Source organism: Phyllobates terribilis, unplaced genomic scaffold (genome assembly GCF_046119375.1).
Source record: "Phyllobates terribilis strain yellow unplaced genomic scaffold, ASM4611937v1 Scaffold_1__5_contigs__length_1240528914, whole genome shotgun sequence".
Taxonomy (NCBI): domain Eukaryota; kingdom Metazoa; phylum Chordata; class Amphibia; order Anura; family Dendrobatidae; genus Phyllobates; species Phyllobates terribilis.
In genome coordinates, this window is record NW_027362761.1 from 51,796,416 (window position 1) to 52,373,131 (window position 576,716).

General features: G+C 43.1%; 2 protein-coding genes across 5 annotated transcripts; both read right to left on the reverse strand.

Moving 5' to 3' along the window:
* Positions 1-27,733: 27,733 nt before the first annotated feature.
* LOC141254032 (histone-lysine N-methyltransferase SETMAR-like) lies at positions 27,734-108,651 on the reverse strand. The gene is made up of 4 exons (XM_073671023.1): positions 108,557-108,651; positions 28,282-29,334; positions 27,824-27,873; positions 27,734-27,754 (listed from the first exon to the last, which is right to left on the reverse strand). Exons 2-4 carry the CDS (start codon positions 29,183-29,185, stop codon positions 27,734-27,736), a joined length of 975 nt encoding a protein of 324 aa, XP_073527124.1. The 5' UTR covers positions 29,186-29,334; positions 108,557-108,651.
* Positions 108,652-179,186: 70,535 nt separating this feature from the next.
* Positions 179,187-471,147, reverse strand: CPLX1 (complexin 1). 4 transcript variants are annotated; one of them, XM_073662039.1, is made up of 4 exons: positions 470,831-471,137; positions 469,268-469,379; positions 238,984-239,159; positions 179,187-181,932 (listed from the first exon to the last, which is right to left on the reverse strand). In XM_073662039.1, exons 2-4 carry the CDS (start codon positions 469,296-469,298, stop codon positions 181,735-181,737), a joined length of 405 nt encoding a protein of 134 aa, XP_073518140.1. In that variant the 5' UTR covers positions 469,299-469,379; positions 470,831-471,137; the 3' UTR covers positions 179,187-181,734. The 4 variants fall into 4 exon arrangements, with proteins under 4 accessions (XP_073518140.1, XP_073518150.1, XP_073518168.1 ...); XM_073662049.1 differs by lacking the exon at positions 470,831-471,137 and adding an exon at positions 469,957-470,187; XM_073662067.1 differs by lacking the exon at positions 469,268-469,379 and having other exon boundaries at positions 470,831-471,147.
* Positions 471,148-576,716: the final 105,569 nt, after the last annotated feature.

A 576,716-nucleotide genomic window follows, 5' to 3' on the forward strand; every position in this document is an offset into this window, starting at 1 on the left:
CTAGAAACACCAGCCGTCAGCCGCCCCAGAAATGGCGCATTCATAGGATGCGCCAATTCTGGCACTTAGCCTCGCTCTTCCACGCTGCCCTGGTGCGGTGGCAGGGGGTAATAGGGTTGGGGTTGATGTCAGCTTATAATGCCAGCTGACATCAAGCCCAGGTTAGTAATGGAGAGGCGTCTATAAGACACCCCCATTACTAACCCCATAGTCAAAGTTAAAAAAAACACAAACACCCAGAATAAAGTCCTTTAATTGAAATAAAGACACAATCCTTTATTGTTCTAAATTAAACCATACCTACCATCACGCCCATTCCAGCTGAAGCCAACGATCTCCTGCAATAAAAGAAAAATAATAAAGCAACCTCATCCTTACCTTTCCATGGTTCCCACGACAGCTTCAGCTCTGCTACATCGAGATGACAGGCTGGACCGCAGCAGAACGCCGCCATCCAGCCTGTCATCCCGCAGACACTGAGAAGCGCAGGCTTGCTTGCGCTGCTCAGCGTCTCTCTGTGACGACATCCAGATGAGCCGAGTTCATGTCCAATGAACTCGGCTCACCTCATGCACGTCACTGACAGCGTGGGAAAATTCTCACGCTGAAGCGCTGATTGCAGGAGAATTTTCCCACGCTGTCAGTGACGTGCAGGAGGTGAGCTGAGTTCATTGGACATGAGCTCACCTCATGCACATCACTGACAGCGTGGGAGAATTCTCCTGCACTCAGCACTTCAGCGTGAGAATTTTCACACGCTGTCAGTGACGTGCATGAGGTGAGCCGAGTTCATTGGACATGACCTCGGCTCATCTGGATGCCGTCACAGCGAGACAGTGAGGAGCGCAAGCATGCCTGCGCTTCTCAGTGTCTGCGGGATGACAGACTGGATGGCGGCGTTCTGCTGCGGTCCAGCCAGTCATCTCGATGTAGCAGAGCTGAAGCTGTCGTGGGAACCATGGAAAGGTAAGGATGAGGTTGTTTTATTATTTTTCTTTTATTGCAGGAGATCGTTGGCTTCAGCTGGAATGGGTGTGATGGTAAGTATGGTTTAATTTAGAACAATAAAGAATTGTGTCTTTATTTCAATTAAAGGACTTTATTCTGGGTGTTGTGTTTTTTTTAAATACTTTACTAGAAATTCATGGCGGTCATGTCTAATACTGGCGTGACCCCATGAATTTTGGGCTTGGGGCCAGCTGATAATACCAAGCTGGCCCTAACCCCTTTATTACCCAGTGAGCCACCGCACCAGGGCCCTGGATGAGTTGGGTACAGCGCCAGAAGATGGCGTTTCTATGAACGCGCCATTTTCCGGGGTGGCTGCGGACTGCAATTTGTAGCGGGGGGGGGCCCAGAAAGCTTGGGCCTCCCTGCGCTGCAGATTCCAGCCCCCAGCTGCCTAGTTGTACCTGGCTGGACACAAAAATAGGGCGAAGCCCCACGTACTTTTTTTTTAATTATTTCATGAATTTCATGAAATAATTAAGAAAAAAAGGCCTTCCCTATATTGTTGTGTCCGGCCAGGTACAAATAGGCAGCTGGTGGTTGGGGGCAGCCCGTTCCTGCCTGCTGTACCTGGCTGGACACAAATATAGTGCGAAGCCCCACTTCAATTTTTTTTAATTATTTCATGAAATTCATGAAATAATTAAGAAAAAAAGGGCTTCCCTATATTGTTGTGTCCGGCCAGGTACAAATAGGCAGCTGGTGGATGGGGGCAGCCCGTTCCTGCCTGCTGTACCTGGCTGGACACAAATATAGTGCGAAGCCCCACTTCAATTTTTTTAAATTATTTCAGGAAATTCATGAAATAATTTAAAAAAAATTGACGTGGGGCTTCGCACTATATTTGTGTCCAGCCAGGTACAGCAGGCAGGAACGGGCTGCCCCCAACCACCAGCTGCCTATTTGTACCTGGCCGGACACAACAATATAGGGAAGGCCTTTTTTTCTTAATTATTTCATGAAATTCATGAAATAATTAAAAAAAAAGTACGTGGGGCTTCGCCCTATTTTTGTGTCCAGCCAGGTACAACTAGGCAGCTGGGGGCTGGAATCTGCAGCGCAGGGAGGCCCAAGCTTTCTGGGCCCCCCCCCGCTACAAATTGCAGTCCGCAGCCACCCCGGAAAATGGCGCGTTCATAGAAGCGCCATCTTCTGGCGCTGTACCCAACTCATCCAGGGCCCTGGTGCGGTGGCTCACTGGGTAATAAAGGGGTTAGGGCCAGCTTGGCATTATCAGCTGGCCCTAAGCCCGAAATTCATGGGGTCACGCCAATATTAGACATGACCACCATGAATTTCTAGTAAAGTATTTAAAAAAAACACAACACCCAGAAAAAAGTCCTTTAATTGAAATAAACACACAATTCTTTATTGTTCTAAATTAAACCATACTTACCATCACGCCCATTCCAGCTGAAGCCAACGATCTCCTGAAATAAAAGAAAAATAATAAAGCAACATCATCCTTACCTTTCCATGGTTCCCATGACAGCTTCAGCTCTGCTACATCGAGATGACAGGCTGGACCGCAGCAGAACGCTGCCATCCAGCCTCTCATCCCGCAGACACTGAGAAGCGCAGGCTTGCTTGCGCTCCACAGTGTCTCTCTGTGAGGGCATCCAGATGAGCCGAGTTAATGTCCAATGAACTCGGCTCACCTCATGCACGTCACTGACAGCGTGGGAAAATTCTCCTGCACTCAGCGCTTCAGCGTGGGAGAATTCTCACACTGAAGCGCTGAGTGCAGGAGAATTCTCCCACGCTGTCAGTGACGTGCAGGAGGTGAGCTGAGTTCATTGGACATGAGCTCACCTTATGCACGTCACTGACAGCGTGGGAAAATTCTCCTGCACTCAGCGCTTCAGCGTGGGAGAATTCTCACGCTGAAGCGCTGAGTGCAGGAGAATTCTCCCACGCTGTCAGTGAAGTGCAGGAGGTGAGCTGAGTTCATTGGACATGAGCTCACCTTATGCACGTCACTGACAGCGTGGGAGAATTCTCCTGCACTCACCGCTTCAGCGTGAGAATTTTCCCACGCTGTCAGTGACGTGCATGAGGTGAGCCGAGTTCATTGGACATGAACTCGGCTCATCTGGATGTCGTCACAGAGAGACGCTGAGCAGCGCAAGCAAGCCTGCGCTTCTCAGTGTCTGCGGGATGAGAGGCTGGATGGCAGCGTTCTGCTGCGGTCCAGCCTGTCATCTCGATGTAGCAGAGCTGAAGCTGTCGTGGGAACCATGGAAAGGTAAGGATGAGGTTGCTTTATTATTTTTCTTTTATTGCAGGAGATCGTTGGCTTCAGCTGGAATGGGCGTGACAGTAAGTATGGTTTAATTTAGAACAATAAAGGATTGTGTCTTTATTTCAATTAAAGGACTTTATTCTGGGTGTTTGTGTTTTTTTTAACTTTGACTATGGGGTTAGTAATGGGGGTGTCTTATAGACGCCTCTCCATTACTAACCTGGGCTTGATGTCAGCTGGCATTATAAGCTGACATCAACCCCAACCCTATTACCCCCTGCCACCGCACCAGGGCAGCGTGGAAGAGCGAGGCTAAGTGCCAGAATTGGCGCATCCTATGAATGCGCCATTTCTGGGGCGGCTGACGGCTGGTGTTTCTAGCCTGGGAGGGGGCCAATATTCATGGCTCCCTTCCTGGGCTATTAATATCAGCCCCCAGCTGTCTGCCTAGCCTTTGCTAGCTATTAAATTAGGGGGGACCCCACGTCATTTTTTTTGGGGTGTCCCCCATTTTAATAGCTAGTAAAGGCTATGTATTCAGCTGGGGGCTGATATTAGTAGCCTGGGAAGCTCCGTGGGTATTACCCCCTTCCCAGGCTTCAAACATCTGCCCCAGCCGTCTGCTTAACCTCCGCTAGAGCCTAAAATTAAGGGGAACCCCACGCCAATTTTTTTAATAATAAATCCTTTATTTTAATACTAAATGACAAGTACAGTAACCAACACTATCACTGTACTTCATATATATCTGACTGACATGTTTCTATCTATCTAATCTATGTGTGAAGCTCTATTCTGTCTGTTATAAATTGTCGGGTACCGCTGCTGAATTGCCGGCCGGCTTTTTTAAAGAGACAGTGCATGAAAACACTATTATTTTTTTTGATAAATCCTTTACGCTAAATGACAAGTACAGTAAGCAACACTGTCACTGTACTTCGTATATATGTGGCTGACATGTTTCTATCTATCTAATCTATGTGTGAAGCTCTATTCTGTCTGTTATAAATTGTCGGGTACCGCTGCTGAATTGCCGGCCGGCTTTTTTAAAGAGACGGTGCATGAAAACACTATTATTTTTTTTTGATAAATCCTTTACGCTAAATGACAAGTACAGTAAGCAACACTTTCACTGTACTTCGTATATATGTGGCTGACATGTTTCTATCTATCTAATCTATGTGTGATGCCCTATTCTTTCGGTTCTAAATTGTCGGGTACCGGTGTATGCCGCTGCTGAATTGCCGGCTTTTCATGTTTCACTGTTGGCACTGTTCCCATCGATTTGGGCAACCACTGTAATGCCACAACCACCATGGCTGTGGCATTACAGTGAGTGGCAGACAATCCCTGCATGATTGGTGCTCTAAATAGCGCCAGACATGCAGGACACGCTTTTGGTGCACGAACAGTTATCGAACATAACCTCGAACAGCCGAATTTTTTGCAAATCGTTCGGGTTCGTGGAACAACTCGAACACCGCCCAAAACAGCTCGAATTTGAGATTGGCGAACAGTTCTAGTCGAACACCGCTCATCTCTACTTGTAAGCCCTCAGAATCCTCCTGGATGGAGAAAGAAAAATGTTGTGAAGAAAAAACGGAGAGTGGTGGTCATGGGGGATTCCCTGTTGAAAGGAACAGAGGCCGCTATCTGCAGGCCAGACATAACCTCAAGACAAATGTGCTGTCTTCTAGGAGCAAAAATTAAAGATGTGTCTGACAGGATATCAAGACTCTTAAGACCTACAGAGCACTACCCATTCCTGCTTATACATGTGGGGACAAATGACCACAAGAAACGACCTGGAAACCATCTGCAGTGACTTTGAAGACTTAGGCAAGAAAGTGAAAGAATTGGGAGCGCAGGTGGTCTTCTCATCCACCCTCCCAGTGGATGGCCATGGAACAATGAGGTGGAATAAGATTCTACAGGTGAACAACTGGCTACGTCGATTGTGCTGTCAACAAGGATTTGGATTTCTGGATCACGGAATGAAATACCTATATGATGGACTACTTGCTAGAGATGGGGGTGAACCTTACGATGACTGGAAACCGTGTATTTGGAAGTCGCCTTGCTACACTCATCAGGAAGTGGAAAGGAAGAACAAAGACAAAAAAATTTAAATAATAAAAATATGGGAGGAAGAGAAACCAATCACAAACTACAATGAATTATACAAATGCACAAAGCATAGGCAACAAACAAGGAGAATTGGAACTACTAACGCAGGAAAAGAAATATGATGTCATTGGAATCACTGAAACTTGGTGGGACGATACACATGATTGGAATACAAGGCTAAAAGGATACAACTTATTTGCAAGAAACAGACTTGATAAACGAGGAGGAAGTGTTGCATTGTATGTTAGAAAAGCGTATATCTGCACAGAGATTGAAGCTTCAGAGACTGGGAGTTCTGTGGAAACTGTTTGCGTAAGAATACAAGGAGAGAACAACGGAACGGACCCCATTGTAGGCATTTACTACAGGCCACCTGGGCAAGCTGAAGATATGGATGAACTCTTTATGTATCAAATGACCAAGTTCTCCAAAAAATATGACGTAGTGGTCATGTGAGATTTCAACTATCCAGACTTTTGTTAGGAATCTCTCTCAAGTAAAGCTAACAGGTCAAGCAAATTCTTATCCTCTCTTGCTGACAACTTTATCTTCCAAAAGGTAGGGGAGAAAACAAGGAGATCTGCTGCTTTGGATCTAATCCTTATAAACAGGGTGGAAATGGTTGAGGAGGTAAAAGTGGCTGGAACCCTAGGAGGCAGCCATCATGCTATTATAGAATTTGGGATAACTAGAGGAGGAAGACATGTGAAGACTCAAACTTCAAGGTTAGATTTCAGAAAGGCAGATTTTAAGCGACTCAGAAAGAGAATAGGAGGGATTCAATGGCTGGATGTCCTTAAGGACAAAAATGTCCAGGAAGGATGGGAAATTTTTAAAAATGAGATTCTCAAAGTACTATCGTTAACAAACCCGAAAAGTAGGAAGAATGGGAAGCATTTAAGGAAACCAAGATGGATGAACACAGAACTTAAACACATGCTAAAAAGAAATAAAGAAATGTTTATCAAAATGGAAAGAGGGAGGCATATCTAATGAAGATTATAATGCAGTCTGCAGATCCTGCAGGGCATGTATCAGGTTAGCTAAAGCTGACAATGAATTAAGGCTTGCAAGAGATGTCAAAAGCTATAAAAAAGGATTTTGGGGGTATGTCAAAAGTAAAAGAAAAGTCAAAGATGCTATAGGATTTTTACAGGACGAAAATGGTGAAATGGTAAGAAAGGATGTTGAGAAGGCCGAACTTTTTAATTCCTATTTTGCATCTTTTTTCTCTCAGAAAGAAAATGTAACATCAACTGATCTTCACTGTCCTATTAAAGGAATAGAAGAATCCAAGTTATCTGTAAACAGAGAGATTGTGAGGGAATATTTAGCTAACATAAATGAGTTCAAGTCTCCAGTTCCAAATGAATTACACCCCAGAGTACTGAAGGAGATCGTAGAAGAAATTTTAGAACCACTCTCCATAATCTTTGAAAATTATTGGAGAACAGAAGTCCCAGAAGACTGGAGAAGAGCAAATGTTGTTCCTATATTCAAAAAGGGGAAGAAGGTGGACCCAGGGAACTATAGGCCGGTGAATCTGACTTCTATACCAGGAAAGATATTTGAACAAATTATTAAACAACATGTATGTAAGTACCTGGATAAGAATGAAGTGATTAACCAGAGTCAGCATGGGTTTGTAACTAACAAGTCATGTCAGACTAACTTAATTTCCTTCTATGACAGAATCACTGACTGGGTGGATCAGGGAAATGCTGTAGATATAGTATATCTTGACTTCAGCAAAGCATTTGACAAAGTATATCACACCATCCTTATTGAAAAAATTACCAAGTATGGAATGGACAAGGCAACTGTTAGGTGGATTCATAACAGGCTTTGTGATCGGACTCAAAGAGTGGTCGTAAATGGCTTCACATCCAGTTGGATGAACGTCTCAAGTGGGGTACCACAGGGCTCTGTCCTGGGACCTGTATTGTTCAACAGCTTTATCAATGATTTAGATGAAGGAATTGAGGGTAAACTGATTAAATTTGCTGATGACACAAAGCTAGGAGGGATAGCTAATACTAGAGAAGAGAGAGAGAGGATTCAAAAAGACCTAAATAAACTGGAGCAGTGGGCAGTAACTAACAGAATGGTTTTTAACAGGGAAAAATGCAAAGTACTACATCTGGGCAATAAAAATGAAAAAAGCATATACAAAATGGGAGTAATAGAGCTAAGCAACAGCACATGTGAAAAAGACTTAGGTATACTAATAGATCATAGACTGAACATGAGTCAACAGTGTGATCCAGCAGCAAAAAAGGTAAATACAATTCTGGGATGTATTAACAGAAGGATACAGTCTAGGTCACGTGAAGTCATTATCGGACTTTAGTCCTCTTTGGTCAGACCTCATCTGGAATACTGCGTCCAGTTTTGGGCACCACATTTTAAAAAAGACATCGATAAACTGGAGCAAGTTCAGAGAAGAGCGACCAGAATGGTGACCGGTCTGCAAACCATGTCCTATGAGGAACGGTTACAGGATTTGGGAATGTTTAGCTTGCAAAAAAGAAGACTGAGAGGAGACTTAATAGCTGTCCACAAATATCTCAAGGGCTGTCACATTGTAGAAGGATCATCTTTATTCTCATTTGCACAAGGAAAGACTAGAAGCAATGGGATGAAACTGAATGGGAGGAGACACAGATTAGATATTAGAATAAACTTTTTGACAGGGTGATCAATGAGTAGAACAGGCTGCCACGAGAGGTGGTGAGTTCCCCTTCAATGGACGTCTTCAAAGAGACGCTGGACAGATATCTGTCTGAGATGATTTAGTGAATCCTGCTTTGAGCAGGGGGTTGGACCAGATGACCCAGGAGGTCCCCTCCAACTCTACCATTCTATGATTCTATGAAAGCAGTCAGAAAAAAATACGGTCTTTCATTCAGGATTTCAAAGCACCTCCCGATATGGCAAAACCCAGAATTCCCCCAGGGTAATGAAAATAAACTATTTCTGAAATGGTGACAAGCAGGTGTAGACAACACATCCTATCTTCTCCACGCAAGTGAGCAAAGATGGATTACATGTACCGAGTGTTTAGACAGATACAATCTACCTCCCCAAAATTATTTCCAATATGAACAAATCAAACTATCCATTATGGCCAATCTAAAAGATGTGACCTTTCAGGTCTCCCAAAATGTCTTGGATGTCATTCTGTTATCTCCAATGGGTACCCCTTCAATTTCTGTCCTTTATTTTGTAATGAAATCCAATCTACTAGGAGTTCACCCAGATACTTTCTTCAAATATTGGAGACAACAGTTGAAGGTAGTGGAAATCTCTGATAAGATCAGGTCAGGCTGGAATTTAATAAGAAAACACATTATAAACGAAGCATGGAGAGAAACGCAATATAAAATCATGCATGGCGCCATTTATGCATTTAACATATCTAAAAAAGATCTGCTTTCAAACAGGCTAACAGCTTGCCCTAAATGCCACCTTCCACTCTCCAACCTCATGCACAGCCTATGGTCATGCCCGGCTTCAGTTTCATATTGGGTACAAGTATCAGCTATGATTGACACCATATGGGGTCTGGGTTATACTCTTTCCCCTTATCTAGCCTTGTTACATTTTTGGAACAGCACAGAAAACCCCGAGGGGAAGAGGGGAAACCCTCCGAAATTGCTCCACACCCTACCTATCCTGGCAAAAAAACAATTACTTAAATATTGGCTAGAACCCAACAACCCCCCCATTGAAGAGTTAACAGTTCAAATGAAACATTTTATGTGAATAGAGCAACAAGACGCCCTTAGCAATAAGGAAACTCAGGCTGGCAAATTTCCTCCGAAATGGAAACAGTTTATTGTAAATTGTTGCTCATTAAATGAAAGAAAGAAAATGGTGGAACCCTTCACTTCCACAGTGTGGTACATTCTGGAAGATCTTGAGGATAGCCTAGGTCCATTACACCTGGATTGAGGGGGGGGGGAGTGGAATTGAGGGGTCATTTGGTGAAGGTCTATAATACTTACATAGGTGGTCTAATCTAACAAGATGGCTTAAATAAATCAGAGTATCAACTGGATGTTAATTAAACTGATGTAAGTTACATTGTAATTCAGTTCTTATATTATATTGTTTTGCTTTACCAATCAAATATGTAAGAATTATCTCTTTATACCCTGTCTGCGAACAGGTATCTGATTATCACCTTAATCTGGTATGTTTTGTTTATTTTTGAAAAAGTTAATAAAAATTATATATTAAAAAAAAATGAGACATAAAATCCTGCGATCCGAACATATTGTTACCCCTTTATAAATCACTTGTGAGGCCACATTTAGAATATGGGATCCAGTTTTGGGCTCCACATATAAAAATGGATATTCAGAAGTTAGAGTCAGTTCAAAGGCAGACAACTAGATTATTACAAGGGATAGAAGGCCTCTCATATGTTGAGAGGTTGGAAAAATTGGGCTTGTTTAGTTTATAAAAAAGACACCTCAGAAGAGATCTTGTTTTTATGTATAAATATATGTGTGGTCAGTACAAAGGACTGGCATGTGACTTATTCCTTCCAATGACCATACTAAGGACCAGGGGGCACTCATTACGGGTGGATGAAAGGTGATTCCAGCAGCGAAATAGGAAAGGGTTCTTTACAGTTAGAGCAGTCAGAATGTGGAATGCCCTACCACAAGAAGTAGTAATGGCATACACTCTAATGGCTTCTAAAAAAGAGCTGGATGATTTCCTCAATGCACATAACATTGTGAGTTATAGTTAATTTAGTGACAAAATGTACAGTTGGTGGAGAAAGGTTGAACTTGATGGACCTAGGTCTTTTTTGAACCTATATAACTATTTTGCCAATTATAAGACACATCGGTTCATAAGACACACCTGAAATTTTTGGGAGAATAGGATTTTTTTTTTTTTTTTTTTATAAACGGTGCATGTTATAATCAGCTTACCTGGGGGGCTGAGGCATTGGTGGAGCGGGGTCCCAGGTGGCAGGGTCGAGGCAGGAGTCAGGAGATCGCTGCTGCCAGAAGCTTCTGCCTTCCGGCAGAGGCAGGTGTCGGAAGTTTTCTGCGGTCCCCTTGCTGTGGTCTCCTTGCTTGCAATAGGTGTCTGGTTGTGCTGGGGCTCCACCGACATTTTGTAAAAGCCAGAGCCCCGCACCATCCATACTGTTCCATGTGGCGGTCTCTAGGAAAATGGCCACCGGAGGCGGAGCATGCTCAGATTGAGATCTCGGCACCGAGATCTCGGATCCCGAGATCTCAATTGCGCATGCGCCGTCTGCGGCGGCCATTTTCCCGGAGACTGCCGCATAGAACAGTATGGAAGGTGCGGGGCTCCAGCTTTTACAAAATTTCAGCGGAGCCCCCGCACCACCGGACATCTACTGCAAGCAAGGGGATCGCAGCATGGGGATCGTAGCATGGGGACAGCAGCCATCTTCCGAATCCTGACTCTGCCGGAAGGCAGAAGCTTCCGGCAGTAGCGATCCTGGGACCCCGCTCCACCAACGCCGGTAAGCGCTTCGGATTGTACAGTTCGCATTATAAGACACACCCCCATTTCCTCCCCAAATTTGGGAGGAAAAAGTGCGTCTTATAATCCAAAAAATACGGTAACTATGTAACTATGTAGTTAGCTGTAGATAATTTAATAGGTCAATTGGTACAGGGTAATTCCGCAATGGCAAATATAGAAAAACAGTGGCCCTCACTGGTCCTATTAAAAACCAATGTTTTTATTCAAGACATCACATTAATTAATGACTATAGCATTTTCCGTTTTTGCGTTTTCGTTTTTTGCTCCCCTTCTTTCCAGAGCCAGAACTATTTTATTTTTTGTTCAATATGGCCATGTGAGGGCTTATTTTTTGTGGGACGAGTTGTACTTTTAAACGCCATCACTGGTTTTACCATATTGTGTACTGGAAAACAGGAAAAAAATTCCAAGTGCGGTGAAATTGCAAAAAAAATGCAATTCCACAGTTTTTTTGTTTTTTTTACCATGTTTACTGAATGCTAAAACTAACCTGTTATTATTATTCTCTGGGTCATTACAAGTTTGCAGACACCAAACATGTATAGGTTCTTTTTTATTTAAGTGGTGAAAAAAAATCCAAAGTTTGCTAAAAAAAAAAATGGCGTCATTTTCTGAGACCCGTAGTGTCTCCACTTTTCGGGATCTGGAGCCAGGTGAGGGCTTATTTTTTGCAAGTCGGGCTGACGTTTTTATTGATACCATTTTGGGGTACATCCGATGTTTTGATCACCTGTTATTGCATTTTATTACAATGTTGCAGCGACCAAAAAAACGTAATTCTGGCTTTGGGAATTTTTTTCTTGTTACGCCGTTTACTGATCAGATGAATTCTTTTTTTATTGATAGATCAGGTGATTCTGAATGCGGTGATACCAAATATGTGTATGTGGGGTTTATTTTTTATTGTTTTATTTTGAATGGGGCAAAAGGGGGGTGATTTAAAGTTTTATATTTTTTAAATTTTTTTAATATTTTGAAAAAATTTTTTTTACACTTTTTGCATGCTTCAATAGTCTCCACAGGAGACTCAAAGCAGCAGCTGTCCGATCGCCTCTGCTACATAGAGGCGATGAGCAGATCATCTCAATGTAGCAGAAATGCTCACTCGCTATGAGCGCCGACCACTGGGTGGCACTCATAGCAAGCAAGACATGACAACCACAGGGGTCTGCTGCAGACCCCGGTTATCATGCCCACTCATCGGTGACCCGCGATCACGTGATGTGGTTACAGATGGGCGGGGCTAATGCCGCGCTTTTTGGCGGTGCTGTTAAATGCCGCTGTCAGAGATTGACAGCGGCATTTAACTGGTTAACAGCCGCTGGTGGATCGCGATTCCACCAGCGGCTGTTGCGGGCACATGTCAGCTGTAAGAATCAGCTGACATGTGCCCGGTTCAATGCGGGCTAACCGCTGGAGCCCCCGCTGCCTTTCCGACATGGTGTGTACTATTACTGACCACGTCAGAAAGGGGTTAAAACTGGCTGCATGGGAGAGTGAAGCACATGGGACAGCCGTTTCATTCCTGTCTGCACTTCATCGGGTCATGGAGTGATAATGTCTTGAATAAAAACATTGGATTTTAATAACACCAGTAAATGCAACTATGTTTGTTCATTCTTCAATCAACCAGCAGGGCAAGTGGCTTGCAGATCCACAAACTGCCCACATCGATCACATCTGGGCTGTGTTGCATTCCTTCCTATTTACATTCTGGGGAAGGAGGTAAGGGATCATGTAGGCTGATATCCATATATAGGTGCATGAGTTGGTTGTTGGGGTTGAGGACGACTCCTCAGCTAGATAGCTGGGCATGTGGCCTGCCGATGCCCGGGATGCCCATAACTATAACATATGCATTCTACTACTTTTCCTCTCAGTTTCATTTAAGAGGATGAAGCTGAAGTAACTGGAAGCACATTCATACAGGTAGAAAAATGAGGTGCTGGTTTAGTTGGTGGGTGAACATTAGGAACTGCCAGATAATGTACCACCAGTGGTGGGGTGCTGGAAGTTCTTTCTCCTTCAACCATCATCTTCTTCCACTGAGGCTTGATAGTAAGAATCTCATCAGCTAAAGCTGCAGCTTCTACCACTGTCATTGGTTTCCTCTCACGTACCCATTCCCTGATTTCAGAGGGGCATTTCCCAAACAAATGCTCTTTTATAATGACCTATAGGACCTTATCCAGTGTTTAGGCCCCTCTCCCACCAGCCAGTGATGACATACTGTCACACTGTCACAGAATACTGGAGGTAGGGGGCCTAAGCTGACCCTAAGCTGGGGCCCTGACTAATCCCTCATCCTGGAGGTACTGTTAAAGGTACAGAGGTCCAGGCCGCCAGCGTAACCCCTACCTTCTGAGGATCCCTGCACCTAAGTAATCTAGTCCTGAGAAGGACCCCGATCACAACAATAGGGAACCAGAAATAATATGCCCACACACAGTATTTAGACGAACGAGACAGTACAAGGGAAAAACCAAAACCACCTTGCATACAACTTCTAAACAACTACAACAGAGGGAACACCAACGGGAAAGGAGATAAATGATAAAGCGAGGAAAGGGAAAACACACTTCCAAATACACTTATCTCAGCAACTCCAAACACCACGATCCGCTCTGTAAGTCTGAATGAAAAGCTTTCACCGACACCTCCCAAACAGACCTGCAGGAATATAAAGGAGTCTCACTAAAGAAGCATTGATTGCAGCTGGGCGAGGCTGGACCTCAGCTAGCCCAGAGAGAGAGAGAATTAACTCCTACACTGCCGAGAAAACACAAAGCACCAACAAGTCAGCTGCGAGAAGTCAGGCTGTGTACTCGTGACGATCTTCGTGGCAACACACCCGTGACACATACCTATGAAATTCTATGAGCATACATTTTAAAAGATCCTTCCGCATTACAGGCTAATGAGCAGAACTGAGTCCTGTAAGTGTCTGGATCTACTGCATATTGTTCTAGGATAATTTGCTTAATGTCCTCATACTCGCAGTTCCACTGAGGGGCCATAGCTCAATATACTTCCATAGCTCCACCCTCTAAGAGTCCCAACAGATGCTGGACCCACTCCATTTCTGGATGTTATGAAAGTGTACACACTCACACACGGGAAACGCCACATCTGCCAATTGGTCCCTGTACAAACTAGAAAAACCTAGCTGCACAACTAAAAACACAACCTTGGATCTAACTCCCTAAACGTTTTTCAGGGGTTTTCTTGTATCTCCTGAGGAAGAGGGGAGGCCGCAACACACTTTAAACAAGGGAAAAGGAAAGTATGAAGTAAGATATGAAAATCAGGATGAGAAGCTAAAACACATTCATATAGGGTAGAGAGGGAAAGCTAAGGAGAACTAAAATTAAAAGGAACCAGTATAACCTCCCAGAAACTTAACAGTGGTAAAAGGAAAATGTTCTGGGAGGGAAAGCAAACCGTCTCACTGCAGGAATACATCTGGAGTTTACCAAGCAAGGTAAACCCCTTAGCTGAAGGGCTGGAACTCCTGAAAACACATCCACCAAAAGGTATAGCTAGCAAGGAAGTGCAGTGAAGGGTGAACATATAAAACACCACCCAGAATGTGATAGGGCAAACCAAAACAGGAAAATGAGAAACACCTGAAGAGGAGCAAACCAAGAAAGGAAAACTAAGACAATAGAAACCATCAGCAATTGGACAGGGAAGAAAGCGCAAAAGCTTAGCAGACAGAGAAACCGACCATGCAGCAACAGGTCACCAAATCGAATTCCCAAACTGAGTTATGAACACTCGCATTTCCATTAACTGACTTTGGGTGATTCTTCCAGGAATTTGAACACCAATCTCCTTTGCAGTCTCATTGAATGGCTTAAAGTTCTTGTAGTATATTCTTGGAAATTCTCTCATGGTGGTTGTTGTGGTTAATGTCTGTCTGTGGCTTCTAGCTGCTTTCATGGCAAGCTGTCTTTCATGGGCTCCCTGAATGGCATCCCATTTATCCTTTATGGTAGATTCACCCCCAAGCAATGCCAACTCCTTCTCATACCACAAAACCTATTGACTAATCTGGGCATTTAGCTCTAGGTCCTGTCTTTCCTCTAATTAGTCTGGGAAATATGCTCTAGTGCTACCTTGATGGTTAGTTCCTTCCAAAACCTCAATTAGTTGATCCCCGGATAGTTCTTGGTAACTGACCTTTAATTCATTGGGCTTTGTTTGTAGGTTCACTACAGTCTAATTGTTAGAACCCTCCTGTTTGTTTTTTCCATCTTGTGTTTTGCGGTCACGTGACCACCTGTCTTTATATTCCAGCTCTGCCCTCCTGGCTGTGCTGGACTTCAGTGTTTGTCTGTTTTCTAGCCTGGTGCTTCGGTGCCTATCTCTGTCAGTTCGCTTGGTCCTTCTGGGACCTCTAGTACCTTTTGTCTGTTTGTCTTTTTGTGTTCTGCAACAACTTCTCTGTTTAGGAGGTGTCCCATTTTTGTTCCAGTGCTTAGTTGTTTTAGCAACCCCTCCCCTTATGCTATAGGTCTTCGTTCAGACTAGCCGAGGACTAAGGCGGGTCTATTCACTAGGAACAGGCAGCCCGCTACATCGTAGGGATTCAGCTCAGTCTTACTGTAGGGACAGCTTTCCCCTATCTTTCCTTAGTACATGTTGCAGATCATAACAGTAAGTCCAGCCCAAAAAACTAGGAAAGAAATTTGGGGATCAGTATGGTTTCCATCCAGGATTTGGCTCAACGCTTGCAGGGATTGTCTCTGAAGGTGGCTGAGCGCCAGCAACACGTGAGTAGCTGTTCTGAAGTGCATTTTGTCGAAACCCAAGGTAGGACTGCCTTATGATTTTTATGGTAAACAGCAAGATTTTTTAAAAAAATGCTTGTTTGTAATATTTTTGTTTGAGACCAAGGTCCTCTGGGAATGAATCACAGCACTTTGGTTTTATTATGTCACTTTTGCACAAAGAACCACAGAGGTGGGCCTTTTCTCTCCAACCTAATGATCCATGCTTAAGGTCTGTAGAAGAATTTTTTTCGGTTATGGGTCTATTATATGACGATCCTGATCGAACCTCATCTGCTGAGGCAGAACTCAGGCGTTTGAATCAGGGGTCAGGTGATATTGAAAATTATTACACACACTTTAGAAGATGGGCTTCAGAAGTCAAATGAAATGATACTGCTCTGAAATGTCTATTTCTTGCTGGTCTGAGTGAAAGGGTTAAAGATTTGATAATTGCATTCCCCGCACCTGAGACTCTGCAGGATGCCATGCAATTAGCTGTTCCTGTGGACAGGAGGCTGAGATTTTGACCGAATGAGGTAAAGACTCCTGTAATGCCAGGTCCTAGTCCCCAGAAAATCTACTCAGACGGCAGAGAACCGATGGAGGTTGGGGCGAAGTCGCTCTCCTCTCAGGTAAGAGACCGGAGGTTCGCCGAGGGATTGTGTGTTTATTGTGGTAAAGCTGACCATTTGATTAAGAATTGTGAGATTCATTTAAGTAAAGAAAAAAAAGAGGTCAGGTATGCCCGTATAGCTTGTTTATGCTCTGCAGGAGTATTTATTTCAGGGAGTACTACTTTGCAGGAAAATTTGATTGAATTTTAGGTATTTGTGGATTGTGGTTCAACACTTAATGTGATTGATAAAGGGTTTTTGGAAAAACTTAAATTGAGATCCAAACTTTTGTCATCACCTATTTCTGTGATTGCAATTGATAGCACTCCCTTGAAATGTATTATTCACAAGGTTGCTGCATTTCCCCTCACTATCAATGGAGTAAACCAGGAAATTTTGGACTTGGTTGTTTTAGATAATTTATCCTCTTTAGTCGTTCTAGGTTTGCCTTGGTTAAAACTTCACAATCCTTTACTGGACTGGTCTACTAATGTGATTAAGTCTTGGATTCCGAATTGCTATGATAAATGTTGTAATGGTCGCATTGCGGCTGTTGAAAAAGGGGAATTACCTGTAACTATTCAAGATTTTTGGAGGGTTTTTTTCGGAGGAGGAGTCGCAAGTTTTACCTCCTCATAGGGATTATGATTGCGCCATTGAGTTTGTTCCGGGAGCTACTCTTCCAAAGAGTCGCTTGTTTAATCTGACTATCCCTGAAAGAAAGGCCCTGGAGGAATACATACAGACTAGCCTGGCTGCTGGTCACATTAGACCTTCTAAGTCGCCTGTGGCAGTTGGATTTTTCTTTGCTAAAAAAAAGGACGGGGGTTTACGTCAATGTCTGGATTTTCGTGAAATTAATAAGATTACCGTACGCAATTCCTACCCATTGCCGTTAATACGTGACTTGTTTAACCAGTTGGTGGGGGCCAAGTGGTTCTTTAAAATTGATCTCCGGGGGGCATACAATTTGTTACGAGTGAAGGAGGGTGATGAATGGAAAACTGCTTTTAACCCTCTGGTAGGTCATTTTGAGAATCTGGTGATGCCTTTTGGTCTTACCAATGCACCTGTATTTTTTCAGAACCTTATTAATGACATCCAAAGACCTTTGATTGGTAAGAATGTGGTTGTGTATTTGGATGACATTTTGATTTACTCACCAGATCTAGAGTCCCATTGGCAGAGTGTACGTGAAGTTTTGCCGTTATTGATTGATAATTCACTCTTTGCTAAGCTTGAGAAATGTGAATTCGCTGTGCAGAAAATTAGTCTTTTGGGCTACATTGTCTCCAGCGAGGGCTTTGAGATGGATTCGATGAAGGTTCAGGCTATGCAGGAATGGCTTAGGCCTATTGGTTTTAAATCTATACAGAGATTTTTGGGTTTTGCCAATTATTACAGGAAATTCATTTAGAATTTTTCTATAATTGTTAAGCCTCTAACCAATCACACCAGGAAAGGTGCGAGTATGGTCCAGTGGACTACTGAGGCCATTGAAGCGTTTAAGTATCTCAAAGAGAGGTTCAGTTCTGCCCCTATCCTTATGCAGCCTGATGAGACCAAGCCTTTTTTGGTCGAGGTCGATGCTTCATCGGTGGGGGTCGGAGCAGTTTTTCTCAGGAGAACAGTGATGGAGTACATCCTTGTGCCTTCTTTTGAAATTTTTTTCGGAAACTGAACTGAATTATGATGTTGGAAATCGGGAGTTGCTGGCTATAAAACTCGCGTTTGATCATTGGCGTAATTATTTGAAAGGCGCTAGATTTCCTATTCAGGTGTTCACAGATCATAAGAATTTGATCTATCTGGATGCTGCCAAGCGCTTGAATGCCCGTCAAGCTAGGTGGGCACTTTTTTTTTCTCGGTTTCATTTTTCTGTTACCTATATCCCTGGTACTAGGAATGTTAAAGCCGATGCTTTATCTCGCAGCTTCTCTCCTATGGTCGGTGCTGAGGAGGAGGAGAGCATTTTACAGAAAGGAGTTGTGGTGGTGGCATTGGACTTCATTTTGGAGAATGGAATTCTGAAAGCTCAAGATGATGCTCCATCTAACACTCCCCATAGGAGGTTGTTCGTGCCTAGAACCTTTAGGAGAGATTTGTTTGTGTAGTGTCATGAGTCTCGGTTGGCAGGTCATCCAGGTATTTCGGAGACTAAGAGACTTATCAGTCGCAGTTTTTGGTGGCCTGGATTGCATAAGGTAGTCATCAAGTTGGTGCGTCAATGTACGGTGTGTGCTAGATCTAAGGCTTTATATACTCCTGCTGCGGGGTTGCTTTGCCCTCTGGAGGTTCCTAGTGTGCCTTGGACGCATCTCACAATGGATTTTATTACTGATCTTCCTGTGTCCGAGGGTTTTACTGTTATATGGGTGGTCATGGACTGTTTTAGTAAGATGTGTCATTTGTTTCTATTCATTAAGTAGCCCTGCGCCAAGACACTCGCCAAAGCGTTTGTTAAGGAGATTGTCAAGCTTCATGGTATTCCCACGGATATTGTTTCTGATAGAGGACCTCAGTTTGTGGCTCGCTTTTGGTGTGCTTTTTGTGACAGGTTGGGAGTCCATTTGTCATTTTCATCTGGGTATCATCCTGAGTCTAATGGACAGACTGAAAGAAAGAAACAGGATGTTAAACAGTTTTTTGCGTTGTTTTGTGGCAGACAATCAAGAAGTGTGGTCTGAATTTCTGGCTCTTGCAGAATTTGCTCTTAACAATCATACATCCTCCTCTGCTGGGTGTTCTCCTTTTTTTTGTTGTTCTGGGAGACATCTGTCTTTTGGTTCGTTCTCCAAATTGGGGTCGGCGGTGCCGGAGGAGGAGAATTTTTCCGGTGATTTGGAGAGCGTTTGGACTAATGTACGTTGCAACCTTCAAGAGTCTAACAAGAAGTCCAAGGAGGTTTTGTTTACTGTGGGTGACATGGTTTGTTTGTCCTCAAAGATCCTGCGGTTGAGCATTCCCTCTAAAAAACTGGGTCCTAAGTTTGTGGGTCCATTTAAAGTGCTTCAGGTTGTTAACCCGTCTGCGGTTAGGTTGTATGTCCCTACTTCCTGGAAGATTAATCCTGTGTTTCTTGTTTCATTGTTGAAAAGGGCTGATGTATCAGATAGGGATTCCACTGTCACAGTTCCTCCTGTGGTGGAAGACGGCGAATATGATGGCATAGAGGGAGATTACAGTATCTTGTCTCCTGGAAGGGTTTCAGTCCCGAAGATAACTCCTGGGTAAGGGCAGATGATGTCTCTGCTCCTAGGCTTGTTAGAGCTTTCCACAGGAGGTTTCCGGATAGGCCTGGGCCTGGAGGATCCTCATAAAAGAGGGGGTACTGTTAGAACCCTCCTGTTTGTTTTTTCCATCTTGTGTTTTGCGGTCACGTGACCACCTGTCTTTATATTCCAGCTCCGCCCTCCTGGCTGTGCTGGACTTCAGTGTTTGTCTGTTTTTCTAGCCAGGTGCTTCGGTGCCTTTCTCTGTCAGTTCTCTTGGTCCTTCTGGACCCTATAGTACCTTTTGTCTGTTTGTCTTTTTGTGTTCTGCAACAACTTCTCTGTTTTGGAGGTGTCCCATTTTTGTTCCAGTCCTTAGTATGCTATAGGTCTTCGTTCAGACTAGCAAAGGACTAAGGCGGGTCTGTTCGCTAGGAATAGGCAGCCCTCTCCATCGTAGGGATTCAGCTTAGTCTTACTGTAGGGACAGCTTTCCCCTATCTTTCCTTAGCACATGTTGTAGATCATAACACCAATTCCTGTATCCTGAGGTTCTGATTCCATTTGTTGCTGGGCCACAGTCCTACATTCCCACTGCACCTATCCCTCTGCTGCCAACCAGTTTGTGATGGGTGTGTGACAGAGCACACAGGGACAGCAGACCAGTGAATAATCACCCTTTATTGTGTCATTTGGAGAAAATTCCAACAAACATAGATGTAATTCCCTATAGTCTGTGACATGGCAACAGAAACGAATCCAGGGGCGCCACCAAGTAATCCGATGCCAAGAAAAAAAAACTCTGGTCTTAGAAAAATTCCTCAAATCCAGTGAGGTGGGCAAGCCAACAAAATGCCACGTGGCTGATGATCCCCAGTCTCTATTAGTCCACACAGTGGCATCAGGATTCTGGCCTCAACACATCAGATTCCAGCCCTTCCAAGACACAGCACCAATAACAATCCCCAAACATGTGTCTTTCCTTTTTTAGTTTCTTATTGGGATAAGCCCCCTGATTGGGTAGACATAATCACACCCCACCCCCTTAACCATAAGGTACATTTAATTCAAAGAGTGAAAAAAAGTCACTGAAGTCCTGTCTCTGGTCAGTCTGCAAAGTTGTGTATCAGAGAGGCCCCCTGAAGAGAGTAATAAAGACACACATGCCCCCCACCCCCCACCAGAAGCAGAACAGAAAATGCTAATGGAGGCCTAATTACATTTTGATTCATGGAGGCCTACTGGGGGTGACACTGTTACAGTTCTGACTCCTCGTTGACACTGGTTTGTCCTGCTAATAAACTCCTTGGATGTCTTGTGGACTTGACCAATACAATATCTATCAACTGCCTTACATCACTGTCTGACCTCCTGGACTTGAACTTGGCTATACCCTAGCTATTGACATTTTTGTAATTTTGTCATTGTGCCTCTCTGTCTGGTTCTGAACTAACTGCTCATTCCTTCATTCACACCACTGGAAAGTAGCTAGTACATGGACTTAATCCATGGGCGACTGCAATAGATGCCTGTATAAGAGTGAAAAGGAGAACCTCAGGGAGCTTGTAGGATCTACTAACATTGCAACCTGCACACTTGTATACTCTACTGCCTGTTCCCTTGGCCCAAGTACTCTATCGACACCACAAACCAAAGCTTTACAACACACTATTGACTAATAAAGACAAATGTCTGTAGTTGGGAATATAACGTGTGTTGATACATTTACCAAGATATCCTTGCTTCATTAAGAAGTGAAATAAAGCAGCAGAGGGCAGTAATGCATTATTCATAAGTAAACACAATAAAAAATACATCAATCCAAGGACTATTTCATTAACATAGCAGCTTTAGATTGCAATGTTTATATCTCTTAACTTGTATTTTAGGCTAGATTCCATGGGAATATATGAAAACAAAAAGCCCCATGTATAACACAAATGAACCTATAGTGCAACAGTCAGGCACCCAGATTCATTATAAATCACTCCACAGGGACATGAACAAAAAAGGAGAAACTGGAGTCAACGATATGAAAAAAATGCAATTATTTTTATTAGACAAAAATAGTGGTAAAATAGAAAATCAGAAAAATCAATAAAAAACAGGACAAAAAAATGAGGGAATACAAAACCCTCCTGCATAAATATGTAAAGTGCTAAATGCTTGACGATCCTCAAAAAATAGCAGCATATCATGTTTTTAGTGATTAGTCAAAACCAAGCAGATGGGCACACATATATGTAGACACAGGTGAAGATGATAAAGAACACCTTGCTATCCGGTTATAAACATATAGGCATATATGATCTAGTGTATCGAGCAAGTAAACAAGTGTTTTAACCCATGTCTTACCTAAATAGATGCAGGGGGGACAAGAAGGTACCAAGGGGAAAGACCAGGTCCCCAAAAAGCCCCGACACGCATTTCGCGTTGAACACTGTGCTTTATCAAGGGGAAATACCTTGCCCCACCACAGGTAAAGGACATTAATATAGGCTGGATCAAGCAATCACGTGGTGCACCACGTGATCACAGGTCCAAAACCATAAGATTTGTTCTGCGGCGCACGCCCACCCAGGCTGCCGCGTTACAGAGGAACACCCACAGCCATCATGGTGAGCGCCAGGATGGGCACAGGCACCTGGCGATGCACCATGCATGTGGAAATGCCGGGGGCGCGCAAGGAGAACATCAGGAGACTGGAGAGGTGCACGCACAGCAGAGGGGAGAAGTAGAAAAAGGGGCAGTAGAGGAGAAGAAGAGGTAAGAGAAGTCAAAGCTGAAAGTTGGCAATAAGTATCCACAAAAAACAAATCCAAACACGGCCATACAGTAAAGAGATACAACAGTTGGTAATATCACTGCAAGTACATGTTATAATCAATCATTTATTTATCAAATCTCTTGCATAGTTCGGCCGAAACTTGAAAGTGGAACCAATAAATCCTGCAGAAACATCCATTCTCCCAAAGAAAACAGTCCAAAAGAGATGACCAAGGGTGGCGATGGCTGGTGGACACAGGCACAGGAGAATAAGAACAGGAACAAGCTTGTGATCACAGAAATGAAAAACAGTGAAAGTAAGAGCAAAAAACTAAAATGAAAATTGCTAATTTTTTATCCTGTTTATCAATTTCTCTGATTTTCTATTTTACCTCCATATTTGTCTAATAAAAATCATTGCATTTTTTTCATATCGTTGACTCCAGTTTCTCCTTTTTTGACCATGGGAATATAGTAGTGTGGCAGAGAATGACATCAAAGACAATAAGGCAGCAAAAACAGTGCTTCTTTTGATGTGATTTGAAATACACTCAGCTGTTGGAAATATTGCCCAAAATGTTTATGTTGAAATGTGTAGTTAATAAGATTGTAGTCAGGGGATGTTTTAAATACCATTTACTATCATTATACATCTGGATTTGCTGTAAAATACTGCAGCAGAGAGTACCTTTTGTGGTGATGGTGAACTCAGTCCTTGCCATTGGGTTTATAGCTTAGATTTGTAACATAATGTTAACACAATGTTATTTTGAGAATTTTACATCTTGATAAAAAAAGAATGAAATATGTTAGCTAGTGATGAGCGAGCAGTAAACTGCTCGAGTGCTCGGTACTCAAATCGAGCAGGTCGGACACTCGGATCTGCTCGACTCGAGTACCGAGCATAATGTAAGTCAATGAAGGACTCTAGTATTTTTCCGGGAGACCATCACCATCAGGCGGACGATGAGAGAGAGGGAGAGATCTCTATTAGCAAAGAGGTAGCTCATTTCATTCTGAATCAACTGAGCCACTCTGCACTGAAGCAGGGAATTCCCCTGCTGGGAGAGTAGGGACTCCTCTGTCAGCTGGACTCTTTGTGAGTTGAAGAGGTCTTGGTGCGTGGTCTCTCTCTCCCTGTAAGAAGCTCACTTGAATAATCTAAGCTGCACAACGCACTGTGTGCAAGTGGGTAAATAGCTGGCTGAGTGATAGAAAGCAGAGGGTGGTTATCAATGGAGTAAGCTCAGGGTGTGTCAGGGTTACTAGCGGGGTGCCTCAAGGGTCTGTCTTGGGCCCTATATTATTTAATATATTTTTTAATGATCTAGTGGAAGGGTTGCATAGTAAAATAGCAATATTTGCAGATGATACTAAACTTTGTAAAGTAGTTAATACAGATGAGGATAAGGCACAGCTACAGGAGGATTTAGATAAATTGGGGAGTTGGGCCAAAAAATGGCAAATGGGGTTCAATGCCGATAAATGTAAGGTCATGCACATGGGAAAGAAAAACAGCAGTCACCCATACATATTAAATGGGAAACCGTTGGGGAAATCAGACATGGAGAAGGACCTGGGCGTATTGCTTAATAGCAAATTAAATTGGAGTGCTCAGTGTCAAGCAGCAGCTGCGAAGGCAAATAGAGTCATGGCATGCATCAGAAGAGGAATAGGGGCATATGATGAGAACATTATTCTTCCTCTGTATAAAGCGCTGGTAAGGCCGCACTTAGAATATTGTGCACAGTTCTGGGCTCCGGTGCTCAGGAAAGACATATTGGAGCTAGAGAGGGTACAAAGGAGGGCGACTAAGGTAATAAAGGGAATGGAGGGACTAGAATACCCAGAGAGGTTGTCAAAATTAGGCCTATTTACGTTGGAAAAGAGAAGGCTTAGGGGAGACCTCATAAACATGTATAAATATATCAGGGGGCAGTACAGAGATCTCTCCCATGACCTGTTTATACCAAGGATGGTGACAAAGACGAGGGGGCACACTATGCATCTGGAGGAAAGGAGGTTCCTGCACCAGCATAGAAGGGGATTCTTTACGGTCAGAGCCGTGAGACTCTGGAACTCTCTGGGAGAGGAAGTGGTGATGTCCAACTCACTTAATGAGTTCAAGAGAGGCCTGGACGCCTTTCTTGAGAACAATAAAATTACTTCTTATGCTTAGTTAATTAATCCAGGGATTTAATCTGACTGCCAGATTGGTGTCGGGAAGTGAATTTTTCCTCAATGATGTAAATTGGCCTATGCCGCATGGTTTTTTTTTGCCTTCCCCTGGATCAACGCTGCGGAATAGCTGCAGTGCACAAGAAATAGGCTGAACTGGATGGACGCTTGTCTTTTTTCGGCCTTATAAACTATGTATCCATCCATCCATATCCATCCGTATTCTTCCTTCCATATCTATCCATATCCATCCCTCCATATGCATCCATCCATTCATATCCATCCATCTACCCTATATATAGGGGAAAGCTATTGCTTTGGCGTGCGGCAGGGCTTGGAAAGGAAAGAGTGACATTTGGAACGCACACTTTGATGGAATGGTCTGCGGGTGTCATGTCGTGTTTGGGGAGCCCCCGATGTGCTTAAACAGTGGAAAACCCCGACAAGCTACCCCATTTTGGAAACTACACCCCTCAAGGATTTTATCTAGGGGTATAGTGAGCATTTTGAACTCACTGGTACTACACAGAATTTGATAACATTCGATCATCATACTGAAAATGTTCATTTTTTTAACGAAAATGTAGTTTTAGTCCCAAATTTGTAATTTTTGTAATGAATAATAGAAGAAAACGAACCCCATAATTTATTATGCTATTTCTCCCGAACACGATGATGGTCTATATGTCAACAGAAATTACTGTTAGGCCACACGTCAGGGCTGATAACAAAGGAGCATTATTTAGCTTTTGGAGCATAGATTTTGTTAGAACAGTTTGTGGGCGACATTTGTGGAGCCCTTAAGGTGCCAGAACAGCATAAAAACCCCAAAAGTGACAACATTGTATAAATTACACATCTCAATGAATTTATCTACTGCTGCAGTGACTATAATGTAACATCCACTCCAGGCTTTATTCTGGAGAATTCCAAATATGGCAGTTTAGTGCCCCATACATTGTGCCCCCATAAAGTGTAGTGTCCCCATACATTTCACTTAGTTACACACCCCGTAAATCAAGTGCTCTCCCCACTACAATAAATCACTTTTTATTCACTTTTTTGTCAGTCAGTATGATGAAAAAGCGTAATTTTTGGCGTGTTTTTACATTTTTTTTTTACGGTATTTGCCAAACGGACTAAATAACATGAGAGTTTTATAGAGCGGGTCGTACTGGATGCGATGATACCAATTATGTGTACTTTTTTTCATGAATTTTTGTTTTATCACAAACACTGCATTTTGAGCGGCGAAACAGATTTTAGTGATTTGAGTGCACTTTTTGTGTTTTTTTTAACTTTTTTACATACTTTATTTAACTTTTTGTTACTTTTTCACCAAGTCCCACTGTGGGACATGTGTGCTTGTCACTTTGATTGTTGGTTTCATACATTCAGCACCGCTGTACTGCAGTGTATGAGACCTGTCAGTGAGTCATGTCTCAGTCACTGACTCTGCCTGTTGACTCACTGACTCCAGTTTATTGCTGGATCTCACAGGCCACTGTACCCTGTGATCATCACATGATCTCAGGGTACCATGGTAACCATCTGGACCCGCGATTCTCATCGCGGGGGACCGATGGTTGCTAAGGGGGTCTTGAAACCCCCTGGTAAGCACTTAAATGCTGCTGTCACAATTGACAGTGGTATTTAAGGGGTTAATCGGCCCCAATCAGCATCGAGACTGGCTGTGGCCAATACTGCAGGGTGTCAGATTTCACACACAGCTGACACCTGCAGGAATCGCCACCGCGCTATTTACTTATTCCACAGTAACGCATTTTAACGGCACAGTGGAATAAGTACCGTTAATGACCGCCGTAAAAATTCGTTACGGAGGTCGTTAAGGGGTTAAAAATCAAAAAATGACAAAAAAAAAGTACAGAGACAACATTTTAATTCAGTGACATATTCTTCATTACTTCTTAAATCATCAAAAATGATGCAACAGCAAATATACTTTTGATTTAGAAAATTTAATTTAGAAGTAGCTGCAAAAGAGATTCACAGAGACGCTGGCAGAGGCAGATGTGTATCTAGCAGGAGATCGCAATTACAAGGTTTCGGAGAGCATTCTGGTTTCTCAAGAAATAATGAGGCATATATATGTCATTGAACTGTGAAGCACTGCCTCTTTGCCTTTTTTCATTCACATTCGTATATATGGGGTTAGAGTGGATCCCTTGTTGCAAGTTGAAGCTGCAAACAAAACCACTCAGTCATTGTTGATTTTTCTTTTGTGGGTGCTCTCCCACAGTGGGAGGTATGTTTATAGTATTGTATGTACAAATTTGTGGCTATCCCATAGGTCCCTGTTTTTCATCCATTCTGTATATATTATGGTAGGATTTTCAGTATGTATATTCTGATTGTAACCCATTTCTTACCTGCATCAGCTGGTACGGTTGATTCATTGACGACATTTTGATCATTTTGGCTTGGTGATGTGTGGACAATACCAGCCTATCTTTAATATTTCAAGCACAACTCAAGGGATTTTTTTTATTTTATCGGTGGAGTAATGTCACTAATCTAAGAAACCTGCTCCTAGTATTATACTCACCAGCCGTGGTATTCATTTGTTTCCAGTGCCTCTCTGGTCATCTCCTGAAGATTGTGACCTGCCAAATCACTCCAGTGTTTGCTGGGTGAGGTAGAATGTGGCCAGAAGGAGGTTCACATAGGCTTACATTGAGAGCTTATGACAGTTACCTCTAAATTCTGGTCACTTAGAAGTTGTGGTCACAAGATGGTGGGGAGAAACCAAAGCAGTGCAAGGAAAAACTGAAGACAACGGCTGCTGAGTGTAATACTAGGCTCAGAGAACTTAGATTAGTGGCACCACTCCAGCAGTGAAATACAAAAAAACACTGGAGTGCTGCTTTAAATAATAATATGAATTTAAAGTTTTCATTTAGTCAGGAAAAAAAGTTAGCACTTTTCTTCATTTAATTTTGGAAAGTGTGGCGAGGGTGGTGCTTTGACCAGCATGTATAGAAAACCAATTGCTGGAAATACTATTTCAGTTGCCTCTAGCAATCATCCAAAATACACTATTAAAAGCATCCCTGTTGGGGAGTAAACTCGAACATTTAGATCTTGCTCTTGTGCTATTAATTTTACTTGAGAAAAATAAATCATTTGTGATAGATTGACTGCATGACACTATAAACTCTGAATGCTAAAAAGGGTTAAGAATATTACATTTTGTAAGGATTGCTACATAAAAAACATAATAGAAAAATACAATCTCAAATATCACATTTGCTACTAGCTATTCTTGTGAATTTCCTTAAATAGTTAATATAATGAAAAAAGCTATTTAAAATCAGGATGATAAAATTAAGGACAGGGCTTTACCTTGGGGACATTGTTATCTACTTCAGCTTTCAACATGAATAAATTGTGTTCTGAAACATGGTTAACATGTCTTTTTAAATGCGGTGATCGGAAATGTAAGATTTGCGCCTATATAAACATGGTGAGGACCATTACGGCCACTAGTAATAACTGTACAAATAATATAGAATCTTTTATAAATTGTAATATTACAGATGTGGTTTATGTGTTAGAATGCACCCAATGTGATCTGTAATATATAGGGTGCACTTACCCACAAGATGAGGCTTACGATCATAGAAGATTTTTCTGCTATATATACGAGGGGCGATCCAAAAGTAATGATAATCAATACTAAACACAATGAATATAGTCAAAATTATTATTTTTTTCTACATAGTCTCCTAACAAGTCTATACATTTAGTCCATCTCTTTTCTAAACTTAGAATTTCCTTCGAAAAAAATTCTTGATCTTGACCCTCAAAAAAATCCCCAACAGCGGTTATCACATCGCTATTGTCGTCAAATCTCTTGCCCCAGAGGTGTTCCTTGAGCCGAGGAAAGAGAAAGAAGTCACTGGGGGCTAGATCTGGCGAATATGGGGAGTGTTCCACCAGCTCAAAGCCCGCTTCTTGAATGGTAGCCATGGCAACTGCAGCTTTGTGAGCCGGCGCGTTATCTCGGTGAAACAGCACTCCAGCCCGGAGTTTGCCGCGCCTTTTCTCCTTGATAGCCTCCCGCAATCTTCTTATTTGTTCTGCGTAGTAGGAGCCCGTAATAGTGGCTCCCTTCTCCAAATAGTCCACCATAATAATTCCTTCAGCGTCCCAAAAAATTGACGCCATAACCTTCGCTGCTGAGCTTGACACTTTGAATTTCTTTGGCGTCGGTTCGTTGGCTCGTTTCCATGTCATCGATTGTTGTTTCGTTTTGGGATCAAAGTGGTGGATCCAGGTCTCGTCCATGGTCAAAAAACGTGACAAAAAATTCTCCTTGTCTGCTTGGAACTTTTCGAGATTTGCTATTGAAATGTCAACTCGTTTCTTCTTTTGCTCGTCGGTTAACATTTTTGGCACCCAATGCGCCGAGACGTTTCTCATATGCAATTCTTTTGCAAGGATTCTTTGAATACTGCCATATGAGATCCCTGTGACCTCAGCTACATGCCTGATAGTCACTCTTCGATCGGCCAATACAACTTCTTCAACTTTTATCACGTTTTCTTCATTGAGTGACGTGGATGGGCGTCCTTCACGATGTTCATCTTCCGTTGATGTTCTTCCCTGCTTAAATTCCTTGGCCCAGCGTGCAACTGTGGAATATGGAGGAGAAGAGTCCCCCAATGTTTCCACCAAGTCGCTGTGTATGTCTTTGGTAGTCATTACTTTTCAAGCAGAGGTATTTGATGACAGCTCTGAGCTCGTTTTTTTCCATTTTGATGTTCACTCCTCGGCAGTTCCTGTTCAAATGAATGTAGCTCCCGGGAATCGTGGCCTATTTAAGTGATTTTTTTTCCTGGACTAGTGGGTACCTAAGAGAGAAGAAAACATTTTATTTTAATTTTTGTGTGCAATAGAAATAACAGATTATCATTACTTTTGGATCGCCCCTCGTAAACCTATGGGAAAGAATTTATCTGTGGCCTTACAACATTTTGTATATCAACAAGAGGGTAGTTTAAATTGTCCTGTGATCAGATATATCGAGAGGGTTAATGGGAATCTGTCTGTACAGAATGACTGTTCAAATCGGTACAGGCACTCGGTGCAACCTGCAACTGGCCGCTGTATTTGGTTGGCGTGTGCTGGTTTAACATTGGACTACTACAACATAGAAATGTGTAAAAAAAAAAAAAAAAACATTTTTAGCATAACCCAAACTTTGTGAGGTAGACAGGTGATTTTAAATTTCTAAACTCAGGATTTGTGATTTGTATTTAAAAGGAAAATATATGGCTTCCCTGCCTGTAGCACACAAGTCTAAATTTCTGGATTCTTCTTTACTATGAAAATTAGAACACAGGATATTAAATTACCCTCCTTGTTTTGCAATTGCAGCATGTGAAGATTAAGCAAATATTGGCATTAACCCCTTTACCCCCGAGGGTGGTTTGCACTTTAATGACCAGGCCAATTTTTACAATTCTGACCACTGTCACTTTATGACAGTGACTCTGGAACGCTTCAATGGATCCCCCTGATTCTGAGATTGTTTTTTCGTGACATATTGTACTTCATGATAGTGGTAAAATTTCTTCGATATCACTTGCGTTTATTTGTGAAAATTTTGAAGATTTTGTCACACAAAATAGTTAATAGATAACATTTCCCACATGTCTACTTAACATCAGCACAATTTTGGAACCAAATTTTAATATTATTATTATTATTTCTCATTTTTCCAACAAAATTTACAAAACCATTTTTTTAGGGACCACATCACATTTGAAGTCACTTTGAGGGGTCTTTATGACAGAAAATAAGTGACACCATTCTAAAAACTGAACCCCTCAAGGTGCTCAAAACCACATTAAAGAACTTTATTAACCCTTCAGGTGCTTCACAGAAATTTTTGGAATGTGGAAGAAAAAAATTTCACATTTAACTTTTTTCCCAAAAATGTTACTTTGGACCCAATTTTTTTTATTTTCGCAAGTGTAACAGGAAAAATGGACCCCAAAATTTGTTCTGCAATTTCCCCTGAGCATGCAGATACCCCATATGTGGGGAAAACACTGTTTAGGCGCACGGCAGGGCTCGGAAGGGAAGGAGCGCCATTTGACTTTTTGATTGTAAAATTTGCTTGCGTTTGGAGAGCCCCTGATGTGCCTAAACAGTGGAAAGCCCCCACAAGTGACACCATTTTGGAAACTAGACCCCTCAGTGAACTTATCTAGATGTGTGGTGAGCACCTTGAACCCCAAAGTGCTTTACAGAAGTTTATAACATGGAGCCGTGAAAATAAAAAAATCAAACTTTTTCCACAAAAATGATGAACTGTTGTGCAATTTCTACTGAGTACGCCAATACCCCATATGTGGGGAAAATACAGTGTTTGGGCGCACGGCAGAGTTCAGAAGGGAAGGAGCACTGTGTGACTTTTTGAACGCAAAATTGGCTGGAATTGAGAGCGGACGCCATGTCGCGTTTGGAGAGCCCCTGATGTGCCTAAATAGTGGAAACCCTCCCACAAGTGACCCCATTTTGGAAACTATGCCCCTCAAGGATTTTATCAAGGAGTATAGTGAACATTTTGAACCCAGAGGTACGAGACAGAATTTGATAACATTAGGTCATCATATTGAATAAGTTGTCATTAGTCTTGAACGCAAGTGCTCGCTACTTGAGTTTGCATCGGGTACTCGGGTATGCACCATGTATCACGCATGCTCGAGTGACATGCTCGAGTCCCCGCTTGCATGTTTCACGGTTATTATACACCCAAAAAAAAACATGCAGGGATCGCTCGTGCATGGCAGGCAATCCCAGCAAGGTTTTTTGGCCATGAAGCATATGGGGCGGAGACTCAAGCATGTCACTCAAGCACCGACGATATTCAGTGCATACGCGAGCACCCGATGCAAACTCAAGTAGCGAGCACTTGCGCTATACACTTGTCGCCATATAGTCATCTTTTTTTTTTTACTTTTGAAAAAAATCCCAACCCTAATTTAAACCCAACCCTAGCCCAACCCTAACCCTAGCCCAACCCTAACCCCAACCCCAACCCTAACCCTAGCCCAACCCTAACCCCAACCCTAACCCTTACCCCAACCCGAGCCCCACCCTAACCCTAGCCCATCCCTAACCCTAACCCCACCCTAACCCCAGCCCCCAACCCTAGCCCAACCCTAATCCCAACCCCTAACCCTAACCCTAGCCCAACCCTAACCCTAGCACAACCCTAACCCTTGAGTTCCTCGTGCGGTATAAGTGATTAGACGACTTTATTCTTCGGTTGGTGCGATTACAGCGATACCAGAATCATAACGGGTTTTTATGATTGACAGCTGTTACACAGCGGTAAAATTGATAAGGTAGCTTTATTCTTCTGGTCAGTACGTTTACAGTGGTACCACATTTATATAGTTTTTCATTGTTTTGGTGCCCTTACACAATAAAAGCTATTTTATAGAAAAAAATATTTTTTTGCCTCACTTTATTTTGAGAGCTATAACTTTTTTATCTTTCGGCTGATGGAGTTGTATGGTGGCTTGTTTTTTGTGGGACAAGATGACATTTTCAGCGGAACCATTTTTATTTATATTCGTCTTTTTGATCACATGTTATTCCATTTTTTGTTTGGCGGTATGATAATAAAGAATTGTTTTCTTCTTCGTTTTTTTTTATTTTTTACCGTGTTCACTAAAGGGGTTAACTAGTGGGACAGTTTTATAGATCAGGTCGTTCTGGATGCGGCAATACCAAATATGTCTACTTTTATTGTTTTGTTTTGTTTTTTTTCATAATAATATTTATTGATGGGTACATTATATTTTTATTTTTGGTGGATTAATTTTTTTACTTTTTTTAATATTTTTACACATTTGTTTTTATTTTTTTAAATTTTTTAACACTTTTTGGACTTTTATTCTGTGTCCCACTATGGGACTTTCACTTTTTTTATTCTGATCGCCTGCATAGCATAGGGATGGAGCACCATCCCTGTGCTATACAGGCTGTCAGCACTGCAGATGCAGAAGATACTTTGGTCATGCAGTGCGCATGACCAAAATATCTTCCTGCTGTCTGGTGACCCGGATGTTGTCATGACGACATCGGGTCGTCATGGCAACATCCGGGAAGCCGCGGCAGACAGCGCTGGAGGCTGGGAGAGGAGCTGAGTATTGCAATTACCTCCCCTTGCCCCTGCAATGCTGCGATCAACTTCGATCGCAGCATTGAGGGGGTTAATGTTCCGGGACCGCTCCCAGCACATAGCACTGGGTGTCAGCTGTGACTATCAGCTGACACCCAGCGGCGATCGCCCCGCACCGCTTGTGTGTGGGCGCGATCACCATATGACCTAATAGTACTTCATTGGTCCAATCGGCCCAGGTCACCATGATGTACTATTAGGTCACATGTCAGAAAGGGGTTAAGGTGCTGTTACTGCAATATATTACAGATGAATAATTTCACAGTCACATATCAATGCAGGTACAGCACCTCCCAATCTCACTTGGATTATTATTCTTAGACTGACCATCTCTCCCATTTTCAATGTGCTTCAACAGCATTGGTACAGTAGTACAACATAATCCAATTTGTCCTTTTTCTGTCACTATGTGAGATGAACTGTGCTTTCTGACTTCTTATCCCTACACTGTAAAAGCATAAAACGGTGCTGCTTTGGTGTGCCCCATCTTTTACACTGGCTGTGATAATCCCCACTGCTTGACTGAGCTAAATCATGTGATGTGATAACTGCAGAGAAACATGGGGAAGCCCACCTTGCCATGCCTGATGTAATTAGCCCACTCTGTGACTCTTGATCAGTGCGTCGAATGATGCCAGGCATTTTGTTGTGGCTGATCTACGCCAATCCAATAACAAACTGTTCAAATTCACAAGGACTTGTAAATTTCAGGAAAATTAGCTCAAAGTCGATTATCAGTGGATTGATTTCCTCATTTCTATTCCCAACTAAAATTCATTGGGATTTATTATTGATTTTTGTTATAAAATGGGCAAATGCAAACATATAAAGTGTCGCACTGAGTACGGAGGTAGATTTTGGAAATATTGTTAATAGCCACACTTTTTATATTGTATGTGTGCGTTTGACTCCTAATTAACCAGACATTCTAATATGTTTATTTATTTATACACTACCGTTCAAAAGTTTGGGGTCACCCAGATAATTTTGTGTTTTCCATGAAAACTCATACTTTTATTTATCAAATGAGTTGCAAAATGATTAGAAAATATAGTCCAGACATTGACAAGGTTAGAAATGTACAATTTTCAAAGTCATGAAAATACAGAAAAATCTTTAAATGAGAAGGTGTGTCCAAACTTTTGGTCTGTACTGTATATATATATATATATATATATATATATAGTGGTAAAGTGATCTGCTCGCCTGTATGCGAAGGTAGACAAGTAACACTGTTTCTTTGAATTTCGGGTTAGTTTATATCGGCCGGGTTCTGGACACTCAAGGTTAGTCACTCACGGTTCAGCACAGCACATGCAAGCTCCTCTCTGGAGCAGGTTTTTCCGGACACGGACCAACACTTGAGTGAAAAGGCTGGCTATTTAAAGCCCAAACCACTCCCTGGATGGGAGATATGTTGGATGGCTTCCAGCCCTGCACTTCACCATCCACTAAAAACATGGCCCTTGTAAATCTGGGCCGCTAACCCTCTCTGAAGAAAAGTGTTGCTCAGGCACCCCCTACTCGGTGGAGGGGGTTTAACTATCCAGTGACTCACAGCAATAGGCTGGGGAGGCATTAGGAGTGCGCACACAGTAACTATAAGAATCAGGCAGTAGCCACGCCGCCGCCCTAAGCAAACAGACAAGAGACACAGCAGGTACTGGAGCAAAGTGTGCAGCCTGGATTGATAGGTAAGATGGCGGTCTTGCATGGTGGGAGGTGGTAAGCTATGCCAGTACGCAGCCAGGGATGTAACAGTACCTCCCCCTTTACGCCCCCTCTTCTTCAAGCCTGCAAGGATTTTCTGCAGAGAATTTGGAGGCCGATACTTCTCTTCTAGAAGATTACCTCTTCTGTCCACTAGAGGGAACGGAACTGGTCTCACAATCTTGGTGACTAGGATGCTTCCTCCCATCGAGCCATCCTCAGCAACAAATGAAGTGAGTGAAGTACCAGGAACAAGACACAGGAAAGTTTCTCTCCATTTGTTAATATCGGGTAGCACCCTAAAGGATTCACGGGACAACTGGAGATCCTCCACCGGGTTGGAGGGGTGCAGAGACTCGGGGGTAACCACCGCCTTGATGTACACTTTGCCAAGCTTACTAGATGAAGTGGGCGAAGTACCAGGTTCAGGGTGCAGAAAAGTCTCTTTCCATTTGTTATCAGTTAGCACCCCGGAGGATTCAGGAGGCAACTGGAGGTCCTCCGCCTGGTTGGAAGGGTGCAGAGACTTGGAGGTAGCCACCGCCTTGATGGACTTATTGCCAGTTTGTTAGAGATGGACGATCCTTGCTTAGGGACCAACTTCAGTCTGGTTTCTGAGATGACACGTCTGCGAGGCGGGGCGGTGCCTAAAGCCAGATCATTGGTTCAATCGTCAAGACTGTGAGGGGACAATGCCTCCGCTTCCCTTCCTTCGGAGACTTCAGCGCACAGCGAGTTAGCGACAAGCTGATCTGGTGAAGAAGAAGAAGAAGACACTGCTGACTGTTCTGAAGATATGGGGACTGGACACCCCTTGTACCTCAGCAGTCCCCCATGAAACACCATGCCGGATCTCCAGACCTGAGCGGGCACTAGATCTCTCGGCTCTGGACGACCTGTGGGTAAACCAGACAACACCTGGAATGTGAACTTCTTCTTGTGTATTGCTCCAATCTGGAGCTTAATTTGTACAGACATATTTTGACTGTTTCTAAGTAGTGCTCGTCCTTTCGCTGACAATGCCCAAACCGAATTCTGGAGTTGTTGGACGGGAATCAGACACCGACTCTTCAAGGCTTTACGCCCGAAACTTCCGGTTAATCCGAGGGCTTCACTTGCCACGGAGACAGTTACAGCCTGTGGAGAGTAAACACTAATGCCAAGGGCAGCCTCTCCTACAGGCCTAATGTCTTGGGATTCTCCAACCTTCGCTGGACAGAGACCGTCAGGGTATATCAAACAACCGCAGCGGGACCGCAATCCGATTTTGTGACTGAGTTCCGGCCTCTGCTTTGCCTGACGAACATGGTCACCCTTCATGGATTCTGTGCGGGTAGCTGCCTCAATAGGCTGGGGAACAGGAGGTCTTTGGGAGGACAGAACCTGGCGTGACGGTTTACCTTTGGAAGTGCATTGAGGTGAAGGGTACATTGCTGGAAAAGGAAAAAAAAAAACTCTTTAAATCTCTTAGTTTGCGAGTGTGAACGAGCTGCGTGTGTCCGGAGCATAAGTGCGAACGAAAGTAAGTGTGTGACTTGTTTTTCAGTGAAGAGGTATTGGGAATCCTGCAGAAAATACCTGTGTGAATTGCGGTGTGTGCTGCATTGTGACCTGCTCAGTGCTTTTCTACCTGTTTAGATTTATTGGGTTTTTTAAAACCTATTTTCTCACTACAGTTTTAGTTTCTTAGTTTACTACCTGTGTATTTAAGGGTTAACTACATTGCACTAAAATCCTGAGGTGTAGATTTACTCACAAGGGGTTAATTAAGGGGAAGGGGTCATAATTAAGGGTTTATAAGGGGCAGCTGGTTGGGCATCAAGTCCTTTGGAAGTGCATTAAGGTGAAGGGTACATTGCTGGAAAAGGAAGAAAAAAAAAAAAAAACTCTTTAAATCTCTTAGTTTGCAAGTGTGAACGAGCTGCGTGTGTCCGGAGCGTAAGTGCGAACAAAAGTAAGTGTGTGTCTTGTTTATGAGTGACTTTGGATTCAGGGAGTTTGGAAGGGAGGACTTAGGACTGAATTGCTGACTGTATTTCATTCTTTCTTTACTTTACTTTTTATTTAATTAATCCACCTGACCTACTTAGCTGATTCCCCCGTCCATACTTGATACTTAATTGATCCCCCGTCCATACTTAACTGATCCCTCGCCGATATCTAATTGATACACTTGCACATCCCTAATTGATCCCCGTCCATACACCTATATATAAATAATTGTGTTTTGTACTTGTATATATATACTGACTGTATCCCCATATTTAGAATGACGTCCATGTTGGCCGGAGCCGTGCAGTGTACATCTTGCGCAATGTATGCATTCCGTGAGCAACCGCTCGAGGATCCATACTGCTGCGAGAGATGTGAGCATATCGTGCACTTGGAAGCCCAAATTCTGGATCTAAGTGCTCAGATAGCGATACTGAGGAGCATCGACAACATGGAACGGAGTTTGCTGCTCACCGAGCAGACACTCAATGAGTCAATACTGGGGGTGGAGCATAGAGGGGAAGTGCAGGCTGAACAGGCAGGGAGCTGGATAACAGTTAGGAGGGATAGAGGGAAGAAGTATAGGAAGGCTGGTTCAGAACCGGCATTATTGGAGCACGACAGATCCTATGACCGCCGGGGGAGTGTATGCTCCAGTAATGAGGGGGAGGGGGGAAGTGTAGGGCAGGCAAGACAGGTTCTGGTAGTGGGTGACTCTATTATTAGGGGGACAGACAGGGCAATCTGTCACAAAGACCGGGATCGCCGAACGGTGTGCTGCCTCCCTGGCGCTCGAGTCTGGCACATCGCGGATCGGGTTGACAGGTTACTGGGTGGGGCTGGTGAAGACCCAGCGGTCATGGTCCACATCGGCACCAATGACAAAGTGAGTGGTAGATGGAGGGTCCTTAAAAATGATTTCAGGGACCTAGGTAGGAAGTTTAGGGCAAGGACCTCCAAGGTAGTTTTCTCAGAAATACTACCAATCCCGCGAGCCACACAGGAGTGCCAACGGGAAGTTAGGGAGGTGAATAAGTGGCTAAAGAGTTGGTGCAAGGCAGAAGGGTTTGGGTTCATGGAGAACTGGGCCGACTTCGCGGTCGGCTACAGGCTCTACCGTAGGGACGGGCTGCACCTCAATGGGGAGGGTGCAGCGGTGCTGGGGAAGAAGATGGCTAATAGGTTGGAGGAATTTTTAAACTAGAGACGGGGGGGGAAACCAAGGAAATAGGTGGGATGTGAGGCATGCAAGGGGGAAGGGGAGAAGTGAATATAATGAGGGTGGAGAGGGGGGTGGGGATAGTACAGTTAGATCGTTAGAGAAGAATAGGATGCTAAATAACCCCAAAGTTTTATCTTGCATGCTGACCAACGCAAGAAGCCTGACCAATAAGGCGCATGAGCTGCGGGCGCTTATATCGGAGGAGAGGTATGACATCGTAGGTATAACAGAGGCTTGGCTAGACGATAGCTACGACTGGGCGGTAAATTTATTAGATTATAGTTTATTTAGAAAGGACCGGAAACAGGGGAAAGGCGGAGGAGTCTGCTTATATGTAAAGTCATGTCTAAAACCCAGACTAAGGGAAGATATAGGAGAGGGAGAAGAGGGGGTCGAGTCCATGTGGGTAGAGATAGAGGGGGCAAAAAATAATAATAAAATATTACTGGGGGTCTGCTATAAACCACCAAATATAACAGAGGAGAATGAGAATCTGCTATTAGGACAAATAGACAAAGTAGCAAAACATAATGAAGTGATTGTAATGGGGGATTTCAACTACCCGGATATTGACTGGGAAACAGAAACCTGTAGATCTCAGAAAGGAAAAAGGTTCTTGACAAATATTAAGGATAATTATCTCTCTCAACTAGTGCAGGAACCAACGAGAGGGATGGCCGTGTTGGACTTAATATTGACTAATAGGCCTGATAGAATAACTAAGGTACAGATAGGGGGGCACCTAGGTAATAGCGATCATAATATTATCGACTTCAAAATGCCCTTCAGTAGGGTTATCAATAAGGGAACAACAAAAACATTAAACTTTAGGAGGGCGAAGTTTGATCAGCTGATAGAAAACCTTCAACTTATTGACTGGGACAAAGTACTTAATCAATGGAATACGAATAGTAAATGGGAAACCTTCAAGAGAATTCTGAATACTCAGTGCGAGAGGTATATACCGTATGGGAATAAAAGGACCAGAAATAAGAGGAAACCAATATGGTTGAACAAGAACGTAAAAGGGGCGTTAAATAGCAAAAAAAGAGGCATTCAAGAAATTAAAACAGGAAAACAGTAAGGAGGCACTAAAGTGTTACAAGGAAAAAACGAGAACCTGTAAAAAACAAATAAAAATAGCGAAGGAGGAAACAGAGAGACGTATTGCTACGGAAAGTAGATCAAATCCCAAACTGTTCTTTACGTATATAAATAGTAAAAGGATTAAATTGGATAATATTGGACCGATAAAAAGTGAGGAAGGCAAAATCATAGAGAAAGATGAGGATAAAGCTAATCTATTAAATATTTTTTTTTCGACAACTTTCACAAAGGAAATAGAACTAACAGGAGAAATGAGAAGTGACAAGCTTAATCCTCCACTAAGTATAACAAATCTAACCCAAGTTGAGGTACAGAAACGCCTCAGTAACATTAAAATAAACAAATCACCAGGACCTGATGGCATACACCCACGGGTACTAAGGGAACTAAGTAATGTGATAGACAGACCGTTATATCTTATATTTAAGGACTCTGTTGAGACTGGGTCTGTACCACTTGATTGGCGACAGGCGAATGTATTGCCAATATTCAAAAAGGGAGCGAAAAGTGACGCCGGAAACTATCGGCCGGTGAGTCTGACGTCCGTTGTGGGCAAAATTTTTGAAAGCTTCATTAAAGAAGCAATTACGGAGCATCTTGATGCTAATAATCTTTTAATCCCGAACCAACATGGATTCATGAGGAATCGCTCCTGCCAAACAAACCTGATTGACTTCTACGAGGAGGTTAGCTCTCGAGTAGATCAGGGGAACCAGTGGATGTCGTGTATCTCGACTTCTCAAAAGCGTTCGATAGCGTGCCACATAATAGGATGGTATACAAAATGAGAATGATGGGGCTGGGGGAAAATGTCTGCAAGTGGGTAGCTAACTAGCTAAAGGATAGAAGGCAGAGGGTGGTTATAAATGGAATATACTCAGATTGGGTAAGCGTCACTAGTGGGGTACCACAGGGATCTGTACTAGGCCCAATGTTATTTAATATCTTTATTAACGACATAGTCAACGGGATAAATAGTAAAATGTCAATATTTGCAGATGACACAAAGTTATGTAAAACAATTAATACAAAAGAGGACAGTGCAGACCTACAGATGGATTTGGATAAGCTGGGTAGGTGGAGCATTAAATGGCAAATGAGGTTTAATGAGGAGAAATGTAAGGTCATACATATGGGAAGGAAAAATGGAAGTCACCAGTACTCACTGAATGGGAAATCATTGGGGAATTCAGAGATGGAGAAGGACTTGGGCATCTTGATTGATAGCAAACTAAATTGGAGTGCCCAAAGTCAGGCCGCTGCTGTAAGGGCAAACAGGGTAATGGGATGTATCAGAAGAGGTATAGCTGCAAAGGATGAGAACATTGTTCTTCCACTGTACAAAGCACTGGTCAGACCACACTTGGAATACTGTGCTCAGTTATGGGCCCCAATATATAGAAAGGATATAAATGAGCTTGAAAAGGTACAAAGGAGGGCAACAAAATTAATAAAGGGAATGGAGGGACTGCAATACCCAGAGAGGTTGGCAAAACTAGGACTATTCAGCCTGGAAAAGAGAAGGTTGAGGGGGGATATAATAAATGTGTACAAATATGTTAGGGGACAGTATAGAGATCTTGCCCGGGATTTGTTCAAAAGGAGGGATATTACGGTAACAAGAGGGCATTCACTAAGACTGGAAGAGAAAAGGTTTCAGCACCAGCATAGGAAGGGGTTCTTTACAGTAAGAGCAGTGAGAATATGGAATTCACTAAGTGAGGAGACGGTAATGTCGGATTCACTACACCAGTTCAAGCGGGGACTGGATGCATTTCTAGATACCAGGTAGATTTCAGCATATACTTAAAAATAAAATAAAACAGTAGGTTGATACAGGGATTTATTCTGACTGTTGGTTTCAGAGTCGGGAGGGAATTTTTCCTCAGGTGAAGATTGGCTAAATCATTTGGGGTTTTTGCCCTCCTCTGGATGAACTTTAGCAATTACAGAACTAACAGGTCGAACTTGATGGACGCAAGTCTTTATTCGGCTTTACAAACTATGTTACTATGTATGACTTGCACGTCTGTACTGCCTATTGAGTTTGGGAAGAGAAGTATTCTGAGGAGCATTGTCATCCTATGTGAATTCTGTGTGGGCAGCAGTCTCTTCAAGCTGGAGAGCTGGTTGGCTACCTACACGCATCACCCATCGGGACTGCTCCAGGATATTGGGAAGGGAAGCTTTAGCAGAAGCCTCAGGGTTAGGGTCATTGAAGACCATTAAAAAGGCCAACATTAAAAAGTGTTGCTCAGGCACCCCCTACTTGGTGGAGGGGGTTTAAGTATCCAGTGACTCACAGCAATAGGCTGGGGAGGCATTAGGAGTGCGCACACAGTAACTATAAGAATCAGTCAGTAGCCGCGCCGCTGCCCTAAGCAAACAGACAAGAGACACAGCAGGTACTGGAGCAAAGTGTGCAGCCTGGATTGATAGGTAAGATGGCGGTCTTGCATGGTAGGAGGTGGTAAGTCATGCCAGCACGCCGCCAGGGATGTTACACATGGTCTGAGACCAGTCTGAATTTGCGGCCTAACTGGTAGTATCTAAGAGTATCAACCACCTACTTGATGGGCAGGCACTCCTTTTCCACAATTGCATAGTTCTTTTCACAGACCTAATTCTGCAGGAGAAACTTTCATGTTTCACATCACTGAGGCTAACAGCTACAGTGAAACATATCTCCCTTCCAACACGCTACCAGTGACTTTGTCATACCTTCACTCTTTTGACAGGGAAGTCTGGAAAGGGCATCGGCATTAGCATGTAATTTCCCGGGCCTGTGCTCCACCGAAAAACGAAAGTCCTGGAGGGCCAGGATCCACCTGGTCACTCTGGCATTTTTCCCCATCCTTTCCCTCATCCATCTTAGGGGAGCATGGTCTGAGACCAGTCTGAATTTGCGGCCTAACAGGTAGTATCTAAGGGTATCAACCACCCACTTGATGGGCAGGCACTCCTTTTCCACAATTGCATAGTTCTTTTAGCAGGCCGAGAGTTTTCTGCTGAAATAAAGAATGGGATTTTCCTTCCCATTTACCTCTTGGGATAAGATGGCTCCTATGCCATCATCCGAGGTGTCCGTGTGGAGCACAAACTATTTATGGAAGTGATGCGCAATCAAGACCGACTGGTTACACAGGGTGCGCTTCAGTTCTTGGAACGCGACCTATGTCTCAGGAGACCACTTGGCCATCGCCGTCTTTGTGCCTCTAAGTAGTTCGGTTAGGGTTGCCGTTATAGTGGTGAAATTCGGGATATATTGCCGATAATATCCCACGATTCCCAGAAAGGCCTGTACCTGTTTCTTGGAGGCCGGTTACGGGCAATTCGGGATTGACTCCACCTTGTTCATTTGTGGTTTTATTTAGTCCCTTCCAACAACGTAGCCCAAGGATTTTGCCTCTTCTCTGCCTATGGCGCATTTTCTTGGGTTTATGGTAAACCTGGTATTTCTCAAGGCATCCAGTACTGCCTGGACCTTCTACAGGTGGGTTCCCCAATCTGGGCAAAAAATTACAATGTCGTCTAGGTAAGCGGCAGCGTATTTCTTATGTGGCCCTCAGGAAGGTAGCTGGGCTTCCCTGTAGTCCGAACGGCATCCTGGTGTATTGAAAACACCCGTCGGGGGTAGAGAAAGCCGTTTTCTCCTTGGCACCTGGGGAAAGGAGAATTTTCCAGTACCTTTTGGTCAGGTTCAGGGTAGTGATGTACTTGGCAGGCTCCAGCCTCTCAATACGTTAATCGACCCAGGGCATCGGGTAGGCATCAAACTTGGACATTTCGTTTAGCTTCCTGTAATCGTTACAGAAGAGTCATTCTCTGTCCAGCTTGGGTACAAGCACAATAGGGCCAGACCAGCCACTCTTAGACTCCTCAATAACACCGAGGCTTAACATTCTCCTTGCCCCTGGCTTCAGGAATGGCCCCTAGACACGTAGCTTCCACAGGTTCCCTGTCCTGCCACGGCTTAAGCAAGTTGATGTGATAGATCTGATATGGCTTTCTTCTACCTGGCTGGTGGACTTTGTAATTAACTTCACTCAGCTTCTAGACCATCTCAAACGGCCCTTGCCATTTAGCCAGAAACTTACTCTCGACCTTGGGTACTACTAACACTAACACGCAGTTTCCCGGGCTGAATTGTCTCAACCTTGCGGCCCGATTATAGACCCTTGCTTGGGCTTCTTGAGCCTGTAGAAGGCTCTCTTTCACGATTGCCATCACCCTCTCTACCCGGTCCTGCATTTGTTCCACATGTTTGATGATGCTCCGGTGGGGTGCAACCTCTGTTTCCCAGGTCTCCTTGGCTGTGTCCAGAAGTCCCCGAGGGTGTCGTCTGTATAGCAGCTCGAACGGCGAGAACCCAGTAGAGCTTTAGGGAACTTCCCTAATGGATAACAGCAGGTACAGCAGTAGGCAATCCCAGTCTCGCCCATCCTTCTCAACGACCTTCTTCAACATTGACTTCAAGGTCTTGTTGAATCTCTACCAGTCCGTCAATATGCGGATGGTATACCAACGTCCGGAGTTGTATAATTTGGAGAGCCTTACACAACTCCCTCATCACCTTCGACATAAAAGGAGTTCCCTGGTCTGTCAGGATCTCCTTTGGCTGACCCATCTGGGAGAAAATATGTACAAGCTCTCTGGCGATACTTCTGGCGGAGGAATTTCTCAATGGTACCGCTTCCGGATACCGAGTTGCATAGTCCAATACTACGAGGATGTATTGTTGCCCCGGGGCAGACTTCACCAGGTGCCCGACAAGGTCCATGGCAATCCAGTCAAATGGATCCTCTATGATAGGTAATGGTACTAGGGGACTCCGGAAATGGGACATGGGAGCTGTTAGCCGACAGGTGGGACAGGACCGACAGTAGTTCACAATCTCATGGTGACATCCAGGCCAGTTGAACCTCTGTAGGACCTGCTCCCAAGTCTTGTCTACCCCTATATACCCACCCAAAATGTGAGGATGGGCCAGGTCTAACACTCTACGCCTATTGGGTCCCGGCACCATCAACTGCTCTATGACTTCCCCTTTTGGTTAGTGACCCGATAAAGAAGTTCCCTATTAAGTGAGAAATTTGGGAACCTGGTGTCAACCCCAGCACTTGAGCAACCCCATTGATTACAGATACATTGACAAAGGCATACTTCAAAGTAAGATCCCGGATCTGCGCAGTACCAAAGTTCTCCCCAGACACCCCCAAATCTGGAACCTTGGCCTCCAGGGTCACCATTTTGTTTTCATCACCCGCAAGGACACACAGGGGAAACTCATCTGCCTCTGACTCTGTGATGGTGATGCATCATGTTGTAACCGGCTCCCGGCCGAGACATTGGGCACCCCCGCTTTCCTCCACAAGTCCAGGAATAGACTGAAGTCCTGCCCTATTATAACCGAATGAAAAAGATCCTTGACCCACCCCAACAGTTAGTGTGTATAGTCACTCTGGCTATAGGGTAATCCTTGGCATCCCCACGAATGCATAGCACACCCACGTTTTACCCGAGGATCAACTGGTGTGGGAGGGTGGCCCTTATGAGAGTCAAGCTCCCTGATCCCTGAGTCCAGGAGTCCTGCCACCAGTACCCCATTAATGGTCATGGGACACAACTGTGGCCCCTCACCAGGCTGATAGTCCACACTGCAGGCAGGGTAGGCATAATAGGAACAGCAACATCCCAGGCTACAGTCCATTTTTTCAGAGGCCAGGGGACATCGGGCAGCTACATGGCCTTGGCCGTGACACCTCCAACAAATAATTTCTCCAGCATGAACCTTGGAAATCACCTCCCCCGCCTCTTTGGTCTCCTTGGATGCCCTGCCCCTTTTTGGGTCTCCGCCCCCTGGTGTGTTCCCCAGTATACAGTGGGCTGCCTTCCCAAGGAACCCTCGGCCCCCTGGTACCTCTCAACCAGTTCGACCAGTTCATCTGCGTCACGGGGATCACCCTTGACAACCCAAGCCTGTATTGGCCTTGGCAGGGAATGTATGAACTGGTCCATAACCACTCGCTCTACCATCTGCGCCGGTGTAGAGGACTCAGGCTACAACTACTTTTGGACCAGGTGCAGTAAGTCAAATATTTGAGAGCGAGGGTATTTCTCGCGGTAATATGCCCAGCGGTGGACGCGCTGTGCCTTGATAGAGATTGCTACCCCCAAGTGTGAAAAAATTTCAGTTTTTAACTTTGCATACTCTTTTGCGTCTTGCAAGTCCAGGTCATAATAGGTCTTCTGTGGCTCCACTGTTAAATATGGTACAAGAACCTCCACCCACTGCTCTGGAGATAATCTCTCCCGCTCCGCCACCCTTTCAAACACAGTCAGGAATGCCTAAATGTCATACCCTGGGGTCATTTTTTGTAATGCTCTTCTTACCATCTTCCTGAATTGTGAGTCATCACCTGGATGTGGGGGTGGGGCGGTTGTTCTACCACAGGTCTTCACTGCCCGGAGTTTCATCTGTCATTGCTGGTGTTGTATCTGGAGTATATTTGTCTCCTGCTGTACCTGCTGGCTCCGCTGCTGGTGCAGCGCCCGCTGCACCTGCTGTTGCTGGAGCAGCTGGTGGTGCTGTGTCTGCTGCGCCTGTTGTGCCTGCAACAGATGCTTAAGCAGGTCCTCCATTTTGTCAGCATCTCTTGCTGGCTTATGGTAGACTTCACCCAGGACATGCTGCACCTCTTGTAACAGTCGCGCCGGCAGCAGAAGCAGGAAGAGGAGCGCTGGAGGACGTCGGGCAGGGAGCGCGGTGGTGAGAGGGATGGCGTCTCTGCCTGGCAGAGGGCAGAGACGCCGATGCTACACCGCCCAATAGGAAAGCGTAATAATTTAAGGTACCAAACACCTACAGTGAAACATCGTGGTGTCAATGTCATGGATTGGGGCTGCTTCTCTGCATCTGCCACTGACCCTCTGCATAAAATTAATGGAATTACAAATGCTATCATGTACAAGGATATTCTGGAGAATGTAATGCTGCCACATGTTAAAACCAATGTATAAATGTGTATGATTGGTGAGCAGGAGTGAGAGAAGATGAGTATAAGTGAAATTTCCATTGGTGCTATGTACTGACCTTTGCCACCTATTGGCTGAATGTATAACTATGTAGGATTGGTAAGCAGGAGTGAGCCAATGGGATGCAATATGGTTCTCTAAAATGGAGTATAAGTGAAATTCCCATTGGTACTATGTACTGACCTTTGCCATCTGTTGGCTGAATGTATAAACCTTTGTGATAGGTAGTTGCAGGTGTGACATCAGAACCAAACCTTTAAAAGTTCAAACAATCCATGTGCTCACTCATATAGCCTCAATCCCCTGATGACGCCAGTATATCTGGTGAAACATGTTGGGGAGGCTTTAGGGTGCTTTTAAATGTGTCAGTCGGCAATATAAGAAAACTATATAGGATAAGTGTAGGTTGCAGCCACACCTCAAGTATATCCTGATACTCTTATATGAGTGATGCTACTGGGACAGACTATAAAACAGTAATAGGTAGGAGACTAATATAAGGAGAGATATAATAGCTATCTGTCCCTTTGCACTGCTGACTGCATGCGGGTTTTAATATGTTCCTCTAAAAATGTAATAGTAATTAATAAAAGTTACATTTTATGAGTCTTGAGTTTAGGGTTTATTTGCCTATGGCAATTTGTAATTGTGACAATGATTCTAAGCACACATCCAATTTAGTCAAAAATTGGTTAGCAAAGAAAAATGTTCGGCTTTTGCAATGGGCAAGCCAATCACCTGATACCCTATAGAGCACGTTTGGGATGAATTAGGGTGATGAGTTTGGGCCCGTAACCATAGCAATAAAGATGAATTGTTTGCATATTTGCAAATGGAATGTAGCAAGACCCCACAAGATGTCTTGAATACCCTAGTGGCTTCAATGCCCCGTCGGTGTAATGCAGTAATTAAAGCAAGAGGTTATGCTACAAAATACTACGTCATGGCATTGTAAGCAATAAATTACTCTTTATGTTGTGATCAATAAATAGTATAAGCAAAACTTTTGGCAGTCAGTTTTCTTTAATGAAATGACCATACCTATATTCAAAAGCATTTTGGTTAAAATTAAGGTCTTGCATGATGACAACTTAAGGCACTTTCAATTCATCACCAGGGAAATGGCATCACAACAACCAGACAGAAGTAATCACACTTTAAAAAAAATTCAAAACTTTTGGTCGCCACTGTAAATTAATAAAAAAAAACGGTTTGGGTTTATGGAGGGGACCCTAGAAAAGAAAATGATGTAGGGAGCCTCTATAATTACTAACCAGCAAAGGCTAAACAGACAGCTGTGGGGTGACGATAATAACCAGGGAAGGGGCCATGGATATTGCTTCCCCCTACCAGACTTAGAACATCAGCCCTTAGCTGCCAGAGAAATGGTGCATCAAATAGGATGCGCCAAATTGGGTGCTTAGCCTCGCTCTTCCCACTTACTCTGGTGCAGTGGCAAGTGGGGTTAACATTTGTGGGCTTGATCTCAGTTTTGTAATGTCAGCTGACATCAAGCCCAGGTGTTAGTAAAGGAGAGGCGTCTATAAGACACCCCCATTACTAACCCCATAGTCAAATGTAGAAGACATAGACAGAGTAAAGTCCTTTAATTGAAATAAATAGGCTTTTATTTGAAACAAACACTCTCTACCCTATTTTACCCATTTATTATTTCCAAAATAAATATAAAAATACACTATATTCCTCACCTGTCCGCCGACAGGACAAAGAGCCCAAATCAGCTACAGCTGGATGCATAGCTGAGCGGTGGCATGATGTGATCGCTCAGCCATGCATGAGAACTGCTGCCTGTGACCAATGGTAACCTTGATGACTTCACTGCCGGTGTATCCTGGATGCATGGCTGAGCAGTGGCATCATGCCACCGCTCAGCTATGCATCTTCATAGCACATTGCACAAGGGCAATTGGGAAGGGTGAGGCTAAATGCTAGATTTGGTGCATCTTATTGATGCACCATTTCTTGGGTGGCTGAGGGCTTATGTTCTTAGTCTGGGAGGGGGCCAATATCCATGGCCTCTTCCCTGGCTATTAATATCAGCCCACAGCTGTCTTTTTAGCCTTTGCTGGTTAGTAATTATAGGGGGCCCCTATATCATTTTTTTTCTGGGGTCCCCCCGTAACCTAATCTGTAAAGGCTAAGCAAACAGCTGTGAGCTGTTATTGATAGCTTTGGAACACTTATGGCTATTGGCCCCTTTCCCAGAATATTACCATCAGCCCCCAGTAGTCGGGTTTCCTTCTGCTGTTTATGAAAATTACGAGGGACCCCACAGTGTTTTTTTTATTATTTATACGCAATGTACAAATAAGGTGCTGAATACAACTCCCATCAGCGTCGCCTGGTCGCACTGATCTCAGGGAGACCAGGCGACAATGATGAGAGCTCCCTTCAGCACCCAGCCCTTGGGAACAGTGTGAACTGTATGACTTTCCCCAGGCGCTGGTACGTGTCACACTGATGACACACGGATGTCATCCGTGTATCATCAGTGTGGCCGTGTGCGGCATGCATTTCGTCCGTGGTGCTGGTAAAAAATGGACATGTCTGTGGGTTTTTCATACAGATACACAGTCCATGTGAAAAATCTGACATGTGCACACCACCATTGAATTCAATGGGTGTGCGTGTGTCTGTAGTTGCGGTCCTTAAAAAACAGACTGCAAACGGACATGAAAAACAGACATGTGAAGGGGCCTTATAGCGTGACACTTTGTTATAATTATCAGAAATATTATATTAAGTTGCAACCTAAATTATTCACTTAACCAACAAATAAATACATTCACATTCCATTTAATCAGTAAATTCAGTAGTTAAAGTGAAAAAAAAAATCTCAGCTAATTGGCCGGAAACAAATAAATTTGATAAATTATCGAATCAGTGAATTGCATAATTAGAAGCACATATTGTATGACCCTTTATTAGCCAGGAATAATAGGATGAAAGACAAAAGAAAATTGGTAAATTATGCTGTTCCGTAACCAGAGCCAGTAGTCTGGACACAAAATTTAAGCTGTTATTTATATTTAGACAAAAAAAAAATCAGTCGCAGTTGGTTTCTGCTTCAGCCAGTGATCTGGCTACAGAAAGGATGATGGATACTGTTGGGGGACTTAGGGAATGCTGGGAGTCCAGCAGTGGTACATCAGTAAGGTTAAACAAATGTATTTTTTATTATCCTTAAGCATTCCTGCTTACTTTAAAAAAAAATTGGGGGGGGGGGGGGGGATAAACCATGTAACATTTTTTACCTATTCAACTGTCTGTCAGTGAAGGAACATAATCTACTCCTGCCATTGCAAACATAGATTTGGGTCAAAGTTTGTGTTTTTTTCTTATACACGGAGGGGCCAATTCTTAATGAAGCGCTCACCGAGTATGATGAGCCAAATTCAAGAGGCGCATGGTACTTAAATAAATTTTGTTCATCTTCTCAGTGGCATACACCTCTGTGCGTCTTGACAGACTTGTCTCCCTTACTTCGGGGACTGGAGTAGCATTTCTGGCATAAAGAGGCACCTGCACTTTTGCTGAATTAGCCATGCCCCATACTGCTCTGGATCCTTCCAAGCTCTGCCCACTTTTGTGGTTCTTGAAGCAGTCAGGAATATATATACCTTGTGACAGATATGCCAAAAATGTTGCGACTTTTCAAAGTGTTTCACTCAAGTTTTTTTTCTGAAAACAGTTTGTCCCCTTCCTGATTTCCTATTATTTTGCATGTTTGTCACACACAAAAACAATTTAAATGTTAGACAAAGATAACACAAGTAAACACAAAATGCAGTTTTTAGGCTGCGTGCCCACTATGCGTTTTTCAAGCGTTTTTGCCTCGAGTACCATAGAACCTGTTAAAAAAAGAATTTAAAATAAAAAATAAAGATTATACTTACTTTCCGATGCCCCCGGTCTCCTCAGCGATGCGCCCGGTCTGTTGTATGGGTCGTGGTGGTGTGAAAGGACCTGCCATGATGTCATTTAGTCATGTGACAGGTCACGCGACCGCTGACGTCGGCTGTCGCGTGACCTGTCACATGACTAAATGAAGTCATGGCAGGTCCTTTCACACCACCGCGACCCATACAACAGACCAGACGGAGCGGAGAAAATACCGGGGGCCATCGGAAGATAAGTATAATCTTTATTTATTTATTTTTTTCCATTCTTATTCTTTTTTTTTAACTAACTTGGTCACACTACTATAAATCCATGCCGGTTGCATGGATTTATATAGTGTGACCAAGTTGTCAAGCACTTTTCCAAGTGATGTTAAAATCGCTTGGAAAAGTGCTTGATAACCCGCCTGCAGAAATGCATGCAAAAACGCTAGACAAACGCTTCTACCTGGCGGGAAAAACGCATGTAAAACCAGCATGCGTTTTACCTGCCAGGGAGAAGCGGAAAAATATGCAGCATTTCTGCATCGTGGGCACTTAGCCTTTAATGAAGGTCTTTATTATTAAGGGAAAAATAAATCCAAATCTACAGGGCCCTGTGGGAAAAAGTGATTCCACCCCCACCCCCCAAAACATAAATTAACTCTTTATCACATCTTTAGAAAGCTGAGATCAATTTCCTTAGCCACACACAGGCCTAATTGATTTTTTTGGGATTTTCTATCTCTCAATGTTAAAATTCACCTACCCTTAAAATTATAGACTGTTCATGCCTTTCTCAGTGGGCAAACTTACAAAACCAGGATGAGGGGTACCATACATACCAGAATAGGGATGAGGGGTGCCATGCATACCAGGATGAGGGGTACCATACATACTAGGATTGGGGATGACAGAGCCATGCATACCAGGATTGGGGATGAGTGGTGTCATGCAAACTAGGATTGGGGGTGCGGGAGCCATACATACCAGGACTGGGGATGACAGAGCCATGCATACCAGGATTGGGGATGAGTGGTGTCATGCATACTAGGATTGGGGATGAGGGGTGCCATGCATACCAGGATTGGGGATGAGGGGTGCCATGCATACCAGGATTGGGGATGAGGGGTTCCATGCATACTGGGATTGGGGTATGAGGGGTGCCATTCATACCGGGATTGGGGGATGAGGGGTACTACACATACCAGGATTGGGGGGGGTGAGTGGACGATGCATACCAGGATGAGGGGTGCCATGCATACCGGGATTGGGGATGAGGGGTGGCATGCATACCGAGCGTGATTGGGGTATGAGGGGTGCCATTCATACCGGGATTGGGGGATGAGGGGTGACATACATACCAGGATTGGGGGGGTGAGGGGACCATGCATACCAGGATGAGAGGTGCCATGCATACCGGGATTGGGGATGAGGGGTGGCATGCTTACCGTGATTGGGGATGAGGGGTGTCAAGCATACCGGGATTGGGAATGAAGGGTGCCATGCATCCCGGGATTGGGGATGAGGGGTGCCATGCATACCGGGATTGGGGATGAGGGTTGCCATGCATAACGGGATAGGAGATGAGGGGTGCCATGCATACCGGGATAGGGATGAGGAGTGCCATGCATACCAGGTTGGGGGTGAAGGGGTGCCATGCATACCAGGATGAGGGATACCATACATACCAGGATAAGGATGAGGGATGGGGTACCATGCATACCAGGATAGGGATGAGGAGTGCCATGCATACCGGGATTGGGGGATGAGGGGTGCCATGCATACCGGGAATGGGGATGAAGAATGCCATGCATACCAAAATGGGGGTGAGGGGTGCCATGCATACCAGGATGTGGGTGAGGGGCCTATGCATACCAGGATTGGGGTTGAGGGGTGCCATGCCTTCCAGGATTGGGGTTGAGGGGTGCCATGCCTGCCAGAATTGGGGGTGAGGCGTGCTATGCATACAACTATTGGGGGTGATGGGTGCCATGCATACCAGGATTGGGGGGAGGGATGCCATGCATACCAGAATAGGGATGAGGGGTACCATACATACTAGAAAGAGGGAAGGGGTGCCATGCATACCAGGATGAAGGATGAGGTGCCATGCCTTCCAGGATGAGGGGTACCATGCATACCAGGATAAAGATGAGGGGTACCATACATACTAGGATGAGGGATTGGGTGCCATGCATACCATGTTTCTAGGATGAGGAGGCCATACATGCCAGAATTGGGATGAGGGGTGCCATGCATACCAGGATGAGGGGTACCATACATACCAGAATAGGGATGAGGGGTGCCATGCATACCAGGATGAGGGGTACCATACATACCAGGATAGGGATGAGAGGTAAGATGTATACCAGGATTAGGGATGAGGGGCCCATGCATACCAGAATAGGGATGATGAGTGCAATGTATACCAGGATGAGGGGTACCATACATACCAGGATAGGGATGAGGGGTACCATGTTTACCAGGATTGCGGATGAGGGGCCCATGCATACCAGGATAGGGATGAGGAGTGCCATGCATACCAGGATAGGGATGAGGAGTGCCATGCATACCAGGATGGGGATGAGGGAGCCACACATACCAGGATTGGGGATGACGAAGCCATGCATACCTGGATTGGGGATGAGGGGTTCCATGCATACCAGGATTGGGGATGAGGAGTGCAATGCACACCAGGATTGGGGATGAGGGGTGCCATGCATACCAGGATTGGGGATGAGGGTTGCCATGCATACCGGGTTTGGGGATGAGGGTGCGATGCATACTGGGATTGGGGAATGAGGGGTGCCATGCATACCGGGATTGGGGGATGAGGGGTACCACACATAATAGGATTAGGGGTGTGAGGGGACCATGCATACCAGCATGAGGGGTGCCATGTATACTGGGATTGGGGATGAGGGGTGCCATGCAAACCGTGATTGGGGATGAGGGGTGCCATGCATACCAGGATTGGGGATGAGGGTTGCCATGCATACCGGGATTGGGGATGAGGGTGCCATGCGTACTGGGATTGGGGAATGAGGGGTGCCATGCATACCGGGATTGGGGATGAGGGGTGCCATGCATACCAGGATTGGGGATGAGGGGTGCCATGCATACCAGGATTGGGGATGAGGGTTGCCATGCATACCGGGATTGGGGATGAGGGTGCCATGCATACTGGGATTGGGGAATGAGGGGTGCCATGCATACCGGGATTGGGGGATGAGGGGTACCACACATAATAGGATTAGGGGTGTGAGGGGACCATGCATACCAGCATGAGGGGTGCCATGTATACTGGGATTGGGGATGAGGGGTGCCATGCAAACCGTGTTTGGGGATGAGGGGTGCCATGCATACCAGGATTGGGGATGAGGGTTGCCATGCATACCGGGATTGGGGATGAGGGTGCCATGCATACTGGGATTGGGGAATGAGGTGTGCCATGCATACCGGGATTGGGGGATGAGGGGTACCACACATAATAGGATTAGGGGTGTGAGGGGACCATGCATACCAGCATGAGGGGTGCCATGTATACTGGGATTGGGGATGAGGAGTGCCATGCATACCGTGGTTGGGAATGAGGGGTGCCATGCAAACCATGATTGGGGATGAGGGGTGCCATGCATACCAGGATTGGGGATGAGGGTTGCCATGCATACCAGGATTGGGGATGAGGGTTGCCATGCATACTGGGATTGGGTAATGAGGGGTGCCATGCATACCGAGATTGGGGGATGAGGGGTACCACACATAATAGGATTAGGGGTGTGAGGGGACCATGCATACCAGCATGAGGGGTGCCATGTATACTGGGATTGGGGATGAGGGATGCCATGCATACCCTGGTTGGGGATGAGGGGTGCCATGCAAACTGTGATTGGGGATGAGGGGTGCCATGCATACCAGTATTGGGGATGAGGGTTGCCATGCATACCGGGATTGGGGATGAGGGTGCCATGCATACTGGTATTGGGGAATGAGGGGTGCCATGCATACCGGGAATGGGGGATGAGGGGTACCACACATAATAGGATTAGGGGTGTGAGGGGACCATGCATACCAGCATGAGGGGTGCCATGTATACTGGGATTGGGGATGAGGGGTGCCATGCATACCGTGGTTGGGGATGAGGGGTGCCATGCAAACCGTGATTGGGGATGAGGGGTGCCATGCATACCAGGATTGGGGATGAGGGTTGCCATGCATACCGGGATTGGGGATGAGGGTTGCCATGCATACCGGGATTGGGGATGAGGGGTGCAATGCACACCAGGATTGGGGATGAGGGGTGTCATGCATACTGGGATTGGGTATGAGGGGTGCCATGCATACTGGGATTGGGGAATGAGGGGTGCCATGCATACCGGGATTGGGGGATGAGGGGTACCACACATAATAGGATTAGGGGTGTGAGGGGACCATGCATACCAGCATGAGGGGTGCCATGTATACTGGGATTGGGGATGAGGGGTGCCATGCATACCGTGGTTGGGGATGAGGGGTGCCATGCAAACCGTGATTGGGGATGAGGGGTGCCATGCATACCAGGATTGGGGATGAGGGTTGCCATGCATACCGGGATTGGGGTTGAGGGTTGCCATGCATACCGGGTTTGGGGATGAGGGATGCCATGCATACCGGGATAGAGGATGAGGGGTGTCATGCATACCGGGATAGGGGTATGAGGGGTGCCATGCATATTGGGATTGGGGGATGAGGGGTGGCATGCATACTGTGTGTGATTGGGGTATGAGGGGTGCCATTCATACCAGGATTGGGGGATGAGAGGTAACATACATACCAGGATTGGGGATGAGGGTTGCCATGCATACCGGGATTGGGGATGAGGGTGCCATGCATACTGGGATTGGGGAATGAGGGGTGCCATGCATACCGGGATTGGGGATGAGGGATGCCATGCATACCAGGATTGGGGATGAGGAGTGCCATGCATACCAGGATTGGGGATGAGGGTTGCCATGCATACCGGGATTGGGGATGAGGGTGCCATGCATACTGGGATTGGGGAATGAGGGGTGCCATGCATACCGGGATTGGGGGATGAGGGGTACCACACATAATAGGATTAGGGGTGTGAGGGGACCATGCATACCAGCATGAGGGGTGCCATGTATACTGGGATTGGGGATGAGGGGTGCCATGCAAACCGTGTTTGGGGATGAGGGGTGCCATGCATACCAGGATTGGGGATGAGGGTTGCCATGCATACCGGGATTGGGGATGAGGGTGCCATGCATACTGGGATTGGGGAATGAGGTGTGCCATGCATACCGGGATTGGGGGAGGAGGGGTACCACACATAATAGGATTAAGGGTGTGAGGGGACCATGCATACCAGCATGAGGGGTGCCATGTATACTGGGATTGGGGATGAGGAGTGCCATGCATACCGTGGTTGGGAATGAGGGGTGCCATGCAAACCGTGATTGGGGATGAGGGGTGCCATGCATACCAGGATTGGGGATGAGGGTTGCCATGCATACCAGGATTGGGGATGAGGGTTGCCATGCATACTGGGATTGGGTAATGAGGGGTGCCATGCATACCGAGATTGGGGGATGAGGGGTACCACACATAATAGGATTAGGGGTGTGAGGGGACCATGCATACCAGCATGAGGGGTGCCATGTATACTGGGATTGGGGATGAGGGATGCCATGCATACCCTGGTTGGGGATGAGGGGTGCCATGCAAACTGTGATTGGGGATGAGGGGTGCCATGCATACCAGTATTGGGGATGAGGGTTGCCATGCATACCGGGATTGGGGATGAGGGTGCCATGCATACTGGTATTGGGGAATGAGGGGTGCCATGCATACCGGGAATGGGGGATGAGGGGTACCACACATAATAGGATTAGGGGTGTGAGGGGACCATGCATACCAGCATGAGGGGTGCCATGTATACTGGGATTGGGGATGAGGGGTGCCATGCATACCGTGGTTGGGGATGAGGGGTGCCATGCAAACCGTGATTGGGGATGAGGGGTGCCATGCATACCAGGATTGGGGATGAGGGTTGCCATGCATACCGGGATTGGGGATGAGGGTTGCCATGCATACCGGGATTGGGGATGAGGGGTGCAATGCACACCAGGATTGGGGATGAGGGGTGTCATGCATACTGGGATTGGGTATGAGGGGTGCCATGCATACTGGGATTGGGGAATGAGGGGTGCCATGCATACCGGGATTGGGGGATGAGGGGTACCACACATAATAGGATTAGGGGTGTGAGGGGACCATGCATACCAGCATGAGGGGTGCCATGTATACTGGGATTGGGGATGAGGGGTGCCATGCATACCGTGGTTGGGGATGAGGGGTGCCATGCAAACCGTGATTGGGGATGAGGGGTGCCATGCATACCAGGATTGGGGATGAGGGTTGCCATGCATACCGGGATTGGGGTTGAGGGTTGCCATGCATACCGGGATTGGGGATGAGGGATGCCATGCATACCGGGATAGAGGATGAGGGGTGTCATGCATACCGGGATAGGGGTATGAGGGGTGCCATGCATATTGGGATTGGGGGATGAGGGGTGGCATGCATACTGTGTGTGATTGGGGTATGAGGGGTGCCATTCATACCAGGATTGGGGGATGAGAGGTAACATAAATACCAGGATTGGGGGGGTGAGGGGACCATTCATAGCAGGATGAGGGGTGCCATGCATACCGGGATTGGGGATGAGGGGTGGCATGCATACCGTGATTGGGGATGAGGGGTGCCAAGCATACCGGGATTGGGAATGAAGGGTGCCATGCATCCCGGGATTGGGGATGAGGGGTGCCATGCATACCCGGATTGGGGATGAGGGTTGCCATGCATAACGGGATAGGAGATGAGGGGTGCCATGCATACCGGGATAGGGATGAGGAGTGCCATGCATACCAGGTTGGGGGTGAGGGGTGCCATGCATACCAGGATGAGGGATACCATACATACCAGGATAAGGATGAGGGATGGGGTACCATGCATACCAGGATAGGGATGAGGAGTGCCATGCATACCGGGATTGGGGGATGAGGGGTGCCATGCATACTGGGATTGGGGATGAAGGGTGCCATGCATACTGGGATTGGGGATGAGGGGTGGCATGCATACTGGGAATGGGGATGAAGAGTGCCATGCATACCAAAATGGGGGTGAGGGGTGCCATGCATACCAGAATGTGGGTGAGGGGCCTATGCATACCAGGATTGGGGTTGAGGGGTGCCATGCCTTCCAGGATTGGGGTTGAGGGGTGCCATACCTGCCAGGATTGGGGGTGAGGGGTGCTATGCATACAACTATTGGGGGTGAGTGGTGCCATGCATACCAGGATTGGGGGGAGGGATGTCATGCATACCAGAATAGGGATGAGTGGTACCATACATATCAGAAAGAGGGATGGGGTGCCATGCATACCAGGATGAAGCATGAGGTGCCATGCCTTCCAGGATGAGGGGTACCATGCATACCAGGATAAAGATGAGGGGTGCCATGCATACTAGGATGAGGGATTGGGTGCCATGCATACCATGTTTCTAGGATGAGGAGGCCATACATACCAGAATTGGGATGAGGGGTGCCATGCATACCAGGATGAGGGGTACCATACATACCAGAATAGGGATGAGGGGTGCCATGCATACCAGGATGAGGGGTACCATACATACCAGGATAGGGATGAGGGGTAAGATGTATGCCAGGATTAGGGATGAGGGGCCCATGCATACCAGAATAGGGATGATGAGTGCAATGTATACCAGGATGAGGAGTACCATACATACCAGTATAGGGATGAGGGGTACCATGTTTACCAGGATTGCGGATGAGGGGCCCATGCATACCAGGATAGGGATGAGGAGTGCCATGCATACCAGGATAGGGATGAGGAGTGCCATGCATACCAGGATGGGGATGAGGGAGCCATGCATACCAGGATTGGGGATGAGGGGTTCCATGCATACCAGGATTGGGGATGAGGGGTGTACTGCACACCAGGATTGGGGATGAGGGGTGTCATGCATACTGGGATTGGGTATGAGGGGTGCCATGCATACTAGGATTGGGGAATGAGGGGTGCCATGCATACCGGGATTGGGGGATGAGGGGTACCACACATACTAGGATTAGGGGTGTGAGGGGACCATGCATACCAGCATGAGGGGTGCCATGTATACTGGGATTAGGGATGAGGGGTGCCATGCATACCATGATTGGGGATGAGGGGTGCCATGCAAACCGTGATTGGGGATGAGGGGTGCCATGCATACCAGGATTGGGGATGAGGGTTGCCATGCATACCGGGATTGGGGATGAGGGTTGCCATGCATACCGGGATTGGGGATGAGGGATGCCATGCATACCGGGATAGAGGATGAGGGGTGTCATGCATACCGGGATTGGGGTATGAGGGGTGCCATGCATATCGGGATTGGGGGATCAGGGGTACCACACATACCAGGATTGGGGGGGTGATGGGACCATGCATACCAGGATGAGGGGTGCCATGCATACCGCGATTGGGGATGAGGGGTGCCATGCTTACCGGGATTGGGGATGAGGGATGCCATGCATACTGGGATTGGGGACGAAGGGTGCCATGCATACCGGGATTGGGGATGAGGGGTGGCATGCATACCGGGAATGGGGATGAAGAATGCCATGCATACCAAAATGGGGGTGAGGGGTGCCATGCATACCAGGATGTGGGTGAGGGGCCTATGCATACCAGGATTGGGGTTGAGGGGTGCCATGCCTTCCAGGATTGGGGTTGAGGGGTGCCATGCCTGCCAGAATTGGGGGTGAGGCGTGCTATGCATACAACTATTTGGGGTGAGGGGTGCCATGCATACCAGGATTGGGGGGAGGGATGCCATGCATACCAGAATAGGGATAAGGGGTACCATACATACTAGAAAGAGGGAAGGGGTGCCATGCATACCAGGATGAAGGATGAGGTGCCATGCCTTCCAGGATGAGGGGTACCATGCATACCAGGATAAAGATGAGGGGTGCCATGCATACTAGGATGAGGGATTGGGTGCCATGCATACCATGTTTCTAGGATGAGGAGGCCATACATGCCAGAATTGGGATGAGGGGTGCCATGCATACCAGGATGAGGGGTACCATACATACCAGAATAGGGATGAGGGGTGCCATGCATACCAGGATGAGGGTACCATACATACCAGGATAGGGATGAGGGGTAAGATGTATACCAGGATTAGGGATGAGGGGCCCATGCATACCAGAATAGGGATGATGAGTGCAATGTATACCAGGATGAGGGGTACCATACATACCAGGATAGGGATGAGGGGTACCATGTTTACCAGGATTGCGGATGAGGGGCCCATGCATACCAGGATAGGGATGAGGAGTGCCATGCATACCAGGATAGGGATGAGGAGTGCCATGCATACCAGGATGGGGATGAGGGAGCCACACATACCAGGATTGGGGATGACGAAGCCATGCATACCTGGATTGGGGATAAGGGGTTCCATGCATACCAGGATTGGGGATGAGGAGTGCAATGCACACCAGGATTGGGGATGAGGGGTGCCATGCATACCAGGATTGGGGATGAGGGTTGCCATGCATACCGGGATTGGGGATGAGGGTGCCATGCATACTGGGATTGGGGAATGAGGGGTGCCATGCATACCGGGATTGGGGGATGAGGGGTACCACACATAATAGGATTAGGGGTGTGAGGGGACCATGCATACCAGCATGAGGGGTGCCATGTATACTGGGATTGGGGATGAGGGGTGCCATGCATACCGTGGTTGGGGATGAGGGGTGCCATGCAAACTGTGATTGGGGATGAGGGGTGCCATGCATACCAGGATTGGGGATGAGGGTTGCCATGCATACCGGGATTGGGGATGAGGGTGCCATGCATACTGGGATTGGGGAATGAGGGGTGCCATGCATACCGGGATTGGGGGATGAGGGGTACCACACATAATAGGATTAGGGGTGTGAGGGGACCATGCATACCAGCATGAGGGGTGCCATGTATACTGGGATTGGGGATGAGGAGTGCCATGCATACCGTGGTTGGGGATGAGGGTTGCATTGCAAACCGTGATTGGGGATGAGGGGTGCCATGCATACCAGGATTGGGGATGAGGGTTGCCATGCATACCAGGATTGGGGATGAGGGTTGCCATGCATACTGGGATTGGGTAATGAGGGGTGCCATGCATACCGGGATTGGGGGATGAGGGGTACCACACATAATAGGATTAGGGGTGTGAGGGGACCATGCATACCAGCATGAGGGGTGCCATGTATACTGGGATTGGGGATGAGGGATGCCATGCATACCGTGGTTGGGGATGAGGGGTGCCATGCAAACCGTGATTGGGGATGAGGGGTGCCATGCATACCAGTATTTGGGATGAGGGTTGCCATGCATACCGGGATTGGGGATGAGGGTGCCATGCATACTGGGATTGGGGAATGAGGGGTGCCATGCATACCGGGATTGGGGGATGAGGGGTACCACACATAATAGGATTAGGGGTGTGAGGGGACCATGCATACCAGCATGAGGGGTGCCATGTATACTGGGATTGGGGATGAGGGGTGCCATGCATACCGTGGTTGGGGATGAGGGGTGCCATGCAAACCGTGATTGGGGATGAGGGGTGCCATGCATACCAGGATTGGGGATGAGGGTTGCCATGCATATCGGGATTGGGGATGAGGGTTGCCATGCATACCGGGATTGGGGATGAGGGGTGCAATGCACACCAGGATTGGGGATGAGGGGTGTCATGCATACTGGGATTGGGTATGAGGGGTGCCATGCATACTGGGATTGGGGAATGAGGGGTTCCATGCATACCGGGATTGGGGGATGAGGGGTACCACACATAATAGGATTAGGGGTGTGAGGGGACCATGCATACCAGCATGAGGGGTGCCATGTATACTGGGATTGGGGATGAGGGGTGCCATGCATACCATGGTTGGGGATGAGGGGTGCCATGCAAACCGTGATTGGGGATGAGGGGTGCCATGCATACCAGGATTGGGGATGAGGGTTGCCATGCATACCGGGATTGGGGTTGAGGGTTGCCATGCATACCGGGATTGGGGATGAGGGATGCCATGCATACCGGGATAGAGGATGAGGGGTGTCATGCATACCGGGATAGGGGTATGAGGGGTGCCATGCATATCGGGATTGGGGGATGAGGGGTGGCATGCATACTGTGTGTGATTGGGGTATGAGGGGTGCCATTCATACCAGGATTGGGGGATGAGAGGTAACATACATACCAGGATTGGGGGGGTGAGGGGACCATTCATATCAGGATGAGGGGTGCCATGCATACCGGGATTGGGGATGAGGGGTGGCATGCATACCGTGATTGGGGATGAGGGGTGCCAAGCATACCGGGATTGGGAATGAAGGGTGCCATGCATCCCGGGATTGGGGATGAGGGGTGCCATGCATACCCGGATTGGGGATGAGGGTTGCCATGCATAACGGGATAGGAGATGAGGGGTGCCATGCATACTGGGATAGGGATGAGGAGTGCCATGCATACCAGGTTGGGGGTGAGGTGTGCCATGCATACCAGGATGAGGGATACCATACATACCAGGATAAGGATGAGGGATGGGGTACCATGCATACCAGGATTGGGATGAGGAGTGACATGCATGCCGGGATTGGGGGATGAGAGGTGCCATGCATACTGGGATTGGGGATGAAGGGTGTCATGCATACTGGGATTGGGGATGAGGGGTGGCATGCATACTGGGAATACGGATGAAGAGTGCCATGCATACCAAAATGGGGGTGAGGGGTGCCATGCATACCAGAATGTGGGTGAGGGGCCTATGCATACCAGGATTGGGGTTGAGGGGTGCCATGCCTTCCAGGATTGGGGTTGAGGGGTGCCATGCCTGCCGGGATTGGGGGTGAGGGGTGCTATGCATACAACTATTGGGGGTGAGTGGTGCCATGCATACCAGGATTGGGGGGAGGGATGTCATGCATACCAGAATAGGGATGAGGGGTACCATACATATCAGAAAGAGGGATGGGGTGCCATGCATACCAGGATGAAGCATGAGGTGCCATGCCTTCCAGGATGAGGGGTACCATGCATACCAGGATAAAGATGAGGGGTGCCATGCATACTAGGATGAGGGATTGGGTGCCATGCATACCATGTTTCTAGGATGAGGAGGCCATACATACCAGAATTGGGATGAGGGGTGCCATGCATACCAGGATGAGGGGTACCATACATACCAGAATAGGGATGAGGGGTGCCATGCATACCAGGATGAGGGGTACCATACATACCAGGATAGGGATGAGGGGTAAGATGTATGCCAGGATTAGGGATGAGGGGCCCATGCATACCAGAATAGGGATGATGAGTGCAATGTATACCAGGATGAGGAGTACCATACATACCAGGATAGGGATGAGGGGTACCATGTTTACCAGGATTGCGGATGAGGGGCCCATGCATACCAGGATAGGGATGAGGAGTGCCATGCATACCAGAATAGGGATGAGGAGTGCCATGCATACCAGGATGGGGATGAGGGAGCCATGCATACCAGGATTGGGGATGAGGGGTTCCATGCATACCAGGATTGGGGATGAGGGGTGCAATGCACACCAGGATTGGGGATGAGGGGTGTCATGCATACTGGGATTGGGTATGAGGGGTGCCATGCATACTGGGATTGGGGAATGAGGGGTGCCATGCATACCGGGATTGGGGGATGAGGGGTACCACACATACTAGGATTAGGGGTGTGAGGGGACCATGTATACCAGCATGAGGGGTGCCATGTATACTGCGATTAGGGATGAGGGGTGCCATGCATACCGTGATTGGGGATGAGGGGTGCCATGCAAACCGTGATTGGGGATGAGGGGTGCCATGCATACCAGGATTGGGGATGAGGGTTGCCATGCATACCGGGATTGGGGATGAGGGTTGCCATGCATACCGGGATTGGGGATGAGGGATGCCATGCATACCGGGATAGAGGATGAGGGGTGTCATGCATACCGGGATTGGGGTATGAGGGGTGCCATGCATATCGGGATTGGGGGATGAGGGGTACCACACATACCAGGATTGGGGGGGTGATGGGACCATGCATACCAGGATGAGGGGTGCCATGCATACCGCGATTGGGGATGAGGGGTGCCATGCTTACCGGGATTGGGGATGAGGGGTGCCATGCATAACGGCATAGGGGATGAGGGGTGCCATGCTTTCCGGGATAGGGATGAGCAGTCCCATGCATAACAGGATAGGGATGAGTAGCGCCATGCATGCCAGGATTGGGGTGAGGGAGCCACACATACCAGAATTGGGGATGACGGAGACATGCAAACTAGGACTGGGGATGAGAGGTGCCATGCATACCAGGATGGGGATGAGGGGTGCCATGCATACCAGGATGTGGGTGAGGGGCCCATGCATACCAGGATGAGGGATACCATACATAACAGGATAAGGATGAGGGATGGGGTACCATGCATACCAGGATAGGGATGAGGAGTGCCATGCATACCGGGATATGGGGATGAGGGGTGCCATCCATACCGGTATTGGGGATGAAGGGTGCCATGCATACCAGTATTGGAGATGAGGGGTGCCATGCATACCGGGATTGGGGATGAGGGGTGCCATGCATACCGGGATTGGGGATGAGGAGTGCCATGCATACCAAGATGGGGGTTAGGGGTGCCATTCAGACCAGGATGTGGGTGAGGGGCCTATGCATACCAGGATTGGGGTTGAGGGGTGCCATGCCTTCCAGGATTGGGGCAGAGGGGTGCCATGCCTACCAGGATTGGGGGTGAGGGGTGATATTTATACCACGATTGGGGGTGAGGGGTGCCATGCATACCAGGATTGGGGGGAGTGGTGCCATGCATACCAGAATAGGGATGAGGGGTACCATTCATACCAGAATGAGGGATGGGGTGCCATGCATACCAGGATTTGGGATGGGGTGCCATGCCTTCCAGGATGAGGGGTAACATGCATACCAGGATAAAGATGAGGGGTGCCATGCATACTAGGATGAGGGATTGGGTGCCATGCATACCAGGTTTCTGGGATGAGGAGGCCATAAATACCAGAATTGGGATGAGGGGTGCCATGCATAACAGGATTAGGGGTACCATAAATACCAGAATAGGGATGAGGGGTGCCATGCATACCAGGATGAGGGGTACCATACATATCAGGATAGGTATGAGTGGTACGATGTATACCAGGATTCGGGATAAGGGGCCCATGCATACCAGGTTAGGAATGATGAGTGCCATGCATACCAGGATGAAGGGTACCATACATACCAGGATAGGGATGAGGGGTACCATGTTTACCAGGATTGCGGATGAGGGGCCCATTCATACAAGGATAGGGATGAGGAGTGCCATGCATTCCAGGATACGGATGAGGAGTGCCATGCATACCAGGATGGGGGTGAGGGAGCCACACATACCAGGATTGGGAATGACGGAGCCACGCATACCAGGATTGGGGATGAGGGGTTCCATGCATATCAGGATAGGGGATGAGGGGTGCCATGCATACAAGGATTGGGGATGAGGGGTGCCATGCATACTGGGATTGGGGATGAGGGGTTCCATGCATACCAGGATTGGGGATGAGGGGTGCCATGCATACTAGGTTTGGGGATGAGGAGTGTCATGCATACCGGGATTGTTGATGAGGGGTGCCATGCATACCGGTATTGGGGATGAGGGGTGCCATGCATACAGGGATTGGGGATGAGGTGTGCCATGCATACCAGGATTGGGGGTGAGGGGTGCCATGCATACCGGGATTGGGGATGAGGGATGCCATGCATAAAGGGATAGGGGATGAGGGATGCCTTGCATACCGGGATAGGTATGAGGAGTGCCATGCATACCATGATGTGGGTGAGGGGTGCCATGCATACCAGGATGTGGGTTAGGGGCCCATGCATACCAGGATTAGGGATACCATACATAACAGGATAAGGATGAGGGATGGGGTACCAAGCATACCAGGATAGGGATGAGGAGTGCCATGCATACCGGGATATGGGGATGAGGGGTGCCATCCATATCGGTATTGGGGATAAGGGGTGCCATGCACACCAATATTGGGGATGAGGGGTGCCATGCATACAGGGATAGTGCATGAGGGGTGCCATGCATACCGGGATTGGGGATGAGGAGTGCCATGCATACCAAGATTGGGGGTGAGGGGTGATATTTATACCACTATTGGGGGTGAGGGGTGTTACACATACCAGGATTGGAGGGAGGGGTGCCATGCATACCAGAATAGGGATGAGGGGTACCATACTTACCAGAATGAGGGATGGGGTGCCATGCATACCAGGATGAGGGATGGGGTCCATACAAGGATTGGGGATGAGGGGTGCCATGCATACCAGGATAGGGATGAGGAGTGCAATGCATACCAGGATGGGGGTGAGGGAGCCACACATTCCAGGATTGGGAATGACAGAGCCATGCATACCAGGATTGGGGATGAGGGGTGCCATGCATACCAGGATTGGGGATGAGGGGTGCCATGCATACAAGGATTGGGGATGAGGGGTGCCATGCATACTGGGATTGGGGATGAGGGGTTCCATGCACACCAGGATTGGGGATGAGGGGTGCCATGCATACTAGGTTTGAGGATGAGGGGTGTCATGCATACCGGGATTGGGGTGAGGGGTGCCATGCATACCAGGATTGGGGATGAGGGGTGCCATGCATACCGGGATTGGGGATGAGGGGTGCCATGCATACCGGGATTGGGGGTGAGGGGTGCCATGCATACCGGGATTGGGGATGAGGGCTGCCATGCATAGTGGGATAGGGGATGAGGGGTGCCATGCATACCGGGATAGGTGTGAGGAGTCCCATGCATACCAGGATGTGGGTGGGGGGCCCATGCATACCAGGATGAGGGATACCATACATAACAGGATAAGGATGATCGATGGGGTACCATGCATACCAGGATAGGGATGAAGAGTGCCATGCATACCGGGATATGCGGATGAGGGGTGCCATCCATACCGGTATTGGGGATGAGGAGTGCCATGCATACTAGGATTGGAGATGAGGGGTGCCATGCATACCGGGATTGGAGATGAGTGGTGTTATGCATACCAGGATTGGGGGGAGGGGTGCCATGCATACCAGAATAGGGATGAGGGGTACCATACATACCAGAATGAGGGATGGGGTGCCATGCATACCAGGATGAGGGATGAGGTGCCATGCCTTCCAGGATGAGGGATACCATGTATACCAGGATAAAGATGAGGTGTGCTTTGCATACTAGGATGAGGGATTGGGTGCCATGCATACCAGGTTTCTTGGATGAGGAGGCCATACATAGCAGAATTGGGATGAGGGGTGCCATCCATACCAGGATTGGGGATGAGGGGTGCCATGCATACCGGGATTGGGGATGAGGGGTGCCATGCATACCGGGATTGGGGATGAGGGTTGCCATGCATACCGGGATTGGGGATGAGGGGTGCCATGCATACGGGATTGGGGATGAGGAGTTCCATGCATACCAAGATGGGGGTTAGGGGTGCCATTCTGACCAGGATGTGGGTGAGGGGCCTATGCATACCAGGATTGGGGTTGAGGGGTTCCATGCCTTCCAGGATTGGGGTTGAGGGGTGCCATGCCTACCAAGATTGGAGGTGAGGGGTGATATTTATACCACGATTGGGGGTGAGGGGTGTTATGCATACCAGGATTGGGGGGAGTGGTGCCATGCATACCAGAATGAGGGATGGGGTGCCATGCATACCAGGATGAGGGATGGGGTGCCATGCCTTCCAGGATGAGGGGTACCATGCATACCAGGATAAAGATGAGGGGTGCCATGCATACTTTGATGAGGGATTGGGTGTCATGCATACCAGGTTTCTTGGATGAGGAGGCCATACATACCAGAATTGGGATGAGGGGTGCCATGCATAGCAGGATGAGTGGTACCATAAATACCAGAATAGGGATGAGGGGTGCCATGCATACCAGGATGAGGGGTACCATACATACCAGGATAGGGATGATGGGTACGATGTAAACCAGGATTGGGGATGAGGGGCCCATGCATACCAGGATAGGGATGAGGAGGGCCATGCATACCAGGATGAGGGATACCATACATACCAGGATAGGGATGAGGGGTACCATGTTTACCAGGATTGCGGATGAGGGGCCCATGCATACCAGGATAGGGATGAGGAGTGCCATGCATACCAGGATAGGGATGAGGATTTCCATGCATACCAGGATGGGGGTGAGGGAGCCACACATACCAGGATTGGGAATGACGGAGCCACGCATACCAGGATTGGGGATGAGGGGTGCCATGCATTCCAGGATTGGGGATGAGGGGTGCCATGCATACTAGGATTGGGGATGAGGGGTGCCATGCATACCGGGATTGGGGATGAGGGGTTCCATGCATACCAGGATTGCGGATGAGGGGTGCAATGCATCAATGCATACTAGGATTGGGGATGAGGTGTGTTATGCATACCGGGATTGGGGTTGAGGGGTGCCATGCATACCGGGATGGGGGATGAGGGGTGCCATGCATACCAGGATTGGGGATGAGGGGTGCCATGCATACCGGGTTAAAGGATGAGGGGGGTCATGCATACCGGGATTGGGGGATGAGGGGTACCACACATACCAGGATTGGGGGGGTGAGGGGACCATGCATACCAGGATGAGGGGTGCCATGCATACCGGGATTGGGGATGAGTGATGGCATGCATACCAGGATTGGGGATGTGGGGTGCCATGCATACCGGGATTGTGGATGAGGTGTGCCATGCATACCGGGATAGGGATGGGGAGTGCCATGCATTCCAGGATACGGATGAGGAGTGCCATGCATACCAGGATGGGGGTGAGGGAGCCACACATACCAGGATTGGGAATGACGGAGCCACGCATACCAGGATTGGGGATGAGGGGTTCCATGCATATCAGGATAGGGGATGAGGGGTGCCATGCATACAAGGATTGGGGATGAGGGGTGCCATGCATACCGGGATTGTGGATGAGGTGTGCCATGCATACCGGGATAGGGATGGGGAGTGCCATGCATACCAGGATGGGGTGAGGGGTGCCATGCATACCAGGATGAGGGATACCATACATACTAGGATAAGGATGAGGGATGGGGTACCATGCATACCAGGATAGGGTTGAGGAGTGCATGCATACCGGGATTGGGGGATGAGGGGTGCCATGCATACCAGGATTGGGGATGAGGGGTGCCATGCATACCAGGATTGGGGATGAGGGGTGCCATGCATACCGGGATTGGGGATGAGGGGTGCCATGCATACCAGGTTTGCGGATGAGGGGTGCCATGCATAACGGGATTGGGGATGAGGGGTGCCATGCATACCGGGATAGGGATGAGGAGTGCGATGCATACCAAGATGGGGTTGAGGATTGCCATGCATACCAGGATGTGGGTGAGGGACCAATGCCTTCCAGGTTTGGGGTTGAGGGGTGCCATGCCTACCAGGATTGGGGGTGAGGGGTGATATGCATACCAGGATTGGGGGAGAGGGATGCCATGCATACCAGGATTGAGGGTGAGGGGTGCCATGCATACCAGGATGGGGATGGTTGGGACAGAATGGGGCAGCACAAATGCCAGGAGGGGGGCAACACATACCAGCATGGGAGACCATATACCAATAAAAAAGCTCGCCACACGGGCATATAACGGGTTCAATAGCTAGTCTATAGTTTAACCAGGCATGTGTCCTTCTGTCCAAAGCCTCTATAGACTGAGCATGCTCAGTGTGGCGCCATGACAACAATATGTCCAGGACAAGAGAGACAGAGAGAGAAACTCATGACTACACCCCCATATTATCAGTAGAGCATATATACAGTGCTCAGCATAAGTGAGTACATCCCCATATTATTAGTACATTATATAGACAGCAGTCAGCATAAGTGAGTACACCCCCATATTATCAGTACATTATATACACAGGGCTCAGCGTGAGCGCACCCCCCTGTATTCTCAGTATATTATATATACAGCGCTAAGCGTAAGTGAGTACACCCCCCTGTATTCTCAGTATGTTATATATACAGCGCTAAGCGTAATTGAGTACACCCCCCTGTATTCTCAGTATGTTATATATACAGCGCTAAGCGTAAGTGAGTACACCCCCCTGTATTCTCAGTATATTATATATACAGCGCTAAGCGTAAGTGAGTACACATCTTGCATTCTCAGTACGTTATATACACCGAACAGAGCGTAATTAAGTACACCCCCCTGTATTCTCAGTACGTTATAGATACAGCGCTCAGCGTAAGTGAGTACGCCCCCTTGTATTCTTAGTACGTTATACATACGGCGCTCAGCGTAAGTGAGTACACCCCCCTGTATTATCAGTACGTTATATATACAGCGCTCAGCGTGAGTACATCCCCCTGTATTCTCAGTATGTTATACATACAACGCTCACCGTAAGTGAGTACACCCCCATATTATCAGTACATTATATACACAGGGCTCAGCGTGAGCGCACCCCCCTGTATTCTCAGTATGTTATATATACAGCGCTAAGCGTAAGTGAGTACACCCCCCTGTATTCTCAGTATGTTATATATACAGCGCTAAGCGTAAGTGAGTACACCCCCCTGTATTCTCAGTACATTATTTATAAGGCGCTCGGCGTAAGTGAGTACACCCCCTGTATTCTCAGGACGTTACATATATAGCACTCAGCGTAAGTGAGCACATCCCCATATTATTAGTACATTATATATACAACACTCAGCATAAGTGAGTAAACCTCCATATTATCAGTACATTATATACACAGGGCTCAGCGTGAGTGAGTACATCCCCATATTATTAGTACATTATATAGACAGCAGTCAGCATAAGTGAGTACACCCCCATATTATCAGTACATTATATATACAACACTCAGCATAAGTGAGTAAACCTCCATATTATCAGTACATTATATATACAGTGCTCAGCATAAGTGAGTACATCCCCATATTATTAGTACATTATATAGACAGCAGTCAGCATAAGTGAGTACACCCCCATATTATCAGTACATTATATACACAGGGCTCAGCGTGAGCGCACCCCCCTGTATTCTCAGTATATTATATATACAGCGCTAAGCGTAAGTGAGTACACCCCCCTGTATTCTCAGTATGTTATATATACAGCGCTAAGCGTAAGTGAGTACACCCCCCTGTATTCTCAGTATATTATATATACAGCGCTCAGCGTAAGTGAGTACACCCCCCTGTATTCTCAGTATGTTATATATACAGCGCTAAGCGTAAGTGAGTACACCCCCCTGTATTCTCAGTATGTTATATATACAGCGCTAAGCGTAAGTGAGTACACCCCCCTGTATTCTCAGTATGTTATATATACAACGCTCAGCGTAAGTGTGTACGCCCCCTTGTATTCTTAGTACGTTATACATACGGCGCTCAGCGTAAGTGAGTACACCCCCCTGTATTATCAGTACGTTATATATACAGCGCTCAGCGTGAGTACATCCCCCTGTATTCTCAGTATGTTATACATACAACGCTCACCGTAAGTGAGTACACCCCCCTGTATTCTCAGTACATTATTTATAAGGCGCTCGGCGTAAGTGAGTACACCCCCTGTATTCTCAGGACGTTACATATATAGCACTCAGCGTAAGTGAGCACATCCCCATATTATTAGTACATTATATATACAGCAGTCAGCATAAGTGAGTAAACCTCCATATTATCAGTACATTATATACACAGGGCTCAGCGTGAGTGAGTACACCCCCCTGTATTCTCAGTACATTATATATACAGCGCTCAGTGTAACTGAGTACACACCCTGTATTCTCAGTACGTTATATACACAGAACAGAGCGTAAGTGAGTACACCCCCTGTTTTATCAGTACGTTATACATATAGTGCTCAGCGTAAGTGAGTACACCCCCCTGTATTCTCAGTATGTTATATATATGGCGCTCAGCGTTAGTGAGTATGTAGCACCCTGGGGGTTCGGTTGCTACAGATGTATTGCATCTCACCCAGACGTGCGATATCTCACTCTCAGGTAAGGATGGAGTGTGGACCAGGACCCCGACACCTGCTTTCATACCAGGATGGGGTTGAGGGGTGCCATGCATACCAGGATGTGGGTGAGGGGCCCATGCATACCAGGATGAGGGATACCATACATAACAGGATAAGGATGAGGGATGGGGTACCATGCATACCAGGATAGGAATGAAGAGTGCCATGCATACCGGGATATGGGGAGGAGGGGTGCCATGCATACCGGGATTGGGGATGAGGAGTGACATGCATACCAAGATGGGAGTTAGGGGTGCCATTCAGATGAGGATGTGGGTGAGGGGCCTATGTATACCAGGATTGGGGTTGAGGGGTGTCATGCCTTCCAGGATTGGGGTTGATGGGTGCCATGCCTATCAGGATTGGGGGTGAGGGGTGATATTTATACCACGATTGGGGGTGAGGGGTGTTATGCATACCAGGATTGGGGGGAGTGGTGCCATGCATACCAGAATGAGGGATGGGGTGCCATGCATACCAGGATGAGGGATGGGGTGCCATGCCTTCCAGGATGAGGGGTACCATGCATACCAGGATAAAGATGAGGGGTGCCATGCATACTAGGATAAGGGATTGGGTGCCATGCATACCAGGTTTCTTGGATGAGGAGGCCATACATACCAGAATTGGGATGAGGGGTGCCATGCATAACAGGATGAGGGGTACCATAAATACCAGAATAGGGATGAGGGGTGCCATGCATACCAGGATGAGGGGTACCATACATACCAGGATAGGGATGATGGGTACAATGTAAACCAGGATTGGGGATGAGGGGCCCATGCATACCAGGATAGGGATGAGGAGTGCCATGCATACCAGGATGAGGGATACCGTACATACCAGGATAGGGATAAGGGGTACTATGTTTACCAGGATTGCGGATGAGCGGCCCATGCATACCAGGATAGGGATGAGGAGTGCCATGCATACCAGGATAGGGATGAGGAGTTACATGCATACCAGGATGGGGGTGAGGGAGCCACACATACCAGGATTGGGAATGATGGAGCCATGCATACCAGGATTGGGGATGAGGGGTGCCATGCATTCCAGGATTGGGGATGAGGGGTGCCATGCATACTAGGATTGGGGTTGCGGGGTGCTATGCATACCGGGATTGGGGATGAGGGGTTCCATGCATATCAGGATTGCGGATGAGGGGTGGCATGCATACCGGGATGGGGGATGAGGGCTACCATGCATACCAAGATTGGGGATGAGGGGTGCCATGCATACCGGGATAAAGGATGAGGGGGGTCATGCATACCGGGATTGGGGTATGAGGGGTGCCATGCATACCGGGATTGGGGGATGAGGGGTACCACACATACCAGGATTGGGGGGGTGAGGGGACCATGCATACCAGGATGAGGGGTGCCATGCATACCGGGATTGGGGATGAGTGGTGGCATGCATACCGGGATTGGGGATGAGGGGTGCCATGCATACCGGGATTGGGGATGAGGGGTGCCATGCATACCGGGATTGGGGATGAGGGGTGCCATGCATACCGGGATTGGGGATGAGGGGTGCCATGCATACCGGGATTGGGGATGAGGTGTGCCATTCATACCGGGATAGGGATGAGGAGTGCCATGCATACCAGGATGGGGTGAGGGGTGCCATGCATACCGGGATGAGGGATACCATACATACCAGGATAAGGATGAGGGATGGGGTACCATGCATACCAGGATAGGGTTGAGGAGTGCATGCATACCGGGATTGGGGGATGAGGGGTGCCATGCATACCAGGATTGGGGATGATGGGTGCCATGCATACCAGGATTGGGGATGAGGGGTGCCATGCATACCGGGATTGGGGATGAGGGGTGCCATGCATACCAGGATTGGGGATGAGGGGTGCCATGCGTACCGGGATTGGGGATGAGGGGTGCCATGCATACCGGGATAGGGATGATGAGTGCGATGCATACCAAGATGTGGGTGAGGATTGCCTTGCATACCAGGATGTGGGTGAGGGGCCTATGCTCTGCAGGATTTGGGTTGAGGGGTGCCATGCCTACCAGGATTGGGGGTGAGGGGTGATATGCATACCAGGCTTGGGGGAGGGGGATGCCATGCATACCAGGATTGGGGGGAGGGGTGCCATGCATACCAGGATTGGGGGTGAGGGGTGCCATGCATACCAGGATAGGGATGAGGAGTGCCATGCATACCAGGATGGGGATGAAGGGTGCCATGCATACCAGGATAGGATGGTTGGGACAGAATGGAGCAGCACAAATACCAGGAGGGGGCAGCACATACCAGCAAGGGAGACAATATACCAATAAAAATGCTCGCCACATGGGCATAGAACGGGTTCAATAGCTAGTCTATAATATAACCAGGCATGTGTCCGTCTGTCCAAAGCCTCTATAGACTGAGCATGCTCAGTGTGGCTCCATGACGACAATATGTCCAGGACAAGAGAGACAGAGAGAGAAAGCCATGAGTACACCCCCATATTATCAGTAGAGCATATATACAGTGCTCAGCATAAGTGAGTACATCCCCATATTATTAGCACATTATATAGACAGCAGTCAGCATAAGTGAGTACACCCCCATATTATCAGTACATTATATACACAGGGCTCAGCATGAGCGCACCCCCCTGTATTCTCAGTATGTTATATATACAGCGCTAAGCGTAAGTGAGTACATCCCCCTGTATTCTCAGTATGTTATGTATACAGTGCTCAGCGTAACTGAGTACACATCTTGCATTCTCAGTACGTTATATACACAGAACAGAGCGTAATTAAGTACACCCCCCTGTATTCTCAGTACGTTATAGATACAACGCTCAGCCTAAGTGAGTACACCCCCTTGTATTCTTAGTATGTTATACATACGGCGCTCAGCGTAAGTGAGTACACCCCCCTGTATTATCAGTACGTAATATATACAGCGCTCAGCGTGAGTACATCCCCCTGTATTCTCAATATGTTATACATACAACGTTCACCGTAAGTGAGTACACCCCCCTGTATTCTCAGTACATTATTTATAAGGCGCTCAGCGTAAGTGAGTACACCCTTGTATTCTCAGGACGTTACATATATAGCACTCAGCGTAAGTGAGCACATCCCCATATTATTAGTACATTATATATACAGCAGTCAGCATAAGTGAGTAAACCTCCATATTATCAGTACATTATATACACAGGGCTCAGCGTGAGTGAGTACACCCCCCTGTATTCTCAGCATGTTATATATACAGCGCTAAGCGTGAGTACACCCCCCTGTATTCTCAGTACATTATATATACAGCGCTCAGTGTAACTGAGTACACACCCTGTATTCTCAGTACGTTATATACACAGAACAGAGCGTAAGTGAGTACACCCCCTGTTTTATCAGTACGTTATACATATAGTGCTCAGCATAAGTGAGTACACCCCCCTGTATTCTCAGTACGTTATACATACAGCGCTCAGCATAAGTGAGTACACCCCCCTGTATTCTCAGTACGTTATACATACAGCGCTCAGCATAAGTGAGTACACCCCCCTGTATTCTCAGTACGTTATATATATGGCGCTCAGCGTTAGTGAGTATGTAGCACCCTGGGGGTTCGGTTGCTACAGAGGTATTGCATCTCACCCAGATGTGCGATATCTCACTCTCAGGTAAGGATGGAGTGTGGACCAGGACCCCGACACCTGCATGCATTACACCACATTTCCGGGGGGCAGGGCGACCGATATGCTCCAAGAAGAGCAGGACAGTCCATGTCCCTGGCTGGAGTGGGGGGAGGGAACACCGAGGAAGGGGGAACCCTGTAGTGCAGGAGCAGGGAGGAAGCAGTTCCTGGGTGCACCTAGAGGGAGGTACAAAAGGTGGGCACCATCTTAGTTCTGAGAGAAGTCAGTTCAGTGGAGTCAGAGAGAGGATGTGACAGAGCAGGACTCTGTGGAGCTCTGCTCCGGACGCGGGTCTAGCCTGTGAGACCCAGTCAGCACTGAAAGGAGGGAGAGAGAGTAGGGGAGAAGAGATGAAGAAGAGCAGAGGAGGCTCCAGGAACACTGAGGAAAGAAGGGACCCAAGGGGTGTGGACCGGCTGGTAGCCACCATACTCCCGCATCTACCTGAGTAGTGGGGTCAGGCCAAGAGGGAGACCGGTCCCCAAAACTAGTGGAGGCGGGGAACTACCCTCAACTAGAAACCGGAGGCTGTGACATTTTATATGGTGCAGCCCCTCACTACACCCGCTAGGAAGGCACCACATAGGGTTAGGGAAACTGGCGCCGAAGTTTACCCAGAGAAGGCCCGAGGCAGCCGGACAGAAGCGTGGTCACTAGTGGGGTATGACAGGCCAGAAGAAGGATACGCAAAGGGGGTCCTGCGAAGCGCTCCAAAATCATCTGGGAGTTGGCCGAGCCCCCTCACCTGGTGAACATGGTGCGACGCGGGAAGTTACAGCCGGCCGGAGTAATGTGGAATAACGAACTGTGAGTAAAGACCCTGGACTGCATTACAGAGACTCTGAGTCATTATTCCCACGCACCATCACCCCCTTCATCCACCTACACTGCCCTGGGGCTGCACTCTTCCCGTGGGGAGTTATAGCATTCCTGTGCTGCTCACCAACATCAGCCCCAGCGGTCTGCCCTGCAGCGGCGGTTCATCCTGACCGCAATCCACGGGTGGCGTAGTCGGACATTTGAAAATAATGAAAACCATATCAATAGACTGCCACTGGTTTGATCACCCTGAGCCACGGGACCGGGTCATCGCCACGGTGACTACAACCCCCAGCATCCCACCAAAGACCCGGTTCCGGGTTCCCCACGCGGCCCAGGGGGCGAGTCAATTACACCCCCTGTATTTGCAGTACGATATATATACAGCACTCAGCGTGAGTACATCCTCCTGTATTCTCAGTACCTTATACATACAACGCTCAGCGTAAGTGAGTACACCCCATGTATTCTCAGTACGTTATACATACAGCACTCAGCGTGAGTACACCCCTCTGTATTCTCAGTACATTATACACACAGTACTCAGTGTAAGTGAGTACACCCGCCTGTATTCTCAGTACGTTACACATACAGTGCTCAGCGTAAATGAGTATACCCCCTGTATTCTTAGTATGTTACATTTACAGAACTCAGCGAAAATGAGTACACCCCCTGTATTCTCAGTACGTTACATATACAGTGCTCAACGTGAGTACATCCCACTGTATTCTCAGTAGGTTATACATACAACGCTTAGCGTAAATGAGTACACCCGCCTGTATTCTCAGTATGTTATACATATAGCGCTCAACTTGGGTACACCCCTCTGTATTCTCAGTACGATATACACACAGTACTCAGCGTAAGTGAGTACACCCCCTGTATTCTCTGTACGTTATACATACAGCGCTCAGCGTAAGTGAGTACGCCCCTGTATTCTCAGTACGTTATACATACAGCGCTCAGCGTAAGTGAGTACACCCCCTGTATTCTCAGTACATTATACATACAGCGCTCAGCATAAGTGAGTACACCCCCTGTATTCTCAGTACATTATTCATACAGTGCTCAGCGTAAGTGAGTACACCCCTCTGTATTCTCAGTACGATATACACACAGTACTCAGCGTAAGTGAGTACACCCCCCTGTATTCTCAGTACGTTATATATACAGCGCTCAGCGTAAGTGAGTACACCCGCCTCTATTCTCAGTACGTTACATATACAGCGCTCAGCGTAAGTGAGTACGCTCCCCTGTATTCAGTACGTTGTACATACAGCGCTCAGCGTAAGTGAGTACACCCCCTGTATTCTAAGTACGTTATACATATAGCACTCAGTGTAAGTGAGTACACCCCCCTTTATTCTCAGTACATTATATCTACAGCGCTCAGCGTGAGTACATCCCCCTGTATTCTCAGTATGTTATACATACAGCGCTCAGTGTAAGTGAGTACACCCCCCTCTATTCTCAGTACGTTACATATACAGCACTCAGCGTAAGTGAGTATACCCCCTGTATTCTCAGTACGTTACACATACAGCACTCAGCGTAAGTGAGTACACCCCCTGTATTCCAAGTATGTTACATCTGCAGCACTCAGCGTGAGTACACCCCCTGTATTCTCAGTACGTTACATATACAGCGCTCAGCGTAAGTGAGTATGGTCCCCCTGTATTCTCAGCACGTTATACATAGAGCACTCAGCATAAATACACCCCTCTGTATTCTCAGTACGTTATACACACAGCACTCAGCGTAAGTGAGTACACCCCACATAATTCTCAGTACGTTACACATACAGTGCTCAGCATAAGTTAGTACACCTCCCTGTATTCTTAGTACGTTATACATAGAGTGCTCAGCATGAGTACAACCCTCTGTATTCTCAGTACGTTATACCCACAGCGCTCAGCGTAAGTGAGTACACCCCCCTGAATTCTCAGTACGTTATACATACAGCGCTCAGCGTAAGTGAGTACACCCCCTGTATTCTCAGTACGTTATACATACAGAGCTCAGCGTGAGTACACCCGTCTGAATTCTCAGTACGTTATACACACAGTGCTCAGCATAAGTGAGTACACCCCCCCTGTATTCTCAGTACGTTATACATACAGCGTTCAGCGTAAGTGAGTACATCCCCCTGAATTCTCAGTACGTTATACATACAGCGCTCAGCGTAAGTGAGTACGCCCCTGTATTCTCAGTACGTTATACATACAGCGCTCAGCGTAAGTGAGTACACCCCCTGTATTCTCAGTACATTATACATACAGCGCTCAGCATAAGTGAGTACACCCCCTGTATTCTCAGTACATTATTCATACAGTGCTCAGCGTAAGTGAGTACACCCCTCTGTATTCTCAGTACGATATACACACAGTACTCAGCGTAAGTGAGTACACCCCCCTGTATTCTCAGTACGTTATATATACAGCGCTCAGCGTAAGTGAGTACACCCGCCTCTATTCTCAGTACGTTACATATACAGCGCTCAGCGTAAGTGAGTACGCTCCCCTGTATTCAGTACGTTGTACATACAGCGCTCAGCGTAAGTGAGTACACCCCCTGTATTCTAAGTACGTTATACATATAGCACTCAGTGTAAGTGAGTACACCCCCCTTTATTCTCAGTACATTATATCTACAGCGCTCAGCGTGAGTACATCCCCCTGTATTCTCAGTATGTTATACATACAGCGCTCAGTGTAAGTGAGTACACCCCCCTCTATTCTCAGTACGTTACATATACAGCACTCAGCGTAAGTGAGTATACCCCCTGTATTCTCAGTACGTTACACATACAGCACTCAGCGTAAGTGAGTACACCCCCTGTATTCCAAGTATGTTACATCTGCAGCACTCAGCGTGAGTACACCCCCTGTATTCTCAGTACGTTACATATACAGCGCTCAGCGTAAGTGAGTATGGTCCCCCTGTATTCTCAGCACGTTATACATAGAGCACTCAGCATAAATACACCCCTCTGTATTCTCAGTACGTTATACACACAGCACTCAGCGTAAGTGAGTACACCCCACATAATTCTCAGTACGTTACACATACAGTGCTCAGCATAAGTTAGTACACCTCCCTGTATTCTTAGTACGTTATACATAGAGTGCTCAGCATGAGTACAACCCTCTGTATTCTCAGTACGTTATACCCACAGCGCTCAGCGTGAGTACACCCCCCTGAATTCTCAGTACGTTATACATACAGCGCTCAGCGTAAGTGAGTACACCCCCTGTATTCTCAGTACGTTATACATACAGAGCTCAGCGTGAGTACACCCGTCTGAATTCTCAGTACGTTATACACACAGTGCTCAGCATAAGTGAGTACACCCCCCCTGTATTCTCAGTACGTTATACATACAGCGTTCAGCGTAAGTGAGTACATCCCCCTGAATTCTCAGTACGTTATACATACAGCGCTCAGCGTAAGTGAGTACACCCGCTGTATAACTCACGTTATACTCAGCGTTCAGCGTGAGTACACTCCTGTTTTCTCAGTACGTTATACACACAGCGCTCAGCGTAAGTGAGTACACCCCCTGTATTCTCAGTACTTTATACAGCGCTCAACGTGAGTACACCACCCAATTTTCTCAATAAGTTATACATACGGCGCTCAGCGTAAGTGAGTACACCCCCCCTGTATTCTCAGTTCATCTTATATATGCTGGACGGGTCTTTCTCTCTGAAACAGAGATGGGTGGCGCCTGCACAGTGAGGCGCCGGAGTCAGCATGTGTACATACCACACTATGACACCATTTTATTGAAGACATTGTATATGCGAATGTCTTTGAAAAAAATGGCACAGGATAGTGCTGTATGAACACATTCTGACTCTGGCGCCATTAACAAAATTAAAAATGTACCAATAAAACTGATCGCCACCCCAGCATAGAATGGGTTAAATAGCTAGTTTATATTTTGTGCTTACTTGTGTTATGTTGTGCTAATATTTAAATTTGTTTTGTGATCTGAAACATTTAAGCCTGATAAGCAAGCAAAAGAATAAGAAATCAGGAAGGGGCAAACACTTTTTCACACCAATATATATATATATATATATATATATATATATATATATATATATATATACAGTAGAGACCAAAAGTTTGGACACACCTTCTCATTTAAAGATTTTTCTGTATTTTCATGACTTTGAAAATTGGACATTCACACTGAAGGCATCAAAACTATGAATTAACACATGTGGAATTATATACTTAACAAAAAAGTGTGAAACAACTGAAAATATGTCTTATGTTCTAGGTTCTTCAAAGTAGCCACCTTTTGCTTTAATGACTGCTTTGCACACTCTTGGCATTCTATTGATGAGCTTCAAGAGGTAGTCACCGGAAATGATTTTCACTTCACAGGTGTGCCCTGTCAGGTTTAATAAGTGGGATTTCTTGCCTTATAAATGGGGTTGGGACCATCAGTTGTGTTGTGCAGAAGTCTGGTGTATACACAGCTGATAGTCCTACTGAATAGACTGTTAGAATTTGTATTATGGCAAGAAAAAAGCAGCTAAGTAAAGAAATACGAGTGGCCATCATTACTTTAAGAAATGAAGGTCAGTCAGTCCGAAAAATTGGACAAATTTTGAAAGTGTCCCCAAGTGCAGTTGCAAAAACCATCAAGCACTACAAAAAAGACTGGCTCACATGAGGACCGCCCCAGGAAAGAAAGACCAAGAGTCACCTCTGCTTCTGAGGATAAGTTTATCTGAGTCACCAGCCTCAGAAATCACAGGTTAGCAGCAGCTCATATTAGAGACCAGGTCAATGCCACACAGAGTTCTAGCAGCAGACACATCTCTTTAACAACTGTTAAGAGGAGACTTTGTGCAGAAGGCCTTCATGGTAAAATACCTGCTAGGAAACCCCTGGTAAGGACAGGCAATAAGCAGAAGAGACTTGTTTGGGCTAAAGAACACAAGGAATGGACATTAGACCAGTGGAAATCTGTGCTTTGGTCTGATGAGTCCAAATTTGAGATCTTTGGTTTCAACCACCATGTCTTTGTGCGACACAGAAAAGGTGAACGGATGGACTTTACATGCCTGGTTCCCACCGTGAAGCATGGAGGTGGAGGTGTGATGGTGTGGGGGTGCTTTGCTGGTGACACTGTTGGGGATTTATTCAAAATTGAAGGCATACTGAACCAGCATGGCTACCACAGCATCTTGCAGCGGGATGCTATTCCATCCATTTTGCGTTCAGTTGGACCATCATATATTTTTCGACAGGACAATGACCCCAAACACACCTCCAAGCTGTGTAAGGGCTATTTGACCAAGAAGGAAAGTGATGGGGTGCTACACCAGATGACCTGGCATCCACAGTTAACAGACCTGAACCCAATCGAGATGGTTTGGGGTGAGCTGGACCGCAGAGTGAAGGCAAAAGGGCCAACAAGTGCTAAGCATCTCTGGGAACTCCTTCAAGATTGTTGGAAGACCATTTCCGGTGACTACCTCTTGAAGCTCATCAAGAGAATGCCAAGAGTGTGCAAAGCAGTCATCAAAGCAAAAGGTGGCTACTTTGAAGAACCTAGAATATAAGACATATTTTCAGTTGTTTCACACTTTTTTGTTAAGTATATAATTCCACATGTGTTAATTCATAATATATATATATATATACAGTGCATTGTGAAAGTATTTGGCCCCCTTGAACTTTTCTACCTTTTGCCTCACTTTTGGCTTCAAACATAAAGCTATAAAATTCAAATTTTTTTTGGTTAGAATCAACAAGTGGGACACAATCGTGAAGTGGAACGAAATTTATAGGATATTTTAAACATTTTTAACAAATTAAAAACTGAAAAGTGGGGCGTGCAATATTATTTGGCCCCCTTGAGTTAATACTTTGTAGCGCCACCTTTTGCTGTGGTTACAGCTACAAGTCGCTTGGGGTATGTCCCTAGCAGTTTTCCACATCGAGAGGCTGAAATTCTTGCCGATTCTTCCTTGCAAAACAGCTTGAGCTCATTGAGGTTGGATGGAGGGCGTTTGTGAACAGCAGTTTTCAGCTCTTTCCACAGGTTCTCGATTATATTCAGGTCTGGACTTTGACTTGGCCATTCTAACACCTGGATACGTTTATTTTTGAACCATTCTGTTACATACCTGGCGGCGTCCTTGCATAGTGGTCCATCTCCCACTGTGCAAGAGCGCGCACTTGATTTCCAGTCCAGACTATCACTCTGGCTTTCCTCCATGCTGTCTGCTTGCCTCTGTTTCTTCTGCTTAAGGGCGGCGCCCGATCACTTCCTGCTTCTTGTAGCTGCTGCGGGCACACCCCTTGTGCGTCCTCAGCCTATTGCTGTCTGTCACCTGGTATTTAACCCAGCTCTTTCCTGGAATCCTTGCCTGAGCATTTTGTTCTGTCAGTTGGCCTTTGGTCGCTGACGTGCCAGGTCCTTCCCTGTTCCCTGCCTTACGGTATCAGTTCCCGTGTCTGAACTGTGTCCTGTCTGTGCACTCTAGCCAGCTACCTGTCTGAACACGCTCTTAGCCTGTTCAGCCTGCCTTCTAGGGGCTGCATACCTAGATCTGTTTCTGTATTTGTTTACCTGTCTGTCCGCCTTCCTGAGGCTGTATTTCTAGGCCAGTCTGAACACGCTCCTTGCCTGTTCATTCCGCCTCTCTGGGGGCCGCATACCCAGACTCGCTCCTGTCTCTCGCTGCAGTGTCGGTTTCGGTCCGAACACTCAGTTCCTGTCTGAACACTCTCCTACCTTTTACCTGTTTTGTTTATATGTCCGTCCCTTCCCTTTTTCTGCAGAGTCTGAACCTGCTCCTAACTCCTACTCGTAGTCGCTGTACTTTCGTTTGTGAGTTTAGTGTCCACTCGCTACTTCATTGCTAGTATCTAGTGTGTATCTGGTTCTGCCTTTCCCTTCCTGTCTGTTCCTTGTGAACAGAGCCCTGTCCCCTCTGCTCCACCTCGCTCACCACTTCTGTGGTTTCCGCTCTGCTCCGCCTTGCTCACCGCTCCTGTGGTTTCCGCTCTGCTCCGCCTTGCTCACCGCTCCTGAGGTTTCCGCTCTGCTCTGACCCTTTGCTCGCTGCTCCGGCAGTCTAGCTCTGCTCTGACCCTTTGCTCGCTGCTCCGGCAGCCTCGCTCTGCTCTGACCCTTTGCTCGCTGAACCGGCAGTCTCGCTCTGCTCTGACCCTTTGCTCGCTGCTCCGACAGTCTCACTCTGCTCGGACCCTTTGCTCGCTGCTCCGGCAGCCTCGCTCTGCTCTGACCCTTTGCTTGCTCTGCTCTTGCCCGCCACTCCGGGCGGTCTCACCCTGCTGTGTTTGTCCACCGCATCTGCGGTTCTGTTCTGGAAGTCCCAGTCTGTACTGGGTCCTATCCACTCTGTGCTCCAGCCTGTCGTGCCTGCCAGTACCTCCCTGCCTGCATACCAGTCGTGCTTACCAGCATCCACCTGCCTGCATTCCGGCCGTACCTGTCAGCACCTCTCTGTCTGCATACCAGTCGTGCTTACCAGCGTCCACCCGTCTGCATACCAGCCGTGTCTGCCTATACCCCCAGTCTGTGTTCCAGCCTTACCTTCCGTTCCTGTATTCCCCGGTGTGGGCCAACAGCCGTGTTCGGAGTCTGACCTGGAGAAGACCCTGGTCCCTCTGCATGGTACCTCCCTGGTGCACTGGCGTCGTATGCCGTCGTGCGACCTTGGTCGGATCGGGCAGATACTCAGTTACGCCCCTCCAGGCACTCTCCGGTTCATGGCCCAGTGGAACTACTAAACATGCACACGCCAGTCAGTCCGGGCGTGTGCATTACAGCATGCTCAGACTATGGTTCCCGTTGAGCCCCACAGCCTTCGCTCTCTGAGACGTTTTCCTACTAATACGTGCTTCTAGAAGAAATTTATTTATTTTTTTGCTACCAGCTGAGTTTCAGGCGAATTACGCACCCATCCAGATGGATCTATCAGCACTCGTTCCTGCGGATCCGCCACGGTACTATGGGCATCCAAGACTGAGTCGTGCATTTGTGGAGCAATGCATGCTACACTTCAAGTTCTACCCTCTTTGTTTTCCCACCGATCGGGTTAAGGTGGGATTCATGATGTCTTACCTAATGGGTGATGCCTTGGAATGGATCAACCCCCTATGGGAAGCACAGGATCCTATCCTCCTGGACCTTCAGGCCTTCCTGGTGGCCTTTCTAATGGTCATCGATGACCCTAACCCGGAGACCCCTGCTGAAGCTTCACTTCCCAAAGTCCTGGAGCAGCCCCGATGGGTGATGTGTGTGGGTAGCGCACTAGTCCTCCTGCCCGAAGAGACTACTGTCCACCCAGAATCCACACAGGATGACTACGCTCTCCGGAATACTTCTCCCAACCTCAAGAGGCAGTCCAGACGAGCTAGGCGTAGAGGCAAGCCGTCACGCCAGGGTCTGTCCTCCCAAAGACCTCCTGATCCCAACCTTGAAGTCCCTGCTGAAGCTTCATTTCCCTATATCCCGGAGCAGTCCCGACGGGTAATGTGCGTGGGTAGCGCACCAGTTCTACTGCCCGAAGAGACTACTGCCCACCCAGAATCCACACAGGAGGACTTCCTGCACCCGGTATCTGATACCTCACCCACTTTAACCAGTGAGCCTGTCCAAGGGTGCTCCGAAGCAGTGATTACCTCCGAGTCTGTTCACCTCTACTACCTGGCAGAGGACCCCCTGTTGCCCCCTGAATCCTCCGGGATACCACTTGATGACAAATGGAGAGAGACTTCCCTACACCCGGTACCCGATACTTCGTCCGCTCCGCCCTGTGAGCTTGACAATGGGTACCTCAAAGCGGTAGTTACCCCTGAGTCTCTACACCCCTCCGACCAGGCGGAGGACCTCCAGTTGTCTCCAGAACCCTTCGGGGTGCTACCTGGTAGCGAATGGACAGAGACTTTTCTACACTCTGTACCTGATACTTCGGCTGCTTCATCCAGTGAGTCCGACCTAGTGTACTCCGAAGCAGAGGTTACCCCCGAGTCTCTACACCCCTCCAACCAGTCGGAGGACCTCCAGTTGTCTCCCGAACCCTTCGGGGTACTACCTGGTAGTGAATGGACAGAGACTTTCCTATACTCGGTACCTGATACTTCGCCCGCTTCGTCCAGTGAGTCCGACCTAGTGTACTCCGAAGCAGAGGTTACCCTCGAGTCTCTGCACTCTTCCAACCCGGCGGAGGACCTCCAGTTGATTCCTGAATCCTCCGGGGTACAACCAGATAACAAAGGGACAGTGACTTTTCTTCATCTTGTACCTGATACCCTCTGGGGTGCCACCTGAAAACATGTGGAGAGAGACTTCCTTGTGTGCTGTTCCTGGTACTCCACCCGTTTCGTCTGTTGCTGAGGATGGCTGGATAGGAGGGAGAATCCTAGCTACCCAGATGAGACCAGTTTTTCCTGTGGACAGTGGGAGTGATCTCCTTGAAGTGAAGGATTGGCCCTCGAATTCCCTGCGGAAGATTCTGTCAGGCCTGAAGAAGAGGGGGCGTAAGGGGGGGGGTACTGTTACATACCTGGCGGCGTCCTTGGATAGTGGTCCATCTCCCACTGTGCAAGAGCACGCACTTGAATGCCAATCCAGACTATCACTCTGGCTTTCCTCCATGCTGTCTGCTTGCCTCTCTTTCTTCTGCTTAAGGGCGGCGCCCGATCACTTCCTGCTTCTTGTAGCTGCTCTGAGCACACCCCTTGTGCGTCCTCAGCCTATTGCTGTCTGTCACCTGGTATTTAACCCAGCTCTTTCCTGGAATCCTTGCCTGAGCATCTTGTTCTGTCAGTTGGCCTTTGGTCGCTGACGTGCCAGGTCCTTCCCTGTTCCCTGCCTTACGGTATCAGTTCCCGTGTCTGAACTGTGTCCTGTCTGTGCACTCTAGCCAGCTACCTGTCTGAACACGCTCTTAGCCTGTTCATCCTGCCTTCTAGGGGCTGCATACCTAGATCTGTTTCTGTGTTTGTTTGCCTGTCTGTCCGCCTTCCTGAGGCTGTATTTCTAGGCCAGTCTGAACACGCTCCTTGCCTGTTCATTCCGCCTCTCTGGGGGCCGCATACCCAGACTCGCTCCTGTCTCTCGCTGCAGTGTCGGTTTCTGTCCGAACACTCTCCTACCTTTTACCTGTTTTGTTTATATGTCCATCCCTTCCCTTTTTCTGCAGAGTCTGAACCTGCTCCTAACTCCTACTTGTAGTCGCTGTACTTTCGTTTGTGAGTTTAGTGTCCACTCGCTACTTCATTGCTAGTATCTAGTGTGTATCTGGTTCTGCCTTTCCCTTCCTCTCTGTTCCGTGTGAACAGAGCCCTGTCCCCTCTGCTTCGACTTGCTCACCGCTTCTGCGGTTTCCGCTCTGCTCCGCCTTGCTCACCGATTCTGCAGTTTCCGCTCTGCTACGCCTTGCTCACCGCTTCTGCGGTTTCCGCTCTGCTCCGCCTTGTTCACCGCTCCTGCGGTTTCCGCTCTGCTCCGCCTTGCTCACTGCTCCTGTGGTTTCCGCTCTGCTCCTCCTTGCTCACCGCTCCTGCAGTTTCCGCTCTGCTCTGCCTTGTTCACCGCTCCTGCGGTTTCCGCTCTGCTCTGACCCTTTGCTCGCTGCTCCGGCAGCCTCGCTCTGCCCTGACCCTTTGCTTGCTGCTCCAGCAGTCTCGCTCTGCTCTGACCCTTTGCTCGCTGCTCCGGCAGCCTCGCTCTGCTTTGACCCTTTGCTCGCTGCTCCGGCAGTCTCTCTCTGCTCTGACCCTTTGCTCGCTGCTCCGACTGTCTCGCTCTGCTCGGACCCTTTGCTCGCTGCTCCGGCAGCCACGCTCTGCTCTGACCCTTTGCTCGCTGCTTCGGCAGTCTTGCTCTGCTCTTGCCCGCCACTCCGGACGCTCTCACCCTGCTGTGTTTGTCCACCGCATCTGCGGTTCTGTTCTGGAAGTCCCAGTCTGTACTGGGTCCTATCCACTCTGTGCTCCAGCCTGTCGTGTCTGCCATTACCTCCCTGCCTGCATACCAGTCGTGCTTACCAGCATCCACCTGCCTGCATTCCGGCCGTACCTGTCAGCACCTCTCTGCCTGCATACCAGTCGTGCTTACCAGCGTCCACCCGTCTGCATACCAGCCGTGTCTGCCTATACCCCCAGTCTGTGTTCCAGCCTTACCTTCCAGTTCCTGTATTCCCCGGTGTGGGCCAACAGCCGTGTTCGGAGTCTGACCTGGAGAAGACCCTGGTCCCTCTGCATGGTACCTCCCTGGTGCACTGGCGTCGTATGCCGTCATGCGACCTTGGTCGGATCGGGCAGATACTTAGTTACGCCCCTCCAGGCACTCTCCGGTTCATGGCCCAGTGGAACTACTAAACACTCACACGCCAGTCAGTCCGGGCGTGTGCATTACACATTCCATTGTAGATTTTGCTTTATGTTTGGGGATCATTGTCTTGTTGGAAGATAAATCTCCGTCCCAGTCTCAGGTCTTTTGCAGACTCCAACAGGTTTTCTTCCAGAATGGTCCTGTATTTGGTTCTGTCCATCTTCCCATCAATTTTAACCATCCTCCCTATCCCTGCTGAAGAAAAGCAGGCCCAAACCATGATGCTGCCACCACCATGTTTGATAGTGGGGATGGTGTTTTGAGGGTGATGAGCTGTGTTGCTTTTATGCAAAACATATCGTTTTGCATTGTGGCCAAATGTTCGATTTTGGTTTCATCTGACCAGAGCACCTAATTCCACGTTTGGTGTGTCTCCCAGGTGGCTTGTGGCAAACTTCAAACGAGACTTTTTAAGGATATCTTTGAGAAATGGCTTTCTTCTTGCCACTCTTTCATAAAGGCCAGATTTGTGCAGTGTACGACTGATTGTTGTCCTATGGACAGACTCTCCCACCTCAGCTGTAGATCTCTGCAGTTCATCCAGAGTGATCATGGGCCTTTTGGCTGCATCTCTGATCAGTCTTCTCCTTGTTCGAGAAGAAAGTTTAGAGAGACGGCCGGGTCTTGGTAGATTTGCAGTGGTCTGATACTCCTTCCATTTCAATATGATCACTTACACAGTACTCCTTGGAATGTTTAAAACTTTGGAAATCTTTTTGTATCCAAATCCGGCTTTAAACTTCGCCACAACAGTATTTCGGACCTGCCTGGTGTGTTTCTTGGTCTTCATGATGCTCTCTGCACTTGAAACAGAACCCTGAGACTATCACAGAGCAGGTGCATTTATACGGAGACTTGATTACACACAGGTGGATTCTATTTATCATTACCAGTCATTTAGGACAACATTGGATCATTCAGAGATCCTCACTGATCTTCTGGAGTGAGTTTGTTGCACTGAAAGTAAAGGGGCCGAATAATATTACACGCCCCACTTTTCAGTTTGTAATTTGTTAAAAAAGTTTAAAATATCCTTTAAATTTCGTTCCACTTCACGATTGTGTCCCACTTGCTGTTGATTCTTCCCCCAAAAATTAGAATTTTATATCTTTATGTTTGAAGCAGAAATGTGGCAAAAGGTAGAAAAGTTCAAGGGGGCCAAATACTTTCACAATGCACCATATATATATACAATACAGACCAAAAGTTTGGAAACACCTTCTCATTTAAAGATTTTTCTGTATTTTCATGACTATGAAAATTGTACATTCACACTGAAGGCATCAAAATTATGAATTAACACATGTGGAATTATATACTTAACAAAAAAGTGTGAAACAACTGAAAATATGTCTTATATTCTAGGTTCTTCAAAGTAGCCACCTTTTGCTTTGATGACTGCTTTGCACACTCTTGGCATTCTCTTGATGAGCTTCAAGAGGTAGTCACCGGAAATGGTTTTCACTTCACAGGTGTGCCCTGTCAGGTTTAATGAGTGGGATTTCTTGCCTTATAAATGGGGTAGGGACCATCAGTTGTGTTTTGTATAGAAGTCTGGTGGATACACAGCTGATAGTCCTACTGAATAGACTGTTAGAATTTGTATTATGGAAAGAAAAAAGCAGCTAAGTAAAGAAAAACGAGTGGCCATCATTACTTTAACAAATGAAGGTCAGTCAGTCTGAAAAATTGGGCAAACATTGAAAGTGTCCCCAAGTGCAGTTGCAAAAACCATCAAGCGCTACAAAGAAACTGGCTCACATGAGGACCGCCCCAGGAAAGGAAGACCAAGAGTCACCTCTGCTTCTGAGGATAAGTTTATCTGAGTCACCAGCCTCAGAAATCGCAGGTTAACAGCAGCTCAGATTAGAGACCAGGTCAATGCCACACAGAGTGCTAGCAGCAGACATATCTCTACAACAACTGTTAAGAGGAGACTGTGCAGCAGGCCTTCATAGTAAAATAGCTGCTAGGAAACAACTGCTAAGGACAGGCAGCAAGCAGAAGAGACTTTTTTGGGCTAAAGAACACAAGAATGGACATTAGACCAGAGGAAATCTGTGCTTTGGTCTGATGAGTCTAAATTTGAGATCTTTGGTTCCAACCACCGTGTCTTTGTGCGACGCAGAAAAGGTGAACGGATGGACTCTACATGCCTGGTTCCCACAGTGAAGCATGGAGGAGGAGGTGTGATGGTGTGGGGGTGCTTTGCTGGTGACACTGTTGGGGATTTATTCAAAATTGAAGGCATACTGAACCAGCATGGCTACCACAGCATCTTGCAGCGGCATGCTATTCCATCCGGTTTGCGTTTAGTTGGACCATCATTTATTTTTCAATAGGACAATGACCCCAAACACACCTCCAGGCTGTGTAAGGGCTATTTGACCAAGAAGGAGAGTGATGGGGTGCTACGCCAGATGACCTGGGCTCCACAGTCACCAGACCTGAACCCAATCAAGATGGTTTGGGGTGAGCTTGACCGCAGAGTGAAGGCAAAAGGGCCAACAAGTGCTAAGCATCTCTGGGAACTCCTTCAAGATTGTTGGAAGACCATTTCCGGTGACTACCGCTTGATGCTCATCAAGAGAATGCCAAGAGTGTGCAAAGCAGTCATCAAAGCAAAAGGTGAAGAACCTAGAATATAAGACATATTTTCAGTTGTTTCACACGTTTTTGTTAAGTATATAATTCCACATGTGTTAATTCATAGTTTTGATGCCTTCAGTGTGAATGTACAATTTTCATAGTCATGAAAATACAGAAAAATCTTTAAATGAGAAGGTGTGTCCAAACTTTTGGTCTGTACTGTATACAGTGGGGGAAATAAGTATTTGACCCCTTGCTGTTTTTGCAAATTTGCCCACTGATAAAGACATGAACAGTCTATAATTTTAAGGGTCGGTTAATTTTAACATTGAGAGATAGAATAGAATGTCCCCAAAAAAAATCAAGACAATCACATTGTATAAATTAGATAAATATATTTGAATCTTGCAGTGAGAAATAAGTATTTGATCCCTCTGGCAAACAACAGTTAATGCTTGGTGGCAAAACTTTTGTTGTCAAGCACAGCAGTCAGACATTTTTTGATGATGAGGTTGGCGCACATGTCGGGAGGAATTTTGGTCCACTTCTCTTTGCAGATCATCTCTAAATCATTAAGATTTTGAGGCTGTCACTTGGCAACTCGGAGCTTCAACTCCCCCCATAAGTTTTCTATGGGATTAAGGTCTGGAGACTGGCTAGGCCACTCCATGACCTTACTTTGCTTCTTTTTGAGCCACTCCTTTGTTGCCTTGGCTGATTGTTTTGGGTCATTGTCTTGCTGGAAGACCCCACCATGACCCATCTTCAATGCTCTTACTGAGGGAAGGAGGTTGTTGGCCAAAATCTTGCGATACATGACCCCATCCATCTTCCCTTCAGTACGATGCAATTGTCATGTCCCTTTTGCAGTAAAGCACCCTCAAAGTATAATGTTTCCCCCACCATGCTTCACGGTTGGGACAGTGTTCTTAGGGTTGTACTCATCCTTCTTCTTCCTCCAAACACGGCGAGTTAAGTTAATGCCAAAGAGCTCAATTTGTGTCTCATCTGACCACTGCACCTTCTCCCAATAACTCACAGAATCATCCAGGTGTTCATTGGCAAACTTCAGACGGGCCTGCACATGTGCCTTCTTGAGCAGGGGGACCATGTGGGCACTGGAGGATTTTAAACCTTTAAGGCGTAATGTGTTACCAATTGTTTTCTTGGTGACTGTGGTCCCAGCTGCCTGGAGATCATTAACAAGTTCCCCCGGTGTAGTTTTAGGTTGATCTCTCACCTTCCTCATGATCAAGGATACCCCACGAGGTGAGATTTTGCATGGTGCCCCAGGTCGATGTCGATTGACAGTCATTTTGTATTTCTTCCATTTTCTTATTGTTGCACCAACAGTTGTCTCCTTCTCACCCAGCGTCTTACTTATGGTTTTGTAGCCCATTCCAGCTTTGTGCAGGTCTATGATCTTGTCCCTGACATCCTTAGAAAGCTCTTTGGTCTAGCCCATGTTGTAGAGGTTAGAGTCTGACTGATTAGTTGAGTCTGTGGAAAGGAGTCTTTTATACAGGTGACTATGTAAGACAGCTGTCTTAAATGCAGGTAACAAGTTGATTAGGAGAGTCTAACTGGTCTGTAGGAGCCAGAACTCATAATGGTTTGTAGGGGATCAAATACTTATTTCTCACTGCAAAATGAACAAAAAAATGATCTAATTTATACAATGTGATTTTCTTGATTTTTTTTTTGGATATTCTAGCTCTCAATGTTAAAATTAACCTACCCTTAAAATTATAGACTGTTCATGTCTTTGTCAGTGGGCAAACTTACAAAAACAGCAGGGGATCAAATACTTATTTCCCCCACAGTATATATATACATTATGAGGGATCGGCTCTATGGTAGACACTAGTTCACACACACGATTCAGTTCTTTGATTCAAAACAATTGGGCAGTTTATTAAATGTCAATAAACAATCTTGTTTAACAAAATAAGCAACCTCTTCCGGGTATAAAAAAGTATAACACAACATAAATGCAAAATAACCAGTCTGTATAAACATGCTCACCCATTTAAATGTTAAACCTTCACTCTCCCACTCCAGCAGGGTCTGAGCAGCATATACAACACCTCCTCACCTTGCACACACACAGACCAAGTGAGACTATGCCAGCTGCCTTAAATGGGACATTCCAAGACCTGGACTGCAGGTAAGTGAGGAGCTGATCCCACCCAACTCTTTCAGCTGCTCGTAAAACCCGGACCCATAATCCGGGCCCATTAAAACACCTCTTAGCACTATGTGTGCTGGAGCCTGCTTCTCTGGGTCCTACATCACCAAGGCTTGGTGCCTCGGGGAAACATACCTCCCGTCCATGACCTCTTCAGCTGCTACCTTGAAATATATATATTGCATATGTATATAATATAATCAAATTTGTTTATTTTTTTTAATTTTGTGGATACAGAGGAACCGGGATTTGAAACAAATGCAAACGTTTCCACCATGAAATACTGATTGTAAGCAGTGGCACCCATCACATTTATTTAAAATATCCTTAACAGTGCAATCATCATAAAGGAAGGTAATTTATGCTTGTATAACACTTCTGTAACATTCAGTGCTGAATGTGATTATGTAATTCAAAGACACAATTAGTATATGCTATATAGTAATGATTTTGTTAAATGCTGAATGAAAATAAAGATAACCCTTCAAATCAAGCCATTATTAATGGTATTAAAGTTAAAACAGAATAGCAATGATAACAATTACTGCAGAATTAGCACGTCATTAAAATGGAAATTCGTGCAAATTCACCTCATTCATGGAAGTTGCAGTTTTCAAATGCTACATAAGTAGAAGATAATCAGAGTTTTTATATGTTATTTCTTTATTGGTCAAGAAAGATATATTTCACATCTTAGGTTTGTTCATTAGATAACTCATTCCCAACACTATCATTATCTATTTCTATCTTCTGGTTCCTTTTACATATATTTTTTGAGACATTCATACCTCTCTATACCAACCTACACTTATGCTGAGCGTATAACAGGTTTACTAGATATGTTTTGACTGTGCAGAGTATGTTCAGGATTGTCCCCCAAGACTTTTACTTGATTACTCATTTCAATATTGCTGTTTTTATAATGTAGAAAAATGAATAGCAGCACTCACCAAGTCCTTTGGCTAAAAAGTCCTTTATTTAAAAGTGTTCTGGACAATCAGGTGCAGCGGTCTATCTGAAGTACAGGGGAGACATGCGGGGAGACGAGAGGATGAAGTCCGTTTTGCTTCTTACAAACGCTTCTATGGGTCCAAACTAGCTAGCTAGCTACTTTGGACCTAGTTAGCTAGTTTGGACCCTTAGAAGCGTTTGTAAGACGAGAAACGGCCATCGACCTCTGGTCTTCCCACATGTCTCCCCTGTACCTCAGATAGACCGTTGCACCTGATTGTCCAGAATACTATGAAATAAAGGACTTTTTAGCCAAAGGACTCGGTGAGTGCTGCTATTCATTTTTCTACTTGTTGCATAGATGCCATACTTTAGCCACCATTATTCTCCGTTACCACTGCAAGTGTTCAGCAATATAAATATCACACAGTGGTGTCTGAAGATTTTTTCCATTCTCCTGTTGGATTGTTTTTATAATGTGTTTATTTTTCATAATTTTTATGATGTAATGAAATGATTAATTCTTTTAAAGATCAGTAGGATTAACCATCCTTAGTCGGTTTTATGGACATGTAGGTCATAGCAGGTTGAATAATGATAAAATGATATCTTGATATTTGCAATCTGATGTCTTATTCCAGCGAAATCCATATTTTTCTTTATATATAAATGAGCTGTTCAAATCCTCCTTCTATAAACTCTGAGTTTTAATTCCTTTCATACATTTTCTATTGGATTCCGGTCAGGTGAATGGCAGGGCCATTCTAGCAGCTTTGTTTTCTTTCTCTGAAACCAATTGAGAGTTTCCTCGGCTGTGTGTTTGGAATCAATATCTTGCGGAAATGTCCACCCTCATTTCCTTTTCATCCTCCTGGTAGGTGGCAGCAGATTTTTTATCAAGAATGTCTTGGAACATTTGTCCATTCATCTTTCCTTCAATTACCGTATTTTTCTGGAACATAAGACTCATCGGTTTATAAGACGCACCCCAAAATTTGGGGAGGAAAATAGAAAAAAAATGTTTTTCAATAAACCAGTGCGTGTGTGGTGCCCCTGCGGGTCCAGTTTCCACAGGGGTACTGCATCTCAGCCAAAGGTGTGGTACCCCACTCTGAGGTAAGGAGGGAGCACTACCTGGGACCCAAACACTCACATCCAACACACACCACTCCTTAGGGAAGGTCCAGATAGATCCTAAGGGAGAGCACAGGTCTGGTCCCTGTCAGGAGGGTGGAACTAAGTAGAGGAGGTGGGTGGAGGAAATAGTTTAGGGGAGCACTGACAGAACATTATAAAAGAAAGGTTGGAAACATCTAGAAGGGTCCAGTCTCCTGTTCCAGTGCTTGGAGCAAGAGTTCAGTTGGGTTCTGAGGAGTGAAATGAGGAGTGGGGCCCAGTCAGAGGGGCCCAGCAGTAGGAGAGTGAGGCGAGAAGACCGGAGCAGTGAGGAGGGCTCCAGAGACAGAAGGGATCCTAGGGACACGGCGAGTGCGGGATGCCACCCGTGCGCCCGAGTTCACGCTGACCATGGAGGGATCACGGCCGCAGGAGGGGACCGGCCCCAGACTAGTGGAGTACTTTAAGGCTCAGCTAGCAAACCGGAGGTTGCGGTATTTTCATGTGCCGTAGCCAAAATCCACACATAATCGCTGAAAAGATGGCCATATAGGACCAAGGGGACAGACCGGACGTCACCCGACAAGGCCCGCGGCCACGGGCTCGGGACACTGTGTGTGGGGCGCAGGGCAGGAGGGCAAGAGCCAGCGCAGAGAGAGAGACGACCTGGAGAGGTACACAGAAAGGGGTCCCGTTCAAGTGCACCCAAGTTATCTGAGAGTTGGCTGGATCACTTCCCCGGAGGACACAGGATGACATTGGCGGTTATAATCTGACAGTTGTAACCTGGAGCATCTTAATAACTGTAAATAAATACTTGAAGACTGCACCCCACTGTGTCCTTGAATAATTGCTGCGCCACCGACCCTGCACTACACAGTCTACACCAGCAACATCTATCTCTAAAATCCACTATATACTGCCCTGGAGCTTAGCTCTGCCCGTGGAGAGCTGGACCATCTTTGCTGTGTCACCAACAGCCCCAGTGGATCTGAATAGCAGCCACATATAGCTGCATACCACGGGTGGCGTCACAAATTCTATCCCCAAAACTTTATTTCCCCAATTGACTGTTCTTTATTAGACCGCCCTGGGCCACGGACCGGGTCAGTGCCACCGTGACTACCCCAATACAGGACCGACCAGGCTACCGAGTACCCCACGGCCCCAGGGGGCGCGTCACATGTTATAATCAGCTTGCCTGGGGGGGGCGGCGTTGGTAGAGAGGAGTACCAGTGTTGCCGCTGGCTGAGGCAGGCGATGCCTTTCATACTCTACTATGCGATGGACTCCAGTGCCGGGAGCCGAGATCTGAGCATGCCCTGCCTCCGGTAGCCATTTTCCCGGAGTAAACTGCATAGGAGAGTATGGAAGGTGCAGGGTTCCGGTTTCCACAAAATGTTGGCGGAGCCCCCGAACACCTTCAGCAGAACATGGCAGAAAGTATGGGGCCCGCAGCCATCTCCTGACTCCTGCCTCCGAAAAATCCTGTCCTGCCTCCGGAGCATCTCCTGCCTCGCCAGCAGCAACCCAGGGCTGGTAAGATGATTTTGCTTTGTAAGACGCACCCCTATTTCCCCCCCAAATCTGGGGGAAATAAGTGCATCTTATAAAGCTAAAAATACGGTATGTGAAGTTTGCCTGTAGCATATGCTGAATAACAGTCCAACACAGCCTGCACCATAATTTTCCCACCTCCAAACTTCACTGTTGGTATAGTGTTTTTGGGGTGATATGCAGTGCCTTTTGACCTCCAAACATGGTGTATCTTATGGCAACCAAAGAGTTCAATATTGGTCTCATCTGACCAGACTATATTCTCCCAGTATTTCACAGGCTTGTCTAAATGTTGTTGAGCAAACTTTAAATGCGTTTGAACATGCTTTTTTGCTCAGCAGTGGAGTCTTGCATGGTGATCGTGCAAACAGATCATGGAGATTGAGTGCATAATTTATAGTTTTCTTTGAGACAATTGTACCTGCTGATTCCAGGATTTTCTGAAGCTGTCTACAGGTGGTCCTTGGCTCTTGGACAACTCTTCTGATAGTTATTTTCATTCCTCTATCTGGAATCCTGCGGGAAGCACCTGGTCATAATAATATATGGATACAATATAAATTTAAGGGAATGAATTTAAAGGGTTTGTCCACTACTGGACAAAATTATTTTAATAGGCACCAATAGGGGAAAAAAAAGATACTTCCAGGACTTGTGTTCCTTTTCCATACTCAGTGCTCCATCCCTGGTAAGTCTGTTGTGATCAACATCCATTGGGGGTCACGTGAGAAGTGCAATCAGTGGCCATTGATTGGCTGCACCATTCACATTTTGTCAAAGCAGAAAAAAACACTGGACAATATTGTTAATTATTTTAGTGTTTGCAGTTTAGATTAAGGAAATATAGCTCGCTGCCAGATTGGCTGCTAGTGGTAAAGCGATTTTTATACAGATTCTTTAATTTACCTCACAGAGAAACACCTATTGATTTTTAAGTCCTGGCATCAACACAATATAAAAACCTAAATTGAAGCCTGGGAAAAAGATCTTATACAGTGGGTGTAAAACGTCTACACATCATAGTTAAAATGGCAGGACTTTGTTATGTAAAAAAAATTATACCAAGAAGAATAATTTCACAACATATGTCACACATATTCTGTATAATTCAATTGGAAAATGTTTTCAGGTGGACAATGAAAAATAAAGAACTAAATAATGTGATTACATAAGTATACACACCCTTAAACTAATACTTTGTTGAAGTACCCTTTGAATTTATGAAATCATCTAGTCTTTTTGGGTAGGAGTATTTCAGTATGGCACATCTAGAATTTGCAATCTTTACCCACTCTTCCTTGCAGCAGTGCACCAAATCTGCCAGATTGTGAGGGCATCTCCTGTCTACAGTCTTCTTAAAGTCAAACCATAGATATTCAAATGAATTTAGATCTGGGCTCTAGCTGGGCTGTTCCAAAACTTTGATCTGCCTCTCACGAAGGCAATCTTTTATTGATTTGGATGTATGCTTATGGTTGTTGCGTTGAAAGGTGAAATTTCTCTTCATCTTTTGCTTTTTAGCAGAGGCCTGAAGGTTTTAATGCAAAATTGTTTGATATTTAGAACTGTTTATAATTCCCTCCTTCTTGACTAAAGTCTCAGTTCCAGCTGCCAAAGAACAGCCCCAAAGCATAAAGCTGCTCCACCATGCTTCACTGTGGGTATGGTGTTATTTTGGTGATATGCAATTTGGGCTTTTCACCAAACATGCCTTTTGGAATTATGGCCAAAAAGTTCTACATTGGTCTCATCGTCAGAGAGCGGAGAAAGAAGCAGTGAGTGATACCTCCTCTACCACCTGATGACGATTTGTTTGAAGGCAGCTCTAAAAGTTGTGGGGCGGCATGTGTGTCACTCACTGCTTCTATCTCCGCCCTGTGACAAACATCTTGCTTAACAATTAGAAGATGTGGTGGCGGAGATAGAAACAGAGTGCCTGTGCTGCACTCAGCTATCCCACAGCATCTATCACCATGGATCCAGGACATCTTCAGAGGGCGGCGATGCAAGAAACTGTAGTGAGTAGCTGCAGCGCTGCCCCCTGATGACATCCAGTTCTAGGAGGGATGATAGATACTGCGGGAAGTAAGAGAAGCTCTAGCCTACTGTGACATCTTGTTTGAGATTCCCCTCAAATGAAACATCACAGGAAGTGTAGTAAAAAGAACACACTTAAAGAATAGATAGATAGGGAGAAGTGTAGAAAATTTTATAATAAAGGTAATTACAAAAATGGTTGGGATGTAAAGATAGATATTGGCATGATTTTTTTATATGACAAAAACCCCGCATTTTAAAAGTGGTGTAGACTTTTTCTACTGTACTGTAGGTAAATTATCTGTAGTGATCTTTCTCTGTAATAAGGAGTTGGTTGTCAACAATATCTCTTCAGTTACCATTATTTAAAAGGGATTGTTTAGGACTGGAAAAGCTCTGCTATTTTTATATAAACACTACCGCTCTTGACCATATTTTGCAGCTCAGCTCCATGAGTTTGTCATGTTTTACAATGTACCGTATTTTTCGGACTATAAGACGCACTTTTTTCCTCCAAAATTTTGGAAGAAAATGGGGGGTGCATCTTATAGTCCGAATATTGGGGGGAGGGTGTATATATATGTGGAGTGTGGGGGGAGCGGTAGCGCTGGAGGAGCGGGGCACAGGAGGCAGCAACCGTCCGCTGCAGCCTACACTGTCCCCGCTGCTAAAGAAAATGAATATTTACTGCTCCCCACGTCCATGGAGCATGGGGAGCACTGAATATTCATGCTCCTTAATAGTGGCACACAGTGTAGCCGCGCTGCGGTTCCTGCTGCTGCCGGTATCACCTATGCCCGGTGTTAAAGGGCATGAATATTCAACCTCTCTCCACGCCCATGGGCGTGGGGAGAGGGTGAATATTCATGCCATTTAATAAGTGGGCACACGCAATAGCCCGGCAGCAGCAGCAGCCACAGCGTGGCTACGCTGTGTGCAAGCTATGAAGGAGAGTGAAGTCACTGCTCCCCGCACGCACAGTCCCGGTGTGGGGAGCAGTGACTTCCGGCAGCTGATCTCTCCTTGTGAGCCCCGCATGGCAGTGACGTCATGCGCGGCTCACATGGCGAGATCAGTGTGGGCAGACAGGACGCAACGCTGGAGGAAAGAAGAAAGGTGAGTAGGAGTGTTTATTTTTTTTATGTGCAGCATGATGGGGATTAGGGAGCCATACATACCAGGATTGGGGATGACAGAGCCATGCATACCAGGATGGGGATTAGGGGTGCCATGCATACCAGGATGGGGATGAGGGGTGCCATGCATACCAGGACAGGGATGAGGGGTGCCATGCATACCTGGACAGGGATGACTGGTGCCATGCATACCTGGATGGGGATGAGGGGTGCCATGCATATCAGGATAGGGATGAGGGGTGCTATGCATATCAGGATAGGGATGAGGGGTGCCATGCATGCCAGGATGGGGATTGCTGTGCCATGCATACCAGGATGGGGATTGCTGTGCCATGCATACCAGGATGGGGATTGCTGTGCCATGCATACCAGGATTGGGATTGCTGTGCCATGCATACCATGATTGGTATTAGGGGTGCCATGCATACCAGGATAGGGATGAGGGGTGCCATGTTTACCAGGACAGGGATAAGGGGTGACATGCATACCAGGACAGGGATGACGGGTACCATGCATACCAGGATAGGGATGAGGGGTGTCATGCATACCAGGATGGAGGGGTTCCATGCATACCAGGATGGAGGGGTTCTATGCATACCAGGATGGGGATGAGGACCACGTATAAAAGGAAGGGGGGGGCATATATACCAGGATAGGGGATATTGTCACAATTGGGGGACATTACTCCTATACCAGTGTCAACAGAAGACCCCCTCCCCCTTAAAAGTGCATCATGACCACATTTTTTGCTTAAATTTTTATTTTTTATTTTCCTCCTCTAAAACTTAGATGCGTCTTATGGTCCAGTGCGTCTTATAGTCCGAAAAAAATGGTATATTTTTAAGCGTGAAAAAAGGAATAAGTGTTGCAACTGCGCAACCATAAGGTCTAAATTTACATGTTAGAAACAAAAAGGAGCTTCATTTGCTCTTTCATTGTCAATAAATCGTTCATAGTTTGGCCACATGGTCGCTTTGTTTGTTAATTAAAAAATGTGTCAAAAAACACCTATATTTTTGATTGCAGCATCTTTTCTGCCTGTCAGCCGAGATTCTGCAGTAGTTTCAGTAATGCTGTTTCACGCTCTCATCAGTTGCTCAGCATTGTCCCTAAGGCTACGTTCACCCATGATGAGCTTTTGGTGGGTTTTTGATTTTGCAGATATTCCGCACTGTTTCTGCACCCTTAAAGTAAAATAGGTTATTTGCATTTTTTTAAAAATACGTAGCATAAAAAACTCACCAAAAACATCATCGAGGGAATGTAAACTATGAAGCTGAATAGACACTGCAGGTTTACAATAATCTGGCTGACCATAACCGACGTGTAACCTTTGGATCCTGGAGAAAAACAAGACTGAATATGTCTGTCCACTTTGGCACATTTATAGTGATTCACTTTAAATGCTGTTCAATAGAAACATCAGGAGTTCCTATGCTGATGTTTTTTAATGGAATATCTGGTCATGGGCATTTATATATGTTATTTTATATACAGTATATGTAAATATAAAAAAAAATCATCATTATGTACTGTAACTGGTACTGGAACTCACTACATCAAATATTGCTTGTGAGACAATATTTCTTACGTGAGTCAAAAAAAAAGTAGGTCAAAATGTTCAATTTGCACCATTTTATCTGGCTTTTAGCTTAAAGGTTATGTCTCATCAGAAAATTAACTATTGTTTAAATCAGATTTTTATGCTTAATATATTTTTTAAACATTTTGGCCATGTTTTTTTTTTCCCTAACAAAATCAACATTAAAAATAAAATTATAAATCTTGTGATTTTCACACTGGGCACTGGCTCTATTTTAGACAAATCCCAAGAAAAAAAAGTATAAAAAGACAGAACGAGCATATACCCTACAGCAAGTAAATACGTAAACAGTAATAGTACATGTAAATAACATAGGGTACTTAGTAGTGTTGAACAAGCACTAAAATGCTTGGGTGCTCGAAGCTCGGGCCGAGCTCACCGTAATACTCGGGTGCTCGACCCGCGCAACGAGCCCAATGTTAGTCTATGGGAGACCCGAGCATTTTTGCGGCGGCACCCCCGGCAGTCTGTAGAAAGCCTAAAAAGTGCCCAAAACGATAGTGACAGTGCTCAAAATGACATGGGGACTGCATAAGGATCACCCCAGGAAGCATTTTTGACCCCCAGGTCACTGCTGTCAACAACGTGGTCAGAGGTATTAAGCCACTTTTATGGGCTCACAATAAAACGTTCAAAAATGAAACTGAAACTGCTTTCCTGTGAAATATGTTAATGAACATCCTTTCCAGGGTAAAGACTTGTGTATCAGGTAAAATAAATAACCAAAAACAAAAATACTCCTCCACACCTTGGGCTATGTTCACAAGTAGTATTTTTTATGCGTTTTTGCACTTTTGTATTGCTTTCAACCGTGACAAATGCATTCACCGGGAAGTGTCATTTTAACATTTTACAACCTTATCTGGCCATGTGCTGTGTGACACATGCATACAGTGCTGAAAAGACATGGTAACAGTATTGGGAAGACCCCTGGAAGCATCTCTGACACCCAGGTCATTGCCTTAAAGTATGCCCATCAGAAGTGATCCTTGCCGCATCAGAAGATGCAGACTTGCAACTATCCCCGTGCAAGTCCTTGTCCCAGGGCAGTGTTCAATTGTACCTCCCCCATTCCTTGCAATGCAAGCGCAAGTATGCAGACTGCCACCCACCCACCCCCAGGCTGCAATACCATACTGCTTGCTTGCACTTGAAATTGGGCCTTTTAGGCATGTGGAGGTGGAATCTGACTACCACGTCATGGCTGCGTCAGTGGCCTGGTGTCCATACTCGGTCCCGAGCCACCCTGCAGCTGGGTGCCCACACACGGTCCCCTGCTGCCTGGGGGAGGCCGGGTGTCCATAAATGGTCCCCAGCCGCCCCTATTTGTCCCGGTGCGCCTTATACACAAGCGCGCATAACAAAACATTACCTGTGCCCTTTCCAGTACATTTAGTGGGAAGGACAGCCTAACCACAAACACGTGGACATGTGAATGTGGCCAGGGATGGTCCATCTCACTGACGCCTTCACACTGGGTTAATATTGTGGAAGCCGTGACCCAGTTGGACACTGGGATGCAACACGTCCTCCAGACAGAGGATTGTGGGTCCTGGGTCAATCATGCTTCAACACAAAGTTCAGAAGGTAGACAGCAGTGGTCGGCCTCCTACACAACGAGTAAATTATTCATGATCATGAGACCATCCATCTCCTTAGCTTTCTGTTCCTTGGAATGCAAGCGCATGTATGTAGTAGCGGCTAGGCCTGAGGTGGTCGGCGTTTTGGCGCATATCCTACCTTCTCCAAGGATTGCTGGATGTTTTCCTGCTACTATCCCAGTTCTATGACTCCCGTTAAAACAAAGCTTCAGGTGACGCATGATGGATGAGGGAGTGGCAAAGGAGAAAGAGCAGGAGGAACAGGGACCATTCAGATCAATATCAGGCCAGTCAACCATACATGTCTTGTAGGATATGTTTCTGTACCAAAAGGAGTGGTTCGGCTACACAGTTATAGGGCATACAGTGAGTGCAATGCCTACCAAAGATTTCAAAGCACTCCAAAGCCCCTTGGAAGTGACATGGAGGTCAGAGGGCCTTAACTAAACCGTTTTCTCCTTTTATAGCAACTGGGTCTCCTGTACACTGATGGCCTAAGCAGTAAATGGAAAGTTTACCATAAATTATAAGGAACTGCAATGCCCCTTGAAACAGACGTGGCTTACAGCTTACTAAAAACCTTCTACCCAATATTGGGGAGTGGGTCTCCCTAAGTATTCGCCTATGCATTGAAAAGTAAAAACTGACTAAAATTAGGAGGAAATGCAATGCCCATTGGAAGAGTCGTGGAGGTTAGAGGTAATTAAAAACAACATTTCAATGCCCCTTGGAAGAGCTGTGGAGTTCAGAGTGGTTTAACAAGACGGTTTTAATGCCCCTTGGAAGAGACGTGGAGATCACAGTAGCTTAACAAGATGGTTTTAATGCCCCTTGGTAGAGTGGTGGAGGTCACAGTGGAATAAAAAGACAATATCAATGCCCCTTGGAAGAGTGGTGGAGATCGCAGTGGAATAAAAAGACATTATCAATGCCCCGTGGAAGAGACATGGAGGTCACAGTAGCTTAACAAGACGGTTTTAATGTCCCTTGGAAGAGACGTGGAGGTCAGAGTGGTTTAACAAGATGGTTTTAATGCCCCTTGGAAGAGACGTGGAGGTCACAGTAGCTTAACAAGACGGTTTTAATGCCCCTTGGAAGAGTGGTGGAGGTCAGAGTGGTTTAACAAGATGGTTTTAATGCCCCTTGGAAGAGACGTGGAGGTCAGAGTGGTTTAACAAGATTGTTTTAATGCCCCTTGGAAGAGACGTGGAGGTCAGAGTGGTTTAACAAGACGGTTTTAATGCCCCGTGGAAGAGACGTGGAGGTCACAGTACCTTAACAATACGGTTTTAATACCCCTTGGAAGACTGGTGGAGGTCAGAGTGATTTAACATGATGGTTTTAATGCCCCTTGGAAGAGACGTGGAGGTCAGAGTGGTTTAACAAGATAGTTTTAATGCCCCTTTGAAAAGATGTGGAGGTCACAGTAGCTTAACAAGACGGTTTTAATGCCCCTTGGAAAAGTGGTGGAGGTCACGGTGGTTTAACAAGATGGTTTTAATGCCCCTTGGAAGAGACGTGGAGGTCAGAGTGGTTTAACAAGATGGTTTTAATTCCCCTTGGAAGAGACGTGGAGGTCACAGTAGCTTAACAAGACAGCTTTAATGCCCCTTGGAAAAGTGGTGGAGGTCAGAGTGGTTTAACAAGATGGTTTTAATGCACCTTGGAAGAGACGTGGAGGTCAGAGTGGCTTAACAAGATGGTTTTAATGCCCCTTGGAAGAGACGTGGAGTTCAGAGTGTTTTAACAAGACGGTTTTAATGCCCCGTGGAAGAGCCATGGAGGTCACAGTAGCTTTATAAGACGGTTTTAATGCCCCTTGGAAGAGACGTGGAGGACAGAGTGGTTTAACAAGATGGTTTTAATGCCCCTTGGAAGAGACGTGGAGGTCAGAGTGGTTTAACAAGATAGTTTTAATGCCCCTTTGAAAAGACGTGGAGGTCACAGTAGCTTAATAAGACGGTTTTAATGCCCCTTGGAAGAGTGGTGGAGGTCGCAGTGGAATAGAAAGACAATATCAATGCCCCTTGGAAGAGTGGTGGAGGTCGCAGTGGAATAATAAGACAATATCAATGCCCCTTGGAAGAGTGGTGGAGGTCGCAGTGGAATAAAAAAACAATATCAATGCCCCTTGGAAGAGTGGTGGAGGTTGCAGTGGAATAAAAAGACAATATCAATGCCCCTTGGAAGAGTGGTGGAGGTCGCAGTGGAATAAAAAGACAATATCAATGCCCCTTGGAAGAGTGGTGGAGGTCGCAGTGGAATAAAAAGACAATATCAATGCCCTGTGGAAGAGACGTGGAGGTCAAAGTGGTTTAAAAAGATGGCTTTAATGCCCCTTGGAAGAGACGTGAAGGTCAGAGTGGTATAACAAGATGGTTTTAATGCACCTTGGAAAAGACTTGGAGGTCAGAGTGGTTTAACAAGATGGTTTTAATGCCCCTTGGAAGAGACGTGGAGGTCAGAGTGGTTTAACAAGATGGTTTTAATACCGCTTGGAAGAGACATGGAGGTCAGAGTGGTTTAACAAGATGGTTTTAATGCCCCTTGGAAGAGACGTGGAGGTCACAGTAGGTTAACAAGACGGTTTTAATGCCCCTTGGAAGAGTGGTTGAGGTCAGAGTGGTTTAACAAGATGGTTTTAATGCACCTTGGAAGAGACGTGGAGGTCAGAGTGGTTTAACAAGATTGTTTTAATGCACCTTGGAAGAGACGTGGAGGTCAGAGTGGTTTAACAAGACTTTTTTAATGCCCCGTGGAAGAGACGTGGAGGTCACAGTACCTTAACAAGACGGTTTCAATGCCCCTTGGAAGACTGGTGGAGGTCAGAGTGATTTAACATGATGGTTTTAATGCCCCTTGGAAGAGACGTGGAGGTCAGAGTGGTTTAGCAAGATAGTTTTAATGCCCCTTTGAAAAGATGTGGAGGTCACAGTAGCTTAACAAGACGGTTTTAATGCCCCTTGGAAAAGTGGTGGAGGTCACGGTGGTTTATCAAGATGGTTTTAATGCCCCTTGGAAGAGACGTGGAGGTCAGAGTGGTTTAATAAGATGGTTTTAATTCCCCTTGGAAGAGACGTGGAGGTCACAGTAGCTTAACAAGACAGTTTTAATGCCCCTTGGAAAAGTGGTGGAGGTCAGAGTGGTTTAACAAGATGGTTTTAATGCACCTTGAAAGAGACGTGGAGGTCAGAGTGGTTTAATAAGATTGTTTTAATGCCCCTTGGAAGAGACGTGGAGGTCAGAGTGGTTTAACAAGACGGTTTTAATGCCCCGTGGAAGAGACGTGGAGGTCACAGTACCTTAACAAGATGGTTTTAATTCCCCTTGGAAGACTGGTGGAGGTCAGAGTGATTTAACATGATGGTTTTAATGCCCCTTGGAAGAGACGTGGAGGTCAGAGTGGTTTAACAAGATAGTTTTAATGCCCCTTTGAAAAGATGTGGAGGTCACAGTAGCTTAACAAGACGGTTTTAATGCCCCTTGGAAAAGTGGTGGAGGTCACGGTGGTTTAACAAGATGGTTTTAATGCCCCTTGGAAGAGACGTGGAGGTCAGAGTGGTTTAGCAAGATGGTTTTAATTCCCCTTGGAAGAGACATGGAGGTCACAGTAGCTTAACAAGACAGTTTTAATGCCCCTTGGAAAAGTGGTGGAGGTCAGAGTGGTTTAACAAGATGGTTTTAATGCACCTTGGAAGAGACGTGGAGGTCAGAGTGGCTTAACAAGATGGTTTTAATGCCCCTTGGAAGAGACGTGGAGTTCAGAGTGGTTTAACAAGACTGTTTTAATGCCCCGTGGAAGAGCCATGGAGGTCACAGTAGCTTTACAAGACGGTTTTAATGCCCCTTGGAAGAGACGTGGAGGTCAGAGTGGTTTAACAAGATGGTTTTAATGCCCCTTGGAAGAGACGTGGAGGTCAGAGTGGTTTAACAAGATAGTTTTAATGCCCCTTTGAAAAGACGTGGAGGTCACAGTAGCTTAATAAGACGGTTTTAATGCCCCTTGGAAGAGTGGTGGAGGTCGCAGTGGAATAGAAAGACAATATCAATGCCCCTTGGAAGAATGGTGGAGGTCGCAGTGGAATAATAAAACAATATCAATGCCCCTTGGAAGAGTGGTGGAGGTCGCAGTGGAATAAAAAGACAATATCAATGCCCCTTGGAAGAGTGGTGGAGGTTGCAGTGGAATAAAAAGACAATATCAATGCCCCTTGGAAGACTAGTGGAGGTCGCAGTGGAATAAAAAGACAATATCAATGCCCCTTGGAAGAGTGGTGGAGGTCGCAGTGGAATAAAAAGACAATTTCAATGCCCTGTGGAAGAGACGTGGAGGTCAAAGTGGTTTAAAAAGATGGTTTTAATGCCCCTTGGAAGAGACGTGAAGGTCAGAGTGGTTTAACAAGATGATTTTAATGCACCTTGGAAAAGACTTGGAGGTCAGAGTGGTTTAACAAGATGGTTATAATGCCCCTTGGAAGAGACGTGGAGGTCAGAGTGGTTTAACAAGATGGTTTTAATACCGCTTGGAAGAGACATGGAGGTCAGAGTGGTTTAACAAGATGGTTTTAATGCCCCTTGGAAGAGACGTGGAGGTCACAGTAGGTTAACAAGACGGTTTTAATGACCCTTGGTAGAGTGGTTGAGGTCAGAGTGGTTTAACAAGATGGTTTTAATGCACCTTGGAAGAGACGTGGAGGTCAGAGTGGTTTAACAAGATGGTTTTAATTCCCCTTGGAAGAGACGTGGAGTTCACAGTAGCTTAACAAGACAGTTTTAATGCCCCTTGGAAAAGTGGTGGAGGTCAGAGTGGTTTAACAAGATGGTTTTAATGCACCTTGGAAGAGACGTGGAGGTCAGAGTGGTTTAACAAGATTGTTTTAATGCCCCTTGGAAGAGACGTGGAGGTCAGAGTGGTTTAACAAGACGGTTTTAATGCCCCGTGGAAGAGACGTGGAGGTCACAGTATCTTAACAAGATGGTTTTAATGCCCCTTGGAAGACTGGTGGAGGTCAGAGTGATTTAACATGATGGTTTTCATGCCCCTTGGAAGAGACGTGGAGGTCAGAGTGGTTTAACAAGATAGTTTTAATGCCCCTTTGAAAAGATGTGGAGGTCACAGTAGCTTAACAAGACGGTTTTAATGCCCCTTGGAAAAGTGGTGGAGGTCACGGTGGTTTAACAAGATGATTTTCATGCCCCTTGGAAGAGACGTGGAGGTCAGAGTGGTTTAACAAGATGGTTTTAATTCCCCTTGGAAGAGACGTGGAGGTCACAGTAGCTTAACAAGACAGTTTTAATGCCCCTTGGAAAAGTGGTGGAGGTCAGAGTGGTTTAACAAGATGGTTTTAATGCACCTTGGAAGAGACGTGGAGGTCAGAGTGGCTTAACAAGATGCTTTTAATGCCCCTTGGAAGAGACGTGGAGTTCAGAGTGGTTTAACAAGACGGTTTTAATGCCCCGTGGAAGAGCCATGGAGGTCACAGTAGCTTTACAAGACGGTTTTAATGCCCCTTGGAAGAGACGTGGAGGTCAGAGTGGTTTAACAAGATGGTTTTAATGCCCCTTGGAAGAGACGTGGAGGTCAGAGTGGTTTAACAAGATAGTTTTAATCCCCTTTGAAAAGACGTGGAGGTCACAGTAGCTTAATAAGACGGTTTTAATGCCCCTTGGAAGAGTGGTGGAGGTCGCAGTGGAATAGAAAGACAATATCAATGCCCCTTGGAAGAGTGGTGGAGGTCGCAGTGGAATAATAAGACAATATCAATGCCCCTTGGAAGAGTGGTGGAGGTCGCAGTGGAATAAAAAGACAATATCAATGCCCGTTGGAAGAGTGGTGGAGGTTGCAGTGGAATAAAAAGACAATATCAATGCCCACTGGAAGAGTGGTGGAGGTCGCAGTGGAATAAAAAGACAATATCAATGCCCCTTGGAAGAGTGGTGGAGGTCGCAGTGGAATAAAAAGACAATATCAATGCCCTGTGGAAGAGACGTGGAGGTCAAAGTGGTTTAAAAAGATGGTTTTAATGCCCCTTGGAAGAGACGTGAAGGTCAGAGTGGTTTAACAAGATGGTTTTAATGCACCTTGGAAAAGACTTGGAGGTCAGAGTGGTTTAACAAGATGGTTATAATGCCCCTTGGAAGAGACGTGGAGGTCAGAGTGGTTTAACAAGATGGTTTTAATACCGCTTGGAAGAGACATGGAGGTCAGAGTGGTTTAACAAGATGGTTTTAATGCCCCTTGGAAGAGACGTGGAGTACAGAGTGGTTTAACAAGACGGTTTTAATGCCCCATGGAAGAGACATGGAGGTCACAGTAGCTTAAGAAGACAGTTTTAATGCCCCTTGGAAGAGTGGTGGAGATCGCAGTGGAATAGAAAGACAATATCAATGCCCCTTGGAAGAGTGGTGGAGGTTGCAGTGGAATATAAAGACAATATCAATGCCCCTTGGAAGAGTGGTGGAGGTCGCAGTGGAATAAAAAGACAATATCAATGCCCCTTGGAAGAGTGGTGGAGGTCACAGTGGAATAAAAAGACAATATCAATGCCCCTTGGAAGAGTGGTGGAGGTCGCAGTGGAATAAAAAGACAATATTAATGCCCCTTGGAAGAGTGGTGGAGGTCGCAGTGGAATAAAAAGACAATATCAATGCCCCTTGGAAGAGTGGTGGAGGTCGCAGTGGAATAAAAAGACAATATCAATGCCGCTTGGAAGAGTGGTGGAGGTTACAGTGGAATAAAAAGACAATATCAATGCCCCTTGGAAGAGTGGTGGAGGTCGCAGTGGAATAAAAAGACAATATCAATGCCCCTTGAAAGAGTGGTGGAGGTCGCAGTGGAATAAAAAGACAATATCAATGCCCCTTGAAAGAGTGGTGGAGGTCGCAGTGGAATAAAAAGACAATATCAATGCCCCTTGGAAGAGTAGTGGAGGTCCCAGTGTAATAAAAAGGATGAATAAAAAAGAAAAAGGAGAAAAGAAAGTGGGGCGCAGATCTAAGTGTAATATTTTAGTAATATCGAATTAGAATTAAAAATTGCTCTCACCTTTGTGGTGTCTTGTTATCCAGCATGTAACCCTGTCATTAGGGAGTGGAGTAGTCGTCTGCATCTGCTGTCCTGCAGCTCAAAAACAGGTAAAACGAGCTCCCTTGCAGGAGACTCGCCAGAAAGTGCAAGAAAGAGTTTCCAGTTTGTCAGGGAGCTCTTCCAGGTGATTCATTACTTACTTCAAATCTTTCAGGAATAATCCAGTTTATTTTCATACAAAGAACGCGTTTCGGCTATACATAAAATTAGCCTTCATCGGGTAAAATCATAACTGTCTTTTAAGGATACATTTATATAGAATAAAAAGAGGAGGAGGAACTAATCCAACCACTCAATCAATTTTCATCAATTTAAAACACATGTGAACTTCTAGAAGGTATTAAGCAGTTAATTAAAAGTGAACTCTATATTGATTTAGAAAGGAAAAAAAAAAACATCACTATATATTGTTCTTTCCTATTCAATAAAAAAAAATTTCACTATAAAATTAATTGTCATATGACTCCATTTAGTATCCTATTTACTACTTCACTGATAAGGGAAAAATATTTCTCTGGATTCAAGAATATAACGATGTCATCAATATTAAGAACTCCATTTTTTATCTTATCTACTACATCACCAATAAGGGAAAAATATTTCTCCCAATTCTAAGGTATAACGAATTTATCACCAATAGATGAACAAGTATCTGCCGGGATTAGGACGCATACATTTAGATTCCCATATCTACAATACTTGCGTATTTACTCCATTGAGCCACTCACAGTTATAGTCTCTGGGTGCTTAATTTTTATTTTTATTCTCTTTAGCTTTTCTCCCTCTACCTCATTTACGAGGTTTGCAGACTTCGATTTTTAACCCCAAAAATTTAGCGGTATTATATGTTCTCTAATTTATCATTGAGGCCGTCTGGGTACAGAGTCCTTAATCTGTATATCCAGAAGGCCTCCTTTTTTATTTAACTGTTGTATCCTATTGGAAACATCTCTAGGGATCTGTTCAATCGGTGTCAAAGTAACATTGAATTCTTTTTTATTTGTTAGCAAAAGGTGTCTTGATAGACTATGGATAAGGAGACCGACTCTGGCATTGTGTCTGTGGCCATTCAGTCGGGTTCGGACCATTTGCGTGGTCCTCCCCACATATAACATATATAACAAAGTCGCTTGTACATGTCAAATGTTGTTCTATCTGAAATATTTTATAAAGAAAACATTTTTTATTGAATAGGAAAGAACAATATATAGTGATGTTTTTTGTTTTTTTTCCTTTCTTAATCAATATAGAGCTAACTTTTAATTAACTGCTTAATACCTTCTAGAAGTGCACATGTGTTTTAAATTGATGAAAATTGATTGAGGGGTTGGATTAGTTCCTTCTCTTCTTTTTATTCTATATAAATGTATCCTTAAAAGACAATTATGATTTTACCTGATGAAGGCTAATTTTATGTATAGCCGAAACGCATTCTTTGTCTAAAAATAAACTGGATTAATCCTGAAAGATTTGGAGTAAGTAATGAATCACCTGGAAGCGCTCCCTGACAAACTGGAAACTCTTTCTTGCAGTGGAATAAAAAGACAATATCAATGCCCCTTGGAAGAGTGGTTGAGGTTGCAGTGGAATAAAAAGACAATATCAATGCCCCGTGGAAGAGACGTGGACGTCACAGTAGTTTAACAAGACAGTTTTAATGCCCCTTACAAGAGCCATGCATTACAGCATATTAAAAACATTATTTCCATTATTGGGGAGTGGGTCTCCCATAGTCTTTGCCTATGCCTTCCTAAGCAAAAGCTGCCAAAAATTAGGACTGAGGTACTTGCAATGCCCCGTACAAGAGCCATGCAGTACAGCATATAAAAAACATTATTCCCATTATGGGCGAGTTGGTCTCCCATAGTCTTTGCCTATGCCTTCCAAGCAAAAGCTGCCAAAAATTAGGAAAGAGGAACTTGCAATGCTGGCAACACGGACCACGGTCACCCTGGTGGTATAGTGGTGGTGGAGGCTGAAGATAAGGAGAAGAGCAAAAAACAGCCGAAATGAGGAAGCGTATACCCATGTGTGGGTGTGAAGCGGTGCATGGGAATACACCTCCCGAAATAACACAGTGGATTTGACTTTATGTTACTCTGCTGTCATTTGGTGGTGATGAGAAGTCTGGCCCAATCCAGTCCTTGTTCATTTTGATAAGGGTCAGCTTGTCAGCATTGTCAGTTGACAGGCGAGTGCACTTATAATTCCCCCCGCGGCACTAAAAACACGCTCCGATAACACGCTAGCGGCAGGGCAGGCCAGGACCTCCAAGGCGTACAGAGCGAGTTCACTCCAAGTGTCCAGCTTGGATACCCAATAATTAGAAGGCACAGAGGAATTTTTGTAGACCTCTCCACCTCAGGAATAAGAGAGTGAAAGTTCTCCTTATAGCGGGGGTCTAAAAGTGTCACCAGCCAGTAATAACTGTCACCCAACATTTTGACAACGCAAGGGTCACGGTTAAGGCAGCGTAACATAAAGTCAGCCATGCGTGCCAGACTGGTAACGGGCAAGACTTCTGCGTCCTCACCAAGATGATGACTGACCATGCTCTCTTCCTCCTCCTCCCCCCTGTCCTCAGGCCACTCACGCTGAACCGACGGTATGACAGTTGTACAGGTACTACAGTCTACAGAGCATGATACCAGCTCCTGTTCTTCCTCCTCCTCCTCCTTTCCCTCATTGTCCCCCAATGCACGTTGGGATGAGATGAGGCTGGGCTGTGTGTAATCGCCCGCTACGGCTTCTTGATCCATCTCATCATACTCTGACTGCAATGCCTCCTCTTTAATTCTCTGCAGAGAGCGTTGCAAAAGACAGACCAGTGGGATGCTGAGGCTAATGATGGCATCATCGCCACTCCCCATCTTGGTGTACTCCTCAAAGTTTGTCAGGATGGTACATATGACAGACATCCAGGTCCACTCCTGAGGTCTTATGTGTGGAGTCTGACCTGAATATCGACGGCCTTGTTGCAGCTGGTACTCCACAACTGCTCTCTTCTGCTCACAAATCCTTTGCAACATGTGGAGGGTAGAGTTCCAACGTGTGGGGACAACACACACCAGTCGGTGTGCCGGAAGCTGCAAACGCTGCTGCAAGACAGCAAGGGCGGCGGAAGCTGTAGCCGTCTTCCAAAAATTAGATGACAGGCGGCATACTTTGACGAGCAGATCTGGCAACTCGGGGTACGATTTAAGAAACCGCTGAACCACGAGATTAAGCACATGAGCCAGGCATGGTATGTGTGTGATCTCGCCTCGCCTCAGAGCCGCCACCAGGTTACGGCCATTGTCACACACGACCATGCCTGGATGTAGGTTCAGCGGTCTCAGCCACAGATCTGCCTGCTCTTTCACAGCTGTCCACAACTCACAAGCAGTGTGAGGTTTATCACCTAAGATTATGAGTTTCAGCACAGCCTGTTGCCACTTGGCTGAGGCAGTACTACAGTGCTTCCAGCTTGTAACTGATGTGGTGATATCTGAGATGGAGGCTGAACATGAGGAGGAGGAGGATGATGCGCAGGAGCTGTACACTGTGGGGGCAACTCTGACTGACATAAGGCCCGTAATACTTGGTGTGGGGAGGATGTGTTCCGTCCCAAGGTCCGACTGGGTCCCGGCTTCCACTATGTTTACCTAGTGTGCCGTCAGGGAGAAGTACCGTCCCTGGCCACAAGCACTTGTCCATGTGTCCGTTGTCAGGTGGACTCTCGCAGTAACTGCGTTGTTGAGGGCACGGCAGATATTTTGGGACATGTGCTTGTGTAGTGCGGGGATGGCACACCGGGCAAAATAGTGTTGGCTGGGGACCAAGTACCGAGGGACTGCCACCGCCATAAGGTTGCGGAAGGATTCCGTCTCCACCAGCCTGAAAGGCAGCATTTCCAACACAAGCACTCGTGAAATGTGCAAATTTAGGACTGCGGCCTGTGGGGAGTTGGCTGCAAATTTGCTCTTTCATTCAAAGGTCTGGGATATGGACAATTGAACGCTGCGGTGGGACGTGGACGTGGACATGGATGCTGTTTCTTGAAAAAACTGCCATAACAAGGGAAGACTGAGAGGAGGTGGCATCTTTACATGCAGTATGGACAGGGGATTGCCTTGCACACACAACAGGGGGTTCTCTTACATGCACAACAGCAGAAGAAGCAGTGGTGACACCCACTGACACTGGTCGTGGACCCTGGGGTTCACCCTACAAAGTCGGGTGCTTTGCTGACATGTGCCTGATCATGCTGGTGGTGGTCAGGCTGGTAGTTTTGTCACCCCTGCTGATTCTGGCATGGCAGGTGGTACAAATGGCCTTTTTGGGGTTATCAGCAGAGTCTTTAAAAAAATTCCAGACTTTGAAAGACCTACAGGTTGCACTGGCAACGTCCCTCGTGTTGGTGTTACGAGGAATGGTTGCCAGCCTTCTGTCTGTGGCCACCACACTGCTGCTTCCTGCCTGTTGGGTTAATCTGCCTCCCTCCCCCTGTGTGCTGCTGGCCTTGCTCTGCGTGTCCTCCTGTCACGTTGGGTCAGTTACTAGATCATCCACCACCTCTTCCTCTTCCACTTCCGCACCACGATCCTCCTCCTCACTTCGTGGCAATTGTGTCTCGTCATCGTCCACCTCTTGTGACAAATTGCCAGCGTCGCCTTCCTGTGGCCGTGGCTGTTAAAATATTTGGCCATCGCTACATGGGATCTCCTCTTCCACCACTTCAAGCGGAGCAGACGAGGGGCCCAAATATGGAAATGGACCAGTGAACAGCTCTTCAGAGTGTCCAACTGTGGGATCAGTTCCTGTCTGACGACACTCGGCATGGTGGGAGGAAGGAGCATCAGGGTGAGGAGGAGTATGCTGTCGAGACTCACGGCTACTAACACTTGACCGTGTGGAAGACAGACCGGAGATGGTGGTGCCCAGGTGACTGGAAGTATTATCTGCTATCCAGTTAATAACCTGTTCACACTGATCAGTTCGCAATAGTGGTGCTGTTGTGTGCTTCCCTAGTAATCCGGTCAAGAACTGGGAGCGAGAAGATGTGGCTGTTGGTTGTGGCACATTTTCACCTTGGCCACGGCCCCGTCCTCTGCGCGCACCATCACCAGAATGTCCAGTTTCACGTCCATTGCCACGCCCCTTGCCCATTGTAAATTAAGTAAAAAAGCTTACACTCGCACTATCAATCGCAAAAGGGTAATAAAAAGGAGATTTGAACCGTGGAAGAGGAAAAACACAGTTCTAGTTCTCTGGCCTACACCAGACTCTTTTAAACAGATATATTGGTGTCTGAACAGTCAGCGAAACACTGAAAATGTTTTTTTTATGGAAAAAAAGACAAAAAAGTGGATAATACAGAGATTTGAACCGTGGAACTGCAAAACCACAGTTATAATTTCCTGGTGTATACCAGACTTGTTAAAATAGATATATTTGTGTCTGAACAGTCAGCGACACACTCAAACTGTTTTTTTTTATGGAAAAAAGCCAAGCAGGTTGATAACACCCAGATTTGAATCGTGGAAGAGGAAAAACACAGTTCTAGTTCTCTGGCCTACACCAGACTCTTTTAAACAGGTATATTTGTGTCTGAACACTCACAGACACACTCAATTTTTTTTTTTTTTTGGGGGGGGGAATTACCAAAAAATTAATAAGACGGGTATTTGTACAGTCTGACTGAGGAAAAACAAAACAAAACAGGATTTAGATGATTTTTCCTGGCCCCTGAGGCCTGGGGCTAAATCTAAAAATTTGACCAGCAGGAGCACACAGGACTGTAATGCAGTGTTTGTTGGTATAAACACTGCATCTCCTTTACAGCCTGCCTGCCTGCCTGATATCTGGGATGGATATTAGTCCTGGGAAGGACTGTTTGTTTGATTTGGCAGCCTTTAGAGACCCTACACTAACTATTTCGCAGTATAAATCTCTCCCTAGCTCTGCAGCACTGACCCTACACTGTCTGATCCGGAGTGACTGTGTCCAAGATGACAGCGCCCGGTTTCAAATACTCGAGGAGACGCTGTGCGGCCAGCCAATCACTGTAATGCCCACAAACAACATGGCTGCGGCATTACAGTGACTGGCTGGCAATCCCTGCATGTTCATTGGCTCTGTAAAGAGCACCAAAAGTGCAGGGCAGAGACCCGCGCTCCCGCCCGAGTAACCCGGAGATACTCGATGCCCGCCGAACATCCCGAGTAGTGAGATGCTCGGGCAAGCATCTTGGACACAGTCGCTCCTGATCAGACAGTGTAGGGACAGCGCTGCTGATTTAGGGAGAGATATATTCTGCGAAATAGTTAGTGTAGGGTCTCTAAAGGCTGCCAGATCAAACAAACAGTCCTTCTCAGGACTAATATCAATCCCAGATATCAGGCAGGCAGGCAGGCTGTATAGGAGACACAGTGGTTATACCAGCAAACGCTGCATTACTGTCCTGTGTGCTCCTGTTGCTGAAATTGCTGGACTTAGCTTCAGGTCTCGGGGGCCAGGAAAAATCCTTTTTTTTTCATCTAAATCCTCTTTTTTTTTTCCTCCTTCACACTGTACAAATACCCGTCTTATTAACCTTTTGCTGTCCCCCCCCAAAAAAAATAAGTGTGTCTCTGATTTTTCAGACACAAATATATCTGTTGAAAATAGTCTGGTGAAGGCTAGAGAAATAGAAGTGTGGTTTTACAGTTACACGGTTCAAACATCTGTATTATCCACTTTTTGGCCATTTGTATCTAAAAAAAACTGTTTAAGTGTGTCGCTCACTGTTCAGTCGCAAATATATATATTTAAAATAGTCTGGTATACACCAGTAAATTATAACTGTGGTTTTGCTGTTCCACTGTAAAAAAATCTGTATTATCCTGCTTTTGGCATTTTTTGCCGTAAAAAGAAAATAATAGTGTCTCCTGATTGTTCAGACACAAATAGATCTGTTGAAAATAGTGTGGTGTAGTCCCGAGAAATACAAGTGTGGTTTTGCAGTTCAACGGGTCAAATCTCTGTATTATCCTGCTTTTTTGCATTTTTTGCTGTAAAGAAAAACAGTAGTGTCTCTTGATTGTTCAGACACAAATATATCTGTTGAAAATAGTCTGGTGTAGGCCCGAGAAATACAAATGTGGTTTTGCAGTTCCACGGTTCAAACCCCTGTATTATCCACTTTTGGGCCATTTTTACCTAAAAAACACAGTTTGAGTGTGTCGCTCACTGTTCAGACACAAATATATCTATTTAAAATTTTCTGGTATACCCCAGTAAACAATAACTGTGGTTTTGCCATTCCACGGTAAAAAATCTCTATTATTCAGCTTTTGGTATTTATTCCGTAATGAAAAACAGTAATAGTTTCTCCCTGATTGTTCAGATTGATTAAAAGAGTCGGGTGTAGGCCAGAGAAATAGAACTGTGGTTTTCCTCTTTCACGGTTCTAATCTACTTTTTATTACCCTTTTTCCATTGATAGTGCGAGTGTAAGCTATTTTACTTCCTTTACAATGGGCAAGGCGCGTGGAAGTGGACGTTCTGGTGATGGTGCGTGCAGAGGACGGGGCCGTGGCCAAGGTGAAAATGTGCCACAACCAACAGCCACATCTTCTCGCTCCCACTTCTTGACCGAATTACTAGGGAAGCACAGAACAACACCAGTATTGCGAACTGATCAGTGTGAACAGGTTATTAGTTGGATAGCAGATAATACTTCCAGTTCCTGGGCACCACCACTTCCGGACTGTCTTCCACACGGTCAACACTTAGTAGCCGTGAGTCTCGACCGTATACTCCTCCTCACCCTGATGCTCCTTCCTTCCACCATGCCGAGTGTCGTCAGACAGCAACTGATCCCACACTTGGACACTCTGAAGAGCTGTTCTCTGGTCCATTTCTAGATTTGTGCCCCTCGCCTGCTCCGCTTGAAGTGGTGGAAGAGGAGATCCCATGTTGCGATGCCCAAATATTTTAACAGCCACGGCCACAGGAAGTCGACGCTGGCAATTTGTCACAAGAGGTGGACGATGACGAGACACAATTATCAGGAAGTGAGGAGGAGGATCGTGATGCGCAAGTGGAAGAGGAGGTGGTGGTGGATGATCTAGCAACTGACCCAACGTGGCAGGAGGACATGCAGAGCGAGGCCAGCAGTACACAGGGTGAGGGAGGCAGAGTACCCCAACAGGCAGGAAGAAGCAATGTGGTGGCCGCACACAGAAGGCGGGCAACAGTTTGCCGTAACACCAACACGAGGGACGTTGCCAGTACAACCTGTAGGTCTTCCAGAGTCTGGAATTTTTTTAAAGACTCTGCTGATAACCCCAAAATGGCCATTTGTACGACCTGCCAGGCCAGCATCAGCAGGGGTGACAAAACTACCAGCCTGACCACCACCAGCATGATCAGGCACATGTCAGCAAAGCACCCGACTTTGTGGGGTGAATCCCAGGGTCCACGACCAGTGTCAGCGGGTGTCACCACTGCTTCTTCCGCTGTTGTGCGTGCAATAGAACCCCCTGTTGTGGGTGCAAGGCAATCCCCATACTGCATGCAAAGATGCCCCCTCCTCTCAGTCTTCACTTGTTATGGCAGTTTCTCAAGAAACAGCATCAACGTCCACGTCCACGTCCCACCGCAGCGTTCAATTGTCCATATCCCAGACCTTTGAACGAAAGCGGAAATTCGCAGCTAACGAAAATGATGCCTTTTAGGCTGGTGGAGACGGAATCCTTCCGCAACCTTATGGCGGTGGCCGTCCCTCGGTACTCGGTCCCCAGCCGACACTATTTTGCCCGGTGTGCCATCCCCGCACTACACAAGCACGTGTCCCAAAACATCTGCCGTGCCCTCAACAACGCAGTTACTGGGAGAGTCCACCTGACAACGGACACGTGGACAAGTGCTTGTGGCCAGGGACGGTAAATCTCCCTGACGGCACACTGAGTAAACATCTTGCAAGCCGGGACCCAGTCGGACCTTGGGACGGAACACATCCTCCCCACACCGAGGATTGTGGGCCCTATGTCAGTCAGAGTTGCCCCCACAGTGTACAGCTCGTGCACATCATCCTCCTCCTCCTCATGTTCAGCTTCCATCTCAGATATCACCACATCAGTTACAAGCTGGAAGCACTGCAGTACTGCCTCCACCAAGCGGCAACAGGCTGTGCTGAAACTCATAAGCTTAGGAGAGAAACCTCACACTGCTTGTGAGTTGTGGACAGCTGTGGAAGAGCAGGCAGATCTGTGGCTGAGACCGCTGAACCTACATCCAGGCATGGTCATGTCTGACAATGGCCGTAACCTGGTGGCGGCTCTGAGGCGAGGCGAGATCACACACGTACCATGCCTGGCTCATGTGCTTAACCTCGTGGTTCAGCAGTTTCTTAAATCATACCCCGAGTTGCCAGATCTACTCGTCAAAGTACGCCGCCTGTCAAATCATTTTCACAGGTCGGCTACAGCTTCCGCCGCCCTTGCTGTGTTGCAGCAGCGTTTGTAGCTTCCGTCACACCGACTGGTGTGTGATGTCCCCACACGTTGGAACTCTACCCTCCACATGTTGCAAAGGATTTGTGAGCAGAAGAGAGCAGTTGTGGAGTACTAGCTGCAACAAGCCCGTCGATATTCAGGTCAGACTCCACACATTTGACCTCAGGAGTGGACCTGGATGTCTGACATATGTACCATCTTGACAAACTTTGAGGAGTCCACCAAGATGGTGAGTGGCGATGACGCCATCATTAGCGTCAGCATTCCACTTGTCTATCTTTTGCAACGCTCTCTGAAGAGAATTAAAGAGGAGGCATTGCAGCCAGAGTATGATGAGATGAATCAAGAAGTCGTAGTGGTCGATTACACACAGCCTAGCCTCATCTCATCCCAGTGTGCATTAAGGGACAATGAGGGAGAGGAGGAGGAGGAGGAGGAAGAACAGGAGCTTGTATCATTCGCTGTAGACGGTAGTACCTGTACAACTGTCATACTGTTGGTTCAGCGTGGGTGGCATGAGAACAGGGGGGAGGAGGAGGAGGAGTGCATGGTCAGTCATTATCTTGGTGAGGACACGGAAGTCTTGCCCGTTACCAGTCTGGCACGCATGGCTGACTTTATGTTACACTGCCTTAACCGTGACCCTTGCGTTGTCAAAATGTTGGGTGACAGTCATTACTGGTTGGTGACACTTTTAGACCCCTGCTACAAGGAGAACTTTCACTCTCTTATTCCTGAGGTGGAGAGGCCTACAAAAATGGGGCAGTACCAGAAGGCCCTTGCTGCAGAACTGTTAAAAAAATTCCCATCTGAACACGCTAGCGGTAGAGGTCACAGTTCGTTGACCAACCAAGGCATACAAGCAAGAGAGAGGCAACTCCAATCCAGCAGAGGCAGGGGAACACTGTCAACATTCTGGGACAGTTTTCTAAGACCCACCCAGCTTACAGGCCCTGAGGCGCGGGGTACTCTCACAAGGAGTGGAAAGTTTCAAAAGATGTTGATGGAGTACCTTCCCGACCGTACCAGCATCCTCCGTGATTCCTCTGTGCCTTCTAATTATTGGCTATCCAAGCTGGACACTTGGAATGAACTCGCTCTATATGCCTTGGAGGTCCTGGCCTGCCCTGCCGCTAGCGTGTTATCGGAGAGTGTTTTTAGTGCCGCTGGGGGAATTATAACTGATAAGCGTACTCGCCTGTCAACTGACAATGCTGACAAGCTGACCCTTATCAAAATGAACAAGGGCTGGATTGTGCCAGACTACTCATCACCACCAAATGACAGCAGAGTAACATAAAGTCAAATCCACTGTGCTATTTCGGGAGGTGTATTCCCATGCACCGCTTCACACCCACACATGGGTATACGCTTCCTCATTTCGGCTGTTTTATGTTCTACTCCTTATCCTCAGCCTCCACCACCACTATACCACCAGGGAGACCGTGGTCCGTGTTGCCATTATTGAAAGTTCCTCCATCCTTATTTTTGTCAGCTTTTGCTTGGAAGGCATAAGCAAAGACTGTGGGAGACCCACTCCCCAATAATGGGAACAATATTTTTAATATGCTGTACTGTATGGCTCTTGTAAGGGGCATTAAAAGCATCTTGTTAAGCTACTGCGACCTCCACCACTTTTCCGAGGGGCATTAAAAGTGTCTTGTTAAGCTACTGTGACCTCCACCATTTTTCCTAGGGGCATTAAAAGCATCTTGTTAAGCTACTGGGACATCCACCACTTTTCCGAGGGGCATTAAAAACATCTTGATAAACCACTCTGAACTCCACAGCTCTTCCAAGGGGCATTGAAATGTTGTTTTTAATTAACTCTAACCTCCACGACTCTTAGAATGGGCATTGCATTTCCTCCTAATTTTTGACAGCTTTTGCTTGGAAGGCATAAGCAAATACGATGGGAAACCCACTCCCCAATAATGGGAATAATGTTTGTAATATGCTGTACTGCATGGCTCTTGTACGGGGCATTGCAAGTTCCTCCGTCCTAATTTTTGGCAGCTTTTGCTTGGAAGGCATAAGCAAAGACTATGGGAGACACACTCCCCAATAATGGGAATAATGTTTGTAATATGCTGTACTGCATGGCTCTTTTAAGGGGCATTGCAAGTTCCTCCGTCCTAATTTTTGGCAGCTTTTGCTTGGAAGGCATTAACAAAGACTATGGGAGACACACTCTCCAATAGTGGGAATAATGTTTGTAATATGCTGTACTGCATGACTCTTGTAAGGGGCATTGCAAGTTCCTCCATCCTAATTTTTGGCAGCTTTTGCTTGGAAGGCATAAGCAAAGACTATGGGAGACACACTCCCCAATAATGGGAATAATGTTTGTAATATGCTGTACTGCATGGCTCTGGTAAGGGGCATTGCAAGTTCCTCCGTCCTAATTTTTGGCATCTTTTGCTTGGAAGGCATAAGCAAAGACTATGGGTGACACACTCCCCAATAATGGGAATAATGTTTGTAATATTCTGTACTGCATGGCTCTGGTAAGGGGCATTGCAAGTTCCTCCGTCCTAATTTTTGGCAGCTTTTGCTTGGAAGGCATAAGGAAATACTATGGGAGACCCACTCCCCAATAATGGGAATAATGTTTGTAATATGCTGTACTGCATGGCTCTTGTAAGGGGCATTAAAACCGTCTTGTTAAGCTACTGCGACCTCCACGTGTCTTCCGAGGGGCATTAAAACCGTATTGTTAAGCTACTGTGATCTCCACGTCTCTTCCAAGGGGCATTCAAACCATCTTGTTAAGCTACTGGGACCTCCACTTCTTTTCCGAGGGGCATTAAAACCGTCTTGTTAAGCTACTGTGACCTCCACATCTCTTCAAAGGGGCATTAAAAGCATCTTCTTCAGCCACTCTGAACTCCACAGCTCTTCCAAGGGGCATTGAAATGTTGTTTTTAATTACCTCTAACCTCCACGACTCTGCCAACGGGCATTGCATTTCCTCCTAATTTTAGTCAGCTTTTGCTTTTCAATGCAAAGGCGAAAACTAAGGGAGACCCACTCCCCAATAATGGGTAGAAGGTTTTTAGTACGCTGTAATCCACGTCTGTTTCAAGAGGCATTGCAGTTCCTCATAATTTTTGGAAAGCCTTCCATTCACTGCTTAGGCCATCAGTGTACAGGAGACCCAGTTGCTATAAATGGAAAAAACTGTGTAGTTAAGGCCCTCTGACCTCCATGTCATTTCCAAGGGGCATTGGAGTGCCTCAAAATTTTTGGTAGGCATTGCACTCACTGTATGCCCTATAACTGTGTAGCCGAACTGCTCCTTTTGTTACAGAAACATATCCTACAAGACATATGTGGTTGACTGGCCTGATATTGATGTGAATGGTCCCTGTTCCTCCTGCTTTTTCTCCTTTGCCACTACCTCATCCATCATTTATCACCTGAAGCTTTGTTTTAACGGGAGTCATAGAACTGGGATAGTAGCAGGAAAACATCCAGCAATCCTCGGAGGAAGTAGGTGTAACGGGTCTGGGAGGTGGAACCACAGAGCAAATATACAAAGGGGCAGTCCTTGTAAGGAAGCGGGTGACACCCAGAGAAGGCAGGCAGGCAGTCATGGCTAGTGACGGGGACAGTCTCTGGGTAAGAGGGCAGGAGTTCACGGCAAGTGACGGGGACAGTCTCTGGGTAAGAGGGCAGGAGATCACGGCCAGTGACGGTGACAGTCTCTGGGTAAGAGGGCAGGAGGTCACGGCAAGTGACGGGGACAGTCTCTGGGTAAGAGGGCAGGAGATCACGGCCAGTGACGGGGACAGTCTCTGGGTAAGAGGGCAGGAGGTCACAGCAAGTGACGGGGCAGTCTCTTGACAGGCGGGTGGTCACGGCAAGTGATGGCTTAGCCTCCAGGTAGGCTAGCAGGCAGGTAGCGGGTGGACGCTCCCAGGTGAGCGGGCGAGAGTCTCTGGACAAGCGGGTGGTCACAGCAAGTGACGGCTGAGCCTCCAGGTAGGCAAGCAGGCAGGTAGCGGGTGGATGCTCCCAGGTGAGCGGGCGAGAGTCTCTGGACAAGCGGGTGGTCACAGCAAGTGACGGCTGAGCCTCCAGGTAGGCAAGCAGGCAGGTAGCGGGTGGACGCTCCCAGGTGAGCAGGCGAGAGTCTCTGGACAAGCGGGTGGTCACAGCAAGTGACGGCAGAGCCTCCAGGTAGGCAAGCAGGCAGGTAACAGGTGGACGCTCCCAAGTGAGCGGGCAAGAGTCTCTGGACGGGCAGGTGGTCACAGCACGTGACGGCAGAGCCTCCAGGTAGGCTAGCGGGCAGGTAGCAGGTGAGCGCTCCCAGGTGAGCGGGCAGACGGATCCATAGACAGACTGGCAGGGCTGGTAGGCAGACTGTCGGACCGCAGGAATAACAGCAGATAGACACGAGTCAGGCAGGTATCAGACAGGAAACTGGCAGGATGAACTATGCTACAACATTGCTCGGGCACCTCCATTTTGGAGGAGGTGCCTTATATATGGAGAGATCCTCCGGCCATTGGCCGGGGACTCCTTAGGACGGCGCGCGCGGCCCCTTTAAGAGAGAGGGAGCGCGCGCGCTCCCTAAGCACAGTGGCCGGGAAGGAGCGCGCGCTGCCAGCAGAGTGGGAGGAAGACGCCGGGCAAGGAGCGGAGAGGTGAGGGGAACAGCGTCCCTGCCTAGCAGGAGGCAGGGACGCCGACGCTACAGTACCCCACCCTTTAGGCCCCCCCTTCTTTAGGCCAGACAGAGATTTATCATGGATGAGAGGGGCATGGATGTTCTCCCGGGGCTCCCACGTTCTCTCCTCAGGACCAAACCCCTTCCAATCTACTAGTAAAAAGGTCTTTCCCCTTACCCTTTTGGTGGCCAGAATGTTCTCTACCTCAAACTCGTTTTCAGCGGAAACCAGAGCAGGAGGCATACCTGTAGACTTGGAAAAAGAGTTAAGTGCCACGGGTTTGAGGAGAGATACATGGAAGGAGTTAGGGATCCGCAAGTTGGCCGGGAGTTTCAATTTATAGGCCACCGGGTTAATCTGTTTGATAACCTCCAGTGGGCCGATGAACCGAGGCCCTAACTTGTAGGAAGGAACCTTGAGCCGGACATACTTGGACGAGAGCCAAACTTTATCTCCAGGACGGAATTGTGGAGGATCCAGGCGTCTTTTGTCAGCGTGTTTTTTCATCCTCTCGGACGACTGAAAGAGTGCGGATCGGGTACTCTCCCAAATGGAGGAAAATTCGCTAACGAGGGATTCCGCAGCCGGATTGTCCACCGAGGTGGAGAGGGGAAATGGGATCCGAGGATGCTGACCGAAGACTACAAAAAATGGGGATTTGGAGGACGATTCGCTCTCGTGGTTATTGTAAGAGAATTCTGCCCATGGTAGGAGATCCACCCAGTCTGAATGGTGGGCATTAACGAAGTGCCGGAGGTAACTGGTCAGGATCTGATTGATCCGCTACACTTGACCATTGGACTGTGGGTGGTAAGCGGAGGAGAAGTCCAGGGTGACGTCTAGCAGCTTACATGTGGCTCTCCAGAAGCGTGAGGTGAACTGAACCCCACGATCCGACACGATGTGGAGAGGCAGGCCATGGAGACGGAAGATGTGGCGGATAAAGTCTTTAGCCAGCTCGGGTGCAGACGGGAGGCCCGGCAGGGGAATGAAGTGAGCCATCTTGGAAAAGCGGTCAGCGACCACCCAAATGACCGTACAACCGGCAGAGACAAGGAGATCTGTAATAAAGTCCATAGCTATATGCTGCCAGGGGGCAGCAGGTACTGGAAGAGGAAGAAGGCGACCGGCTGGCAGGTGTCTTGGAACCTTGTTGCGGGCGCAGGACAGACAGGCAGAAACAAAGTCTATTACGTCCTTGTGCAGGGTAGGCCACCAGTAGTGCCGGGTAATAAGCTGGAGGGTCTTTTTCTGACCGGCGTGGCCAGCTAGCTTAGACGAGTGACCCCAGTGTAGGATCTTCTCCCGTTCAGGTACAGTTACGAACGTCTTACCGGGAGGGAGACTATTTAGATTCACGGGAGCCACCTGCATTACTCTGGCGGGATCGATGATGTGTTTAGGTTCCTCCTCGAGATCAGACACCAGGAAGGATCGGGACAAGGCACCAGCTTTGATGTTTTTGTCAGCTGGGCGAAAATGAAGAACGAAATCAAAGCGAGCAAAAAACAAGGACCACCGGGCTTGGCGCGGGTTAAGTCTCTGGGCACTCTGGAGGTAAGCCAAGTTCTTGTGGTCCGTGTAAATTATTATCAGGTGAAGAGCCCCCACGAGCAGGTAACGCCACTCCTCCAATGCCAGCTTAATGGCCAATAACTCTCGGTCTCCTATAGAATAGTTGCGCTCAGAAGAGGAGAAGAGTTTGGAGAAGAAGCCTCAAGTTACCATTCTTCCGGAAGACGATTTTTGGGTAAGTACCGCTCCGGCTCCAGAGGAGGAGGCATCAACTTCCAGGAAGAATTGCTTGTTGCCGTCCGGGCGATGCAGCACCGGGGTGGAAGAGAAAGGCTGTTTTAAGGAAAGAAAGGCTTACTCTGCTTCGGGCGGCCATTCTCTGGGATTAGTGCCCTTACGGGTGAGCGCAGAGATTGGGGCAGTCCGGGAAGAAAAGTGCGGTATGAAGAGGCGGTAGTAGTTAGCGAAGCCCAGGAACCGCTGAATAGCCTTCAACCCCTCTGGTCGAGGCCACTTCTCGATGGCAGACAGTTTCTCAGGATCCATTCGTAGGCCGGTCTGAGAAATTATGTAGCCCAAAAACGGAAGCGAGGTCTGTTCAAAGAGGCACTTCTCATATTTAGCGTAGAGGTGGTTCTGCCTGAGCCTGAGCAGGACCTGACGAACATCCCTCCGGTGAGTGAGAAGATCCGGAGAGAAGACCAAGATGTCGTCCAGGTACACCACTACGCAGGAGTAGAGAAGGTCCCGGAAGATGTCATTGACCAACTCTTGAAAGACGGCGGGAGCGTTACAGAGACCAAAGGGCATTACCAAGTATTCATAGTGGCCGTCCCGGGTGTTGAATGCCGTCTTCCATTCATCCCCCTGACGGATACGGACCAGGTTATAGGCCCCACGGAGGTCCAGCTTGGTGAAGATTCTAGCCCCCCTCAGACGGTCAAATAATTCCGGAATGAGAGGAAGGGGGTATTTATTCTTCACCGTGATCTGGTTAAGGCCTCTATAGTCTATACAGGGACGGAGTGAGCCGTCCTTCTTTTTAACGAAGAAGAAGCCTGCTCCCGCTGGGGAGGTAGATTTCCGGATAAATCCCCAGGCCAGATTCTCCTCAATATATTCAGACATGGACCGGGTCTCAGCAGCGGACAAAGGGTAAATACGCCCACGGGGAGGAGTAGCGCCGGGTAACAGGTCGATTGGGCAGTCGTATGGTCTATGAGGGGGTAATGTCTCTGCCTCCTTTTTATTAAAGACGTCCGCATAAGACCAATAGGGAATCGGAAGTCCAGGTAGATTAGCAGGGGTAGGAGAAGGACGGACAGGATGGACGGGAACTAAACAAGTCTTATGGCAGTCCAGTCCCCAGCGAAGGACTTCTCCGGTCTGCCAATCAAGCACGGGTGCATGTCTCTGATGCCAAGGTAGGCCTAGCAAGAGGGTGTGAGAGAGTTCAGGCAGAACATGAAAGAAGATGCTCTCAGAGTGCAGCATTCCCACCTGCAGAGTAATGGATTCAGTGATGAGTTGGATGGGACGTGGTAAGAGGCCCCCATCCACGGTAGCGACAGATAAGGGTACAGCCAGAGGTTTGGTGGGAATGCGGTATTTTTCTACCAGGGACTGAGGAATGAGATTTCCGGCAGCTCCAGAGTCAAGTTGGGCTAGTTCAAAATAACGGTTCTCCCCGCAGATGATAGAGACCGACAGCAACAGAGATGGAGAGGGTTTATTCTTGTCTAGGACGACCTCTCTGAGCGATCCTAGACACAGGCGTTTCCCGACCTCTCCGGGCAGGTACGGATCCGGTGCTCCTTATTGCCACAGTAGAAGCAGCTCCCCTCAGCTCGGCGTAACTCTTGACGGGTTTTGACCATCTTGGTCTAGTTGACCTGCATAGGTTCGGATGAGTGCGCCTGGGGAGTAGCGGGAGAAGAGACGGGTTTCTGAAAGGTAGGGGCTATACGTGGAAACCTCCTCTCACGGGTGACCTCTTTGGCGCGCTCCTGGAACCGGATGTCAATCCGGGTGGCAAGAGTAATTAAGTCGTCGAGAGTGGTAGGAATGTCCCGACCGGCGAGTTCATCTTTAATACGGCCGGACAGACCCTCCCAAAAGACAGACACCAGGGCGTCGTTATCCCAGGCCAGCTCCGAAGCAAGGGTACGGAACCGTATGGCATATTGGCCCACGGTGAGATTTCCTTGATGGAGGCGTAGCAGAGATGATGCGGATGAGGTCTTCCGTCCGGGTTCGTCGAAGACTTTCTGGAAAGCCGTGAGAAAGGCTGGCAGGTCGGTCACCAGGGGGTCTCCTCTCTCCCATAGAGGATTTAGCCAAGCCAGTGCCTTCCCCGTGAGATGGGACATGATGAAGGCTACTTTGGCCCGGTCGGAGATAAACTGGTGGGACAAGAGTTCAAAATGCAGGGTGCACTGGTTTATGAAGCCCCGAGCTTGAGCGGGGTCGCCACTGAAGCGAGGAGGTGCAGAAAGCCGGGGTCCGGAGCAGGATACCATGGTATTGGTGGGCAGCGGCGCTGCCGGGTTGCGAGTCATGACTCTAGCGGTGGTTGCTGGTGGAGCAGTCAGAGTGTCCAGGCGAGAGTTGACATTCCGCAGGTGACTCAGGATGGACTCCAGTTGGGACCTCTGACGGGACAGTTCATGACATAGGTCCGAGAGCGAGGGAGCTTGGGTGCCACCGGGTTCCATGGCCCGAGCAAACTGTAACGGGTCTGGGAGGTGGAACCACAGAGCAACTATACAAAGGGGCAGTCCTTGTAAGGAAGCGGGTGACACCCAGGGAAGGCAGGCAGGCAGTCACGGCTAGTGACGGGGACAGTCTCTGGGTAAGAGGGCAGGAGATCACGGCAAGTGACGGGGACAGTCTCTGGGTAAGAGGGCAGGAGATCACAGCCAGTGACGGGGACAGTCTCTGGGTAAGAGGGCAGGAGGTCACGGCAAGTGACGGGGGCAGTCTCTTGACAGGCGGGTCGTCACGGCAAGTGATGGCTAAGCCTCCAGGTAGGCTAGCAGGCAGGTAGCGGGTGGATGCTTCCAGGTGAGCGGGCGAGAGTCTCTGGACAAGCGTGTGGTCACAGCAAGTGATGGCTGAGCCTCCAGGTAGGCAAGCAGGCAGGTAGCGGGTGGACGCTCCCATGTGAGCTGGCGAGAGTCTCTGGACAAGCCGGTGGTCATAGCAAGTGACGGCTGAGCCTCCAGGTAGGCAAGCAGGCAGGTAGCGGGTTGACGCTCCCAGGTGAGCGGGCGAGAGTCTCTGGACAAGCGGGTGGTCACAGCAAGTGACGGCAGAGCCTCCAGGTAGGCAAGCAGGCAGGTAGCGGGTGGACGCTCCCAGGTGAGCGGGCAAGAGTCTCTGGACAAGCGGGTGGTCACAGCAAGTGACGGCAGAGCCTCCAGGTAGGCAAGCAGACAGGTAACAGGTGGACGCTCCCAGGTGAGCGGGCAAGAGTCTCTGGACGGGCAGGTGGTCACAGCACGTGACGGCAGAGCCTCCAGGTAGGCTAGCGGGCAGGTAGCAGGTGAGCGCTCCCAGGTGAGCGGGCAGACGGATCCATAGACAGACTGGCAGGGCTGGTAGGCAGACTGTCGGACCGCAGGAATAACAGCAGATAGACACGAGTCAGGCAGGTATCACACAGGAAACTGGCAGGTAACTGGTAACGGGACCTGAGGGCTGATGCAGAGTGATGAACTATGCTACAACATTGCTCGGGCACCTCCATTTTGGAGGAGGTGCCTTATATATGGAGAGATCCTCCGGCCATTGGCCGGGGACTCCTTAGGACGGCGTGCGCGGTCCCTTCAAGAGAGGGGGAGCGCGCGCGCGCGCGCCCTAAGCACAGTGGCCGGGAAGGAGCGCGCGCTGCCAGCAGAGCGGGAGGAAGACGCCGGGCACGGAGCGGAGAGGTGAGGGGAACCGCGTCCCTGCCTAGCTGGAGGCAGGGACGACGATGCTACAGTAGGATATGCAGTAAAACGTTGACCACCTCTGGCCTAGCTGCTACTACATACATGCGCTTGCATTCCAAGAAAACAAAGCAGATGCTAACTTCTATCATCATCATCATGCTCCTCACCTTGGCACTCTCAACTCCCCTAATGGAGAAGCCAGGGCCCACCGGAGGAGTCTGGTTCTCTGGTGGGCTCGTCCAATGCTGCCCTAAAGCAGGCCGGGCTAAGAAAAGTGTGTGTGGGGAAGTTGACAGGAGAAATAGGGGCGGCTGGGGACCATTTATGGACACCCAGCCTCCCCCTGGCGGCTGGGGACCGAGTGTGGACACCCGGCCGCCAGGCATCTTGGGACTGAGTATGGATACCAGGCCGCCAACGCAGACATGACGTGGTGGCCAGATTCCGCCTCCACATGCCTAAAAGGCCCAATTTCAAGTGCAAGCAACCAAGCAGTATGGTATTGCAGCTTGGGGGTAGGTGGGTGGCAGGCTGCATACTTGCGCTTGCATTGCAAGGAATGGGAGAGGTACAATTGAACACTGCCCTGGGACAAGGACTTGAACGGGGATAGTTGCAAGTCTGCAACGACAGGTGCAGGGTGGGAGGCATCTTCGCATGTACCATGAACAGGGATTTGGCATGCACACACTACAGCGGAATAGGCTGTCCTTCCCACTAAATGCACTGGGGAGGGCACAGGTAATATTTTGGTATGCACGCTTAATCTTATGTATAAGGCACACCAGGACAAATAGGGGTGGCTGGGGACTGAGTATGGATACCTCGCTGCCGAAGCAGCCATGAGGTAGTGGCCAGCTTCGGCCTCCTCCAAACTAAAAGGCCCCATTTCAAGTGCAAGCTAGCAGTATGGCATTGCAGCCTGGGGGTGGGTGGGTGGTAGGCTGCACACTTAAGCTTGCATTAAAAGAAAACAAAGCAGATGCTAACTTCTATCATCATCATCATGCTCCTCACCTTGGCACTCTCAACTCCCCTGATGGAGAAGCCAGGGCCCACCGGAGGAGTCTGGTTCTCTGGTGGGCTCGTCCAATGCTGCCCTAAAGCAGGCCGGTCTAAGAAAAGTGTGTGGGGGGAAGTTGACAGGAGAAATAGGGGCAGCTGGGGACTGTTTATGGACACCCGGCTGCCCCCAGGCGGCTGGGGACCGAGTGTGGACACCCGGCCGCGGGGTGGCTGGGGACAGAGTATGGACACACGGCCGCCAAGGCAGCCATGATGTGGTGGCCAGATTCCGCCTCCACATGCCTAAAAGGCCCAATTTCAAGTGCAAGCAAGCAAGTAGTATGGTATTGCAGCCTGGGGCTGGGGGGTGGCAGGCTGCACACTTACGCTTGCATTCCAAGAAAACAAAGCAGATGCTAACTTCTATCATCATCATCATGCTCCTCACCTTGGCACTCTAAACTCCCCTGATGGAGAAGCCAGGGCCCACCGGAGGAGTGTGGTTCTCTGGTGGGCTCGTCCAATGCTGCCCTAAAGCAGGCCGGGCTAAGAAAAGTGTGTGGGGGGAAGTTGACAGGAGAAATAGGGGCGGCTGGGGACCGTTTATGGACACCCGGCTACCCCCTGGCGGCTGGGGACCGAGTGTGGATACCCGGCCGCCGGGCGGCTGGGGACTGAGTATGGATTACAGGCCGCCAACACAGCCATTACGTGGTGGCCAGATTCCGCCTCCACATGACTAAAAGGTCCAATTTCAAGTGCAAGCAAGCAGTATGGTATTGCAGCCTGGGGGTGGGTGGGTGGTTGGCTGTATATTTGCACTTGCATTGCAAGGAATGGGGGAGGTACAATTGAACAGTGCCCAGGGACAAGAACTGGCACGAGGATAGTTGCAAGTCTGCATCTTCTGATGCGGCAAGGATGACTTCTGAAGGGCACACTTTTAGGCAGTGACCTGGGTTTCAGAGATGCTTCCAGGGGTCTTCCCCATGCTGTTTCCATGTCTTTTCAGCACTGTATGCATGTGTCACACAGCACATGGCCAGATAAGGTTGTAAAATGTTAAAATGACATTTCCCGGTGAATGCATTTGTCACGGTTGAAAGCAATACAAAAGTGCAAAAACGCATAAAAAATGCTACTTGTGAACATAGCCGAAGGTGTGGAGGAGTATTTTTTTGGGGGGTTATTTATTTTACCTTATACACAAGTCTTTACCCTGGAAAGGAACTTCCTTAACATATATCACAGGAAAGCAGTTTCCGTTTCGTTTTTGAACGTTTTATTGTGAGCCCGTAAAAGTGGCTTAATACCTCTGACCACGTTGTTGACAGCAGTGACCTGGGGGTCAGAAATGCATGCTGGGGCGATCCCCATGCTGTCCCCATGTCATTTGAGCACTGTCACTATCGTTTTGGGCACTTGTAAGGCTTTTAAAAGACTGCCGGGGGTGCCACCGCAAAAGTGCTCGGGTCTCCCATAGACTAACATTGGGCTCGTTGCTCGGGTCAAGCACCCGAGTATCACGGCGAGCTCGGCCCGAGCTTCGAGCACCCGAGCATTTTAGTGCTCGCTCAACACTAGCAATAACCTGACTCAGACATTACATTTTGTATTAAAGCCTTTAATGAGTGTGTGCAAATGTCTTTGTGTAGGAAGGAGGAGCAGGGAATGCTTTGAAGACACCTATTGTGATTGGTGTACTCTGTGTTGTCAGTGTTGTGGAGAGATGTTCACAGTCACTGTTATTCTGCCTCTGATGATAAGCAGGCTTCTGAAAACTGTTTTAATAAAAAGTCTAAAATAGCCCCAGTGGACAATGAAAATTTGCCAAATGATTTATTTTTTAATGCAAATCATGATAAAAATATATATAACCTGACTTGAAATGACGCGCCCCCTGGGCAGTGGGGTACTCGGCAGCCGGGCCTCTGGTTGCTGGGGGACATCACGGTAGCTGGCCCGGTCCGTGACCCAGGGCGGTCAGTATAAGTGGGGCTAATAGTTTTTAGGGGATTTGGGAAAGTGTTCGTGACGCCACCTGTGGATTGCGACCAAAAGGGAGCCGCCGCTGCAGAGCAGTCCTGTGTAGCTGGTGTTACGGCAGCAGGGGTGGTGTGGCTCTCCACAGGTAGAGCTAGCTCCTGGGCAGTGTAGGTAGTTTAGGTTGCACTGGGTGTTGTAGTGCCAGGAGGGAGAGATGGTGCAGATGAAAGAATGGATGGAGGCAGTGCGGTGCAGTCTTCCGAGTTTTTACTCACAGTTCTTATGACAGTTCCACTGGTGAACTGTACAGGTGTCAGCCTCCCATGTCGCCCTGCGTTCACCAGGCAGGGGTTCAGCCCTTCCTCAGGCAGATTAGAAGTGCCTGACAGAACCCCACTTTCTTGTGTTCCTAGCTAGACCGTCTTCACGCTGGGTCTTTCTCCCTCCTGCCCTGCGCTTCCACTCTCAATCCTGCTCGAGTGCTCTGAAGTCCCTCCAGTCTCGTCAGAGTTCCCAGACCTGCTTGACCCTCACAGGGATTAGAATGAGGCTTCGGCAACTGGCTAATTAAGCCAGAGGCCTCCGGTTTTCCCAACCGAGACGTAGAGTTACACAACTGGTCCAGGGGCCGGTCCCCTTCTTGCGGCCTACGATCCCTCTGTCTTCTGACTGATGTGGGGCGTACGGGTGCACTCGCCGTACCCCATAGGATCCCTTCTGTAGATCGGAGCCTACTCCTCTGCTCCCCACCTGGGCCTCTAGGACTGGGCCCTGCTTGTGGAGCAGAGCTCCCAAAGAGACTCTGCTCCCTGACTGACTTCACTCACTGACTGTCCTTTCTGTTCCACTAACCTGCCACCCTAAGATGGCTTCACTTTATATACCTACTACTATGGTGCTCCCTCAAACTGCTTCCTCCACCCACACCAACTACTGGTTCCCCCTACCTCTTGGTTCCCCCCACTCCAGCCAGGGATAGATAGGGCTCAGCAGGAAACACATTGCATCTTGCCCTTCCAGCCGGCCTGGAGTAGTGTAGTGTTGGATGCGGGTGTTGGGGTTCCGGGCAGCACTCCCTCCTTACCTGAGTAAGGGGGAGACACCACACCTCTGGGTGAGGTGCAGTACCTCTGTGGCGACTGAACCCTCAGGGGCACCACAGAAAGAATATGTTATTTTCTGCTGGCACATTCCCTATAATAAATATATTTAAGGCTAGGGTCACACCACCGTATTTAATCTCAACCGAGGGAATCGGGCTAATTATGCTAATCACACTCTGATGAAACTCTGATCAGAGCTTGATTATGGTGTGATCTGATTTTCTCAGATGTGGAGAACATAGAAGAAAAAAATATCCATCTTCTCCATTCTGTCAGTCCATGGAAATCTTACAGCACTCAGATGTCATCCAAGTGCAGTTCGATGTTTTCCATCGACTCATTGACTTGCATGACCAAGTTTGATCCAAAAATTGGATGCAAATCATGCATCATGCATGCTGCAATTATTTCCTCCGACAGACTGTTCGAGGAAAAAATCTGACAAGTGCAAGGACCCATAGAAAAACAGTGGTCCAAGTGCGATCCGATGTTTTTTTCTATTGCACTCAGACCAAAAATACAGTTGTCTGCATGAGCTCTAAAAGTTGTTGGCTTCTCCAGATAAACAAATCCCTCTAGAAAAGTCAGAAAAAGTTGAATGATTTGTGACTTTTTGCACAAACAACAGCTTTTTCGTGCTCAGTTTAACCCAAAAATTGGCATACAGTGGTGGCCAAAAGTATTGGCACCCCTGCAATTCTGTCAGATAATACTCAGTTTCTTTCTGAAAATGATTGCAATCACAAATTCTTTGGTATTATTATCTTCATTTAATTTGTTTGCAAGGAAAAAACACAAAAGAGAATGAAGCAAAAATCAAATCATTGATCATTTCACACAAAACTCCAAAAATGGGCCAGACAAAAGTATTGGCACCCTCAGCCTAATACTGGGTTGCACAACCTTTAGCCAAAATAACTGCGAACAACCGCTTCCGGTAACCATCAATGAGTTTCTTACAATGCTCTGCTGGAATTGTAGACCATTCTTCTTTGGCAAACTGCTCCAGGTCCCTGATATTTGAAGGGTGCCTTCTCCAAACTGCCATTTTGAGATCTCTCCACAGGTGTTCTATGGGATTCAGGTCTGGACTCACTGCTGGCCACCTTAGAAGTCTCCAGTGCTTTCTCTCAAACCATTTTATAGTGCTTTTGGAAGTGTGTTTTGGGTCATTGTCCTGCTGGAAGACCAATGACCTCTGAGGGAGACCCAGCTTTCTCACACTGGGCCCTACATTATGCTGTAAAATTTGTTGGTAGTCTTCAGACTTCATAATGCCATGCACACGGTCAAGCAGTCCAGTGCCAGAGGCAGCAAAGCAACCCCAAAGCATCAAGGAACCTCCGCCATGTTTGACTGTAGGGACCGTGTTCTTTTCTTTGAATGCTTCTTTTTTTTTCCTGTACACTCTATGTTGATGCTTTTTCCCAAAAAGCTCTACTTTTGTCTCATCTGACCAGAGAACATTCTTCCGAAATGTTTTAGGCTTTCTCAGGTAAGTTTTGGCAAACTCCAGCCTGGCTTTTTTAGGTCTCGGGGTAAGAAGTGGGGTCTTCCTTGGTATCCTACCATATAGTCCCTTTTCATTCAGACGCCGACAGATAGTACGGGTTGACACTGTTGTACCCTCGGACTGCAGGGCAGCTTGAACTTGTTTGGATGTTAGTCAAGGTTCTTTATCCACCATCCGCACAATCTTGCATTGAAATCTCTCGTCAATTTTTCTTTTCCATCCACATCTAGGGAGGTTAGCCATAGTGCCATAGGCTTTAAACTTCTTGATGGCACTGCGCACGGAAGACACAGGAACATTCAGGTCTTTGGAGATGGACTTGTAGCCTTGAGATTGCTCATGCTTCCTCACAATTTGGTTTCTCAAGTCCTCAGACAGTTCTTTGGTCTTCTTTCTTTTCTCCATGCTCAATGTGGTACACACAAGGACACAGGACAGAGGTTGAGTCAACTTTAATCCATGTTAACTGGCTGCAAGTGTGATTTAGTTATTGCCAACACCTGTTAGGTACCACAGGTAAGTTACAGGTGCTGTAAATTACACGAATTAGAGAAGCATCACATGATTTTTCAAACAGTGCCAATACTTTTGTCCACCCCCTTTTTTAGGTTTGGTGTGGAATTGTATCCAATTTGGCTTTAGGACAATTCTTTTTGTGTTTTTCCATTGAAGACAAATTAAATGAAGATAATAATAGCAAAGAATTTGTGATTGCAATCATTTTCAGGAAGAAACTGAGTATTATCTGACAGAATTGCAGGGGTGCCAATACTTTTGGCCACCACTGTATATCGAATAATAAATGTAGGTGAATATTGGAAAGGGTTTTTTTAAGTGTAAAGCAAGAGAAATTAACACAAAATATTTTTTTTTTCATTATTTTCAAATTCAATAGTTGAAATAAATAAAAAAAATCTAATAGAGGAACATTATACAACAGTATGATGTTCTTCCATTAGATTTTTTAAGAGTTTTCTTCAAATACATTTTCTGTTATAAGAACAAATTCTTATCTACCTACCAAATGAATTTCTGATTACATCTTTATATGTAATGAAATATATGGAACCTTGTTTTTATCCTATTCCCATCATATAACATATGTTATATTGGAACCCCAAGGGAAAGAATTGAATGTAGGTGAAATATTAAATGCTATAGGTGTACAATTGTTGGCCATTGTTAAGTTCAGTAACATCAAGTTTTGTTAGGCTTACACAGTGGGATTTATAAGACAGTGTTTATTGCATCATAGTATTAAATTTATAACCACTATTACAGTGTGTTAACTCTTAGGGAATAAATGAACAGGACTCATATTGTATATTTCTTCATACTGTAGATTAATTTACAACAATGTTTTTATTATGGTATATCCTACTGGGATTGCTGCTGTGTTGCATTTCTCTTCGTAAATGAACAGATTCTCTTTCACTGTCTGACGAGGTTGTTTTCTGGACAATGTGTGAGCATTCATATCTTTGCAAGATATTATATATAGGGCATAACTTTAATATATGGGGTGCAAAGTTATGGTCACATCTGGGCTTGAAATCCCTATGCTTTATGTGAAGACACGGGGTCTTCCGAAGGGTGTAATACTACTCAGACAACACAGGGTCGAGATACAAGGCAAGGAGACCTGAAGGTCCCGTCCTTTTCTCTTCGAGAGTTTCCATGGGGCCAGATGACCGGCTGGTCCCATTCTGGCTTCTCCAAATGTCTCCATGGGTACCAGGCGACCCGAGGGTCCACCTGGCAACTCCAAACAACATATCCATGGGACCAGTTGACTTCATCGTCCCAACCTGGTCTCCCCAAAGGTTTCAATGGGCTCTCTGATGGTAAATGGAGCAGATCCATATCTTTCCTGTCAGGGCCTCGTACCCATAGGCCGGAATCATGTCAAATTCAAATCTGTGTCTCCAAGCTGATAGTGTGACAGAGTCTGTGATCTTTGATTCTCCTTGTAAAGTCTCTTTCCAATCTCTTTGCAGTAGGATAGACAATCCTTTTTATATTTACATATGTGGCTTCGGTCATCAGTCACAGGTCGGGGGTGGGGGGTGCAGGGCTCAGGTCTCATTGTTTGAGCTAATCCACCTCCCTGCTCTTGTAAATAAACTAGCTGGTTTAATAGAATATGCAATTAGCATAGTAACAGCCATCTTTGTTCACAAGCACTAAGTCACTGTCCTTATTGACCAGCCACATAAATACACATACTGTACATTTACTAGTCAACACAAAGATAATAGTGTATTTCTCTTGGATTAACAAATCTAATTGTCTGACTGATTAAGATTTTAGGCTGTATCGTCACACTCTATATAAAGAGACAGCAAGTACCGTATTTTTTGGACTATAAGATGCACTTTTTTCCTCCAAAATTTTGGAGGAAAGTGGGGGGGGTGTGGGTGTGACTTATAGTTCGAACATATGTTTTATGGCTGTGGGTGGTGGAGAGTAGCAGCTGGGGATGAGCGGGGCACAGGAGGCAGCACGCCTTCTGCAGCCTATGCTGTGCCCACTGTTAAACAAAATGAATATTCCCTGCTCCATGGGCATGGGGAGCAGGGAATATTCATTTTCCTTAATAGCGCACACTGTACCCCCAGCGCGGCTCCTGCTGCGGCCGGCGTTCTGTGTGCCCGCTATTAAAGCTCATGAATATTCGCTACAACCCACTCTCATGGGTTGTAGGGAATATACTTGGTCCTAAATAACGGGCACACTGACCGCCGAGCGCAGCAGGAGTCACGCTTGGCTACAGTGTGTGCGCTATTGAAGAGACTGAATGGTCACTGCTCCCCACGCACCCAGTCCCGGGGAGCAGTGACCATTCTGGCACTGCACTTCACTGTGTGAGGGCGCATGGCAGGGACGCCATGCGCGCCCTGCCATGCACGGCTCACACAGTGAGAGTGTCGGCAGCAGAGCGGGACACAGCGCTGGAGGAAAGGGGAGGTGAGTATGATTGTTTATTTTTTTTGTGGGCAGCGTGATGGGGGCTCAAGGGGTGCCAAGCATACCAGGATAGAGGGGTGCCAAGCATACCAGGATCGAGGGGTGCCATACATACCAGGATGGGTGATTAAAGGGTGCCATGCATACCAGGATGGGGGAATCAAGGGGTGCCATACATAACAGGATGGGAGAATTAAGGGGTGCCATACATACCAGGATGGGGGATCAAGGGGTGCCATGCATACCAGGATGGGGGATCAAGGGGTGCCATGCAGATCAGGATGGGGGAATCAAGGGGTGCCATGCATATCAGGATGGGGGAATCAAGGAGTGCTATACATACCAGGATCAAGGGGTGCTATACATACCAGGATCAAGGGGTGCAATGCATACCAAGATCAAGGGGTGCCATACATTCCAGGATGAGGGATCAAGGGGTGCCATGCATACCAGGATGGGAGAATCAAGGGGTGCCATACATACCAGGATAGGGGCTCAAGGGGTGCCATGCATACCAGGATGGAGGGGTACCAAGCATACCAGGATCAAGGGGTGCCATGCATACCAGGATGGAGGGGTACCAAGCATACCAGGATCAAGGGGTGCCATGCATACCAGGATGGGAGAATCAAGAAGTGCCATGCATACCAGGATGGGGGAATCAAAGGGTGCCATACATACCAGGATGGAGGATCAAAGGGTGCCATGCATACCAGGATGGGGGAATCAAGGGGTGCCATGCATACCAGGATGGGGGAATCAAGGGGTGCTATACATACCAGGATCAAGGGGTGCTATACATACCAGGATCAAGGGGTGCAATGCATACCAAGATCAAGGGGTGCCATGCATACCAGGATCAAGGAGTGCCATGCATACCAGCATCAAGGGGTGCCAAGCATACCAGGATCAAGGGGTACCATGCATACCAGGATCAAGGGGTGCCATACATACCAGGGTCAAGGGGTGCCAAGCATATCAGGATCAAGGGGTGCCATGCCTAACAGGATGGGGGATCAAGGGGTGCCATACATACCAGGATCAAGGGGTGCGATGCATACCAGGATCAAGGTGTGCCATGCATACCAGGATCAAGGGGTGCCATGAATACCAGGATCAAGGGGTGCCATGCATACCAGAATCAAGGGGTGCCATGCAAACCAGAATGGGGGATCAAGGGGTGCCATGCATACCAGGATGTGGGATCAAGGGGTGCCATGCATACCAGGATGTGGGATCAAGGGGTGCCATGCATACCAGGATGGGGATAAGGTCTACATATACCAGGAACGAGGAGCCATATATACCAGGATGGGGGAATCAAGGAGTGCCATGCATACCAGGATGGGGGAATCAAGGAGTGACATGCATACCAGGATGGAGGAATCAAGGGGTGCCATACATACCAGGATGGAGGATCAAGAGTTGCCATGCATACCAGGATGGGGGAATCAAGGGATGCCATGCATTCCAGGATCAAAGGGTGCCATGCATTCCAGGATCAAGGGGTGTCATGAATACCAGGATCAAAGGGTGCCATGCATACCAGGATCAAGGGGTGTCATGCATACCAGAATCAAGGGGTGCCATGCATACCAGAATGGGGGATCAAGTTGTGCCATGCATACCAGGATGGGAGATCAAGGGGTGCCATGCATACCAGGATGGGGGATCAAATATTGCCATGCATTCCAGGATGGGGGATCAAGGGTGCCATGCATATCAGGATGGGGATGAGGGCCACGTATACCAGGAAGGAGGGGCCATACATACCAGGAAGCAGGATATTAACAGAATTGGGGGACATTACCCCAATACCAGTGTCAGCAGCAGACCCCCTCTCCCATAACAGTGCATCATGACAACTTTTTTTGCTTACATTTTTTTTTCTATTTTCCTCCTCTAACACCAAGGTGCGTCTTATGGTCCGGTGCGTCTTATAGTCTGAAAAATACGGTACTTTAGAACACTTTCCAGGTAGACTCTGGAACAGATTTTGCATGGTCATCAAGTAAGCTTTTTAATATTATATACATATTATCATTATATGCATTATAATGTTGTTACATCCATGTCATACCAGGATGGGGGAATCAAGGGGTGCCATGCATAACAGGATCAAGCGGTGCCATGCATACCAGGATTAAGAGGTGCCATGCATACCAGGATCAAGGGGTGCAAAGCATACCAGGATCAAGGGGTGCCATGCATACCAGGATCAAGGGTTGCCATGCATACCAGGATAAAGGGGTGCCATGCATACCAGGATCAAGGGGTGCCATGCATTCCAGGATCAAGGGGTGCCATGCATACCAGGATGGGGGATCAAAGGGTGCCATACATACCAGGATCAAGGGGTGCCATGCATACCAGGATCAAGGGGTGCCAAGCATACCAGGATCAAGGGGTGCCATGCATACCAGGATGGGGGATCAAGGGGTGCCATGTATGCCAGGATGGGGGATCAAGGGGTGCCATGCATACCAGGATGGGGATGAGGGCTACGTATACCAGGAAGGAGGAGCCATATATACCAGGATGGGGGAATCAAGTAGTGCCATGCATACCAGGATGTGGGAATCAAGGGGTGCCATACATACCAGGATGGAGGATCAAGGGGTGCCATGCATACCAGGATGGGGGAATCAAGGGGTGCCATACATACCAGGATGGGGGATCAAGGGGTGCCATGCATATCAGGATGGGGGAATCAAGGGGTGCCATGCATACCAGGATCAAGGGGTGCCATGCATACCAGGATTAAGGGGTGCCAAGCATACCAGGATCAAGGGGTGCCATGAATACCAGGATCAAGGAGTGCCATGCATACGAGGATGAAGGAGTGCCATGCATACCAGGAACAAAGTTTCCATGCATTTCAGGATCAAGGGGTGCCATACATACCAGGATCAAGGGGTGCCATGCATAACAGTATCAAGGGGTGCCATGCATACCAGGATCAAGGGGTGCCAAGCATACCAGGATTCTGTCTAGGTAGGAAGTTTGGGGGTTAATTTCTATATTTGTTTAGTATTAACTCCCTGCTGTGAGCCTTGAGTGGGGCTGCTCTTTATGAAACTTCCTGAATCCTTGTCTCTCACTGCCAATTGTAAGTTCTGCTCATCACGGTTCATACCCTGTTCTCTCTTCCACAGTGCTGTTTCAGACCTCAACTCATTTTCTGATTATTCTTCTACTTAACGATTCTGTTCCTGAATTTGACCTCTTAGTTCTCACATGGCCACTTGTCTACTCTCTGCCAGCCATCTCAGCTGGACAGCAGCTACACCAAGGATTCAACTCAGGATCACTGCATAAGATTTGATCCTTGCACAGGGCTTAAAGGGTGAAGGCCAAGGTTCCCCTGATAGAGCACAAAGCCCTATTTAGAGTTGCCAGGTAACCACAACCAGAGCAAACTAAGCTGCTTCACAGCTTAACTACCTGTAAAAATATGAATTGATGCCAAGCTTTGATTGATATCATACAGGGCCTGACCAAGTTGGTTTAAGACCTTGTACAGGGGATTCAGCATCATGAAGATGCTCAGGCTTAAGCCAAAATAGTATTACTGACTATTTCTGAACCTGAGGTGACCATATCAGACCATTTTTCTGGTGATCAAAACATTTTTTCCACTTTTAGGAAAGTTGTCAGTTGTATTTCAGACTCCATCCACACTATTCTGGTTATGAGAATCAGCTTGTGTCACTTATTATATCCATGCAGCAGGAGAACCCCAGGTTTGAAAGGTTTCCCTATTTCTTGATGCCTTTGAGCTCTTCACATTAGACTTTTCTTTAAAGTCCTTGGCCACCTTTATGACAACCCTGACAGTGTAGTACTAGCAGAAAGTAATTAAGCATCCCTTTGTCAAGGAAAATGCTGTGGAATGCTGTACTAAGTTTTGGCACTTAACCATCGACTTGCAGGGCAATGAACAGTCCCTTCACCATCACTTCTGTTCTGGACTTTCTGACTAAATCAGCGACTTAGTACACAGCAACGAGAAAGTATGATTGTCGCTATGTTGTGAAGCAGGCTCACATGGTGAGGTTGATCATCTAAGCCCAAGATCTGGGTGGGCACACAGGCCACAGGCGTCAGTGCAGCAGGCGGGTATAGCACATGGGAAAGAAAAAAGGAAAGTCACCATAAGCCACAGGCGAACATGTAGAGGCAAACTATAGATTTAATAAAGCACTGGAAACCACAGAGAGTGAAGCTGGAAATGGCAGGCAGGTGGGAAACATCCAGGAGACCGCAGGCAGGATGCTGGAAATGGCATGTAAGCAGGAAACTTCCAGGAGACCGTAGGCAAACAGGCGGGACGTTGGCAACTGCTGGCAGGTGGGAGACATCCAGTAGACCACAGGCAAGCAGAAGGGATGCTGGACACCGCTGGCAGTTTCAAGCTTCAAGTTGAGCGGTGAAACGCGCATTGGGGCGACGAAGTCAGCGTCCTTATCCTGGATCACCCTGTGTCCCTGTATACCATCGTCCACAAGGTATATATTGATTCCCTAACACCCTTGGTATACTGTTTAGTACTATGGGATGATTTGTGTATTGTATTATGTAGGACCTACTAAAGCTCACTCTATGAATTAATATATGTGCCATATCCTATCAGTTAGCCTTAAACTGGGGAGGATGCTGCCTGTTTGATAGATGATTTATATGGGGTTGTTGTTGTCAGTAATTACTGTCACAAAGGGTTTTGTTTAGTTTCTTGTTGAACTAGATTATTCTTATACTTATAAGAACATTGATTCAGTGATCAGACGGAATCCCCCTATTGGGCACTCTGTTTCTATTTGTTCATTTTTATCTATTGTATTTTAACATATTGTTTAATAAAAATTTCAGTTTTAACATGTATCGATCTCTTCACTACTCTGAATTTAGATAATAATGCAGAGTTTTTTTGATTCCATGTCACCAGTTAGGGCAGGTTTCATTTTTGTTGGTAAAAAGGATGGTGGTCTAAGATAATTCATTGACTACTGAAAACTGTTTTATGGAATGTATGGAATTACTCTAAAGAATTAGTATCCCCTGCCAGTGGTACATGATGTTTACATCCAGCTGTAGGGAGCTGGTTAGTTCACCAACATTGATCTAAGAGGGGTTTATAAATTAATCCATATTAATGATGGGAATCATTGGAAGGGTCACTAAGTACCTTGTGATGCCCTTCTGGCTAACTACTGTCCCAGCTTTTTAAAAAATCTTGTTAATGGCAAATTCCTAGATATTAATTGTTAGAATCTATTTTGCTTTACTATCGGCCATCTTGTTGTGGTTTGCTGGCTTCTAGTCTTTTCCTCTGGTGCTGGGTTTCTTGGTCACGTGATCTCTGCACTCTTTATTACTCAGCACCTGGCTCCCATTCCCCGCTGTACATCAGTGTTGTTACGCTTGTGCTCTGGCTAAGTAGCCTTGTTTAGTTCTTTGTGCTTTGGACAATTGTTATCCTGGGACTTCTTGTTCCACCAGTTTTGTTCCCTTTAATCTTCATTTCTCCAACTAACTTTTCTGTCAGGAGGTCTCCTGATTTTGCTCCCAGTCCTTAGATCTTTTAGAGACCCCTTTCTCCTTCCTACAGGTCTTTATTTGAGTTCAGTGCAGGAGTTTCGGTGGGGCTATTCATAAGGAATAGGGCACCGACCACAGCGTAGGGTTAAGCTGAGTCTCAGTGCAGGGACAGCTTTTCCCTCCTATTCCTTAGTTCTAAGGTGTAGAACATAACAGTAATAACAGTATGTCCAGCCACGTTTAAAAAGAAGAAAAAAAAAGTTTGTTTTTTTTTTTTTTCTTCTCGTCTCCTCTTCCTGGATTTTCTTCAGTATGAGTACCATCCAGGAGCTTGCTCAAAGCTTGCAAGGGTGGACTCTGGAGGTTGCCAGTCTTCAGCAGTACGTGAGTAAATACCCTGCAGAACGCTATGAAGAACCTAAGGTAGGATTACTTGAGTGTTTCTCGGGGAAACAACAGGATTTTTTTTTCATTTAAAAATGCTTGTTTGTTGTATTTTCGGCTCAGACCTAGATCTTCTGGGAGTGAACTACAGCGTGTAGGGATTATTATGTCTCTTTTGCATAAGGAACCTCAAATCAGGGCGTTTTCCTTGTCTCCTGATGATCATTGTTTGAGTTCTGTGGAGGCATTTTTTGATGCCATGGGTTTGCTATATGATGATCCTGATTGGGTTACATCAGCTGAGGCAGAGCTCAGACGTTTCAAACAGGGTTCTCTTGATGCTGAGAGTTATTGCACACTATTCAGACCGATGGTCTGCAGAGGTCAGGTGGAACGACCCTGCACTCAAGTTTCAGTTTATGGCAGGCTTGAGTGAAAGGGTTAAAGATTTGCTCATTGCATTCCCTGCACCTGATACTCTGCAAGTTGACATGCAGTTAGCTATCCGTGTGATATGAGGTTGAGGGCTAGACAGAATGAGGAGAAGTTTCCTGTATTGCTGGATTCTGTTTCTCACGATATTCCTACCGACACTTGGGAACCTATGCAGGTCGGGGCAATGTCTTCCCGTTCCAAGGAGAGGGACAGGAGGTTCTCTGAGGGACTTTGCTTGTATTGCGGTAAGGCAGATCATTTTTTAAAGCAATGTAAGGTTCGCTTAAGGAAAGAAAAAAAAATGGTCAGTAGAAATAACACTCCCGTTCGCATTACGTTTTTATGTTCTGCTGGGGTGTTTTTTCCTGGTAATACCACCTGTCAGGGTCGTTTGATTGAGTTTCAGGTTATGGTGGATTGGGGTTCTGCACTTAATTTGATTGATCAACAATTTCTTGAAAAGTATAAGTTTGATTCTGAACCTTTATCGTCTCCTTTTCCAGTGGTGGCGATTGATAATACTCCCCTGGAGCATGGGAACATTCTTCAAAAGATCACTGGGTTTCCGCTTACTATGAATGTGGAACATCAGGAGCAGATTGACTTATTTGTTCTTGCTAAGTTGCCTTCCCCGGTCGTCCTGGGGTTGCCCTGGTTAAAAGTGCATAATCCTTTGCTGGACTGGTCATCTGGTTCCAAAAGATCCTGGGGTCAGGGGTGTTATGGTAAATGTTGTAATGTTCTCATTGGGGCTGTTGTGAAGGGCGAGTTACCTGAACCCATTCAGGATTTTTGGAGGGTTTTTTCAGAAGTGGAGTCGAAAGGTTTACCACCTCATAGAGATTACGATTGCGTTATTGACTTCGTCCCTGATGCTAAACTCCCTAAGAGTTGGTTGTTTAATCTGACTATTGTGAGAGGGAGGCTTTGAAGGAGTACCTTCAGACTAGTTTAGCTGCAGGTCACATAAGACCCTCTAAGTCTCCTGTGGCGGTAGGGTTCTTTTTTGTCAAAAAGAAGGATGGGGGTCTTAGGCCATGTCTGGATTTTCGGGAGATTAATAAGATCAATGTGCGCAATCCTTACCCGTTACCACTTATTCCGGATTTGTTTAACCCATTGACCAGAGCTAAATGGTTTTCTAAGATTGACTTTCGTGGGACATATAATTTGCTGTGGGTGAAGGACGGAGATGAATGGAAGACAGCTTTTAACACCCCGGAAGGACATTTTGAGTGTTTGGTGTTGTCTTTTGGCTTACTAAAGCTTCTGCATTTTTTCAAAATTACATCAATGACATTCTGAGACCCTTGATCGGTAGGAGTGTTATTGTTTATCTGGATGACATTTTGATTTAATCATCGGATCTTGAGTCTCATTGGCAGAGAGTCTGCGAAGTTCTTCAGATACTGAGAGATAACACACTCTTTGCTAAATTGGAGAAGTGACAGTTTGCTGTCTAGAAAATTTGTTTTTTGGGTTACTTTGTCTCTTGTGATGGTTTTGAGATGGACCCGGTGAAAGTTCAGGCTGTGCTGGAGTGGCCGAGGCCTGAGGGTTTGAAGTCCATACAGAGGTTTTTGGGGTTTGCCAATTATTACAGGAAATTCATAAAGAATTTCTCTGTCATCGCTAAACCCATTACTGATCTCACCAAGTAGGGTGCTAATACAGTCCAATGGTCCACTGAGGCTATTGAAGCTTTTGAGTATCTTAAGGAGAGGTTCAGCTCTGCTGTTCTTATACAGACGGATGAGACCAAGCCATTTTTGGTTGAGGTGGATGCCTCATCTATAGGCGTAGGGGCTGTTCTGTCCCAGGAGGGTGAGGATGGGATACTTCCCTGTGCTTTCTTTTCAAAAAAATTTTCTGAGACAGAGCTCAACCATAATGTTGGGAATCAAGAGTTGTTTGCTATTAAACTCGCGTTCGAGCATTGGCGACATTTTTTGGAGGGAGCTCAACATCCTATACAGGTTTTCACTGATCATAAGAATTTGACTTATCTGGATGCTGCTAAACATTTGAATGCCCATCAGGCTAGGTGGGCACTGTTTTTTGCCCGCTTCAATTTTTCCGTAACCTTTGTCCCGGGGATAAAAAATGTTAAGGCTGACGCTTTGTCTCGTAGTTTCTCTCCAGCAGTGAATGCTGAGAGGGAAGAGTGTATTTTGCAGAGAGCAGTGGTGGTGGCCGCATTGGATTCTGAGTTGGAGAATAGCATCCTAGTAGCTCAGAGTGCGGCACCAACTAACACTCCGTGTGGTAAATTGTTTGTGCCTAGAGCCTTGAGGAGAGCGTTGTTTGTCATGAGTCTCGGTTGGTGGGTCACCTAGGGATTTCGGAAACTAGGAAGTCTATCGGTCGGAGTTTCTGGTGGAAAGGGTGGCAAAGGGAAGTCATCAAGCGGGTGCGTCAGTGTTCTGTGTGCGCTAAGTCGAAGGCCTCTCAGGCTCCGACTGCGGGGTTGCTATGCCCCTTGGAAGTTCCTAGTTCACCATGGACTCACCTTGCCATGGATTTTATCACTGATCTGCCTTTATCGGAGGGTTTTTCTGTCATGTGGGTTGTTGTGGACTGGTTTAGTAAAATGTGTCATCTGGTTCCGTTCAACAAGTTACCTTGCGCCAAGACTCTTGCTAAGGGTTTTGTGAAGGAGATTGTCAAGCTCCATGGTATTCCCACGGACATTGTTTCCAATAGAGGACCACAGTTTGTGGCTCGCTTTTGGCGTGCTTTTTGTGACAGATTGAAAATTCATTTGTCATTCTCATTGGGGTATCATCCAGAGCCCAATGGACACACTGAAAGGAAGAACCAGGATGTAGAGCAGTTTTTGAGATGTTTTGTGGCAGACAATCAGAAAATGTGGTCAGAATTTCTACCACTTGCGGAGTTTGCTCTTAATAATCATACTTCTTCCTCTGCTGGTTGTTCTCCTTTTTTCGTTGTACTGGCAGGTTTCCATCTTTTGGTCCATTTTCCAAAGTTGGGGCTGCTGTACCAGAGGAGGACGATTTGTTTGGTGATTTGGAGAGGGTTTGGACCAGTGTACGCCTGAACCTTAAAGAGGCTAACAGGAGATAATAATAATCTTTTTATTTATATAGCGCCAACATATTCTGCAGCGCTTTACAATTTAGACAAATATCAAAACGGTATTTTGACAAAAAAAGAAAGGACTCCTTGTTTGCTGTTGGGGATATGGTTTGGTTGTCCTCTAGGAATCTTCATTTGAAAATTCCTTTTAAAAAACTGGGGCCTAAATTTGTGGGTCCTTTCAAAGTGGTTCAGATTGTCAACTCAGCAGCGGTGAGGTTGGGCATTCCCTCGTCCTGGAGGATTAATTCTGTGTTTCATGTGTGGTTACTTAAGAACGCGGACACGCCTGATAAGCAGGTGAAGCCTACTGTTCCTCCTGTTGATGAGGACGGTGAATTTGAGATTTCTCGCATTTTGGATTCCAAGTGGCATAGAGGAATATTACAGTATCTTGTGTCCTGGAGAGGTTTCGGCCCCGAGGATAATTCCTGGCTGAATGCCGAGGACGTCTCGGCCTCAAGGCTAATTAAGGCTTTTCACAGGAGATTTCCTGGTAAGGCTCGGCCTAAAGGATCCGGAGGATCCTCGTAAAAGGGGAGGTACTGTTAGAATCTATTTTGTTTTACTATCGGCCATCTTGTTGTAGTTTGCTGGCTTCTAGTCTTTTCCTCTGGGGCTGGGTTTCTTTGTCACGTGATCTCTGCACTCTTTATTACTCAGCACCTGGCTTCCATTCCCCGCTGAACATCAGTGTTGTTACGCTTGTGCTCTGGCTAAGTAGCCTTGTTTAGTTCTTTGTACTTTGGACAATTGTTATGCTGGGACTTCTTGTTCCACCATTTTTCTTCCCTTTAATCTTCGTTTCTGCAACTAACTTTTCTGTTAGGGGGTCTCCTGATTTTGTTCCCAGTCCTTAGATCTTTAAGGGACCCCTTTCCCCTTCCTACAGGTCTTCGTTTGAGTTCAGTGCAGGAGTTTCGGTGGGGCTATTCATAAGGAATATGGCACCCACCCCAGCGTAGGGTTAAGCTGAGTCTCAGTGCAGGGATAGCTTTTCCCTCCTATCCCTTAGTTCTAAGTTGCAGAACATAACATTAATGATCATTATGTGTTTGTCTATCAGGGTGACCGCCTATTTTTTTCACCAGATTATGAGTCACATATATGTAATGCAATCAACATGCATGTAATATACTACAAATACTCAGAGACAATTTTTTATTTTTTAGACTTTAAAAATGTGTTTTCCTGGATCAAGAAATAAACTTCCTGCAGTGTATCTTGCCAGCTATCAGAGATTGGGTCGAAATCAAGTATTTGAATGCTTTACAGCATTTTCTTGGGTCCACCACTGTTCAACAACAAAATTGTAATTTGAACAAAAGTATCTAATTTGTATGGATTTGATGTTGCTAAAAAAGAAAATGACAAATAAAACTGAGAATTAGCCCTAGTTTTTATTTTACAAGTGTTGATCGTGGAGAATTGTAATGCAGTAAATGTATGGAAGCAAATACATTTTTTCATATTAGGTTGTATTAGGTTGGGTAATATCTGGGGAAGAAAAACACTTTAGCCTGGTACAAAAAATTTACAAAATGAACCATTGGTTGATTCTAAGAAAATTTTACTCCTCCCTCCACTACACATCAAATTAGAACTAATGAAAAACGTTGTAAAGAGCATTTAACAAGAAAGTGAAGGTTTCAAGTATTTGACATCAAAATTCCCTTAAGTCATGCAAAGTTGAAAAAGGATATTTTTGTTGGCCCACAGATTAGGGAGGTTTGCAAGGACATTCAGTTTGATGATGTAATTCGAGCTGTCGAGAAGGTAGCGTGGAATAATTTTAACCCCATTCACTACTTTGTGTTTTTCCGCTTTCGTTTTTTTCCTCTCCTTCTTCCCAGAGCCAAGACATTTTGATTTTTCCATCAATATAGCCATATGAGGGCTTGTTTTTTGTGGGATAAGTTGTACTTTTAAATGACACAATTGATTTTACTATTCGAGTGTACTGGAAAACAGGAAAAAGATTACAAATGCAATGAAATTGCAAAAGAAGTGCAATTCCACAATAGTTTTTTGGATAATTTATTTACCAAGTTCACAAAATGCTAAAACTGACCTGGCAATATGATTCCCCAGGTCAGTATGAGTACACAGATAGCAAACATATATAGTTTTTTTTATTTAAGTGGTGGAAAAAAGCCTCCAAAATTTGTAAGAAAAAACAATTTGCTTATGTCGCCACTTTAAGAGACCCGTAGCATCTCCATTTTTCAGGATCTGAGGCTGGGTGATGCTTTTATTTTTGCACCGTGAGCTGATGTTTTTATTGATACAATTTTGGAGAAAATACAATGTTTTGATTGCCCGTTATTGGATTTTATTGCAATGTAGCGGAGGGAAAAAAATGTATTTCTGGCGTTTCGACTTTTTCTCTCACTATGCAGTTTACTGATTGGATTAATTTACTTTATAACTTTAAAGATCAGACATTTTTGAATGCAGTGATACCAAATATGGATTTTGTTTTATTGTTTTATTTTCAGTGGGGCAAAAGGGATGATTTTCAGTAGGGCAAAAGAGGTGATTTGAACTTTTGTGTTTTTTATTTTCTTAATATTTTTTACAACTTTTTCTTTCACTTTTTAGTGGCTTCAATAGTCCCCTTAGGGGACTTGAAGCTGCGATCATCTGATTGCCTGTGTTACACATAGCAGTGCATCAGCTATGCTCATGTGCTACCACAAGCTTGAGGCACACATGTATCTTAAGATTAACTTTCTCCATTTCCACCTTGACTTCTTTCCAGAGAACTGTGGAACCGTAAGTGATAAACACGGTGAGACATTCCATTGGGACATTACTGCCATTGGCAAAAGGTATGAAGGGAAATGAAGCCCGGCAAATTTAGGAGACTACTGCTGGACAATCAAGAGAGACGCTCCAGAGCTACACTACTTTAAATGGCAGGCCAAGAGAAAGCGCTCAACTTCAAATTGCAATAAATGTAATTATTAAGTTATTTATTATGTACTTTGACCCATGTAATGATAGTTTGTCCTAAAAATTCCCAATAAATGTGTGGAAGCTTTTTGCAAATTTCACCTTCTAGCGATGAATTGTGTATTTCATTGCCCCACATCTATTTTAAAAACTAGAACTAATGATTTAGCGATGTTGTAATATTCTATTCCCTTATGGTCATAATATTGAATATATAGATGTAGAGAAATAAGAAATTGCTCATGACTAGAGCAAACCTTTTGATGTTCAGGTTCGTCTACTTTTGCTGAACAGCTAAAAAAGTTTGTGCTTAGGCACTCTATACCGAACCCAAATGGGACCCCAAATGTCCGTGGTTTCCCACGCTGTCATCTACGTGACAGCACGGCAAATAGAGGCTATGATTGGCGGTAACGTAGTTACCGCCGGTCAGAGCACTGCGGGATCACGCTGTCAGATGTCAGCGTGATCCCACAGCTGTGACTGTGGCTCATGGTAAAAAGCTTACCGCGGGTCACAGGTGTCAGATGATAAGACTACTACTCCCATCAGTCAATACCTGCTGTCATTGTAAACAGCGAGCACAGGCGCCGCTGATGGGAGGAGTAGTCTCATATCAGTCGACTCCTGTGCTCCAAGTAAAAAAAAAAATGTGAAAAAAATGGTAAAGTTAGTAAATAAATATTCAAATAAAAATAAAAAACACATTATACTCACCTACAGCTAATCCCTGATGCACTTGACCCCTGTAAAAAATAAAAAATAATAAACCACCATATTCCTCACCTATCCGCCATAATCCAGGTAAGTATTTTTTTCTATATTATTTTCTGTATTTTACAAGAGACGATGGCTTCAATAGAATGGGAGTTCGGTGAGTAGAACTATGTGTGTCATTTTTAAATAAAAAAGTATGTGTGTTTTTTTATTTGAAACAAAGGATTTTTTTCTGGCTGTGTCTTTATTTCACAAATTTTTCAATGGGTTAAGTAATGGGGGCGTCTTATAGACACCTCTCCATTACTAACCTGGGCTTCATGTCAGCTGCCAATACAAGGCTAACATGAACCCTAACCTATTACCCCACTTGCCACCATATCAAGGCAAGTGGAAAGAGCGAAGCTAAGTGCCAGATTTGAAGCATTTTATTAATGCACAATTTCTTGGGCCGCAGTGGGCTGATTATTAATTAAATAAAAAATATAGTGTGGGTTCCGGCTAATTATTCATAACCAGCAGAGGGAAAGCCGAACACCAGATGCTGATATTACTAGCCAGGGAAAGGGACCATTAGCCAAAAATGTTCCCTGGCTATTAATAACAGCTCACAGCGGTTTGATTACCCTTTACTGGCTAGATTACCGGGGGACCCCAAAAAAATTGACGTGGGGACCCCTATAAATTCTAACCAGCTAAACAGACAGCTGTGAGCTGATGCTGGCCCCCTCCAAGACTAATAAAATCAGCCCTCAGCAGCCCCAGAAATGGTGCATCAATATCTTGCGCTTAGCATCACTCTTTCCACTTGCCCTGATGCGATGGCAAGTGGTTGGAGTTCATGTCAGCCTTGTATTCGCAGCTGACATGAAGCCCAGGTTAGTAATGGAGTGGCGTCTATAAGATGTCTCCGTTATTAAACCCATAGTAAAATTTGTGAAATAAAGACACAGCCAGAAAAAAATACTTTATTTTAAAAAAAAAACACACTTTTACTTTTTTTAAAAAGTAACAAACAGCTTTACTCCCCTAACGCCCACTCCATTAAAGCCATCGTCTCCTGTAAAAAACAGAAAATAATAAATAACAAAAATACTCACCTAATGCCCATTCTATTGAAGCCATGGTCTCCTGTAACAAATCAAAAATAAAAAACAACAATATCCCTCACCTGTCCGACGTGTTGAAATAATTCACAGTGTCCCAAGCAGATCTCACTTGTAGAACAGTCACATCACCAGATGTGACTGCGCTACAGGACATCTGGCTACACACTGACACAGGACTGTAATTGCTCCTGTGTCAGTGTATAGAGCTGAGCTGCCGTGAGAGAGGTCACTGGAGTTCATCAGTTGATGAGCTCCAGTGATCTCACTTACTGCACCACTGCTGCGTGAGAATTTTCTCACGCAGAGACTGTGCCATGAGATAACAGGAGCTCATCTGCTGATGAACTCATGTGACCTCCCTCACTGGAGTGATCATGCTCCTGTCAGTGTATCGCCAGCTGCTGGATAGAGCAGTCACATCTCCTAATGTGACTGTTCTATAAGTGAGATTGTCATGGGGCACTCTGGATTACCTGGATTATGGCGGATAGGTGAGGAATATGTTGGTTTATTATTTTTTCTTTTTTAAAAGGTGATATGGGCATCGGGGTTTAGGCATAGTTTAATGTATTTTTTATTTTTATTTGAATATTTATTTATTAATTTTAACTAGTGTTGAGCGAGCATGATCAACACTGCTCGGTACTCGTCTGAGCATCTCACTACTCGGGATGTTCTGCGAGCACCGAGCATTTTCGGGTTACTCGGGCGGGAGCTTGAGTCTCCGCTCTGCATGTTTGACGCTCTTTACAGAGTCAATGAACATGCAGGGATTGCTAGCCAGTCACTGTAATGCCGCAGCCATGTTGGTTGTGGGCATTACAGTGATTGGCTGGCCACACAGCGTCATCTCGAGTATTTAAAACCGGGCGCCGCCATCTTGGACACAGTCGCTCTGGATCAGACAGTGTAGGGAGAGTGCTGCTGAGCTAGGGAGAGATTTATACTGCAAAATAGGTAGTGTAGGGTCTCTAAAGCCTGCAAAATCAAACAAACAGTCCTTCTGAGGACTAATATCCATCCCAGATATCAGGCAGGCAGGCAGGCAGGCTGTATAGGAGACGCAGTAGTTATTCCAACAAACACTGCATTACAGTCCTGTGTGCTGCTGCTGATCAAATTGCTAGACTTAGCCCCAGGTCTCAGAGGCCAGGAAAAATCTTTTTTTTCATCTAAATCCTCTTTTTTGTTTCCTCAGTCAGACTGTACAAATACCCGTCTTATTAACCTTTTGGTATCCCCCCCCCCCCCCACAAAAAAGAAATTTGAGTGTGTCTGTGAGTGCTTAGACACAATTATATCTGTTTAATAGAGTCTGGTTTCGGCCAGATAACTAGAACTGTGGTTTTGCAGTTTCACGGTTCAAATCTCTGTATTATCCACTTTTTTTGCCTTTTTTCCATAAAAAATACAGATTGAGTGTCTCGCTGACTGTTCAGACACAAATATATCTGTTTAAAAGATTCTGGTGTTGGCCAGAGAAATAGAACTGTGGTTTTCCTCTTCCACGGTTCAAATCTGGGTGTAATCAACCTTTTTGTCTTTTTTACATAAAAAAAAACAGTTTGAGTGTCTCGCTGACTGTTCAGACACAAATATATCTGTTTAAAAGATTCTGGTGTAGGCCAGAGAAATAGAACTGTGGTTTTCCTCTTCCACGTTTCAAATCTGGGTGTAATCCACCTTTTTGCCTTTTTTACATAAAAAAAACTGTTTGAGTGTCTCGCTGACTGTTCGGACACAAATATATATGTTTAAAAGATTCTGATGTAGGCCAGAGAAATAAAACTGTGGTTTTCCTCTTCCACGATTCAAATCTGGGTGTAATCCACCTTTTTGCCTTTTTTACATTAAAAAAAACAGTTTGAGTGTCTCGCTGACTGTTCAGACACAAATATATCTGTTTAAAAGATTCTGGTGTAGGCCAGAGAAATAGAACTGTGGTTTTCCTCTTCCACGATTCAAATCTGGGTGTAATCCACCTTTTTGCCTTTTTTACATTAAAAAAAACAGTTTGAGTGTCTCGCTGACTGTTCAGACACAAATATATCTGTTTAAAGATTCTGGTTTAGGCCAGAGAAATAGAACTGTGGTTATCCTCTTCCATGGTTCTAATCTCCTTTAAATTACCCTTTTGCCATTGATAGTGCGAGTGTAAGCTATTTCACTTCATTTACAATGGGCAAGGTGCGTGGCAAGCGATGTGGAATGGTGCGTGCAGAGGATGGAGCCGTGGCGAAGGTGAAAATGTGCCATAACCAACAGCCACATCTTCTCGCTCCTAGTTCTTGACCGAATTACTAGGGAAGCACACAACAGCACCACTATTGCGAACTGATCATTGTGAACAGGTTATTAATTGGATAGCAGATAATACTTCCAGTCACCTGGGCACCACCACCTCCGGTCTGTCTTCCACACTGTCAAGTCTTAGTAGCCGTGAGTCTCGACCGCATACTCCTCCTCACCCTGATGCTCCTTCCTCCCACCATGCCGAGTGTCATCAGACAGCAACTGATCCCACAGTTGGACACTCTGAAACGCTGTTCACTGGTCTATTTCCATATTTGGATCCCTCGCCTGCTCCGCTTGAAGTGGTGGAAGAGGAGATCGCATGTAGCGATGGCCAAATATTTGAACAGCCACGGCCACAGGAAGGCGACGCTGGCATTTTGTCACAAGAGGTGGACGATGACGAGACACAATTGTCACGAAGTGAGGAGGAGGACCGTGGTGCGGAAGTGGAAGAGGAGGAGGTGGTGGATGATCTAGTAACTGACCCAACGTTGCAGGAGGACACGCAGAGCGAGGCCAGCAGCTCACAGGGGGAGGAGAAAGGCAGAGTACCCCAACAGGCAGGAAGAAGCAGTGTGGTGGCCGCAGACAGAAGACGGCCAAACGTTCCCCGTAACACCAACACGAGGGACGTTGCCAGTACAACCGGTAGGTCTTCCAGAGTCTGGAATTTTTTTAAAGACTCTGCTGATAACCCCAAAAAGGCCATTTGTACCACCTGCCAGTCCAGCATCAGCAGGGGTGACAAAACTCCCAGCCTGACCACCACCAGCATGATCAGGCACATGGCAGCAAAGCACCCGACTTTGTGGGGCGTACCCCAGGGTCCACGACCAGTGTCAGCGGGTGTCACCACTGCTTCTTCCGCTGTTGTGCGTGCAAGGCAATCCCCTGTCCATACTGCTTGCAAAGATGCCCCCTCCTCTCAGTCTTCACTTGTTATGGCAGTTTCTCAAGAAACAGCATAAACGTCCATGTCCACGTCCCACCGCAGCGTTCAATTGTCCTTATCCCAGACCTTTCAACGAAAGCGGAAATTCACAGCTAACGCCCCACAGGCCACAGTCCTAAATTCGCACATTTCACGACTGCTTGCGTTGGAAATGCTGCCTTTTAGGCTGGTGGAGATGGAATCCTTCCGCAACCTTATGGCGGTGGCCGTCCCTCGGTACTCGGTCCCCAGCCGACACTATTTTGCCCGGTGTGCCATCCCCGCACTACACAAGCACGTGTCCCAAAACAAAAAAATGGCTTAATACCTCTGACCACGTTGTTGACAGCAGTGACCTGGGGGTCAGAAATGCTTCCTGGGGTGATCCCCATGCTGTCCCCATGTCATTTGAGCACTGTCACTATCATTTTGGGCACTTTTTAGGCTTTCTACAGACTTCCGGGGGTCACGCCGCAAAAATGTTCGGGTCTCCCATAGACTAACATTGGGCTCGTTGCTCGGGTCGAGCACCCGAGTATCACGGTGAGCTCGGCCCGAGCTTCGAGCACCCGAGCATTTTAGTGCTCGATCAACACTAATTTTAACCATTCTTTTTAACTTGGAGAAAAGGTGCCAGCTGATAAGAGACTGCTCCTCCTATCAGTGACGCCTGCGCTCGCTGTTCACAGTGATGACAGGCATCAGCTGATGGGGGTAGTAGTCTCATCAGCCTCTAAGCTTTTTATTGCGAGTCACAGTCACAGCTGAGGGGTGACACTGACATCTGACAACGTGATCCCGCAGCTCTGTGACCGGCGGTAACAATGTTACCACCAATCATAACCCCTGCTTCCTGCACTATCGCGCAGATGACAATGTGGGAAACCACTGATGTTCAGGTTCAAGCTTGCCGAATTTTGCAGATTTTGAGAAAAATGCTTGGAAATCCAAACATAAATCCGAATGTGCAATGTTCGTGCAGACTTTGAGATTGGCGAACATTTTCCGAACATGTTCGCTCATCGCTACTCCGTCACGACCATTCTCACTATCTAGTCCATTCTTCCATTCAATATTAGAGTACATACACTTCTAATGAATAATTGCAGCGTTTAATATTAAAGGGGCCACTGGAGGGTGACAGACATGAATCAACAAAAATCTTAGACATGTTGGTAATAAGTCATTACACATTGAAACCATCAATAGTTTTTAATTTTTTGGCCACTATCTGTCATTCGAAAATATCTCCCACTCTACCACACTTGGGTCATCAGATAATAAACCTCAGTTTAAAATTAACCATTGCATTTCCTGCAGTACTAGCAACATAAAATGTTATGCCACTTGTGAATGCTTCATGTTGGATTAACATCCAGAGAAATATGGATCTGTACAAGGAAACATGTGAGAGATATTTTGTCAGCAAAGATGGTGGAAGATACCACCCAACGAAATGTCATGCTACAACACTTAAAGGCCCACCATAGCTGCAACCCTAAATCATTGAAGATGAAAGTTATAGATGTGGTTCAAAGTGGCATTAGGAGAGGTGATATCATAAAGCTGTTTTATTAATGTGAATGTAGATGGATTGCAACTCTAGTTACTTCTACTTTTGGATTAAGTGAAACATTGAGTTTTGTTTCTTCCCTATAGATACACTATCATTGCCTAAACATCCAGTTCTTTAAAAACAATTTTAATTTGTTGTTTTAATATTGTCTAATAGGTTATTTTCCTCTATACTGTTCTTAGATACAATTACATTTTCGGTGTGAGTTTACCTGGATGCTAGTTAATGAGATGAGATCCTTGGAATCCAAAAAATTATATATGGAACGTTATTAATGGATCAAAATCTCCCCATTTAGTTGGTGCATTGACTTTAATTTTTATTCTGCACAGCCTTTTCTTTTTAATATTTTTTTTTCTTCATAATAGCACTTTATTCTAGATAAAAATTGATTAATTATTAAATATATTATATGTTATTGGTATACAGCAGGTGAAATAAATATTGAACCAATTTTCTAGGTAAATATTTTTCTAAAGGTGCTATTGACTAGTGATGAGTGAATATGTTTGAAATCCGATCTCCAAACTTAAGTTCAACACGAATGTGGCACATTCGGACTTGTGATCGGAAAGGCGAGCAAAATTTGTTAAATTCGGGAAAATCGGTAACGTTCGGCGAATTGAAGTGGTTACGTGATTGCGGGGAAACTACAGCGTTTTTAACAGTTTTACTAGCATAGTGCTTGTGTATGATGAGCGGGGAGACGTGGTTGATGAGTGGGGGGGCTGGTGATAGCTCAGAACCGGTCATATCAGAGGAGCGCTGTGTTTTTTTTTTTTTCTTGTAGGTGGCTAGCCAATCAGAGCGCAGGAAGCATCCTCAGTGTCCCAGACACAAGGGCTTCTGTAATCACATGTCCTCTCCATATATGAAGCGTCCATGTTCCCTCAGCCTCTCTGTTCGTGTTTGGCAGGAGGGGATGGAGGAAACAAGCATCAGAATTACCCAGCCACCAACACAGCATGGGCTTGAACCTCAGGAAAAAGGCTGACATATGAGTGCGTTCTTGCTGCACTATCTGCAACATGATCCCCATATACACTGCTCAAAAAAATAAAGGGAACACTTAAACAACACAATATAACTCCAAATCAATAACACTTCTGCGAAATCTATCTGTCCAGTTATGAAGCAACATTGATTGTGAATCAATTTCTCCTGCTGTTGTGCAACTGGAACAGTCAACTGGTAGAAATGATAGGCAATTAGCAAGATACCCCCTCTAAAGGAGTGGTTCTGCAGGTGGTGACCATAGACCATTTCTCTGTTCTCATCCTTTTTGGCTGTTGTTTTGCTCACATTTTCATTTTGCCATTGCTCTCACCCCTAGAGGTACAGTAGCATAAGACGGTGTCTACAGTACAACCCACAAAAGTTGCTCAGGTGTCTGTCAGCACAGTGTCCAGAGCATGGAGCAGATACCAGGAGATGTGGAGGGAGCCGTAAGAGGGCAACAACCCAGCAGCAGGACCGCTACCTCAGCCTTTGTGCAAGGGGAAACAGGAGGAGCACTGCCAGAGCCGTGCAAAATGACCTCCAGCAGGCCACAAATGTGCATGTGTCTGCATAAACGGTTAGAAACCGACTCCATGAGGGTGGTATGAGGGCCCGATGTCCACAGATGGGGGTTGTGCTCACAGCCCAACATCGTGTAGGACGCTTGGCATTTGCCACAGAACACCAGGATTGGCAAAGTCGCTACTGGCACCCTGTGCTCTTCACAGATGAAAGCAGGTTCACACTGAGCACATGTGACAGACATGACAGAGTCTGGAGACACCGTGGAGAGCGATCTGCTGCCTGCAACATCCTTCAGCATGACTGGTTTGGCAGTGGGTCAGTAATGGTGTGGGGTGGCATTTCTTTGGAGGGCCGCACAGCCCTCCATGTGATCACCAGAGGTAGCCTGACTGCCATTAGGTACCAAGATGAGATCCTCAGACCCCTTGTGAGACCATATGCTGGTGCGGTTGGCCCTGGGTTCCTCTTAATGCAGGACAATGCCAGACCTCATGTGGCTGGAGTGTGTCAGCAGTTCCTGCAAGATGAAGGCATTGAAGCTATGGACTGGCACGCCCGTTCCCGAGACCTGAATCCAATTGTGTACATCTGGGACATCATGTCTCACTCCATCCACCAACGTCACATTGCACCACAGACTGTCCAGGAGTTGGCGGATGCTTTAGTCCAGGTCTGAGATGAGATCACACAGGAGACCATCCGCAACCTCATCAAGAGTATGCCCAGGCATTGTAGGCAGGTCATACAGGCACGTGGAGGCCACACACAATACTGAGCCTCATTTTGACTTGTTTTAAGGACATTACATCAAAGTTGGATCAGCCTGTAGTGTGTTTTTCCACTTTAATTTTGAGGTTTACTCCAAATCCAAGCCTCCATTGGTTAATTAATTTGATTTCCATTGATGATTTTTGTGAGATTTTGTTGTTAGCACCTTCAACTTTGTACAGAACAAAGTATTCAATGAGAAAATTTAATTCATTCAGATGTAGGATGTGTTATTTGAGTGTTCCCTTTATATTTTTGAGCAGTGTAGTTATCATTCAAAATAGTACTGACGACTGGGTTGCCACTCTGTTAGATCCACCTTATAAGAGTAAAGTTTGTCAGATGCTTACCGCCCTAAAAGCGACCCACAAATGCCGGAATAGATACAGCTTTTACACAACCTTAACATAGGTTTTCCCCAAGCCAGCAGTTAGGCACACAGAGTTCATCGCAGCTCTACACTTCCAACCTCTGGCACATCAATTTGTCAACACCAAAATATTAGCAACATCAGTAGCGTAAGTGGCAGAAGTAATTTCTGTGAGTCCTTTCACACATTTTTTAGACCAACTTATGCACCTGCACAGCAGAGTACAAGTCTGACACAAGGTGAACGACTGGAGAGGATGGTGCATTCCTGATTAAGTCTCTATCTGCTTGGTTGGCTGTAGTAGAAGAGGTTTTGGCTCCTAATTCTACAATTTCTACTGTAGTGAAATTAATGCCACTTTGCTGGTGTCTGCCACTAATTTTTCGAAATGTGTAGAATCCTGATTGCGTCTCCATCTATTGGGTTTGGCAGTAGTGGAAGCGCTGTCGGTCCCCGTAATACTACTTAAACTCTAGTGAAATTGATGCCACTTTTGTGGTTTTAGGCCCTCATTTTTTTTAAATGTGAACACTCCTGATTGTGTCTCCATCTATTGGGTTTGGATGTAGTGGAAGAGGTTTCTGTCTCCATTAAACTACTTCTATTCTGGTGAAACTGATGGCACTTTGCTGGTGTCTGCCACAAATTTTTGGAAATGTGGAGAATCTCGATTGGGTCTCCATCTATTGGGTTGGCTGTAGTGAAAGCGGTGTCATTCCTAATTCTACAATTTCTACTGTATTGAAATTGATGCCACTTTGCTGGTGTCTGCCACTAATTATTGGAAATGTGGGGAATCCTGATTGGGTCTCCATCTATTGGGTTTGGCTGTAGTGGAAGAGTTCATTGTGTCCATTAAACTACTTCTACTCTGGTGAAATTGATGCTACTTTGCTGGTGTCTGCCACTAATTTTTGGAAATGTGGGGAATCCTGATAGGGTCTCCTTCTACTTGGTTGGCTGTAGAGGAAGAGGTGTCGTTTCTAGTTCTACAATTTGTACTGTACTGAATTTGATGCCACTTTGGTGGTTTTAGGTCCTAATTTTTTGAAATGTGGAGAATCCTGATTGGGTCTCCATCTTCTGGGTTGGCTGTAGTGGAAGCGATGTCGGTCCCCATTATACTACTTAAACTCTAGTGAAATTGATGCCACTTTGTTCATGTTAGGCCCTAATTTAGGGAAATGTGAACACTCCTGGTTAGGTCTCCATCTCCTGAGTTGGTCGTAGTGGAAGAGGTTTTGGTCTCCATCTATTTGTATAGTTATACCGTAGTGAAATTGATTATTTGGTGCAGATGTTGATCTCCACTAAGGGGTCCACAAACATGATTAACTCAAATTTGGTTTTCAATAAACAACCAATATCCGCCCCATCAAACGCATCTGCAGCTTATTTCTCCTCCTCTATTACCGTGCCAAGTATTGTCACGCAGGTCTCCGACCACAGAACCTACGGTTGTATACTCGCTCCAGTCAGGCTGAGTGAGAGCCAGTCAGCTGTAACAGAAGCTGACATGCCTGCTGTGTTAGTTTCACTGAGCACACCACATGTTTCTCAATCCACCGTAACATCTCCACCTGCACCTCACTCATTGTCCAGCAGTTTGTCCGTTTCACCGTACTCCACTCTCTCTCAGCACTGCAGCCAACCCTTGGTCCTGCAGTTGTGGTCATGTAAAAGATTGTTTACTCCAACACATGAAAAAGCCAAGAGGTTGAACTCCACCATCTCCAATCTGTAGGCTACGGAATTGGTGGTTTTAGGCCCTAATTTTTTTTTAAATGTGATCAGTTCTGATTGTGTCTCCATCTGCTGGGTTGGCTATAGTGGAAGCGGTGTTGATCCGCATTATACTACTTAAACTCTAGTGAAATTGATGCCGCTTTGATGGTATTGGCCCTAATGTAGGGAAATGTAAACACTTCTGGTTGAGTCTCCATCTACTGGGTTGGCTTTAGGGGAAGATGTGTCATTACTAATTCTACATTTTCTGCTGTAGTGAAATTGGTGCAACTTTGCTAGTGTCTACCACAAATTTTTGGAAATGTGGGGAATCCTGATTGGGTCTCCATCTACTGGGTTGGCTGTAGGGGAAGAGGTGTCGTTCCTAATTCTACAATTTCTACTCTAGTGAAATTGATGCCACTTTGCTGGTGTCTGCCACTAATTTTTGGAAATGTGGGGAATCCTGATTGGGTCTCCATCTCCATCTACTGGGTTGGCTGTAAAGGAAGAGGTGTCATTCCTAATTCTACAATTTCTACTCTAGTGAAGCTGATGCTACTTTGCTGGTGTCTTCCACTCATTTTTGGAAATGTGGAGAATCCTGATTGGGTCTCCATCTATTGGGTTTGGCTGGATCTACTGGAAGAGGTGTCTGTCTCCATTAAATTATTTCTACTCTATTGAAGTTAATTCTTTGGTGCAGATATTTTTGTCACAGGGGTACACAAGATATAATCAAAATTGGTTTTCTTAGTACCTTGGTATATAAAGCAGGCTATATTTCATCTTTTAATTTTTAGGTGCTGATGCTGTTCTCCATAGAGAGGTACACATTAGTAATGAGAGAGCACTAAATGTGCTCAACTTAGTTGTTCAGCGGTTTCTCAAAACCTACCAAGAACTGCCAGAGCTGCTTGTGAAAGTACAACGCTTGTGTGCCCATTTCAGAAAGTCAGCTATAGCTTCCGCCACCCTGGCAGTGCTTCAGCAGCATTTGCGCTTCCAGCTCACTGACTGTTGTGCGATGTCACTAGATGTTGGAAATCAACGTTGCAGATGTTGGGAAGGATTTGTGAGCAGCAGAGGGCAGTTGTTGAGTACCAACTTCAACACGCCCATCGGCATTCAGGTCAGCCTCCGCACATAAGAGCTGATGAGTGGGCATGGATGTCTGACATCTGTACCGTCCTCCAAAACTTTGAGGATTCCACCAATATTGTGAGCGGCGATGATGTCTACTGAAACGCTCGGTGCTCACAGTTAAAGAGGAGCCATTGCAGGCGGAGCAAGGAACTATGCAGCCCAGCCTCATCTCATCTCAGTGCAGATTGGGTGATAATGAGGAGGAGGAGGAGGAGAACATGGACAGTTGTCCTCTTAGGGAGGACAGGGAAGTCTTGGCTGTCTTGGAAGTCTTGATACCCCTCTTTCAGTCTGGGGGAAAACTGTATGAGTTTCACTTAATAAACTTCAGTGGCCTAAACCGTGGCTTTGCTTATGCATGTTATTTCTCAAAACACATTGCAGATCAGGCCATTGTCCAGCTCTGTAGTGATTAAATTCAAGGCATAAAGAAAGATCTTTGTCTGTGACTAAGCACCACCGAGAAGTGTGAGCTGATGTTGGACAGGCTGCCATTGCTTATGCAACAAGCTGCATTAGAGGACTTCCTGGGAGAAATGACACCCAGAGTAGATACAGTTTCCCTCTATGCCAGTCCTTTCACCGAGCTAAAGAATATGGTTGTGGTGAAATACAACTCTCACTGAGAAGCAGTGTCAGATTGAAGAACATTGGGCCCACCAGAGGATTTGATTCTGAGGGACCACCTTTCTCCCACTGCTAAAGAGCCCTGTAGAAGCTGCAAGGTTTGCGCTATGAACTCTCCTGAAGGAGAAGTCAGGGCCCACAGGAGGATTCTCTGGTTCTCTGGTGGGCCCGTCCAACCATGCCGAGAAGCAGCCCTGGCTAAGAAAAGTCTGTGTGAAGGTTCCCGGACACTCTTTGGCTGCTTTTTTTACTGAGGGGGAAACCCATCCAAACACTGTGAGAACATACAAATTCCTTGCAGATGTTGTCCTTGCTGGGATTTAACCTAGGATCCCAGTGCTGCAAGGTTTCAGTGCTAACCACTGAGCCACTGTGCTGCCATTTATCCTCAGATATCTAGCATGCTGAAGAAACTTGCACCTACTGCCACTCTGTATCTTTAGCTCCTTTGTGAGAAGCTAATGTATTTGGGCAGCCACTCAGTCTACCAAATAAAATTTCTGAGAAGGAAACTGGGGATGGTTTCGCTACTGGTACTGGGGGCACTGCTATTACCATGGTGTCGTACCATAGTTCACTTTAAATATTCCAGGCTGGTAGGAGCCAAGCAGATTCCCACAGAAAAGTACCAGCAGTAATGTTCTGGGACCCGTGCTTGTGGAAGGCGGGGACGACACCGGGAGAAATAGTGGCAGCTGGGGACCGAGTATGGAGAACCGGCTGCCGCCATGAGGTTGTGGAAAGCTTCTGCCTCTACGAGCCTAAAAGGCAACATTTCAAGTGTAAGCAGCTGTCCAGAAATGTGGCAGTTTAGTATTGCGGGCTGTGAGTGGATGACTGGCTGCACATACTTGCGCTTGCATTCCAAGTAACAGAAAACTAAGGAGATGGATGGCCTCATCATCATCACAACCTGAAAGGTTTGCGCTATCAACTCTGGTGATGGAGAAGCCAAGGCCCACCCGGTTCTCTGGAGGGCTCATCCAACCCTGCCGAGAAGCATCCCTGGCTAAGAAAAGTGTGTGGGAAGGTTCCCGGACACTCTATGGCTGTTTTTTTTACTGTGGACTGGCTCCGTACGGTTCTTGGCCACATTCATTTGTCCACGGGTTTGTGGTTAGGCGGTCCTTCTCAGTAAGTGCACTGGGGAGGGCACGGGTAATGTTCTCAGACCCGTGCTTGTGGAAGGCGGGGACGACACAGAGAGAAATAGCGGCGGCTGGGGATCGAGTATGGAGACCCGGCCGCCGCCATGAGGTTGTGAAAAGCTTCCACCTCTACGAGCCTAAAAGGCAACATTTCAAGTGGAAGCAGCTGTCCAGAATTGTGGCAGTTTAGTATTGCGGCCTGTGAGTGGATGGCTGGCTGCATACTTGCGCTTGCATTCCAAGTAACAGAAAACTAAGGAGATGGATGGCCTCATCATCATCACAACCTGAAAGGTTTGCACTACGAACTCTCCTGATGGAGAAGCCAGGGCCCACCGGAGGATTCTCCAGTTCTCTGGTGGGCCCATCCAACCCTTCCGAGAAGCAGCCCTGGCTATGAAAAATGTGTGGGAAGGTTCCCGGACACTCTATGGCTGCTTTTTTACTGTGGACTGGCTCCAGCAATCTATCAGATTGCAATCTATAAGATCCCTTCACTGGCTCCCAATTGCTCAGCATATCCAGTTTAAACTACTAACACTGACATACAAAGCCATCCATAACCTTTCTTCTCAGTACATCTCTGAACTAATCTCCCTATATATTCCCTTATATAATCTCCGGTCCTCCCAAGACCTCCTTCTTTCCACACTTATTTGTTCCTCATCCAATCACCTCCAATACTTCTAACAAATATCCCCCATCCTCTGGAATTCTGTGCCTCAACACGTCCGATCAGCCACCACATTCGCATCCTTCACACACAACCTGAAAACCCATCTCTTCAAAACAGCCTACAGCCTGCCATTGCCTCGCTGCCACCTCACCTCAACATGACCGGAGCTAATGCAACTCCTCAACCTACTGTCTCCCCTTCCCACCATCCTGTAGAATGTAAGGCCACAAGTGCAGTGTCTATAAGACTTAAGATGCAATATGGCACCTTGGCAAAGCCCAGTTATGTTCTCCCTCTGATATCTAACAATAACAAACAGGTCATGTTGGAGAAACTTGCACCTACTACCACTCAGTGTCTTCAGCTCCTTTGTCAGAAAATGTTTTCTCAGCCAGTCTATTAAATAAAATTCCTGAGGTACGGAAATTGTGGATGGGTTTGCTTCTGGTGCTAGGTGCTAATATCAAGCCGTAGCGTGCCATTCACTGGATATTCCTGGCTGGTTGGAGACAAGCTCATTCCCACAGAAAAGTACCAGCAAGCTAAGGAGATAATGGCCTCTATCATCATGAAGGAGTTTGCTCATTGTCTAGTAGTCTGGCTTTTATACTAAAGATCCTGCTCATTTTTATAGTTTTAAGTCAGCACGCAGAGACAGTGGTTTCTGCAACAGCGCATCCAGGCTGGGATAGTGGTTGAGAAATTGCTGTGCCATCAGGTTGAGGATGCGAGCCTTGCAAGGCACGTGTTTGAGGTTGCCCCGGCGTAGGGCCGCCACCCGATTTGCACCATTATCGCACACGGCCTTCCCTTGCTCCAGGTTCAGTGGAGACAGCCATTGCTTCAACTTGGCCTGGAGAGCTGTTCACAACTCTTCAGTTGTATGACTGCGATCTCCAAGGCATATTAATTTTAACACTGCCTGATTGTGGTGAGACCTGGCTGCGCAATACAGAGGTGGGGGGGATTTCTCTCTACACTGTTGAAACATGTGTCTCAGTAAGGCAGATGTTGAGGGCACAGGTGGAGGCCCTAGAGGAGGTGGAGGATGTAGAAGCACTGGAGGAAGTGTTAGATACAGAGATTTGTCCCGCAAGCCTTGGGGATTGAAACACTTGCTGTCTAGTGGTTTAGTTCTCCATCCCTTGGTGTATAATGGTTTAGTTATCTAACCCTAGATGTTTAGTAGGTTAGTTTTCCAACCCCTGTTGTCTTATTAGTTAAGTTCTCCAACCACTGTTTTTTATTAGTTTAGCTCTCCATGTTCGGGTGTGTATTTGTTTCATTCTCCAACCCTAGGTGTTTAGTAGGTTAGTTCTCCAACCCCTGTTGTCTTATTAGTTAAGTTCTCCAACCCCTGTTTTCTAATACTTTAGTTCTCTTCTCCATGTTCTGGTGTGTATTTGTTTCATTCTCCAACCTTAGTTGTTTAGTAGTTTAGTTCTCCAACCCCTGTTGTATATTAGTTTAGTTCTCCATGTTCTGGTGTGTATTTATTTCTTTCTCCAACCCATCCATGCCCACCCCCAGGTGTTAAAGTCTGGTGACGAGGATTTGGATTCTTCAAGGACACTACTTTGTCCGGGCCCCGATCAACTGAAAAACATTTTGGGCATCGCTACACATGTTTTCCCCCTCTTGAGTCGGTAAAGCTTTGGATCAGACCTCTGATGCCCCGGAATAAAATGTGTAAACAGCTCTGCAGACTCGCTCATCTGTGCTGCCCCATAGTCAGTTGGCAGGTTGGAGAGTTGTGACGTGGGTGAAAACAAGGGTGCCACCTCTGAGGACTCTACTGTGTGTGATGTTAAGGTGGAGGAAGAGCAGAGGGCACTTGATGCAGCGCTTGTCATCTACTGGAGCACATGTTCTTACTGCCCCTTATCTACAAGGCTTACCACTGTGCGACTGCCAAAGAAAGGGAGTGGAGTCCAGTAACAGAAGTTTTCAAAATGCTGCACAATTGCTCACTGCTGCAAAACAAGCCTACTTCTCATCTCTCATATCATACGTGTCTCACAAGCCTAACCAGCTATTCAGTACTTTTAAGCCCCTCCTCTGTCCTCCAGCTCCCCCTCCCTCTCCTCTTCTCTCATCTCAGCTGAAGACTTAGCCTCATTCTTCAAGCAGAAGATTGACAACATAGGGCAAAGCTTTTGCTTAAAGTCCCAACAGCTCCTTCTCATAACGACTCAACTCTCCTTCTCCAAAACCAGCTTCTCTGCCACCACGGAAAATCATCTATACTCTCCAAATCATATCTCACCACCTGTGAACTTGATCTAATACCATCCCACCTCATTCCAAACCGTACCACAGTCTTCATCCCAACCCTAACCCTCCACTTCTACCTGTCACTAACAACTGGCGTCTTCCCCTCATGATTCAAACATACTTCGATCGCACCCATCCTCCAAAAGCCCTCCCTTGACCTATCCTATGTTTAGCTATCGCCCCATCTCACTTCTCCCCTATGCCTCCAAACTACTGGATCAAGACGTCTATTTTGAACTGTCCTCCCACCTATCCTCCTGTTCCCTCTTTGACCACTTACAATCAGACTTCCGACCTCACCATTCCACTGAAACTGCCCTGACTAAAGTCACCAACGACCTACTAATTGCCAAATCCAAGCCAGGCTACCCTGTCTTCCTCCTCCTAGATCTGCCTTCGACACAGTAGACCATACCCTCTTACTGCAGACTCTCATCTTTCAGCATCACAGACTTAGCCCTCTCTTGGATCTTTTCATACCTAACCGACAGGACATTCAGTGAATCCCACTCACATACCATCTCCTCATCTCAACCCCTATGTGTCAGTGTCCCCTAAGGCTCAGTTGTAGGACCCAGGCTCTTCTCCATCTACACCTTCAGCCTGGGACAGCTCATGGTCTCACGGCTTTCAGCATCACCTCTATGCTGATGACACACAGATCTACCTCTCTGGACCTGATATCACCTCCTTACTAACTAGAATCCCACAATGTGTGTCCTGTATTATATCTTTCTTCTCGGCTAGATTTGTAAAAATTAACATGGATAAAACAGAATGCATCATCTTTCCACCATCTCATTCACCGCTCCCCCCAACTGACCTTTCCAGCAAAGTGAATGGCTGCCCACTCTCCCCAGTCCTGCAAGCTTGATCTGTCCTTCAAATGTCAGATCCAAGCCCTTTACCCTTGCTGCTGACTCCAACTCCAAAGTATCTTGGGGATCCGCACATTCCTTAACCATAAATCTAGAAAAATACCAGCGCAAGCCCTCATCATCTCCCGCCTCGACTACTACATGCTCCTGCTCTGTGGCCTCCCTTCTACCACTCTCGCACCCCTCCAATCTATCCTAAACTGTGCTGGCCGATTAAGCCACCTCTCACCCCGCTATTCCCAGGCTTCTCCCCTCTGTCAATCCGTGCGCTGGCTCCATGTTGCCCAGAGACTCATGTTGAAAAGCCTAACTTTGACATACCAAGCCACTGAAAACCTGTCTCCTCCATATATGTGACCTAGTCTCCCTGTACTAATTACCTGTACAGAATCTCCCATCCTTCCAAGATCTCCTTCTCTACTTCCCTCTTATCTTTTCTTGTCACGATTGCATGCAAGATTTGTCCCGTGCATCTCCGCTACTGTTTAACTCTGTACCCCAACACATCAGACTCTTGCCTACCATACAAACTTTGAAAAGGAATCTGAAGACCCACTTCTTGAGACAAGCGTCCAATCTGCCGTAACCCTCACTCAAGCATACCGCTGCACGACTAGCTTTACCCTGACCTACTGTATCTTCTCCCATCCCTTGTAGATTGTTTGTGAGCCCTCGTTGGCAAGGTCCTCTCTCCTCTTGTACCAGTCGGTGATCCCTTTTGACATGTAAAGCGCCACGGAATAAATGTCTCTGTAATAGTAATAATAATTATAGTACTTGTACTCTGGGTCAATTGATGGCACTTTCCAGGTGTCTCCCCCTAATTTGATATGTTTTGGCAGCTTTTGGGCCCGTTTGAAGGTGTTGTGTGTGCGTTTTTTTGCCCCCCATTGAATTCTATGGCGTTCGGTAACGTTCGGTGAATATTGCAAATTCAGCCATCGTAATCCCAATCGAATATTGAAACATTCGCTCATCTCTACTATTGACATGACATTCTTACCACATGTTGGTAACAACCCATCCAATCCACACAGGCAAATAAATCAAACCATAGATGTCCATAAATTAAGTAATGTTTAATAATAATGAGAAATGACACAGGGAAAAAGTATTGAACACTCTTGCTGAAATTTTTTTAATACTTAATTCAAAAGCCTTTGTTAGTGATGGCAGCTTCAAGATGTCGCCTGTATGGAGAAACTAGTCTCATGCATTGCTCAGGTGTGATTTTAGCCCATTCTTCCCCACAAACACTCTTCAATTCCTGAGGGCTCCGTGAGTTCCTTCTATGACTTCTGAGCTTTAGTTCCTTCCATGAATTTTCTATTGGATTCAGTCAGGTGATTGGCTGGGCCATTCCAGCAGCTTTGTTTTCTTTCACTGAAACTAATTGAGAGTTTCCTTGGCCTCATGTTTTTTGGATTATTGTATTGCTAAAATGCCCATCTTCATTTCATTTCATCATCCTGGTAGATGGCAGCAGATTTTTATCAAGAATTTCTAGGTACATTTATCCATTCATCCTTCCAGTGCCGTATGCAGAAAATCAGCCCCTCACCATGATGTTCCCACCTCCAAACTTCATTGTTCGTATACTGTTTTTGGGATGGTATGCAGTGCCTTTTGACCTCCAAACATGGTGTGTATTATGGCATCCAAAGAGTTTAATGTTGATCTCATTTGACCAGACTATATTCTTCCAGTATTTCACAAATTTTAAATGTGCTTGAACATGCTTTTTGTTTAACAATAGAGTCTTGCATGGTGAGCGTGCATACAGGCCATGGAGGTTGAGTTCATTACTTATAGTTTTCTTTGAAACAATTGTACTCTCTTATTCCGGGTATTTCTGTAACTCTGCACAGGTTGTCCTCGGCTCTTGAACAACTCTTCTGATAATTCTTTTCAGTCCTCTGTCTGAAATCTTTTGGGGAGAAGCTGGTCATGGCCAGATTATGGTGAAATTATGTCCTTTCCTTTTCCCGATTATGGCCCCAGCAGTGCTCTCTAGAACCTTTAGTAGTTTAGAAATTCTTCTGTAACCAGTGCCATCAGTATGCTTTGCAATAATAAGGTTGTGGAGATCTTGAGACAGTTCACTGGTTTTATCCATCATTACATGTTTCTTATGTGGCACCTTGGTAATCAGACACCTTTTATAGGCCATCAGTTGAACCAGCTGATATTATTTTTTTACTAAGTGGCAGGATTAATTTCTAATTACTAATAGATTTCAGCTGGTGTCATGACTTTCCGTGGATTTTTGCACCTCTCTTCCTTCATGTGTTCAATACTTTTTCCCTGCGTCATATCTCATTAATACACATAACTTAATTTATGGACATCTATGGTTTGATTTATTTGCCTGTGTGTATTGGCTGAGTAGTTTTCAACATCTGGTGATAATTTCATGTCAGATTAACTTAGAAAATTGGTAATGTGTTCAATACTTATTTTACCTGCCATATATGAAGTATATGTTTTATTGTATGTACATTTTCAAGCATTTTATAATGAATGTGCATTATGTGTTATTGCATAATGTGATACTATCCTTCACTTTGTATTTTTTATTATATTGGCACAGATGCACTTGTTTACTACATGAGGAGGTTGCGCTTTTCCTCCTTGTACTGCTATTGGTGTCAGTATGACGTCCACGCACATACAGGACTTTTTGGTGATGCATTTTTCTCCTGACATACCAGACTTGTCTGCTACTTAAGGACCATGGGAGGAATCATTCTTTGCCCTTCCTGAAGAAGCAAGAGGAACAAAAAGCTAAACGGGCATCGGGGTGCATGCATTGGTCACACTGTATAGTACAACCTTCTATGGTTACAACTGATAGTAATATTGATGTTTGTATTTGATCTACTATTGGTGTTTGAATTAATTATTTATTTTATCTACACCCTACATGTGACTTATATACTATTGTCGTATGATCTGGAATGTTGCCTTAACTGTTATCTAGCCTTGTGGCTATCTAATTTATGTACAATAAAAATGTATTAACTTTTTTTTTTACTTTTTGGTTCTTTAGAAATCTATAGGAGTATACTGTATATTTTCTCATAGAGGATTTGCTGTAAAAATTTCTATTGTACCACTATTGATTGACTTGAATTTTTAAACAGGTACAGTCCAACACAATGTGTTGAGTTGTATGCAATCTTGCAGCATTTACTCAATAGTTAAAATCAATCAGAAGCATTTCTAAGTGCCTTTATGTAGCCAAGACAATGTTTTCTTTGATTGCTTTGGTAAATTTAGAGTTCAGATGTTACCCTGAACTGTAAAAGCTGAACGTCAGAATAATATGAGGTCCTTGATGTCATAAAAAATAACTTTAATTTAGCTGTTGCAATTGACTGGGATCCAGAACCAGTACATTAATTACTGTAGACTGCATTAACACATAACTGAAACATGAACTATTTTTTTCAGAAATATCCTTGTTGTTTGTACAAAGTTTTGTTTTGATCTAAAATTAAATTTCAAAAGAGAGCGAGATCTTCATTGGGATATTACATGTGACTGTGATTTGCATTATAATTCCTGTCCAAAAGGGCTTTTCTTCAGGACAATCCCTGAAAGAAATTGCCGGTATCTTTGAAACACTGCCAACATAATTTTGATGTGGCCAAACTGTGAAGGGTTTAAAGCTATTGCTTAACAAGTTCAACGTAACCTCCTCATTACAGTTCTGACTCCAAAGACATCACCTGTAAGTTAACTGGATGTTAATATTTACTTGAGATGCAGAAATGCTCCAGATTTTTCCTGAGCGTTTCTGCATCTCCCTGGCAGAAAAAAATGCATGCGGATTGTACATGCGGATTGTACATGCGGATTGTACATGCATTTTTCCGGCCAGAGAAATGCGGAAGTGAAGCGTTCTTCACATGCATTTCTGAATGCGGGTTGACAAGCGTTTTCCAAGTGATTTTAGCATCACTTGGAAAGTGCTTGTCAACTTGGTCACACTATATAAATCCATGCAACCGGCATGGATTTATATAGTGTGTCCGAAAGAATGGTAAAAAATAAAAATAAATCTATTCTTACCTACTGATGGCCCCCGCAGCCTTGCTTCACTCCATCCTGGCTGCCGGCAGATCGCGGTACACTACAATGCGGTACACTTCTGTCCATCGCGATCTGCCGGCATGGGAGGACGAGCGCACCGCGGGCCATCAAAAGGTAAGTGTAATATTTTTTTTTAATTTTATTCTTTTTTTTTACAGTTTCTATGGTACCCGGGTCCGGAGGAGAGTTTCCTCTCCTCCACACCCGGGTACCATCCGCACATTGAACGCATGTATTCCGCATGTGCTTATCTAGTGAAGCGGAATACATACGTTCTAATGCCAGTCAATGGCGGCGAAAACGCAGCGCTTCCGCAAAATAATTGGTAGTGCTGAGTTTTTTTGCGCAATGATAATCCGCAGTGGAAATTTCCGCAGCATGTGCACAGCACATGCGGATTATCATTGGGGAACATCGCAGGCCTTCTACTAAGCGATTTTTAAGCGTTTCTGCCGCTGCGGAAACACTTAAAAAACGCATTGTGGGCACACAGCCTTATGGTTACTGTGTTGTCCACAGTCTGATGATGGTTTGCAATAATAAAACGCAGTATCTGTAACTTTGTCTTCACTGAATACAGATATTACCCCAGAATTGAGAATTTTGATAATGACTCATCAATTCTTGCAGAGAAAGAAGCAGATTTCTTTGATAAGATATATTACTCTTTAATGTGTCTGTTTTGTTTTCATTAGGGTATCCCTGAAATGCTAGCCACTTTATTTGAAACTAAGTGGACCCCATTATAGTTAAACTAAATATTAGTATTCATTAATAGGTATAGGTTTGACATAAAAAACATAGGATGGCAGGGATGAATTTCACTGTTTATTCCTGTTATCAAGAAAAATTACTGTAAAAAGTCTACAAACAATTTCTGTATGTAATTATGAAATCGAATTCCCTGCTAAGTGCACCCCAAAGGTGCCACTCTTTATATAATTTGGTTGGCATTTTCTGGTGAAAATGGTGCAATAGGCCTCATCGACACATCAGTATTTTTTATTTACAAAAGAAAATGGCAACTTGTCATTAGTATTTTGCATGAGTGTTTGGTCCGTGTGTCCGCTTTTACCATCAGTTTGTCATCAGTGTTTTTCACGGATGAATAAATAAATTACAAAGCCTCTCCTATCCTTTTCAATATTAAATACTGTGGGGGTGCAGCACTCTGGTAGGCGCTAGTGCACACACAGGGATCTGATTCTGATGTTCAAATAATGAGCGGTTTATTAAAACCCATAAACAGTCACCTCTCACACAACACAGCAGCATTTCTCCTCTGTCTCTGGCAGAGGAACAAATACAAGGTCTTTCCACCTCCACACACACTTGTGGAGAAGCTCTGCTGCCCTTTTATATCAGCTGTACCTCCTGGATTGAAGGATGGGAAAGACCAGTACCACCCAGCTCTTCCAGTTGTTCCTAAAACCCGGACCCAAAATCAGGTCCTTTTTACTGGGTTTTACATCACCGAGGTTAGATACAAGTTAGAAACATATCTCCCATCCAGGATCTTGCCAGCTGCCTTCTTACACACCCCCCTCTACCCAAAGCCAGGGGACTTCTGTCAACATACAATGTACCTGTGACAGGGCTTCCACATTCCCGTGCTGTTTCCTGTGTCTATGCTCCACCCAAAAACTAAAGTTCTGCAGAACCATAAACCACCGAGTAACCTAGGCATTATTCCACTTTTTCTCTCACATTTATCTTAGTGGGGCATAGTTAGACACTAGCTTAAACTTCCGGCCCAGCAGGTAATACCTGAAGGCCTCCAGTGCCTACTTGATAATCAAACCCTCTTTTTCCACAATAGAGTAGTTCCTCTCACAGAGGAGACAACTTCCTACTCAGATAGTTGACTGGGTGCTCTTCCACTCTCCATCTAGCTTTGGCACCAACTCTATGGGACTGGACCAGTCACCCTTGGATTCTTCAATGACTCCCAGTTTCAGCATCGATTTCACCTCTTTCACTATCACCTCTCGGCAGGCTTCTGAAATTTGATAGGGTCTTAAGTTGATGCAAACATAAGGCTCTGAGAGAGCCTCATGGTCTATGACCTTGGTGAGTCCAGGCAACTCTGAGAACAGGCTCTATTTTGGTGCAACAACTCCCGACACTGCTGCTTCTGGGAGTGCATCAAGGTCTCTGACATCTTTTATGTTGGCTTCCGACTTGGCGACCAAGCAAGGAACTTCCAGACATTCCCTATCCTGCCAAGATTTGATCAGGTTGATATGGTAAACCTGGTAGGGTTTTCTCTTCCCTGATTGGTGACCTTTATAATTGACTTCATCAACCCTTTCCACGATTTCTTATGGTTCCTGCCACTTGGCCAGGAACTTGATCTCCACTGTGGATACCAGCAGAAGTACCCGATCCCCAGGGTTGAACTGTCTTACTCGGGCTGACCTATTATACACCCTGGAATGTGCCTCTTGTGCTTTGAGGAGGTGTTCTTTCACAATGGGTATTACATTGGCAATCATCTCTTGCATCTGGGCCACATGTTCTATTACAATCCTCTATGGTGAAGACTCAGCCTCCTTGGTCTCTGAGTTGGCAAGCAATGGAAAAAGGGAGAAATTTCAGCAACCACAAAAAAAATATCTGAAACATCATATTTATTTAGTTTGTTTAAAAATGAGAAAAAGTAGGAAAATTTGTTAAAATAGCATAGCAACTCCAGGTTTCAAGCTTTCACAGCTCTTCATCTTAACGTGCACCATGCCCTTATCAAGGGTACTCTTCATAAAGGTGAACTGATGTTATTTTGTTTACGCTTTAGTCTCATTTGTTACATCTAAGAGTCTACAGGGGTGTTGGCCATACAACAGTTCAAATGGGGAGAAACCTGTAGAGGGTTGTGAGTCTTCCCTGATGGAGAACAACGGATGCGGTAGAAAAAAGCCCCAGTCTCTCCATCCTTCTCTACCACCTTCTTCAGCATTGCCTTTAAGGTTTTATTTATTCCACCAGATTGCCTGTCTGTAAATGGTACATCAAGGTCCAGAGTTGCCAAATTTGGAGCACTTTTCACAGCTCTCTAATAACTTTTGACATGAACGGAGTTCTTTGATCAGTTAGGATCTCCTTAGGCAAACTTGTTTGAGAAAACAGTTGGACCACCTCCCCAACTATACACTTAGGGCAGGAGTTTCTTAATGGCACCACCTCTGTGTACCATGTAGCATAATCCAGAAACACCAAGATATATTGATGTCCCCAGGAAGACTTTATCAGTGGTCGCACTAGATCTATAGCTATTTTATTGAACTAGACCTTGATGATGGGCAACAGTACTAAAGGACTGAGGAAGCAGGCTTCCAGGGAGATTAGCTGGCAGATGGGACAGGAATGAGAATAGCTCAGGATTTCTCAGTGACATTCGGGCCAGTAGAATCTTTGGAGGTTCCATTCCTGGGTCTTGTTTTCCCTCAGATCACCCATCACATGTGTATGAGCCATGTCTAACACCCTGCATCTGTAGGACACTGGTAGCAGTAATTGCTCTATTTCTTCACTATTTTGCTTGGTCACTCAATACAACAATTCTCCATCCATGGCAAAATGAGGCAATCGACTGTCGTCACCCCCCTCCTGAGGAACCCCATTTAACATTGTCACATTCTCATGAACACCTTTTAACATTAAATCCTTGAGTTTGGCGGTTCCAAAGTTTCCCTTGGGCACCTCTAGCTCAGGTAAAGTTCCATCACTGGTTGCAACAAGTCTTTGACAACCCTGACTTCATGGGATGCAGTACCAGAGTTTGTACTTATGTCGACCCGGGCCACAGGATAGTTTTTTGTGTCTACATGCCTGAGGCCTCTCTCAAGGTTGAGAAACAGCTCTGCGGGCAGTCTATTGGCTCCAAGGTCATGGGACACTGAGTGGCTATAAGGTTAGGGCCATGACACCTCCAGCAGACAATGGTCAGGGACTGATCCCTTCACAGTGGCTCAGCAGATGCCTCCTTTCACTTTTGACACCCCAGAAGTGAAGATTTAGACCCCTTCTTTTGGGTGTCAGTCCATATTTGAAAACCGCAGTAAGGTGACCTATAACACACTTGACTCTCCCTTGAATTCTTGACTGCCTGGTACCTCTCCATCAGGTCATCTGTGATCTTGGGATCTCCCTGGGAAATCCCGCATTGAACCAGCCTTGGCAGTGAGTGAATGAACTGGTCCATTACCACTCTCTCCACTATCTGTGATGGGGACTAAGTCTCGTGCTGCAGCCATTTTTGCACTAGGTGTAGGAGATCAAGCATCTGGGACTAGAGTGGTTTGTCCCTCTGATAGCCCCAGTGATGCACCCATTGTGTCCTGACTCCCAGGGTTATGCCCATATGTGCCAAAATCTCTATCTTCAGCTTGCCACGCTCCTTGGCATCCTGAAGAGTCAGGTCATAATATGTCTTATGCTGTTCCTCAGAAAGATATGGCGTAAAACCTCCACCCACTGTTCCAGAGGCAATTTTGCCCAGTCCGCCACCCAATCGAAAATAGTCAGGAATGCCTCAAGGTCATCACCTAGAGTCATCTTCTACAACGTTCCTCTTATCTTCTTCACCTGGGACTCGTTAATTTGGCTTGGGGAAGGTGCCACCTCTCTGGCTCTGATGAAATCTTTAGCAATGCCATATGCTGTAGCCACTGCTACTGTTGTATCAGGTGTTTGTTGGTCTCCTGCTGGACCTGCTGCTGCTGGATATTGGCCTGGACCAGATGCTTGACAAACTCCTCCATTCTGTCCGACCATGCTTATACTGCTGCAGCTGCCTTCACCAAGGACTTACAGATTCCATACAACAATCACTTGGGTTCCTTGAGATAGGTTGCCCGAATTCAAAATACCAATTGTGGGGATGTAGTTCTCTATATAGTGAGCAGTTTATTAAAAGTCCATAAACCGTCACAGCTGGCACAACAAAACAGCCTTTCTCCGACACAAAGGTATAACATAAATATAAACAATCCATATAATATCACGGGATCACCTTTTTAGATACCAGTCCTTCTCTCACAGCCTCTGGCAGAGACAGAGCAACAAATACAAGGTATTTTGACCTCCACACACAGACAGTTGAGGAGCAGCTCAACTGCCCATTCATATCAGCTGTACCTCTTAGATTGGAGTATGGGAACAACCAGTCCCGCCCAGCTCTTCCAGTCATTCCTTAAATGCGGCCCAAAATCAGGGCCAATTAAAAACCCTTCTAGCACTATCAGTGCTGGAGCCTTATTACTAGGCTTCACAGCACAAAGGCTATCCACTTTAGTGAAGCATATCTCCCATTCAGGATCTTGCCAGCTGCTTGCTTAAAACACGCACAGCACACGGATAGCACACTGATGCGATCCATATGCTATGTGTGTTTTTCACAGAACCATAGACTTGTATTGGCACTTTTCCTCCATGATGCTGTGGCCTCATCTGTGTAGGGCATCAAAATACTTTGTCCTGGCCCTGCATGGAGCTGATTTTCAGTTCCAGAAGTTTTGCAACAAACTAGCCATGTGTGAATTCAAGCTAACATTTAGAGCACTAAGATGAAAGTTACTTTATTTTGCTCTTCAACCACTTCATTTGAGAATGTAGACCAGGCACTTTGCTTGCAGTTTGCTTAAGGCAAGGGATGCATGAGAATAAGATTAAAGGCCTCTCTCTATGCGGTGTGCAGCAAATGTCTTCTAAAGCAAAGAGGAATTCTATTGTATTGTGTGTGGTAGGAACATACTGTATTACTTTCAATAATGTACTGCAAAAATGCAAAAGAGAAGTACTGTCATAAGGAAACATAGTGTAGACAATTCTAGTTATGTTGTCTTGATTCATAATTGGATATTGTTTCATTACAAAAGCATATCAGTGAAGGGAAGCAGTATCCAGAATATCATCATGATTAACAACAATAGGGTGTTTTTTCAATTAAACTATTTTTGTGGCATTTCTACAAATGGAGTGTCCAGGGCTTCACAAGGGAAAGCTGAGCTCCAATATTGATGGCAGCTATATATTGTACAGAATTGTACTTTTAAGGTTCTAAACACTGTTTACTTTCAGTGTATATGCGACCAGCTGGTCACTGGGGACTTTAGCTATGGCATGCACACCAATCTGATATTAATCCCCCATCCTAAGAATAGACCAGCATTAATATTAAGTTTCTGAACAACCCTTTTAAAAAGTACCTATTCTTTTTATGATTTTATTGTACAAACACTATGCAACGGCACTCTGCAGCTAATGAATACATGAGTTCCATTATTGCTAGACACTAGAGATGGGCGAATTTATTTGAGTAGAATTGAATTCTACTTGACATTTATAAAATAAAAAAGTAAAACACTTTGAAGTTACATTCCTTTTAAGTCCACTTCAGATTTTAACTCAAAACAAGGCACAAAATCTGTATGGGCTCACTCACATGAGAGTATAACACAGTGCTATCCAATGTTTTATCAGATAGCACTCAGCCCAATGTTACACTATGGGGCAGTGCAGATTTGTTATTTTTGCATGCTGTGCGTGGCTCGGGAATTCGGATCAATCGCACCCATACAAGTCGATGGGTGCATGTAAAACATCGGACAGCAGTCAAATGTCATTTGAGTGCAGTCCGACATCTGCGGACTCAGACAATGGAGAAGATGGAGAAATGAAGTTTTCCATCTTCTCCACATCTGTACTCCAATTCTCACATGCATCAAACTAAGATGACAATCGGCTCAAACTCAGATTACTGTTTGAGCCGAGTGTCATTAGCATAATCAAGCCAATTCTCTTGCACTTGAGAATCTCATGTGACCCCGGCCTTAGTTTGCTTCCAGCCTAATGAATGTACTCACATGTCTCTAAATCTTCTCACATGCTCTGTTTTTCATGAGTATTTTTGCCACTTTAAGTTTCTTTATAAGATGTTAATATTTGGTTGATACAATATACGTTGCTCAAAAAAATTAAGGGAACCATAAAATCACACACTGGCTCTTGTTATTGAAAATATTCAAATTGAAAATCATTACATATATGAATTCTTTAATTAGTTGAGAATAAAATTGTGTGTCAATGGTCAGTGGAAACCACATTCATCAACCAATTGAGGGCTGGATTCCTGATTTCCATTTGAAACCCCCCAAAAAGTAGAATATTTAAATCACAGGCTGAACAAATTTTGCATGAATTTCATCTCAGCAACTCATAATATGACTCAGTAGTGTGTATGGTCCTGACAGGTCTCTCTGCACTCTGGATAATGTCTGAGAAGACACATGGTGTCCTGGGGGATCTAGTCCCACATGTGAATCAGTGCCACCATGCAATAAGCTCTTCAACAGTCTGCTACACTACTTGACATTCAATGCATTGGTACATGTCCTAAAGGTTATCAATTGGATTCAGGTCTGGTGAATGTGAGGCCTTGCCAATTGCATCAATGGGCCAAAAGAAAATGTTCTCCACCACCAAAGGAAAGTAGATAAAACTTAACCTTTAATCATATAGAATATAAAACTGACAGAATGTTCAAGTATTAAAAAAAAAAGCATAACACGGACACGTTTCGGTTAGAGAAATCCTTAATCATAGCTACGATTAAGGGTTTTTCTATCCAAAATAAATAAGTATTATGTTTTTTTTTAATATATGCTCATTCTGCCAATTTTTGTATCTCATATGACTAAAGGATACGTTTTAACTACTTTCCTTTGGTGCTGTAGAACATCCCCTTTTGGTCCATTGAGAGCTATTTGACCTTGAAGCCAGACCAATGCATACTCCATGCACCACAGACCACCACCACTACCAGACCACAGATTGTCTACCCTGAAAGATTCTTGGTGAGCTGAATTGACACTTTTTCTATGAATTGCATCAATGTCTTTAATCATCAAGGAACTGCCTACAAACTCTGGCTACATGAGGCCAGACATTGACCTGCACCTGGAGGAACCCAGGATCTACTGCAGCAGCATAGGGTGTGTTAGTAGTTCGAAGGATTTAATTCCAGTACCCAACAGCAGTCAGGATACCGTGGGATATCACTTGGAGGTTATTGCGACCCTCCAAGGGTATGCATCCCCAGACCATCATTGACCCAAGCAAATAAATAAATTGAAAACAATGTAAGAAAAAAACCATGAAATCACTTTATTTTTTATTGGCTGTGATTCCACTCATAAAAGAACATTTGAACTGATATCATGCAATGAAGAGTAGCAGGCAAAATACGAATGAGATTTACATTCACAACGTCTCTACATCTCCTCCGGTTCTTACCGAGAAGATTGAAGCATGCATCTGATCTGAGTATATGAGCATTTAAATTACAAAATGATTCAGCTAATCACAAAATTATGGCTGAGCGGATAAACTTCTATGTGTGAAAACATTTTTTGAAGAACTGTTACCCAAACATTTTTACTAACATAGAGAGGAAACACATATTAACGTAGCATACACAGAAGACATTACATTTAGTTCACATCAGCAGATCTGCAACGTTACATGACAACAGGATTTCAGTAAGCTTGTTGAAAGAGACAAGTAGAGCAGCCTTGTTATGTGTTACTCTGACACAGAAGGGGAAAAACACTCAACTAACACACAGTAAAACGCAGACGGAGAATTTCCAGTGCAAATTAAACATATGATCTATTCTTTTTTTTTTACATATAGTAGCATTCAAAATTAATATTGCAGTCTGATTTTATATGGCTTTCTATAAAGGTAGATGTAATTTATGAAAAAAAAAAAAAATAATAAAAATAAAAACAATGCCGCATTATTTTGCCTCGTCTTTCCCCTCTAAATATTTAGAGGACAACTCCCTATTACCTTAGCTTATAACTCCTATTTCTTTATTGGTAGTAGAACCATAATTCAATGTACCACTTTCCATAGCTAGAAGACAAAAAAAATTACAAAAGACTACCTCAATTACCTGAGATTAAACACATTTATGGACAGAAAGCAATGGAGGGTGACAGAGATATTCAGTGTTAGATGAACAAATGAACCAGGCTTCTCTTTGGTCTTGCAATAAAGCCTCACATTACATTTGTTAAATAGCTTTATGAGACTAATACATAGTTAATTGCATTATAACATATTTATCTAGATTATAAAAAGATATTAGTTTTTATATAGTTTAACATTTAAAATATTTCCGTATATACTAGAAGTATTATTATGTTTCAAGCTATAATATTTAGACTGTTTATAGTAAATGGTGGTATTTTACAGTATATTAAATAGGATTGTGTATCAGGGTTGGGTTCAGACAACTTCTATACGATTATGTTTTTACGCCCATATTACAGTCACCGGACCTGCATCATCTACTAAGCTTAGATCATATTAAATTTATGTATAATTCTGTAGAACTGCTAGGGGCGACGTCTAGCGTGCCATCATACAAATGTTAAGATGTGACCTTATTATGGCTGTGTGAAACTGTCTAAGGTTCAGGTTAGAACATCTTATCTAACAGAATTTTAGTTTTACACAACTTCAAGACATCCCAACAGATACAATTTTAAATGTGAAAAAGTCTTAATATCCATTGGAAAATCAAAAAAAAAACTAACTCACTACATGCAGATTGCAATGATTTTCAACAATTTTTCTTAAGGATCATAACTGCAAATTTAATTTTTTATTCAAAATTTTGATTTTTACATTATATGCCAACTACTACTCTCAAACTCAGAGGATAAACAATTATTATTCCGCATAGCAGGAAATTATATTTTATTCAGAAGTAAGCGGATGACATATTGAGCCATAAATCCCTTTCAAGGAAAATTTTCTGCTAATTTTTACTCTTTAAATATGTTGATGTGTGATTTATATATTAAGATGCGGTGGTATATATCTAAAATACTAAAAATGCTACCAATTATTAAAATGTGAATTATGGGTACAAATTGTTTTGAGGTTTGTGCTATCTTAGTTCTAGCAATTTTGAACTGTAAAGTATGAGGTTGGAAAAGAAATTGGGTAACTGGCATTTTAAGTTTGTAATCATTTAAGCACAATTTCAAATATGTCAATATAAAATCCTACATTTAGAACTTAGAAAATGTTATATATCAGCACTGCACAGTCAATATATTATAATAAAGGCTGTTATACAGGTTATTATGAAGTCCCAAGCATAGGAAGGAGTTTTACATGGTTCATTTTCTGAATTTTCTCTTGCTTTTAGATGAACACAAAATGAAAAATAAATGTTCCCTTGCATCCTTATGATAATTTGCTCTTTTTTTTTTCTGCCAGAAGCAAATGTCAATATCGATCATTTTGTAGCTGGTCAGAAATTATATGTACTATTAACAGCAACACACTGACTCTCCCTGGCTAATAATGCATTGACATGATTGAAAATGTAAATTGTGGACACAACTGCCAGATTAAACATACAATTGTACTATGGCTTATAATAAAATTGCGTAGACTGCAGCTCATAACCTTGACATCCTTTGAGAGGTGTCTACTGTATGTAACTATGTACAAAAGGAAAGAAGAAAAGAAAGTGGAGGGACTATAGTGAGCAAAGGTTTAGAGACGGGAGGGAGGGTAGCATGTGGCAATACTGAAATCTCCCTTTGAACAAGGGGAAATCCATTGCTTTTCTGTTTACAATTAAAACAGTCTGACAGTCTACTGTTTTTTACTTCTTGAACATATCTTGAAGTGGACCCGGTAGATATTTAATAACTGTGTCTAGAATGCTTTCTTCTTCTTCCTCTTCTTCATCTCCACATCCAGCAGGTATGGCCTTCTTTGGACGTGTCAAGCTTCCTTCAGCATTAGCTTCCATTGCAGCTTGTGCTTCAGCTTCTTTCTCCTCTTTCTTCTTTATGCCATACTGTGGAAAATAAAGGAAAACAGAAAGGAAATAACTTTACTCATGTGACTAGAAACAATATGTACAAGTAAAGGGTTACGTTTAAGCAAATCCAAAAGCAAGTTTCTTACGAAGCATGGACATTTTAAATAGAACAAGAATAACAAAACAAGAGATGGCATGAAACAACTTATAGATCACTTTCTTCATTTTCTAACTTTAATGGGATGTCCACTTTCATAATTTTTGCTAAAAGCAAATGGATCACAGGGTGATAACAACTATCATCTGCGATCTTTGGGGCAGGAAGTGTTCAAGTCCTCATGTGTGCCACCCCAAGGGATATTAAGCATTGCATGGAGTACATTAAAATTAGTAAATTGGCAGTAGAATGCATAGAGGCATCAGAGTTTACAGAAGAGCACACCTTTTAGTCCTTGACCATATCAGCAAATGGGTCCCAATTAAAATGAAAATGCATTTTTTGATATGTCATTAGCTTGGAACACTGTAAAAATTTCTACTTTGCATCCTTTCATAAAAAAACAGTTTATAAAAAGTATACAGTACAGACCAAAAGTTTGGACACACCTTCTCATTTAAAGATTTTTCTGTATTTTCATGACTACGAAAATTATACATTCACACTGAAGGCATCAAAACTATGAATTAACACATGTGGAATTATATACTTAACAAAAAAGTGTGAAACAACTGAAAATATGTCTTATATTCTAGGTTCTTCAAAGTAGCCACCTTTTGCTTTTGATGACTGCTTTGCATACTCTTGGCATTCTCTTGATGAGCTTCAAGAGGTAGTCACCGGAAATGGTTTTCACTTCACAAGTGTGCCCTGTCAGGTTTAGTAAGTGGGATTTCTTGCCTTATAAATGGGGTTGGGACCATCAGTTGTGTTGTGCAGAAGTCTGGTGGATACACAGCTGATAGTCCTACTGAATGGACTGTTAGAATTTGTATTATGGCAAGAAAAAAGCAGCTAAGTAAAGAAAAGCTAGTGGCCATCATTACTTTAAGAAATGAAGGTCAGTCAGTGCAAAAAATTGGGAAAACTTTGAAAGTGTCCCCAAGTGCAGTTGCAAAAACCATCAAGAGCTACAAAGAAACTGGCTTACATGAGGACCGCCCCAGGAAAGAAAGACCAAGGGTCACCTCTGCTTCTGAGGATAAGTTTATCCAAGTTACCAGCCTCAGAAATCGCAGGTTAACAGCAGCTCGGATTAGGGACCAGATCAATGCCACACAGAGTTCTAGCAGCAGACACATCTCTTCAACAACTGTTAAGAGGAGACTTTGTGCAGCAGGCCTTCATGGTAAAGTAGCTGCTAGGAAACCACTGCTAAGGACAGGCAACAAGCAGAAGAGACTTGTTTGGGCTAAAGAACACAAGAATGGACATTAGACCAGTGGAAATCTGTTCTTTGGTCTGATGAGTCCAAATTTGAGATCTTTGGTTCCAACCACCGTGTCTTTGTGCGATGCAGAAAAGGTGAACGGATGGACTCTACATGCCTGGTTCCCACAGTGAAGCATGGAGGAGGAGGTGTGATGGTGTGGGGGTGCTTTGCTGGTGACAATGTTGGGGATTTATTCAAAATTGAAGGCATACTGAACCAGCATGGCTACCACAGCATCGTGCAGCGGCATGTTATTCCATCCGGTTTGCGTTTAGTTGGACCATCATTTATTTTTCAACAGGACAATGACCCCAAACACACCTCCAGGCTGTGTAAGGGCTATTTGACCCAGAAGGAGAGTGATGGGGTGCTATGCCAGATGACCTGGCCTCCACAGTCACCAGACCTGAACCCAATCGAGATGGTTTGTGTTGAGCTGGACTGCAGAGTGAAGGCAAAAGGGCCAACAAGTGCTAAGCATCTCTGAGAACTCCTTCGAGATTGTTGGAAGACTATTTCCGGTGACTACCTCTTGATGCTCATCAAGAGAATGCCAAGAGTGTGCAAAGCAGTCATCTAAGCAAAAGGTGGCTACTTTGAAGAACCTAGAATATAAGACATATTTTCAGTTGTTTCACAATTTTTTGTTAAGTATATAATTCCACATGTGTTAATTCATAGTTTTGCTGCCTTCAGTGTGAATGTACAATTTTCGTAGTCATGAAAATACAGAAAAATCTTTAAATGAGAAGGTGTGTCCAAACTTTTGGTCTGTACTGTATATATATGATTTTTCAGCTACAGTACTTTGCAGAATATATTGGAGATTTCCGGCTTGTCTGTTTTTCCTTGCCACATCGTAATAGTTGTTTTGTTGAGAATAGAGATTTTCCGTTCCCTTGGCTGGAGTTCTAAACAAGAGGCAAACTTGATAAATTGTAGTAGCAGTGTACTGCAACTTGTTATCTATCAATAAAAGTAGAAGGTTCATAGTTGAAGTGATGTCCTTTATTGACAAACTAGATAGGTTGGAAATGTTCGAATTTAAGCTTTTCTGCAATGAATGTAGCAGAAAGAGTCTATAAAACTTAACCTCTTAATAGTTACATTAAATATATAGAGCATGTCTCTAAAATGTATATGGTAACCACACACCAAAAGTAATATAACCACTGCGTAGGTGAACGGTGAGAAATAGCCTATGATTCCCTGATTAACTCAATATGACATAAATTGTAGATACTAGTTTTCAATAATAAGACCTAAGTGTTGTACTCCAACTTATGGTCTCTAATAACCAGACTTAGTTGAGCAAGATTTTATGATGGTGATCCTCATGCTACAAATGAGGAAATAGCCAATAGTTAAAGATATTATAGACAATAATAAAATTGCCCAAAATGTAGCATATAACCAATACCTAGATATTATATAGGGTGTATACAATATGACCAGGACTCAATGAAGAAAATAGGTTGTATCTCACAAAATCTTGTAACAGATCTGCACCATCAAAGCAAGTCACAAGTCACTTCATGTGTAATAAAGTGCCTGGTACCTGGTGCCTATCAAAACCATGGTCATGCCCTTGCATTGACTCCTACCATAACAAGGGAAGTACCAAAGTGAAATACTAACTTAGGATAAATACCTATACATTGCAGGTCAAATGTATTTCATTAAGGTTAAATTACTCATCAGGGAATTACACAATATGGAGCCCAGTAATAGGATCCAAAAACAATATATAGGGTATATAAGGTATAATTAGATCAACATGCTACATACTGAGAAGCCAGAATCAGAGTGGTGAGCATATTACTTATAGCGCACGAATATTTAAAGAATTGCTTCAGATTACCAACCTCTCACTCCCGGCATGTGAAGTCAGACGTGAGCCGGAAGTCATATAGAGTTTTGAACTTCCAGTCTCAGGGAAGGAGTGGTAATGTCACGCATGGTGCCGCAATAACATATGTATACAACGCAACGAACATCAGCACCATAAAAATTTGTCATTTTTAAATAGTCTTTACCTCCTGCACTACTACTGTTTCTACTTCAGTAGGACAAATAGTATAGCATATGGGGCTACAATCAAGAAAGGCTCCATTATTATGTGCATTCCATTTGAAGAGAACAGTACAAGATCTGTAGTTTGTATTAACACAGAGAGCTTAAAGAAAAAATAAGCGGATTTGATTCAAAATATTGCACTCATAAGAAAATATATTCATAAATGCAGTGGATCTTTAAGGATCTGGTAAAAAAAATGTTTTGAAGCAAACCTGCCTATTTTGGCATGCTGCTCAATCTCTTTCTTTATGTTCTGAAGCTCTCTAGGATTTGTACTGCCTGGACTTGTCTATACAAGTAATGTCCTTCTCCAGTTGTACTGCCTGAACTTGTATATACAATTGATGTCCTTCTCCAGTTGTACTGTCTGAACTTGTATATACAATTGATGTCCTTCTCCAGTTGTACTGCCTGAACTTGTATATACAAGTCATGTCCTTCTCCAGTTGTACTGTCTGGATTTCTATATACAATTGATGTCCTTCTCCAGTTGTACTGTCTGGACTTCTATATACAATTCATGTTCTTCTCAAGTTGTACTGCCTGGGCTTGTATATACAATTCATGTCTTTTTCAACCACACTGGGATCCTGCACCTCCATTTGATTTAAATCAAGCAATCAGGTTTGATAACGGTATAGGAGACGATTCCCCTAGATGTGCAGATGCTTTGATTGCTCAGAAAGGAAATGGATCTTTCGGATGCATTTCCTTTCTGAGCAATATAAGCAGCTGCACATCTATGGGAATCTTTTCCTATACCGAGAAAAATGCTTCTAGGATTATAGCTTCTATCCAAAACCCCAGATATTCCTTTCTGTTTCGTCACTAGACAATAACCTTAGAGATCTAGAGAAATTGAAGAAAAAGGATGTGCCCGGGAACGCCATGCAATTAAAATGTCTGAATATCATCAAACCAATAGAATAACACGGGACCTTTACAGCAATCTAAGACCTATGATATTTGGTGACAACCTTGAATTTTGTAGTAAATTTAAAAAATGTATTAGTTAACCCTCTTTTGACATTATTCTCTTAATCCTTGAAAAAGCATAAGAGGGATTACTATATTTTATGGGCAGCATGAAAAACAATGAGGAACGCCTGTATCCAGCTCGAGCCTTAGATCAAGTCAACCATGACAAGGCACAGGTGTCCCAAACTGTCCCTACGTTTAGGAAAAACTGGCAGTTAGGAAACGCCACAAATTCCTCAGTGACGTCAGGGATTATGAGAATAATCAAGTATATTGTGAGCCCTACCAACCTGCCACCTCTCCTTAAAATACTAGTACTAAGTGCCTAATTCACCTGAAGAACTACATAAATAAAAACATTAAAGTAGTTCGGTCACCGGACTTCACAATAAAATCTGAATATGTTATCAAAAAGATGACTTAGGCCTGATAAGACTGAAGATTCATGCCAGAATGGTTTTATAATTGTTTCATAAAGTTTTTATTTTTAACATTATAATAATGTTCATTTTAATATCAGGTTTATACAGACATTATGAAATGGATATTTAAATTAAGTATACCAGTCTCAATATGTAATATGTGATGTATTAAATTAAATGTTCATTTTATATTGTAAAATCTGGTGATACACTTTAATGATTTAATACTGTAATGTTGAGGTTATTTTTATCTAATATTACATCATAAACTATACAGCTTAATTAATATGCAAAAACAGTCAACAATTTGGAAGGAAAAATACTTGATCAAAACACAGTGATTATGGCTTTGTCTTTTATTGCATTTCTGGAACAAATGGATTGTTCAATGAAGAGTCAACCAATATGCATTTACTATAAGCAGCAGTTTAAAGCCTTAAAGGGAACCTGTGTTACGCTGGCGTGTCCTTTAATAAAATAAAATAAAGCTTAAAGGACACATCGGGGTCCACCGGACTGCAGAGGAGCTGCAGCAGCTGAGTCCCAGAGGAATGTTCAGCTAAGCACAGAGAAAGAAATGAACTAGTGTGTTAAGTGCACACACAAGTAGTAACTAAACAAGGTACAATGCTGAGAGTTAACAACACTCCAGAAACAAAACTAATAAACTTCTGCACTGCAAGACACCGCTATGCAGAGCAGGAAGGATTTGGCAGCATGAAACACCTGAGCACTAGATGGCGGCATATAGAGCTGCAGATAGCTGTAGGTCAGGAAAGGCCTGGAACCTAAGTTCCTAAAGAGGAGGAGGATCTCTGCAGCACCCAACACATGGGTGTAAAAGCGGCAGTGTGACCACACATACAATGGCGGACCCTGGAATACTGGATCGGTAGCAAGGATGCCTCCGTGGCGTGGACCCCAACCGGTGAACCGACAAGGTCGAGCATGCTGCTCACAGTATTTCCCTAGCCCTAATTAATGGCTAGGATGACTAGGGAGCACACAGCAGGAACCCTTGACAACGACTCAAACACACTGCATTTACTGCCAGAGACCTCACCACAGGTTAGGAAGAGATAGACTAGGCACCGGGCTGAGCCCACGGAGCCCTTAAATACACTAGAGACAGCCCCAGCCCACCAGGACAACCAACCACGCTGTACCATGTACCAGACAGCAGGGGGCGTGGCTTAGCGGTACATGACCACAATGGAACGTGACTTAGCGGCACATGACCACAATTGGGGCGTGGCTTAGCGGTACATGACCGCAAGGGGGCGTTGCTTAGCGGCACATGAGCAGAAATGCAGAAACCACACTTAGAATCCCTAGAATGGAACCTAAATGCTGACAATTACTGACCAGCATGAAAGGGCCTGGCCGGACGCTGCGAGAAAGCCCTTCTCCTGTGTACCGGCCTAACAACCTGCCACCAGAAATAATGCTACTAACCTGCAGAACAATGTTATTATGCAGCCCGGCGCCTGCTCACAGCCAGGGAGAAAATTAACTTTTATTCTCCCCACCAGCATTCGGTTTCAGTCATGGAGGCAGGGGCGCCGTGGGTTCAGTCATCGTTCTGAGAACACAGCGGCCACGGTAACCGCGTCCCTGGCCCTGACTGAGACGCTATATTGAGGCTGGCTGTCAGTCAGGGCCATGGGCGCAGTTACAGCAGTCTCTCTGTATAATTAGAGCAGTGACTGAACCGGCACTGCCCTCGTGACTGAATCTGAATGCTGGCGGGGAGAATAAAGTTAATTTTCCCCCTTCTGCATTCGCCTGTGTGCAGGCGCCAGGCAGCATAATAAAGCTATTAGCCAGCTATTATAATGCTGTTAACCTGCAGATTAACCACAAATCTGCAAGTTAACAGCATTATTTCTGGTCACAAGTTCCCTTTAAATGCTGTGGTGAAAGGGGATTACAACATCTAGGTAGTTAGACAGGAGATGGGGGCTCTCTCTGTCAAACTATCTATGTGATAGACTGGGAGGCCATTGGCTACAAACAACCCCAGGCCTACTATGGCTGTATCGATATGTACTGCTTGTCCATTTAATACAGCGATTAATTATTTAGTAGACTACATATACTGTAGCATTTTTTTACAGTTATTAAATATTAAAGGGGTTGTCTGACACTGAAATATTTTTTTTTAGGCATAGATCGTTTTAAAACAATAAACAAGGACATGATGACCTTCCATCACCCTTGGGCAGATGTGGGCAAATGCTGGGCCACATCCGGCTCTTTGGTTGCTTCTTTTCGGCCCACAGACAGAGTCAACAAAAGAGCAGGAAATGAATTTTGAATTGATCCACAATTTTAAATTGCATTTTAGCCTCACCCCCCCCCCCCCCCAACCATACCGTCCTACTACAAGTTCTACCAGTGTCTTTCACAGCAGCACTCGTCCATGGGGCTGCCCGATATTTTTTTTTTGCAGAGTGGTTCATCCAAAATCATGGAGACATGTCTGATATTGATCCGAGTGACAAATCAAAATCGGCAATGAAAAATCCATGGCTCTGTGAAAAAATTGGACAGCACTTGGATGCCATTGGCCAATAGGAGAAGGTAGAGAAACTTTTTTTTCCTCATCGGAGAAAAACTGATGAAACTTGGACCAAACTCAGATGAAAGTTTCACACTGATGAAAATTTGATGAAACTGAACAAAATTACTGATGAACCAAGGACTGGTTTTCTTATTCATGAAAATATCATGTCTTTATGAGCCTCCGCTGCTGCTCCCGGAGTCTATTATTGTCGGCAGTGCTGATATCATGTCAATAGCACTGAACCCAATAACTGAGCTCAGTGGCTTTACCTAAGTTAACGGCACGAGCCGCTCAGAGCCATTGAGCTCACTGTTCGGCTGCAGAGCTGTAAACGTGATGTCAGCACTTCAGACAATAACAGAAGTCGGAAGCAGCAGCGGAGTCTCAACGTTGGTCCCGGGTGGGTAAGTAAAAAACAGTTTGCTTAAAAATAAAAATGCAGCTAGGTAGAAGGGTTTTCTGAAATCGGAAAACTCCTTTAACTGCTAACACATGTTAATATGAGGCCTATATTGAAACATGTATTCTTACCAGTAACAGCGAATCAAAAACATATACTGTAACTTACTGCTTTTTATAAAGAGATAAAATTAGTGTTGAGCAATGTTCACATGTTTTATTTTATGCTAATTAAATGCTGTTTTTTATAGCACGAGCCAAAGCTATGAGATTTCAGAAATCTCATGCACATGGTTTTTTTTTTATACTGAATTGGAAAGCTGTTGCACTTTTTAAATCCGCAGCATGTTATTTATTTTAGTGTTTTTGTCGCGTTTTTGCAGTGTTTTATCTCCCATAGAAAGCAATAAGTGCAAAAAAGCAATAAACATTTTTGCAGCATTTTTGGTGAATAAAACTAACTTTATTAAATAAGTACTATAGACAAACCCCATATGTAATTCACACCCAAAAAAATGCTGCAAAAGAATGCAGTCAAATGGGTGTTTTGAATTCATTTTTAATGCCAGGAGAACAGGTTTTGGCTGCAGAAACAAAAACAAAACGTGAGAACAATGATCAGCCGATTGGGACAGTTGTGGAGGGCTAAAACAGTTTATGTGGCCTCCTTGGAAAAATTAATTGCCCACCCCTGCCCTTGGGAATTCAGAGGCTTGTGTCAGAACTGGAATGATGTATGTTCTGCTCTGAATATACCTGGACTGTTGCAGCCAATGATTGGCTGCAGCAGCCAGGTGACTAGAAGAGTGCATGATTGGATGTTTCTTTAATGATCCACTCTGTTAGTCAGCTGTCTGCTGCAGCTGTTCTGTTAACTTCCAAATGGATAAGACATCACTCCTGGATCCGCCACAGACCTCTGGAATGGCATGCGTCTATGGGAGTGTTCGAAGGCGACAGGTTATTAAACTTGGGTTAGGGGCGATCTTATTGCAATTTACAAATATTTGAAAGGACAGTACAGAGATCTTTCTAATTATCTTTTTACACCTAGGCCTACATCGGGGACAAGTAGGCATACCCCAAGTCTAGAGCAAAGAAGGTTTATTCATAATCACATACGCAGATTCTTTACTGTAAGAGCAGTGAGATTATGAAACTCTGGTACGTGATGTTGTAATATTTGCTTCACTACTAAAATTCAAAAACAACCTGAATACCTTTCTTGAAAAATATAATATTTCAGACTATGAGCACTAGATTCTGTGATGGGATGTTGATCCAGGGAACAAGTCTGATTGATGTATGTGAAGCCAGTGATAACATTGTTCCTTAATATGGAGCTATTAATGCCTGGCCTATGGGGTTTTTGTCTTCTTCTGGATCAACATGTTAGACTAAAACCCATTGAGTTAAACCTATAGCCTATTTTCAGTCTTAAAAACTGTGAAAAGTATGAATCAGGAGAGCAGACTGTCAGTCATTACATGTCTCACACTAGTGTGTCCACTTTTATCTAAAATAAGCTCTGGTGGCAGATTCTCATGCAGATTAGTGACCGTCTCAAAGATCTTAACAGCTCATTTACATATAACAAAAATGTGGATTTTTCTGGAATAAGACATCGGATCCCAGATATCAAAGTATCATTTTATTCAATTTCCTATGATTTGAATGCCTATATAGACAGCTTTTGAAAGTTCATTATACTGACAGATGCCCTTTAAGACAGCAAAGCAAGGTAAAAGATATAAAAAATAAATACAATATGAAAATTACATGGAATACCAATACAAATGTGTGAAAATATGTGACATATTAGAATTGTATACAAAACCATTCCTCCTGTAAATGTGTTAAATGACTGTACTCTTCATTTCAACCACGTTAGGCCTATTAATGTAGTTATATTTTCCATTGTCTCCCACTGATTGAATAAGGTATTCCCCTAAACCAAACGATGTGGAATGTATGTCATGTGTTTTAAAGTTTAGTCATCTCATTCCTAAAAAAGGTTGTTAATTACTAAAATTACAACTTGAGGTTTCAAGAGTCTTGGTAAGATGCGTCTACTACTACGACCACACCAATCTCCAAAATCGGGGGTTCTGTGCCCCACATTTTAATGGAGGAGCAGTTGACTCGCGAACTATACATTGTCTATCGGATTAACAGAGACAACTAAGTACAGTATTTGGTTATTTTTGTGCATCCCATAATCAAAGAATGAAGCATCATCGCACATCCAAATGAGACGCTTCTATGGATTACCGTATTTTTCTGTTTATAAGATGCACTTTTTTCCTCAGAATTTGGCAGGAAAGTGGGGGTGCGTCTTATAATCCGAAATGAGAGTACCAAGGGGGTCAGCAGTGATGAAGCGGTATCACAGGAGGCAGGGTCGCTGCTCCATGAGGTCGGTGGCGGCAGGAGCGGGGCGATGCTGCAGTGCTTGGGCTCTCATTAGATATTGGTGCCGGTGAGCGGAGTCCCCTTTGCCATTCAGTTCCCTGAGGGATGCATCAGGAACATTGCAGCTGGAGGCGGCGCATGCGCAGATTCAGATCTCAGAGATGTCGCAAATTCATGTCGCATGTTAAGGAATTCTCATAACCTGGCAAATTCAAAATTTGCTAGTGCTGCTGTTTCATATATTGCAGAACATTGCATCAGCCAAATAAGTCTTACATTACCTTGAGTGCAGTCTGGCAGGCTTCCTTATAATGCCTTAAGCCATCTCATCACATGATATATCACAGCAAACCAGGAGAGTATATCATAGCCTGTATAAAAGAATAGGCATAGAATGCAGCAGCCATTTTTTGGTGAATCTGGATAGTGAAAGGATGTCACAGCTCACAGCTTACCAATAGAGATAGGGACATAAAACCTTAGAGGTAGTCTGTGAAAGCACAGCAATGAAGAATGGTTACCATCCATTTCTCCATAGCCATATATGTTGAGGTATTTTGACATTACTAAGACTGTTTTGTGGTTAAGGAGCTAAACAGGGATTGGATACAGTTCTGGGAGACATGAGATTGTTCGAGCTCGCTCACACGAGCGTATTCATCGGACGAGTTTCCGATATTTTATGGGGCAGTGCAGATCAGCAATATTTTTTTTCTCACGCCGATTCGGCATGAGAAAAAAAATCGCAGCATGTTGCGAATGGCTTCACAAATTGCACCCATACAAATCTATGGAGGGATGTGAAACATTGGAGTGCGCTCTGATGTAATCCGAGTACTGTCCAGTTTATGCGGACACAGACAGTGGAGAAGCTGGAGAAATTAAGTTCTCTGTCCTCTCAGCACCTGTGCTCTCATGCGAGAGAAACGGATCGCAGTACTCCGCTCAAACTCTGATCAAAGGTTCAGTATGTCAAGTGTCATTAGCATACTCTGCCCAATTCTCTCGCATTAGAAAATAAACACATTTTCCAGGGCAATTAGAGCACGTGTGATTTGCAGTGAATCTATTCTTTACTAATCGAATTTTGAGGAAAAATTTGCCAAAGCTTGCGAATTGGAAATTCAAAAGATTTGCTCATCTCTAATAAACAGTATTAAGACATAGCATATACATTTTGCTTTAAATTAAATACTTCATAAGCACATCTAAAGATTAATTCTGACTTCCAATTATTTCACTCTAATAATTCATACAATTGATATTTAAACAAAGTAGGATATTTAGTCATTTATTTGGCATTGAGCAAATGTAGATCTATCCCTAGGCAATATTCTTATTAATTATAGCTAACATTGTAAAAAAAAGAAACTATTTTACATAAAAAAACATCAGTAGTTGACTAGGATTGCTGCATTTATTAATTGATTTATTCCCAAGGGATCCTCGAGCAGCAAAAACAATTATACTGACTCCACTCATGTACTTTCAGTTCATATACTTAAATGATTCTACTTGTAAATATCTTGAAAGTTTAAGCTTTCAAAAGTTTCCCATAGCATGAATACATGAATTGTAAATAAAATAATTTCACTATAATATTTAATTAAGATTAGAATTATGACTAAACAAATTAAAAATAATTTTTTTTATGAAAAAGTAAAAAATGAAGGCCCTAATTCATTAAGACCAGCGATTTTCATGCGAGTCTTGATAAGGGGGCGTAATGGAGTCAGACGCTCCTGATTCATTAAGAAGTGCAGGAACGTCTATCAAGTGATATTGGCCTCCATGCACCACACCACAAATCTTACTCCAGTGAATGACTGGAATATGATTTCTGGTGTATGGTATGCTACAAATCATTATGAATTAGACATGCAGTGGTGTCATGCCCTCGTCGGGCCCTTATCCCGCCCCAGCTCCATCCAATTTGGGGAAAAAATGTGGTGAAAAGATCAAGGTTAAAAAATTTTAGTGAAACCCCGAGTTGTGCAAAATAGTTGTGGCTTTTTAAAGCTTTTTAAGCAAATTTTATGATAAATAAAAGTTTTAATAAATTAGTACCAATTCATTTTTTTCCCATTTGATGTGTAGATATTTTTTTTTTACACATTCTAGGATTCCATTACATCAACTGCATATATTCTGCATATATTATGCAGAGACATACTGGGCTGGGGCTAAGAAAGGCTTGTACACCCAAGGCCAGTTTACTTTTGATTTTTATGGTTTGTATGGCTGAATATTACATGAGCAAACCACCCAGTATGTAATTTAGAGGTGACCGGCTGCTGCCAGAGCTCCACATTCAGTATGTGTTGGAGAAAGGGGTTCTCATTGGGTCACTTAGCCAGCAGCTGCATAATCTGACCACACTATGTATGGCAGACACAGAGCACACAAGTCCAGCCAGTGGAAGTATTTTCTGAGCTTAGCGCAGTGCTCCTTCAACTCCAAGAGCACTTGCTTTGCACCTGGTCGTCTCTATTCTGGCACTGAATATGCTCTCTATCTCTAGCTGAATGTACCAGGTCAACAGCTAGGAGTGCCTCAAAGGCTGAAGTTTTTGGATGTTTGTATCTTTACCAAGTGCCTAATCTGTTATGCTAAATGTAATGTATAATACACGGTATTCTATTAACTGTGGTGATTCTAGAGAGCACACTGCAGACATAAAGCCAGGGAAAGGTTATAAACTAGCCAAGCCCTACAGCAGGGAGGAGTTATGGAGCTGAGAGGAGTTCTCTGGAATTCAGTTAGTTTGGAGATAGTGTGTGAAGAGCAAGGGGCTGAAAGGACTAGACCTTTAAAGAGTGTGTGTCAAGAAGGACAGGAATAGCAAACAGAAATTCAAACTTTTTACGTGACTGTGAATCTGTAATATGGCTGGCAAGTCCTGTGGCCAGAACAGAGCGACGGAAAGAGAAGGAACAACTCCAATGATGCAGAGCTGGAGGCCCAGAAAGGTAGCCATAGGTTATTGGTGACCCTGGAATGTCAGGCAACAGAGACAGAGGCTATGTGTAAGCCAGATGTAGCATCGGCGTCCCTGCCTCCTGCTAGGCAAAGACGCCGTTCCTCTCACCTCCCTGCTCCGTCCTCGGCGTCCTCTTCCCGCGCTGCTGGCAGCGCTCGCCGCTTCCCGGGCACTGTGCTTAGGGCGCGCGCGCTCTCTCTCTCTTAAAGGAGCCGCGCGCGCCGTCCTAAGGAGTCCCCGGCCAATTGCCAGTGGAGCTCCCATATATAAGGCACCTCCTCCAAAATGGAGGTGCCCGAGCAAAGTTGTTGCAAAGCCTTTCACCTCTACTTCAGCCCTCAGGTCCCGTTGCCAGTCTGCTTTCCAGCTCTGTCTACCTGCTTGCATTCCTGCGGTCCGACAGTCTGTCTACCTACATTCGCCGGTCTGTCTATGGACCTGTCCGCCGGCGGATCAGGAAGCACCTGCCTGATACCTGCCGGATACCTGACTGATACCTGCCTGAGACCACCTGCCAGCCAGCCGAGAGACTCTTACCCGCTCACCTGGGAGCGCTCTCCTGCCACCCGCCAGCTAGCCTACCTGGAGGCTCTGCCGTCACTTGCCGTGACCACCTGCCAGCCAGCCGAGAGACTCTTACCCGCTCACCTGGGAGCGCTCACCTGCTACCCGCCTGCTAGCCTACCTGGAGGCTCTGCCGTTACTCGCCGTGACCACCTGCCTGTCTAGAGACTCTTACCTTACTATCACTTGCCGTGACCACGTGCCTGTCTAGAGACTCTTACCCTGCTGTCACTTGCCGTGACCACCCGCCTGTGAAGAGACTGTTCCCGTCACTTGCCGTGACCTCCTGCCCTTCTACCCAGAGACTGTTCCTGTCACTTGCCATGACTACCTGCCCGCCTTCCCTGGGAGCCACCCGCTTCCTTACAAGGACTGCCCCTTTGTATAGTAGCTCAGAGGTTCCACCTCCCAGACCCGTTACACCAGACTTGGAGTTAAGAGAAAGAATTCTGCTTTGCCAGGTCAGATAGTATGTTGGAAGTGGGCAAAAGGACAAGTACAAGGACAAGATACATAGGAACATAGCCAGCTAACTGATATAATTGCTATATACCACACAGGAAATGTGCCATTACATGCATCCATAATTTATAATGTCTCTGTAAGAGACAGTTTCACTGGTACAAGACTTGATAGGCAAAACTACTAAGTTTATTTTTTAACTTGGACTGCCTCCTGCCCTACTTATACTAAATGTTTGGGGTTCCTGTACCATTTTGCAATGTGTAGCCCTATAGGAAAGGGTCTTGAGAGAGCATCAACAGGCAAACACCTTGTAGAACTCATTTTACTGGTGTTTCGGGTCATTCAAGTGATACTTAGCCTGAGAGACCCTTACAGCAGCATGGACAAAACGACTTCATTCACATTAGTAATACTCACACCTGCAATTTTGAGTTTTGAACAGGCATTCATGCAAATAATGGACCTGACTGATTTCATGGTTTCTAGATTTGTGCTTTTTGAATATAACAAAAAATCCATTATACTTCAGAATTAAGAAATAACACTCATAATACAGTTGTGAACATGTGATCTGAGCCCAATACTATGTAAAAATGCAAGAGCCTTATGTAAATGCATAGTACTACTTAATGCACAGTACCAATACTTCTCTAATCCACCTAAGTAAATGTATTATACAAGATTTAGGTGCAGCAACATGCATAGTCATACTTCACATACAGTTCATAATGTGGGATGTTAGGGCCTATTTTTAAAAAAAATCAAAACTTTGTGAAACAAAATTGGTTTGGTGGCCATTTTGTGAAACCCATTATTTTTTTATATATTTTTCCCTAGATGGAGCGAAGGTTTATTTTTTATGTTTTGAGCTATATTTTTTATTGCTACCATTACAGATGATGATTTGATCTCTGGTTATTGAAATTTTTTGGGAGATGCTGTGACGGAAAAATAGCAATTCTTGCAATTTGATTTTAGTTATCATATGGGTTAATTTTATATTTTGATAAATCAGATATTTATTGATGCGAAAAAAACTAAATACAAAGGGTTGATTTAAATCATTGCTTTTTTAAATAATATATAAGAAAGTTAGCAAATTTTGAGAAAATATATATCACTTTAGTCCCCCTGGGGGACTTGAAACTGTGTCCTGAATTTGATCAATTTCACTTTAGCATTTGAGCCACATAGTGAAATTACAAATCTATCACAGAAGTACTTAGATTGTGCAACTCATGATGACAGAGAGAGGGGCTTAAAGCAATATTGGTCTGAAAGAGGCTTCATAGGTAAGGATTTACTCAGACTGCACAGATCAGCATATAGTAAATTGGCAAAAGCAGCATGCAACCTCGAGGCTGTTTAGATGGCACACTTGGCATTTTCTAATTTAATCTTTTATGGACATTTTTCTAATGAGAAACATTTATTGATTTCGATTTCTATGCCTACTGTATTTTCTAACTGAAGACGAAATAAAAGGAAAGACTAAATCTTCCTTTTAAGGAATAGGATATGATCCTTTAGCTAAGACTATATGATTATGTTAAGTCTACAGCTAAATAGAGCACATAGCATAGATTAGGAAAAATGCAGATGCATGGAGTGCCAAAAAGTCAATCTAGCTGTGGTTTATAAAATATAAATCCTTCTCTTTTCAATAACCTACAAACAGTAAATGAAATTTACAGCTTAAATGGATAAATAATCATTAAATAATTATGATCCCATACTGACACTACAAACCAAGCCTAAGATACAGTCCGTGGCTCCAGGAGACAGTTTTTCCATGGAGCTGTGCACAGATGTGTGAGTGAGAGATGTCATTGTTCTACAGTAAATCCCCACCAGGAAACCTCCTGAGGCAATGAGCACCATGGCAGCACATACTAAATTTTCCCTAGCAGCAAGAGCTATAATCCTTGTATCTATAAGCTGTTTGAAACTTGATGGAAAAAAAGTACAGCATGAACTAATTAAAATTGTCACTTAAAATAAATATTGTGTAATGTCAGTGTTAAAGGGACTGCTTTCTCTCTATTTTCCACCGCAGAACATGTTAGAACCAATTTATCCAATGTATGCATGTTTTAAAGGTAAAGGATTGTAAATAGTCTTTGTTTTCCCATTAAAGAGGATGCCATCATGTTAGAGCACTTTGAATTCAAATTATTAGCTGTCTGCCCATGATCTCAAATAGGCTGCCCCAGACAGACTTGATGCAAGCCACACTACATAGCTAGTTCAAGGCGTACGCTAGCATTCACACCTGTACAGAGATTAGAACTTTGAGGAAGAGGCCCCTAGGTTGGTCCAAAGAGTAGTTGCTTACTGCTGATCAGAAAATGAAATGTGACAACAAACTGGGTCATTAAACGCAAGTCGGAGACAATGACAGAATCGTGTACCAAAAACATAGGTTCTAGTCCAGAGAGTCAGTTTAGAATCAAGTCCAGAAAGACATCCAAGTGGTTAAACAGTAAGAGTATACAAGGAACAGAAGCTGCTTCAAAACACAAAGGGTCAATCCAAGCAAACCAGAGAAGAAATATAAGTCAATAACTTGAAAATGACAGGTGTATAATGGAGGTTTAAATAGGGCACAGTGTGCCGTTATTGGTTGCTAGTTCCCACTCTGTCATTGGTCCACCGACTGGCTGGCCAGCAGGACCATCATTTACATGATGGAAATCTTTATTATTCATAGCTCAGGCCATTCAGCAAGAGGGGAGAACACTCGCCCTCTCTAGATTAGTTAAAGGGGTTGGACATGATTTGTGTACTTCTATAAAGGTATGACATGTTCTCTCCCCACATCTGTACTGCAGCTTTCTTTATAGACTGCACAGGTCTTCTGTCTATATAATGGCTGCTGATGGATGACCATGTGACCAGACCAGTCCACCAGTCTCCTTCAACTGATAAGCACCTTACACAGTAAAGCTGATTTTCTATTGAAGGAAGCTGAGGGACTGGTCCAGTTACATGCTCCTCCAACAGCAGCCAGGTTACGGACAAGATAGCTGTGCAGTCTATGAGGAGGAGTTATTCTAACAAATGCAGGAGGAGAATCTGTCATACCTGAATGATAATAAGAAATGTGTACAAAATCATGTCCTAAACACATCTGTTCAAGCAAAGATAAAGTGGCCAAACGCTTTAATAATTGTATGTGCTAGACAGCAAGTGAAGATCCCAGCTATAATGTCACCACTGTTTCTTTTGTTATTAGTACCAGCCACTGAACTGGAATGGCTGCACCTGACAGAGGAGGCAGACAGAGTGGCAGAGGAACAAGTAGGTTTGTTAAAATGTCCTAATAACACTAGCCTAGTTGGTACAGTAAAAACTGAGTGAATAAATTCAGGTGGAATTGAATTCTACGTGAAATTTACAAAAATCTTTTTCTGTAATTCACTTCTGCACGGATTTATCCGGTGTAAGCCATTTTTCCTAACCATAATGGGACATCAAAAGGTTAAAAAAACAAAAAATAATTATATTCGCCTCACCACTCACCTCTTCAGACCATACACTACTCCCTGCCACCCATCCGGTACTTGCCATATCTTCTGATGCCCCACCCCTCAAGATAGAATCTTTAGATCTCTCGCACTGTGCTAGACTTCCGGGTGTCATGGCGGCTGTGAATTGTCTGTGCATGTGTGCAGAAGGCCCTGGCACAAGTCGTAACATCATGACACCGTTTTCCTCCCGCGTGCCTGTGTAGAAACCATCTGTACGCAATAAAAGTCTGGCACGGTGCAAAAGGACCAAAGATTCCAACATGAGTGCCGAGGTATCAGGAGATGCAGAGATGACTGGACGTGTGATGGTGAGGAGTTGAGGGACTGGAGAGAAGCCATGGGTGAGTATTTAATTTACTAATTTACTATACTCTGGGTTCTAAAGAGTCCCCACAGCATAAAGGGCAGTACATTTTCTGAGAATAACTTCCATATCATTCATATTTCCTTGGAAAATTCGAGTGAATATGTGAAATTGAATTTTGCCTGATCCACTCATCTTTAGTAACAATTGAATCTCTGACCAAAATGATGATTGAATGTCACAAATTATATACACAGGTACATCTTGGCCTCATAAATGATGATGATATTTTATCTATTTTTTAACTGAATTTCCACATTTTCCCTTAAAAAGGTTCTAAAGAAAAATTTTAAATTTGTCTTCCAAAAAACAAGATCTCTAATGATTATATTAATGAAAAACTGAATTAATTATATCTATCTAAATGCAGAGAGGCAAACCTTAGTGCTGGTCATCAAAGGATTATTTTGGTGCCACTCAATCACGTCTGCATTTGTAGGTGTGCGACGCTGGTAAAGTCACATGAAATGAACAATCAAGAAAACCAGGACATACAGTAGGTGTTCCCATTATTACAGATGAAGTGAAAAATGGGCTGAAAAGACCAAATAACCTCAATAAAGAATTCTGAAATATTGAGGAAAATGTGTTGGAAAACATAGGACGTTTAATACTAGCAATACGTTTTATATAGAAGGCTACTCTTGCACTATTTATGGATATCTCTGGCTATCTCTTTAAAAAAGGGATAGATGAACAAATCCAGACAATATTTAAAATCTCATTTACATTTTACATTTCCATCAATTTTAAACATATATACAAATAAATAAATAAATATATATATAAAAAATTAAATTTTATATTTTCCAGAGTCAAAACACACAAAAAACTTAGTTGACTCTGATAATTGCAAAAACCCCTACTGAAATGATGGATCTATAATGATTCTCCTCCACACACACCTAAGTGTGCACAACAGTTATGTTTAACAAAATATCTTATGCTTCTTACAGCAGTAGATTAGCTGGATCTATGTAAAAAAAATATTTGATGCTATTAGAGAAGAAAATTTTGGAAGATGTTACCCTCTTATTAGAGAAAGAAGAAATATGAAATCTCCTAAATTATTAAAAACTTGTGTAGAGAAGAAATATGAAGCAAAGGGACTAAAAGGGAACATTTTCTGATCGAATTTAGTTGATATGCTTTTGCCATTGAGCATTTAAGTTAAAAAAGTTTTTCCAATTTTAATGTGGCTGACAAATTAGACTAATGTGATTACAATTAATGAATTTGGAGTTTGTTTAATTAAATTTGTAGTTACTTATTGTGTGATAGTGTAAAGTACGTTGGGAACCTGCTATGTAAGATAAAGTATGCAGAGTTCACTGCCTCACAGAAGATGATGGATGCACCTAGAAGCGATAGTGTTCTAAAGTTAACCTTTTATTGAAATTGTCATTGCATGCCAACCCTCAAGGGATTGCAAGTTCATTACCCTACCAAATGAGTCAGGCATGGTTCTAACCTATTTTAAGCCTGTAAAGTATGTGAGAAGGTCACACGATTATGACATAAAGGTTGCAGTTTCACAGCTTTATCTATCAAAAAGTTTTGCAGTCATGCAGATCACCCCTAAATTGAAGTCAGGGATCTCAGCCTCAGTAGAAGTTCCTTCCAAGCAGGGCTGTCCAAAGTGATTGTAAGCTCTGCAGCCTGTCCTACCATAATCCTATGGGTATCTGAGGGGCTACCTTGTATTACAGCCTGCTCTGATAATACACCAAGCACAACAGTGAACCAGTGGCAATATGCCACTATGTTTTACAGATACCAACTTTGTGCAATGTGTCACATATTCCTTTATGCAGCAAAGACAGAACAGTCACAAATATAGGGTCAGACCAAGGGGCACAATTCCTTTAATGGTCATTCAAAAATACCATGCTCCTGCTCTTCTTCCTTCCTATTCCTAATATAACTTCTTCTAACCCGTCCCTTGGGCAGTGTCATTGTGCAGCACTCAGTCACCCAAAGCCCGGTTTGGGATGATGATGGACACCTCTTCATGCAGAGAGGAAGCCAGAAAACTCTGAAATCGGGCAACCAGTGACACTGCCTTTGTTCGGTAGAGCCATCTCTTGTAGTGGCCTACAGAACAGCTCTGTGCAGAAAAGACACAAGGATAGAGACCAACAGTAAAAATTTTTTACAAAACACAGTCAAACAGTAAGGAAACAACAACGTCAACACTGTAAAGGGAAATAACAGTTACACTTCTTACAGCAGACAGTTGTTAAATTGGAAATATTAATCCAGTGAGAAGCATCCATAATATATGTCTGCTTGTTTCAGAACCATGGTTCAATAACTAACGTCTGCAGCAGAGCAGATGTACCGTGCCTCAGCTCATCCCACAGGGATTCCTCTCTCTACTGGGAATATTTTGCTTCAGAAACAGAACATGCATTTCTTCTCCTGCACGTGAGCTATACACAGGTTGTGGTGTTGAACTTAGTCCTGTATTTATACTTTGCGTTCCCCTCTGTATTTTGCCATGCTTGATACAACCAGTGATGGTTGTAGAATGTTCAATCCTCTTTTCCCATTACTTTTAGTATTTATTTCACAGTTTCATTTTAAGATTAAACTTCAAGTACAATAGTTAACACGCTTTTTGTAAGTTTCCCTAAAACTCTGATAGATATGCAATTGGAAGAAGCCAAAAATACTAAAATGAAGTAACTTCCCTGAAGAGCACTTTATTCTTATATTCTAATACTGTGAACCTAATGGGTTCTATTAAACATTTTAGGCCACCATGCAAACTAGCATTTATAATACTGGGATATTCTTGTGGTAGAAAAGCCTAAAAGTCTCATCAGGCACTAAATTTTGGGCTGACTGCTAACTTCAGCGTCCACTTATGCTACTTTCAAAAACATTTTCAAAACTAATGCAAGGATTAGGGGTTGTCCAGTTAAAACAAGTTATCATTTATCCACAGGGGTGTACATAAAATGGGGTCCCATACCAGAAATTCAAATAGTATAATGCCCCTCACATAGCCCTTAAAATAGCATAATGGCCAGCACATAGCCCTCCATATAGTATAATGGCCCTCACACAGCCTTCCATACAGTGTAAAGGGCCCCACATAGCCTTCCATACAGTAAAATTGGCCCCACATAACCTTCCATATAGTATAATGGGTCCCACATAGGCCTCCAAATATTATACAGTAATGGCTCCCACATATAGTAGCCCTTCAAATATTATAATGGCCCCCACATTGTCCTCCATATAGTATAATGTGCCCCACATTGCCTTCCACATAGTATAATGCACCACACATTGCCATCCACATAGTATAATGGGCACCACATTGCCTTTGACATAGTATAATGGGCCCCACATTGCCTTTCACGTACTATAATGAGCTCCAGATCGCCCTCCATATAGTATAATGGGCTGCACATCGCCTTCCACATAGTGTAATGTGCCTTTCATTGCCTTCTATGTAGTATAATGCACCCTACATTGCTTTCCATATAGTATAATGCTCCCCACATAGTCCTCCATACTGTATAATGTGCCCCACATTGCTTTACACATAGTATAATGTGCCCCACATTGCCTTCCACATAGTATAATGAACCCGCATTGCTTTGCACATAGTATAATGCTCCCTACATGCTACATGCCTATCTGTGGTACAAACCCTTTAATTGCCCATAAAAAAAAAATCTAATTATCCTTTAGTATGTCTTTAAATACAACTCAACTTTTCCCTGCCACTAGTTTGCATGGCGTTAGCTTCAGGAGTAACATGCTCTAAATAAAGATATACATATGTATACTTCTGCCATTCTGGACTCCTGAACCTGTAGGCCTCACTGGGCATGTATTTTTCTGAATTTCAGGCAATGTTTTGTTTGTACAGGTCATAATACTATTGTTTCTTTTTAAGATACCTTCAACAATAAATCTTCTGCTTTATCAAGGAACAGTATTCTCTCTGTAATATAACCTTATCTGGGAATTGCAGAATTCTGTTACCATGCCTGTTTTCTGTGAGTGAAGTAACAGACAATAATACATAAAATATAAGATACTAAATAGCCTATTTTTATTGCACAGAGGTCATATTATATAATGCATGTCTAGAATACATTTTCTACAGCAGTGTATTACTCTTGTACAGAGTAGTTAAGGAATAGGAAAATATAAGGTGCATGGGACGTCTCCACCTTTGGTGTATTGTGGATGCATCTTCCGCATCTCAGTGTTTCTAACCAGGTTTCTACCATTACTACTAATATTCAGGAAACTATTAATTTTATGTGTACAATTCTTCCCAGTGCTCTGACAGCCTGATTTACACATGGCTTTTATGCTTGATTTCTCATGACTGGTAGATTGGATCTCTACAAACCATTTCTATTGAGGGACAAGTGCATTTGCAGCCATATCACTTCTTCAATATATAAAACTGTATTGACATGTTCCCTTTAACTTCTTTTCAATGAGGCCAAGTTTTAATTTTTCCCTTTAATTTTTTTTATTCCCCTTCTTCCTAAAGCCATATTTCTTATTAAATAGACACGTGAGGGCTCGTTTTTTGCAGATCAATTTGTAATTTTCATTGACACGATTCACTTTACACTAGAATATACTGTAATATGAAAAAAATAAGTTGCAAGTGAAGTGAAATTATAAAAAAAAGAAAATTCAATTTTGAAATTGTTTTTTTGGGTTTTGTTGTAATGGCATTTATTGTGCCATAAAAGTGACCTGGCAACAAACATGTGTAGTTCTTTTTTCATTTAAAAGGTGAAAAATTAGTCAGAAATTTGAAAAAAAAAAGGTTTGTGTGGCCCTTTTCTGAGGGACCAGTAACATTTGTATTATTAAATCAATAGAGAGGTGTGAGGACTTGTTTTTTACATGGATGATGGTTTTATTGACACCATTGTGGGGTGCTTTTTGACTGCTTTTTATTGCATTTTTTAAATATAACAGATAGTGTTTGTGACAAGACAGTATTGAAAAACAGCCACCATCCGTTTAACCATAGCCAAATAAGTTGAGGTCACTTGGACATTACTCATTCTGTGCTTGCATTAAACATCTTGAAAAGTGTTCAATACATCACTAGGAGACCTCAGAGTGTTACACATGTTTTCAGGGCAACTGGCTTTGCTGTACATGTTTTTTGCAGCAAATTGATTCACAGTAAATTGGTTGACTATTAATCAAGTTTTTGGAAACAATTCTACAAAGTTGATGGATTTGAATTTCAATAGATTCACTTATCTCTATTTTCCAGAACTGATACTATGGAGAATCACTTTGAAGCGCTACAAAATTTTAGATTTACATTAACACTTTTTACTTGAAGTTCTTGTAATCTGTAGTTTTCCCCTTTTCAATTGGTCCCATTTCAAGTTTTACTCTGAAGACCCACAGTTTCTCATTGCACTTCTATTTTTTTGTTTACCTTTAACACCTGTTATTCCACTTTTGCATCATGCAGTACTTTTTTGCATTATTCTTGTACTATTCTGTGCTTATTATGTGCAATATATCTTCATGGTGACATGATCCATATTATCCACTATTAAGTGGAGAAATTGGTGTGGAGAAAATTCTGTGCTTTGACATCATTGTGCTCTTTCAATACTGTGACATCACAATGTGTATTGTTCTTGTGCTGTGACATCACTCGCTACATTATCCCTGTACTGTTACATCATTATTTATATAATTCCTGTTCCTAATATTCTTCTTTGAACATCATATGAAATTGTTTCTTATTATATCTTGCCATCAGTTATGAAAACACAGCAAGTTTTCAATACAATGCAGTTATCACTGCAGAATGTAAATTTTTTTTAGTAAATGATAATTTCTTACCCTTTGCTTTAGCCTCCATTTTTTAGCATATGAATAGAATATCTGTAATATGTGGAACTTAATAGGCAAATCTGAAATGTACTACAAACCAGGTATTTTTAGTGGCACTTTTCTACACTTTCGATATATTTTTTGAGTCCATGACATTTTTTCTCAAAACATAGTAGGCTTTATATTTGTTTGTTTTTTGGGTGATTTCCCATTAGCTTTTATGTATTTAAAAATATATACTACACTTCCAAATGTATGAATACAAAAATCACCACCAAATAAACACTTGTAAAAGTGCATGAAATCCATAATGTTTTTGCAAGCCATAAAAAGTGTGTGAAGGAACTCTTATAATGGAGCTGATGTTTACATATCTAAAAAACCTGAAAAAAATTCCACTTATATTTTTTATGGTATCTTATGTTTAACCATTAAACCCCAGTTATGTGTCAAAACTGAACACTAAGCTTAACTATACTAGAATGGCCTCTGACATGTATCTGCCAATGTTTTATATTGGAAGAACCACCAACTGCAATATCCTAAAAGCATACTGACCTGACACAACCTTGAGGAAGGGAAACATTACACGCGTATCACAACCCTGCATGGTGTAGCAATCCAGAAACATTTTGCTAACCACTTGAAATAGAAATTCACTTAGACATTTGTAGCTACGAGCAAGTACATTCTCCTTCTCTAAGTGTTCACAGTCAATTTATTCTTACTTTGTCTGCCCTGCAATAACAAATTCATTTGAGAATTTTTCTTCCAAGGCAATCCCATATATCACTTTTACAGTTTTATACTAAAAATATTGTAATATTTTCTCCTGTACAGTTTAATATAAAAAAATCATGATGTCCAGAAATAAGAAAATATGATCTTCCACTCACACGGTAGTTTGTAAAAGTTTGATATTTAGACGTTTCTAGAATGGATATAGTTTTTCATAAATCCAACATGATGTGGCATTTTACTTTGAGGTTTTCTTATTTTCTATATTTTTATTATTATAGAAAGACACACTTCGCAGAATGGTAAAAATAAACAATAGTACATCAATTACAACACACATTACATGGCAATTGGCAAGAGTGGTGCGGGTCTTAATCTGACGATTGTCAGATTATCAGAATGTTACGACCGCTGAATGTCAGATCAAAGGAACTTAACATTCAGCGAAGCAGAGGCCTGTCGACAGCAACATTTCATCACTACTTGCTGATATCTCTGAAATTGTCTGTTCCATTTAATTCACAATTGCTGCCCAACATGAATTATTCAAATATGCACAGTTCAAAGCTAAGGGTCTGAAAGTAGATGGACAGTGCTGAATGACTTCAGGGTTTCGGTGGAATAGAAAGCCTACCATTAATTCATTCTCATGTAGATCGTTTGGAGAGAACTAAACAGATGTTTGTGAGCTAGAGCAGTGGGATCCTAGTTGATTTATTAACTGAAGAACAAGGCATAGGGCTCGCTCACACTGCCGAATAACACGACCGTGTGCTATCCAATGCTTTATCGGATAGCACTCGGCCCAATATTATTCTATGGGACAGAGCAGATCTACTAATATTTTCTCTTGCCAATTCCAAATCTGAGTACCCAGAGGATACCCACAGGCATAACACAAAAAACCCTTGCAGAATTTATTCTTAGTAGGATTTGAACCCAGGACTCCAGTGCTGCAAAGAAACAGTGCTAACCACAGAACCACCTTACTGCTCAGTTCAAACATAAGAAACATACAGTACTGTGCAAAAGTTTTAGGCAGGTGTGTTAAAAATGCTGAAAATTTTAAAAAAATAGAAGTGTCAATACAACAATGTTTTAGTATATTTTTATCAATTAAATGAACAAAGGAGAAATGTAAATCAAATTAATATTTGGTGTGACCACCCTTTGCCTTCAAAACAGCGTTAATTCTTCTAGGTACACTTGCACAAACAAAGGGATTTGGTAGGATTACATTCAGTTGTATGAGTAACCAATTATAAAAACGTTATAATTAGTGATGAGCGAGCACTAAAATGCTCGGGTGCTCGAAGCTCGGGTCAAGCACATTGGAATACTCGGGTGCTCGACCCGAGCAACGAGCCCAATGTAAGTCTATGGGAAACTCGAGTATTTTTCTGGAGGTCTCCCCGGCGGTCTGCAGAAGGTCAAAAATTGCCCAAATCGATGGGAACAGTGCTCAATTAAACATCAGGCAGGCAGAATATATAGGCAGAAAGGCAGGCAAGGTATATAGGAGGGTGCATGAAAAACATAGCAAGGCACTTGGAACACACTAGTGCCCTCCGATTTTAATGCACCCGTCTCTTTAAAAAAGCTGGCCGGCAATTCATCAGCGGAATACACCGGTACCCGACAATTTAGAACAGAAAGAATATAGCATCACACAAAGATTAGATAAATAGAAACATGTCAGTCACATATATAATAAGTACAGTGACTGTGTTGGTTACTGTACTTGTTATTTAGTGTTAAAATAAAGGATTTATTTAAAAAAATAGTGTGCTTGTCTCTTTAAAAAAGCCGGCTGGCAATTCATCAGCGGCATACATCGGTACCCGACAATTTAGAAAAGAAAGAATAGAGCATCACACATAGATTAGATAGATAGAAACATGTCAGTCACATATATAATGAGTACAGTGACAGTGTTGGTTACTGTACTTGTCATTTAGTGTTAAAATAAAGGATTTATTTAAAAAAATAAATTGGCGTGGGGTTCCTCATAATTTTAGTCTCTAGCGGAGGTTAAGCAGACAGCTGGGGCAGATGTTTGAAGCCTGGGAAGGGGGTAAAACTCACGGAGCTCCCCAGGCTACTAATATTAGCCCCCAGCTGAATACCTAGCCTTTACTAGCTATTAAAATGGGGGACCTAAAAAAAATGACGTGGGGTCCCCCCTTTTTTAATAGCTAGCAAAGGCTAGGCAGACAGCTGGGGGCTGATATTAATAGCCCAGGAAGGGTGGCATGAATATTGGCCCCCTCCCAGGCTAGAAACACCAGCCATCAGTCGCCCCAGAAATGGCGCATCCATAGGATGCGCCAATTCTGGCACTTAGCCTCGCTCTTCCCACTGCCCTGTAGCGGTGGCAGTGGGGTAATAGGGCTGGGGTTGATGTCAGCTTATAATGCCAGCTGACATCAAGCCCAGGTAAGTAATGGAGAGGTTTCTATAAGACCCCCCATTACTAACCCCATAGTGAAAGTTAAAAAAAACAACAACACCCAGAATAAAGTCCTTTAATTGAAATAAAGACACGATTCTTTAATGTTCTAAATTAAACTCTACTTACCGTATTGCCCATTCCAGCTGAAGCCAACGATCTACTGCAATAAAAGTAAAATAATAAACCAACCTCATCCTTACCTTTCCATGGTTCCCAGGACGGCTTCAGCTCTGCTACATTGACATGACAGGCTGGATCGCAGCAGAACGCTGCAACCAGCTTGCCATGCCGCAGACATTGAGAAGCTCCTCAGTGAAGCTCCTCAGTGTCTGGCTGTAATGGCATCCAGATGAGCCGAGTTCATGTCCAATGAACTCAGCTCACCTCATGCACGTCACTGACAGCGTGGGAGAATTCTCCTGTGCATGCGGTGCCGGCAAATGACGTCACCGCTTGAGCAGGAGAATTCTCCCACGCTGGGACGGCATTGAGATGGCAGGCTGGATGATAGCAGAATGCTGCCATCCAGCATGCCATCCTTCAGAGACACTGCGGAGCGCAGGAAATGTCTCTGAAGGATGGCATGCTGGATTGCAGCGTTCTGCTATCATCCAGCCTGACATCTCAATGCCGTCCCAGCGTGGGAGAATTCTCCTGCTCAAGCGGTGACATCATTTGCCGGCACCGCATGCGCAGGAGAATTCTCCCACGCTGTCAGTGACGTGCATGAGGTGAGCTGAGTTCATTGGACATGAACTCGGCTCATCTGGATGCCGTCACAGCTAGACACTGAGGAGCTTCACTGAGGAGCTTCTCAAAGTCTGCGGCATGGCAAGCTGGATGGCAGCGTTCTGCTGCGATCCAGCCTGTCATGTCAATGTAGCAGAGCTGAAGCCGTCCTGGGAACCATAGAAAGGTAAGGATTAGGTTTGTTTATTATTTTACTTTTATTGCAGGAGATCGTTGGCTTCAGCTGGAATGGGCGATACAGTAAGTAGAGTTTAATTTAGAACATTAAAGAATTGTGTCTTTATTTCAATTAAAGGACTTTATTCTGGGTGTTTGTGTTTTTTTTTAACTTTCACTATGGGGTTAGTAATGGGGGGTCTTATAGACGCCTCTCCATTACAAACCTGGGCTTGATGTCAGCTGGCATTATAAGCTGACATTAACCCCATCCCTATAACCCCACTGCCACAGCTACAGGGCAGTGGGAAGAGCGAGGCTAAGTACCAGAATTGGCGCATCCTATGGATGTGCCATTTCTGGGGTGGCTCACGGATGGTGTTTCTAGCCTGGGAGGGGGCCAATATTCATGGCACCCTTCCTGGGCTATTAATATCAGCCCCCAGCTGTCTGCCTAGTCTTTGCTAGCTATTAAAATAGGGGGGACCCCACATCATTTTTTTTGGGGGTCCCCCATTTTAATAGCTAGTAAAGGCTAGGTATTCAGCTGGGGGCTTATATTAGTAGCCTGGGAAGCTCCGTGGGTATTACCCCCTTCCCAGGCTTCAAACATCTGCCCCAGCCGTCAGCTTAACCTCCGCTAGAAACTAAAATTAAGGGGAACCCCATGCCAATTTTATTTTGAATAAATCCTTTATTTTAATACTAAATGACAAGTACAGTAACCAACACTGTCACTGTACTTATTATATATGTGACTGACATGGTTCTATCTATCAAATCTATGTGTAATGCTCTATTCTTTCTGTTCTAAATTGTTGGGTACCGATGTATGCTGCTGATGAATTGCCGGCCGGCTTTTTTAAAGAGATGGGTGCATGAAAACGCTATTATTTTTTTTTTTTTAATAAATCCTTTATTTTAACACTAAATAACAAGTACAATAACCAACACTGTCACTGTACTTATTATATATGTTACTGACATGTTTCTATCTATCTAATCTATGTGTGATGCTCTATTCTTTCTGTTCTAAATTGTCGGGTAGCGGTGTATGCCGCTGATGAATTGCCGGCTTTTCATGTTTCACTGTGAGCACTGTTCCCATCGAATTGGGCAATCACTGTAATGCCACAATCACCATGGCAGCGACATTATAGTGAGTGACAGACAATCCCTGCATGATTGATGCTCTAAATAGCGTCAAACATGCAGGACGGGGACCCGAGCTCCCGCCTGAGCATCTCGAAAGTACTCGGCGAGCTCCGAGCATCTCGAGTACGGAGATGCTCGGGCGAGTTCCGAGCAGTGGCAAGCATGCTCGCTCATCACTAGTTATAATGATCATGTGTAGATTGAAACATAGTGGAGGGAAAGCCAAACGCTTCCACAAAGGTGAGGTTGTGGAAGACAGTTTCATGTCATAGGTCACTCACCATGGCAAGACTGAGCACAGCAGTCTCTCCCTGGCAAAGATTTCAAGGTCAACTGGGCTTTTTAAGATTGCATTTGGTCAATTGATAAAAATAAACTATGAACATTTCTATTTTTGAAAGCTTTCTGACTTTGTATTACGTTACATTTTTTCCAGACCATCCTAAAACCTTTGCACTGTACTGTATCTAGAAAAACTAGTGAAATTAATTTAGCAATATATAAGGGCTCATTTAGACAGTTCAATAATCTGGAATGAGCACTTGCGTCTCAATTTTTGGCCTGTCTAAGCAAGCTTAAAAATCATCGTTCTCAGCAACACATGTGAACAGAACATGTGCTGCCAACAACATGATGCTCTGTGTGCATAGATCAATCATAATATCATTCGCAAATGGAAGGGTCATTGACCTGTTTAAACCCAACATGCCAGTCTTGGACTTCAACAATAAACTATCAGGGCATTCATCCAGAAATACTTAACTCATTTTGTAGATTATTTTGGTTGTAGCGGGAAAATGTGGCAAGTTGCTAATTGAAGGATGACTCACATGTATTGCGTATTTTGGATTCCTTTCACTCAGTGCAATGTACTTTAAACCTACTTGTCTCAGTATAATACACAAATGGCAATTAAAAGGTTCTTTTTTTACTACTGTTGCACCTTTGGCCAAAGTGGTAAGAAAATAAAATGTATACTATTAACTTTCATTCAGACTTCTAATAATCATAATAAAAATAAAAATCCCATAATAACAGTGATTTATGGGATGCATGAGGCAATCTACATATTACTTAGTCCGAGTGACTAAAACATAAGCCGGAAGGATTTCTGAGACCCTACAGGTAGAACAAAATGAATACCAATTTGAAATATCTCAAAGATGGATTATACCTTCCATTTTAGTGCCAAATATTTCTTGTGTTCTCTGCACAAATAATGAAATCACTGTATTGATTTCTGAATTCATTCACAAAGCAAGTGCTTTCCTTATAATTACAAACATCTTAGAGGATTTTCTTTCTTTTGTTTGATGTAGCCAGACCTCCCTGGGAACATTTTCAATCAAAGCATTTGGCTGAATACAAAATCTTTCTGTAGTGAAGGCCAAAATACTCTTCAAGGGTATAGTCAAGGAGAACTCAGAACAATTTTGTGCTGCTGTTTTCACTTATCAGACCTTTCCAAGACCATAAAGCACCTTATGGGTCATGCAGTTTGGGATAAAGTTCTAAAAAGCTTTAATACCAACTCAAGGACACATCAACTGTGCAGCCAAACGTATGAACCAGACATATGCCACAGTATGCTTATGTTAAAGCAAACTTAACCTCATGTTTGTTTAAACAGACATCGTAATATGACCAATAATAAGAAAAATTCATAGATTTGTCATTATATTTCCAGATGTGTCAGCATTGATTTGCAATACTCTGTCAGGAGATGTTTATGCTATTTATGTCTACATGTGGCCACCCACTGGAAACGATGCTTCTTGCTTTTGTCAAGATGTGATAATGCATTGAACTTGTATGATAAGTGATATAATCTTTAGGATAGGTCACCAATATTACATAGGTGGACATCCAACATCCTGCACCCCCATTGATGAGATGTTTTCAGCTTTGGTGATGGATGGATGGATGTATGCAGTGAACAGGGCGAAATGGCACAGATCCATTTACTGTGTAGTGGCCATTCTCAATTTCTACTGCTCAACCCCTTTTAAAGAAAAAAGGTACCTAAGGATAGGTCTTCAATATAATAAGCCTAAACAGCGCTTTTATGGACTTCGTGGAAAGATACCAGTTCACAACCCAAATTTATCAAGACATTGCAATTCTGGACATAGAAGGAGAGAACTCTACCACTTCCTAGAGTATTAAAATATGGTATTCGATATAATAATACAATATCATCCCCAAATTTTGTTGCTATTCACCTAAGATATGCAAGGACAAGACACAGACAATATAAAGCTCCCCAGAACATTGTGCAATGCAATTTCATGAGTTTGTGGTGCTAGTCATAGATCACCCTCTTCATACATTTTTAGAGAATCCCAAACCAGTGTGCAAGTTTGCTATTGGGAGGCATAAATAGCGACACCGTACCCTACAAGAAATGTAATAAACACTACAGAGCACTAGATCTTTCTTTCCGGTAGCACTGCAAAGCTCACGTATATTTTATATCTATTCCTGGCTAAAGGTGCTGTGTTGATCTAAGGAATAAGAATGGTGAGAAAAAAAAACATAGCTGCCAGGTGTAACACTATGGAGTCATAAAAATAAATACAAGGGTATATTTACTAATGTGTTGGTGCTAAAAAAACAGCTATTAAAGTGTTTAAATTCTTTCAGGTGTCTTGCTCCTAAGAATTGACAGAATATAGTTAAAACTATTCCGATATTCTAAGATTGGTATTTGCAGAGTTTGATTTGGAATAACACATTTTCTTTTTTTTATGTTTCCCTGCAGTAGCACAATAGCCAGATGTTCTGTCGACGATGCTGGAACCGGAAGACTTTTGGAGCAAATAAAACAATGTTTTTTCAAGTTCCAACTGATTTCTAAGGAAACATGAACGTTACGACAGGAGTTTTAGTTCAGCATTATATACAGCAAGCAAATATTGTTTTCTATAAAAATGGATTTGCATAAAATAAATGCCGTAGATTTATTAAATCAGTACAACAGCATGAATATTGGGAACGATTAGATAATAGCTGAAACCTTATAGCATCCTTATGACAAATTGCAGAGGTTGTCCACTACTTTTTGATTGACAGGTCATCAATGTCTGATTGGCTGGGGTCTGACACCTGTCACCCCCACCGGTCAGCTGTTATCTGTGTTGGCGACAACGGCCGGCCGGAAGTACCTACTTGCCGAGCTTGGCCGTCTTCTGATAGAGGCCGCCGCAGAGTACTACACATCCACCTCCTATTAATTTCAATAGGAGGCGGATGTGTAGTACAAAGCATTGGCCACTACTAAAAGATGACCAGCTCCGCAAGTGAGTACTTCCGGCCACCAACACTGATAACAGCTGATCGGACCCCAGAAAATCAGACATTGATGACCTATCCTTAAGGATAGGTCATCAATCAAAAAGTAGTGGACAACCTCTTTAATATTCCAATGATATTCATTTTCACTAAATGTCCATCATTTTAATATTTTTAATTACTGCTTCAATATATCTAAATAAAATGAAGCAACTTTTCAAGTAGTCTTGGCTAAAAAATAGTGAAGTCTGATTCTGCCATAGTATCTTCCATGTACAGCCTGGCTTTCCATATCTACTGTATGACAGACAGAAAGTGGAAAGAAGACCTTGAGTTGACCTTGAGTAGTTGCCTGGCCACAGAAATAATGCTAATTTGGATCTGCTTTAATCTGAAAGGAATAGCCTTTAAAAGACATGCCTTTCAAACAATTATGCAATATGGACAACGGTTTAATCTTTAGGTAACAAATAGTGAGATTTAAATAATAATGTTGACATTTAATTACATTAAACCATAGGAAAAAAATGCAGCCTTGTAAAGTTGTTTTTGCATATTTCTGCTATTGTTAAAGATATGCTATACATGTGTTTAGTGTATGAAAAAAATAATATTCGTTATTTTATCTGATGTAAAAGATATTTCCAAGTTTCAGGGAAAAGCTTCACTAAAAGCTAAAGTTAAGTTAATTTGCTACCGATGCCCTCCGGTATTCTTTATTTGTCTGACCTTGTATAACACTAATGGCTAAAGCTTTCATGAAGGACACATCAAAGTTTTACTTTCGAGTCTCAAATGAAAGGGAAAGCGCATTGGCTTGTAACAGCTTTGACCTTCTAAGTCTTAATTTGGAAAACAAGATTACTGCCCAACTGTCCAGGTCACAAGAAAACAAAAAAATAAGGCACAGAAAAACTTTTTAGCAGATATGTGCTCCACATTTACTGTCTGATGTGTTATTGAGTGGTTTGTCACCAGAGAGGAACAATGTTTAACTTTTTTTTTTTTTTAGCAGTTACCTCTGTCAAAGGTTTGAATTTTGGAGCCTGAATTTAAAAAGTGTATTTCTGCCTGGCTATATTCGGTATCTAAAGGACCCTAGATAATAAAGCACGCCTCCAGGCTCTAATGGAAACCACAAAGGGCTTTTTAGTAATGTTAGTATGTATTTTTATCTGTGAGAGCACTTGTGCACTAGGCCAATTTTGCAGGAAGGAAACTGCTTTCTGTTAGGTATATTATATTCAATACAAGTACCACCTTTGGATGCCAAGCACACAGCTTAAAAATCTGTCTTTTTGTAACCACTCCTAGCTTTCTAGTCTCCTTACTTTGCTTTCAACTACAATTTTATAGAAGACTGTTGCACAAGAATGTTTTTCTGTGTACACCATAACTTGACATTGATGTACATATGGAGCTCTATTACAAAGCATTGCATAGACAACATTTATATGCTCTATTACAGCAATATAAAATAGCCACTATCCTGTTCAATAGTGTATTAATTTATTATCTCGCCAGACAAAACTGACTATCCATGTCATAAGTGGCTTTGAGTTCTTAAATAAAGGAGATTGTAACCCCAAGCTGGGTAAATGTCCTATTTGCACCAAAGGGATACAACAACCAATAAGAGAAGGGCTAGGAAAAAAATAAATACAAATAATATGAATTTTTATTAAAGAATATTGTTGAAAACAAGGAAAGGGAAGATAAAAATCCAACATAGCAAAAAACAGAAAAAGAAAGTGGTTGAGCCGAACAGGAGAAAAAATATACATATTCCTTACCCCGAGATGTAATGTTATATAAAATAGTGCACAGGCAAAAAGTGTATGTGTCTGGATAAGTAACCAAGGTAAATGTATGTAAGAAAAGGTAAGTACCAGAGTATAAATAACAGGTAGCTATCAAGGCTCATACACAGAGTAGACAAATGATAAGAGGTTATAGTGCCAACACTATTGCAAATAATTCCACAAATAATAATATAGTACATATGATGCAAAAATACATATAAATAATAGCACAAATCAAGAAAATACAAACAAGCTTACCCACCAACGACCCGACATGCATTTCACTTATGCTTTATCTATCTATCTACTTTGTTTATGAGCCTTGATACCTACCTGTTAATTATACTTTGGTACTTAGTTTTTCTTCTTGGTGACTTTGCCGTTGTAAAAACTTGGGGAGATTAAGTGCATAATATGGTCATGATTTTGATAAAGAAGAGTTAATATTTTTCTCCTTGTTCAATATTTTGTTTAGTATTAACAAGCCTGTAGTTTCATATTATGTTTAAGATTCTTCAAAGTTTCATACTTGGTCTAATATTTCATATGAGTCCCTCAAGCTCGTTGGCTTGGGGTAACCCTGGATTCTGATCTCTTCTTCAAACCGCATATCCAAGCCCTTTCTACTTCCTGCCGACTCCAACTCAAAAATATCTCCAGGATCCGCACATTCCTCAACCACGAATCTGCAAAAACAATAGTGCTTTCCCTCATCATCTCCCGCCTCGACTATTGCAACCTCCTACTTTGTGGCCTCCTCTCCAACACTCTTGCACCCCTCCAATCTATCCTAAACTCTGCTGCCCGACTAATCCACCTGTCCCCCCGCTATTCCCCGGCCTCTCCCCTCTGTCAATCCCTTCACTGGCTCCTCATTGCCCAGAGAATCCACTTCAAAACCCTAACCCTGGCATACAAAGCCACCCACAACCTGCCTCCTCCTTATATCTCTGACCTAGTCTCCCGCTACATACCCACACGCAACCTCCGATCCTCACAAGATCTCCTTCTCTACTCCCATCTTATCTCCTCTTCCTAAAATCGCATAGAAGATTTCTCCCGTACATCCCCCCTACTCTGGAACTCTCTACACCAACACAGACTCTCGCGTACCGTGGAAACCCTCAAAAGGAACCTTAAGACTCACCTTTTCCGACAGGCCTACAACCTGCAGTAACCACTGCTCCACCACACCGCTGCACGACCAGCTACCCTCACCTAATGTATCCTCATCTATCCCTTTTAGATTGTGAAACCTCGCGGGCAGGGTCCTCGCTCCTCCTGTACCTGTCGTCACGTTTTGTTAAATATCTTTGTAACAGTTCATGTATACATACCCCTTTTCACATGTAAAGCGCCATGGAACAAATGGTGCTATAATAATTAATAATAATATGAGATGTTCTGAGAAACTGTGTGCTATGGATAGTGCACTGGGAAAGACATGCTAGCTAAAAATTCTCATAGCATATTTCTGAGAAGGGGACGGCTGGTGAAAACTTCCAATGGGAGCTTTGCATGGAGTGTTACGTAGTCTGTAAATAGTATAAGAAAACTGCTCACAGGGCAATAAACAGGATTGTTTATGCTCATAACCAGTGTGCATTCTCTTCTCTGAGAAGTTATGACTAGGAGGGTCTAGTCACACATTTTTGACATCACTGGTAAAAACAATCTGACTTTTGCTCTGACCCAAACAGCTACAACAATTCATGCAATATTTATTGTACTTTCAAAATTGTGAGGGTTTGTCCAATAAAGGGGAGTGGTGTAGCTGAAGAGAGGAGTGATTTAGAAGAAAGGGTATGACCTAATGCAAGTAATAAGTAGTGTAAATTCTGCCTAAAGATGTACAAGATTTATCAAACATGGATATCTGTGATAAATTGGGTGCATGTTAGAATTGTCTAGGATAAGTTTACACGGTCTAGGAATTAGTATTGATAAATCTGTCCCACTGTTGATGCCTAATCATCAATCAGGTCTCTTAAGGGAAGTGTTCTGCACTAACAGGATACAGATTCATCTCCAATGAATGATTATGCAGTGGAAACTTGTGTTGGATCTATGTCTATATACTTTAGAAGTCTCAGGATATGTGCAAAGTATAACCCGTGAGATGAGGCACCCTCAAGAGTTAGACAGCTGTAAATAGATGTAGAACTGTTCCACTGTTCCCTATGGTGAGGTTCCTGCACCATCATAGTTGATATTATGATATTTCACATTATATAAACTGAATGGGATGACAAAACTTTAGAAAGTTACCATGTTTATGTAAACTACCTTTCCTATACTGATAAAAATGCCATGGTACTCCTTATAGGAGACACCTGCATCTTCCATCACGAGTTATGACTTACAATTTCACTATTTCACATGTAAAGCACCATGAAATTAATGGTGCTATTATAATAAATAATAATAATATTGTAAAAACCAGCTGACCCCAAGAGACTATGTCGAGATCTAGACATGAACAAAGGTAAAGTAAATTGAGGTCTTGGGTTCAACATCTGCAAGAAGTTTGTACGTTATAGGATATTGTATGTTCTCCCATACTCCAAAGACATACTGATAGGCAATGTAGATTGTGAACCCCAATGGGGACAGTGATGATAATGTCTGTAAAGCGCTGTGGAATTAATGGCGCTGTATAAGCATAATAAATAATAAGGATCTTAAAGCAATCTTCTTATTATAATAGTTATCTGTGTCAAGATCAAAAGGCAAGCAAGGCTTGTAGGAACTTTTCTTTTAAAGCCACTGTCACTTAACTAACGTTCTATGGATAACAGCACTTTAAACTGACAACTAATGTTCAGTGCAAAAATAGAGTTTTCCTTTAAAATGGTATCATTGTAGCATCCCTGTAATATGGCCTCTCAAACGAAGAGCTCAAAAAGGTAAAAACAAAACAAACACACAAACAAACCCAACAATATGCTGCGGATCAATTACTTCAATCACTTTTGTAAGAAATCTCCCGCTGCTGCATTTGCCATTGTTGGATATGAATGGAAGCCGATGGTTTTCAAAACTGAATGTCCTACGGCTTTCTATTCATCTGTATAGCATTGTTTGAAGAGGAAGCTGAAAGCTTTATATTTAAGCTTACTGGAGTTATACACACTGCAGAGCATACTGCCATTAGTTTTCTATGAACAAGATGTTTACAGCATCTACAATACACAGTATTGATAGAGTAACAAACGCCATTTATTGCAAGATATCCTTAGTGGCGTCAGAAGTTGTAAAGATCTGGGTCTTACTTTAAGCTAGTCTAAATGATGTCAATGTTTAGAGCGCTACTTGTATCACACTTGCTATGAAGAAGTCACAGGTGCCATACCACACCTTCTCCAAACACACTATCAGGAGAAGTAATAATGCCCGCTTTAGTGTCACTGTGGGATCGTGTTAACACAGTGAAAAGATTTTTTCATTTTAATAAGGGCTTGTGTATTTTCAGTTGTAGTGCGATCCGACAAAACACCCAATTGCACTTGGACCAATGTTATTCTATGGGGTTGTGAACATGACCAATTTTTTTCCTCGGAAAGAGTCTGTCCAAGGAAATCAAAAACACTGCATGCACGAGTTTGATCTGATATTCAGATCACACTCGGCTAAGCAAGTAAGTGAGTCCGTGGAAACCAGCAGACTGCACTCGGATGACATCTGAGTGCGGTCCGATTTCCACGGACTGAAAGACTCCATCTTCTCCTTATCCAAGGATAATGCTGTGATCAAAATCTGATCAGAGTTTGATCAGGAAGGATGTCATATGCATAACTGACCAGATTCTCCCGGATGAGAGAACACATGGTCATCTGCACATAGCCTGAGAGCCAGACATATGGGCAAAGTGTCCACTGGGTATCGCCTGATTGAGAGGCCTCTTCTTTGATGCACATATGCCAGTGAAAAAATTACTTTTTCCACTTGTTTAATTCTTGCAGTCAAGTTAATTTGCTTCTTCCTGGTGGGGAATCTTGCCTATAATAATGTTTCTCTTCTATGATATTCACGACAGTTAAATCAGACAGTTGCAAAGCTTCATATTCACCCTTAGGCAAGTAAATGTAATCTATTTACATTATATGCAATCCTATTCCGGCTTACAATGGCTTTCCTGAGAGGACAATTAACGACTGATTTACAGGCAAATTACAATTTGCAGCAGTACATGAGATTGTAATGGAAACCATCTCATTTATCATATACAGTGAGTGCCGCATTAAGTAGTGCCACATGTTTTTTGCAGCTGGTGTATAAATTACTTGCTACACAAGGTCAGTTTTGAATATTTATTTTTCATTGCAATTTCCTAATTTTATTGTGTAGAAACGTAAGGATGTATCTATCCCAACACCTGTAATTTAATTAAAAAAAAAAAAAGAGTGTAAAAGGACAATACATAATATAACTAAACACATGGGTTTACAGTTAGGGGTAGTTAAAAGAAAAGATTTAAAAGAATAAATTGTTAGAATCTATGTTTTACTATCGGCCATCTTGTTGTGGTTTGCTTGCGTCTAGTCTTTTCCTCTGGTGCTGGGTGTCTTGGTCACATGATCTCTTCACTCTTTATTACTCAGCACCTGTCTCCCATTCCCCACTGCACATCAGTGTTTTTACGCTCGTGCTCTGGCTAAGTTGCCTTTTTAAGTTCTTTGTGCTTTGGACAATTGATATCCTGGGACTTCTTGTTCCTCCAGTTTTGTTCCCTTTAATCTTCATTTCTGCAACTAACTTTTCTGTTAGGAGGTCTCCTGTTTTTGCTCCCAGTCCTTAGATCTTTTAGGGACCCCTTTCCTCTTCCTACAGGTCTTCGTTTGAGTTCAGTGCAGGAGTTTCGGTGGGGCTATTCACAAGGAATAGGGCACCCACCCCAGCGTAGGGTTAAGCTGAGTCTCAGTACAGGGACAGCTTTTCCCTCCTATTCCTTAGTTCTAAGTTGCAGAACATAACATAAATAAGGCTCTGTTTACATTGCATATGCTTGAGAAACCAATGAAATCAAGTGTCATATGCACCAAACATAGATCAGATGTACTCTGCTGCTCATTATAAAGTGGCATATTTCACCCAAAGGATCATATGCAAGAAAAATAAATACTGTGCTATTAATTTATCTGGAGGATGCCTCTACAATGAAAAACATAGCCAATTATATATTTCAGTACATTTGAAAAAAGGTATGTCTCCTTCCCTGTCCCTAATGCTGGGGGCACCCTAGCTATCCCTGCTCCCCAGATTACTTCTTATGGTGAAGATGCTGGGGCCACGCACCTCGCTGAACTCCTGAATCAGCCCTTATCTGTCCCCACCCCACCAAGGGAAGTGGGGATTATAGTGCATGAATATACATAAACCAGACAAACAAGGAAGGGCGTACAGGGATAAGTGAAAATACCAATCATACAATTATACACTCACAGACAACAGAGGGGAACACCGGGGAGATATGAAGGTAAAAGGAATAGGAAAAGATGAGGACTTAGCACACAGCCGAAACACCAAGTGACAGTCAAAGAACAACACCCCAAAACATGTCTACTGAACATCGACTCCTCCACTCCTCACCAGGCTGTATAAGACTTAACAATGGCAATCCAGATTGCCAGAGAGGAGTTTATATAGGAGCAGCGAGTGGAAAATACTAAACAGCTGAGATACTCTAAGCAGGAAGCCTCAGACTCCAAGCTGAACAGTTTAACCCCTGCACTGCTGAGAAGAAACCTGCACCATTTAATATGAAGGATAAGTGCTTCTAAGCAGTGCATGAGTACATGAAATCAGACGCTGAGGTCTTCTAGACCCTCTCTGTTGAGGTAAACCCTGTGACAGTTAGGATATGTCTACACCTGGCAATATGCAAAGGTTTTCTACAGTTTTTTTTACCACAAATTATCTTGTGGTAGGGCCGACTAACCATCTTAAAGGTTTGCAGGCCCCATTTGGGGTAAAGAATGAAACGGCACAGGGGCGGATATACCATTGGTAAAACCTGTGCAACCGCACAGGAACCCAAGTAGTAAGGAGCCCCACTACCTCCTCCAAAACTGATGGATAAGTTATTGGATAGAAAAGGGCCTATATATAGTTCATACATAGGTGCCCTCTTCTTTCTGTGTCCGCTTCTGATAAAACATATTTGAATTCATACCTCAATTGAAAATCTCGATATCACCTCTTACTTTAGAGCTTGTAATCCATTTGATTTTCTGTAGCAATCTTTTTATGATATGCAAGGAGAGACATTTTTTAATACCTCCAGTTTGTATTTTTCTACCTATTACTGCAGTGCCTACCTATACATATGTCCATTTATTTAAAGAAGGCTTAATGCAGTTTTAGTTCAGCTGTACCATTAAAGATGATGTAGTATGTTTATTATAGAAAGGTTAAAGAACTGGCTAATGGCATTTTCAAATGATGTACTGTACCCTGCAAGAGAAAATAAATTAAAAACAGCATGGAATCGTAGGAATGAAATATGCTTCAATTAACATAACAACAATGCTCAAGCATTAACGTATCAATTTCCATTTCGATAAAGTAAATCATTCTATTTCCATGTATTCGAAAATATATGCCAGATCCTATAAAAAATGTTTTTATATACACAAGACAACTTATCAGTATAAACATTGGTGTTTTAAAGAAGATAATTAAAGGGTTTGTCTATTCTCAAACATTTATAGCATGCCAACAAAAAATGCCTGATATCTGATAGATGCATGTCCCAGCTATTGAATTTACACGCATCTCAAGAAGGGGGTCCCATCTTGCCCTTATGAAGTGGGAAAATGGCCACACATATGCAGGTCTGTAATGTCTTCTATGGGAGTTCCAAAAATTGAAGAACAAGCAGCTATGTGTGTCTGTCCCTATTCACTTATAGACAATTTCCCAAAAAATTGCAAAAATGGGGCCCCGTTCAAAAGATGGGTGAAGGTCTAGACATCTACGGCATAAAAGTCCAAGATGGAGGTGCTTCTCACAAAATTAGAATATCAAAAAATGTAATTAATTTTTGATAATTTATTTCAATTCTTCAATACAAAAAGTGAAACTTATTATATAGAACCATTACAGAGTGATCTATTTTAAGTGTTTATTTCTGTTAATGTTGATGATTATGGCTTACAGCCAATGAAAACACAAAAGTAATCTCAGTAAATTAGAATAATTAACAAAAAGCACCTGCAAAGGCTTACTATGTGTTTAAAAAGGTCCCATAGTCTTTTTCAGTAGGCTCCACAATCATGGGGCAGACTGCTGACTTGACCGATATCCCGAAGGCAGTCATTGACACACTCCACAATAAGGGTAAGCCACAAAAGGTCATTGCTAAAGAAGCTGGCTGTTTACAGAGTGCTGTATCCAAGTATATTAATGAAAAGTTGAGTGTAAGGAAAAAATGTGGTAGAAAAAGGTGCACAAGCAACCAGGATAACCGTAGCCTTGAAAGGATTGTTAAGAAAAGGCCATTCAAAAATTTGGGGGAGATTCACAAGGAGTGGACTGTTGCTGGAGCCTTTGCTTCAAGAGCCACCACACACAGATGTATCCAGGACATGGGCTACAAGTGTCACATTCCTCCTGTCAAGCCACTCATGACCAATAGACAATGCCAGAAGCATCTTACCTGGGTCAAGGAGAAAAAGACCTGGACTGTTGCTCAGTGGTCCAAAGTGTTGTTTTCAGAAGAAAGTAAATTTTGCATTTCATTTGGAAATCAAGGTCCCAGAGTCTGGAGGAAGAGTTGAGAGGCACACAATCCAAGCTGCTTGAGGTCTAGTGTGAAGTTTCCACAATCAGTGATGGTGTGGGGAGCCATGTCATGTGCTGGTGTAGGTCCACTGTGTTTTATGAAGACCAAAGTCAGCACAGCCATCTACCATGGAATAGAGCACTTCATGCTTCCCTCTGCGACAGGCTTTTTGGAGATGGAAATTTCATTCTCCAGCAGGACTTGGCACCTGTCCACACTGCCAAAAGTACCAATACCTGGTGTAAAAACAACAGTATCACTGTGCTTGATTGGCCAGCAAACTCGCCTGACCTTAACTCCATAGAGAATCTATGGGGTATTGTCAAGAGGAAGATGAGAGACACCTGACCCAACAATGCAGACGAGCTGAAGGCTGCCATCAAAGCAACCTTGTCTTCCAGAACACCTCAGCAGTGCCACAGGCTGATCACCTCCATGCCACACCGCATTGATGCAGTAATTGATGCAAAAGGAACCCCGACCAAGTATTGAGTGCTTTTACTGAACATACATTTTAGTAGGCCTACATTTTAGATTTTAAAAACATTTGTCAAGCTGGTGTTATAAAATATTCTAAATTAATGAGATAATTACTTTTGGGTTTTCATTGACTGTAAGCCATAATCATCAACATTAACAGAAATAAACTCTTGAAATAGATCACTCTGTTTGTAATGACTCTATATAATATATGAGTTTCACTTTTTGGATTGAAGAACTGAAATAAATTAACTTGTTGATGATATTTTAATTTTGTGAGAAGCACCTGTAGCTCCTTCATATGACTTACATTGATATGAGTCTTTAAGGGTACCAATGTGTCCACCTTTAACTTTTCATGAAGATGTACAGTGGGGAAAATAAGTATTTCATACACTGCCGATTTTACAAGTTTTCCCACCTACAAAGAATGGAGAGGTCTGTAAGTTTTATTGTAGGTACACTTCAACTGTGAGACAAAATCTTAAAAAATCCAGAAAAACACATTGTATGATTTTCACATAATTTGCATGTTATTGCATGAAATAAGTATTTGATACAATAGAAAAACAGAACTTAATATTTAGTACAGAAACCTTTGTTTGCAATTACAGAGGTCAGACGTTTCCTGCAGTTCTTTACCAAGTTTGCACACACTGCAGCAGGGATTTTGGCCCACTCCTCAATACAGTTCTTATCCAGATCTTTCAGGTTTCGGGGCTGTCACTGAGCAACATTGAGTGAGTTTCAGCGCCCGCCAAAGATTTTCTATTGGGATAAGGTCTGGCTAGGCCACTCCGGGACCTTGAAATGCTTCTTAGGGAGCCACTCCTTTGTTGCCCTGGCTGTACTTGAGGTTGTACTCCTCCTTTTTCTTCCTCCAAACACGGCGAGTAGAGTTGATATCAAAAAGTTATATTTTGGTCTCATCTGACCACATGACCTTCTCTCATGCCTCCTAAGGATCATACAGATGGTCATTGGTTAACTACAAATGGGCCTAGATATGTGCTAATGGTAATGTTTGAGACTGTGGTCCCAGCTATCTTCAGGTCATTGACAGGGTCCTCCTGTGTAGTTCTGGGCAGCTTCCTGACCTTTCTTAGAATCATCCTTACCCCACAAGGCAATATCTTGCATGGAGCCCCAGATTGACAGTCATCTTGTGTTTTGTTTCTTCCATTTTCTATTAATTGTGCCAACAGTTGTTGCCTTCTTACCAAGCAGCTTGCTTATTGTCCTGTAGGCCAGCCCAGACTTGTGCAAGTCAACAATTTTTTCCCTGGTGTTCTTTGACAGCTCTTTAGTCTTGGCAATGGTGGAAAGGTTAGTTTGATTGATTGAGTGTGGACAGGTGTCTTTTCCACAAGTAACACGATCAAACAGGTGCAATTAATACAGGTAATGAGCGAAGAGTAGGTGGCTTCTTAAAGAAAAACTAACAGTTTTTTGAGAGCCAGAATTCTTACTGGTTGGTAGGTGATTAAATACTTATATCATGCAATAAAATGCAGTTTAACTCTTTAAAAATCATATAATGTGATTTTCTGGTTATTTTTAGATTCTGTCTCTCACAGTTGAAGTATACCTACGATAAAAATTACAGACCTCTCCATTCTTTGTCGATGGGAAAACTTGCACAATCAGCAATGTATCAAATACTTATTTTCCCCACTGTATAAGGACTTTCTCATTAAACAAATTTAGCTAGCAAAAGTCTGGATAAGTTTGATATTACATCATGACCACTGTGGGGTCACACATGGACACATAACATAAGGCATCTCATGAGTATTACAAAATCTTTTTTTTATTATTATTCATCAACTGGTAATTACAAACTTCCATATCAGGATTTCTCAATCTTGGAATTTGTTGGCCAAAGACATAAGATAAGGATGTTGCAAATTTGTTTTAAGAATTTCTGCAAGTGAATTTTTTTTATTTTTATAAACCTTTCTGGGGTTTGTAGAAATCAATGCAAGTGCTGCAAGAACAATGTATAAAAAGGAATATCAATTGCAAAAAATTCTGCAACAATCCTGTTGTGCGTGAATATCTTCTTCTACGGATGTAAAGAAAACGGGGACATATTTAAGATAACCAACTGGCAAAACACTGCTGGTATATTTGAGAAGTTGATTGTGATTTTTACATTGTATAGAACAATAAAGTTTTTTTTTTTAAATAATCAGTTTAAGGGCAATGAGTTCAAAAATAGTCAAAAATAGTCTGAGAATTTAAGTTTGGAATCATCCAATAGTCAAGAAATTAGATTATTACAAACTGATGGGAAGCAGCCTGGTTGTCATTTATGCATGGAACTGAGGATCCATGATATGTGAGGTGTCATGCAGTTTCATTGTGCCCACTTTTATATATTTCTTTTAAGCTAATAATCCTTAGGTAGTGACTTTTTAACTTTTCAATCAGATTTTGTTTCCCTTTTTTGGAGGGTAGGTGAGGTAATCAAGAAACAGCTATTTCTTGTATTGCTTGATGTATGTGTATTGCAGTGCATTATTGTCTGTAGTAGTATTATTTTGAACTGCCTCAGGCAGAGCTTTATAGAATTATTAAGGTAAGAGACTTAACGATTAGACCATGACAAGATTCTGGTAGGCCTTTGTTAGGCCGGTACGCAGGAGAAGGTCTTTCTCAAGGCGTCCGGCCAGGCTCTTTCCTGCTGGTCAGTAATTGTCAGCATTTAGGTTCCGTTCTAGGGATTCTAAGTGTGGTTTCTGCATTTCTGCTCATGTGCCGCTAAGTCACGCCTCCTTGCGGTCATGTGCCGCTAAGCCACGTCCCCTTGCGATCATGTGCCGCTTAGCCACGCCCCCTGCTGTCTGGTACAGCGTGGTTGGTTGTCCTGGGGGGCTGGGGATGTCTCTAGTGTATTTAAGGGCTCTGTGGGCTCCGCCCCAGTGCCTAGTCTATCTCTTTCTAACCTGGGGCGTGGTCTCTGGCAGTAAATGCAGTGTGTGTGAGTTGTTGTCAAGGGTTCCTGCTGAAAGCTCCCTAGTCATCCTAGCCATCACACAGGACTAGGGGAATGCTGTGAGCAGCACGCTCTACCGTGTTGGTTCACCGGTTGGTGTTCACGCCACGGAGGCATCCTCGCTACCGATCCAGCATTCCAGGGTCCACCATTGTATGTGTGGTCACACTGCCGCTTTTACACCCATGTGTTGGGTGCTGCAGAGATCCTCCTCCTCTTTAGGAACTTAGGTTCCAGGCCTTTCCTGGCCTACAGCTATCTGCAGCTCTATACGCCGCCATCTAGTGCTCAGGCGTTTCATGCTGCCAAATCCTTCCTGCTCTGCACAGCAGTGTCTTGCAGTGCAGAAGTTTATTAGTTTTGTTTCTGGAGTGTTGTTAACTCCCAGCATTGTACCTTGTTTAGTTACTACTTGTGTGTGCACTTAACACACTAGTTTATTTCTTTCTCTGTGCTTAGCTGAACATTCCTCTGGGACTCAGCTGCTGCAGCTCCTCTGCAGCCCGGTGGATCCCGACGTGTCCTTTAAGTTTTATTTTATTTTATTAAAGGACACGCCAGCGTAACAGCCTTATTTAACTATGGTCTAGTTGCTTAGATGCAATGGTCGTGATTATCTAAGGCATCTAACTGTTATACTTCAAGGATGGTGGGTATCTCTGCTCCCAGCCATTGCTAGCATTGCTTTTTTTTGTATGGAGCTGTAAAATACAAAAAGTAAAGTACCGCTCCATACACTTCTTCCATACCCCTTCCATAAATGTATGGCTGATTGCGCAAAGAGCTAGGGCTCATTCAGACATCCGATTTTCATACCAGAGCTATCCGTGGATAGCACTCGTACAGTGGGTACGGAAAGTATTCAGACTCCTTTAAATGTTTCACTCTGTTTCATTGCAGCCATTTGATAAATTCTAAAAAGTTCATTTTTTTTTCTTAAAGTACACTCTGCACCCCATCTTGACTGAAAAAAAACAGAAATGTAGAAATTTCTGCAAATTTCTTAAAAAAGAAAAACTGAAATATCACATGGTCATAAGTATTCAGACCCTTTGCTCAGTATTGAGTAGAAGCACCCCTTTGAGCTAGTACAGCCATGAATCTTCTTGAGAATGATGCAACAAGTTTTTCACACCTGGATTTGGGGATCCTCTGCCATTTTTCTTTGCAGCTCCGTCAGGTTGGATGGTGAACGTTGGTAGACTGCCATTTTCAGGTCTCTCCAGAGATGCTCAATTGGGTTTAGGTCAGGGCTCTGGCTGGGCCAGGCAAGAATGGTCACAGAGTTGTTCTGAAGGCACTCCTTTGTTATTTTAGCTGTGTGCTTAGGGTCATTGTCTTGTTGGAAGGTGAACCTTCGGCCAAGTCTGAGATCCAGAGCACTCTGGAAGAGGGCTATCTCTGTATCTCCGCATTCATGTTTCCTTCAATTGCAACCAGTCGTCCTGTCCCTGCAGCTGAAAAACACCCCCATAGCATGATGCTGCCACCACCATGTTTCACTGTTGGGATTGTGTTGGGCAGGTGATGAGCAGTGCCTGGTTTTCTCCACACATACCACTTAGAATTATCACCTAAAAGATCTATCTTCATTTCATCAGACCAAAGAATCTTATTTATCATAATCTGGGAGTCCTTCATATGTTTTTGCGCAAACTCTATGCGGGCTTTGCCATGTCTTGCACTGAGGAGAGGCTTCCGTCGGGCCACTCTGCCATAAAGGCTCGACTAGTGGAGGGCTGCAGTGATAGTTGACTTTGTGGATCTTTCTCCCATCTCCCTACTGCATCTCTGGAGCTCAGCCACAGTGATCTTGAGGTTCTTCTTTAACTCTCTCACCAAGGCTCTTCTCCCACGATTGCTCAGTTTGGCTGGACAGCCAGGTCTAGGAAGACTTATTGTGGTCCCAAACTTCTTCCATTTAAGGATTACGGAGGCCACTGTGCTCTTAGGAACCTTGAGTAATGCAGAAATTCTTTTATAACCTTGGCCAGATCTGTGCCTTGCCACAATTCTGTCTCTGAGCTCCTTGGGGGTTCCTTTGAGCTCATGATTCTCATTTGGCCTGACATGCACTGTGAGCTGTGAGGTCTTATATACACAGGTGTGTGCCTTTCCAAATGAAGTCCTATCAGTTTAATTAAAACACAGCTGGACTCCAATAAAGGAGTAGAACCATCTCAAGGAGGATCACAAGGAAATGGACAGCATGTGACTTAAATATGAATGTCTGAGCAAAGGGTCTGAATACTTATGACCATGTGATTTTTCAGTTTTTCTTTTTTAATCAATTTGCAAAAATTTCTACATATGTTTTTTTTCAGTCAAGATGGGGTGCAGAGTGTACTTTGATGAGAAAAAAAATGAACTTTTTAAAATTTACCAAATGGCTGCAATGAAACAAAGAGTGAAAAATTTAAAGGGGTCTGAATACTTTCCGTACCCACTGTACCTGTGATATTCTATGTTCACATTGATATGTCCATGATTTTTCTCCAGAAAATCATGGAAACATGTCCAATTTTGATCTGAGGGTTGGATCAAAATTGGCAATGCAAGCCAATGGGTCCGTGAAAAAATCGTACCAAACTCTGATTCCATCTGAGTGCTGCCTAATTTTCACAGACTGTCTGAATGGAGGAGGTAGAGACATTTTTTTTATTTCTCCACAAATAAGATGACACTCGGACTAAACTCTGAGCAAAGTCTAATCTGAATAATCGGTCCATTTTTTCGTACTTGAAAAATTTAAATGTGTGAATGAGTCTTCAGCTTCACAAACCTGGCATGAACGTATGGTATCGCCATGGGGTTAAAGTTCTGGTAAACGGTCTTTGGGAACCATGTTGTTTACTTGCTATGCCTTATTCATGGTAGCATTGCAGCAGTTTATTTTATTTTTTTATGTTTTTGCACAATGCATAAAATATGTAGAGGTTTTAATCCTTTGATGAATATCAATAATATCTGTGGTTTTAAATGCATCCGCAATGGTCTGGTTTAATGTTTTTTTTTCAAGTTTTCTAGACAAATTAGGTCCAATTTTTTTTAAATATTAAAACATTAAATATCATGCAGTGCTTTTTCTGAAATGTATCGTTTTCTCCCATTCTCAGTCCATGCAACGTAACCCAATCTCACCACAGTGGTCATTCACTGACTACCACAGTGATCTTTTGCCTTTGGTGGCATGAAGTTACCATAAACAGTCGTAATAAGTAAGGTTGGGGAAACTATGGAATTCAGGAGGTGAGCCCATTGTTAGGCCAAATTTTTTGTAATCTATTTCTCAACAGCAGAATATGAAAACATAAGAAGAATATACATCTTTGGAATCGCTCTAGTTCACATTCCAAGAACAACTCCCTTCAGGCCACTGTCTTTGCTCATCATTTTGCCAGTACTGCAGAACACTGATGTACAAGATACACATACATGGTAGATTATTTATTTGAATTTTACAAAATTCCCACTGGTAACATTTCATAAATAAATTTATATGTCTATTATTATTTAACACCTTACAATGTGATCCTCTTAGCAACGTGTAAAGTACAAGCAAATGTACTGTAACTGAAGCGTCCACTAGTCACTGCAGTTTCCGAGACCGATCTCTAAACCTGTATTTTTCCAGTTGCGTCCATGTATTTTGCATACACTGCAAATTAAATTCTCAAAAGTAATCTTTTACAGAGAGCAGCCAAAGGAAAGGAATTAAAGTGAAACTTTTGTTCTGTCTGACAAGGTGCTTAAATCATAGCTCAGTTGCTTAGACACTCCTCCGGGTATTGGACAGAATAAGTGTTAATCAATCCCCTAGGAGAAGTGGAAAAGATAAACAAATAGGCAAAAATCAATGTGCCGCTCCAAGCTTTGCATTTGGCTTTCTAAGACGTAGCATCTATTGTTTTTGTAGGATTATAGAAGATAATATGTAGAGGACTTTGGAATAAATTCAACCAAGCAACTTCATCAGAAAAAAAAAAAAGAAAAATAATAAAGTAAATAAATGGCATAAATATTTTAGGAAACGTACAATTCAAATTTTATTCCAATGTGCTTTCAAAATATTTTTAACCCTTTAAATACAACTCAAGTCTTCAAGCTTATTCTGAAGTGGTTCTATCCAGCTCCTATTCCACGGAGCCAGGATTTCTATATTATGTGCTGATAAGAGGCTTGAATAAATGGCTCCGTAATTACAATCTGTATCTGACGCATACACTGGTGGTTGTGGATGCATAAATAGCCACTGGGGCACAAAGGAACAATCTGCATGTCCTTGAAAGAGGATTAATTGCCTTGTTTTGGGATGCAAGACATAAATAAACTGTGTTAATACCATTGCATTTAATAAGGGAAAGCAATTTTACGCACCCACATAAATAATAATGTGCATGTGCTTTTCAACAAAATACATTTTATTTTTAGTATTCCAATATTAGCAGATTGCAGCAGAATGCAATTTATAGTACATTATAAAGAACTTTAAACCCTTTCCCAAAGAGTTCAGGTTTCTAAGGTTGACATTACATTACCCCAAATTGTGGGTAGGTGCCTACACACTGAAAAGGTCACATTCTAGTTTGTTTCTATTGGGTAGAATTTTCTGCATTTTGTGTGTGCATTTTTTTTTGCATGCTCCTCCTTTTTTTCCCAGACCCAAAGCAATGTCCATCATTTTTAATTACGGAATACCCTAATAAAAATATTTTACATAGGAACAAATGCCATTTATTCTCACTTATACTTACATTAAGGAATTAAGAATATCACAATTTGTAGGACACATGCTTTTAAACTGCAGCAGGTACCATTACTTTTATTTTTCTGTTCTTCTGGCTATTTCTCCCATTGACTTAACTGGAGTAAGAAATATAGAACCTTGAAAAAGTTTTCAGAATCTGTGAACTTTTCAAAATTTTTTCACATTACAAACACAAACTTAAATGTATTTTATTGGGATTTTATGTGATATCAACACAAAGTAACAAGTATTTGTGACGTGTAAAAGAAATGATACATTGTTTTCTGAATATTTAATAATATATAAATCTGAAAATTGTGACGTGCACTTATATTCAGCCTCCCTGTAGTCTGATATGCCTAAATAAAATCCTGAGTATTAAATTGCCTCCAGAAGTCTCATACTTAGTAAATTGAGTCCACCTGTGTGTAATTTATTCTCAGTATAACTACAGCTGTTCTGTGAAGGCTTCAGAGGTTTGTCTGAGAACATTAGGAATTAAACAGCATCATGAAAACCAAGGAACACACCAGACAGATCAGGGATAAAGTTGCGGACAAGAATAAAACCCAAGCTCTGAACATCTCATGGAGAACTGTTCAATCCATTATCAAAAAATGGAAAGAATATGGCACAACTGCAAAATGTACCAAGACATGGCCGTCCACCTAAACGAACATCCCAAGCAAGGAGAGCACTAATTACAGAAGCAGCCAAGAGGCCCATTGTCACTGTGGATGAGCTGCAGAGAGCCAAAGCTCAGGTGCGAGAATCTATCCACAGGCAACTATCAATCGTATACTTCACAAATCTGGCCTTTTGGAAGAGTGGCAAAAAGAAAGACATTTTTGAAAGCAAGCTATAAGAAGTCTTGTTTGCAGTTTGCAAAAAGCCATGTATAGGAGACACAGCTAGCATATGAAAGAAAGTTCTCTGGTCAGATGAGACCAAAGTGGAATATTTTGGGCTAAATGCAAAATGCTATATGTGGTGGAGAACAAAAACTGAACATCACCTTAAAAACACCATCCCCACTGTCAAACATGATGGTGGCAGCATCTTGCTGTAGGGATGCTTTTCTTCAGCAGGGTCAGGGAAGCTGGTCAGAGTTAATGGAAAGATGGATGAAGCTAAATACAGGACAATCCTTAAGGAAAACCTGTTAGAGGCTGCAAAAGACTTGAGACGGGGGAATAGGTTTACCTTATAGCAGGACAACGACCCTAAACATACTGCCAGAGCTACAATGGAATGGTTTAGATCAAAGCATATTCATGTGTTTGTATTGCCCAGTCAAAGTCCAGACCTAAATCCCATTGAGAATCTGTGGCGAAACTTGAAAATTGCTGTTCTCAGACTCCTCCATCCAAGCTCACTGAGCTAGAGCTAGTCTGCCAAGAAGAGTGGGTAAAAATCTCAGCTTCTAGATGTCCAATGCTGGTAGGGACATACCCAAAAGACTTGCAGCAGTAATTGCAGCGAAATGTGGTCCTACAAATTGTTGCTTCAGGGGGGCTGAATAAAAATGCACAATTTTCAGATTTATATTTTTAAAATAATTAGAACATCATGTATCATTTCCTTTACACTTCACAAATACTTACTACTTTGTGTTGGTATATCAATAAAATAAATTTAAGTTTGTGGGTGTAACGTGAAAAAATGTGGAAAAGTTCACGGGGTATGAATACTTCTTCAAGGCACTGTATGGCATAAAAAGCATGAAAAGGTGTCATTATATTTCACAATAGCTGTGAAATATAGATAAAGACCTGTCAGTTTAAGGGAGCGTGATCAAATGATTCAAGCAGTATGGATCTCCTGTCAGGTTCCCTTTAACATAGGAGTAAGCACAGTCTTGTTTTTTTTTCTAATTACAAATATATTCCTATTAAACGGTCTACAATAAACTGTGTGTTTATGGAGGTCTCAATGTTAATATGCTTTCATACAATGTGATACTTTATGTAGTGTTTAATGTATTTTCCTAAAATCTTATATTTATACTTTCAATGATCTATTGGCATAGGCTAAAAAAATGAAGCATCAAAAATTGTACTAAACTGCATGGTGTGAATCTGACCTAAAAATCAGAGAGTGATTAATGAGTGTTGCAACCTCCATTCTTAAACCTGCTTGAATAAGTTATTTGAATTTGGGTCATGTAACCACTATAAATGCATTTATTTATGCATTAGAATTCACTGGTAGCAACAAGACTAGGTTTACATAAAACATAGAAGTTATAGACAATAAATACTATAGATTAAAAGAAAACAAATCAATAAAACTGATAGATGGAGAATTACGGCTAGGTAAAACTCTTCATCTTGAGTAGCTTAAAAGCTTAGAAACTACTTCTAGATGATTTCCATAAAGAGCAGTTGGACAATTATAGGAATACACCATGCCCTTATTCATGAAGGTGTTTTCATCACTATTCTGGAGTAAAAAACCTTCAAATGTTGCAAAAAGTTTGCACAAATTGTGTAAATTATGACAAAAATGTATTGCAATTTGTTACCAAGAGAGCAAGGGTAAGTAGTCCGGAACTCCACTCACAATGGAATTAAAATTATAAAAATGTTTATGTTATTTATCATTATGTTAAAAACAAATGCACAATAAAAATTGCTTAGACACATTGGTTGAAAACATGTAGGCTAAGTCACATTTTTCAGAATGTTCTGTTTTTTTATGGTGTGTTGGTTGTTAACATAATATGGATTGAGTATCAAATATACAAAAAATGCAAAAAACGCTGTAAGAAGTGAAGTCAGTGATATTTATAAATGTGATGAGTCTCAAAGTCAATCAGTACAAATAACACCTTTATTAAGATATAAAAAGTGACATTGCACGAAAATGGTATATAAAAGGGAGGAAGCCCAATCATAGTATACCATAGTTATTATAAATATACATATTTGTGTCTGCGAGATGCAGACACAAAAAACACATATAAAGACTTAAAGTATGTACATATACTAAAGTGCTACTTAGCTAGATTCACATAAGGAGTGCCTATACTAGTCAAATAAATAGATATACATGTATTACCAAGGTGAAGCAACATGCGAAACGCGCGTCGGGTCATGGGTGACTGCATGTTCTTCAATATTCCTTCACTTCGGTAACACATGAATATCTTTTTATTATTTTTCCAGTAAAGTCGCACTCTATGTGAATAATTTTAGTAAAGCTGGCTGCCTCCCTTATGTATCCCATTTTCATGCAATGTCACTTTTTATATATACTTTTTGTATTTCAATAAAAAATATTGAAATACTGATTGACTTTGAGTCTTATCACATTTATACATTTCATTGACTTGCTGTCTTACATTGTATTTTACTTGTTTTGTATATTGGGTATTTTAGGGTTAATGGGTATAATTATAGACATGACCACTACCTAAGAGTTTTGTTATATGATAATATAGATGTAAAAGTTTTTTATATTAATTTCATTGTGGAATTGAGTTCAGGACTACTTACCCTTGATCTTTTGGGAACTAATTACAGTGTTTCTCCATTTCCTAGATAGATTTCGTTGTCCAAGTACCATTTCTTAATTTATTGGCCCGTTATGGAGTCAAGCATGAGGTTAGCAGAACACAACATATTTTCTTTTTTGGATTATGAAAGGCAAAAAAAAAATTATTCAGTCCCTGATTGGAGTAACACTTCTGGCAGAGGCCAACTTCAGTTATAAGATGCTCCTGATTCGTTTAAGTGGCAAGGGCTTCTTAATGAGTTAGGTGTGTCTTATTCCAGCAGTCCTGTTTATTAAGATTGGCATGCAAAACACCACTTTTAATCAATCAGGCTCAACATGTCCAATTTTGGGTATCAAATAAGATTACAGATTAAACATGCAACTCACTAGACAAACATAAGGCTTTTGGTATGCAATAGCTACAATAGGCATCAAATACTGGTTGAAGATGTATGGCAGTTGCTGCATTTATACTTTTCCTACCTTGGATACATCTCCTGCTTAAATTAGATTGCAGATCTTTCACTTACAACACCTTACGTATAATGAAAGACAACAAGTTCTTGGTGATAATTTTAGGGATATAAAGGTTTTTTCTTATCGCTTTCCCTTAAATATTTTAAAGGTGTTTTCCCTCTTAGGGCATAAGAACCTTAAACGAGCAGTCTCCATTTGAAATTGCCCTCTAATAGGCATAACAGAGAACTTGAGAGGTCCAAGAGAAGAGACACCTTTATAACAATTATTAGGCAATTTGTATTTTTTGTAATTTTATTATTGAACAGCTACAGAGCTGTCAGTCCATCCAAATGGTTAATAAACCTGAATATTTAAAAAAGTAAAACTGAGATTTTGTTTTTCTTAGTAGAATACCTACGTGTGCATAATTATTGGGCTAAATGAAAAATGGAAATTTTCCCATGTCCATTGTTAATTTTCATCTGTTAAAGTGGGAATAATAACCAAACACCTCAAAATATATAAAAATAAATGTCTGAAAGTATAAAAAAAAATCAGTGACCAATTTAGCCACCCTTCTTATCAATTACACTCATAAGCCTTCCATCATCCAACTTTTTGGGCAGTACCAACCATAGCCTCCCAGACATTGTTCAGAGTGTAGTAGTATTTTCCTTCACTGTAAATCTCCCATTTATAAAGGGCTCACAAGTTCTCAATAGGGTTTAAATCAAGTGAGGAAAGGGCCATGTAAATATTTAAGACCTCTACTGGCTAGACAAGCAGTCCTGCATAAAAATCATGGTTGTCTTGGAAGATACAGACTTTTTCCTGTACCAGTGCTTAAATAAAGTGTCTTCTAAAAATTAGCAGTAGATTTTGGAGATGATTTTGAGTCCATCCTCAAATTGAAATGACCTAACTAGCTCATCTTTAATAAAACTGCCCATAGCAGTAGCCCACCCACATCTTGTTTGCATCTGAGTAGAAGTGGAGGTCTGTGCCCTTAACTGATCCAGCCATGGGGCCATCCATTTGTTGGTCAAGAGTCATTCTCATCTCATCAGACCATAAAAATTTGAAAAATCTGTCTTCCGATATTTCTTGGCCCAGTCTCAACGTTTCAACTTCTGTGTGTTCAGTGGTGGTCAGGATTCAGCCTCCCTTACCTTGGCCATGTCTGAGCACAGAGCACCTTGTACTTCTTGGCACTCCACGGAGGTTGCAGTTGTGGAATATGTCCTCACTGGTGGATAATGGGTTCCAGATCGCGTCACGTTTGATTCTTCTCAAATCTTTGGCAGTTAATGTGCAGCTTTTTTTCAACAAAACTTTTGATGGTTCTGTGATTATGCCTCAATATTTTGAAGTTTAACCATCATTTTAATTATCATTTCATAAATCAATAGTACACATAAAAATGAAGCAACTTTCTAATATACAGTGGCATATAAAAGTTTTGGCACCTCTGGTCAAAATTATTGTTACTGTGAACAGTTAAGTAAGGTGAAGATGAAATGATCTCTAAAAGGAAGTTAAAGATGACTTTTTTTTTTCTTTAACATACAAAGGAAATATGTCATCTTTAACTTTAGGCCTGTTAGAGAACATTTCATCTTCAACTTGCTTAACTGTTCATAACAACAGTAATTTTGACCTGAGGTGCCCAAACGTTTACATGTCACTGTATCTTATCAGAGAAATCTGCTTCTTTCTCTGTTCGGACTGGTCATTCATTTTCAAAATTCTCAATTTATGGGTAAAATCTGTATTCGTTGAAGACAGACTTTCCCATTACTGAGATAGGAGATGGCTGTTGCTACTGAAAAGATTCTATGTAGAGGGAGTGGGGGGGGGGGGGGGGAGGCTAGAGATAGAAATACTCCTTCCTCCTCCTCTATACACCGTTCTTATCAGTCGTAACTGTCATCTCCTAACTCTGTAATGTAACAATCTTCACTGAATACAGATTTTCACAGTAAACTGGGAATTTTAAAGATGAATGATCAGTCCTGACAGAGAAAGAAGCCAAATTCCCTGATAAGTTATATTACAAACTTGCATATTTTTAAGTTTATTATTGATTCATTGAATAAAAATTAAACCAACAGTTAATCTTTCACAATTTCAAGAGTGCTGCATCCCTCTGTTAGATATTTAACATTTTTTGACTTTTCAGAGTCAGTTAAATTTATTTTATTTTTTGGCCAATTTTGACTGAGGAAACCAAGCTGCCTAATAATTCTACACACCTTGAAAAAGAGTGTTGCATCCTTAGGCCTCACCCTCACTCATTACACGAATACACATCACCTGATCTGCTTCATCCAATAAGCATTCACATTTATACAGCTTGGAGGTGGAAAATATGCAGAAAACTTATCATGAAGAATGTTCGAAATACTCACTTGCCTAATAAATCTGAAAACATTGTATATGTTGCAGCACTTGTCATGGTGGATATATTATCACCTCATGATAATTGCTGTCTAAGTGGAAAGTAATGCCCTTGATTCCTTCTAGAAATACAACCGGATTACAAAAATATGTCTGTTGTGCTTGCATTGTATGCGCCAGCTCTAATGCTTTCTATACTATTATGCTTATTATGTATTAGAATATAGATTTATATACAGAACTGAAGCAGGAAACAATGGCATGTATAGATAATACTTATAGCTTTGCTTGACAATTAGTATTTTTACATACACAACATGTTCAAGTTCATTTTCCTGTGCTTACCTTATCCCTGATTCCTTGCCTCATTACTTCTCTCTCTGCTTCCATCTTTGAATATTTTGCTTTCCTTTCTTCCTCTTGCTGACGTAGAGCCTCTTGCTGTTCCTCCATTTTCTTTTGGGCGTCTGGATCCTTCTCTTCGTCCCCCCCAAGCATTTTTCCCATGTCTTTTGTAGCACCTAGAAATTAAATTGATGCAATTTAGTAAATGTAAATTTCTTAATAATTCTAGTATATTTAATAACTCAAGTTACTACATATAGAATTCTTCATCTTATTTGCTGATTTTTTTAGCCTTTGGTAGGTCGAGAACATATTCTTCAAGCGTGTACATGTGTTATACCTATTACAATAAGCTTTAAATACTTTATCAACAAGCCACTATTTATATAAGTTTACACTAAGTATACCAACAGGTAAAATGAGGACAGGATGGCTGCTTTCAGTGGTAGAATATGTAGAATATTGTGAACATGCAATCATCTCATCAGAGGAAAAGGAAATGGGTTGTTCAACTTCCAAAAAAATCTTTAAAGTGTATGCTTTTCTTCAGGAACATTGTTTTTTTACTTAAGGTTGTCCCACGAACAATACATTTTAATCACTAGATCTTGGATTAATAATAAATTATTGGATGTGATAAAAAAATGTAATGTTCCTGTGCTGAGATAACCTTATACATGTGCCCCGGCTGTGTACTGTGTAATGGCTGTGTCTGACCATGCAGGAACATGGCCTGCACATACCACAATTCCTGACAAGCAGAGGAAGAAAAAGAGAGTAATGAGAGTATACAGACGACATAGCTCTGGCTCACAGCTACTGCCTTCTATGAGGTAAAACATTACCCTGCCTGTTTTATCACATGAGTGAGGGTTTCTGCTGCATCTCCAGTTTCCTAAGCTAGCTCATAATAAATCAAGTCAGTGAGGTAGTAGCTCCGGCTACCTCTTAGCTCATATGTCACTGACTTGATTTATCATAAGTTCAGAGAGCTGGAGATGCGACAGAAACACTCACTCCTGTGATAAAACAGGCAAACAAAATGTTTTACTTCACAGAAAGAATCAGTTATGTTCACATGGTATTCTGTCTGTATACTCTTTTGTTTCCTTCCCTGGTCAGGAGATGTGGTATGTTGAGACCATTTTCCTGCACGGTCAGACACAGCTATTACACGGTACACAGCAGGGGCGCATTTGTAAGATTATCTCAACACAGGAACATTTTTTTTAACATATTCAATTGTGAAACTTATTTTATTCCAAGATCTATTGATTAATATGTCCTTAGTTAGAGGGACAATCCCTTTAAATATATGTAATCTTCCACTATTTGCCATCTACAGCCTCTGTGTTTCGCGGTCTGCAAAATGAGTTAACTGATTATTATCTATCAACGTGCTATTTTTTTACAGGAAAGCTTTTAAAAATTATGTTCCTTTTTCTGAGATCTTCTCAGCTGATGTCTTCAAGAGAAGCACAGAAGAAGAAAGCTAAAAGTTATAAATTCTACCTGTCAGAACGAGTTCACTGACATCATCAGGTAAATCATTCTCCAGCCAGCAAAATGTAGTGCAACATATGATGCAGAGTGGGTGGTATTTTCTTGGTTGTGCTATGCACTCTGATCAATCAGTTGCCTTCCCATTGCAACATGAGTCTCACTATAGTATTATTCCCCAATTTCTTCTCTAGTATGTTTTCTGTTCTTCTACAACTAAGCACAACCATCATAATGAGTGATGGGGTTTGTGCAGCAATATTATCCTACCAGGTACACTTTAAATCTGGAATAGCTTTATTATTTAGTTGCTATTGTATTACTCAAAGAAAAAATGAATAACAATTCTTTATTTTAAAAATGTATAGATCTGGACAACTCTCCTGACATGTCACCATATGACTGAGTATAACTTCAGCAAGAGTTTTTTATTTTGTATGAGATTTTTCCATGTTATTCCACATCTGGAAGAAGCACCGACATGTTAGCCTTGGGGATACTATAATTTTAATGTCGGAATGATTGGTTCAATTCACCTGACATCTGTACAGCAGATAAAGGGAATTTGCTTGCAAACCCCAGGTCAAAAAGATCAATGCTTTACATTGTTACAACCTTTTCTTCTTGAAATCTATCAAAAATGAAATACAGTATCGAGAAGATAATGGTAAGTAGTTTTCTGAACCCATTAAAATAAATTGCATTTTTGGCTCTAGATGAAATATTTCATAGATTTCTTAGTCTTGGGACTTCATATCATGCATCATTCATGCTGCTGAACTAGTTCACATGACAAAAATGCTCATTTAACTAATGCTTAGAGATTTCACAAAGAGTTACGGTATTTCATCTTAGCTATTGACAGATGGGAAATCAGTGTGTATAAAAATAAACCTAGCAATACTTGTATATGTGGTGAGAAAAGTTTAAGTATGTGTTTTATAATTACAATAGTGGTCTTCAGACAATATCAAGCTTCAATACCATTTAGGTGCATGAATGACAAATGTGGGATGATCCCTTTTTCCCAAGCAAAATCCAAGTAAATGAAGATGGCTTCAGCATCCAATGATGATCAACTTGCTTTATTCTGGCATCACAAATACAGAAACATTTTGAGCCCCTAGTATATGTCTGGATCTTAGCTTAGCTTAATAAAGACCTAGACATATACTATGCAATAATAAAGCAAGTTGATCATCACGGGATGCTGAAACCACCATCTTTGTCCTACACTACAGATTTACTGTTGAGGATAAAATATAATGCAATAAAATATCAACGTACAAACACATCTCTTCAAAGTAATAATAATATTATTTGTATAGAGCCAACATATTCCACAGCACTTTACACATCAGTTAAAGGGGTTTTCCCACGAACAAAAGTTCATTTTAATCAGTACATCTTGGAATAATAAGTTCCACAACTGGATGTGTTTAAATAAAATGTTCCTGTGCTGAGATAATCTTATAAATGTGCCCCTGCTGTGTACTGTGTAATGGCTGTGTCTGACCCTGTACAGAACATGGTCTGATCATACCACAGCTCCTGGGCAGGTGGGGAAGCAAAAGACTATACAGACATTACAGCAGAGGATCGCAACTGATTCTTTCTTTGAAATAAAACATTGTTTAAAAACAGGCAGGGAAATGTTTTACCTCACAAAAAGAATCAGCTGTGATCCCGTGCTATCCTGTCTGTATACTCTTTTGCTTCCTCTCCTGCCCAGGAGATGTGGTATGATCAGACCATGTTCCATACACGGTCAGACACAGCCATTACAGCTGGCACAAGTATAAGATTATCTCTGCACAGGAACATTTTATTTCAACTCATCCAATAGTGGAAGTTATTATTATTCCAAGATCTATGATTAAAATTAACTTTTGATTGTGGGAAAACCCCTTTAATGCTCTCTATTAAAAACAATTTACAAAATAGACAAACATATAATATAACTAATTACTGTCTTGCAGTCAGTGTTATTAAAGCCATTCCTCTGGGGATCCAGTGGAACTGAGCTATTGAGCATGTGTGACCATCAACATAGGACATATTAGGTGGCCAATCGGAGAAGGAATCGAAAAAAGAGCAGAGGGTGCCATACCAAGTATACTGTATATCAAAAACATCTACACATAGTGTTCTATTAAATGCTTCACTTTAAAAAAAAATGCAAAAATGTTCATTATCTATTAGAGCAATGTAAGATTTATTTGTGGGACAAATCCTTTAACCTCTTTGTTTTGTAGACTTCAGTAGTTTAATGACCAAGTCGTCTAAAAAACAATGCTATAGATGCAGTCAAACTGTTGGAATTTTTTTATGGCATATTAATAGAATATGATCCTGTGACTATAGACTAGTACACATTTAGCTGTAGGATTGCATTTTAATAAATAATTTATGATTTTAATGTTCCCAAAAAATACACTATTATATAAAATGGATATGCCTTAAGGTGCATTGGTTATTCAAAATATAAAAACAGAACATGCCGACCTGGAGATATAAAGGTATATACATATAACAATTCATAAATAACCGCTTAGGACTTGTGCACATGACCATAGCTTCAGTTTGAGTGCTATCTGTTAAAAAAATGGATCACACTTGGACCAATGTTATTCAATGGGACAGTGCAGATGAGCAATGTTTTTCATTGACCGATTCTGGATGCGAAAAAAATTGCAGCATGCACTAGCTTCTTCCATAAATCAGATGAGACTCTCCCAATTAAGTCTTTACGCAAAAAAAAATCAGATACTGTTCGGAGCCACAATATAGCATCCGTTGTTTTATAGATACCCTGCAATTATGTAACATGGGAAACTGTAAATAGTCCTGTAAATGATGAAGAGCTGCTGCTGTAAAAAATGGTTTGAATACGGTCTGCACATGGATGACAAGTGAGAAAAAAATCTGAGGAAACTCTGAACGATTTTCTGAACAAGTTTGCTTGTCTGAACCTACCCCTAGGTTGAATTCACACTAGTGTTCCAAGTTTTGCTTTTCTATTCTGAAATAAGAATAGAAAAATGGAATTCAGGTGAACCCTGCTGACAATCTTGGGGTCTGTATGGATTCTATTAGGGTGTAGAGCATGTTATTGAATAGGTAATTGCTACCACAACTGCAGACCCTACTGGCCAGTAGGTTTATGGTATATGCAGAGACTAGTGGGTGCAGCATCGCATGTCATCACCTATGCTTGCTGTCCACTTGTTGCTTTTACCTAGTCTAATCATATTTGGATAAATAGAACTATGGCGGTATCATGAGTAAATAGATGATCAATACTGTATGTGCCATTATTTGCATGTGGTGTTCAAATTAATTAGTGTTTTTCGGTTTACTATATATACGGTATGCATAACTGCTGGGTACATAATGTATGTTTGAATCGATAAGAGAGTATTTTATTGGAATTGACAAGCATTACTACACAAAGGGGCTGATTCATTAAGATGTTTACGCTTATTTTTTGGTGTAAACCACTTTAAAAAGTCACAATATCTTTGCGCAACGTGAAGTTGCAAAGAGATTTTGTGTCTTTTGGCATTTTCATTTTAGTCTTAGCCTGCTCTACCTAAGTGGTTGGAGTGTACTGCAAGTTCAGTTGCAGCATACCTCACACCCAAAACTGGAATAAGATTTTTGGGGAGGAGCACACCACATGTAAGATGCATCTTTTAATGAAACAGGCGCCTCTTATTACACTACGCTTCTTCATTGAGACTAGTATGTACAACACCAGGTTTAAAGGAGTTGTCTGGTCATAAGTTAGAAGTCTGCACTCACTTTACGTGACTGCAGACATGTGAATCCTCACATCGTGTGCAGAGCATGCCGTGAAGGTTCTTCATTGCCGGAGGCACATTCCTACTATATGTGTGCTGCCTCACTCAATGTAAGTGTATTTAGTAAAGCTGGAGACAGTTTAGTCAGAATGTGACCAGGAGTATGCATATTGCATACTTGCAATCACGTGACAGCTAGCTCCTGGCACCGGAGAATCCTCACAGTGTGCAGTGCAAGTGATGTGAGGATTTACAGGTCTGCAGTCAGACAGAGTGCCTGCAGACTTGTAGCTTAAGACCAGACAACCCCTTTAATGAATTGGGACCTACATGTAGATATTTGAGGTTTGGCAATGACATCTCTTGTGACTCATTAATTTTCATTGGTCCTTATTGCTATTTACAGCTTGCTTGGCACTGAAAATATTCCAACTGATTATCATTTTCACAGTTGTGGATATTGTGAGACTCATATCTATGTGTTGTAGGTTTATTTATGAATTCCCCTGTTTTACTTGAATTAATAAAGCTACATATGAAAAAAGCTAAAAATACACAAAAAGCTTTGCTATATATATATATATATATATATATATATATATACAGTACAGACCAAAAGTTTGGACACACCTTCTCATCTAAAGATTTTTCTGTATTTTCATGACTATGAAAATTGTACATTCACACTGAAGGCATCAAAACTATGAATTAACACATGTGGAATCATATACTTAACAAAAAAGTGTGAAACAACTGAAAATATGTCTTATATTCTAGGCTCTTCAAAGTAGCCATCTTTTGCTTTGATGACTGCTTTGCACACTCTTGGCATTCTCTTGATGAGCTTCAAGAGGTAGTCACCGGAAATGGTCTTCCAACAATCTTGAAGGAGTTCCCAGAGATGCTTAGCACTTGTTGGCCCTTTTGCCTTCACTCTGCGGTCCAGCTCACCCCAAACCATCTCAGTTGGGTTCAGGTCTGGTGACTGTGGAGGCCTGGTCATCTGGCGTAGCACCCCATCACTCTCCTTCTTGGTCAAATAGCCCTTACACAGCCTGGAGGTGTGTTTGTGGTCATTGTCCTGTTGAAAAATAAATGATGCTCCAACTAACCGCAAACTGGATGGAATAGCATGCCGCTGCAAGATGCTGTGGTAGCCATGCTGGTTCAGTATGCTTTCAATTTTGAATAAATCCCCAACAGTGTCGCCAGCAAAGCACCCCACACCATCACACCTCCTCCTCCATGCTTCACGATGGGAACCAGGCATGTAGAGTCCATCCGTTCACCTTTTCTGCGTCGCACAAAGACACGATGGTTGGAACCAAAGATCTCAAATTTGGACTCATCAGACCAAAGCACAGATTTCCACTGGTCTAATGTCAATTCCTTGTGTTCTTTAGCCCAAACAAGTCTCTTCTGCTTGTTGCCTGTCCTTAGCAGTGGTTTCCTAGCAGCTATTTTACCATGAAGGCCTGCTGCAGAAAGTCTCCTCTTAACAGTTGTTGAATAGATGTATCTGCTGCTAGAATTCTGTGTGGCATTGACCTGGTCTCTAATCTGAGCTGCTGTTAACCTACGATTTCTGAGGCTGGTGACTCGGATAAACTTATCCTCTGAAGCAGAGGTGACTCTTGGTCTTCCTTTCCTGGGGCGGTCCTCATGTGAGCCAGTTTCTTTGTAGCGCTTGATGGTTTTTGCAACTGCACTTGGGGACACTTTCAAAGTTTTCCCAATTTTTCACACTGACTGACCTTCATTTGTTAAAGTAATGATGGCCACTCGTTTTTCTTTACTTATCTGCTTTTTTCTTGCCATAATACAAATTCTAACAGTCTATTCAATAGGACTATAAGCTGTGTATCCACTAGACTTCTGCACAACACAACTGATGGTCCCAACCCCATTTATAAGGCAAGAAATCCCACTTATTAAACCTGACAGGGCACACCTGTGAAGTGAAAACCATTTCTGGTGACTACCTCTTGAAGCTCATCAAGAGAATGCCAAGAGTGTGCAAATCAGTCATCAAAGCAAAAGGTGGCTACTTTGAAGAACCTAGAATATAAGACATATTTTCAGTTGTTTCACACTTTTTTGTTAAGTATATAATTCCACGTGTTAATTCATAGTTTTGATGCCTTCAGTGTGAATGTACAATTTTCATAGTCATGAAAATACAGAAAAATCTTTAAATGAGAAGGTGTGTCCAAACTTTTGGTCTTTACTGTATATATATATATATATATATATATATATACACATATATATATATGTGTATCGATATGTAAATCTAAAAAAAGTACTTATTCAATTTTTTAAAACACTGTGCTAAATATATATATGTGTGTATATATATATATATATATATATATATATATATATATATATACACACACACAGTACAGACCACTTTATTTTCAGTTGCTTCACACTTTTTTGTTAAGTATATAATTCCACATGTGTTAATTCATAGCTTTGATGCCTTCAGTGTGAATATACAATTTTCAAAGTCATGAAAATACAGAAAAATCTTTAAATGAGAAGGTGTATATATACAGTGCCTACAAGTAGTATTCAACCCCCTGCAGATTTAGCTGCTTTGATAAGATGCAAATAAGTTAGAGCCTTCAAACTGCAAACGAGAGTAGGTTTTATGAACAGAAGCATAAATCTTACAATCCAAAAAGTTATGTTGCTCAGTTGAATTTTATTAAATTTTAAACATAAAAGTGTGGGTCAATTATTATACAACCCCTATGTTTAATATTTTGTGGAATAACCCTTGTTTGCAATTACAGCTAATAATCGTCTTCTATAAGACCTGATCAGGCCAGCACAGGTCTGTGGAGTTATCTTGGCCCACTCCTCCATGCAGATCTTCTCCAAGTTATCTAGGTTCTTTGGGTGTCTCATGTGGACTTTATTCTTGAGCTCCTTCCACAAGTTTTCAATTGGGTTAAGGTCAGGAGACTGACTAGGCCACTCCAACACCTTGACTTTTTCCCTATTGAACCAGGCCTTGGTTTTCTTGGCTGTGTGCTTTGGGTCGTTGTCTTGTTGGAAGATGAAATTACGACCCATCTTAAGATCCTTGATGGAGGAGCGGAGGTTCTTGGCCAAAATCTCCAGGTAGGCCGTGCTATCCATCTTCCCATGGATGCGGACCAGATGGCCAGGCCCCTTGGCAGAGAAACAGCCCCACAGCATGATGCTGCCACCACCATGCTTGACTGTAGGGATGGTATTCTTGGGGTCGTATGCAGTGCCATCCAGTCTCCAAACGTCACGTGTGTGGTTGGCACCAAAAATCTCGATCTTGGACTCATCAGACCATAGAACCTTGAACCAGTCTGTCTCAGAGTCCTCCAAGTGATCATGAGCAAACTGTAGACGAGCCTTGACATGACGCTTTGAAAGTAAAGGTACCTTACGGGCTCGTCTGGAACGGAGACCATTGCGGTGGAGTACGTTACTTATGGTATTGACTGAAACCAATGTCCCCACTGCCATGAGATCTTCCCGGAGCTCCTTCCTTGTTGTCCTTGGGTTAGCCTTGACTCTTCGGACAAGCCTGGCCTCGGCACGGGAGGACACTTTCAAAGGCTGTCCTGGCCGTGGAAGGCTAACAGTAGTTCCATAAGCCTTCCACTTACGGATGATGCTCCCAACAGTGGAGACAGGTAGGCCCAACTCCTTGGAAAGGGTTTTGTACCCCTTGCCAGCCTTGTGACCCTCCACGATCTTGTCTCTGATGGCCTTGGAATGCTCCTTTGTCTTTCCCATGTTGACCATGTCTGAGTGCTGTTCACAAGTTTGGGGAGGGTCTTAAATAGTCAGAAAAGGCTTGCAAAAGAGATCTTTAATCCACACATGTGAAGCTCATTATTCTTGGTGCCTGAACTACTTCTTAATACTTTAGGGGGACCAAACAGAATTCTTGTGGTTTGAGGGGTTGAATAATAAATGACACTCTGAATTAACTTTTTACGTTTTAAAAAAAAAAAAAAAAAAAAACAAAACAAAATTTGCTGCAGTGCATTTCCCACTTCCAGGCTGATCTACAGTACAAATGTCACAATGCCAAGTTAATTCCGCATGTGTCAACCAGCTAAATCTGCAGGGGGTTGAATACTACTTGTAGGCACTGTATATATATATATATATATATATATATATATATATACACACACACACATAGATACACAAACACACATATATACACATAGTAGAGACAGACATACAGTATATACAGTACTGCGGGGCTGTGCAGTCGGTAAGCCAAACCACCGACTGACTCCTCAATTTCCCTGACGCCTGACTCCACAACTCTGACTCCACAGCACTGCCTCGCTCCTGAGCGTGTACATAAAGTGCAGCACAGATTCATCTCAACTAAAAGCCGAGATCCTTAGATCAGGAACAGAACAGACATTTATAGGACATTTCATAATTTCATAATTCTTATGAAAACATTTACAGCACATCCAGCACTGTACTACTGAACCCAATTTATTATATATTTTAGAATTCGGAGTTGGTCCATTGTATATCGACTCCACCAAATGGACACCGACTTTGACTCCACATCCCTGCAGTAATGTGCTAAAATTTTAGGCAAATGTGGAAAAACCGTAAGCATTATTGATTTTTATTACATTTGCAGCAAATCTAGTAGTTTGAGTACGCTATTTTTATTAATGAAAAAAATCCAAAGTGAATTAACAAAAGAGAAATCTACATCAAATCAATATTTGGGGTGACCACCCTTTTCCTTCAAGACAGCAGAAATTTTTTTAGGAACACATTAACATGGCTTGTGACGGACCTTGGCAGGGGGATTCCAAGACGTTAAGATCAGGCTGTGCTTTTTTATACCAAAAATAGTTCTTACTGACCATCGCTGTATTTTTGGGGTTGTTGTCTTTATTCAGAATAAATTTGGAGCCAATCAAGGTATTGCATGATAGATAAATATCTGTCTGTACTTCACAGCATTGAGGGCTAAATTAATTCTGCCCAATCTCCAACTCCATTTGCTGAAATGCATTGTTGCCTGCGGACATATATTATTCTACTGCTCTTCAGTTTTTCAGACAAATATTTCAAATTTTGACTCATGAATCATGAATACATGCTGCCATTTCTTCTGCACCCCAGTTCCTATATTTTTTTATGCATAGTTGAATTTCTTGGCCTTGTTTCCATGTATGGCTTCTTGGCTGCAATTCTTCCATGAAGACTATGTCTGGCTAGATTTCTCCAACCAATAGATGGGTGTAGCTGGGTCCCATTGGTTGCTGCAATTACTGAGCTGATTGCACTTCAGGGAATCTTCAGTCTTTGAAAAGATCTAAGCATAATATGTCTTTCATCAACTGCACTAAGTTTCTAAGACCAACCACTGTATCTACAGTCCTCAACATTGGCCATTCCTTTGTGCTTTTTCAACAAACAATGAAGAGCACATCTTGAATCTCCAGTATGCTTTGAAATTGTAGCCTGTGAGAGACCTTGCTGATGCAATCTTGTGTCTTGTTGCTGTATACAGCCTCGTCTTGGTGTATGGCCTGTGACATGAAGATGTCTGCTACAAGCTCACCTAGCTGTTTCTCATTAATTCTTAAATGTTATAATTGTTTCAATTAAAGGGGTGGATTGAAACACAAATTAATTTTAATCCTAAATGATTACCTATTTGATGTCATAATCTAATCCATTGAGCATCATTTCAGGGGCTGGTCAGTCCCTACTCTACTGAGTATGCATCGGTTGTCAATTCCGATGTACATTATGCTTAGTAGATTCTTGTCACTGTGCAATATGCACAGTGACACTGAGCTCCCTCGCTGGCTCCGATCAGAAGTAAAGAGCTAGCAGAAGATTGAACTGTCAGTGCGATGTGTAAGAATACACGGCGTACAGAGACCAGTAATGGGGGCACTTGGACTGGGATTCTCAAACGAAGCGTCATCAAAGAGGAAGTAAAGAAAAAAAAAAGCAGTTAGATAGTGTAGTGAGGGAAGGATAGGGAATTTTTCATTAAAGTACGTATATTAGAAAAAAGATTACACGATGACATCAAATAGATAAGTATTTAGGATTAAAATTAGTGTTTCGGACCACTCCTTTAATGACGGTGTTTCAACCTTCATATGAAAATCATGATCCTTATGACCTGTTTGATATATTTGATTAATCATACACTTGACTATAATCGTACAAAAGATAAACATATATATATATATATATATATATATATATATATATACACATTCCTCAATATTGAAATTGCAACACCAAGAGGTACAAGCCATAAGGTTAAGGAAAATTGAATTTCATGTTTTGCTAAAATGTGCAAACGATTACATTTACAAGTATCTAGCTGCAATTTGTGGCATATGAGAGGGGTATTATTTTTTAGCTACATGAAACTTCAAAAATCTGATCACGTCTTGTGGGTTGATTGTGTGATGCTACCTGAGACATCAAACAGTGTCTACACAAGCCATCAGAAGGTGTTTGCATTACATTGGGCTACGAGCCTGCCGTCCGCCTATAGGTGGTGTTCTATTAGCTGCACACCGCTGTTCTCAAAGACTATATAGTACAGAGTAAGATGGCAATGGAGACTGGAATGGAGGTCTACCTTCTGCAGTGATGAGTCTTGCTTTTGTGTTGTATTCAATGATGGTCTCCAGACCAATCTTAGACTATGTGAGCAACATCATGAAGAGACTTTCACTAAGGAACGTCACACCGTCTATATATATTGTCTATATGAGCATGAAGGTCATAGGAAGCTGATTAAAATGATACCTTGATATCTGCGATCTGATGTCTTATTCCAGAGAAATCTATGTTTTTCATATGTGTAAATGAGCTGTAAGGCTGCGTGCCCACTATGCGTTTTTCAAGCGTTTTTGATGCGGAATTTCCGCAGTGGAAACGCTTTAAAAACTCTTGGTAATACGTGCCCCATGTTCCCCAATGAAAATCCGCATGTGCTATGCACATGCTGCGGAATTTTCCGCTGCGTATATTCCTTGCGGAAAAATAAGCGGCATGTCCATTATTTGTGCATTTCCGCATGCGGATTTGAGTTCACAAGGCATTTGAAAAACGCAAGTCAAATCCGCATGTAAAACGCTGCAAAAACGCTTAAAAAACGCGTGTAAAATCTGCATGCGTTTTTAAATGGCAAGGACTTGCAGAAACGCTGTGGAAATTTTCTGCTTCAATTCTGCATTGTGGGCACATAGCCTTAAAGAACAATGGGAAAGGCATAGACATCTCTGAGAATCTGCCTCAAGAGCATATTTCATATAAAAGGGGGAGTAACCAGTGTGAGACATGTAACTAACTCTGGGCAGCATAACTGAACTTTGTCTTCTTGCAAACATATTTTTGCAGCTGAGCTTTGCTGTAACAATATTACAACCTTGTCTGCCTGTGAGAAGGAAGCTGAAGATGAGAGGACCCTGCAGATGTGTCAGGTATAATCACACACAGCTCTGCAATGAGATCAGGAGCGCAGAGAGCGGCCATTACACATCACACTGGTAACTCCCCCTTTATGTAAAATAATCTCTGGAGGCAGATTCTCATGCAGATCAGTGTCCGGCCCATAGTCTGTAACAGCTCATTTACATATAAGAATAATGTGGATTTCACTGAAATAAGACAACAGATCGTAGATATCATGGTATCATTTAATTCAACTTTCTATGACCTGAATGCCCATATAGACGGCTTAGGAAGGTTGATCCTACTGACAGAATTCTTTAAATACTTTTTTAGGATGTTCTTTACTATGAAATATTACCATTTTATTTTTTTTAGCATCTTCATTTGTCCACTTTCTACACTTTGATTCTAGTAAATAGAAAGCTCAGCCTTTAATGATAGGCATACAAAACAAAATTGTGTGTTTCACTGAAGCCATTCTTCTATAAAACAACCTGTTAATTAAGATTTGTATAGAATAGAATATATATGAATCCCTGCTGTAAAGTTTATTTCTTCCATTGCAGACTGATTTCTTCTTATGAACACTTCTACTGTTGAATTGTAATGGAAAAGCACTAATGAGAACATAAAAAAATATAGATGAAAGCTTCAAATTGCAGCTTTTAGAAGCAGAGACCATTTAGCAACATGGATTAAAAAAAATCACTTATCGGGGGATTCAAGCTGTTGTCTGTGAAAGAAAATGTAACCTTTAGTAGTTTTTAGGTATTTTTTCTTCCAAAGTATATATTTTAAAGATAGATGTTGAGATAATTTTTTATAGGATCATGCTGTTTTTATTAACGCTGAGTGCGCTCATAGCTCTTTGCAAAATAATGCTAAGGTGGATTTGAAGTAGAAAAGCTGTTTTTATAATGACTTAAAGGTAGATATCTTCCTGAGCAATACAGTGGTGATGGAGAACATTATTTTAAAGGTAATAAAAGGTTTTTGCTTTGTGAATATAAGCTAAACTCCTTTGGCCAGGCCACAAAAACATTCAATTTATGTCCGTCTAAAGGATACCATATAACTTGATAGAAAATGCAGAAATCCAGAAATAAAACACCCTTATATTACTCTCTCTAAATTATTTAGTTAACTAACAAAACATAACTTTAAAATTCCTTGGGACAGATTACTTGAAGAGACTTAAGTCACCAAGTTTTTTCCCAACTAATCTAAGAGCAGCATATTGTAGAGAAAGATACTCTGATCTGTCACTTACTGGCTGCTTGCTTTAATTTTGATAAAATCACTGTTTTATCAGCAGTAGATTAGCCAGAGGACTAATAAATCTGCTGCCTTTTAGTCCCTCCATATTCATGACCTCTATATAACCCCATCCCCACCACTGATTGACAGATTTCTGTGCATAGGCAGAAAACAGCCAATCAGTGATGTGGGCGGGGTTATACAGAGGTCAGGTCACCATTCAGATAACTACTAGATCTGCAGCAGGCAGCGCAGTAAGTGATACATTACTGGAATCAGGGTCTCTGACCCTACATCATGCTGCTTTCAGATGGGGTAGCAAAAAGTTGGTGACAGGTTATGTTTAGGACAGCCATTTCATATGCTATCATAGTAAAATGAGGCAGGAAGTGAAATCTAAACCTACTATGAGCAGGTACACCCACAACCAAGTCATCAACAAAATCAACATTATCAAAGATTGCACAAACAGAAGCTAAATATATCACAAAGATGTTAATGGCTGATTACTGTCTGCTATGTGTGGCGCCCCTGCTGCGCATTGGTGCCACAGAACCCAGAAGAGTGCATGGATGGACTTCTCCACAAGAGGCCCTCACACATCCACACACTTCCACCCTACCTCCTCAGACCAGCAGAGGGAGCCCGTTAGGGACATATATAGGGAGAGTGGAGCTAGGCAGCTCAGTGAGGTCTAGTCTTAGTTTCAGTTCAGTGTTCAGAGAGGAAAACAGCTCACAGTGAGCTGAGAGCGTGCCGATGCTCAGAGAGCAGTGAAGACGCAGCAAGCCAGCTGTCAAGTAGTGAGGGCCCCGAGTGTGGTCGACGGCGAGAGGAAAAGGAGAGTGGAGCTAAGGGGGCAGAGGAGCGTAGTAAGCTCACCCCGATTTATATACCGGACACCGGGTCCGCGCCTACAGGGACTCCTTATACCCAGTAGGAACCACCGGAACCCCTGGAGAACTACAGGTCCCAGGTCCACCTATTGCTGATTGTAGTACCAGGGCTAGGAGTCACAGAAGTCCCAGCATCCACGGAGAGTGATCTCCAAAGAGAAGGCCCTACCACCAGGTCAGCAGGTGCAGAGAGAGACAGTAACCAAGCTAGGCCTAGCTCCAGGCAGGTCAGAAGCTTAGAGAAATAAACAACGGATCTGGAAGCCCTATACCCGCTCACTGGGGAGAGTCCAAAAGTGCGCCTTTCACCTGGAGTACCCTGGATCGTGCCTGCAGCATCACCAGTAAAGGTACTGAAGCTTACCCACATGTGATTGTCCGTCCTCCCTCCGGAACCGTCCTGCCATCTCTCCCCTGCACCGCCATCCAGTACATCCCCCACGCTGCCCTGAGGCCCGCTCCACCTGTGGGGAGCCATTCCATCACAAGCTGGCCTACCATGTGCCTCAGAGGACTGTTGCAGCACTGGTGATCCTCACCAGACACCACAGGTGGCGTCACGAAAAATCCCAAAAACCCCATATAAAAGTTTCCCCTTTTCACGGACCGGGCCAGCCACCGTGATATCCCCCGGTAACCAGAGGCCCGGCTGCTGAGCACCCCACGGCCCTGGGGGCGAGTCATATGCATAACTCTCCCTTTGTACTACACAATTGCTACGTTACCAAGGAATTTATAAAATCCACAAGAGTCCCACAGACGTCATTATTATTGTTCAACATGACAAGCCACTTATTCACCAAGCACTAGAATCTACTTCTTCAAACCAACAGATAATGTCTACTTGCCCACTGTATCATCTGGACCTGGAAATTTTTGGTTAGACGATCAGGGATATAGGATGTTGCTAATTGTGCAAGTATCTTTGTTATATTAACCAGGATTAACTGGATTAATTCAAAGTTAAAATTAATATTAATATTTTTTGTACATCTGTTATACAAATAATACATTGTAGGACTTATTGCTTACTCTGAAGAACTATAGCCGTAAAAATCTAATAATGTCGGTAAAATCTACGTGTAAGAGTGTTATTGACACTGACACCTTCCAATTTTGACTTTACTGCAGCACAGTAATTTGTCATAATAAAATGACAATGTAATACCATGATTTTCTCTTAAAAAGCAACAGAGGGAATAAACAGTTCAATTGCCAGTTATTACATCATGCCACCTGGTGCCATAGAAATGTATTGCCAAAGTATTTTTAATGTTTCAGACTGATCCTGGAACACTGTGATGCTTCTGAATGAAGTGTATTTCTGTCTGTGCAGACCGTGTTTTAGATGAGCACCTCTTACACGAACATTAGTCTAAGAAGTGGCCATTTCAGTCTCATAAATGCAAATAGAAAAGGATCAAGTTATTGTAGTGTTAGTTGTACATCTGTTCTGTCATTTCGTTATGTTCTGTATCTCGTGGGATTTGTCTACAGCCATCATAGAAAATGAACAGTTTGTAGAAGGTGTTTTTAAAAGCTTTCAGTCCTAACATGATAGTCATTTTACCTCCAGGCAAATCTTTTTAAGATCAAGTCCCGCTTGGATTAACTGTCAGGATAGAAACAGTAATATGGTTTTGACACTCGAGAAACACTCGAACAGTCTTCTCCTTCAGGTGGGTTCAGACGATCACAGAGGAACTGGTCGACAACACTCTCTATTTACAGTACAGTCTGCTCTTACACTGTATGAAAGTACATTTCACATCATCATCCTGCAGAGACTTAAAAGAAAGAGTGCATCGCTGCATGTAAACTAGAGGAGAGTCCTAAAACTATACTTCATCTGTAATGTATGGTACAGTGATCACAGGACTTACCGGAATTTATTTGTAGGTTATAAATCTAAACTCGTATAACATTATCTAAATGTTCATCTCTCGCCTCGCTACTCCTCTCCTAGCCCCCTTTTCATATACCTTCACTGGCTCCCATTTCCCCAGCATATCCAGATCAAACCACTAACACTGACCTAGAAAGTCATCCATAAGCTTTCTCCTCCGTACATCTCTGAACTAATCTCCCGATATATTCCTTTGCGTAATCTCCGGTCCTCCCAAGACCTGCTTCTCTCCTCCACACTTATTCGTTCCTCACCCAATCGGCTCCAAGACTTCTCCCGAATATTCCTCATCCTCTATGCCTCAACATGTCCAAGTAGCCTTCACATTTGAATCCTTCAGACGAAATCTGAAAACCCATCTCTTCAAGACAGCCTATAGCCTGCCATTGCCTCGCTGCCACCACACCTCAACACCACAGGAGCTACTGCAACCCCTCGACCTACTGTCTCTGCCCCATTCCTGTAGAATGTAAGCCCGCAAGGGCAAGATCCTCTTCCCTCCGTACCGTTATAGCATTGTTAGTTTGTTTACTGAGTGATATCTGTATTTGGTATGTAACCCTTTCTTATGTACAGCGCCATGGAATCAATGGCGCCATATAAATAAATAATAATAATAATCTCAAGATAAAATTATTTCCCTGTACATCTTTGGTAGAGCCTGGAAGTAACTTACCTATGCATCATTATTGTTTGCATAGTAAGGTGCACTTTTAATAACAAGAGATTGTAACTGAGTGATGACTTCTTGTAAAAAGTCACATAGTACAAGTCTATAGCTGGAAAACTATGGATCCTCCTAATACTCTGGACAATGGCATGGCAGCCAATTGGCAGTATTCTCTTTCTGGCTCCAACTATAGATGAGCGAATTGATCCGCGGAGGATCAAGATCGAGTTAATTTTCCTTAAATACTCATTTGAACATTTTGAGATTTGATTCACGGTTCGCAAAAAAATTGGAAAAAAAACGCTTACCCATCACCATTTCCCACACTGCTGAAGCATCAGAGAGCGGGTTGATGTCATTTTGTGTTGCTGTGCTGGCCTCCTCATAATGCCCTGCAACTATGATGTCTATTAGATTATCATACATTGTACAGCGTTTGTCAGTACCTTGGACTTCACAGATCACTGGTTCCCACTGGAGCACAGTTTGTACGAAAGAGACGCTATCTATCTCCAGAGTCAATGGGTAAGTCTCTCTCTGCTGTAGAGTGCAGCACTTATGGTCAGCAGGGTCCTCTCTCTCCTGTAGAGTGTAAGCTCTTATAATCAGGGGTCTTCTTTCTCATGTAAAGAGTAAGCTCTTATGTTAAGCAGGGTCCTCTCTCTCTCCTATTGAGTGTAAGCTCTTATGTTTAGCAGGGTTCTCCTTGCTCTCTCTTCTCTAGTGTGTAAGCTTTTATGATCAGTAGGGTCCTCTCTCTCCTATAGAATAAAAGCTCTTATGGTAAGCAGGGTTCCCACTCTCTCCCCCATGTTTATTTTCTGAGTAATTACAAGCTTTCCAGTATTGAGATTTGTGCAAATTTATTTGCTGGATATTAAATTTGGAAGTGGAAATTTCGCCAAAGTCATCAAATTCGAATTTTAAATGATCCTCTCATCTCTAGGTCCAACCTAAAAATAACCCACAGCACCATTAGCTATTCAAATGATTTACAAATGATTTTTTCAAATGAATCAAAATAAATACAATGAACAAAAATATAAATGCAACACTTTTGTTTCTGCTCCCGTTTTTCATGAGCTGAACTCAAAGATCTAAAACTTTTCTATGTACACAAAAGATTTTTTTCTCTCAAATATTGTTCACAAATTTGTCTAAATCTGTGTTACTGAGCATTTCGCCTTTGTCACGATATTTCAACCCCCTCACAGCTGTGGCATATCCAGATGCTGATTAGACGGCATGATTATTGCACAGGTGTGCCTTAGGCTGGCCACAATAAAAGGCCACTTTTGTTCATTATGCCATTCACCGATCAGATTAATTTATTTATATTTTGATAGATCGGACTTTTACGAACGAAGCGATGCCAAAAATATATATTGTTGTTTTTTTTTTGTTTGTTTTTTAACCCCTTTCTGGCCCAGGGCATACTAATATGGATCTGTGCCCTGGGCCTTATGGGCCAGATACGTATTAGTACGCCTTGGCGAGTTTCGCCCGCACACAAGCAGTGCGGGGCGATCGCCGCTGGGTGTCAACTGATTCTCACAGCTGACACCCGGTGCTATGTGCAGGAGCGGTCCCACACTGCTCCCTGCACATTAACCCCCAAAATGCTGCGATCAAAATCGATCGCAGCATTCCGGTGGCAAGAGGAGGTAAGCGCTATACTTACCTTCTCTGCCGGTGTCCTGCGGCGTCTGAGTGCGGTCCCGGATGTTGCCATGGTGACCCAACATCATAATGACAACATCTGGGTCACCAAGAGGCAGGAAGTTGCTTTGGTCATGCGCAGTGCGTGACCAAAGTAACTTCTCCCTGTCCAGCGCTGACAGGCTGCATGGCATAGGGAGCTGCTGCTCTCTCTGCTATACAGCCGATCAGGCTGCAAAAAGTGAAAGTCCCATAGTGGGACAAAGTGTAAAAGTAATAAAAATTTCAAAGTGAAAAAAAAATGTAAAACAAAAATTGTAAATATATTAAAAAAAATGAAAAAAATAATCAAAAAAATATATATATTGTACCCATAAATAAATAATCTTATGAAAAAAAAAATAATAAACCAATAAAAGTACACATATTTGGTATCGCCGCGTCCGGAACGACCTAACCTATAAAAACTGTCCCTCTAGTTAACCCCTTTAGTGAACACGGTAAAAAAAAATAAAAATAAAATAAAACATAAAACAATGTTTTATCATCATACCGCCAAACAAAAAATTGAATAAAACGCGATCAAAAAGACGGATGTAAATAAAAATGGTACCTCTGAAAACATCTTGTCCCGCAAAAAACAAGCCACAATAACGCTCCAACGGCCGAAAAATAAAATAGCTCTCAGAATAAAGCGATGCAAAAACAATTCCTTTTTCTATAAAATAGTTTTTATTGTGTTAAAGCGCCAAAATATAAAAAAAACAATATAAATGCAGGACCGCTGTAAACGTAGTGATCCGAAGAATAAAGCTGCCTTATCAATTTTACCACAGGCAGAATGGCATAAAATAAAAAATAAAATAAAAAATTCCTGAATTGTTGGTTTTTGTTTATTCTGCCTCCCAAAAATCAGAATAGAAAGCAATCAAAAAATGTCATGTGCCTGAAAATGGTACCAATAAAAAAGTCAACATGTCCGACAAAAAACAAGCCATCACATGACTTTCGGCCAAAATATGGAAAAATTATAGCTCTCAAAATCTGATAATTCAAAAACTAGTCTTTGCAAAAAGAAGGGTTTTTTAGTGTGTGACAGCTGTTAATCGTAAAAACCCAATATGAATCTGGCATCGCTGTAATTGCACCGACCCGAAGAATAAAGACGTCTAATCACATACTGCACGAGGAACGGCATAAATAATAAACGTTAGTGTTAGGGTTGTGCTAGGGCTAGGGTTGGGCATGGGTTAGGGTTAGGGTTAGAGTTGGGCTTTTTCCAGAAATAAAGAAAAAAAAATGACGACGATATGGCAACTAATGTTGAGCGCAAGTGCTCGCTACTTGAGTTTGCATCGGGTGCTTGGGTATGCACCGAGTATAGCGGGTGCTCGAGTGACATGCTCGAGTCTCCGCCCCAAATGTTTTGCAGCTGTTACACAGCCAAAACAACCTCACAGGGATTGCCTGCCATGCACGAGCGATCCCCGCATGTTTTTTTTTGGGTGTCTAATAACCATGAAACATGCGGACGGGGACTCGAGCATGTCACTTGAGCACCCACGATACATGGTGCATACCTGAGTACCCGATGCAAACTCAAGTAGCGAGCACTTGCACTCAAGACTAATGACAACCTATTCAATATGATGACCTAATGTTATTAAATTCTGTGTCGTACCTCTGGGTTCAAAATGTTCACTATACCCCTTGATAAAATCCTGGAGGGGTGTAGTTTCCAAAATGGAGTCACTGGGGGAGGGTGGTTTCCACTATTTAGGCACATCAGGGGCTCTCCAAACGCAACATGGCGTCCACTAATTATTCAAGCAAATTTCACATTCAAAAAGTCAAATGGCGCTCCTTCCCTGCCGTGCGCCCAAACAGTGTTTTTTCCTCACAAATGGGGAATCTGCGTACTCAGGGGAAATTGCACAACAAATTTTGGGGTCCATTTTTTTCTGTTATCCCTGCAAAAATAAAGAAAATTGGGTCTAAAGTAACATTTTTGTGAAAAAAGTTAAATGTTCATTTTTTTCTTCCACATTCCAAAAATTCCTGTGAAGCACCTGAAGGGTTAATAAACTTTTTGAATGTGGTTTTGAGCACCTTGAGGGGTGCAGTTTTTAGAATGGTGTCACTTTTGGGTATTTTCTATCATAAAGGCCCCTCAAAGTCACTTCAAATGTGATGTGGTCTCTAAAACAATGTTTTTGTAAATTTTGTTGTAAAAATGAGAAATCACTGGTCAACTTTGAACCCTTATAGATCCCTAATAAAAAAAAAAAATTGGTTCCAAAATTGTGCTGATGTAAAGTAGACAAGTGGGAAATGTTATTTATTAACTATTTTGTGTGACATATCTCTCTAATTAAAGGGCATAACAATTCAAAATTTGAAAATTGCGAAATTTTCAAAATTTTCGCCAAATTTCCGATTTTTTCACAAATAAACGCAAGTGATATTGAAGAAATTTTACCACTATCATGAAGTACAATATGTCACGAAAAAACAATCTCAGAATCAGGGTCATCCTTTGAAGCGTTCCAGAGTAATTACTTCATAAAATGACAGTGGTCAGAATTGTAAAAATTGGTCCGGTCATTAACGTGCAAACCACCCTCAAAGGTAAAGGGGTTAATGAAGGGTGATTTTAACTTTTGAGGATTTTATTTTGTTCTTTTTCCATCGTTTTAAAAACATTTCTTCACTTATTACTGGATTTAATAGTCCCCTTAGGGGACTTGAAGCTGCGATCATCCGATCGCTTGTACTATACATAGCAGGGCATCAGCACTGCTATGTATAATGAAAATCATGGTCTTCTATAAATGCCAGCCATGGGCTGACTTTCACAGGAGGATCATAATGACAGGCACAGCGTCTTCATGGCACATGACGGCTTGTTAAATCAGTGGCTTTCTTGTCAATCATATACAAAATCTTTTCTTCCAGGTTTTCCACTGGAATACTTTTATCCAATGCAAATAGGGTTTGGTTTGTCAGAACTATTCATCCTAAGGTCATTAGAGCCTAGCAATGAAAAAAGTGTAGGGGTAAAATTTGGGCTCAATGCATTTCATAGCTTTAAAAGATAATATATGGTGGCTCAGTAGTTAGCATTCTTGCTTTCCAAGCTGGTGTCCTGAGTTCAAATCCTCCTAAGAACAACATTTACAAGGAAACTGTATGTTCTCCCTGTGTTTGCCTGGCAGCAGGTTTTCTTGTTCTATAGTGAATCTTCAGATGATACAGCCATAATTTTATCAAAACTACAGCAAGTAGCCCAGAAAGTAAACATCTCTAGAATAAGGGTCTCTGACTCTATAATATGCTGCTTTAAGATAAGGTGGCAAAAAACTGATGACACATTCCCTTTAAGCTCCATTTTAGATACTGTGATAAATTTCACAGTTCATTGATTATAAGCACAGCTGCTATAAAAAGGAAATTATGTGACCAAAGTTTCCATAAGGTACCATAATGCCTTGTCTATATACATTTAAAAGAAAGATGAATTTCACTTACTGATATACTTTTTAATCTTAGTTAAGGAAGTACATGTCATGTACTTTCTTATTTAAGTGCTACTAAAACTAGCCACGTTCTAACATTGCTAGAACTCCTACCGTGGCCATGGAAAACACAGGATGCCCCATACTTGTGATGTCTGTGAGTAATATACAGTACAAATCACAGGACATGCACATTCTTTCAATTTGAACATGCATGAACTGGATGACAGATATGAGAAAACCTCACACAACGTAACAATACTCTAAAGGTAAAGTAGTAGACATTTTACAATTAGTTCTATCGCCTCAGTCTTTTAGTCTTCTCAAATTCCACATTATATTTTATGATTACATTACACATTATATTCAGTGATAAAATACTTGTTAGTTTAACAAACTTTCTGGGTTATTGTTTACTATTGTCATTACATTGCTATACATGTATTTATGTATGTGTGTTATATATGTTATATTTGTTGATGGTATTTGCAGGGTTTTTTTTTAGCTGCCAGAGCCGTGTTATTTTAGAGTCTATAGTAAAATATTGTAGAGTGTACATACACAAGACTTTTATGGTGCTTTTGCAGTATGTTAATCAGGATGTAATGTATTCTGTATATGGCGATTTTGGTGTTTTTCTCAATTAGCTTTAATGAGGACCCTTCACCAAATTTTTCATGTTGAGCTGGACAAACAATTTAATAGAGGCTGCATAGCAAAATATATATATATTTTTTTTATTTTGCCTCTCTGTTATGGAGATATTAGCAATCAAAGTATTTGACTCCTAATTAGTTAGTTAAGTCAAAATGGGTGTTATCAGATACTTTTCACTGGGGGTGTGTACTTCTTCTCCCTGTATGAGTCGCTATCACTGGAGGCATGTACTTCTTCCAGTATGAGTTGTTATCACTGGAGGCATGTACTTCTTCCAGTATGAGTCGCTATCACTGGGGGTGTGTGCTTTTTCTCCATGTATGAGTTTATATTATTGGGGGCATGTACTTATTTTCCCTGTATTAGTTATCCCTGGGGGCGTATACTTCTCCTTGTATGAGTTGTTATCACTGGGGGCGTGTACTTCTCCCTGTATGAGTCACTATCACTGGGGGTGTGTGCTTTCTCTCCATGTATGAGTTGCTAATATTGGGGGCATGTACTTATTTTCCCTGTATTAGTTATCCCTGGGGGCATATACTTCTCCTTGTATGAGTTGTTATCACTGGGGGCGTGTACTTCTCCCTGTATGAGTCACTATCACTGGGGGTGTGTGCTTTCTCTCCATGTATGAGTTGCTAATATTGGGGGCATGTACTTATTTTCCCTGTATTAGTTATCCCTGGGGGCGTATACTTCTCCTTGTATGAGTTGTTATCACTGGAGGCATGTACTTCTTCCAGTATGAGTCGCTATCACTGGGGGTGTGTGCTTTTTCTCCATGTATGAGTTTCTATTATTGGGGGCATGTACTTATTTTCCCTGTATTAGTTATCCCTGGGGGCGTATACTTCTCCTTGTATGAGTTGTTATCACTGGGGGCGTGTACTTCTCCCTGTATGAGTCACTATCACTGGGGGTGTGTGCTTTCTCTCCATGTATGAGTTGCTAATATTGGGGGCATGTACTTCTTCCTGTATGAGTTGTTGTCACTGGGGGCATGTACTTCTTCCTGTATGAATTTCCATCACTGGGGGCGTGTACTTCTTCCTGTATGAGGTGCTATCACAGGAGGCGTGTACTTCTCCTTGTATGAATTTCCATCACTGGGTATGTGTACTTCTCCCTGTATGAGTTGCTGTCACTGGGGGCATGTACTTCTTCCTGTATGAGGTGCTATCACTTGTGGCATGTAATTTTTCTCCTTGTATGAGTTTCCATCACTGGGGGCGTGTACTTCTTCCTGCATGAGTTGCTATCACTGGAGGCATGTACTTCTTCCTGTATGAGTTTCCATCACTGGGGCATGTACTTCTTCCTGCATGAGTTGTTGTCACTGGGGGCATGTACTTCTCCCTGTATGAGTCGCTATCACTGGGAGCATGTACTTCTTCCTGTATGAGTTTCCATCACTGGGGGCGTGTACTTCTTCCTGCATGAGTTGTTGTCACTGGGGGCGTGTACTTCTTTCTGCATGAGTTGTTGTCACTGGGGGCATGTACTTCTCCCTGTATGAGTCGCTATCACTGGGAGCATGTACTTCTTCCTGTATGAGTTTCCATCACTGGGGGCGTGTACTTCTTCCTGCATGAGTTGTTGTCACTGGGGGCGTGTACTTCTTTCTGCATGAGTTGTTGTCACTGGGGGCATGTACTTCTCACTGCATGAGTTGTTGTCACTGGGGGTGTGAACTTCTTCCTGCATGAGTTGTTGTCACTGGGGGCATGTACTTCTCCCTGTATGAGTCGCTATCACTAGGGGCATGTACTTCATCCTGCATGGGTTGTTGTCACTGGGGGTGTGTACTTCTTCCTGTATGAGGTGCTATCACAGGAGGCGTGTACTTCTCCTTGTATGAGTTTCCATCACTGGGGGTGTGTACTTCTCCCTGTATGATTTGCTGTCACTGGGGCATGTACTTCTTCCTGTATGAGGCGCTATCACTGGAGGCATGTACTTCTCCCTGTATTAGTCGCTATCACTAGGGGCATGTACTTCTTCTCCTTGTATGAGTTGTTAGCACTGGAGGCGTGTGCTCCTTATTCCTGTATGAGTTGCTATCACTGGGGCATTCACGAGCCAGTGTTCACAGGAGTATCGTAATGACAGGCACACGCGTCTTCAGAAACTGATCGACACTTTGCAATCACGTGGTGACTGGGGCGCTGATGGGCGGGATGTATGACACGCTTCCTGCTGGCTTGTGTTAAATCCCACTCTCAAGAGACTGACAGTGAGATTTAACTGGTTAATAGCCGCAGGTGGACCACTGCTTCACCTGCGTCTGTTAAAGGTACATGATGACTTGATTAAATCAGTCATCATGTGCGGGAAAGATTGGGGGCTCAGCGTGCAAGCTCACATAAAAGGCAGGATGACCTTAGTCGTGAGGGGGTTAAAGAACTTAAAATATGAGAAAAAAATTTCTTTACATAATGTCACATAATAATAAATGCCATCAAAAATATATACGTAACTTGAGTGTAAAAAGCCATCAAAACACTTGAAATTTATAATGTCTTACAATGTAGAAAAAAGGCAGATTGAAGGAACCCTAAAATGCATATTTGACATATATGGTAGCAGAACAGACTACTGCACTTATTGGTTGATAAAATCCTGTGGGTGTTACAGATAACTAAAAAATATAGATATGTTAAAAGACAAAGGATATCGGTGTGTTGTTCTGATTAGGTATTTCCTGAACTGACTTCATAATACATAGTTAATAGGCTGTGAGTCATAACCAAGTCTGATGAAATGAATACTGTAGGGCAAAGCATTCAAATATAAGCATAAAAGTAATAAATCCTGGCAATAAAGAATGAAATGCTAAATATAAAAAAAAAATGACAATTCCCTCAAGACTTTGTATTCCATCTAGAAACTGGTGACCTTGCACAGCCATTACAGACAACACCTCTAATTCACAAAGCTCAGCAGATTTTTATTTGCATTTGTAAGTCAAATGAACACACAGCTGTGCTTGCACGTAAATGCTGACTTAGTTTCTTACATATGTCTGAAAGAGTATTAAGTATTATAAAACTAGGTTATATCAGTACAACTTATCGGGTCATTCATTAGTCTCAGTACGAAAGTAAACAAGAAAAAGTGTAGAAGAATATACGGGATTAATGGTGGAATGGAAACTATTTTCTTTCTAAATATCTTTTTGTTGAGTTTTGTCAAGAAACAAATAAAATGGTTCATATTCAGTCACATACAGACAGCAAGAAAATAATAACAGTTGTTAAAATGTCAATATAAAAAGATTGTATAAGTCTAAGTAAAGGGATCTAAGTAAAAATACGTGAAAAAAGTAAAATAATCACTGAATTATCACTTCTGCCTACAGATGTTTAAATTCTGAATTTTCACAGAAGGGAAACAGATGTTGCTACAACAGTTTGTATATGTGACAGGGCAGCATGGTGGTTCGGTGGTAAACCTTGCAGCTCTGGGGTCCTGGGTTTAAATCCCACCAAGGACATCTGCAAGGAGTTTGTATGTTCTTGCCGTGTTTGCGTGGATGTTCTATGGTTTTCTCCGACACTCCGGAGACCTACTAATAGAGAGCTTAGATTGTGAGCCCCAATGGGGACAGCGATGATAATGTGTATAAAGCGCTGTGGAATATGTTGGTTCTATATAAGCGAGTAAAATAAATAAATAACAAATATATTGCTCTACAAAATAATAACTATTTCAATCTAGCTAAGTTGGCTGGAAGAGAGAATGTGGAACCATTTGGTTTTATGGAAGCTTGTGGGAAAATATAGACTTAAATTTAGAAATTCTATGCTAGAGGAAAGTTTATTAAAAATCAGGCAAATATGTGAGATAAGCATTTGTGTTTGTAATCAAAATGGACTAATCTTTTCACAGTCCCACTATATGCGAGCATGCACAAGGGGATTTAAGGCAACAAGGTAGAACTATCTGGATAGATTATGATGGTCTTGATAGTACCTATATGTTAATTTATAATGTTGAGTAACACATCTAAAACACCCTATGGAAATTCCATACACCTCTTGTTTATTTCCTCCTAAGAGTTTACACACCTCTTGACTCAATTTTTAGTAAAAGGTTTTATGCTATGTGCCCACGATGCAGAAATGCTCTGGATTTTTCCAGAGCGTTTCTGCATCTCCCTGGCAGAAAAAAAGAATGCGGGTTTTACATGTGTTTTTTCTGCCAGGGACAAGAGTTTTTCAAGAGTTTTGATCATGCGATTTCGCATGCGGGCTGTCAAGCGCTTTTCCAAGCGATTTTAGCATCACTTGGAAAAGTGCTTGACAACTTGGTCACACTATATAAATCCATGCAACCGGCATGGATTTATATTGTGTGACCAACATGATGTTAAAAAAAAAAGAATTAGAACGTAAAAAATAACCTTATACTCACCTTTCCGGAGGCCTCGGTCTGCTTCCGGCGTTGCTGCTGGCACCGTGGCGGGTACCGGTAATGTACAATGACCTTCCATGACGTCAGCGGTCAGGTGATGGTCGCGCGACCATCAGCTGACTAAATGACGTCACCGAAGGTCCTTGCAGATTACCGCTGGGAGCGCCGTAGAGGCGAGTATGATTATTTTTTTTTATTTTTAACTTTATAATTCTTTTTTTAACTTTTAGGTACAATGGTACCTGGGTCGGATGAGAGTCTCCTCTTCTCCAGACCCGGGTACCATCCGCGCATTAAATCACACAATCTTATGCGGTCCAATGCAAGTCAATGGCGGCAATTTCGCAGCGGAATAGCACTAGAATTGGTCTTGCTGTGGTTTTTATCGCAATGTGAATCCGCAGCGGAAATTTCCGCATGATCTGCACAGCACATGCGGATTTGCATTGCAGTACATGGCAGAGCTATTACAAGCTAGTTTAATGCATTTTCGCGGCGAAAATCCACCGCAAAAACGCATTAAATCCGCATCGTGTGCACATAGCCTTATTGTCCCCCCCCCCCCCATGTCTGTACAGATGAGTGGAAAGAACGGTTTTGCAAACAGTCTCTACCAAGTGAATTAGAGAGAGAATGCAGTACTATTCACAACCACTATACATTGTTTAGAGATGTTGCAAGACAGAGTAATGGTTCAAATACTCGTTAATAACATAATCAATCTGCATCTGCAATTCTGATGTCAGCGGGACAGGAGTCATAAAGGTAAGGCACATGGCTAACAGTAGGTCTGTGGTGGGAGGTGACCCACTACTAAATCCTTCCTCACTTTTGCCATGGCAATATCATGGCAATTATCTGCAGCTGTCACTATAACAAGCTCACTCCATATAGGATTACACAGCTCCTTTTGCGTTATCCTATTAGTGACAGACAAAATTATATAATTTATCAAAGCAGAAAAACATTGCTTGCCTAAGCAGATAAAATGAATCAGTAAAAAATGTTGATCCAAAAACAGAATGTTAGATATTAGGTTATATGATATTGTCGAGGAAGGAGGGAGTGGGGCATGCTGAGTTTTGCTCTATGGCAATAATTCCTGCATCTGTCAAAAGGGCTTACATTCTATCGAACATAAAACTAGCACAAATTACACCGGCTCATCAACCACCAGATATATAACACTCATGATTGGGTATTTGGTCAGAGTAAAACTTGAAGAACAAGAAGTTTTTCTGTTAGGTCTTACGTGTGTCCAACAGAAAAAAACACCCATATCTTTCTCCAAGAGAAAACACAATTTAAAGATTTTTTTTAAAGTATTGCTTTTAGTAGAGTATGCTACCGGCTTTGATAATAAAATATAAACGATGCCAGTGCATACAGCTCTGTAGCAGGGGGCAGCAGGAATCCCATATGCCTCTGCTCAGCCTCTGAATACATCATTCATGTACCTGAAAGCTTCAGCTTAAAAAGTATCTATCACCAATCTGGGGCTGCTGTTTTTTTGTAATAACAGAATGGGCAGCCCCAGACTAGTAGTTTTTTTGAAATTATTAACAAAAGTGCACCAAATACATCCTAATGTCCCCAGAAAAGCCTTGACTTTACAACAAAAGTTAAGAATGAACTTCCAGGTTGTGTGATCCAGGCATGGAAAGGGGAATCACACAAAACTTCACGGTTCCTCTCGCAGTGAAAGCACATAATCTTGCGTGTTAATCACAAGATCTAGCTCTTTACACTAACCCAGCACTGCTACATCGTTTACTAAGCAGTAACTGAATTTTAACAGCATGTGGTTTCACAAAAGTAAGGGGTTCCCCTCTGTAAACCTATCATGGTAAACTACAGTAGATTACAGGAGTTGTCCGGTCTTAAGCTACAAGTGCAGTCATTCTATGTGACTGCAGACTTTGGAATCCTCACATTGTGCCCACTGCACGCTGTTAGGATTCTCTGGTGCCGATCTTGGGAGTGGACTGTTTGCATTCCTGGCCACATACAGACTAGACTGTATCTGGCCTCACTCAATTCGCTTGTATTGAGCGAGGCCACGCCCATCTAGATGGCACGTGACTGCATGTATGCAAATCACATACTTGGGGTCACAAGACCGCTGCTCCCAATACCGACACTGGAGAATCCTCACTGCATGCAGTGGGCACAATGTGAGAAATCACAAGTTTGCAGTCACATAGCAATACTGAAATTCATCATACACTGCAAGATAAAGTATTACAATATATCATAGCAGCGATAAGAGGATGGCATGTTCAAATCCCTTCCTGGGCCTAAAAATAGTAAAAATGTTCAATACTTTAGAAAAATAAAAAAAATCCAATTTTAATATCCTCAGACAATTCTGTTGATGGAAAAATAAAAAATTGAAAATCTTTGAATGTAACAGCTGAAAACCAAATTTACAAAGTATTTTTAATATGCTAATGTAAACCTAAAAATCTGTGCAGATTTGAAATTGCTGAATTTCAAATGAAAATAGTTGAAAACGTGTAATAACCTTATCGGCTAACCCAGATCTTGCTTAGTATTTAAATCCAGAGGAGTCTTCAAAGGGATTCACAGATAGAGGACCCAGCTGGTCTCCAGGTAAGTAGTGCTGAGTACAAAGTATGTTGTAAAATCCAGCATCTCCAGAATTTGTAAAATAAAATCGCATTTATTCAGAAGTCATTAAAATCCATTCACAGGTAAGTATAAGAAAGCAAAATAGAGTGAATCAGGAAAGGACACATGTTTCAAGAAGTTCTTAGTTGTATCCTTTTCAAAACGGTAAACTACCAAGATACATGAGTATGTTTGAGGATGGCCATATAAATCGGAGCGAGATCAGAACGCAGTGCACTGACAGCATGACTGCTTTCCCTCCCAACACGAGCGTGGCAACTGCATAGAAAAACATGAAGCAGTCACTCTTGGGTTGGGAGAGCCGCCGGCCCTTCCGTGCACTGCAGTCTGACCTCGCTCTGATTTACACGGCCGTCTGACAATGCCCTAAAGGAAATACATCACCAGGTTTTTGCCATATCATCTAAGAGCAGTATAATGTAGGGTCAGAGTTCCTGATTCCAGGGATATATCAATTACTGAGCTGCTTGCTGTCATTTTTATTACGAATACACTGTTTTATCTGCTGCAGATCTAGCAGTTCTCTGAATGCTGGGCTCTGTAGAACCCCTGTGTACATTGTGCTTAGGCAGAAAGCTTCCTGGCAGTGGTGAGAGCAGATTTATATAACGCTCATTAATAAGAGACTACATGGCAACAGGTTTAAAAATCCTCTAGTGATAAAATCACTGTTTTATCAGCAGGAGATTATCAAAACGATAGCAATCAGCCCTGAAAGTGAAATTGGAATCAGTGTCTCTCTGCCCCTACATTATGTTGCTCTAAGATTAGATGGCAAAAAAACAGGTGACAGAGACCCTTTAATGCCTATCTTTGGTTGATGCAGCAATAGAATAGAAATAATGTTATTTATGATCTTTTGACTGGTGATTCTGTCTTAACCTGAGTAATGTCATTCAGAATGTTTGCTGGATTTATGATGACAGCAAAAATAAGGGAAAGCAGTCACTCCATGTCACTCCACATCTCTGCCTGCATTGTTAAGTGCACCTATCATGAAAAAATCAGTATTTTATGTGCATAGATGAAACTGCAGTATGTTTTATTAAAACATGTGGCATTTTTATTCAACTTCCATCAGTCAGCAGTCTCTCCTTTTTATCTCCTTTACAGGTTCCTTCGTTTTGCTTTCTTTATTCGCACATATGCATAGATTTTTAATGGGTTTTTAATAAAGATTATTTTTTAACAAATGCTGGAGATTAGAGATTGAGCGGACCCGTGGAAGTTCGGCTTCTGGTACCCAACCCGAACTTTAGTCTAAAGTTTGGTTTCGGGTACCAGAACTGTACCTGAACTTGAACCAGAACCCAAAACCCATTGAAAACCATTGAGACACAAAATTTTTTCTCTTCCTCATCCCTGGACTTCCCCCGGGATTCCGAACATTAAAACGGACTTCCGGGAGACGTTCACGTTCGAAGTTTAGCACCGGACACTAACTGTCCGGTACGAACCCCGAACTTTTAAGTTCGAGTTCGCCCATCTCTACTGGAGATGCTGGATTCAAAGATTTATCTAACATATTTTGGATTTTGGAATTACTTGAGATGATCAAATCCGCCAAGAACTGTTTTCACCAAATCACGTGGATTTTACAAGGTAATTTGATTTGCAGTGAAATTTTACTCTGCAAATTACCATATTTTTCAGACTAAAAGATGCACCGCAAATTTTGGGGTGGAAAATAAGAATTTTTTTTTTTTTATAAGATGGGGGTTCGTCTTATAATCCGAATAGGTATGGTATCTTACCTGGGGGCGGTGGAGCGTGGGTCACAGAAAGCAGGGTCCTTCAGGAAGCCAGCAGAAGTGGAGGAATGCTGCGGACCCTGGGTGCGAGAAGGCGGTGCTCCAGCAGCTGGGAGTTGCGGTGGTGGTGAAGCTGGATCGCAGGGCCTCTGTTCCCTCCCTCCCTCTCTCAGGAACCCAGTTGGCAGTGGAAGAGGTGAGATGCTGCGGGGCCAGTGCCTGGCTGTCGGAGGTGAGGCAGAGCGGAGTGTGCTGCTTTCTGGTGACAACGGCCATCTTCCTGAAGCCATGATTTACAGGAAAATGGCCGTCCGAGCTCTCAGTCTGTGCATGCGCAGGCTCGAACGGCCATTTTCCTGTAGATGATGGCTTAAGGAAGATGGTAGCGACCATCACAAAGCAGTGCACTCCGCTCTGCCTCACCGCCAACAGCCAGACTCCAGCCCCGAAGCATCTGACCCTCTTCTGCTGCCGACGCCGCTGGGTTCCTGAGGGAGGGAGGAAACGAAGGGTGCTGCGATCCTGCCCCACCACCACCGCAACTATTAAGTAAGCTACATTCGGACCATAAGATGCATCCCCCATTTTCCTTACAAATTTGGGGTAAAAAAAAAGTGTGTCTTATGGTCCGAAAGATACGGTAAATGTTTCTTATTATGCTACATTATTAATTATGTACAGACATCAGAGCATAATAAACATAGGATCTAAAAAAAAAAATTAATACATCACCACTCGCCCTTCCCGCCGTCTCCGCAACACACAGTTCCTGGAGCCATTTTTCAACATGACATGTCAAGTCACATATTGCTACTCTAAGCAACCTGCATGGCCAAAATGTACTACTATGGACTGCAGTGTTTCCGGACTGTCTCCCTTCGAGCACATCTGGGGATTTAGTAGTCGTCAATTGCAAACAGCTGCCAGCAATGGATCTTGATGATTTGTGTGCACAAGTGCCTTCAGCGTTGCAGAACATTCCTCATACAACCATAGATAATCTGGGATAGCATGCTAAGATGTGTAAGTGGAGGTACTTCTGTGTGAGGCAATCATGCTAGATACAGAACAAATCAATATGTTTTGAAAAATTTGTTTCCATTTTTTCATCATTTGCATATGATTAAAACATTTATTGATCTTATGATTTCCATAATTCAAAGACTTTTCCTTTTTGGTGCCACAATTTCATTGTTGTGGGTGTATAATTATCTATTTATCTATCTATATATAACATTTTGTTTTCTTTCAGAATCAATATTTTCTGTTACTCCCATAAAAATTGGCCATTTATAGCACGATGTTATTTTGCACATCCAAAAAAGTAATTTTCTTAAAGAAGTTGTCCATGAGTTTGGTCACTCATGGTGACCTTTGACAACTTCAGAGCAGGAATGAATGTGTCGCATGGAATTTTGTTATTTTACATCAACTAAAGAATGTGGTTCTCAGAACTTTAGGGTCATTGTAACCCTGGACCAGACATCAATCACCGGACAATAAAACTTTCACAGTCCTTATCTATGAACTAATCCAATTTTTACAGCCAGAAGGGTTTATTTTTCTCCCACAGTAATAGCTCTGCTTTACGTTACCTGTCTCATCTATTACATTATTTCTGTGTTCCATTGTGTATAAATATGTCACTCTTCATATTTTGGCTTATACAATGCCTGACGAAGAGGCCTGAGTAGTCTCGAAAACTTGCAACTTGTTACCATCTTTTCAGTTATCCATTAAAAAGGTATCAACAACTGAGGACTCTCAAATCTTAATATTTTACTAAAAGAAGATCACTAAAGCCTTATTTATCAGTCAGAATACTGTAGCAAAAGTGATACAACTATTTAACAAAGTTGGAACTGCAATCATCTCACAGACACATTCAGGCAGACTATGGAAGTTAACACCTAAACAAGAGCATCAAAGAAAATCAACATGCAAGTTCAATGTCGTTAGATAAAGATGTAAAAGCCAAACCGAGGTGGGTGTTTCCAATTACACAATATGGCATACACTGAAGAGGAATGGCATGAATGGGTGTTGTCCACAAACAAAGCCTCTGTTAAAGCCCATACGCAAAAAAATCCATCTACAATTTGCTAAGGCCCATGCTGAAAAATATGAAGACTACTGGGACTATATTCTAGAGCGATGAGAACAAGATAAATGTTTTTGGAACTGATGACATCATAGAAACATATGAAACTGTCACCTTGGGTTGGGAGACCCGCCGGCTAGTTCATGCATTGTGGTCCAATCTTGGTGAAATTTATATGGTCGTTTGACTGCACGCTTAGAATCAAAGATGATCAGATGTTCGCCAATTTGTGAACAACTGCACCTAAAAATTGTGTAACAATTTCCTAAAAATGTTCCTCAACTTAAAGTTACAAAGATTTTTAATATCTCACCATCTACATTACATAATATCATCAAAAGATTCAGAGATTCTGCAGAAATCCATGTGCACAAGGGTCAATATTGGATGCTCATAATCTAAGGATCCCCATGTGGCACTACATTAACAACAGGCATGAATCGGTCATGAAAATCACTTTGTGGGCTCAACAATATTTCCAGAAATCATTGTCTGTAAATACAGTTTGCTGTGCAATAAACAAGTGCAAGTTAAAGCTCTATCATGCAAAGAAGAAGCTGTGTACAGTGGATATAAAAAGTTTAAACATCCATGTAATAAAATCATGCCAAGAAGAATAATTTCAGAACATTTTCCACTTTTAATGCCACTCATAATCTGTACAAATCCATGGAGAAACAAACTGAAATCATTTGGAGGGTGGAAATAAAAATATCAATGGTCCATAAACAGCTTACAACACAGCAAAGGGATCTTATTGTTAGATGTTATCAGTCAGGAGAGGGGTATAAAAAATGCTGAGGTATTAATTATACCAAAGAACACTATAAAGACGGTTATCAAGGAGAGTTACATTTGGTACAGTGACATTATCTAGAAATGGACGTCCCTCAAAAATTGATGAAAAGACAAGAAAAAATAGCCTGCCCAGAGGCCTACAGTATTATTAAAGGAGCTGCAAGAATTTCTGGTAAGTACTCATTGTTTAATGCATGTGACAACAAACTCCAATATTCTTCATATGTCTGGCCTGTGGGGTAGGGTGGAAAGAGAGAAGCACTTTCTTATAAAGAAAAACATCAAAGCCCGGCTATGTTTTGCCAAAAATAACATAAAGATTGCTGATGAGGCCAAGCTGGAACTTTTTGTCTATAATTCCAAAAGGTATGCTCAGTGCAAACCCAACACTGAGCATCACCAAAAGAACACCATACCCATAATGAAGCATGTGGAAGCAGCATTATGCTTCAAGGTTGTTTTTTGACAGCTGGAACTAAAGGTTTAGTCAAGGTGGAGGGAATTGTGAACAATTCCAAACATCAACTAATTTTGCAACAAAACTTTCAGGCCTCTGCTATAAAGTTGAAGATGAAGAGGACTTTCAGCTTTTAGCATGATAACTACCTTAAGCATACCTTCAAATCAACAAAGGAATGGCTTCCCCAGTAGAAGATCAACGTCTTGGAAGGGCCCATCCAGAGCCAAGACCTGAATTCAATTGAAAATTATTATACCTGTCAGAGACAGGCCACTCCATCTATCTGATTCCAGAGGATTCCCAGCCTTCACCCTTTAACTCCTGTACAGGGTTCTAGTCTTATAACAAGTTCCATTGGATTGCTTCCACGAGGAAGAGCTGCTGTGCGGAGGAGCAATCTAAACTCAAGAGAATGATCTGGTAGCCATTAGAGATGAGCGTTGTTCTACTCGAACTGTTCGCCAATCTCAAATTCGAGCTGTTTTGGGCGGTGTTCGAGCCGTTCGGCGAACACGAACAATTTGAGAAAAATTCGGCTGTTCGAGGTTATGTTCGATAACTGTTCGTGCACCAAAATCATAACTGGATTTTTTCTCAGTAATGATGAAAATTAATGTTAATACGCAGTTTGAGTGTACAGCGGGGTGGGGGGAGGGGCAGGGGATGGATCTCTGCAGGAACAATGAAGATCTCCATTTTTTTTTCTCTTTCCCGCATTTGCAGTGGGGAGGTGCAATCTGTCAGCCTATCAGCAGCGCACACACGGAGCGAAGTGCTTTTTTTCACACAAGCAAGGGCATGTGTCATTGGCAGTGTATGTCACATGTCCTTGCCCTATAAGACCAAGCCATTTTCCCCGTCGCCACCATTTTCTCACTGCTGCAGCTGCGTGTTAGACGGCACCGCTGTTGCTGTGTGCGCTATACCTTGTTAATTTCAAGCCAATTTTCGCACAAATCTACAGATAGCTTGGGAGTAGGGAATAGTTGTGATTGCAGTCCTTTTAAGGACTAGGTTACAGCATTTCCTACGACTTTTATCAGGCAGGTCTGTGCTCTTAAATAGATAGATTGTGGGAGTAAAGACTAATTGTAATTGGAGTCCTTTTCAGGACTAGGTTACATCAGTTCCTATCAGTTTTTGCCAGGCAGGTCTGTGCCAGTGCTGTGCAAGTTTTTTTCACAGCATTTGGCTGAATCTAGCAAAGCTAATCCTTTTTGGCCTATTGCAGAGTGTGTTAGTCAGTGGAGTAGCCTATCTGTGTTGCAAGATATACCACCTGTGTATAGAATACCAATTTTTTTACTGCACCTAGTGAAGTAAAATCTTTTGGGCATAGCATCATTCTATTAGTCCATCTATACTGACCTCCATCAGGTTGCAAATTGAATATAATTTTTTTCTGCATCTACCTCTGAAAAAATATTGGGCTTCTAGCTGTGTGTGGGACTTGTTGTATTAGTCCATCTATACTGACCTCCATGAGGTTGCAAACTGAATATATTTTTTTCTGCATCTACCTCTGAAAAAATATTGGGCTTCTAGCTGTGTGTGGGACTTGTTGTATTAGTCCATCTATACTGACCTCCATCAGGTTGCAAACTGAATATATTTTTTTCTGCATCTACCTCTGAAAAAATATTGGGCTTCTAGCTGTGTGTGGGACTTGTTCTATTAATCCATCTATACAGACCTCCATCAGGTTGCAAACTGAATATATTTTTTTTCTGCATCTACCTCTGAAAAAATATTGGGCTTCTAGCTGTGTGTGGGACTTGTTGTATTAGTCCATCTATACTGACCTCCATCAGGTTGCAAACTGAATATATTTTTTTCTGCATCTACCACTGAAAAAATATTGGGCTTCTAGCTGTGTGTTGGACTTGATCTATTAATCCATCTATACAGACCTCCATCAGGTTGCAAATTGAATATAATTTTTTTCTGCATCTAACCCAGCCAATAGTTTTGGCCTAATACCACAGTTTGGCCACTCAGCTCTGCTCGGTTCCCATCCATTGTTTTTTTGTGCAAACAACTCCAGAGTTGTGAATTAGTTAACCACCAAAATGAGTGGAAAAAGGCCTGCTGCTGGTGGAAAGGGGAATAGGCGTGTTGGGAAGGGGAAAAAAGGTTGTGTCCGTGGGGTAGGTGTTAAAGCAACAGTAACATCTGCAGAAGAAAGACCATCTTCCAGCCAAACTAAAATGTCTACTTCTTTTAGCGGACAATGTGATAAGATCCCTTTCTTACGGCCACGCCAATCGCTACAAATTCCAGATGAGGCACAAAAACAGCAGGTGCTTCAACGGATATCAAGTGCTCCTTTAAGTGGGCTCTCCTCCACATCAACTTCAACATCACAAATACTCCAGTCCTCAAAGGTGTCACCCCAATCGCACTTGCTTCCTCACAGCTCCCAAATCTCCAGCTGCCCGTCTGAGTATGAGGTAGAACAGATGGATGAGTCTGCAGAGCTGTTTACTCATACTATAGCCTGGGAATCAGAGGTCGACTCCAGCGCTTCTGTGAATCCAGACGAGGAAATGATCTGCACTGATGCCCAGAATCTTTATGAGTCGGATCCAGGACCAGACGCAGAAGGTTCTGACCATAATGTAGACCCTCATTCCCAAACTGTAACTCCTGTTGGTGGAGACAATGAGGAAGACGATGATAAGACTCAAATACCTGATTGGAGCGACAACTTTAGTTTTTTGTCAGGGCAGGAACAGGTTGGCTCTGAGGACGACGGGTGTGATAACGCACAGGGTGATGATGATGAGGTTGGAGATCCCACTTACTGTCAACCCACAGTCAGCCAAGAGATGAGGTCAGCAGAGGAGGTGGAGGAAGATGCTAGTGACGACGAGGTCAGGTTGCGCCTTCCTGGACAGAGACGTAGTACTGGAAGCACGTCAAGAACTGCATCCTCAAACACAACTCTGCCTCTCACCACAAGTCGTGGTGGCTCTTCAGGTCGCATGGGTGCTAAGCCTTGCATAGCCTGGGCATTTTTTCAGATCGATAAAGATGACCCAACTCGTGTTATCTGTAACATTTGTCAGCAAAAGCTAAGTAGAGGCCAAAAAATACATAGTTTGAGTACTTCATGCATGAACCGGCAAATGGACATGAAGCATAAGTTGCAGTGGGAAGCTCAGTGTGCTACAATGCGGCCTAGCCGGCCGGGCCAACCACCGTCTGCCATATCTTGTGCATCCGCGGCCTCTTCATCCTCTGTGACTGGGGGGACAGCAGTCACACCTGTTTTGGGGCGCAGACCTGCCACCTCTTTACCCGCAACAGCCAGCGTGATTGGCAGGTCATCATTTTCTTTGGAGGTGGAAACACCAGCTGGTGTTGAGCGCTGTCCGACATCGATAGCACCACCTTTGGATCAAGGCAACCTAACATGTCCGCCTGCATCTTCCTCACAGACCGGCAGTTTGCCGGGGACACCCTTATCAACCCTGTCTAAGCACAATAGCCAGCCCTCGGTCCCTCAGATCCTGCACACCTCCTTACTATGCTGGCAGTAGGGCTCAACGTCATCAGGCGGTTTTTACATTGAAATGTCTGGGACATGTGAGTCACACAGCTGAGGAGTTGTGGTCAGCTCTGGAGAACCAATTTCATGAATGGTTGTCTCCACTTGACCTGAAACCAGGGAAGGCCGTGTGCGACAATGCTGCAAACCTGGGTGCGGCCCTTCGCCGGGGCAATGTCACACACGTGCCTTGTATGGCTCACGTGTTGAACCTGGTTGTCCAGCAATTTTTAGCCCACTATCCCAGACTAGATGGCCTTCTGCAGAGGGCACGGTCGCTGTGTGCTCACTTCCGCCGTTCGCATCCCGCAGCTCAGCGACTTACATCTCTACAGAAGTCGTTGGGCCTGCCACTTCACCGACTAAAATGCGATGTGCCTACCCGGTGGAATTCAACTCCGCACATGTTGCAGCGACTGTGGCAGCACCGACAAGCCCTGGTGCAATACGTTCTGACGTATAGCCTGGACCAACGAGATTCAGAGGTGGGGCAAATCACGCTGGAGGAGTGGTCTCAGATCAGGGACCTATGCACCCTTCTGCACAGTTTTGAAATGGCGACGAAGATGTTTAGTGCTGACGATGCCATTATCAGCATGACTATTCCGGTGATTTACATGCGGGAGCACATGTTAAACAGAATTCGGAGTCAGGTGGTGGCACAAGAGGAGGTGGAGGAAGTAGAGGAGGAGGAGTTGTATGCGGAAGGGCTAACATCTGCAAGGTCCAGACGGTCGGCAGCACCAAGGCGGCAGGCATGTGAGGGTGGGGGAGATGGTTTTACCAGGGCGCATGGTAGCAGCCAAACTAGTGAGGAAGGTGCAGGAGGACGAACTGATGGAAGACTCATCAGATGAGGGAGATGAGGGAGACCTTGATCACATTTCTGTTGTGCGAGGTTGGGGGGAGAGGACAGAGGAAGGAAGCATGATTGTTACCTCGCCACCAACACAACAGGGACTTGGTGCTCCTGGATGCGCAACACACATGAGTGCCTTCTTGCTGCACTACCTGCAACATGACCCTCGAATTGTGAGAATTAGAAATAATCCTGACTACTGGGTTGCCACACTGTTAGATCCCCGGTACAAAAGTAAATTTGCAGAAATTATTCCTGCCATAGAAAGGGATGCACGTATGCAGGAGTATCAGCAGAGACTGTTGCAGAATCTTACAAGTGCTTTTCCACAAAATACCAGTGGTGCACGTAGTGAATCTCACAGTTCCAACTTGCCAAACGTGGGACCGTCAAGTGTTCAGCACTCAAACCGTAACAGAACCACAGTATCTGCTGGTAACATCAATTTTGCGGAATCATTTCACCACTTTTTTAGCCCATCCTTTGCAAGGCCACAAGAGACAAGAAGTCTGACACATAGTCAACGCCTAGAGACGATGGTACAGGAGTATCTCCAAGTAAACATTGAAGCCACGACTGTGTCACTGGACCCTTGCTCTTTTTGGGCTTCCAATCTGGATAAATGGCCGGAGCTAGCCACTTACGCCTTGGAGATCTTGTCATGCCCCGCAGCCAGCGTTCTGTCTGAACGTGTGTTCAGCGCTGCTGGTGGTGTGCTGACAGATAAGCGCACGCGGCTCTCCACTGATAATGTAGACAGACTCACGTTCATAAAGATGAACAAATCATGGATCCGAAACGACTTTTCTACCCCTGTGTCATCCTGGGGAGAGTAAAAGCTTGATGATTGGTTAAAATCACCCTACCAACCGTTTTAAGCTTTCAAATTACTAATCATGTTTATCTGTATCTTGGCTGGAAAATAATTTGGGCTTTGTAGCAGTGTGCAGCACTGATCCTATTAGGCCATCTATACTAAAGCTTCACCAGATTTAAAATTAATAATAATTTTTAGCTGCATCTAGCCCGGAAAATAATTTTGGGGCTCCGAGATGCGCAAGACACATAAGTGCCTTCTTGCTGCACTACCTGCAGCATGACCCTCATATTGTCAGAATTCGAAGTAATCATGACTACTGGGTTGCCACACTCTTAGATCCCCCAAACTTTTCGATCAACCTTTTCATTTTAATAAAGACCAAAAAAATGGTCATTTTTGAAATTATAAGCATTAGCAGGTTGTTAGAAACTGAAATCAAACAGTTTTCAACTCAAAACTTTATTCTAGGTGATGTTACATTTTCACATAGGACCCCTTGTTCGAAAGGAGCTTCTGAACTCTCTCGTCCATTGAATTTGTCAGGTTTTGGATGGTTTCTGCTTCAATTGTTTTGCATGAGGACAGAATACCCTCCCAGAGCTGTTGCTTAGATGTGAACTGCCTCCCGCCATCATAGACACTCCTTTTAATGATGCTCCAAAGGTTCTGAATGGGGTACAGGTCAGGGGAGCATGGGGGTCACACAATAAGTTTGTCCTCTTTTATGCCCATATCAGCCAGAGATGCAGATATTTTATGTGCAGCATGAGATGGTGCATTATCATGCAGAAAAATGATCTTGCTGTGAAATACACGGTTCTTCTTCTTGAACCATGGCAGGAAGTGCTGTTTGAGAAAATCCACATACATTATGGAGTTCATCTTTAGCGCCTTCAGGGATCCTAAAGGGGCCGACAATCTCTCTCCCCATGATTCCAGCCCAAAACATTACTCCACCTCCTCCTTGTTGGCGCTGTAGCCGTGTTTGCGTGGGGTGTCCATCAACCAGCCATCCTCCACTCCATCCATCTGGACCATCGAGCGCTGCACGGCACTCATCCGTGAACAAATCAGTTTTGAAATCAGTCTTCATGTAATGTTTGGCCCACTGGAGCCGTTTCTGCTTGTGTGAAGTGGATAGAGGATGTCGACAGGATGGCGTATGCACAGCTGCAAACCTCTGAAGGACCCTGCATCTTGTTGTTCGGGGGACGTTGGAGGCACAAGCAGCTTCAAAAACTTGTCTGCTGCTATGACAAGGCTTTTTTGCCGCTGCTCTTTCAGCCTGACGTAATTGCCTGTAGGAAAGAGTCCTCAATTTGCCCTTATCAGCACGCACACGTGTGTACTGTGAATCAGCTACATACTTCTTGATTGCCAAGACACTTCATCCTGATCATCGCACAATGTTGATTGTAGTCATGCCTTGACCTAAACACTCCACAATTTGTTGCTTCTCAGCAGCCGACACATCCTTTTTCTTTCCCATTTTGGCAGAAAATGTAGGCTGCTTAATAATGTGAGACAGCCTTCTTAAGTAGTCTTGCCTTTCATTGGACACACCTGCCAAACTAATTAGCACAGGTGTCTGCAATTGCTTACAGTGATATAAAGAGCCCTGACACACATCACCATCAATGAGTTTAACTGACAAACAAACAAATTCTTCCCTTATCACTCCTAAACACTTTTTGCATAATAATTTGGAACGCAGTGTACATGTGCTTTTCCACAAAACACCAGTGGTTCACGTAGTGAATCTTACAGTTCTAATTTACCAACCGTGGTCTGTATGGAGTTGTTCAATAAAGGGCCCAAAATTAAGATAACATAGATGGGAGAGGTCTCTATGAATAGGAATTCCTAAGTATTTGATACCCTGTGAGGGCCAGGCAAAGGGAAAGTTGGACTGGATGGAATCCTATATGGATTTGGGGAGGGAGACATCGAGGGCCTCAGACTTCGCTGCATTGATTTTAAAATTTGACCATGTAACAAAGTGATCTATTTCAGCCATAACAGCATGGATGGATATATGTGATTGAGTGATATATACTAGGACATCATCAGCAAATAGAGAGCACTTGTACTCGGTGCCTCCCACCTCAATCCACCTAATATTGGGGTTATGGCGAATTGATGAGAGCAGGTGCTCCGTCACTAGGATGTATAAGAGAGGGGACAGAGGACATCCCTGCCTTGTCCCATTGGTGATTGTGAAAGGTGATGAAAATGTTCTGATGCACCCCCTGGGCCTTGGGACACCCGGAGCCGGACCCTTTTTGGTGGATGCTGGTGGTTGTAGTCTTCGTGGCGGCAACCCGGTTCCGTGGCTCAGGGTGGTCAAACCAGTGGCGGAACTATTTATGTGGTTTTGATGTTTAAATGTCCGACTACGCCACCCGTGGATTGCGGTCAGAGTGAACCGCCGCTGCAGGGCAGACCGCTGAGGCTGGTGTTGTGGGTGCAGCAGAGCGTAGCATAACTCCCCACGGGAGGAGTATAGCCTCAGGGCAGTGTATGCGGAGGATGGGGGTGATGGTGCAGGGCAGCAGCAGTAACGACACGGAGTCAGTGATGCAGTCCAGGGCCTTTACTCACAGTTCTTATTATCCAGACCACCTCTGCAGGTAACGGCTGCCCATGTCGTACTGTGCTCACCAGGTGAGGGGCTCAGACAACTCCCAGATAACTTTGGAGCGCTTCACAGGACCCCCTTTGTGTGTCCTTTGTCTGGCCTTTCTTACCAACCCTTCTGTCCGGCTGCCTCGGGCCTCCTCTTGGTAAACTTGGCACCAGTTTCCCTGACCCTATGTGGTGCCTTCCTAGCGGGTGTGGCGAGGGGCTGCGCCACATAAAATGTCACAGCCTCCGGTTTCTAGCTGAGGGTTGTTTCCTGCCTCCACTAGTTTCGGGGACCGGTCTCCCCCTTTGGCCTGACCCCTCCACGCAGGTGGATTCGGTCAGGCCTGGGCCTCTGTTAATAGGCCCGCCTCCGGAGCAGAGCTCATGCAGAGCCCCTGCTCCCTGCCACTTCTGCTCAGACTTCTCTGCACTGAACTAAGATGGTGCCCACCTTTTATACTCCCTTCTCAATGCACCCAGGAACTGCTTCCTCCCTGCTCCTGCACTACAGGGTTCCCCTTCCTCAGTGTTCCCTCCCCCCACTCCAGCCAGGGACAGGGACTGTCGTGCCCATCTCAGAGGCATATTGGTCGCCCTGCCCCACTGCAATGTGGTGTAATGCATTCAGGTGTCGGGTCCTGATCCACACTCCATCCTTACCTGAGAGTGAGATATCACACCTCTGGGTGAGGTGCAATACCTCTGTAGCAACCGAGCCCTCAGGGTGCTACAGTTCCATTTATCTTCAGCCTAGGTGACGTATTGTGATACAGGGCCGTGATTTTGGCTATAAAAGGGTCCCCTAGACCCCTACCCCAAGCTTTTTAAGAGAATCATATATGGCATGCCAGGAGAATCTATGGAATGCTTTCTCAGCATCCAACGAGAGTATCTAATTACAAATTTTTAACTGCATCTAGCCCAGGAAATACTTTGTGCCTAGTAGCAGTGTCTGCTAGTCAGCGGATTATCCCGGCTGTTAAGCAAGCTACACCACCTGTAGTTTAGACACTTAATTTTTTCAAAGGAAATGCTTCGGGACCATGGGATACTCAGTGAAGAGCATCAGGAGGCACCCCAAGGCATAGGGGCTGGGACTGGCAGTAGGATGCCTTGCGGTGGACAGCCGAGCTCGATCCTTATAAAAGCTTTTTAACTGCAGCAGCTTTAGTGGACGCTACTGGAGCTGGAATTACGCGGCTGCTGGCATGAGACTTGCCCTCCAATAGATCCTTGTAAATGGATTTAAAGTGTATTCATTCAAATTAGAGAGACAATTTAAATTAAAAAGCTTAGAGCTGCCTCCACCACAGGGGGGCTCGCTCGACCCACCAGCGGACAGGCACCAGTATTGGGAGAGGCGGGCTGGCCATCAGGGTTCACCGCGGCTCTGGCACAAACCCGGCGACACGGAGGTGGCACGGGCAGGAGCGGACTGGCCGTGTCGGCTTCTCACTTTTTGGATTTTAGAAGGGCATGACATGCCTATATCTGTGTCTCCCCCTCCTTTTACTCCTCCACCTCTTTTATTTTCGCATGACTATATGTACTTGTCACTTTTCCATGTGTTAGTTATGTCTTCTGAGCAGTTTGTCAGCTTTTGGACACCTTTGAAGGTGTTTTCTATGTGTTTCTATGTGTTTTTGTTTGCCTGCCATTGGTTTTAACGGTGTTCGAAGGTGTTCGACGAACAGTTCGACGAACAGTTCGGCGAACACACGGGTGTTCGACGAACCGAACCGAACTCGAACACTACGGGGGTGGCTCAACACTAGTAGCCATACCAAAACCAGGAGGTCGGTATAGGGACAAAATTGTAAAAAAGGAGAATAGTCAAAAAATGAGCCGAGAAAAAATTAACAGTGTCCATTGGCACAAGTAGCAAGACACAAGTTCACAAAAAGCTAGTCAGATTATAACTAGCAGTGGACAACAGGATTTCAGAAGCCTGGATTGAAATACAAGTCCAAGAGGACACAGAACTAGAATTGTTTTGCGCACTACTGCACAGGTTTTGCGCACTACTGCAAGGAAGAGTGGGCAAAGATTAGCAATTCAAAATGTGCTATGCTGATTGGCTCCTACTAAAAAAAACTGAATTCTGTTATAGATTCAAAAGGATACTAAAACAAAGTATTAGTCTAAGGGTGCACATATGTATGCAATCACATTATTTAGTTCTTTATTTTTTCCCACCTGAAAAGATTTCAGTTTCTTTTTCAACTGAACTGTATATATTATAGGTGAACATGAAAGGTGAAAATAGTTCTGAAATGATTCTTCTTGGTATGATATTTTTATATGACAAAAACTTGGAATTTTAACAGTGTAAACTTTTTATAACTACTTTATTAAAACAATACATAAATGCTGCCGTATCATTTAAAATGGACTGCAGCAAAATGAAAAACTGTTCTGTGGTCAGATGAATCAAAACTTGAAATTTTTTATGGAAACAATGGATGTCATGTCTTGCGGACTCAAGAGGAGAGGGACCATCCAGCTTGTTATTAATACATGGTCAAAACGCCTGCATATTTGATGTTATGGCACTGCATTAGTGCCTATGGCATCTGTAGCTTACACATCTTATAAGGCAAAATCAATGCTGAGCATTATATAGAAAAATATTAAGATTTGAGAGTCCTCAGTGGTTGATACCTTTTAATGGCTAACTGAAAAGATGGTAACAAATTGCAAGCTTTCAAGACTACTCAGGTCTCTTCATCTGGCATAGAATAACACAAAATCTGAAGAGTCACATTTATGCACAACAGGTGTACAGGGATAATGCAATAGATAAGACAAGTGATGTGAAGCAGAACTATCAGTATGGGAAAGGGAGAAACAGTTGTGTCCTTAAATATTGGAACAGTTCATAAATAAGGAGTGTGAAAGTTTTATTGTCCTGTGATTAAGGTCTGGTCCCAAATGAGGAGCACATTCCTTTTGTTAATGCAAAAATACATAAATCCATGCAACACATTCATTCCTGCACTGACTGTGTCAAAGGTTGTCATAAGTTTGTACTCCCAAATTTTTGTCTCTCTGAGATTTGAAATTACCTTTTAATACTAGTAATTTCATGTCCATGATGCTGTGATCAGGGATATTAAAATGTTTGTCAACAGGTAGATCTATTTTTTTTTCTTTTTTTGTGTGGCGATGAGAATTCATCCTTGTTCTAAGTTTTTGCCCTGTCTCCCCTATATACAGACCCCCAGCTGGACATTTGGTACATATAATTAAGTACACTACATTATATTTAATGCAGCTGAAAGTACCTGGGATCTTGTAGTCCTGATGCGAGTTGGGAATCTTTATATTGTCTATATTCATGATAAATGGACAGGTTTTACATTTTTTCTGGTTGCAGGGAAAGGTTCCTGTAGTTGTTGGAGAGGACAGGGAGCTTCTGACAATGATGCTTCATAGATTTGGGATGTGCCTAAAACACAGAAGTGGGGGATCTCGAAATATGGATTGTAATCGGGCATCTTTTTGTAGTAAGGGTTGTTTCCTTGCAGCTCCCCTTAGCACCTCCAGATTCAGATTGTAGGTGACTACTAGAGGCAATCAGTTGCTGTCTTGTTTAGTTTTGCAACGTAGGAGAGGGTTCCTTCATATTCTGGTGGCTCTTGCAATCTAGTTTTCAATTGTTTTTTGATTGTAGCCCTGATTCAAAAAGGTCGTTCTGAGGCCACCAAGGTGTTTGTCTCTATCCGAAGGTGTTTGGAACATATCTTATTGTATCTGATGGCTTGGCTGTAGACAATAGAGTTTATGTGTTTTGGATGAAAACTGTCCCATTTCAGGTATGTTGGACAGTCAATTGGTTTCTGGTATAGAGACATCTCTATTTAATTGTTCTGTAGCTTCATGATGATGTCCAAAAAGTTAATTTCAGTACAGAAGTAGTTGAGTGTTAAGTTGTATCATCAATGTAACAGTAGTAGGCAAGAGGCCTAGTGGTACATGAGGACAAAAAGTCACTTTCAACCTTGGCCATGAAAAGATTTGTGTACTTTGGAGCCATTTTAATTCCCATCGCTGTACCAGTCTCCTGTAGATATGTGTTATCATATTCAAAGTAATTGTGGGTGAGGATGAATCTTGTAAGTTTCAACAAAGAATCAGTATCAATTCCTGAATTTTCCATGAAGACTTTGTAGGCATTATATAGACGGTTTTGTACAAAATATGCTCCCATCCAGACAACATCTATTTCAGGGAATTCCTTTCATATTTCAGAAAGACAATACTAAATCACATACTGCATCCATCCTAACAGCATGGTTTTCACCAACAGACATTTAGTGCATTATGATATGAAAAATCTGACAAAGAAAACCCAATGAGCAGCTAAAATCCTACATCAGACAAGAATAGGACAACATTCCTCTCCCAAAACTCCAGCAACATCCCAGATGTTTACAGACTATTGTAGAAAGAATAGGGGATGCTGCACAATGGTTGAGATGGCCCTGTCCCAACTTTTTTGTGGCAGCCATCAATTTCAACTCTACTATATCTAATGTATGGCTTTAAACCAAATCATTGTCCAATGTCCACTTAGTGTATATGTTTGAGACTTGAAGACTGGAAAAAAATAAAATGAAAGTGAGTCACTGTTAAATAAATTACAAAAAACATGTGGGCTAATAGCAGGGCAAGCGTGCTATTATGTTTCAGAGCTAAGCAACTCAAAGGGTGAATCCTCATAGCTTTATGTAATTAACATCCTTGATGGCCTCAGTCATAAATGAGAATCACCATAACGAAGACAATACACAGAACAGAGTAACAGAATTAGCCTTTGCTGCATTTATCAGTTTTACAGTAACAGCAAACTAATGTAATAGCCCCATTGCCAACAATTACTGAAAACTGAATCTCTAAACCTTTAAAGGAAATGTACAATTTATAATAGTAATTCAGCTCTTCTGCATTCATGTGAAGTAATAGACAGTGCACAGTGTGTAACACAAGTATGCAATAACTATAGTTCTCTATTCCTAAACAAAAGAATTGATTCATCAAGACCAGTGTTGTTCACGCCAGTTCTTATGAGGTGACATGGTGGAGTCAGACACTCCCCACCTCTTCATGAATCTGGAGAGTCTCACGAGTGGCGTGCGCCTCCGTGTGCCACATCTCCTTATGAATTAGACGGGCAGCGGCATCACGCTTTTGTTCTGGCAATTTCGGCGGAACTGGGAGTAACTAGTGTGAAGATGCCAAAAGTCTCAAAATGATAGATTTAGATAAAACACAAAGTATCCATTTAGTACAATTTATACAGTGTTTAACATTTGAAATGTAAAGGTGACTGCTTGCGTGTGCATGCTGTGAGTACTCCGGCACAACCCCAGCGTAGGCCTGTGTTAGAACTCCTGCAATACTACAGTTCTCAGTAGATAAGGTCCACCAAAATAGCACAGAATATAATGAATGTAAAAAACTGGAGTAAGATGTGCTGCCATTAAAGAGAGTCAAGAACATCCACATGAAGTAAGGTGCATAAATTGTTTTTTCGAGGACAGCATGTTTTCAGAACAGTCAGGACAATTGAAATTGATGAAGAGAACATGCAGCTCTCGAAATACTATATTCATGGAATAAATATTTTATACACCTTACTTAATGTAAACATTCGTGACTCTATGCTGGCAGTGCAACTTACTTCGATTTTTGGTTTTCTTACATTTTATGAAGCGAAGAAAGAGGCATTTTTCTGTAATAAAATACTGTAAAATCTCTTATCTCCACTTGTGATTATTGGGAGGACTAATTTATCTAGGTATCATAACAGTAGTTAATAATATGGTATCTTTCCAGAGATCTGGATATACTAATTATAAATTAGATAGATTTATATATTTTCTATTGTGTCATTTTAATGTTGTTACATTAATTACAAGACTATGGATGAAAAATGTTTCTTGGATGTAAGGTTTTAATAATTTTGTATTCAATCTTGAAGCTTGGATTTATCTATAAGTTATTATCCTTACCTTGAGGGTCTACAGGAGAACACATATTTGGAACTCATTTCTTTTGAATTTATAGTTTTAATTACTAGAATTTTGCTGCTTTATATGGAGAGTCTTATCAATCAGCCCCTGCTTAAGGAGGAACTGCAGAATTAACATCTGCTAAAAGTGATAACATACTAAACGTGCTCTGTTTCCTAACTACAGTCATCTGAAATACCAGTACTTGGCCTCATTCAGAAGTCCATTTTCTTCACTTAATTGAAAAAAATGAGTTAGTTTTCATCAACATTTTGTTTCAGATTTTCATTGGTTATTATCTGATTGATCATTGTGCCAATTCTTACAATGTGTTTTATCAATGATTTTATTGTATGCAAAAATGCCAAAAAAAGGCAAAGCCCATTGCAATATTAAAAACATACAATGCAGGAATTGCACATTAATGGCATCCTTGTGCTGTCCATGATTTCCACAGATCCGTAGACTTGTATGGGTGACTTTGATCTGTGAATAGGATGAAAATGGATATATCTCAATTATTTTTTTGTGTACATCGGATACCATATTTTTCAGACCATAAGACGCACTTTTTTCCCCCAAAATTTGGGAGGCAAATGGGGGTGTGTGTCTTATAGTCCGAACGTAGCTTACTGGGGAGTAATGGTGGTGGTGGTGCGGGATCACAGGAAGCGGGGTCCCTCTGTAAGGAACCCGGTGGCGACAGCAGAAGCGGCGAGATGCTGCGGGGTTGGTGTTGTTGGTCAGCCAGAGCGGAGTGCATTGCTTTTCTAGTAGCTGCCGCCATCTTCCTGAAGCCGTGATCTACAGGGAAATGGCCACCCCAGCCAGAACATGTGCAGACTGGAATCTCAGAGGCCATTTCCCTGAGGACACGGCTTCAGAAAGATGGCTGCCAATATCCCTGTCTGTGCATGCGCCGGTTAAGGAGGCCATTTTCCTGTAGATTACTGCTTTAGGAAGATGGCCACGGCAGCTGGAAAAGCAATGCACTCTTCTATGTCTGACAGCCAACACAGGCCCACAGCATCTCACAGCTTCTGCCGCCACCGGGTTCCTGAGGGAGGGACCCAGCTTCATACGATTCTGCTCGACCACAAAGCAAACCCACCCGCTGCTGGGGAAGCCCCTTCTCCCACCCAGGGCCCGCAGCATTGCTCCACTTCTGTCGCTGGTGGCTCCCTGGGGGACCATGCATCCTGTGACCCCCTGCTCCACCTCCCCCCAATAAGATACCTATTTGGACTATAAGACGTGCCCCCATCTTATAAAAAATATATATATTTTACACCCAAAAATTTGGGGTGCGTCTTATGGTCCGATGCATCTTATGCGAAAAACATGCAAATTATAGTCTATGGTGCAGTTAATACCAAATTTTTCGGACCATGTGTTATATCTGTGTAAAACATAAATAGAACTTGGATGTAAAAAACAGAGGTCAGACTGAGGCCTTAATTATTCATTTTAAAAGCAACTGAACAGACAGAACTATAAAACACCTGGAGTTTAGGTGAGTGAACATGAAGCTTCAAGGGTCCATTTCTTATGCCCCAGTTCATCATTTGTGGGGAATTTTAAGTCATTTTTCTTTTTGTTTTGTGTATTCGTTGCTGTTTGTTTGCAACAAATTCATCAAAATTGTACATGAATTTGTGAAAAGTCAAAATTCCTCTTTATTTTTATCTTTAGCATTGTTTGCAACTTTACAAAGCGTGCAACATTTTGCTACGTAAAGTGTCAGAAAAATTGTGCCAAAGGTTTCTGGCGTCCATGAATCCACTCCAGGGTTTTAATGAAGTACAGTTTTTTCTTTTGAAAAGTCGCAATTGATGTATTGATTGAAAACATTTGGAGACTAAACTCTGCCAACAATTATGGACATAAAAAAAGAAACAGGCAAACATAATAAATAAACTTTAAAAAAAGACACAAAACAGGTGAAAATACAAAAAAGTAGACAAAAAACAGTCACAAATGCAAAAATGAATCGGGTTCTTACTTCTGAGGCCATAGATTTTAGAGACATGTCAACAGTCGCTCTACTTTTGATGACACCTTCCGTGATGACAATACACATGCACAGGTCTGTCATAGTGTCCTCTGCTTTGATGGGTAAAATGGTGCTACCTGCAGCTCTTTTTCACATTAAACCTGACAGAATCTGTAGTGCAGACATTACGTTTTATAATTTCTAGTGCAGGTTGATAAAATTGTGTATTTTTCTGACATGGAGCATTTAAGGTGCAGTTGTATTTCTTCACAGCATCAGCAAGTTCACAAACAATTTTACCCCCAAAGGATCTGAGTAATGGAAACCATTAACCATGACCCATTTCACCCAGTACATAACTATATGAGCTTTGTTTTTTGCATCACTTAATTTGCTATTTTGGTAACTTGAGCTGAATTATTCAATCACTGCAGTAGAATAAATGACAGAAGACAATAAGGAGATTCACAAAATCAAAAGTCTCTGTGCCCGTTTGATGGCCTGCAGCATCAGACAGCCACTAGAACACCGACTGTCCAGTATGTGCCATACATATATCATTACAGCATCTCTCCCCAGACACTACTAATAAAAAAATTAACCAGGTTCCATAATGCTATCCTCTGTGTTCAGTACTTCTGCTTGTTTTATTGTGATACATTGACACCCCGCTAGGCAGACATGGAAAAAAAATATATAAAAATATACAAATAAAATCAGACAATATTACTTTCAAATATAAGTAACTGTGCAATGAAAATTCATTTTGGTAGCATACAGATGAAGTAATTGAAGGCATGAGATTAACACAGACAGGGTTTACATGCTCAATTACAAATCCCGCTGAAATCGTTTAAGAAGTATTTCAATCAGGGTCAACCGAAGAGTGCATATCAAAACTGCAGATGCCTGGCAGATACCTGCTGCAGTACATTGACGAGTGTTCATCACACTGTATGCAAGCATTGCATATTTGGTCCCATCAGATTATATTTTCAAGGTATGTCTTATCCCATTAAAATAACTTGGATAAAGATTCGATTTGATTATGCAGTTGTCATCACCTTCCTCAGAAAGCATTATGCCCTTGACCCAGTAAAATGGTGGGAACATGCGCTGTTTGATATTGCAAACTTTGAATATTAAGGGCATTCATATGCGGCAATTTGTTACGGAAACTGCAGTGACTGAAAGGTAGTTGCATTTATGTGAATGATGGTATTTTGGTGGCAAGGAATTTCTGCAACCATTCTACTACATAGAAATTTACCCTTCCACTTTGCTACAACATGTGGCGTCCCTCTTTGGTAAGCCTATTTGATATGGGGTTAATTTAAGTTCTGCTTCCTTAGCTTTAACTTTGACAATAAGTCATTTAGAGTTGCCAGGCACGAGGATTGTCTATGTGGGCAAATGTATTAGGAAATCTACATGCCATACCTACAGGTGCTTTTATGACATCCCATTTTAAATCCATAAGCATTATTATGGAATTGATCCCACCTTTGTAACTAAAACAGATTTCTACAAGATTTTGAAGCGTTTGTGAGAATTGTTGACCATTTATCCAGAAGAGCATTTGTGGTATTAGAAACTGGTGTTAGATAATAGACTGTGGCTCAAAATATCCATGTTAGTTGTTCCCAAAGGTGTTTGATAGGGTCGAGGCCATGGCTCTATTTGGCCCAGTCAATTTGTTTTGCCCAAAACTCACCAAATCATGCCTTGGTGGACTTTGCTTTGTACACTGGACACAGTTAGGCTGGGAAATAGAAGAGTCTTCCTCAAACTGTTCCCACAGTTTTTGATGCATACAATTGTCCAAAATGTCTTGATATGCTGAAGCATTGAGATTTCCTTTCCCAGGACCAAAGGGGACTAAACCAACACCTGAAAACAACCTCACATTATCCCAGCTCCACCAAACTTCAAAGTTGCCACACTGCAGTAAGGCAGATAATGTTTTCTAGGCATTTGCCAAACTCAAACTCATCCATCAGGCTACAAAGCATGATTTGTCTCTCCAGAAGCCATAAAAGGCTCACATACAGCTGCTTACCAATAGGAAACCATGCCATGAAGCTCCTGGCACACAGTTTTTGTGTTGATGTTATTGCCAGAGGAGATTTGAAATTCTGCAGTTATTGATTCAGCAGAGCACTGGTGATTTTTATCCACTATATATGGTGACTTTGCTCTGAAATTACTACTCACCGCACTGCTTACCTGTCCACCGCCCCCGCAGCCCTTTGTCTGGTACTCCATGCCCCTTCTTTTCATCTTCCCTTGTCAAGCACATCTTTTTCGGCTTGTATCATTATGTAGGGTTTCTGGCCATCTAAGCCTTGGAAGTCACTATGCACTATATTGTTGTGGCGTCCATCGTGACGTCACACCGTTATGACACACTATGATGAAATGAGGACACTGTGCACAGTGATGTCCAAGGCCTAATTGCACCGGAAGTCCTGTAGTGAGGCTTAAGAGGATGCGCGCAACGAGGGAAGAGGAAAAGAAGAAATGCGGACAGCTGAGTTTTAGGGTGAAACAGTTAAGCAGTGAGGGGAGTATTAATGTACGGGATTTTTTTTTTTTTTTAAATCCTACTTTCATTTTTTATATCTTCGTGTGCTTTTAATTGGACACAGATTGGTGGGAACTGGGTCCTGAGAACGCTGCTGATCGCTCCAGTCACTCTTTTCCCCATGAAAAGTGCATAATTCAGGAGATCGGTGCATACAGCTCCTACCTCAGCGTACAGAATGAGCTGGGTACACATTTAATAAAATTCTTAGACAACAAAGTCTCAGGACCCTGACCTACACCGATCTGCTTTCAATTAAAAAAGGCAATAAAAGAAAAATATACATAAAAGTGTAGTCAATTCCAGAATAGATATATTGGTTGAATCATTTCCCTTTATTTTTATTCTAAATTTGCTGCTTGTTACACAGCTAGAGGGTTAAATTGTGAAATTCTGACTGCCTGCAGGTGTCACAAAGGAGCCTAGAAGCCTAATGATATAAGATGGAGCTTAGTGGGAGCTGTATAGATTAGTTTTCAGCACCCTCTAATACTGGCAGAAACTAGTCAGAATGTAAAAATTTTACTTACTCCAGGGAATTTGGAGTTCAGCACCAGTAATGACCTGAGCACCGACCTTCTTAAAGATCTAATAAAACGTTTGTTTATTGTAGATTAACAACAACTAAATGATAGGTACATATTAAAGTACATCGAGAACAGAATAAACTTTACTTAGTAGCCAATTTGGCATTGTTAGGAATCCCATACTAAAAGTTAAAAAAAACAAACATACAGAAAGATTTAAACATTAACTGTAGAATTATTGACTTAAAAAATGGCTATTTACTGTGATATTATATAATTGCAAAGAGCTTTTGTGAAAAAGAAATCCCGATCACAGCCCGTGCATTGCCTTACCTTTGATGATTATTTTAGACTATTTTCAATCGAAATTCAAGAGAGTCAGCATTGTGCCTTTTTATGTTGCTTTGAAATAATTAAATGTAAAAGGCAGCATTATTCTCCTTCCATCTGCTCTCTGGCTGAAATACATGGAGCCCCACTGTTTATTTTATAGTCTAAGCACTTCATTATGTATTCCACTCAGTAAAAAAAAATGTCAGCAATATGTCTGACTGTTTAGAACGCTTATGTTGTTTCAGATACAGGGAGAAGAAGACCAGTTGGAAACCAGTGCTAACAGGTAAACATTGTTGAGCTGATGGAGGTCATTCACAGAGGACCTGCACGTAAATCACGGGGTGTGCAACTGCTACCACCCTAATTGATTAGCTATCATTTGACATCAAGTGTGCAGCCCTCTACAGCACCAAACTGGGGAAATTAAGTATTAACCAATTCATAACAAAATCAATCAGCTGTCTGTGTAATATATGGATGTGCCAGTTGCACCAATATGGGAAAAAACACTTACTGCCAATTCTCTTGTAACTACTGATAATAATGGGACCTTGTCCTTTATACTGTCATTGTATTTTAAATCCACAATTTTGACAGTATACAGAGACTGATCAAACTTTTTGACTACCAGTGGATGTAAAGCAAAAGGTGACTACTTTGAAGAACCTAGAATATAAGACATATTTTCAGTTGTTTCACACGTTTTTGTTAAGTATATAATTCCACATGTGTTAATTCATAGTTTTGATGCCTTCAGTGTGAATGTACAATTTTCATAGTCAAGAAAATACAGAAAAATCTTTAAATGAGAAGGTGTGTCCAAACTTTTGGTCTGTACTGTAGGTATAACCTGCACAACACATTTAAAGAGAACCTTTCATTGAATTTTTCATATTCAGCTGGACACACCAATGTAATATTGGCCGCAGAGCGGAATAAAACGAAAAATCTGGTGAAAGATTCATCTTTCAGGGAATGGCAATTAAAAAGATGAGTATTTATTCTGCAAATATACATTACAATAAAACAACTTTATATATTAATTTACAGAGGCATTTACTTGAACCCCTTAGCTCAAAAAGGTGTACATGTACATTAGCACTGGGAAGAGCATATGTGGTGGAGGCTCAGGAGCTAAGCTCCCTCCACTTGCAGTGGATGCTGGCTGATCTCTGGTCTGGTCACTGCTGTTAACCATTTAAATGCTGATGTTAATCACAGATAACGGCATTTATTTGGAGCGATTACTGATGTACACATGTATACCCATTGACATGATCAACTAGCACTGATGGGGTACCATTGTAACCAGAATCCTGCTGAAAGCCCCATCACTGCCAAATTGGCTCTGTTGTGAAGCTTAGCTTGTGGCTAAGATTCACAAGAGACCACAATTTTCACTAGATACTGCAATACTGTTGTACTGCAGCATACGATCAAAGCGATCAGACGATCACAGGTTCAAGTCTGCTTAGGAGACTAAAAACAAAGTAAAAGATGAAAAAATATATGTTATAAAGTAAAGAAGTAAAAAGAAAACATTTCATGCAGCATCTCTGCATCTGTAAAAGTCCAGTCTATCAAAATATTCAATTAGTTAAAAACATACAGTAAATGCCGTAGAGAGAGAAAAAAAAATCAAAAATACCAGAACTGTGGTTTTTCATTAACCACTCGTCTCTAAAATATGCAATAAAAAAGCTATCAAAATATTATATGTGCTTCAAATTAGTATTAATAAAACGCAGCTCATGGTGCAAAATAATGAGCGCTCACACAACTTAACGGATGAAAAACATTATGGGTCTCAGAAAACGGTGACACAAACCAATTTTTTTTTAAAAACAAATCTGAATTCTTTTCACCATTTAAATAAAAAATCTAAGCAAATTTGGTAACACTAATTGAACTGAACTGAAGAATCACGTGTCTATGTTATTTTTAGCATATAATGAACGACATAAAAATAAAAGTCGTAAAGCAATAGCGAAATTGCATTTTTTTAACCAGTTCATCCCACTTGGATCTTTTTTTCCTGCTGTTCAGTATATTGTATGATAAAATGGATGGTGTCATTCAAAGCAATGTCCTTATATGACTCAATCGGAAAAATAAAAAAGTTATGGCTTTTGGAAGAAAGGAAAGAAAAAAAAGTACAAAAGCCAATATTGGCTGCATAGGCAATGAGTTAATCAGTTCAGCTCCAGGATATTTTGGACCACACTCTTAAAGGGAGCCTGTCATGAAAAAAAAAATATTAACGTGCAGATCTGAGGTTAATCTGCAGGTTAATAGAGTTCCAAAGCTGCCCGGCTTAGAGCCCCGCTACTGGGAGGAAGTTAACTTTATTTCTCCCGGGAACCTCTGGCTTTCAGTCATAGAGGCGTGGCTTCAGTCACTGCTTAGTACATAGTGAGCGGCAACTGTAACCGTGCACTGGCAATGACTGACAGCGGCAAACATATTTTTTCCATAAAATTGCTTAATTTAGAATTTTTAAGCCCAATAGTAAAAGTTATGCTTTTTTACGGTCAAGTTAATTATTTTTGGTGTAATGTTACACAAATATAGAATACTTAATGGTTTTTCAAGATTATCTACCAATGATTTTGATATATATACTTGTCTAGTTTAGAGTAATGATATTGGGACTAGAATGACTCAGGGTCATACAAACTATTGTCATTGTTAAAGTATGCGGACAAGATGACTTTTAGACATCGCTGAGTTTTATGAAGCAGAAGACACTTCAGGAAAACACCAGTGGGTTTTTTCCTGAAGAGTCTTCTGTGGGGTCTTTTACGACCATTTTGCGGCAGCCCAGCCACCAGCGGTTTTTTTTTGTTTTTTATAAACTAGTGAGAGGCTTCCAAGCGGGAGCTGTCTTGAATAGTAAGGTCTTGTCTTTTAGCTGCTTCACAGCTTTCAAAGCCTGAAGTGGTTTAAAGAAGCTCAAAAAGACTGAACATATGCACAGCAAGTCATTTTTGCATTGCAAGGCACATGTTAATATTTTTTTCAGCATTTATAAAGGCTTTTTAGACATATTCCACCTGAAAAAGATTATGTGTGTACATACACTTAGGGATCAAGTTAGACCCACAAATATTGCCTCATGCTTCTGTTATTCCAACTATCATGTGATCAACAAAGTGACCCCCTGGGCTGCCACATGCCTATATTCCTAGCAATTGCAACTTTTTTGTTTGTTATTAAAACTAGTTGTAATATTATAAATCAAATCATGTGAAATAATGGTACATAACAGAGGTGTTAGAAAACAGAAGACAGAAAAGGGCCCCTGTGCATGAACAATGTATGGGCCCTGTGCATCAGGGCTGTGGAGTCGGAGTTGAAGTCGTGGAGTTGGAGTCGGTGTCCATTTTGGTGGAGTTGGAGTCGATATAAAATGGACCTGATCTAAGGGTTTAAGCTTTTAGTTGAGATGAATCTGTGCTGCACTTTATGTACTTGCTCAGTAGTGAGGCAGGGCTGTGGAGTCAGAGTCAGGGAAATTAAGTAGTCGGAGCCGGAGTCAGAGTCGGAGGTTTGGCTTAGCGACCCCACAGCCCTGCTTTGCAGTTCAATATCTCATCATAATGCAAAATTCTACCTGTTTTAGAGGTAAAAGTGTTCCCCTTACCTCTGGTACTCAGGCTGCACCAATTAGATGTCCGTCCCTGGTACATAATATGATATTATTTTTCCTAGTACACATAGTGTTAATCTTTGCCAAAAAGATCAGTTTTACATTCAGTCATTTTCTCACTCCCACTCCTATTTTAATAGCACTTTAATTCTCAGAACTAGTCAATTTCTGTATCAGCGTTAGATTTAAATTTCACATCACTGTGCCCCAAGAGTGATAAAATACAATAGTGCATATTGAATGCCAGAGAAAAAGCTTAACCCTATCCTTAGTGCAATATAAAGAAAGAATCTGCATGTTAAGCATGGCCTACAGATACAATTTGATAATCTTATTATAATGTAGAACCTTTGCTATGTTATTCAAGAATATTGATGCACAGATATAATCACAAGGTTTATTAAAAAAAATCACTGAAAAGGGAAAAAAAGATGTTTTACTTTGTTTCCTAATTAAATATATTGCAAACCATATTACAGTGTAGCTGGATAGGCTTTTTCCATTCAGTACAAAAAATCCTAAATCAATGCAAGATATTGATTGAAGTTTGGGGTTGCTGTTAATTGGTCCAAAGGCTGAGGCGATATTTATTTTACATGAGTGTTGCTCTCCAGGATTAGACTGCTGGGATGCAGCTATTTTCTTTTTATTTATGAAGATAATTATTAGGGAGAAATATAGAAACATTTTGGACCTATATATGAATAAACAAAAATGGTTGGTTCACCGGTAGTTCATGAGAATGTTAATTGCAGAGTGCATTGGTTAATACTCCAAATAAATCCACTACAGAGTATCTTAATTTATATATAAATATATATTTTATTATTTTTCTGCAGCACATGCAATTTGTAAATAATATTATTAATTATAATAGTGTTAATTATCCAATTTTGCCTCTTTCTTGAAGAAAATTGATGTGGAAATACTGTCCACATTGTGCATTGCTGGTGAAAATCCATACATCATAACTAAGTAAGAAGTGTATGGATCTGTCATCACTGAATATGGGGGAGAGGAAAAACAGAGTCTGCTCACCTTGCATGCTCTCCCCTTTATAGAAGACAACACACAACGTGGGAGCGCTAAAGTCCTAGGAGATTTAGCGCATTCACTGTGGCTGTAGCGCATTCTCTCCTATACAAGGGGGGCATATACACTAAGCAGACTCCTCACCCCCCCCCGTACCTTCATAAATAGTAACATAGGTTGAATAAAGACTTGGGTCCATCCAGTTCAACCATTCTCCTCCAATTGTACTCCCTACACTAACATACTAACTTAATGGGACTAGGCAGAGTGGATTTTTTATTGCAAGCAGACCAGTGATTGTCCAGATCCTGAGACCCCCATCGATTGCTCAAAAAAAAACCTCCTAGGTGTGCAACTCAGGCAACAGGAATGCACAGCTCCTGTCTGAGCAAACACAGGGAGCAGGGTACAGATTCAGAAGAAAGCAAAAACTACAAAGTGGGGTACAAATTCAATAGAAAGCATAAGCTATAAAGCTCCATTTTGTGTGAGCTCTCAGGAAGGAGCTGTGAACTTCTATCACCTGATCTACGCAACACTCAAGGGTTTTTTGAGCGATCGATGAGGGTCTCAGGACTCAGATCTCCACAGATCTGTTTGCAATTTGCAAAAGTTTAGTTTCTCTTTAAGTAACAACTAAATAGGGCATTCAATTAAAATAATGGCAAATATAAAAAAGAAAACAATCCACATTGATGCTTAATCAATAGATTATCCTGGTCATTTTAGAATAAACTTAATGTGAACGGCTTTTCATTCTGCATACAGTATGTGGCATCAGATGTATTAGGTGACATGGTTATTTTATATAAAGCATTGCATTTTACATTGTTATTTCATATGGCATACGTTAAGGGGGGTGTACATATTCTGAGAATAAACCAATATTTGTACACTGTAGAATTATTATTTCGTTAGTAAATACACATTTCATTTTGAATTTGTCTAGAGAGCTGGTATTTAGTTATATGTATACGGCATGGATTTTACAAGTCACCTGAAATATGTTGTGTGGATGTTATGCTAGTAGACCAAGCTCATCTAGCAAAACACTGCAAATATTAAATTCTGACTTTTCATGAACATTATACAGAAGAATACAAGATCTTACAAGGTGGACGTCTATTCTGGCTCTTAGTTGGTGGCCCTAAGCCGTGTACTCCCCATTTATGGACCGAGTTTGTCTTTACGAGACAACCCTTTTAAAGACTTTGTACACTGCATCAAGTTGTGGTAGACTGTATAGTCAATTGGTACCATGACTGATCACACTGATCTCCAGTCTCCATGGACATAACAGAAGCACGTAGGCCCTCTTTCCTATATGAAGCTGTCAGTATTATAAATTGCACATGGTAGGGATGGAGTCTGTTACCGCTTTTGCTCTGGAGACTAAATGCTTCAGGTCACTATATCTGTAGCTCCTATTACCTTTATCTTTTGCTCATTGGAGATATACTGGGTTCATAATTCATCTCCAATACTAATAGACTCTGGCAGAATATTGACATATGGATTTATGAATTTTGTAAATTCAATTATTTTATTCAACTCAATAGTAAAGACTGATTAATTTTAAATGATGCATATAGCGAGTGTTAAGCTTGACCACTTTGTAGCAAATAATGAATGTAGAGATATTTTGATAATATGTAAAGAACACGAGCAAGTAAAGTGGTTTCATGCAATTATCATCAAATAACACATAGATGTGTTGCTGCTAATAATGCAAAAAGTGGTTAAAATGATGTAGTTGAAGGCCATTACTATATATAGTATTTCATATCTAGAGATGTACAAGTGCTTCTCACTAAATTAGAATATCATCAAAAATTTAATGTATTTCAGTTCTTCAATACAAAAAGTGAAACTCATATTATATAGAGTCATTACAAACAGAGTGATCTATTTCAAGTGTTTATTTCTGTTAATGTTGATGATTATGGCTTACAGCCAATGAAAACACAAAAGTCATTATTTCAGTAAATTAGAATAATTAATAAAAACACCTGAAAAGGCTTCCGATGCATTTAAAAAGGTCCCTTAGTCTGTTTCAGTAGGTTCCACAATCATGGGGAAGACTGCTGACTTGACAGATGTCCAGAAGGCAGTCATTGAAACACTCCACAAGGAGGGTAAGCCACAAAAGGTCATTGCTAAAGAAGCAGGCCATTCACAGAGTGTTGTATCCAAGCATATTAATGGAAATTTGAGTGGAAGGAAAAAGTGTGGTAGAAAAAGGTGAACAAACACATAATTTTTGTTTTGTTCATGTGATCCTACTGTGTGCCTCCTAATAGTTGCAAAGTCTATCTATCTGGTACTATACATAAGGTCATCCTCGGCCGTTATTCATATTTACGTCATTTGACATATACTAAGGTTTTAATACTAGAGGTTAGGATAGTCACGAAGAAGGTCACCTTGACGTGGTGGGTTGTCTTATGTTTTTTTTTTTATCAAAATAAGGTTTACGAAGCATCCAAGATTGTTTTTATGCTCTATTGCTATTTATTAACTTATGGGTATTTGCTAATTTTGTTTTTATCTTAGGTTCTGTCTGTTTAGTGGCCAATGTGAAAATGCACCAATACGTTGCATGCACACAAACTTATATTCCAGTTCATCATTTTAGGTTTTTTTTCCCTGGTACTATATATGTACTCTTACTGTTTTTCATATCGATACCATGTTTAAAAATAACATTCATTAACATGCACTTACAGCCCTAGAAACCCCCCCAACATTTTAAATTGCACAGACCCTCCAATGTGAGAAAGGTGGCATCACTGTTCTTGTAATTCATTTCATCACATTATAAAACAACCCAAAAATGATAGTATACAGGAACAGTTAGGAACATGGCTACTGTAACAGGAATAAGCTTGCAACAATACTGTTTTGATGGTTCCCATGTGACATAGTTGTTACATAGCCTCCATGCTATTCCCTGAAGGCATTTTTTGATTAAAAACAAGAGCATCCAAAGAATACATTAGTCAATGTTCCATTACATCGCCATGATCAGATCAATAACATCTACCATATGCTGACTACATTGTACAAATTAGACAACTGCATAGCCGCAGTAGTCTTCCTCCACAGTCACAGCCATTTCTTATAGTATTGATTGAATAGTTAAACTAAAACCACTTATTTTTCAGCTCAAGCTGTGCAGAAGTATCGTTGGTTAATTTGAAATAATGCTATTTTTCTGATTTTTAGACTGGGTATCACATAATAATTGAGAAAAAAATAAATAAAAAACAAACATCCAAAAGAAATTTTAGACAATAATTTTTTGCCATATGGCGGAAAAAGTCTACGGCGCTGGATAGCTAGTTATTTGCTGCAGTAAGTAGATATGAAGAAGCAAAACTGTGTTAGATTATTTTCTAAGCTTGTTGCTTGACAACCTAAATCGCTATTTTAATTAGCTCATTTAGTAATGTACTGCCTCCAAACTTGTATGCCATCTCTTGAAATTAAACACTCACATGTGTAGACGTATTTGCTTACCATGCAACAATAGGTCTATTTTTGCTTCATAATGGAAAATGCAATTCCATAATGACTAAGTATTATTTTAGGCTTTAAAGTATGTGTAGTACAAATCCATGAAGTATCACTGCAGTATTATAAATTTCATAGTGAACCTCCATGTGCCTCCCATTTGCCTCTGTATAAAACTTAATACAGTGCATTACTTATCATAAGCACTGATATTAGAGGCTATGCTGTAACTGATTTGACATATAAAACTAAGTTAAAACGATAAAGTACACTGTTATATTCATATTCGACAATATAAAATGCTGGGAATTAAGAAAATAAATAGTTACTTATAAATAAAACTAATACGTTTTTCACAGATAAATAATGTATGCAAAATTATATTTCCATAAAGAGATGCAATTGTATATAGCTACATAACCTGGAAATTAATCAGGCAGGTGAAAATGTTAGGGTACATGCCCACAATGAGTTTTACTCACATTTTTGACGCCGCTTATTTTAGCTGCATCAAAAATGCAGCGTTTTACAGTACAAGCAAAGTAGATGAGATTTATAGAAATCTATCCACTGTCCTTTTTTACGCTGCAGCCGCAACATGTCAATTTCTCTTGAAGGTACACTGAGTCTTCTATGTGGAATTTTCCCATAGACTTGCATTAGATGCGGAAATTCCACAGGTAGAAGACACACATGCATTTTTGGTGCATTTATGCAGTACGAAATACACCAAAAACACATGAAATCTGCACCTAATGTCAATATCAAAAAGTTTAAAAACAAAGCAGCTTTATTTAAAGCGCACCTGTCAGCAGGATTGTGCTCAGTAGGCTAGATACACTGTCAGGTGGGCGACATTACACTGATTAAAATGATACCTTGGTTGATGAAATCTGTCCTGTGGTTCTTGTGTAATCTTTACTTTCAGTTTGGAGTTAATCATATGCCCGTGCTCCAGGGCGGCCTGTAGGGGGTGCTCTATCTGTATGCTCTTAGGACAGCTCACTGTGCCTTCACTGACCTGCCTCCTATTTTACATAATACATCTAGTAGTGCGGGGCTAGGCATGTCCCAGCTTTGAGTGAACACCAGGCTGGATATGTGACAGAGGCATGGAGGACCAGACAACGTGAAGGGAACAGCAGGAATGAATGGAAAGGTTAATAGAGAGGCTAACATTTCTTTTTAACCTATTGCAGGCCACTTACCTCTCCAGCTGTACCCACTGGTTCCTGCCTGCTGTCCTGTTTTTTCTGCCTCTGTTGCACCACATTTCTGGCCAGATATTCACTCTAGGCTGGGGCTTTCTGCTGCGAGCAGGCCCTGAAGTGTTGTACACATATTTTCCGTGCCATTAGAGGATTTGCCGTAGTGCAATTTATGACAGTTTTTTGCAACAAAAAAAATTGGGGGAAAATTTAGCAAAGTTCGCAAATTCAAATTCCAAATTAACTGTTCATCTGGGAAAACACTTCACTACTCCCTCTTTCCTAGTTTACTGCAATCAAGTATTTTAGGCAGCTTGTCGGTAATATTAGCAGGTTTCCTTCAAAGCTGTCTGATAAATTCATATGTGAGATAAAATTACGATACACATATAGCAATGGTTATCTTGACTCACAACATACCATCTTAATATCTTATCACAGAAGGTCATCTCACTTAAGAGGATTAAGATAATTTATTACACATACAAGCCATTGACCAATGTCAAGTTAAAGTGAATCTGTCACCCCCTGGGACATATCAGACCTCTACTATGGGCATATAGGGTATAGAAAAGTAAATCTATACATACCTGTATGGCCCATAGTAGAGGTTTGATTGCAGAGAAAAGAGTTTTAATCAATTCTATTTTGTACAGGCTTGGCGTTCGGGGGACTCAGGGCAATCGCCGCCCATCTGTTTATTATTCCCCTAAATCCACGCCTATATGCTTATTTCTTATATTCTCCCCCTACTCTGCACGTCACAGGGCCCTGTGACAGGCCCTGTGATGTGCACTGTTGTCCCTCACTAGCCGGGCATGTGCAAAGGGCCGCTCAAAGGGCACGCTTTGCTTCCTCCCGGCCAGTCTCTGTGCACTGCGCCTTACAGTTCTATTGCGCAGGCACCAGGAAGTCACTGTCACTTCCCGGCTCCTGCGCAATAGAACCCTGCGGCGCAGTGCACAGGTAGACGGGGCCGGGATGAAGCAAAGCTTTCCGCATGCCCGGCTAGTGAGGGACAACAGTGCACGTCACAGGGCCCTGTGACGTGCAGGGCAGAGGGGGAATATGGTAACTAAGCATATAGGCGGGGATTTAGGAGACTAATAAACAGATGGGCGGGGATTGCTTGGTGTCCACCGGACGCCAAGCCTGTACAAAATAGAATTGATTAAAACTCTTTTCTCTGCAATCAAACCTCTACTATGGGCCATACAGTTAAGTATAGATTTACTTTTCTATACCCTGTATGGCCATAGTAGAGGTCTGATATCTCCCAGGGGGTGACAGATTAATTTTAGGTGTTGAATTACACAAGAAGAGATCCAATGCAGATAATGGTGTTGAACAAAGAGCAGTTTTATTAATCTATGCGTTTCAGAGTTGATCAAACTCCTTCATCAGGAGAAAAAACATAATGAGCTCATTGTATATTTTTTCCTGATGAAGGAGTTCAATGCGTAGAATAATAAAACTGCTCTTTATTCAACACCATTATCGCCATTGGATCTCTTCTTGACCAGCAGTGCAGCAGAATTATCCGTATATTCTTTTAAACTATTTCATTTACTGCTGGTTTTATTCCAGCATACAAAGCAGCAGTGGGGTATCTATATCTACATAGGAGTTGTGCCTGACAAAACCCAGACAGGTGAGAAACACCATACTATCTACATCGTTTATTGCCCAGGTCATGCCCTATTTTGCGCTTTTTGTCACTTTTTAGCTATATTGTAGTCTCTCTCTATATACCTTTGGCAATGTTATGTACTAAAAAATTTACATTTTTAGCTATATTTTGTTATGGGATAAAGTCTAATTTAAATACACAATGACCCCGATTTATCATTGTTGTTTTTCCATTTTTCTGGAGTAATTTGCTACTTTTTGTGGCCATTTTATTTCTGCCTTCCTCTCAATACATTTTGCTTCATTTTTTAAGTGGTCTTTCTTTTTAAGTCTTTTTGTTTTTCCTAGACAACTTTGCTTATCTAGATGTTTTAGACAGATTCATGAAATGCAACTTTTCCCAAGGTCGCATTTTTTGGGTGCATCTCACGGCAAAAGGTGAAAATAAAAGAGCATTTTTGATTACTGCTCCAAATTCATGAACCACATTTTCTGCAAAAAATCATTTGGTGCAAAAAATCATCAGCGAATATAATAAGACAAAAAAAGAAAAGTGACTTCAGTAACTCTCAAATGATTAATAGGGCCAATATCTATATAGTACTCTACTAATCTTTCTATTTAGTGAATTTAGCAGATAAGGTTCTAATTATTGTTTTAAAGCAATGCTCCACCCTGGTACTGAAAAGTGTCTCACATTTGTCTCTTTCCGTTTGCCCCCTGCTGTTTCCACTTGCAACAGTGTTCCTTTTGCATTCAAGACGGCCACCACAATGGAATGGAAAGCATTGTGTTAAATCTGAACCATGCCTTTCGTTTCTTTCCTGTTCTGTTTAGGTGTGGTTTCGACTTAAAGAGGTTGTCCACTACTTTATTATCCCCCTAATGTATTCCCCCGGGGCCTATAAGGGCTTTTGTAAATACCTTGTGTTGCAGTTACTGCCTGTGAGCGGCGCTATACTTGGTCTCTCACAGGCATCACATGACCCCCGGCTGCAGCCAGCTCTGACATCCGCTGATGTCACGTCAAGTTACGGCTGCAGCCGGGGGTGACTCACTTCTGCATTCCACGGTGGATGTTGGCTGGGGGCGGGGTTACCCTGCACGTCACACCCAGCATCCACCGTGCGCTTTCCCTCTCCTCATTCACTGGGAAAGCGCACAGTGGGGACCGCGTCACTGATGTCATGCCTCACTTGACGTGACATCAGCGGGGGGTCACGTGATGCCTTTGAGCGGCCAGCGATAGCGCCGCTCAAAGGCAGTAACTGCAACCCAAGGTAATTACAAAAGCCCTTATGGGCCCCAGGGAAATACATTGGGGGGATAATAAAAAGTAATGGACATCTTTTTAACTGCTCCATATGGCTTTGTGGTGGCCATACTAGATACAAGAAGATCAGAATGTCAGTATAAGTAGAGGAGACAACAGGGGGCACCAGGTAGGCTTATTATGTATGACAAATGTAAAGTCAATTTTCAGTACCAGTGTCTAGAGTCTCTTTAATTGGCAAAACATCGTCGTAAGGAGAGGAAGCACAAAGCTTCATTGTTTGCAGTTAGATACTGCACAGTATTACAAATCAGGGGAGACTTACACATAATACAATAACAGACATAATTATCTTACAAAACATTTCAATTAATTATAAATTCCTGTTTTTTAATGCATAAATTGTGCCTCATTTAGTAGCTGACTGTCAACCCACACATAACCATCTGCTGATCTCCAAAAAATAATCTACAGATATGCAAGGAGCATTCATTATACTTTGAAGGTTGGCGGATGGTATAGGCCAGAGAGTATACCAAGTAGCAAACCATTTGTTTGCAGTTTTAAAAGGTGGTATTTAAGTGAAAGTTTTCCAGTCACTGTATTGACTTTATTAGATGTGGTATAAAAATTAGTCCATTTTTTTTATCAACATCATGTCATCTTGCGGTTGTTGCAAAAATGAAATACTTTTTTTAATCTTATATTACCCAAGATAGCATGCACCAAGTGATCAATTAGACAATTACGGTGGGTATCTTATAAAAGTACTTATAATCTTATACAAGTGACTGCCTGTTAGAAATGTTAAGTTTCATTCTGTGTAATTTTTTTAATATTCAGCAAGAATTGAGGTCAGAACTTCCAGGATGCGGGACCGCTGTATGCTTAGCAGCATCTCACAATCCGTCACAGCAGCGTTTGGTGGTATAATGCAGCATCACACAGCTTATCATGTGGTCCCGGTTTTGACAAAACAACCACCATCTAGATTATTAGGAGTTGCTAAACCCTTTTCCTGGCTAGTCATATTTAGCAGACACTTAAATTACCTGCAGTACGGTAGGGGTCCAGGTCCTGAGATCCTCATTCATCATGCAATAGACACCTGAGAAATCACAGAAGTAAATCCAGCTCACCACCTGCAGTTCCACACTTCTGGAGCATGGATAGCACCTGGGCAGGGTGCAACATCCAATAGAGAAAGCAGAAAAATCCAGCTCACAGATAAAAGTCCAAAAAAGTGCATTTTATTTTCCAAGGTCAATCTTTGTCAAGATTGACAAAGAGCGCTTGCTGCTCGAAACGCGTTGAAAGATGCCTGCATTTTCTTTTTTTGTGAATACACAATTTTAATCGTTGCTTCATGTACTTTTTTGGACTTTATCTGTCAGCTGGATTTTTCGGCTTATCCCTGAGAAGTGTCTGAGCTTGCACACTGACCAGAGTACAGATTTAAGCCTACAAAGCCTATGCTGCCTACTGTATCTGTATTCCAGTCTGTATGTGCACAGACAGGAGATGTGTATTTCTGTCTGCTGAGCTGTGCACTTTCAGGAGTCTATTGTGCGATTGGTCACAGTCCAGAGAATGATCTGCAGGCAATTCAAGTGCCTGCTAAATTTGAACAAATCAGGAAGAAAATATAGTTATCATTTAAACCAACAGATACTGGTCTGTGACATTTTTACAGCATTTACTACTCAGTGCCTGCTGTTTTAATGATGCAGACAATGCTTCTTTAGTCAAAACCACAAAATCTTTTGATGACCTGCGTGTACTCTAACTTTGAGAACAAATTGTACCGTGGAGGGTTGTGGAATGCCACTAACCGTGCTGGGATCCCACAACCCGGATGCTTATATTTGACTGCTTCTGAAGAGATGTGTCCTTTACAAGCTGTGAGTGGTCAGTTTTAACAGTTTCTTTTTTAACCAAACATATTTAGAAATATGGCAAGTTCTCCGCAAAAGTTAGATTGAAGAATTGCTTCAGGTAGAGAGATTTGGATAGAGATGCTAGGAGTCTGTGAATTTGGTCACAGTATTAGTCTCCAAAGATCTTTGGTTAAACAACAATTGGAATAGTAGTGATGTGATATCTAAATGTTTTCATTGTAGTTTCATTTTAGGTGATAAAGGAGTAGGGTGGGAGAAGGGCTTGAAGACACTCAAATCTCAGAACCAGTGTTAAAGCAAAAAGAACTCCTATATGCTTTGTTAAAGGGGTTGTCCACTACTTTTACATTGATGCCCTATCAGAAAGAACATAAAGCATTTGTTGTTTTTTCTATGGGTAGTATCAGTACTACTCAGTACTCTACCATAGCATTGGTAATGTCATCCTGATCACTCTTAAATAAGTTGTCCACTACTTTTATATTGACATCCTATCTGTAGGATAGAGCGTCAATGTATGATCGGCCGGGGTCCGGCACGTGGCACCCCCGCTGATCAGCTCTTATTGGTGTCGGCGGCCGGCGGCCGGAAGTGTTCCGCCGTCAAGTGGTAGTGGCCGCTACGGTGTACTGCACATTCACCTCCTATTCAATTGAATGGGAGGCGGATCTGCAGTACACCGTGGCGGCCACTACCACTTGATGGTGGAGCCCCGCAGGTGAGCACTTCCAGCGGGCGGCCGCCGACACCGATGAGAGCTGATCGGTGGGGGTGCCACGTGCTGGACCCCGGCCGATCATACATTGATGCTCTATCCTACAGATAGGACGTCAATGTAAAAGTAGTGGACACCTTCTTTAAGAGTGATGAGGATGACATTACCAATGCTATGGTAGAGTACTGAGTAGTACTGATACTACCCATAGAAAAAACAACAAATGCTTTATGTTCTTTCTGTAACCTGCATCTATCCAGTCCATATGAAAAATGTAGGACAATTTTGATGAGGAAAAGCCTTAAATCAAGTGATGTTTGATGATAAACAGCCCTGCTAAATTGATTTGCAGGAAATAGGTAAAACATAATAAAGGAGTGAAAAACTTTTTAAAAATTGTTTCCAGTTTGTCCACAACAACAATACTGGTATTTTGTACCTAAGGTATATAAAACTACTGATTGCCCTTCCTGCTGCCCTACAAAGGCTGGAGCTGGAGTGGTCATGTTAACTTTATATGAACTGTAAACTCATTATGGTATCAGCAAAGGAATTTTTTGAAATTGGATATCCATTCAAACTTGTTCTATCAATTGGTCATCAGATTTATTCCCCTGATGAACCTCAATACACGGGATTGGAAACAATTCAGGAAGTTTGAAAACTTGGGATGGATCATCAGTAATCCCTGATGAGTAATTTTTAGATTGTACAATATTTTTTTTTCTCTGTTATTTTATCAATTGATATTTATTCCCTATTGGGGTGTTTTTATCTATTGTTCTATAATGTCTATGCAGTGTCCTATCTATGGTTCTTTGGTATAAACAGGGAGAATCTTACGGGCTACTTAGGGCTCAGTCTTCATTGATCAGGGTCCCCATTGTTGTACTTGTTAGGGTGCCAATCTCTGTGGTTAAGTAAGGGCTTACATTAGAGTATTATAGGATCAAAGAATATACATACAGTATGTTTATCCTGTCTTCTGCTATTGTGAAATTTTTTGCACTCTACCTTCTGTGTCCCTAATTACTATATGTGGCATAAGAGTTGATTTTTTATTGGTCATTTATATAGCCAATATCATTGTGATAAATCACAGGTGTGATTTTAATATAATCTCATAAAAATGTAAGTTTTTAGTAGGGGGGGGGGGGGATTCCTTTTTAGTTTCTTTAATTTGGCTCCCTAAGGTCATAAGTCAATTGATTTTTGGTAGCTTGTACTGCAATGTGGTTACCCAGAAAACTTTAAGTAAACTTCTAAAGCCCACAAAAAAGGAGAAGAATGTTTTATTATTATCCTTTAAACAAAGTCTTATGGATTTAGTGATAAAATCTGCAATACTGAGAAATTGGCATTTATTAGGAAATGACCCTGACCTTCAAGAGTTAGCTGCCTCTAAACCAGTAATCTCTTATAAGAGGAATTGTAATATTACAGATTATCCAGTAAGAAGTAGGTTTAGCAGGAGCACATCTACTAGGTTGGACAGAAACGTCCCAGGGGGAAATTATAAATGCGGCAATTGAAGGTCTAATAAATATGATATGGGATGCAATCACCTGAATATAGAAGGAGTCACACAAGATAAAAGATTTTATTACCTGTAAACCACCTTTCCAGTACATTTACATCTAGTAACTTCCATATAGGTAAAACAATTTGGTGCCTATACAATAGATTTAAACACTTTAAATCTGTTTCATCAGGTGCGTGTTCCCCATGTTTAATAGGCCATAATCTAATAGGATGTGTCGGCAATGCGAAAGTTCTGTGTTTTGTCAGTATAGAAAAAAATCTATGATCATAATCAAGAGGCGTTTGGTGATATCCAGTCCTGCAAAATTGATTTGCAGGCAGCAACTGAAACATAATAAAGGAATTTATGCTTTATGCTTTGCAATAAACAAAGGGTGACTTCATGGCCCTTCCACTGTAAAGTCTTTATTCAACAACTGATTACAAAACCCATTACTATTTTAAAATGGAGTTTGTAATCATTTGTTGAATGAAGAATAAAAAGTGTTTCTAAAAGTTACAGTTCTTTGAATTCCCTTTGTTGTTTTTTTATGACAAAGAAACTCTTTATTGTTTTTTTATAACTTCACTTATAATGAGGGTCTACAATGGAATTGGCACCCAAAGATACTAGAGTGGAATACATTTGATTATATGTATATGCAAGTGAGGTAAGCCCTATACCTGAGTGTTTCATGCTTTGGTTTATTTACAAAATTGGTCCTTTCAGGCATTAATTGTTCTAGGAAAGTTGGCATATAAAGTCATCCACAACTTATCTCCACCACACATCTGTGACCTAGTCTCCCGGTACTTACCTGCACGCAACCTCCGATCCTCACAAGATCTCCTTCTCTACTCCCCTCTTATCTCCTCCTCCCACAATCGCATACAAGATTTCTCCCTTGCATCCCCCCCTACTCTGGAACTATATGCAAAGTGAAAATGTTGCAAGAAACTAAAGTGGGTTTCAAAACCGTAATTTTTTTTTTTTTTATAGTTTATGAATGTCTAAAATAATAAAAAGACGTAATACTCACCTTACCAGTCCTTGACGTTTCCCTTGGCCCATCTTTGTTACCCAGTAGGGACCATATTGACATGTTGCTGCAGACATCACAGCGTTTTAAGCTTTTAATAAAAAATGGCACTGTGTTGGACAACGCCTATAATGAACATTACACTAAACTAAGATATTAAATAAAAAAAATGATGTGCTGAATAGTAAACTAAAAGCAGTGTGTGAAAAGATGTGATATGTAAGAAGTGTGCAAAAACTAAAATGTGTATGTGAAGAAACCAATGTGTGAATGAATACTGTGTAAAACAAAATGTGCAAAGTTCTGATGATAATTTCAAGTTGCTCGAGTGCATAGATTACAATATGCATAATAATCAGTACTTTACATCATTATCAGCATCATTGAATAGCTAAAAATATCAGTGCACTACAATTTACATCTTAAAAAGCCTCCTGCCCACGTCTTGTTTTTTTCTTGACCATCTAGTGAATTTAGATACTGTTATAATTTCCTACCTAATAATGATTTAATGTAAAACCCCGTCCCAATCTTTGATCTTTTCACCTGGTATTAGACCTTATACATCACTACTAACAATATTATTCTTTATTAATTCAGATATGCATGATATTAAAGGTCTTATTTTCACCCCAAAAGTTCCTTTTTCACCTTAGGATAACACCGTGTTTAAAAGTAATGTCACCAAGTTTTTGCTACCTAACCTGAGAGCAGCATGATGTAAGGGCAGAGACCTTGATTCCAGTGGTGTGCTTACTGTAGTTTTTATAAAACGTTTTCACTGTTTTATAAGCAGGAGATTATCACTAGAACTTAAAAAAATTGCTCCCATGTAGTATTAATGTTCATAAGCTCTGCATAGCCCTTCCCCATCACTGTATTCCCAGTGTACACAGAAATCTGCCAATCAGTGGTGTGGGCGGGGTTATATGGAGCTCAACATTCAGAGAACTGCTAGATCTACAGCAGATAAAGCAGGGATTTTATCAAAACTACAACAAGCAACTCAGTAAGTTATTTAACACTGAAAACTGGGTCTCTGATCCTACATTATGCTGCTCTCAGATGGAGTAGCAAAAAACAGGTGACAGATTCCCTTTAAGGCAATTAATCTAGGACACTAATTAAGAGAAAAAGAACACTTCCCAGAACACTTGGATGTACTGCAATTATTGACACTAAGCATACAGTATATAGTATTTACCAGGCAATACAATAAAGCAGAGTAATTTGAGCACTTCATGCCTGTAAAGAAGTGATATCTTGAAGTTTTAGTTGGAATCATCTACACAAACATACATATATTTATTATATAGATCTTATTGACCTTTGTTTCAAGAAGAAAAGTGATAAAACAGACACAAAGCTATCAGATATTACATATTGTCTTCCTTTAGTATATCATTTTTTTTTATATACAGTGTAGGTGAGGCTTTGTTTCCTAGCTGCAGTTACTGGACCAGGTCTCTACTCTGAATTTTTATGACGTTCCTACTGTGACAGCTGTATTTCATTTTGTAGCAGCCTCTTTCTCCCTGTCACTGCCAGACAACTTCAGAACTCATAGGCAGTTCCAGAAAATTGGTCATTCAATGTCATTTCATGTTTGAAATATTATCATAAACTAATATTACTTGGTCCTGCTGTTTGCTATTTGTGTTTCGCATTGTAATGAGGCCAGGGGAGATGGCATCATTATTACTTTTAACTTCATTGCTTCTTAAAAATATTTAATTTACTTTTGTTATGTATACATTTGCATGAGTGTGCTCCAGTAATTAAGATTAAATGATTATCTTTCCTTTTTAACTAGTATTTTAGCTTCAACACCTACATGAAAATATTTGATTCCTTTGTAGATATTCAAGGAATCAGTGCTAGAAAAAAAGCTTAAGGCCACGGCCCCACTATCAGTATTTGCTCAGTATTCTGTCAGTATTTTTCTCAGGAGTTGGAGACTAAACCAGGAGTGGGTGATAAATACAGAATTGGTGACTTGTTTCTATTATACCTTTTCTCTGATTGTTCCTCTCCTGGTTTTGGCTCCAACTCCTGAGAAAAAATACTGACCGAATACTGATAGTGGGGACCTAGGTCATCAATATCATATTGATGTGGGCTCGACATCCAACAACATCCTCAATGATCAGCTGCTCCTAGCTCTGATGTAAACATTGTATGAAGTTGCACTGCACAGCACCATTCAACGAGTAGCATCCACTGCCAAGTGCTGCACATCAGCTCCTATTCAAGAAAAGAGGAGCTGATCTGCAGTATCTGTCAGTATCCGCTAAACACTGAATTGAGCTGTGCAGTGCGGCTCCATTCAATGTTTACATCAGGCTGCCGAAGATAATAACAGCTGATTATTGATGGTGTTGGATGTCTAACCCCCACCATTCTGAGATTGATGACCTATCTTAGAACAAGTCATCCATATCATATACCAGGAGAACCTCTAAGGATAGCTCCCTTATGTATTAAAAGTCCAGAGACAGGGCTTATCCTAAAATGTTTCTAGACCAATTCTATGAGTAACTAATAGCAGTGGTTTGTTTTTTTAACTATACTTTGAATTTAGCACTCGTAATCTCACATTTTTTCAAATGTCTTCTTGAAAACTTGATGTATAAGTAGAAGCAGAAAGCTTGCATCTTAGTGTTTTTTTTTATATTTATTTTCTTGTTATAATATACTATGCCATATTCTAGTAATAGACGGAAGTATAAACAATTATTCCATCTGCCCCTTCCATATCTATCTGTCTATATAATCTAATGCCAAATTTGTCCACTAGAATAAAGTAAAAATCAAGGGAGGCAGTACTCAAGTAGATTTGCATTCATTTGCATTGCAATATAAAACAGTGCTGTGCAAATGTTTTAGGCAGGAGTGGAAACAATGTTGCAAAGTATGAATAATTTAAAAATCTGAATTGTTAATTGTTTATTTTTAGAAATTACAAAAATGCAAAATAAATTAAAATAAATCTAAATTAAGTTAATATTTGATGTGGCCTCCGTTTACCTTCAAAACCGCATTATTTCTTATAAATACACTTGTACACGGTTTTTGAACTTGGCAGGGGGAGGATTTTGTTCCAAACGTTTTGGAGAACTAACCACAGCTCTTCTGTGAATGTAGGCTTTCAGAAATTTTTCTGTCTACTCATGTAATCCCATGCAGATTTAATAATGTTGAGATCAGAGCTCTGTGGGGGCTGTATTAACACCTCCAGGACTCCTTTTTATTTTTTACTCAGAAGATAGTTTTAATGACATTTGGGGGATGTAAATAAATTTGTAGTTATTAATGTGTCTCCCTGATGACATTGCATGACTGATAAGTATCTTACTGTATTTCTCAGCATTGAAGATACCAAGATATAGCAACAATAAATAGCAACACTGCGCACGAAGACAGTGGTCAGCCAGGGATACTTAATGCAGCAGATAAAAGACTTTATGCTTAATGTCCTTTGAAAATGGAAGATGTCCAGCAGTGCCATCAGTTCCGAACTAGCACCAACCAGTGGGACACAGCTACATCTATTGTTCGAAAAAGTTTGTCCAGAAGTGGTCTTAATGGGAGAATTTCAACCAAAAAACCATATCATTGACAAGGAAACGCAACTCAATTATATATTAAAACATAGGAACTGAAATGAAGAAAAATAGCAGAAAATGCTTTGGACTAATATGTCAAAATGTGAAATATTTGGCTGTAACAGAAGGCAGTTTGGTCAATCAAGTGCTGGACAACGGTAAAATAATGTGTCGGTAGGCAACAGTGAAGCATGGTGAAAGTTCTTTGCAAGTTTGGGGCTGCATTTCAGCAAATGTAGCTGTAGATTTGGGCAGTATTAAAGGTGTGTTCAACACTAAAAAAAAAAAACAGGGAGATACCATCAGTGAGGAGTCTGATTGGCTCCAAAACTTGTTCTGTATAATGACCCCAAACATACAACCAATATCATTAAGAACTATATTCAGCATTAAAAAGAGCAAGAAGTCATGGAAGTGATAATATGGCCCCCATAGAGCTTCGATCTCAATATTATCAAGTCTGTCTGAGAGTACTTGCAGAGACTAAAGGATTTGTGCAAGCCTTCAAACCAATGACATTTTTGATTTATTAGATCTGCTCTGGTCCAATGAAAATGATATTATTACAAAAAGAAAGTCTCTCATAGTAACGACAGCTTAGCCACAAAGTGGCATGCCATGTGTACTCAGAGTGGGGCCACTAAGTTCTAATGAGGGTGGAATTTGAAATTATACAGAGTCTCCAAACTGCCACTGTAAGTGACATATGCACAATAACTGCATCAGGAGCTTCATGAAATGGACATCAATGGTCAAGGGTTTCTAAAGATGTGGTTCAAATTGCATTGCCATCTACTGATGAACACAATTACCCTGTAGCTGTTTCCTACTTTACAGAATGTAAAGGAGCCACGAAGGGGGTTAGGCGAACTACTTTACATTTGGCAGTGTATATGAAGCGTTGAAGTTGAAAAACGTTGACACACCCGAATAAACAACAGATAATGTATAATAGAGAACTTTTATACAAATGGGTATAGAAATATCAATCAAGCATAATTACTTGTATAATTAATCATCTAATATCTCATATCCAGGTGCTGTGTTTCAGGGCAACCAAATTCTGAAAATCTCAATGATAATTCACTAGGGGCTATATTCTTCTCTTGAGTGGCAGCTCCTAACTTCAAGCTGTCATCATCCCTATAATTCCATACCTGATGCCATCTACAGCAATCATGGAGCTGACAAGAGCGCTGAACAAGCAACCAAACTAAAGCTGACCTTCAGAGACTTTCATTAGATAGCCAGATGGTGTTATTTAATTGCTTTACAAAGCATATGAAACAATTATTTCTCATGTCACTGGAGCATATGTAATTCAACTAACAGTTTGCACTATTACTGTTTTCATACAAATTATAACAGTGTACATGAAGCAAGAGAAAAATATTTCTCTCTAAAATCTATCTTTCAATCTATAGAATCTAGTTTATATATATTTCAACATATTTAACATAATGTATGATTCATTTGTACTGGTAAGTAGAATTACTTAGTAAAATTATCTTACCAGTAACAGCGAAGCGCTTTCAATGTTGGCAAAAACGTGTTTTATACCTTGATTTTCAAAAATTGGAGTTTCCTGAGGATTCTAGCAGCACGATGGCTCAGTGGTTAGCACTGTAGCCTTGCAATGCTGGGGACCTGGGTTCAAATCCCACCAAGGACAACATCTGCAAGAAGTTTGTATGCTCTCCCCATATTTGCGTAGGTTTCCTCCCATACTCCAAAGACATACCAATAGGGAACTTGGATTGTGAACCAGGGAAAATGATGATAATGTCTGTAAAGAGCTATAAAATTAAATCAATGATGCTATATAAGTAAGTAAAATAAATGAATAATATTGAAGTATGTGAAGTAACACATGTTCAATTACCAAAAAAGATACCTTTCAATATATGTTAAACTAAAGCTTTCAACTCTAAATAATTACTGTAGTTCTGTTGGAAAACTAAAAGCCTGAGAAATAACAGAGCTCCTGAACCCCATTACAAAACTTTTGGATCCGGTTGGAAGAAACATGTTAGGTTTGCTGCGCTGCTGGAGTAAATTGATTCTTCAATAATGATAATAAAAAGGTTTTGTAATTCACAAAGTGTTTTAACGCCATACCGGTGTCTTTATCAAGTGAAAAAAACAAACATTTGTTTTTTTCACTTGATAAAGACACCATTATGGCGTTAAAACACTTTGTGAATAAAAAAAACCTTTTTATCATCATTGCTGAAGAATTAGTTTAATCCAGCAGCGCAGCCCTTCTAACATATTTTATCCAACTGGTCCAATATTTCCTGGAAGATTTATCCACCAGCCACAGCCCAGCAGTAGTTTTACTTCATGCCTAATTGCCTACATAAGACTTTTGTTTGTCACAACCCCACCAGGTGAGAGTAACCAGCACCTACCCACTCTCCCGTCATAGGATATCTCTTAATTGTGTACTCTGTTCCCCACATCTAGATTTATTCATTATAAAATTTTACACTAGTCTCCTTCCTATCATGTGCCCTTTAAAATGATGCCTTATGTGTGAGAGATTCCAGCTATAGCTATGTCCCCAATGTGTTCTCCATAAAACAAAAAAGATCTTTTATTACACTCACCTATGTGGTGGTCCGGTCCGATGGGCGTTGCTGTTCTTGATTCGGCACCTACTCTCTTTTTGCTTCGTGTGGATGACAAAACAATGTAGCGCGCATGTGACGGGGGCGCTCTTTGGCCTTTACCCGTGCATGCACATTACAATACTTTGCTCTGCCCTTAGCAGGAAAAAGAAGTGTGCCTGTGCAGGAGCGCGATGCCGAGGACACTGTGCAGATGACGTAGAATGTTTCACCCACACGAAAGAAGAGGAGGCGCCGAATCAAGAACAGCAATGCCCATCGGACTGAACCACTCCATAGGAGAGTGCAATAACAGCTATTTTTTGTTTTATTGAGAGCACATTGGGGGCATATAGACAACATTCTAGTATGCTTTCACGTGTTGGCCCTACTTTATATGGGAAAAACCTGGTAACAGGTTTCCTCTTTCATGAGAAAAATGGTCACTGAAGTTCCAACCAAACCCTCTTCTTTTAATCTACATAATTATATTTTGTGGGTGCTATGAACAATCCATACATCATTTCCCAGTTTCAGATTTGTTACTTGTCATTCTAATTCTGCCTCTGCTGATAAGGAGCCTTGCTGAAAAATCTTGCAAAAAAGATAGGAAATAGGAGTCTAAAAAACCCCAGTGGTGGCACTGTGAAAACATCTAGAATATGAATTATTTTTTTTTAAATAAAGATAGTGCTATGAAAAAACAACCATTACCATTTTTTTTTCACAAAATATATGCACAGCAAAAATCTGATATAAACAATAGGTCATTTTCTGATGATAGCTTCCCCGTAAAGGCTACACTTGGGCTGAATGCATATCACTGATTGTAGTTGGTGACAGTCAGCATTACTCAAAATATGGAAGATTCAAGGGGTAAAACAATAGGAAGGGGGAGACGGCAATGTTGCATAATGGTGGGAGATGTGTGACTTATCAAGGATGATAGGATAATATCAATGATGACACGTGAAAAAGTCATTTGGGAGAGGGAATGATAAAAAACTGAAAATCTACAGAAAATTGTAGCTACGAATCGATATATCAGTCACAGGAGGGACAGATAGTACTACAGATAAGCAAATAAATTCAAATAAAATTGAATTCTACCCACATTTATCAAATCCACACTCCCCAAAATGCAGATTTTTTTGTAGTTTATGAATGTAGCATCAGTAAAGGGCCATTAAAAGGTTAAAAAAAAAAACATAAAAAATGCTCACCTCCTCGTTTATTTTGATCATCGCCTCTCATGCTGAAATATCTGCTGATTTTCAGCTCTGAGGATGCCAGGGACGGTTCTGAGCAAGGTAAAGGTGCACATTGTGACATCATGATGTCATAACCTCCCAGGCCTCATCAGAGCTGGAAGTTTCGGCTAAGTGCTGTGTGATTTCAGAGAGAGTGGATCAGAAGAGGACCGGACAGGTGATGTTGAGGAGAGGAGGGGCAGGAAAGGTGAGTGGCATGGTGAGTATAAGGATTTTTTCATATTTTATTTTTCTTACAGTTATTATGCTCTGGGATCGGGAGAGATACCAAATCGTAAAAAGGGCATTAAATTTGCAGAAAATAACTTCTCCAAGAATCAAATTTCCCAGGAAAATGCATGCAAGAATGCGAATTAGAATTTTATCTAGTCTGCTCATCAATAGGCATTACCAAATAAGCTGAGAATATGGTGTTCTATTGGTAAAGTACACTGCGGGTCATCATTATTGGCACCCCTTCATTTTTTTCAAAGACTGTACAATATCTTCAGAAATAAATGGAAATGTACCAAGGTTATATCCTCAGGATTTTTTAATTAGTGGTCCAAACTAATACAGCAATAAAACATTGTTTTTCAACTTCCATGTTGCAATTTCAAAGAAGAAACAGAATAAAAAGCATGTGTAGCAATAAAGGCACCCCTAATTAATACTTGGTTGCACACCCTTTGGCATTGATGCCAGCCTTCAAATGTTTATCCATGTATAAGCTTCTTGCACTTCTCAGCTGGAATTTTCTCCCACTCTTCCATTGCAGTTTGTTCAAGCTCTTGAATATTTGCAGGGTTCTTTTTCCCAATGGCAGATTTCAGCTCACCCCAAAGATTTTCAATGGGAATGAGGTCAGGATTCATCGATGTCCATTTTAAAAAACAGTCCATTTTTTTCAACCATTCCTATGTACTTACGGATGTGTGCTTTGAGTCATTGTCTTGCTGGAGGACCCATGATCTTCGAATCAAACCAGGTTTTCTTACACTGGGTAGGACATTTCGCTTCAAAATCTCTTGATAATTCTCTGATTTTGTGATTCCTGTGATACGGCCAAGGTCTTCAGTACCAGACGTAGCAAAGCAACCCTACAGCATTACGGATCCTCCACCATTATTAACTGTTTGTAAGGTGTTCTTTTCCTTATAAGCTTCATTGTGACATCTGTAAACAAACTGTTGCTTTGTATTGCCAAAAAGCTCTCATTTTGCTGCATCTGTCCACGGAACATTTTCCCAGAAGGATTGTGGTTTGTCAAGGTACTCTTTGGCAAAGATCAGTTATTCATTTTTTTGGGGGTTTTTTCAGCAATGGTTTCTTCCTTAGCATTCACTCAAAGCTCTGCTTGGTTTAGTGTGCAGAGTATGGTACTTCTGAAACCATGACCCCAGACTGTTCCAGGTTGGTCCTTCAGGTCTTTGGATGTTTGATGTGGTGTTTTTTCCACCATGTGCACCAACCTTCGAAGACATCTGTCAATTTTCCTCTTTCCCCCACATCCAGGGAGGTTCTTGACGGTTCCATGTGTGACAAACTTCTACATAACATTGCGCACTGTTGAAACTGGGATACCAAGGTCTTTGGAAATGGCCTTATACCCTTTGAGAGTCTTGTGTTTGCTAATAAAATCAGTTCTGATGCTCTCAGGCAGCTCCTTTGTCTTCACCATTGTGACAAAAGAATAGAGTCTACCATGTGGCTTTTTAAAATACTTAAGTCATCATTCATTGGCTAATTCATGTCACATGGGCACCAAAATCACAGGAGAATCTCTTTTGTGATTTACCACAGGCGAGTCAAAATGTGTTTCCATACTAAATTAATGTAAAAGGTGCCAATACCAGTGTCACAGCAAGCTTTAGGTTTCTCCATTTTTCCCTCCCATCGTTTTTGGTTTTAAATTATTATTTAGCATTTGCTCTTTTGTGCACCATGAGTGCTCTATACAAAAAAAACTGTTTCACTTGATTCATTTTTTTAGGAGATAGTCCACATTATGTACTTCAAGTTCGTGGGTGCCAATAACGATGAGCAGGACTGTACAAGACATCAATAGATACTGGAGATGAGTGATTGGATTCTAATTAAATTTTCCTAAAATTTTACAAAAAAATTAGATTTACTAAAACCGGAAGTTTTTTGCAATTTGCTTTAGGCGAATCAAGCAAAATGGTGGCTTGCCAACATTTTGCTTCATTATAGAGTGCTGGGAAAGGGTTAAACAAATTATGCTCACCTTTTCAAGGCTCACATTGTACCTGTCCCTCAACCACTGGTCCTCTGATCAGCTCTTCTATCTTTTTCCCTAATATTCATATGATAATGAGGTGTCTAGTGAATGAAAGACCGGGCCAAAGAGAAGACAAAAGATAAAAGATAGAAGAAAGAAGATGGCTGAGAAGGGGTTAAAAATCCAATCTGTTCTGATTAAATTAGCATAAAATTTATGCAATGTGCATCGAATTTCCCTTCTGAGCTGCAAGAATCTGCTCCAGCCAAATTTTGGGCGATTTGCTCAACTCTATTGGATACTCTTTATTTGCTCTAGTGGCGATGTTAAACAAGCATATATCTATTCCTCTGACAAGATGTGCAATGCAGCAGACAAAAAGGGAAGAAAAATGATCGGATTGATTGATATTTGCACTCTTGATAATGAGTGCACAATGAGTACTAAGGGGAGAAGAAAAATCACAACTTTACTTGAAAATGTCATAGATTAACAATCACTGCCCATGAGATCTGCTTTACACAGGAAGTATGAGGCATGATGTGGAGTATTGATCGGGGACATGCAACATAAAAAAAATTATATATTTGTTTAAATTGGGAGATGTCTTTTTATTGATCCAAAACAATTGATATAATTTGTAAAAGTTATATTGTCTGACTGTTCATTTACACCTTAATTAATCGGTTTTTATGAGATTAAAGTATCTGATTTTTGGTCCAGAAACAGAGCTGAAACTTATTTAAAAACTTGTGCTGGCAGTACAGCTTAGCACCATAAACTTACATATGTATCAGTTGCAAAAACGGAACATGAATAATAATCAGACAATATTTCTAATCTCAGTAAACCATTTTTAAACTAGAATCACTCAGTTTTCAAACACATTCAAATACACAATTAGATAGAAAAAAGGCAACATAAGGACTTGCTATATTTCTTCCTTTTGCATCTACTTCTAGAAGTTTTTGATGCAATTTTATACAGTGTTATGTAAAAGTTTGTGCACCTCAGGTGAAAATTACTGTTGTTATAGTTAACAGTTAAGCAAGTTGAAGATGAAATGATCTCTTAAAGGCCTCTATTGGCTGCAACACAACCCCAAAACATGATTGATCCATCCCCATGCTTAATGGCTGGCGAGATGTTTTTTTCCTGAAATTCTGTGCCCTTTTTTCTCCACACATACCTTTGATCATTGCGGCCAAAGAGTTCTATTTTAACCTCATCGGTCCACATGACTTGTTTCCAAATTGCATCAGGCTTATTTAGATGTTCTTTTGCATACTTCTGATGCTGAATTTTATGGTGAGGACACAGGAGAGGTTTACTTCTGAGGTCTCTTCCATGAAGGTCATATTTGTGCAGGTGTCTGCAAAGTGCTAAATCTTTCTGAAGGTCTTTTGCAGTCAAGCGAAGGCTCTGATTTGCCGCTATAGCAATCCTATCAGCAGCTCTACTTTTCCTGTTAACTGCTATTTCTTAATTACATTTTGAACTGAGGAAACGGCAACTTGAAAACACTTGGCTATCTTCTTATATCTTTCTCCTGCTTTGTGGGCTTCCACCATTTTCATTTGCAGAGTGCTAGGCAGCTGCTTAGAAGAACCCATGGCTGCTGTTTTTTGGCACAAGGTTAGAGGAGGCTGGGTTTTTGTAAACCTGGGAAATTTGCATCACCTGACCTTTTCTAACAATGATAGTTTACAAGCCATAACCCTAATAGGCTAATTAAAGTCGGAAACATTGGTCAAAGTTATCTGAGCACACAAATCTCCAAGGGTGCCCAAACTTTTACATTGTCAAATTTTTATTCTTGTTATTTTTAAAATGTAAAAAACAATAATATATATATTTATATATATATATATATATATATATACAGTACAGACCAAAAGTTTGGACACACCTTCTCATTTAAAGATTTTTCTGTATTTTCTTGACTATGAAAATTGTACATTCACACTGAAGGCATCAATACTATGAATTAACACATGTGGAATTATATACTTAACAAAAAAGTGTGAAACAACTGAAAATATGTCTTATATTCTAGGTTCTTCAAAGTAGCCACATTTTGCTTTGATGACTGCTTTGCACACTCTTGGCATTCTCTTGATGAGCTTCAAGAGGTAGTCACCGGAAATGGTCTTCACTTCACAGGTGTGCCCTGTCAGGTTTAATAAATGGGATTTCTTGCCTTATAAATGGGGTTGGGACCATCAGTTGCATTGTGCAGACGTCAGGTGGATACACAGCTGATAGTCCTACTGAATAGACTGTTAGAATTTGTATTATGGCAAGAAAAATGCAGCTAAGTAAAGAAAAACGAGTGGCCATCATTACTTTAAGAAATGAAGGTCAGTCAGTCCGAAAAATTGGGCAAACTTTGAAAGTGTCCCCAAGTGCAGTTGCAAAAACCATCAAGCGCAACAAACAAACTGGCTCACATGAGGACCGCCCCAGGAAAGGAAGACCAAGAGTCACCTCTGCTTCTGAGGATAAGTTTATCCCAGTCACCAGCCTCAGAAATCGCAGGTTAACAGCAGCTCAGATTAGAGACCAGGTCAATGCCACACAGAGTTCTAGCAGCAGACACATCTCTTCAACAACTGTTAAGAGGAGACTTTGTGCAGCAGGCCTTCATGGTAAAATAGCTGTTAGGAAACCACTGCTAAGGACAAGCAATAAGCAGAAGAGACTTGTTTGGGCTAAAGAACACAAGAAATGGACATTAGACCAGTGGAAATCTGTGCTTTAGTCTGAGGAGTCCAAATTTGAGATCTTTGGTTCCAACCACGTGTCTTTGTGCGATGCAGAAAAGGTGAACGGATGGACTCTACATGCCTGGCTCCCACCGTGAAGCATGGAGGAGGAGGTGTGATGGTGTGGGGGTGCTTTGCTGGTGACACTGTTGGGGATTTATTCAAAATTGAAGGCATACTGAACCAGCATGGCTATCACAGCATCTTGCAGCGGCATGCTATTCCATCCGGTTTGCATTTAGTTGGACCATCATTTATTTTTCAACAGGACAATGACCCCAAACCCACCTCCAGGCTGTGTAAGGGCTATTTGACCAAGAAGGAGAGTGATGGGGTGCTACACCAGATGACCTGGCCTCCACAGTCACCAGACTTGAACCCAATCGAGATGGTTTGGGGTGAGCTGGACCGCAGAGTGAAGGCAAAAGGGCCAACAAGTGCTAAGCATCTCTAGGAACTCCTTCAAGATTGTTGGAAGACCATTTCCGGTGATTACCTCTTGAAGCTCATCAAGAGAATGCCAAGAGTGTGCAAAGCAGTCATCAAAGCAAAAGGTGGCTACTGTGAAGAACCTAGAATATAAGACATATTTTCAGTTGTTTCACACTTTTGTGTTAAGTATATAATTCCACATGTGTTAATTCATAGTTTTGATGCCTTCAGTGTGAATGTACAATTTTCATAGTCATGAAAATACAGAAAAATCTTTAAATGAGAAGGTGTGTCCAAACTTTTGGTCTGTACTGTATATATTTTAGTAAAATATAAAGGAAATGTGGCATGTTTAACTTTAGGCCTTTTAAAGATCATTTCAACTTCAACTTGCTTAGCCGTTCGCAATAACAGTAATTTTGACCAGGGGAGGCCAAACTGACATACCACTGTATTTCCGATCCCTTTGGAATCCATTTCTGGCTATGGCTGAAACAACAAAATTTGTATTTTTCCAAAACCAGTGTGTATGAAACCATATTCAAAGTTTTAATTACTAGTGTTGCGCGAGCATGCTCAGTTAACCCTTTCAGCAAGCACGAACAGGTGCTGCCTTGAGTATTTTCGGCATTCTCGGCATCTATGCTCAAGCCGCTGCAGCTGCATCTGTTGCGGCTTTTACACAGCTGTGACACATGCAGGGATTGCCTAACAAACATCCAATCCCTGCATGTGTCACAGCTGTATAACAGCTGTGACACATGCAGCCGAGGTGGCTTGTGCCAAGCACGCCGAAAATACTCAGGCAGCACCTGAGTGCGCTTGGTGAAAGGGTTAACCAAGCACACTCGCACAACACTATTAATTACACTTAATTGGAATGTAGACAGCACTGAAAGTGCACAGCATCATTCTAAATGGATACAAATCTACATATCAGACAGGGATGTTGAAGTATGTAGTTTACACAGTTCACTAAAACACATTAAAGAGAGTGTCAGCCTAAACTAACCGTGTAAACTAAGCACACAGCCTTGTAGGAGATATTGTCCCTCTAAAAATATGCACCTTTAGTGTTTTAATCACTATCTCCATTCTGCAGAAACTGAAGTTTAATCAAACATGAAAATTAGGGAACTCGGTGCACTATTAGTGTGGCCAAGATGCAGAGTGCATTGTTCCATCAACTGGTTTTGCATGTCCCTTCCTCCCTCATTGGTAATGCTGGTTTGCCTGAGCGTCTTCTGTGAGAGTGTTTGCTCCGGGTAAACCATTACTGTCAATCACCAATGAGGCAGGGACAGAAGGAATGGTTCACTGAGACCCTTTGCCACTCTAAAGGACCATTGGGAAACCAAATTAGCATATTTAATTTAACTTTAGTTTCTGCAGAACAAAGGCAAGAATTGAAACATTAAAAGGGGAATTTTTTATAGGGGCTATGTCAGCTTCAAGGATATGTGCCGAGTTAATACTGCTTGTACAGTCATGGCCAAAAGTATTGAGAATGAGACAAATAGTAATTTTTCCAAAGTTTACTGCTTCATTTTTTGTAATGGCAATTTGCATATACTCCTGAATGTCAAAGAGTGATCAGCTTAACAGCAATTACTGTACTTGCAAAGTCAATATTTGCCCAGAAAATGAACTTTAACCCCCAAAACACATTTCAACATCATTGCAGTCCTGCCTTAAAAGGAGCAGCTAACATCGTTTTAGTGATTGATCCATTAACACACGTGTGGGTGTTGATGAGGACAGGGCTGGCGATCAATCAGTCATGATTAAGTAAGAATGACATCACTGGACACTTTAAAAGGAGGCTGGTTCTTGGTATCATTGTTTCTCTTCAGTTAACAATGGTTATCTCTAAAGAAACACGTGCAGCCATCATTGCACTGCACAAAAATGGCCTAACAGGGAAGAGTATCGCAGCTACAAAGATTGCACCTCTGTCAACGATCTATCGCATCATCAAGAACTTCAAGGAGATAGCTTCCATTGTTGTCAAAAAGGCTCCAGTTCGCCCAAGAAAGACCAGCAAGCGCCAGGACCGTATTTTAAAACAGTTTCAGCTGCGGGATCGGACTACCAGCAGTGGCGAGCTTGCTCAGGAATGGCAGCAGGCTGGTGTGAGTGCTTCTGCACGCACTGTGAGGCGGAGACTCTTTGAGCAAGGGCTGGTTTCAAGGAGGGCAGCAAAGAAGCCACTTCTCTCCAAAAAAAACATCAGGGACCGACTGATATTCTGCAAAAGGTACAGGGAGTGGACTGCTGAGGACTGGGGCAAAGTCATTTTATCTGATGAATACCCTTTTTGATTGTTTGGGACATCTGGAAAACAGCTTATTCGGAGAAGAAGAGGTGAGCGCTACCACCAGTCTTGTCTCATGCAAACTGTAAAGCATCCTGAAACCATTCATGTGTGGGGTTGCTTCTCAGCCAAGGGAATCGGCTCACTCACAGTCTTGCCTAAAAACACAGCCATGAATAAAGAATTGTACCAGAATGTCCTCCAAGAGCAACTTCTCCCAACCGTCCAAGAGCAGTTTGGCGCCCAACAATGCCTTTTCCAGCATGATGGAGCACCTTGCCATAAAGCAAAGGTGATAACTAAATGGCTCATGGAACAAAACATAGAGATTTTGGGTCCATGGCCTGGAAACTCCCCAGATCTTAATCCCATTGAGAACTTGTGGTCAATCATCAACCAACAAATTCTGGCAAAATGCAAGCATTGATTATGCAAGAATGGACTGCTATCAGTCAGGATTTGGTCCAAAAGTTGATTGAGAGCATGCCAGGGAGAACTACAGAGGTCTTGAAGAAGAAGGGGCAACACTGCAAATATTGACTTGCTGCATTAACTCATTCTAACTGTCAATATAACCTATTGGTACTCATAATATGATTGCAATTATATTTCTGTATGTGATATAAACATCAGACAAACACTAATAAAAACCAGAGGCCATCAGATCATGTGAAAATATAATTTTGGTGTCATTCTCAAAACTTTTGGCCATGACTGTACATTACATATTATGATTTTGGCATGCCTTCCAACTGAAGCAGAGAGAATCTCACAAAATTCGATATGGACAGATTTGCTCACTTCAAACATGGAGGTTTAATTCACATAAATATAAAATTGGTGCAGATTAAATCTGGTGGGAAATGGTTAAAAAAAAACAACACAAAACAAAAACTTTTATACCCACCTCTCCTTGGGGTCCTCCCCTTTCACTTCCGCTATCTTTCTGGTTTTGCAGAAATCAAATCTCCAAAATACAGTTTCGTTAGATTTTGAATTTTTGGGGGGATAGAGAGAAATGGATTATTTTTATTCAGTGCTCATTCCTACTTCCAACCTATTCCACCCATCAATTAACCATCTTGATATGCCCAACCTAGAAATTTTTCAGAGTTGTAAAACTTTGTAACCCCGACATTTAATTAAAACAGGTACATACTCTTAAAACAGCCATATAAGAATCAGCATATGCAATTTACTTCTAGGTTGAAAAAAATGTGAATTGCATATAAAACCCCCACCATTCAAAAGGAAGTTCACATTTTGACCTCAATCAAATTAACAGCATTTCACAATTTACATATTCATTACAATATTCCTTTTAACACCTAAGAAAAAAATGTAGTAAGGTGTTAATTAATATGCCAGCTACTCCATCTGTAAGTATGTTAGTTTTTTTTGTCTAGCTACAAATATGTGATACAAACATATCACATACAAGATATAAAAAATATTTTTCTAATATTTTTAATGTCTGAAATCTGAACATTATAATTGCTGAGTAAAATAGATTAAAAATGGCATCATATGTTCCACCACTTGTCCTACATTCACAATACAGGGGCGGCATGGTGGCTCAGTGGTTAGCACTGTGGTGGAAACCCAGCTTTCTGACACTGGGCACAACATTGCGACCCAAAATCCTTAGGTAATCTTCAGATTTCATGATGCTTTGCACACAGTCAAGTCACCCAGTACCAGAGGCAGCAAAAAAAACCAAAACACCTTTGAATCTCCACCATATTTTACTGTAGGTACTGTGTTCTTATTTTTGTAGGTCTCATAATGTTTTCGGTAAACAGTAAAATTATGTGCTTTACCAAAAAGCTCTATCTTGTTCTCATCTGTCCACAAGATGCTTTCCCAGAAGGACTTTGGCTTACTCATGGACATTTTGGCAAACTGCAGTCTAGCTTTCTTATGTCTCTGTGTCAGAAGTGGGGTCCCCCTGGCTCCTGCCATAGCATTTCATTTCATTCAAATGTCAACGAATAGTTCGTACTGACACTGATGCACCCTGAGCCTGTAAGACAGCTTGAAGTTCTTTGGAATTTGATCAAGGCTGCTTAATCACCATCTGGACTATCCTGCATTGCAACCTTTCATGAATTATTCTCTGCTGTCCACATCCAGGGAGATTACCTACAGTGCCATGGGTTGTAAACTTCTTGATTATGTTGCGCATCATGGAGAAAAGAACATCAAGATCTCTGGAAATGGAATTGTGACCTTGAGATTGTTGATTTTTTTCAACAATTTTGGTTCTCAAGTCCTCAGACAGTTCTCTTCTCATATCTCTGTTCTCCATGCTTAGTGTGGCACATACAGACACAAAATGCAAAGACTGAGTCAACTTCTTCCCTTTTTATCTGGTTTCAGGTGTGATTTTCATATTGCCCACACCTGTTACTTGCCAAAGGTGATTTTGAACGAGCATCATATGCTTGAAACAAAGATGTTTGTCCACAATTTTGGAAAAGTGCCAACAATTTTGTCCAGACCTTTTTGGAGGTTTTGTGTGAAATTATGTCCAATTTGCATTTTTTCGCAGTTTATTCGTGTTGTTCCAATGTGTATAACAAAACATGTAATTACTATAATTTTCTGGTAGAAATACTTTATTTTCTGTAACAATTTCAAGGTTGCCTACACTTTTGGCCATGACTGTATGTATTTGTATAATAAGGGATGGTGCGTCCTGAGGATATCAACGCCATTTATTAAGGTGTACAGTATTATTAGTCAGCTTGTTTTCTTCAGGCAAAATGGGTCAAAAAGACATTTAACTTCCTGAAAAGTCAAAAATTGTTACAAGTCTTACAGAGAGTTGCAGCACTTTCAAAATTACTAAGAAATCAGGGCGTGATCACAGTAAAAGCAAAGTTTTTTTTTAAAACAGTCTATAGGGTCAGAAAAAAATGTCTTGAGAAAAAGACGCACAATAGCTGCCAAAGATTTGAGAAGCATAAAACATGAAGCGACCAGGAAGTCATTATCCTCCAGAGCTGACATATTCCAGAATGCAACCTCCCTCGAGTGCCCAAAAGTACAAGGTGTTCAGTACTCAGAGACAAAGGCCAAGGTAAGGAGGGCTGAAACCTGGCTATCACTGAACAAGACACAGAGGTTGAAATGTCAAGACTGGACCAAAAAATATCTAAAGATAGATTTTTGAAACGTTTTATAAACTATTGAGATGAAAAGACTCTTGGTGGACCAGATTGATGTGCTTATGGCTTGATGAGTAACAGGCACAGACCTTCACTTCAACTCAGATGCTAGCTAGTTGGGGATGTGGTACTACTATGTGCAGTATTATTAACCCCTTCATGATGGGCGATTTTCCGCTTTTTCATTTTTTCCTTTACTTCTTCCGAGAGCCATACCTTTTATATTTTTCTATACAAATAACTGTATGAGGTATTGCTTTTTTTGTGGGACAAGTTGTACTTTTGAATGATACAGTTCATTTTATCATGTGATGCACTGGAAAGCAAGAAAAAAAAAATCCAAGTATGTTGAAGTTGCAAAATAAGTGCAATTCCAAAGCTATTTTTTTTATTTACCATCGTCACCAGTATATCTAACCTAGCAATATGATTCTCCAGGTCAGTATGATTACACAGATACAAAACATGAATAGTTTTTTCTTTATATAACCCCTTTACCCCCCAAGGTGGTTTGCACGTTAATGACCAGGCCAATTTTTACAATTCTGACCACTGTCACTTTATCAGGTAATTACTCTGGAACGCTTCAACGGATCCCCCTGATTCTGAGACTGTTTTTTCGTGACATATTGTACTTCATGATTGTGGTAAAATATCTTCGATATCACTTGCGTTTATTTGTGAAAAAGATGGAAATTTGGCGAAAATTTAGCAATTTTCAAAATTGGAATTTTTATGGCCTTAAATCAGAGAGATATGTCACACAACATAGTTAATAAATAACATTTCTCACATGTCTACTTTACATCAGCACAATTTTGGAATCAAATTTTTTTTTTTTTATTAGGGAGCTATAAGGGTTAAAATTGACCAGCGACTTCTCATTCCAACAAAATTTACAAAACCATTTTTTTTTTTTTAGGGACCACATCACATTTGAAGGTCACTTTGAGGGGTCTTTATGACAGAAAATACCCAAAAGTGACACCATTCTTAAAAAACTGAACCCCTCAAGGTGCTCAAAACCACAATCAAGAAGTTTATTAACCCTTCAGGTGCTTCACAGGAATTTTTGGAATGTGAAAGAAAAAAATGAACATTTAACTTTTTTCACAAAAATGTTACTTTAGACCCAATTTTTTTATTTTCGCAGGGGTAACAGGAAAAGATGGACCCCAAAATTTGCTGTGCAATCTCTACTGAGCACGCAGATACCCCCATATGTGGGGAAAAAAATACTGTTTGGGCTCATGGCAGGGTTCGGAAGGGAAGGAGCGCCATTTGACTTTTTGAATGTAAAATTTGCTTGAATAATTAGCGGAAACCATGTTGCGTTTAAGGTGCCCTTGATGTGCCTAAACAGTGGAAACCCCCCACAAGTGACACCATTTTGGAAACTAGACCCCTCAGGGAACTTATATAGCTGTGTGGTGAGCACCTTGCTCCCCCAGGTGCTTCACAGAAGTTTATAACATTGAGCCGTAAAAATAAAATTTTCACATTTTTCCCATAAAAATGTTTTTCAGCCCCCAATTTTGCATTTTCATAAGGGTAACAGGAGAAATTGCACCATGTACTTTGTTGTGCAATTTTTCCTGAGTAAGCAGATACCCCATATGTGGGGGAAAACCACTGTTTGGGCGCATGGCAGGGTTCGGAAGAAAAGGAGCGCCATTTGACATTTTGATTGTAAAATTTGCTTGAATAATTAGCGGATGTGCCCCTGATGTGCATAAATAGTGGAAACCCCCCACAAGTGACACCATTTTGGAAACTAGACCCCTCAAGTAACTTATCTAGATGTGTGGTGAGCACCCTGAACCCCCAAGTGCATTACAGAAGTTTATAACAAGGAGCCGTGAAAATAAAAAAATCAAACTTTCCACAAAAATGATGTTTTAGCCCCATTTTTTTTTATTTTCACAAGGGTAAGAGGAGAAAATGGGCCCCAAAAACTGTTGTGCAATTTCTCCTAAGTACGCCAATACCCCATATGTGAGGAAAATACAGTGTTTGGGCGCACGGCAGAGTTCAGAAGGGAAGGAGCATGTCATAGGCTTTCAAGGGGGTAAGTGGTGATTTTTTTTTGACAATTTTTTTGCATGTGTCGCCATTTTCTAAGACCAATATAATTTCCAATTGTTGAGATACGGAGCTGTGTGAGGGCTTATTTTTTGCACCCTGAGTGCACGGTTTTACTGATACCATTTTTATTTTACAGTAAATGTGATGTTTTGATTGCCTCTTATTGACTTTTATAGCAGTGTTGCGGTGGCCAAAAAAATGTAATTCTGGCGTTTTGATTTTTCTCGTTACACCATTTACAGATCAAATTAATTTATTTTTTATTTATATAGATCAGACTTTTACGAACAAAACCAAATATGAGCATTTTTTTAATTGTTTTATTTTAAACTTCTTTACCCACTAAGCCTGTTTTCACCTTTATGACCAGGCCAAATTTTACAATTCTGACCAGTGTCACTTTAAGAGGTAATAACTCTGGAACGCATCAAGGGATCCCACTGATTCTGAGTTTGTTTTTTTTGTGACATATTGCACTTCATGATAGTGGTAAAATTTCTTTGATAAGACTTGCGTTTATTTGTGAAAACTACTGTTTGATCGCACAGCCGTGCTTGTAAAGGAAAAAGCGCCATTTGACAATTTTGAATGCAAAATTTGCTGGAATACTTAGTGGACGCCATGTCGCATTTGAAAAGGCCCTGATGTGCCTAAACAGGAGTAACAGCCTACAAGTGACAACTTTGGAAACTAGACCCCTCAGGGAGCTTATCTAGATGTGTGGTGAGCACCTTGAACTCCCAGGTGCTTTACAGAAGTTTATAACGTAAAGCTGTAAAAATAAACAAAATAAAAAAAAAATCCACATTTTTCCCACAAAAATTATTTTAGCCAAAATTTTTTATTTTAGCAAGAGTAATCTGGGAAATTGAAACACAGAATTTGTTGTGGAATTGCTCCTGAGTACACAAACAACCCTTATGTGTGGGTAAACTACAGTTTGGGCGCACTGCAGGTCTCAAAAAGGAAGGAGTGACGTTCTGGAACGCAGACTTTGATGGAATGGTATGCGGGTGTCATAATGAATTTGAAGAGCCCCTGATGTGCCTAAACAGTTGAAACCCAACAAGTGTCCCCTCTGGGAATTTATCTAGATGTGTGGTGAGAAATTTGAACTCACAGATGCTCCACTGAATTCTGTGGTCTGAACTCTCTGAAATCCGTGAAAATGAAAAAAAAAATGTTTCCCACAAAAATGTTGTTTTAGCCCCAGTTTTTTCATTTTCACAAGAATAGCAGGAGAAAATGTACCCCCAAAATAATGTGCTGTGCAATTTCTCCTGAATATGCCAATACCCCATATGTGGTAAAAAAAACTACATTTCAGTCACAGTGCAAAGCTCAGAAGGGAAGAAGCGCTGTATTGGAGTTCAGTTCTGCTGGACTGGTTTGAGGGTGTCATGTCACATTGGCAGAGCCCATGAGGGGCAAGAACAGCAGAACTCCCCATAAGAGACCCCATTTTACAAACTATACCTCTCAATAAATTTATCTCAGGGGTGCAGTGATCATATTAACATCACAGGTGGGTCACAGAATTTTATACCATTGGGCAGAGAAAAAATAAATTACCACCAAAATGTTTTAGCGCCAAATTTTACATTTTCACAGTGGGAAATGGGTAAAAATGGCACAAAATTTGTCCCACAATTTCTGCGGAATGTAAAAATACCCCATATGTTGCTGTACAGTACTGCTTTACCATACGGCAAAACTCGGGATGGAGTGCTATTTGCCTCCTGGAGTGCAGATTTTCCTAAAATTGTTTGCAGACTCCATATACAGAGCCCCTAAGTGCTAAAAGAGCAGAATCCCACTTCTAGTGACCCCATTTTGGAAATCCTACTCCTTTGGGAATTTATCTACAGGAGTATTGACGATTTTGCCTCCATGGGTGTTTTCCAGAAACAAACAGCTGTGAATGTTGCCGAGCGAAAAGTGCAAACTGCCGTTGTAGTGACCAGTACATTGTAGCAACCAGTACATTGCAGTGCCCAGCTCATGCTTCCGGAGACATGCACTTGTAGATTAGGCTGGCTCTCATAGCTACAGAAATGCCAAACATGTGGAAGCCAAATGTGGTTTAGGCACACTGGGGCTTGGAAGAGAGTGCGGGCATTTGGATTTGGGAGCGCAGAATTTGCCGAATTTCTTTTGGGGGGCAAGGGCAATTTAGCTTTTCCAGAGCCTTTGTACTACCAGTAACAACAGGGAAGCCCTTATGTTTCCATTGACAAATGACGGACCTGAGTGGCGATTTGCATTTTTTGTGGATTGAGTTGAAGCTTTTATTGAGAACATTTTACATAACATTTTAGATCACATTTATCTGACGCTCTATGCTTTCTATGCTTAGAACTTACATTGAGGTTTCCATTTAAGCCTCCAAGTGACATAATTCAGATGAAACCCTGGAGGGATCCATTTACTATAATGAGGCAGCAGAGTTACTCTGGACTCAGTCTAGCCTCTGTTAAGTGTTGTCCTTTTCAGAAGTGCACATAACTATGGCTGATGACACATTTATGCACACCTAAAAAGACAGGCACCACCATAGGTCACAGGTCAGACGGCATCCACAGTGTTCCCATCTGCCTCATAAGGAATATTCTGCCGAGGGCTTAGCTTAAAACATGTATTTCAGAGATTTACACGGAAACCCCGGTGTAAGCACTCAGCGTAGAGCACAGGATAAATGTGCGCCGAGCCTTACTGCCATCTTTGGGAGGCAGAATGAAAAAAAATCAACAGCAGATGAAGAATTGGTTTCATTTATTTTTTATGCCTCGTGCGATATAAATGATTAGACGACATGATTCTACGGGTCGGTGCAATTACAGCGATACCAGATTTATATAGCTGCTGTCGCACACTAAAATACGCTTTTTTTTGCAAAAACTAGTTTTCGATTCGCCATATTTGAGAGCTGGAATTACATTTCCATATTTCTGCTGACAGAGTCATATGGAGGCTTGTTTTTTGTGGGATGAGTTGATATTTTTATTGGTACCATTTCGGGCACATTACATTTTTGATTGCTTTCTATTCTGATTTTTGGGAGGCAGAATGAACAAAAACCAAAAAAAATATTTTTGCATCGCTTTATTCTGAGAGCTATAACTTTTTATTTTTCATCTAATGGAGATGTATGGCAACTTGTTTTTTGTGGACAATATGACGCTTTCAGAGATACCATTTTTATTTACATTAATTTTTTTCATTTGTTTGCTGCATGATGATAACGTATTGTATTTTTGCTTTTTTTTATTTATTTTATTTATTTTTTTAATGGTGTTCACTGAAGGAGTTAACAAGTGGGACAGTTTTAATTGAACTTACAAAATACAAAAGTTTTTTCACTTTTAACTGTAATAGTACACTTAGAGGACTTGAAGCTGCGATCGTCTGATCACTTGTACTATACATAGCAATGCATCAGCACTGCTATGTGTAGTGAAAATCACAATCCTCTATAAACACCAGCCACAGGTTGGCTTTTACAGAAGAATCATCATGACAAGTACGGACGTCTTCAGTAGACCCTTGTCTATCATGGCAACTCATCAGCGCCACATGATCATGTCATGGACGCACCGATGGGCATGTGGAATGATGCATCCCTCCCTGCCGGTGCATGCTAAATGCCTCTAAGAGATTGACAGCATTTAACAGATTAACAGCTGTGAGCAGACCACAGCAGCGATTAGAGGCACATGATGACTGATTATATAAGCCATCATCTGCAGGGAAAGATGCAGGCTCGGCATGCGAGCCTACATCAAAGTCAGGGACATGACATATGACGAAAATGTACATCATATCGTGAGGTTGTTAAAGATGAGCTAGTTGGACCTTTTTGTGTTGAAGATGGGCTCAAAATCAGTTCCTAAACCTACTGCCAGTTTTTAGAAGTAGAAGAATTTTCTTCAAACAGTGGTACAGGAAAAAGTCTGCATCTTTCAAGAAAACCATGATTTTTATGTAGGACAATGCTCCAACACATGCTCTTGATTTCACTGCTTGGCTAGGCAATAAAAGCTTTAAAAGGGGTTTTCCCACGAACGAAAGTTGATTTTAACCACTTCGCGCCAGAGCCTGTTTTTGCCTTCGTGACCGGGCCAATTTTTTCAATTCTGACCACTGTCACTTTATGAAGTAATTACTCTGGAACGCTTCAACGTATTCCCCTGATTCTGAGATTGTTTTTTTGTGACATATTGTACTTCTTGATAGTGGTAAAATTTCTTCCATATAACTTGCGTTTATTTGTGAAAAAATCGGAAATTTGGCGAAAATTTAGAAAATTTTGCAATTTTCAAACTTTGAATTTTCATGCCCTTAAATCAGAGAGATATGTCACACAAAATAGTTAATAAATAACATTTCCCACATGTCTACTTTACATCAGCACAATTTTGGAACCAAAATTTTTTTTTGTTAGGGAGCTATAAGGGTTAAAAGTTGACCAGCGATTTCTCATTTTTCCAACAAAATTTACAAAAACATTTTTTTAGGGACCACATCATATTTGAAGTCACTTTGAGGGGTCTTTATGACAGAAAATACCCAAAAGTGACACCATTCTAAAAACTGCACCCCTCAAGGTGCTCAAAACCACATTCAAGAACTTTATTAACCCTTCAGGTGCTTCACAGGAATTTTTGGAATGTGGAAAAAAAAAATTAACATTTAACTTTTTTCACAAAAATGTTACTTTAGACCCAATTTTTTTTATTTTCACAGGGGTAACAGGAAAAAATGGACCCCAAATTTTTTTGTGCAATTTCTCTTGAGCGTGCTGATACCCCATATGTGAGGGAAAACCACTGTTTGGGCACACTGCAGGGTTCGGAAGGGAAGGAGCGCCATTAGACTTTTTGAATGTAAAATTTGTCTGAATAATTAGCAGACGCCATGTTGCGTTTGGAGAGCTCCTGATGTGCCTAAACAGTGGAAACCCCCCACAAGTGACACCATTTTGGAAACTAGACCCCTTAGGGAACTTATCTAGATGTGTGGTGAGCACCTTGAACCCCAAGGTGCTTCACAGAAGTTTATAATATTGAGCTGTAAAAATAAAATTTTCACATTTTTCCCACAAAACCGTTTTTCATCCCTTAATTTTGCATTATCATAAGGGTAATAGGATAAATTGCACCATGAAATTTGTTGTGCAATTTCTCCTGAACACGCTGATACCCCATATGTGGAGGCAAATTACTGTTTGGGCGCATGGCAGGGTTTGAAAGGGAAGGAGCGCCATTTGACTTTTTGAATGTAAAATTTGTTTGAATAATTAGCAGACGCCATGTCGCATTTGGGGAGCCCCTAATGTGACTAAACAGTGGAAACCCCCCACAAGTGCCACCATTTTGGAAACTAGACCCCTTAGGGAACTTATCTAGATGTGTGGTGAGCACCTCGCACCCCCAGCTGCTTCACAGAAGTTTATAATATTGAGCCGTGAAAATAAAATTTTCACATTTTTCCCACAAAAAATCTTTTTCATTCTCTAATTTTGTATTATCATAAGGGTAACAGGATAAATTGCACCATGAAGTTTGTTGTGCAATTTCTCCTGAACACGCCGATACCCCATATGTGGAGGCAAACCACTGTTTGGGCGCACGGCAGGGTTTGAAAGGGAAGGAGCGCCATTTGACTTTTTGAATGTAAAATTTGTTTGAATAATTAGCGGACGCCATGTCACATTTGTGGAGCCCCTAATGTGTCTAAACAGCGGAAACCCCACACAAGTGCCACCATTTTGGAAACTAGACCCCTTAGGGAACTTATCTAGATGTGTGGTGAGCACCTTGCACCCCCAGCTGCTTCACAGAAGTTTATAATATTGAGCCGTGAAAATAAAATTTTCACATTTTTCCCATAAAAAATGTTTTTCATCCCCTAATTTTGCATTATCATAAGGATAACCGGAGAAATTGCACCATGAAATTTGTTGTACAATTTCTCCTGAGTACGCCGATACCCCATATGTGGGGGAAAACCACTGCTTTGGTGTACGGCAGGGTTCGGAAGAGAAAGGAGCGCTATGTTGGCTGGGATAGGCAGCAGACACCATGTCACATTTGAAGAGTCGCTGACATGCCAAAACAGCAGAAACCTCCACAAATGACCCCATTTTGTAAACTACACCTCTCAAGGAATTCATCTAGGGAAGTAGTGAGTATTTTTTAATTTTTAAATTTATACCATTGGGCAGTGAAAAAATCATAATTATATTTTTACCACAAAAAATGTTTTACCCTCAGATTTTACATTTTCACACAGGGCAATGGGTAAAAATGGTGCCGAAATGTGTCACACAATTTCTTCTAAAAGTGGCAATACCCCATATGTGGCTGTATCGTACCGCTTAGCCATACCGTGAGATCTGGGGGGGACGGAGTGCTATTTGACAATTGGAGAACAAATTATTGTAGAATAGGCATTTGGATTTGGGAGCACAAAATTTTCTGAATTTCTTTTGGGGGGCAAGGGTCATTTTGCTTTTCCAGAGCCTTTCTGCTACCAGTAACTTGGAAGTCCCTTATATTTTTAACAGATGACGGACCTGAGTGGGGACTAGCTTTTTTTGAGGACTGAGTTGAAGCTTTTATTGGGAACATTTTACGTAACATTTATCCGGCGCTCTAGGCTGAGCACTTACATCGGGGTTTCCATCTAAATTTCCAAGTGATGTAATTCAGATGAAACCCCTGCAGGATCCATTCACTGTAATGAGGCAGCAGAGTTACTCTGGACACCGTCTGGCCTCTGTGTAGCGGTGTCCTTTTTTTCAGAAGTGCACAAAACTGTGGCCAACCGCACTTTTATGCACGCCTAAAACAAATGACACCGTGGGATCCCAGGCTAGACGGCGTCCACAGTGGCCTATATCTGTCTCATTACAGGGAATCTTCCGTCATGGGTTCCGGCTGAATCATGTATTTCAGAGATTTACACGGAAACTCTGGTGTAAGTGCTCAGCGCAGAGCACAGGATAAATGTGGGCAGAGCCTTACTGGGATCTTTGGGGACATAATAAACAAATCAGTAGCAGGTGAAGAATTGGTTTTATTTATTTTTTACGCCGTTCCTAGTGTGATATAACTGATTAGATTACTTTATTCTTCGGGTCGGTGTGATTACAGAGATACCAGATTGATATCGGGTTTTTATGACTGACAGCTGTCACACACTAAAAGACGCTTTTTTTGCAAAATCTAGTTTTTGCATCACCATATTTTGAGAGCTATAATTTTTCCATATTTCGGCCGACAGAGTCATGTGACGGCTTGTTTTTTGCGGGACGAGTTGACATTTTTATTGGTACCATTTTTGGGGACGTGACATTTTTTGATCGCTTTCTATTCCGTTTTTTGGGAGGTAAAATTAACAAAAACAAACAATTCAGGAATTGTTTTTTGAGTTTTTTTTTTATGCCGTTCTGCGTGTGGTAAAAGTGATCAGGCAGCGTTATTCTTCGGGTCAGTACGTTTACAGCGATACTACACTTACTGTATTTTTTTTATGTTTTGGCGCTTTTACACAATAAAACTATTTTATAGAAAAAAATATTTTTTTTGCATTGCTTTATTCTGAGCGCTATAACTTTTTTATTTTTTGGCTGATGGAGCTGTATGGCGGCTTTTTTTTTGCGTAACAAGATGACGTTTTCAGTGGTACCATTTTTATTTCTATTTTGTTTTTTGATCGCATTTTTTTCCACTTTTTGTTTGGCAATATGATGAAAAAGCATATTTTTTTGGTCCGTTTTTTATTTATTTTTATTACGGTGTGCACAGAAGGAGTTAATTAGTGTGACAGTTTTATAGCTCGGGTTGTTTCAGACGCGGCGATACCAAATATGTGTACTTTTTTTGGTTTTGTAAAAATATACGGATTTATTGGTTTAATATTTTATTTATTTATTTTTATTTATTTTGTGATTTTTTTATTAATAGTTTAAAAACTTTTTGTTTACTTTTTTTCACATTTTTTCTTAGTCCCTGTATGGGACATTAATTTTTATTTTTCTGATCTCTGATCTCATGTAATGTAATAGACATATATTACATTACATGAGATCTTCCCTGACTGTTTCAGTCAGAGTCTCCTGTCTGGCTACAGCTGCAGCTGAGCCAGACAGGACACCATATATGGCAGAGCTGGAGGCGGTCATGTGACCTCCAGCTGCCATAGCAACCCCAGGTCCTGGAAGGACTCGGAGGTCTTCGGAGAGGTAAGTTGACGACCCCCTCTCCTCCTGCTGTCTCCTATATGCCGCGATCACTATAGATCACAGCATATAGAAGACAGCTAAGGGTTAACATCACTGGGACCTGATCTAATCAGGTCCCGATGATGTTCCCTGTCAGAGCTAACGCTCTGCACCGGAATCGCAGCGCTTGCAGGACCCTGGGGGTCCTGAGCGCTGCGAGACCACCCACCGTTTTTAAACGTCGGCGCTGCACAGAGCCCGGCAAGCGCCGACGTTTATCTACAGTGGGCGGTCGGGAACAGGTTAATCAATAGATCTTGGAATAAAAATAAGTTCTATAATTGGATGTGTTTAAATAAAATGTTCCTGTGCTGAGATAATCTTACAAATGTTCCCCTGTGTAATGGCTGTGTGACCGTGTACGGAACATGGTCTGATCATACCACATCTCCTGGACAGAGGAGGAAGCAAAACAGTATACAGACATTACAGCACAGGATTGCTGCTGATAGTAATTTTTTACATCACAAAAACTGACTGTTTTTAAGCAATGTTTTACTTCAAGGAAAGAATCCTCTGCGATCCCCTGCTGTAATATCTGTATAATCTCTTTTGCTTCCTCCCCTGTCCTGTGGTATGATCAGACCATGTTCCGTACACGACCAGACACAGCCATTGATTAAAATGAACTTTTGTTTGTGGGAAAAACCCTTTAAATATGAAATAATGACATAGCCCCTTTCTCATCTGACCAAAACCTTATTGAGAACTTGAGGGCCTTTCTTAAATGGGAAATTAATGATGAAGGAAAACAATACAACTCTCTGAATAGTGTCTGGGAGACTGATGGGTGCTGTGAACAGATTAAAAAACTGACAGATTCCATAGATGGAAGGCTTATGACTGGTATTGAAAAGAAAGGTGGCTATATTGGTCACTGATATTTTTTGGGGAAATGTAAGAATTATATTTTGGAGATTTTGAGTTGTTTGGATGTTTTTTCACTTTAACAGATAAAAATAAACAATTGAGATTGGAAAATATATTTTTCATTTCATTTATATATCACCATTAATTCCATAGCGCTTTAAAGACACCATCACAGTCCCCATTGGGGCTCACAATCTAAATTCCCTATCTGTATGTCTTTGAAGTGTGGGAGGAAACATACGCAATCACAGAGAAAATACAAAACTCCATACAGACATTGTAATTTGTGAGATTTGAACCCAAGACCTCAACGCTGCAAAGATACAGTGCTAACAACTGAGCCACTTTGCTGCCTTTTTGGTTGCATCTTAATTTTTCACACTAATTGTTGCCTAATAATTATGCACACATAGATATTCTTCTAAGAAAGACAAAACCTCACTTTTACTTTTTTAAATATTTAGGTTTCAGGCTTATTAGCATTTTGGATTGACCGACAGAACTGTAGTTGCTCAATGATAAAACTGGTTTTCAAAAATACAAATTGCATCATAATTGTGCACGCAGAGTGAACATTAGAAAGCTTATTAATTAAAACTGGTGTTATACACGCTAGTCTTAATGAAGAGGATGATCCAAATCCATTATGAGGAATATGACACTAAATGAATTCAGTGCATCTTCACAGTGGTGTGCATCTCCATGTACCTCAACATGCAAATTGCCTCTTCAGAGAAAAAGAGGACTTGTACTCTACAGCGCCACCTATTGGAAGCAGCAATCCTACAAGTCACAATTAACCCTTTAAAGAGTCGTGCAATATGACTTAGGATAAAAGCCAAATCAGAATCTCAATTTGCAGACACGGTGTTTCGGGCTTTTGGCCCTCGTCAGTGCAGAGTATGAGAACTGATTTGGCTAGGTGAGAGGCTCTGGACTGAAGTCTAAGGGGTAACGTTTCTCCTTATGGAGAGTGACACACCAGCTCTGGCAGGTCAAGGTAAGGAGGCTTATTCACTCTTCTCATACTCTGCACTGACGAGGGCCAACAGCCCGAAACACCGTGTCTGCAGATTGAGATTCTGATTTGGCTTTTATCCTAAGTCATATTGCACAACTCGTTAAAGGGTTGATTGTGACTTGTAGGATTGCTGCTTCCAATAGGTGGCGCTGTAGAGTACAAGTCCTCTTTTTCTCTGAAGAGGCAATTTGCATATTAAATTTCCCAGAGGAGCATTGCATGGCGAATAAGCCTCCTTACCTTGACCTGCCAGAGCTGGTGTGTCACTCTCCATAAGGAGAAACATTACCCCTTAGACCTCTGTACCTCAATAGAAATTCTACTCTAGATAGAGTCTGAAGTAACATTTCTAGGGTGAGTTATGTCACTAAAGTAGCGTTTTTCTTGAATTAGTCAAGCGGGACACTGTCATGCCCTGTCCAGTCAATACTTGACCCACTTTGAAGAAACTGGAAGGAACTGGCATGAAAGGGCCAAAAGTCACAAAAGTTTTGCAACTTTCCATAGCGTTTGATGCCAGATTTCTCGCATAAGCACTGATATATCAGGCACTTTGTTGTTATTTCCATACACAAGAGAATAATATGGTACAGTAAAATGAAAGGTTTGCCCTTGTCCATTATGAGATTTTACTAGTTTACCATGATGTCAAGTGATTAGATTTATTGATTTACTGTCATTTTAACACAATATAAAGATAAACACATTTAGACACCTTCATATTTATAAGTGACAAATAATCAGAGTACCTCATCTATGTTTATGATGTTTAAATGTTATGTTATGTTGTTATAGAAAATCTTCCTCAACCCCTTAACGACCGCCGATAAGCATTTAAACGGCGGTCATTAAGGGGCCTTATTCCCTGACTACCGTTTTAAAACTGATCGGGAATGAGGGAATAACGCCGCTCAGCGGCGACATTTCCCATGGGTCTCAGCTTTTTGTGACAGCTGGCACCCTGCAGTATCGGCTCTGGCCAGTTTTGTGACCGATCGGGGTTGGTAAACCCCTTAAATACCGCTGTCAATCGCGATAGAGGTATTTAATTTGTTGCAAGAGGGTCACAAGACCCACTTAGTCACTATTGGACCACTGCAATGAGAATCACGGGTCCCGATGGTTACCATAGTACCCCTGAAGTCATGTGATAAAACAAGCATAAACAAAAAAAGTACACATAATTGGTATCGCTGTATCCGGAGCAACCCGCTCTATAAAATTGGGAAGTTATTTATTCCGTTTGGCAAACATTATAAAGGAAAAAAAACACGCCAAAAATTTAGCTTTTTTATCATACTGACTCACAAAAAAAGTGAATAAAAAGCGATCAAAAAATCATATGTAAAAAAAAAAAAAAAAAAGGTAAAAATGAAAATGTCAAACCATCCCGCAAAAAATAAGCCTTAATGTGGCTCATTTGGCAAAATTTTTTTTAAAGAAGTTACAGATCTCAGAATATGGCGATACAAAAACAAATTCATTTTTGAAAAATAAGGTTTTTAGTCTGTAAAAAAAGCAAAACCTAAAAAAAAATCCAATATAAATCTGATATCGCTGTAATTGTACCAACCCGACAAACAATTGGGTCTTATCACTTTTTCCGCATGGTGAATGGCGCAAAAAATAACTAACAACAATAACTGAATTGCTGGTTTTTGTTCATTCTCTGTCTAAAAAATCTGAATAAAAAGTGAATAAAAATTATTATGTGCCCCAAAATGGTACCAAAAAAATCTGCAACTGGTCCTGCAAAAAATAAGCCCTTATACAGCTCTGTTAGCCAAAAAATAAAAAAGTTACAGCTCTCAATATGGCAACAAAAAAAAATCGACTTTTTATAAAAATAGCTTTTTTACTATGTGATAGCAGCAAAACCTAAAAAAAAACATATAAATCTGGTATCGCTGTAATTGCATCGACCTGAAGAATAAATCCCTTTTATCACTTACACCGCATGGTGAACCATGCAAAAATACAAATATGAACTTTTCTTCTTGTACTGCTGTCTATATGTTCATTCTACGTCCCAAAAATTGGAATAAGGCTTGGCTCACATTTATTCTGCACTCTCCGCTGAGCGCTTACACCGGGGTTTCCGTGTAAACTCTCAAAAAAACACTGATGGAATCACTCACTTATGAGGTAGATGGAGTCACTTTGGACTTGTCTGTATTCTGGTGGTGTCCCCTTATTTTAGGTGTCTTTTTAGAGCAGAAGTGTGGACGACCACAGATCTGTGCATGCCTAAAAAGATGGATATAACAGGAGCAAACGCCAAAGTGTCTCCATCTGCCTCATTATGGGGGTTGGTTCCATCGGGGGTTTCATCTGAATTGCATTTTTGTGGAATTTACACAGAAGCCCCGACTTAAGTGCTCAGCGTAGAACACAAGAAGGTGATCCCACCTTATACTGAAAGCGATCAAAAAACATTATTAACTCTAAAATGTTACCAATAAAACCCTAATTTATCCCACACAAAACCAGCCCCCACTCAGGTCCGCCATCTGTCACTGAAACTATAGGGTGTTCCCACATTACTGGTAGAACATAGACTACGGAAATGCAACATATCTCCCACCTCCTCAAATAAAATCAGTGAGTTCTGCGCTCCCAAATCCAAATGCTCTCCTCTTTCTGAACCCCATTGTGCTTAAACTGCAGTAAGCGGTCACATGTTTGGAATTGTTGTAGTTGGCAGAGAGCCCTTAATTTACGGGGTGCTTATCACCAGAAGCACAAGCTGGGTACAATGTATGGGGTGCTACAACATATAGGGGAACTATACTCTATGGGGGCACAATGTAAAAACTGGCATATTTGCAATTCTCCATAAAAAAAGCCTGGTGTGGATGTTACAAAATCGTAACTGCAGCTGTAGATTCATTCATTGAGAGGTGCAATTTCTACAATGGGGTCACTTGTTTTTTTCTGCTGTTCTGGCACCTTTGAGGCTCTGCAAATATTGCCCGTAAACTATGCTAGCAAAAAGTGTGCTCCCAAAGCCAAATAGCGCACCTTCCTTCTCAGCCCAGACGTGTGGCCTAACAGTAATTTCTGATGACATATGATGCATTACTGAGTTCAGGAGAAAGTGCGCAATAAATTATGTGGTCCAGCTTCACCTATTAACCCTTGTGTACCTAAAAAAGTTGCAGCAAATACAATTACATATTTACCTCTAAAATGTCATATTTCCATGTCTCAATGTTGTACAATTCTGTGAGGCACCTATGGGTTTAAAATACTCACTTCACATCAAGATGAATTCCTAAACTTTCCTATATGGGGTCCACTTGGGGGGTTTCTGCTGCTGTGACACCTCAGGGGCTCGGCTAGGGGAGCCCACAATCTATTCAAATAGAATCTGCATTCCATAAGCCAAGTAGGGCTCCTTCCTATCCAACCCCTGCTGTGTGCTCAAACAGTAATGTACAACCACATATGGGGTACTTCCACATTCGGGAGAAATTGCATAACAATTTGTGAGGTCCAATTTCTCCCATTACCCCATGTGTAAATTATAAATTTGGTGCTAAAACTGTAAAAAAATAAATTTTTTGTTCTCACGTCTACATGTTATAAAGTTATAAGTTATAAAGTTTCACGAATCACCTGTAGGTTAAAAATGCTCACTACACCCCTAGATGAATTCCTTGATGGGTCTAGTTTCCAAAATAGGGTTATTTGTGGGGGGTTTCTGCTATTTTCACATGTCAGGAGCTCTACCCTTGTGAAAATAAAAAATTTGGGGCTAAAAGTACATCTTTATGGGAAAAATGTGATTTTCAGATTTTCACGGCTCGACGTTATAAACTTCTGTGAAGCACCTGGAGCGCACCACACATCTAAATACATTCCTTAGGGAACTAGTTTCAAAGGAGAAATTGCACAACAAATATTGTCCTGTTACCCCTGTGAAAATAAAAAATTTGAGGCTAAAGTAAATTTTTTGCGAAAAAAAGTAAAATGCTAATTTTTTCCTTCCACGTTGCTTTAGTTCCATTGAAACACCTGAAGGGTTAATAAATTTGTTGAATGTGGTTTTGAGGACTTTTAAGGGTGCAGTTTTTAGAGTGGTGTCACTTTTGGGTATTTTCTGTCATATAGGCCCCATAAAGTCACTTCAAATGTGATGTGGTTCCTAAAAAAAAATGGTTTTGTAAATTCTGTTGGAAAAATTTCAAAAATTGGGGCTGCTTTGCTGTATCTGGCAAAGGATGACTTGAATATGTGCAAGGGACAATAAAAACTCTCTACTATCAAGGCATTCTGGAAAGAAATGTGCTGCCCAAAATGAGACAGCTTGGACTGAGTCACAGGTCATAGGTGGGGAGGAGCAGACCCTGGAAGCTCAGGTTTGCCGGGTTCGACTGAACCTTAGTCCAAAGTTCGGTTTAGGTACCAGACCTGTACCCGAACTTGAACCTAAACTCGAACCCCATAGAGTCAATGGGGACCAGAACTTTGGATCTGGAAAATCTCTCTCTCTCCTGCACTCCTGAACTGTAAAATGAACTTTCCGAAGAAGTCCATGTTCAGAATTCAGCACCGGACACTAGGTGTACAGCATAAACCCCGAACTTTACAGTTCGGGTTCGCTCATCTCTAGTCCAAGGTACTCCAGCAGGATAATGACCCAAAATGCACATCTGAAAATATCGAAGAATGGCTAAGAGCAAAGCATTGAATTACTCTAAAGTGGCCTTCTATGATCATTAATCTAAATTTTATTGAACATCTGTGGAAGGGCTGAAACATCCAGTCTGGAGAAGTCACCATTCAAACCTTAGACAACATGAGCAGTTTGCTCACGAGGAGTGGGCAACATACCTGTGGACAGGTGCAGAAGTCTCATTGAAAGTTATAGAAATTGTTTGCAGTGATTGTCTTGAAACACTGGGAAACATAATATTAAGTTAAGGGTACCATCATTTTGCTTTATAAATTTTTCTGTTGAACCACAATGCAAGAGCAATGTCTAATTGTCATTCGTTGTTATAGAGTATATTTAAATTGAAAATTATTTTTTGTCAGTTTCAAGTTATTTCATTGACTAGTGTGGGTTGTTCTTACTTTAACAGAAGGGTACTGACAATGTTTTCCATATGTGTAGAACAAAGAAGCTTAGAAGCGACTGTTCTGGGTTCTTATGAAGTCCATACCAATTTAGTGTACAGAAGGGGTATGTAATAAGACTAAACATTTTATTGCTAATTTGGTAGCAGTAGCCGCAATATGGAACTTGCTTTTTGTTGTATATGGATAAAAGTGAATGGGAGAGGATTAGCTCAATGTATACAAATTATATGAATTGACCAGTGTCTGCGGCATGGCAAGCTGGATGGCAGCTTTCGGCTGCCATCCAGCCTGTCATGTCAATGTAGCAGAGCTGAAGCCGTTGTGGGAACCATGGAAAGGTAAGGATGATGTTGCTTTATTATTTTACTTTTATTGCAGAAGACATTGGCTTCAGCTGGAATGGGCGTGATGGTAAGTATGGTTTAATTTAGAACAATAAAGAATTGTGTGTTTATTTCAATTAAAGGACTTTATTCTGGGTGTTTGTGTGTTTTTTTTACTTTGACTATGGGGTTAGTAATGGGGGTGTCTTATAGACGCCTCTCCATTACTAACCTGGGCTTGATGTCAGCTGGCATTATAAGCTGACATCAACCCCAGCCCTATTACCCCACTGCCACCGCTACAGGGCAGTGGGAAGAGCGATGCTAAGAGCCAGAATTGGCGCATCCTATGGATGCGCCATTTCTGGGGCGGCTGATGGCTGGTGTTTCTAGCCTGGGAGGGGGCCTATATTCATGGCACCCTTCTTGGGCTATTAATATCAGCCCCCAGCTGTCGGCCTAGCCTTTGCTAGCTATTAAAATAGGGGGGACCCCACGTTATTTTTTTGGGGGTCCCCCATTTTAATAGCTAGTAAAGGCTAGGTATTCAGCTGGGGGCTGATATTAGTAGCCTGGGAAGCTCCGTGGGTATTACCCCCTTCCCAGGCTTCAAACATCTGCCCCAGCCATCTGCTTAACCTCTGCTAGAGACTAAAATTACGGGGAACCCCACGCCAATTTTTTTTTAAGAAATCCTTTATTTTAACACTAAATGACAAGTACAGTAATCAACACTATCACTGTACTTCTTATATATGTGACAGACATGTTTCTATCTATCTAATCTATGTGTGATGCTCTATTCATTCTATTCTAAATTGTCGAGTACCAATGCTGAATTGCCGGCCGGCTTTTTTAAAGAGACAGGTGCATGAAAACACTATTATTTTTTTTAATAAATCCTTTAACACTAAATGACAAGTACAGTAAGCAACACTGTCCCTGTACTTCTAATATATGTGACTGTCAAGTTTCTATCTATCTAATCTATGTGTGATGCTCTATTCTTTCTGTTCTAAATTGTCGGGTACCGGTGTATGCCGCTGCTGAATTGTCGGCCGGCTTTTTAAAGAGAGTGTCTTCTGAGCAGTTTGTAAGCTTTTGGACACCTTTGAAGGTGTTTTCTATGTGTTTCTATGTGTTTTTGTTTGCCTGCCATTGGTTTTAACGGTGTTCGACGGTTTTCTAAGGTGTCCGACGAACAGTTCCACGAACATCTCGGTGTTCGACGAACCGAACCCGAACTCTACGGGGGTGGCTCAACACTCCTGACAAGTTCCTTTTAACTCTAAGCCCCGCAAAAGTCCATTTGTTTCTCATTTAGACCATTTGTTGGACACAGTCCTGCCCTTACCATCTGTAAACTAAGTTAGGAGGACCACAGATAGATTTCTCCAGATTTTGGAGCTGTGGTTCAACCTGCAAAAGGCAAATGCATAGCTAACTGATTACTTTAGTTTAAAGTGCATGGATGTGTTGTGATTATGGTTTTAGGTAATGTCTGATCACCTGACTATGTACTGTTGGTTACTTCTAGAGATAATTGAAAATCTGAAAATTTGGATTTTCTAGGTTCTGCAAATTTTCACAAAAATTTGATTTGCGGCAAATAAATTTGGCTTTTTTATAGCATTTTTGGCCCATGTTTTGTATTGCCATTTTCCCAATTTTTTTTCTTTGCTCCATTCAAAAATGAATAAACCGCTGGTGTGTTTTGAAGCAAAAAACTATGACATGTCTTTCTGGCATTCTTTGAGCCTTTCATTGAGTAGTATTTGTAGCGCCGGCATCTCTGCCTCCTGCCCGCCAGAGACGCCGACCCCCTTACCGCCGTGGCTCTGCTCCGGCGTCCTCTATTCCCCTGGCTGTGCGTGCCTGGTGTGTGCTCACCGCCTGCAGATTCCCGGGCACTATGCTTAGGGCGGCGCACACGCTCCCTGCTTCTTAAAGGGGCCACGTGCCATCCTAATATGTCCCTGGCCAATGGCCAGAGGACAGCTGATGTTTTAGGCACCTCCTCCAAAATGGAGGTGCCTGTGCAATGTTGTAGTTTGTGTGCTAACACTCTCTCCAGCCTTCAAGTCCCAGTGCTGCCCACGAGCCTGCCTATCAGCCATGCTCGCCAGCCAGCCTATCAGCCTGTCAGCTGAGCCTATCCATCAGTCAGGTCCGTTCGCCTGCCTACCAGCCATGCACATCTGTCTGCCCATCTGTTGTGCCCGTTCGCTCCGGCTATCAGCCCCGTGGTAGTCGCCTGCTCTTACACGAGGTCGGTCCCAGAGTGGTACCTGGTTCACCTTCCCGGTCCCTCCTTGGTTCACAGAGTCGACTAAGCCGCCGTGCAGCCAGGGTCGGTCCGGGTAGGCACTTAGTTATGCCCTTCTGGTCCCTCTTTGTACCATGGCACAGTGGTTCCACCATCCGGACCCGTAACAGTATTGTAAACAATAGAGCATCTTCAGATTGGATGACTTGTGAAGAATGGTCTGATCACTTGTTTAAAGGAGAAAGGTTTCTCTCCACACTCAAACGTTAAAGTAGTGATGATGAATCTTTTATTTATAAAAAGTACAGCAGGTGCTTTCATTTATTAAAATTGGCATCGTGATCATGACAATATGTTATTGACGTTTCAATTTGTGAAATCATTATCAAAATTGTCACATGGAGAGTGGAATGCCAGGATTATGCAGTTTGTCCTTATACGGTGCTATATAGAGTCATGTGATCACTTCTTTAAACCGCTTGGCATATTTGGAAACCTTAAATGGTAAAAAGATGCTCAAAAGTCTAAACATATGAACAGCATGTCTTTTTTTATATAGAAATGAATATGCTCATTAATTTGAGCATTTTGGTAACACTTTGAGACGGTTTTGGATCAAGCCTGTTAAAAACCCACCTGGAAAAAAATCATGTGAACATTCCTAGAGGTAACAGACTTCATGTGCCACTTATTTTATACCCCATCTGCTTCTTCCCCTCTAAACCGTTTACAGATTTGCGGGCTGTGTTGAGTAGTACTAATGCCCGGATAATGGCCGCCAATGAAGCTGATGATGCTTTTGCTGTTAGTGGGTCACACATTTTTAGCCATGGCATGGCTTTTTTTTTCTTCTTTACTATTCAATTCATTGTTATTGCCTCTCTTTTATCATACATTTTGCACAACACTGTAAACTAACTTTTAATAATCTTTTCAATCACAATTATTCAACCCTTGCCAATAGGGACATAAAAAGAAATACTAGATAGGTAGCTATATGTACGAAGCACAAAATAGGGCATCAGGCCACAGTATATGTATGACTTGTACGGTTGTCAAAATGGACTATCAAAACAGGAGTGCTAAACTAGTCATGCTCAATTAAATGTCCACATTTATTTCTAAAAAAGAATACAACCACCTTTTGAAAAATTACATAATAAAAAATGCTAGGTAGGTACAATAACAAAAATCCATGACCTGCAACAGGGCACTGTATTAGTTTGGGCAAGTACTAATTTGCATTTTGACTTGTAAAACAGATGTGCCTTGCTGTTGCTTTCTAGTGCATTAGTAGTGATGAAAAAATGATGAAAAAAAATATAGTTGTAATTCAAATGCAGATTAGTTGCAGCTACAACACATTACCGATCAATCAAAATATGTCTGGCACTGCTGCTGAATCTCCAATATTCCCAAACTTCTATTCTCATCTTTTTCAGTGCTGCAGCTACACAACACATTATTGTCTGGAGTATTGGTCCAATGTTTTAGGGCTCTCTGTTTATAGCTGAGCTGTGAGCTTTGATAAACTCTTTCTATCCTAAAATCACCCTAAAATCGCTGCTGGATCCCCTGCCTAGGCTTTTATATATGCTCTGATAGTATAGCGCAGCTAATCGGGAGAGACTATGTGATGTGATAGTTGCAGAGCATTATGCGAAAGTCCGAAAGGTTGTTCCTTAGGTCATGTGGGTCTTCTATGATCAATGCATTCTTTTGAAATGTGTAAAATCTTGGTAATTTTTTTGAGATTTGTGCAAATTGAATTGCAAACTGTTCAAATTTGCCAGAACCTGCGAATTTTATAAAATTTGTCCCGAATTCGATTCACATTGTATCAATTCTATTATTTCTACTTATTTTCTATTACTATGACACTTTAATTAGTGATATTGTTAAGATATTTTCTTAATACACATGCTTGAATCCATTTAGACTTTTTCGGATACAAATTTCAATTTTCTGAAACTATACTTTTTTTTGTTACTAAAACTAAAAATAAAACTTTTAGAGATAAATCAAGCAAATAAAGATTACATTGCTTGGATTTGTAAAGGGTTGTATAGGACAGTCACAACTCCTACAACTTGATTATAAATATTTGTTACAGTTTTTTAATGCTCATAAATAGAAATAATTAGGCAATGGGCAGAGTAGATATTTGTCAGATAAAATGTGTCACTGATCCAGCAGAGCCTTGAGTAAATTTAGTAAGAAAAAGATAAATTATATTTTTAAGATACAGTAAAGAATACAATAGATCACTGGAATTCTGACAGATAAATGGCCTTAAAATCTTTTCATGCAAAATGACTGCAATTATTTTTCATACACTTTATGGCGCATAATATATATGAAATTCTGTTAAAGTGCAACTTTCTCCCTTCATCTTTTCATATATTATTTCTATAATGCAAACAAGACCTTATTAATATCAAATTCACCTCAACACTCATATCTACCGGTATATATAACAGATGGTAACTGTTGGAAATCAACAGCCTGTTTTTTTTTTATTTTAAAAATGGTAAAAAGTAAGTCCAAAAATTATCCCTTTTTGGGTATGAATGCTTGTAGTGATGGTGTTTTTACACATGGGGTGTATACAGAAGCCATAATGGCTTGTTGTAGCTTTTTAATGGAGTAGTAACAAATTTGATGTTTGTTCATAAATTAAACAATGGAGAAGTGCGAGGGCCCAGAAAATATCTCAAATGAAATAGTAATGGAAAGCACTTGCTCAGGGCCCAGACAGCATTGTCTATGAAAAAGCAACAGCTTATTATTATTATTATTTTCGCTGTGGCTTTTGATAAAATAATGTATTTTGGGCAGGTGTAGTTTGTAATAATTGTTCCTTACCCATACCAAAAATGAAGATAAAGCAATTGTTTATTCCAGCAATGCATGACAAAATGAACAATTTTGGATAGCAAGGTAAAAAAATTGGTTTTGAAAAAAAAAAGTTAAATTTTTTGGGGACAGTGTGGACTGCAAAAGAGAAATAGTTTACTTTAGCCCACCAGTGACAATTTTAATTTTTTGGCAGCAAGTATACTAAAAATAATGAAACAAAACTTGTTTCAGTTTTGGAATGAGGAAGACACCAAAATTAAAACTTTTTTAGCAGCTATAACATTTACGTTTCTAAAATTATAATTTTTTTTTGCCCACAGCACAAAGACAGTATGGCCTATTGAGGAGCAATGTCTTTAAAAAAAAACAAAAAAAACAAAACTTTCTTTTGGAATCATCAAGAGGTTTGTTGATAAGAAGTTTAGGAAGCAATGGGATTTTAAAAATAACCTTTTGGATAGAGTTTCAGGTTTCAGGGTAGAGTTCCCATCAGAAGTACAGTACAAATATAAAACACAATGAAAAGGTAGGAGATGTGTGGCTGTCTATTGGAAGTGGCATCGCCAGCAAATGCAAAAGTACAGAACATAAAGGAAAGGAAGCAGATGTCCAGCTGTGTAAGGCCAGCCCTGGTAGACCCAGCAAAAGCAGCACATTATAGATCGAAACAGAACATAATAGTAAGGCAGGTGATGGCCAGCTATGTTGGGGCATCAGAATTGGCAGCTGCAGTAGGACAGTAAAACATAATAAACAGGCAGGCAGATGCTATATTTGATCCAATAGTTTGCAACAGCCATAGGTGAAAAAAAAATCCTCGCTGATCAATGTCTGACTCAAACTAATTTTGGCAAATTTAAGTGTTTCCACACTTGGGGAGAATCGGATTTGCTTAGGTGTGACAAAACCACTTACCATACTGAATACCCTCTTTGACGGTACACTGGAGCCTGGACAAGACCCTGTGCTGATTGCAATCAGGGAAAAGTCCTGTCACTGGCACAAGCTGATGACCCAGAAGTTCATGAAGGCATCTGCCAGGGAAAGGAAACAGTTCATGTACCTGGTTTTTAAGACACAGCAATTCTGTTTGCTGATATGTGGCAAGATTGGGAAGCAGCTGATAAAAAATTTGGGTCATCATATTAAACATACTGTAATTGCTGCTGCTGCTGCCTTGGCTAAATGTTATAGTGGTAACACTGGCACAAGCAGGAAATTGTTACTTCTGTGGAAATTGGATTGTGGTCCTCTGGTCAGACATGTGGTCATTATTACCCTGGCAGTACAGCAATTTTTACTTTATTTCAGAAGCCGAAAAAAAAAAATCCTTAGTGCCCAACTGTGAAGTTACCACTTGCCATGGCATGATTGCTGCTTAGCATGGCAATGGTATAGTAAACTTTGGAGCTCAATGATAAGTCCATGGAGTGGACCACATTTACTCCTGCATGTGATAGCAGAGTGAGCACCATTTCCTGTCTGAAATTATGGCATCTAGGTATCTTTCATCAAGGCAATGCATACGCCATAATTTTCCAGAAGGCTGTGGAATCCACTAAATATGGCAGTAACTGTACAATCTGTAACTTAGCAAGGAGTGAACTGAGTGGGACATGTTGTTTACATGCCATATATTGTTAATTTAAAATGGAGAAGGAGTGCAGTGGAGAAGGAGAGGGGAGAGTAGCTGAAGTATAACAATCTGTAGATGAGGTTGATAATACTGACTTTGTACTGCTTTGGCATGTGTTCTGACTACTAAAAAGTTGATCATGAGATTGTAGGCTTGCAAGCAGAATCCTCTGTCCTTTTGGTATCTGCTGAATTACTGCATGTGTTAATCTGTTATGTCCTTATCGTCTGTACAAATGCCCTCTGAAATGTAAAATGCTGCTTAATGTGTTGGCGCTATAGAAATAAAAATTATTATAAATTATTATTATCACACGGAAAAGGAGGAGGGCAGCTTGAGCCTTGCTCATAATGCTGGCCAGTTTACTTCTCTCATGTGAGCAGATGATGGCGCTTCATGTGCAGATGGCGTGCTGCTGTTTTGTGGATTGGCGTGAGAACATCCACAGCATATTTTCTTCCTGAAGATTCTGCACATTACAAAATAATCAGCCAGCAATGTGCAAAATAATTCCCATATCTGAGATGAATGTACATAGGACTCACTACTAACTCAACCATGACCAGAGCTTTCACACACTATTGAGCCTCTTCCACCAACATTCTAACATCTAGATGTGCCTTGATTCAGAGGTGTCATTAACACGTAGGTTGCCACTGTCAATGCCTTTGTGTCTATCTCATGAGAGTTTAAATGCTGATTCAAACTGACAGTGTCACTATTAGATGTAACATCATCCTGCTGTGACTGTGACAAGTGTTGTGCCATTTATTCTATAAGACCCTCTAATTCCACCCCAGTAATATGATTGCTGGATGCAAAGATCAATTCTGACCTGCATTTGGTAGTACTACTGCCCAGGTGACCGGTGCCAGTGTTCGTGTCGTTGTTGCTGCTAAATTTTTATTGGCAGATGAAAACATGATTTTATTTTTATTTTACATTACTGTGTCAATTGCCATTGCAACTTTTTCTTTTACTATACATATTTTACTACACTAGAATTAACTTTTGTTTTTTTTACCACAAATTCCCCCTTCCCAAAAAGAATCGGCCATTAAATGCTTGGTAAATGCCCAAAAAACAACATTGGCAATAGGCTCCATAAGTCAAATTTGACTAAAAAAAGGAGTGCAAAAACATCAATACTACTGTTTGCGACACTCAAACTTTATAAATCAATCAAATACCTGCATTTTTTGTTTTACTTTTATATTTAACACAATTTTCCCTTCTAAAAAGGAGCAGCCAATACATTTTGGTAAACAAAAGATTATCAGAGACAACAGGCCACAATATTGTCACATCTGCATATATCAAATTAGACTATTAAAATAGGTGTTAAAAAAACAGTAGTACTGTCAGTGACATGCACACTTTGCGAAGCAGGCAGAGTTAAATGCCTGTTTTTTTTTTGTTACTTTTTTGTATTTTTTTATCATAAAAGGAGCAATTAAGAATTGATGGGTAAACTCCAAGAAAACAACAGGCTGCAGTATAGTGTCATGATGCAGCTGCATGCAGCGCATGTGCCACGCGTGTCTGTGCATTTAAAACCCATTGGCAGCGTCAAATATATTATTTTGCAAGGACTATATGCCACAAGCACAGGGGGTATAAGGTAAGCATAAACAAAGTTGTTGTTTTTTTTACCAGAGGAAAAGATAAAGTTAGGGTGCTGCATTAGGCAAGTACAAAACATTTTATATGAATAGCTGAAAATCCAGCACACGTGTACAACTAATAAATACAAAGAGACAAAAAGCCTAGTTAGATATTTGTTTTTTTAATAAATACAAAAGGAAATAAACTTTATTCTCAACATAAATGTAAGGGAAACTGTATATGGGAAACAGGCAGCACTTACTAGGGTTTCCCTAGACAGACTGCACAAAGCACTCTGTTCACCAGGTGTTAAGGGGACAGTTGCAACAACTTTATTAAAATGGAAAGCAACCGAACCCGGGGTCCGCGATGCAGCCTAGAAGACTGTGGCCGAACACACCGGGTAAGAATGAAAAACAACCAACTAAAGAAACTCCCTCCAGTGTTACTACACACCGGGACGGGAAAGGATTCGCAGTATCTCCGTTAACTGCACGGAAGATGTGCGACAAATAATGTAGCTGTAGCTCTCTTGACTGCACAGAGACTACGCAGTAGGCGCTAGGAAGTGTGTGTGACTCACGCCGGAGCGTACGTGCTCCGAGCCGGTGTGTGACCGGCCTGCGGAGTAACCCTCCAAGTGGCTAACAGGCTGTGCCAGGGATACGGAACCCGCAGTCTGCTCGAGATGTATAGCAGCCCCCTTGCCGAAGCCATACTGCCAACTACCTGCCTAAGCACATCTAAGCCTGCCTGAACAACCTGTGCTAATCAGCCGAGCGAACTCTGGCATCAGCAGGTCACGGAGAGAGCAGCTAGGGAGCACGTGGAGCCCAAACAGACAAGCGTCCACACAAGAACACAACCTAAACGGAATGATCAGAGCGCACTGCCATGCTTGTGGTCGGGCTATTTAAAGACTAAGCCCTGCCCATAGTCGCATTATTGCTCGCACTACTGATGACGTCACCCGCAGCCAATCAGGCGGTACCAGGTCACCGGATCAGCTGACACCAAACCACCAATCACGGACCACCATGTCACAGGCATGCTCAGTGCGGTGCACCCTGGACTTAGGCTGTAGCAGCCCTGTTCCCCTCCTCAACCTATGCTTAATGCTACTAGGAACAAAGACCCGAGAGACAGCTTGTACTTCTCGTGCACTAGCTGGGCGACGGCGATGCTGAGCAGCATCTGCCCCGGTGGGACCAGAATCCAGCCAAAGCCCGACGCCTAACACCAAGTACCAGAGCACCTTCATCCTTTAACTTCTATACAGCAATATGGACTTACAACGCTGTTTCTGGGTTACGTCCACAGAGTATCATTTAAACATGTCTATGAAAACTCATAGGTACGCAATGATCATTAATTGGTCTGCCCCCATATAACATCATATTGTCAGGAATGATTTTTAGGTCAACACAAAGGAATGTGCATTTTGCCAATTCATAAGGCGATCATCTGCATATTGATATTTGATAATAATTTGGAACAAGCATTGTTACGAACACTCATTCTACAATTATTGGCTTGTCTAAATAGACTTAGTTTACATAATGGTTATTATTAGTGATGAGTGAGCATGCTCGCCACTGCTCGGTACTCGCCCGAGCATCTCAGTACTCGAGATGCTCGGAGCTCGCCGAGTACTTTCAAGATGCTCGGGCGGGAGCTCGGATCCCCGTCCTGCATGTTTGGCGCTCTTTAGAGCACCAATCATGCAGGGATTGTCTGCCACTCACTGTAATGCCACAGTCATGGTGGTTGTGGCATTACAGTGGTTGCCCAAATCGATAGAAACAGTGCTCACAGTGAAACATGAAAAGCAGGCAATTCAGCAGGGGCATACATCGGTACCCGATAATTTAGAAAAGAAAGAATAGAGCATCACACATAGATTAGATAGAAACATGTCAGTCACATATATAATAAGTGCAGTGACAGTGTTGGTTACTGTACTTGTTATTTAGTGTTAAAATAAAGGATTTATTAAAACAATAATAATAGTGTTTTCATGCACCCGTCTCTTTAAAAAAGTCGGCCGGCAATTCAGCACCGGTACCCGACAATTTAGAACAGAAAACATAGAGCATCACACATAGATTAGATAGATAGAAACATGTCAGTCACATATATAATAAGTACAGTGATAGTGTTGATTACTGTACTTGTCATTTAGTGTTAAAATAAAGGATTTATTAAAAAAAAAATTGGCGTGAGGTTCCCCATAATTTTAGTCTCTAGCGGAGGTTAAGCAGATGGTTGGGGCAGATGTTTGAAGCCTGGGAAGGGGGTAATACCCACGGAGCTTCCCAGGCTACTAATATCAGCCCCCAGCTGAATACCTAGCCTTTTCTAGCTATTAAATGGGGGACCAAAAAAAAAAATGACGTGGGGTCCCCCCTTTTTTAATAGCTAGCAAAGGCTAGGCAGGCAGCTGGGGGCTGATATTAATAGCCCAGGAAGGGTGCCATGAATATTGGCCCCCTCCCAGGCTAGAAACACCAGCCATCAGCCACCCCAGAAATGGCGCATCCTATGCGCCAATTCTGGCACTTAGCCTTGCTCTTCTGGCACTTAGCCTCGCCTCCAACCACCAGCTGTCTATTTGTACCTGGCCGGACACAACAATATAGGGAAGCCCTTTTTTTTATTATTTCATTAAATTTCATGAAATAATTAAAAAAAAAAAATACGTGGGGCTTCGCCCTATTTTTGTGTCCAGCCAGGTACAGCAGGCAGGAACGGGCTGCCCCCTACCCCCAGATGCCTATTTGTACCTGGCTGGAAACAAAAATACAGGGAAGCCCTTTTTTTAATTATTTCACGAATTTCATTAAATAATTAAAAAAAAAATACGTGGGGCTTCGCCCTATTTTTGTGTCCAGCCAGGTACAACTAGGCAGCTGGGGGCTGGAATCCACAGCGCAGTGAGGCCCAAGCTTTCTGGGCCCCCCCGCTGCAAATTTCAGTCCGCAGCCACCCCAGAAAATGGCGCGTTCATAGATGCGCCATCTTCTGGCGCTGTACGCAACTCATCCAGGGCCCTGGTGTGGTGGCTCACTGGGTAAAAAAGGGGTTAGGGCCAGCTTGGTATTATCAGCTGGCCCTAAGCCCGAAATTCAAGGGGTCACGCCAATATTAGACTTGACCGCCATGAATTTCTAGTAAAGTATTTAAAAAAAACACAACACCCAGAATAAAGTCCTTTAATTGAAATAAACACACAATTTTTTAATGTTCTAAATTAAACCATACTTACCATCACGCCCATTCCAGCTGAAGCCAATGATCTCCTGCAATAAAAGTAAAATAATAAAACAACCTCATCCTTACCTTTCCATGGTTCCCAGGACAGCTTCAACTCTGCTACATTCACATGACAGGCTGGATCGCAGCCGAAAGCTGCCATCCAGCTTGCCATGCTGCAGACACTGAGAAGCGCAGGCATGCTTGCGCTCCTCAGTGTCTGGCTGTGACGGCATCCAGATGGGCCGAGTTCATGTCCAATGGACCCAGCTCACCTCATGCATGTCACTGACAGCATGGGAAAATTCTCCTGCACTTGCGGTGAGCACAGGAGAATTCTCTCATGCTCACCGCATGCGCAGGAGAATTCTTCCACGCTGTCAGTGATGTGCATGAGGTGAGCCGAGGTCATTGTACATGAACTCGGCTCATCTGTATGCCGTCACAGCCAGACACTGAGGAGCGCAAGCATACCTGCGCTTCTCAGTGTCTGCGGCATGGCAAGCTGGATGGCAGTTTTCGGCTGCAATCCAGCCTGTCATGTAAATGTAGCAGAGCAGGAGCCATCCTGGGAACCATGGTAAGGTAAGGATGAGGTTGGTTTATTATTTTATTTTTTTTGCAGGAGATCGTTGGCTTCAGCTGGAATGGGCGTGATGGTAAGAATGGTTTAATTTAGAACATTAAAGAATTGTGTGTTTATTTCAATTAAAGGACTTTATTCTGGGTGATGTTTTTTTTTTTTAACTTTGACTATGGGGTTAGTAATGGGGGTGTCTTATAGACGCCTCTCCATTACTAACCTGGGCTTGAAGTCAGCTGGCATTATAAGCTGACATCAACCCCAGCCCTATTACCCCACTGCCACCGCTACAGGGCAGTGGGAAGAGCGATGCTAAGTGCCAGAATTGGCGCATAGGATGCGCCATTTCTGGGGCGGCTGACGGCTGGTGTTTCTAGCCTGGGAGGGGGCCAATATTCATGGCACCCTTCCAGGGCTATTAATGTCAGCCGCCAGCTGTCTGCCTAGCCTTTGCTAGCCATTAAAAAAGGGGGGACCCCACGTCATTTTTTTTTGGGTCCCCCATTTTAATAGCTAGTAAAGACTAGGTATTCAGCTTGGGGCTGATATTAGTAGCCTGGGAAGCTCATTGGGTATTACCCCCTTCCCATGCTTCAAAAATCTGCCCCAGCCGTCTGCTTAACCTCCGCTAGAGACTAAAATTACGGGGAACCTCACGCCAATTTTTTTTTTAATAAATCCTTTATTTTAACACTAAATGACAAGTACAGTAATCAACACTATCACTGTACTTATTATATATGTGACTGACATGTTTCTATCTATCTAATCTATGTGTGATGCTCTATTCTTTCTGTTCTAAATTGTCTGGTACCGGTGTATGCCGCTGATGAATTGCCGGCCGGCTTTTTTAAAGAGACGGGTGCATGAAAATCGGAGGGCACTAGTGTGTTCCAAGTGCCCTGCTATGTTTTTCATGCACCCTCTTATATACCCTGCCTGCCTGTCTGCCTATATATTCTGCCTGCCTGACATTTAATTGAGCACCGTTCCCATCGATTGGGGCAATTTTTGACCTTCTGCAGACCGCCAGGGAGGACCACCAGAAAAATGCTCGAGTTTCCCTTAGACTTACATTGGGCTCGTTGCTCGGGTCGAGCACCCGAGTATTCCAATGTGCTCGACCCAAGCGTCGAGCACCCGAGCATTTTAGTGCTCTATCATCACTAGTTATTATAGGTGAAAGGGTGGGTGCCATTTGTGCATCTTCGGCATAGGGCACCAAAATTCCTTTTAACGGCTTGATATATTTTTAATATATAACTTAAGAATCATATCAAGGGTCAAACTGAGATAGCGAGATGACTGGGTCACAGCATCCCTGCATCAGCTTAACTGGGGAAAAGATGGCACTAGCATGCTCTTTGGTAAGAAAGCAAGAGCAAGCTGTTGGATCAGGCGGATGTTTTGGGCATTCCTTTTTTTCTTTAACAAAAAACATAAAAACAAACACCAAGTCTTCTACGATGAGTTTGCATAGGTAGAGATGTCTATGAAACAATTTTTTAATGCACTACTGAATGATCAATGATTTGAAATTTTTTTTCTAATGAACATTTTGAACCATAGTTGTACATGTAGCAGTCATGGAGGAAGCTATTCCCCATTGTCAAGTGAGAAGAGCCATAGTTGTCTCGCCATATCACAGAGCTCAATGAAGTAAAAAGTTTAAAAAAATGTATTACATCTGTTACTGGGGAGACCCACTTCCCATGTAATATATTGTCTGCAATGGTATATCAGCATCAAACTCTTTGGATAAAGGAGAATACTATCCCACCACATACTTTCTGCCCATAATATACAGTATATGCTTCAAAATAAGAAGGATTTCAAAAGTAGAAATGTTAATAGTTTATTTTTATTAATTAGCAAAGTGAATGATCAAAAGGGAAATCTAAATCAAATCAATATTTTGTGTGACCACCCTTTGCCTTCATAACCGCATCAATTCTTCTAGGTACGCTTGCACAAAGTCAGGCATTTTGTAGGATCATAGTAAGGTGTAGGAGTAACCAAACAGGCAATAATGATAATCATTTTCAGATGTAGGTTGGAACACTGACTTTAACTGAAAACAGAAAGAGCAATGTAGGAGGCTTAAAACTGAGTGAGGAACAGCCACTCTACTATGAAAGTATGAAAGTGAGACTGAGGAAGACTTTTTCAGGTCACAAGACACAATATGACAAGAATGATCACAGAAAAAAGGTAGTTATACCGCATCAGCAAAGTCTCTCCCAGGTAAAGATCTGAAAGCAGACTGTGGTTTTAAGATACTGTTCTAGCTCTTTTGAAGAAGCACCAAGAAATGGGCAATGTTGAGGACCGTAGATGCAGTGATCAACCAAACAAACTTAGTGGAACAGATGCATGCATCTTATTTTCCTTTGAAATCAGAAGATGCCTAAGCAGTGCCATCAGCTTAAAACTGGCACCAGCCAGTGGGAAAAGGCTACACCCATTTACTGTTCAGGGAAGTCTGGCCAGAAGTGGTTTTCATGGAAGAATTTTAGGCAAAAAGCCATACCTTCTATAAGGAAACAAAGCCTCTGGGGTGCAGAAAAATGGCAATGTGTGCTCTGGACTGATAAGTCAAAATTGTAATTATTTAGCTGTAATAGAAGCCAGTTAGTTTACTAAAGTCTGGAGAGTGGTATAATTAGGAGGGAGATATTTATCCATTATACAGTACCATCAGGGAGGTGTCTGATTCGTTCCAAATGGATTTGACAGTCGAAAAACATTCTAAACATACAGCCGATGTCTTTAAGAACTATTTTCAGCATAAAGAATGAGATGCTGGAAGAGATGATATGACCCCCTTCAAAAACTGGGGAAGTTAATTTGAAGGCGTATTAATGCGGTTTTGAAGGCAAAGGGTTGGTACATAAAATACTGATTTGATTCAGATTTTTGATTTGTTCATTTACTTTGAATACTGTTAGTTTGATAAAAAATATACTATGAACACTAACACTTTTACTTTTTAAAAAAATTCTTACTTTGAAATATTTTTTCCACTTCTGCCTAACACTTTTGCACAGTACTGCAGTATTTCCCATTTCTTACCAAGCTGTATTGTAAAAACAGACTTTAATCAAAAACCTAATGTTTCCTTTGGAACTGCTGTTAGTAGCAATTGAATAAAATTTGAAGCCCCAGACACATCTATTTCATTCTGTCCAGTAATCTTTTCATGATACTTTATCAAACCTGCAAAATGTTTTATGGAACATTGAACGCTTAGCAGAATGAAGTACCTAGAGGCAGTCTTTGTAATATTCATCAACTTGCAACTATGAGAACTATCTTACCCATGTCTCCAAAAGTAAAATTCTTCAAATTATCAGAGACTGAAAGCATGTTTTCATTGTTATAAGTTTTTTTTAGAAAAAAAATTGGAATCATACAATTTTTTAATCTATTTTTTTATTTTTTTATTTGTAGTCTATTCTAATGCAAGCATTAGGAGAAATTGCCTTTAAGGCCACCATATGTCAAACAGTCTCTTCATATATTTAATAAACTGCTATTCTTCAAAGTAGTTTTTAAATATCTCTGTGCAGGAGTCATGCTGTGCAGGAAAAGTGACTGGCGTAATTGACAATGAGATGCAAATTACAGTATATGACTTGTAATTACAATTTTTTTCTATTCTATTCTTAAATGCTTTTAAAGATTCAGTACCATGACATCAATTTAATCAGCATAAAAGACTAGTAGCTCAAGATGGCCAGACGTTGCCGGTGGAATTCCTCAGGGTTCAACACCGGGCAATTTCCTTTTTAATTTGTTTATAAATGACCTTCAAATAAGTTTCACAAGCAATCTGCAGTGGAATAAAATTAATGTAACGTTAAATAGATGTGTCCAGCAGAGGATGCACATTATAATGTGATGACTATAGACAAAATGGCCTATGTGATAAGGATTAGCTTAGTTCAGTTAAATAGGAGTAATAAAATATTATAATTATCAATAATAATTCTTTCTAAAGGCAAACATCCAGCTTATTATTCTACAATATCATCTGAAATAATGTCATCTTTGTTTCCTTAGCATTGTTCCCTCTGAAAAAAACAAGCTTGCTGATTAGGTACAATTGAGATCTCAGCAGCATCCTCACCATCTGCTTACTTCAATGCTGTTAAAGTAAATGGTCCAAATAGAAATTATTATCATAAGTTTACTTTAACAATTTTATTAAAAATGAAGCACTTTACAAATATCTAATGGCATAAAAATATGATATTTGTATCAATTATAGTCTATGAAATATTTTTTGAAATTCAAATTTCAAATGTGCAAAACGCAAAACTAAATTACAATTTTATGACTTACATCGAAGGCCGAACATTGGGGAGACTATCAATTATAGAAAGAGCAAACTGGGATCTATTTTTTTTGGCCATTATACCAACATGAATCTGGTCTAGTGAACCTGCTACATTTTGTAAAAAAAGGACTTGTGGACATTGTTTATTGCTAAGGTGGAGGTCTCTGTGAAGAGGGAGGCTTGCACAGGATCCCACTACTAATGAAGTAGAATGGCAGTGTTGCACAATTTATCCTTTTTTCATGAGCCTCATGGTACTCACCTTGGTCGCACACTTGCTTATGTGACGCCCAGCTGCGCTTGGTATCACAGATCCTGGAAGAGTGCATTGATGGATTCCTCCACAAGAGGCCCCCATAAACATTCACACATCTCCACCTTCCACCTCAGACCACCAGAGGGAGCCCGTTAGGGATAGATAAATAGGGAAGGTGGAGCCAGGCATTTCAGTCTGTTGAGAGAGTTCCTGCAGTAAAGAAGCCTGAGAGAGGTCAGTCTTCAGTGGAGCACGGTCCAGACTCAGTTGAAACTCAGAATAGGGACCTTAAGGTGTGCCGGCGCCATAAGATCGGTGAAGCACGGCAAGCTGCCGTTAGTGTGTATAGCCTAGTGAGGGCCTGAGTAGGCCGAAGGCGAGTGGAGAGTTAGTACATAGGGGGCAGAGGAGCTTAACTAGCTCACCCCGAAGAATTTACCGGACACCGGGTCCGGAGCTTACCAGGATCTCTATGACCCAGTAAGGTATAACCGGAATCCCTGGAGAACTAGAAGTCCCAGGATCACTAAAGTGCTGATACGTAGCAGAGCCGGGAGACACATAGGCCCCGCAAGCTAAGGAGCGTGTACTCCAAGAAAAGGCCCTACCACAAGGTCAGCCAGCGCAGGACAGAGACAAAGTTGGGCCTAGCTCCAGGCAGGTCAGAAACGTACTACGCAGAGGCAAGAAACAGGAGGCCCTACACCCGCTCATTGGGGAGGATCCTGATATGCACCCTTCACACTACAGTGTTCTGGGACGTGCCTGAATTTCCATCAGTAAAAGGTACTGAAGTGACTATCGTGTCTGTCCCTGTTCTTGCTCTGACCCGGCTGGGTCTCACCTGTCCTGCATCCCCCTCTCCGTACACTGCCCTGAGGCTCAGCTCCACGTGTGGGGAGCTATACCATCGAGCTGCCTTATCATCGGCCTCAGTGGACTGCGCAGCGCTGTTGATTCTCACCAGAAGCCACAGGTGGCGTCACGAACTGTTATAAAACTAAGAAACTTATTATCCCCTTTTTAAAGAGTGACCCCAGGGTACGGGCCCGGGAGCAGACCACCGCGACATCCCCAAGGCCAGGCTAAAGGCCCGGGTACCAAGTCATCCCCATCCCCCCTGGGCTGGTCACTTACAGTAAAGAACCCACTCTGTACACTTGGAGGTCATCATAGTAATTAATGCTTACTTCAGATACCATTTTATGATATACAAAATCTACTAGTAACTATTACGCAGGATCAAAATAAAGACCTTTCAAAAATCTTCTGTGATACTAGTGCATACTCTTGGTAGCAAATTAGTGTATAACCCTATGTATCAATGCAGGATTATCAAATTTGTCATAGAATTGGAATGCATACGTCAACCTTCATGTGCTAGTACAATAAAGGCAGATATTCGCCTTTGAAATTAAGCACAAGTTACATGTCTGCTGGTTTTATAAAGCAGAACAATAGTTTCCTAACAGCTCTATCTGACACACTCTGTCATTCTGTGATATGACGCTTTGGCTCTGTCTGGAAGTCATCGTACATATTAGATACAGTATGTTTAATGGTTTATAAAGATGTAGCAGGTGCCGTGTATTCGGTAGTGCAGACCAATGGCAGTATGTACCAGTCAATGAGTTTCAATACAAAAACAGTATATTGCATGTCACTGAGATTCTTGTTATGGTGCTCCATGATCTTGTGAAGCAATACACTACTGATGGCAAGAAATACCAAATATTAAGGAAGATTTATTTATAGATTTATTTATCCCCTTACTGAAATATGACATATTGGTATGTCAAATGCCGGCTCTCTGACTTTGATGTGGGCTCTTATGCCGAGCCCACATCTTTCCCAGCACATGATGGTTCATTTAATCAGCCGTCATGTGCCCCCAACAGCTCCATCCTCGGCTGTTAACCTGTTAAATCTTGTTGTCAATCTCTGACAGCGGTCGGCTGGGGGCGGGCATTCTACATGCCTATCGGTGCACCCGTGACATTATTACAGGGGCCGATGGGTTATGATGACAGCCGGGGTCTGTTGATGACTCCAGTGCCTTTCATCATGATCCTCCTGTGAAAGCCCGTGTTTAGCTGGCATTCATAAGAGATCGTGATTTTCTCTAGACATAGAAGTGCATCTCACTGCTATGTAAAGCATTAGCAATCAGATGATTGCAGCTTCAAGTCATTTAAAGGGAATCTGTCACCCCCTTGGGCGATATCAGACCACTACTATGGCCATACAGGGTATAGAAAAGTAAATCTATACTTACCTGTATGGCAAATAGTAGTGGTCTGATAGCTGAGAAATCTTCTTTAATAAAAATATGTTTTGCAGAGGCTTGGCATCCGGGGAACGCCAAGCCAACCCCTCCTATCTGATTATTATACACACAGGGAACGTCACAGGGCCTGTCACAGAGCCCTGTGATATGACGGGGAGGGGGGGATATGTTAATTTTCAAAACAGGCAGCGAATTATGTGTATAATTAGCAGATAGGAGGGGTCGGCTTGGCGTCCCCTGGACGTCAAGTCTCGGAAAAACGGATTTTAGTAAAGAAGATTTCTCAGCAATCAGACCACTACTATTGGCCATACAGATATATATAGACTTACTTTTCTATACCCTGTATGGCCATAGTAGTGGTCTGATATCGCCCACGGGGGTGACAGATTCCCTTTAAGGGGACAATCAAATACAGTAAAAAAAAACAAAAAACAAAGTTCAAATCCACTCCTTTTGCTCCACTAAAAATAAAACAATTAATAAAAATAAACATATTTTGCATTCGTTCGTAAAAGTCGAGTCTATCAAAATATAAAATAAATGAATCCAATCAGTAAACAGCGTAATGAGGAATAAAAATGTTTTTTTTTGGCCGAATTGCAATAAAATGCATCAAGAAGCAATCAAAACAACATCGTAGCTACCCCAAAATGATATCAGTAAAAAAGTCTTCTCAAGATGCAAAAAAAGCCCTCACACAGACCCATATCCCGAAAATTGAAAGTAATACGGGTCACAGAAAATGACTACACAAGAAAAGGTTTTTTTTTTTTTTTTTTACATGAATTTGATTTTTTTTCCCCACTCAAAAAAAACCTATGCATGTTTGATACCTGCTTTACCATACAGTACACATTGTAAATAAAACACCCAAAGAACAATTGTGAAATTGCACTTGTTTTGCAATTTCTGAACACACTTGAAATTGTTTTCCTTCTTAAAATATGCCACATGATAAAAATGAATGATGTCATTCAAAAGTACAACTTGTCCCGCAAAAAAACAAGCCACCTATATCGACAGAAAACTAAAAAAAAAAAAAAGTTATAGCTCTTCGAAGAAGGGGAGGGAAAAAACGAAAACGAAAAAACAGAAAATGGCCATGGCAAGAGTTAGTTCAAATTACTCTTGATGGATAACAAGTATCCAGAGGACAGTCATGCAAACATGGGGAAAACATGCAAACTCCAAGCATCTCTTGACCTATGTTGGATACAAACCCAAGGAGCCCAGTGTTGCCAGCCAACAATACTGAACACTGTAAATCATAAATTTAATTAACATGACATTCAGAAGAAGTGAGTGAACAGCAGCAGCTCACTTCTTCCACGTGTCAGTTTTGTCCAAAGGAAGTGAGAATGAAGTGGCCGCTGATTTGCTGAAGGGCTCATGTGGTGCCCAAAGCGGAAGATAGTAAAGACTGTTTTTAATTTATGCAAGGGAATATAGCAAATAAGTAAGGATTTTCTGAGCAGTGAACAACCCATTTAATGAATCATGGTGTACAGCTTTTCATGTCATCTGTAATGTGGATAAATCAGCACTGCAATCAATATGATCTAAGGAGTTATATATTCTCTTTATGACCACTTGCCCCCAAAAATCCTGCAGATTTTTTGTGGATATAAAATTACAGAGTCACAGTCTGATATCTGTAGAATAAAGTAGAGATTGATCGGTGACCAGGATTGTGAGGCAGTTGAAATTGTTGGGAGTTGGTGATGTGGGTATTGCTTCTTTTACCTTGTATTAACCAATTATGAGCCTTTAAAAAATGTTTAAATACAAAGGATCTTTAATCTAAGTCAATTCCTGATGCTGTGACAATAAATATATAATTTTGCACTGGAAATAAAAAAAAAAAAGTGACCTTGTTCATGACCATGAGAATTAAAAGGGTTGTCTATGCTTGGGATGAAAGTTTGCAGTCACCGTTTGTGACTGTAGACTTCTTAATCCTTACACACTATCAAGGTTCTGCTGTGTTGTCGATGAGAGCAGGCAGTCACATATCTTGCAAACATGCAGTCATGTTCCAACTAGTTGTGCTCATCCTCTCAATAGAAGTGCGTTGAGTAAGGCCGAGCATGTCTAGTTGGAATGTGGCCAGAAATAAGCAAATCGAATACTTGCAGTCACATAACCGCCCACTTTCAATGATAACAAAGGAGAATCCTAACAGTGTGCACACTGCATGCTGTCAAGATTCAGAAGTCTGAAGTAAAATAGAGTGACTGCATACTTTCATCCAAGCTTGGAGAACACTTAAGTTCCTTTATAATTTATCAGCAAATTACTGTATCTTTAGGAAATGATTTCCTAAATTTTATAGACACGTCATAAAAAAACAACATGTTTATATCAAACAACGTGGTTTAATAGATCATGTATTTCAGTGGTTATAAAAAAAAAATGAAAAGATCCCAGAGAACAAATTTAAGATAACAATAAAACATCTGATTGCTATATATATTTCCAGGGTCCTCTTAAATGACGGAAAACTTCACATATTGAAAAGATTTTACAATTCAATTTAGGTAATCCACATCAAACCACAAAGCTTACAACCTGGATCTTTTTTTTTATTTCAGCTATTATTCACTCATGGCAAGGGTGACAGTACATAAAGAAAAATAAATAAATGTCATTTTGTGACACGACCGGCGTTCATAGGGATTTCTATCCAATCAATCATAATACAAAAGCTTTCCTCCTACGCGGTAAATAAGTGCTAAGGAAGAAATTATATTTGAAAGGGATAAAACTCTTTTATGTTCTAAAAACAAGACGAGACCTCATGCACCCTTACCTTCATGTTAAGTATCAGTCAATGTATTATATTAAGAACATTTTACGTGCTGTCATAAATATAAGTAAAGAATGTTGAAAGTATGATATCTAAACACTGCATGATATCAGGTCACTGTCTCACTGATAAATTAAAATACTGTTGGCGTATATTTAGATGCACCAGATTTGTTAGAGAAATAACCAGTCCCATACTAGAGTAAATGGGGTTGTCCATGTATCATGTGCATCAATTTCTGCAAACATTCTAGGACAATCAGTCTGCAGTACTCTTAATTCTTTATAGGATCATTCCTAATTTAGCTATCAATATATTATAAATTATTATATATTGATCCTTATTATCATACCAAGCAAGCTTAATATTAGAAAATGTAATTATTTCTAAAATTTTTTTAAAAGAACCGGATATGAAAAAAATATTTCACGCTAAATGATATAATCATTTTTGAGTAAAAAAGTGCTCTTTGGGATGACAAAAAAAATAAAAAAATTATACTAATATTATACTAATTATACTAATTAGTTTAGAGCCAACTATTACCTTTATTGTTGGCCCTTGTTTGCATATTGACTCTTTTTCAACATAGGATATACTAGGCAGCCGAGGGTCTTCTGAAGGCCCAGATCTCTGCCACCCATGAAGCTCAGCCTGTGGCTTGGATTCGTAAGCTCTAGTTCATTTCTTTGTATACTGTAAAGCAAAGTACTGCAGTATACAATAAAACTGATCAAATATTTGCAAGTTCAAGTATCCTAATAGGAATTAATAAAGACATTTAAAAAGTGATGCATTTTAAAAAAAAAAAAGTTAAATCTGCTTTTTTTCCAATCCAGAAATCAAGTAATTGATAAAATGGAAAAAATATGTACATTTTGTATTGCTGCATATGTAAACGTCTTATCTATTAAAAAGTTAATTTAATTAACCCATATGATAAACAGCATAAATAAAATACAATGAAATGTAAAATTGGCAGAATATGTTGGCGATAGAGAAATAAAAATTCTTATGATTAAAACAAATCGAAACCCAAGAATCGCTGTTTTATAGCCATCGTTTCTAAAAAAAAAAAAAAAAAAAGAAAAAGCCCCCCAAAAAAGTAATTAAAACATAGTTTGTATCCCAAAATTGTACCTTTAGAAACTATAGTCATGGTCACAAAAAACAAGCTCCCTAATCTCTACTGAGAGAAAAAAACCTTATAAGTAGGGATGAGTAGACCCATATAAGATAGGGTTCTGGTACTTATCTGAAAAATTATAACACAAAGTTATTTAAATTGAACATTGTATGCAGTAAAAATATTAATAAAAAAACAGGGCGGATATGTGTTTTTTTCATTATTTCAACCAACTTGGTATTTTTTCCTGTTTTTTAACACATTACAAAGGGGTTACATTTTTTTGATTTTAATTGACAATTGAGAATGCTCAAGAATAAATAGAAGAGTCTAAGCCAAAATTCTGAAAGCCTAAAATGTAATTGTGGCATTTAACATCATCAATAAGACCAAGAACAACATCAACACTAATAGCTACAAGGGAATGTTTATTAATCTGTCCATACTAAAACCTTATAAATATCATGTGTTCTTAAAGGCATCAAAAGACATAAAATTGCTTTCTATCAATTCATTAGCAAAATGGAACTACCAGTTTATTATATGTCCAGTAGTGTTGAGCCACCACAGTAGTGTTCGGGTTCGGTTCGGTTCGTCGAACACCGGGATGTTCGTGGAACTGTTCGTCGAACACCTTAGAACACCGTCGAACACCGTTAAAACCAATGGCAGGCAAACAAAAACACATAGAAACACATAGAAAACACCTTCAAAGGTGTCCAAAAGCTGACAAACTGCTCAGAAGACACTCTCTTTAAAAAAGCTGGCCGGCAATTCAGCAGCGGCATACACCGGTACCCGACAATTTAGAACAGAAAGAATAAAGCATATATATGAAGTACAGTGATAGTGTTGATTACTGTACTTGTCATTTAGTGTTAAAATAAAGGATTTATTAAAAAAAAATTGGCGTGGGGCTCCCCGTAATTTTAGTCTCTAGCGGAGGTTAAGCAGACGGCTGGGGCAGATATTTGAAGCCTGGGAAGGGGGTAATACCCACGGAGCTTCACAGGCAACTAATATCAGCCCCCAGCTGAATACCTAGCCTTTACTAGCTATTAAAATGTGGGACCCCAAAAAAATGACGTGGGGTCCCCCCTATTTTAATAGCTAGCAAAGGCTAGGCAGACAGCTGGGGGCTGATATTAATAGCCCAGGAAGGGTGCCATGAAAATTGGCCCCCTCCCAGGCTAGAAACACCAGCCGTCAGCCGCCCCAGAAATGGCGCATCCATAGGATGCGCCAATTCTGGCACTTAGCCTCGCTCTTCCCACTGCCCTGTAGCGGTGGCAGTGGGGTAATAAGGCTGGGGTTGATGTCAGCTTATAATGCCAGCTGACATCAAGCCCAGGTTAGTAATGGAGAGGCATATATAAGACACCCCCATTACTAACCCCATAGTCAAAGTAACAAAAAACACAAACACCCAGAATAAAGTCCTTTAATTGAAATAAAAACACAATTCTTTATTGTTCTAAATTAAACCATACTTACCATCACGCCCATTCCAGCTGAAGCCAATGTCTTCTGCAATAAAAGTAAAATAATAAAACAACCTCATCCTTACCTTTCCATGGTACCCATGACAGCTTCAGCTCTGCTACATTGACATGACAGGCTGGATCGCAGCCGAAAGCTGCCATCCAGCTTGCCATGCGGCAGACACTGAGAAGCGCAGGCATGCTTGTGCTCTTCAGTGTCTCTGAAGGATGACAAGCTGGATGGCAGCGCTCAGATATGATCCAGCCTGTCATCTCAATGCCATCCCAGCGTGGGAGAAGTCTCCTGCTCAAGCGCTGAGCGCAGGAGAATTCTCCCTCGCAGTTAGTGACGTGCATGAGCTGAGCTGAGTTCATTGGACACGAGCTCACCTCATGCAGGTCACTGACAGGGTGGGAAAATTCTCCTGCGCTCAGCGCTTCAGCAGGAGAATTCTCTCACGCTGACTGCATGCGCAGGAGAATTTTCCCACGCTGACAGTGACGTGCATGAGGTGAGCTGAGTTCATTGGACATGACCTCGGCTCATCTTTATGCCACCACACCGAGACACTGAGGAGCACAAGCATGCCTGCGCTTCTCAGTGTCTGCGGCATGGCAAGCTGGATGGCAGCTTTCGGCTGCGATCCAGCCTGTCATGTGAATGTAGCAGAGCTGAAGCTGCCGTGGGAGCAGTGGAAAGGTAAGGATGATGTTGATTTATTATTTTACTTTTATTGCAGAAGATATTGGCTTCAGCTGGAATGGGCGTGATGGTAAGTATGGTTTAATTTAGAACAATAAAGAATTGTGTGTTTATTTCAATTAAAGGACTTTATTCTGGGTGTTTGTGTTTTTTTTTAACTTGGACTATGGGGTTAGTAATGGGGGTGTCTTATAGATGCCTCTCCATTACTAACCTGGGCTTGATGTCAGCTGGCATTATAAGCTGACATCAACTCCAGCCCTATTACCCCACTGCCACCGCTACAGGGCAGTGGGAAGAGCGAGGCTAAGTGCCAGAATTGGCGCATCCTATGGATGCGCCACTTCTGGGGCGGCTGACGGCTGGTGTTTATAGTCTGGGAGGGGGCCAATATTCATGGCACCCTTCCTGGGCTATTAATATCAGCCCCCAGCTGTCTGCCTAGCCTTTGCTAGCTATTAAAATAGGGGGGACCCCACGTCATTTTTTTTGGGGTCCCCCATTTTAATAGCTAGTAAAGGCTAGGTATTCAGCTGGGGGCTGATATTAGTAGCCTGGGAAGTTCCGTTGGTATTACCCCCTTCCCAGGCTTCAAACATCTGCCCCAGCCGTCTGCTTAACCTCCGCTAGAGACTAAAATTACGGCGAACCCCACGCCAATTTTTTTTTTAATAAATCCTTTATTTTAACACTAAATGACAAGTACAGTAATCAACACTATCACTGTACTTCTTATATATGTGACTGACATGTTTCTATGTATCTAATCTATGTGTGATGCTCTATTCTTTCTGTTCTAAATTGTCGGGTACCGGTGTATGCCGCTGCTGAATTGCCCGCTTTTCATGTTTCACTGTGAGCACTGTTCCCATTGATTTGGGCAACCACTGTAATGCCATAACCACCATGGCTGTGGCATTACAATGAGTGGCAGACAATCCCTGCATGATTGGTGCTCTAAATAGCGCCAGACATGCAGGACACGCTTTTGGTGCACGAACAGTTATCGAACAAAACCTCGAACAGCCGAATTTTTTGCATATCGTTCGGGTTCGTCGAACGACTCAAACACCGCCCAAAACAGCTCGAATTTGAGATTGACGAACAGTTCTAGTTGAACACCGCTCATCTCTAATGTCCATCTAACTTAGTTCTATGATTCATTATACTTTGGTTTCGCATGTTGAGTAAAACCTTTACATCAAGACTCCAGTCTCTGCAAGGAATCTATGATCAGTTTTTTGGAACCTTTTGACAAACTATTGACTTCATCTTGTACCAAACAAGGATCCATATACTACCCCTAGATTCATGGCAGTGGGAAGATTTTAGAACATTGTAAAGGAGTAAAATATGATCAGGATGACGTTGGCACATCAATTCCAAAGATCGAGTCATATGTGACAAATTTATTAAGTATGCCCCTTCTTGAATTTATCCTATCTCTGCCTATCTGCCTGAAAAGAAAATCCAATATCTGCTATAAAAAGGCAATAAATTGAGCTAGGATTTATGCCAGCTTCTGGCATAAATTATATTCAATCTGTTAGGCAGCAGATGGACCTGGACCATCCACTAAACTCTGCCTACTTTTTTTAAAAGATTGGCACAAAACAAAAACAGATGCAACTTTTTGCCCAAACAGTTGTGCATTATAGAGTACAACTTTTTTATACCAGAAAACCAGCACAGGTTTCTTAATAAATCTTTCCCTAAATGCTTTTGCGAATAATGTGTTTCTAAAAGATCACTGTATCATTTGCAGCAATATAGTTTATACACTATACAAAATGCAAGATGAAAAATTCTTCTACTTTTAGCTGCAGGCTCTGGAATCAGTATTTAGAAATATAGTTACAATTTAACACAATACAAAAAATTAAGTTACGAAGAACATATGGTCTGCACTACCACTATAAACTGGATACGTTTATTAGGATAAAGGCGTCCTCCACATATGTGGTGAGTCCAATATATAATAGCATTCCCAAAGAGTAAGTTGTAACTCACGACACAGATTTAGGATAAATACAGTTGTTTATTTGTAAACTTCTTACATATTTGGAAGGTATACACAAGTACACTGATCAGCAGGTGGTTAAGTAGTCCATGGCCATTTCACGCAGAATTCGCTTTCTCATAGGTCTCCCTGATGAAATTATGAATACTTACTATAATACATGTATATATGACAGTATCTTTTTGATATACTATAACTGTACAAAAAGTAATGGACCACGCATCCAAAAATCACTCATTGAGTTTTTGTTGCTAAGCAAAAATTTACAAAACAGAACATGAAGTTCTAAGTTCATCATTCTCATCTGACTATATGAAGCCCACAACCACGTCATAGTGAACCTCTCAGTGAGTCCCTGACCTAAAAGGTGCGGTGTCCATTGGCAAAGCAACAGCGCACCAGCAGGGGGAGCAACCTGGTGACCCACAGTCCATCCTCAGCTCCGTTGCCTGAATAATCCTCTGCTTCCCTTCTCTGGAAATCTCTTCATTGGCTCCCAATTTTCCAACGGACATAGTTTAACTAGTGACACAAGCCAACAAGGCCATCCATGATCTGTCTCCTTCATATATCACCAAATTAATCTCCAGATATTTTTCTACATGTAATTTCAGGTACTCCCAAGACCGCCTTCTCTCCTCCACCTTCATATGTTTTTCACACAATCACCATCAAGACTTCTCCTGAGTATCACCCATCCTCTGGAATTCCGTGCCCCAACTGTGGACTGTAAGCTCACAAGGTTAGGGTCCTCTCCCCTTTTGTACCAGTCTGTCAATGTTATTTTGTTCATTGTAATTTTATATTTGTATTTTGAATGTAAATGCTTTTCACATGTACAACACCATGGAAACAATTGTGCTCTAAAAAGAAACAATAAGACGTCTGGTGTGCTGTTACTATGGCGGTGGTCACATGGCGCTGCACTTTTTAGGTCAGGGACTCACTGAGAGGATCACTGTGAAGTGGTAGTGGGTAGTGATGAGCCACCCCCGTAGTGTTCGAGTTCGGTTCGGTTCGTCGAACACCCGTGTGTTCGCCGAACTGTTCGTCGAACTGTTCGTCGAACACCTTCGACCACCATTAAAACCAATGGCAGGCAAACAAAAACACATAGAATCACATAGAAAACACCTTCAAAGGTGTCCAAAAGCTGACAAACTGCTCAGAAGACATAACTAACACATGGAAAAGTGACAAGTACATATAGTCATGCGAAAAGAAAAGAGGTGGAGGAGTAAAAGGAGGGGGAGACACAGATATAGGCATGTCATGCCCTTCTAAAATCCAAAAAGTGAGAAGCCGACACGGCCAGTCCGCTCCTGCCCGTGCCACCTCCGTGTTGCCGGGTTTGTGCCAGAGCCGCGGTGAACCCTGACGGCCAGCCCCCCTCTCCCAATACTGGTGCCTGTCCGCTGGTGGGTCGAGCGAGCCCCCCTGTGGTGGAGGCAGCTCTAAGCTTCTTAATTTAAATTGTCTCTCTAATTTGAATGAATACACTTTAAATCCATTTACAAGGATCGATTGGAGGGCAAGTCTCATGCCAGCAGCCGCGTAATTCCAGCTCCAGTAGCGTCCACTAAAGCTGCTGCAGTTAAAAAGCTTTTCTAAGGATCGAGCTCGGCTGTCCACCGCAAGGCATCCTACTGCCAGTCCCAGCCCCTATGCCTTGGGGTGCCTCCTGATGCTCTTCACTGAGTATCCCGTGGTCCCGTAGCATTTCCTTTGAAAAAATTAAGTGTCCAAACTACAGGTGGTGTAGCTTGCTTAACAGCCGGGATAATCCGCTGACTAGCAGACACTGCTACTAGGCACAAAGTATTTCCTGGGCTAGATGCAGTTAAAAATTTGTAATTAGATACTCTCGTTGGATGCTGAGAAAGCATTCCATAGAGTCTCCTGGCACACCATATATTATTCTCTTAAAAAGTTTGGGGTAGGGGTCTAGGGGACCCTTTTATAGCCAAGATCACGGCCCTGTATCGCAATACGTCACCTAGGCTGAAGATAAATGGAACTGTAGCACCCTGAGGGCTCGGTTGCTACAGAGGTATTGCACCTCACCCAGAGGTGTGATATCTCACTCTCAGGTAAGGATGGAGTGTGGATCAGGACCCGACACCTGCATGCATTACACCACATTGCCGTGGGGCAGGGCGACCAATATGCCCCTGAGATGGGCACGACAGTCCCTGTCCCTGGCTGGAGTGGGGGGAGGGAACACTGAGGAAGGGGAACCCTATAGTGCAGTAGCAGGGAGGAAGCAGTTCCTGGGTGCATTGAGAAGGGAGTATAAAAGGTGGACACCATCTTAGTTCAGTGCAGAGAAGTCTGAGCAGAAGTGACAGGGAGCAGGGGCTCTGCATGAGCTCTGCTCCGGAGGCGGGCCTAGTAACAGAGGCCCAGGCCTGGAAGAGGGAGAAGGAAGGAAGAGGAGCGGAGAAGGCTCCAGGAACGAGGAAAGAAGGGATCCCAGGGGTGCGGACGGGCGAGTCGCCACCGCACGCCCGAATCCACCTGCGTGAAGGGGTCAGGCCAAAGGGGGAGACCGGTCCCCGAAACTAGTGGAGGCGGGAAACGACCCTCAGCTAGAAACCGGAGGCTGTGACATTTTATGTGGCGCAGCCCCTCGCTACACCCGCTAGGAAGGCACCACATAGGGTCAGGGAAACTGGCGCCAAGTTTACCAAGAGGAGGACCGAGGCAGCCGGACAGAAGGGTTGGTAAGAAAGGCCAGACAAAGGACACACAAAGGGGGTCCTGTGAAGCGCTCCAAAGTTATCTGGGAGTTGTCTGAGCCCCTCACCTGGTGAGCACAGTACGACGTGGGCAGCCGTTACCTGCAGACGTGGTCTGGATAATAAGAACTGTGAGTAAAGGCCCTGGACTGCATCACTGACTCCGTGTCGTTACTGCTGCTGCCCTGCACCATCACCCCCATCCTCCGCATACACTGCTCTGAGGCTATACTCCTCCCGTGGGGAGTTATGCTACGCTCTGCTGCACCCACAACACCAGCCTCAGCGGTCTGCCCTGCAGCGGCGGTTCACTCTGACCGCAATCCACGGGTGGCGTAGTCGGACATTTAAACATCAAAATCACATAAATAGTTCCGCCACTGGTTTGACCACCCTGAGCCACGGAACCGGGTCGCCGCCACGGAGACTACAACCACCAGCATCCACCAAAAAGGGTCCGGCTCCGGGTGTCCCAAGGCCCAGGGGGCGCGTCAGAACATTTTCATCACCTTTCATAATCACCAATGGGACAAGGCAGGGATGTCCTCTGTCCCCTCTCTTATACATCCTAGTGACGGAGCACCTGCTCTCATCAATTCGCCATAACCCCAATATTAGGTGGATTGAGGTGGGAGGCACCGAGTACAAGTGCTCTCTATTTGCTGATGATGTCCTAGTATATATCACTCAATCACATATATCCATCCCTGCTGTTATGGCTGAAATAGATCACTTTGTTACATGGTCAAATTTTAAAATCAATGCAGCGAAGTCTGAGGCCCTCGATGTCTCCCTCCCCAAATCCATACAGGATTCCATCCAGTCCAACTTTCCCTTTGCCTGGCCCTCACAGGGTATCAAATACTTAGGAATTCCTATTCATAGAGACCTCTCCCATCTATGTTATCTTAATTTTGGGCCCTTTATTGAACAACTCCATACAGACCACGGTTGGCAAGTTAGAACTGTAAGATTCACTACGTGAACCACTGGTGTATTGTGGAAAAGCACATGCACACTGTGTTCCAAATTATTATGCAAAAAGTGTTTAGGAGTGATAAGGGAAGAATTTGTTTGTTTGTCAGTTAAACTCAATGATAGTGATGTGTGTCAGGGCTCTTTATATCACTGTAAGCAATTGCAGACACCTGTGCTAATTAGTTTGGCAGGTGTGTCCAATGAAAGGCAAGACTACTTAAGAAGGCTTTCCCACATTATTAAGCAGCCTACATTTTCTGCCAAAATGGGAAAGAAAAAGGATGTGTCGGCTGCTGAGAAGCAACAAATTGTGGAGTGTTTAGGTTAAGGCATGACTACAATCAACATTGTGCGATGATCAGGATGAAGTGTCTTGGCAATCAAGAAGTATGTAGCTGATTCACAGTACACACGTGTGCGTGCTGATAACGGCAAATTAAGGACTCTTTCCTACAGGCAATTACGTCAGGTTAAAAGAGCAGCGGCAAAAAGCCTTGTCATAGCAGCAGACAAGTTTTTGAAGCTGCTGTTGCCTCCAACGTCCCCCGAACAACAAGATGCAGGGTCCTTCAGAGGTTTGCAGCTGTGCATACGCCATCCTGTCGACTTCCTCTATCCACTTCACACAAGCAGAAACGGCTCCAGTGGGCCAAACATTACATGAAGACTGATTTCAAAACTGTTTTGTTCACGGATGATTGCCGTGCAACGCTCGATGGTCCAGATGGATGGAGTGGAGGATGGCTGGTTGATGGACACCCAACGCAAACACGGCCATCAAGGAGGAGGTGGAGTAATGTTTTGGGCTGGAATCATGGGGAGAGAGATTGTCGGCCCCTTTAGGATCCCTGAAGGGGTAAAGATGAACTCCATAATGTATGTGGAGTTTCTCAAACAGCACTTCCTGTCATGGTTCAAGAAGAAGAACCGTGTATTCCACAGCAAGATCATGTTTATGCATGATAATGCACCGTCTCATGCTGCACATAACACATCTGCATCTCTGGCTGATATGGGCATAAAAGGGGACAAACTTATGGTGTGACCCTCATGCTCCCCTGACCTCTACCCCATTCAGAACCTCTGGAGCATCATCAAAAGGAGTGTCTATTATGGCGGGAGGCAGTTCACATCTAAGCAACAGCTCTGGGAGGGTATTCTGTCCTCATGCAAATCAATTGAAGCAGAAACCTTCCAAAACCTGACAAATTCAATGGACGAGAGAGTTCAGAAGCTCCTTTCGAACAAGGGGTCCTATGTGCAAATGTAACATCACCTAGAATAAAGTTTTGAGTTGAAAACTGTTTGATTTCAGTTTCTAATAACCTGCTAATGCTTATAATTTCAAAAATGACCATTTTTTTGGTCTTTATTAAAATGAAAAGGTTGATCGAAGAGTGTGGGGGATCTAAGATTGTGGCAACCCAGTAGTCAGGATTACTTCGAATTCTGACAATCTGAGGGTCATGTTGCAGGTAGTGCAGCAAGAAGGCACTTATGTGTCTTGCGCATCTCGGTGCCCCAAAATTATTTTCCGGGCTAGATGCAGTTAAAAATTATTATTAATTTTTAATCTGGTGCTTAGTATAGATGGCCTAATAGAATCAGTACTGCACACTGCTACAAAGCCCAAATTATTTTCCAGCCAAGATACAGATAAACATGATTAGTAATTTTAAATCTGGTGGAGCTTAGTATAGATGGTCTCATAGAATCATTACTGCACACTGCTACAGAGCCCAAATAATTTTCCAGCCAAGATACAGATAAACATGATTAGTAATTTTAAATCTGGTGGAGCTTAGTATAGATGGCCTAATAGAATCAGTACTGCACACTGCTACAAAGCCCAAATTATTTTCCAGACAAGATACAGATAAACATGATTAGTAATTTTAAATCTGGTGGAGCTTAGTATAGATGGCCTAATAGAATCAGTACTGCACACTGCTACAAAGCCCAAATAATTTTCCAGCCAAGATACAGATAAACATGATAAGTAATTTTAAAGCTTAAAATGGTTGGTGAGGTGATTTTAACCCATCATCAAGCTTTTACTCTCCCCAGGATGACACAGGGGTAGAAAAGTCGTTTCGGATCCATGATTTGTTCATCTTTATAAACGTGAGTCTGTTTACATTATCAGTGGAGATCCGCGTGAGCTTATCTGTCAGCACACCACCAGCAGCGCTGAACACACGTTCAGACAGAATGCTGGCTGCGGGGCATGACAAGATCTCCAAGGTGTAAGTGGCTAGCTCCGGCCATTTATCCAGATTGGAAGCCCAAAAAGAGCAAGGGTCCAGTGACACAGTCATGGCTTCAATGTACTCCTGTACCATCGTTTCTAGGCGTTGACTATGTGTCAGACTTCTTGTCTCCTGTGGCCTTGCAAAGGATGGGCTAAAAAAGTGGTGAAATGATTCCGCAAAATTGATGTTACCAGCAGATACTGTGTTTCTGTTACGGTTTGAGTGCTGAACACTCGACGGTCCCACGGTTGGCAAGTTGGAACTGTGAGATTCAGTACGTGCACCACTGGTGTTTTGTGGAAAAGCACATATAAGATTCTGGAACAGTCTCTGCTGATACTCCTGCATGCGTGCATCCCTTTCTATGGCAGGAATAATTTCTGCAAATTTACTTTTGTACCGGGGATCTAACAGTGTGGCAACCCAGTAGTCAGGATTATTTCTAATTCTCACAATTCGAGGGTCATGTTGCAGGTAGTGCAGCAAGAAGGCACTCATGTGTGTTGCGCATCCAGGAGCACCAAGTCCTTGTTGTGTTAGTGGCGAGATAACAATCATGCTTCCGTCCTCTGTCCTCTCCCCCCAACCTCACACAACAGAAATGTGATCAAGGTCTCCCTCATCTGATGGGTCTTCCATCAGTTCGTCCTCCACTTCTTCCTGGGCTCCTGCACCTTCCTCACTAATTTGGCTGCTACCATGCACCCTGGTAAAACCATCTCCCCCACCCTCACATGCCTGCCGCCTTGGTGCTGCCGACCGTCTGGACCTTGCAGATGTTAGCCCTTCTGCATACAACTCCTCCTCCTCTACTTCCTCCACCTCCTCTTGTGCCACCACCTGACTCCGAATTCTGTTTAACATGTGCTCCAGCATGTAAATCACTGGAATAGTCATGCTGATAATGGCATCGTCAGCACTAAACATCTTCGTCGCCATTTCAAAACTGTGCAGAAGGGTGCATAGGTCCCTGATCTGAGACCACTCCTCCAGCGTGATTTGCCATACCTCTGGATTTCGTTGGCCCAGGCTATACGTCAGAACGTATTGCACCAGGGCTTGTCGGTGCTGCCACAGTCGTTGCAACATGTGCAGAGTTGAATTCCACCGGGTAGGCACATCATATTTTAGCCGGTGAAGTGGCAGGCCCAACGACTTCTGTAGAGATGTAAGTCGCTGAGCTGCGGGATGCGAACGGCGGAAGTGAGCACACAGCGACCGTGCCCTCTGCAGAAGGCCATCTAGTCCGGGATAGTGGGCTAAAAATTGCTGGACAAACAGGTTCAACATGTCAGCCATACAAGGCACGTGTGTGACATTGCCCCGGCGAAGGGCCGCACCCAGGTTTGCAGCATTGTCGCACACGGCCTTCCCTGGTTTCAGGTCCAGTGGAGACAACCATTCATGAAATTGGTTCTCCAGAGCTGACCACAACTCCTCAGCTGTGTGACTCACATTTCCCAGAAATTTCAAAGTAAAAACCGCCTGATGACGTTGAGCCCTACTGCCAGCATAGTAAGGAGGTGTGCAGGATCCCTTCTGCGCAGTTAGAAAGCTTGTGGCATGACCAGGCAGGCTTTGGATGCAGGTGGAGGACTGAGAGGAGGTTGAGGAGGCAGAAGCAGTGGAGGAACTTTGAGATAAAGAGGTTTGACGCACAACTCATGGGGACGGCAAGACTTGGACAGCAGCCCCTTGTCCTGCTGTCACCATAGTTACCCAGTGCCCAGTCAGCGACATGTAACGCCCCTGTCCATGCCTACTCGTCCAAGTGTCTGTGGAGAAATGCACCCTGTCACACACAGAGTTTCTCAAAGAAGCGGTGATGTTGTGTGCGACATGCTAGTGGAGCGCAGGCACACCTTTCTTTGAGAAGTAGTGACAACTGGGCATCTGGTACTGGGGCACTGCGATGGACATAAGTGTTAGAACCTTGCTCTTAGTTTTTTTCCTTTGCTGGTCACATGACCTCGTTGGCCTATTAAATCCTGCTCCGCCCTTCTGGCTTTGCTGGACTTCATTGTATAACTACTTTCTAGCTAGCCTGTGCTCTGTATCTAACTCTGTTAGTTTGCTTGGTCTACGGACCTCTTTGTTCTTTATATTTTGTTTGTTTGTCTGTCTGCTACTGTTTCTGTTAGGAGGTGTCCCATTTTCCTCCCAGTCCTTAGAACTTGTAGGGATTCCTTCCCCACATCTATAGGTCTCCATACAGACTAGTTTAGGACTTTAGCAGGTCTGATCGCAGGATCAGGTTCCCTGTTACATCGTAGGGATTCAGCTGAGTTCTATCGTAGGGACAGATCTCCTCTCTTTCCTTAGCTCTGGTAGCAGAACATAACAATAAGGTCTCGAAAATCCTCTGTGTCCACCAGGCGGAAAGGCAGCATTTCTGTAGCCAAGAGCTTGCTGATGGTGAAATTCAACCTCTTAGCTTTCTCATGGCTAGGAGGAAATGGTCTTTTACTTGTCCACATCTGAGGGACCGAGGGCTGGCTATTGTGCTTAGACGGGGTTGATAAGGGTGTCCCCGGCAAACTGCCGGTCTGTGAGGAAGATGCAGACGGACATGTTAGGTTGCCTTGATCCAAAGGTGGTGCTATCGATTTTGGACAGCGCTCAACACCAGCTGGTGTTACCACCTCCAAAGAAAATGATAACCTGCCAATCACGCTGGCTGTTGCGGGTAAAGAGGTGGCAGGTCTGCGCCCCAAAACAGGTGTGACTGCTGTCCCCCCAGTCACAGAGGATGAAGAGGCTGCGGATGCACAAGATATGGCAGACGGTGGTTGGCCCGGCCGGCTAGGCCGCATTGTAGCACAGTGAGCTTCCCACTGCAACTTATGCTTCATGTCCATGTGCCGGTCCATGCATGAAGTACTCAAACTATGTATTTTTTGGCCTCTACTTAGCTTTTGCTGACAAATGTTACAGATAACACGAGTTGGGTCATCTTTATCGATCTGAAAAAATGCCCAGGCTATGCAAGGCTTAGCACCCATGCGACCTGAAGAGCCACCACGACTTGTGGTGAGAGGCAGAGTTGTGTTTGAGGATGCAGTTGTTGACGTGCTTCTAGTACTACGTCTCTGTCCAGGAAGGCGCAACCTGACCTCGTCATCACTAGCATTCTCCTCCACCTCCTCTGCTGACCTCATCTCTTGGCTGACTGTGGGTTGACAGTGAGTGGGATCTCCAACCTCATCATCATCACCCTGTGCATTATCACACCCGTCGTCCTCAGAGCCAACCTGTTCCTGCCCTGACAAAAAACTAAAGTTGTCGCTCCAATCAGGTATTTGGGTCTCATCATCGTCTTCCTCATTGTCTCCACCAACAGGAGTTACAGTTTGGGAATGAGGGTCTACATTAAGGTCAGAACCTTCAGCGTTTGGTCCTGGATCCGACTCATAAAGATTCTGGGCATCAGTGCAGATCATTTCCTCGTCTGGATTCACAGAAGCGCTGGAGCCGACCTCTGATTCCCAGGCTATAGTATGAGTAAACAGCTCTGCAGACTCAACCATCTGTTCTACCCCATACTCAGACGGGCAGCTGGAGATTTGGGAGATGTGAGGAAGCAAGTGCGATTGGGGTGACACCTTTGAGGACTGGACTATTTGTGATGTTGAAGTTGATGTGGAGGAGAGCCAACTTAAAGGAACACTTGATATCCATTGAAGCACCTGCTGTTTTTGTGCCTCATCTGGAATTTGTAGCGATTGGCGTGGCCGTAAGAAAGGGATCTTATCACATTGTCCGCTAAAAGAAGTAGACATTTTAGTTTGGCTGGAAGATGGTCTTTCTTCTGCAGATGTTACTGTTGCTTTAACACCTACCCCACGGACACAACCTTTTTTCCCCTTCCCAACACGCCTATTCCCCTTTCCACCAGCAGCAGGCCTTTTTCCACTCATTTTGGTGGTTAACTAATTCACAACTCTGGAGTTGTTTGCACAAAAAAACAATGGATCGGAACCGAGCAGAGCTGAGTGGCCAAACTGTGGTATTAGGCAAAAACTATTGGCTGGGTTAGATGCAGAAAAAAATTATATTCAATTTGCAACCTGATGGAGGTCAGTATAGATGGACTAATAGAACAAGTCCCACACACAGCTAGAAGCCCAAATATTTTTTCAGAGGTAGATGCAGAAAAAAATTATATTCAGTTTGCAACCTGATGGAGGTCAGTATAGATGGACTAATAGAACAAGTCCCACACACTGCTAGAAGGCCAAATATTTTTTCAGAGCTAGATGCAGACAAAAAATTATTTTTAATTTGCAACCTGATGGAGGTCAGTATAGATGGACTAATAGAACAAGTCTCACACACTGCTAGAAGTCCAGATATTTTTTCAGAGCTAGATGCAGATAAAAATTATTTTAAATTTGCAACCTGATGGAGGTCAGTATAGATGGACTAATAGAACAAGTCCCACACACTGCTAGAAGCCCAAATATTTTTTCAGAGCTAGATGCAGACAAAAAAATATTTTTAATTTGCAACCTGATGGAGGTCAGTATAGATGGACTAATAGACCAAGTCCCACACACTGCTAGAAGGCCAAATATTTTTTCAGAGCTAGATGCAGACAAAAAAATATTTTTAATTTGCAACCTGATGGAGGTCAGTATAGATGGACTAATAGAACAAGTCCCACACACTGCTAGAAGCCCAAATATTTTTTCAGAGCTAGATGCAGACAAAAAAATATTTTTAATTTGCAACCTGATGGAGGTCAGTATAGATGGACTAATAGACCAAGTCCCACACACTGCTAGAAGGCCAAATATTTTTCAGAGCTAGATGCAGACAAAAAAATATTTTTAATTTGCAACCTGATGGAGGTCAGTATAGATGGACTAATAGAAAAAGTCCCACACACTGCTAGAAGGACAAATATTTTTTCAGAGCTAGATGCAGAAAAAAATTAGATTCAATTTTCAACCTTATGGAGGTCAGTATAGATGGACTAATAGAATGATGCTATGCCCAAAAGGTTTTACTTCACTAAGTGCAGTAAAAAAATTGGTATTCTATACACAGGTGGTGTATTTTGCAACACAGATAGGCTACTCCACTGACTAACACACTCTGCAATAGGCCAAAAAGGAATAGCTTTGCTAGATTCAGCCAAATGCTGTGAAAAAAACTTGCACAGCACTGGCACAGACCTGCCTGGCAAAAACTGATAGGAATTGATGTAACTTAGTCCTGAAAAGGACTGCAATTACAATTAGTCTTTACTCCCACAACCTATCTATTTAAGAGCACAGACCAGCCTGATAAAAGTCATAGGAAATGCTGTAACCTAGTCCTCAAAAGGACTGCAATCACAACTATTCCCTACTCCCAAGCTATCTGTAGATTTGTGCGAAAATTGGCTTGAAATTAACAAGGTATAGCGCACACAGCAACAGCGGTGCCGTCTAACACGCAGCTGCAGCAGTGAGAAAATGGTGGCGACGGGGAAAATGGCTGGGTCTTATAGGGCAAGGACATGTGACATACACTGCCAATGACACATGCCCTTGCTTGTGTGAAAAAAAGCACTTCGCTCCGTGTGTGCGCTGCTGATAGGCTGACAGATTGCACCTCCCCACTGTAAATGCGGGAAAGAGAAAAAAAAATGGAGATCTTCATTATTCCTGCAGAGATCCATCCCCTGCCCATCCCCCCGCCCCACTGTACACTCAAACTGCGTATTAACATTAATTTTCATCATTACTGAGAAAAAATCCAGTTATGATTTTGGTGCACGAACAGTTATCGAACATAACCTCGAACAGCCGAATTTTTCTTAAATCGTTCGTGTTCGCCGAACGGCTCGAACACCGCCCAAAACAGCTCGAATTTGAGATTGGCGAACAGTTCGAGTCGAACAACGCTCATCTCTAGTAGTGGGCTTCATACTGTCTGATCAGGATGTTAAACTAAGAACTGCAAATTTTTGCTTAGCCCCAATAGATCAGTTATAGTCAATCTTTGATATACAATATCTTATATGAATATTTTATATCTTTGGTTAATTTTGTCTTGAATGTATTTTTTAATGATATCTTTAATCACTTGTATGTTTTTGATACTTTGAATACAGCTTAATTTGCAAAAATGTATACATCCACTTAGCCATTGATTTTGAACCCATTTATTCTCACATCTTTGATTCACTCTAGAAACACTTTTAAATATTTAGTTCATACATAGTATTCCAGAGTTAACAAAATACACAAACTACTTGGTTAAGATAATCATTGATCCAGCTTTATCACCATTAGGAATAAGTAAGGATTTATGTCACTTTTAGGAGAAAGTGAACTAATCCTTTGACATCCAGTGTAATATTATTCCTTGCTAAAACCATATATTTAATTTTAATAATGGGATCAGATCCTCTCCTTGTAAGATTTAAAGCTTGCTCTAAATATACTACTCATTATATGGTCATGCACATTTGTCTCTTCAAGTTAGATTTGTCATTTAATGATGAAAACCTTAAAATTTTGAAATTATCTTTGGATAAAGCTTAGAGATGATTGAATCTCTCTAAATTCATTTCAGGAAGATTCGCTCGATTTGGCTGGCAGATTCGCTGTGGTCTGATTAAATTCAATCTAAATCAAAAGTCCACTGATTGGTGTGTAAAAACATGTATTATGCTTAAAGGTGTCTCCAGATTCCAAATAAAAAATACACGAAAGGGAGGGAATAGGTTAAAAAACAATAAAATACATTATACTTGTCTTAAGCCCTAACCTGTCCTTACACGGCCTTTACCATTGCCACCATTCCCAGGTCCTCCTCGATGTTCTTCAGTTACCCCCTTCCTCCCACAATCACTGGCTTCTGCACCAGAAGGAAGTGCGGAAAGAACTGCAGACTAGTGAGGATTAACAGGGAGCTGTGGCAGTGACAAAAGCTGTATAAGCCCAGGTGAGGGCTAGAGCAAGAAGTAAAATGTAGTTTAATATTTTAACCCCATGCTGAGTTTCAAAGAAGATAGCAAAATGTCAGCTGTCATTTTGCTGGATTTGCGCAAATCAAATCTCCAGTTTTTTGGATTTGACAAAATCAAATATTTTTTGGCAAATTCGTAATGAATTCCATTAGCTGTGGAAAGATTCAATCATTCCCAGTACCGCTATACTCACACATCCGTTTTTTAAATCTATCAAAAACTGACCATTTTTCATCTGTGTCATCTGTTTTGTATCATTTTTTCAAGTATTTTTAGAGGAAGAGAAAAGTAAATGTGTTGAATTTTTATTCTACTGATACATAGCAATGATGCTACATCCACTGATGTAAAATGGATAAACTGACACAAATGTATGGTAAATCAATAGATTTGTATCTCAAAGACACAGTTCTAGGACATCCTGCTACATTTTTTTCTGAGAAACACTTCTTTGCAACACTTGTTTTCTTTTTCTTTTTATTGCACTGTGTTAAACTGAGGTTAGGAGTAGTGTTCAGCCACCCCCGTAGTGTTCGAGTTCGGTTCGGTTCGTCGAACACCCGTGTGTTCGCCGAACTGTTCGTCGAACTGTTCGTCGAACACCTTCGAACACCGTTAAAACCAATGGCAGGCAAACAAAAACACATAGAAACACATAGAAAACACCTTCAAAGGTGTCCAAAAGCTGACAAACTGCTCAGAAGACATAACTAACACATGGAAAAGTGACAAGTACATATAGTCATGCGAAAATAAAAGAGGTGGAGGAGTAAAAGGAGGGGGAGACACAGATATAGGCATGTCATGCCCTTCTAAAATCCAAAAAGTGAGAAGCCGACACGGCCAGTCCGCTCCTGCCCGTGCCACCTCCGTGTCGCCGGGTTTGTGCCAGAGCCGCGGTGAACCCTGATGGCCAGCCCCCCTCTCCCAATACTGGTGCCTGTCCGCTGGTGGGTCGAGCGAGCCCCACTGTGGTGGAGGCAGCTCTAAGCTTTTTAATTTAAATTGTCTCTCTAATTTGAATGAATACACTTTAAATCCATTTACAAGGATCTATTGGAGGGCAAGTCTCATGCCAGCAGCCGCGTAATTCCAGCTCCAGTAGCGTCCACTAAAGCTGCTGCAGTTAAAAAGCTTTTATAAGGATCGAGCTCAGCTGTCCACCGCAAGGCATCCTACTGCCAGTCCCAGCCCCTATGCCTTGGGGTGCCTCCTGATGCTCTTCACTGAGTATCCCATGGTCCCGAAGCATTTCCTTTGAAAAAATTAAGTGTCTAAACTACAGGTGGTGTAGCTTGCTTAACAGCCGGGATAATCCGCTGACTAGCAGACACTGCTACTAGGCACAAAGTATTTCCTGGGCTAGATGCAGTTAAAAATTTGTAATTAGATACTCTCGTTGGATGCTGAGAAAGCATTCCATAGAGTCTCCTGGCACGCCATATATGATTCTCTTAAAAAGCTTGGGGTAGGGGTCTAGGGGACCCTTTTATAGCCAAAATCACGGCCCTGTATCACAATACGTCACATAGGCTGAAGATAAATGGAACTGTAGCACCCTGAGGGCTCGGTTGCTACAGAGGTATTGCACCTCACCCAGAGGTGTGATATCTCACTCTCAGGTAAGGATGGAGTGTGGATCAGGACCCGACACCTGCATGAATTACACCACATTGCCGTGGGGCAGGGCGACCAATATGCCTCTGAGATGGGCACGACAGTCCCTGTCCCTGGCTGGAGTGGGGGGAGGGAACACTGAGGAAGGGGAACCCTGTAGTGCAGGAGCAGGGAGGAAGCAGTTCCTGGGTGCATTGAGAAGGGAGTATAAAAGGTGGGCACCATCTTAGTTCAGTGCAGAGAAGTCTGAGCAGAAGTGGCAGGGAGCAGGGGCTCTGCATGAGCTCTGCTCCGGAGGCGGGCCTAGTAACAGAGGCCCAGGCCTGGAAGAGGGAGAAGGAAGGAAGAGGAGCGGAGAAGGCTCCAGGAACGAGGAATGAAGGGATCCCAGGGGTGCGGACGGGCGAGTCGCCACCGCACGCCCGAATCCACCTGCGTGGAGGGGTCAGGCCAAAGGGGGAGACCGGTCCCCGAAACTAGTGGAGGCAGGAAACGACCCTCAGCTAGAAACCGGAGGCTGTGACATTTTATGTGGCGCAGCCCCTCGCTACACCCGCTAGGAAGGCACCACATAGGGTCAGGGAAACTGGCGCCAAGTTTACCAAGAGGAGGCCCGAGGCAGCCGGACAGAAGGGTTGGTAAGAAAGGCCAGACAAAGGACACACAAAGGGGGTCCTGTGAAGCGCTCCAAAGTTATCTGGGAGTTGTCTGAGCCCCTCACCTGGTGAGCACAGTACGACGTGGGCAGCCGTTACCTGCAGACGTGGTCTGGATAATAAGAACTGTGAGTAAAGGCCCTGGACTGCATCACTGACTCCGTGTCGTTACTGCTGCTGCCCTGCACCATCACCCCCATCCTCCGCATACACTGCCCTGAGGCTATACTCCTCCCGTGGGGAGTTATGCTACGCTCAGCTGCACCCACAACACCAGCCTCAGCGGTCTGCCCTGCAGCGGCGGTTCACTCTGACCGCAATCCACGGGTGGCGTAGTCGGACATTTAAACATCAAAACCACATAAATAGTTCCGCCACTGGTTTGACCACCCTGAGCCACGGAACCGGGTCGCCGCCACGAAGACTACAACCACCAGCATCCACCAAAAAGGGTCCGGCTCCGGGTGTCCCAAGGCCCAGGGGGTGCATCAGAACATTTTCATCACCTTTCACAATCACCAATGGGACAAGGCAGGGATGTCCTCTGTCCCCTCTCTTATACATCCTAGTGACGGAGCACCTGCTCTCATCAATTCGCCATAACCCCAATATTAGGTGGATTGAGGTGGGAGGCACCGAGTACAAGTGCTCTCTATTTGCTGATGATGTCCTAGTATATATCACTCAATCACATATATCCATCCATGCTGTTATGGCTGAAATAGATCACTTTGTTACATGGTCAAATTTTAAAATCAATGCAGCGAAGTCTGAGGCCCTTGATGTCTCCCTCCCCAAATCCATATAGGATTCCATCCAGTCCAACTTTCCCTTTGCCTGGCCCTCACAGGGTATCAAATACTTAGGAATTCCTATTCATAGAGACCTCTCCCATCTATGTTATCTTAATTTTGGGCCCTTTATTGAACAACTCCATACAGACCACGGTTGGCAAGTTAGAACTGTAAGATTCACTACGTGAACCACTGGTGTTTTGTGGAAAAGCACATGTACACTGCGTTCCAAATTATTATGCAAAAAGTGTTTAGGAGTGATAAGGGAAGAATTTGTTTGTTTGTCAGTTAAACTCATTGATGGTGATGTGTGTCAGGGCTCTTAATATCACTGTAAGCAATTGCAGACAACTGTGCTAATTAGTTTGGCAGGTGTGTCCAATGAAAGGCAAGACTACTTAAGAAGGTTGTCTCACATTATTAAGCAGCCTACATTTTCTGCCAAAATGGGAAAGAAAAAGGATGTGTCGGCTGCTTAGAAGCAACAAATTGTGGAGTGTTTAGGTCAAGGCATGACTACAATCAACATTGTGCGATGATCAGGATGAAGTGTCTTGGCAATCAAGAAGTATGTAGCTGATTCACAGTACACACGTGTGCGTGCTGATAAGGGCAAATTGAGGACTCTTTCCTACAGGCAATTACGTCAGGTTGAAAGAGCAGCGGCAAAAAAGCCTTGTCATAGCAGCAGACAAGTTTTTGAAGCTGCTTGTGCCTCCAACGTCCCCCGAACAACAAGATGCAGTGTCCTTCAGAGGTTTGCAGCTGTGCATACGCCATCCTGTCGACCTCCTCTATCCACTTCACACAAGCAGAAACGGCTCCAGTGGGCCAAACATTACATGAATACTGATTTCAAAACTGTTTTGTTCACGGATGAGTGCCGTGCAGCGCTCGATGGTCCAGATGGATGGAGTGGAGGATGGCTGGTTGATGGACACCCCACACAAACACGGCTACAGCGCCAACAAGGAGGAGGTGGAGTAATGTTTTGGCATGGAATCATGGGGAGAGAGATTGTCGGCCCCTTTAGGATCCCTGAAGGCGCTAAAGATGAACTCCATAATGTATGTGGATTTTCTCAAACAGCACTTCCTGCCATGGTTCAAGAAGAAGAACCGTGTATTTCACAGCAAGATCATTTTTCTGCATGATAATGCACCATCTCATGCTGCACATAAAACATCTGCATCTCTGGCTGATATGGGCATAAAAGGGGACAAACTTATGGTGTGACCCCCATGCTCCCCTGACCTGTACCCCATTCAGAACCTTTGGAGCATCATTAAAAGGAGTGTCTATGATGGCGGGAGGCAGTTCACATCTAAGCAACAGCTCTGGGAGGGTATTCTGTCCTCATGCAAAACAATTGAAGCAGAAACCATCCAAAACCTGACAAATTCAATGGACGAGAGAGTTCAGAAGCTCCTTTCGAACAAGGGGTCCTATGTGAAAATGTAACATCACCTAGAATAAAGTTTTGAGTTGAAAACTGTTTGATTTCAGTTTCTAACAACCTGCTAATGCTTATAATTTCAAAAATGACCATTTTTTTGGTCTATATTAAAATGAAAAGGTTGATCGAAAAGTTTGGGGGATCTAAGAGTGTGGCAACCCAGTAGTCATGATTACTTCGAATTCTGACAATATGAGGGTCATGCTGCAGGTAGTGCAGCAAGAAGGCACTTATGTGTCTTGCGCATCTCGGAGCCCCAAAATTATTTTCCGGGCTAGATGCAGCTAAAAATTATTATTAATTTTAAATCTGGTGAAGCTTTAGTATAGATGGCCTAATAGGATCAGTGCTGCACACTGCTACAAAGCACAAATTATTTTCCAGTCAAGATACAGATAAACATGATTAGTAATTTTAAATCTGGTGGAGCTTATTATAGATGGCCTAATAGAATCAGTGCTGCACACTGCTACAAAGCCCAAATTATTTTCCAGCCAAGATACAGATAAACATGATTAGTAATTTGAAAGCTTAAAACGGTTGGTAGGGTGATTTTAACCAATCATCAAGTTTTTACTCTCCCCAGGATGACACAGGGGTAGAAAAGTCGTTTCGGATCCATGATTTGTTCATCTTTATGAACCTGAGTCTGTCTACATTATCAGTGGAGAGCCGCGTGCGCTTATCTGTCAGCACACCACCAGCAGCGCTGAACACACGTTCAGACAGAACGCTGGCTGCGGGGCATGACAAGATCTCCAAGGCGTAAGTGGCTAGCTCCGGCCATTTATCCAGATTGGAAGCCCCAAAAGAGCAAGGGTCCAGTGACACAGTCGTGGCTTCAATGTTTACTTGGAGATACTCATGTACCATCGTCTCTAGGCATTGACTATGTGTCAGACTTCTTGTCTCCTGTGGCCTTGCAAAGGATGGGCTAAAAAAGTGGTGAAATGATTCCGCAAAATTGATGTTACCAGCAGATACTGTGGTTCTGTTACGGTTTGAGTGCTGAACACTTGACGGTCCCACGGTTGGCAAGTTGGAACTGTGAGATTCACTACGTGCACCACTGGTATTTTGTGGAAAAGCACATGTAAGATTCTGCAACAGTCTCTGCTGATACTCCTGCATGCGTGCATCCCTTTCTATGGCAGGAATAATTTCTGCAAATTTACTTTTGTACCGGGGATCTAACAGTGCGGCAACCCAGTAGTCAGGATTATTTCTAATTCTCACAATTTGAGGGTCATGTTGCAGGTAGTGCAGCAAGAAGGCACTCATGTGTGTTGCGCATCCAGGAGCACCAAGTCCCTGTTGTGTTGATGGCGAGGTAACAATCATGCTTCCTTCCTCTGTCCTCTCCCCCCAACCTCGCACAACAGAAATGTGATCAAGGTCTCCCTCATCTGATGAGTCTTCCATCAGTTCGTCCTCCACTTCTTCCTGGGCTCCTGCACCTTACTCACTAGTTTGGCTGCTACCATGCGCCCTGGTAAAACCATCTCCCCCACCCTCACATGCCTGCCGCCTTGGTGCTGCCGACCGTCTGGACCTTGCAGATGTTAGCCCTTCCGCATACAACTCCTCCTCCTCTACTTCCTCCACCTCCTCTTGTGCCACCACCTGACTCCGAATTCTGTTTAACATGTGCTCCAGCATGTAAATCACCGGAATAGTCATGCTGATAATGGCATCGTCAGCACTAAACATCTTCGTCGCCATTTCAAAACTGTGCAGAAGGGTGCATAGGTCCCTGATCTGAGACCACTCCTCCAGCGTGATTTGCCCCACCTCTGAATCTCGTTGGCCCAGGCTATACGTCAGAACGTATTGCACCAGGGCTTGTCGGTGCTGCCACAGTCGCTGCAACATGTGCAGAGTTGAATTCCACCGGGTAGGCACATCGCATTTTAGCCGGTGAAGTGGCAGGCCCAACGACTTCTGTAGAGATGTAAGTCGCTGAGCTGCGGGATGCGAACGGCGGAAGTGAGCACACAGCGACCGTGCCCTCTGCAGAAGGCCATCTAGTCTGGGATAGTGGGCTAAAAATTGCTGGACAACCAGGTTCAACACGTCAGCCATACAAGGCACGTGTGTGACATTGCCCCGGCGAAGGGCCGCACCCAGGTTTGCAGCATTGTCGCACACGGCCTTCCCTGGTTTCAGGTCCAGTGGAGACAACCATTCATGAAATTGGTTCTCCAGAGCTGACCACAACTCCTCAGCTGTGTGACTCACATTTCCCAGACATTTCAATGTAAAAACCGCCTGATGACGTTGAGCCCTACTGCCAGCATAGTAAGGAGGTGTGCAGGATCCCTTCTGCGCAGTTAGAAAGCTTGTGGCATGACCAGACAGGCTTTGGGTGCAGGTGGAAGACCGAGAGGAGGTTGAGGAGGCAGAAGCAGTGGAGGAACTTTGACATAAAGAGGATTGACGCACAACTCGTGGGGACGGCAAGACTTGGACAACAGCCCCTTGTCCTGCTGTCACCATAGTTACCCAGTGCCCAGTCAGCGACATGTAACGCCCCTGTCCATGCCTACTCGTCCAAGTGTCTGTGGTGAAATGCACCCTGTCACACACAGAGTTTCTCAAAGAAGCGGTGATGTTGTGTGCGACATGCTGGTGGAGCGCAGGCACACCTTTCTTTGAGAAGTAGTGCCGACTGGGCATCTGGTACTGGGGCACTGCGACGGACATAAGGTCTCGAAAATCCTCTGTGTCCACCAGGCGGAAAGGCAGCATTTCTGTAGCCAAGAGCTTGCAGATGGTGAAATTCAACCTCTTAGCTTTCTCATGGCTAGGAGGAAATGGTCTTTTACTTGTCCACATCTGAGGGACCGAAGGCTGGCTATTGTGCTTAGACGGGGTTGATAAGGGTGTCCCCGGCAAACTGCCGGTCTGTGAGGAAGATGCAGGCGGACATGTTAGGTTGCCTTGATCCAAAGGTGGTGCTATCGATGTCGGACAGCGCTCAACACTAGAGATGAGCGGTGTTCGACTAGAACTGTTCGCCAATCTCAAATTCGAGCTGTTTTGGGCGGTGTTCGAGTTGTTCGACGAACCCGAACGATTTGCAAAAAATTCGGCTGTTCGAGGTTATGTTCGATAACTGTTCGTGCACCAAAAGCGTGTCCTGCATGTATGGCGCTATTTAGAGCACCAATCATGCAGGGATTGTCTGCCACTCACTGTAATGCCACAGCCATGGTGGTTGTGGCATTACAGTGATTGCCCAAATCGATGGGAACAGTGCCAACAGTGAAACATGAAAAGCCGGCAATTCAGCAGCGGCATACACCTGTACCCGACAATTTAGAACCGAAAGAATAGAGCTTCACACATAGATTAGATAGATATAAACATGTCAGCCACATATATACGAAGTACAGTGAAAGTGCTGCTTACTGTACTTGTCATTTAGCGTAAAGGATTTATCAAAAAAAATAATAGTGTTTTCATGCACCGTCTCTTTAAAAAAGCCGGCCGGCAATTCAGCAGCGGTACCCGACAATTTAGAATAGAAAGAATAGAGAATCACACATAGATTAGATAGATAGAAACATGTCAGTCACATATATATGAAGTTCAGTGACAGTGCTGCTTACTGTACTTGTCATTTAGCGTAAAGGATTTATCAAAAAAAATAATAGTGTTTTCATGCACCGTCTCTTTAAAAAAGCCGGCCGGCAATTCAGCAGCGGTACCCGACAATTTATAACAGACAGAATAGAGCTTCACACATAGATTAGATAGATAGAAACATGTCAGTCACATATATATGAAGTACAGTGATAGTGTTGGTTACTGTACTTGTCATTTAGTATTAAAATAAAGGATTTATTATTAAAAAAATTGGCGTGGGGTTCCCCTTAATTTTAGGCTCTAGCGGAGGTTAAGCAGACGGCTGGGGCAGATGTTTGAAGCCTGGGAAGGGGGTAATACCCACGGAGCTTCCCAGGCTACTAATATCAGCCCCCAGCTGAATACATAGCCTTTACTAGCTATTAAAATGGGGGACCCCCCAAAAAAAATGACGTGGGGTCCCCCCTAATTTAATAGCTAGCAAAGGCTAGGCAGACAGCTGGGGGCTGATATTAATAGCCCAGGAAGGGAGCCATGAATATTGGCCCCCTCCCAGGCTAGAAACACCAGCCGTCAGCCGCCCCAGAAATGGCGCATTCATAGGATGCGCCAATTCTGGCACTTAGCCTCGCTCTTCCACGCTGCCCTGGTGCGGTGGCAGGGGGTAATAGGGTTGGGGTTGATGTCAGCTTATAATGCCAGCTGACATCAAGCCCAGGTTAGTAATGGAGAGGCGTCTATAAGACACCCCCATTACTAACCCCATAGTCAAAGTTAAAAAAAACACAAACACCCAGAATAAAGTCCTTTAATTGAAATAAAGACACAATCCTTTATTGTTCTAAATTAAACCATACTTACCGTCACGCCCATTCCAGCTGAAGCCAACGATCTCCTGCAATAAAAGAAAAATAATAAAGCAACCTCATCCTTACCTTTCCATGGTTCCCACGACAGCTTCAGCTCTGCTACATCGAGATGACAGGCTGGACCGCAGCAGAACGCTGCCATCCAGCCTCTCATCACGCAGACACTGAGAAGCGCAGGCTTGCTTGCGCTGCTCAGCGTCTCTCTGTGACGACATCCAGATGAGCCGAGTTCATGTCCAATGAACTCGGCTCACCTCATGCACGTCACTGACAGCGTGGGAAAATTCTCACGCTGAAGCGGTGAGTGCAGGAGAATTCTCCCACGCTGTCAGTGACGTGCATAAGGTGAGCTCATGTCCAATGAACTCAGCTCACCTCCTGCACGTCACTGACAGCGTGGGAGAATTCTCCTGCACTCAGCGCTTCAGCGTGAGAATTCTCCCACGCTGAAGCGCTGAGTGCAGGAGAATTTTCCCACGCTGTCAGTGACGTGCATAAGGTGAGCTCATGTCCAATGAACTCAGCTCACCTCCTGCACGTCACTGACAGCGTGGGAGAATTCTCCTGCACTCAGCGCTTCAGTGTGAGAATTCTCCCACGCTGAAGCGCTGAGTCCAGGAGAATTTTCCCACGCTGTCAGTGACGTGCATGAGGTGAGCCGAGTTCATTGGACATTAACTCGGCTCATCTGGATGCCCTCACAGAGAGACACTGTGGAGCGCAAGCAAGCCTGCGCTTCTCAGTGTCTGCGGGATGACAGGCTGGATGGCAGCGTTCTGCTGCGGTCCAGCCTGTCATCTCGATGTAGCAGAGCTGAAGCTGTCATGGGAACCATGGAAAGGTAAGGATGATGTTGCTTTATTATTTTTCTTTTATTTCAGGAGATCGTTGGCTTCAGCTGGAATGGGCGTGATGGTAAGTATGGTTTAATTTAGAACAATAAAGAATTGTGTGTTTATTTCAATTAAAGGACTTTTTTCTGGGTGTTGTGTTTTTTTTAAATACTTTACTAGAAATTCATGGTGGTCATGTCTAATATTGGCGTGACCCCATGAATTTCAGGCTTAGGGCCAGCTGATAATGCCAAGCTGGCCCTAACCCCTTTATTACCCAGTGAGCCACCGCATCAGGGCCCTGGATGAGTTGGGTACAGCGCCAGAAGATGGCGCTTCTATGAACGCGCCATTTTCCGGGGTGGCTGCGGACTGCAATTTGCAGCGGGGGTGGCCCAGAAAGCTTGGGCCTCCCTGCGCTGTGGATTCCAGCCCCCAGCTGCCTAGTTGTACCTGGCTGGACACAAAAACAGGGCGAAGCCCCACGTCAATTTTCTTTAAATTATTTCATGAAATAATTAAGAAAAAAAGGGCTTCCCTATATTGTTGTGTCCGGCCAGGTACAAATAGGCAGCTGGTGGTTGGGGGCAGCCCGTTCCTGCCTGCTGTACCTGGCTGGACACAAATATAGTGCGAAGCCCCACGTCAATTTTTTTTAAATTATTTCATGAATTTCCTGAAATAATTAAAAAAAATTGAAGTGGGGCTTCGCACTATATTTGTATCCAGCCAGGTACAGCAGGCAGGAACGGGCTGCCCCCATCCACCAGCTGCCTATTTGTACCTGGCCGGACACAACAATATAGGGAAGCCCTTTTTTTCTTAATTATTTCATGAATTTCATGAAATAATTAAAAAAAATTGAAGTGGGGCTTCGCACTATATTTGTGTCCAGCCAGGTACAGCAGGCAGGAACGGGCTGCCCCCAACCACCAGCTGCCTATTTGTACCTGGCCGGACACAACAATATAGGGAAGGCCTTTTTTTCTTAATTATTTCATGAATTTCATGAAATAATTTAAAAAAAAGTACGTGGGGCTTCGCCCTATTTTTGTGTCCAGCCAGGTACAACTAGGCAGCTGGGGGCTGGAATCTGCAGCGCAGGGAGGCCCAAGCTTTCTGGGCACCCCCCCGCTACAAATTGCAGTCCGCAGCCACCCCGGAAAATGGCGCGTTCATAGAAGCGCCATCTTCTGGCGCTGTACCCAACTCATCCAGGGCCCGGGTGCGGTGGCTCACTGGGTAATAAAGGGGTTAGGGCCAGCTTGGTATTATCAGCTGGCCCCAAGCCCAAAATTCATGGGGTCATGCCAGTATTAGACATGACCGCCATGAATTTCTAGTAAAGTATTTAAAAAAAACACAACACCCAGAATAAAGTCCTTTAATTGAAATAAAGACACAATTCTTTATTGTTCTAAATTAAACCATACTTACCATCACACCCATTCCAGCTGAAGCCAACGATCTCCTGCAATAAAAGAAAAATAATAAACCAACCTCATCCTTACCTTTCCATGGTTCCCACGACAGCTTCAGCTCTGCTACATCGAGATGACTGGCTGGACCGCAGCAGAACGCTGCCATCCAGTCTGTCATCCCGCAGACACTGAGAAGCGCAGGCATGCTTGCGCTCCTCACTGTCTCGCTGTGACGGCATCCAGATGAGCCGAGGTCATGTCCAATGAACTCGGCTCACCTCATGCACGTCACTGACAGCGTGGGAAAATTCTCACGCTGAAGTGCTGAGTGCAGGAGAATTCTCCCACGCTGTCAGTGATGTGCATGAGGTGAGCTCATGTCCAATGAACTCAGCTCACCTCCTGCACGTCACTGACAGCGTGGGAAAATTCTCCTGCAATCAGCGCTTCAGCGTGAGAATTTTCCCACGCTGTCAGTGACGTGCATGAGGTGAGCCGAGTTCATTGGACATGAACTCGGCTCATCTGGATGTCGCCACAGAGAGACGCTGAGCAGCGCAAGCAAGCCTGCGCTTCTCAGTGTCTGCGGGATGACAGGCTGGATGGCAGCGTTCTGCTGCGGTCCAGCCTGTCATCTCGATGTAGCAGAGCTGAAGCTGTCGTGGGAACCATGGAAAGGTAAGGATGAGGTTGCTTTATTATTTTTCTTTTATTGCAGGAGATCGTTGGCTTCAGCTGGAATGGGCGTGATGGTAAGTATGGTTTAATTTAGAACAATAAAGGATTGTGTCTTTATTTCAATTAAAGGACTTTATTCTGGGTGTTTGTGTTTTTTTTAACTTTGACTATGGGGTTAGTAATGGGGGTGTCTTATAGACGCCTCTCCATTACTAACCTGGGCTTGATGTCAGCTGGCATTATAAGCTGACATCAACCCCAACCCTATTACCCCCTGCCACCGCACCAGGGCAGCGTGGAAGAGCGAGGCTAAGTGCCAGAATTGGCGCATCCTATGAATGCGCCATTTCTGGGGCGGCTGACGGCTGGTGTTTCTAGCCTGGGAGGGGGCCAATATTCATGGCTCCCTTCCTGGGCTATTAATATCAGCCCCCAGCTGTCTGCCTAGCCTTTGCTAGCTATTAAATTAGGGGGGACCCCACGTCATTTTTTTTGGGGGGTCCCCCATTTTAATAGCTAGTAAAGGCTATGTATTCAGCTGGGGGCTGATATTAGTAGCCTGGGAAGCTCCGTGGGTATTACCCCCTTCCCAGGCTTCAAACATCTGCCCCAGCCGTCTGCTTAACCTCCGCTAGAGCCTAAAATTAAGGGGAACCCCACGCCAATTTTTTTAATAATAAATCCTTTATTTTAATACTAAATGACAAGTACAGTAACCAACACTATCACTGTACTTCATATATATGTGACTGACATGTTTCTATCTATCTAATCTATGTGTGATGCTCTATCTTTCTGTTCTAAATTTTCGGGTACCGCTGCTGAATTGCCGGCCGGCTTTTTTAAAGAGACAGTGCATGAAAACACTATTATTTTTTTAAATAAATCCTTTACACTAAATGACAAGTACAGTAAGCAACACTATCACTGTACTTATTATATATGTGACTGACATGTTTCTATCTATCTAATCTATGTGTGAAGCTCTATTCTTTCTGTTCTAAATTGTCGCGTACAGATGCTGAATTGCCGGCCGGCTTTTTTAAAGAGACGGTGCATGAAAACACTAATATTTTTTTTAATAAATCCTTTACACTAAATGACAAGTGCAGTAACCAACACTGTCACTGTGCTTCTTATATGTGTGACTGACATGTTTCTATCTATCTAATCTATGTGTGATGCTCTATTCCTTCTTGTCTAAATTGTCGGGTACCGGTGTATGCCGCTGCTGAATTTGCCGGCCGGCTTATTTAAAGAGAGTGTCTTCTGAGCAGTTTGTCAGCTTTTGGACACCTTTGCAGGTGTTTTCTATGTGTTTCTATGTGTTTTTGTTTGCCTGCCATTGGTTTTAACGGTGTTCGACGGTGTTCTAAGGTGTTCGACGAACAGTTCGACGAACAGTTCCTCGAACATCCCGGTGTTCGACGAACCGAACCGAACCCGAACACTAAGGGGGTGGCTCAACACTACTCAACACCAGCTGGTGTTACCACCTCCAAAGAAAATGATGACCTGCCAATCACGCTGGCTGTTGCGGGTAAAGAGGTGGCAGGTGTGCGCCCCAAAACAGGTGTGACTGCTGTCCCCCCAGTCACAGAGGATGAAGAGGCCGTGGATGCACAAGATATGGCAGACGGTGGTTGGCCCGGCCGGCTAGGCCGCATTGTAGCACACTGAGCTTCCCACTGCAACTTATGCTTCATGTCCATGTGCCGGTTCATGCATGAAGTACTCAAACTATGTATTTTTTGGCCTCTACTTAGCTTTTGCTGACAAATGTTACAGATAACACGAGTTGGGTCATCTTTATCGATCTGAAAAAATGCCCAGGCTATGCAAGGCTTAGCACCCATGCGACCTGAAGAGCCACCACGACTTGTGGTGAGAGGCAGAGTTGTGTTTGAGGATGCAGTTGTTGACGTGCTTCCAGTACTACGTCTCTGTCCAGGAAGGCGCAACCTGACCTCGTCGTCACTAGCATCTTCCTCCACCTCCTCTGCTGACCTCATCTCTTGGCTGACTGTGGGTTGACAGTAAGTGGGATCTCCAACCTCATCATCATCACCCTGTGCGTTATCACACCCGTCATCCTCAGAGCCAACCTGTTCCTGCCCTGACAAAAAACTAAAGTTGTCGCTCCAATCAGGTATTTGAGTCTTATCATCGTCTTCCTCATTGTCTCCACCAACAGGAGTTACAGTTTGGGAATGAGGGTCTACATTATGGTCAGAACCTTCTGCGTCTGGTCCTGGATCCGACTCATAAACATTCTGGGCATCAGTGCAGATCATTTCCTCGTCTGGATTCACAGAAGCGCTGGAGTCGACCTCTGATTCCCAGGCTATAGTATGAGTAAACAGCTCTGCAGACTCAACCATCTGTTCTACCTCATACTCAGACGGGCAGCTGGAGATTTGGGAGCTGTGAGGAAGCAAGTGCGATTGGGGTGACACCTTTGAGGACTGGAGTATTTGTGATGTTGAAGTTGATGTGGAGGAGAGCCCACTTAAAGGAGCACTTGATATCCGTTGAAGCACCTGCTGTTTTTGTGCCTCATCTGGAATTTGTAGCGATTGGCGTGGCCGTAAGAAAGGGATCTTATCACATTGTCCGCTAAAAGAAGTAGACATTTTAGTTTGGCTGGAAGATGGTCTTTCTTCTGCAGATGTTACTGTTGCTTTAACACCTACCCCACGGACACAACCTTTTTTCCCCTTCCCAACACGCCTATTCCCCTTTCCACCAGCAGCAGGCCTTTTTCCACTCATTTTGGTGGTTAACTAATTCACAACTCTGGAGTTGTTTGCACAAAAAAACAATGGATGGGAACCGAGCAGAGCTGAGTGGCCAAACTGTGGTAATAGGCCAAAACTATTGGCTGGGTTAGATGCAGAAAAAAATTATATTCAATTTGCAACCTGATGGAGGTCTGTATAGATGGATTAACAGAACAAGTCCCACACACAGCTAGAAGCCCAATATTTTTTCAGAGGTGGATGCAGAAAAATATATATTCAGTTTGCAACCTGATGGAGGTCAGTATAGATGGACTAATACAACAAGTCCCACACACAGCTAGAAGCCCAATATTTTTTCAGAGGTAGATGCAGAAAAAAAATATATTCAGTTTGCAACCTGATGGAGGTCTGTATAGATGGATCAATAGAACAAGTCCCACACACAGCTAGAAGCCCAATATTTTTTCAGAGCTAGATGCAGAAAAAAATATATTCAGTTTGCAACCTGATGGAGGTCTGTATAGATGGATTAATAGAACAAGTCCCACACACAGCTAGAAGCCCAATATTTTTTCAGAGGTAGATGCAGAAAAAAAATATATTCAGTTCGCAACCTGATGGAGGTCTGTATAGATGGATTAATAGAACAAGTCCCACACACAGCTAGAAGCCCAATATTTTTTCAGAGGTAGATGCAGAAAAAAAATATATTCAGTTTGCAACCTGATGGAGGTCTGTATAGATGGATTAATAGAACAAGTCCCACACACAGCTAGAAGCCCAATATTTTTTCAGAGCTAGATGCAGAAAAAAATATATTCAGTTTGCAACCTGATGGAGGTCTGTATAGATGGATTAATAGAACAAGTCCCACACACAGCTAGAAGCCCAATATTTTTTCAGAGGTAGATGCAGAAAAAAATATATTCAGTTTGCAACCTGATGGAGGTCTGTATACATGGATTAATAGAACAAGTCCCACACACAGCTAGAAGCCCAATATTTTTTCAGAGGTAGATGCAGAAAAAAATATATTCAGTTTGCAACCTGATGGAGGTCTGTATAGATGGATTAATAGAACAAGTCCCACACACAGCTAGAAGCCCAATATTTTTTCAGAGGTAGATGCAGAAAAAAATACATTCAGTTTGCAACCTGATGGAGGTCTGTATAGATGGATTAATAGAACAAGTCCCACACACAGCTAGAAGCCCAATATTTTTTCAGAGCTAGATGCATAAAAAAATATATTCAGTTTGCAACCTGATGGAGGTCTGTATAGATGGATTAATAGAACAAGTCCCACACACAGCTAGAAGCCCAATATTTTTTCAGAGGTAGATGCAGAAAAAAATATATTCAGTTTGCAACCTGATGGAGGTCTGTATAGATGGATTAATAGAACAAGTCCCACACACAGCTAGAAGCCCAATATTTTTTCAGAGGTAGATGCAGAAAAAAAATATATTCAGTTTGCAACCTGATGGAGGTCAGTATAGATGGACTAATACAACAAGTCCCACACACAGCTAGAAGCCCAATATTTTTTCAAAGGTAGATGCAGAAAAAAAATATATTCAGTTTGCAACCTGATGGAGGTCTGTATAGATGGATTAATAGAACAAGTCCCACACACAGCTAGAAGCCCAATATTTTTTCAGAGCTAGATGCAGAAAAAAATATATTCAGTTTGCAACCTGATGGAGGTCTGTATAGATGGATTAATAGAACAAGTCCCACACACAGCTAGAAGCCCAATATTTTTTCAGAGGTAGATGCATAAAAAAATATATTCAGTTTGCAACCTGATGGAGGTCTGTATAGATGGATTAATAGAACAAGTCCCACACACAGCTAGAAGCCCAATATTTTTTCAGAGCTAGATGCAGAAAAAAATATATTCAGTTTGCAACCTGATGGAGGTCTGTATAGATGGATTAATAGAACAAGTCCCACACACAGCTAGAAGCCCAATATTTTTTCAGAGGTAGATGCAGAAAAAAATATATTCAGTTTGCAACCTGATGGAGGTCAGTAAAGATGGACTAATACAACAAGTCCCACACACAGCTAGAAGCCCAATATTTTTTCAGAGGTAGATGCAGAAAAAAATATATTCAGTTTGCAACCTGATGGAGGTCTGTATAGATGGATTAATAGAACAAGTCCCACACACAGCTAGAAGCCCAATATTTTTTCAGAGGTAGATGCAGAAAAAAATATATTCAGTTTGCAACCTGATGGAGGTCTGTATAGATGGATTAATAGAACAAGTCCCACACACAGCTAGAAGCCCAATATTTTTTCAGAGCTAGATGCAGAAAAAAATTATATTCAATTTGCAACCTGATGGAGGTCAGTATAGATGGACTAATAGAATGATGCTATGCCCAAAAGATTTTACTTCACTAGGTGCAGTAAAAAAATTGGTATTCTATACACAGGTGGTATATCTTGCAATACAGATAGGCTACTCCACTGACTAACACACTCTGCAATAGGCCAAAAAGGATTAGCTTTGCTAGATTCAGCCAAATGCTGTGAAAAAAACTTGCACAGCACTGGCACAGACCTGCCTGGCAAAAACTGATAGGAACTGATGTAACCTAGTCCTGAAAAGGACTCCAATTACAATTAGTCTTTACTCCCACAATCTATCTATTTAAGAGCACAGACCTGCCTGATAAAAGTCGTAGGAAATGCTGTAACCTAGTCCTTAAAAGGACTGCAATCACAACTATTCCCTACTCCCAAGCTATCTGTAGATTTGTGCGAAAATTGGCTTGAAATTAACAAGGTATAGCGCACACAGCAACAGCGGTGCCGTCTAACACGCAGCTGCAGCAGTGAGAAAAAGGTGGCGACGGGGAAAATGGCTTGGTCTTATAGGGCAAGGACATGTGACATACACTGCCAATGACACATGCCCTTGCTTGTGTGAAAAAAAGCACTTCGCTCCGTGTGTGCGCTGCTGATAGGCTGACAGATTGCACCTCCCCACTGCAAATGCGGGAAAGAGAAAAAAAAATGGAGATCTTCATTGTTCCTGCAGAGATCCATCCCCTGCCCCTCCCCCCACCCCGCTGTACACTCAAACTGCGTATTAACATTAATTTTCATCATTACTGAGAAAAAATCCAGTTATGATTTTGGTGCACGAACAGTTATCGAACATAACCTCGAACAGCCGAATTTTTCTCAAATTGTTCGTGTTCGCCGAACGGCTCGAACACCGCCCAAAACAGCTCGAATTTGAGATTGGCGAACAGTTCGAGTAGAACAACGCTCATCTCTAGTTAGGAGTCAAGCCTTCTTAAGTCCTCTAGATATTAAAAAATGCAAAGAAGTCAGAGTACCACTGGAGTTATCTGAACTCTCTGGGCACTCTTAGAGGGACTCTGTTAGCACAGAATGACTGTTTAAACCAATCATAGGTATTCGGTGTATCATGGCGGGGCCAAACATTCAAACCTCCCTTCTCCTCTTTGATTGACAGCTTTGGCTTGATAGAGACAGAAGGGCAGAGATATATGGAAAACAAACACGTGGGAAAGTGTACTCAAATGTTTGGCCTTGATTTGAACAGATGACAGTCCCTTTAAGGCCATGTTCACACAGTGTTTGGTCAGTGTTTTACATCATTATTATTTGTAAGCTAAAACCAGGAGTGGGTGATAAATAGAGAAGAAGTGAGGTGTTTCTATTATACTTTTCCTCTGGTTGTTCCTATCCTGGTTTGGCCTCCAAATACTGATGTAAAATACCAAATACTGAGTGAGTGAATGTGGCCTAAGTATCAGACAGAGTACAGCTGTGATCGCGGAGGTTAAAAGGAGTTAGACTAAATTCCCACGATAATTATTTGGTATGGTTTTTACGCTGCATATTTTTGATATGCAAAAGACACAGCATGTTACAATTCCAGTAAAATGGATGGGATTTATAGAAATCTCCAAGATGCCAATTTATCTAGCAGGAAATATGCATTTCATTGGCAGATTTTCCCCATAGACATGAATGAGAAGAAGAGTAGAAAACTTGCAGGATAAATACGCATATACGTTTTTAGTGTGTTTCTGACGTTTCCAAAACAAAGCAGTTTTATTTCAATCATGACATACTAGAAAGAGACAAAAACTGCAGGAGAAAAAATGTGATAAATATGCATGCAAAAAAACTCATTCAAAAACGCAATGAAAAAAAATGCAAGTAACCTAATTTAGCCAAATACCGCAGAAATGCTGCACAAAGTCTACAACAACAAAAAACTCACCAAATACTAATTGTGGGAACTCAGCCCAAGGCCTCTTTCAGACATCCAGGTGATTCTTGTACAGGAAAAAGCAGTACTGGCGAGATCCATAGTCCATATGCCATCCATGTGTATGTATGTGACATCCGTGTGACATTCGCGTGTCCATGTGCTGTCAGTGTGACACATATGGAATGAAATGCAGCATAGAAATTAAAAAGTGTTATGTATTAAAGATGTTCAAAGATAAAGATAGATAGCGATGAAGAACATGATAGAGAGATGATAGAAAGAAATATGTAAGTGTGATATATATTCAGTGCTTTGTGTGCTTATTTTTCTTGATTTGCATTTATCATTTAAATAGATAATTAAAAAAAAAAAACAGTGTGGGGTCCCCCGTAATTTTCATAAACAGCTGAGAGAAAGCCGACAGTGGGGGCTGATGTTAATATTCTGGGAATGGGGCCAATAGCCCTAACGGTTCCCAGGCTGCTATAAACAGCTCACAGCTGTTTGCTTAGCCTCTACTGGTTAGTTAAGGGGGACCCTTGAAAAAAAATGATGTAGGGTCCCTCTAATTACTAACCATCAAAGGCTAAACAGACAGCTGTGGGCTGATATTTATAGCCTGGGAAGAGGTTATGGAATTGGCCTCCTCACAGACAAAAAACATCAACCCTCAGCCGCCTCAGAAATAGCGCATCCATATGATGCGCCAAATCTGGTGCTTAGCCTTGCTCTTCCCATTTGCCCTGGTGCAATGGCAAGTGGGGTAATATATGATTGATGTCAGATTTGGGGTTAATAATGCAGAGGCATCTGAAAGACATCCCCATTACTAACCCCATAGTGAAAATTAAATAAAGACACACAAAAAAGTCCTTTATTTGAAATAAACTCTCCCCACCCTCTTTTATATATTTATTAATGTAAAATTAAAAATAAAAAGCATAGTATTGCTCACCTGTCCGCCAATAATCCATTTGTCCCATGAAGAGCCCAACTCAGCTACATGTGGATGCATTTCTGAGCGATGGCATGATGCGACCGCCCAGCCGTGCATCCATGAGACGCTGAACGTGAGAACACGGCTGCATGTGTCTGGCGGTGATGTCATTGAGGGTACCGTTGGTCACAGGCAGCAGTTCTCATGCACAGCTCAGTGTCTCCTGGATGCACGGCTGAGCGATTGCATCATGCCACCACTCAGCATTGCATCTAGATGTTTTTGAGATGGGCTCCATGCAGGACAAATGGATTATCGGCGGACAAGTGAGGAATACTGTGTTTTTTTAATTTTACATTAATAAATGAGTAAGATGGAGGGGAGTGTTTATTTCAAATAAAGGACTTTTTTCTGTGTGTTTTGCTCAATTAAAAGACTTGTGTGTGTCTTTATTTAATTTTCACTACGCGTTTAGTAATGGGGGTGTCTTATAGACATCTCTGCTGTATAGATCAGATAGAGGTGCAGTGGGACCCATATAGAAATCAAAAATATTCCTGCCATATTACACCCATACTCTATCTGACCAATTTTTCTGGATGTCTTTCTAATTAGCACATTCTTAGATAAGGTAGATTTCAGTACGGTTTCCTCAAAAATGTTCTGAAAACTGTGTACACATCAAAGACTTGGATGCACTCAGATTCCCTCTCATGTCTGGATGTAGGATTTATGTTACTGATGCAGCTCATGGGATTTTTTTGGGCTCAGTTATTTTTTGGATCCTATCAAGATGTATTTGATTTTTATGTTTTAGTATGTTGCATTATGAAATACAGAACAATTTATCGGCAATGCATGCTAGAAGTGGAATAATAATTATATGAATTATTATGAGATTAAGGAGTTGACCTTCAAATTCAGCCATAAGAGCGGTCATTTATCATGTGTAAAAATGCTGTATGGTATAAAGACTGCTGTAATCTTTACCACAAGGATGAACAAATCCTTTCTTGTGTCATTGCAATTTTCTTCACTTAGTAAAGTGTAAATCAGTTTATGACAAGGAGGACTTAAATACTGTAACTGCATTTCACATGAAAGTGCAGCCTGAGGGATGTGGGTTGTTTACAGCACGATGACATCTATGTTTTGGACTTAATTGGACAAAAGTCCTGATAAAAATGAACTAACAGACCATGTGTCTTAAGCCTAAAATAACTTATATCCCTCTTTACTGAACAAATGAAGACAATTTACTGTTTCCATAATGTTTAGGATAGAAATGACAAATTGCTGTATTTTTGTAATGGGATCACTGAAGAAATCTAGGAAAATCCCCCAAATAATGACATGCTGCATTTTTTAATAATATTAGAACTGCATAGTTACATGTATTTACTGTATATTGTGAGTGTATAGAGGGCCCGTACAAAAAGTAACTTCTGTTCAAACGTCTCATAGTAAAACACCATGGGGCTGATTCAAAGTTTTTACTCCACAAACGTGGTGTAAAAGCTTTGAAAAGTCACAACATTTTTGCACAAACATTTTCCGACTAGGGGTTTTCATGCCATTTTTGATCAGCTCTGATGAAATGAGCGGAGCTGGGGAGGAACAGAGTCTGGATTGAGGCATAGCTTCCCACCACGTCGAATTAATCAAATCTGACCTGACTAGAGCAGTATTTCTGGTGTAGTGCATGGAGGCACATGCCACTTGAGAGGCACCGAATTCATTGCGTGGCGTGCACCTCCTAATGTACCATGTACTCAGTCTAGATTGGTGTAGAGCGGGCTTCCACTACATCAGTTTTGATGAATCGGCCCATATAGCTGCATAAGTAATGCTATATTGGCATATGGGCATGCAATATATATAATAATTATGATAGGATAATAGGAAGACATGGAGACCACGTATATAGAAACTGCAGCCATAAACACAGGACATACTGACTGACAACTGACAGGATAATAGGAAGACATGGAGACCATATATAGGGAAACTGCAACCACAGACACAGGACATACTGACTGACAACTGACAGGATAATAGGAAGACATGGAGACCATATATAGGGAAACTGCAGCCACAGACACAGGACATACTGATTGACAACTGACAGGATAATAGGAAGACATGGAGACCATATATAGGGAAACTGCAGCCACAGGCAAAGGACATACTGACTGACAACTGACAGGATAATAGGAAGACATGGAGACCATATATAGGGAAACTGCAGCCACAGGCACAGGACATACTGACTGACAACTGACAGGATAATAGGAAGACATGGAGGCCGCACACAGAGAAACTACAGCCACAGGCACAGGACATACTGACTGACAACTGACAGGATAATAGGAAGACATGGAGACCATATATAGGGAAACTGCAGCCACAGACACAGGACATACTGACTGACAACTGACAGGATAATAGGAAGACATGGAGACCATATATAGGGAAACTACAGCCACAGGCACAGGACATACTGACTGACAACTGACAGGATAATAGGAAGACATGGAGACCATATATAGGGAAACTGCAGCCACAGACACAGGACATACTGACTGACAACTGACAGGATAATAGGAAGACATGGAGACCATATATACTGAAACTGCAGCCACAGACACAGGACATACTGATTGACAACTGACAGGATAATAGGAAGACATGGAGACCATATATAGGGAAACTGCAGCCACAGGCAAAGGACATACTGACTGACAACTGACAGGATAATAGGAAGACATGGAGGCCGCACACAGAGAAACTACAGCCACAGGCACAGGACATACTGACTGACAACTGACAGGATAATAGGAAGACATGGAGACCATATATAGGGAAACTGCAGCCACAGACACAGGACATACTGACTGACAACTGACAGGATAATAGGAAGACATGGAGACCATATATAGGGAAACTGCAGCCACAGGCACAGGACATACTGACTGACAACTGACAGGATAATAGGAAGACATGGAGGCCGCACACAGAGAAACTACAGCCACAGGCACAGGACATACTGACTGACAACTGACAGGATAATAGGAAGACATGGAGACCATATATAGGGAAACTGCAGCCACAGACACAGGACATACTGACTGACAACTCAGGGGCGAACTACCGCCCGTGCAGCCGGTTCATTGAACGGGGGCCCCGAGGGAGAGGGGGCCCCGAGGGAGAGGGGGCCCCTCCAGCCTCCAGCAGGGCCGCCATCAGGGCAGACGCCCTGACTCCAGTGTGGGGCCCAGCCGGTAGGGGCCCCCTTGGAGCCCCGTTGGGGGCCCCCTCTTGTGATTCTCTCTCCTCACGGGTCCGGGACATCTCAGCGCTGCGCTCCTGCGGCTGCGCCTTCATGATTCCCCTGGTTTCCGGTCATGTGACGGCGCCGTCACATGGCCGGAAGTCAGGAGAACCTGGTGTTAGCGATTTGGACGAGCGCCAGGATTCTGCAGGGATCGCATGGGGGTAAGTTTTACAAGTTTTGTTTTTTTCAAAATACAATTTACTAGGAGTGGGGGAATGGGAGGTGTGTGTGTGTGTGTTAGTGTTATAAGAGATGCACATGGGGGGGGGGAGATGATAAAAGATGCACATGGGGTGGGGGGGATGAGAGAGGTGCACATGTGGGGGGAGGGGGATGAGAGAGGTGCACATGTGGGGGGAGGGGGATGAGAGAGGTGCACGTGGGGGGGGGGAGATGATAAAAGATGCACATGGGGTGGGGGGGATGAGAGAGGTGCACATGGGGGGGATGAGAGATGCACATGGGGGGGGGATGAGAGATGCACATGGGGGGGGATGAGAGATGCACATGGGGGGATGAGAGATGCACATGGGGGGGGTGAGAGATGCACATGGGGGGGATGAGAGATGCACATGGGGGGGGATGAGAGATGCACATGGGGGGGATGAGAGATGCACATATGGGGGGGTGAGAGATGCACATGGGGGGTGAGAGATGCACGGGGGGGGATGAGAGATGCACGGGGGGGTGAGAGATGCATCGGGGGGGTGAGCTGCACATTGGGGGGATGAGAGCTGCACATGGGGGGGTTATGTTTACATAACTTTGTTGCCTTATGAAGCGCAGGGGGTGGGCCCCAAAAAATTTCTTGCACAGGGGCCCACTACAGTCTGTGTCCGCCCCTGTGACAACTGACAGGATAATAGGAAGACATGGAGACCATATATAGGGAAACTGCAGCCACAGGCACAGGACATACTGACTGACAACTGACAGGATAATAGGAAGACATGGAGGCCGCACACAGAGAAACTACAGCCACAGGCACAGGACATACTGACTGACAACTGACAGGATAATAGGAAGACATGGAGACCATATATAGGGAAACTGCAGCCACAGACACAGGACATACTGACTGACAACTGACAGGATAATAGGAAGACATGGAGGCCGCACACAGAGAAACTACAACCACAGGCACAGGACATACTGACTGACAACTGACAGGATAATAGGAAGACATGGAGACCATATATAGACAAACTGCATATTTGTTTTTTTAAGGGTTTCCAGAAAACTCCTGTTCCCTAGCTGCAGTTTATTTTAATAAAATACAAACTGCTTTTCTCTCAGACTCTGGGTCCAGTGCTGAGTCTGTGCCACTGCTCCTGGTATCTGCTATTATCTGCAGTGTTGATGTCTTGTTGACAACGCTGCCGCCGGTCTGAGCTGCTAATGAGTTTTTTTCTGCAGTGCTACTAAAGTGAAGGCAGCACTGCAGATAATAACAGACCTTGGGAGCAGCAGCAGAGACTAAGAACTAAGTGTCGGACCTGGGGAGTGTGAGAAGAGAACTTTCTTTTTTTAATAAACTACAGCTGGGGACAGTAGTTTTTAAAAAACAGAAAACTAGTCTAAATATATTATTTATGCATTTATTTAATAGCTTGTTTACATAATTGTGAAATATATATATATATATATATATATATATATATATATATATACAGTACAGACCAAAAGTTTGGACACACCTTCTCATTTAAAGATTTTTCTGTATTTTCATGACTATGAAAATTGTACATTCACACTGAAGGCATCAAAACTATGAATTAACACATGTGGAATTATATACTTAACAAAAAAGTGTGAAACAACTGAAAATATGTCTTATATTCTAGGCTCTTCAAAGTAGCCACCTTTTGCTTTGATGACTGCTTTGCACACTCTTGGCATTCTCTTGATGAGCTTCAAGAGGTAGTCACCGGAAATGGTTTTCACTTCACAGGTGTGCCCTGTCAGGTTTAATAAGTGGGATTTCTTGCCTTATAAATGGGGTTGGGACCATCAGTTGTGTTGTGCAGAAGTCTGGTGGATACACAGCTGATAGTCCTACTGAATAGACTGTTAGAATTTGTATTATGGCAAGAAAAAAGCAGCTAAGTAAAGAAAAACGAGTGGCCATCATTACTTTAAGAAATGAAGGTCAGTCAGTCTGAAAAATTGGGAAAACTTTGAAAGTGTCCCCAAGTGCAGTTGCAAAAACCATCAAGCGCTGCAAAAAAACTGGCTCACATGAGGACCGCCCCAGGAAAGGAAGACCAAGAGTCACCTCTGCTTCTGAGGATAAGTTTATCCGAGTCACCAGCCTCAGAAATCGCAGGTTAACAGCAGCTCAGATTAGAGACCAGGTCAATGCCACACAGAGTTCTAGCGGCAGACACATCTCTTCAACAACTGTTAAGAGGAGACTTTGTGCAGCAGGCCTTCATGGTAAAATAGCTCCTAGGAAACCACTGCTAAGAACAGGTAACAAGCAGAAGAGACTTGTTTGGGCTAAAGAACACAAGGAATGGACATTAGACCAGTGGAAATCTGTGCTTTGGTCTGATGAGACCAAATTTGAGATCTTTGGTTCCAACCACCGTGTCTTTGTGCGACGCAGAAAAGGTGAACGGATGGACTCTACATGCCTGGTTCCCACCATGAAGCATGGAGGAGGAGGTGTGATGGTGTGGGGGTGCTTTGCTGGTGACACTGTTGGGGATTTATTCAAAATTGAAGGCATACTGAACCAGCATGGGTACCACAGCATCTTGCAGCGGCATGCTATTCCATCCGGTTTGCGTTTAGTTGGACCATCATTTATTTTTCAACAGGACAATGACCCCAAACACAAGTCCAGGCTGTGTAAAGGCTATTTGACCAAGAAGGAGAGTGATGGGGTTCTACGCCAGATGACCAGGCCTCCACACTCACCAGACCTGAACCCAATTGATATCGGTATGGGGTGTGCTGGACTGCAGAGTGAAGGCAAAAGGGCCAACAAGTGCTAAGCGTCTCTGGGAACTCCTTCAAGATTTTTGGAAGACCATTTCCGGTGACTACCTCTTGAAACTCATCAAGAGAATGCCAAGAGTGTGCAAAGCAGTCATCAAAGCAAAAGGTGGCTACTTTGAAGAACCTAGAAAATAAGACATATTTTCAGCTGTTTCACACTTTTTTGTTAAGTGTATAATTCGACATGTGTTAATTCATAGTTTTGATGCCTTCAGTGTGAATGTACAATTTTCATAGTCATGAAAATCCAGAAAAATCTTTAAATGAGAAGGTGTGTCCAAACTTTTGGTCTGTACTGTATATACACACATATACAGTCATGGCCAAAAGTATTGAGAATGAGACAAATAGTAATTTTTCCAAAGTTTACTGCTTCATTTTTTGTAATGGCAATTTGCATATACTCCTGAATGTCAAAGAGTGATCAGCTTAACAGCAATTACTGTACTTGCAAAGTCAATATTTGCCCAGAAAATGAACTTTAACCCCCAAAACACATTTCAACATCATTGCAGTCCTGCCTTAAAAGGAGCAGCTAACATCGTTTTAGTGATTGATCCATTAACACAGGTGTGGGTGTTGATGAGGACAGGGCTGGCGATCAATCAGTCATGATTAAGTAAGAATGACATCACTGGACACTTTAAAAGGAGGCTGGTTCTTGGTATCATTGTTTCTCTTCAGTTAACCATGGTTATCTCTAAAGAAACACGTGCAGCCATCATTGCAGTGCACAAAAATGGCCTAACAGGGAAGAGTATCGCAGCTACAAAGATTGCACCTCAGTCAACAATCTATCGCATCATCAAGAACTTCAAGGAGAGAGCTTCCATTGTTGTCAAAAAGGCTCCATGGCGCCCAAGAAAGACCAGCAAGCGCCAGGACCGTATCTTAAAACTGTTTCAGCTGCGGGATCGGACTACCAGCAGTGCCGAGCTTGCTCTGGAATGGCAGCAGGCTGGTGTGAGTGCTTCTGCACGCACTGTGAGGCGGAGACTCTTTGAGCAAGGGCTGGTTTCAAGGAGGGCAGCAAAGAAGCCACTTCTCTCCAGAAAAAACATCAGGGACCGACTGATATTCTGCAAAAGGTACAGGGAGTGGACTGCTGAGGATTGGGGCAAAGTCATTTTCTCTGATGAATCCCCTTTTCGATTGTTTGGGACATCTGGAAAACAGCTTATTCGGAGAAGAAGAGGTGAGCGCTACCACCAGTCTTGCCTCATGCCAACTGTAAAGCATCCTGAAACCATTCATGTGTGGGGTTGCTTCTCAGCCAAGGGAATCGGCTCACTCACAGTCTTGCCTAAAAACACAGCCATGAATAAAGAATGGTACCAGAATGTCCTCCAAGAGCAACTTCTCCCAACCGTCCAAGAGCAGTTTGGTGCCCAACAATGCCTTTTCCAGCATGATGGAGCACCTTGCCATAAAGCAAATGTGATAACTAAATGGCTCATGGAACAAAACAGAGATTTTGGGTCCATGGCCTGGAAACTCCCAAGATCTTAATCCCATTGAGAACTTGTGGTCAATCATCAAGAGACGGGTGGACAAACAAAAACCAACAAATTCTGGCAAAATGCAAGCATTGATTATGCAAGAATGGACTGCTATCAGTCAGGATTTGGTCCAAAAGTTGATTGAGAGCATGCCAGGGAGAATTACAGAGGTCTTGAAGAAGAATGGGCAACACTGCAAATATTGACTTGCTGCATTAACTCATTCTAACTGTCAATATAACCTATTGGTACTCATAATATGATTGCAATTATATTTCTGTATGTGATATAAACATCAGACAAATACTAATAAAAACCAGAGGCCAGCAGATCATGTGAAAATATAATTTTGGTGTCATTCTCAAAACTTTTGGCCATGACTGTACATACACATATAGTACATACACACACACACGCACACACACGTATATATTTAACAATTATATAAACAAGCTAATAAAAAAATGAAGAAATAAGAAATAATAATTAAAAAAAGATAAGTTCTTTTCTCACACTCCCTGGGTCCGACACTTAGTTCTTAGTCTCTGCCGCTGCTCCCAAGGTCTGTTATTATCTGCAGTGCTGCCTTCACTTTAGTAGCACTGCAGAAAAAAACTCAGCTCATTAGCAGCTCAGACCGGAGGCAGCGTTGTCAACAAGACATCAACACTGCAGATAATAGCAGATACCAGGAGCAGTGGCACAGACTCAGCAGTGGACCCAAAGACTGAGAGAAAAGCAGTTTGTATTTTATTAAAATAAACTGCAGCTAGGGAACTGGAGTTTTCTGGAAACCCTTAAAAAAAACAAATATGCACTATTAAACTGTTCCAAAATATTTACATATATATATATTTACATATTTACTATTATAATATATTTTATATATATATATATATATATATATATAAATAAAATATGTATACAGTGGGTACGGAAAGTATTCAGACCCCTTTAAATTTTTCACTCTTTGTTTCACTGCAGCCATTTGGTAAATTCTAAAAAGTTCATTTTTTTCTCATTAAAGTACACTCTGCACCCCATCTTGACTGAAAAAAAAACAGAAATGTAGAAATTTTTGCAAATTTATTAAAAAAGAAAAACTGAAATATCACATGGTCTTAAGTATTCAGACCCTTTGCTCAGTATTGAGTAGAAGCACCCTATTGAGCTAGTACAGCCATGAGTCTTCTTGGGAATGATGCAACAAGTTTTTCACACATGGATTTGGGGTTTCTTTGCCATTCTTCCTTGCAGATCCTCTCCAGTTCCGTCAGGTTGGATGGTGAACATTGGTGGAACCTTGACTAATGCAGAAATTCTTTTGTAACCTTGGCCAGATCTGTGCCTTGCCACAATTCTGTCTCGGATCTCCTTGGGCAGTTCCTTTGAGCTCATGATTCTCATTTGGTCTGACATGCACTGTGAGCTGTGAGGTCTTATATAGACAGGTCTGTGCCTTTCCAAATCAAGTCCTATCAGTTTAATTAAACACAGCTGGACTCCAATGAAGGAGTATAACCATCTCAAGGGGGATCACAAGGAAATGGACAGCATGTGACTTAAATATGTGTCTGAGCAAAGGGTCTGACTACTTATGACCATGTGATATTTCAGTTTTTCTTTAATAAATTTGCCAAAATGTCTACATTTCTGTTTTTTTCAGTCAAGAAGGGGTGCAGAGTGTACTTTAACCCTAGAACGCATACCTGAGGCCTCGCAGGCCCGCCCTGTTAATTGTTTTCTATTTTCCGCAAGATTTCTTTAGTTAGAATTTTGAAACTCTAGGTATTCCTCAGGTATATAGTTGTTTGTCATTTCCAGTTGGTCATTTATTTATTATTTGCACACGGGCCTAAAAGGCCCCAGGTATGTGAAAGTGTAGATTTTTATGGTCATGCGTTCTAGGGTTACTGAGAAAAAAAATGAACTTTTTACAATTTACCAAAGAGTGAAAAATTTAAAGGGGTCTGAATACTTTCTGCACCCACTATAATATATATATATATATATATATATATATATATATATATATATATATATATATATATATACACAGTACAGAAAAAAAGTTTGGACACACCTTCTCATTTAAAGATTTTTCTGTATTTTCATGACTATGAAAATTGTACATTCACACTGAAGGCATCAAAACTATGAATTAACACATGTGGAATTATATACTTAAAAAAAGTGTGAAACAACTGAAATTGTGTCTTATATTCTAGGTTCTTCAAAGTAGCCACCTTTTGCTTTGATGACTGCTTTGCACACTCTTGGCATTCTCTTGATGAGCTTCAAGAGGTTGTCACCGGAAATGGTTTTCAATTCACAGGTGTGCCCTGTCAGTTTTAAGAAGTGGGATTTCTTGCCTTATAAATGGGGTTGGGACCATCAGTTGTGTTGTGCAGAAGTCAGGTGGATACCCAGCTGATAGTCCTACTGAATAGACTGTTAGAATTTGTATTATGGCAAGAAAAAAGCAGCTAAGTAAAGAAAAACGAATGGCCATCATTACTTTAAGAAATGAAGGTCAGTCAGTCTGAAAAATTGGGCAAACTTTGAATGTGTCCCCAAGTGCAGTTGCAAAAACCATCAAGCGCTACAAAGAAACTGGCTCACATGAGGACCGCCCCAGGAAAGGAAGACCAAGAGTCACCTCTGCTTCTGAGGATAAGTTTATCCGAGTCACCAGCCTCAGAAATCGCAGGTTAATAGCAGCTCAGATTAGAGACCAGGTCAATGCCACACAGAATTCTAGCAGCAGACACATCTCTACAATAACTGTTAAGAGGAGACTTTGTGCAGCAGACCTTCATGGTAAAATAGCTGCTAGGAAACCACTGCTAAGGACAGGCAACAAGCAGATGAGACTTGTTTGGGCTAAAGAAGACAAGGAATGGACATTAGACCAGTGGAAATCTGTGTTTTGGTCTGTTGAGTCCAAATTTGAGATCTTTGGTTCCAACCACCGTGTCTTTGTGCGACACAGAAAAGGTGAACGGATGGACTCTACATGCCTGGTTCCCACCGTGAATCATGGAGGAGGAGGTGTGATGGTGTGGGGGTGCTTTGCTGGTGACACTGTTGGGAATTTATTCAAAATTGAAGGTATACTGAACCTGCATGGCTACCACAGCATCTTGCAGCGGCATGCTATTCCATCCGGTTTGCGTTTAGTTGGACCATCATTTATTTTTCAACAGGACAATGACCCCAAACACACCTCCAGGCTGTGCAAGGGCTATTTTATCAAGAAGGAGAGTGATGGGGTGCTACGCCAGATGACCTGGCCTCCACAGTCACCAGACCTGAACCCAATCGAGATGGTTTGGGAAGAGCTGGACAGCAGAGTGAAGGCAAAAGGGCCAAAAAGTGCTAAACATCTCTGGGAACTCCTTCAAGATTGTTGGAAGACCATTTCTGGTGACTAGCTCTTGAAGCTCATATATATATCTCTACTATATAATCGGCTTATCCCGTCTGTCTGTCCGTCCAGGAAATCCCGCGTCGCTGATTGGTCCGGCCGCGGCCAATCAGCGACGCGGGATTTCAGAACAAGATGGCGGCCGTTATTGGCTCATCTGCTGCACGGAGGTCAGCGGCGATGCAGTTGGGAGATGACCGGCTAGAAGTATCCTGACCGGCGGCCTCGCTCCCCGATCCTCCATTCACACTTGCCGCGTGGTCAGCGATGTTGTCACAAGCAGTACTGACAACATGACGCAATTACAAAATTCATTAGGGGCCCCGGGGGGATACATTGGGGGGTCAATTTAAAGTAGTGCACAACCCATTTAAACACTGCTTCGCTGATTGGTCGGCCGCATACATATTCTAGAATACCCGATGCGTTAGAATCAGGCCACCATCTAGTACAGTCATATGAAAAAGTTTGGGCACCCCTATTAATCTTAACCTTAATGTTTTATAAAAATTGGTATTTTTGCAACAGCTATTTCAGTTTGATATATGTAATAACTGTTGGACACAGTAATGTTTCTGCCTTGAAATGAGGTTTATTGTACTAACAGAAAATGTGCAATCTGCATTTAAACAAAATTTGACAGGTGCATAAGTATGGGCACCCTTATCATTTTCTTGTTTTAAATACTCCTACCTACTTTTTAATGACTTACTAAAGCACTTTTTTTGGTTTTGTAACCTCATTGAGCTTTGAACTTCGTAGCCAGGTGTATGCAATCATGAGAAAAGCTACTTAAAGTGGCCACTTGCAAGTTGTTCTCCTGTTTGAATCTCCTCTGAAGAGTGGCATGATGGGCTCCTCAAAACAACTGTCAAATGATCTGAAAACAAAGATTATTCAACATAGTTGTTCAGGGGAAGGATACAAAAAGCTGTCTCAGAGATTTAACCTGTCAGTTTCCACTGTGAGGAACATAGTAAGGAAATGGAAGAACACAGGGACAGTTCTTGTTAAGGCCAGAAGTGGCAGGCCAAGAAAAACATCAGAAAGGCAGAGAAGAAGAATGGTGAGATCAGTCAAGGACAATCCTCAGACCACCTCCAGAGAGCTGCAGCATCAACTTGCTGCAGATGGTGTCACTGTGCATCGGTCAACTATACAACGCACTTTGCACAAGGAGAAGCTGTATGGGAGAGTGATGCGAAAGAAGCCATTTCTGCAAGCACGCCACAAACAGAGTCGGCTGAGGTATGCAAAAGCACATTTGGAGAAGCCAATTTCTTTTTGGAAGAAGGTCCTGTGGACTGATGAAACCAAGATTGAGTTGTTTGGTCATACAAAAAGGCGTTATGCATGGCGGCAAAAAAACACAGCATTCCAAGAAAAACACTTGCTACCCACAGTAAAATTTGGTGGAGGTTCCATCATGCTTTGGGGCTGTGTGGCCAATGCCGGCACCGGGAATCTTGTTAAAGTTGAGGGACGCATGGATTCCACTCAGTATCAGCAGATTCTTGACAATAATGTTCAAGAATCAGTGACAAAGTTGAAGTTACGCAGGGGATGGATCTTTCAGCAAGACAATGATCCAAAACACCGCTCCAAATCTACTCAGGCATTCATGCAGAGGAACAATTACAATGTTCTGGAATGGCCATCCCAGTCCCCTGACCTGAATATCATTGAACATCTGTGGGATCATTTGAAGAGGGCTGTCCATGCTCGGCGACCATCAAACTTAACTGAACTGGAATTGTTTTGTAAAGAGGAATGGTCAAAAATACCTTCATCCAGGATCCAGGAACTCATTAAAAGCTACAGGAAGCGACTAGAGGCTGTTATTTTTGCAAAAGGAGGATCTACTAAATATTAATGTCACTTTTCTGGTGAGGTGCCCATACTTATGCACCTGTCAAATTTTGTTTGAATGCAGATTGCACATTTTCTGTTAGTACAATAAACCTCATTTCAAGGCAGAAACATTACTGTGTCCAACAGTTATTACATATATCAAACTGAAATAGCTGTTGCAAAAACACCAATTTTTATAAAACATTAAGCTTAAGATTAATAGGGGTGCCCAAACTTTTTCATATGACTGTATATATATATATATATATATATATATATATATATATATATATACACACACATATATATATATATATATATATACATATATATATTTTTATACACACGAGGGTCAGTCAATGAGTAATGCCTCCTATTTTTTTTCTCCTTAAATAAGGTAATTATGTTAAATATTCGAATTTTGCACAATTCCTCAAACCTTCTTCTCCAATCCACAGCAATTGCAACTTCCTGCACCAACAGGTGGCAGGACTGTATCCGTTTGCAAAATGGCTGACATCGATGTTCGTATTAGACAACGTTCTGTGATTGAATTCTTGCATGCAGAAGGTGAAACGCCCCTTCGAATTCATGAGAGACTGAAAAATGTGTACGGTGATGCAACAGTGGATGTCAGTAGTGTTAGACGATGGGTTCGTCGCTGTAACACAGCTGAAGGGCCATCACCGTTGGCTGACAAAATGCGGAGTGGCAGGCCAGTAACCGCAGTGACTCCAAGCAACATTCAGCGAGTCGATGACGTCATTCGTGGTGACTGCCGGGTGACTGCAGATGAATTGTGTGGCATTATCTGCCTCAGTAAAGGCAGTGTGATGAAAATTATTGGACAACTGGGATACAGAAAAGTTTGTGCACGGTGGGTCCCAAGAATGCTTTTTACCATGCTGGAATACATGCCCTTGTTAAACGGTGGACCAAGACTGTGGGAATGGATGGAGATTATATTGAAAAGTGACAAATTAATCGTTAATGTTGTGGTTTTCAACCTATGTAATTGCATTTGAATTTCTTGCCAATTAAAAGGAAAAAAAAAATAGGAGGCATTACTTATTGACTGACCTTCGTATATATATATATATATATATATATATATATATATATATATATATATATATACACACTCACACACACACACACACACACACACATTGCTCTGGCAAAAATTAAGAGACCACTAAACAGTTTCCTATTGGAAAGCATGGAAAGACTGGTGGTAAGCATGCCAAGACGCATGAAAGCTGTGATTAAAAATGATGGTTAGTTCACCAAATATTGATTTTTGAACTGTTCCTGAGTCAAAAAATGAGTAATTTGAGATCTGAAAACACTGTTTCTTTTTTAGTATTTTGACGCTTTATCATTTGCTGCAAATAAATACAAAATTTTTAGCTTTGAATTTTGGAGACATGTTAGTAGTTTATAGACTAAAGCAACAATGTACATTTTACTCATAAATATACAAGAGAAAAATCAGAGGAACTGAAAATTTTGCCACAGCTGTATATGTATGTATGTGACGCGCCCCCTTGGCCGTGTGTGGGGAATACCCGGAGTAGGGTCTCTGTGTAATGTCAGGGATTGTAGTCTCCATGGCGGCGACCCGGTCCCGTGGCTCAGGGTGGTCAAACCAGTGGCGGATCTGTTTACTTGGTTTTTAATGTTGAAATGTCCGACTACGCCACCCGTGGATTGCGGTCACTGAGAACCGCCGCTGCGTGGCAGACCGCTGAGGCTGATGCTGTGTGCGCAGCAGAGGGTAGTATAACTCCCCACGGGAGGAGTATAGCCTCAGGGCAGTGAGTGCAGATGGTGGGGGTGATGGTGCGCGGGAACAACAGTAATGACTCAGAGTCCAGTGATGCAGTTCAGGGTCTTTACTCACAGTTTTACACTCCAAGCCACTTCTGCAGGTAATGGCTGCCCACGTCGTACTGTGCTCACCAGGTGAGGGGCTCGACCAACTCCCAGGTACCTTTGGAGTGCTTTTCAGGACCCCCTTCATGTGTCCTTTCTCTGGCCCGTCATACCCCACAATTGACCACGTTTCTGTCCAGCTGCCTTGGGCCTTGGCGGGCAAACGTATGTTCCGTTTCCCTGGGCCCTATATCGTGCCTTCCTAACCGGTGTAGTGAGGGACCGTAACACGTGCAATGCCACGGCCTCCGGTTACTAGCTGAGGGTTAGTTGCTCTCCTCCACTAGATGAGGGATCCGGTTCCCTTTCTTGGCCTGACCCCCCCTACTCTGGTAGCGGCAGGCGTATGGTGGCGACAGGCCGGTCCGCACCCCTGGGGTCCCTTCACTCCATTCCTGGAGCCTCCTCCGTTCCTCTCCTCTCCTTTTCCTCTCCTCCAGGCCCAGGCCTTGTGACTTGGCCTGCCCGCGGAGTAGAGCTCGTACAGAGCCCCTGCTCCCAGTCTCTTTCTCTCTCTGCTCTCTCTCCACTCTCTCTCTGACTCCAAGATGGTGCCCACCTTATATACTCCTACTTTTCAGTGCACCCAGAATCTACTCTCCCCACCAACACACTACCGGGTTCCCCCTTTCTAGATGTTCCCTCCCCCCACTCCAGCCAGGGACAGGGGCAGTTGTGCTCACCCTTGGGAGCACTGTCGCCCTGCCCCCAGGAAATGTGGTGTAGTGCATGTGGGTGTTAGGGTCCTGAGCCACACTCCATCCTTACCTGGAAGTGAGATATCACACCTCTGGGTGAGATGCAATACCTCTGTAGCGACCGAACCCTCGGGGCGCTACATATGCACACACACACACACACACACACACACACACCTACATATATATATTATACACTGCTCAAAAAAATAAAGGGAACACTCAAATAACACATCCTAGATCTGAATGAATTAAATCTTCTCATTAAATACTTTGTTCTGTACAAAGTTGAATGTGCTGACAACAAAATCACACAAAAACCATCAAAGGAAATCAAATTTATTAAACAATGGAGGCCGGGATTTGGAGTCACCCCCAAAATTAAAGTGGAAAAACACACTACAGGCTGATCCAACTTTGATGCAATGTCCTTAAAACAAGTAAAAATGAGGCTCAGTATTGTGTGTGGCCTCCACGTGCCTGTATGACCTCCCTACAATGCCTGGGCATGCTCCTGATGAGGTTGCTGTTGGTCTCCTGTGGGATCTCCTCCCAGACATGGACTAAAGCATTCGCCAACTCCTGGACAGTGTGTGGTGCAACGTGACGTTGGTGGATGGAGCGAGACATGATGTCCCAGATGTGCTCAATTGGATTCAGGTCTGGGGAACGGGTGAGCCAGTCCATAGCTTCAATGCCTTCATCTAGCAGGAACTGCCGAGACACTCCAGCCACATGAGGTCTGGCATTGCCCTGCATTAGGAGGAACCCAGGGCCAACCGCACCAGCATATGGTCAAACAAGGGGTCTGAGGATCTCATCTCGGTACCTAATGGCAGTCAGGCTACCTCTTGCGAGCACATGGTGCCCTCCAAAGAAATGCCAGCCCACACCATTACTGACCCACTGCCAAACCGGGCATGCTGAAGGATGTTGCAGGCAGCAGATCGCTCTCCACGGCATCTCAAGACTCTGTTACGTGTCACATGTGCTCAGTGTGAACCTGCTTTCATCTGTGAAGAGCACAGGGCACCAGTGGCAACTTTGCCAATCCTGGTGTTCTGTGGCAAATGCCAAGCGTCCTGCACAGTGTTGGGCTGTGAGCACAACTCCCATCTGTGGACATCGGGCCCTCATACTACCCTCATGGAGTCAGTTTCTAACAGTTTGTGCAGACACATGCACATTTGTGGCCAGCTGGAGGTCATATTGCAGGGATCTGGCAGTGCTCCTCCTGTTCCTCCTTGCACAAAGGCGGAGGTAGTGGTCCTGCTGCTGGGTTGTTGCCCTCCTATGGCCCCCTCCACATCTCCTGGTGTACTGGCCTGTCTCTTGATAGCGCCTCAAGCCTCTGGACACTATGCTGACAGAAACAGCAAACCTTCTTGCCACAGCTCGCATTGATGTGCCATCCTGGATGAGCTTCACTACCTGAGCAACTTCTGTGGGTTGTAGAGTCCGTCTCATGCTACCACGAGTGTGAAAGCACAACCAACATTCAAAAGTGAAGAAAACATCAGCCAGAAAGCATTGGTAATGAGATGTGTTCTGTGGTCCCCACCTGCAGAACCACTCCTTTATTGAGGATGTCTTGATAATTGCCAATCATTCCATCTATTGTCTATTCCATTTGCACAACAGCATGTGAAATTGATTGTCAATCAGTGTTGCTTCCTAAGTGGACAGTTTGATTTCACAGAAGTTTGATTTACTTGGAGTTACATTCTGTTGTTTAAGTGTTCCCTTTATTTTTTGAGCAGTGTATATACACACACACACATATACACACATATTACAGTATATATACACATACAATTATATATACATACATATTATATATACGTATACACATAATTTTTTTCATATACTGTATATCATCAGAAATAAATGGAAATGTACCAACGTTATATCCTCAGGATATTTTAATTAGTGATCTAAAGCAATACAACAATAAAACATTGTTTTTCAACTTCCATGCTGCAATTTCAAATTAGAAACAGAATAAACAGCATGTGCAGCAATAAAGGCACCCCTAATTAATACGTGGCTTCATACCCTTTGGCATTGCTGACAGCCTCCAAACGTTTCTTGCAGCCATCTATAAGCTTCTGGCACTTCTCAGCTGGAATTTTCTCCCACTCTTCCTTTACAGTTTGTTCAAGCTCTTGAATGTTTGCAGGGTTCTTTTTCCCAATGGCAGATTTCAGCTCACCCCAAAGATTTTCAATGGGATTGAGGTCAGGACTCATTGCTGGCCATTTTAAAATAGTCCATTCTTTTTTTCAACCATTCCTGTGTACTTTTGGATGTGCTCTTTTGGGTCATTGTCAGGATGATCCATTGTTTTTTGTTTAAAATTATTGTTTATCATTTGCTCTTTTGTATTTAGTGCTCTATACAAAAAAGCTGTTTCACTTGATTCATTTTATTCAGGAGATATTCCACATTGTGTACTTAAAGTTTGTGGGTGCCAATAACGATGAGCAGGAGATATTATATATATATATATATATATATATATATATATATATATATACACATACATATACACACACACACATTTTGTAAATTGTACATGCCCTTATAATATGTTTATATGTGATCATTTTCTGCTAGATTCTCAATTAATGAGTTAATATACTCTTTGATATCTGCTGGGTAAAGAATAAAATCTGTTATTTGTCTTACTTGTTCAGTACACCAGAAGAGAGGTGGAGACCAGTACTGTTTGCCAGTCATAAAACGAAAGTAAAATGACTCGGCTTAATCAATGGTGAGATCAATTTGTTTGCATTGAAGCCTGACAAAGAATAAGGGATTATAAAATAAATATATGACTAATGGAACTAACAAATGGGAACAGTGATTCAGAGTTTTGGAACATTTTGAGCATAAACCAAATCCTTCCGCATCTAATGACAATAATTTGGATAGAAAAACCCAAAAGAGAAGGTTTTCATTAAAAAATGTCAAACGTGGATTATTTCCAAGCCTTGGCAGATCATGATAATTGATCAAAACCATAATTAATTTCTCTAATCATAATGTTATTGTCCTTAAGATACAGGGGAAAATAATAATCATGTATCCAAAGCTGGAGATAATTAACCATGGCTAATGATACATCCCAAATGAACAGTAAGGACACAGGATGAGTTCAAATGTTAACTACATGAACAAAAGCCAATTGGAAAAAAATATGCATATCTTAATTGACCTGGTCATGAAAGGTTCACAAAGCAAACCATGCTTAAAGCTTTATAAGTCTCGTAAGCCAGACAATAGGCCACAAGATAGGCAATCTACATATTAAGTAGCACGGTGGTGCCATGGAAAGTAATAAGACAGTGATATGAAAACAGAGGACTAGCATTGGGTACTCAGTGATATGACTCTTTTCTAAAGGGTATTGCCATACAAAATGTCAGAAAAAAAGCTATAATATATATACACATACACACACACATACACACACAATTATATTTTAATTGTAATATGAATTTAGTTTTGAAAGTGTGTGGATTGTGATAAAATATTGTGACAGTGAAGTAATTATTTGAAATTTATAGCATAGCATACACAATGCAGTTTATGATTATTTTTTGTGCCACCCGATGCCATTGTATCTCCTTAAAGGGAATCTGCCAGCAGGTTTTTTAGTATCTAATCTGAAGACAGCAGGAGATAGAGGCTGAAACACAGAATTCAGGGATGTGTCACTTGTCGAAGTGCCTGCTGTAATTTACTATATGTGAAGGATTTATCACTAAGATTAACATAGCCAGACTCGTCCAGCTCCACCCCCTCCTGTCATAAGCAGCTCACTGTCTATGTTCCAGCATGCTAGGCAGACATGATTTAAACACTGTTTACCACTATACCTGCAAGTATCTAGTGTTCCTGGAGGTGACAGGTTACCTTTAAAACATTTTTTTTTAAGTTTTTTGTAATATACCAATGTCTTTCCTATTTACAAATATAAACACATGGTTACAGTATCCATATTGGGATGGATACAGAGTCCTTAGAAATATATGTATTAGTATATTTTTAGCAACATTTCATTCATACAGAGTTTCATTTGTCACATTCAGCTTTGATATGGGGGTGGGCGCCCAATTATCATAAATAGTGAAGTGTTAACTGGAAGTATTGCACAAAGGAATACTTCTAAAGTACATCCCTCATTATATAAAATATAATAATGGTCTGATGAATACATATAGCTTCCCAATTAAGATGCAGTACCTACTGCCAGTCTCAGGTGTCCAGGAGTCACTAAATGCTCCCTTTAACCAATGGTTAGTAAAATGACTAAAATTTAGTCCGCAATCATCTGTTACCAATTTTTATTATACATATCACCAGGACTAAGGATCTCCAAAAATAATTGAAAGCTACATTTTTGAATGCTGTTAAAAGTCCTTTATATGCAATTACATACACTGCTCAAAAAACTGCAGTTACTGTACATACACTGCTCTCACCCCTAGAGGTACAGTAGCATGAGGCGGTGTCTGTAGTACAACACACAGAAGTTGCTCAGGTAGTGCAGTTCATCCAGGATGGCACATCAGTGCGAGCTGTGGCAAGAAGGGTAGCTGTGTCTGTCAGCACAGTGTTCAGAGCATGGAGCAGATACCAGGAGATGTGGAGGGAGCCATAGGAGGGCAACAACCCAGCAGCAGGACCGTTACCTCCTCCTTTGTGCAAGGAGGAACAGAAGAAGTACAGCCAGAGCCCTGTAAAATGACCTCCAGCAGGCCACAAATGTGCATGTGTCTGGACAAACGGTTAGAAACCAACTCCATGAGGGTGGTATGAGGGCCCGGCGTCCACAGATGTGGCTGGGCTCATAGCCCAACACCGTGCAGGACGCTTGGCATTTGTCACAGAACACCAGGATTGGAAAAGTCACCACTGGCGCCCTGTGCTCTTCACAGATGAAAGCAGGTTTCACATTGAGCACATGTGACAGACGTCTGGAGACGCCGTGGAGAGCGATCCGCAGCCTGCAACATCCTTCAGCATGACCGGTTTGGCAGTGGGTCAGTAATGGTGTGGGGTGGCATTTCTTTGGAGTGCCGCACAGCCCTCCATGTGCTCGCCAGAGGTAGCCTAACTGCCATTAGGTACCGAGATGAGATCCTCAGACCCCTTGTGAGACCATATGCTGGTGCGGTTTGCCTTGGGCTCCTCCTAATGCAGGACAATGCCAGACCTCATGTGGCTGGAGTGTGTCAGCAGTTCCTGCAAGATGAAGGCATTGAAGCTATGGACTGGCCCACCCGTTTCCCAGACCTGAATCCGATTGAGCACATCTGGGACATCATGTCTCGCTCCATCAACCAATGTCACGTTGCACCACAGACTGTCCAGTAGTTGGCGGATGCTTTAGTCCAGGTCTGGAAGGAGATCCCACAGAAGACCATCCGCAACCTCATCAGGAGCATGCCCAGGCATTGTAGGGAGGTCATACAGGCACGTGGAGGCCACACACAATACTGAGCCTCATTTTGACTTCTTTTATGGACATTACATCAAAGTTGGATCAGCCTGTAGTGTGTTTTTCCACTTTATTTTTGGGGGTGACTCCAAATCAAGGCCTCCATTGGTTAATAAATTTGATTTCCATTGATGATTTTTGTGTGATTTTGTTGTCAGCACATTCACTTTGTACAGAACAAAGTATTCAATGAGAATATTTCATTCATTCAGATCTAGGATGTGTTATTTGAGTGTTCCCTTTATTTTTTTGAGCAGTGTAGTTGGTGGGTTAAAAAAAATTCTCAGTTAAGCCCTTCCTCCTTTTATATATAAAAACCCCAGTTGACACCAAGATATACAAAAAAACATCCATGAGTATAACAGACCAGAGTGTATTTTATAAAATATTATTTAAAGTGCATTTTTTCTCAGTCTCTGCAGTCATATTGTATAATGCACATTTATAGATTACTAGGAAGGTAATGCTTGCAAGATAATAACATAGCTGAAGTGCTAATTAATTATTCATTAGGAAAATGTATCTCAGGCTGTAAAAACTACCTAGATTTAATCATTAGGCACATACTTCCTATTCCAGGACATTACCTAATTGCAAAGTATGTAGGAAAACAATATAAGTATAATCTGCCAGGCTGGTTTGGGCACAGCTAGAAGCTCATGGAGGGAAATTGGCTTCTACAATAAATTTAAGTATTACATTTTAAACAAAAACATATTCTAGGATTTAATCCTTTGACTAACATGTGATCATCTTGGGCAGCACAGTGGCTCAGTGGTTAGCACTGTTGCTTTGTAGTGCTGGGCTCCTGGGTTCAAATCCCACCAAGGACAACATCAGCAAGAAGTTTGTGTATTCTGTGCTTGCATGGGTTTCCTCCGACACTCCAAGGACATACTGAAAGGGAATTTAGATTGTGAGCCCCAATGGGGATAGTAATGGCATTATCAGTAAAGAGCTATGGAATATGACAGTTGTATATAAGTAAGCAAAATAAACAAAAATAAATTATGTTTCCAAAAGTGGATTTAAGCATAATCCTTAGGACTGTCTGACTAATTCCATAATCTTAACAACATATGACGTACATTTTTATCATATGTTGTGCCACAGCCTTTAATGCAGGCTCACACGCAGAGTCCACATCTTTCTCCTCACATGGTGGCTCCGCCCACCTCGGTTAACCGGTTAAATCTTGCTGTCATTCTCTGACAGCGACATTTTACATGTGTCGGCGGGGGGTGGGTCATTTCAAGGGCCATGGGTTGTCATGCCAGTCGGGGTCTGTTGATGACTATGCCTGTCATTCCGATCCTTCTGTGAAAGCTAGCCTGTAGTTGGCATTCATAAGAGATCGTAATTTCATCTATACATAGCAGTGCTGAAGCATTGGATGATCCCAGCTTCAAACCCCCTAAGGCAGTGCTGGCGAACCTATGGCACATGTGCCAGAGGGGGCATGCAGAGCCCTCCCAGTGGGCACGCGCGCCATCGCCGCAGCACTAGCGCTACTGGATTAAGTCCGGCGGGTGAGAACTCTGAGCCCGCCGAGTGCCGACACCAGCCCCGCTACTTCAGCTAGATGTGTGTTCTCGGACGCGGATCTAGCTGAAGTGTATTGCACCACAATACACGCTGCTGGCCAATCCGAGGACAGCTGCTAGAAGCTGACGTCAGCGTACAAGTGACTGGGCACATGGCAGTGACGTCATGCGCCCCCGTCGCTAGGACGCTGGAGACAGCTGTCGGCTACAGGAGAGGATGCTGCGCGGGAGAAGAAGGCAGGTGAGTAGGAGTGTTCATTATGTTTTTTGTTTTTTTTTAATATGTGATGAACAGCGGCGCTAGCAGGCTGGGGGAAGCATATATATATATATATGGACTGGGGGGAGCATATATACATGGACTGGGGGAGGGAGAATATATACATGGACTGGGGAAGAGAATATATACATGGACTGGGCAAGGGAGCGTATATACATGGAGTGGGGGGGGATATATACTTGGACTGGGGGAGGGGAGCATATATACATGGACTGGGGGAGGGAGCATATATACATGGACTGGGGGAGGGAGCATATATACAGGGACTGGGGGAGGGAGCATATATACATGGACTGGGGGGGAGGGATCATATATACATGGACTAGGGGAGAGCAGCATATATAAATGGAATGGGGAGGGCAGCATATATACATGGATAGGGGGAGGGCAGAATATATACATGGACTGGGGAGGGAGCATATATACATGGACTGGGGGAGGAAGTATATATGCATGGACTAGGGGAGGGAGCATATATACATGGATTGGGGAGGGCAGAATATATACAAGGATTGGGGGAGGGCAGCATATATACAAGGATGGGGGCGGCATATATACAAGGATGGGGGAGGGCAGCATATATACAAGGATGGGGGAGGGCAGCATATATGCATAGATTGGGGGAGGGCAGCATATATGCATAGATTGGGGGAGGGCAGCATATATACAAGGATGGGGGAGGGCAGAATATATACAAGGATGAGGGGAGGGCAGCATATATACAAGGATGAGGGGAGGGCAGCATATATACAAGGATGAAGGGAGGGCAGCATATATACAAGGATGAGGGGAGGGCAGCATATATACAAGGATAAAGGGAGGGCAGCATATATACAAGGATGAGGGGAGGGCAGCATATATACAAGGATGAGAGGAGGGCAGCATATATACAAGGATGAGGGGAGGGCAGCATATATACAAGGATGGGGGAGGGCAGCATATATACAAGGATGGGAGGGCAGCATATATACATAGATTGGGGGAGGGCAGCATATATACAAGGATGGGGGAGGGCAGCATATATACAAGGATGAAGGGAGGGCAGCATATATACAAGGATGAGGGGAGGGCAGCATATATACAAGGATGAAGGGAGGGCAGCATATATACAAGGATGAGGGGAGGGCAGCATATATACAAGCATGAAGGGAGGGCAGCATATATACAAGGATGAGGGGAGGGCAGCATATATACAAGGATGAGGGGAGGGCAGCATATATACAAGGATGGGGGGAGGGCAGCATATATACAAGGATGGGGAGGGCAACATATATACAAGGATGAGGGGAGGGCAGCATATATACAAGGATGAGGGGAGGGCAGCATATATACAAGAATGAAGGGAGGGCAGCATATATACAAGGATGAGGGGAGGGCAGCATATAAACAAGGATGAGGGGAGGGCAGCATATATACAAGGATGAGGGGAGGGCAGCATATTTACAAGGATGAGGGGAGGGCAGCATATATGCAAGGATGGGGGGAGGGCAGCATATATACAAGGATGGAGGGAGGCCAGCATATATAAAAGGATGGAGGGAGGCCAGCATATATACAAGGATGAGGGGAGGGCAGCATATATACAAGGATGGGGGTATATACCAAGATGGGTGTGAGCATACAGTGGGTACGGAAAGTATTCAGACCCCTTTAAATGTTTCACTCTTTGTTTTATTGCAGCCATTTGGTAAATTCTAAAAAAGTTCATTTTTTTTCTCATTAAAGTATACTCTGCACCCCATCTTGACTGAAAAAAAACAGAAACATAGAAATTTTTGCAAATTTATTAAAATGAAAAACTGAAATATCACATGGTCATAATTATTCAGACCCTTTTCTCAGTATTGAGTAGAAGCACCCCTTTGAGCTAGTATAGCCATGAGTCTTCTTGGGAATGATGCAACAAGTTTTACACACCTGGATTTGGGGATCCTCTGCCATTCTTCCTTGCAGATCCTCTCCAGTTCCGTCAGGTTGGATGGTGAACGTTGGTGGACAGCCATTTTCAGGTCTCTCCAGAGATGCTCAAATGGGTTTAGGGCGGGGCGCTGGCTGGGCCAGTCAAGAATGGTCACAGAGTTGTTCTGAAGCCACTCCTTTGTTATTTTAGCTGTGTGCTTAGGGTCATTGTCTTGTTGGAAGGTGAAACTTCGACCTAGTCTGAGGTCCAGAGCACTCTGGAAGAGGTTTTCATCCAGGATATCCCTGTACTTGGAAGCATTCATGTTTCCTTCAATTGCAACCAGTCATCCTGTCAATACAGCTGAAAAACACCCCCATAGCATGATGCTGCCACCACCATATTTCACTGTTGGGATTGTATTAGGCAGGTGATGAGCAGTGCCTGGTTTTCTCCACACAAAACTTTTTGGTGATAATTCTAAGCAGTATATCTTCATCTCATCAGAATCTCATTTCTCATAGTCTGGGAGTCCTTCATGTGTTTTTGAGCAAACTCTATGCAGGCTTTCATATGTCTTGGACTGAGGAGAGGCTTCCGTCAGGTCACTCTGCCATTAAGGCCTGACTGGTGGAGGGCTGCAGAGATAGTTGACTTTGTGGAACTTTCTCTCATCTCCCTACTGCATCTCTAGAACTCAGCCACAGTTATCTTGGGGTTCTTCTTTACCTCTCCCACCAAGGCTCTTCTCCCACATTTGCTCAGTTTGGCTGGACGGCCAGGTCTAGGAAGACTTCTAGTGGTCCCAAACTTCTTCCATTTAAGGAATATGGAGGCCACTGTGCTCTTAGGAACCTTGACTGGTGCAGAAATTCTTTTGTAACCTTGGCCAGATCTGTGCCTTGCCACAATTCTGTCTCTGAGCTCCTTGGGCAGTTCCTTTGAGCTCATGATTTTCATTTGGCCTGACATGCACTGTGAGCTGAGAGGTCTTATATAGACAGGTGTGTGCCTTTCCAAATCAAGTCCTACCAGTTAAATTAAACACAACTGGACTCCAATGAAAAAGTAGAACCATCTCAAGGAGGATCACAAGGAAATGGACAGAATGTGACTTAAATATGAGTGTCTGAGAAAAGGGTCAGAATACTTATGACCATGTGATATTTCAGTTTTTCTTTTTAATAAATTTGCACAAATTTCTACATTTGTTTTTTTCAGTCAAGATGGGGTGCAGAGTGTACTTTAACGAGAAAGAATTGAGCTTTTTAGAATTTACCAAATGGCTGCAGTGAAACAGAGTGAAAAATTTAAAGGGGTCTGAATACTTTCCGTACCCACTGTATTCTTTATTTCTGCAGTCTCATACTCCTGCTCCTTTCTGTGGCTGCTCTATACTGCGCTCGCCTGCTCACTGTATCAGTTGTTTTTTGTAAACTAAAACCTCAATATTTAGGTTAACTTGCCATGTTGGCACTTGGCGATAAATAAGTGGGTTTTGGATTGCAGTTTGGGCACTCGGTCTCTAAAAGGTTCGCCATCACTGCCCTAAGGGGACGATTAAATACAGTGAAAAGTAAAAAAAAGAAATGAAAAAAAAAAGTTCAAATCACTCCTATTTTGTCCCACTAAAAATAAAACCATGAAAAAAAATACACAAATTCAGTATCGCTGCATTTGTAAAAATTAAATCTATCAAAATATAAAATACATTAATTCAATCTGCAGAAGACCCCCTTGTTTGTCATCATAGGTCTGAAGTAGTGATGAGTGAGTAAAATTTAAATGCCAGAATTACTTTTTCATTGATCGCCTAAACATTGCAATAAAATGCAATAAGAGGTAACCAAAAAAATTGCATCTACTCCAAAATGGTTTCAATAAAAACATCAGCTCAGCTGCAAAAAATAAGCCCTCACCCAGCCCAGATTTTGAAAAATGGAGATAGCGACATTTTCCAAGACCTGTACTATTTTTTTATTTTATTTTTTTATTTTTTTCAAAACTTTGGATTTTTTTCACCACTTAAATAAAAGAGAATCTACATATGTTTGGTATCTACAAACTCATAATGACCTGGAGAATCATAATGACATCTCAGTTTTACCACATAGTGAACATGATAAATGAAAAATCCAAAAACCAATAGTCAAATTGCACTTTTTTTGCAATTTCAACGCACTTGAAATTTATTCTACGCTATATGGTAAATTCAATGGCTATTTTGATGGAAAAATAAAAAAAAAGTTATGCTGTTGTAAGAAGTTGAGTAAAAAAACAAAAAAAAGAGGAAAATTGCCAGGCCACAAATGAGTTAAAGAGTAACTGTTGTTTAATTTTTATTTCATAAATCAATAGTGCACATGAAAATAAGAAACATTGTAATATATCTTAGAGAAACTTGCTTCTTTCTCCTACTGGATTTATCTTTCACTCAATTCATAAGTAAGATCTGTATTCAGTGAAGACCGTTTCCCATTACTGAGATAGGAAATGACAGTTGGTGCTTCTAAAAGTCTATGCGGAGGGGAGGAAGGAGGAGCTAGAGGCAGACACAGGACATTCTGATGCAAGTTCTCCTGAAACGGCAGTTACAGTTTTCCATATAACTTTGCCAGCACCAACTGTCTTCTCCTTTCTCACTATGGGGAAGTCTGAATTAACTGAAGATGCATTCTTAACTGTGAACTGAGATTTTTTAGACTGAATTATCAGTCCAGGAGGAGGAAGAAGCCGATTTCTCCGATTAAATATATTACAAAGTTTCTTATTTTCATGTGTCTTTTTGATTTGTGAAAAAAAATAAAATAATTAAAATGCCGGTTACTCTTTAAATAAATGGAAATATAGGCATGTGCATCGTGTATATTGATTTAGAGTCAACTTGAAGGATGACAAAATACATGGACAGCTCTATACTATGGAGTGCGGTCATTCAGCATAATGGGGTCATTATGTGCATATATTTACTGTATGTGCGGCATGGACACTGAAATCACATCCAACTAGCCATCCTAATTCTAAGTGGCTCATCTGCTGCAAAATGTTTCCCATCGTGATGAATGACACAAATGGTGATATAGAAATCTGTTGTTGGTTTTATTGCCCTGCTTCAGCTTGTAAACCTGAATATTTGGCATGTTCAAGGTTTTAGTAGAAATTGAGTAAATTATAACATCAATGCAAGAGAGAATTCTTTACCAAGATAAATCGGCATTTCCGTTTAATATGAATATTACTTACAATATGTGAGGATCATATAATTGGTCTATACCCATTAGGCATTGCTGCTCTGCACTGAAGCACCGCTTTATAAAATAGGTTAATGGGCACCACCGGGCAATTTAATATAGTGTAATAGTAAACTCACTTGTGATACTATGCTAGGATGTAGCAGTCAAAAGTGGGTTAGCAGATTCCCAATGCCCAGTGGTGCTTGTTAGCACCATATGATGGAGTAGAATAGGCCTCTGAACAGCCAACATACGTAATAGTTCATTCTCTCCCATAGATTTATCCCCAATATTTAATGGATGTATAACTCATCTGACATAATTCTGAAAATAATCCAAACTCACATGAAAGACTATCTCTTATATTTGCTTCACACCGCACAGTAAACAATAAAGAGGAGGCGTACAAGCCGGAGCTCGAATGCTGCCTATGACTTAAAACCATCTGTTCGGCTTGCTTTTTTTCAAGGCCTGATATGTCCCCAGTGGAGAAGAGTTTTGTAATTCCGCAGAGATGTGACCAGGGATTCAAAAGCTTTTTCATTCACTGCTGAGCCCTGAGGAAACATCTATCAAGTGATGTACAGTACTCCAGGAGCTGGAGGTTATTGGAAACATCATTATTCAGTATATGATTCGAGGGCATGACTTATGTATGATCCCATCTCCATAAATTCCACCTCGTAATTAAAAAAGTGCAACAATCGGAGAAGGGAACAAATTTAAGAAACAAGCAGCTCAACTAAAACCAGGAAACAACCATGTAACCAGTGTAAATAATCGGCACTAAACAAAGGCAACATTAATACGCTTCTGTCATGGGAAATAACCACAATTAAATGGACTGTTTAATTGAAAGAACTGTGAGCTTGACAGTACCCAAAAATCCATTAAATGCTTATTTGGAGACAATGCATGTACGTGACATGCAATTATATTCCTCATAATAAGTAGCCGCAGTCTTAGGTGATTGAGTATACTGATGGCTGTTTTAGGTACCGTGCTTTCATAGAGTCACCAATTGTTGTAGCAATCCCCAGTGACAACTCTGGCAGATATTATTATCAGTCTTTCAACGGAGCTCCTCAGAGACCAGGGCAAGGTAGGAAATATGTTCATTTCTGCAATCAATGCATGTATTGTACATCTGCTGAATCAAAGCCACATATCTTTTAATAGCTACAGGTATGGCTAGCCACCAGAACCCTAAAAGAGAGAAGATTTTTCTTTTTTTGCTTTGTATTACTGCTATCTTTGTATTTATGGTTATTTTATGTTGTTTTACAGCTGTGAATGTAAATGTTTTGTATGAGTTTAATGCACAATATGGGTCTGTGAACAGTTTGCAGATTTGTTGTGTTTTTTTTTATGAACAGATTTGTTAAAAAATCCTAAAATGATTTCCTAGTGCCAGCGAAGTGAATGAGATTCCTGAATTCTCATGCACACATTGCTTATTTTTTGTCAATTCTTTAAGCATTTTGGCTGCAGATTTCACTCATACCAATGAGTGAAGAAATTTCCGCACCAAAAACACATGGAAAACACGAATCATAAATGAGTCAAAATAGCGCCTATTTTATGCAGCGTTTTTCCTGCCAAGAGATGCAGAAATGGTGTAGAAATTCCTGCTGCAAATACTTAATGTGTACACATACCCTAAATGTTCCTAAGGGCCTATGCAGCCCGTGGAGATACCAATCCTGTACAAAATAGGAAAGTACAATTGTGCAGTCTGTCTGTGTATCCTACCAAGGTAACACAATGCCATGTCTTAGCTTGCAAGAAAAATATGCTTATCATTTGCTTTAAGCTCTCTTTGCCAAATAGAAAAAACAATAAAACATTAGCAGTCAGTAGCATTAGGGCTAGGAATATGATGACACCAACAGTGCCGCAGTATGGGCAATATACACCATCATGGTGCGGTAAAGCAGTTGGCTTGTTAATGACTACTGTCCCTCTATGACACTAAAATAACCTGAATTATTCCTGCCAATGAGCTGCAGTGATAATGTATTTGTTACTTGAGACAAAAAGACCCCTTAGCACTTTTTAAAAATATGGACCGGTTCAAAATGGCTTACATTCATGCTGAGTTATCAATGCTTGAAGAAATAGGTAGCAGGCGAGCAATTAGAGTGTGTCTGCTCACTCAAAAAATATTCTCAATACCATAAAAGAATACACTGACTCAGTCTTTGCCCCACATTCTACACAAAGTATCAGGTAACCCACCTCTCTGTTACTGATAAAGTGATATCCCAAAAAACATATATGGGTGCAAGCTAATAGGGCTTTGGGATATCCCGCTAGACTGAACTGTGCCCATGCGCACAGTCCGTAAAAGAGAGGATGATAGGTCCGTCAGTCGTGGCGAAGGGATCCAAAGGTAGTAAAGGGTGGACGGATGGGTAAAGGGTATTACACATTTCGGAAAGAAGCTATCCATCAGGTATATCACAATATTTCCAGAGTATCTCCTTTTTATAGTAGTATTAGGCAGAAAATACTCCTATGGAAAAAGCTCTCTCATATCATACTACTATGCATCGAACATTTTTGGTCTCTCGCCTCATCAATAGATCTTGGAATAATAGTAAGTTTAACATTTGGATGTGTTAAAACAATGTTCCTGTGCTGAGATAATCTTATAAATGTGCCCCTGCTGTGTACTGTGTAATGTACAGGGACACGGTCTGATCATACCATATCTCCTGGGCAGGGGAGGAAGCAAAAGAGTATACAGACATTACAGCAGGGGATCACAGCTGATTCTTTCTGTGAGGTAAAACATTTCCCTGCCTGTTTAAAAACATGTTTTATCTCACAGAAAGAATAAGCTGTGATCCCATGTTATTCTTTCTCTGTATATTCTTCTGCTTCCTCCCCTGCACAGGAGCTGTGGTATGATCAGGCCATGTTCTGTACAGGGTCAGACACAACCATTACACAGTACACAGCAGGGGAACATTTATAAGATTATCTCAGCACAGGAACATTTTATTTAACAAATGTAACTGTGGAAAAGATTTTTATTCCAAGCTCTCTTGAATAAAATGTAGTTTGTTTGTGGTATAACTCCTTTAAAATTTGACAGCCAGAGTGAATATATATTTTAGTTCCAGCCACTGTGCTGCATAAATTAGAAGAAAAACTTTTTCAGAACAATATTGTTGAATTGCTGAATAGGGCAACATAAAAACACAAGATCAACTATGGTTTAAAAGCATTGCCTGTCCAATAACAAGTTTACAGAGCTGACGAGCCACTTCCTGCAATCTATCAGATTGCATGTTAAGACTTGATTAATTCACTTCACAGCTCACGGTTGCTTGTGAATAGTAAAGGGAACAAAGTTCTATGATAAGCTATTGGCAACTACATAAAACATTCTATTCTTGGGTCCTCTAGGGCCCTCTGCCATCAATGTCCTCCCATGTTCAAAATCATATATTATTATTAAAATGATTATTATGATTAGCATTAATTACTATTATTATATAATCAAAGTTATTAGCTCAAAGCAAAACAAATTACAGTATAGTAAATAACTAATAAAAAGTGCTACTAATTTAATAGCCATCGATATGATGCACTGTTATTTTGCTTCAATGTGATATCCAACTATAAATGCAATAAACTAATGACTCTTTTATCCTTTTAGAAAGTAGTAATTCAATTTTAGTAATAAAGGCAATGTCATGCGTCACATGTTACCGTGTAAAGTAACATCTTGCGCATTCAATTTTCATGTCTACTTAATGGAAAAGACACATGAAATGCATATATTTTTAAGTCATAAGACACATTCCCCAAATTCTTATTTTCCTAATCTGCTGTATAAATATTCAGCTTTTGATTATTACAACATCTTGCATACCCTTAATTGCAATGTGGTTAAAGCATCACTTCAGGCAAAGGAGGTCTTAAAGTGAATCTTTCACCAGGTTTTTGCTACCCCATCCAAGAGCTCCATGAAATAGAGGCATAGACCCTGATTCTAGTGATGTATCACTTACTTTACTGGTTGCTGCAGTTTTGATAAAATCTGTTTCATCTGATGCAGAGCTACCAGTTCTTTGATTGCTGAGCTCTGCATAACCCCACCCACATCACTGATTGACAGCTTAGTGTGTACACTGTGCATAGATAGAAAGCTGCTTATCAGTGGTGGGGGCGGGGTTGGACTACCTGGCAGGTGTAAGCACCAAGCCGGATCCCTGCTCTGACAGGCATGGTCTCCGGTGTGTCACTTCACTCACCCTCGCTGCGGTCAGTGCTTTTCTTCCCCATGCTCTGCCTGCTTCCAGCAGGGCCTCCAGTCAAGTCCTTAGAGCATGTGTGCGCGCTCCCACCCTCTTAAAGGGTCAGCACGTGCACATGCCATTACCTCCCCAGCCAATGGCTATGGGACATTACGTATATATTGCTTCCTTTTCACTGGGGAGGTGCCTGAGCAACCTTCCTGTTCTGCAGTCTAAGTTGTGTAAGATTGCGTTCCAGTCCTTGCTGCACTCTGGTGCAGAGCCTGCCTGCCTGCTGCACTCTGGTGAAGATCCTGTCCGCTGTAATCTGATACAAACTCTGCCTGCTGTACCATCCAGTCTCTCCTACTGGGTTCAGCTGCTGCACGTCCATTGGTCTGTCCTGGAGTGGCACCTGGCGTTCATCCAAGTCTAACCTCACCATCAGAGGCTCTAGTGAACAGTCCGGTGCTTTCTTAGTCACACCCCTCCAGGCTCTCCGCGGTCCGTGGCACAGTGGTTCCACAAACCAGGTCTTTGACTTTTACTAGTCCTATACGGATAATCTCCTTCTGATAAAACAGTGATTTTATCAAAACTACAGCAAGGATCCCTGTAAGTGTTACATCTCAGGAATTAATGTCTATCTCTACATCCTGTTGTCTTCACATTAGGTGTTAAAAACTTGTTGACTGATCACCTTCAAGATTACAGCCTCTCTACATGAGACTTTTAGAGAAAGGGATATTGACCAAATATAACCACCATCCGTCTTTAACCCTAGAACGCATACCTGGGGCCTCGCAGGCCCGCTCTGTTAATTGTTTTCTATTTTCTGCAAGATTTCTTTAGTTAGAATTTTGAAACTCTAGGTATTCCTCAGGTATATAGTTGTTTGTCATTTCCAGTTGGTCATTTATTTATTATTTGCACACGGGCCTAAAAGGCCCCAGGTATGTGAAAGTGTAGATTTTTATGGTCATGCGTTCTAGGGTTAACATGGTCTAGGCTTTGTATTGCAGTGAAGTTGATATGATGCTTTTCTGCTATCCTATCCGTGTCGAAAGAACATATTATTCTGGCTGTTTTTTCTTTGGGTAAAGTAGCCTTTTCAGTAACTGTTGGCTGTCTCTTGCCCTTTTCATCTCTAAATAAAAGATAAGTGGCACCACTACAAACATTTTTAGCTTGTCACCTGCATGGACTGTGCTTCAGTGCTTAAAATATTGACATGTCGTATTATCTGCAGCTGAAGACAACTTGTTTTGTTACATGATTCAGTACGAAACACAAAGAATTTCCTGAGACACTGATATTTAGACAAATAGAAAACATTTTTTTCAGCAGTTCCAACATACGGCATGACCTTAAATGTCATCACTACATTTGTCTGCAAATTTCCTATCAGTTTACAATCTATGAGACAAAAAGACTTGACATTAGAGCAACATGAAATGTTAATAACATTTCGACACAATGTAAAGTAGTTTTCCAGGATCTGACAATACAGCTTTGTACAGATGCACACAATTATTTCTTTACTGAAGCCTCTACTTATTTCCAATCTGCCTTTTAAAAAAAAAATAAAATCAATACTCCTGTCAAACATTAAAGAAAGGCCGAAACTATGTACCTAATACCTAAACCTATACCTAATGTTCATGTTAATTCTATGGAGACATAGCTAAATTACTCAGAAATAAGCAATGGAATTATATGCAAAAAAATAAAAAAATTGCATCCTCTATAATCTAAATGGATCATTATCAGGTGCATCTTCAACAGGAAAGAATTTTTGTAAAATCGAAATTAAACTATTGTATAGTCTAGATGCCTCCGGTGCTTTAAACATTAACAAATTATTGGGGTGTATATATCAATGAAAATACACCAAAATTCTGGTGTAAACTGTCTTTTATAAATAGCACCATATTTATTATGTTTTAGACCCTTTGTGCGATTTATCTGTGGTCACTCTGAAAATGGGTGTGGTTTATCCGGCAAGGTTGTCGTAAAACATGATACAGATAACACCACACATAAGAAAAAAACGTGCTACTTGTGGGTAGCGTAAGCATAGAATAGGCAGCTTTAAAGTTAGACTTATCAAAAGACAGAAAGTTAGACCTATAAAACAGGAACCACTTTGATGAACTGGCACATTTTAAGATTGTCTAGCCTAAGTAAGAAGTATCTAAGAATTAGATAGCATAGATAAATCTGCCGCATTGCCTTGTATTAGGAGGGACATTGCTTGAAAAAAAATGAAATTATGAACTTGTGCAACTAATCAATGGATATGCAGTCTAAAAAAAAAAAACTTTGTGAGCCTAATGAGAATGGTCAGTATGGCTAAGCAAAATGTGATTTGTTCTAGAAAAAATTGGTACGCAATTTTTGAGATTATATAAACATAAAATGGCATTTCCAAAAGACAATAGTCAAGACCCAATGCATCACAGGTCCCGATTCATGAAGATCATCGATTTTCTTGCTCGTCTTTATGAGGGGTCATGTGGTTGTCAGATGCTCCTGATTCACGAAGAGGTGCACGACTCTTCATGAATCTGGAACAACTGACTACTGGCAAGTGCCTCTGTGTGCCACACAAGGAATCTTACACGAGTCCCTGACTGGAGGGAGATCTCTGGCATAAGGAACGCCACAGTTCGTCATGAATTTGATAAGCCATAGCGTCAAACTACCTGCTGTCCCACCGTCATGCCCCAGCTCTACCCAGCACTATTTTGGCATAGCTGGGAAAAAAATCTCAACATTTTTGCGCTCAGAGTGCACAAAATTTACATCATAATTCCAGAGAAATTGTTTTGATGAATCGGAGCCAGTCTTCATTTTTTTTCCAGAGTAAAAATGGTTCTATGTGTGTCTTATCTGTTGGCGCCTTATTCATTATTTAGTATAGTTTGTGCCATTTTGTAAGTTAATATAAATAAAATACAGATATAAGAAAACAAGTATCTGTATTTTTTATTTGTTTCAACAATGTGAACATGGCTTTTCTTATCCAGACATATTAGCCTAACTCATCATTTTCAGCTTTTCGAAATGTTGCAAAATTTTGCTTAACTACAATCCAACTTCAGTATATAATTTGCCTGATTTTATTTCTGCGCACTTGAAGAATAACATGCAGAATTTTAAAGTATATTTTTGCTCTAAATCGGCACAAAAAAATGGCAAAAGTATAAAAAAAAAAGCAAATTGTGCACAATTTTGAAGAATTTTGAGCAAAAAAACAGCAAAGACAAAAAAAGACACTGAAAACCCCCTACAAATGATGAATTGGGGCCATAGTCCTCGTGTCTATGGACAGATTCATAAAGTGTCTGGCCAATGCTGAATTTTCTTGGATTACACTAAGGCCTTATTCTTCTGCCGAGAATTAACAAGAAGATGAGGCATCTTGGATTAATTAGATATATTACCTGTTTTAACTAAAAATCCACTCACTCGCTTTATGATGCTGTCCATCGTCTTAGGAGCTAGAGAAATGCTCTCATTTGTATGTTTTCAGAGAGTTTAGTATATGTTTGTTTTTATCACAATGAGTGTACTTGACACTAGCAACACATAAATTAACCACTTTACTAGTAGACAATAGTAACCCACATTGATACAAGTAATAGTAGTAGCATCATACAAACTACACAATTTAGACATTTCATTATAAAAAGAATACACAATATAGAAACACACAGTTGTACTGTATGTAAAAGTCTGAGGTCACTAGTTAAAAGTATCCTGTTTGTTTTTCTAAAGTCATCCACATTTTTTTCATTCATCAAGTCTAACAATATAAGTGAAAAGAAGACATTTTTGTTTTATGACCATAGTTTTCCAGGATGATTTGAGAGTATTCCAAAATGTATCATGTAACACAAAGCATAGTGGCCTGTAAATATTCTTTAATGTTGAGCTCTGGTAGAGGGAAATCATTACTCCCTACAAGCTTTTTCTTGATCTTCAAATAGTTTTTCGTTCATTATGCTTTTGAAGTATGTATCCTTCCCCAGAAAGCTGCAAATCAGTGTTTATTCAATGTCATTAAATAACTAAGTTATATTTTACTTTTGTCAAAATGTTCCTATACAAATGTCAAACTCTAAAGAAGGCCATAGATCTGAAGACTTGAATAATTCCTCCATCATTGTTTTTACATACTGTGGATTCAATCTTTTCCATTTTTTTATCCATAAATTCTTCCATTATTTTCATAAACCTTTAACTTGGATTCCTCAGTTTTTTCTTGTGATCCAACATGAAATGCTAATATGTAAAGGCAAGGGTGTAGACTTATATCTCCTACTGAGATATGGTTTAAACACTGTTACTCATCCTTTGAGACCAACAGCAGCTTGGTTTCTTTTCCCTGTACTTTAGTTGACCCATTCTAAACTTTCATTTTCTCGTCTTGAATGAAGGTTTATGTGTTCATATTCTGATGATTTGGTAACTTTTGCTCTTCCTGATCAAGCTTAGGATCAAGTTTCAGTGAAGTTCTTCAGAGTGCTATCTGAAACCTTCAATCTTGCCATGGTTTAATATTGTTAAAGCCACTCTGCTCTTCTGACACTTTCATTAAGTTATGATGCCATGTTGCCCACCGCTGCTTGATGCTTTCTACTAAAATCCAGAGGTGATGAGCCATATTTATTTTATATGAAGAATGGCTGCAAGTTAATTACCTTAACAAGCCACTGGTGACTAGTGCAAATCTACCTAATAGTCATCTTGATACGCAAAGTTAAAGAAATCTGACCGTTCTGTACCAAGACATAACCAAGGTCAATATTTGGTATTATTTTATTCCACTTTTCAAAATGTTTCTATTTTTAAATTTTACGAAATTTGGGAAATCAGTTATTGCATAGGGTTGTGTGTTCTCTAATTCGATATTACTGAGTATATTCTTAACAGTATGCTTTCTTTACTGCTGTTGCCTCATCACACATGTTGTCCCATCGCATGAAAAAATGTTAACAAGTATTAATGATTTTTCAAGTATAAGTTGCATATTAATAAACATAGTACTCATTGGTAAATAGTTAACATTGTGCTAAAATCAAAGTCAGAAAGGCTTAACTTACCTTGTCTCTCAAAATTAAACCTTCAGGCCTTAGCAGTCTCCTTTGATGTTGCATTCTTAATAATGGAGACATGATCTTCCCATATCTTCATGAATGCAAGAGTTTTGTGTGTTCTTGCTCTGGTTTAATTCAGGGGACCACTCCTCCCTCATAAAAATCTCTATATAATTTATATCTGAATATTTCATGAGCATGAGCGTCACCACACGTTTAACTGTGTGTGTAACTTTGTCACATAAATTGCTATCTGGATGAGTTTAGGATTGACCCCATTTGAATAACATACCTCTAGAATTGCATAAAATCTGTCTATCACTCATTATTCATTGTATATATTATTTCCTGTTACATTTCCTACATATACATACAAAGAATATTTTTGGAACACAAAATTTTTTTGCTAAAACAAATCTCTATTATTAGCAACATGTTTCCTAATCCTAGATAAATGGCATCACTATGTAATATTTCATGCTTAGCCATAATCCATAAATAATCAAAAAATTGCAAAAAAATATGACATACAAATTCTAGAAAATATATTTATCCCATGTATTGAAGACCAGCTGTAAGACTGAAGCCTGCAGACTGCATTACTATGACAAATGGTTGTACTTGTCTTTCATAATATTAGAATTAGTTTATGGTATTTTTAGTATTATTACAAAATTCCTTGGAGCAGAGATATCAATAGAATGAGTTATGAGCAACGAATAAACATTTGATTAGGGGATTTCCATCTTTAACCCAGTATCATATAGGTCAGTGGTGGAAATTTAATTTTTGGGGACTAGGGATGCTTGGAGGTTGAACTTTCATAGAAATGTTCAAGGATTATACCTGGTTTGGTGGGAAGTCATATAGATAAAAGTATTTTTGTAGACACCAAGAGAAGAAAAATGTATTAGAAAGTATTAGCTTGAATGTCCATGGTATCATTTAGGAAAACATTGAATATTGAAAATGGACCAAGGTAGCTTGATTATATAATATTATATATCTATATATCTATATAGATATATAGTAGGTTGTACAAACATTTTGCTCATAATCCCATTAGGACATACAGTACATGAAGAATCATCACTGTCATTTGCTATTAGAAAAGGTACCATGTTCCTGCAAAGATGATGCTTACTCAGAATCTTGCAGGATGTCACACTGCAGGAAACATTATTTCAATGAATGGAGCCCATTGCTTCCTGCAATGTGAAATCCTGCAAAACCCCAAAATACCTTAAGCTGAAAGAAGTCCTCTTTGGAATTGAGTTGCTGGTGTAAGGAATACACATTTTATTTATTACAGACCAACAATTTTATAATACCGAAACAACTTAAAAATCCATTAGGGACTGAACAAACACAGAAGTATCATAACCAACTACTAATAATAATGAAACGCTTATTGGAAAGATGATTAGGAGAACAGGTGCAGATCTTTAGAAATTGGATGGTGAAATTTCCGGTGAAACAAGCTTAATTACTTTATTTTATTGCATGTTTGCTGAATTGTAAACACTGTAGATCATATGAAATGGCAGATGCAAGTGAAGTGTGCCAAATGACATAATGAGTCATCTGCAATCAATCACGTTTTTTTTGTTATTCTCAAGCATTGCCTGGTAGCCAAAAAGCTAACAACATTTAAGTATATACTTGAAACAACTTGTGTAGATGGGTTTTGATATTAAGTACTTTAGGCAAAAAATAATGCATCTCTTTCATGAAGTGCCATTTTCCACAGTGTAAAAATAAAAAAACGTGTCCCTACATCCCTATGAATTCATGTTATAAAGATAATGGGGGAGATTTAACAAAAGTTTTGTTAAATATCAAAAGTTGTCAGGTGGGCGACATTACATTGATTAAAATGATACCTTGGTTGATGAAATCCATCCTGTGGTTCTTGTGCCATCTCTACTTTCAGTTTGGAGATAATGATATGCTCGTGCTTCGGGGCGGCCTGTGGGTTGGGCTGTATTTGGTGCTCTGATTACATATTCATCTGCATGCTCTTAGGACAGCTCACTGTGCCTTCACTGACCTGCCTCCTAAGTGCAAGTAGATGAATATGTAATCAGAGCACCAGATACAGCCCAACCCACAGGCCGCCCCGAAGCACGAGCATATCATTATGCTGAAAGTAAAGATTACACAAGAATCACAGGACTGGTTTCAACCAAGGTATCATATTAATCAGTGTAATGTCGCCCACCTGACAGTGTATGTAGTTTACTGCACACAATCCTGCTGACAGCTGCACTTTAAGTGAGCACATTGCAAATTGCAGCAGATTTACAAGAATGGCACATGGGGCATAATCAGGGCTGGACTTACTTAAAGGCACACAAACAAGTAACAAAATAGATAATTAGGAATTTGGTAAAAGGTTGTCAAAAAGACCTATGATTTAAGGTGTGTTCAACTTGACAGACAGTGTCCAATGTGATTGAAATAAACTGTAGAAACAGAATGTCTATGTAAATTTGGTCCTAAATTGAATGTATTTGGTGCTTGGCATGTGATAAACATTTCTCTTCTACATAATTGGCACACATAAACACCATTATTTTTAGGCAAGAATAATAAAAAAAATTGACCAACTCAAAAGTGTCTATATACATGCCTTTTCTGGCGCAATTTCAAAACAATTTTATCATACTTAAATTATTAAATCTTCCCCAGTTTACTCATAATAAAATACAGAAATAGTTTTATTATAGATTAGAAAAATATATTTCATACTGAGTTGGTAGCAAACAAAATATAAATGTTGATAAATCTAAACCTTGAATTACCAGAGTTCAATGCAAGTATGGCAGAAACAAATGGTGCATTGCAGCTAGAAGTCACTTTAAAGATTACATTAAGTAATTGCATAATCAGCAATTTCCTTTTAGAAGTCATTATTGGAAATTCTACCCTCTCCAGCAGGAATGATCTAATAAATAATCCACAGGACTGTAGGGAATTCCCTGTTACCGTCCTTACCATGCCAATTATAAAACTGGTGAAAGTAGGTAGAGTATGCTGCTTTCACTCTTAGCATTGCAGACAGAGTATTGTGATGTAGGCTCATATATACAATTTAATGTCCCTATAATGTCGACTGCAATATTTTGTGCCCTGTTACAGTTAGTGAATTTGTACAGCATCATTGTCCCTAAATTATTCTGACCCCCAGCAGAAATAAAAATCTTTGTAATACCACACCCCACATTTTATCAAAGAATAGGTTGGCATATATTACCATGAAGCGCAACATAGTTGCTCAGTAGTTAGCACTGTATCCTTGGAGCACTGGGGCCCTGGGTTAAAATCCCACCAAGGACAACATCTACAAGGAGTTGGTATGGGTTTCCTCCGGGTTCCCCGGTTTCCTCCAAAGACATACTGATAGGACTTTAGATTCTGAGCCCCAATGTGAACAGTGATATTAATGTCTGTAATGCACTAAGGAAATTGATGTGAATTAAACTGGTATAATTTAATTTGTCTTCTACTCTGCAACTTGACTCATCACCTGCTTTTCTTTTTGTTGTCCTTTTCACAAAGATCAAAATTTAAAATTTCAACTCTTAAAGGGGTATTCCCATCTCCAAGATCCTATCCCAATATATAGTAAGTGTAATAATATTAGCAAATACCTCCAATTAGAAATGTAGTATAGTATTTTTGATTCGCTATGCCACTTACCTCATGTGCAGGCAATACACGACATTAGGTATCCATGGTTACGACCACTAGCAGCTAGCTAACTAACTGTCACTTTATCAGTGGATGTAACCATGGATACCTAAGGTCCTGCAATGCCTGCACATGAGGAAAGAGACACAGCGAATCAAAAATACTATACTACATTTCTAATTGAAGGTACTTGCTAATATTACTATTATTACACCTACTACATATTGGGATATGATCTTGGAGATGGGAATACCCCTTTAAGTCTTTTCTTGTGTTTCTAGTCACATTTTTTCTTAAAAGAGGTTGCTAGATTAAAACAAGTTCTCTCCAAAAGCTAGGTGATAACTTGCTGATCGGTAGGTGTCCCAGTGCTGAGACTAACACTAATCAACAGACTGAGGAATTTTTAACAAGACAGAAATTTTATTCTGGTTCCAAAATGGCGTTACAGGTCAGCTGCCGGACTGACTTCATTCATTCCCTATGGGACTGTTAGAACAAAGCAGAGTGCAGCACTCAACAGCCACATAGGGAATGAATGGAGCATCAGTCAAGCATGCACATTACCACTCCATCCCTACGAGCGATAAATGTTCCCCATTCTTCTGAGCAGTGCAGTTCCCACAAATCAATAAGGATAGATATCCTGCAGATAGTTGATAACTTGTTCTCACCAGTCAACTCCATTAAATTCTCTTCTCATGCTGTCTGCTTCTAAAACTACTAAAAATGTCAGGGAGGTTCATAAAACCTTGATCCAAACTCAACCCACCCACCCTCGCACACCCCCCCAAAAAAATAATTTCTTTTGTTTTACACTATCCCTTCAGGCTTGTACTAAAGTATCACTGTCATGTTCTGTATATAGAAAATAAGAACTTATATATTTCTTCTTTGTTGATGGAGAAAAGAATACCATACATACTGTATGTACTTTATGGAATTGCACACACAGCAATCCAATAATACACTCATACGCTATTACTGGTACGACTCACTGTTTGGCAGGTAATGACATTCTATCATTATAAATTTCTAAGTGTACAGTATAAACTGCTATTTACAACGTTCCATAATCCTCTTTCAATTCATGCAGCAATTATTCTGCTTGTGTCTGCTGATGGGTTTGTGATTGGAAAACCATTGTCAACACTTACGAGACAGATCCAGTTGATCAGATCCCTGTATATTTCATAACATTGGCACAATTTTCTGAACACACTTTACCCTCAGCCAGAGGCCCCAATAAATCATGTTGTACCAAAGTGACCCACTGGGCTGGTTACCGTCATTCAGAAACTACATCTTACCCTGCTTTTATGCTATACACCACATTACATAATAGTTTGCACAAAACATAATTATGGTCTCTGGATCACCGCACTCCCGGAGGGTCTCATAAGCACTTCACACATTCACTCCACACTGTGCCCTACTTCTTACCCTTGAGAAAGAAAGACTAATGTTAGTCCTTTTCTATATTGCTATGCTCTTACATAACACCAAGTAACACATTGACTTTTAACATTAGTGCCAGGTTCTGCATGGGCCGAACTGATTTTGCACTTGCTTTCTGCAAATTTGCCCTCAGAGGACTATGTCTCCTCAAAGACTGCAAGACTAGCAAGGATGGGTTGGTACTTCAGCAGCTTGACAAACTAACAATAAAAGGCCAATCGGCACATTGCATAATAGCATTAGGGAATAGGGAGGCCCAGAAAAGTGAACAGACAACTTAAACTGCTCAGATGGGCAGGGTTTGGTGTGTTTCCATGTTTTTTTTTTTTTTTACTCGCTAGTCAAACAAATGAATAATTGATTTCTCAATATTCCAATAGGTTCACCAAAAGAAAGTCATAGACATGGTGAGTTAATTTACTAATGCATCCCAATGGGCAGTGATGGGCAGTGACTCATTGAAAGGTAGATCAAGCAGAAATTTTCCTCACCTTCCACCAGGATTCTGAACTTTATACTGAATATGGTTTTTAAAACGGCCATTTATTAACATGTCAGTGTATTATGGAGCATAGCTAAAGGAGGAGAACATAGCTACTTGTAAGTGGTTGATTTACAAGAAAGGGTCCTAACAATCTGTGCCAAACAAAAAATAGATGTCTTAAAAAAAGGTTCATCTTAATTTCTCACTACATACTACACACAAAAAGTCAGACATAGAAAGCTGTGACAGGGTGTACCTCAGTTGCTTTTTCTACCAATGTCCTCTTGATGCTTTATAATACACAAATCATCTATTAAACTCCAGTCAGAGGCCTCTCATACAGTCAAATCAGATCTCTTGCTCTGCACTGAGGAGGGGCAAACACCCTGAAAAACGTGTCTACAAACAGAGTATGTGGTTTGGCTTTTATCCTACATCATGTGGCAAGACTCATTAAATGGTCAATATTGCCTTTTTGGATTGCTACTTCCAGGAGGCACTTCAAGAGTTCAAGTCCTTTTCTTCTCTTGCATATCATAATACACAGTAATTCATGTGACATTTCCTCTTACAATAACATACAATATGGCATAAGAGGCAACAGCAAAACAGACCTTCCAGTTCTATATTGCATGCTATCCGTCTCTACATAGTGGTATCTACCAGCTCTGAAGCAAGAACCCTTAACCAGCTGTTAAAATAGTGAAACAAAAAGAAAAAAAAAAGAAACTGAAGTCTGTTAAGAGTCAGATCTATTATCACTAAATTAAGCAGGATTTTGTTTTTAGTTTTGCTAATTATATATATTTGAGAAAGATTTTATATTTTGGCTTCCTTCTACTTCATTACGTTTTCCAAGAGGTGATAGATCCTCATGAAACTATATTTATGTAAAACCTCTTCACACACAGAGTGCACAGAATGCAATTTTGAATAATAAATCAACTGTGTAATAAAAGAAAAATGTAGATACTTTATTATATGTAGGAAATCTGGATGTAAGATTATGTAGTATACTTATCTGGCTGCTATTTAGTTAGTATGTGGATAAATGTATTAATATCTCTTGTAGTATAGTTTAATAGACCAGAGTTGACACATCACATGCTACAAAACCCTCTGTTCTTGAAAGATCATGAAAAGTGTATGAAGAAGAGGGGGGGAAGAAATGGCAGCTAACAATCATCCTGTAAGTATGTGTAGCTATAACAAAACACCTGGCCAGCTTCAAACAAAGGATTTACACCCTCACCAGCTAGCTAGTAAGACCATTGTGGATCCAAACCATGTCGTCTCCTTTGTTCAGACAGCAATGAGTTCACAAGGAGTTATGGAAATACTATACTTCCTATCTGTACATCGTGTACATTTCCGAGATCTCCAGGAAATGGTGAGCGCCCGTCTGGATCTCGACCAGTTCTAGCACATAGTGCTAGGGAGATACATAGAACAGCTAGTAGAAACCAGATAGCAGAGCTGTGCTTGGTCTAAACGCGTAGCAGGGGTCTGACCGGATCCGATGGCGGAAGAATCGCCGCCCTAGGACCGTACAGAAAGGAGTTATGGGGAGATTTAGCTACAAACCTCCTGGGGAGGGGACTTAGGTCCAGCCCAGGGGCATGAAGGGAGTGACACCAAAGGGGTTAAATGCTTGTGTAAAGCAGGTCCTAGTGCTTTTTCTCTGGGAGGTCATGACAACATATCGTTTGGGGAGAAGTCACGCAACAGAGGGGACCACAAGCCTCCCATGTGCCAGCCCCTACCCTCCAAGCCAAGCCTTTCATTTGACGGGTGACTAATTCTTAGTATCTGCATACTTTCGTACCACTATTGTATTTGTATATCTGACCATTATATATGTATAACCCTTATATAAATATAGTGTATTTTCTAGTGTGCCCTTAAGGTAATTAAATATATAATTTAACCTTAGGCTGCTCCTTTATCCACACGTCCGTTGTTCGGTTTCATTTCCCATGCTACCGGGGCTGGTTTCTGGTCGATATAGTTCACGTTAACGGACCATGCTTATATTAAATAGGAAATGGTGGCAGTTCTACAGGGCTGATAAGGTTCTGTTTCACTGGGGCTAGAGAAAAGGGCCTCTCAGCCTGTCATGGGTGTGAGTGAGTATGGTGCCACGTCATTGAGTGAGTGGGCCACCTTTTCTCAATCCTTGTACCTTCCTGAGCCCGTGACGACTGGGGGTGTCTGTGTAAGATTGTACCAAACTGACCTCACATGTCCACGAGGGGTGCGGAACATCACGTTGGTGCAAAGTGCGGATCTGCAACACGTGATCTGTCTGATGTAATAGTAATGTCAGGCAGGTGGCGAGGTGCGGATTTGTCACAGTGTAGATGGATAAATATCATTAGTCGTTCTTCTAATGAAGTGTTTTGCATGTTATGTGATAGTTGCACTAATGAAAAAGAAATCTGTCAAGAATGAATAGACCATGAAAGTGTTAACTGTATTTTACAGAAAATAGGGGGTTACCTAAAGAAATCTTACACTTATCAGTAACAACATAGTAAATCAGAGCTGATGATTTGCCACTGTTTTATATATATTGCCACTGTATTGGTAATATGAAGCAGGCACGAGTGGCCCCCATTAACCCGAGTCTTCATTCACTTGGGTTACAGTAACAATAAGTTTGATCAGCATTTATCTAGTGGGTCAAACACTACTGAATTACACCTCTAAGTGGGTCAGTCAGTGTAGTATATCGTGGACAGTAATGTGCTAAATTACAGTCAAGTCTGTGCAGAGGCTTTTTAGAAGCCATTATGAATGCTAAAAGTATCGGCATCTATAAGTGTATTTATCAGCTCCTAGATACTGAAGTGTCATCTTGATTTCTGCCAAAATATAGTCATTATAGTAGGCAAGATAGCAAATTGCAAACCAATCAATGACATGAAATAAACTCGGCTGATAAGTAGACACATGGGGGCACATATATATTTAAAATTTCACAATACAAAGTGTAGCATAGCAGATGCAAGCGTCACTGTGAGATAATTGTTGATCTGCCTGCAAATCAGATGCATGCTTGGAGGACCACAAGAGCCGGAAGAAGCAGCGATTCTTGGAAAAATGCTGGTGGCATATTCCATATGTACAGAGACATGAACAAAACAGTTTATAATACTTAAAACTGTACTACTTTAATTGTTAGACTATTATCTAATGGAGTGAAAGGAGTAAGTGCAATTTAACCTTGATGAGATAAACAGAATTTTTTAGGACTGAAGTCTTTCAGCCTTTGTCCAGACCTGCTTGGTTGATATTCCACTTGGGGAATAACTGGATAGAGGTGAGCATATATGAGTCTCTTTAGATCAATAATAATTACTGGAAAAGTCACGTACACTTAGGGGATGGGGGCCGAATGACCAACTCATGAAGCTATGTGGTGAGACACATATCTATCAGGTATTTAAGGCAAATCCTGTAGATAGGTGAGGTAGCCATATGCTTGCCTTGTCACTTGGAGAGCTTCCATGGAAGACAATAGAGAGAGCTATGTACCTCCTCATAGCGGTGTCATAAGGCTCTATTCTTGGGGCAGGTATGAAATTTATAGGTACGAGGCACATTTACGGCTTATCCCACTAGTATGCTGTAAATGTCCGATATGAGAATTACTTAGAGATTAGCAAATTGGTTTGAAGCTAATTGAATTTGCCAAAATTTTTGTTATTCATTGCTAAGTAGGTTGTCAATCAGTGTGCCAGGGACTGATTACAGCTGCCCTCCCTGTATAGTGAGTGGTGACAGCAACTGCTCCCTGTACTACTCCAATGATGGGCAGCGAGCGGCTGCTGGGAAAATATAACTTAAGTTTCTCCCTCTAACCTCTGCTTCCAGTAAACCAACCTAACACGATTTAAAAGTTATTTGCCTTATTATAGATTAACACTGTATCTGCAGGCAAATATCGTTTCTCTTTACAATATGAGCCGGATGTCCTGCAGTAGGAGCTACACTCTTGAATCTGGATAGGGAGGATTTTTCATCATCGGATTTAATGTGTTTATCCACATAAATTAGGACTACTCTGATTTTCTTGATAATAGATTAATATAATTATTGCATACTTTTTGTTGTATTATGGACACTTTTGTTTCCTTCATGTTATTATTTGATATTGTGATTTATGAATTTATGAGAGTAGAATTACTGTTCAGGGGAATATTGTGTAGTTTATGTACTCGATGTACTTTTCTCAACAAAGCTATAAGGTGTCAGATGTCTGATAGCCACTTCTCTGTCTCCCGTCAGTGGAATAACATGCCATTTGTTCTACAGCTCAGTCATTTCTATAATAAAATCCATTAGAAAGTGATTGATGGTTTTAACAAAATGATATCAACATGTTTCATCACATCCTGGCACAACTCTTAATATGTGGTTTCACTCGGGAGTTTATCATGTGGTCATTTTTCATTAAGTAGAATTGTAATTATTGTAACCTTCAGTTTTTCTAGTGGTCAGAGGTCAAATTCAAGGACACACTATTTACACTCAATTCATGTTACAAGATCTGAGTTTGGTGAATGCAACCTCTTTTAAAGAGACTTTTTTTGTCCTGTGGGACCTCTATGAAGTGACCAAAACCGCAATGAAAAATAAAGGGCCAAGATAGATAAGGTATAAAGCAATTGAATATCCAATCCAGAAAAATGGTCTTTTAGAGGAGCTTCACTTTTGTTTTGTTGTAACAATAATGCAAGGAATAGTTTAAGAGCAAGTCTTGGAATGCAGCTTATGTACAGTTAGGTCCATATATATTTGGACAGAGACAACATTTTTCTAATTTTGGTTCTAGACATTACCACAATGAATTTTAAACAAAACAATTCAGATGCAGTTGAAGTTCAGACTTTCAGTTTTCATTTGAGGGTATCCACATTAAAATTGGATGAAGGGTTTAGGAGTTTCAGCTCCTTAACATGTGCCACCCTGTTTTTAAAGGGACCAAAAGTAATTGGACAGATTAAATAATTGTAAATAAAATGTTCATTTCTAGTACTTGGTTGAAAACCCTTTGCTGGCAATGACTGCCTGGAGTCTTGAACTCATGGACATCACCAGACGCTGTGTTTCCTCCTTTTTGAGGCTCTGCCAGGCCTTCAATGCGGTGGTTTTCAGTTGCTGTTTGTTTGTGGGCCTTTCTGTCTGAAGTGTAGTCTTTAACAAGTGAAATGCATGCTCAGTTGGGTTGAGATCAGGTGACTGACTTGGTCATTCAAGAATATTCCACTTCTTTGCTTTAATAAACTCCTGGGTTGCTTTGGCTTTATGTTTTGGGTCATTGTCCATCTGTAGTATGAAACGACGACCAATCAGTTTGTCTGCATTTGGCTGGATCTGAGCACACAGTATGGCTCTGAATACATCAGAATTCATTCGGCTGCTTCTGTCCTGTGTCACATCATCAATTAACACTAGTGACCCAGTGCCACTGGCAGCCATGCATGCCCAAGCCATCACACTGCCTCCGCCGTGTTTTACAGATGATGTGGTATGCTTTGGATCATGAGCTGTACTACGCCTTCGCCATACTTTTCTCTTTCCATCATTCTGGTAGAGGTTGATCTTGGCTTCATCTGTCCAAATAATGTTCTTCCAGAACTGTGCTGGCTTTTTTAGATGTTTTTTAGCAAAGTCCAGTCTAGCCTTTTTATGCTTGATGCTTATGAGTGGCTTGCACCGTGCAGTGAACCCTCTGTATTTACTTTCATGCAGTCTTCTCTTTATGGTAGATTTGGATATTGATACGCCTACCTCCTGGAGAGTGTTGTTCACTTGGTTGGCTGTTGTGAAGGGGTTTCTCTTCACCATGGAGATTATTCTGCGATCATCCACCACTGTTGTCTTCCGTGGGTGCCCAGGTCTTTTTGCATTGATGAGTTCAACAGTGCTTTCTTTCTTTCTCAGGATGTACCAAACTGTAGATTTTGCCACTCCTAATATTGTAGCAATTTCTCGGATGGGTTTTTTCAGCTTAAGGATGGCTTGTTTCACCTGCATGGAGAGCTCCTTTGACCGCATGTTTACTTCACAGCAAAACCTTCCAAATGCAAGCCCCACACCTCAAATCAACTCCAGGCCTTTTATCTGCTTAATTGAGAATGACATAACGGAGCAATTGCCCACACCTGTCCATGAAATAGCCTTGGAGTCAATTGTCCAATTACTTTTGGTCCCTTTAAAAACAGGGTGGCACATGTTAATGAGCTGAAACTCCTAAACCCTTCATCCAATTTTAATGTGGATACCCTCAAATGAAAGCTGAAAGTCTGAACTTCAACTGCATCTGAATTGTTTTGTTTAAAATTCATTGTGGTAATGTCTAGAACCAAAATTAGAAAAATGTTGTCTCTGTCCAAATATATATGGACCTAACTGTATGTAGCTTCCAGTAGCAAACCACACATACAAATCCCTGCTTAAGAGCTTCTCTTCGTTATCATAGATACAGACACGCTACCAATGGTTAAAGAGATTGTCTCATGAACAAAATACATTTTAATCAAAAGATATTGAAAGAATAAATTCCACAATTGGATGTGTTAAAAAAAGTCCCTGTGCGGAGATAGTCTTATAAATGTGCCCCTGCTGTGTACTGTGTAATGGCTGTGTCTGACCGTACAGGAACATGGTCTGATCATACCACAGCTACTGGCCAAGGGAGGAAACAATTGAGTATACAGTCGGGATCACAGCTGATTCTGTCAGTGAAGTAAAACATTTCCTTGCCTGTTTTATCACATGAGCGAGTGTTTCCTTCACGTCTACGGCCCTCTGAGCTCATCATAAATCAAGTCACTGACCTATGAGCTCAGCGGCAGCTGGGGATTCTACCTCACTGATTTGATTTATGATGGGCTCAGGTGACTGAAAACGTGGCATAAATACTCGCTCCTGTGATAAAACAGGCAGCATAATGTTTTGCTTCACAGAAAGCAGCAGCTGCAAACCACTGCTATGTCATCAGTATAGTCACATTCTTCCATCCCTGGTCAGACCATGTGCTGAACCATGTTCCTGCACGGTCAGACACAGGCATTCTCGGCAGAGGAACATTTTTTTAACACATCCAATGGTGGAACTAATTTTTCATCCAAGATAAGTTCATATGTACTTTGTTCATGGGACAACACCTTTAAGTCCATGTAATATATGAATGTCTATATTAACAATACTAATAATTTTATTGGATTGAAACTGTGGCTTATAATTATGCAACAATACCCTTTCATGTATGTGTTCTCTACGTTTTAACACAGCAAAAAAGGGCAGCAGTTTTTAGTTGCCCAGGTCTCAGAACTAATGCACAGGATGCAGCACACCCATATAACAAAGATGGCGGCAAAACAGGTAAAATACTGATGAGAATCACTCACAACCTACCAATTCATGGAGGGGGTGATTGCTTAGTATTAGGATTGCACACTAAAATTTTAGTGTAGGAACTCGCAAGTATGAAGACTCGACGCAGGTTGAGAGTTGCATATTTTGGCCAAAATATCGACCAATAACTCATGTATATTATATGTATTTTTTGCATGTTAATTATATTCAGGGCAAAGTCAGGCCCATAAAATGTTGGTTTTGTAAACTGGGGTGTCTGTCCTCATGGGGTGCACTTATATACTGCTGGGCAGCCTGCCTAATCTAATAGTATGGGCATCACTAATAGGCTGTAAGCCAGACATTGTGCACTACCTGTGTGTGACTAGCGCCCTATACAAGATTTTTTGTGTACAATCCTAATACAAAGCAATCACCCTTTCCATGAACTGGTAGGTTGTGAGTGATTGTCTCATCCGTATTTTGCACCTGTGTTGCCGACATCTTTTTTATATGGGTTTTCTGCATCCTGATAGTGCATTAGTTCTGAGACCTGGGCAGGTAAACAATGCTGCCCTTTTTTGCTGTGTAAATAATTGAATTTTTGTGGAATTTTAATTCCTCTTACTATGGCTTTGCATTTAGTTTTATGTGTTCTCTACGTGAAGTTCAATGTAAAAGATCATTACAAGTAACAACTCTATTGACTAATCTAACTTGTGTATCTTCATTAAGCAGACAGACAATCCACTAGTATATTTGATCATTTACAGAAAAAATTAAAAAATGACCTGTAAATGCAAGTCTGTAAATTGCAAGAAAACAAAACATTTTGCTTCAAACACTAGATATGCCAAATACTAAGATCCATTTTGTATTGAATTACCTGTTAGACAAACTAGCAATAGAAATAGATATGGAAATACTAGATAGAAATGCTAAAATAGCAGCAACTACAGTATAGTAAACTGTGCTCCCTGTACTTGTTTTAACTTAAATTTGTGTTTGCATTTTACCACAAGCCATAGGCATGACTCTTCTGCACACCAAACATTCTCTTGCACTCAATAGCAATAGCCATTGCATCAGGAAGAATGTAGATCCAGTTCAATATTATGGGGGAGATGCAAGGAAGTTGATGCGGGTCGATGCACTGCACTGGTGGCATTGTAACTATCTAAAAGGGGCACTAAAATTGTATAAAGGAAGTAAGATAATTAGTGATGAGCGAGTATGCGTCATTAACCCTTTCGGCGAGCACGCTCGGGTGCTCACCGAGTATTTTTGCGTGCTCAGCCTTTCATTCATTGTCGCCACGCCTGCAAGTTTCATGGCTGTTTGACAGCTGTGGCACATGCAGAGATTGCCTATCTGACAGGCCGAGCATGCCAAAATACTCGGCGAGCGAGCTCGCTGAAGGGGTTAATAGAGCACACTTGATGATTAGTAAAGAATATACTATGTATGCAGAGTAAGATGGCATTTTAACTTTTCGGGATGTACTTTTACTGAGACATTGGTATTTAAGGAGCTCTCTAACTGTGGGAGCACTTGGGAACACTATTTTGTTGATGCACTATTTCTCTGTATGGGCACATTGAGGAATATAGTTACTGAGTGGAAGCATTAAAAGAGTACTGTTGTGAGGCACAAGAGGGAAGAGCATTATTACTGTGTTTGCCACAAAGGGGCATCATTACTGTGCTGGGAAAAAAAGGCACTAATATTGTGTAAGGAAAAAGTTATTCAGGCACTGTGAGGTGGGAATTGGTGATGAGTGAGCATGTCCTGTTAATCCTTTCGGCGAGCATGCTCAGGTGTTTTCCCGAGTATCTTTGGCATGCTCGAATGTTATGTTTGAGTCACTGTGTGTGCATGATTTGCGACTGACAGCTTTAATAAATGTGAGTAATGCCTAACAAAGAGACATTCCTCACATGTATTAAAGCTGTCAAACAGTTGCAAATCATTCAAACACGCCGAAGATCCTAGGAAAACATCTGAGCATGCTCGTAAATTTCGAGTAACGAGCATGCTCGCTCATCACTAGTGGTAATATTTGCTCCTCATGTGATAGTTTATCCAGTTAAATTATGGTTGAGATATTCAGACATTATGGGGTCATGATGTGTGGGTATTGTTTGGCCCTTGTATAATGATATTACATAGATCAATGACAGCATGGCTGTTTGATTTTTTGTGGCTGTGTACAAAAAAGCAGATTTAGCGGCGTAGAGGATGTAGCTGCCTTTCGCTCTACAAGTATGTAGAGGGATGGACATGCTTGGAAGCAAATTATATGGGTAAATGTTTAAGATGTTTTCTGGACCATTAGAGGTGTTTCCATGTGGACTGATCCACGTGATCAAAATGGATGCCATCTTCATAAAATACTAAGGAGTAATATTCTACTTTCATATACTGTGGAGGAGATAAGAACTTCCATTGTACTGATTCCATAGACTCAAATGACTAAAAATAATCATGTAATATTACCTGTTTACTCTACACATTGCTAAATAAATTATCATCCTGTTCAATGCAACTTGACAGTTTTGGACATTGAAATAGATACAGCACATTAAAAAGCAATAGTCATTCCTCTATTTAAACATATCTTAAGAAATTATTATGCTATGTTTCTCTCTTTCTAAGGAAAAATCAAACATGAATGTACCATAGTCTATTGTTACCGAGGTTTAATGAAGATATGGTTGGATATGGAAAAACATTGATGGGAAAAGATGAAGGAGATTCTTTATTGCTAGATGTGTTGGTCGTGGTCCTTCTTAAAGAAGCCTCCCATGAAGATTTTTCTGTTTCTAAACCTGTGTATATGTATGTACGCATAGTGTAGTGTGTTAATATGCTCACCTACCACCGCTTTCTCCAAGATCCTGTGCTGTTGTGCTCCTCTTCTCAGTGACATCACCGATCTTCAGACTCTGCAGGTCACACAGCTCTTTGTGTTAAAGAGACTTAGAGCATAAAGTGAGCCAGCTGGTCTGAATAGCGGTGACGTCACTGAGAAGAGGAGTGGCACTGGATCCTGAAAAAGGCACCAGTAGGTGAATATATTAACATACTCACACTTCATACACATATGCACAGATTTAATGAAAAAAAAAAAAACTTCATGGGAGGGCTTCTTTAATATTATGTGCCTCCATCCATTTCTTAGACCTGTTCAGCTTTGAATGGATAATATAGTTGGAGTATGCAACAGCTGCTGGCTGATGGCACTTCGCAAGATCTAAATCAGGGAAGACAGGTCCTTGACCTGTCAGACTTGGAAGCAAGCAGCAGGTGGGAAATAGGGAGGGATGGCAGAAGAGCTGCAAGTGCAAAGTCCCACACCATAGCACTTGCAGCACATTTGCATAACATTTCTATGCTGGATTTATCAGACTGTAATACAGATTTCTACAATCAAGGTACGGATTTAATGAGCATGAAAAACCACTGTCATACACACCGTTAGTTTACACAACATTAGTTTGAGGTATAAAATCCTCATGACTGGTTCACTTTAAACAATGATGAGGGTAAGGGGTCACTAGAAATGCACAATGTACATCCTTAGATTGTGTCAATAGTGACTTTCATTAAGAGATACCCCTTTGATATACTGAAGTTACAGTACATGACATATCCTTCCCTGTTATTATAATGGCAGCAATAACATACAAGTTATTTGATTACTGCATTTGCATTAGGCATTATTGCAGCTAAGCACACTGTAATTTGTAGTAGACTATTTCTTGTGTAGTAATAATTCTTCAGGCAATGTTATCTTGAAGCTAAGTTGAATTATTTGATTTGGTCTTAGATGTTCAATGAAGCTTCATAATCTGTGGCCGGTGGCCTTGTTACACATTTAAATAAATGTAAAAAAAAAAAAATATGAGTCGCCTGAAAGTCATGCTGTCTGCTTGGATTGGGGAGGGAGCATTCTATAAGAACTCAGATCTGCTTATATCTGAACCAATTATGTATTTAAGTATACAAATATTTGGATTTAGTTTGTACTTCATTAAAATCTGTAACAAACAGGGCCCTGAATAGTTTTACATTGTTTTTATATTGTAATTATATTGAATAGTGCAAACTATAGTGCACATTGTATCCTGCTCACTTTCTGACTTCGAACCAGTCACGGAAGATGAAGTGATCAGGCTCCTTGCATCTTCTCGCCCTACCACCTGCACCAGTGACCCTATTCCTTCACATCTCCCTCAGTCCCTTGCTCCAGCTGTCACCACTCACCTAACTAAAATTTTCAACCTTTGCCTCTCATCTTGTATCTTTCCCTCTTCTTTTAAACACGCCAGCATACAACCATTACTTAAAAAAACATCCCTTGACAAGAACTGCACGGCCAACTACAGACCTGTTTCCAATCTTCCCTTTATCTCTAAACTCCTGGAACGCCTGGTCCACTCCCGTCTCATCCGCTATCTCTCAGACAACTCTCTTCTTGACCCTTTACAATCTGGTTTCCGCTCTTTACATTCTACTGAAACTGCCCTCACTAAAGTCTCTAATGATTTACTAACAGCTAAATCTAATGGTCACTACTCCCTGCTGATTCTCCTGGATCTCTCCGCAGCATTCGACACTGTGGATCACCAGCTCCTCCTCACTATGCTCCGCACTATTGGCCTCAAGGACACTGTTCTCTCCTGGTTCTCCTCCTTTCTCTCTGACCGCTCCTTCTCTGTGTCTTTTGCCGGCTCCTCCTCCTCCCTACTTCCCCTTACTGTCGGGGTTCCTCAAGGATCAGTCCTAGGCCCCCTTCTTTTCTCCTTATATACCGCTTCTATTAGACAAACAATCAGCAGATTTGGTTTTCAGTACCATCTCTATGCTGATGACACCCAATTATACACCTCTGCTCCGGACATCACCCCTGCATTACTACAAAAGATTGCCTTTCTGCTGTGTCTAACATTATGTCCTCCCTCTACCTAAAACTGAATCTGTCAAAAACTGAACTACTCGTTTTTCCTCCCTCCACTAACCTACCTGTGCCCGATATTGCCATTTCTGTTTGTGGCTCAACCATTACTCCCCAGCAACAAGCCCGCTGTCTTGGGGTCATTTTTGATTCAGATCTTTCTTTCACTCCTCACATCAAATCACTCGCTTGTTCATGTCATCTACACCTCAAAAGCATCTCAAGAATAAGGACTTTTCTCACCTTTGACTCGGCAAAAACTCTTACTGTAACTCTTATTCATTCTCGTCTTGACTATTGCAACGCTCTACTAATCGGTCTCCCTCTTACTAAACTCTCCCCTCTCCAATCCGTCCTTAACGCAGCAGCCAGGATCATATTCCTCGCCAACCGCTACACCGATGCCTCTTCCCTGTGCCAGTCATTGCATTGGTTGCCCATCCAATATAGAGTTCAATTTAAACTTATCAAGCTTACCCACAAAGCGCTCCATGCTTCAGTACCCCCCTACATCTCCTCTCTTGTCTCAGTCTACCACCCTACACGTGCCCTTCATTCTGCAAATGACTTAAAACTAAAATCCTCCATAATCCGAACTTCCCATTCCCGTCTCCAAGATTTATCGCGTGCTGCGCCAATTCTTTGGAATGCACTACCCAGGACAGTTCGATTAATTCCCAATACCCACAGTTTCAAGCGAACCCTAAAAACACATCTCTTTAGACTGGCGTATCGCCTAAACACACTCTGTCCATCCCAGTTTTCCCCCATATTAAAATCTTCTTCAACTTCAGGTTCATACCAACCATGCACTTAATAGCCTCTGTCAGGACTGTACACATACTGGCTGGTGACCAGTCCATGTGTTATTATTTATCCTATTTAGTGTATATAGGCTGCATTATACAACATATGTACTTTTTACCTTTTGTGTCTCCCCCATTTCCTCATAGACTGTAAGCTTGCGAGCAGGGCCCTCACTCCTTTCGATATGAGATATGCTTATTCTGTATTGTCTGTATATGTCCCCCCTAAAATTTGCAAAGTGCTGCGGAATATGTTGGCGCTATAAAAATAAAAACTATTATTATTATATTATTATTATTCGGTATATATATTTTTTCTATATTATTTGCATGTAAAATAATGAGAAAATGCAGCTTTCTGATCGTTTCAATTCATTTGAAGATGTGCAGCCAATGGCAATGAGCTTAGTCTGAGCGGTATTAAGACAACGGGAAATTTATGTGCACCATAAAGGAACTATTTTGATTAGGAACTCATATTTAAAGGGTTTTTCACTTTTTATAAAAATTAATCCCCAGATGATTGGATACTATTAAAAAAAATACAGAAACTTATCACTCTCCCTGGGTCCACCACTGACTACCATTGCTGCTCCCATCTCGGTATTTTGGCTGCAGTGGTGTTGTTACATCATCCTCACTGGCATTGATATTACATCCTGTGGCAGTTTCCTGACACTGCTCCCATCTGTGTATTTTGGTTGCAGCTGTGACGTCATATCAACAGTACACATCACCACTGCAGCCAATCACCAACCTCAGCAGTTCTGCTGTTGAAGACCGCGCAGCCACCGAGCTCAGTGATTGACTGCACAAGTAATGTTCGCTGTCGATGTGCTGCAGCCAAAACACAGATGGAAGCAGCGACGGGAAGCTAGACCAAGGGAAGGTGAGTACTATCTGTATTTGTTTAATTCTCTTGTATGTGATTGTTTGAAAAAACACTTTTCTAAACCAAAAAAAAAAACTTTGATTAGTGTAATGTAGACTGATAAAGTTCAATGTATTCAAGAAGAATCCATCATATTAAAATCAATGTACTAATTTATTATTTACAGTAACTGATTAATTATCTAAGAAAATACACTACCGTTCAAAAGTTTGGGGTCATTTAGAAATTTTATTATTTTTGAAAGAAAAGCACATTTTTTTTCAATGAAGCGAACATTAAATGAATGAGAAATACACTCTATACATTGTTAATGTGGTAAATGACTATTCTAGCTGCAAATGTCTTGTTCTTATTGCAATATCTACATAGGTGTATAGAGGCCCATTTCCAACAACCACCACTCCAGTGTTTTAATGGTACATTGTGTTTGCTAACTGTGTAAGAAGGCTAATGGAAGTTTAGAAAACCCTAGAAAACCCTTGCACAAGTATGTTAGCCCAGCTGAAAATGGTTTGGCTGATTTGAGAAGCTATAAAATTGACCTTCCTTGGAGCTAGTTGAGAATAAGGAGCATTACATTTGTTTGTTCTATGAAACTCTCAAAATGGCCAGAAAAAGAGAACTTTCATGTGAAACTCTACAGTCTATTCCTGTTCTTAGAAATGAAGGCTATTCCATGTGAGAAATAGCAAAGAAACTGAAGATTTCCTACAACGGTGTGTACTACTCCCTTCAGAGGAGAGCACAAACAGGCTCGAACCAGAGTAGAAAGAGAAGTGGGAGGCCCCGCTGCACAACTGAGCAACAAGACAAGTACATTAGAGTCTCTAGTTTGAGAATTTGATGCCTCACAGCTCCTCAATTGGCAACTTCATTAAATAGTACACGCAAAACGCCAGTGTCAACATCTACAGTGAAGAAGCGACTCCGGGATGCTGGCCTTCAGGGCAAAGTGGCAAAGAAAAAGCCATATCTGAGACTGGATAATAAAAGGAAAAGATTACTATGGGCAAAGGAACACAGACATTGGAGAGAGGAAGATTGGAAAAAAGTTTTATGGACAGACGAATCAAAGTTTGAGGTGTTTGGATCACGCAGAAGAACATTTGTGAGACACAGAACAACTGAAAAGATGCTGGAAGAGTGCCTGACCCCATCTGTCAAGCATGGTGGAGGTAATGTGATGGTCTGGGGTTGCTTTGGTGCTGGTAAAGTGGGAGATTTGTACAAAGTAAATGGGATTATGAATAAAGAAGGCTATCACTCCATTTTGCAACGCCATACCATACCCTGTGGACAGCGCTTGATTGGAGCCAATTTCATCCTACAACAGGACAATGACCCAAAGCACACCTCCAAATTATGCATGAACTATTTAGGGAAGAAGCAGGCAGCTGGAATTCTATCTGTAATGGAGTGGCCAGCGCAGTCACCAGATCTCAACCCCATTCAGCTGTTGTGGGAGCAGCATGACCGTATGGTACGCAAAAAGTACCAGTCAAGCCAATCCAACTTGTAGGAGGCGCTTCAGGAAGCATGGGTGAAATTTCTCAAGATTACCTCGCAAATTAACAGCTAGAATGCCAAAGGTCTGCAATGCTGTAATTGCTGCAAAGGGAGCATATTTTGACGAAAGCAAAGTTTGGAGAAAATTATTCTAATAAAAATCATTATTTCTAACCTTGTCAATGTCTGGACTATATTTTCTATTCATTTTGCAACTCATTTGATAATTGAAAGTGTGAGTTTTCATGGAAAACACAAAATTGTCTGGGTGACCCCAAACTTTTGAACGGTAGTGTATGTTATTTATATTGCAATCTATTGATGCATTTCTTCAGTTGATAAGAAAGTTTCCACAATATCAACTTATCTCCAGGGGCAAAACTTCGAAGGGTTGTAGGAGTTGCAGTTGCATACAGACCTTGGAGTCAGTAAGGCCCAAATTATATTTTTCACCTATATAGGAAGACCAGCACAATCAGACATGTGATAGTTGGTGGCCATGTTGAAGATTTAGCAGTGAGGCCCAAAAATTTTTAGTTATTCCAATGTTTATCAAGTAATTAAATGGTGTGCTGTCCACCTTACCCGCGTTCTAATTGAGTCATGGTTGCACATGTGGATTTCATCTCCTTTCATTTAATAAATTGACAAAAAAAACAAGCATTGTACCCGGCTATTACTAACTATCTGGCCCATAGACAGCGAAAAGAGCAGCAGGATGCAGCGCGACCACCACTATTTATATGAGAGAATACAGGAAACCTGTTCTTTTGATCGGAAGGACCCCATGACTAGACTCTTCCAGAGAAAATGAACATATAACTATTCCACACTATGACATGCTTTCATGTTAAAGGCCAAGAGATTTAAAGTTATGGGGAAGAAGAGACATGAAATTGGAGGTTTGATGTGGCATGTGTAATCTGCTACTGTACATCAAATTCTTGATGTTAGATTGAATGGTTTACCAAGTTTGATATAATGTTTTAGATCAGAAAATTGGTTGCCTCACTGCTGATGCTTTAAAGTTATGTATAAATTAAAAATACATAGCAAGAAAAAGAGATTCACCAAGAACCAGAAAAATTCAGAAATCATAGTCCACATGAGATAAAGTATATTTGAAGATGTGATAAAGATTTAAGGTAGGACAAGATAAAGGCACTTCAAAAAGAATTGTCAACTCCCAACTCTATGGGCATCAAAAAGCCTTAAATATTTTTTTCAAGATAACAGTTTATGGATAGAGTGTAATTTACTGATTCTTTGGGGTCCAACTACTGAGATCGTCAGTGATCCCGAAAATAGGGCTCTTCAGGTTCAGCATGTTCACCTCCATTCAACTCTTTGTCAAGAGAGCTGCCCAGATAGGACTACTAGAAATAGAAGAACGCTGTACTCTAAGGACAAAGAATGGAGCAACAGTGCGCATGCTTGACTTCTACTCCATTAAGATGGATGGCCCACCAGCAATCAGTAACTTACTATCTCGGGAAGAAAAATCTTTTAAAGTAGGCGATAATTTATGACATTATGGTGCTCCTTGATATTGAGGATATAGTTTGAGTTGTTGGTGTTTTGTTGTATTAGGAGAGTGGAGATGACGGTAAAGGTTAGAGTGGAGGCACCCTAAGATATCAAAAAGTACAATAGAAATCAAGCAAAAGGTAAAGGTTGCTCTCCACTAGGTTGTTGTAGCTATTAAAATATATTAGGACTGTAAGCCTATACATGAAGAAAGAACTTCACCTTGGAAAATAGATGTATGTCTTGTGGTTCCTTTTGGATAGGTGATTTTACCATGCTATAACTAAAGCAAAGCTACCATTACATTTTGTTCTAAACTTATATATCAATTTGTCAAAATGAACAACTATTAGGCAAGAATTATTTAAATCCTACAAAAGGCACAATTTTCACCCTAAGAATTTAAAAACTCTGTACATAGCAACACAATATATTTTCCCTATTTTTTAACCTTCAACAACCCCCTTGGCATAAATCAATGGAAATAAAAAAAAAAAATCATTTTAACCACAGTCCACTGAGTTTTAATCATTTTCTTTATCGATAGAGCCGTTTTCTAAGTGAAGGGTTTGACGAATGGTTTTATCTGAAGTCTGTTTAATGGATTCAATCCTATTTCAAGTCTCACCAGATCTCAATCAATCCATTTATCCTACTTGTTAAATAAAAGATTTGCGCTAAACATGATTTAATGTAAGCAAAAATACTGCAGTGCCCAATTTAATACTGCACCTAGAACATAAGAGCAAACAGCCATATCTATGGCACAGTGTTGTTCTACTGAAAAGAGCTGCAGTGTGTGATTGTCCAGGAAAGTGCTGGTGATCTTGGCAGAAACAAAGGTACTAATTACCACAGTGGAATAACATTTTCAAGCAAATACATCATTTTCTAAATTATCAACTAGCCGTTTAAACACAAAGATGGACTTGTATGCTGCTTTCCATTAAAACAAAAAGTGTGTAATTAAGACTTGGTTACAAAACAGTCACGTCATTATTAAATTAAAACGCATCTTACTACAGCTCAATTAAACATTTGACAGGCACTTTAAAGGGAGTAACGCATTCCACACATTCAAGGCACACATGGAATAGATCAACTATGGAGCTAGACCACCATTTGTTACGATTAATAAGCAAATGAAATGGTTATGCTGTATAAAGCAGAGAGGAAAAGAAAAAATTACTTGTACATTAAAGGATGTACATTCAAATCGCGGCGGATCAAAATGATTTATATTCTGTTGCCAGCTTTTTAAAAAAAGTAGTGCACATTCTCGACTTGAATGAGATGTTTCATGACTTCGTCCAGTATGTATAAGCCAGTTTTAAAAGTAATGCAGTCTCGACTACATTAAATCAAATTAAAAAAAAAAGCCAAATAAAACATGACATCACCTTTGGTGCATGTTTGGAAGCATTTCCAAAGTGATAAGTAGATGCAATGCAATGTGTGAATGAGAGCAAGAATTATTTTCGGACTTGATTATTGGCAAAATATTCTAAAAATATTTCCAACTTACTCAAATGTTTTGCCTCTGGCTATTCAGATGGTGACTCTGTGGTATTTTACCTTATGGTGCAGAGATATAGAGAAAAGGGGAGGAGCTTTGGGAATTGACGCATTGTACTTAAGTTTCTGACATACTGTACAGGGTTTTGATTAGGGAATGCCTGCACTTACCTCCCAAAGCTTGCTTCATAACAAAATCCATACTGATGGCTTTTGATTCCTTCCACTCAGTGTATTTTATATATTACATGCAAGAAAAGCAGGTAAACTCTTGTGTTCTAGCCTGGAATAAATGAAAACATATATACTTACATAGCTTTACATTGTCAAAAAAAAAAAAAATAATCACCTTAAAACAATCCTATGATATTGCCCTTGCTAAAATATTGCAATGCAAAAAAATATCAGCCAATGTGGGTGCAAGTTTTATACGGTGGATTTCATTTCGACATCCACCTAATAAAAACAAACATAAATTCAAGCAAAATAATGAATCAAATGGGGTCAAGAAAAAGCATCCATGGAAAATAGTAATGTCCTAGTTTGTAAATAAAGTATTAATGTCACGTCAGTGTAAAGGGTATGTAATAATATATATGTCTTTTAATGGTATTATATTGTTTTGACACTTGGAGACGTTTGCAGTCTTCAAGGTGTGTCCTATGCGTGGCATCTGGACGGGACTGTCTACATGTCTGGTGGGAAGTGTCTAAGGGACATTTGAAGGTGAGGTGTCCTGGTCTTACTTCATAAGTCCCTAGTATCTATTCATTAAAGGTGGAAAATGTTAGAATTACACCCAAACAAAAACACATTTCATGTCAATGAGGTCAAGTGCAAGTCACATTGCTAAAGCATACCACAATGCAGCTTTGGGTTTTCCTGCCGTCTTCCACGCTTCACAAATACGCACACAGAAGCAAAGTCTGACACAAATTATGATGCCTCACACTTTTCAGTCTTCTGTTTTGACAGCCAATATACCAAAATAATAAGGAACAAAACACAAAAATCACTCTTTGCAGTAGAATGTGTTCCACCTCGCCGCACAACCTAGTGGGTTGCAACAAATGATATCCCAGAGAAGTCCTACTCCTGCACTGCAGGTGATAAGAGCTGTCATTTTCTCAATGTACCACAGCCTCATGCCTCCCTCTACTGGTACTTCAAAGACTGGCACATTAGGACTCATTTCAGATCCTAAAAAAAAGCAGCTGTGATATTTAACATTGGGACCCATTTGCATTAAGAGTTGGAAATGGGCCAAAAAAAGTTAAATGTCCGTACTGCATATATGATACAGTGCCACCATATTCTTCCCATATTGCACATGCTGCCATTTCATTGTTGAAAAGAACTTCTCTATTCAGCTATAGAATACTAGAGCATTAGGTGCAGCATGCCCAGGCAGGGCTTTGCTGGTCAATAAATCCCTGCACAGTTCTCCAAGACAGCACATGCTGCAACCACAGTATTGTATTCAAGAAACAACGTCTCAGCAGAAAAGGACACAACAGGCAAACCGGGGACAGGGTCAGAAGAGATGCACACAAGCCATTCACAGGCTGTGCCTGGAATGCCATGATTAGCAGAGCTAGGAAGAAATCACCCAGGAAGCCTGCTATCACCAGCATGGATGCACTAGACCTAGTTTCAGCACCAGGAGGGATGGGACAGCTCCCTAGCACTATGCAAGCTAAGGAGTCAAGACAAATGGAAATGATCAGCCAGTACCTTGTCTTCTTCAGCAGAAAGGAGATCCTGCAGTTTGCCTGTCCTTTCAGTAACAACTCTGCACCATGGAAGGAAAAGCTCGCCCCCCTCCCCCTAGAGTATCCTTTTTTTTCTGTAGCACAGTCTCCTCCTCCCCTAGTCCATGTGTGCTCTCAACAGGAACTGCAGCCGCTGCTGAAGGGCATTTAGGGAAGAGACATGAAGTTACTGTATATCCTGCCTAATAATGACCAGATCTCACAAGGGCATATGGAGGGGATGCGATGGGGGCATGCAGCAGAAGCCTCCATACACACGGAGAGAGGCGAAGCAAGACGATGATCAATAACCTTCCCTTTTTTTTTTTTTTTCCTTCCATACATTCTCTCTTTTTTTTAATCACAGCATTTCCGGAGCATCCCACTTACATTTATTGGATCCCTCCTTCTAAGAATGTCATGAGCTAGACGATACAGTTTATTTTTCTCTTTAGAGTTAAAATACATGATGACATAATGTAGTAGAGATAAATATACCAGGGTAGGCAGGGTGTTACTCCACCTTTTCTCCGGTATAACACGGTTGTAACTGTTTCATTATTTATCCTCCTGGAGATCAGGCTGCTGAATGTACAGTTTATTTATGCAGTGCACTTTGTCAGCTTTAATTAATAGGTGAAAACTGGGCTACGTGAAGATGTTTGTCGTACCCAACCCACAATACATACAATAAGCATCTGCTGCCTCAATTAAGGAAGATCTCATTTATATTATTACTTGTCTGATGTTACGCAGGCATTATAAAAATGCCCTATAGGTGTATTTTATGCCCCATCACCTCTGAAGAACATCCATCCTATATCACTTTTTTATTCTCAGTACCCAAGTTGGTATGTGGGTGTCGTAGGTTCACTGGCATAAAAAGGAAAGTTCATGATTTATAGCACAAATCCATTAACATTCCATGGCAAAAATAAAATGTAAAATTCTGTAGTTTGAACATGAATGGTTAAAATCCCCATCATTCTAGTAGGTATTCCTCATAACAAATATGGACAGACAGTCAGACTTCATGCGCTTTATAGCTTGCCTCTTTGTTCTTTGCTGGCTCATTTTGAGCTTAGAGGCGTCTGTTGTATATGTTTGGTATCCCAAGAGGAGCATGGGCGATGATGCTCTCATAGGAAATAATATTAAAGGGGTGGTCCTTTTTTTGAACATCTTCATCATAAACCACTCTCTACGCACTGTCGCCTGGTGCAGTGATGAATCTCCACCACTGCTCCCAGTGTCCAGTATTAGCTGCGGCACTGACTTCACGTTGACAGCTCGGTAGCCATTCAGTGAGCTCAGTGGCTCTAAGGGGAGCGTTCTGTCTACATGGGCGATGATGCTCTCATAGGAAATAATATTAAAGGGGTGGTCCTTTTTTTGAACATCTTCATCACAAACCACTCTCTACGCACTGTCGCCGGGTGCAGTGATGAATCTCCACCACTGCTCCCAGTGTCCAGTATTAGCTGCGGCACTGACTTCACGTTGACAGCTCGGTAGCCATTCAGTGAGCTCAGTGGCTCTAAGGGGAGCGTTCTGTCTACATGGGCGGAGTCGCTGAGCTCATTAATTGGCAACTGTTGACGTGACGTCAACGCCGCAGCTAATATTGAGCACCAAGAGCAGCAGCAGATAGATATTCTGCACTGGACCCGGGGTTGGTGATTAAAGTGCAGTTTGTTTTTGTTATAACAAACCTTTAATGTCCTCAAGCGCTAAGTTCTAAAAGGGGTCCAGAACATTTACCTGATATTTGTGTGTGTAAGAATGTATTGTAGGCCTGGTTCTGGCTATCGTGGTGAATGAGTAAGAAAAATATAGTTGCTTATGGGTTTTTCATGTATACAATATTTTTATTTTATATATTATCCTTGAATTTAATTTCCTTTATTATAGTCGGGCACATCCCAGACCTGAGAACATAAAACATGTAATATGTAAAAAATAAAAAAAAAATCCTTATATTCACCTCACCTCTTCAGCCCCTCCGCTCCTCACCATCACCCCATCTTCTTATCACTGCCCACTCGCATTGGAATTTCTGGGCCTCAGGGCTGTAAGTTCCAGCTCAGTATGAGTGGCCCTGGAGCAGAATAATGCGACAAAGACCAAACGGGTGACAGTGAGGAGCGGAGGGGCTGGAGAGGTTAGCAGTAAGGTGAGAATAAGTATTTATTAAGGGTTCTTTACAGCTCAGAAAAAATGGCAGCCAGTGGTCATCATTTTGCTGAATCTGCACAGAAGCAAATTATAAGCCCATCATCCCATGATGTTTGGTGAATTTTTGATGTTGCAGATTTTCTGAACCCATTAAGTAAAATAGGTTACTTGCATCTTTTTTAAAAAATATGCAGCGTAAATAAATCATCAAAAACTCTTTGTGGGAACATAGTCTAAGGCTATGTGCCGACGATGCAGAAATGCTCCGGATTTTTCCTGAGCATTTCTGCATCTCCCTGGCAGAAAAAACGCATGCGGATTGTACATGCGGATTGTACATGCGGATTGTACATGTGGATTGTACATGTGGATTGTACATGCGTTTTTCCTACCAGGGACATGCGGAAGTGAAGCGTTCTTCACTTGCATTTCCCCATGCGGGTTGTCAAGCGCTTTCCAAGCGATTTTAGCATCACTTGGAAAGTGCTTGTCAACTTGGTCACACTATATAAATCCATGCAACCGGCATGGATTTATATAGTGTGACTGAAAGAATGGTAAAAAATAAAAAATAAATATACTTACCTTCTGATGGCCCCCGGTGTCCTTGTCTTGGCTTGCCGGCAGCTCGTGGTAGACTAAAGGACCTGCCGACGCCAGCGGTCGCGTGACCCGTCACATGACTAAATGACGTCACCGCAGGTCCTTTTAGTCTACCGTGAGCTGCCGGGAAGCCAAGACAAGGACACTGGAGGCCATTAGAAGGTAAGTATAATATTTATTTTTTATTTTATTCTTTTTTTACAGGTACTATGGTACCCAGGTCCCGAGGAGAGTCTCCTGTCCTCCACACCCGGGTACCATCCACACATTGAACGCATGGAATCCACATCTGCAGATGTAGTGATGCGGATTTCATGCGGTCCAATGCAAGTCAATGGCGACGAAAGCGCTTCGATTCCGCAAAATAATTGGTAGTGCTGCAGATTTTTCCGCAATGATAATCCGCAGCAGAAATTTCCGCAGCATGTGCACAGCACATGCGGATTATCATTGGGGAACATGGCAGACCGTCTACCAAGCGTTTAAGCATTTCTGCAGCGGAATTGCCACTGTGGAAACGCTTAAAAAATGCATAGTGGGCACACAGCCTAAGAGATCCATAGGTTGGAGATTGTGGATTTTTCCAAAGTTTGAATAGAACTAAAATTTATTCTCTCATCTCTAATGACGTACTATTGAACACTATGTCGCTCAGTTATTTAAAGTGGTTAACATTATTGCACAAGGCTTTATGACAGCGCTATTTAGACATAAAATAGCATTTTAATAACTTGCTTGGGAAAGTGATTGTAAGATTTTATGTAATGAGTAAATGTAATGCATCACAGAGATAGATGTGGTTGTGAGACCGATATGGTTTAGACATTGCTGTGAGTGCTAGATGGCAGAATTATGTGGGGGTCTTATGATTATTTATAATGACTCTGTATATTGCTTTTATTTGTTTATTACTTATTACCATTCAGTAACACTATGGTTTGGATACGCTTCTGGATCATTACCACCATGTAAAATTTGAAGACCTTACTCCCATCTCTTACATGTTTTTATAGTGAGGGTATGGATGTATAGGCACTTGTCCCCCATTAAAGCAGATACATTTTTGTAGTGATCAAATATGTCTTTCATTCAAAAGTTTGCATGAAAAAGATGTAAATCACACTAGAAGTGCGCTGGGTTTGTGCCAATGCACTTACATGAAACAGTCAAACTGCATTGCCATGCCCCCAGTCTGGGCAGGTTTTAGACAAAGAGGAGCTCTAGGCAAAAGTTTTAAGTGAGGCCCCAAGTGATCACATATTGCACCATCACACAGAAACATTTCAGTTGTATTTACATGTTGAATTCAGGCCATTAAACGAGCATGATCGACAGTACTGAAGTCGCTCTGCGCTTGTTTCCCGGCCTCTTTACACCGGCTGAGGAAGAATGATGGGGACAGAACAATCACCAATAGATCAAGCTGTCCCCATACATATCATGTTATCAGCAGCAGATATGCAGTTTCACCAGGCAATGTGCTGCTGAGAACAATGATTTTTGTTCCAGCATAAACAATCCAATCACCCAATGAATGAGAAGCATTTTGCTAGTTTAGTATAATGCACCCCATAGTCCTCTATATAGTATAATGTGGCCCATTGTCCTCCATAATGTATAGTGCACATCATATAGTATAATCCACCCCATAGTCCTCCATACAGTATAATACACTCCCCCTAGTCCTCCATATTGTATAATGCACTCCCCATAGTATATTGCATCCCCATAGTCCTCCATACAGTATAATGCACTCTACATAGTCCTCAATACAGTATAATGCAGACCCCATAGAGTATAATGCAGCAGCCATATAGAGTAAAATGTAGCCCCCCCATAAAGCAAATAATGTAGCAGCCATATAGAGTATAATGCAGCCCCCATACAGGAGTATAATGCAGCCCCCATATAGGAGAATAATACATCTCCCATATACTGTTTAATGTAGCCCCCAGTCCTCCAGTATTATGGCCTCAGTGAGTTAAAAAATAAATAGAATACTTACCTTTCTTCCTCATTCCCCGCAGCTCCGGTATCTGCAGCGTGTCGCAGTAGCTCCACTGCCCTGCACAGCGTGGCGCGATGACGTCATGACGCTGCAACAGAGGGGGAATGATGGGAGCGAGAGAGTCATCATTACTATCAACTGTATCGGCAATGCGAGGGGGGTGGGGGCGGCGCTGACATCGGGTCCCCCTGACTCATGGGCATCTTAGCGGCCGCAAGGTGTGCCGAGCAGCAGCAGGCCAGGGGCCCCTGGCAGAGTTGTGGCCCTGGGCAGATGCCTAGTCTGCCTGTCCCTAACGTTGGTCCTGCCCCATTGAACGACCAGCCCGGTTTGCATATGTCTTCTAAATTTCTAATGACTGACACTTTTTTCGCTCTGCAAAACAAAGTGTAATTTTTAATGTGGAACAAGCACCTATACAACCATACCATTGCTTCCATATGTAAAAAGGTGATGACAGGTTCCTTTAAAGGTAATTGATCTTGGGACTGTGCTGATCCCAAGGGCCAAGTTAAAGGCCATTGCAGTTGCATTGGGAGCGCAATGGAAAGTCTGAACCATGCCTTCCTGCACCACCTCCATCATCGTTACATCAAGGATAAACTTTTTCTATGTTTAGGTTTCACCCTTCTTTGGGCATTTAATGGTTTTATTTTTAATCAAAATCAGAATTTCCTTTCCCACGGTAATGAGCCGCTGCGGAACCAACATGCGGACCTACCAGCGAAATTGACATGCTGCGATCTGAAAGATTTCTAGAAATCCCATCCACTATGCTGTAACATCTGGACGCTGTGGGTTTGATGCTGCATAAACACGCAGCTGCTCCTGATCATGGGCACATACCGTCCCTTATGCTTCACTTTTCTTGGGTGCACCCCTGGTTTTGTCTAAAAAGAAAGAAAAACTGACTTACTATCACTGTACTCAGATCCACTGACGCAAAGCACAGACACTGAAATGTAGCATGCTACACTTGATACCTCTAATACAAGTTGAGGTTACCCATATATTTTCGCTTGACAGATTCAGAGACTTCCTTGAACCATAAAGAAGTCATAAAGCATGTCATATGAATAGTGTTGAGCGATACCTTCCGATATCAGGAAATATCGTATCGGATTGGATCGGGCCGATACCCAAAAAGTATCGGATATCGCCGATTCCGATACCGGAAACCAATGCAAGTCAATGGGACACAAATATCGGAATGAAAATAAACCCTTTCTTTCCTTGTAGGTTAATTCTACATGAAGTAAAACAACTAAGAATAATGTAGAATGACATGAAAAGCCGGCAATTCATCAGCGGCATTCACCGGTACCCGACAATTTACAACAGAAAGAATAGAGCTTCACACATAGATTAGGTAGATAGAACCATGTCAGTCACATATATATGAAGTACAGTGACAGTGTTGCTTACAGAACTTGTCATTTAGTGTAAAGGATTTATTTAAAAAAATATTAGTGTTTTCATGCACCGTCTCTTTAAAAAAGCCGGCCGGCAATTCAGCAGCGGTACCCGACAATTTAGAATAGAAAGAATAGAGAATCACACATAGATTAGATAGATAGAAACATGTCAGTCACATATATATGAAGTACAGTGACAGTGTTGATTACTGTACTTGTCATTTAGTGTTAAAATAAAGGATTTATTTTTAAAAAAATTAGCGTGGGGTTCCCCTTAATTTTAGGCTCTAGCGGAGGTTAAGCAGACAGCTGGGGCAAATGTTTGAAGCCTGGGAAGGGGGTAATACCCACGGAGCTTCCCAGGCTACTAATATCAGCCCCCAGCTGAATACCTAGCCTTTACTAGCTAGTAAAATTGGGGAACCCCCCCAAAAAAATAACGTGGGGTCCCCCCTAATTTAATAGCTAGCAAAGGCTAGGCAGACAGCTGGGGGCTGATTTTAATAGCCCAGGAAGGGTGCCATGAATATTGGCCCCCTCCCAGGCTAGAAACACCAGCCGTCAGCCGTCCCAGAAATGGCGCATCCATAGGATGCGCCAATTCTGGCACTTAGCCTCGCTCTTCCCACTGCCCTGTAGTGGTGGCAGTGGGGTAATAGGGCTGGGGTTGATGTCAGCTTATAATGCCAGCTGACATCAAGCCCAGGTTAGTAATGGAGAGGCGTCTATAAGACACCCCCATTACTAACCCCATAGTGAAAGTTAAAGAAAAACACAAACACCCAGAATAAAGTCCTTTAATTGAAATAAACACACAATTCTTTATTGTTCTAAATTAAACCATACTTACCATCACGCCCATTCCAGCTGAAGCCAACGATCTCCTGCAATAAAAGAAAAATAATAAACCAACCTCATCCTTACCTTTCTATGGTTCCCACGACGGCTCCAGCTCTGCTACATCGAGATGACAGGCTGGACCGCAGCAGAACGCTGCCATCCAGCCTGTCATCCCGCAGACACTGAGAAGCGCAGGCTTGCTTGCGCTCCTCAGTGTCTGGCTGTGACGGCATAAAGATGAGCCGAGGTCATGTCCAATGAACTCAGCTCACCTCATGCACGTCACTGACAGCGTGGGAAAATTCTCCTGCACTCAGCGCTTCAGCGTGAGAATTCTCCCACGCTGTCAGTGACATACATGAGGTGAGGTCATGTCCAATGAACTCAGCTCACCTCATGCACGTCACTGACAGCGTGGGAGAATTCTCCTGCACTCAGCGCTTCAGCGTGAGAATTTTCCCACGCTGTCAGTGACGTGCATGAGGTGAGCTGAGTTCATTGGACATGACCTCGGCTCATCTTTATGCCGTCACAGCCAGACACTGAGGAGTGCAAGTATGCCTGCGCTTCTCAGTGTCTGCGGGATGACAGGCTGGATGGCAGCGTTCTGCTGCGGTCCAGCCTGTAATCTCGATGTAGCAGAGCTGAAGCTGTCGTGGGAACCATGGAAAGGTAAGGATGAGGTTGCTTTATTATTTTTCTTTTATTGCACGAGATCGTTGGCTTCAGCTGGAATGGGCGTGACTGTAAGTATGGTTTAATTTAGAACAATAAAGAATTGTGTCTTTATTTCAATTAAAGGACTTTTTTCTGGGTGTTTGTGTTTTTTTTAAATACTTTACTAGAAATTCATGGCGGTCATGTCTAATATTGGCGTGACCCCATGAATTTCGGGCTTAGGGCCAGCTGATAATGCCAAGCTGGCCTTAACCCCTTTATTACCCAGTGAGCCACCGCACCAGGGCCCTGGATGAGTTGGGTACAGCGCCAGAAGATGGCGCTTCTATGAACGCGCCATTTTCCGGGGCGGCTGCGGACTGCAATTTGCAGCGGGTGGGGCCCAGAAAGCTTGGGCCTCCCTGCGCTGCAGATTCCAGCGCCCAGCTGCCTAGTTGTACCTGGCTGGACACAAAAATAGGGCGAAGCCCCACGTATTTTTTTTTTAAATTATTTCATGAAATTCATGGAATAATTAAGAAAAAAAGGGCTTCCCTATATTATTGTGTCCGACTAGGTACAGATAGGCAGCTGGTGGTTGGGGGCAGCCCGTTCCTGCCTGCTGTACCTGGCTGGACACAAATATAGGGCGAAGCCCCACATAAATTTTTTTTAATTATTTCATGAATTTCCTGAAATAATTTAAAAAAAATTGACGTGGGGCTTTGCACTATATTTGTGTCCTGCCAGGTACAGCAGGCAGGAACGGGCTGCCCCCAACCACCAGCTGCCTATTTGTACCTGGTTGGACACAACAATATAGGGAAGCCCTTTTTTTCTTAATTATTCCATGAATTTCATGAAATAATTAAAAAAAAAAAAAACGTGGAGCTTCTCCCTATTTTTGTGTCCAGCCAGGTACAACTAGGCAGCTGGGGGATGGAATCTGCAGCGCAGGGAGGCCCAAGCTTTCTGCCCCCCCCCCCCGCTGAAAATTGCAGTCCGCAGCCGCCCCGGAAAATGGCGCGTTCATAGAAGCTGGATGCTGTACCTGGCTGGCATACAAAAATATGGCGAAGCCCACGTCAAAAGTTTTGGGAAAAATTAATTAAAAAATAAATAATAATTTAGGGACTGCATCTTTATTAACTCCTCAAATGTCATTTAGTGTTAAAATAAAGGATTTATCCCCCATAATTTTAGTCTCTAGCGGAGGTTAAGCAGACGGCTGGGGCAGATGTTTGAAGCCTGGGAAGGGGGTAAAACCCACGGAGCTTCCCAGGCTACTAATATCAGCCCCCAGCTGAATACCTAGCCTTTACTAGCTATTAAAATGGGGGACCCCCCAAAAAAATGACGTGGGGTCCCCCCTATTTTAATAGCCAGCAAAGGCTAGGCAGACAGCTGGGGGCTGATATTAATAGCCCAGGAAGGGTGCCATGAATAATTGCCCCCTCCCAGGCTAGAAACACCAGCCGTCAGCCGCCCCAGAAATGGCGCATCCATATGATGCGCCAATTCTGGCACTTAGCCTCGCTCTTCCACGCTGCCCTGGTGCGGTGGCAGGGGGTAATAGTGGTGGGGTTCATGTCAGCGCCAGCTGCCATGAAGCCCAGGTTAGTAATGATGGGCGTCTATAAGACACCCCCATTACTAACCTACAAAGTGTTAAAAAGAAAAAACACACTACACCCAGAAAAAAATAATTTATTTGAAATAAAACAGACCATTTTATTTAATTCTTAGTTTACTAAAAATAATAGTTACCTGTCCACGTTCCTGCGCTGATCTCCCATGCACAGCTGTCACATCTGGAGATGGTGACAGCTGTGCATGGCTGCTGTAAGCTCACGCTGCCGGGAACACGTCCGCTCCCGGCAGCGGGAGCCCCTGACTGAGGTCACCGGAGTGCATTCAGTCAGCGCTGCTCCGGAGACCTCCTTTACGGCAGTGCTGTACCGTGGGAATTTCTCACGATACAGCAGGGGCGTAAAGCAGCTAACCGGAGCAGCGCTGCCTGAACTCCGGCGAACCTTTACGGCCCCATCATTCTAGCGGCGGCAGCGGTTCAGAGCGGTCACATTCTATGTGGCCGCTCTGAACTGGAGATCATCGTGGGACACTCGTGGACTACTACGGAGGGGTAAGGATAAGGTTGTGGTTTATTATTTTAGATTTTATTACAGGAGATCGATGGCTTCGGGGAATTAGGTGAATAGGTGAGTATAGGTGTAGTTTTTTATTTTTTACTTTATTTTAGGTGGCGATCGGCGGGGACAGGTAATGTATGAACTAATTTATTGTAGGTAACCACTGGCCACCAATGACATGTGTTTAAAATTTATTGGGGCACAGTAGGGCAATTTAAATAGCAGGATCAGGCTGATGGGAACTACTGCTCCCATCGAGCTGATCCTGCTGGCACGAGTGGACGGGGGACAGACATAGGCCGATGGGAGTAGTAGTGTCACATCGGCCTATGTCAGCCTGCACGCACAGACACCGCGCACACCCGCACAAACATCGCACAGACACCGCGCACACACACGCAGACATTGCACAGACACCCCGCACACACACGCAGACATCGCACAGACACCCCGCACACACACGCAGACATCGCACAGACACCCCGCACACACACGCAGACATCGCACACACACCCCGCACACACACGCACAGACACCCGCACACACACTAATCATGACCGGTCTGATGGTCTGGGAGGTGAGGCTGACCTGTGCGGCCGTGGGAAAGTTCATGTGAGTTCATGCAATGCAGTCAAGCATGAACTCACATGAACCCTCTGAGGGCACCGCGGCTACTTCAAATGAACAGCTGATCGGCATCAGCTGATACCTCAGCTGTTCATTTGAAATAACCGGCGGGAAAGCGCAGCACAGAACGGGAAAGCTTTTCACTGCCGGCTTCCCCGCCCGGGTCCTTCGCTCCTTGGTGCTGTGCTCCCCGCCCGGTCCTAATTTACGATTGGGATTGGAGGTGGCGAGGGGAGTGGAGGATCGGGGTGGGAGGCTGCGGGGAAGCAGTATGGGGCTGTGTGATTGTTTAAAAGCCGGCGGCTTTTTACCGCCCGCCGGCTTTTAAACAATCAGGAGAATTCTCCCCCGCTGGGATGGCATTCTGATGACAGGCTGGATCTCAGCTGAGCGCTGCCATCCAACTTGTCATCCTTCACAGACACTGCAGAGCGCAGGCATTATGGGAACTTCCGATTCCGGTATTCGATATTGTAAAAGTATCGGAATTAAGTATCGGAATTCCGATACCGCGAATATCGGCCGATACCCGATATTTCAGTATCGGAATGCTCAACACTACATATGAACCATTCCAATTACTGAAGCCTGGCTGAAAAGGAAAATTGATAAGAGGAGATATACATTTTCATCAGCAAATGGCAACATGATTTATTCCAGTCCACAATCCTTTAGCAGGCAATGTAAGGGGTTGCTCACATGGCCGTCTGTCAGAGTTTGAGCCGAGAGTCAGAATGAATCACAGCACAGGTGCGGAGGAGATGGACAAAGTAATTTCTCCATTTCCTCCATTGCTGGCATCCGCAGTAATTAAACTGCACTCGGATGACATCCGAATGCAGTCCAATGTTTCATACACCCCACTAGACTTGAATGGTCTGTATATTGGATGTGCTTGCAGCATGTTGCTATTGTTTTCTTATGCCTAATCTGCTTGAGAAAATAATCACAGCTCTGCACTGCCCCATAGTGTAACACTGGGCAGAGTGCCATCTGATAAAACATCAGATAGCACTAAGCCGTGTTATACACTAGGGTGAGCAAATCCTAATACAAATATTGGAGTTTTTTTTATTCGACATAAGCAGATCTTTTGAAATTCCCAAAAAATGTATTTGCGGCGAATAAATTTGTGCAAATATCTCTACTAGAGATGAGCGGTGTTCGACTCGAACTGTTCGCCAATCTCAAATTCGAGCTGTTTTGGGCGGTGTTCGAGCCGTTTGGCGAACACGAACGATTTGAAAAAAATTCGGCTGTTCGAGGTTATGTTCGATAACTGTTCGTGCACCAAAATCATAACTGGATTTTTTCTCAGTAATACTGAAAATTAATGTTAATACGCAGTTTGAGTGTACAGCGGGGCGGGGGGAGGGGCAGGGGATGGATCTCTGCAGGAATAATGAAGATCTCCATTTTTTTTTCTCTTTCCCGCATTTACAGTGGGGAGGTGCAATCTGTCAGCCTATCAGCAGCGCACACACGGAGCGAAGTGCTTTTTTTCACACAAGCAAGGGCATGTGTCATTGGCAGTGTATGTCACATGTCCTTGCCCTATAAGACCCAGCCATTTTCCCCGTCGCCACCATTTTCTCACTGCTGCAGCTGCGTGTTAGACGGCACCGCTGTTGCTGTGTGCGCTATACCTTGTTAATTTCAAGCCAATTTTCGCACAAATGTACAGATAGCTTGGGAGTAGGGAATAGTTGTGATTGCAGTCCTTTTAAGGACTAGGTTACAGCATTTCCTACGACTTTTATCAGGCAGGTCTGTGCTCTTAAATAGATAGGTTGTGGGAGTAAAGACTAATTGTAATTGCAGTCCTTTTCAGGACTAGGTTACATCAGTTCCTATCACTTTTTGCCAGGCAGGTCTGTGCCAGTGCTGTGCAAGTTTTTTTCACAGCATTTGGCTGAATCTAGCAAAGCTAATCCTTTTTGGCATATTGCAGAGTGTGTTAGTCAGTGGAGTAGCCTATCTGTGTTGCAAGATATACCACCTGTGTATAGAATACCAATTTTTTTACTGCACCTATTGAAGTAAAATCTTTTGGGCATAGCATCATTCTATTAGTCCATCTATACTGACCTCCATCAGGTTGCAAATTGAATATAATTTTTTTCTGCATCTAGCTCTGAAAAAATATTTGTCCTTCTAGCAGTGTGTGGGACTTTTTCTATTAGTCCATCTATACTGACCTCCATCAGGTTGCAAATTAAATATAATTTTTTTCTGCATCTAGCTCTGAAAAGATATTTGGCCTTCTAGCAGTGTGTGGAACTTGTTCTATTAGTCCATCTATACTGACCTCCATCAGGTTGCAAATTGAATATAATTTTTTTCTGCATCTAGCTCTGAAAAAATATTTGGGCTTCTAGCAGTGTGTAGGACTTGTTCTATTAGTCCATCTATACAGACCTCCATCAGGTTGCAAATTGAATATAATTTTTTTCTGCATCTAGCTCTGAAAAAATATTTGGCCTTCTAGCAGTGTGTGGGACTTGGTCTATTAGTCCATCTATACTGACCTCCATCAGGTTGCAAATTAAAAATAATTTTTTGTCTGCATCTAGCTCTGAAAAAATATTTGGCCTTCTAGCAGTGTGTGGGACTTTCTCTATTAGTCCATCTATACTGACCTCCATCACGTTGCAAACTGAATATATTTTTTTTCTACATCTACCTCTGAAAAAATATTTGGGCTTCTAGCTGTGTGTGGGACTTGTTCTATTAGTCCATCTATACTGACCTCCATCAGGTTGCAAATTGAATATAATTTTTTTCTGCATCTAGCTCTGAAAAAATATTTGGGCTTCTAGCAATGTGTGGGACTTGGTCTATTAGTCCATCTATACTGACCTCCATCAGGTTGCAAATTAAAAATAATTTTTTGTCTGCATCTAGCTCTGAAAAAATATTTGGCCTTCTAGCAGTGTGTGGGACTTTCTCTATTAGTCCATCTATACTGACCTCCATCAGGTTGCAAACTGAATATATTTTTTTTCTGCATCTACCTCTTAAAAAATATTTGGGCTTCTAGCTGTGTGTGGGACTTGTTCTATTAGTCCATCTATACTGACCTCCATCAGGTTGCAAACTGAATATAATTTTTTTCTGCATCTAGCTCTGAAAAAATATTTGGGCTTCTAGCAGTGTGTGGGACTTGGTCTATTAGTCCATCTATACTGACCTCCATCAGGTTGCAAATTAAAAATAATTTTTTTCTGCATCTAGCTCTGAAAAAATATTTGGCCTTCTAGCAGTGTGTGGGACTTGTTCTATTAGTCCATCTATACTGACCTCCATCAGGTTGCAAATTAAAAATAATTTTTATCTGCATCTACCTCTGAAAAAATATTTGGGCTTCTAGCTGTGTGTGGGACTTGTTCTATTAGTCCATCTATACTGACCTCCATCAGGTTGCAAACTGAATATAATTTTTTTCTGCATCTAGCTCTGAAAAAATATTTGGCCTTCTTGCAGTGTGTGGACTTTCTCTATTAGTCCATCTATACTGACCTCCATCAGGTTGCAAATTAAAAATAATTTTTATCTGCATCTAGCTCTGAAAAAATATTTGGCCTTCTAGCAGTGTGTGGGACTTGTTCTATTAGTCCATCTATACTGACCTCCATCAGGTTGCAAACTGAATATAATATTTTTCTGCATCTGCCTCTGAAAAAATATTTGGGCTTCTAGCTGTGTGTGGGACTTGTTCTATTAGTTCATCTATACTGACCTCCATCAGGTTGCAAACTGAATATAATTTTTTTCTGCATCTAGCTCTGAAAAAATATTTGGCCTTCTAGCAGTGTGTGGGACTTGTTCTATTAGTCCACCTATACTGACCTCCATCAGGTTGCAAATTCAAAATAATTTTTTGTCTGCATCTAGCTCTGAAAAAATATTTGGCCTTCTAGCAGTGTGTGAGACTTTCTCTATTAGTCCATCTATACTGACCTCCATCAGGTTGCAAATTGAATATAATTTTTTGTCTGCATCTAGCTCTGAAAAAATATTTGGCCTTCTAGCAGTGTGTGGGACTTGTTCTATTAGTCCATCTATACTGACCTCCATCAGGTTGCAAACTAAATATAATTTTTTTCTGCATCTAGCTCTGAAAAAATATTTGGCCTTCTAGCAGTGTCTGGGACTTGTTCTATTAGTCCATCTATACTGACCTCCATCATGTTGCAAATTCAAAATAATTTTTTGTCTGCATTTAGCTCTGAAAAAATATTTGGCCTTCTAGCAGTGTGTGGGATTTTCTCTATTAGTCCATCTATACTGACCTCCATCAGGTTGCAAACTGAATATTTTTTTTTCTGCATCTACCTCTGAAAAAATATTTGGGCTTCTAGCTGTGTGTGGGACTTGATCTATTAGTCCATCTATACTGACCTCCATCAGGTTGCAAATTGAATATAATTTTTTTCTGCATCTAACCCAGCCAATAGTTTTGGCCTAATACCACAGTTTGGCCACTCAGCTCTGCTCGGTTACCATCCATTGTTTTTTTGTGCAAACAACTCCAGAGTTGTGAATTAGTTAACCACCAAAATGAGTGGAAAAAGGCCTGGTGCTGGTGGAAAGGGGAATAGGCGTGTTGGGAAGGGGAAAAAAGGTTGTGTCCGTGGGGTAGGTGTCAAAGCAACAGTAACATCTGCAGAAGAAAGACCATCTTCCAGCCAAACTAAAATGTCTACTTCTTTTAGCGGACAATGTGATAAGATCCCTTTCTTACAGCCACGCCAATCGCTACAAATTCCAGATGAGGCACAAAAACAGCAGGTGCTTCAACGGATATCAAGTGTTCCTTTAAGTGGGCTCTCCTCCACATCAACTTCAACATCACAAATACTCCAGTCCTCAAAGGTGTCACCCCAATTGCACTTGCTTCCTCACAGCTCCCAAATCTCCAGCTGCCCGTCTGAGTATGAGGTAGAACAGATGGTTGAGTCTGCAGAGCTGTTTACTCATACTATAGCCTGGGAATCAGAGGTCGACTCCAGCGCTTCTGTGAATCCAGACGAGGAAATGATCTACACTGATGCCCAGAATCTTTATGAGTCGGATCCAGGACCAGACGCAGAAGGTTCTGACCATAATGTAGACCCTCATTCCCAAACTGTAACTCCTGTTGGTGGAGACAATGAGGAAGACGATGATGAGACTCAAATACCTGATTGGAGCGACAACTTTAGTTTTTAGTCAGGGCAGGAATAGGTTGGCTCTGAGGGCGACGGGTGTGATAACGCTCAGGGTGATGATGATGAGGTTGGAGATCTCACTTACTGTCAACCCACAGTCAGCCAAGAGATGAGGTCAGCAGAGGAGGTGGAGGAGGATGCTAGTGACGACGAGGTCAGGTTGCGCCTTCCTGGACAGAAACATAGTACTGGAAGCACATCAACAACTGCATCCTCAAACACAACTCTGCCTCTCACCACAAGTCGTGGTGGCTCTTCAGGTCGCATGGGTGCTAAGCCTTGCATAGCCTGGGCATTTTTTCAGATCGATAAAGATGACCCAACTCGTGTTATCTGTAACATTTGTCAGCAAAAGCTAAGTAAAGGCCAAAAAATACATAGTTTGAGTACTTCATGCATGAACCGGCACATGGACATGAAGCATAAGTTGCAGTGGGAAGCTCACTGTGCTACAATGCGGCCTAGCCGGCCGGGTCAACCACCGTCTGCCATATCTTGTGCATCCGTGGCCTCTTCATCCTCTGTGACTGGGGGGACAGCAGTCACACATGTTTTGGGGCGCAGACCTGCCACCTCTTTACCCGCAACAGCCAGCGTGATTGGCAGGTCATCATTTTCTTTGGAGGTGGTAACACCAGCTGGTGTTGAGCGCTGTCCGACATCTATAGCACCACCTTTGGATCAAGGCAACCTAACATGTCCGCCTGCATCTTCCTCACAGACCGGCAGTTTGCCGGGGACACCCTTATCAACCCCGTCTAAGCACAATTGCCAGCCCTCGGTCCCTCAGATGTGGACAAGTAAAAGACCATTTCCTCCTAGCCATGAGAAAGCTAAGAGGTTGAATTTCACCATCTGCAAGCTCTTGGCTACAGAAATGCTGCCTCGCCGCCAGGTGGACACGGAGGATTTTCGAGACCTTATGTCCGTCGCAGTGCCCCAGTACCAGATGCCCAGTCGGCACTACTTCTCAAAGAAAGGTGTGTCTGCGCTCCACCAGCATGTCGCACACAACATCACCGCTTCTTTGAGAAACTCTGTGTGTGACAGGGTGCATTTCACCACAGACACTTGGACGAGTAGGCATGGACAGGGGCGTTACATGTCGCTGACTGGACACTGGGTAACTATGGTGACAGCAGGACAAGGGGCTGCTGTCCAAGTCTTGCCGTCCCCACGAGTTGTGCGTCAATCAACTTTATCTCAAAGTTCCTCCACTGCTTCTGCCTCCTCAACCTCCTCTCGGTCCTCCACCTGCACCCAAAGCCTGTCTGGTCATGCCACAAGCTTTCTAACTGCGCAGAAGGGATCCTGCACACCTTCTTACTATGCTGGCAGTAGGGCTCAACATCATCAGGCGGTTTTTACTTTGAAATGTCTGGGAAATGTGAGTCACACAGCTGAGGAGTTGTGGTCAGCTCTGGAGAACCAATTTCATGAATGGTTGTCTCCACTGGACCTGAAACCAGGGAAGGCCGTGTGCGACAATGCTGCAAACCTGTGTGCGGCCCTTCGCCGGGGCAATGTCACACAGGTGCCTTGTATGGCTCACTTGTTGAACCTGGTTGTCAAGCAATTTTTAGCCCACTATCCCGGACTAGATGGCCTTCTGCAGAGGGCACGGTCGCTGTGTGCTCACTTCCGCCGTTCGCATCCCGCAGCTCAGCGACTTACATCTCTACAGAAGTCATTGGGCCTGCCTCTTCACCGGCTAAAATGCGATGTGCCTACCCGATGGAATTCAACTCTGCACATGTTGCAGCGACTGTGGCAGCACCGACAAGCCCTGGTGCAATACGTTCTGACGTATAGCCTGGGCCAACAAGATCCAGAGGTGGGGCAAATCACGCTGGAGGAGTGGTCTCAGATCAGGGACCTATGCACCCTTCTGCACAGTTTTGAAATGGCGACGAAGATGTTTAGTGCTGACGATGCCATTATCAGCATGACTATTCCAGTGATTTACATGCTGGAGCACATGTTAAACAGAATTCGGAGTCAGGTGGTGACACAAGAGGAGGTGGAGGAAGTAGAGGAGGAGGAGTTGTATGCGGAAGGGCTAACATCTGCAAGGTCCAGACGGTCGGCAGCACCAAGGCGGCAGGCATGTGAGGGTGGGGGAGATGGTTTTACCAGGGCGCATGGTAGCAGCCAAACTAGTGAGGAAGGTGCAGGAGCCCAGGAAGAAGTGGAGGACGAACTGATGGAAGACTCATCAGATGAGGGAGACCTTGATCACATTTCTGTTGTGCGAGGTTGGGGGGAGAGGACAGAGGAAGGAAGCATGATTGTTACCTCGCCACCAACACAACAGGGACTTGGTGCTCCTGGATGCGCAACACACATGAGTGCCTTCTTGCAGCACTACCTGCAACATGACCCTCGAATTGTGAGAATTAGAAATAATCCTGACTACTGGGTTGCCACACTGTTAGATCCCCAGTACAAAAGTAAATTTGCTGAAATTATTCCTGCCATAGAAAGGGATGCACGCATGCTGGAGTATAAGCAGAGACTGTTGCAGAATCTTACATGTGCTTTTCCACAAAACACCATTGGTGCACGTAGTGAATCTCACAGTTCCAACTTGCCAACCGTGGGACCGTCGAGTGTTCAGCACTCAAACCGAAACAGAACCACAGTATCTGCTGGTAACATCAATTTTGCGGAATCATTTCACCACTTTTTTAGCCCATCCTTTGCAAGGCCACAGGAGACAAGAAGTCTGACACATAGTCAACGCCTAGAGACGATGGTACAGGAGTATCTCCAAGTAAACATTGAAGCCATGACTGTGTCACTGGACCCTTCCTCTTTTTGGGCTTCCAATCTGGATAAATGGCCGGAGCTAGCCACTTACACCTTGGAGATCTTGTCATGCCCCGCAGCCAGCGTTCTGTCTGAACGTGTGTTCAGCGCTGCTGGTGGTGTGCTGACAGATAAGCGCACGCGGCTCTCCACTGATAATGTAGACAGATTCAAGTTCATAAAGATGAACAAATCATGGATCTGAAACGACTTTTCTACCCCTGTGTCATCCTGGGGAGAGTAAAAGCTTGATGATTGGTTAAAATCACCTCACCAACCATTTTAAGCTTTCAAATTACTAATCATGTTTATCTGTATCTTGGCTGGAAAATAATTTGGGCTTTGTAGCAGTGTGCAGCACTGATTCTATTAGGCCATCTATAATAAGCTCCACCAGATTTAAAATTACTAATCATGTTTATCTGTATCTTGGCTGGAAAATAATTTGGGCTTTGTAGCAGTGTGCAGTACTGATTCTATTAGGCAATCTATACTAAGCTCCACCAGATTTAAAATTACTAATCATGTTTATCTGTACCTTGGCTGGAAAATAATTTGGGCTTTGTAGCAGTGTGCAGCACTGATTCTATTAGGCCATCTATACTAAGCTCCACCAGATTTAAAATTAATAATAATTTTTAGCTGCTTCTAGCCTGGAAAATAATTTTGGGGCTCCGAGATGCGCAAGACACATAAGTGCCTTCTTGCTGCACTACCTGCAACATGACCCTCATATTGTCAGAATTCGAAGTAATCCTGACTACTGGGTTGCCACACTCTTAGATCCCCCAAACTTTTCGATCAACCTTTTCATTTTAATAAAGACCAAAAAAATGGTCATTTTTGAAATTATAAGCATTAGCAGGTTATTAGAAACTGAAATCAAACAGTTTTCAACTCAAAACTTTATTCTAGGTGATGTTACATTTTCACATAGGACCCCTTGTTCGAAAGGAACTTCTGAACTCTCTCGTCCATTGAATTTGTCAGGTTTTGGATGGTTTCTGCTTCAATTGTTTTGCATGAGGACAGAATACCCTCCCAGAGCTGTTGCTTAGATGTGAACTGCCTCCCGCCATCATAGACACTCCTTTTGATGATGCTCCAGAGGTTCTGAATGGGGTAGAGGTCAGGGTAGCATGGGGGGTCACACCATAAGTTTGTCCCCTTTTATGCCCATATCAGCCAGAGATGCAGATGTTTTATGTGCAGCATGAGATGGTGCATTATCATGCATAAAAATGATCTTGCTGTGGAATACACGGTTCTTCTTCTTGAACCATGGCAGGAAGTGCTGTTTGAGAAACTCCACATACATTATGGAGTTCATCTTTACCCCTTCAGGGATCCTAAAGGGGCTGACAATCTCTCTCCCCATGATTCCAGCCCAAAACATTACTCCACCTCCTCCTTGTTGGCGCTGAAGCCGTGTTTGCGTGGGGTGTCCATCAACCAGCCATCCTCCACTTTCATCCATCTGGACCATCAAGTGTTGCACGGCACTCATCCGTGAACAAAACAGTTTTGAAATCAGTCTTCATGTAATGTTTGGCCCACTGGAGCCGTTTCTGCTTGTGTGAAGTGGATAGAGGAGGTCGACAGGATGGCGTATGCACAGCTGCAAACCTCTGAAGGACCCTGCATCTTGTTGTTCGGGGGACGTTGGAGGCACCAGCAGCATCAAAAACTGGTCTGCTTCTATGACAAGGCTTTTTTGCCACTGCTCTTTTAACCTGACGTAATTGCCTGTAGGAAAGAGCCCTCAATTTGCCCTTATCAGCACGCACATGTGTGTACTGTGAATCAGCTGCATACATCTTGATTGCCAAGACACTTCATCCTGATCATCGCACAATGTTGATTGTAGTCATGCCTTGACCTAAACACTCCACAATTTGTTGCTTCTCAGCAGCCGACACATCCTCTTTCTTTCACATTTTGGCAGAAAATGTAGGCTGCTTAATAATGTGGGACAGCCTTCTTAAGAAGTCTTGCCTTTCATTGGACACACCTGCTAAACTAATTAGCACATGTGTCTGCAATTGCTTACAGTGATATAAAGAGCCCTGACACACATCGCCATCAATGAGTTTAACTGACAAACAAACAAATTCTTCCCTTATCACTCCTAAACACTTTTTGCATAATAATTTGGAACACAGTGTACATGTGCTTTTCCACAAAACACCAGTGGTTCACGTAGTGAATCTTACAGTTCTAACTTGCCAACCGTGGTCTGTATGGAGTTGTTCAATAAAGGGCCCAAAATTAAGATAACATAGATGGGAGAGGTCTCTATCAATAGGAATTCCTAAGTATTTGATACCCTGTGAGGGCCAGGCAAAGGGAAAGTTGGACTGGATGGAATCCTGTATGGATTTGGGGAGGGAGACATCGAGGGCCTCAGACTTCGCTGCATTGATTTTAAAATTTGACTATGTAACAAAGTGATCTATTTCAGCCATAACAGCAGGGATGGATATATGTGATTGAGTGATATATACTAGGACATCATCAGCAAATAGAGAGCACTTGTACTCGGTGCCTCCCACCTCAATCCACCTAATATTGGGGTTATGGCGAATTGATGAGAGCAGGTGCTCTGTCACTAGGATGTATAAGAGAGGGGACAGAGGACATCCCTGCCTTGTCCCATTGGTGATTGTGAAAGGTGATGAAAATGTTCTGATGCACCCCCTGGGCCTTGGGACACCCGGAGCCGGACCCTTTTTGGTGGATGCTGGTGGTTGTAGTCTCCGTGGCGGCGACCCGGTTCCGTGGCTCAGGGCGGTCAAACCAGTGGCGGAACTATTTATGTGGTTTTGATGTTTAAATGTCCGACTACGCCACCCGTGGATTGCGGTCAGAGTGAACCGCCGCTGCAGGGCAGACCGCTGAGGCTGGTGTTGTGGGTGCAGCAGAGCATAGCATAACTCCCCATGGGAGGAGTATAGCCTCAGGGCAGTGTATGCGAAGGATGGGGGTGATGGTGCAGGGCAGCAGCAGTAACGACACGGAGTCAGTGATGCAGTCCAGGGCCTTTACTCACAGTTCTTATTATCCAGACCACGTCTGCAGGTAACGGCTGCCCACGTTGTACTGTGCTCACCAGGTGAGGGGCTCAGACAACTCCCAGATAACTTTGGAGCACTTCACAGGACCCCCTTTGTGTGTCCTTTGTCTGGCCTTTCTTACCAACCCTTCTGTCCGGCTGCCTCGAGCCTCCTCTTGGTAAACTTGGCGCCAGTTTCCCTGACCCTATGTGGTGCCTTTCTAGCGGGTGTAGCGAGGGGCTGCGCCACATAAAATGTCACAGCCTCCGGTTTCTAGCTGAGGGTTGTTTCCTGCCTCCACTAGTTTCGGGGACCGGTCTCCCCCATTGGCCTGACCCCTCCACGCAGGTGGATTCGGGCGTGCGGTGGCGACTCGCCCGTCCGCACCCCTGGGATCCCTTCTTTCCTCGTTCCTGGAACCTTCTCCGCTCCTCTTCCTTCCTTCTCCCTCTTCCAGGCCTGGGCCTCTGTTACTAGGCCCGCCTTCGGAGCAGAGCTCATGCAGAGCCCCTGCTCCTGTCACTTCTGCTCAGACTTCTCTGCACTGAACTAAGATGGTGCCCACCTTTTATACTCCCTTCTCAATGCACCCAGGAACTGCTTCCTCCCTGCTCCTGCACTACAGGGTTCCCCTTCCTCAGTGTTCCCTCCCCCCACTCCAGCCAGGGACAGGGACTGTCGTGCCCATCTCAGGGGCATATTGGTCGCCCTGCCCCACGGCAATGTGGTGTAATGCATGCAGGTGTCGGGTCCTGATCCACACTCCATCCTTACCTGAGAGTGAGATATCACACCTCTGGGTGAGGTGCAATACCTCTGTAGCAACCGAGCCCTCAGGGTGCTACAGTTCCATTTATCTTCAGCCTAGGTGACGTATTGCGATACAGGGCCGTGATTTTGGCTATAAAAGGGTCCCCTAGACCCCTACCCCAAGCTTTTTAAGAGAATCATATATGGCGTGCCAGGAGACTCTATGGAATGCTTTCTCAGCATCCAACGAGAGTTTCTAATTACAAATTTTTAACTGCATCTAGCCCAGGAAATACTTTGTGCCTAGTAGAAGTGTCTGCTAGTCAGCGGATTATCCCGGCTGTTAAGCAAGCTACACCACCTGTAGTTTGGACACTTAATTTTTTCAAAGGAAATGCTTCGGGACCACGGGATACTCAGTGAAGAGCATCAGGAGGCACCCCAAGGCATAGGGGCTGGGACTGGCAGTAGGATGCCTTGCGGTGGACAGCCGAGCTCGATCCTTATAAAAGCTTTTTAACTGCAGCAGCTTTAGTGGACGCTACTGGAGCTGGAATTACGCGGCTGCTGGCATGAGACTTGCCCTCCAATAGATCCTTGTAAATGGATTTAAAGTGTATTCATTCAAATTAGAGAGACAATTTAAATTAAAAAGCTTAGAGCTGCCTCCACCACAGGGGGTCTCGCTCGACCCACCAGCGGACAGGCACCAGTATTGGGAGAGGGGGGCTGGCCGTCAGGGTTCACCGCGGCTCTGGCACAAACCCGGCGACACGGAGGTGGCACGGGCAGGAGCGGACTGGCCGTGTCGGCTTCTCACTTTTTGGATTTTAGAAGGGCATGACATGCCTATATCTGTGTCTCCCCCTCCTTTTACTCCTCCACCTCTTTTCTTTTCGCATGACTATATGTACTTGTCACTTTTCCATGTGTTAGTTGTGTCTTCTGAGCAGTTTGTCAGCTTTTGGACACCTTTGAAGGTGTTTTCTATGTGTTTCTATGTGTTTTTGTTTGCCTGCCATTGGTTTTAACGGTGTTCGAAGGTATTCGACGAACAGTTAGACGAACAGCTCGGCGAACACACGGGTGTTCGACGAACCGAACCGAACTCGAACACTACAGGGGTGGCTCAACACTAATCTCTACTGGAAAGCTTCTAATTACTTGGAAAATGCAAATAGGGAGAGAGTGAACCACACTGACTATAAGAGGTGAGACCCTGCTGACAATAAGAGCTTACAAACTACAGGTAAAAGAGAGGAGGACCCCATTAACCATAAGAGCTAACACTCTACAGAAGAGAGAGACTTACCTATTGACTTTGGAACAAGGTGAAGATAATCTGAGATGTCATAGCTGCAGGGCATTATGTGGAGACCCACGGACTATGCAAAATGATGCTAGCCCACTCTCCGATGCTTCAGCAATGTGAGAAACGGTGCCGGTGCAAGGTTTTTTTTTTGCGAACCATGATTCGAATCTCAAAATATTCGAATTTGATTTAAACTGCAAGTTTCAGGAAATTTGACTCAAATTTGATCCCCTGCAGATCGATTTTCTCATCTCTAATTTTTATATTTTCTTGAAAGTTCTCTAATTTTTATATAATTTTTTAAATAAATGGTAACGCAAAAGTATATTGGAAAAAATGTTGGTAAAGGAACATGTAAGGTGTTCGATTAAAAAAAATATATAGCCTCTTGTAAAATTCTGATCGTGTACTCGTTAAAGGTTCTTTAATACATATATTTTCAGTTAGAGAAACTTAGATTTCTAAGAAGTTTTCTCAATGTGGGTCCAGGCTCTGAGACCCCTACAATCTCTTCTTATATAAAATCTGCTAAGTGCTTGTTAGAGCACACAGCAGTCTCATCTCTGGGTAGTTTATTCCATCTTTAGAACTCATTTACTATAACTCAAATCTATGGCATTATTTCCTTTTTCCACAATTTATAAAGAGAACCTATACTTGATATTTTAATATCCATGGCACCCTCCAAGTGGACTTTAGGGCTGTAAAACTGTTATTTTTGAATATTAAAGTGCTGATAAATATTAAACCCATAATCTTGGTAAAAATTTTCACCCTAATTTGGAAAATTCATATCTCTTGCAAAATTTTTGATGGTCATGCAAGATTGTAATCAACAGCAGTACCTAGATTTCTGTTTTAAGCACTCTCAATTGTTGTTCTTTCTTACAACACTAAAGGTGAGCATAGCCTATAACCTATAATGCTGTTGTCTGGATAACGTCCTATTGCACTCGTTTGTTTCTTCAGCTTTCTCTGTGACCTTTACTAGTGTTGAGCGAACACTAAATTGCTCGGGTGCTCGAAGCTCGGGCTGAGCTCGCCGTGATACTCGGGTGCTCGACCCGAGCAACGAGCCCAATGTTAGTCTATGGGAGACCCGAGCATTTTTGCGGCGGCACCCCTGGCAGTCTGTAGAAAGCCTAAAAAGTGCCCAAAACGATAGTGACAGTGCTCAAATGACATGGGGACGACATGGGGATCGCCCCAGGAAGCATTTCCGACCCCCAGGTCACTGCTATCAACAACGTGGTCAGAGGCATTAAGCCACTTCTACGGGCTCACAATTAAACGTTCAAAAACAAAACTGAAAGTGCTTTCCTGTGAAATATGTTAAGGAGCATCCTTTCTAGTGTAAAGACTTGAGTGTAAGGTAAAATAAATAACCAAAAACAAAAATACTCCTCCACACCTTGGGCTATGTTCACAAGTAGCATTTTGTATGCGTTTTTGCACTTTTGTATTGCTTTCAACCTTGACAAATGCATTCACCGGGAAATGTCATTTTAACATTTTACAATCTTATCTGGCCATGTGCTGTGTGACACATGCATATAGTGCTGAAAAGACATGGGAACAGCATGGGGAAGACCCCTGGAAGCATCTCTGACACCCAGGTCACTGCCTAAAAGTGTGCCCATCAGAATTGATCCTTGCCGCATCAGAAGATGCAGACTTGCAGCTAACCCTGTGCAAGTCCTTGTCCCAGGGCAGTGTTCAATTGTACCTCCCCCATTCCTTGCAATGCAAGCGCAAGCATGCAGCCTGCCACCCACCCACCCCCAGGCTGCAATACCATACTGCTAGCTTGCTTGCACTTGAAATTGGGCCTTTTAGGCATGTGGAGGCAGATGCCGGCCACCATGTCATGGCTGCGTCGGCGGCCTGGTATCCATAAACGGTCCCCAGCTGCCCCTATTTCTCCGCTGAACTTCCCCCACACTTCTCTTAGCCTGGCCTGCTTTAGGGCAGCATTGGACGAGCCCACCAGAGAACGAGACTCCTCCGGTGGGCCCTGGCTTCTCCATCAGGGGAGTTGAGAGTGCCAAGGTGAGTAGCATGATGATGATGATAGAAGTTAGCATCTGCTTTGTTTTCTTGGAATACAAGCGCATGTATGTAGCAGTAGCTAGGCCTGAGGTGGACAGCGTTTTGGCGCATATCCTACCTCCTCCGAGGATTGCTGGATGTTTTCCTGCTACTATCCCTGTTCTATGACTCCAGATAAAACAAAGCTTCAGGTGATGAATGATGGATGAGGTGGTGGCAAAGGAGAAAGACCATGAGGAACAGGGACCATTCACATCAATATCAGGCCAGTCAACCACACATGTCTTGTAGCATATGTTTCTGTACCAAAAGTAGCGATTCGGCTACACAGTTATAGGGCATGCAGTGAGTGCAATGCCTAACAAAAATTTCGAGGCATTCCAATGCCCCTTGGAAGTGACATGGAGGTCAGAGGGCCTTAAATAAGCCGTTTTTTCCATTTATTTCAACTGGGTCTCCTGTGCACTGTTGGCCTAAGCAGTGAATGGAAGGCTTTCCAAAAATTATGAGGAACTGCAATGCCCCTTGAAATAGACGTGGATTACAGCATACTAAAAACCTTCTACCCATTAATGGGGACTGGGTCTCCCTTAATGTTCGCCTATGCATTGAAAAGCAAGAGTTGACTAAAATTAGGAGGAAATGCAATGCCCGTTGGAAGAATGGTGGAAGTCGCAGTGGAATAAAAAGACAATATCAATGCCCCTTGGAAAAGTGGTGGAGGTCGCAGTAGCTTAACAAGACGGTTTTAATGCCCCTTGGAAGAGACGTGGAGGTCGCAGTGGAATAAGAAGACTATCAATGCCCCTGGGAAAAGTGGTGGAGGTCGCTGTAGCTTAACAAGATGGTTTTAATGCCCCTTGGAAGAGACGTGGAGGTCGCAGTAGAATAAATAGACAATATCAATGCCCCTTGGAAAAGTGGTGGAGGTCGCAGTAGCTTAACAAGACGGTTTTAATGCCCCTTGGAAGAGACATGGAGGTTGCAGTATCTTAACAAGACGGTTTTAATGCCCCTTGGAAGAGACGTGGAGGTTGCAGTGGAATAAAAAGACAATATCAATGCCCCTGGGAAAGTGGTGGAGGTCGCTGTAGCTTAACAAGACGGTTTTAATGCCCCTTGGAAGAGACGTGGAGATCGCAGTAGAATAAATAGACAATATCAATGCCCCTGGGAAAAGTGGTGGAGGTCGCAGTAGCTTAACAAGACGGTTTCAATTCCCCTTGGAAGAGACATGGAGGTTGCAGTAGCTTAACAAGAAGGTTTTAATGCCCCTTGGAAGAGACGTGGAGGTTGCAGTAGCTTAACAAGACGGTTTTAATGCCCCTTGGAAGAGACGTGGAGGTTGCAGTAGAATAAAAAGACAATATCAATGCCCCTGGGAAAGTGGTGGAGGTCGCTGTAGCTTAACAAGACGGTTTTAATGCCCCTTGGAAGAGACGTGGAGGTCGCAGTAGAATAAATAGACAATATCAATGCCCCTGGGAAAAGTGGTGGAGGTCGCAGTAGCTTAACAAGACGGTTTTAATGCCTCTTGGAAGAGTGGTGGAGGTCACAGTAGCTTAACAAGACAGCTTTAATGCCCCTTGGAAATGTGGTTGAGGTCGCAGTAGCTTAACAAGACAGTTTAAATGCCCCTTGGAAGAGACGTGGAGGTCGCAGTAGCTTAACAAGATGGTTTTAATGCCAATTGGAGAATTGGTGGAGGTCGCATTAGCTTAACAAGACGGTTTTAATGCCCCTTGGAAGAGACGTGGAGTTTGCAGTAGCTTAACAAGACGGTTTAAATGCCCCTTGGAAGAGACGTGGAGGTCGCAGTAGCTTAACAAGACGGTTTTAATGCCCCTTGGAAAAGTGGTGTAGGTTGCATTAGCTTAACAAGACGCTTTTAATGCCCCTTGGAAGATACGTGGAGGTCGCAGTGAAATAAAAAGACAATATCAATGCCCCTGGGAAAAGTGGTGGAGGTCGCAGTAGCTAAACAAGACGGTTTTAATGACCTTTGGAAGAGACATGGAGGTTGCAGTAGCTTAACAAGATGATTTTAATGCCCCTTGGAAGAGACGTGGAGGTTGCAGTGGAATAGAAAGACAATATCAATGCTGTTAGAACTCTCCTGTTGTTTTCTTTCTAGTTTGCTGGTCACATGACCTTTTTTGCCTATTTAATCCGGCTCCGCCCTCCTGGCCTTGCTGGACTTCATTGCAATTTCTACTCTTGAGCTAGCTTGGTGCTCTGTTACCTTTCTCTGTTAGTTTTGCTAGGTCTTCTGACCTCTATGTTCTATGTTGTGTGTTTGTCTTTTACTGCTACAATTTCTGCTAGGAGGTGTCCAACTTTATCCCAGTCCCTAGTTCTTGTAGGGATCCCTTCCTCACATCTATAGGTCTTCGTACAGACTAGCTGAGGACTTTAGCGGGTCTGATCGCAGGATCAGGTTCCCCGTTACATCGTAGGGATCCAGTTTAGTTCTATTGTAGGGACAGATCTCCTGTCTTTCCTTAATGCTTGTAGCAGATCATAACAGTAAGTCCAGCCTAAAAAAAAATTTCTCTAAGGAAAGACCTCCAGTTTCCATCATGGTCTCGGTTCAAGATTTGGCTCAACGGTTGCAGGGACTCTCTCTGGAGGTGGCCGAGCTCCAACAACACGTGAGTAGCTGTTCTGGAGCACATTTTGTGGAGCCAAAGGTACGTCTGCCTGATCTATTTTTTGGTGAACAACAAGATTTTTTTTCTTTTAAAAATGCTTGTTTATTGTATTTTCGTTTAAGACCCAGATCCTCTGGTGATGAATCACAGCGCATAGGGTTCATAATGTCACTTTTGCGCAAAGATCCTCAGGGATGGGCCTTTTCTCTCCAACCTAGTGATCCGTGCTTTAGATCAGTGGATAGTTTTTTTTCTGCTTTGGGTTTGTTGTACGATGATCCTGATCGTGTCTCATCTGCTGAGTCTGAATTGAGACATCTGAGGCAGGAATCAGGTAATGTGGAAAAATATTGTTCTCACTTCCGTCGGTGGTCTGCCCAGGTGGGGTGGAACGATTCAGCTTTGAAAAGTTTGTTTCTTGCAGGGCTAGGTGAAAGGGTTAAGGATTTGCTGATTGCTTATCCCACACCTGGAAACTTGCAGGAGGCAATGCAATTAGCTACACGGGTGGACAGGAGACTGCGTGCAAGGGTTAATGAGAGTAAATCCTCTGCCATGTCAGCTCCGAGTCTTGAGAGGGTCTGTGCTGACAAAGGAGAGCCGATGGAGATTGGGGCGATGGCACCACGCTCTCAGGAAAAAGACCGCAGGCTTTCCGGAGGTTTGTGCTTCTATTGCGGAAATTCTGGTCATTTCATTAAGAACTGTGTGCTTCGTATGAACAAAGAAAAAAAAATGGTCAGTCATGCACGTATAGCCTGTTTAAATTTTAAGGGAGTATTCCTATCTGCTACTACCGCTGCTCAGGAAGAATTAATTGAATTTTGGGTATTTGTGGATTGTGGTTCTACTCTGAATGTGATTGATGGGGGACTCTTGGAAAAACTTAAATTAAAACCTAAACCTTTGTCATCCCCTATTGCTGTGGTTTCTGTTGATGGCTCTCCCTTGAATAGTGTTACTCACAAGGTCTGTGAATTTCCCCTCACTATTAATGGTATTCATCAAGAGAATTTGGATTTGGTAGTATTAAATAATTTGCCTTCTCCAGTAATTTTGGGGTTGCCCTGGTTAAAATTGCACAATCCTGTACTGGATTGGTCTACCAATGAAATTAAGTCCTGGAGCCCTAAATGTTATGACAAGTGTTGTAACGGACGTATTGCTGCGGTGGAAAAAGGGGAATTACCTGTACCTATTCAGGATTTTTGGAGAGTTTTTTCTGAGGAGGAGTCACAAATTTTGCCTCCCCATAGAGACTATGATTGTACCATTGAATTTGTCCCTGGAGCAACTCTTCCTAAAAGTCGTTTATTTAATCTTACTATTCCTGAGAGAAAGACTTTGGAGGAATACATACAGACAAGCTTGGCCGCCGGTCACATTAGGCCTTCCAAGTCTCCTGTGGCTGTTGGTTTGTTTTTTGTTAAAAAAAAAAGATGGCGGTTTACGTCCTTGTCTGGACTTTCGTGAGATTAATAAAATTACTGTACGCAATCCTTACCCACTGCCATTGATTCCTGATTTGTTTAACCTGTTAGTGGGGGCCAAGTGGTTCTCTAAAGTTGATCTCCGGGGGGCATACAATTTGTTGCGCATGAAGGAGGGTGATGAATGGAAGACTGCTTTTAACACTCCTGTGGGTCATTTTGAGAATCTGGTTATGCCTTTTGGTCTTACCAATGCTCCAGCATTTTTTCAGAATCTTATTAATGACATCCTTAGACCTTTGATCGGCAAAAATGTGGTTGTGTATTTGGATGACATTCTGATTTATTCGCCTGATCTGGAGTCTCATTGGCGGAGCGTACGTGAGGTTTTACAGTTATTAATGGACAATTCGCTTTTTGCTAAGCAAGAGAAATGTGAGTTCGCTGTATAGAGAATTAGTTTTTTGGGTTACATTATCTCCAGTGAAGGTTTTGAGATGGGCCCGGTTAAAGTTCAAGCTGTGCAGGAATGGCCTAGGCCTATTGGTTTGAAATCGATACAGAGGTTTTTGGGTTTCGCCAATTATTACAGAAAATTCAGAAAAAAAATTTCTATTATTGTCAAACCGCTGATCGATCTCACCAGGAAAGGTGCTAATGCGGTTCAGTGGACTTCTGAGGCCATTGAAGCTTTTGTGTTTCTAAAGGAGAGGTTCACCTCTGCTCCCATCCTTATGCAGCCTGATGTGACTAAGCCGTTTTTGGTTGAGGTTGATGCTTCTTCTGTGGGTGTCGGTGCGGTGTTGTCTCAGGAAAGCAAGGATGGAGTACATCCCTGTGCCTTTTTTTCAAAAAGATTTTCTGAGACTGAACTTAATTACGATATTGGTAATCGGGAATTGCTGGCTATTAAACTCGCATTTGAACACTGGCGTCATCTCTTGGAAGGTGCTGAATTTCCCATTCAGGTTTTCACTGATCATAAAAATCTGATCTATCTTGATGCTGCCAAGCGCTTGAATGCCCGTCAGGCTAGGTGGGCACTTTTTTTCTCGCGGTTTAATTTTTCCGTTACTTACATCCCGGGTACCAAGAATGTTAAAGCGGATGCTTTGTCTCGCAGCTTTTCTCCCATGGTCAGTGCTGAGGAGGAGGAGGAGAGCATTTTACAAGAAGGTGTTGTGATTGCTGCTTTGGACTCCGTTTTGGAGGATGAGATTCTTAAAGCTCAGGAGAATGCCCCATCTAACACTCCCCATGGGAGGTTGTTTGTGCCTAGGACCTTTAGGAGAGATTTGTTTGTTGAGTGTCATGAGTCTCGGTTGTCAGGTCATCCAGGAATTTCTGAGACCAAGAGACTTGTGGGTCGCAGTTTTTGGTGGCCTGGATGGCAGAAGGAAGTCATTAAGTGGGTGCGTCAATGTACTGTGTGTGCTAGATCTAAGTCTTCGCATGCTCCTGCAGCGGGGTTGCTTTGCCCTCTGGAGGTTCCTAGTGCACCTTGGACACATCTGGCTATGGACTTTATTACTGACCTTCCCCCCTCTGAATGTTTCACGGTCATCTGGGTGGTCGTGGACCGTTTTAGCAAGATGTGTCACTTGGTTCCCTTCATCAAACTGCCTTGCGCTAAGACACTCGCTTAGGCCTTTGTCCAGGAAATTGTCAGACTACATGGCGTTCCTACTAGAGATGAGCGTTGTTCTACTCGAACTGTTCGCCAATCTCAAATTCGAGCTGTTTTGGGCGGTGTTCGAGCCGTTCGGCGAACACGAACAATTTGAGAAAAATTCGGCTGTTCGAGGTTATGTTCGATAACTGTTCGTGCACCAAAATCATAACTGGATTTTTTCTCAGTAATGATGAAAATTAATGTTAATACGCAGTTTGAGTGTACAGCGGGGTGGGGGGAGGGGCAGGGGATGGATCTCTGCAGGAACAATGAAGATCTCCATTTTTTTTTCTCTTTCCCGCATTTACAGTGGGGAGGTGCAATCTGTCAGCCTATCAGCAGCGCACACACGGAGCGAAGTGCTTTTTTTCACACAAGCAAGGGCATGTGTCATTGGCAGTGTATGTCACATGTCCTTGCCCTATAAGACCAAGCCATTTTCCCCGTCGCCACCATTTTCTCACTGCTGCAGCTGCGTGTTAGACGGCACGGCTGTTGCTGTGTGCGCTATACCTTGTTAATTTCAAGCCAATTTTCACACAAATATACAGATAGCTTGGGAGTAGGGAATAGTTGTGATTGCAGTCCTTTTAAGGACTAGGTTACAGCATTTCCTACGACTTTTATCAGGCAGGTCTGTGCTCTTAAATAGATAGGTTGTGGGAGTAAAGACTAATTGTAATTGGAGTCCTTTTCAGGACTAGGTTACATCAGTTCCTATCAGTTTTTGCCAGGCAGGTCTGTGCCAGTGCTGTGCAAGTTTTTTTCACAGCATTTGGCTGAATCTAGCAAAGCTAATCCTTTTTGGCCTATTGCAGAGTGTGTTAGTCAGTGGAGTAGCCTATCTGTGTTGCAAGATATACCACCTGTGTATAGAATACCAATTTTTTTACTGCACCTAGTGAAGTAAAATCTTTTGGGCATAGCATCATTCTATTAGTCCATCTATACTGACCTCCATCAGGTTGCAAACTGAATCTAATTTTTTCCTGCATCTAGCTCTGAAAAAATATTTGGCCTTCTAGTAGTGTGTGGGACTTTCTCTGTTAGTCCATCTATACTGACCTCCATCAGGTTGCAAACTGAATATATTTTTTTCTGCATCTACCTCTGAAAAAATATTGGGCTTCTAGCTGTGTGTGGGTCTTGTTCTATTAATCCATCTATACTGACCTCCATCAGGTTGCAAACTGAATATAATTGTTTTCTGCATCTAGCTCTGAAAAAATATTTGGCCTTCTAGTAGTGTGTCGGACTTTCTCTATTAGTCCATCTATACTGACCTCCATCAGGTTGCAAATTACAAATAATTTTTATCTGCATCTACAGTACCTCTGAAAAAATATTTGGGCTTCTAGCTGTGTGTGGGACTTGTTGTATTAGTCCATCTATACTGACCTCCATCAGGTTGCAAACTGAATATATTTTTTTCTGCATCTACCTCTGAAAAAATATTGGGCTTCTAGCTGTGTGTGGGTCTTGTTCTATTAATCCATCTATACAGACCTCCATCAGGTTGCAAACTGAATATAATTTTTTTCTGCATCTACCTCTGAAAAAATATTGGGCTTCTAGCTGTGTGTGGGACTTGTTGTATTAGTCCATCTATACTGACCTCCATCAGGTTGCAAACTGAATATATTTTTTTCTGCATCTACCTCTGAAAAAATATTGGGCTTCTAGCTGTGTGTGGGACTTGTTCTATTAATCCATCTATACATACCTCCATCAGGTTGCAAACTGAATATATTTTTTTCTGCATCTACCTCTGAAAAAATATTGGGCTTCTAGCTGTGTGTGGGACTTGTTCTATTAATCCATCTATACAGACCTCCATCAGGTTGCAAACTGAATATATTTTTTTCTGCATCTACCTCTGAAAAAATATTGGGCTTCTAGCTGTGTGTGGGACTTGTTGTATTAGTCCATCTATACTGACCTCCATCAGGTTGCAAACTGAATATATTTTTTTCTGCATCTACCTCTGAAAAAATATTGGGCTTCTAGCTGTGTGTGGGACTTGTTGTATTAGTCCATCTATACTGACCTCCATCAGGTTGCAAATTGAATATAATTTTTTTCTGCATCTAACCCAGCCAATAGTTTTGGCCTAATACCACAGTTTGGCCACTCAGCTCTGCTCGGTTACCATCCATTGTTTTTTTGTGCAAACAACTCCAGAGTTGTGAATTAGTTAACCACCAAAATTAGTGGAAAAAGGCCTGCTGCTGGTGGAAAGGGGAATATGCGTGTTGGGAAGGGGAAAAAAGGTTGTGGCCGTGGGGTAGGTGTTAAAGCAACAGTAACATCTGCAGAAGAAAGACCATCTTCCAGCCAAACTAAAATGTCTACTTCTTTTAGCGGACACTGTGATAAGATCCCTTTCTTACGGCCACGCCAATCGCTACAAATTCCAGATGAGGCACAAAAACAGCAGGTGCTTTAACGGATATCAAGTGCTCCTTTAAGTGGGCTCTCCTCCACATCAACTTCAACATCACAAATACTCCAGTCCTCAAAGGTGTCACCCAAATCGCACTTGCTTCCTCACAGCTCCCAAATCTCCAGCTGCCCGTCTGAGTATGAGGTAGAACAGATGGTTGAGTCTGCAGAGCTGTTTACTCATACTATAGCCTGGGAATCAGAGGTCGACTCCAGCGCTTCTGTGAATCCAGACGAGGAAATGATCTGCACTGATGCCCAGAATCTTTATGAGTCGGATCCAGGACCAGACGCAGAAGGTTCTGACCATAATGTAGACCCTCATTCCCAAACTGTAACTCCTGTTGGTGGAGACAATGAGGAAGACGATGATAAGACTCAAATACCTGATTGGAGCGACAACTTTAGTTTTTTGTCAGGGCAGGAACAGGTTGGCTCTGAGGACGACGGGTGTGATAACACACAGGGTGATGATGATGAGGTTGGAGATCCCACTTACTGTCAACCCACAGTCAGCCAAGAGATGAGGTCAGCAGAGGAGGTGGAGGAAGATGCTAGTGACGACGAGGTCAGGTTGCGCCTTCCTGGACAGAGACGTAGTACTGGAAGCACGTCAACAACTGCATCCTCAAACACAACTCTGCCTCTCACCACAAGTCGTGGTGGCTCTTCAGGTCGCATGGGTGCTAAGCCTTGCATAGCCTGGGCATTTTTTCAGATCGATAAAGATGACCCAACTCGTGTTATCTGTAACATTTGTCAGCAAAAGCTAAGTAGAGGCCAAAAAATACATAGTTTGAGTACTTCATGCATGAACCGGCACATGGACATGAAGCATAAGTTGCAGTGGGAAGCTCAGTGTGCTACAATGCGGCCTAGCCGGCCGGGCCAACCACCGTCTGCCATATCTTGTGCATCCGCGGCCTCTTCATCCTCTGTGACTGGGGGGACAGCAGTCACACCTGTTTTGGGGCGCAGACCTGCCACCTCTTTACCCGCAACAGCCAGCGTGATTGGCAGGTCATCATTTTCTTTGGAGGTGGTAACACCAGCTGGTGTTGAGCGCTGTCCGACATCGATAGCACCACCTTTGGATCAAGGCAACCTAACATGTCCGCCTGCATCTTCCTCACAGACCGGCAGTTTGCCGGGGACACCCTTATCAACCCCGTCTAAGCACAATAGCCAGCCCTCGGTCCCTCAGATGTGGACAAGTAAAAGACCATTTCCTCCTAGCTATGAGAAATCTAAGAGGTTGAATTTCACCATCTGCAAGCTCTTGGCTACAGAAATGCTGCCTTTCCGCCTGGTGGACACAGAGGATTTTCGAGACCTTATGTCCGTCGCAGTGCCCCAGTACCAGATGCCCAGTCGGCACTACTTCTCAAAGAAAGGTGTGCCTGCGCTCCACCAGCATGTCGCACACAACATCACCGCTTCTTTGAGAAACTCTGTGTGTGACAGGGTGCATTTCACCACAGACACTTGGACAAGTAGGCATGGACAGGGGCGTTACATGTCGCTGACTGGGCACTGGGTAACTATGGTGACAGCAGGACAAGGGGCTGCTGTCCAAGTCTTGCCGTCCCCACGAGTTGTGCGTCAATCCTCTTTATGTCAAAGTTCCTCCACTGCTTCTGCCTCCTCAACCTCCTCTCGGTCTTCCACCTGCACCCAAAGCCTGTCTGGTCATGCCACAAGCTTTCTAACTGCGCAGAAGGGATCCTGCACACCTCCTTACTATGCTGGCAGTAGGGCTCAATGTCATCAGGCGGTTTTTACTTTGAAATGTTTGGGAAATGTGAGTCACACAGCTGAGGAGTTGTGGTCAGCTCTGGAGAACCAATTTCATGAATGGTTGTCTCCACTGGACCTGAAACGAGGGAAGGCCGTGTGCGACAATGCTGCAAACCTGGGTGCGGCCCTTCGCCGGGGCAATGTCACACACGTGCCTTGTATGGCTCACGTGTTGAACCTGGTTGTCCAGCAATTTTTAGCCCACTATCCCAGACTAGATGGCCTTCTGCAGAGGGCACGGTCGCTGTGTGCTCACTTCCGCTGTTCGCATCCCGCAGCTCAGCGACTTACATCTCTACAGAAGTCGTTGGGCCTGCCACTTCACCGGCTAAAATGCGATGTGCCTACCCGGTGGAATTCAACTCTGCACATGTTGCAGCGACTGTGGCAGCACCGACAAGCCCTGGTGCAATACGTTCTGACGTATAGCCTGGGCCAACGAGATCCAGAGGTGGGGCAAATCACGCTGGAGGAGTGGTCTCAGATCAGGGACCTATGCACCCTTCTGCACAGTTTTGAAATGGCAACGAACATGTTTAGTGCTGATGATGCCATTATCAGCATGACTATTCCGGTGATTTACCTGCTGGAGCACATGTTAAACAGAATTCGGAGTCAGGTGGTGGCACAAGAGGAGGTGGAGGAAGTAGAGGAGGAGGAGTTGTATGCGGAAGGGCTAACATCTGCAAGGTCCAGACGGTCAGCAGCACTAAGGCGGCAGGCATGTGAGGGTGGGGGAGATGGTTTTACCAGGGCGCATGGTAGCAGCCAAACTAGTGAGGAAGGTGCAGGAGCCCAGGAAGAAGTGGAGGACGAACTGATGGAAGACTCATCAGATGAGGGAGACCTTGATCACATTTCTGTTGTGCGAGGTTGGGGGGAGAGGACAGAGGAAGGAAGCATGATTGTTACCTCGTCACCAACACAACAGGGACTTGGTGCTCCTGGATGCGCAACACACATGAGTGCCTTCTTGCTGCACTACCTGCAACATGACCCTCGAATTGTGAGAATTAGAAATAATCCTGACTACTGGGTTGCCACACTGTTAGATCCCCGGTACAAAAGTAAATTTGCCGAAATTATTCCTGCCATAGAAAGGGATGCACGCATGCAGGAGTATCAGCAGAGACTGTTGCAGAATCTTACATGTGCTTTTCCACAAAACACCAGTGGTGCACGTAGTGAATCTCACAGTTCCAACTTGCCAACCGTGGGACCGTCAAGTGTTCAGCACTCAAACCGTAACAGAACCACAGTATCTGCTGGTAACATCAATTTTGCGGAATCATTTCACCACTTTTTTAGCCCATCTTTTGCAAGGCCACAGGAGACAAGAAGTCTGACACATAGTCAACGCCTAGAGACGATGGTACAGGAGTATCTCCAAGTAAACATTGAAGCCACGACTGTGTCACTGGACCCTTGCTCTTTTTGGGCTTCCAATCTGGATAAATGGCCGGAGCTAGCCACTTACGCCTTGGAGATCTTGTCATGCCCCGCAGCCAGCGTTCTGTCTGAACGTGTGTTCAGCGCTGCTGGTGGTGTGCTGACAGATAAGCGCACGCGGCTCTCCACTGATAATGTAGACAGACTCACGATCATAAAGATGAACAAATCATGGATCCGAAACGACTTTTCTACCCCTGTGTCATCCTGGGGAGAGTAAAAGCTTGATGATTGGTTAAAATCACCCTACCAACCGTTTTAAGCTTTCAAATTACTAATCATGTTTATCTGTATCTTGACTGGAAAATAATTTGGGCTTTGTAGCAGTGTGCAGCACTGATCCTATTAGGCCATCTATAATAAGCTCCACCAGATTTAAAATTAAAAATAATTTTTAGCTGCATCTAGCCCGGAAAATAATTTTGGGGCTCCGAGATGCGCAAGACACATAAGTGCCTTCTTGCTGCACTACCTGCAGCATGACCCTCATATTGTCAGAATTCGAAGTAATCATGACTACTGGGTTGCCACACTCTTAGATCCCCCAAACTTTTCGATCAACCTTTTCATTTTAATAAAGACCAAAAAAATGGTCATTTTTGAAATTATAAGCATTAGCAGGTTGTTAGAAACTGAAATCAAACAGTTTTCAACTCAAAACTTTATTCTAGGTGATGTTACATTTTCACATAGGACCCCTTGTTCGAAAGGAGCTTCTGAACTCTCTCGTCCATTGAATTTGTCAGGTTTTGGATGGTTTCTGCTTCAATTGTTTTGCATGAGGACAGAATACCCTCCCAGAGCTGTTGCTTAGATGTGACCTGCCTCCCGCCATCATAGACACTCCTTTTAATGATGCTCCAAAGGTTCTGAATGGGGTAGAGGTCAGGGGAGCATGGGGGTCACACCATAAGTTTGTCCCCTTTTATGCCCATATCAGCCAGAGATGCAGATGTTTTATGTGCAGCATGAGATGGTGCATTATCATGCAGAAAAATGATCTTGCTGTGAAATACACGGTTCTTCTTCTTGAACCATGGCAGGAAGTGCTGTTTGAGAAAATCCACATACATTATGGAGTTCATCTTTAGCGCCTTCAGGGATCCTAAAGGGGCCGACAATCTCTCTCCCCATGATTCCAGCCCAAAACATTACTCCACCTCCTCCTTGTTGGCGCTGTAGCCGTGTTTGCGTGGGGTGTCCATCAACCAGCCATCCTCCACTCCATCCATCTGGACCATCGAGCGCTGCACGGCACTCATCCGTGAACAAAACAGTTTTGAAATCAGTCTTCATGTAATGTTTGGCCCACTGGAGCCGTTTCTGCTTGTGTGAAGTGGATAGAGGAGGTCGACAGGATGGCGTATGCACAGCTGCAAACCTCTGAAGGACCCTGCATCTTGTTGTTCGGGGGACGTTGGAGGCACAAGCAGCTTCAAAAACTTGTCTGCTGCTATGACAAGGCTTTTTTGCCGCTGCTCTTTCAACCTGACGTAATTGCCTGTAGGAAAGAGTCCTCAATTTGCCCTTATCAGCACGCACACGTGTGTACTGTGAATCAGCTACATACTTCTTGATTGCCAAGACACTTCATCCTGATCATCGCACAATGTTGATTGTAGTCATGCCTTGACCTAAACACTCCACAATTTGTTGCTTCTCAGCAGCCGACACATCCTTTTTCTTTCCCATTTTGGCAGAAAATGTAGGCTGCTTAATAATGTGAGAGAGCCTTCTTAAGTAGTCTTGCCTTTCATTGGACACACCTGCCAAACTAATTAGCACAGGTGTCTGCAATTGCTTACAGTGATATAAAGAGCCCTGACACACATCACCATCAATGAGTTTAACTGACAAACAAACAAATTCTTCCCTTATCACTCCTAAACACTTTTTGCATAATAATTTGGAACGCAGTGTACATGTGCTTTTCCACAAAACACCAGTGGTTCACGTAGTGAATCTTACAGTTCTAACTTGCCAACCGTGGTCTGTATGGAATTGTTCAATAAAGGGCCCAAAATTAAGATAACATAGATGGGAGAGGTCTCTATGAATAGGAATTCCTAAGTATTTGATACCCTGTGAGGGCCAGGCAAAGGGAAAGTTGGACTGGATGGAATCCTATATGGATTTGGGGAGGGAGACATCGAGGGCCTCAGACTTCGCTGCATTGATTTTAAAATTTTACCATGTAACAAAGTGATCTATTTCAGCCATAACAGCAGGGATGGATATATGTGATTGAGTGATATATACTAGGACATCATCAGCAAATAGAGAGCACTTGTACTCGGTGCCTCCCACCTCAATCCACCTAATATTGGGGTTATGGCGAATTGATGAGAGCAGGTGCTCCGTCACTAGGATGTATAAGAGAGGGGACAGAGGACATCCCTGCCTTGTCCCATTGGTGATTGTGAAAGGTGATGAAAATGTTCTGACACACCCCCTGGGCCTTGGGACACCCGGAGCCGGACCCTTTTTGGTGGATGCTGGTGGTTGTAGTCTTCGTGGCGGCGACCCGATTCCGTGGCTCAGGGCGGTCAAACCAGTGGCGGAACTATTTATGTGGTTTTGATGTTTAAATGTCCGACTACGCCACCCGTGGATTGCGGTCAGAGTGAACCGCCGCTACAGGGCAGACCGCTGAGGCTGGTGTTGTGGGTGCAGCAGAGCGTAGCATAACTCCCCACGGGAGGAGTATAGCCTCAGGGCAGTGTATGCGGAGGATGGGGGTGATGGTGCAGGGCAGCAGCAGTAACGACACGGAGTCAGTGATGCAGTCCAGGGCCTTTACTCACAGTTCTTATTATCCAGACCACGTCTGCAGGTAACGGCTGCCCACGTCGTACTGTGCTCACCAGGTGAGGGGCTCAGACAACTCCCAGATAACTTTGGAGCACTTCACAGGACCCCCTTTGTGTGTCCTTTGTCTGGCCTTTCTTACCAACACTTCTGTCCGGCTGCCTCGGGCCTCCTCTTGGTAAACTTGGCACCAGTTTCCCTGACCCTATGTGGTGCCTTCCTAGCGGGTGTAGCGAGGGGCTGCGCCACATAAAATGTCAGAGCCTCCGGTTTCTAGCTGAGGGTCGTTTCCTGCCTCCACTAGTTCGGGGACCGGTCTCCCCCTTTGGCCTGACCCCTCCACGCAGGTGGATTCGGGCGTGCGGTGGCGACTTGCCCGTCCGCACCCCTGTGATCCCTTCATTCCTCGTTCCTGGAGCCTTCTCCGCTCCTCTTCCTTCCTTCTCCCTCTTCCAGGCCTGGGCCTCTGTTACTAGGCCCGCCTCCGGAGCAGAGCTCATGCAGAGCCCCTGCTCCCTGCCACTTCTGCTCAGACTTCTCTGCACTGAACTAAGATGGTGCCCACCTTTTATACTCCCTTCTCAATGCACCCAGGAACTGCTTCCTCCCTGCTCCTGCACTACAGGGTTCCAATTCCTCAGTGTTCCCTCCCCCCACTCCAGCCAGGGACAGGGACTGTCGTGCCCATCTCAGGGGCATATTGGTCGCCCTGCCCCACGGCAATGTGGTGTAATGCATGTAGGTGTCGGGTCCTGATCCACACTCCATCCTTACCTGAGAGTGAGATATCACACCTCTGGGTGAGGTGCAATACGTCTGTAGCAACCGAGCCCTCAGGGTGCTACAGTTCCATTTATCTTCAGCCTAGGTGACGTATTGCGATACAGGGCCGTGATTTTGGCTATAAAAGGGTCCCCTAGACCCCTACCCCAAGCTTTTTAAGAGAATCATATATGGCGTGCCAGGAGACTCTATGGAATGCTTTCTCAGCATCCAACGAGAGTATCTAATTACAAATTTTTAACTGCATCTAGCCCAGGAAATACTTTGTGCCTAGTAGCAGTATCTGCTAGTCAGCGGATTATCCCGTCTGTTAAGCAAGCTACACCACCTGTAGTTTAGACACTTAATTTTTTCAAAGGAAATGCTTCGGGACCATGGGATACTTAGTGAAGAGCATCAGGAGGCACCCCAAGGCATAGGGGCTGGGACTGGCAGTAGGATGCCTTGCGGTGGACAGCCGAGCTCGATCCTTATAAAAGCTTTTTAACTGCAGCAGCTTTAGTGGACGCTACTGGAGCTGGAATTACCGCGGCTGCTGGCATGAGACTTGCCCTCCAATAGATCCTTGTAAATGGATTTAAAGTGTATTCATTCAAATTAGAGAGACAATTTAAATTAAAAAGCTTAGAGCTGCCTCCACCACAGGGGGGCTCGCTCGACCCACCAGCGGACAGGCACCAGTATTTTGAGAGGGGGGCTGGCCATCAGGGTTCACCGCGGCTCTGGCACAAACCCGGCGACACGGAGGTGGCACGGGCAGGAGCGGACTGGCCGTGTCGGCTTCTCACTTTTTGGATTTTAGAAGGGCATGACATGCCTATATCTGTGTCTCCCCCTCCTTTTACTCCTCCACCTCTTTTATTTTCGCATGACTATATGTACTTGTCACTTTTCCATGTGTTAGTTATGTCTTCTGAGCAGTTTGTCAGCTTTTGGACACCTTTGAAGGTGTTTTCTATGTGTTTCTATGTGTTTTTGTTTGCCTGCCATTGGTTTTAACGGTGTTCGAAGGTGTTCGACGAACAGTTCGACGAACAGTTCGGCGAACACACGGGTGTTCGACGAACCGAACCGAACTCGAACACTACGGGGGTGGCTCAACACTAGTTCCTACTGACATTGTTTCTGATAGGGGACCTCAGTTCGTGGCTCGTTTTTGGCGTGCCTTTTGTGACAGGTTGGGAGTTCATTTGTCGTTTTCATCCGGATATCATCCTGAGTCTAATGGCCAGACAGAAAGAAAGAATCAGGATGTTGAGCAGTTCTTGCGTTACTTTGTGGCAGACAATCAAGAGGGGTGGTCTGAGTTTCTGCCACTCGCTGAATTTGCTCTTAACAACCATACATCCTCTTCTGCTGGGTGTTCGCCTTTTTTTTGTTGTTCTGGGAGACATCCGTCTTTTGGGTCATTCTCCAAATTGGTATCGGCTGTGCCTGAGGAGGAGAGTTTTTCCGGTGATTTGGAGAGAGTTTGGACGGATGTGCGTGATAATCTTCAGGAGGCTAACAAAAAATCTAAGAGGTACTTTGATAGGAAACGGCAAGAGGTTTCGTTTGCTATTGGTGACATGGTTTGGTTGTCCTCTAAGAATCTGCGATTGAGGATTCCTTCTAAAAAATTGGGTCCCAAGTTTGTAGGGCCCTTTAAGGTGCTTCAGATAGTTAACCAATCTGCTGTTAGGTTGGAGGTTCCTACCTCCTGGAAGATTAATCCGGTGTTTCATGTTTCTCTGTTGAAAAGAGCTGATGTGTCAGTTGGTGACGCCTCTGCCACTGTTCCTCCGGTGGTGGAGGACGGGGAATATGAAATTTCCCGCATCCTAAATTCTAGACGGTATAGAGGGAGTTTGCAGTATCTCGTCGCTTGGAAGTGTTTCGGACCCGAGGATAACTCATGGGTGAGGGCGGATGATGTTTCTGCTTCCAGACTTGTCAGAGCGTTTCACAGGAGGTTTCCTGATAAGCCCGGGCCTAGGGGATCCGGAGGATCCTCTTAGAAGAGGGGGTACTGTTAGAACTCTCCTGTTGGTTTTTTTCTAGTTTGCTGGTCACATGACCTTTTTTGCCTATTTAATCCGGCTCCGCCCTCCTGGCCTTGCTGGACTTCATTGTAATTTCTACTCTTGAGCTAGCTTGGTGCTCTGTTACCTTTCTCTGTTAGTTTTGCTAGGTCTTCTGACCTCTATGTTCTATGTGTGTGTTTGTCTTTTACTGCTACAATTTCTGCTAGGAGGTGTCCAACTTTATCCCAGTCCCTAGTTCTTGTAGGGATCCCTTCCTTGCATGTATAGGTCTTCGTACAGACTAGCTGAGGACTTTAGCGGGTCTGATCGCAGGATCAGGTTCCCCATTACATCGTAGGGATCCAGTTTAGTTCTATTGTAGGGACAGATCTCCTGTCTTTCCTTAGTGCTTGTAGCAGATCATAACAAATGCCCCTGGGAAAAGTGGTGGAGGTCGCAGTAGCTTAACAGGACGGTTTTAATGCCCCTTGGAAAAGTGGTGGAGGTTGCATTAGCTTAACAAGACGGTTTAAATGCCCCTTGGAAGAGACGTGGAGGTCGCAGTAGCTTAACAAGACCGTTTTAATGCCCCTTGGAAAAGTGGTGGAGGTTGCATTAGCTTAACAAGACGCTTTCAATGCCCCTTGGAAGAGACGTGGAGGTCGCAGTAGCTTAAAAAGACAGTTTTAATGCCCCTTGGTAGAGTGGTGGAGGTCACAGTAGCTTAACAAGACAGCTTTAATGCCCCTTGGAAAAGTGGTTGATGTCGCAGTAGCTTAACAAGACGGTTTAAATGCCCCTTGGAAGAGACGTGGAGGTCGCAGTAACTTAACAAGACGGTTTTAATGCCCCTTGGAAAAGTGGTGGAGGTCGCATTAGCTTAACAAGATGGTTTTAATGCCCCTTGGAAGAGATGTGGAGGTTGCAGTAGCTTAACAAGTCGGTTTAAATGCCCCTTGGAAGAGACGTGAAGGTCGCAGTAGCTTAACAAGACGGTTTTAATGCCCCTTGGAAAAGTGGTGGAGGTCGCATTAGCTTAACAAGATGGTTTTAATGCCCCTTGGAAGAGATGTGGAGGTTGCAGTAGCTTAACAAGTCAGTTTAAATGCCCCTTGGAAGAGACGTGAAGGTCGCAGTAGCTTAACAAGACGGTTTTAATGCCCCTTGGAGAAGTGGTGGATGTCGCAGTAGCTTAACAAGACTGTTTTAATGCCCCTTGGAAGAGACATGGAGGTTGCAGTAGCTTAACAAGATGGTTTTAATGCTCCTTGGAGAAGTGGTGGAGGTCGCAGTAGCTTAACAAGACGGTTTTAATGCCCCTTGGAAGAGACGTGGAGGTCAGAGTGGTTTAACAAGACGGTTTTAGATTCATCCTCTGCTACATCACCTTTAATAGATCAGTTATATAATGAAGGCTCCTTTATATCCTTCCAAGATCTAAAGACATTACCCACAATGTCAAACTACACCTTCATCCATTACGAATCCCTAAAGAAAACAATACGACAATTCATAACTAGAGGAGATTCCACAAGATCGCTAACTATGTTCGAATCCATGTGCTCACAAGTAAAGACTCCAAAAAAGTTGATTTCATCACTCTATAATATTTTAACTACAAGGGATGTCTCTCTGAAAAGTGCCTTCTTATTGAGTTGGGAAAAGGAACTTGGTTCTACTTTTACTGAACCTCAAATTAAACAAATCTATAAATTTTCCCATGGCCCCTCACAATGCGTTAGAGTGCAGGAAAATAATTATAAAATACTTTCCCACTGGTACACCTCCCCCATTCAGATGCACAGATGGTTTCCCACCACCTCAGATCTATGCTGGCGATGTGTAACTGGAAAGGGTTCATACCTTCATATATGGTGGTCCTGTCAGACCATTCAAACTTTCTGGAAAATAGTTTCCCAAATTATCTATGAAGTCCTCCACTTACATACTGCTCTAACACCTGAACATATTTTCTTGAACCTACCTCTAGATCGAAGCAGAAAAACTGAGAGTCAAAGCTGGCTTTTTTCATTTTATCAGCTAGCAAACTTCTTTTTCCTACACTCTGGTGCACAACTGACATCCCAAACAAAAAACAACTTATTCTTAAAATTGATCAACTATATCTCATTGAAGAAGTAGCAGCTCTTTCACAGGGGAACCTCCCCTTTTTCACCCAAATATGGGCCCCATGGGAAAAGTTTAGGAAATCCGTTAATTTTATCTCCTTAATCTCCTAGAATTACCAACATGACAACAAATCGTTAATTTGCTTCCGGACCTACCCCCCCCTCCCTTTCCCCCTAACCCATCTAATTCCTTTCATCTCCACCCATGTTCCCTCTTTACTGTACCTGTCAACCTCTTGTTATTCTCTTCCCTCTCAATATTTACTATGCCTCAGACCCGACCAGAATATCCATCTTTGATTATAGTACTTAACCCTGTCGTTTTTTTTTTTATCTACTTTGAACTTAATTGTTCTAATTTGTCTTGCCATTTTTTTTTTAAAAATCTGAATCACTCACCTTTCTTCTTCCCGACGGGGAACCCATCCCTTCCTCAGTCTTATGCGATTAAATTCTATGGTACGTTATTCTAAATTTGCTCTTAATGTACTTTTGTACTCTCAGATCTTGTCCTTTGTCTGGAGTACCTTTGCTTTGTTATTTGTATTATTGGTTCATGTTAAATAAAACATTTAAAACAAAACAAACAAGACGGTTTTAATGACGCTGGTACGGTCGGCAAGGTACTCCCTCACCATCTTTTGAAACTTTCCACTCCTTGTAAGAGTACCCTGCGCCTCAGGGCCTGTAAGCTGGGCGGGTCTCAGAAAACTGTCCCAGAATGTTGACAGTGTTCGCCTGCTTCTGCTGGATTGGAGTTACGTCTCTCTCGCCTGTACGCCTTGGTAGGTCAACGAACTGTGACCTCTGCCGCTAGCGTGTTCAGATGGGAATTGTTTTTAACAGTTCTGCAGCAAGGGCCTTCTGGTACTGCCCCAATTTTGTATACCTCTCCACCTCAGGAATAAGAGAGTGAAAGTTCTACCTGTAGCGGGGGTCTAAAAGTGTCACCAACCAGTAGTGACTGTCACCCAACATTTTGGCAATGCGAGGGTTACAGTTAAGGCAGCGTAACATAAAGTCAGCCATGCGTGCCAGACTGGTAACGGGAAAGACTTCCGTGTCCTCACTAAGATGACAACTGACCATGCTCTCCTCCTCCTCCCCCCTGTCCTTAGGCCACCCACGCTGAACTGACTGTATGACAGTTGCACAGGTACTACCGTCTACAGCGGATGATACCAGCTCCTGTTCTTCCTCCTCCTCCTCTCCCTCATTGTCCCCGAATGCACGTTGGGATGAGATGAGGCTGGGCTGTGTGTAATCGCCCATTACGGCTTCTTGATCCATCTCATCATACTCTGGCTGCAATGCCTCCTCTTTAATTCTCTGCAGAGAGCGTTGCAAAAGACAGACAAGTGGGATTCTGACGCTAATGATGGCGTCATCGCCACTCACCATCTTGGTGGACTCCTCAAAGTTTGTCAGGATGGTACATATGTCAGACATCCAGGTCCACTCCTGAGGTCTTATGTGTGGAGTCTGACCTGAATATCGACGGCCTTGTTGCAGCTGGTACTCCACAACTGCTCTCTTCTGCTCACAAATCCTTTGCAACATGTGGAGGGTAGAGTTCCAACGTGTGGGGATATCACACACCAGTCGGTGTGCCGGAAGCTGCAAACGCTGCTGCAACACAGCAAGGGTGGCGGAAGCTGTAGCCGACTTGCGAATATGAGCTGACAGGCGGCGTACTTTGACAAGCAGATCTGGCAACTCGGGGTACGATTTAAGAAACCGCTGAACCACGAGGTTAAGCACATGAGCCAGGCATGGTACGTGTGTGATCTCGCCTCGCCTCAGAGCCGCCACCAGGTTACGGCCATTGTCACACATGACAATGCCTGGATGTAGGTTCAGCGGTCTCAGCCACAGATCTGCCTTCTCTTTCACAGCTGTCCACAACTCACAAGCAGTGTGAGGTTTCTCACCTAAGCTTATGAGTTTCAGCAAAGCCTGTTACCGCTTGGCGGAGGCAGTACTGCAGTGCTTCCAGCTTGTTGCTGATGTGGTGATATCTGAGAAGGAGGCTGTTTACCCAGTGTGCCGTCAGGGAGATGTACCATCTCTGGCCACAAGCACATGTCCACATGTCCGTTGTCAGGTGGACTCTCCCAGTAACTGCATTGTTGAGGGCATGGCTGATGTTTTGGGACACGTGCTTGTGTAGTGCGGGGATGGCACACCAGGCAAAATAGTGTCGGCTGGGGACCGAGTACCGAGGGACGGCCTCCGCCATAAGGTTGCGGAAGGATTCCGTCTCCACCAGCCTAAAAGGCAGCATTTCCAACGCAAGCAGTCGGGAAATGTGCGAATTCAGGACTGTAGCCTGTGGGGCGTTGGCTGCGAATTTGCGCTTTCGTTCAAAGCTCTGGGATATGGACAATTGAACGCTGGATGTGGACGTTGATGCTGTTTCTTGAGAAACTGCCATAACAAGTGAAGACTGAGAGGAGGGGGCATCTTTGCATGCAGTATAGACAGGGGATTGCCTTGTACGCACAACAGGGGGTTTTAGTACACGCACAACAGCGGAAGAAGCAGTGGTGACACCCGCTGACACTGGTCGTGGACCCTGGGGTTCACCCCACAAAGTCGGGTGCTTTGCTGCCATGTGCCTGATCATGCTGGTGGTGGTCAGGCTGGTAGTTTTGTCACCCCTGCTGATGCTGGCATGGCAGGTGGTACAAATGGCCTTTTAGGGGTTATCAGCAGAGTCTTTAAAAAAATTCCAGACTCTGGAAGACCAACCGGTTGTACTGGCAACGTCCCTCGTGTTGGTGTTATGGGGAACTGTTGCCCGCCTTCTGTGTGTGGCCCCCACACTGCTTCTTCTTGCCTGTTGGGGTACTCTGCCTCCCTCACCCTGTGTGCTGCTGGCCTCGCTCTGCATGTCCTCCTGCCACGTTAGGTCAGTTACTAGATCATCCACCACCTCCTCCTCTTCCACTTGCACACCACGATCCTCCTCCTCACTTCGTGGCAATTGTGTCTCGTCATCGTCCACCTCTTGTGACAAATTGCCAGCGTCGACTTCCTCTGGCCGTGGCTGTTCAAATATTTGGGCATCGCTACATGGGATCTCCTCTTCCACCACTTCCAGCGGAGCAGGCGAGGGGCACAAATATGGAAATGGACCAGTGAACAGCTCTTCAGAGTGTCCAAGTGTGGGATCAGTTGCTGTCTGACGACACTCGGCATGGTGGGAGGAAGGAGCATCAGGGTGAGGAGGAGAATGCGGTCAAGACTCACGGCTACTAAAACTTGACCGTGTGGAAGACAGACCAGAGGTGGTGGTGCCCAGGTAACTGGAAGTATTATCTGCTATCCAATTAATAACCTATTCACACTGATCAGTTCGCAATACTGGTGTTGTAGTGTGCTTCCCTAGTAATTCGGTCAAGAAGTGGGAGCGAGAAGATGTGGCTGTTGGTTGTGGCACATTTTCACCTTTGCCACGGCCCCATCCTCTACATGCACCATCACCAGAACGTCCAGTTTCACGTCCCTTGCCACGCACCTTGCCCATTGTAAATGAAGTAAAATAGCTTACACTCGCACTATCAAAGGAAAAAGGGTAATAAAAAGGAGAATAGAACCGTGGAAGAGGAAAACAACAGTTCTATTTCTCTGGCCTACACCAGAATCTTTTAAACAGATATATTTGTGACTGAACAGACAGGGAGACACTATTACTGTTTTTTATTTACGTAAAACAGGCCAAAAGCTGGATAATACAGAGATTTGAACAGTGGAACTGCAAAACCACAGTTCTAATTTACTGGCCTACCCCAGACTCTTTTAAACAGATATATTGGTGTCTGAACAGTCACAGACACACTCAATTTTTTTTTTTTGGGGGGGGGGGGATACCAGAAGGTTAATAAGACGCGTATTTGGACAGTCTGACTGAGGAAAAAAAAAAATACAGGATTTAGATGGATAAAAAAAAGGATTTTTACTGGCCCCTGAGACCGGGGTGATAAGTCTAGCAATTTGACCAACAGGAGCACACAGGACTGTAATGCAGCGTTTGCTGGTATAACCACTGCATCTCCTATACAGCCTGACTGCCTGATATATGGGATGGATATTAGTCCTGAGAGGGACGGTTTGTTTGATTTGGCAGGCTTTAGTGACCCTACACTGCCTATTTCGCACTTTATATCTCTCCCTAACTCAACAGCACTGACCCTACACTGGCTGATCCGGAGAGACTGTGCACAAGATGGCGGCGCCCGGTTTTAAATACTCGATGTGACGCTGTGCGGCCAGCCAATCAATGTAATATCCACAACCAACATGGCTGCGGCATTACAATGACTGGCTGGCAATCCCTGCATGTTCATTGGCTCTGTAAAGAGCACCAAACGTGCAGGGCGGAGACCCGAGCTCCTGCCCGAGTAACCCGGAAATGCTCGGTGCTCGCCGTACATCCCGAGTAGCTTGATGCTCGGGTGAGTAACGAGCAGTGTCGAGCATGCTCGCTCAACACTAACCTTTACTCATTTATATCAAGTTTACAAAATGTGAGAGATTATGTAGAGTTAGGAAACTATGGCTGCTTCCATCCAAAAACAGTGCCTCACTTGTCCACAGTTTGAGTGTGGTATTTCAGGTCTGCCGACTGCACATTAATGAATTAAACCACTATCTGTTAGGGCTCATTCAGACGAGCGTATTATACGTGCTCAGACAGCATACTGACCAATGTTATTGATTATAGCTGAGCAGATAACACTTTTTCCACAGAGTGTACATGTGATTAAAAATTGCAACATAATTACATAGGTTGAAAAAAGACCTAGGTCCATCAAGTTCAACCTTTCTCCACCAATTGTACATTTTTTTGTCACAAAATTATCTATAACCCACAATATTGTGTACTGAGGAAATCATCCAGCCATTTTTTGAAAGCTGTTTTAGTGTTTGCTATCACTACCTCTTGCGGTAGGGCATTCCATAGTCTGACTGCTCTGAATGTAAAGAACCCTTTCCTGTTTAGGTGCCAGAATCACCTTTCTTCCACCTGTAGCAAGTGTCCCCTGGTCCTTAGTATGGTCTTTAGAAGGAATAAGTCATGTGCCAGTCTTTTGTACTGACCACACATGTAAATGAGATCCCCTCTGAGTCGTCGTTTTTCTAAGCTAAACAAGCCGAACTTTTTCAACCTCTCATCATACGAGAGGCCTTCCATCCCTTGTAATAATCTAGTTGCCCGCCTTTAAACTAACTTCTGAATGTCCGTTTTAAAATGTGGAGCCCAAAACTGGATCACATATTCCAGATGTGGCCTCACCACTAATTTATAAAGGGGGTAACAATACGTTGGGATAGCGGGACTTTCTCTTTTTATGCAAACTAAAATCTTGTTTGCTTTTGCTGCTGCTGCTTGACATTGAGTACTGCTGCTCAGCTTACTTGTAACCAGAATACCCAAGTCCTTCTCCTGTTCTGTAGTCCCGAGTATACTCCCATTTAATGTTTATGTAGCAATAGGATTACTCCATCCTGGGTGCATTACTTTACATTTATCTATCTACATTGAACCTCATCTGTCGGGTGTTTGCCCATTCAGTCATCTTATCCAGATTGTTCTGCAATATTATAATGTAAAGGTCAGATTTTAATATCCTACATAGTTTGACATAAACATAAACTGACACTTGACTCTCAATCAATCCCATCTACAAGGTCATTAACAAAGGTTAAAAAGAATCGGTCCTAGCACAGATCCCTGTGGCACCCCACTGCTGACTATATCCCATTAAGAGAATGTACCATTTATGGTGACCCTTTGTTTCCTATCATTTAGACAATTCTTTACCCATCTACTTATAGTTCCCTCAAGTCCTTGCTTCTGTAGCTTCAGTATAAGGCTGTTATGTGGTACAGTATCAAATGCCTTTGCAAAGTCCAGATAAATCACATCAGCTGCATTACCAACATCCAGATTTGCACTTATCTCCTCATAGAACCCCAACATGTTAGTTAGACCTGACTTATTCTTCATGATTCCATGCTGTTTTTCAGTTATTACATTATTCTCTGCAATATAACTCTGCAGGTCATCTCTTATGATGCCCTCAAAAACTTTGCACACTACTGATATCAGACTTACCGGATGATAGTTGCCTGGATCCACCTTCTTACGTTTCTTAAACATCTACTACTCTTTTCCCTATTTCGGATTAAACTCACCAATTGAAATCTATGGGTGCACAAATAAAATCGAATCCCACACGGATCATCCATATTCGATTTTATGGATTTAAAGATAAGGCTGGGCTGTGTGTAATCGCCCATTACGGCTTCTTGATCTATCTCATCATACTCTGGCTGCAATGCCTCCTCTTTAATTCTCTGCAGAGAGCGTTGCAAAAGACAGACAAGTGGGATTCTGACGCTAATGATGGCGTCATCGCCACTCACCATCTTGGTGGACTCCTCAAAGTTTGTCAGGATGGTACATATGTCAGACATCCAGGTCCACTCCTGAGGTCTTATGTGTGGAGTCTGACCTGAATATCGACGGCCTTGTTGCAGCTGGTACTCCACAACTGCTCTCTTCTGCTCACAAATCCTTTGCAACATGTGGAGGGTAGAGTTCCAACGTGTGGGGATATCACACACCAGTCGGTGTGCCGGAAGCTGCAAACGCTGCTGCAACACAGCAAGGGTGGCGGAAGCTGTAGCCGACTTGCGAATATGAGCTGACAGGCGGCGTACTTTCACGAGCAGATCTGGCAACTCGGGGTACGATTTAAGAAACCGCTGAACCACGAGGTTAAGCACATGAGCCAGGCATGGTACGTGTGTGATCTCGCCTCGCCTCAGAGCCGCCACCAGGTTACGGCCATTGTCACACACGACAATGCCTGGATGTAGGTTCAGCGGTCTCAGCCACAGATCTGCCTTCTCTTTCACAGCTGTCCACAACTCACAAGCAGTGTGAGGTTTCTCACCTAAGCTTATGAGTTTCAGCAAAGCCTGTTACCGCTTGGCGGAGGCAGTACTGCAGTGCTTCCAGCTTGTTGCTGATGTGGTGATATCTGAGAAGGAGGCTGTTTACCCAGTGTGCCGTCAGGGAGATGTACCATCTCTGGCCACAAGCACATGTCCACATGTCCGTTGTCAGGTGGACTCTCCCAGTAACTGCGTTGTTGAGGGCATGGCAGATGTTTTGGGACACGTGCTTGTGTAGTGCGGGGATGGCACACCGGGCAAAATAGTGTCGGCTGGGGACCGAGTACCGAGGGACGGCCTCCGCCATAAGGTTGCGGAAGGATTCCGTCTCCACCAGCCTAAAAGGCAGCATTTCCAACGCAAGCAGTCGGGAAATGTGCGAATTCAGGACTGTAGCCTGTGGGGCGTTGGCTGCGAATTTGCGCTTTCGTTCAAAGCTCTGGGATATGGACAATTGAACGCTGCGGTGGGACGTGGATGTGGACGTTGATGCTGTTTCTTGAGAAACTGCCATAACAAGTGAAGACTGAGAGGAGGGGGCATCTTTGCATGCAGTATAGACAGGGGATTGCCTTGTACGCACAACAGGGGGTTTTAGTACACGCACAACAGCGGAAGAAGCAGTGGTGACACCCGCTGACACTGGTCGTGTACCCTGGGGTTCACCCCACAAAGTACTTTGCTGCCATGTGCCTGATCATGCTGGTGGTGGTCAGGCTGGTAGTTTTGTCACCCCTGCTGATGCTGGCATGGCAGGTGGTACAAATGGCCTTTTTGGGGTTATCAGCAGAGTCTTTAAAAAAATTCCAGACTCTGAAAGACCAACCGGTTGTACTGGCAACGTCCCTCGTGTTGGTGTTATGGGGAACTGTTGCCCGCCTTCTGTGTGTGGCCCCCACACTGCTTCTTCCTGCCTGTTGGGGTACTCTGCCTCCCTCACCCTGTGTGCTGCTGGCCTCGCTCTGCATGTCCTCCTGCCACGTTAGGTCAGTTACTAGATCATCCACCACCTCCTCCTCTTCCACTTGCACACCACGATCCTCCTCCTCACTTCGTGGCAATTGTGTCTCGTCATCGTCCACCTCTTGTGACAAATTGCCAGCGTCGACTTCCTCTGGCCGTGGCTGTTCAAATATTTGGGCATCGCTACATGGGATCTCCTCTTCCACCACTTCCAGCGGAGCAGGCGAGGGGCACAAATATGGAAATGGACCAGTGAACAGCTCTTCAGAGTGTCCAAGTGTGGGATCAGTTGCTGTCTGACGACACTCGGCATGGTGGGAGGAAGGAGCATCAGGGTGAGGAGGAGAATGCGGTCAAGACTCACGGCTACTAAAACTTGACCGTGTGGAAGACAGACCGGAGGTGGTGGTGCCCAGGTAACTGGAAGTATTATCTGCTATCCAATTAATAACCTATTCACACTGATCAGTTCGCAATACTGGTGTTGTAGTGTGCTTCCCTAGTAATTCGGTCAAGAAGTGGGAGCGAGAAGATGTGGCTGTTGGTTGTGGCACATTTTCACCTTTGCCACGGCCCCATCCTCTACATGCACCATCACCAGAACGTCCAGTTTCACGTCCCTTGCCACGCACCTTGCCCATTGTAAATGAAGTAAAATAGCTTACACTCGCACTATCAAAGGAAAAAGGGTAATAAAAAGGAGAATAGAACCGTGGAAGAGGAAAACAACAGTTCTATTTCTCTGGCCTACACCAGAATCTTTTAAACAGATATATTTGTGACTGAACAGACAGGGAGACACTATTACTGTTTTTTATTTACGTAAAACAGGCCAAAAGCTGGATAATACAGAGATTTGAACAGTGGAACTGCAAAACCACAGTTCTAATTTTCTGGCCTACTCCAGACTCTTTTAAACAGATATATTGGTGTCTGAACAGTCACAGACACACTCAATTTTTTTTTTTTTGGGGGGGGGGGGAATACCAGAAGGTTAAGACGCGTATTTGGACAGTCTGCCTGATATCTGGGATGGATATTAGTCCTGAGAAGGACGGTTTGTTTGATTTGGCGGGCTTTAGAGACCCTACACTGCCTATTTCGCACTTTATATCTCTCCCTAACTCAACAGCACTGACCCTACACTGGCTGATCCGGAGAGACTGTGCACAAGATGGCGGCGCCAGGTTTTAAATACTCGATGTGACGCTGTGCGGCCAGCCAATCAATGTAATATCCACAACCAACATGGCTGCGGCATTACAATGACTGGTTGGCAATCCCTGCATGTTCATTGGCTCTGTAAAGAGCACCAAACGTGCAGGGCGGAGACCCGAGCTCCTGCCCGAGTAACCCGGAAATGCTCGGTGCTCGCCGAACATCCCGAGTAGCGTGATGCTCGGGTGAGTAACGAGCAGTGTCGAGCATGCTCGCTCAACACTAACCTTTACTCATTTATATCAAGTTTACAAAATGTGAGAGATTATGTAGAGTTAGGAAACTATGGCTGCTTCCATCCAAAAACAGTGCCTCACTTGTCCACAGTTTGAGTGTGGTATTTCAGGTCTGCCGACTGCACATTAATGAATTAAACCACTATCTGTTAGGGCTCATTCAGACGAGCGTATTATACGTGCTCAGACAGCATACTGACCAATGTTATTGATTATAGCTGAGCAGATGACACTTTTTCCACAGAGTGTACATGTGATTAAAAATTGCAACATAATTACATAGGTTGAAAAAAGACCTAGGTCCATCAAGTTCAACCTTTCTCCACCAATTGTAAATTTTTTTGTCACAAAATTATCTATAACCCACAATATTGTGTACTGAGGAAATCATCCAGCCATTTTTTGAAAGCTGTTTTAGTGTTTGCTATCACTACCTCTTGCGGTAGGGCATTCCATAGTCTGACTGCTCTGAATGTAAAGAACCCTTTCCTGTTTAGGTGCCAGAATCACCTTTCTTCCACCTGTAGCAAGTGCCCCCTGGTCCTTAGTATGGTCTTTAGAAGGAATAAGTCATGTGCCAGTCTTTTGTACTGACCACACATGTAAATGAGATCCCCTCTGAGTCGTCGTTTTTCTAAGCTAAACAAGCCGAACTTTTTCAACCTCTCATCATACGAGAGGCCTTCCATCCCTTGTAATAATCAAGTTGCCCGCCTTTAAACTAACTTCTGAATGTCCGTTTTAAAATGTGGAGCCCAAAACTGGATCACATATTCCAGATGTGGCCTCACCACTAATTTATAAAGGGGGTAACAATACGTTGGGATAGCGGGACTTTCTCTTTTTATGCAAACTAAAATCTTGTTTGCTTTTGCTGCTGCTGCTTGATATTGAGTACTGCTGCTCAGCTTACTTGTAACCAGAATACCCAAGTCCTTCTCCTGTTCTGTAGTCCCGAGTATACTCCCATTTAATGTTTATGTAGCAATAGGATTACTCCATCCTGGGTGCATTACTTTACATTTATCTATCTACATTGAACCTCATCTGTCAAGTGTTTGCCCATTCAGTCATCTTATCCAGATCGTTCTGCAATATTATAATGTAAAGGTCAGATTTTAATATCCTACATAGTTTGACATAAACATAAACGGACACTTGACTCTCAATCAATCCCATCTACAAGGTCATTAACAAAGGTTAAAAAGAATCGGTCCTAGCACAGATCCCTGTGGCACCCCACTGCTGACTATATCCCATTAAGAGAATGTACCATTTATGGTGACCCTTTGTTTCCTATCATTTAGACAATTCTTTACCTATCTACTTATAGTTCCCTCAAGTCGTTGCTTCTGTAGCTTCAGTATAAGGCTGTTATGTGGTACAGTATCAAATGCCTTTGCAAAGTCCAGATAAATCACATCAGCTGCATTACCAACATCCAGATTTGCACTTATCTCCTCATAGAACCCCAACATGTTAGTTAGACCTGACTTATTCTTCATGATTCCATGCTGTTTTTCAGTTATTACATTATTCTCTGCAATATAACTCTGCAGGTCATCTCTTATGATGCCCTCAAAAACTTTGCACACTACTGATATCAGACTTACCGGACGATAGTTGCCTGGATCCACCTTCTTACGTTTCTTAAACATCTACTACTCTTTTCCCTATTTCGGATTAAACTCACCAATTGAAATCTATGGGTGCACAAATAAAATCGAATCCCACACGGATCATCCATATTCAATTTTATGGATTCAAAGATAAATCACACAGGAAACTGGGAATTATCCCAGGAAGTTGTAAGGTAAAAAAAAAAAACGTGAACTTTAAGGCCATGTGCACACGTTGAGTTTTTTGGTGTTTTTTATCTCAGTATTTGTAATCCAAACTAAGGAGTGGAACAGTCAGAGGAAAAGTATGATAGAAACACGTCACCACTTCTGTATTTAACACCCACTCCTGGTTTTGACTTACAAATACTGAAGTAAAATATTGACCATATACTTAACGTGTGTACATGGCCTTATAGTATACAGCAGCAATGCCAAAGCCACTAGACATTGACATACTCATTATTTTGGTTCAGCATAGGCGTGTCCTTTGAGTTATCGGTATCCCCTCCTTCTCCGGCAAGCACAATAAGGGAGCTGCTTGGACTGCTTGGGCAGAAATTTTTAAGGCCCTCTACCCTCTTTATGCAACCAGCAATTCCGACCCAAACAATTCGATCTGTAGGTTCTTGAACTTTGCCATCATATGTGCCCCTTGCAAAAAATGTTCTATTTGTAGATGTGACTTTGTATTTTTCTAAATGTTTCCCTAGCAAATATGTTTATAGTGTAAAGGTCTATACTATATATTTTTTCCAACTTTACAAAATAGATAATTACAACTACTGTCAAAGATACTACCATCAGTATTGCCGAGAGAAGCAAGGCAAGAGAGACTCCGGACCTTCAAAAAAGAGGCCATTTCTATACATGCAGCATCTTAGTTCTCTGTCATAAGTTATGGACCTGCAGGTGAAAGTTTTGGTTTTCTAAATCTTTGGTAACCTCCAACTTATTTTGAAATTTATAATGTGCTGGTTTTACAATTTAATGAAATTACTAGTAAAGAATCCTATCTTCTCTTTTCCTGGCAACTTTGTGCTAATTTATCAACGTTCTTTGTCAAACATTTTGGTAATTTGTGCTGTTTAATTCAAGTGTCCTCTATACGCGAGAGTAGGACCCATGCTGTTAATTTGGCATTGTTGTGGCAACACCATTTATTAATATTCATTTTTAAAGCACCCTTAATTTCAGGGTGCTGTACATGTGAAAAAGGGGTTACATACACAACATATATACAATTTTTAAGTAAACAGACTGTCAGGCAGGTACAAAAGAGGACAGGACCTTGCCTCATGAGCTTACAATCTACAGGGTATTGGGGAAGGAGACAGTAAGTCGAGGGGTTGCAGTAGCTTTTGTGGTAGTAAGGTGGCAGCGAAATTATTGCCGACTTTAGGCATTTTTGAACAGATGAGTTTTCAGGTTCCGTTTGAAGGTTCCAAATGTAGGAGATAGTCAGATGTGTTGAGGCACTGAGTTCCAGAGGATGGGGGATGCACGGGAGAAGTCTTGAAGGTGATTTGGTGAGGAACGTACCAGAGCAGAGGACAGAAGGTTACGTGTAGAGATGATGATGAGAGCATGCACTAAAATTTTAGTAGATTGGGGTTGAGAAAAGGGCGAATTCTGTAAATATTTTTTAGTTGGAGACAGCAGGAGGTAGTAAGGAATTGGATATGGGGTTTAATGGACAGGGAAGAGTCAAGAGTTACACCGAAGCTGTAGCGTCGGCGTCCCTGCCTCCTGCTAGGCAGGGACGCTGTTCCCCTCACCTCTCCGCTCTGTGCCCGGCGTCTTCCTCCCGCTCTGCTGGCAGCGCGCGCTGCTTCCCGGCCACGGTGCTTAGGGCGCGCGCGCTCCCCCTCTCTTAAATGGGCCGCGCGCGCCGTCCTAAGGAGTCCCCGGCCAATGGCCGGAGGACTTCACCATATATAAGGCACCTCCTCCAAAATGGAGGTGCCCGAGCAATGTTGTTGCAAAGCCTTCACTCTGCTTCAGCCCTCAGGTCCCGTTTCCAGTTACCTGCCAGTCACCTGTCAGATTTCTGCCTGTCACCTGCCAGTCACCTGTCAAATTCCTGCTTGATACCTGCCAGATATCCGTTTACCTGCTTGCAAGCCTGCGGTCCGACGGTCTGCCTTCCGACACCTGTCAGTCTGTCTATGGACCAGCCTGCCCGCTCACCTGGGAGCGCCCATCTGCTGCCTGCCTGCTAGCCTACCTGGAGGCTCCACCGTCACTTGCCGTGACCACCTGCCAGTCCAGAGACTCTTGTCTGCTCACCTGGGAGCGCTCATCTGCTACCTGCCTGCTAGCCTACCTGGAGGCTCCGCCGTCACTTGCCGTGACCACTTGCCTGTCCAGAGACTCGTGTCTGCTCACCTGGGTGCGCTCATCTGCTACCTGCCTGCTAGCCTACCTGGAGGCTACGCCGTCACTTGCCGTGACCACCTGCCTGTCCAGAGACTCTCGCCTGCTCACCTAGGAGCGCTCACCTGCTACCTGCTTGCTAGCCTACCTGGAGGTTCTGCCGTCACTAGCCGTGACCACCTGCCTGTCCAGAGACTGTCCCTGTCACTTGCCGTGACTACCTGCCCTGCTACCCAGAGACTGTCCCTGTCACTTGCCGTGATTACCTGCCCGTCTTCCCTGGGAGCCACCCGCTTCCTTACAAGGACCGCCCCCTTGTATAGTTGCTCAGAGGTTCCGCCTCCCAGACCTGTTACAGAAGCAGAGGTCTTGCGGTACAGTGGAAAGAATTATGTCACTTATAGTGATAGGTCTGGAAGGGGGACTGATTGAGAAGCAGGAAAGATGATGAGTTCTGCTTTGTCCACATTGAGTTTTAGAAAACATGATAAGAAGAAGGATGTAAAGCAATATAAATTGTGGGGGAGCAGAGTGCACAATAGGGTTGTACTCTATGAAAGGAAAGTGCATGGTTAATGCACAACTGGTGAAGTTGTGACAGACAACTCTTATGTAAGCATGAAGAAAAACAACTGCTCGTGGTTCGTGACTGATGGATAAATCCTCCAGGAAATATTGGATATAGTTGGGTAAAACATGTTAGATGGGCAGCACTGCTGGAGTAAACCGATTCTTCAGCAAAGATGAAAATAAGTTTTTTATTCACAACGCATTTCAAACGCCATACTGGCATCTTTATCAAGTGAAAAAAACTAATTTCATTTGTTCTTTTTCACTTTACATAAATCACTGGTACGGCGTTGAAACACGCGAATCAAAAAAACGGAATTAGCCTTACCGGTAATGATATTTCCAGGAGTCCACATGACAGCATCATAGGAGGAGTAATGCCATATCCTGTGTAGGGACAGGAAGCACAAGAGCTTAAAAGCCCTCCCACCCCCAACCTCCTCAGTGATTTTCCAAGAACCACATTGGCTGGGTACAACAAAATTTTATTTTAGACTGCTTAGACATATGTTAGAGTCACATACAGTAGCAATATAGGGAGGGAAATAAGGGTGCTGTCATGTGGACTCCTGGAAACATCATTACCGGTAAGACTGATTCCGGTTTTCCAGTACGTCCCCATGACAGCACCATAGGAGTATACCCAAGAACTCATAGCTTAGGATGGGATAACTGCCTGAAGTACCTTCCTATCAAACGCAGAACTCTACTGTGAGAGAACATCTAGCTTGTAGTGTTTGCTGAAAGTAGTATGTCCTGACCATGTGGCTGTGGTACATATTTGTTCAATGGTAGCCCCTGCTCTAGTTGCCCATGAGGTGGAAATTGCTCTGGTGGAATGGGCTTTGATAATTTCAGGGGGAGGCTGTCCTTCTGAAAGATATGCTAGGTTAATCATGGATGTGACCCATCTAGCTAAGGCTGGTTTTGAAGCCTTCCTGCCTCTATTTTTTCCCCCAAACTGTATAAAAAGTTTAGAGTCTAATCTCCAGTTGCGAGTGGCTTCCAAATAGGCCAACACTGCTCTGCGGACATCGACATGGTGGAACTCTTCCTCCCTCTGATTCCTAGGGTTTTCGCAGAATGATGAAAGAACCACTTCTTGGTTTAAGGTCATGGATGACACCACCTTCGGGGAGAAACTTGGATCCAGTTTCAGAATGATGCAATCATCCCGAATCTGCATACAAGGCTCGACGACAGATAGAGCCTGGATTTCACCCAACCATTTAGCTGTGGTGATTGCCACCAAGAAGACTGTTTTCAGAGTCAAGTTCTTTATTCCCAAATCATTAACTGGGCCGAAGGCAGGTTTGCAAAGGACTCTCAGGACAAGATTCAGATCCCACGGAGGGGAAGAAATTCTCTGTGTAGGCCTAAGTCTCTGGATTGCCTTGACAAACATGATTATCCAGGGATGCGAGGACAATGATGTGTCGAAGAAAGCACCCAGTGCCGCAATCTGCACCTTCAAGGTACTTGGTCTAAGACCTGTGTCAAATCCTGCCTGCAAGAAATCAAGGATCACAGGGATGTCTGGCTGAGAGGTGTCTACCATCCTGTGGAAGGTCCTTCTGACTTTTTTTATATATGGCCTGGGTTACAGGTTTTCTACTAGCCTGCATAGTCTGTATCACTCTGGCGGATTAGCCCTTGTTCTTCAGGATCCCCACTTCAGAAGCCAAGCTGAGAGCTGGAGTTGTTGAAGATTCTGATGAAACAGTGGACCTTGCGTCAGAAGATCTTCCTGAAAAGGTAAAATGATTGGTCTTCCAACGCTAGATGACGTAGAAGGGAGAACCAACTTCTCCTTGGCCAGAACGGGACAATTGCTATGACTGTCGCCCGATCTTCCTGAATTTTCCACAGCATTCTCGGAATTAGAGGAGCAGGTGGGAAGGCATATGTTAGGCCCTCTCCCCAATATTGTGAGAGTGCGTCCACTGCCAGAGGATGATCTCCTGGGTCGAGAGAGAAGAAAGATGTCGTCTTTGCATTTGTTCTGGATGCAATAAGGTCTAGGTGCGGCTGACTCCATCTGCGGGTTAATTGCTGGAACACCTCTTCCTGCAGTTCCCATTCTGAAGCCTTCATCTGATGCCTGCTGAGGTAATCTGCCTCCTGATTGTCGGATCCCCGAAGGTGAACTGCTGAAATGGAGCTCACTATCTTTTCTATACCTAAGAATATCCTGTTGGCCAGGGACTGTAGAAGTGGATGTCTTGGTCCGCCCTGATGTCTGATGAAAGACTGCCGTGATGTTGTCCGACAAAATTTTTACATGTTTGTCTTTTAAGACCGCCTTTTAAGACCGCCCGGCTTCTCTGTAGGGCTTCCCAGATTGCCTGTAGTTCCCGAAAATTTGATGATCGGGCCTGAATCTCCGTGGACCATGTTACTTGGAGATAAGAATCTCCCACTCGAGCTCCCCATCCTGAGAGACTTGTGTCCGTGGTCACTAAAAGACAAGGTTCCAGAATCCACTGCACTCCCTTTCGTAGATTCTTCTGGTCGAGCCACCAGTGTAGAGAGTCCTGGGCGGCTCTGGACAAAGACATCTTCCAGTCTAGGCAATTCTGATGTCCGTCTGTCACTTCCAGGATGCATTTCTGTAGAGGCCTGGAATGGAACTGGCTCCATCTGACGCAGGAGATGCATGACGTCATGATTCCCAAAATACTCATTGCCTTCCGGATTGAAGGTTTCTTCTCTCTTGTAAAAGAACGAATCCTTTGTGGAATTGAGAGCATCTTGTCTTCCGGGAGACAAGACATTCATATTCGGGAGTTGAGATGGACTCCCAGGAAGATGTGTGATGTACTTGGGACAAAACTGGATTTTTCTTTGTTCACAATCAAACCCAGGCTGGTTAATGTCCGTTGGACAAATTCCAGATGTTGCGTCATATCTAGATGAGATCCTGCTGCCAACAGGAAGTCGTCCAAGTACGGAATGATGGTAATATCCCTGAGTCAGATATAGGCCACCACCTCTGCCATGATCTTTGTAAAGATTCTGGGAGCAGATGACAGGCCAAAGGGAAGACATCGGAACTGGTAGTGTAGAATCTGACTGCCTGATGGTAATGCAAACCTCAGATATTGCTGACTTGAGGAATGTATTAGCAGGTGGTAGTATGCATCCCTGAGGTCCAGGGTGCACATTATCACATCTATGTTTATTAGAGGGATGGCTGATCTTATTGATTCCATGCGGAATTTCTTGGAGCGGACCCACCGGTTTAGGGGTTTCAGGTTGATAATCGTACGGAACTCCCCTGACAGTTTCTTTATTGAACACAGGGAGGAGTAATGGCCCTGATGTTGTTCGTGTTCTGGAACTGGTACAATAACCCTCTGATGCAGCAACTTCTCTATCTCTGCCTGCAGACGGGAAAGAGAGGTAGGGGAACCTCTCGTCAGGCAGAATTTTTGAGAGGGATTTTGAGAAAATTCTATCCTGTAACCCTGCACTATAGTTGTTAGTATCCAGGGATTTTGAGTTACCCGATGCCAACTGTTTCTGAAAAACTTTAATCGACCCCCTGCTCTGACATAGTCATTGTTGTTTTGGACGGGAACTAGTACTGGGCAGGAATCTTTTATCTTTGTTCCCCTTATTAAAACTCCAGCTTGTGGACCCCCCTTTTTTCTGCGTGTTATATTTACGGGAGGGGAATGGTTTACAAAAGGGCTGCTCCTTCTTTTTCTCCTCAGGGAAGCCCTTCTTTTTATCGGACACTTTTTCTAGAATGTCATCTAGTACAGGTCCGAATACCCTGAACCCTGGAAATGGAATGGAGCACAGTTTGTTCTTAGAAGCTGTATCTCCAGACCATGTTTTTAACCAAACAGCTCTACGGGCTGAGTTGGAAAGCGCATTATTTCTGGCCACAAATCTGACCGATTCCGCTGAAGCTTCGGCCATAAAATTTGTTGCCATTTTTAATAGGGGCAATGATTGAAGAAGAGATTCCCTTGGGGTGCCATCTCGTAGGTGACTCTCTAGCTTTTCTAGCCAGACTCTCATGGATCTGGCAATATATGTAGCAGCGATATTAGATTTAATAATTGCTACTGAAGCTCCCCAGGCTTTTTTCAAAAGTCCATCCGCCTTCTTATCGATAGGATCTTTAAGTCTAGATAAGTCTTCAAAGGGATAGAGGTTTTCTTGACCACCTTAGCCACCGGGACGTCAATTTTAGGAATAGTGTCCCACACATTGGTGTCCTCTGGGCATGGGCATTGACAGGAAAAACCATGCATCTCTAGGTTCTAAGACAACCAAACATCTCATCCTGAATGTTACTGCTCTTCTCCGTTTCCTCTACCTGCATCGTGTTTCAGACTGCTCGTAGAAGAATATCCATGCCATCTCAGTGGAACATGTATCTTTTCCGTTCCCCACCCTGAGGTGGACTAATGGTCTCACTGTCAGAGTCGCCAGATGGGTCGATTTCACCCTCAGAAGATGGTGCTATATCTTCTCTGTGTCTTTTGGGTCCCAGGACATCCTGGGCTCCTGAACCTGGGGGCTGCAGAGATGTAATAGAAGCCTGAACCTCTTTTATTATATTACACATCTCGCTTAATAAAGCCCCGTGCTCCTCCTTTAGCATGAAGGCTCTACACTCAGCACATAGACGCTTTGTATATGAGTCGGGAAGTCTGATGTTACAATCCAGGCACCTCTTGGATTTTACTGTAGCCTTTTTCCCTGTATCCTTTTTCTCAGAAGGAGGTGGTAACTGCCCAGATAGATCCTACAAAAAATATGGAGGGCCTGGTAAGAGTAAGCTCCATTAACCATATAAAGGAGGTAATGGTACACTCACATGACTGTGGGGCGATCCAGGGAGGGTATCAGGGTGAGACATCTCTGCCATTTTGCTGACAGGGGTGCCCAACCTGTAAGCATGTCTTTGTGCTCCTCAGCCCCCCTTCTTATACCTTACCTGGTTGTCCAGTTATTTACCCTGCTCCCTGGCGTCTGGTCTTAACTGTGGTTTGAATTTCCCGTGCGACCGCCACCGGAAGTCGTCATCCCGAACTTCCGGTTTTGACGCCGGGCGGTCCTGGAGTCAGGAGAAGCCGGACCCGCCCAGAGCAGGACGCCGAGAGCCCCGGCGATGGGGAAGCGGCACCCGGAGGCTCCAGCACATCGGAGGGCTGAGGGACTCCCGACAGGGAGTGTCGGCCCAGGACCCGTTTGGCGGTGGGAAGGAGAGAGCCGTGGCCCCCCCGATCCCCTGGGTCCCCTGAGGTATCTTTTTCTTCACACCAGTGCTCCTGCACCAGCGCTTCTCCTGTACTCCCTGCCCTGTGTAGGGACAGGAAAAACATTGAGAAGGTTGGGGGTGGGAGGGCTTTTAACCTCTTGTGCTTCCTGTCCCTATACAGGATATGGGATTACTCCTACTATGGTGCTGTCATGGGGACATACTGGAAAACCTTATTATCATCGTTGTTGAAGAATTGGTTTACTCCAGCAGTGCTGCCTATCGAACATGCTTTACCAACTGAATCCGAGAAGGAGGATATGGTTGAAAGACACTCAGGGATTCTGAACAGCAGAGAGGTAGATTTAGGTGTGTCATCAACAAGCAGGCAGTACTGGATTCTATGGGACTTTATGATTTGTCCCAGGCCAAAATTATAGATGGAGAAGAGTAGGGATTCCAAGACCGAGTCTCGAGGTACACCAACAAAGCGGGTGGCATGAGAAGAGAGTTAGGGTATAGGAGAAACTAAATGTGTGGTTAGTGAGATATGAGGAGATCCTGGAGAGGGCAAGATCTTTGATGCCAAGGGAAGAGTGGATTGATTGTAGGAGGGAGTATGAGGAGGGAGTAATCAACTGTGTTGAAGGCAGAGGCAGGTCTAGGAATATTGTCTGTTAGCTTTGCAAATTAGTAAGTGTTTTGTAACTTTGGGCTTTAAGGCGGTTTCAGTGGAGTGGTGGGGATGGAAGCCAGATTGTAAATTGTTGAAGAGTTAGATGAGAGATGGGAGGAAAATTCAATGTGTGATAGGAGTGATTGATGCATGTTTGAAAGCAACAGAAAAAGGGCAGCATTGTCTTCTCATCTGCATTCAAACATACCACAATAAAAAGAATTAAAATTCCCTCAAAATTCAAGAAAACAGCAAAAAAGGGCAGCAGAGTTTACCTGCCCTGGTCTCAGAACTAATGCACTACCAGGATGCAGCAAACCCATATGCTAAAGATGGTGGCAACACAGGTGCAAAATACTGATGAGACAATCACTCATACCCTACCATTTCATGGAGGTGGTGATTGCTTAGTATTAAATTGCACACAAAAAGGCTTGTGTAGGATATTGTTCACACATGGGTAGTGCACAGTATCTGGCTTACAGCCTATTAGTTACGCCCATACTATTAGATTTTGTGTTCAATTTAATACTAAGCAATCACCCCCTCCATGAAATGGTAGGTTGTGAGTGATTGCCTCATCAGTATTTTGCTCCTGTGTTGCTGCCATCTTTAGTTCATGGGTTTGCTGCATTCTGGTAGTGCATTTGTTGCGAGACCTGGGCAGGTAAACACTGCTGCCCTTTTTTGCATTTTTTTCATGAATTTTGGGGGAATCTTAAATCTTATTGTGGTATGTTTGAAAGCCGATGAAAAGACAAGAGGTTAATTATAGGTTGAATAGATGGGTTAGTGCTGGGATAAGTGTGGCGGTGAGGTTAGGGATGAGGTGAGGTGTGATGCGATGAAGTGCACAAGTGGTGAGGTGTGATTTGGAGAGAAAATTAGTACATTTTTCTTCAGTGATGGTGATGAAGAAGGTTATGGGGGATGGGCATTGGTCTGTTACATTGAGGGGTTGTGGTGGTTGTACATTAAAATTTTGTTTCATGTGGTCTATCTTGTTCTTGAAATGTGCTACAAAGTCTTCTGAAAAATGGAGGTTGGACGGATCAGGGGTGGATGATGAGGAAATTAAAAGTGTTGCATAACTGTGTAGGGTTCTGGGATATAAAAGATGTGAGAGTTTTGACGTATTCCTGTTTAGCAGATTTGAGGGCCAACCTGAATGTGAGAATTGCCTGTTTGAATGTGAAGAAGGCTTCCTGTGAGTGTGTTTTCTTCCAGCACAACTCTGCAACCCTGGATGTGACGCGCCCCTGGGCCTGCTGCGTCGCGCGGCATCGCGCGCACAGGGGAGCTTACCCGGATCTGGATCAGATGGGGGTAGTAGTCTCGTGGCGGTGACCCGGTCCGTGCCCAGGGAGTCAAGCTGAGCGGCAGTGTCTTGAATAGTAGGGTGTTGTACGACTACGCCACCCGTTGAATGCAGCTTTAGGGCTGCTGCTGCAGGACAGTCCGCTGAGGCCGGTGATATGGTTGTGCAGCGTAGATGGTATAACCCCTAACGGGAGGGGTACGGCCTCAGGGCAGCAAGTGTAGATGATGGTGGTAGCGATGGTGCAGCAAGAAAGCTCAGAGACATGTGATGCAGTTTCAGGGTTTTTACTCACAGGTGTCGCCCCGGTCACTCCGGCCTTGAGTGACCACCCGAGTCGTGCTGCGTCCACCAGGTGTGGGACTCGGCCAACCCCCAGGCAGTTCCAGAGCGTGGTCCTGAGCTCCCCTCTCTTCCTTCCTACTGGCCGTTCCCACCAGGGACCCACCTTTGTCCGGCTCCCTCGGGCCTCTTGGTGGTAAAACCTTCTCTGGCTTTCCTGACCCTATTCGTGGTATGCCTTCCTGGTGAGTGTGGTGAGGGTCGTGCCAAAGCTTGACCACGACCTCCGGTTCCTGGTTAAGGATATCTTGCCTCTGCCAGCTTGGGATCCGGTACCCTTTTCTGCCAACCCTTCACCCGTCCACTTGTGGGATCTCAGGGTTCCCTCTTGTCCTGCGTCTCTGGGCCTTTCTTCCTCCTCCTCTCCACTACAGGCCTGGCCCTGGAGCTGGGCCCAGCCGGAGCCACAGCTCCCTGTCAGCCCTCTCTGGCTGAGCTCCTCTCTGAACAGACCTGGACTGACCCCTGTCCTAAGATGGTGCCCACCTTATATACTCCCTCTATGTGTGAGCCCAGGTGACTAGCACCCAATGGGCTCCTACTTCTATGCCCAGAGTCCCTCCCCTATCTTCCCCTACACTACTGGGATGTTCCTCCCCCCCCCACTCCAGCCAGGGACAGACGCTATCGTACCTGCACATCTACTTGGTGGGAGTACCGTTGTTCTGTCCCCCGGAAATGGGGTGAGTGTAGTGCATGCAGCTAGCTGAGCTCAGTCCCACACTCCATCCTTACCCGGGAGTGGAATACCACACCTCTGGTTCGAGGTGCAATACCCCTGTAGCAGCCGAGTCCTCGGGGTGCTACATTCCCCCCTGGTAAATCACAGCACGTCCTCGGGCTGGAAAAGAATAAAACATACCAAAACATACAAACTTTTAAAATATACACTAACATATAAAACATTATCAGAAGATATAACATTACAGGTAACTTTTTAGATTACTATCTTAGCAGCATAAACTTTTGATATAAAACTTTTCCATATAAAGCATTCTTGTTCCTCCGGCCACGGTGCAACTTGTGACCGGGTAAAGTGCAACAGTCACTGGTAGAAAAACAGTTCTTTATAAAACCAGAAGGGGGCGCTTTAGGAAGCGCAACTATTTACAGGGTATGGCCGCTCTCAGTCCTCGGCCAGTGGGGAATAGGGGAATGGCTGCTCACAGTCCTCAGCCTGGTTAGGGATGGGGACACACAGGGAACAATTCACACTAGTCCCAACGGGGAACACACTTAAATTGGCAGCATGACAAGTACCCCTACGGGTAACTATATACAGTTTCAGTTTATGCTACTTCCCTTCAGCAGCGGTGTCCTCTCCTTGTCTCCTCCTGAGGGTAATCTTCAGACCCGTCCGGGTCCTCTTGATCTTCCTCATACCGCAGCTCTTCCTCCGTTAACCGGTGCACGTGAAGGGCATATGGTCCTTTTGCACACTGATGCCGGGTGAAGGTGACCTCGTCACCCAGGTAAAGGTCACGTCCACGGTTTCCCTCTGGCAGGTGGGACTCGACATCCCTGCGGGTAACAAAGACGTCGCCGGGGGTTCTATGATCCCTGATAAAGCCCCAGCCGTGCTCCATTTGAAATTTTATTACAGTCCCGGTGGCGCGGGGACCGTGGGCCGCACGGGGGTTTCGTCGGGTCCGGCGTTTCTGCTCCGCACTTTGGACCTGCAGCCGCTCCTCGCGGACCCGCCTCTCTCGCCGTTCTTTGTTATAGACCTCCAGTTGTTACCGGCAGCACTCCGCACGCTGGGCTGCGGCCGCCCGGGTCTCCTGGGTGAACCCCATGAGGTTTTCACCGGTGGGGTCCCATGCGAACTGCGCCTCCTCCAACGGGAGTGGGGTGATCTTGGCGGGCGCCGGAGCCGGAATCAGGGGCTCACACAGGGGCCATTCCTTCCGGAATCGGGGACTGATGTATTCCGGTGGCCACTCAAAGGGCTGCCCATCCGGGCAAGTATGTTGCGCAAATAGGTCTTCGCCTAGGGGCAGCACTGTAGAGGTTGAGGGCGCGATGGGGGCAACGGCGCCCGGATTCACCAGGCCTTGCGACCAGGCCGGTGGCACTCTAAAGGCGAAGGGCACTGTGGAAACGGCGGCGCCCGGGGGTACTCGGCCTTGCGACCAGGCCGGTGGCGTTTCCTGCTTGGCCGCGCTCTGGATTGAGGCGTGTGACGTCACAGGGGGCGCGGCCGCGGCTCCTGCCGCTTGAGGCCTAGTTTGGAGCGGTGGCGGTGCAGTAACGGGCACGGTCGGTGGGATTTCGGGCTCTGCGACGGGGAGCTGGGGCAGGCTTACGGCTACTAGGCTTGGGGTGGTGACGTCCCCTTTACCTGCTTCCGTCTCTTCAGCTCCTTCCACGGCGTCGTCTCCGGCCTTCGTCCCTCCTGCACCATCCTCAGAGGCAGACAGGCTCCTCGTCCCGGGTGGCGTTCTTTGCTGGCGGGTTCCAACCTGCAGGGCCATTTCTCTGCTCCACTCGGCCAGCACTTCTTGCTGCACTCGGGCCATCTTCCGAGCCAAGCCCTCCAGCGCGGTCTGTGCATGCTCCCGATCTTTGGGGAGCTGTGCCAGGATCTCCACCAGGCCTTCTGGGGTGGCGGCCTGCAACAGGCTCCTGACCACAGGGTCGGTGCTGCCTGACTCTCCCTCCATCTCCGGATGCGATCTCTCCAGACTCCTCCAGGCTGCACCCATCCTCTCTCTTTTGTTCTTGATCCGCCCATACTGAGGGTGGTCCCGGGGCCACTTGGTGATTGTCAGTTCCAGGGGCAAACCCCTCGCTCTGATGGACATCTCTATCATTGCAGTCTTTGCTGGTGGGGGCGGTCTCCGCTTTTGGCGCTCTTCTGGGACCAGGCCCACGATGGGAGGTGGTCTCTTGCCACCCTCTGGCACGCCCATAATGGCGTCCGCTCTGCCAGGGCGGGAAATCGTCTCAGATGGCGGGAATCGTCTCCTAATGGCGGGAAACTCCGTGGACGGCGGGAAAAGGCTGCAGATGGCGGGCAACCGGCGGGAAACGACCCGAGATGGCGTCCGATGGCGGGGACCCTCCGGAACTGGCGGGAGACTTCTTCTTACGGTACATATAAACTTTTCTTCAGGCACGCAGTACCCGGTGGTTGCGGGCACGAAATCCTGCCGACTACGCCAAAGTTGACGCGCCCCTGGGCCTGCTGCGTCGCGCGGCATCGCGCGCACGGGGGAGCTTACCCGGATCCGGATCAGATGGGGGTAGTAGTCTCGTGGCGGTGACCCGGTCCGTGCCCAGGGAGTCAAGCTGAGCGGCAGTGTCTTGAATAGTAGGGTGTTGTACGACTACGCCACCCGTTGAATGCAGCTTTAGGGCTGCTGCTGCAGGACAGTCCGCTGAGGCCGGTGATATGGTTGTGCAGCGTAGATGGTATAACCCCCAACGGGAGGGGTACGGCCTCAGGGCAGCAAGTGTAGATGATGGTGGTAGCGATGGTGCAGCAAGAAAGCTCAGAGACATGTGATGCAGTTTCAGGGTTTTTACTCACAGGTGTCGCCCCGGTCACTCCGGCCTTGAGTGACCACCCGAGTCGTGCTGCGTCCACCAGGTGTGGGACTCGGCCAACCCCCAGGCAGTTCCAGAGCGTGGTCCTGAGCTCCCCTCTCTTCCTTCCTACTGGCCGTTCCCACCAGGGACCCACCTTTGTCCGGCTCCCTCGGGCCTCTTGGTGGTAAAACCTTCTCTGGCTTTCCTGACCCTATTCGTGGTATGCCTTCCTGGTGAGTGTGGTGAGGGTCGTGCCAAAGCTTGACCACGACCTCCGGTTCCTGGTTAAGGATATCTTGCCTCTGCCAGCTTGGGATCCGGTACCCTTTTCTGCCAACCCTTCACCCGTCCACTTGTGGGATCTCAGGGTTCCCTCTTGTCCTGCATCTCTGGGCCTTTCTTCCTCCTCCTCTCCACTACAGGCCTGGCCCTGGAGCTGGGCCCAGCCGGAGCCACAGCTCCCTGTCAGCCCTCTCTGGCTGAGCTCCTCTCTGAACAGACCTGGACTGACCCCTGTCCTAAGATGGTGCCCACCTTATATACTCCCTCTATGTGTGAGCCCAGGTGACTAGCACCCAATGGGCTCCTACTTCTATGCCCAGAGTCCCTCCCCTATCTGCCCCTACACTACTGGGATGTTCCTCCCCCCCCACTCAAGCCAGGGACAGACGCTATCGTACCTGCACATCTACTTGGTGGGAGTACCGTTGTTCTGTCCCCCGGAAATGAGGTGAGTGTAGTGCATGCAGCTAGCTGAGCTCAGTCCCACACTCCATCCTTACCCGGGAGTGGAATACCACACCTCTGGTTCGAGGTGCAATACCCCTGTAGCAGCCGAGTCCTCGGGGTGCTACAGATGCTTGCTGCAGTTTTTTTGTGAGGTTAGTGTACCAGGGATGTCTAATGAATAGTTGCCTTCTGCGGTGTGTGAGAGGTTGAGTAAAAGCAGGGGTCAGGTGAATAGGTATTAGGCTGAAGAGGTTTTTGGGATTTATAGTAGCTGGGGAATAATAAAATGGAAAAATATTAGTAGTTATTAATTGCTGAGGTCCATGATTGGGAGATACAGTATATCACCAGCATTAAGAGGGAGAGGAAGTGTGGGAACTAAGTACATTGTTTTGTGTTTTAAAAAGAGGAATCTAAGGTTTAGGAACAGGTCAGCAGATGAAGTCAGGTGGGGGTAAGAGGGAAGGAGAAATAATTAATTATTTGGAGAGTGCTGGGGAATGGGGATAGTGAAGGAGAGTAAGGTTTAGGGAAGCAGCAACTGTAAGGGCATAAAAAAGCATAGCAAAGGAGTAATTGCAGAAGAAAGAGAAACTGAGGTTCAGTTAGTAATAGGTATTTGTTGTTACCTGCTGTTCACTTTCATTATTTTTCTGGCATATTTCAAAAATTTATTTAAGGTCGCTGCTCTTAAATGGAGCTGCACTCATACATTATATTGAAGGTTGTTTTTCAAATACTAAAAGGTGTGATTTCCAAAGTGCTTGTGATACAAGGTATTAGTCCTTAAGATGGTTTTGTAAGTAGCAGACAAGATTAGAACAAAATATTGAATAGTCCATCATGGTATTCAGCATGCAATTAAAGAGATTTATTTAAAAATCAGTTTTTTTGGTATCCCAATGAATGTTTCAGTCCATCCAAGACCTTGGTTACAGGTTTGGATAAAATGATTATCACCTAATCAAAAATTATGTATAATACAATCTATATACATGGTATATGGATAGTGTGTACAGTACATAACATATAGGTGAATCACACCAATGCTAAAGTGGGAGCGGGGGTAGTTAGAATGACAATAAGCAATGTGTATATTAATGCATGTCACAAGCTAAGATTATGCCTACGCAGTAAAGATGTAAAGAAAGAATATAATAACAAAAAGTATGTGTGTTAATGGCCACAAACTATATGTGTGGATATAGTGGTAGTTGAAGAGGGTCTAAATGAAGGATGGCCTTGTCAGTAGTGGTTTTAATTCATATCACGTAGCTGAAAATTTTTATGGTTCAATGGTTATCAAATGTGTTATATGTATGGATTCAATATATTTTTTTTTTAAAAAATGCAGTTTTTTTAGATCAAGACCAATCCGTCAGAGCAGGAGACCACAACAGACAAAGATCTTTCTAACTTCTACACGAACCCTGTGGCTGTTGAAGAACAGACACCTGTTGTAAATTGAATCTGCCATAATGGGGCCTAGCACTGCACCTGCTGGCCAAATCCTCACAAAAACACAATCACCACATCCACCATGGAAAGAATGGAGAAAGAAAGTTGGTAATACAGCAGCTGATACTGACTCTTGTTACAATATCTCAGCCGCAATGCTGAAGAAGATGTTGTGGACACATTTCAGCGCAGTCTAGAGCCATATTTGTACAAGATACCTAAACATTTAAGTTTACACACTCAGCCATCCCACCCAGTGATCTGCAGGATTGCTTCACAGCTTTGGAGAGTTGGCGTCAAACTGGCCACACTCGTGTTACACCATTTAAACAACCCCCTGCTTCTGTTCCATCTGCTCTGTCAGGTCATCACATGTCCTACCCTGGGGCAAACCCAACAATATATGGCTCTAGCCATGAATGTGCACCTTAATATCAGATTTAGCCCCAGGAGTCTCCATTTGGTCAAACAAAACTTGGATCCTCTTATGGCATCCTTCATCCTCCTTCCTCCCACCAATTTTCCTTCCACTGCCATCTGCATATAATGGACATTCTAATCTCACACAACATAAGGGCCCTGTCACACATAACGAGATCGCTAGCAAGATCGTTATTACGTCACGAATTTGAGATCGCTGTACAGTCAAATCGTGATCGTTGGGGAGCCGTCAAACATGCAGAACTTCCCAACGTTTTCGGCCGCCCCAGCGATCTAACTAACGATCTCGTTGGTCGTTGGGGCGCTTTCACACAGCAGCTACTTTAACGATCCACACTTTGATAGGAATTGTACTGTGTCACAAAGGCATGCATAAAATTATTTTTCCGCGCCCCCTCATCTCCGATTGGTGGACGCTACTGCGTTCTGATTGGCGGCAGGTTTAAAATAAGGCGACTTTGCAGCAATTCCGTTCCTTTGTTCCTATCTGCGCTTTGGTTTCGGATCGTTCCTTTATTCCTATCTGCGCTCTGCTTTCGGATCGTGGCAGTGTTCTCCGGCAAGATTCGTTCATCTGGGCTTTGTTAAGGCCCTGTCAGCTTCCTGATTTTTGGATCCTAGTAGCGTTCTACAGCTGTGATTCCATTCATCTGGGCTTTGTTCCTGACAAGCGTTCTGGTTTGTGGATTTTCTTCAGCTGTGACTCGACATCGATTTTTTGGTTCTTCAGGCAGCTATATTGCTTTGTTTACACGGTAATTTATTTTAGTGGGTTTTTGCCACATCCAACAAGTATACATTTGCTTATGCATCGGAGGCCATTTTAAGGGGGTCAACAAACAGTGTGCAGTATTTTTTACTGTGTTTTAAAATGTTTCATGTATGCTCACTGTATGCTATCCTTTTTCAGATGGCTTTCAAAAGTGAAGAGTTTGTGAGGGAAATGATTGACCTGTACCGCTCCCTGCCGTGCCTTTGGCAAATAAAATCAACAGACTACTGCAATAGAGAGAAAAAGAGGGAGGCATACCAGCAATTGATTGCCCTCTTTAAAAGGCATGGCCCCAACAAGAAGGTGGATGAAGAGAAAAATCCAGGGTCTACGCACCGTATATAAGAAAGAACTCAACCGGGTGGAGAAGTCAAAGAAGTCGGGTACCGGCACAGATGAGGTTTATGTTCCAACATTATGGTATTATGACTTGCTTGCCTTCACCCATGACCTGGAGCTACCTCGGCGAATGGCGTGTACGATGCGGCCGACCCCGGAAGAAGACCCAGATATCCAGACTGACTCCCCTGTTGAAGATGTAAGTACCTTCTTTGCTTCCCTGTAAATAGCATTTATACTTTCAATGTACATGCCATAGTTTAGCCGCCCCTCACATTTGTTTTTTAGTGCACGTGTACCCATGCTGGTCATAACATAGCTGCTGGATGTTGTAACCAAAATCTTAACTTTAATTTTGTGTTCCCACAGCACCATCGGCAAGATGACGACATCCCGGCTACGGAACGTGGTATGGAGGAGGCGAGTGTGCTGTCAAGGAATGAGGAACCTATGGCATCGGCGAAAGAAGACCCTATGGCCTCTACAAGTGAGGACCTTGTGCCTCGGCGACAAAGAAAATCAAGGAAAAGAAAGGCCAGCTTGCCGCCATCGCCAGATCTAATATCTCTGGCGAACAAGATTCTATTGCTACAGACCCAGGCCAAGCGGGACAACTTCGCAACATTTGCTGGCGAGAGACTACAGAGGCTGGATGACCGACAGAGGGCACACGCAGAAAGGGTCATGTTTGAGACTTTAAATAAAGCGGCAGCCGGTGAACTTAATGAAACTTCTACTGTACATACTCTGATCGACCATGGCCCTTTTCAACAACATTCTTGGACCCATATGCCGGACCCACTTCGCAGCACACCAGTGCAGAGGATCCGGCATCCACAAAGCCTTGCCCCCCCCCACAGTATCCCATGTGTTCGGATTCTTTTGTTTCCCCCAGGCATGGATACACAAATACAGGCAATCAATACGAAGAACTGTAGTGATGTTTCATTTCAATTTTTGTTATCATTTTGTAAATATTGTTAATTTAATACTTATTTAAATTGTTAAAATTGTTCACATTTTTGTTTGTTTATAAAAAAATATTTTATTGTCCTCTTTTTTAACTTTACCCCTGCCCTCCGATCTCCCCCTGATTGAAATAGAAATGTTTTTTGTTGTCTTCTTTTCTGCTTTACCTCTTCCCGAGGGTGGGACCCCTCACCCCTGCCCTCTGATCCCTTCCCAACCTTCGTTCCCTCCCCTCCATTCCTTAACCTCCATTCCCATCCCTGCTCTCCGCTGGTGATCACCTCCTCCCCTTCTCCTCTTCCCACTCCAGGCTTCATCACCTGTCTTCTGTCTTCTCCCTGTGTCCTCTGGTCTTCTTCACAGCTGGTCTTCTTCCCCTCCTCTTCCTACTTCCCTTGTTTTAGTCTTTGGCGTCATAGTCAAGGTGCACTGTATGGCAATGATCTGCCATACCGTGCACCATGAGTCTGACTCTGAATATAGCTTGTATATACTAGATTCTTGATAGGGCATTGATCCAGGGAACTAGTCTGATTGCCGTATGTGGAGTCAGGAAGGAATTTTTTCCCCCGAAACGGAGCATGGTTTTTTTTTGCCTTCCTCTGGATCAACATGTTAGGTCTTCCTTCAACTTTTCATACTATGTTACTTTTCTTTCCTCTTCTCTCTTCTTCTTGAATTAGCTGGCGTCTGTGAAAGCTGACTTCAGACGGCTTTCCTGCCCCCACACAACATCAGCTGATAACCTCAATTAGCAGGCGGCTATGAAAGCCGACTTCGGAGTCGGCTTTCCTGCCCCCGCACAACATCAGCTGATAACATCAATTAGCAGGAGGGTGTGAAAGCCGACTTTGGAGTCGGCTTTCCTGCCCCCGCACTGCTCATCAGGCAGTATCACACAGGATAGGGTTAGATACACAGCTCAGCAGACAGTATCACACAGGATAAGATTAGATATATAACTCGTCAGGCAGTATCACACAGGATAGGATTAGATACACAACTCAGCAGACAGTATCACAAAGAATAGGATTAGATACACGGCTCAGCAGACAGTATCACACAGGATAAGATTACATACACAACTCGTCAGGCAGTATCACACAGGATAGGATTAGATACACAACTCAGCAGACAGTATTCGGAGTCGGCTTTCCTGCCCCCTCACAACATCAGCTGATAACCTCAATTAGGAGGAGGGTGTGAAAGCCGAATTCAGACGGCTTTCCTGCCCCCACACAACATCAGCTGATAACCTCAATTAGCAGGAGGGTGTGAAAGCCGACTTCCGACGGCTTTCCTGCCCCCACACAACATCAGCTGATAACCTCAATTAGCAGGCGGCTATGAAAGCAGACTTCGGAGTCGGCTTTCCTGCCCCCGCACAACATCAGCTGATAACATCAATTAGCAGGAGGGTGTGAAAGCCGACTTTGGTGTCGGCTTTCCTGCCCCCGCACTGCTCGTCAGGCAGTATCGCACAGGATAGAATTAGATACACGGCTCAGCAGACAGTATCACACAGGATAGGGTTAGATACACGGCTCAGCAGACAGTATCACACAGGATAAGATTAGATACACAACTCAGCAGACAGTATTCGGAGCCGGCTTTCCTGCCCCCGCACAACATCAGCTGATAACCTCAATTAGCCCGCAGGCACAGACCCCGGAAGTATCGTGGCTCTTTCCAGCAGCCGCGGACATCAGCGCTGTAGTGCAGAGTATTGCCGCGCAGAGACCGGCTCTCTGCACAGCAACACCAGTGCCAGCCGCCGGCCTATCAGAGGCCAGCAGCTGACATCTGCGCTTGGCAGTGACGTCATACGCTGCTGCGCTTGGGCGCAGAGGTCAGCTGCTGGCCTCTGATAGGCCGGCGGCTGGCACTGGTGTTGCTGTGCAGAGAGCCGGTCTCCGCACAGCAATACTCTGCACTACAGCGCTGATGTCGGCGGCTGCTGGAAAGAGCCGCGATACTTACGGCGTCTGTGCCTGCGGGCCGCATGAAGCAGCCGGAGGGTCCGCATGCGGCCCGCGGGCCGCGTGTTTGAGACCTCTGATCTATACAGATGCATACATATAATGGGTGTGAGTGATGAAACATCTTGTTTGTTTGTAACAAAGTGTAGACAACAGTGGATATAAACTTTAACTTTTTTTTATAAAAATAGAATAAACCAAAAAATATCAACAACAAAAAAATATATTTTATTGGCTGCCGCGACGCTCTTGGGTTGCCACAAATCTTGCCAGCATCACTCAATGCTGGTAGATTTCTTCGCTTAGTCTCTGCTGTGACGCCAGGAGATCGTCTAATGTAGGGATTTCTACGGAGGTAATTGTTAAACTTAAGACAAATAATTCTGTACATTCATCAAATTAAGGCTATGTGCCCACGATGCACCACACCCGGGTACCATCCGCACATTAGAAAGCGCTAATTACGCAAGTACAGATGCAGTATTGCGGAATTGGCGCGTTATAATGCATGTCAATGGCGGCGCAAAAAAAAGCGCTTCCGCAAAATAATTGGTAGTGCTTCGTTTTTTTCAGCAATGATAATACGCAGCAGAAATTTCCGCAGCATGAGCACAGCACATGCGGATTATCATTGGGGAACATTGCTGCCCTTCTACCATGTGCTTTTAATGCGTTTCTACAGCTGTAAAAACGCTGCAGAAACGCCTTAAAAAACGCATCGTGGGCACACAGCCTATCAGTTACATGTTTGTTATTTAACACTTACGGTTTTCGTTTTGCTCGGGTGATGACGAGCTTAAGGACCACCCGGATCCCCTGGCATCACCGGCTAGGGAAAGACACAACACTTCATAGTACATGACAGCCCTATACTTTCCAAGTTGTATGGACCGTATTTTATGTGAAAGCATTACCGTAAGACGAAGCTGCACCCATATCACGGAGTGATGCTGGCGAGCCTGTAGATGACTGCTGCTGGGGCTCTGGGGCTGCAGGCGACTCCCGCTGGGGCTCTGGGGCTGCAGGTGCTGGAAAACAAATAACATTACATACCTAAGGTACTGCACTGTAATTGCAGTTGTAACTAATGTGCTGCCATATACTGTGCTAACGTATTTTAAAACCACTCACCACGATGGGGCAGGGTCCGTGACCGGATGCTGGTGATACGGTCGGCGGACCTGTATTTCAGATCCGCCAGCTTCTTCCTGATCTGGGTAGCAGAGCGCTGCACCCCAAATCTCCGGACCAGGCCCCGACCGATCCTCTGCAGCACCGCCTGTTTATGGAGCACTGGATGTTCAGAGTGCTCATGGCACTCATAATCCAGTGCATCCAGCTGCACGACGAGGTAGCACACCTCGGCATCGCCCCACGGAGATGCTCTTGTCCTGGCTGCCATATTACTACCTCTACTGATGAGCTAGGCCGCAACTACGTCGTTAAACACGCCCACGACGCATCAACGTCAGTAACCACGCCCACGACGCATTAACGTCGCCCATAAACCCGCACGTTTATTAGAGGACGCTACTGCGCGCGAGCTGCGACCTGAATTATTAGCATCTCTGTCAGACTGGAGACACTGTATTAATAATACGTCATCTGTAGAATGCAGCAGAGTCTCCAGTCTGACGGTCACACAGGAACACTGGTGTCTAGGTGGTTTTAAGTAGGAATATATATCTATATTTTTAGATAGGTATGCATACTTGTGTGTCTGTGACTATGAATGTGTATATGTAGTTATCTGTATATAAGTGTGGATATGGGTGTAGATTTTTATGTATCTGAATATGTATGTGTATATGGATGTATCTGTATACATATGAGTACACCAGTGGCGTACCGCCATTGGCGGCAGGCCACACAACTGCTATGGGGCCCGTGGCCATAGGGGGCCCGTGAGCCAGCGGACCCCATAGCAGTCTCCCCCCTTCTGTACCCCACGCTCCGCTGTTTGATTGCCGCCGCTGCCCACTGCCACTGTGTTCAGACATGGCCGCGCGCTGTGCGGCTGTGTCTTGTAGTAATGACGGCAGGGGCGGGCGACACTGCACCTTTAATTGTGCTTGTGTCATTACTACAAGACACAGCCGCACAGCACACTACGCGCAGCCATTACTGAGTACAGTGCCGGTGGGCGGTGGTTAATCAAACAGCGGCAACGCTGCTACGATGCACCACGCTGTGTCAGACAGTGGAGCTGCCAGCTGCTGTCGTGATGAGAGAGACGGGCTGCAGAGACTGAAGCAGCGGGGAACGAGGAGCGGTAAGTATGTATTTATTTATTTTTGTAAATCAGTCAGTACTGATAATACTAGAGGACTGGGTCTGCCTTTTACCCTATGGGGGGCTGCATTATACTGTGTGGAGGACCATGGGGAGTGCATTATGCTGTGTGGAGGACCATAGCGGGTGCATTATACTATGTGGAGGACCATGTCAAGCACATTATACTGTGTGGAGGACCACAGCGAGTGCATTATGTATATGTATGCATATGTACAGTATATGCTCTCCCATCCTGGTATACAGGGCTGTGGAATCGGCAAGCCAAACCGACTCCTCAATTTCCATGACTCCGACTCCACGACTCCAACTCCCTCATACATGGCTCATGTGTAAGTGATAAATTTCCTATAGCACACATTCATCTCCGCTAAAAGTCCAGACCCGATCAGGAATAGAACATTTATAGGACATTTCATAAATTTCCCAAATTCTTTTGAAAAAAATATTCCACACAAACTGCATTGAAATACTGTACCCAATTTATTATATATTTTATGAGTCGGTCCTTTTTATACCGACTCCCACTCCGACTCCACAGCCCTGACAGTAGGGTCATTACACTGTGCATGTGGAGGCTAAAGAGGAGGAATTCACCATCGGGGTATCATACTGTGTTAAGGGGGACACTTTTGTTGGCATCACATTTTATGGGGCTATGAAAGAGGAATCTAGGAGTTCAGCAAGGAAGAAAGTTGCTATGCAAAGGCTGGAAGGTTGTGAGATCTGCTCTTCTGTGTCCCCAACAATTAGTTACATTTTTTTTTTTTTTTGTGGGGGTCCCCAATTATAACTTCTGCTATGGGGTCCCATGATTCCTATGTACGCCCCTGGAGTACACGTATGTATATACGGGCCCTTACTACTGAAACAATGAGAAACAAAGCTTTTGCAAAGTAAAACACAATTTATTAGACAAATCAGTACAAAACTGAAAGTAGTGTATAATTGTCAGTAGTTGCCCACTATAAGTTCTGATGCTGCCAAGTAACAGCACCAGGACCGTTAAAATACTGGCAGTAGTTGACGCGGCAGGTCTTCGCATCCTGGGTGTTTCTGCCATATCCCACTGGTTGAAGGCCTGCAATTGCTGGTTTGCTTGCACGCCATTCTCCTAGCTCCACTTCCCCATTGGCTAGGTCCACAGAGTCCACAAAGCCAGGCGGACAGTACGTAATTGCATCACGTTGACGCAGAAAGTTGTGAAGCGTGCAACAAGTCAAAACAACAGAGTCTATTGATGTAAGCTTCATGTTAATTGGCGTATGAAAAACTCTGAAGCGGTTGGCCATGATACCGAAGGTATTTTCTACAACACGACGTGCCCTTGACAAACGATAATTGAAAATTCTTCTTTCCTGGGTAAGACTTTTTTGGGGGAACGGTTTAATAAGATTGGGATGAAGTGGGAAGGCTTCATCGCCGACAAAAACAAAATTAAGGTTACCAGTAGTCTTTGAGTTGGGAGGCAAGTGTAGGTCACAGTTGTCCAATCGCTCTCCAAAAAGTGTGTGCTCTAAAACACCACCATCAGAAAGCCTGCCATTCATGCCAACATCTACATTTATAAATTCGTAATTGGCGTTAACAAGGGCCATCATGATGATGCTGAAATAGCCCTTATAATTATAAAAATAGGATCCGCTATTTGGTGGCTGAGTGATTCGGACATGTTTTCCGTCCAAAGCCCCACCACAGTTCGGGAACTGCCACAGCTGCTCAAAATCAGAGGCAATCTTTTTCCATTCCTCCTCCATGTTGGGAAACTGTATGTAACTACGTAGACTGTGGTAAATCGCATTACATGTCTCCGGAATTAGAACGCTGAGCATGGGCTGCAGAAAAATGCAAGTCTTGGAGTGAGCGTCCGGTGGCCAGGAATCTCAGTGTGACTGCCAATCTTTCATCTGCCGGAATGGCAGCACGCATCGCTGTATCCTTCCGTTGAATACGTGGCGTAACTCTTTCCAGTAACAATTTAAATGATTCCTCTGCCATCCTCAGATAGTTGCGGAAATCATGAGGATTCTTCTCCTGAAGCTCTCTTACAAGTTGCATGTGGGACTATTCAGACCTCTTCTGCAGCCACTCTCTGGTCCACATGCGACGCTTTCATTTGGAACGCCTCTATAGCTCCCTTGCCACATCTTGACGCCGAGCTTCCTCAACCAGCAATGCAGCAACCACAATAGCACACTGCCCTTCGTCCATGATGTGCAAACTGCAAACATAACATGAAAAGATGCATGGTACGTGTGTGATCTCGCCTCGCCTCAGAGCCACCGCCAGGTTACAGCCATTGTCACACACGACCATGCCTGGATGTAGGTTCAGCAGTCTCAGCCACAGATCTGCCTGCTCTTTCGCAGCTGTCCACAACTCACAAGCAGTGTGAGGTTTATCACCTAAGCTTATGAGCTTCAGCACAGCATGTTGCCGGTTGGCTGAGGTCGTACTGCAGTGCTTCCAGCTTGTAACTGATGTGGTGATATCTGAGATGGAGGCTGAACATGAGGAGGAGGAGGAGGATGATGCGCAGGAGCTGTACACTGTGGGGGCAACTCTGACTGACATAGGGCCCGCAATCCTCGGTGTGGGGAGGATGTGTTCCATCCCAAGGTCCGACTGGGTCCCGGCTTCCACTATGTTTACCCAGTGTGCCATCAGGGAGATGTACCGTCCCTGGCCACAAGCACTTGTCCACGTGTCCATTGTCAGGTGGACTCTCCCAGTAACTGTGTTGTTGAGGGCACGGCCGATGTTTTGGGACACGTGCTTGTGTAGTGCGGGGATTGCACATCGGGCAAAATAGTGTCGGCTGGTGACCGAGTACCGAGGGACGGCCACCGCAATAAGGTTGCGGAAGGATTCCGTCTCCACCAGCTTAAAGGGCATTATTTCCAACGCAAGCAGTCGTGAAATGTGCGAATTTAGGACTGTGGCCTGTGGGGCGTTGGCTGCGAATTTGCACTTTCGTTCAACGGTCTGGGATATGGACAATTGAACGTTGCGGTGGAACGTGGACGTGGGCATTGATGCTGATTCTTGAGAAACTGCCATAACAAGTGAAGACTGAGAGGAGGGGGCATCTTTGCATGCAGTATGGACAGGGGATTGCCTTGCACACACAACAGGGGGTTCTCTTACATGCACAACAGTGGAAGAAGCAGTTGTGACATCCGCTGACACTGGTCGTGGACCCTGGGGTTCGCCCCACAAAGTCGGGTGCTTTTCTGCCATGTGCCTGATCATGCTGGTGATGGTCAGGCTGGTAGTTTTTTCACCCCTGCTGATGCTGGCCTGGCAGGTGGTACAAATGGCCTTTTTGTGGTTATCAGCAGAGTCTTTAAAAAAATTCCAGACTCTGGAAGACCTACCGCTTGTGCTGGCAACGCCCCTCATGTTGGTGTTACAAGGAACGGTTGCCCGCCTTCTGTCTGCGGCCACCACACTGCTTCTTCCTGCCTGTTGGGGTACTCTGCCTCCCTCCCCCTGTGTGCTGCTGGCCTCGCTCTGCGTGTCCTCCTGCCACGTTGGGTAAGTCACTAGATCATCCACCACCTCCGCATCACGGTCCTCCTCCTCACTTCGTGGCAATTGTGTCTCGTCATCGACCACCTCTTGTGGCAAATTGCCAGCGTCGACTACCTGTGGCCGTGGCTGTTCAAATATTTGGCCATCGCTACGTGGGATCTCCTCTTCCACCACTTCAAGCGGAGCAGGCTAGGGGCACAAATATGGAAATGGACCAGTGAACAGCTCTTCAGAGTGTCCAACTGTGGGATCAGTTGCTGTCTGACGACACTCGGCATGGTGGGAAGAAGGAGCCTCAGGGTGAGGAAGAGTATATAGTCGAGACTCACGGCTACTAACACTTGACCGTATGGAAGTCAGACTGGAGGTGGTGGGGCCCAGGTAACTGGAAGTATTATCTGCTATCCAATTAATAACCTGTTCACACTGATCAGTTCCCAATAGTGGTGCTGTTGTGTGCTTCCCTAGTAATTCGGTCAAGAAGTGGGAGCGAGAAGATGTGGCTGTTGCTTGTGGCAAATTTTCACCTTGGCCACGGCCCCATCCTCTGCATGCACCATCACCTGAATATCCAGTTCCACGTCCCTTGCCACACTCCTTGCCCATTATAAATGAAGTAAAATAGCTTACACTCGCACTATCAATGGCAAAAGCGTAATAAAAAGGAGATCAGAACCGTGGAAGAGGAAATCCACAGTTCTAGTTCTCTGGCCTACACCAGACTCTTTTAAACAGATATATTTGTGTCTGAACACTCACAGACACACTCAATTTTTTTTTCCTTTTGGGGGGGGGGGGGGGAGATACCAAAAGTATAATAAGACGGGTATATGTACAGTCTGACTGAGGTAAAAAAAAAACAAAAACAGGATTTAGATGAAAAAAAAAAGGATTTTTCCTGGCCCCTGAGACCGGGGGATAAGTCTAGCAATTTGACCAGCAGGAGCACACAGGACTGTAATGCAGTGTTTGTTGGTATAACCATTGCGTCTCCTACACAGCCTGCCTGCCTGATATCTGGGAAGGATATTAGTCCTGAGAAGGACTGTTTGTTTGATTTGGTAGGCTTTAGAGACCCTACACTAACTATTTCGCAGTATAAATCTCTCCCTAGCTCAGCAGCACTGACCCTATACTATCTGATCCTGAGCGACTGTGTCCAAGATGGCAGCGCCCGGTTTTAAATACTCGAGGTGACGCTGTGCGGCCAGCCAATCACTGTAATGCCCACAAACATGGCTTCGGCATTACAGTGACTGGCTGGCAATCCCTGCATGTTCATTGGCTCTGTAAAGAGAGCCAAACCTGCAGGGCAGAGACCCGAGCTCCCGCCCGAGTAACCCGGAAATGCTCGGTTCTCGCCGAACATCCCGAGTAGTGAGATGCTCGGGCGAGTATCGAGCAGTGTCGAACATGCTCACGCAACACTAGTATTTACCCATAATTCCACACAAAACCTTGATTAAGAACACATCATGCATTAAAAATGCGCCTGTCACGGTCGTCTAATGTGGAAAAAGCTGTATTTAATGTAACCACAATAAATTGGATTAATCTAGCCTGTAGATGTGCTGTGGAGTGTGAGCTCATAGATTTAAATTGCGTTTATTTACATTAAATGAAATAAACGGATCAGGTGAATTTCCTATTTGCCTTTTCGCACATTTTTTCTCCTGGGAAATTCTAATAACTTCACTGCAAATTTTATGTCCCTGATTATGCCCTGGGATCTCTGCAAAGTATAACAAATGTAATATGTAAAAAAAAAAAAATTGTGTTATACTCACCCTCTGCTCATCTCTACTGCCCCTCCACTAATCACCACCTGTTTAGCTCTCGCTCCATCTTCTGATCCTCCTCCACTCATTAAGGAATCTTTGGTCCTCTCACACTGCACCAGACTTCAGGGTGTTATAGTGCCTGGGAAGTTTATGCGCAGGTGTGCGAGAGGACGATGGTGCCATGGTGCAGAACCCTCTCAGACACCATTACACTACAGATTCCAATGTGAGTGGCTGGGGATTAGAAGATGTGCCAAGTACCGGATGGCCAGAGGTGAGTGGGGAAGTGGGTATAACAATTCCTTTATTTTGTTAACTGATGGTACATCAAGGTTCAGAATTAACTAACATGATTCTCCAGGACAGTGTTGATACAGCAATATTAATCTTATATAATTTTAGATTTTTGCTATTTTTTTGTTTTACTTTATTTATTTATTTATTTATTTTTTTTAGAAAATAACACATTTTCTAAAATCATTTGGTTTGTGTTGCAAATTTCTGAGACCCATAACCTTTAAAATTGTTCAATATCTTTCAACACTGCCTTAATCCTTCTGGTCATGCTCTTGATCAGATGCAAGCATTTCTCAACCAAAATCGGATCCCAGGTCTCTTCTATGTTCCCAGAGTTGGTGCATATTGGTCGACTCCCTTGGGTATGTATACAGCTTTTTCTTCAATTCTACCCACAAGTGTTTGTTTGGGTAGAGGTCCAGGGACTGTGGAGGCCAATCCAGCACCTCTACTTCATTGCCATTGAACCATTTATTCGCCAATCTCAACGTATACTTCTGGTTGTTGTCCTGCTGGAACACTGTCGTCCTTTTCTTACCCATGGTACTTCATGTATGAAGTAACTTGTCTTGTAGGATACTCACATATAGCTTAGCATTGAGACCACGATCGATCCTGGTCAAGTATTCAATGCTTTTGGCTGTGCAACAACCCCATATCAGGCTTCCTCCACCGAACTTAACAGTTCTTTGAATTTCTTGATCAGTTAGCCCCTTTTTCCCCTTGTTTCTTCTAGACCCAATTGCACCCATCAGAGCCTAGTCCATTGACTTTCGTCTCATCGCTCCTTATCACCCATTTCTAATTTTCTACTGTACACTTCTCGTACCTTTTTGCAAAAGTCGAGCCATTTCTTCTTATGACGATATTGAAGGAGGGTCTTCACCTTTTTTTTTGAGCCACCATTCCAGACTTGTGTACCATGTGTTGAACGGTGCTTGCATGGACATCTGAGATCTCACTATAACTAAGCATACGAGCCACCGCCTTTGCCATGTTTGTCACATTAGAATGGATAGACCTTGTGATTAGTCAACTTATTGACTCCAATATTTTGCCTTTTAAATGGATGGACAGGCTTGATTTCGTATTCTTTCAACTGTCATGGCACTAACGAAGTTTTAGCCGAGAGACTGCTATCGATGAGCTGGATGATGCAGTTTCTCTTTTCTTGGGAAATCTTCATGGTTGCTCTTCGATTCAAACCAGTGACCTTTCGCTTGGGAATCACTGGTTAAGACTTATGTATACCTTTACATAAGTAAACTGAACTATTAGGGAATGTGAGAACAGGTTGTAATTTGTAGTGTACATGAAGAAAAAATGTTTTGCTCCTAGTGGTGGAAAAATCTAACAATGCCTTGACATGACAAGAATCTGCATAACTAATCATATGCTAAATAGTTGCAAGTCAAATTTATATATGAGATAGCCAAGATGATTGTCTATAAAATGATGGTAGTCTCAAGTTCGAAACAGTAGTGGATGGTGAGATATGGAGCCTGAAAGTCAAAAGTTCAAAACTTTATTACCCTTTGGCTCGTCAGTATGACTGGTAAATTTAGGTCAGTATGTTTTGTTTCATTTATCAACATTTTGGAAATTTGAAATAAATTTTGTAAAAAAAAAAAAAAAACTTTGAAAATTTATACACTTAACAGGAACCAGTCAAGTGAAAAAAATGCTTTTAACCTGCACATATGGATTTAATCTGCAAGTTAATAGTGCTCTGAACCTGCATGGCACCCACACTGAAAGCCCGGCTGCCAATAGGAAATTAACTTTATTCTTTCGGGCTTTCAGTCTGACTGACAGCCGACTCAGCACTGGGGCACCGTAGAGCCAGCTGTCAGTCAGTACCTGGGCACGATTATAGCCACTGCTCACTATATACTGAGCGGTGACTGAAGCCGTGCAGGCCACACCGTGACTGAAAGCCTAAGAGCAGCGACTATGAATCACTGACAAACACTTTAGGTCTGCTGATGACAGACCATGCATAAGCAAACTCTCCCCTGATGAATTGCGTTAGGAGTATGCTTTAGGATACCTCCCCTTTTCATAATCTGGACAGAGTTCCCGGATGTGGCCTCTGAAAGAACCGCTGATCAAAATTGAGTGAGATTGTTCATTTTCTTTGGACAATCAAGTTTTTCATGATATTCATCTGTTTGAATGCATAGTAAGAGTGGTATTATAGTTGACCACTTAAACATGTACACTAAAATTATAATTCATAAATCATGTGTATACATGCATTCACTTGAAGTTGCATCAAGACATGGGTTTGTCTCATTGATTCCCATTGATTATACTTGGGAATGACGTATTAGAGGGACACAGTGACTGCCCCTGTTTTGTGCACTATTCAGTATTGTGTATGTGTTATTGCACCCAGAGACCAACTGCTACCTGTCTATATTGAGCAAACAAATTAAGTCCCTGATAAAACAGATGCTGGTGATGGTTCAAGTAGTTTATTGGTATGCGAAGAGGAGAATCCTCAGGTGCCTATATGATTTTCATAGGCACACGTGATAGATTCATAACCCAAAGACATAATACTGTGGCCTATTCATTCTAATGCAGGATCATATTCGATTCGTTGAGACAATATATCTGTGTAGGTGCACCATTCCGTCTGTTGGTTTGGGAGGGGTGTTATTTATTTGTACTGGCCTGCGTTGGCTGTTCCAGAATGGTTTATTTATCTGAGATGCTAGATATCTCATCACTTGTGTGCTTTGTTTTCGATGGTACTATTTCTGCACTTTGAGTTGATTTGAATACACTAATAAAAGTTATTTTTTAATAAACCCCAATTATTCTCTATAGCGTCTACTGAAAGCCTGAGGCTGCAGGGAAGAATAAAGTTTATTTCCTCCTGGTAGTGGGGCAGCTTCAGAACACTATTAACCTGCAGATTAACCCCATATCGGTAAGTTAATAGCATTTTTTCAGATGACATGCTCCCTTTAAAAACAGAGTCATACTACACAAAAATAGTTAATAACATTTTCCATATGTTTAATTGACACTAGCATAATTTTTCAAATTTTATTTAGTTAATATGTTAGAATGGTCAAAAGTTTTGCTGCAATTTTATTTAAGGAAATGTACTAAATCTATTTTTTCAGGGACCTTTTAAGTTTTAATGTGACTTTTAGGGCTATATGTACTAGAAACCCCTCAAAGCGATACCATTTTAAAAACAGCACCTCACAAAAGTATTCAAAATGACTGTCATGAAGTTTGTTTCACACAAATTTGCGCAAAGCGAAATGAATAAAATATATATTTTTAACTAAAATACTATCATTCTAAGCAGCCACCATAGCTTGCAGACCCCAAGACCATTACTTGACCTCAGGTTGCCAACTATCAAGATCACATAACTGCAATTGTGGGGTGCAGATGGCGTTAAAGAGAAGCCTTTTCCATCTGATAATCATCTAGATGCCGCTATCACTATTGACTGCAGCATCGAGGGGGTTAAATGGCCATAATTAGTTGGTCAGTGAAAAGACGCATTGGTAATCATTAAAAAGGAACAATTGATCAGTTGTAATTCAGATCTTTGAAGTCATATTCTATAGGTTAATCAGTCAACTAGAGAAAAAAATACAGAGTGGATGTGTTAGTTATGCAAGAATGCATGTAAATTTCCATTCATTATGTAAAGTGTAAAGTGTTACTAGTCACTAGTTATATAGTTCACCATTTTCTAATTGAAAATAAAAGTCTTAAAATGGGTCTTCATCTTCAGTCTTCCTGTCAATGTCTAGCTGAGATGCAGAGGACTTACAATTTTCTTTACAGATCTTATTGATTCAACAAATCTGGCAGTTCAATGGTGTAAGCAGAATTATTAGATGCTGCATGAAATAGCTGCGCAGAAACCGCTCTGTCAGCTGCATCTAATAATAAAGCAGGGAGTTACGCCAACATGTATGTTCCTTGAGTGTGCCTATGAAGAAAGATGATAATACGCCCAACAAGAAACAGTCACTTTGTGCTCCCACTGATGCAATAAATCAATAACACAATGCCATTTGGGAAATAAAATAATCATAACTTTTGAAAAAGGGCTTAGAATTTTAAATTAAAAAGGAGGAATAACAAGATGTGAAATTGAAGCTAAAGTAGTATTATAAGGACAGATTGCTTATAGTAAAAGTGGAATGCCATGGTGAATCATTTAGATGAAGAGGAGCTATATTTATCATTTCACATCCTTGAAGCTGCATGGTTTGTGCATCATCGCTCCCCGAGTTCAGAAGGTGCATTCGTTTTACCTGCCGGCCTATTAAAAATCATTGATAACACATGCAGTTGTATACTCAAGTGGCAAACTCTCCTCTCCCACGTCTGTATAAATATCATTCACAGAAAAAAAGATTTCATTTTTAGAATGGTAAATGGATGCTTTCTTATTTAACAGGTGACTTAAACCAACCACTAATTCCCTCAAGAGCCCAAGGCATTTTTTATTTTTATAGTCGTGATTGGTTGTAGGTCAATTGGCTTATTTTAAGCTGACAATTTTTTTAGTCTGTATTTTGCAGAAGGTGGGTAGTCGGAGCTCTAAAAACCTTCTGCTTGGTATATCACCACTTTTATGAAGTGTGTCTGAGCCAATGAAATGGGCCACCTTAAAATCATTCGTTATGATGGACACCATCAGCCTCTGTGCCTCTGCATTTTGCCATCCACAAGGCTTATCCATTGGGAGGTGCTGTGTGATTGATAGAGGAATGAAAGTCCCAGACAGGGGAGAAAACAGGAAGTACGCAGACACTTGAATGAAAGTGGGCACCACAAGTTTGGACAACTTTTTGTGGTGTGCACCCCTCATCTATCAACCAAGCAGAAATGTGAAAAAGCCTGGGACCAAATGAGTCGAGTCCTTTACACAATTTTAGAATCTTAGGCTTGTTGAAAAAGGAGTCTGCAAGACCTTGCCATACCATACCTTTGCAAAGATTGATCACTATTAAAGCCCTCACCTACCCCCAGGTCCACACATTTATGTACCTGAAACCAGTTTGTCAGACTCTAGAGTAATAAATGTGTTACTTTGCATACCTTATCATATCACAATCTGTTATCTATGGTTTCATGGTTTTCATTTTTGATGTACATCAGCATCTATAGCAGCTTTTCTATAAGCAGGAGCTATTAAATGTTTATGGAAGAATAGAATAGGAAAGATACCTATTTGTACTCAATATTGATTATATGGACCGTTTTCTTATCCCATCAATTAAAAGGATGTTTGGGGATGATGACATCATTTTTCAAGATGATAATGCATCCTGCCATAGAGCAAAAACTGTGAAAACATTCCTTGAAAGAAGACACATTAGGTCAATGTCTTGGCCTGCAAATAGTCCGGATCTCAATCCAATTGAAAATCTTTGGTGGAAGTTGAAGAAAATGGTCCATGACATGGCTCCAACCTGCAAAGCTGATCTGGCAACAGCAATCAGAGAAAGTTGGAGCCAGATTGATGAAGAGTACTGTTTGTCACTCATTAATTCCATGCCTCAGAGACTGCAAACTGTTATTAAAGCCAGAGGTGGTGCAACAAAATACTAGTGATGTATTGGAGTGTTCTTTTGTGTGTTTGTTTTTCACGATTCCATAATTTTTCCTCAGAATTGAGTGATTCCATAATTTTTTCCCTTTGCTTGGTCTGAAAAAAATTACCCTTACTGAGTACCACATTTTTTATCTCAATTTCTTTTAGTGTTTCTTAAAGCCCTAAAGTTGCCATTTGAAATGACTTTAGTTTTGTGCCATGTCTGTGATCTGCTTTTTTTTTTAACAACATTAAACAACTGAATGAACATCCTCCGAGCCCGGTGATTCCATAATTTTTGCCAGGGGTTGTAGTTAACACAAAAATATTTAGCAGGTTTACAATTGACTTGCTTTTTCTATCTGCAGTCATTCTACTGCTATAAGCTTTTATCTTACATAGTGTACAGCTTGTTTCCAAAGTGATCGGCCACCAGAGCCTGGCCAAGTATGCGCAGTAGTTACATTACAGACTGAGGAGCCAAGTCTTGGGATACCAGCCATGCCTCTGCAGCCCATTGTTTTATTCAGCATCTAACTGCTCACCTTCTTCCTCCTCCATCTCAGTGCTTCACTGGTTATCAGTCCTGCAAAATCACAATCCCAAAACTCCAACCATCTGCACCATTGGAAGTTTCCATACAATTCTCCTAATCAATACTCTCATTTTCCAAGCCATGTGCATATTCAAAGGCCCTGTTGTCTGTCTGTAAATATAGCAATAACAGACTTTAGAAAAAGCACTGACAGACCATTAGTGTGTCATGGTAGCAAGCAGAAACTCAGCAGTAGGATGAAGTTACTAAAAAATAAACTTAGACTCACCTAACCACTTACCTGTTTGGCTTGTCCGCTACTCTTTGCCTATCGTGTGGTCCTGAGAGCCACCTCTTTCCCTTTATGCAACCCTTATATTCTGACCTGTTCGCAACCGGATATTTATGTTTCCACTGTTGCATATTTGACCTGTTCACTCAAGGCCGGGACTTCTGGCCACGGCCATGCCCAGGCTTTGAAAGTCACTGCGCGTCACATATGACGTCACGGTTGTATAACCCACAGTGACCTCAGTGATCTCTAAGACCTAGTTTCATCTGGAAGTCTTAGCTGTAAATGCAACAGAACTGAATTTCCCCTGGCAAAACTCTGCTATTTGTCAAATTCTAATTTTGTCAGATCTGATCTAAAATAATTATAACACAACAACATAGATTTAAATGATTAAAGTGATAATTAAAACTTCTAAACTTTTCTACATTCCTAGGAAAATGAGTACGCAAAAAATTCCAAAAGTGGTGAAATTGCGAAAAAAAAACAACACAATTCCTTTGTTTTATTTTGAGTTTAACGCCATTCATGTGTGTGTTAAAAATGAACTGACAGTATGATAATGCAGGAGGTCAACATGATGACAATCTGCATGGTGCGAAGCAAGCTCAGCTCCTTAACTGGCTTCATACTTTTCTTAGCGACTTATGATGAAAATGTACATCAATAGGTCATCAGCCAGTTAAGCAAAAATTGTTAATACATACTACATAATATTTATATTTTCAGGCCAAAGTTGAAGTCGGTATATTTCTATTGACTACCACTGAAACTCCAAATGCACCTAAAACTGACCCTTCCTCCATGATTCCATCTCCACAGTCCTGATTTTAATTGCTCACTCTCATAGTAGGATAATGTAAACATTGTGGTAGATTACCTTTAAGAGCAGCCAAGTGAGGCAGACACAGGAACAGTTCTTTTGCCGATTTATTAAAAACGAGGCACAAAACAGAGCGGTGGTTAACAAAATAAAACATGACCTTTCCGGCATAAAGATAAAACAAAAGATAACAGGCTTCAGCTCTCATTGGAGCTTCACACAGGAGATTTCCTAATCTCCAAACACAACAGCAAAAAAAAAACAACTCAGTGGCTGGACATTTAGCTTCTCCAGCCACAGCCTGCCTTGACATGGAGATATGGTGAACAGGGATCCCCGCCCATCTCACACAAAACCCAACCCATAACAAAAGATTAACCCCCTCAGCACATCACATGCGCCAGAAAAGATTCTGGGTTTCACTTCACCGAAGATAGCAACTTTTGTGACACATCTCCCCTCACATACATCGCCAGTGACCCTGTCACAACATGTAGAGAAGGGTTATAATGAAGGTAATTAGGAAATCAAATCAGCTCCTTCCATCCATTTATTAAAAGAATCTGTCATGTTTTTGCAGTATAAAGAAGAGATAGAGACCCTGATTCCAGTGATGTGTCACTTACTGGGTTCCTTGCTGTAGTTTTGATAAAATCAGTTTTCTCAGCACGAAATCACTAGAGGACCATTAAACCTGTGGTCTTGTAGGCCTCCATATTTATGAGCTTTTTATAACCTCCTCCCTACTGATTGGCAGATTTCTTTGTACATTGTGCATAAGCAGAAAGTTGCCAATAAGTGGTGGAGCAGAGTTGTACAGAGTTCAGTATTCGGAGAACTGGTAGATCAGTAGCAGAAAAAAAAAACAACATCAAAACAGCATAAAGCAGCCCATTAACTGATACATTGCTGGAAGCAGGGTCTCTGCTGCTTTATCATGCTGATATCAAAGTGGGAAAAATCTGGTGACTAGTGATGAGCAAGTACTGTAATATTCGTAATTGCTATACTCAATACGAGTACTTTGTAATAATCGCGTATTCGTTCCGAATAGCGAGTACAATGTATGTCAATGGGAAATGCGAGTAATTTTCTGCTGGACCCTACAAAGGGGTCTGGGGGCCTGAGGAAAAGGCTGAAATGGATGGGAAAATGATGAAACAGAATGGAAAGAGCCTGGATTATGTGCCTGCACGCATTTCTGACTCGCATATGGTTTCTGTTAAGTTTGTCGCAGTATTACGCCACTTTTACAGACACACAAGAGCAACTACCAAACCTAACCTAAATTGCATTTAACGGGGCAAAAAGGTTAAGAAAGATCCTAATTACTTACCGGTAATGGGATTTTACAGAGCCTATAGCAGCACCACTTGAGAGAGGGTATCCGCCCACCAAGGACAGGAACCTACTGAATAAAAAGGCAGTACCTCTCTTCCGCATCAGTTTTTGTTTCAGAGCATGAGAGGACCTCCGAAAAATAGGTTAGTACACAACTACCACCAAAACATTTCTTTATAAAAACACCCTTAGAAGTGTACATCATAAGTGATAGAGGAGAGGGAATTAATAGGGTGCTGTCATGGGCTCTGCTTCTCCCATGACAGCACCACCTGAGAGATTAAGAGAGATCAGACACCAGAGGGAGGGATCACCACTTGTAACACCTTCCTCCCAAAGACAGATCAGTAGAAGAGGAAAGGTCAAGATGGCAATTCTTGTAGAATGTAAAGTGGGATGACCATGTTGCCGCCTTACAAATGATGGGCACATCCGCCTTCTCAGCCCAGGAAGCAGCTACAGCCCTGGTGGAGTGGGCCTTCAGGTTCTCTGAAACTGGCAGATTGCTAGAAGAGTACGCTAAACCAATGGTGTCCCTGGCCCACCTAGCTATGGTCCCCCTTGTAACCTTAAACCCTTTCCTGAACAATGGAAGACAAAGCGGTGTGCAAAAGAAACTGGGATCACCACAAAATACAATCAAATAATTTTATTAAACAGAAAAAGATGAATAAAAACATTTAAAAAGCAACACATGCTATCTTGATTTCAAACCAACAGGTGAATCCATAATAGGAAAAAACACCCCTCCTCCAAATACCACAGACCATAAAGTAAAGATGATAAACCTCAGGGTATAATAGAGGCAAGTTAAATAGAGTAAAAACTACCCATAATATAAGTAAAGAAAAAATTCCTTTAGCTAGCCATAAACCAGGTCTTCCATTGTTCAGTAAACTTTTTTGGTGTGCTTCTGGATGATCCCCGTTTATATTTGGGTAGTGCCCTCGGTTTCATTCACCTTAAGCCCTTTCCTAGCTCCCTGAAATGAGATGAATAAGGCATCACTTTTCCTCCAGGCCTTTATCACCGCCAAATACTGAACTAATACCCTCTTTACATCTAAAGTGTGAAGCATTTGTTCCTCAGAATCTCTAGGATCAGGATAGAAGGAAGGAAGAGTAATTACTTGTGCCTGTGGAGATCTGGGGTGTCCGGAAGGACCCATGGATCCGCTTGAGAGATTCTCTTCATCCAAGTGAACCATGGTCTCTTGGGCCAAAATGGAGCGATCAATATAACCCTCGCCTGTTCTTCTCGGATCTTCCTCAGGATTGTAGGAATCTGCATTAGAGGGGGAAAGGCATAGGCCAGGGTAAAGTTCCAGGGAATTTGCTGCGCGTCCACCGCAAAAGGCTTCTCCTTTGGATTCAGGGAGCAAAAGATTTTGGTTTTACGATTGCGTTTGTTTGCAAACAGATCTATCTGAGGTTGTCCCCATCGGCTTACAATCTGCTGGAATATCGCTAGATTCAATTCCCATTCTCCTTGTTTCAAGATGTGCCGACTTAGAAAATCGGCTCTTACGTTCTCTTCTCCTCTTATATGCAGCGCCGAGAGCGTGAATAGATGACTCTCCACAAAATGAAGGATCTGATCTGTCACTAACATCAGAGGAAGGGATCTTATTCCCCCCTGATGATTGATATAGGCGACTGTCGTTCGGTTGTCCAACATTATTCGGATGTGTTGACCCCGAAGAAGAGAACTGAACTCTACTACCGTGTTTCTGACTGCCTGCAGCTCCCTCATGTTGGAGGAGAGACCTGTCTCGCTGTCTGACCAGAGGCGCTGTATTGAATGATCTCTCAGGTGAGCTCCCCAGCCTTCTGTGCTTGCGTCTGTCGTAATTGTATCTGAAACCTGGAAAGACCAAGGAACCCTCAGTGATAGATTTACCGGATTAATCCACCAATCCAGCGAGTTGATTACCAAGCTTGAAAGGGATATTCTTCCATCCAGGTGACCTCTGAGCCGTCTGTCTGCTGTCAGGATCTCCTGCTGTAGACGTCTGGAATGGAACTGGGCCCACTGTACTGCTGGGATACAAGATGTCATCGTACCCAATAGAGATATTGCATTTCTCAGGGTCATGAATGAATTGCTGATTGCGCGTGAGATGAGGGAACTGATCTTCAATTTCTTGTCCTCTGGCAGAAGACAAGTCTGGTTTTCTGAGTCTAAAATGAGACCCAAAAAGGACTGAACCTTTTTTGGTTCTAGTCTCGATTTTTCTAAATTTATCCCCTTAACAACATTTGACGTACTAATACGCGTCTGTGCCCTGGGACTTAAGAGCCAGACCCGTATTAGTACGTCATGGCGATCGCGCGCGCACACAGGCTGTGCGGGCGCGATTGCCGCCGGGTGTCAGCTGATTGTCACAGCTGACTCCCGGTACTATGTGCAGGGAGCGGTCACGCACCTCTCCCAGCACATTAACCCCCGCGATGCTGCGATCGAAGTCGATCGCAGCATTGCGGTGGCAAGGGGAGGTGATTGCAGATACTCACCTCCTCTTCCGGCTTCCAGCGCTGTCTGCCGTGGCTTCCAGGATGTTGCCATGACGACCCGATGTTGTCATGACAACATCCGGGTGACCAGACAGCAGGAAGATTTTTTGGACATGCGCAGTGCATCTCCAAACAATCTTCTCCCTGTCCAGCGCTGACAGCCTGCATGGCACAGGGATGGTGCTGCATTCCTGTGCCATGCTGGCAATCAGAGAAAAAAAAGTGAAAGTCCCATAGTGGGACAAAGTAATAAAGTATAAAAACTTTCAGAAAGTGAAAAAAAAAAAAATTGCAAAAATATTTACAAAAAATAAAAAAAATAATCCACCAAAAATAAAAATATAATGTACCCATGTACCCATCAATAAATATTATTATAAAAAAAAAAAAAAAACACAATAAAAGTACACATATTTGGTATCGTCGCGTCCGGAGCAACCTGACCTATAAAACTGTCCCACTAGTTAACCCCTTCAGTGAACACTGTAAAAAAAAAAAAAAAAAAAAAAGGAAGCAAAAAACAATGCTTTATCACCATACCGCCAAACAAAAAATGGAATAACGCGCGATCAAAAAGACAACTATAAATAAAAATGGTACCGCTGAAAACGTCATCTCGTCCCGCAAAAAACAAGCTGCCATACTGCTCCATCAGCCGAAAAATAAAAAAGTTATAGCTCTCAGAATAAACCTATGCTAATAAATAATTTTTTCTATAAAATTGCTTTTATTATGTAAAAGTGCAAAACATAGAAAAACAATATAAATGTGGTACCGCTGTAAACGTACTGACCCGAAGAATAAAGCTGCCTTATCAATTTTACCACACGCGGAACAGAATAAAAAAAAACAAAAAAAACAATTCCTGAATTGTTGGTTTTTGTTTTTTCTGCCTCCCAAAAATCGGAATAGAAAGCGATCAAAAAATGTCACGTGCCTGAAAATGGCACCAATAACCACGTCAACTCATCCCGCAAAAAACAAGCCGTCACATGACTGTCTGCCAAAATCTGGAAAAATTATAGCTCTCAAAATATGGCAATGCAAAAACTAGATTTTACAAAAAATGCGTCTTTTAGAGTGAGATAGCTGTCAGTCATAAAAACCCCATATGATTCTGGTATTGCTGTAATCACACCGACCCGAAGAATAAAGTCGTCTAATCACTTATACCGCACGAGGAACGGCGTCAAAAATAAACTCTCGGGTTAGGGTTGTGCTAGGGTTAGGGTTAGGGCTGGGTTTGTGGTTAGGGTTGTGATGGGGTTGGGATTTTTTTCAAAAGTAAAAAAAAAAAGATGACGATATGGCGACTAATGTTGAGCGCAAGTGCTCGCTACTTAAGTTTGCATCGGGTGCTCAGGTATGCACTGAGTATTGTGGGTGCTTGAGTCTCCGCCCCTTATGCTTCGCGGCCAAAAAAACTTTGCGGGGATTGCCTGCCATGCACGAGCGATCCCCGCATGTTTTTTTTTGGGTGTCTAATAACCGTGAAACATGCGGAGCAGGGACTCGAGCATGTCACTCGAGCACACGCTGTACATGGTGCATACCTGAGTACCCGATGCAAACTCAAGTAGCGAGCACTTGCGCTCAAGACTAATGACAACTTATTCAATATGATGACCTAATGTTATCAAATTCTGTGTCGTACCTCTGGGTTCAAAATGTTCACTATACACCTTAAAATCCTTGAGGGGTATAGTTTCCAAAATGGGGTCACTTGTGGCGGAGGTCTACTGTTTAGGCACATCAGGGGCTCTCTAAACACGACATGGTGTCCGGTAACAAATTGAATGGAAAATCGGCTCAAATTGTTAGCGGACGCCATGTTGCGTTTGGAGAGCCCCTGTGTGCCCAAACATTGGAGCTCCCCCACAAGTGACCCCATTTTGGAAACTTGACCCCCCAAGGCACCTATCTAGATGCATAGTGAGCACTTGGAACCCCCAGGTGCTTCACAAATTGATTCATAAAAATGAAAAAGTGAAAAAAAAAACACTTTTTCATTTTTATGAATCAATTTGTGAAGCACCTGGGGGTTCCAAGTGCTCACTATGCATCTAGATAGGTGCCTTGGGGGGGTCTAGTTTCCAAAATGGGGTCACTTCTGGGGGTTCTCCAATGTTTGGGCACACAGGGGCTCTCCAAACGCAACATGGCGTCCGCTAATTATTCAAGCAAATTTTACAATCAAAAAGTCAAATGGCGCTCCTTCCCTTCTGAGCCCTGCCGTTCGCCCAAACAGTGTTTTTTCCCCACATATGGGGTATCTGCGTGCCCAGAGGAAATTGCACAACACATTTTGGGGTCCATTTTTTCTTGTTACCCCTGTGAAAATAAAAAAAATTGGGTCTAAATTAACATTTTTGTGAAAAAAGTTAAATGTTCATTTTTTCCTTCCACATTCCAAAAATTCCTGTGAAGCACCTGAGGGGTTAATAAAGTTCTTGAATGTGGTTTTGAGCACCTTGAGGGGTGTAGTTTTAGAATGGTGTCACTTTTGGGTATTTTCTGCCATAAAGACCTCTCAAAGTGACTTCAAATGTGATGTGGTCCCTAAAAAAATGGTTTTGTAAATTTTGTTGGAAAAATGAGAAATCGCTGGTCAAATTTTAAACTTCATAGCTCCCGAACAAAAAAAAATTTTGGTTCCAAAATTGTGCTGATGTAAAGTAGACATGTGGGAAATGTTATTTATTAACTCTTTTGTGTGACATCTCTCTCTTATTTAAAGGGCATAAAATTAAAATTTAGAAAATTGCAAAATTTTCAAAATTTTCGCCAAATTTCCATTTTTTTCACAAATAAATGCAAGTGATATCGAAGAAATTTTACCACTGTCATGAAGTACAATATGTCACGAATAAACAATCTCAGAATCAGGGGGATCCGTTGAAGCGTTCAAGAGTAATTACCTCATAAAGTGACAGTGGTCAGAATTGTAAAAATTGGCCTGGTCATTAACGTGCAAACCACCCTCGGGGGTTAAGGGGTTAAAATCCATCCCAGGCTATTTAGACTGGCCATGACTTCCACCACAGCCAGTGCACAGAGTTGTTTTGATCTGCCCACCGCTAAAAAATCGTCCAGGTAAGGGAGGACTAGGATATCCTTCTCTCTTAGATGTGCTGTGACTTCCAGGATAATCTTTGTGAAAACCCTTGGAGTCATGGAGATGCCAAACGAAGAGCTGCAAACTGAAAATGCTTTTATGTGCCTGCAGAACTGTACAGCTACCCTCAAACTGTTGGTGTGCAGGAAAGATTGGGATGTGGTAGTAAGCGTCTTTCAAATCGAGGACGCACATGTAACACTCTGGAAACAACATCTTTATGGCAGATTTTATTGACTCCATCTTGAATGGCCAGTAAATGAAATGGTCGTTCAGATTCTTCAAGTTGACAGTGGTTCTGAAGGAGCCATCCTGTTTCTTTATTAGGAAGAGAGTTGAGTAAAACCCTCTCCTTTGCTCAGGTACTGGTGCTTCTACTAGAACCCCCTTCACAACCAGAGCGAGTACTTCCTGCTGCAGGGCCATCTGTCCTTAGGCCTCTGGGGGCTGAAATCCTGATGGTGTCTCTGGGAATGGTTTTGAACTCCAACTTCAGCCCCCTCCCGATTATCCCTAAAATCCAGGTGCTGGACGAGATCTTTTTCCAGGCGGGAAGGAAGTGGGATAACCTCTCTCCTACCTGGGGAGGTCCATCACTTAGGGGCTTTTTTATTCTCGGAGGATGGACCCCTGAACATGAAGCCTCTGTTATTCGGCTTCCTGTCTCTCCAACTACTTTGGGCTCTGGAAAATTTGCTCCGATTATATTTCCTCTTCCAAAAGGAGCAAGGAACAGATACAGTAGGAAATCCATGTTTCTTGTCCGCGGCCTTATCCAGGATGTCATCTAAGGCCTTTCTGAAAAGAAAGTCTCCTTCACATGGGATTGAGCAGAGTTTTGATTTTTACTGCACATCCCCTGGCCAGCTCTTGAACCATAATGCCCTAAGGGCTGCATTGGAAAGGTTTGCTGACCTGTCAGCCAGCCTAACTGAATCTGCCGATGCATCCGCAAGGAATGCAGCCGCCACCTGCATAAGAGGAAAACCCGACAGAATTTTATCTCTAGGGACATTCCCTTTGATCTGGTCCTCTAACTGCTGTAGCCAGATCATCATAGACCTGGCGGTGCAGGTGGCCACCACTGCCTGTTTCAGAGCCCCTGCTGTGGACTCCCAGGCCTGTTTTAGAAAAGACTCCGCCTCTTTATCGAGCGGATCTTTGAGGGCCCCTAAATCCTCAAAAGGCAGTGTGGATCTTTGAGGACTTCGAGATGGCCACATCAATTTTAGGGGTTTTGTCCGGCTTAGCTGCGTCCTCCTCTTCAAAAGGGTATCTCCACTTAGAAGAAGAAGGCAGCTGGCCTTTCCTCTCTGTTTTTTTCCACTCCCTATCTATAAGAGTCTTGATCCTCTTGTTAAGTGGGAATGTGCGTCTCTTCTTCTGATCTAAGCCCCCTAAAATGACATCCTGAACTGTTCTGCGCGCTTTGGCATCGGCAATACCCATAGTTACTCTAATAGCCTTGACTAATCTTTCAGTATTGTCAACCGAAAAACATGGCCTACCCCCCTCCATCATCATCCGAAAACTGATGATGACGATGACGAGAGGTCAGAGGGGGAAGGAGATTCCCGCGCAATACGGGACTCTACTGATTCTTCTGAGTCTGAGGTAACCAGTTTCTGCTTTCTCCTCTTAAGTGAGGTCAAGTTCTTTAAGGAATCCCTGACCTCCGTCTGGATTAAGGTTTTTAAATCCATAGAAAAGCTAAGGGACTCCTCTGCTATAGTTTTCTGGATACAATCAGAGCAAAGGTTCTTAGCGTAGGAGCTGGGAAGGCTAACTTTACATAACGCACTCTTTATTCTTAGGAACCTAATAAGAGTAGTTCTAACAACCAGTAATAAATGAAAAGAAAAAAAAAAGAGAAAAACCAGAAGAGCACATTACTAAGATGAACTTCCATGAAGATCACTCACCACACTGCCGTTCAGACCAGGGTACCGGAAGCGGTGGTTGCCGTTCACATGAAATCTCCCATCTGATGGAGGTGGACTCTCGAGATTTCTTCTGACCGGTTCTGCCGGCACTCGTACGATCCCCACTGCTGTGGCTCTGATGATGGGAATACTCCCGTTGCTCCGGTTGTCTCACATTTTGCTTAAGCTGTTTACGCGCATGTTGCTGCTGCTGTTCCTCCTGCTACGGCGGTGACAGCTGCTGCCCAGGTGACTGCAGTTCCTCATTCATGATGACGGGGATGCAGACACCGCCATCTTGACTGCTTCCCATCTTTTTAAAAGCATATGGGGGCTCCACCTCCTTTGGGCCCCTCGCCTTCCGGCAGCAGCGTGCTCTCTCCCTCTTTTTATTATTTTTCTTTACTTTTTTTTTTCTTTTTATTATTATATACACTGTGTTCCAAATTATTATGCAAATAATATTTTCTCTGATTTTCCCAAATTACCTATATGAATTACAGTCATTCATTGTAATTTTCCAGTCAAATACTATTAGAGTACAATTGAAAGGTTTTTGTACAAACTGCCTATGATAACAGTATATTTTAAAAAAAAATAAAACACTCAAACTGCACTCAAAATGCATGTTCCAAATTATTATGCACAGCAGAGTTTAACCTTTTCATTTTAATAAAGAATAAAAAATGGTCATTTTTGAAATTATAAGCATTAGCAGGTTATTACAAACTGAAATCAAACAGTTTTCAACTCAAAACTTTATTCTAGGTGATGTTACATTTGCACATAGGACCCCTTGTTCGAAAGGAGCTTCTGAACTCTCTCGTCCATTGAATTTGTCAGGTTTTGGATGGTATCTGCTTTAATTGTTTTGCATGAGGACAGAATACCCTCCTAGAGCTGTTGCTTAGATGTGAACTGCCTCCCGCCATCATAGACACTCCTTTTGATGATGCTCCAGAGGTTCTCAATGGGGTTGAGGTCAGGGGAGCATGGATGCTGTAACATACCTGGCGGCATCCTTGCATGGTGGTCCATCTCCCACTGTGCAAGAGCGCGCACTTGATCTCCAGTCCAGAATGTCTCTCTGGCTTCCCTCCATGCTGTCTGTTTGTGTCTGTTTCTGCTGCTTAAGGGCGGCGCCCGATCACTTACTGCTTTTTGTACCTGCTGTGGGTCACACCCCTTGTGCGTCCTCAGCCTATTGCTGTCTGTCACCTGGTATATAGCTCAGCTGCTCCCATCTATCCCTGCCTGAGCATAGTGTTTCTTTCGGTGTGTGCTTGCACTCTGAAGGTGCCAGGTCCCGTTCTTTGTCTCCTGCTTTGCGGTATCAGTTCCCGTGTCTGAACTGAGTCCTGTCTATGTCTCCTGCCTTGCGGTATCAGTTCCTGTGTCTGAGCTGAGTCCTGTCTATGTCTCCTGCCTTGCGGTATCAGTTCCCGTGTCTGAACTGAGTCCTGTCTATGTCTCCTGCCTTGCGGTATCAGTTCCCGTGTCTGAACTGAGTCCTGTCTTTGTCTCCTGCCTTGCGGTATCAGTTCCCGTGTCTGAACTGAGTCCTGTCTATGTCTCCTGCCTTGCGGTATCAGTTCCCGTGTCTGAACTGAGTCCTGTCTGTGTTCTCTTGTCTGCCTATCCTGGAGGCTGTATTTCCAGGCCTGTCTGAACACGCTCCTAGCCTGTTCCTCCCGCCTTCTAGGGGCCGATTACCTAGACCCGCTCCTGTATCTTGTCTGTCCTGTCTGAACACGCTCCTAGCCTGTTCCTCCCGCCTTCTAGGGGCCGATTACCTAGACCCGCTCCTGTATCTTGTCTGTCCTGTCTGAACACGCTCTTTGCCTGTTTGTCCTGCCTCTCTGGGGGCCGTATTCCCAGACCCGCTCCTGTATTCCGCTGCAGTGTCGGTCTCCTCCGTACACTAAGTTCCAGTCTGAACTCTCTCCTATCCTTTACCTGTTTTACCTCTATGTCCGTTCCCTTCCTTTTTCTGCAGAGTCTGAACTCGTACCTAACTCCTGCTTGTTGTCTCTGTACTCCCGTTTGTGGTCCACTCGCTACTTCACTGCAAGTACCCTGTGGGTATCTGGCTCTGCCTTTCCCTTCCTGTCTGTTCCGTGTGAACAGAGCCCTGTCCCCCCTGCTCAGCCTTGCCTGCTCTGACTCCTTTGCTCACCGCTCCGGCGGTTCTAGCCTGCTCTTACTCCTTTGCTTACCGCTCCGGCGGTTCTAGCCTGCTCTGACTCCTTTGCTCGCTGCTCCGGCAGCCTTGCTCCGCTCTTATCCTTTTGCTCACTGCTCCGGCAGTCTCGCTCCGCTCTTATCCTTTTGCTCACTGCTCCGGCAGTCTTGCTCCACTCTTGCTCACCGCTCCAGGCGGTCTCGTCCTGCTTTACTCTTGCTCAGTGCTCCGGCAGTCTCGCTCAGCTCTGACCCTTTGCTCACCGCTCCTGGTGGCCTTGTCCTGCTCTACTCTTGCTCACCGCTCCTGGCGGTCTTGTCCTGCTCTACTCTTGCTCACAACTCCAGGCGGCCTTGTCCTGCCCTGTTCTCGCTCACCTCTCTGGGCGGCCTCACTCTGCTGTTTGTCTGCCACATCTGTGGTTCTGTTCCAGAGTCCCAGTGTGTACTGGGTCCTATCCCGCCTGTGTTCCTACCTGCTAGTGCCTTCCTGTCTGCACTCTAGCCGTGCTTGCCTGTACCCCTCTGCCTGCATACCCGCCTGCCTGCATACCAGTCGTGCCTGCCTATACCCTCCAGTCTGTGTGCCAGCCTACCAGTCTGTTCCTGTATTCCCCTGTGTGGGTCAACAGCCGTGTCCGGGGTCTGTCCTGGAGTAGCACCTGGTCCCTCTGCTCGGTTCCTCCTTGGTGCACTGGCGTCGTATGCCGTCGTGCGACCCTGGTCGGATCGGGTGAATACCTAGTTACGCCCCTCCAGGCATTCACTCTCCGGCACGGTCCAGTGGAATCACTACAATCACACGCACACGCCGCTCAGCCCGGGCGTGTGCATTACAGATGCCACACCATAAGTTGGTCCCCTTTTATGCCCATAGCAGCCAGAGATGCAGATGTATTATGTGCAGCATGAGACGGGGCATTATCATGCAAGAAATGATCTCGATGGTCCAGATGGATGGAGTGGAGGATGGCTGGTTGATGGACACCCCATGCAAACACGGATACGGTGCTAACAAGGAGGAGGTGAAGTAATGTTTTGGGCTGGAATCATGGGGAGAGAGATTGTCGGCCCTTTTAGGATCCCTGAAGGGGTAAAGATGAACTCCATAATGTATGTTGAGTTTCTCAAACAGCACTTCCTTCCATGGTTCAAGAAGAACCGTGCATTCCGCAGCAAGATCATTTTCATGCCTGATAATGCCCCGTCTCATGCTGCACATAACACATCTGCATCTCTGGCTGCTATGGGCATAAAAGGGGACAAACTTATGGTGTGGCACCCATGCTCCCCTGAACTCAACCCCTTTCAGAACCTCTGGAGCATCATCAAAAGGAGTGTCTATGATGGTGGGAGGCAGTTCACATCTAAGCAACAGCTCTGGGAGGGTATTCTGTCCTCATGCAAAACAATTGAAGCAGAAACCATCCAAAACCTGACAAATTCAATGGACGAGAGTAGAGATGAGCATTGTTCGACTCGAACTGTTCGCCAATCTCAAATTCGAGCTGTTTTGGGCGGTGTTCGAGCCGTTCGGCGAACACGAACGATTTGAAAAAAATTCGGCTGTTCGAGGTTATGTTCGATAACTGTTCGTGCACCAAAATCATAACTGGATTTTTTCTCAGTAATGATGAAAATTAATGTTAATACGCAGTTTGAGTGTACAGCGGGGCGGGGGGAGGGGCAGGGGATGGATCTCTGCAGGAATAATGAAGATCTCCATTTTTTTTTCTCTTTCCCGCATTTACAGTGGGGAGGTGCAATCTGTCAGCCTATCAGCAGCGCACACACGGAGCCAAGTGCTTTTTTTCACACAAGCAAGGGCATGTGTCATTGGTGGTGTATGTCACATGTCCTTACCCTATAGGACCCAGCCATTTTCCCCGTCGCCACCATTTTCTCACTGCTGCTGCTGCGTGTTAGACGGCACCGCTGTTGCAGTGTGCGCTATACCTTGTTAATTTCAAGCCAATTTTCGCACAAATCTACAGATAGCTTGGGAGTAGGGAATAGTTGTGATTGCAGTCATTTTAAGGACTAGGTTACAGCATTTCCTAAGACTTTTATCAGGCAGGTCTGTGCTCTTAAATAGATAGGTTGGGAGTAAAGACTAATTGTAATTGCAGTCCTTTTCAGGACTAAGTTACATCAGTTCCTATCAGTTTTTGCCAGGCATGTCTGTGCCCGTGCTGTGCAAGTTTTTTTCACAGCATTTGGCTGTGTTAGTCAGTGGAGTAGCCTATCTGTGTTGCAAGCTATACCACCTTTGTATAGAATACCAATTTTTTTTACTGCACCTAGTGAAGTAAAACCTTTTGGGCATAGCATCATTCTATTAGTCCATCTATACTGACCTCCATCAGGTTGCAAATTGAATATAATATTTTTCCGCATCTAGCTCTGATAAAATATTTGGCCTTCTAGCAGTGTGTGGGACTTGTTCTATTAGTCCATCTACACTGACCTCCATCAGGTTGCAAATTGAATATAATTTTTTTTCTGCATCTACCTCTGAAAAAATATTTGGGCTTCTAGCTGTGTGTGGGACTTATTCTATTAGTCCATCTATACTGACCTCCATCAGGGTGGAAATTGAATATAATATTTTTCCGCATCTAGCTCTGATAAAATATTTGGCCTTCTAGCAGTGTGTGGGACTTGTTCTATTAGTCCATCTATACTGACCTCCATCAGGTTGCAAATTGAATATAATTTTTTTTCTGCATCTACCTCTGAAAAAATATTTGGGCTTCTAGCTGTGTGTGGGACATATTCTATTAGTCCATCTATACTGACCTCCATCAGGTTGCAAATTGAATATAATATTTTTCCGCATCTAGCTCTGATAAAATATTTGGCCTTCTAGCAGTGTGTGGGACTTGTTCTATTAGTCCATCTATACTGACCTCCATCAGGTTGCAAACTGAATATAATTTTTTTCTGCATCTACCTCTGAAAAAATATTTGGGCTTCTAGCTGTGTGTGGGACTTATTCTATTAGTCCATCTATACTGACCTCCATAAGATTGCAAATTGAATATAATATTTTTCCGCATCTAGCTCTGATAAAATATTTGGCCTTCTAGCAGTGTGTGGGACTTGTTCTATTAGTCCATCT

Coding starts and splice junctions, on each gene's coding strand:
- CPLX1 (XM_073662039.1), bottom strand. CDS start 469,298: ATGGATTTTGTTATGAAGCAAGCTTTGGGAG. Junction 239,160..469,267: donor TATGAAGCAAGCTTTGGGAG/GTAAGTGCAGGC, acceptor TTTAATTTCTAG/GTGCTACAAAAGACATGGGA. Junction 181,933..238,983: donor GGCAAGGAATCAGGGATAAG/GTAAGCACAGGA, acceptor TATTTTCCACAG/TATGGCATAAAGAAGAAAGA.
- LOC141254032 (XM_073671023.1), bottom strand. CDS start 29,185: ATGACTACCAAAGACATACACAGCGACTTGGTGGAAACATTGGGGGAC. Junction 27,874..28,281: donor TGTTGGGGATTTTTTTGAGG/GTCAAGATCAAG, acceptor ACCATGTTTCAG/AACACAATTTATTCATGTTG. Junction 27,755..27,823: donor TAGATAACAATGTCCCCAAG/GTAAAGCCCTGT, acceptor TAACTATTTAAG/GAAATTCACAAGAATAGCTA.